Below are 576,716 nucleotides of genomic sequence, written 5' to 3' on the forward strand. Positions count from 1 at the left end.
AATACCTCCTGATAATATTAAAAATATGTAAAAAAAAAAAAGGAGGGGTAAACCTTGCTCAAGTGGGGAGGGGGGTCTAGGTCAAAAGGGGCTGTTGTGTCAGATCAAGGGTGCATAGATAATACTTCCATTTCAAGACAAATTTATCATAGGAAAGAGATGGATCTAATGCCAAAGAGCGTCTGTCGAAGAGGAGTAACTGCAGCATTCTATTCTTCAGTTCGTATAGGGTCGGAGCTGAGCGTACTGTCCAGTGTGTTAAAATCAGTTTTTTGGACATGGTCAGTATGATTGTGAGTAGAGGCATAATAGATGGTGTGTCTGCAAGGAGTGTCCAATTTCTAAAATTCATGCAGAGGCATGCAAGTGGGTCAGGGATTAATGAGGTAGAAAGTAGTGTGTTAATGAAGACTAGTACCTTCCTCCAGAATTTGAGTATTTTTGAGCATGACCAGAAGCAATGGAAAAATTTCGCATTCATCATTTTGCATTTGCAGCATTCACCCGACTCAGAGGAATGCATGTATTTTCTCTGGGCTGGGGTGATATAAAGTCTATGGAGGGTCTTAAAATGGACTTCTTGGAGATAGGCTGACTGGAGGATTTTCATGGTGGTATGATGATGAGAAATTAGTACCTGGGTAGTAGTAACTTCCGGACAGTCCGTGGACCAAGACGTAAGGAGAGGGGTAAGCGGATCTTTGTCAGTGGTGTCAAGGAGTAGTTTATATAGAAAGGCTGTTTTATATGCTCCATTATGTAAAGTCAGGAAGAGTGGAAGTAAAGGGTCTGGGTGAGAGAATGAGAGGATAAGTGATTTAACGGTGTCAACATAATGTCGGGCTTGGAGGTACATGTAGAAGTTGGAGTGTGGGATATCATAAGTCTCACGTATGAAGGTAAAGGTGAGTATTCGCCCTCCAGGATCAAATAATTTGGTGGCAAGGTCTAGTCCTTTTGTGCGCCAATTTGAGAAGGAGGAGTTGTGCAGTGAAGGGGGAAAATTAGGGTTGCCCCAGAGAGGGATGTAAGGTGAGATTGCATGGTTTCTATTCAGGAGTTTATTTATATGTATCCAGGCGTCATAAGACCCCCTAAATAAAATATGATTCAGAATGTGGCGTGGGAGGAGGCGCAGGGGGATATGTAATAGAGCGCTAGGTGAGAATGGGGAAAAAATAGCATCATCTAGAGAGCGATCTGTGTATGTAGATTTATTAAAAAGCCAGTCCGAGATATACCTAAAATGAATTGACAAGTGATAGAGAGTGAAATCCGGGATGCCCAGTCCTCCCAGTCTAGTCGGGTGTGTTAGCTTAGATAATCTCATCCTGGGCCTTTTGCCGGTCCACAGAAATGAGGAGATCAGTGAATTTAACATCTGTACATCCGACTTTGGTAGGGGGGAAGGTATCATTTGGAGACAGTAAAAGATTTTAGGAAAAATTATAGTTTTAATTACAGCAGCTCTACCTAGTAGAGACAGGGGGAGTTTAGTCCATGAATTTAGTTGGGTTTTAATTTTGGAGAATAGGGGTAAGAAATTCGCCTTATAGATCTGAAGGGGATCTCGAGTGATAAGGATACCCAAATATTTGATATGGGAGGGCTGGATTGTGAATTGTGCTAAAGTGGGGTCAGTGGCCAAGGACGGTGCTAGAGGAGTGATAGGAAGAATTTCAGATTTGTGGACATTGATCTTGTACCCGGAAGTTGGTCCAAAAGAGGATACAATGTCTATGATTACCGGTATAGAGACTAAAGGGTTGGACACAAAGAGCAACATGTCATCTGCGTAGAGAGCAAGTTTCAACTCAGTATTTGTGAGGGGGATACCTGTGAAATCAGTAGATGACCGAAGAGCAAGTGCTAGGGGTTCTAGGGCAATGGCAAAGAGGAGGGGGGAGAGAGGACAACCTTGCCGTGTGCCTTTTTTGATTGGGAAGGGAGGAGATAAGTAGCCATTACAGGCAATTTGGGATGAGGAATTGGTATATAAAGTCCGAATGAAGAATATATATTGGTCAGGGATTTTAAATTTGGTCATAGTGTCAAATAGATGTGGCCAATGGACTAAATCGAAGGCCTTCTCGGCGTCAATCGATAAAATAAGATTGGGGGAGTCAGTAGACGTCACAGAGGTTAGCTTTTGGGTAGCCGCCATAACTTTGCGGACATTGCGTACTGAGTGTCTGCCTTTAATGAAGCCGGTCTGGTCCTGATGGATTATATGGGGGAGGAGGGGGTTGAGACGTTCCGCCAAAATCTTGGTTAGGATTTTATAATCACAATTCAGTAGTGAAATGGGGCGATAAGAGCCAGGATTGGAGAGGTCCCTGCCCGGTTTAGGAATCACTTTGATGATGGCAGAATTAAAGTATGCAGGGATATTTTGGTTAATCAAAATATGATTAAAGACCGATTCAAGAACCGGGGTTAATTTATCAAGAAAGAATCTGTAGAATTCCCCAGAAAATCCATCAGGACCAGGAGCCTTGGCAGGTTTGAGTGACTTAATAGCCTTACTTATTTCAAGAGTGGAAATAGGGGCAGTGAGGGAGTCTGCGAATTCCGTCGGCAGTTGTGGATAAGTGAGTTGTGACCAGGTATTGGTCAGTTTACATTCGTCCATTACAGGAGAAGTTATAGAAGGGGAAGTAGGAGTAGGGTTAGGGGGGGCGTAGATGTCTCTATAGAAGGCTGTCATGACCTGAGAGATTTGTGCTGTGGAATTAGTGAAGGATCCATCTTGTAGTTTGAGGGGGTGGACAATCATCTGCTCTAGTGCCATTGAGGATGTTGGTGAGTAATTTACTCGTCTTATTACCGAATTTATGAAAGCGATAATGAGAGGAGAAATTCATCTTATCAGACATGGACTGAAGTAATTCCTCAAGAAGGGATTTGGCAGAGAGATACTTGGAGCGTGTGGTAGTAGTAGGTGTCTGGACATAAGAAGCATAGGCGTCAGTCAATGATTCTTGGAGAGTGATATAAGAGTGAGAGAGTCGTTTTCGTAAGGAAGCCTCAAAGGCCAAAATAGAACCTCGCAGTACTGATTTGGCCGTCATCCGATAGAGTGAGGGGGTCTGTAGCTAGAGTGGTCTTATTATGGATATGAAACTCAGCCCATGCCTGATCTAAGTGTTCTCGAAACTTCAGGGAGCTAAGGAGATAGGCTGGGAATCTCCATGTTCTATATGGGGAGAGCTCTTTTTTCGTGTAGAATGAGAAAGTGACAAGTGCATGGTCAGAGAGTATGATATGATGTATGTTTGCATCTTGGACTAAGGGAAAGAGAGAGGAAGAGGGAAAAATAAAATCTATGCGAGATAAAGTGTGGTGCGCTGCAGACAGGCAAGTAAATTCTCTCTGGGTTATGTGAAGGGCTCTCCATACGTCTATTAATTGGAGAGTTTTTAACAGTGAAGGTATCCCCAGGGAGGGGGATGGAGTACGCAGTCTTCGCGTGGAGGATCTATCAAGCGTAGGGTGAGCAGTCAGGTTGAAGTCGCCACAGAGAATAATGGGGGCAGACATATGTGGGAGGAGTAATTTAATGAGCTTCTGGAGGAAGGATCTAGAATAGACATTGGGTGCGTAAATAGAGCCAAGAGTGTACGTCGTGTTGAATTATGTAAATATCCTGCCGTCAGGGTCAGAGTAAGTGGACAGTATTTCTATAGGTAGTGATTTGGAACATAAAATTACAATTCCTCTGGATTTGGAGTTATAGGGGGCAGAGGCCAGAATTTTCCATTTAAGCATTTGGAGTTTCAAAATCTCAGGGGGTAAGAGGTGTGTTTCTTGGAGACATGCAATGTCTATAGATTGTTTATGTAAATATAATAAAACCGTACGGCGTTTAGCCGGAGAGTGGATGCCACCGACATTGAAGGAACCTATCTTCAGCTCAGTCTATGTGTCTGGATGAGAGTAGAATCCGTCCCTCTGGACATGACCTTGTTGGAGTAAAATGGTGGTGGACCTAAATGAGGACAAACATGAGGAGAGAAAGGGGGGGCGGGGAAACATGCAAAGACAAGACATGGGGAATACAAGAAAACATAATAATAGCACGATCAACATGCCAAGCGTCCAAAGGACATAAATGACATTCCGCAAATGTAACAATAGATATAACTGTGGGCTTATCCCGTATAAGGGGATAGCAATAGACAACTCCAGATACCGGGGCATGACAGGTGCTTAGGGACCCTGTAAAAAGAGCTGACGTAATGGACCTAGACATCAATATTAGGGAGAACCATAGGCTCTGGGTCATATCGAATTAGGGGAGAGATTATAAGGAAGCATAGACCAAGACAAAAAAAAAAGGGGGGGGGGGAGAGAAGGGCTGAAATAATAACCGTTTGAAATATATATGCATCACACAATAACTGAAATAAAGCGGAGTTTTAAACCAAAAGAGAGGCAGTTCCAGGGGTGGCAAGAGTTCAAGCAGGGGTGTCAGTGATGTCAGCAGTGGAATCCTCACGGTCATCAGATAGGAAGGCGTGTGCATCTTCAGGCGTCGTGAAGTCATAGTGGACGTCATTTATGAAGATCCTTAGCTTAGCCGGATAAATGAGGGCAAATTGTCGATTCATGGAGACTAGCTTCGAGCAGATAGGAGAAAAGGATTTACGCATACGTGAAAATTCCACAGAGAAGTCCTGGAAAAGGCGTAGTCGTTTTCCGTCCCACATAAGATTATGGATCTTTTGTGATGCTCTCCAGAATGCCACTATGTGAAGATAGTTTAAACATCGGAATAATGTGACCCTAGGGCGTGATTCATTCGGGCGGGGCGCGGGCCGACTCGATGAACTCTCTCCACCACTAGATCTTTACATTCATCTTCAATGCCTAGTAGCTTGGGTAGGGTTACAGAAACAAAAGTAGCCAGTGCTGGACCTTTAACATTTTCAGGGAGTCCCACTACCCTGATATTATTACGACGGGAACGATTTTCAGCGTCATCGATTTTATTCCATAATTGATTATTTTCTTTCTGCAGCTTAATAATATCACATTGTGCCAAATGCATATCATGACACAGCGCTACTATACGGTTTTCAGAGTCAGAGACTCTAGTAGTAAGGTGCTGCAGCTGCTGAGAGATGTCAGCCACAGCCTTAGATAACAAAGGTGACATCGTGGATTTAATGGCATCCACAATGTCGCCATACGTAGCGGGAGTGTCCGGGTTGCGGCGTACCTGCGGGAGGTCTGTTAGCTCCTGGGGTGAAGCCACCTTCTTGGAGGCTGGCGTGGACGGGGCCGAGGACGCGTCCAGCGCCATGTTGGGATCGGCGCGGCGCTTCTCCTGACGAGGTAGCTGCGGTTTCTGTGAGGCGCCCGGAGCCAGGTACTTATCCATCTGGGGAGAGTGGGTGATGAGCCGGGTAGCGGTCGCTGTGTGTAGCCGAGAACGGCTACTTATTAGCGGGTGAGCGGGTCCCTAAGCGGAGCAGCATTTTCTAGCTGCACTCCGCATGCAGCCGGAAGTGGAAGTCAGTGTGCAATGCTTTTTAATATGACTGATGGACCGGCCGCTGCCCGGCTATCACAGCTTGGCGTCCACGAACAGGATCGGTACCGAAGATTTATATGACAAATTTGGGGAAAACTTTATTGGGAGGGGCCCATGAAAGCCACCTACCTCTTTTGACCCAGCGAACTGGGGGAGATAAGGGCCGGCACGGGCAGGTTCTAAGTGTTTGCCACAATTGCCAGAAGATGTTGGAACATTCATGATCATCTGTGACCCAGGACTGTAATTCACAGGAAAAAGACAGCAGTATATGTGATTTGTATTTTATGTGATGCCATGTTTTTCTGCTCATGTGATTGTTATATTGTGTGTTTGCATGCCATGTTTTTCTGCTCATGTGATTGTTATATTGTGTGTGATATATACTGCAATTATGCTTGTTTATTGTGTGTTATGTTTTGACCTTGCTGTAGAGTATAAGAGACTGTTCCTTGCTAGACTTTTTGCAAGCTCATAGGTATATTGCGTGGGGACACGCAAGATTTTAGCAGGGGTGTATGTGGCATACTGGAATGTTAGGAGACAAGAGATATTGGAAAGTTCCAAAAGCCTTTTGATTCTTATCAGTGAGTGGGGGAGTTTATGGCCCCAACACCAGTTACTTGCAGACCCTGCCACATGTAGTGTGTTAGGACAGGAAGTGTAGGGGGTTTTGGTAGAAGGAACAAAGCACAGGGTAGAGTTCAGTGTGAGCTGAGGATGGAGGGCACAGGCTAGTGTCCAGGAGAAACGCAGTCTGGGGACTGTGGAACAAGAATGGCACTCCACAGTCCCTGGCGTGATGGAGAGACGAGCAGCGTGTGGGTGTTGCTATGAAGAGAGGGAGAGCCCATATCTGCAGTGTAACAGGAGAGCCAGCAGCTTCAGTGAGAGATGGAGAGTGCAGTTTGAGAGCCACAGTATGCAGAGTACAGTGGAAGGAACCAGGGACAAAGGACCTTCAGGGGTACCCAAGAAGCAGGACGGGAGGTGTGATTCTTCGGGAGAGGACGAGCTGGGTGAGTGGTAGGAAATCACGTTTGGCGGAAGGCCCCCAGTAACGTGTCCATGAGAGATCCCGTTTAGATAGAGCCCCTAGCGAATGGGGGAGAGCACACTGAAATGAATCTCAGTTTGCGGAAGCCGCACTACTGATTCCCAGAGACTGCGCTGGTATGTACTGTACTGTAATGCTGTCACATCATTGTTAATGCTGTTATTGCCAGTGAAGCAAATGAAAGGAGATGTAACCTGATGTAACCCATATGAATATTGTGCTGGAGAGAAGAAAAAGAAGTTAAATGTTACTGTCGTGATAACCCTGTCTGAACTGTGAATAAACTGCTTGCTTATGTGATGAGATGGCCTGGTGTGCAATGCTTTTTAATATGACTGATGGACCGGCCGCTGCCCGGCTATCACACTCTTAAAAGGTGTCAAATGTCTGATTTCTGCATTTTAAAAAAAAAGGTTACAAATATGATAAAAAGCAAACTTTTTTTGTTTAATTACATGCAAATAAAACAAAAATTAAAAATATAAGTAGAAAAAAGGTGATCTGGGAGTAATCTGATGCCATTATTTCTTTTTTAACCTCTATAATGACATGTAATTATTGTCTCAATTAAGCTAAATGAAAACTTCCAAATGCCTAATTAGTCATTAGGGAGGGCATCCAAAGGGGATCTGAAGCAAGTCCCGACATTTTTATTTTAAAATAAAAGACTTTCCCTACCTTTTCACCTGCTGGTGGTGCAAACAAAAATACCCGAATTTACTCTGAAAAAGAAATATGAGTTTGGAATTGAACTGCAAATGTAATTTGCAATGGGAGATCACTGTGAATATGGCTTACGGGACCGAATTCACACGTACTTGAATTCCCTCTAAATCTCATTACCATGGACTACTTACTTTAACTTTACAGGCGTTGGCCCTCTTCTATTTGGAAGGTCTGCCCCCAGTGATATCGTTACTGGTCAAGGTTTCTATATACCTTTTGCTACCTGTATTTTTCTCCCTCTTTTTAACACTCGCTATATCCATCCCAGAGCCAGATTATCTATTATACAACCTGTGAACATTTAAATTGTGTAAGCTAGAATCTACTGTATTGAGAAGTCATTAAATAAGCATAAGGAGATGGGCTGTCCTAGCAGCATTATAGGCCCTGGGCAAAACAATGCACTGGAGCTCCTATATACCCATTCATGGGAATACAGTACCCACTTGCCTGGCATGGTCGCATCAGATGCGACCATGCCTGCAAGTGGTTTATCTGACCTGGTCGCACAGGATTTGACCAGTCAGATAAACAGTGTTAGCAGTGGCAGGGAAGAGAAACTTCCCTCTGCTGCTGCTCTCAGAGGGACCGGAAGGTCCCTCTGCCTCCCTGCACTCTCCCCTACTGATTGCTGTGCTGCCGATCACTGCTGATCGGTCAGCACGGCAGGACTCCCCCTCCAGCGGCTGCAGGCAATAGCAGCAGCCGAGGAGTGTAAATTAACCCCCCTAAAGCACCTCCCAGTGCCACCCTCTATACCTGGAGGCTGTCCTGGCTTTCCAAATGAAAGCCGCACTGTTCCGATGGTCATGATGTTCCAGATTGATGTTTCGATGTTTGGGGGATATTTAAAAAAAAACAAACTAATTTTTATTTTATTTTTTTAACTAAAATCGTTTTGAATAGGGTTAAGTTAATGTTCTTCACCTAATTCACACACAAAAACCCCCCAACAATTTTGAAGCAGTTTTTGAGGAAAAAATATTGTCAGCTAAGTGGTTAAAAAAAATCATAACTTACCCATCCTGCAGTCCAGAGACTTTTCTCTACTGAGACTTATCTACAAGCTACAAGAATCAGGGCTAGGAAGCACAATATGCACTTGGGTCAAAAACTGGTTAGATAATAGGAAGCAGCGCGTTGTGGTTAATGGATCTTTTTCAACTTGGACTGAAGTGCTAAGTGGTGTGCCGCAAGGCTCAGTATTAGGACCGCTATTGTTCAATATTTTCATTAACGACCTAACAGAAGGTCTAGAGAGCATGGTGTCAATTTTTGCAGATGATACCAAATTGTGTAAGGCTATAAATACAGAGGAGGATGCCGAGTCTCTTCAGAACGACTTAGTTAAATTAGAAGCATGGGCAGCCAAATGGAGAATGCGCTTCAACACAGACAAGTGTAAGGTAATGCACTGTGGTAACAAGAACAAAAATTACACCTACCTACTAAATGGGGTAAAATTAGGGGATTCTGTACTGGAAAAGGACTTAGGTGTCCTCATAGATAGCAAGCTAAGCAGTAGTACCCAAAGTAGGACTGCAGCAAAGAAGGCTAATAAGATATTAGCATGCATAAAACGGGGTATTGATGCTAGGGACGAGAGTATTATACTCCCGTTATATAAATCACTAGTGAGGCCACACCTTGAATACTGTGTACAATTCTGGGCACCGTATTACAAAAAGGATATCCTGGAGCTTGAAAAGGTACAGAGGAGGGCGACCAAACTAATTAAGGGCATGGAGACGATGGAATACAAGGAAAGGCTTGAAAGACTAGGCATGTTTACATTGGAAAAGCGGAGACTAAGAGGGGATATGATCAACATCTACAAATATATAAGAGGACAATACACAGAGCTTGCGCGGGACCTGTTTTTGGTTAGATCAACACAGAGGACTCGTGGACACTCGCTCAGGTTAGAGGAGAGGAGATTCCGCACAATACGGCGTAAAGGCTTTTTCACGGTAAGGACAATACGTGTTTGGAATTCCCTGCCCGAGGGAGTTGTAATGGCGGAATCTGTCAACACCTTTAAGAATGGGTTAGATAAATTCCTATTGGATAAGGATATCCAGGGGTATGGTGCATAGTCATGCATTATAGTTACTATAAATAGGGATAAAATGCAATGGCTGACAGCAGCATCAGTCAGAAATTTTAGTCAAATCATCATGCATAGGACACCACAAATAGGTTGAACTCGATGGACAATTGTCTTTTTTCAACCTCAGATACTATGTTACTATGTATGTTACTATGTTACTACTCTCATACACGGAATGGATAGGAGTATTTGTGACAGCCATTCAATTTCTGGCTGCAGGCCAGGAGGCTGGTAAAGAATGCTGCCTGGCTGCTCTGATTGTGTGTAATTCACAATCAGAGAGGCCAGGCAGCATTCTCTCCCAAGAAGCTCTGAAGACCCCTAGAATCATAGGACCTTGAGCAGCTGCCCAGTGTGTCCATACATTATGATTGCCCTGATAAGGAGGGCAAGATAATCAGTTTAACCAGTGCAGCATCTGAAATGTGCCTTTATTACTTTGTTCCTCGTTGTTGCATCTTTTTATTATAGTTTAGAAAAACAAACACATGCTGTAGGGACATGTATATAAAAAATAATGTAACCTTGCTTTCCCACTCTGGCTATAATATACCTCTTCTCTAGTGCCTCCACCAAAGCTACGATTCCCGGGCTTGATTGGGTAAGCCTCCCTGTGATGGGTTATAGGGTTGAAGTGCTCAATAACTAAACATGAACTCAGGTAACCTTAAGATCTAGTGATTTAATTGTAGCCATACCGTATCTCACTAGTGGCCTACTGGGTTTACCTGCTCTTCGGCATTGTCTTCCTTTTCCCTTAGCTCCGATGAATGCAACAGACTGTATCAGATAAGTTATTTCTATAATGGTTTATATGATAGGGGTAACGTAGTACACAATCATAGTATACAATATTTCAGAATAGGTGTACATTCAACACATTCTCGTAAAACAACTCTACTCCTCCCTTGTCAATCCTATTGTGTTTCATGCATGCAACACAAAAAAGTTGGTACCTGCACTATAGTCGATTTGACTATAGACCCGGGGTTTGTTGGAGGTACCACTGTACAGTAAAAGCACTGTGCTCCCCTATCTTTCGGGGATAAGTAAGGTGTGAATGGAAGTATGGAAGTGTCTTACTCAGGTAAGTCTGTATTCCACTTGTGTGGGTTCTAGACTTTGTCTCATGCTACCATTAGAGTGAAAGCACCGCCAGCTTTCAAAAGTGACCAAAACATCAGCCAGAAAGCATAGGAGCTGAGAAGTGGTCTGTGGTCACCACCTGCAGAACATCTCCTTTATTGGGGGTGTCTTGCTAATTGCCTATAATTTCCACTTGTTGTCTATTCCATTTGCACAACAGCATGTGAAATTTATTGTCAATCAGTGTTGCTTCCTAAGTGGACAGTTTGATTTCACAGAAGTGTGATTGACTTGGAGTTACATTGTGTTGTTTAAGTGTTCCCTTTATTTTTTTGAGCAGTGTATATATATATATATATATATATATATACACAATCAAGGATGCGGCACTCACGAACACTTTGAAAAGAATCACAGACACCAGTTGAGGTATGGTCAACGTTTCAATCCTTTACGGATTTGTCAGGAACAAGCATAATACAGATAAAGAAAAGCTCACCTTATATCCCCCCACATTCACAAGTGACCCACAGGTGGACGGCTGATCGCTCCGGCGCAGGAGTCCGTCCTGCGAGCACTGGCGCCGAGTAGTGACGTCATCGCGTATCAACGCGACGCACGTCCAATGCTGCCATGGCAACCCGGCGGCTGTAAACAATGAAGAAAAGAAGATAACCACTGTCCCACTGATTAAGGATCAATGTCAGTGCACGATCTACTGCTGCTGATCGCATTGCCATGTCAGCATGTACTAATCACATATAAAAGAATACATTTACATATAGCGACACTTGATGTTAAATCGCATGAGTACAGAGCAGATCAAATGTTACCATGGCAACTCATCGAGAATGGACACATATAGGCAATGGTTATTACATGCAAAGAAAAAACAGGTACAAAATGTAAACAAATATAAACCATCTCGATGCCATAGGAAAATTCAAAGATACTATCAGCAACAATGCAATGGCAAAGAAAACAGCTTCAAATTATTGTACCAGAAAAGCTTAACATAATATGATATGTCAAACAAATGTGGAAAAAATGATAGCATCATTCAAACCCTTAGGACTAATCACATCCAGGCGGAAAATCCATTCAGCCTCTCTTTTTAACAACAGAGCATTGCGATCGTCCCCCCTACGTAACGGGGGAATGTGGTCAATCATTCTGTACCTAAGGCTATTTAAAGGGTGCTTGGCTAATAAAAAATGTTGCGCCACTGGCTGCTCGCTAGAGCCATTATTAATGGCCAGACGTATAGCAGAGCGGTGTGCCCCCATCCTTTCTTTAAATTTTCTCTGTGTTTTCCCAATATAGGAGAACCCGCAGGGACAGAGTAATTGGTAAACAACATAAGAGCTTTCACAAGTCAAGTGGAAGCGAATCTTATATCTAGTCCCCAAATGTGGGTGACAAAAAGTGTCCCCTGCGATGAGAAAGCTGCAGGTGGTACAGGGGCACTTAAAACATCCGTTCTGTCTCTTGGCCAAAAAATTGTTTGCACTATTTGCACAGATTGTGCACTTTATTTGTGGTTGGTGGATTGGACTGCAACTGGTGATTAATATGGCTGAGTCAGCTGATCTTAATGAAGAACATTTTAACCCGCTGCTAGTCCCATTGCATGATACCTTTAGTTATTCAGAATCAGAAACAGAATGCATTCTACATCAAGAACATATGGTGGATCAAACTGAGGGTTTGCCCAATGAGATCATTTACCGTGATTTATTGAACCTGAAAAAGAAGGAGATTGACTTCCACCTCCATGCAGTATCACTGAGCGATTATTTTTGCGCTAAGCAGATTCCAAGGGGATTCAGGGTCCGGAAATTGTCCCACGATTGGCCGCTTTGATCCCAATTTCTGCAAGAAATGGATCAATATTTTGAACAAATGTTCTTTTGACCTAATGCTACTAGTTGTGGAACAATCAAAAAAAGAACATTCTAATATACAGAGCAAAATTGCGACCTTTGAGTCCAAATATATTCCTTGCTTACAAACCGACCCGGATAATAACCGGTTGAATAAATTGGGTAATCAACTTGCCATATACAAAAGAGATGTGCTGAAGTACAAACGGGAGAAACTATCTAAAGTCACCCTTGATTACGAACACCATCAGGTGTACAGATGGTTAACAGGGAATAGCTCGAGAGGTCAGCAGAATATGGAACGCAGACCCTTTTTCCGCAGAAATCGTTATCCAAAAGGTAACTTGGATACAGAATCCTCACAAGAGGGCGGCAATAGCACGGCAAGTGAAGCTGATAAACCCAAATCATACCGCAGAAAAAATAAGGAATTCATCCCTTTAGCGGCAGCAACCAGGAACAGGGGAAGAAGAGAGCAAGACGATACAACAGGCGAGGAGGCCAGAATAGGAGACAAAAATCCGGGCACCAAACCACCTGTACAATCAAGGAAGAAATAGTCTTCAATCTTTCATCGCATGATTTAAGCCCTAGTGAAGCAAGCCTCCTTTCTAAAGGACTTTCCTTTATTCCATCTACTGGCTTCAATGCATTTAATTGGCAAATGGAGAAATTTTGCTTACAGAAACAACTGAAAGTAAAGGAATTCTTCCACAAGAAGGAGGCCTCTTCAACAACGTCTATACAAAATCCTATACCACCACAGCTTAAATGTTTACAAAAAGAATCAAATTTTGACCCACCTTCAAATAATGCATCCATTAAAACATTCATTCGTTTACTTGATCAAGATGTTATGTCACATAGTAAAGTGCAGAATCCACCACATCTGAATCTCACTAAATTAGAACGTGATGCCATAAAATCTCTATCTTCCAATCACCAATTGGTGATTCGTCCGGCGGATAAAGGGGGTGGAGTGGTTCTGCAGGATCTACATGATTATAAGACGGAAATTTATCGTCAGCTTGAGGACATTAAAGTATATCAACCACTCAAAAATAACCCCACCACCACCTTTATGAATGAGCTCCGTGAGGTGTTGATATACGCTAGAGACATCAAATTGATTGATGATCGGATCTTCGACATTTTATTACCCAAATTTCCTATCATCCCACTGCTTTATACTTTACCGAAAATTCATAAAGGTTTGACTCCTCCCCCCGGTCGCCCCATTGTGTCGGCCAGGGGCTCTTTGTTTCAACCCCTGTCGATTTTTTTAGATTCTGTTCTCCAACCACTAGTACAACAACACTGTAATTTTCTATTAGATACTACTTCTTTGTTGAATAAATTAGAATCTTTGAGGTCTATTCCACCGGAAGCTTGGTTGGTAACAGCTGATGTATCCAGCCTTTACACAGTGATCCCCCATGTAGAAGGAATTGCTGCAGTTAAGGGCTTGCTTATGCAATATAATGAACATTCTGAGATCCATATTGATTGTTTATTACAAATGTTGGAACTAGTTTTAAAGCGAAATTTCTTTATGTTTGACAATAAGTTTTATCTTCAAATAACTGGGTGTGCCATGGGATCTTCCGTGGCCCCCAGTTATGCTAATACATACATGTTTGATGTGGAAAAATCATTGTTTTTCGATAATCCTGCTGTGGCTGAGAAATTCATGCTTTACACAAGATTTATTGATGATTTGTTACTTATCTGGGTAGGTTCTGAAACTGAGTTAAAATCATTGCTTGAAGTTCATAATACCTTGGCCTCACCGGTCAAACTAACATTTGAGATGAGTCAATCTGACATCAAGTTTCTTGATGTAAAAATTAGCATACAGGGGGGTAACATTGTAGCTACATTATTTTCAAAAGAGACAGATAGGAATTCACTCCTACACTTTCAGAGTTGTCACCCACTTAATTTGAAAATGGGGCTACCTTTTTCGCAAATGGTACGCATTGTAAGAATCAACAGTGATTTATCTCAAGCATCCGACCAGATTGATTGGTTGATTGATAAATTTCTTAATCGGGGTTACCATTTAAATTCTTTATTGCTGGCTAAAAAGAAAGCAATGTCCTTGGATAGACATCAATTATTACTGAAACAGACCCCTAAACAAAACTCCAGTAGGTTACACTGGGTTAATAAATTTAATACCCAGTCACCTAAGATTGATCATGTATCTAAAAAATTGTGGCCAATTATAACATCAGATGCAGACTTAGGTCTTGCCAATACTTCACTAATGACGTGTTATTCACATCCTAAAAATCTGAGAGACCTACTGGTCAAAACGGATGTCTCAGTGGATAAAAGTAATGAGAGTAGGAATTTTTAGGCCAAGAGACAGAACGGATGTTTTAAGTGCCCCTGTACCACCTGCAGCTTTCTCATCGCAGGGGGGACGATCGCAATGCTCTGTTGTTAAAAAGAGAGGCTGAATGGATTTTCCGCCTGGATGTGATTAGTCCTAAGGGTTTGAATGATGCTATCATTTTTTCCACATTTGTTTGACATATCATATTATGTTAAGCTTTTCTGGTACAATAATTTGGGGCTGTTTTCTTTGCCATTGCATTGTTGCTGATAGTATCTTTGAATTTTCCTATGGCATCGAGACGGTTTATATTTGTTTACATTTTGTACCTGTTTTTTCTTTGCATGTAATAACCATTGCCTATATGTGTCCATTCTCGATGAGTTGCCATGGTAACATTTGATCTGCTCTGTACTCATGCGATTTAACATCAAGTGTCGCTATATGTAAATGTATTCTTTTATATGTGATTAGTACATGCTGACATGGCAATGCGATCAGCAGCAGTAGATCGTGCACTGACATTGATCCTTAATCAGTGGGACAGTGGTTATCTTCTTTTCTTCATTGTTTACAGCCGCCGGGTTGCCATGGCAGCATTGGACGTGCGTCGCGTTGATACGCGATGACGTCACTACTCGGCGCCAGCGCTCGCAGGATGGACTCCTGCGCCGGAGCGATCAGCCGTCCACCTGTGGGTCACTTGTGAATGTGGGGGGATATAAGGTGAGCTTTTCTTTATCTGTATTATGCTTGTTCCTGACAAATCCGTAAAGGATTGAAACGTTGACCATACCTCAACTGGTGTCTGTGATTCTTTCAAAGTGTTCGTGAGTGCCGCATCCTTGATTGTACATGTTTTATTTATGAGGGCACCAGAACCAGCAATATACTAGGTGGAGTGCCTGGTAAATTGCATAGTGTATATATATATATATATATCTCACAGGCTCCTGTTCACAATATATATATATATATATATATATATATATTTATATATATAAAAAATAATATACATCCTTAGCCCTATTATATCATGGAGCTACACTCTCCCCCTGGTGAGTCCCAATTGCTAAATCATGGAATCACCACATTTCCTCATTTCCTTTTAAATAGATGACATTGATAACTAACTGTAGATGGGATGGATGGAGTCATCTTATTATCTTATTTAGTAACATACCCAATGTATGGCCAAGACATCACTACACTAGGGTGTACTGACAATTAGATCTCTGTAGGAGTACCCAACTGATCATAGGTAAGGACCCTAGGAGGCTTATGAAGTCTTTGGGGCCTGGGTGATGGGATAGTGGTTGCTGAATTCAAACTTCCCTCTCCACTCTGCTCCCGCTCCACCTCAGGGCTATTCTCTCTTTTCCACCTCCCTTCTTCAGCTATATGGGGGGTCTCTATTTGCCAATCATCAGAAGGCATCATTGTTTCACTCTCTACTTCAGTTACATCTGGTACACTCCTTACTGTAGGGGACTCGTTTTCCCTATAGTAATACCCAACAGGATAATCACTCTCATCCTCATCGCTATCCCCCCCTTGGAGATGAAGGGTTCCAGTGTCAGGAGTGGGGGATTTGGAAACATCACCTCCCCTTATAAATTCGGGTTCTTCTTCCCCTTTTCATCGCACATCTTGAGCTATGGGCAATATATGTTGTCGATGATATGTCAACAGGGGACCTCGTCTACTCTCAGGAATAAGTTGATAGAACGGGAGGTGGGGAAGCTGTTTTACCACAATAAAAGGAGTGGATCTCCAGCGGTTGCTTAGTTTTCTCCACCTAGGTACTCCTAATAGCTGAATTAATACCCAATCTCCCAGGAGCAACTGATGTTCCCTTACTTTTCCATCATATCTTAATTTGGTTTTTTTTCCCCATTCTTTCAGCTGCCTTTCTCGCGAGTTGATGCGCCTCTTTTAACTGGTGTCGGAGTTGTTTCACATGCTGGGTATGGGACGATACAGTGGGAGCATTAAGTGTCGTCCCGAGACACACCTTGATCGGTAACCTAGCTTCTCTGCCAAACATGAGAAAATATGGTGTGTATCCCGTGGACTCATTCTTGGTGCAATTATATGCATGCACCAATGGTGAGATACATTGTCTCCACCGCAGTTTCAGTTTGGAACTCAGTGTTCCTAGCATATTTAATAAACTTCTGTTAAACCGCTCTGGTTGAGGGTCTCCTTGAGGGTGGTAAGGAGTCGTCCGGGATTTTTTTTTTCCACAACAAAGGCATAGCTCTTGTATGAGCCTGCTCTCAAAATCCCGTCCTTGGTCAGAATGTATCCTTGTCGGCAATCCGTAGGGTAGAAAAAACCTCCCACAGGGTTTTAGCAACCGTTACAGCTCACTGATTGGGGGTCACATACGCTTGTGCATACCGGGTGAAGTGATCAGTGATCACCAGTATGTTTCCATCTTTACCTCCTGGACCTTCTAAGGACAGAAAGTCTATACATATTAAATCCATTGGTCCAGATCTTTGAATGTTCACCAACGGAGCCACTCTGGTAGACAAGGTCTTCAGCAGTACACAGCTCCCACAGGTTTTACAGAAGTGATCAAAATCATGATTCATGAATGGCCAGAAAAAGTGTTCGGCTATCAAACCTTGGGTTTTATCATACCCTAAGTGACTGTGCTTATCATGCAATGCAGTCAATACTAGTTGCTTATATTTGTCCGGTAATACTATCTGTACCATGTCTCCACCATTGGGTCTCCAACTACTTCGATATAATACATCATGTTTTATACCCAATTTCCTCAATTGGTGGTGTAATACTCGTGACCGGGCAGACAAGTTCCCACTGGCCGCCGTGGGATCCATATTTTCCAAGATTTGTATAATTGGTGCTGTGTTATCATTGGCCCTCTGTTCTCAATCCACTATACATTGATGGGCTTTATTTTTTTTTATTTTTTTAAATTCTTTATTTTTCATTTTGCAATATAGAACATTTTCCAAATATTTCAACAGACATATCAAAAATAGAACGTAGACAGCAGTCTCATAGCTTATCAACTGTAGTTATAAAACATAAATAAATGGTTGCGAAGAAGAGGGATTAACAGATTAATATATGTTATCTTAAACTGTGTAACGTTCGGCAGAAGTTACAGAATCTGAAATAAAGAGCAACCCCGTAACAATATCGCCTAGTAACACAGTATTTATACAGAGTGTAAGGTAGCAAACATTTGGAAACAAACAAAGAGAGGAGGACAAGGGGAAGAAGGGAAAAAGGAAAAAGAAGAAAGGGGGGGGGGAGTAGAAAGGCCACAGACGTAGAACATTTAGAAGCCAGTGCGGGGGCCTCAACAACCTGCATCATCAGTGTATATTCAGGGTGCATAATCAGCATAGGTCTTAGTGGTCTTAAAGTCAATCCAAAGAAGCCAAGTAGCTATATAGTCTGAGTATTTGTCTAAGGCGGCAGAATAAACATCTTCCATATGCATGTAAAAGTCAATGCGTTGGAACCATTCCCATATTGTCGGTGGGTTAGTGGATCGCCAATGCACCGGGAGTACAGCTCTTGCCGCATTATTTAAGTGTTTAAGGAGGGACTTCTTATAGCGGGAGAGGGGTATATCTGAATGTGATAATAGCCAAAAGTCCGGACCCGGTGGAACTGGGCCTCCCAAAATCTTTGTTGATAGATCCGTAATTGTGTTCCAAAATGGGGTAATTGACGGGCAGTCCCACCAAATGTGGATCAGTGTACCAGTATCCCTACTACATCGCCAGCATAGAGGGGAACCTGAGGGGTAAAATTTATGTAGAAGAGACGGGCATCTATACCATCTCGTCAGTAATTTGTATTGTGTTTCCACAACGTCCAGGCTAGTGGAGCATTGTGCCATAACCTTGCAATGTGTGTCCCAGTGGATCTTGATTCCCCGATGCATTAAATCTTTATCCCAGGCGTCACAAAAGAAAGGGACAGTAGGAAAGGAACCCTGTTGAAGAATCTTGTAGATACCCGACACTACATATCTCCTGACTGCACATGGATTCAAAGGGAGTGAGAGCCTTATAAAGGTCTATCGCCTCTCTCTGTGAAGTAACAAAGTGGTGTACCTGGAGGTAGAACCAATAATCTTTAGCGGGTATATCGCCCGTTTTCTGTATTTCAGAGAATGTTTTGAGTTTGCCACGTGCAAGCAAGTGAATTACTCTAGTCACACCCGCCCCCCCCCCCCCCCATCTAGAAGCAATCTTATTAGACCTTCTCGGGGGGAATAACGGATTATCGAAAATAGGCATAAGGGATGTTCGTTTAGACGAGATTCCCATCTTGTAGCGAAGCGTCCGCCATAAAGCTAAGGTGGGCCCCACAGTGGGATGTGATGAGCGACTAAATTTAGGAGACCAGGGCACTGCCTGTAGGTTAAGATTGGTGGAAGAAGACTCCAGGTCAACCCACTGCTTCCTATGTGAAGTGGGGCGGGACCAGTCTACAATTCTATGTAGTAGTGTGGCATGGTAGTATGTAGAAATCATAGGTAACTGTTGTCCGCCTTGAGATTTCAGCCTAGATAAATGGCTATGCTTGAACCTAGGCTTCCGGCCGCCCCAAATGAAATGGCTTATCGCCTTGTGTGCTTCAGCTAAGAATTGGGGGGGAAGTTTCAAAGGGACGGTTTGAAAAAGGTATAGCAACCTGGGGAGAATGTTCATCTTCACTATATTTATACGGCCTAGCCATGAGAACCTCTGCGTGAGCCAGTGCCTCATCTCCTGTCTCAGTTTGCGAAGTAGAGGGGTATGATTAATATTAACTATAGTGGGGAGTGCCGATGGGATTTGAATTCCTAAATATGTAATATGGGATTTTTGCCATGTGAATTGAAATGATTGTGACAAGAGGAATGCCGTTGTAGGTGGGAGCGTGACATTCATTGCCATGGATTTTGAATAATTAATTTTAAAGTTCGACATGTTTCCAAACCGCGCAAATTCTTTCATAAGGTTGGGTAGAGAAATCAAAGGATTCGTTATGACCGCCAATAAGTCGTCTGCAAAGAGGGCCAGACGATGGTCAGTTTTGCCCACCTGCAAGCCCGCAATGTTAGGGTTGCATCTGATCGCACGAGCCAGGGCCTCCATGCATAGAACAAAGATTAAGGGTGACAGCGGGCAACCCTGGCGTGTGCCGTTGGAAATTGATATGGGTTCAGAAAGAACGCCATTCACCCTAACCCGAGCAGACGGGGCTCTATATAATGAGAGAATCTTCTGCAGGAAAACATCTCCCAGACCCAAGCGCCGAAGCACTGCCTCCATAAAATCCCAACCCACCCGATCAAAGGCCTTTTCTGCGTCTGTAGAGAGGAGCATGAGAGGAGTATCAGTTATCTGCGCGTGCGCTATCAGATCAATGACTCTGATAGTATTATCCCTTGCCTCTCTGCCCATAACAAAGCCGACCTGATTAGGGTGTAGTATATCTGGCAGTAATGGCCTAAGGCGATTAGCCATGAGTTTTGCAAACAATTTAACATCTACATTTAACAGCGATATCGGCCTATAGCTGGAAGGGAACGTCGGGTCTTTAGAGTCCTTTGGGATGACAGTAATATGGGCACTGAAGGACTGGCTCGATAGAGGGGCCGCTGATGATATGGCATTGCAGGCCTGCAGGAGAAGGGGGCCGAGTTTATCCTGAAAGGCCTTATAATATGTGACTGGGAAACCATCCGGCCCTGGGCTTTTACCGTTGGGAGACGACTTTAGGGCAGCCAGCAGTTCTTACCCAGTAAAAGGGTCATCTAGGGCCCGAGCAATGTCCGTTGGGAGAGTCGGGAAAGTGATTTAATCTAAAAATTTCTGTATGTTATGTTTGTGATCTTTGCGTGCAGTTGATGTCCGCGTAGAGGTCAGATTGTACAAGGCTGAGTAATAATTATGGAAAATCTCCGCTATCTCTGTATCAGAGGCCCGGGACACCCCGTCAGCACCCGTGAGTTTAGATATGTACGTTAAAGATCTCTGAGCTCTAAGAGCACGTGCCAGAAGTTTACCGGGTTTATTTCCCCATCTGTGATATTTATGTCGACATTTACGGAACGCCCTGCGGGTACCGTCGCTGAGTAAAGTATTAAGAGCTTGCCTCGCTGTTTGGAGTTCGGCAAAGGTGTCCGACGCCAACGTAGACTTATGAGTCAGTTCCAGTTTTTTTATTTTCTCTAGTAAGGCGTTTCTACACTCAACCTTCTGTTTTTTCAGACGCGAGCCTAGTTGTATGCACTCACCTCTAATCACACATTTATGTGCCTCCCATAATGTAACCGGGGATACATCACCAGTCGCATTCAAAGAGGTGTAGTCTTCTATTGCTGTCTCAATCTGGGCTCGGCAAACAGGGTCCCGAAGGAGTTGTTCATTGAACCGCCAGCACCAGTGTTTGGGGGGAGGATGACGGAGAGAAAGTGTGAGCGTAATTGGGGCATGGTCTGATACTGCCATTTGGCCGATAGTTGCATCAACCAATAGATCCAGATGGGCATGGCTCACGCAGAGGTAATCAATTCGAGAATATGAGTTATGTGGGGGTGAGTAAAAGGTAAAATCCCTATCGGAAGGGTGCAGAAGACGCCAAGCGTCAACCAGTTGGAAATCATGTAAAACAGCTCTAAATCGTCTGGACTCTCTAAGAGTATTCTGTGGAGACCCAGAGGAGGAATCCAAGCGGGGTTCAAGGACCCAATTAAGATCTCCTCCCACTACCAAAGTGCCCATCACGTTTTGCTCGATTAGTTCCAATGATTCCCTAAGAAACCGAGTTTGGCCTCGATTAGGAAGGTAGAGATTTACAAAGGTGAATGTCTGACGGGCTATGGTAGCTCTAACCAGAATCCCCCTCCCATCACCCCTCCCATCACCTATCAACATTTCAGAGACATCCAGCAGTCTCAGATGCTTGGCAAAAAGAATGGCAACACCCCTAGCCTTCGCTCCAGAATAATCATTAAAGTAACCATTGGGAAAGTGACGAGAGCGAAGACCCGGGGAGGCCCCTTGCTTGATATGTGTTTCCTGTAAGAAAACAACCTCTGCCCCATCAGTATGTAAGGTGTGTAGTAGGCATGATCTCTTTTCAGGGATATTTAAACCTTTCACATTGTAGGAAACAATTTTTAAGCTAGCCATACTGAAAAGAATGTAGGGATCAACGGACTGAGCGATATACCATGACTACGGCTCCGACATAGTGCCGCACCATAAATAACCTGAAATTGGTGGTGGCACGGGAGGGAGTGGGTAGGTGGGTGAACACATGAGGAAAGAAAGGAAGACATAGGTATTTTAACATAGAAAAAGAAAAGGAAAACAAAAAACATAGACAACAACATATAGTAGCAGTCTCTGCATTGATAGCCATGGGTAAAAATTGAGTATCCCATGGTCTAAGAAATGTACAGCAGAGAGGGGGGTCCAAAGGGTGATACTGGGTTCAACAAATTTAGATGGTTAAGTAAAAGGATATTTTAAAGGGATACGTCATGGTCAGGAAGGAAATGAGCGGAGGAAAACCAATCTACCGCCACCTCCCACCTCGCCACCTAATCCCACACAGCCCACAAGAAACCTCCCAGGTTAGATACGTAAATAACTTCTAACATTAAGAGAGTAGTAGGCAATCTCAGAGCAGTTGAAGCTCACACATTAAACAACCAGTAAAAAAGATCAATGTGAGCATTCAGTGAGATAACATAGAAAAAGAATATCACAATTTAGGATGGCAAACGCAGTCATGAAATTTCAGACGTTTCATCAGTCCTGCCAGTCCGATTGCGTCGTCTGGAGGCGCCCACTCTTTTCCAAGGCTCCCTGCGGGGTAGTGCCGTAGTGGGAAGCTGCAGGGGGTCCGTCCAATTTGGCAGTGATATTAACGATAGACCCAGTGCAGTGCAGAATGATGGGACACCATCATAGTCCTCAAGAACATATCGGTTCCCATCGCGGGTGACTTGGACGCTTAAAGGAAAGCCCCAGCGGAATCTGATATCCTTCTTCCGAAGAGCCTCCGTGAGGGGGTGGAGAAGACGCCTCTGCTGTAGGGTCACCCAGGAAAGGTCCTGGAAAATCTATGTGGTGGCCATTAAAATCTATGGTCGAGGCCTGTCTGGATTTCTGTAGGATAGTCTCTTTCACCTGAAAGTAATGTAGCCGGCAGATTACATCTCTAGGCCGCTACCCTCGGCCGTAGTGCCCGATGTGCTCTATCAAACACTATTTGAGAGCTGGGGTCGGCACCAAGAAGGCCGTTGAATATTGTAGTTAATGCCGCAACCAAGCCCTGGGGCTGCACATCTTCAGGTAGACCTTTGACCCTCAAGTTATTCCGCCTACCTCTGTTATCTATATCATCCAGTCTACGTCTCATTTCAGTGGTGGTACGTGAGTATCGAGATACAAGATCGTGGAGGTTGGCGAGCTTAGAGTCCGTTTCATCTCTGTGATCTTCCAGTTCGACCACTCTATTTGCTACTTGCGTGAGATCAGACTGGATGGTGGAGAGACTCGCTTGTAGGGAATCATGAATCCTTTTTTCCATATTGGATAAATCTTGTTGAATGTCTTGGCGAGTCGGAAGAGAGCGCAGCTGTATGAGGACTGCCGCCATATCAGCAGAGTCTTTACTGGCAGACCCAGCTTGGCGGTGTTTTGGAGAGGGCGGAGCTCCAGCATCTTCCATGATGGTTGATGGCAAGGAGTCAGAGAGAGGCGTGGAGGTGGTGGGGTCAGGAACGGGGGTGCCAAATAGAGTATGAAAGGCTGCAGCTTGTGTGGTTGCGGATATAGCTTTTGATGCGTTACCAGAGCGGCGCCGTCTTGTCATTTGTCTGAGTGAAGAGAACAGAGTCCAGAACAGAGCCCCGAGGAAGAAAACATTAGGACATATCCCACTTAGAAGTATAACCCGCTATCCCCTCTGCGTGGCTTGGTCATATTATCGCATAATATACGTCAGGCAAATGCCTGTAAGCCCTGGAGTCAGCAGTGTGGCAGCATATAGAACAAGGTTGGTTATGTTCCGCATTTGGCGCTCACATAGCCCCGGTGGGGAGGCCGCGTTGGCACTGGCGGCCGTTAGGAAGATGGTCGCCGCAGAGCAGCAAGGGAGGCAGTTCATACGATGTGCCTCAGCTAGGCTTTTCAAGTAGGACCTCCCTCAGGAGGCAATAGAGGGATTCAAGGTGGCAGGAGATCCGCTAGGGGTCGCAGCAGATGACCGCAGCGGTCAGTTGGAGGATGGGGGTCACAGAACTCACGACTCGGCCGTTGCGTAGACTAAAGATCCTTGCATGACCAGGTCAGAGGTTGCGGGCGTCTGTGCGGCCGTCTCCCGGTCCCGGGATTGTGGGGGCCAGTGGGGAGACTTCAGGTCAGGGGTTCAGTGGGGAGACTTCAGGTCAGGGGTTCAGTGGGGTATCCCAGTATTCAGAGGATCCACAGACGTGGGGCGTCAGATCCCCCTCTGTCCGCGGGATATCAGGATGGCCGCTTCTATGGAGCACCTCCATCACCAGAGGCCTCAAATGCCCTGTTCCCGCAGGCTGCGGTTGCACATGAGGGGCCCAGGTGGTGAAGGGGTACAGAGAGGGGAGCGCAGGCACGTGCGCCGGCAGAAGGGGGGCAAGCCCGGTCACCCGCGCGCAACTCCCCCTCCCGTCCGGGAGTAATACTAAAATTTAGCCCCCGGCTCCTGCAAGGCGAGAGGGCCGCAACCCGCAGAGTCGGCCTAAGCCTCCTCCCGATTCCGCGGCACCCTCCCACCAATGCCTGAGCGTGGGGATAGAAAGACGGGCGTGTGTGCAGGGGAGCGGAGGGCCCCGGAAAGATTGAGGAAGGGGCAATCGCGGGGGCACAGGCCGGGCCTTCGAGAGGTCAGGGAGGGCACCTCTTACCTCCCGGCAGCCGGCTCCCGTCCCGGTCCACCAGGGACCCGCCGCGGGCTCTCCGACCGCCGGAAGCTGTGGCTCTGATGGAGAGAGCGCCGGGTCAGGCGCTGCGAGCCGCCGTCAGCTGCTCCGCTTCTTCCGCCTCAGGCCCCAGGCAGAGTCCCAGCAAGATGGCGGCCGCCCTCGCTGCAAACCCCGCCACCCGGAGCTCCAGAGGCCGACAGTGCCGGGCGTCCACGGGGGCAGTCAGATCAAGGTGGGTGTCCAGCAAGCCCCACACAGGGTTCCAGGATCGCTGGGGAGTGTATCTGGGTATCGGCACGGCTCCAGGAGTACAGGACGGGACCCGCGTTTACTCCAGGCCCCGGCTTCAGTCTGGGGAGAGGGCCGCAACCCGCAGGAGCGCTAAAAAGCACTCCCCGATTCCGCGGTGTCCTCCCAGGGCAAACCAAGCCGGCCGGAGGGCAGTGAGGGAGATGATTAGACGTGGGTGGGTGATCCCGAGTATTAGAAAACGGGCTTTTATCAGGGTGATGTGCAGGAGCTCCCAAGATGCACGTCCTTCTCCTTCAGTAGCCAAGCCACGCCCCCCGGTATAGCTTTATTTGACGCCCCTTTTAACTGAATAGGTGCCATGGTTACATGATGAGTAACACTGATTTGGTAGCACAGCCCTTTTACTGCAGCCGCAGGGACTTCAATCCACTCATTCAACTCTTCTGTAACCTCCCGATGTGGCATCCTCGATAATGCATCCGCATCCTGATTGGTGGACCCAGGTTGGTATTTTATGGTGAAGTTGTAATTGTTCATAACGGCTAACCACCTATGGCCAGTAGCGTCAAGTTTAGAAGTAGTCTGTATGTATGTCAGGGGATTATTATCTGTCTGAACTATGAACTCAGCACCATACAGGTGATCCTGAAATTTCTTGCAGATAGCCAACTTTAAAGACAAAAACTCGAGCTTTTGCACTGGGTATTTCCTCTCGCTACTGGATAAACCCCGGCTAACGTAGACAATGGGTCGTAATCGTTGATCCTGAAATTGATACAACACTCCCCCAATACCATCAAAAGATGCATCGATGTGGACTTCATAGGGGAGTGCAGGGTTGGCAAAGGCCAATATGGGCGTGTTGGTCAGGCTCTCTTTTAATTTAGTGAACGCTTCATCACACTGAACATCCCACCTATCCCCAAAAGGCTCCTTGGGTCTGAAGTATTCTCTCCCTCTATTCGGAGGATAACTGTAACGTTTACCACCAGGGGTGTAGCCTAGAGGTAGTTCCGTCAATAGCCGCAGAACCCTAAAAACAATCTCAAATCTCTGAGGTTATCGGGCCTTGGCCAATTAGCTATAGTGGATACTTTGTCCGGATCAGTGGCAACCCCCTGACGACTCACTATATGTCCGAGATACTTAACGGAGGCCTGACAAAATTTGCATTTCTCTACCGACAATTTCAGTCCTCTGGCTTGTAGTCGGTCCAAAACTTTTATCAGACACTCATTATGTTGCCCTAGGGTTTGTCCAAACACAATTATGTCATCGAGATATACTAACACCTCACGATAACACATGTCCACAACATTTTTATCCATGGTTCTCTGGAAAGTGGCCGGTGCTCCTTTGATCCCTTGCAGCATCTTCAAAAATTCGAAAAACCCAATAGGGCAGATAAACGCTGTCTTAGACCTGTCAGCAGCACTCATAGGGATCTGATAGTATCCACACCACAAATCCAATACAGAGAACCACTGGGTCCCTTGCAAACAGTCTAAAGCTTTATCAACTTTTGGAACAGTATACTGATCTGGAACTGTTCTGGTATTGAGGGTGCGGTAATCAATGCATAGTCTAATTTCTCCGTTTTTTTTCCACGCCACCACTATAGGGGATGCATACTGACTTTCCGAGTCGGCAATCACATTATTCTCTAGTAAACCCTGTATATGCTTCCTAACATCTTCAGTCAGCAGGTGCCAGCCTCCTGAACTGCTCCCAAAAAGGGGTGTCATCAGTCAGATTAATACAATGTTCTACACCTATGGAAGTACCCAAATCCCATTCACTTTTAGAGAACACAGATTCCTTTTGTTGCAATTGACCCAGTAACTGTTGTTTGAGATCATTATCGATGTCACTTCTTCAAAACAGGATTCCAAATTAAGAGTAGGGTGAAGCCGCCCATCCTCCAGATGTTGTCCTACATTCTCAGGGGCCTTGGATATACCAGTTACTCTCTGACTCACACAATTAATATCAGCGGATCCATTGGTCAAGGTAGTGGGGCTTCCTTGATCCTATTTTTCACACCACTGCATTAGATTCTTGTACATATTAGTGTTCGTGCCGACGATAACCCATTGTCCCCTGGAGAGTCAGGGCACACTAAGGCTATAAATGGCACTGTCTGGTTGTATAGGCTTAACCCAGGCTCGAAAGTGATCTGTGTCTCTATGTACCCTAGATACGGGTATCTCTGTTCGCTCAAACCCCATATTGTGAGACCACTTAGTCGCTGAATAGGAATGTCTGAAAGATGCGTGTTATACCATGACTCAAATACTATGGACACTTGGGATCCACTATCCATAAGGATGGTACAATCATGTTATTGATCATAGCTTTTGTCAATGGTGCGTGGCCCTTCAAACGGTCAGGGATAGTACTGGACCACTGTGCACTCCCCATTGTTCGAATGTTTATGATTGGGGAGCCTGTGAGGGGTCGACAGGGCTCCCATTGAAGATTTCCTTTTGTGATACCCTCCATCGATGGATGGGGATCCCCGTTCCTTTCATGCCCAGTCACGGGACATTCAAATGATCGATGCCCTGGCTGTCCACAACTATAACAAGAGAAAGGGATTCAAGTGTCACACCTCCTATTCATTCCCCTCCCTAATCCAGAGGGCCTAGCGGGCATCTTTTGGGTGTTGTTCTGACTGATCAGCTCATTGCGCTTCAGTCCAATCTTTCTGTTCTGCTCCTCCAATAATTTCAACAGCCGTTTGTCCCTGGTAGGTGGGGAGGGAGTGAATAGCGCCACTTTCACTTTCTTTATGGACTTCTCCCGGTTCTCAATCTTAACCTTCTCTAACTTGACTTTGTTACGATCCTGATGCTTAGGACAGGGGAGATCTTATGTAGTGAGTCCTGAGCACCAAGACGGAATGCTGGGATTGGGAAATGGGAAGGAAATAGCCCCTAGCACCCTACCTCCGTTGTCTTACCCGTGTTATCAATTCACGCCTGAACGACTATGGTTTCTTGGGCCCATGGCAGCCGCGTTTGAAGGGCGGATTAGGTCTGCCCAACTCCGCCCCCTCAGGTCTTAAAGAGAGACAAGGCGTGAACTGAGACAGGGTAATAACAAGGGGACCTCTAACTGAAACAACCACGCTTGGGGCTATAAACTACCTAAAAACTAAACGTATGTGCGGCACGCCGCCAAAGGAAAAATAACTACAAAGATACCACTGTCCACTCCCCTACACGGCACCGCCGAGTTCCGGGGAGGACAGTGAAAGCGGAAACCTCCGCAAATGCACCAATTCACAGTAAAGTAAACACTAAGCGGCATAGGCCGCAACACGCGGCAGAAGCCGCTACTCACGAAACCGGGCGAGAACCCCAGATGACAAACAGATTCGCAAGGACTAGAAGGATTCCCAGGACCGGCTTCGGACCTCCAAAGTACCAAAGGGCAGGGAGCAAGATCCACCAAACACGGCTGACAGGAACAGAGTTCTGCTAGGCAGGAACAGCATACAAGAAGCTATCACCGGCGGGGCTGCAGTGTGCTGGCTCACATAAAAAAAGGCCCTGCTGGCCAATAACAGACCCTAATTACTAGTTGCCGTGCAGCTGCCCTGCAGCACGAGCAACCTAATTAACAATTCTTAGCAACGGGGAACGCGGTCCACCTGTGGCGTCCTCGTTGCTATGCACCCGGCGGCACTGCACGCACAGCGTCCTGCGTTGCCAGGGACCCGGCGGCTATCGTGCACACGGCGTCCTGGCGTTGCTAGGCGCCGTGCGGGGGACAGGGAAGGAGAGAGGCGCGGCGGCCTTGACCGCTGCTCAGTCACGGCACGGCCGAAGACCGCCGCGCTTAACAGACTTCTTTAACCAGTTCATTCAACGTAGGGGGTGGGGCAATAGTTATAGGGCATTGAAGTCGCTGAGCTACTGGATTATTAGTTAACGCCCCTTTTAGCACTTGTTTCAGTCGTCTCTTATCTACCGTCTTTCGACTAAAGCTTTCTTTGTCTACGATCTTATAGATAAGTCGATCCACTCGATAGATGTAATGAGTCAATGTCTCTCCATGTTCCTGATAGGTGCCATTCAATTTCGCCATTAGGTCCCCCACATCTTTCAGGTTGTCAAATGAGAAGTCTAGTGCTTCTATATACTCTTTTAGCGTAGCAGTGGGATTGCTTCGCCTAGTGGCCTGTATCACACCCAAGGCCGGTCCCCAAAGGCTTTCAACCACCCGCTGTTTCCGTATGTGTTCTGGGCATTGCCACTCCTCAGAATGTTGTATGGTGGCTTCCCTCCACATCTCATAAGTTTCTTCCCCAGCCGGTACCGGGGTAATTCCGGAAAAGACCCTCAACCGGCAATATCCTTCCTCGTAATGCCACCTCTCCAAATGGCTCACCACTTTATCCACTACAGCTTCAACCGGTGTCTCAATATCTGCCCCTTGGGGGGAAGGATGTTGAGTTTCAGAGGATGTGTGAAACATTCTTCCTGTAATACTTCCCCGGTTCGGGTGTCTCTGTCTCTCTGGTCCTCACTTTGAGCAGTCTCTTCATCCTCGCTACTACTCTCTTCAGGATACATTATCTGGATCTTTCTCCCAGAAACACCTTCCAATAAGATCATACTTGGTTCTGTCAAGGGAATTTTTTTGTTTTGCAATTATTCACTATCTGGGGTTGGCTGATCCCACATAGATGGCCTATGGTTCTTAATACCCCTCCATCACCTGCCATTGACATTCCCCACTAGCCCAAAACTAAAGTAGGTATCTATCCCTTTCTCCCTGCACCAGCGACCAATATGGTCACTGGTTACCACCTACATGGCTGAACGACCTATATAGATCTTACTGGTAAACAGGAGACAACTGGAGGGTGGAATCTCAGCAGTGCCTCCATAATGTAACCTTGCTTTCCCACTCAGGTTATAATATGCCTCTACTCTAGTGCCTCCACCCAAGCTACAATTCCCAGGCTTGCTTGGGTAAGCCTCCCTGTGATGGGTTATAGGGTTGAAATGCTCAATAACTAAACATAAACTCAGGTAACCTTAGGATCTAGTCATTTAATTGTAGCCCTACCGTAGTTCACTAGTGGCCTACTGGGTTTACCTGCTCTTCGGTGTTATCTTCCTTTTCCCTTAGCTCCGATGAATACAACAGACTGTATCAGATAAGTTATTTCTATGATGGTTTATATGATGGGGTAACGTAGCGGCGCTATGGGAGAGATGTCATGATGTCCTCCTATAGATCCGAGGATCGGGCAGCCAGAGAGATGGAGCAGCAGCGGTCGGGAGGCAGGAGTGGGGCTGATGATTATTGGGTTTTTTGTTTGTTTTTTGTGTTTGTAAGCAGCTCTACAAGGGGCATAACTACAGGGGGAAAATCTACTGGGGGCACAACTACAGGGGACAAATCTACTGGGGGCACAACTACAGGTTTGATTAAAACTGAGATCAAATCTGCTGGGGCAAATCTACTAGGGGGAATGACTACAGGGGGCACAGCTACAGGGGGCATGTATACTGGGGGTCATAACTACAGGGGGCATAACTATGGCCATGCCCCTCCCCTATGAAGCCATGCCCCTATTTTTTGGTGCGCATTAACCCTGTTTTACCTGTGGGGGGTGATGCCAAAGGAAACTTTCACTCTTGGATGCCACAAGGTCTAGAACCGGCCCTGCATGAAACCCCTGGCAATGAGCATGACACCCAGCGTGTGAAACCATTGGCAGATATTTTAAAAGTAATTAGAAGCTTTACTGTAGGACATAATGTATCATGGTCATTGCGGTGTGTGGCATAACATGGTGTAAGGGGCATTACTGTGTGGGGATTAATATGATGGAATTTATTTTTTTCCCTGTGGAGGCCGAGGTCTGTTGGTGCAGGGTCAAAAACTGGGGTGTAATGTAGTCTTTTCCTGTGAGGCCACACCCATTTAGCGAGGCCATGCTTGAGCACCCACCAGCAAAAACAATTTGCACCTCTGGTCAGAGGCATACATGGAAAGTGAAAGAATGGCAGAGGCACACATGGGGTGTGGAGTTGGAGGCATAGGCATTCATGGGGAGTAGAGGCATCCATGGAGGTGTGAGGCAGAATGGGGAAGGAGTAGAGAAAACTAGAGATGAGCGGGTTCGGTTTCTCTGAATCCGAACCCGCACGAACTTCATGTTTTTTTTCACGGGTCCGAGCGACTCGGATCTTCCCGCCTTGCTCGGTTAACCCGAGCGCGCCCGAACGTCATCATGACGCTGTCGGATTCTCGCGAGGCTCGGATTCTATCGCGAGACTCGGATTCTATATAAGGAGCCGCGCGTCGCCGCCATTTTCACACGTGCATTGAGATTGATAGGGAGAGGACGTGGCTGGCGTCCTCTCCATTTAGATTAGGAGAGAGAGAGAGAGATTGACCTGAGGCTGATACTGTAGAAGAGAGTGCAGAGTTTAGTGACTGACCACAGTGACCACCAGCAGTGCAGTTGTTTTATTTAATATATCCGTTCTCTGCCTGAAAAAAACGGTACACACAGTGACTCAGTCACATACCATATCTGTGTGCACTGCTCAGCCCAGTGTGCTGCATGCCTGCATCATCTATGTATATATTAGATATCTGACTGTGCTCAGCTCACACAGCTTATAATTGTGGGGGAGACTGGGGAGCACTGCAGTGCCAATTATAGGTTATAGCAGGAGCCAGGAGTACAAGACAGTCACATACCATATCTGTGTGCACTGCTCAGCCCAGTGTGCTGCATCATCTATGTATATATTATATATCTGACTGTGCTCAGCTCACACAGCTTATAATTGTGGGGGAGACTGGGGAGCACTGCAGTGCCAGTTATAGGTTATAGCAGGAGCCAGGAGTACATATTATATTAAAATTAAACAGTGCACACTTTTGCTGCAGGAGTGCCACTGCCAGTGTGACTGACCAGTGACCTGACCACACTGACCACCAGTATAGTTAGTAGTATACTATATTGTGATTGCCTGAAAAAGTTAAACACTCGTCGTGTGACTTCACTTGTGTGGTGTTTTTTTTTTTATTCTATAAAAAACTAATTCTGCTGACAGACAGTGTCCAGCAGGTCCGTCATTATATAATATATATACCTGTCCGGCTGCAGTAGTGATATATATATATTTTTTATATCATTATTTATCATCCAGTCGCAGCAGACACAGTACGGTAGTTCACGGCTGTAGCTACCTCTGTGTCGGCACTCGGCAGTCCATCCATAATTGTATACCACCTACCCGTGGTTTTTTTTTCTTTCTTCTTTATACATACATACTACTACATCTCTTTATCAACCAGTCTATATTAGCAGCAGACACAGTACAGTACGGTAGTTCACGGCTGTGGCTACCTCTGTGTCGGCACTCGGCAGTCCGTCCATAATTGTATACCACCTAACCGTGGTTTTTTTTTCTTCTTTATACATACATACTACGACATCTCTTTATCAACCAGTCTATATTAGCAGCAGACACAGTACAGTACGGTAGTTCACGGCTGTGGCTACCTCTGTGTCGGCACTCGGCAGTCCGTCCATAATTGTATACCACCTAACCGTGGTTTTTTTTTCTTTCTTCTTCATACATACATACTACGACATCTCTTTATCAACCAGTCTATATTAGCAGCAGACACAGTACAGTACGGTAGTTCACGGCTGTGGCTACCTCTGTGTCGGCACTCGGCAGTCCGTCCATAATTGTATACCACCTAACCGTGGTTTTTTTTTCTTTCTTCTTTATACATACATACTACGACATCTCTTTATCAACCAGTCTATATTAGCAGCAGACACAGTACAGTACGGTAGTTCACGGCTGTGGCTACATCTGTGTCGGCACTCGGCAGTCCGTCCATAATTGTATACCACCTAACCGTGGTTTTTTTTTCTGTCTTCTTCATACATACATACTACGACATCTCTTTATCAACCAGTCTATATTAGCAGCAGACACAGTACGGTAGTTCACGGCTGTAGCTACCTCTGTGTCGGCACTCGGCAGTCCGTCCATAATTGTATACTAGTATCCATCCATCTCCATTGTTTACCTGAGGTGCCTTTTAGTTGTGCCTATTAAAATATGGAGAACAAAAATGTTGAGGTTCCAAAATTAGGGAAAGATCAAGATCCACTTCCACCTCGTGCTGAAGCTGCTGCCACTAGTCATGGCCGAGACGATGAAATGCCAGCAACGTCGTCTGCCAAGGCCGATGCCCAATGTCATAGTACAGAGCATGTCAAATCCAAAACACCAAATATCAGTAAAAAAAGGACTCCAAAACCTAAAATAAAATTGTCGGAGGAGAAGCGTAAACTTGCCAATATGCCATTTACCACACGGAGTGGCAAGGAACGGCTGAGGCCCTGGCCTATGTTCATGGCTAGTGGTTCAGCTTCACATGAGGATGGAGGCACTCAGCCTCTCGCTAGAAAAATGAAAAGACTGAAGCTGGCAAAAGCAGTAGCACCGCAAAGAACTGTGCGTTCTTCGAAATCCCAAATCCACAAGGAGAGTCCAATTGTGTCGGTTGCGATGCCTGACCTTCCCAACACTGGACGTGAAGAGCATGCGCCTTCCACCATTTGCACGCCCCCTGCAAGTGCTGGAAGGAGCACCCGCAGTCCAGTTCCTGATAGTCAGATTGAAGATGTCAGTGTTGAAGTACACCAGGATGAGGAGGATATGGGTGTTGCTGGCGCTGGGGAGGAAATTGACCAGGAGGATTCTGATGGTGAGGTGGTTTGTTTAAGTCAGGCACCACGGGGAGACACCTGTTGTCCGTGGGAGGAATATGGCCGTTGACATGCCTGGTGAAAATACCAAAAAAATCAGCTCTTCGGTGTGGAACTATTTCAACAGAAATGCGGACAACAGGTGTCAAGCCGTGTGTTCCCTTTGTCAAGCTGTAATAAGTAGGGGTAAGGACGTTAACCACCTCGGAACATCCTCCCTTATACGTCACCTGCAGCGCATTCATAATAAGTCAGTGACAAGTTCAAAAACTTTGGGTGACAGCGGAAGCAGTCCACTGACCAGTAAATCCCTTCCTCTTGTAACCAAGCTCACGCAAACCACCCCACCAACTCCCTCAGTGTCAATTTCCTCCTTCCCCAGGAATGCCAATAGTCCTGCAGGCAATGTCACTGGCAATTCTGACGAGTCCTCTCCTGCCTGGGATTCCTCCGATGCATCCTTGCGTGTAACGCCTACTGCTGCTGGCGCTGCTGTTGTTGCTGCTGGGAGTCGATGGTCATCCCAGAGGGGAAGTCGTAAGCCCACTTGTACTACTTCCAGTAAGCAATTGACTGTTCAACAGTCCTTTGCGAGGAAGATGAAATATCACAGCAGTCATCCTGCTGCAAAGCGGATAACTGAGGCCTTGACAACTATGTTGGTGTTAGACGTGCGTCCGGTATCCGCCGTTAGTTCACAGGGAACTAGACAATTTATTGAGGCAGTGTGCCCCCGTTACCAAATACCATCTAGGTTCCACTTCTCTAGGCAGGCGATACCGAGAATGTACACGGACGTCAGAAAAAGACTCACCAGTGTCCTAAAAAATGCAGTTGTACCCAATGTCCACTTAACCACGGACATGTGGACAAGTGGAGCAGGGCAGGGTCAGGACTATATGACTGTGACAGCCCACTGGGTAGATGTATGGACTCCCGCCGCAAGAACAGCAGCGGCGGCACCAGTAGCAGCATCTCGCAAACGCCAACTCTTTCCTAGGCAGGCTACGCTTTGTATCACCGGTTTCCAGAATACGCACACAGCTGAAAACCTCTTACGGCAACTGAGGAAGATCATCGCGGAATGGCTTACCCCAATTGGACTCTCCTGTGGATTTGTGGCATCGGACAACGCCAGCAATATTGTGTGTGCATTAAATATGGGCAAATTCCAGCACGTCCCATGTTTTGCACATTCCTTGAATTTGGTGGTGCAGAATTATTTAAAAAACGACAGGGGCGTGCAAGAGATGCTGTCGGTGGCCAGAAAAATTGCGGGACACTTTCGGCGTACAGGCACCACGTACAGAAGACTGGAGCACCACCAAAAACTACTGAACCTGCCCTGCCATCATCTGAAGCAAGAAGTGGTAACGAGGTGGAATTCAACCCTCTATATGCTTCAGAGGTTGGAGGAGCAGCAAAAGGCCATTCAAGCCTATACAATTGAGCACGATATAGGAGGTGGAATGCACCTGTCTCAAGCGCAGTGGAGAATGATTTCAACGTTGTGCAAGGTTCTGATGCCCTTTGAACTTGCCACACGTGAAGTCAGTTCAGACACTGCCAGCCTGAGTCAGGTCATTCCCCTCATCAGGCTTTTGCAGAAGAAGCTGGAGACATTGAAGGAGGAGCTAACACGGAGCGATTCCGCTAGGCATGTGGGACTTGTGGATGGAGCCCTTAATTCGCTTAACAAGGATTCACGGGTGGTCAATCTGTTGAAATCAGAGCACTACATTTTGGCCACCGTGCTCGATCCTAGATTTAAAGCCTACCTTGGATCTCTCTTTCCGGCAGACACAAGTCTGCTGGGGTTGAAAGACCTGCTGGTGAGAAAATTGTCAAGTCAAGCGGAACGCGACCTGTCAACATCTCCTCCTTCACATTCTCCCGCAACTGGGGGTGCGAGGAAAAGGCTCAGAATTCCGAGCCCACCCGCTGGCGGTGATGCAGGGCAGTCTGGAGCGACTGCTGATGCTGACATCTGGTCCGGACTGAAGGACCTGACAACGATTACGGACATGTCGTCTACTGTCACTGCATATGATTCTCTCACCATTGAAAGAATGGTGGAGGATTATATGAGTGACCGCATCCAAGTAGGCACGTCACACAGTCCATACTTATACTGGCAGGAAAAAGAGGCAATTTGGAGGCCATTGCACAAACTGGCTTTATTCTACCTAAGTTGCCCTCCCACAAGTGTGTACTCCGAAAGAGTGTTTAGTGCCGCCGCTCACCTTGTCAGCAATCGGCGTACGAGGTTACATCCAGAAAATGTGGAGAAGATGATGTTCATTAAAATGAATTATAATCAATTCCTCCGCGGAGACATTGACCAGCAGCAATTGCCTCCACAAAGTACACAGGGAGCTGAGATGGTGGATTCCAGTGGGGACGAATTGATAATCTGTGAGGAGGGGGATGTACACGGTGATATATCGGAGGGTGATGATGAGGTGGACATCTTGCCTCTGTAGAGCCAGTTTGTGCAAGGAGAGATTAATTGCTTCTTTTTTGGGGGGGGTCCAAACCAACCCGTCATATCAGTCACAGTCGTGTGGCAGACCCTGTCACTGAAATGATGGGTTGGTTAAAGTGTGCATGTCCTGTTTTGTTTATACAACATAAGGGTGGGTGGGAGGGCCCAAGGACAATTCCATCTTGCACCTCTTTTTTCTTTTATTTTTCTTTGCGTCATGTGCTGTTTGGGGAGGGTTTTTTGGAAGGGACATCCTGCGTGACACTGCAGTGCCACTCCTAAATGGGCCCGGTGTTTGTGTCGGCCACTAGGGTCGCTAATCTTACTCACACAGTCAGCTACCTCATTGCGCCTCTTTTTTTCTTTGCGTCATGTGCTGATTGGGGAGGGGTTTTTGGAAGGGACATCCTGCGTGACACTGCAGTGCCACTCCTAAATGGGCCCGGTGTTTGTGTCGGCCACTAGGGTCGCTAATCTTACTCACACAGTCAGCTACCTCATTGCGCCTCTTTTTTTCTTTGCGTCATGTGCTGATTGGGGAGGGTTTTTTGGAAGGGACATCCTGCGTGACACTGCAGTGCCACTCCTAAATGGGCCCGGTGTTTGTGTCGGCCACTAGGGTCGCTAATCTTACTCACACAGTCAGCTACCTCATTGCGCCTCTTTTTTTCTTTGCGTCATGTGCTGATTGGGGAGGGTTTTTTGGAAGGGACATCCTGCGTGACACTGCAGTGCCACTCCTAAATGGGCCCGGTGTTTGTGTCGGCCACTAGGGTCGCTAATCTTACTCACACAGTCAGCTACCTCATTGCGCCTCTTTTTTTCTTTGCGTCATGTGCTGATTGGGGAGGGTTTTTTGGAAGGGACATCCTGCGTGACACTGCAGTGCCACTCCTAAATGGGCCCGGTGTTTGTGTCGGCCACTAGGGTCGCTTATCTTACTCACACAGTCAGCTACCTCATTGCGCCTCTTTTTTTCTTTGCGTCATGTGCTGATTGGGGAGGGTTTTTTGGAAGGGACATCCTGCGTGACACTGCAGTGCCACTCCTAGATGGGCCAGGTGTTTGTGTCGGCCACTAGTGTCGCTTAGCTTAGTCATCCAGCGACCTTGGTGCAAATTTTAGGACTAAAAATAATATTGTGAGGTGTGAGGTATTCAGAATAGACTGAAAATGAGTGGAAATTATGGTTTTTGAGGTTAATAATAATATGGGATCAAAATGACCCCCAAATTCTATGATTTAAGCTGTTTTTTAGTGTTTTTTTAAAAAAAACACCCGAATCCAAAACACACCCGAATCCGACAAAAAAAGTTCGGTGAGGTTTTGCCAAAACGCGGTCGAACCCAAAACACGGCCGCGGAACCGAACCCAAAACCAAAACACAAAACCCGAAAAATTTCAGGCGCTCATCTCTAGAGAAAACATACTAAGCTATATAGCGTAGAGACAAACAAAATAAGGGACAAGGACCGACATTCAAGTTGGTAGGGAGGGTACATAGAACTGCAGAGGGGGTGAGATCCCTGTACTACGCATTGTCCTGGAGCATTCTTCCTGGGCAGTGGGCTGTGTGCCTGACCTCCAGGCTCCAGCGTCGATCACAAGTCTGCAGGGAATCCAGCATCTGACAGCTCTAGCTCATGTGCTGCTAGCGCTGGCTGGGGATTTAATTAATGAATTAATTGGTATCCGGTTAGCATACCGCTCATCAGGATCCCGGCTGTCACAATACCAATGCCGGGATCCCGATGGGAGCACCATACCACCGCCGGTATACTGGCGGGGTAGGTGATTTCCTCTCTATGGATGTCCAAGACACCCGTCGTGCTTCGTTATGCTCGCCCCCCTGCCGGCATTCTACCGCTCAGGATGCCGTTGCCGGTATACTTACATTCGGCATTCCATGCGACGGAATATCATACCGAACCCAATGAATCATCTTATGAAACAGCTTAGCAGTGTGATGATAGAACCCAACTCTAACTCTCTCTACACATGTAATATTTGCCCCACCTGCAGTGCACATGGGTAGTCATTCCGAGTTGTTCGCTCGTTGCCGTTTTTCGCAACGGAGCGACTAGGTGGAAAATGTGCATGGTACGCAGCGCGCATGCGTTCAGTAATTTAACACAAAACTTTGGAGATTTGCACAAGCTCGAGCGACGTTTTTTCATCGCTCGAATGATCGTAGTGTGATTGACAGGAAGTGGGTGTTTATGGGAGGTAACTGGCCGTTTTCAGGGAGTGTGCTAAAAAACGCAGGCGTGCCAGGTAAAAACGCAGGAGTGGTTGGAGAAACGGGGGAGTGGCTGGCCAAACGCAGGGAGTGTGTGTGACGTCAAACCAGGAACTAAACGGACTGAGGTGATCGCAATCTAGGAGTAGGTCTGGAGCTACTCAGAAACTGCAAGGAATTATTTAGTAGCAATTCTGCTAACCTTTCGTTTGCTATTCTGCTAAGCTAAGATACACTCCCAGAGGGTGGCGGCCTAGCGTTTGCAATGCTGCTAAAAGCAGCTAGCGAGCGAACAACTCGGAATGAGGGCCACGGTTTTGCCCATTAGAGGACAATTTTGCTGCTGTAATCAGGTCTTAATTAGGTCCATAGATTCTAAACATTAAACTTTACAACTACTAATCTGTTTCTTGACATATATCTTATATACGGAGTAAAATGTAAGTTAAAAAAAAATGAATAACTAAACTGTGGTCTCCTAATAAAGAATGAATGCAGCTGTCTACAATCTAGGGCTTTGCATGGTGCACTAATATGGTTATCACTCTCAGTAGTATTTTTTACAAATATATATATTGCGAAAAGTATGTCTGTCTAAAGTAATTCTTTTTATAATGGTGCAGAATCCTTAGAATGATTAGTGAGCAATTTTATTTGCTACATATGATCATTTTTGAGCATTTATCAGGATGAGCCCCTTATTCATTTGGTGGATTATGGTAAATAAAACACCATCTACAACAAATGTCTCATAACCACGTAGTTCCGTTGGGTTTAAAAACAAAATATCGTACACTTGACTGACATATTCCTTAGGACACATTTTACTTTTCTACACTGTCATGCAAAGAATTTAAAGAGATTACAAAAAATAATGTATCTTTACAGCTTATAAAAAAGGAACACACTTTGTTTTACTTAGCTTTTAATAAAACACATATGTATGGAATGTTTTGTAGTTGTCATGTGAAGAAACTTAGCGAATATGTTCTATACAATACAAAATACAGGACATGTACAAAAGAATGTCAACATAAAATTGGAAAATCATGTTGGTGAATTACTACCAATACAATACCTTTGTAAAATATCCATACATAATTTGGATAATAATTAAATTAACACATTTGTTATTCCAATTATTCAATTTATTTACAACTCTTCAAAGTTATACTGTATATAATTTATAAGACAATCTTAATAGCACTTACATATGTGAAGGTTAATTAATAAAGGTTAAACTCAACAACATTTTCTTTATACTGTATACTGTAATAGTAAGATGTGTGTGAATAAAACAAAGTAACCCAGTGGATTAACCTTGGATCTCATGAATACAAAAGTGAATACACAGGTTTGTTTGTTCTCCATGTACCTCTATATATCATTTTTAATGATGCCATACTTCTTTGTAGTTGCCAAGCAAGCTAATTAGGCATATACTGCACATGTTTTTATATTTATAATGTATTTTAAAGTTTAATAATGCACAGTACTACACATGTAGAATATATTTGCAACAATATATAACTCAGATGGAGACTTCATTTGTCAGTAGAGCTATCTAAAAACATACAAATATGTCAGGTGGATGTCCAAAAATACATTTGTATTTTGTTTATAACAAAAGGAACATTTTCATGAAAATATTTTAAAATGGCTGCTTTTCCATGTCATTTAATGAATTGTACAAGTGTTATGCAAAACATCCAAAGTAGCTTACGCGTCTGCCTAGTTAGGTCTTCATCTGCTGTATTAAATCTGCTTTTTGGAATACATTCTGACTTCTACTTCTACTGTATTCATTTACACTTTCTGTCCTAAATAAAATTGTATACAGAGGCGTAGAAGGTGGAGCTCATGCTCTAGGTGCCAGGCTGTTATAGGGGGGGGGGGGGGGGGCAGTGCCATCTAGGTGCATTTTTTGTTAACAGACAACCAGAGAGTTGAAAAAGTCCTAGTAGTTCCTGATAAAATCCAGATTACTACCTGCTGGTGTGTCATGAAATTGCTGAAGTCATGGTAAACATATACTTCTTAGAGGCTGCTGGGTCCTGTGTTGCAGACAACACTGCAGGAAATAAGGTAATAAGAGGGACATTTACTAAGCAGTGATAAGAGCGGAGAAGTGAGCCAGTGGAGAAGTGCCCCATCAACCAATCAGCAGCTCTGTATCATTTTATAGTATGCAAATTATAGATGTTACTTCAGTGCTGATTGATTGCCATGGGCAACTTCTCCACTGGCTTACGTCTCTGCTCTTATCACTGCTTAGTAAATGTGCCCCTAAATGTGAAATAAGGGGAATATTCTGCAGTGCATGGAAGGGCATATTGGTATGCAGAAGGGCATGTATTTTATACCAAGTGTTCTGTGGGGGAATATTTGTGTGCAGAGGGGCATATTTATGTTCTGGAAGAGCATGTTCGTGTGCATTGTGGCTTGTTGGTGTGCAGGGAGAGCATATTGATGTATTGGGAGAGCATGTTTATGTGCTGGAAGAGTATGTTGGTGTGCAGAGGACATGCTGGTATGCTGTGGGGCTTGTTGGTATGCCGTGGGAAGGTTGGTGTGCAGGGGGCATGTGGCTGGGCAAGGGGAGCATAATGATGTACTGGAAGAGCATGTTGTTGTGTGGGGGGGCATGTAGCTGTGCAACATGTGCATGCTGGTGTGCAGTGGGTGCATGTTTATGTGCAGGGGGCATATACAGATGTGTCCTGCTGTGGTGTGGCCCTGTAGTGTACGCATTGCAGCACAGGTCTCCTGAGATTTGCAGGTGCAAGTGTACGCATGTGATCCATTCTCTTCTATGGTGATTTGTTGGTGCAACCTGCTGCGGCATAGCATACATTGTGTACCATCGTGGGTGTGAACAGCGCAGTGTTATAACAGGACACATGTTGTTGTGCAGGCAGGCAATTAGGTGTCCTGGGTGAGTATGCTGTTATGCAGCAGGGCAAGTTGTTGTACAGGTGGAATGTTGGTGTGCAGAAGGGTATGTTTTTGTGCAAGGGGGCATGTTGGGTTGCAAGAGGAGGATATTAGAATGCAGGGGGAGTATGTGGGTGTGCAAGAAGAGTATGTTGGTGTACAGGAGGAGTATGTTGGTTTGGTGGGGCATGTTAGTGTGCATGGAGTATGTGCTTGGGAGGCTGATATGAGGTATGCTGTTAAGCAGTGGTAATTAGGGTCATTTTGTAAAATATATCAATTTAAACACTGAAGTTAAATGTTTACAATATGCATTACTTAACATGTTTATTAGAGTGAAACCTATAGATTTATATACAGAGCCATAGCTTGGTGTGATCTGTGACACCGGGTGGTCTTCTGTATGCCGGCGGTCGGGCTCCCGGCGCTCAGTATACCGGCGCCGGGAGCCCGACAGCCGGCATACCGACACTTATTTTCCCTCGTGGGGGTCCACGACCCCCATAGAGGGAGAATAAAACGCGCGCCACCGTGCCCGTAGCGTGGCGAGTGCAGCGAGCCCGCAAGGGGCTCATTTGCGCTCGCCACGCTGTCGGTAAGCCGGTGGTCGGGCTCCCGGCGCCGGGATGCTGGTCGCCGGGAGCCCGACCGCCGGCCAGCCGTAGTGAACCCGTGACACCACCAAGGGTGACTACTAACATGGAGGGGTGTGTGTGAGGTGGTACACCGTAGCATGCCCTTGTTGTGCTCTATTCTACACTGCTCTTTGTATATACACATGTATTTTTTTCCTCTTGATATGAGACTATTAATTCATTTCTGAAACACATACAGTACTTAGAAGATGAGAGCTACAATTCCCATTAACCTCTGTTCAATGTTTTCCGTATGGAGAAAGAAAAAAAACATTTTTTTTAACTCTTAGGGCGGGATATACAAACCTATGCTGGTACATTTTACCACACTTCGCACTGATACTAGTAATCGCTTATGTACTAACATATGCTATTAGTATTGCAAAGGGTAGCTCTTCTGATAAGCGCTGTCCTTTAAGGGCGGCGCCGAGTACAACAACAAATTTATAAAAATGAATGAAGTGACTGCTCTGTGCGCGCCATGAAGGATATACGGCACCCGTTCCCTTCTCACACGGCGTCAGATCTGGCGGATCAAGCCCACGTCTGGAGCTGTTTCCACCTTCCTCTCTTGTGTCTATCACTTCCCCCTGCCCTCCCGACCTGATGACCGCGTAGAAAATCAGCTCCCTCAGCCGGGTCGTCATGCCGGCAAAGGGGGCAACAAAGCTGCTGGAAACAAAGGAAGAGGCTGGGGCGGGACCTTCATCCGGTGCAGAGAGGATCCCCACCTTGCAACTCATCCTGCCGAGAGCCGAGGTCAGTAGCAGCGCAGAGACGTGCAGGCGCCTCACCATACATTGTTCCTTGGCAGCGTCCGGCATCTGCTCTCCCTGCACCTATGTGCTCCGTGCTGATTGTATTACCTAGTAAAATAAATTGAAGAAAAAGGCTGCCCCACCACCATAAAAGTACAACCAACATCAGTGCAGCTAGCCTAGTGCTGCTGATGTCATAATTAGGTAGATTAAAAGCTCCTGAAAATGCCAATACCAGCACTAGGCAATATGTACTTTGGGCTATCACCAGTGGTGCAAGTGTGTGGGTACGGGTGGGTACGGCGTACCAGTAAGAATTTAGCCGTGGGTACGCCGTACCCACACCGACGGGCCGCCGCCGCTCCTCTTCCCTCTCTCCCTCTGCTGCTCCCCGCCGTCCCCGCCGCACCGCCGCTGATGTGAGGGAAGGAGAGTGCAGCCTGCACCCTCTCCTTCCCCTCAGTCTCCGGCGGCTGTCTCAGTTTAATTCAGCGCCGATCCGTGAGCCAATCAGAGCTCGCACCGATTGGCTCACGGATCGGCGCTGAATTAAACTGAGACAGCCGCCGGAGACTGAGGGGATGGAGAGGGTGCAGGCTGCGCTCTCCTTCCCTCACACAGACAGGACGGCAGCGGTGGGGAGGGGGGGGGGCATGTATACCTGGCACTGGGGGGGCATGTTATACCTGGCACTGGGGATATCTGGCACTGGGGGGGGCATGTTATACCTGGCACTGGGGGATATCTGGCACTGGGGGGGCATGTTATACCTGGCACTGTGGGATATCTGGCACTGGGGGATATCTGGCACTGGGGGGGCATGTTATACCTGGCACTGTGGGATATCTGGCACTGGGGGCATATCTGGCACTGGGGGGGGCATGTTATACCTGGCACTGGGGGATATCTGGCACTGGGGGATATCTGGCACTGGGGGGGGCATGTAAACCTGGCACTGGGAGCATATCTGGCACTTGGGGGGCATGTATACCTGGCACTGGGAGCATATCTGGCACTGGGGGATATCTGGCACTGGGGGACTTGTGTACCTGGCACTGGGGGATATCTGGCACTGGGGGGGCATGTATACCTGGCACTGGGGGATATCTGGCACTGGGGGGGCATGTATACCTGGCACTGGGGATATCTGGCACCGGGGGCATATCTGGCACTGGGGGGGGGGGGGGGGGCATGTTATACCTGGCACTGGGGGATATCTGGCACTGGGGGGGCATGTTATACCTGGCACTGGGAGTATATCTTGCACTTGGGGGGCATGTATACCTGGTACTGGGAGCATATCTGGCACTGGGGGACTTGTGTACCTGGCACTGGGGGATATCTGGCACTGGGGGGGCATGTATACCTGGCACTGGGAGCATATCTGGCACTTGGGGGGCATGTATACCTGGCACTGGGAGCATATCTGGCACTGTGGGGGACTTGTGTACCTGGCACTGGGGGATATCTGGCACTGGGGGCATATCTGGCACTGGAAGGACATGTGTATCTGGCACTGGGGGCATATCTGGCACTGGGGGGCATATCTGACACTGGGGGGACATGTGTATCTGGCACTGTGGCCATATCTGGCACTGCGGAGACATGTGCATCTGGCACTTGGGCATATCTGACACTGAGGGCATATCTGGCAATGGGGGCATACTTGTGTATCTGGCACTGGGGGCATTTCTGTATCTGGCACTGGGGACATATCTGGCACTGGGGGCATACTTGTGTATCTGGCACTGTGGGGGCATTTCTGTATCTGGCACTGGGGGGCAATGTATATTTGACACAGTGGGGGCATTTGTGTATCTGGCACTGTGGGGCAATGTGTATCTGACACTGAGGCAATGTATATCTGGCACTCTGGGAGCATTTGTGTATCTGGCACTGTGAGGCAATGTGTATCTGGCACAGTGAGGCAATGTGTATCTGGCACTCTGGGGACATTTGTGTATCTGGCACTCTGGGGGCATTTGTGTATCTGGCACAGTGAGGCAATGTGTATCTGGCACTGTGGGGCAATGTATTTCTGGCACTGTGGGGCAATGTGTATCTGGCACTATTGGGGTCATACGTGTATCTGCCCCTCCACCATATGTGTATCACGCCCCCATTTTCATTGGCTACGCCCCATGTGGCATTTGGCCACACCCATTTTTGCACGCGCGCTCACAGTACCCGTAAGACATTTTTTCTACTTGCACCACTGGCTATCACTGCCATATTGCCAAACCATACTTTACCCTAATAAAACTATACTAAATTACTAATAGTACTATGGCCCTCATTTCGAGTTGTTCGCTCGCAAGCGGATTTTAGCAGATTTGCTCATGCTAAGCCGCCGCCTACTGGGAGTGAATCTTAGCATCTTAAAAATGCGAACGATGTATTCGCAATATTGCGATTACACACCTCGTAGCAGTTTCTGAGTAGCTCCAGACTTACTCGGCATCTGCGATCAGTTCAGTGCTTGTCGTCCCTGGTTTGACGTCACAAACACACCCAGCGTTCGCCCAGACACTCCTCCGTTTCTCCGGCCACTCCTGCGTTTTTCCGGAAACGGTAGCGTTTTTCCCCACACTCCCATAAAACGGCCAGTTTCCGCCCAGTAACACCCATTTCCTGTCAATCACATTACGATCGCCAGAACGATGAAAAAGCCGTGAGTAAAAATCCTAACTGCATAGCAAATTTACTTGGCGCAGTCGCAGTGCGGACATTGCGCATGCGCATTAAACGGAAAATCGCTGCGATGCGAAGATTTTTACCGAGCGAACAACTCGGAATCAGGGCCAATGTCCCTTCCTACATCTCTGGGCAGTGGATGTGAGTAAATAAAAGGTATGGGGTTTTTTTTTTTTGCTTGAAACCTACAGGTCCCTACAGCTTTTATCATGTGTAAAGTGTTTCGACTTGCTGGCACTTGTAGAACAAGAAGCGCCACCATACTCTATTGCTAACGGGTCATTATAAAATTTGGGGATGCACAACTGGTGTCTTGTCCTGGCATCCTGGGACTACTGGCATTTACAAATAATACACTAAAAAAGGCACATACATACTATGACAAAATATTAAATTGAAGTAAAAACTCCCATGCACATATCTTTATATTTTACTTAATAACTCCTAATTCCAGGGGGGTCCTCTCCACTTCAGATAACATCATTAAGATTTACAGATGTGTACTTTTAGATCTTTGCCCATGTTGGATTCGCATTATGGGCTTAAAATCGCAGCACAGCATACAGTAGCTAGAGGAACGGGAATCGAGTAGCAGGGAGGCAGTACAAGTAGCGGGAAGCGATGCTGCCACTTTCCGCGAATATAAGGTGCTACACAGTGTTAGTAGCAGCTGTAGCAGGAGTTTGTGCTCCCGCTACACACAGATATGCATGAAAGAAGCAGTAGCAGGAGTTTGTGCTCCCGCTACACACAGATATGCATGAAAGAAGCAGTAGCAGGAGTTTGTGCTCCCGCTACACACAGATATGCATGAAAGAAGCAGTAGCAGGAGTAGGAGCCTGTTTATGCACGCTCCCACTAACAGCACACAATAGGATAACTATGGCTACAGGAGGTTGAGCTATCATCGTGGCAATGCCACAGTAAGCAGCAACCCGCAGCAAAGATGTTACAGGGAACATTTTTTACAGGACCTGTGTGGAGTTTGTATATTCTCCCTTGGTTTGTATGGATTTTCTCTGGGTACTCTGATTTCCTCCCACAATCAAAAATTAAACTGGTTGGTTAATTGGCTCCTGTCCAAAAAAATTACATGTAGTAATAGAGAATTGTAGATAGGAATATAGAATTGTAGATAGGAACATAGATTGTAAGCTCCATTGTGACTGGTACTGATGTGAATGGCCAAATAATAACCTTTAATAAATAATAACAATGTTAGACTGCTCTGTGAAAGGGCCTCATTGTGAATAGCAAGCTCTAAGCCTTTCATTCCTATGAATGAGGGTGGTTTTGCTATGATTAGTTAGAGCATGGGAAAAGCCATTCAGTTAGGCACTATGTAGATGAGCTCACATTGTGTGTCTTTATGACACCAGGTCTGGCATTTTCAGGAGGATTCTTAGTACCCCAATTTGCTAACAGCACTCACTAATGCAGGGGGTTATGCGCTCCGTGCAGCTAGGATTGAGCCACATCCTCCCACATCGTTACTGCTGTGCGGGACTGTTATCCCGACAGTCTGCCCCTCCCACCGGTGCTGTGGATACGCAGCGGGGCTTCTGTGTGGTTTGGTTAGGGAGTGAGGTTGAGTTCTGCTAACACATACATTATAGTAATATATTATATATATATATTTATATATATATATATATATATATATATATATTATTATTATATATAAATGCTGTATAGTCTTTGCATTTCTGTTATTCACAGTGGAGCCTGGGGGACCAAGTGTAGCGTTGTAAGATGGGTCCAAGTTACTATATTATATATACTGTGTATATGTATGTATATATATATATATATATATTCTATATGAGATGCAGTCAGGATCCCTGCTTTCTGAATCCCGACACCGGGATCCTAACTTGAATCTAAATGCCAGAGCCGGTATCCCGAATGCTTGTATCCCAAACTGCCAGGACTATAGAGAAGTAAGCTGCAGGGGAGGCTGGGGAGGGAGCGGAGAGGTTAGGTGTAGGCCGCAGAGGGTTAGGCTGCGGTAGGGTGGGTTAGGGTAAGGTACCCCTGGGTGGGAGTGATAGGCGGGGGGGGAGGGCTAGGTTTAGGCTACAGGAAGGGGGAGGTTAGGGGCCACCTGGGAGGGTTAGGATTAAGCTGAGGGGGGGTGGGGCATTAGGGTCAGGCTGCGGGAAAGGTGGGTTAGGGTTTGGGGGGGGGTTAGTGATCAGGATTAGATTACTTAATTAGCAAGTGTCAGGATTTGGCACCCCAAGCACCAGGATATTGTATGTATTTCATATATATATATATATATATATATATACACACACACACACACACACACACACACACACACACACACACACACCGCTCCCTAATAATAAGACCTAATCTTAACACTGTAACCCAAACTGCTGAAACAACCCTAATATCCTGTCCCTAATTTGGTATCCCGGCGGTCGGAATACTGACACCGGGATCCCAACCAGCACAATACCGACCGGAGGGCGAGCGCAACGCATCCCCTTGCGGGCTCGCTGCGGGCACACTAATTTATTCTCCCTCTATGGGTGTCGTGGACACCCACAGAGGGAGAATATGTCAGGATTGTACCGGTCGGGATCCCGGTGTCGGTATTCCGACTGTCGGAATCCCCGTCCGGGGGGATCTTGACCGTATCCCCCTAATTTTGACCTGAGGGCTCAGTATTTTGGCGGGGGGGGGGGGGGGAGGGGCACTGACTATTTGCCTAGGGTGCTGAGAAACTTTGCACTGGCCCTGAGCACAGTTTAGCCTTTAGGGCTACCAAGTCTGAACCTTTACTCTGTTATTCACCTGCTCTTTCCATTTCCAAATGATATGTACTTATTCCTGATTCTCTGCTGCTGCCATATCACTACTACCATTATGTCTTCAACAAGAATAAATTGTAACATAACATACTTAACATACTTAAAAATACACTTGCCCGAAAACTAACTTTATTATATAAGTTGTTTCACGACATGTCTATAAATGAAAATTTGTGGTGTTGTCCAAAACATCCAATCAGATTCTACTGTACTGTAGCTATCTTTTCTCTAGTCCATCCTAGAACACGACAGTAGAATGTGATTGGTTTCTATGGGCAGCAATACTGCTTTTTCTTTTTTAGAAGCTTTATTAAATCTACCCCTTAGGGGGAAATGCAATGAACAGTCATTACTCCCAATCACAGATTTTTGGATTAAAATCAGTGGGTTTGTAAGGCAAAATCAAGTAGATATTTCCTTTAAAAAAATTCTGCTTTCATTCCCTCTGCAAAATAATTCTAAAGCATAATATATTAAGTAATATAACAATTCTTACTCTGTTATTGCGGTTGTTGATTCCTTTTGTTTTACAGCACTTAAAACTCTCAAGTCAATAATGTAATGGAAAATCAATCATTTGTCTTGTGCTATTTATAAATTCTGTACATTTATGTCTTTTCATACTAAAATTATTAATAATCATTATGACTAATATAAAATGTAAAACAGACAGGACGAACAACCAAAACATAATATACAGGGCTTTTATGCATCATTTTACACCAGTGGTTCCCAAACTTTTTTGAATCACGGCGCCCTAGAGTATCAGAATTGTTTTCATGCACCCCTAGGCCAAAAGGTTCTCATTGAGAAATGTAGAAATAAATATTAAATTAAGTAAATTGTGTTTTATAAGTCATCCTTAGGTTCAATTGTGTGGTAAGGTACAAGATTTCTCTCTGTTTGGCCACATATTTTATGATTGACAGCCACCAGCACTGGTTTTGCCTATTACTTTGACCATAAATAATTTAAATTGGTCCTGGAATACCAACCCAGGGCACCCCTGCCAGTGTCCCGAGGCACCCCAGGGTGCTACGGCACACAGTTTGAGAACCACTGCTCTACACACATAATCTATGCAAACTTAAATAGCAAAACAGAAGGTTACCGAGCAGTCTTTATATTTACACCAATAAAACTTCTTTTGTTTATTAACCTCTGATTTTTGTCTTCTGCTAACTATACAATTAACTAAGAACTGGTATATTGAGATAAATACTAGATAAGAACGCTAAACGCACTAAGACTGATTTGCTCAATGTTTCTGTATATACTGTATGTATATAATTTGTCAGTCTGATAACTATTTACAGCAGAGATGCCTTTCTGCCTCCCTCCCAACATCTGAGTTCTTGAAACTGGCCCTTCCATGGAAGGGGGTGTGGCCTCACAGGATTGCTGTGGTCTTTTGTCATGCCCTCACTGCACCACTCTGGGGGGCATGCCCAGCACGCCCAGAAATGCTGGGCTTCCCCCAGAGACTCTTTCTGCACTGTGTTGATGCTGTGAGCATGTGCACAGCATCTATTCACCTGCTGCCCTAATAGCACACATCTGCTCACCCCAATCAGGACAATTGGGAGGTATGATTTTTGTATGATGTTTAATCATTGACATTCTGTTCTGTGATAAATTTCCAGAGATCATTTCAGTTATTTTCACAAGTATTTGATACATGCAAATACTGCAGGAAAAAGAATCTGCAAAGCAGAAGTACTGTATGCTGTTAGGGTATGTTAAAACTACTGTATGGCAGGGCATACTGGGATGTGTAGTTCCACAGTATCTGGAGGGTCATATGTTGAATAGCCCTGCTGTACAGGAATCATTAGTAAGTCACGTTTTGCAACTTTTCATCTGGATTTGCATATTTATTTCTGTTGCTTCCCAATGAGCACATTCACCCTTTTGCCCTGATGGTGATCCAATTGTATCTTGTTGCATGTGATATGAATATGTTGTTTTGCAAAAGTGACCACTTCTACATTTAAAACCATATTTGTGATATATTAGTGAATACTGTGACTCTGTTTTTGCTTATTTAAATATGAATCACATTGGTATAGTCAGTGCCGGCGAGATGCGGCAGGGGGGGGGGGGGCGTTTACTAGGTGCGGAATGGGATGGAAATCAGCCTAGAAATTTATGGAAGCAGCCCTAATGGGGCCAGGGTCTGTTGAGGGGGTGTGGTTTGTCTAGGGGGCATCTTTTGCTGCAGTTACATCTTCAGCTTTCTGCTAATGCTACTACAATGTCCTCCCCTGGTGTACATCCAGGGGAGTGGGCACCGCACAGTGCAAGGAAAGACTCTGGCACTGTGCTCTCTAGTGTACATGTGCCATCTTCCTGAATATCTCTGGGAAGAAGGCACCACCAACAATCACCCCCCTGAAAATCCGCCCATAGCTGAAAGGCAAATGGTGTCCCCCCTGTGCAGCGTGCAGCCCTGCGCATTACATTTTATATGTATATATGTTTTTTTATGGGATTGTGCCCCCCCCCTCCATGGCCCTGGTATAGTCTATTACCTCTCTACTGATATCATATAGTCTTAGCTTCAGCAAACTCCAATGAAAGCACCTGATAATGTAGGTTCTTTACCTCTGATATTTTTATCCCTTGAATGATCAGTTTTCTTTCTACTTGTTTCTTAATCCAATACATAAGCCAACTATATCCATAATACCAAGGCCGTAACTAGAGGTGTGCAAGCAGTGCCACTACACAGAGTGCAGAGATCTGTGAGTGGCACCATCACTGCCCCACAGTCCCTGCATCTGGCTAGCAGGGTGCCAGGAACGCTGCAGTCTAGCACCCCCCCGAAGTGTCCTGAACACTCTCCGGGTAGTGCTGCACTTACTGGCACAGGCAGCATCGCTCCTTGGCATGATGTCATTAGTCAGGGGCCATGGCAGCACTGCACACATCTTTATACAGAACACAAACCTTTTATTTTCACAGGCAGTGGAAAATACGTATATAGGAAGAAATGGTGTTTATGTTTCAGTTTTAAAATTTAGCTTGAAATTCATTTTTGACAAGAAATCCAGTTTAATAATATGACACATTTATATTAACTATACAGTATACACAGATCATTTAGAACAGCTCCCTTTTCAAATAACACTAGGGGGTAAATTTACTAAGGTGGGAGATTTTTAGAACTGGTGATGTTGCCTATAGCAACCAATCAGATTATACCTATTATCTGCTGGAAGCAGAATCTGATTGGTTGCCATGGGCAACATCACCAGTTCTAAAAATCTCCCACCTTAGTAAATTTACCCCTAGATGTTAATATGTGCTCATTTTCAATTCGAAAAGAACAAAATTAAGAATTTTCAAGGATCCATATATTTTGGTGGCATGTTCAATTTAACATATCTTTAGGATACATTTCCTATGTTCTTACAGAGTAGTTTCTTCATCTGTATTTATTGATCAGTCCTCTAAATTAGGCTCTGGTTGCAAAATGTGGTAGATCTCTTGGAAGCTTGGCCGGTCTTTAGTTTCCCTACGCCAACAGCTTAGCATGAGTTTGTAAACAACGTCTGGACAGATGTCTGGCTGAGGAAGGTGTACCTAGCAAGATATACAATCAGAATATGTTATTATTGTTCCTATCATTATTTTTTCTATAAAGAGTATTAACATGGTCCACAGCATTTTACTATCAGTTCTTGAATATATACTTAATATACTTGAATATATACTTAACTACACAATAAGAAACAACAATAGAGGTTAGAGAGCCTGGTTATGTCACGTATCTTGAGGATACTGTTCCCGGAGAGACTCCCGTTGTTTGGGAAGTACTACCAGCAGAGTAGGCAGTGAGATGTGGACACGGTAATCAAGAAATACATTTCCACATGCAGAGAATCAGCAGATTCAGTGAAAAGCTGGTTAAATCTGGGTTTGCTCTTGTCGACTGGACCGGATACAGTAAGTAGCAGTGTCCTTATTAATTACTCTTGACTAACTCTTGATAAGGCGGAGAAGCAGGCTCTGTGGATTCTAAAACGGCTGGAACTGGTACAATTAATTGACGGGCTCTGTAGAATAAACCAGGCTGAACCTGGTACAATGAATCTGCGGGCTCTGTAAAATAAACCAGGCTGAACCTGGTACAATGAATCAGAGGGCTCTGTAAAATAAACCAGGCTGAACCTGGTACAATGAATCTGCGGGCTCTGTAAAATAAACCAGGCTGAACCTGGTACAATGAATCAGAGGGCTCTGTAAAATAAACCAGGCTGAACCTGGTACAATGAATCAGAGGGCTCTGTAAAATAAACCAGGATGAACCTGGTACAATGAATCAGAGGACTCTGTAGAATAAACCAGGCTGAACCTAGTACAAGGAATCTGCGGGCTCTGTAAAATAAACCAGGCTGAACCTGGTACAATGAATCAGAGGGCTCTGTAAAATAAACCAGGCTGAACCTGGTACAATGAATCTGCGTACTCTGTAAAATAAACCAGGCTGAACCTGGTACAATGAATCAGTGGGCTCTGTAAAATAAACCAGGATGAACCTGGTACAATCTGGACTGTGTATGTTACAGGGTGGATCCTGGAACGTAGCTGGGGAGCGACATTCAGGCACCGATGCTTTGCTCAGCGCTTCCTTTTAAACCTCCCACCCTGCCGGCATTGGATGAGCAGCTCATATGTCACACTGGGGCGCTGTGATTGGGTATACCGCTCAGCTGACCCGTGGGAAAGATGGCTGCACCCAGAGACTGCAGCCAGCAGGAACAATCCAGCGTGGATGTCGGCTGCTACCCCGCCAGTAAAACCTGACCATGGGGTTTCAAGTCCGATCCGGAACCAGCGCCAACAGAGGCTGCTGCTGTCGGACTGTGACAGGTTACAAGTAATGCAGTATAAGCCATCCAAAACATAAGATGTTTAGTGCTATCAGTGAGGCTTTAGCAAGAGCACATGTGCATAGAAGTGTGTAGTGTTATAGTGCTACCCCATCCTCTTAAAGATCCAATACCAGGGTACTTAATCTGGGCAGAAGAGAATTTAACACAAGGCAACCAAAGAACTGCTTATGGCTCTGTGGGTTCCAGGGAGCCCGCCAACAAGGGGCATAATTGGTGGACTGCGAGCTGCTTGGTGCGTGCTCCAGCGTACACCTGTGTCTCCAGCCATGCAGTATTGTGCATTTGACCCATCATGACACATGTGTATGATGTCAGATGTGCAGAGAGACGATCCGGGATGCGCAAAGAGAAAAACATGACTTCTTCCAGTGTACTTTATTACAGTATTCTTTTCATTTTTTATTAAATCTTCTTTAAATTCCAATCAGGCGGGTGTGTGGGGAACAAAAGTTTTATTTTTAATATAGTGTAAAACATTCACCTGCTACAATATTGCCTGGGGGAGGAAGGCACACACTTCCTGGTGATATATCAATATGCTATTACTCTATTTTAAGTATTACCCTGCATAGGAGATGTCTGCTACAATCAGTGGGGAATTGATATAAATACAGTCTCGCAAACTGATGTGATTGGGTGTGATTACAAGGTATGGGTGCATTATATATCAGCGCACCCCCCCCCCCCAGACTAATCTATAATTCAGTAATACCCCTTTCAGATATGCGTCAAATTCCTGGGATTTTGCACATGAACGCGTATCAACCCGGGAATTTGGTATGTCTGAAAGGCACTGACCCGGGAGCGTGATCCAGGTCGCCAACCCTGCAATTGACCAGGGTTTTTCCCGGGACTTGAGTTTCAGGAAGACAACCCGGCTTAGGTCTGAAAGGTGCGACCCCGGAATTTGCTCCCTGGTCGCACCTGATAATCGGGGCTGCCTGGAGGAGGCCGGAGTGAAGAGGGGGCGTGCACAGGCTGCTGTAGTCCATGCTGCTGTGAGTAGTTGAAGCAGCCGACGCAGCCACAAAACAGGCCTGAGTGAGTGAGTGAGAGTGTGTGTATGTGTATGTATATATATGAATCTGGCATGTGTGTGTATATTACATGTATGTGTGTGTTTGAGTGTGACATGTGTATGTGTAAGACGTGTGTGTAAATGTACGAGTGTGATGTGTGTGTGTGTGTGTGTGTGTACACACACGTACATTTACACACATAAGACATTGACATTAGAGTAGCTTGGTTTGACCTGGCTGCCAGGGCAGACCAGGCTTATGTATGAAAGGGGTCGACCCGGCAATTTCCCAGGTCTCAGGTTTAGTGTGAAAATCCAGGTCTGAAGCAGGGAAATTCCCGGGTCCTATGTCTGAAAGGAGTATAACTGAGTGGTGTAATAATGGAAATTAGAGGTGAGGGGACATGGCGCAATAAGTGAAGGGGGGAAGTAGTATACTGTAATAGAATGTAAGGAGCAAAAACAACAAATAATGTAAGGGGCATAAATCAGGGGTGGCACTTGGATGCTTATGTTGGTAATGTCATCCCAAAAAGGGGAACTGGTGGTGACATTCAACATAGGGGAGGTCAGCTCTTTCCCAGTGGCCCGTCAGCTCAGGGCGCCATTCCATAGTGGCCTTTCTACCCTGGGCTGCTCGTCCCTCGCCCTCCTCTACAGAGGGACGCTGGGCAGCCATCATTAGAGCTCTGCAGGTCTCCAGGAGCTGTGGGTAGAATCTCTCTGTATACCTCTACTACATAGCAGTTTATACAAATGCTGCATCCTACCAAGCCTCTTCTACAGAGCAGGGTAGCTGATATCAGTGCCCATTGCAGTTACATTTTTTATTCTGCATTGTATGTGACTTATGCTAGTACACTGTATGAGTACAATCTCTCTCTGGGTTTCTACAATGGTAGCATGTAAGACATGTAACACAGAGGTTTTTCCTCAAGATTAGTCACAGGATTGTCAGTGCACAACCTGTTTAGTGCCTCCCAGCACCTTAGCCCCTCCAGCACTTGTTCAAGAACCCTGCAAGCTGGCCTTGCCATGGTCCTTCACCTGAATTCTCTTAATGTCCAGGTCTCAGCTTTGTCAATCTGGCTCTAGATGAGGCTGGCTCCCCTACTGGATGTGCATACCTTCCTTCAGGGGGTCCTCCAAATACTGCCTCCTTTTGTCCCTCCAATAGCTCCTTGGGACCTATCCTTGGTGCTTTGAGCCTTACAGCACAGTCTGTTTGAACTTCTGGAGATGGTTCACTTCAAATGGCTTACCGCCAAGACTCTTTTTCTGCTAGCTATTGCCTCAGCCCATAGAGTACCTGACTTGGGAGCTCACTCTTGACGCACCCCGTTTCTAATATTCCACCTGGACCTTGAGGTCCTTTGGACTAAACATGGATACCTACCTAAGATAGTGTCTAAATTTCATATCAAGGTAGCGTCTAAATTTCATATCAATGAACCAATTGTGGTACCAGCCTTCCAGGAACCTGGTCTCTCAATGGAGGAAGCTTCGTTAGATGTGGCCCGGACTCTTAGGATCTACGTGGACCGAACTAGTTCAGTTAGGAAAACAGATTCATTATTCATCCTCTATGGATTCTGTAAGTGGGGATAGCCAGCCAATGAACAAACATTGGCACGTTGGCTTTGCATGACCATCTCACAGACTTATACACAGGCTGATCTGCCTGTTCCGAGTACAGTTTCTGCAAATTCTAGTCGCTCTGTGGGTCCTTCATGGGCAGCATGCCACGGACCGTTTGCAGAAAAATTATGCAAAGCTGCTACGTGGTCTTCTGCCGACACATTTCTTAGGTTCTATGACTTTGATACATTTAGCTCTCAGGATGCAACCTTTGGCCACCAAGTTTTCCTTTCAGCTTAGGAGCGTTCCCTCCCTATAACAATGCTTTGGGACATCCCAAGGTTAACTCTGTGGAGACCATGGAGAACTTACCTTCATTAACTCTTTTTCTCTATCATCCATAGGGGATTCTGGGGTGCAGATTACAGCGGGGTACAGATGGAGTCCACGGCGCACAATAATTTTTTTAGTGTATGTGTGTTCTGGCTCCTCCCATCTATGTCCCTCCCCATCAGACTAGTTTACAAATTTGTGTCCTCAGAGCCGGTCACACTCTGAAGGGCTCCAGAGTTTTATAACTTAAATCAACATTTGTTTATTGTTTTTTTTTTTAGCTTAAACAACAGACAGGCAGTTGGGTACTGCCTGCCTGCTATGAGGGAGCTGTTGGGGGGTATCCGGTCCCACCTTCAGTGGTCGGCGTCCGAGGTCCATGGCTGCTGGGATACTGGTCCCAGGATCCACTCACAGCCAGCCATTTGAGGGCTGTGCTGGAGCTCCCCACAGCCCGCCGCCACCTAGCAGCAGCTGACGAGGCGTTGGTAAACATAAGTCCGGGTCCCCGGTTAGCGGCAGTGCAGCACCCGCGGTAATCAGAGCTCCGTTGTCGCTCAAACAGCCTAGTGCTGTTCACAGACGGCGCGAGTATACTGTACCAAGCTCCATAACAAGGGCACACAGTGGGGAGCGGACTAGCGTCTTTAGCCAGGCTGGAGTCCTCTACTGAGGCACCAGAAAGCACCATAACGGAAGCACGGACTGGCTGGTGTCCGCTAGCTAAGGCGCCATTTCACAGACGGTTTGGTGGGGAGCAGCCTGTGCGGGAAGAGGTACAGACTCAGATCAGAACCCAGGCTCTGGGTCACGATTAGCAGGGTTTTATATATCTATATATACACACACATACTGTACATACATACATACATACATACATACATACATACAGTATATAAACATAGCTCCCAAATTCTGTATTAATGAAATCTAGGCTATTCATTCTGCCTTGCTTTTCTTGTAATTAGCTCAGAGCAGGTGGAGTGGCTCCTCACACTTGAGCCCTCAGCTATCATACATCGTAATAGTTGCTTTGTCTGCATTATATACTGTCTGACTTCATATACTGTTGTATAAGAATTGTATCTGATGTGTGTGTGTGTATATATATATATATATATATATATATATATATATATATATGCTCTAAAACAGTACACTGGATAAATTGTGTTTGTGAACACTATACTATTCATATACTGTTATTGTTAGAACTGTGTCTGATATACAGTAACTGTGCATATATGCTCCGAGAACACATACACTGTCATTGATCTGTGTTTGTGCGAACACTCATTTAATGTTACACTAATTGTGTCTGCTTAAAAAAAATCTAATTCTATTCTGTGTGACGGGTTTTTCTGTAAGAATACAAGGCTGTTCACAAGGGATGTAATACCACAAACAGCCTGCAGCCATCATTATACTGTGAGCAGTGTAGCCAGCAGTCTGCTTCACAGCCAGCCATTCAGCCATTCAGGAATTGTGGCTGACCTGTTCTAAATATTGGCAGCTGCCAGCAGGAGCTCTATCAGTAAGGTGTCTACCATATCTTAAAGTCCGTCAGTCACATACATTACACACCCATGAACCTATCGGGGATCAGATATAGCAACACTATAATGCACAACAGTAACAAGAAAATTGTTACTCCCTGCAATACTAAAACCATGGGAAATGCTGCCTCTAGAGGCAGTCGACATTGGGGAAGCAAATGAGCACACGCATATTAAATGATCCGAATCTTCCACACAAGGAATTAAAACTCTAATTCAGAAGGTCTTCCACATAAGGAAACTGGCCCGCAGCAGCCTTCCTTTTGTCAAGAAAAAAAAAAAGGAGTCCCTCAGTAAACTTTCCAAAGCACTACTTAGCCAAAGTTCAAAGGGCTAGGTCAGCCCCAGATAAGAAGTTCCAATCCCTATGGGAATTCTACCTTCTAGTCTTCTTTTCCTCCTGACGAAGGAAACTAGGGGAGAATACACCGATAGTGGATCCTTCAATCTCCCAGTTATCAATGAGGATCATACATGATCCATGAATTACCTTCCTTAATGTAATCCATATAACAGTTTCAGCAGTTTATTTCTGCAAGGCTCCAGGGAAGTTGGACAGCTCACTCCAGGATTTAATTGAAGTCATTTCAGCTCTTAGTTTTTTTGGGAATGTCAGTGGACTGCGGATGCAGAGTTAAAGGGAAGTGGAGCAGGATTTCCATACATAGGAAATTACCTGTTCAGCTCAAGATTGCATAAGTGGATATCACAGGAAGGTAAGTCCACTTGCCTCTCTTCTGCAGCCCTACCTCCAAGGTGCACAGACCCTGTTCCTTTTCTGTTTCAGCCTCCAGGGTTCAGAGGTAGAGCCAGGGGAGCCTCAGATGCCAATACAGGTACCAGAGGTTGTAGATGTCACACACCCACTACTTCCCAAGTATTCCCTTCCCTATTCTCGAGGATAGGTGGGATCGCATCCCAGAACCTTTCAGTCACATCCGGAAGGACAACGGCCGTGAGGCTGGAGTCAGGGACCTGAGCTCTGGGAGTTACAAACTACAGCTTGCCACTCCTCCTATTCCCAGATTTTTCAAGACAAGTTGTCAGCTTGTCTAGAGAATCAGGTAACTCTGCATGCGGCTATTCACAGGCTTCTGGAAGCGGGTATTCACAGGCTTCTGGAAGCGGGAATCATTATCCCAGTTGCCAAATGTGGGAACAGGGTTCTTCTCAAAATTATTGTGGCCACCGATCATGGACAGATCGGTCAGTTACATCCAGTAGCTGAGTTCCCTGAATCCATACTAATACTCTGCTGATTTAAGTGGAATCACTGAGAGTGATAGTTTTGGGGGGAGTCTGAGTTCTTGGTGTCCCTTAATATCAAGGACGCATGTCTCCAATTCCGATTCTGACCCACACATAGGTACTCCTTTGGTTTGCCCTATAGAACTCTCCATATTGGTTTCAGGCACTGCCCTTGGACCTCTAGCCAGCCTCGAGGATCTTCACGGAGGTAATGGCGGAGCTGATTTTTTAAATTCAGACTACAACGGGTTCAATATTATTCCATACTGGGACGATCTGCTCACATCAATAACCTCCAGCAAGCAATTTTTCAAAGTATTACCTCAATCACTGTCGGCTTTTTCAGCATACAGGGTTCCTGAATCAGTCATGGTTCTCATTTGTTGAGACTACAATTTCTACGACTGATACTGGACACTATCACATATGGTGTTCCTTTCCCTCAATAGGGTCCAGGCTGTTAAAAGCCAGGGTATTGAAGATCCTCCAGACAAGTCAGGTCTCCATTCATCCTTGCATCTGTCTCCCTGGCAAGAAGGTCTCATCCTTTGAGGCAATTCAGTTTGGCAGATTTTACTTCTGGACATTCCAGTGGATCTCCTCCCCACATGGTCAGGTTCACACCTGCACTGGCTTCCCTTAATATGTCTAGTTCCTCAGATAAGTCTGTCACTGCGGCGATGGTTACAGACACCACTTCTGCTAGGGGGTCACTCCTTTGGCACTGAAAGTAAAGTGTTTCTACCCACTGTGGTAAGTCTTTGGAAGTGGGAGACGGTAACGTTAGCCCCCCAGCTCCAGAGTCACTAGTCCAGATCAGAAACCACAATCCAGATAGACATATTTGGGTTTGTGGGTTGATCTTCATCGCTCTAGGCCAGGTGTTTCCTCGTCTACATGGTCGGTCTGTTCAGGTTCTGTAGGGCAATACACGGCCGTGGCGTACTACAGTCAGGGCGGAACAAAGTGCAGAGTAACTCTGAAGGTGGATGCCACAATTATCTTCTGAGCAGGGCGGTATGCCGCGATCTTCTGCTGACTATGGTACACCGAGACTGTTTGAGTATCTTCATAAGATTGGAAGGCGAATTCCTTGAGCGGACGAGCTTTTTACCCGGGGGTGGGGGTCTCCACCCTCAGATTTCCAACAGTTGGTTTTCAGGTGGGGATGGCCTTGATGACTTGATGATATCTCGGATCAGCAAGACATTTCTAAGATACATCACCCTGGTTCTTGCAGAGAGTCACTATGCTCCCTCTTTCACGTGTGTTAAAGCGAATATAGAGGGGGAGAATATTGGAAATCCTAATGGCTCCAGATTGCTCTCGCAGGCCGTGGTACATTGACCTTCATTCCTTTTCCTCCATCCATTACCGCTTTGAGAGACCCTTCTAGAGTCAGGTCCTTTTGTTTCTCCTGTCTTATAGCGGCTATGTTGATGACATAGCAGTTGAAATGACAGTTCTAGCTGAATGGCCATATACTAACATAAGTAAGGTGCCTATTCCAATATCATAGGTCGTGGTCCTACTCATGGGCAGGTCGCTTACTGGAGGGTATACCTCCGATAACTTTCCCCCTATGATCATTGCCAGGAAGGAGGTCGAATCCAGGCATCGCTATAGAAGGGGAAGGTTTACATCATCTGGTGTGACCAAATCTAGTATCCACTACCTGGTTTTGGTTGGTACGTATTTTCTAATTTCTGTAGGCAGGGTTGGATGCGAGTTTGAAACTGGGTTAACTTAAAGTTCAGTTTTTGGCCCTCTTAGTTTTTTGTTTCTTCCAGCATCGGTTAACGATGGTCCCAGACGTCCAGGCACTCCTGCAGGGGTTTTTCTACTCTTTCAGCCCACATTCTTTTCTCCGCCCTCCTTCAACTTAGCTGGAGACTACGGATTTCCCATATCTTACCTGACAGATGGTTACTCTTCTGGCTATGGCATTAGCTAGGAAATTCTTGGATGTAGGGGGTGCTGTCGTCCGAGCCTCCATACTCCCTTTTTAAGGCCGACAGGGCTGACCTTTGAACTTGTCAGGTTCTTACCACAGGTTGTCCCAGCATTACGTCTGAACGGCCAGTTGTGGTGCCTGTTCTTACAGATGCCTCGTCAACTTCTAGGACTTTAGCTGTGGTGTGTTTTTTTTTCACATCTAGGTAGAGAGGTCGGCCTCTCTTCCACAGTGAGCTTTCCTTTTGCTTTCTGTGTATTGCTTCAGTTCAGTGGCCAGCTTCCAGCAGGTTACTTGTCGTAATCTGACTTCTGTTTGGAAGTTTCTGTCTCGTGGGAATCACAGCACACTCCCGCCCATGATAGGAGCTTTGGGATGTCCCCACTGTAATCTGCACCCCAGTATCCCCTATGGTTGATAGAGAAAATGGGATTTTGGTACTTACCAATAAATCCTTAGGGGACACTGGGCACCAACCCTGTGCTGTTTTCTTCCTGCACGATGGTTCCTGTTGTGTGTTGGTTCTCGGTCGACTGTTACATTTGATTACAGTCTTGTTCTGGTTCTATTCCAGTTCTCTCTGTTGTGTTGTTCTCTTCCTGTTGTATCTCTTCTCCTCTCCAGTTCTCTTCCATCTCTCTTCGGGCAGAGTTTTCTTAACCGGTCTGATGAGGAGGGGCATAGAGGGGAGGAGCCAGAACATACATACACTAAAAAATGTATTGTGTACCGACTCCATGTACCCAATCTATACCCCAGTGTAATCTGCACTCCAGTATCCCCTATGGACTTCGACAAAAGGATTTATCGGTAAGTACCAAAATCCCTCTGTCTTCGAGGGCCATGGGATCCACAGGGTGCTCACCCTGACGCACTACACTTCAATGGGTTGCCTTTATGGTCACCAGTTCCTTTCTCTTTTCTATGAGACTGTGATTTCTGTATGTATCATACTTTCTTCTCTCCTTTTTCAAGCTCCTGCTTTGGGCTTGTTAACTAAAACTGATGTGCCTTAGCATGGAGGTGGGGTATAAAGGCAGAAGAGCCCACTGCATCTTGAAGCCTCACAAAGCTTCATTGTTCAGTGCCAGTCCTGGTTTCTACCAGATCATACCCCAAGATTAACCCTGTGGATCCCATGGACCTAGAAGAAAAAGAGTTAACAAAGGTAAGTTTTACCATAACTCTTTGGGGCTAATTCAGACCTGATCGCTAGGGGTGCATTTTTTGCATCCCTGCGATCAGGTAGTCGCTGCCTACAGGGTGAGGGGGGAAATCGCTGTGCAGGAGTGCGATCGCATGTACAGGAGAGCTACAAAAACAGAAGTTTGTGCAGTCTCTGCACAGCCCAGGACTTACTCAGCCGCTGCGATGATCCGGGCTGGAGCTGACGTCAAGAATCCTCCCTCCAAATGCCTGGTTCCTCCTGCATTTTTCCGGACACTCCTCAAAAACGGTCAGTCGCCACCCACAAACTTAATTTAATAAGTAAGTAGCTTGCTACTTAAATATATGCAATTTTTAAATGCCAATAAGGGTAAATTCTAATCAGGGCTGCCAGTGCCAACAGTCAGTGATCCATGCTTCAGAATCTCAGGTGGCAAAAGCCTTCACCTATGACTCCTATGCCAGCTCCTCGGGCACTACAGTTCAGCATAGCTGCAGAGCCGCCCAGTAGTGACAGGTATCAGCAGGCTATGCTGCCTCTGTCTGTCACAAAAGCACAATCACATCACTGCCAGCTTAGGCTCCGCCACCTTCATGAAGTAGACTGTATATCTGAATCAGATGCCTCTGAAGCATAGGCGTTTCTGTCATAGGGCATTTCTATCATAGGTGCAATGTGTGACTTGCACATGGGCCCATGAGTCCAGGGGGCCCACACCGCACACAACTGCACCCATATAGTTTTTAATACTCATCTTTCCGGAGTCCAGTGACGGGAGCTGCAGCCACGGCAAAAAATCACTCCAAAAATGGCTACCGCACATGCGCAGTAGATAATTAGTCCCTGGAATATGGCGGGTATCATGTTTCCAGTGGCCTGTGCATGCGCAGAAGACTCCGGCACAGTACCAGGGCCTATGGACCCATGGAGAGGCAGAGTCCAGAGGCAAATGCAGGATTTACTGAGAGGGGGTTTTATATATATATATATATATATAAATATATAGAAGAATGGAGTCCGAACAATCAAATGTTCCAGACAGACACGGCACTCCAGGACTGCATGTGAAAATATTTAATGGTGCAGCTTCAAAGCACAGGCATGTTACAATGCGGCATTTCGGGCCATGCAAGGCCCTTCGTCAGGTAATGCTAGTGCTGGCAACAAAACAAACAAACATATACATAATGAAACTCACCTATATAGCGTCCCCATGTCGGCGTCTTCAACCACGGAGCAGCGTTCAGAATGACTATGAGGATTTTCAAGTCTACAGATGGCTGACGGGTACGGATTCTGCTAAATCCAACAATAGAGCGCAGTCACGCAATACAAGTCGACAACGCCGAGGACGTCCCGATAAAGGACATTATTCATCTAATAGCGACAGCGACTTTGTGGTCGCAGACTCAGATGATGTCCCTCTAACAAAACGTCCCCCTTTAGGAGCTACCACCAGGGCCAGAGCAGAGGCTGGTCCAAGCCCACGAGACGAGGTGGACAAAGCCAAAGGATCAACAAAAGGGAACAAGTCCAAGAAAACTTGATTTTCAATTTATCTTCAAGACACTTAACATCAGTTGAGGAAGAAGTATTGAATAAAGGGCTTTCCTTTGTCCCCACCAATCATCATGACCCTTTTGAGTGGCAGGCCGATATGCACCAGATGAATAGAAAATTACGTTTGAAGGAATTTTATCAACACACAAGTAGTCAACTACCATCTGATCCAGCGAGCCATATTATTCGGAAATATCATATCTCCAAATTTGACCCTATCTCCCATAACGCATCGATTAAAACGTACGGACGGCTAATGGATGACTCAGTTAATAGATTCATCAGTACTCCACAACCAATATATCATAATTTATCATATGACCAACGCAAGGCTTTGAAAGATTTGAGTCGTGATACGTCCATTATAATTCGCCCGGCCGATAAGGGTGGCGGGATTGTACTGCAAGATAGAGTACAGTACGTTCAGGAGATTACGAGACAACTAGCTTGTACGGACACCTACATGAGATTAGAGAATGATCCGACTAGCAGATTTCAGAAAGAACTCAGTATTGTGTTAGACCAGGCGGTCTCTGATAAATTGCTGGATCTGAAGCTCAAGGATGTACTCATACCGAAAAATCCCATCGTTCCTTGCCTATATACACTGCCGAAGGTCCACAAGAGCCTTGTAAATCCCCCGGGCCGCCCCATAGTGTCGGCCAGGGGATCCTTATACCAACCGACAGCAGAATTTTTGGATTCCCTCCTCCAACCGCATGTGATCACACGACATACTTATCTGAAAGACACTACCACGTTCCTCAAAAAGATCAGAGAATTTGAAGGATTGCCAGATAACACGTTATTATGCACCATGGACGTTACCTCCCTCTATACGTCTATCCCACATAGAGAGGGGCTAGAAGCCATGGACAGATTCATTAGTCAGCTTGATGTCGAATTTGGTCTTGAAAAAAATCTATTTCTTAAACTATTAGAATTGGTACTTACCAAAAATTACTTTCTGTTCAATGGTAGATTTTACCTTCAACTGGCAGGCTGTGCCATGGGCAGTAGCGTGGCACCGGCCTATGCCAATGTTTTTATGTTTGACCAAGAACAGAAATTAATTTTTGAAAATGCGATATACAGTGACAATATCATCTGGTTCACTAGATATATCGACGATTTATTTATGTTATGGAAGGGCTCTGCTACTTTGTTCTGTGAAATGGTGCAAAAGATTAACCAGATGCCAGGTCCCATTAAATTTACTTTTTCCTGTAAACCTGATCAAATTGATTACTTGGACGTCACAGTCCATCTGCAAAAAGGTACATTAAGTACCACTGTGTTTTATAAAGACACGGATCGTAATTCACTGCTTGATGCCAGCAGCCATCATCCAGTGGCATTAAAGAAGGGATTGCCCTATTCCCAAATGCTCAGGGTAGCCCGTATCACCAGCGATCCTGAACAGTTGGACGAGGCCTTAGAGAAGGTTGTCAATAAATTTAGCTGTCGGGGATATGACATTAGAGATTTGAGAAAAGCTAAGTCCCGGGTCTTGAGTAAAGATCGGATGAGCATACTTCAGACTTCATCTGAGAAGAAGAACGACCAGAATAAATTTATTTGGTCAACGAGATTTTCTACTGCTAGCCCGGTCATACCCCGAGCCAGCAAAGCATTATGGCCTATTATTAAAACAGATAAGTTGTTACCGTGTTTTCAGAATACACAGGTCATGACGAGTTACAAACGTGGTCGCAATTTGCGCGACATATTAGTGAAAACTGATATCACTGATTATACTCCCAAACCAGGCATCTTTGGATTGGTTAAAAAACCAGGGTGTTATAGATGCCCCTCTTGCATTACATGTTCAGCCTTAATCACAGGAACATGGTTTAGTCATCCGGTTACCAAACACAGATTTGACATCAAACATGTTTTAAATTGCACTACTAGATTCATCATTTACGTTATTATCTGCCCTTGCAAATTAATGTATGTGGGTTTAACTACCCGCACTCTACGTGAAAGAATGGCGTTACATCGCTCTAATATTAGCCAGGCACTAACGGGTAACGCAAATGAACAACCAGTGTCTAGACATTGTTGGGATAAGTCCCATGCACTATCTGAGCTTCGTTATCAAATTATTGATCACGTTCCGGAATTACCCAGAGGAGGTGACAGAGTCCTAGCTTTACATAGGTTGGAGGCTAGGTGGATCATTAGGCTCAATACTTTGCAACCTTCAGGGCTTAATGAGAAGATTAATTGGAACTATTTACACATGAAGTAGTACTAGTTCAGTTATAGTAACAACTAATTAATAAGTGGGGAGGGAATAGTTGTTTTTTTGACTTTATGGCTTGTGGAGTACATATAATATCCACACAGAGGCCACTTAGAGTAGTGCATATATTACTTGCATCAGCTTCCCCCGTTCCAATGTTTATGTATTGCCTTGCTAGGTGGAGTATATTCATGTATTATAATACATTTGAGTTAGATATTTGTATGTTTATTTATGTATGTCTTCTTGTTCTGTGGTTTCACGTTTTGCCTGATGTATTCATTATTTACAGCCTCCCCCTGTCAGGCCGCACGGCCAGGGTCAGCGCCTGTGACTCCGGGCGTCGGGTTGCTGTGGTTACCGCGGCTTCCCGATGATGTCATCAGCCAGTCGCCCTGCACTGACCGGAAGTCCCGCGCTGCTCCGTGGTTGAAGACGCCGACATGGGGACGCTATATAGGTGAGTTTCATTATGTATATGTTTGTTTGTTTTGTTGCCAGCACTAGCATTACCTGACGAAGGGCCTTGCATGGCCCGAAATGCCGCATTGTAACATGCCTGTGCTTTGAAGCTGCACCATTAAATATTTTCACATGCAGTTCTGGAGTGCCGTGTCTGTCTGGAACATTTGATTGTTCGGACTCCATTCTTCATACTACATCAGACAATGGCACCCAGGCAGATGGATATTAATTAGAGTGCCGGATCATTTGGATACTATATATATATATATATATATATACACACACATGCAGTATATGAAAAAATACACGGACACAGACTGCACTCACAAACATACATACATAACACAACACACTGTATCTTTAAACAAAAATACAGAGCACTGCACAGTGCACACATATCGGAAGCTGCAGAGCACACACTGCCAGCCACGGTACAGTGAGGAGGACATATGGAGTTGCTGTGCATGAGCAGCAGCTACCACTCACTGACAGATGCTGTAGGAAGACTGCTGGCAAGAGCTCCCTGTAGCGGTAGCTGCGAACGCAATCGCGGCTTCTCTTGAGATTGAGACACAGCTGTCTCTCGTCTCTAAAAACCAAATTCAGTCCATCAGAGGGGGTTTCTGTGCAACCAGAAATCCCCCCTGCATGCGCTACTGGCGTCTGCACACAGGCCCCACCTCCCTTAAAATGCCCCTGCTCTGAGGTATGGACTAATGGACAGCAATTTAGTAGGTAGCAGTCCAAGTCTCACCCCTCACTCCTGCACTGCAAATCTCAGCCCGTTACCCCTCTTCCATGGTGAGAAATATAAAAAGGAAAAGCGTAGGGAAGAGTACATTTAGAGGGAAATCTGCAATTTAAATACTGTACAGTCGCTGTAGAATTGTTCTAAATACTGTACAGTTGCTGTAGAATTGTTCTAAATAATGGGGTAATACTGTGCAATTAACCAGAACTGTAGGTGGTTTTATTTAACAATTTGATAAAATGTTAAAAGTAAGTAAGATGAATTGCTTATAATAGGGGAGACCCTCTCATTAATATTTAATAGTCATTTTATATTCAAATCATCTTTTTGATCCTGGGATTGTGACCTGCTGTGCTGCACAGCTCCCCCCGCCTCCCTCTGTCTTTTCTTTTTTCTCTCTTACATGCTACAATATGACACTCATATTTGCACTGATGCTGTTTTTGTCATTACAGTTGATTTTCTCATGATCATACAATGCAATGATCAATGGTATGTTGTATGTACATTTGTTTCCTTTGGATCTATGCAAGATTGATAGATATATTTGATTGATCTTTTATTACTATTGCATTAGTATGATGTAAAGAAAAATTAAGAAGTAAATGAGATTCTGCGCAGATTAATTCAAAGGTGCAGCTAAAATCCGTGTTTATAAGTGCATACCCCTCTGCACTTAAGATATACAATTTGTCAAAAACTAAGGAAAACACAGATTCAAAGCGCTCCAATAGAAAACCCAAGTTTACACACAGACACCAAATAGGTGAATAATAGGAGGATAATACCGTAATTTGGGTATATCACATATGTTGACAATTTTTCAAAGCATACAATCAGAATCCATTGTTGGCTTTTCTGAGATCTATATCAAATTGTAACCCCTTCATATGCATATGAACCTCATAAGGGGATACAAAACAGAAAAAAGTGCAATAGGGCAGTTATCCTTTTTAAAACACACAGGTTTATTTTTACATCTCACTTACAGCAGACAGATGAAATAATAGCGCATAAACATGTCCTCATAGGCATATACAGCAACTGGTAGCAGAGTCCTGGAAGCACCCAGATGGACAGCAGTACCCTGGAATAACGGCTCCGGAAACCGGGATCCAGCACAGACACTCAGCATCAGGTGTAGATAATAGCCTCAGCGAGGTGATAAAAATGGGGAGATTTTATGCTTAAAACTTCCAGGACTCTGCTACCAGTTGCTATATATGCCTACGAGTACAGTGCCTCGCAGCACTGAGGTCATGGGTTCGATTCCCACCGTGGCCCTAACTGTGTGGAGTTTGTATATTCTCCCCGTACTTGCGTGGGTTTCCTCCGGTACTCCGGCTTCCTCCCACAATCCAAAAATATACTGGTAGGTTAATTGGATCCCAACAATTTTAACCCTAGTATGAATGTGTGTGTGTGTGTGTGTGTGTGTGTGTGTGTGTGTGTGTGTGTGTGCATGTGGTAGGGAATTTAGATTGTAAGCTCCACTGGGGCAGGGACTGATGTGAATGGCCAAATATTCTCTGTAAAGCGCTGCGGAATATGTGTGCGCTATATAAATAACTGGTAATAAATAAATGTTTATGCGCTATTATTTCATCTGTCTGCTGTAAGTGTGACGTAAAAATAAACCTGTGTTTTAAAAAGGATAACTGCACTATTGCACTTTTTTCTGTTTTGTACCCCCTTATGAGGTACACATGCATATGAAGGGGTTATTACAATTTGATATAGATCTCAGAAAAGCCAACGCTGTATTCTGATTGTATGCTTTGAAAAATTGTCAACATATGTGATATACCCAAATTACGGTATTATCCTCCTATTATTCACCTATTTGGTGTCTGTGTGTAAACCTGGGTTTTCTATTGAATCTGTTTTCCTTTCTTTTTGACAATTAGTATGATGTAATTAGTTACTTATCTGTATATCTACTGTCTGTCAGCGTCCGGAGTCTTACCAGTACGCTGGGGCTGTGGGGCTGGTTTCTCAGGCGGCGTGCGGGTAGCAGCGGAGGTGGGCTGCTGCGCCGGGTCAGAGGGCAGTAGTAGCGGCGGGACGCCGCTGCAGTGGGTCGCTCTTGCTGAGCCGTTGCTAGACCAGGGGCAGTGAGCTGTGTGGCTATGCAGAAAGGTCTGCATTACTGGGCCCCGCCATGTTGGAGACCAAGTTTGAGGCATAGTTCTTGTTTCCTGTTTCTTCCAGCCAATCCAGGAAAAGTTCTCCCTATAAAAAGGGGCTGGTTTAGGACAGGGACGCCAGTGCTTCAAATTACAACCCTGTTGTAGGTGCTTTAGCCTGTGCTCCCAGGATTCTTGCCGTATTCTGGTTACTCCTGACCCTGCTTGGCCGGTTCTCTGTTGCTGCTGCAGCCCTGCCGTTCCTAGCCTGCTGCTGCCTGTGGAAGCGCTCCTGGAAAACCCGGTCCAGTAAGACTCTTTGGGCACGGTCGGTCCCGGGTCTTCTGCCTTGTGTTTCAAGCCACACTCCACAGATCTTCATCTCCAGCCACGTCTTTCACCACTATCCACAGTTCCGCAGTTCATAATCTACAGCCTCGTCTTTCAAGCCACAGTCCTTTGTCTCCAGCCACGTCTTTAACCACCATCCACAGTTCATAATCTACAGCCTCATCTTTCAAGCCACAGTCCACAGTCCTTTGTCTCCAGCCACGTCTCTAACCACTATTCACAGTTCCGCAGTTCATTATTCACAACCTCGTCTTTCAAGCCACAACCCGCAGTTCTTTGTCTACAACTACGTCTTTAAGTCATCGTCCACCAGCCACAGTTCTCTACCTCAGCCCTGTCCATAAGAACTACAATCCACTGACTCTTAGCTCCGCCTACGTTCTTCATTGCCCCTTGTCCCACGAGAAGGAACTATATCCAACCCCCTCGTCTCGTTCATCCACAGCCAACTACCTCCTTGGGCAAGTCTCAGCTGCCGGATCATCAAACCTCGCTAGCCGTGACACTGTCCTGTATATATGTTGTCTTTATTGTCTAATGCATTGTACATCTTCAATGGCTGTTTTGTGGTGCTTCAAACAATAAATTTTTTATTTTTTTTTTAAATTAATTAATTTAAGCTTTAATTGCTTATAAAAATATTAAACAGTGTAAAATGATCTTGCCAGGGAATTGACACACCGGGGCCTGCAGCACTGAAAGGGCCTGCAGCCGGCATTAGTAGTACTAATAATGGTGGTCTGACTTGAGGAGAGGAGGTGGGCCAGCTGAGTGTCGGTGGGTGCATCCAATTTCTGCTGCGCCCACATCCTCTGCAAGTGATCTGTTATACATGGTGGCTCTTCCATCATCTAGGCCCAGCCACCCATGTGCTGCTGCTGCACCCAAGAGTACTCCCTCCCTTATGTAGGACCAGGCCTGCGCACTCCACTTCTTCCCCTCTACCCTGCTGCCCTTCTTCACCTCTACTCTGCTGCCCTATAGTCTATTCTGCTCCCTCCTATCCAGAGGACCAGGCAATCCCCCTCCTTCCACGTTCTATCATTGCAGGTGCAAGTACTTTTAAGAAAGTTCCTGAGGATGAAATGCGTAGGAACTCTTGTATTGCTAACATTAGAGAAAGCAGGAAGTGCTTTCTTTTATGTAGAAGATATCTATATATTAAAGATATAGGGGGTCATTCCAAGTTAATCGCTCGCTAGCTATGTTTTGCAGCACTGCGATCAGATAGTCGCCGCCTACAGGGGAGTGTATTTTCGCTTTGCAAGTGTGCGAACGTGTGTGCAGCCGAGTGGGACAAAAAAGTTTTGTGCAGTTTCTGAGTCTGAACTTACTCAGTCGCTGCGATCACTTCAGCCTGTCCAGTTCCGGAATTGATGTCAGACACCCGCGTTGCAAATGCTTAGACACGCCTGCGTTTTTCTAACCACTCCCTGAAAACGGTCAGTTGACACCCATAAACGCCTTCTTCCTGTCAATCTTCTTGCGATCAGCTGTGCGAATGGATACTTTGTTAAATCCATCGCCCAGCACCGATCCGCTTTGTACCCGTATGACGCACCTGCGCATTGCAGTGTATACGCATGCGTAGTTTAACAGAGTTTTGACCTGATCGCAGCGCTGCAAAAAATAGCTAGCGTGCGATCAGGTCGGAATGTCCTGCATAGTAATCTGTGTTACTACTAGAGATGTGCACCGGAAATTTTTCGGGTTTTGGTTTTGGATTCGGTTCCACGGCCGTGTTTTGGATTCAGACGCGTTTTGGCAAAACCTCTCTTAAAATTTTTTGTTGGATTCGGGTGTGTTTTAGATTTGGGTGTTTTTTTTTCAAAAACAGCTTAAATCATAGAATTTGGGGGTAATTTTGATCCTATAGTATTATTAACCTCAATAACCATAATTTCCACTCATTTCCAGTCTATTCTGAACACCTCACACCTGACAATATTATTTTTAGTCCTAAAATTTGCACCGAGGTCGCTGGATGACTAAGCTAAGTGACCCAAGTGGGTGGCACAAACACCTGGCCCATCTAGGAGTGGCACTGCAATGTCAGACAGGATGGCACTTAAAAAAATTGGCCCTAAACATCACATGATGCAAAGATAAATTAAAAAAAAAAGAGGTGCAAGATGGAATTGTCCTTGGGTCCTCCCACCCACCCTTATGTTGTATAAACAGGACATGCACACTTTAACAAACCCATCATTTCAGCGACAGGGTCTGCCACACGACTGTGGCTGAAATGACTGGTTGGTTTGGGCCCCAACCAAAAAAAGAAGCAATCAATCTCTCCTTGCTCAAACTGGCTCTACAGAGGCAAGATGTCGACCTCATCATCATCCTCCGATTCCTCACCCCTTTCACTGTGTACATCCCCCTCATCACAGAGTATTAATTCGTCCCCACTGGAATCCACCATCACAGGTCCCTGTGTACTTTCTGGAGGCAATTGCTGGTAAATGTCTCCACGGAGGAATTGATTATAATTCATTTTTATGAACATCATCTTCTTCACGTTTTGTGGAAGTAACTTCGTACGCTGATCGCTGACAAGGTGACCGCCTACACTAAACACTCTTTCGGAGTACACACTGAAGGGGGGGGGGGCAACTTAGGTAAAATAAAGCCAGTTTGTGCAAGGGCCTCCAAATTGCCTCTTTTTTCTGCCAGTATACGTACGGACTGTCTGACATGCCTACTTGGATGCTGTCACTCATATAATCCTCTACCATTATTTCAATGGTGACAGAATCATATGCAGTGACAGTAGACGACATGTCAGTAATCGTTGGTAGGTACTTCAGTCCGGACCAGATGTCAGCACTTGCTCCTGACTGCCCTGCATCACCGCCAGCGGGTGGTTTTGGAAATCTGATCCTTTTCCTGGCAGCTCCAGTGGCGGTAGAAAATGAAGGAGGAGCTGTTGGCGGGTCACGTTCCGCTTGACTTGACAAGTGTCTCACCAGCAGGTCTTTGAACATCTGCAGACAGAAAGAGAGATACAATGTAGGCTTTAAACCTAGGATTGAGCACGGTGGCCAAAATGTAGTGCTCTGATTTCAACAGATTGACCTCCCGTGAATCCTGGTTAAGCGAATGAATGGCTCCATCCACAAGTCCCACATGCCTAGCGGAATTGCTCCGTTTTAGCTCCTCCTTCAATCTCTCCAGCTGCTTCTGCAAAAGCCTGATGAGGGGAATGACCTGACTCAGGCTGGCAGTGTCTGAACTAACTTCACGTGTGGCAAGTTCAAAGGGTTGCAGAACCTTGCACAACATTGAAATCATTCTCCACTGTGCTTGAGTCAGGTGTATTCCCCCTCCTTTGCCTATATCGTAGGCAGATGTATAGGCTTGAATGGCCTTTTGCTGCTCCATCCTCTGAAGCATATAGAGGGTTGAACTCCACCTCGTTACCACCTCTTGCTTCAGCTGATGGCGGGGCAGGTTCAAGAGTGTTTGCTGGTGCTCCAGTCTTCGGCATGCGGTGGCTGAATGCCGAAAGTGGCCCGCAATTCTTCGGGCCACCGACAGCATCTCTTGCATGCCCCTGTCGTTTTTTTAAATATTCTGCACCACCAAATTCATTGTATGTGTAAAACATGGGACGTGCTGGAATTTGCCCACATGTAATGCACGCACAATATTGGTGGCGTTGTCCGATGTCACAAATCCCCAGGAGAGTCCAATTGGGGTAAGCCAATCTGCGATGATGTACCTCAGTTTCCGTAAGAGGTTGTCAGCTGTGTGCTTCTTATGGAAAGCAGTGATACAAAGCGTAGCCTGCCTAGGAACGAGTTGGCGTTTGCGAGATGCTGCTACTGGTGCCGCTGCTGCTGTTGTTGCTGCGGGAGGCAATACATCTACCCAGTGGGCTATCACAGTCATAAAGTCCTTAGTCTGCCCTGCTCCACTTGTCAACATGTCCGTGGTTAAGTGGACATTGGGTACAACTGCATTTTTTAGGACACTGGTGAGTCTTTTTCTGGTATCGCCTGCTTAGAGAAGTGGAACCTAGATGGCATTTGGTACCGGGGACACACTACCTCAAGAAATTCTCTAAGTCCCTGTGAACTAACGGCGGATACCGGACGCATGTCTAACACCAACACAGCTGCCAAGGCCTGAGTTATCCGCTTTGCAACAGGATGACTGCTGTGATATTTCATCTTCCTCGCAAAGGACTGTTGGACAGTCAATTGCTTACTGGAAGTAGTACAAGTGGTCTTCCGACTTCCCCTCTGGGATGATGATAGACTCCCAGCAGCAACAACAGCAGCAGTAGGCATTACACTCATGGATCCATCGGAGGAATCCCAGTCAGGAGAGGATTCGTCAGACTTGCCAGTGACATGGCCTGCAGGACTATTGGCGGTCCTGTCTAAGGAGGAAATTGACACTGAGGGAGTTAATGGTGTGGTTTGCACTGGGAGCTTGGGTACAAGAGGAAGAAGGGATTTAGTTGTCGGTGGACTGCTTCCGCTGTCACCCAAAGTTTTTGAACTTGTCAATGACTTCTGATGAATGCGCTCCAGGTGACGTATAAGGAAGGATGTTCCTAGGTGGTTAACGTCCTTACCCCTACTTATTACAGCTTGACAAAGGTAACACACGGCTTGACACCTGTTGTCCGCATTTCTGTTAAAATAATTCCACACGAAGAGGTGATTTTTTTTTGTATTTTGACCAGGCATGTCAATGGCCATATTCATCCCATGGACAACAGGTGTCTCCCCGGGTGCCTGACTTAAACAAACCACCTCACCATCAGAATCCTCATTGTCAACTTCCTCCTCAGCACCAGCAACACTCATATCCTCATCCTGGTGTACTTCAACAGTGACATCTTCAATTTTAAGATCAGGAACTGGACTGTGTGTGCTCCTTCCAGCACTTGCAGGGGGCGTGCAAATGGTGGAAGGAGCCATCTCTTCCCGTCCAGTGTTGGGAAGGTCAGGCATTGCAATCGACACAATTGGACTCTCCTTGGGGATTTGTGATTTAGAAGAACGCACAGTTCTTTGCTGTGCTCTTGCCAGCTTATCTCTTTTAATTTTTCTAGCAGGAGGATGAGTGCTTCCATCCTCATGTGAAGCTGAACCACTAGCCATGAACATAGGCTAGGGCCTCAGTCGTTCCTTGCCACTCCCATGTCGTAAGTGGCATATTGGCAAGTTTATGCTTCTCCTCAGACGCTTTTAATTTAGATTTTTGGGTCATCATTTTACGGAACTTTTGCTTTTTGGATTTTACACGCTCTCTACTATGACATTGGGCATCGGCCTTGGCAGACGACGTTGATGACAATTCATCGTCTCTGCCATGACTAGTGGCAGCAGCTTCAGCACTAGGTGGTTTTAATGTGTGGAATTATATGCCAGCTGCAAGATACAGCAATGGACTACTGTACTGTACTACTATATATACTGGTGGTAACCAAAATGCTGCACTGTACTACTGTATACTGGTCACACAACAATGCAGCACAGATATGGATACTAGAAGTGACACAGAGCTACAAGATACAGCAATGGACTACTGTACTGTACTACTATATACTGGTGGTCACCAAAATGCTGCACTGTACTACTGTATACTGGTCACACAACAATGCAGCACAGATATGGATACTAGAAGTGACACAGAGCTGCAAGATACAGCAATGGACTACTGTACTGTACTGTACTACTATATATACTGGTGGTCACCAAAATGCTGCACTGTACTACTGTATACTGGTCACACAACAATGCAGCAAAGATATGAATACTAGAAGTGACACAGAGCTGCAAGATACAGCAATGGCCTACTGTACTGTACTACTATATACTGGTGGTCACCAAAATGCTGCACTGTACTACTATAGTATATACTGGTCACTCAACAATGCAGCAGATATTGAGCACTGATCAGGATACTGTCTAGAACGGAGTCTGACACGGAGCTGCAAGATACAGCAATGGCCTACTGTACTGTACTACTATTATAGACTGGTGGTCACCACAATGCAGCACACTGAGCACAGATATTTGCAGCACACTGAGCACAGACATTGAGCTTTTCAGGCAGAGAACGTAGCCACGTCCTCTCCGCTCAATCTCCAATGCACGAGTGAAAATGGCGGCGACGCGCGGCTCCTTATATGGAAAACGAAACTTGCGAGAATCCGACAACGGGATGATGATGTTAGGCCTCGTTCGGGTTAACCGAGCAAGGCGGGAAGATCCAAGGCTGCCTCGGACCCGTGAAAAACACGTGAAGTTCGGGGGGGGGGGGGGGGGGGGGGGGAGGGTTCGGATCTTGGCGAAAAACCCGCTCATCTCTAGTTACTACCACTACCAAATAAGCTTATTTGTCATTTTGATACATGTGCATTGGTGGTTTTATTTAGCTATTTGTTGACTTCTTTCTTATTATACTCTGTATACGAGAAATATCATTGTACAGCAAACTTGAAGGATAACTGTTTGGCAGGCCTGAGAGACTGTAAAATAAGCAATAAAGTCTGTTTCTATATGCAGTTAGAAACAGTTAAACAATTGTCTGCATGTAATGATTTTGAATTGAGATACTACACTATCTGTGAAATTTTTATTAATTGTTACAAGCATATATCTATCAGCTTAGTAAATGGTAGGAAGATACTTCCTGCTGCTTTATGTTCGGTAGAGTTTCTTAGGTTAACAATGGGGTCTCTGCACCCATTACCATAGGCCCTGCCCCCTTTGCAACTGCGGACAGGCTTTCAGTTCGCTAAGGGTCCCTATCCACTGGCCACCAATGTTGGGAGGTATACTACTTTATTTAATCCAATACACAGTTGCTAACATTCTCAACTCCAGGAGGGGGCAGCCAGTTCTGCATAGCGGGGGTAGTGCTGGAAAGTCGTTTGCTAAAGGGGGCAGTGCAAGGGGCATGACACTGCAAAAGGGGCAGTGCGGTGGCATGACTGCATATTCAAATCATCAATTTCACACCCCCTGCTATACAATGCCGATATTACAGACACTGTACAGAGGTGGACGTGGCTATATTAACGCAATTCAGCGCTTATCACATCATTGTCCACTTGGTCCGCCTACTTTACTTAGCAAGGTGGCAGTAGTGGCTGGCTGGGGAAGACTTGCTACTTTTCCTCTGGCTAGGAGCATGACCTGATTTGTGGGAGCATCCTGGCTGTTCTGGGAGACTAGGCAAGTATGATCCAATATTGTAATTATGGTCCCTGGTTAATTTTGATTTCTCTCCAGTCACCTGATTTATTTTTGGTTTCCGCTGATCTACAGTACTCTGATTGTCACTTCCCTGGTCTTATCCCTTTTACATAAAATAAATATAACATTAGGTCACAGAAATTGCCTTGCATACATATACACAAAATACCATGTACCTAGTATGCAAATCTGTTTGCAGACTTGGCTCCAACTCAAACTTATGACTCCATATCCTCTAAACTGAACGGTGGATGGAAGAAGCAGGCAAGCATATGCCAATAACAACAGTAAGTGCGTGTTCATGTAATTACCTATAAAGAGTTTGACACATCCACAGATGAGCCTGTCATGTCTCTGCTGGATGCTCGACCCCCTGATGCAAAGATAGATGATACTGATGGTGACCCCACATTGATCTTAACTGCACATGTACCAGTCGCTGCATTTACTCAGAAAAATATAGCAGGAACCTTTGGAGTGTAAAATCACAAGTCCACACAGCAAAATTTGGCAAACATGTAGGATGTTGTGCTCCTCATTACCACCTACTGCCTTGTGCTGTAGCCTCATCTGCAGTCATTCAGAGACGGTGGCTGCAGTACTGACACACTCTGTGTGTGAAAAAGAATCAGGAATGTACAGTAGAATAGTAAACAGCAGTGATCACATGCAGGGCTGTTTCTAGCCAATTTGGCTCCCAGCGCAAGATTTCAAAAATGCGCCCCCCCCCCCCCGACCATTGCTATAAAAAAAGCGCCCCCCCATAGCTATAAAAAGATAAAAAGAAAAAGCATGCGCGTGCCGAAGGCGCTTGAGCTCTTGACAAGGGGGTGTGGCATGATTAAAATGGGCGTGGTCTCATTAAAGTGGCCGTGGCCTCATCTGATATCATCACAGCCACCACAGGGAAAAAAATATAAAAATCAAAAGTCCCCATTTTACACATTACAGCAGGCAAGTGTCCCCATTTTACACAGTATGGCAGGCAAGTGTCCCCATTTTACACAGTATGGCAGGCACGTGTCCCCATTTTACACAGTATGGCAGGCTAGTGTCCCCATTTTACACAGTACGGCAGGCAAGTGTCCCCATTTTACACAGTACGGTAGGCAAGTGTCCCCATTTAACACAGTACGGCAGGCACGTGTCCCCATTTTACACAGTACGGCAGGCAAGTGTCCCCATTTTACACAGTATGGCAGGCAAGTGTCCCCATTTTACACAGTATGGCAGGCAAAGGTCCCCATTTTACACAGTATGGCAGGCAGGTGTCCCCATTTTACACAGTACGGCAGGCAAGTGTCCCCATTTTACACAGCACAGCAGTCAGGTGTCCCCATTTTACACAGTACGCAGGCATGTGTCCCCATTTTAAACAGTACGCAAGCAGGTGTCCCCATTTTTAACAGCGCAGCAGGCAGGTGTCCCCATTTTACACAGTATGGCAGGCAGGTGTCCCCATTTTACACAGTGCGGCAGGCAGGTGTCCCCATTTTACAGAGTGCGGCAGGCAGGTTTCCCCATTTTACACAGTACGGCAGGCAGGTGTCAAGTGGGGGGAAGGAAGGGAGAGAGAGAGAGACTACTTACATAGAAGATCTTCCCGCTCTTCGGGTCGGGCCGCCTCACCTCCCTCGCGACGGCCGCCTCCTTCTTCCAGGCTTGTCTGCTCCTCCTCCCTCTTGAGTACTCTTGCTTGGGGGGCGGGGTTTCGCGGAATGACGCGTTTGCGTCGTGACATCACGACGCAATCGTGTCATTCCGCAGGAGTGCTCGGGAAGAGGGAGGAGGGGGAGATAAGGACACGCAAAGTGCCGCGGCGGGCGCCCCGTGTGGTTGCACGGCTCGCCCGCCGCTAGAAACGGCACTGTCACATGATGAAGCTGAGATGCTTCATCATTATTTGATCATTCTGGGGACTGTCAAGCCTGGAGGCACTCAGAGCTTCCCTAGAGTTATTCTCCTGGAACCCGGAAATCCTAGTGGAATGATTTGAATACTGTGAGGGTGTAGTACGGGTGACCGGCGGTCTGCTGACCGCCGGTCACCTTACCGACGCCGGGATCCCGGCAGCATACCGACGCCGGGATCCCGGCGGGGAGGGGCGAGTGCAGCAAGCCCCTTGCGGGCTCGCTGCGCTCGCCACGCTGCGGGCTCGGTGGCGACCTGCGGTCGCCACGGGTTCTGTTCCCACTCTATGGGTGTCGTGGACACCCACGAGTGGAAATAGTCCCTGTTGGTCGGCATGCCGACCATCGGGATAGTGAGCCGTCGGGCTCACGGAGGAGGTCATGTGACTGTCGGTCAGCCGACCGGCGGTCACATGACTACCACCCTACTGTGATAGTGCTGCTTAAATGCAATTACAGTATATCTGCTTATTGTACAAACTGAAAAGTAGCCTCTGATGACAGCTACAGGGTTAGGGTCAGCAAAATTGTGTGAAAAGGGTATCCCATTTTTCTGACTGTCCTATGTGCCAGCCACTGTATTAACACTCAGTTCTATGTGCCATGGGACACCTGAACCATATGTCTGACAGTGGCATTTCTGTCTAAATTGATTTCTATTAGGCAGTGGCGTAAGTTCATCCCAGTTGCCCGGAGGCAAGATAAATATTGGTGCCCCCCTATTTCCTATATTAAGATAAATATGAGTGTATGTGTGCGTATTGTGTGTGTGTGTGTGTGTGTGTGTGTGTGTGTGTGTGTGTGTGTGTGTGTGTGTGTGTGTGTGTGTGTGTGTGTGTGTGTGTGTGTGTATGGAGTGTTCTGAAAAAAATGTATATACTGTATTTATACATTTAATTGTCTTTTATTTTAAATCACACATTTCTTAGCAGTCATACCCAGGATTAGAACCCATGACCTGTTACACTAACAGCAGACACTTTACTGATGGAGCTATTTGCTCCTGTAGAGGAAGCATGAGAATTCTAACTATATGAAGTTACGTGTAATTGTCAGAGAAGTATCTTCATATAGTTAAAATTCTCATATTTCCTATACAGGAGCAAACAGCTTAATCAGTAAGGGGTCTGCTTCCAGTGTAATAGGTTGTGGTTTCTAATCCTGGGTGTGACACTTGTAAAATGTGTATATTCAGTATAATAAAGAGGGTGTGATTTGCAGCTATCAATTAACTTAATTCAATTCAATGGTGTCACAGAATGGGAGGAGAGGTGCCCCCCTTCAGAGCAGGAGCCCGGCGGCAGATGACTCCGTTGCCTCCCAGAGTTCTGCCTCTGCTATTAGGCCATCTATGCAATGTGCCTGCCAGTGCCCATCTTTTAAATGTGCCTGCCAGTGGGTCATCTGTGTAATGTGTACCTGCTAGTTGTGCATCTACAGTGGTACATCACAGTCGGGGGAGTGAATGGGGCCCATGTGCATCTACCACGCACACGCGTCCCATTCGTGACTGGCGGTGCGCACCTATTTGCAGATGGAGCCACAATTAGCTTGGCTCCATCTGTATGCAATGTGCCTGCCAATAGGGCATCTATGTATTGTGAATGCAAGAGAGGTATCTGCAATGTGCCAGCCACTGGGGCATCTGTGCAATGTGTACCTGCTAGTGGTGCATCTACAGTGGGTACATCACAGGCAGGGGAGTGAATGGGGCCCATGTGCATCTACTACGCACGTGCGTCCCATTCGTTCCCGGCGGGGCGCACCTAGTCGCAGACGGAGCCACAATTAGCCTGGCTCCATCTGTATGCAATGTGCCTGTCAATGGGGCATCTATGTATTGTGAATGCAAGAGAGGCATCTGCAATGTGCCAGCCAGTGGGGCATCTGTGCAATGTGCCTGCCAGATACGCATATGTGCAATATACCTGCCAGTGGTGCATCTGTGCAATGTGCCTGCCAGTGTGGGATTTGTGCAATGTACAGTCCAGTGGGGCATCTCTGCAATATTCCTGCCAGTGGAACATCTGTGCAAAGTGCCTGCCAGTGGTGGATTTGTACATTAACGGGTCTATTCAATTGAAGTCGGAACTGCCTACTAGTTGGAAAGATGGCAGTTTCTGACTTTTTTTGGTCAAATCAGGATTCAACCTATTCAATGGTACTGCCGTTTTTCCGACCTGTCGGCAACTCTGACTTGTTGGAAAACACATGGATCGGTGGATTAGCCGCGGATCCACGTGTTTTGTCAAACTAGCGGCCGATTCCGACATTGTTGGAAACGGGCAAAACCTGTCAGAATTGCCCGCTAATTGAATACTGGGAGGATCTGACATGTATTGAATACCCCTATAGACTACAAATGGGTTTCTGTACTGTGCCTGGCAAGGACAGGGTCACTTTTCTTACTTTAAACTAAATATAAGTAGTTATGGTAGACTTACCGTCAATAACTCTTATTTCTCCGAAGTCCACAGTATCCACAGGATATGCATTGGAATATGAGGTAGCGTCAGCGGATTGGCACCAACGATCTAAGCGTTCGGCCTCCCAGAATGCAATGGGCCAGTCTCCTATATCCCCGCCTCCTGGCTCAGGCAATTCAGTTAAGCATCATAGAGAGCCCTAATCAGGCGAGAAGAACACACATGCACACCCTTCCGTACGAGAAGGAAGAGGTCAGCGAGTGAAAAGATCCTCAAATCAGGTGCTTCAGGGTGGGATCCCTGTGGATCCTGTGGACTTCGGAGAAATAGAGTTATTGACGGTAAGTCTACCATAACTACTTATTTCTCCTGCAGGGTCCACAGTAGTATCCACAGGATATACATTGGGATTTCCCAAAGCAAATTTAGTGGAGGGGATGCTCCTGATTGGACAGGAGAATCCTTCACCCGAATGCAACGTCCTGAGAGGCAAAAGTATCAAAGGCATAATGTCTAATGAATGTATTAATGGAAGACCATGTGGCTGCCTTACATATCTGTTCTGCAGCGGCACCACAGCATGCTGCCCAAGATGGACCTACCTTATGAGTAGAATGAGCAGAGAAATTAGCCGGAACAGGGAGAATAAGTTTCCGAGATAGTAGTCCGAAACCACCTCCCCAGTGTTTGCTTGTCAGCTGGCCATCCTCTCTTATGGAACCCATAAAGAACAAAGAGAGTGTCTGTCTTTCTGATGGCACTGGTATGAGTCACGTAGATCCTTAGAGCCCGGACTATGTTTAAAGATGCATTTTCCACAAAAAGGTCCGGCCCTTGGAAAGCCGGAACTACAATTTCTTCATTAAGGTGGAACTTAGAGACCACCTTAGGAAGATATCCAGATTTGGTTCTGAGAACTGCTCTATCTGGATGAAAAATCAGAAAAGGAGGGTAACATAACAATGCCCCTAAATCTGAAACTCTTCTAGCTGATGCAATAGCCAGTAGAAAGAGAAACTTAGCTGTCAATCATTTAAGATCCACTTGACTCAGTGGTTCAAATGGGGCAACTTGAATTACCTTTAGGACTAAATTTATATCCCAAGGAGCTGTAGGAGGAACAAAGGGAGGCTGGATGTGAAGTATTCCTTGAAGAAAAGTGCGAACATCCTCTAGGTTAGCAAATTTCTTTTGAAACCATACAGTCAATGCTGACACCTGAACTCTCAAGGAAGCCACACGGAGGCCTTTGTCCATTCCTGCCTGAAGGAATGCTAGGAGTCTAGAAACTCTGAAAGACCTAGGGTCAAGCTTCCTGGCACTGCACCACTGAAAAAAAGCATGCCATACTCTGTATTAAATGGGAGCCGAGGACGCTTTCTTTGCTAAAAGCATTGTTTGAATTACCTGTTGTGGAAATCCTTATGCTTTCAGGATGGATGTCTCAATAGCCACGCCATTAAAGACAGGCGATCTTGTAATAAAAAGGACTCTGAGACAGTAGATCTGGACATTGAGGGAGTAGAAACGGCATATCCACGGACAGCCTCTGTCTTCTGGGTTATGACGGAGCTATTAGTATCACAGCACCTTTACCTTGTTTGCCCTATCGAATCACCATGGGCAATAGGGCAATTGGTGGAAACACATAGGCCAGATGAAAGTCCCATCTCACTGATAGAGCATCCACGAAGATCGCTTTGGGGTCCTTTGTCCTTGCCCCATATGCAGGCTCTTTGTTGTTGAATGGCGTGTCGACTGAGAAAATCCGCTTCCCAGTTTAGAACTCCCGGAACGAACATTGCAAACAAGGCCGGATGATGAAGTTCTGCTCACCTTAATGTGCGCTAACCTCCTTCATTGCCTTTGTCTGCGAGTTCCTCCCTGATGATTGAGGTACGCTACTGCCATTGCATTGTCGAGAGAATCTGAACCGGTTTTCCTTGAAGTATGTCCTTTGCCTGAGTGAGTGCCATATATATGGCCTGAAGTTCCAATATATTTATCGGCAGGAAACTTTCTTCCCTGGTCCACTGCCCCTGGATTAAACACTTTTCTGACACGGCTGCCCAGCCCTGAAGACTGGCGTCCATTGTCAGAACCTCCCACTCCAAGATCCAAAAGGGTCGCCGTTTGTAGCCACCAGGCTAATGACTTCCGTACTTCCTGAGGAAGGACCATAGTCTGAGTTTTTATCATCTGATGTAGTCCATTCCATTTGGAAAGAATCAGACGTTGAAGGGGCTTTGAGTGGAATTGAGCATATTCTACCATGTCGAATGTTGACACCATTGCTGCATGAATGGATATTCTTTGACTGTGTAGTAGCTCCTGAATCCTTGTCTGTATTGTGGATATTTTGTTCAGAGATAGAAAAACTCTCTGAATGAACCCTGGAATCCAATACAGCCTCCAGGTGCATCATGCGTTGTGACGGAAACAGGGATGACTTCACCCAATTTTTGAGCCAGCCGTGGCTTTGTAAACAGGCTATTGTCAATTGCAGATGGCCCTGGAGAGTTTTGCTGGGATGAGCCAGGATAAACAGGTCCTCCAGTATGGGACAATTTTATCCCCTGACGACGGAGATAAGACGCCATCACCACCATAATTTTGGTAAACACTCTTGGAGCTGTAGCCAGTCCAAATGGTAGGGCCTGAAACTGAAAATGTTGCCGGAGGATAGCAAACCTGAGATAGCACTGATGGGACGGTGTTGTAGGTACATGCAGGTAAGCATCCTGGATATCTAGGGATACCATAAAATCCCCCCGTTCCATGGCAAAGATAATGGAACGTTAAGTCTCCATATGAAAACGAGGCACCCAAATGTATTTGTTCAGAGCTTTAAGATTGAGAATGGGCCGGCATGACCCATTCGGTTTCTGTACTAGAAACAGGTTGGAATAGAAGCCGTGTCCCTGCCATGCAGGAGGGACCGTTACTATCACCCCCGATTGTAGCAACTTCTGAACTGCCTCCTGAAAAGCCCTGGCCTTCGTTTCCACTGAAGACAAGCTGGTACAAAAAAATCTTTGCAGGTGGTGTTTATTGAAGGCAAATGCATAACCGTGAAATACCGCTTCTTGTACCCAGGCATCTGTGGTGGACTGCTGCCAGGTCTGTGCAAATAGAAGTTGGCCTCTCACCTGGGGTCCCCCAGGTGTAGGCCCGTGCCATTTCGGCTGATTGCTTATTTTCTGGTTTGGAAGTAGGCCCTCTGGTAGCCCAATGCTTTTTAGTCTTTCCAGACCTATCCGATTGGGACTGTTTGCTGTAAACCTTTCCTTTCACTTTTCCTTGAGTCTGAAAGGACTGAAAAGCTTGAAACCTAGGTTTAGACTTGTAGGTAGAAAGAAACTTCACTTTCCTAGAGTCTGCTTCTGACTCCAGAATAATATTTAGCTCTATACCAAAAAGAATATCTCCAGTAAAAGGCAAAGACTCTAGCACTTTTTTGGACTCTGAGTCAGCCTTCTAGACAGCTCTGCGTGCTGCTACTGCTGCGGTTAATGCTTGAGAAGCTATAGTACCCATATCCAAGCCTGCTTCTTCCATAAAAATAGCTGCCTGTTTAATATGTGCAATATGAGACTTTTGTTCTCTAGACGCCAATGAAAGATCATCTTCTAATGCATCAGCCCAGGCTGCCACTGCTTTCGCCATCCAGGCTAAAGCCATGGCAAGCCTAACAACTGCTCCTGACAAGAAAAACCTGTTTTTAGAAAACCATCTATTTTTCTATTCGTTACATCATTTAATGATGTTGAAGGTAGAGGTAATGTAAATTTATGCAGCAACCGAATGACATACATATCTACTTTGGGAGCAACCTCCCTTTTCAAACAGTCCCCAGCAAAAGAGGATAATGAGAATTCCATTTTTTAAGAATTCTGAACTTCTTACTGGGTGTGACCCAAGCCTCTTTCATGATTTCCGTCAGCTGTTCTGACTCCGGAAATTCAATCCTGACTATTTTGGGACGTTTAAACACATGTGCCTTGGATTTTAACAAAGGCACTGCTGCTTCCTTGAAGGATAGTATGGCGTTCATAGCATTAATTAGCTCAGGTATATTGTGCCGATCCTAGGCACGGCAATTACCCAGATACGCCAATCTGCGAATCCCTGCCATGTGACACCATTACTGGATATCTGAGCACATGCGTTAATTTCAACACGGTCACTGCCACCAGCCAAAGTACAAACGTTTAGGGTATGATCCAAGGTAAACTTATGGCTTTTGCCTGCACCTAGAATTATTAATATTTTGGTAATGCCTCTTTCAGAGAGTTGGGTTGGAAACACAACAGAAAACAGAGCTAAAATTGATTATTTAATTTAAGTGAACACTTCAAAGCTTATGTTACAGAAAAAAGAAAGTCACAAGAATATAATGATAAAAAGTCAAAGTCACATCAGAAAAGACAATTTCAAGAAAATAAAAATAGGGTCCTAGCACATGCAGACTGGAATGATGGGATGAAGTGAAGCCTCTTCAGATATTCGGGACATTACAGAGCCAGGATGCTTCTCCTGACTCACCTCTTTGATAATGCATGCTTTGCAGCCTGTGTTTCTCCTATTTAAAACTCAGGTTGCCCGTTCAGCCCCCCTCCCCCTGGAGAGTTTATTTTTAACCCTTCCAAAGCCAGAGAAGGTATTGAGTGTCAGCTCATACTGGGCTTCCCAGCTACTCGCTCAGGGGTGAATGGCCTTATCTTCTTCTCCTTTGAAGCTCTGGCCATGGTTCTTGTGTAAACAAATGGCTAGTTCTTAGAGGACACAGACCAGGAAGGGCTTAACACCTTTCTGGCCCTAGCTCAGGTTCTGTGGTAATCAAACTAGCTCTGGTCATGAGGAATTTCACACCTAAACAGTCAGTGTGTCTCTGAGTTCTGTGGCTACAATGAAATGCCAGCAGATCAATCAAGCTTCAACCATTTGACATGCAAAGACAGTTACAACACACTGGTACATTGATACAACGATCAGAATATTGATATCACATACATTGATTTTAACAGCCTGGATCATGACATATATTTACTAAGCTAGGACCTTCATTCTCATCTCTGTGTGCAGACCCAGATGCGAGGAATTATCCTCATCCTCCAAAGTGTCCCCTTCTGAAACATGTGTATACTGTGAAGATGTTGTTACATGTCTGTGTGATTTACTTTCCACATGCCTTTCAGCCTGTTTTTGTTGAAAGGCTGCAGATTCCTGGACTGGATGTGATAAGACATGGGGGAATGTTGCATGTTGAATGAAAGGGTTAACTGGGTAACCTGTCCCTGGTATGGGAGCTGGCACTATCTGCTCAGCTATATTGGATAATGTTTGTGCAAAAGAAGCCCAAGGAGGTTCAGATTGAACCTGTGCCTGCCTTGAATTATTAAGGAGGCTCTGGTGTAAGCTTTAACAATTTGCACATAATCCATTTTGTACCAGATCTTTAGAGGTTAACCCTGCTTTGCATGACAAACATGATATCAATGTCGGTGCTGCTGTGGAGAGTGTATCCTCACCCTTGCCTCTCTTAGACATGGTAAACAAATAACACACCTGTATGGTGTTAACTACACAATTTGTGACATTCACTTTAAGCTTGCTAAAGTGATATACAATCCGATCCCTCTCTGCCTTGCACCAGCATTGAGGATCAGATATACAAAGACCGCAAAACTGACAGAAATATAGTATAGTATAGAAAAGGTCAGCAGCCGCACTAGTAATCAGTCACAAGTTATACAGTACATTAGTATAATAAGCAATATGAGCATATATTCAACTACAGATACATTTCAGGTATGTGGGAGAAACAAATTACTGCATTACCTTATATAGGACTTTAAACAGATTCAGTCACACAGTGAAAGAAACAGCAATAACAGTTTACCAGACTCGTATGCATCAGGCACTTGTCCAACTACTCGTACCCCTATGGTAGGTAGAGACTTAGTGCTGTATTATCTGCCTCAGGAAAGTTGGATACAGGGAGACTTAACCCCACTTCCCGGCTTGATCAATACGCTATCAAACGCTGAGTGGAGTCCAAATGCAAATAATGAGCACAGATGCCCATGTAAACACATATGTTATCAGATGCCCAAGTGAACACAGACGCACCAGTGACACAGCTGCCTATGCTGTGACTGGGTCAGCTAGATATCTAGCGTCTCAGACAGAAGCGGGAAATCAATTCATGGCGGGAAACTCGGAGGAAACTGAAGGGAGCGCCTTACTCCCCACTGATGACGTCAACTCCAGGGATCCCGGCCTCTTACTAATCCCTGGAGCCTATGATCCCTGAGGCCTAGCTCTGGTGCACCCGAGGTGGCAGCCGTGTCTGTGACTGTTCAGTAGTCTCCTCCCAAAAACAGTGCGGCTGTGTCTTGTGTCTTAACCCGCTAAACGGAACTGATGCCTTACCTTCTCCCCGTTCTCCGGCCACAGCCTGGTACTGTCAGCTGGACTTGCTAGTACATCCTCACTGATGCCCACCGAAACGGCATTGTACACGTGGGTAAGCGTTGTCGCGACCCGGCGGAGAGTTGTTGGAGTCACTCTTTCTAAGGTGCATATAAGACACTTTTTTTTAGAAAGATCGCTCAAAAACAATAAGTTAAAGAAAAAGCTTATGGCTGCAAAAAATCAGCAGTCCTAGACTGTGTTCCGACTCCTGTTGCACCAAAACAAAAAACTGAATTGCCTGAGCCAGGAGGCTTGGATATAGGAGACTGGCCTGTTGCATTCTGGGAGGCCGAAAGCTTTGATCGTTGGTGCCATTCCGCTGACGCTACCTCATATCCCAATGTATATCCTGTGGATACTACTGTGGACCCTGCAGAAGAAAAATTTCTCATCTGACTTTCAATGTGTTAGATATTCTGTATTACAATACTATGACTTTATTACAATACTATGACTGTTATCACCCAGTTTGTTATTGTTATTTCAAATTGTAAAGCGCAACGGAATTTGCTGCGCTATATAAGAAACTGTTAATAAATAAATAAATACATCTAATGGCTCCAGACTCTCATACTCGGTACAAACTTGAATAATGTATTGTTCGTTCAAGCGACCAATGATATATCAGTAGCGGATCGGCAGGTGTGTGCACCCCATTGGTCTGTGAACAACATTGTTCACAGACATACCAGATCGGCTCTGCAGCACAGCCGATGCCGATAGATCTGAAAGATTTCAGTGTATCTGCATGTGTGTACAGGTTACCCACCAGGCAAATTGAAATGCCCACCCTGTTGTGAAGTCTAGCCAGTCATATTGAGCGGCTGATTGGTAAATGTGTATAGCTTAACTAATCGACCACTTGCTTGGCGCGATGACCAGTTGGCCGCTTTGTACCCAGCCTTACTGTATAACAGTTACAAACCTAAGCAATGTGCCTGGCAAGGAGACTGTGCTGTGAAGCGGTGACTTTTCCTACTCTAATCTAAAGCAATATTATATGGTTATTGTTTACAACAGTTTCCTAGGAAAATAATTTCAGTGGCACAGAAACTGCATCTATATGCCATTTCCATACACACACTCTGTAAATTGTCTGATTCCACTTGTTTGAATGCATTCATCAGTTTATGTGCTTCATGTTAAACTTTACAGATTCTTAAAACCCTTTGAGAAAGGTTAAGATTTACATTTTTAAAACACTGTCATGTATCTCTGCAACACAATTTGAGACATATAATGCAAATATTTTGTATCTTAAGTAAATACAACAAAACAAATAATGCTACACATGGATCTATTTGCATTTTAATATTGCTTTATACATGTGCAAATAGTGTATTTAAACATATGCCACAACATTTTAAACAGCCCAAGAGAACAATTAAGATGTTTTTCAAACATACTTTACATATTTACTTGTATTTGCAGACAAACATACATCCAAGTAAATGTTTAGATACAATGTTTGAATATACTGTATATCTTAACTGATAATAAGAGAATTTTCTTTTGGCATCTATTTGAAATATCTGTCAATGCTCTTTTTTTATACAGTACTTGCAAAAGTTTTAGGCAGGTGTGGGGAAAAAATGCTGCAAAGTAATGGTGTGTACACGCGGTGAGATTTTTTCTTACGATTTTGACTATATACTGTAGTCAAAATCGTAAGAAAAGTTAGTGCAGATTGCAAGGTGAAAGTCATCTTGCGATCCCGATTCGATGCCGATGCGCGGTCGGCATCACAAGAATAGATTGACTGTGCAGGCAAGTCAATTTTGACTATCTCTATAGAAGAGATAGTCAAAATTGACACACAGTCAGTATCGCAAGCACATAATGAATGTGCTTGCAATACTGACTAAGTGCCGACCTAGCCCCTGTCGCATAGTGATAATCGGGCATAGCCAGAATCTCACCGTGTGTATGGGCCATTAAAGTGCTTTCAAAAATAGAAGTGTTACTAGTGAATGAACAGTAGAGAAATCGAAATCAAATCAATATTTGGTGTGACTGCCCTTTGACTTCAAATCTTTGTATATGGCGTGCATTTTGTATATGGTTATTTGTATTATTGGTCAATAATTACTCAACAATCTGATATCTATGCACATAATGCTTCAATAAAAATATTTGTCACATTTTTTTTTGTCTCATACCTGTTTCCCTTGGTCTCGAAAAAACTCCCCTGTGTTCTCAATGACCTGCTCATCAGACATCTCGCTATAGGGCTGTTCCTGACAAAAAGTCAACATCTCCCATAAGGTGACAGCAAAAGCCCAGACATCACTGGCTGTTGTGAATTTGCCCTGCAGGAAAGTGAATAATTGAGTGCATTCAGAAACATTGGCATTTACTCCTACCATATGAAGGTGCAAGAGATATGCATGCACACTGCATGCCCACAACTTAGAATGGGGAGTAATAGGTCCCATCGACAAAAATCCAGAGCTAATAAAAAATCACATGGCAAATGGTGTAATGTAATATTTCATGTCAAAAGGGATTATAGCAGTAAATAAGAAGGAAACTGGTTTACTCACCATTAAGATGCTTTCCCATGACATCCATCGAATGGGGAGCACAGCCCGACCCTGAATCCTATAATAATCCCCACTATAGAGGTTCCGACTCATTCCAAAATCAGCTATTTTAATTGTGTAATTTCTACCAACAAGGCAGTTCCGTGTTGCAAGATCTCGATGTACAAAATTAAGAGAAGAGAGGTACTTCATTCCCGAAGCGATCTGTGCAGCCATGTATCTGAGGTCTGAGTAACTGGAAAAATAATTTACATAGCAAATTAGTCATACACTGTTACATTTGTATTTATGGTACAAAATTAGATACAAGCTATATGATCTTGAATAAAAAAAAACACATGCTCACAATGCAGTGTCAAAACAAGTCACCTGTACAATATGGGTGGAAGTGAAAGTAAGTGCACTGTCTGGGCCGTAACTAGGGGGGAAATAAGGGGGCATGTGCCCTGGGTGCAGGATTTGAGGGGGCGCCAAGGAGTTACAGAGGAGCAGGTTTTGGGGTTTTTTAACCGGCAGTGTTGTGCTGCTCCTGTGAGACAGCAGACAGCTCCCAGGGCAATGTTTCTGACCCACCTGTCTGCCCACAGCTGGCTCCAGCGCTGTGCAGGTGAGCTCCAGTACCTGGGATCTCTCCTATGCCAACTACTGTCTTAAACTCTCTTCTTTGCCATGCAGTGCTGCGACTAGCGTGCGGTGCACTGTACAAGCTATAGAAGCACACTGTGCTCCCAGTTAGCAGTATCAACCTCCACTTTGCCTCCCAGATGGGATTTGGTGTAGCTTATAGCGTATGTAGTGTAGTAATGTATTGCAGTATATAGGGGCACGTAGTGCACTGATGTGGTGTAGCATATAAGGGGATGTAGTGTAGTGATGTAGTGTAGCATATAGGATATGTAGTGCAGTGCATATGGGCATGTAGTGTAGTGATGTAGTTCAGCGTGTAGGGGATGTAGTATAGTGATGTAGTGCAGTGGATAGGAGATAGGGGAATGTAGTGCAGTGATGAAGTGTTATGATATAGTGCAATGTATGGGGACACACAAAGGACCATGTAGTTGAACACGCTGGTTGGGCATGTGACGCATAGGGTATTTGAGACACATAGGGGAATATTGTCCAATAGTATCCTCTTTTTTCAAATTTTTTGATAATATGATTATTTTAGTCTGACAAAGTTTTTTTTTTTTTTTTTTGGGGGTGGGCGCCAAATTTCTGCCTTGCCCCAGGTGACGAAAATCCTAGTCTCGGCCCTGGCACTGTTATTATCCTCTTCAAAGGTTAGCAAAATTCAGATTCTGGTTCAGTATGCACGAAGATTAAGGATAATACTTTAAAAAATATAACATACACTGCTCAAAAAACTAAAGGGAACACTTAAACAACACGATGTACCTCCAAGTCAATCACACTTCTGTGAAATCAAACTGTCCACTTAGGAAGCAACACTGATTGACAATCAATTTCACATGCTGTTGTGCAAATGGAATAGACAACAGGTGGAAATTATAGGCAATTAGCAAGACACCCCCAATAAAGGAGTTGTTCTGCAGGTGGTAACCACAGACCACTTCTCAGCTCCTATGCTTTCTGGCTGATATTTTGGTCACTTTTGAAAGCTGGCGGTGCTTTCACTCTAGTGGTAGCATGAGATGGCGTCTACAACCCACACAAGTGGCTCAGGTAGTGCAGCTCATCCAGGATGGCACATCAATGCGAGCTGTGGCAAGAAGGTTTGCTGTGTCTGTCAGCGTAGTGTCCAGAGCATGGAGGCGCTACCAGGAGACAGGTCAGTACATCAGGAGATGTGGAGGAGGCCAACAACCCAGCAGCAGGACCGCTACCTCCGCCTTTGTGCAAGGAGGAACAGGAGGAGCACTGCCAGAGCCCTGCAAAATGACCTCCAGCAAGCCACAAATGTGCATGTGTCTACTCAAACTATCAAAAACAGACTCCATGAGGGTGGTATGAGGGCCCGACGTCCACAGGTGGGGGTTGTGCTTACAGCCCAACACCGTGCAGGACGTTTGGTATTTGCCAGAGAACACCAAGATTGGCAAATTCGCCACTGGTGCCCTGTGCTCTTCACAGATGAAAGCAGGTTCTCACTGAGCACATGTGTCACGCACCTCGGGCAGCGGCGACCGCGCTTGTCCCTGCGGGTGGCCTGGTCTGCCCGGCACCTCTCTTCTCCTGGCGGTCTCCGGCTTCGGCGGCGGGTCGGCGCGTCCCTCCGGCGGCTTCCCGGAAGCAAGGATGCCGCCATCATGAGCGAGGGCAAGGAGGCGGAGCAGGTCTGACGTCACCTGCCTGCTCCGCCAATCAGGCTAGGGCGGGGGATTTAAAACCAGACACCAGGCAGAGATCCGGTGCCTGAGTATCTTCGTTTCTCCTGCGGAAGCTGTGATTCCAGAGCTCCCTCGTCCCTGTGATCTCCTGTGCCTTCAAGCATCCTGTTCCTCCAAGCATCCTGTGCCTCCAAGCATCCTGTACCTCCAAGTACCTCTGTGCCTCCAAGCACCCCATGCCTCCAAGCACCCCGTGCCTCCAAGTACCTCCATGCCTCCAAGCACCCCGTGCCTCCAAGTACCTCTGTGCCTCCAAGCACCCCGTGCCTCCAAGTACCTCCGTGCCTCCAAGCACCTCGTGCCTCCAAACACCTTGGTGTCTCCAAATACCTCCGTACCTCCAAGCACCTCGTGCCTCCAAACACCTCTGTGCCTCCAAGCACCTCCGTGCCTCCAATTACCTCGTGCCTCCAAGCACCTCCCTGCCTCCAAGCACCTCGTGCCTCCAAGCACCTCCGTGCCTCCAAGCACCTCCGTGCCTCCAAACACCTCGTGCCTCCAAGCACCTCCGTGCCTCCAAGCACCTCCGTGCCTCCAAGCACCTCCGTGCCTCCAATTACCTTGTGCCTCCAAGCACCTCCGTGCCTCCCAGCACTCCCTGTACTCCCAGCACCTCAGTGCCTCCAACACCACAGTGCCTTCAATATCTCAGTACCTCAGCCTTCAGTATTTCTACAAGTCTTGTCTTTCAGGAGACCTTCAAGAATTCCTCTGTGCTTCCTGCTTGCCGTCTTAATCCTGCATGAGGAAGACCTACATCCGGCCATCTCTACTGCGACCCAGTAGCGGTTCCTCTTCCCGGTCATCGGAAGAAGCCCCGAGTCCACAACACTCCCAAACCAGGTCAGTGATAGTATACTCAGGCCCCATGGACCCGGGGAATCGGAACACGGACTCAAGTGCCATCCAGAACCTGGCTTCTCGAGTACAAAGTCAGGAAGCGGCACAAGGCCAGGTGATGCAGTACCTCCAGCAGTTGTCCGGGCGTCTGGATCAGATTCAGGCGTCTCTAGCCTCAGTAATTCCGGCACCTGTTCCAGTAGTCGCACCAGTTGCCGTTGCCAGCAATGTTCAACCATCAGCCGGTATCACTCCACGCCTTCAGCTGCCTACTCCGTCCCGCTATAATGGGAATCCTAAAAATTGTCGTGGTTTCTTGAACCAATGCGAGGTACATTTCGAGCTACTTGCACACAACTTTCCTACAGACCGGTCCAAGGTAGCATATATTATTTCTCTGTTGGAAGGTTCTGCTTTGGATTGGGTGTCTCCATTATGGGAACGATCTGATCCCATGGTTTCCAACTATACCAACTTCATCTCGTCCTTTCGAAGGATTTTCGACGAACCCGGCAGAATGACCACTGCTTCTTCCGACTTGCTCCGTGTTCGACAGGGCGCCCGTTCCGTGGGTCAGTACGTGGTTCATTTCCAGACCATTGCTTCCGAACTACGCTGGAATAATGACGCCCTGAGAGCTGCCTTCTGGAATGGTCTTTCCGACCGGCTGAAAGATGAGCTGGTTACCAGAGATCTGCCGGATCCATTAGAAGATCTGATTTCTCTTTGCGTCAAGGTGGATCTTCGGATGCAGGAGCATGGAAGAGAACGTAGCCGTCCGGATCGTTCCAGGTTCCGGAATCCTACTCCTAGACCGGTGGCCTCACCTAGCTCAGATGAGCCCATGCAAATTAACCGATCCCGACTGTCTCCGGAAGAACGACAGCGTCGTCGTGAGGGTAAACTCTGCCTTTACTGTGGAGCCGCGGATCATTTTCTTAAATCTTGTAAATCTCGTCCGGGAAACGGGCAGGCCTAGCTTGTTCCGGAGGAGTCAAGCTGGGGGTTACGACAAAAGCTTCTCCAACTTCGGACTGTTTGCTTCCAGTAACTCTAGTCTCCGATTCAGTCTCCAAGTCTTGTGAAGCCCTATTGGATTCCGGAGCTGCAGGGAACTTCATTTCTTCCTTCTGTGCCCAAAGCTTGGGTTTAAAGTTACGGCCTATCGAGCGGCCAATTTCACTGACGGCTATCAACGGGACTAGAATTTCCAAAGGTCTTATAATGTGGCGCACGGGGCCAGTTAAGCTGCAGGTCGGGGCTCTACATCAGGAAGATTTGGAACTCTTGGTAATCCCAGAAATGCCCCATGATCTGGTTCTTGGAATGCCTTGGCTAAAAAGTCATAATCCCCACATCGACTGGAAGTCGTCACAAATTCTGTCCTGGAGTTCCTTTTGTCACACTAATTGTCTTACTCCTGTTTGTCCGCTCCGTGTCACCTCCAAAACGGATGAAGAGCACATTCCGGAGGCATATCAAGGGTACAAGGACGTATTTTCGGAACAAGCTGCTGACCTGTTACCACCTCACAGGCCTTGGGACTGCCCTATTGACCTTGTCCCAGGGAAGACGCCACCCCGTGGTCGCACATATCCTCTGTCTCTTCCCGAGACTCAAGCCATGTCGGAGTATATTAAGTCCAATATGCTCAAGGGATTTATGCGCCCCTCTTCCTCCCCTGCTGGTGCGGGCTTCTTTTTCGTGAAGAAAAAGGACGGGGGGTTGAGACCATGCATCGACTACCGCGGCTTAAACGACATTACTATTAAGAATAAATACCCCTTGCCACTAATCACAGAATTATTTGATAGGGTTCGTGGTGCCCGCATTTTTTCCAAACTCGACTTGAGGGGAGCTTATAATCTTATACGCATCCGAGAGGGGGATGAATGGAAGACTGCCTTTAATACCCGAGATGGGCATTACGAATACTTGGTGATGCCGTTTGGTCTTAGTAATGCTCCCGCGGTTTTCCAGGGATTCGTCAATGAAATCTTTCGTGACATGCTGTATCAGAGTGTTGTGGTATATTTGGACGACATACTGATCTTTTCCAAGAATCTTGTCGAACACAGGACTCAAGTCAAAGAGGTGCTCCACCGTTTACGAGAGAATCATCTCTATGCCAAACTTTCCAAATGTACCTTTGAAGTAACATCTATTCCGTTCCTCGGTTATATCATCTCGGGGACGGAGCTTCGCATGGATCCGGAAAAGCTGTCTGCCATTCGTGACTGGACTCAGCCTCTTTCTTTGAAAGCAATACAAAGGTTCCTGGGCTTTGCGAACTACTACAGGAAATTCATTAAGGGTTTCTCCACCATTGTTGCGCCCATTACCGCCCTGACGAGGAAGGGTTCTAATCCAAGTTTGTGGCCTCCGGAAGCCATTGTAGCTTTTTCTCACTTAAAGTTAGCTTTCATGACGGCTCCAGTTCTCCAACAACCAAATTTCGATGAACCCTTCTTCTTAGAAGTTGATGCATCTTCAGTCGGGGTTGGGGCTGTTCTCTCCCACTACTCCTCTGATAAGAAATTACATCCGTGTGGCTTCCATTCTCGTAAATTCTCTCCGGCCGAACGAAATTACACTATTGGAGACCAGGAACTCTTGGCTATCAAATCTGCCTTGGAAGAATGGAGATATCTTCTGGAAGGGGCTAAACATGTGTTTACCATCTACACGGATCACAAGAATTTGCTGTTCATCAAATCCGCACAATGCTTGAATCCTCGCCAGGCGAGATGGGCACTTTTCTTTTCCCGATTCTCGTTCATTATCAAGTACCGGGCCGGGACTCTCAATATTAAAGCAGATGCGCTTTCCCGTTCACAAGTTTCCACAGACGAGGATGAACCTCCTGAGCGGGGTTTAATTCTGAATCCAGTTTCTGTCTCTGCTGCTTTAACTACTCCAGCTCCTCCTCCTGGAAGAATGTCCGTACCAGCTAGATTCCGGCCAGGAATACTACTGTGGGTTCATAACTCCAAGTTTTCCGGTCATCCCGGTGCCCAGAAGATGTACAAGTTTCTGCAAAGGTCTTACTGGTGGAACACCATGAGGAAGGATGTACAAGATTGCGTTAATTCTTGTCCCCAATGTACACAACATAAATCTCATCGTCTGCCTCCTGCAGGGTTACTTCGTCCTCTGCCTATCCCTGTGAGACCCTGGACTCACATTTCCATGGACTTCATCACTGACTTGCCCTGTTCCAAGGGTTGCAACACCGTTTGGGTTATCATTGACCGTTTTTCGAAGATGGCACACTTTGTGCCTTTGACTGGTCTCCCGACAGCTCCGAAACTGGCTCTACTGTTTATCCGAGAACATTTTCGTTTGCATGGGTTGCCACAAGAGATTGTTTCTGACCGTGGAGTACAGTTCACCGCCAGGTTTTGGAAAGCCCTCTGTTCAACCCTACAAATTAAACTTAAGTTTTCGTCCGCTTATCATCCCCAAACAAATGGTCAAACGGAACGAGTCAATCAAGATCTAGAGACTTTTCTTCGTTTGTATCTCTCACCTTCACAGGACAACTGGGTGGAGTTGTTGCCTTGGGCGGAGTTTGCCCATAACCATTTGTTTCATTCTTCCACTGGGGAATCACCATTCTTCGTCAACTACGGGTTCCATCCCCGTGTTCCAGAATTTCCAAGCCTTCCGATAGTAGAGGTTCCTGCTGTAGCGTCCACTCTACAACACTTTGGACAAATTTGGAGAAAGGTTCATGCTAATCTTAAGAAGGTTTCTGTCCGGTACAAGTTCTTCGCAGATAAGAAACGGCGAGCTGCACCTCAATATAAAGTTGGGGACAGGGTATGGCTGTCCACACGTAATCTCCGGTTGAAGGTGCCCACCATGAAATTCGCTCCAAGGTTCATCGGTCCTTATCCGGTGCTACAAGTCTTAAATCCTGTGGTCTGTAAACTGGGTTTGCCTGCCCATCTTCGAATACCTAACGCCTTTCATGTTTCTCTACTCCGTCCCCTCATTCTGAATCGGTTCCACTCAGCATTCCCTAGGCCAACGTCTGTAGTGGCAGAAGCTGGAGCGGAGTTTGAAATCAAAGCTATTCTTGACTCTCGTTATCTTCATAAAAAATTACAGTACTTGGTGGACTGGAAGGGTTATGGTCCTGAGGAGAGAAGTTGGATTGAGGCTACTGAAGTAACGGCTCCTCGTCTGGTTCGGATCTTCCACTCCAGACATCCGACTAAGCCCGGGAAGTGTCCAGGGGCCACTCCTGGAGGAGGGGGTACTGTCACGCACCTCGGGCAGCGGCGACCGCGCTTGTCCCTGCGGGTGGCCTGGTCTGCCCGGCACCTCTCTTCTCCTGGCGGTCTCCGGCTTCGGCGGCGGGTCGGCGCGTCCCTCCGGCGACTTCCCGGAAGCAAGGACGCCGCCATCATGAGCGAGGGCAAGGAGGCGGAGCAGGTCTGACGTCACCTGCCTGCTCCGCCAATCAGGCTAGGGCGGGGGATTTAAAACCAGACACCAGGCAGAGATCCGGTGCCTGAGTATCTTCGTTTCTCCTGCGGAAGCTGTGATTCCAGAGCTCCCTCGTCCCTGTGATCTCCTGTGCCTTCAAGCATCCTGTTCCTCCAAGCATCCTGTGCCTCCAAGCATCCTGTACCTCCAAGTACCTCTGTGCCTCCAAGCACCCCGTGCCTCCAAGTACCTCCGTGCCTCCAAGCACCCCGTGCCTCCAAGTACCTCCGTGCCTCCAAGCACCCCGTGCCTCCAAGTACCTCCGTGCCTCCAAGCACCTCGTGCCTCCAAACACCTTGGTGTCTCAAAATACCTCCGTACCTCCAAGCACCTCGTGCCTCCAAACACATTGGTGCCTCCAAACACCTCTGTGCCTCCAAGCACCTCCGTGCCTCCAATTACCTCGTGCCTCCAAGCACCTCCCTGCCTCCAAGCACCTCGTGCCTCCAAGCACCTCCGTGCCTCCAAACACCTCGTGCCTCCAAGCACCTCCGTGCCTCCAATTACCTCGTGCCTCCAAGCACCTCCGTGCCTCCAAGCACCCTCGTGCCTCCCAGCACTCCCTGTACTCCCAGCACCTCAGTGCCTCCAACACCACAGTGTCTCCGACACCACAGTGCCTTCAATATCTCAGTACCTCAGCCTTCAGTATTTCTACAAGTCTTGTCTTTCAGGAGACCTTCAAGAATTCCTCTGTGCTTCCTGCTTGCCGTCTTAATCCTGCATGAGGAAGACCTACATCCGGCCATCTCTACTGCGACCCAGTAGCGGTTCCTCTTCCCGGTCATCGGAAGAAGCCCCGAGTCCACAACACTCCCAAACCAGGTCAGTGATAACATGTGACAGACGTGACATGTTCTGCTGCCTGCAACATCCTCCAGCATGACCGGTTTGGCAGTGGGTCAGTAATGGTGTAGGGTGGCATTTCTTTGGGGGGCCGCACAGCCCTCCATGTGCTCGCCAGAGGTAGCCTGACTGCCATTAGGTACCGAGATGAGATCCTCAGACCCCTTGTGAGATCATATGCTGGTGCGGTTGGCCCTGGGTTCCTCCTAATGCAAGACAATGCTAGACCTCATGTGGCTGGAGTGTGTCAGCAGTTCCTGCAAGACGAAGGCATTGATGCTATGGACTGGCCCGCCCGTTCCCCAGACCTGAATCCAATTGAGCACATCTGGGACATCATGTCTCGCTCCATCCACCAATGCCACGTTGCACCACAGACTGTCCAGGAGTTGGCGGATGCTTTAGTCCAGGTCTGGGAGGAGATCCCTCAGGAGACCATCCGCCCCCTCATCAGGAGCATGCCCAGGCGTTGTAGGGAGGTCAAACAGGCACGTGGAGGCCACACACACTACTGAGCCTCATTTTGACTTGTTTTAAGGACATTACATCAAAGTTGGATCAGCCTGTAGTGTGTTTTTCCACTTTAATTTTGAGTGTGACTCCAAATCCAGACCTCCATGAGTTAATAAATTTGATTTCCATTGATAATTTGTGTGTGATTTTGTTGTCAGCACATTCAACTATGTAAAGAACAAAGTATTTAATAAGAATATTTCATTCATTCAGATCTAGGATATGTTATTTTAGTGTTCCCTTTAATTTTTTGAGCAGTGTATGTATGTCCTCCATCTGCATCCCATCATCAACACAAAATTATTACAAAACATTTTCCCAGCTGCCATTTGCCCACTTGTGAGCTATTGGAAAAATCCTAACCCCCTGCACGCCAAGCTATCACCAACAAGATTTGCTATGTCTATTGCAGTACAGAATACAAGGCCAGCATAATTAAAAACTCTTCTCGACCATATCATAATGTTTGAGGCCCATGGCATTCACTACATAATGTCCAATTTCTGTTTAAATAATATACTCAAAGTTTTATCTTTGATCTGCCGGCCTAATATCACCCCCTCCCCCCCAACACAGACAAACATAACCTTCCTCTTTCCCCACTTGCTTTACTCTTTTTCTTTTCCCCTTCCCTCCCTTTCCCTTGTACATTGTGCCATGACGTCTCCCCTTCCCACCCCTCCTTCTGTTCCTTCCCTATTAACATTTGCCATCACTATCTATACAGGCACCATACATGCCACTTAAACTTCTGTACATGCCATCATCTGCATGTGGTGCAGAATACACTGCACTTTCTCCATCTGCTCCAGTTGGATGCAGAAGTGATCATGTGATGTGGAAATTGACTTACCTGTTGAGTCTTATCTGCTTTATTACAAAGCAGAATTTAGTTAGAGTGGAGCAAAGAGTTAGGCTACAGAAGGTGGAGGCTCATGGTCACCTACTGCCTACAACTGGTCCATAAACTGTATCCTTCATATGTGTCATATAAATATTGTAAACCTCTTCTGTATGAAAAACTACTCTGAATACATTATAAGTTCTGTACCAGTTTAAGATGACAGATGATGATATCACTCTGATCATTTATAGAATATCTAAATATTTATACATAATTGTTTATTTTGTACAGTCAGTCAAAAGTAAAGAATAATAAACAGTATAGATGTTACATACAGAAGAGGGCAAGTAGAACAAATGTCAAATAACATAACGTGATCCGGCCCAATGTAGGAACAGGAGACAATGGGACCATGGATAAATATCTTTAGACACAAATAAGTGATCAAATTTGTGGTGCGAATAAAGACAGAACAATACAATAATTACAATGCAGGCAGTTATAGAGGGGATAAAAGTATGAAGTAAGAGGTGGAAACAAAAAGGAGGGGGAGTGACCACAGCACAAAACTACATGAGGAATCACAGACCAATCTGTGGGGAAATTAGAAGTACTGGTGGAAGTAATGCAGAGAGCCAGGGAGCCCAAACTTGAGAGAAGACATGGCCTCTGTCAGGAAGATAGGTTATCTTCTCCATAGCAGCCACATGCCAAATCTGGTGTGAAATGCCAACAGAGAGGGGGATGGAACAGTTTTCCAGTTTAGGGCCACCAGGGATTTGGCCGCACACAGGGCATGCAAGAGTAATTTCCTCAAGAATTTATCAAGAGCTGGGGGAGGGTAGCATGACAAGAAGACCAAGGGATGTTTTGTTTCCAGAGATTCCAAAAGAGAGTTCATGAGATCATAAACTGATTTCCAAAAGGGTATAATATTCAGGCATGTCCACCAGATAAGTAGCATATTGCCCCTGTGGCCTCAGCACCGCCAAGATTCGGGCAACGAGTAGGGGAAAATTTTGTTAAGTCTAACAGGGGTATAGTACCAATGGTAATACATTTTATATGAGGTTTCTCTAACATTAGTAGAGCATTTAGCAATTCCCTGCCTGCCTTATCCCTCTCCTCCTCATCCCATTCAGCCTCATGGAGGAGAGAGCCACATCAAGGAGGATAAAGTAAAGTTGGGAGATCAGGCCTTTAGTTAAGGGTTGATGTTTACAGAGGTATTCAAAGGATGTAATGGGCATGGGTATAGAGGTAGAGGGCAATGAGCGCACAAAATGACACACAAGATGCCTTCTGCTGCATTTGCATAATTTGGCTGTAGCCAGGGGTGTATCTACCCATTGGCCAGGATGGCACTCGCCAGGAGCGCCAGGCAAGGAGGGGGCGCCGCCTGGCTGTGCCACGCGCGGCCAAAAGGTAGAAAAGTAGTACTGTCAGACTGTATCTGGTGAGAGTCTGTTACTGCTGGAGCGGCGCTGGTGTCCAACAACACCACACTTGTAATCGGACTCAAAATAAACTACAGCTCCCAGCAGCCCTTGTTGCTTGGAGCTCCCGGCAGCAAGGGCTGCTGGGAACTGTAGATTATTGTGAGTCTGATTACAAGTGCAGTGCTGCCGGACACTAGTCTGATCACTAGTGCAGTATGGTTCTGACGAACACCGGTGCCGTGCCGGCAGTAACAGACTCTCACCAGGTACACAGCAATTGTTATATAGCACAGTGCTATAGATCTATTTGTTGTAGAAGATAATACAAAAATGGCAATGTTTGGGAGAAGGGACTGTAGTACCTGGAACTACACGATTTTCATGCATGTTAGATGTAAGTAGGTAGTAAGTAAGCGAAAACTTTAACTTGTTGAGTGTAATAAAGAAAATACATATCTTACCTATTTCAAGGCCAGGTTCAAGGAAATGTATATCAGTTAATTGTATAATTGATCACTTTATCTTGGCACCCTGATGTTTTTTCTAACAGGAAGCACTTCTACCATCCAACTAATGGTGTTTGGTTAATGGCTGGGTCCATTTGAGGCTCATCTCACAGCATCTCATTAACATTTCATTCGGGATGCAGTCAAGATGCCAGCATTTGGCATCCCGGCGGTCGGAAAGCTGACGCCAGCATCCCAAAACTGCTCAGAATGCTGATGCTGGCATCCCAAGAGATAGCGATGCAGAATGCCAAAATCCGGATCAAGTTGGTGCCAAAGTCTCCACTGGCAAGCCACGTGGGAGGGTTAGGGGATTAGGCTGCGAGGGTGTGAGGGTTATGGTTAGGCTGCAGGGAGGAAGATTAGGAAGGGTGGGTTAGGCACCACTGAAGAGGCTATTGGGGGGGGGGGCAGGTTAAGGTCAGGCTGTGGGAAAGGTGGGTTAGGGGGAGGGACGGTGTAACGTGAATACGAGACACTACTGTGCGGTGTAAGGGACACTACTGTGTGACATAATTTGAATTGGAAGTACTGTTGTGTCCACGCCCTCCCCCCACAAGACCATGCCCCATTTCCAATACTCACTCCTTATTTTATATGTGTGTAGGGGGGGAGCCAGCCCCTTACTTTGCCAGGGGCGCTCGGACCCCTAGATACACCCCTGGCTGTAGCCACTGCACTGCGTCCATCTCTGAATCACTCCCTATGTGTGAATTTTATGGATGAAGCAAACTTCAGATATACAGTAATTAGTGTCCAAGTTTCCCATTTCTTACACTGCTGGTGCGCCAATAGTAGTAGTAGAGTAGTTATATATTACAGCTATAATTGTAATAAATAAATTGATAAATGAAGATGGAGTACTATAAATCTACACTAACAGCTCAATTAACACTTCCTCCCACCACTATTCATGCCAAAGAAACATATTAAACTTATCTGATGTCTTCCAAAACTTGTAATGGCAGTTACCCCATACTTTACGTACTATGCCTATTTAAGAAAAGCGTAGCACAGGATATATGAGTTATTGCAAATGGCCACACTCTTTTGTCGCTGAAATAAAAATAGTATGTAAGGATAAGGAGATAAGAAAAAGCCCAGTTGAACAAGGGAAACCTAAAACACATATAGAGATAAACATGCGAAGTAGCTAATAGGACAAGAAAAAAGATAAGCGGAAACAAGTAGAACAGGCAAGATGCTGTTTATGGGGGAGGACAGGGTGAATATGTAAAAGTTTACATGCTGGGGTTCGCTGGCAACTTCCAGCTTTGGGACAAACATAAACACTTTGCCCTGGCTATTCTAGCAGTGTGCTGCAACAGAAATATGGGTATGATGAAATGTGGATGTGGTTTAAATAGCAACTGAATTATATGAAAACTTGTTGTATTAATTTCTTTATTTACAGTTTCTAATATAGCACAGCATATTCCTTGGCACTTAAAGAGCTATAAGCAAGTATAATACCTATGAGCCCCATCTGACAAACCAGAAGCTATTCTATTGGTCTCTATTCAAAATAAAGAGCATTACAGTGTCATCCATCAAATACATGCAGCATTTTAGTGTCTAAGACATAGGCCCTCATTCCGAGTTGATCGGTCGCAATGCGAATGTAGCAGAGTTACACACGCTAAGCCGCCGCCTACTGGGAGTGTATCTTAGCTTCTTAAAAGTGCGACCGAAGTAATCGCAATATTGCGATCACAAACCTCGTAGCAGTTTTGGAGTAGCTTCAGACTTACTCTGCCTGTGCGATCAGTTCAGTGCTTGTCGTTCCTGGTTGACGTCACAAACACACCCAGCGTTCGCCCAGGCACTCCCACCGTTTCTCCGGCCACTCCTGCGTTTTTTCCGGAAACGGTAGCGTTTTCATCCACACGCCCCTAAAACGCTGTGTTTCCGCCCAGTAACACCCATTTCCTGTCAATCACATTACGATCGCCGGAGCGATGAAAAAGCCGTGAGTAAAATTACTTTCTACATAGCAAAGTTACTTGGCGCAGTCGCAGTGTGAACATTGCGCATGCGTACTAAGCGGATTTTCATTGCGATGCGATGAAAAATACCGAGCGAACAACTCGGAATGAGGGCCATAATACAAAGTGCATTCTAATGACCAATATAGAATATATAATGCAGGAAGCATTGTAGTGACCAAACTAAAATACGTGGAACAGCCTAGTGACCAATATGTAATTCAGTAAACAGGTATATAGCGCTTAATACCTTAGATGTGATATACTGGTGATGCTGCAATGATCACAGAGTAGATAATGGTGTTACTTTAAAACAATGCTGTTTTCTCTGACATCCTAGTGGATGCTGGGTACTCCGTAAGGACCATGGGGAATAGACGGGCTCCGCAGGAGACTGGGCACTCTTAAAAGAAAGATTAGGTACTATATCTGGTGTGCACTGGCTCCTCCCTCTATGCCCCTCCTCCAGACCTCAGTTAGAATCTGTGCCCGGCCAGAGCTGGATGCACCTAGTGGGCTCTCCTGAGCTTACTAGAAAAGAAAGTATTTGTTAGGTTTTTTTATTTTCAGTGAGATCTGCTGGCAACAGACTCACTGCTACGTGGGACTTAGGGGAGAGAAGCAAACCTACCTGCTTGCAGCTAGCTTGTGCTTCTAAGGCTACTGGACACCATTAGCTCCAGAGGGATCGAACACAGGGCCCGACCTCGATCGTCCGTTCCCGGAGCCGCGCCGCCGTCCCCCTTGCAGAGCCAGAAGATGGAAGATTCCGGGAGAAAATCGGCGGCTGAAGACTCCGGTCTTCAATAAGGTAGCGCACAGCACTGCAGCTGTGCGCCATTGCTCCCACAGCACACCACACGCTCCGGTCACTGGTGGGTGCAGGGCGCTGGGGGGGGGGGGGGGGCGCCCTGGGCTGCAATTTGTATACCTTACTTGGCAAAATGCACATAATACAGTTCTAAACTGTATATGTGCCTAATCCCCCGCCATAAATATTATTAAAAAAGCGGGAGAAGCCCGCCGCTGAAGGGGCGGGGCTATCTTCCTCAGCACAGCCAGCGCCATTTTCTCTTCACAGCTCCGCTGGAAGGACGCTCCCCAGGCTCTCCCCTGCAGTATACACTACGGAAAGGGTAAAAAAGAGAGGGGGGGGCACATAAATTTAGGCGCAATTGTGATAATAAGCAGCTATTGGGGGAAAATTCACTTTGTATTAGTGTAAATCCCTCTGTTATATAGCGCTCTGGTGTGTGCTGGCATACTCTCTCTCTGTCTCCCCAAAGGACTTTGTGGGGTCCTGTCCTCAGTCAGAGCATTCCCTGTGTGTGTGTGCGGTGTGTCGGTACGGCTGTGTCGACATGTTTGATGAGGACGCTTTCGTGGAGGCGGAGCAGGAGCCGATAAGTGTGATGTCGCCCCCTGCGGGGCCGACACCAGAGTGGATGGATATGTGGAAGGTATTAACCGACAGTGTCAACTCCTTGCATAAAAGGTTCGATGACGTAACAGCTTTGGGACAGCCGGCATCTCAGCCCGCGCCTGCCCAAGCGTCTCAGAGGCCATCAGGGGCTCAAAAACGCCCGCTACCTCAGATGGCAGACACAGATGTCGACACGGAGTCTGACTCCAGTGTCGACGAGGATGAGACAAATGTACAATCCACAAGGGCCATCCGATGCATGATTACGGCAATGAAAAATGTGTTGCACATTTCTGACATTAACCCGGTTACCACAAAAAAGGGTATTATGTTTGGGGAGAAAAAGCAGCCAGTGACTTTTCCCACATCTGATGAGTTAAATGAATTGTGTGAAGAAGCGTGGTGTTCCCCAGGTAAGAAATTAGTGATTTCTAAGCGGTTACTAATGGCGTACCCTTTCCCGCCAACGGATAGGTTACGCTGGGAGACATCCCCTAGGGTGGACAAGGCGCTCACATGCTTATCAAAAAAGGTGGCACTGCCGTCTCAGGATACGGCCGCCTTAAAGGAGCCTGCAGATAGAAAGCAGGAGGCTATCCTGAAGTCTGTGTATACACACTCAGGTACTATACTGAGACCTGCTATTGCTTCAGCATGGATGTGTAGTGCTGCAGCAGCATGGTCTGATTCCCTGTCAGATAACATTGATTCCCTTGACAGGGATACTATTTTGCTAACCATAGAGCATATTAAAGACGTAGTCTTATATATGAGGGATGCACAGAGGGACATTTGCCGGCTGGCATCTAGAATTAATGCAATGTCCATTTCTGCCAGGAGAGTATTATGGACTCGGCAGTGGACAGGTGATGCTGATTCTAAAAGGCACATGGAAGTTTTGCCTTATAAGGGTGAGGAATTGTTTGGGGACGGTCTCTTGGACCTAGTGTCCACAGCAACAGCTGGGAAGTTGACTTTTTTACCTCAGGTTCCCTCACAGCCTAAGAAAGCACCGTATTATCAAGTACAGTCCTTTCGGCCCCAGAAAGGCAAGCGGGTCAGAGGCGCGTCCTTTCTGCCCAGAGGCAGGGGTAGATGGAAAAAGCTGCACCAGACAGCCAGTTCCCAGGAACAAAAATGCTCCCCTGCTTCCACTAAGTCCACCGCATGACGCTGGGGCTCCATAGGTGGAGCCAGGTGCGGTGGGGGCCCGTCTCCGGAACTTCAGCGACCAGTGGGTTCGCTCACAGGTGGATCTCTGGGTTCTACAAGTGGTATCTCAGGGATACAAGCTGGAGTTCGAGACGTCTCCCCCTCGCCATTACCTCAAATCAGCCTTGCCAGCTACTCCCAAGGAAAGGGAGGTAGTACTGGCGGCAATTCACAAGCTGTACCTCCAGCAGGTGATAATCAAAGTTCCCCTCCTTCAACAGGGACGGGGTTACTATTCCACAATGTTTGTGGTACCGAAACCAGACGGTTCGGTGAGACCCATTCTAAATTTGAAATCCTTGAACACTTATATAAGGAAGTTCAAGTTCAAAATGGAATCGCTCAGGGCGGTTATTGCAAGCCTGGAAGAGGGGGATTTTATGGTATCACTGGACATCAAGGATGCTTACCTACATGTCCCCATTTACCCACCTCACCAGGAGTACCTCCGATTTGTGGTACAGGACTGCCATTACCAATTCCAGACGTTACCGTTTGGTCTGTCCACGGCACCGAGGGTATTTACCAAGGTAATGGCCGAAATGATGATACTCCTTCGAAAGAAGGGAGTTATAATTATCCCGTACTTGGACGATCTCCTTATAAAGGCGAGGTCCATGGAGCAGTTGTTGGTCAGAGTAGCACTATCTCAGGAAGTGCTACAACAGCACGGCTGGATTCTGAATATCCCAAAGTCGCAGCTGGTTCCTACGACGCGTCTGCTGTTCTTGGGTATGATTCTGGACACAGAACAGAAGAAGGTGTTTCTCCCGGAGGAGAAGGCCAAGGAGTTGTCATCTCTGGTCAGAGACCTCCTGAAACCAAAACAGGTGTCGGTGCATCACTGCACGCGAGTCCTGGGAAAGATGGTAGCTTCTTACGAAGCAATTCCCTTCGGCAGGTTCCATGCTAGGATCTTTAAGTGGGATCTGTTAGACAAGTGGTCCGGATCGCATCTTCAGATGCATCGGTCGATCACCCTGTCCCCGAGGGCCAGGGTGTCTCTGCTGTGGTGGCTGCAGAGTGCTCATCTTCTCGAGGGCCTAGTGACCACGGATGCCAGCCTTCGAGGCTGGGGGGCAGTCACACAGGGAAGAAACTTCCAAGGACTATGGTCAAGTCAGGAGACTTCCCTACACATAAATATTCTGGAACTAAGGGCCATTTACAATGCCCTAAGTCAAGCAAAACCCCTGCTTCAAAACCAGCCAGTGCTGATTCAGTCAGACAACATCACGGCGGTCGCCCATGTAAACCGACAGGGCGGCACAAGAAGCAGGATGGCAATGGCAGAAGCCACAAGGATTCTCCGATGGGCGGAGTATCACGTGATAGCACTGTCAGCAGTGTTCATTCCGGGAGTGGACAACTGGGAAGCAGACTTCCTCAGCAGGCACGACCTCCACCCGGGAGAGTGGGGACTTCATCCAGAAGTCTTCCAGCTGATTGTAAATCGTTGGGAAAGGCCACAGGTGGACATGATGGTGTCCCGCCTCAACAAAAAGCTAAAAAGATATTGCGCCAGGTCAAGGGACCCTCAGGCGATAGCTGTGGACGCTCTAGTGACACCGTGGGTGTACCAGTCGGTTTATGTGTTCCCTCCTCTTCCTCTCATACCAAAGGTACTGAGGATAATAAGAAAGAGAGGAGTAAGAACTATACTCATCGTACCGGATTGGCCAAGAAGAACTTGGTACCCGGAACTACAAGAAATGATCTCAGAGGACCCTTGGCCTCTGCCGCTCCGACAGGACCTGCTACAGCAGGGGCCCTGTCTGTTCCAAGACTTACCGCGGCTGCGTTTGATGGCATGGCGGTTGAACGCCGGATCCTGATGGAAAAGGGCATTCCGGTTGAAGTCATTCCTACGCTGATAAAAGCTAGGAAGGATGTGACAGCAAAACATTATCACCGCATATGGCGAAAATATGTTGCTTGGTGTGAGGCCATGAAGGCCCCAACAGAGGAATTTCAGCTGGGCCGATTTCTGCACTTCCTACAGTCAGGAGTGACTATGGGCCTAAAATTGGGATCCATAAAAGTCCAGATTTCGGCCCTGTCTATTTTCTTTCAAAAATAACTGGCTTCACTGCCTGAAGTTCAGACGTTTGTTAAGGGAGTGCTGCATATTCAGCCCCCTTTTGTGCCTCCAGTGGCACCTTGGGATCTCAACGTAGTGTTAGATTTCCTAAAATCACATTGGTTTGAGCCACTTCAGACCGTGGAGTTGAATTATCTCACGTGGAAAGTGGTCATGCTTTTGGCCTTGGCTTCGGCTAGGCGTGTGTCAGAATTGGCGGCTTTGTCATGTAAAAGCCCTTATCTGATCTTCCATATGGACAGGGCAGAATTGAGGACTCGTCTCCAATTTCTCCCAAAGGTGGTATCAGCGTTTCATTTGAACCAACCTATTGTGGTGCCTGCGGCTACTCGGGACTTGGAGGATTCCAAGTTGCTGGACGTAGTCCGGGCCCTGAAAATCTATGTTTCCAGGACAGCTAGAGTCAGAAAAACGGACTCGCTGTTTATCCTGCATGCACCCAAAAAGCTGGGTGCGCCTGCTTCTAAGCAGACTATTGCTCGCTGGATCTGTAGCACGATTCAACTTGCACATTCTGCGGCTGGACTATAGGGTTATTGTTCTGAGCCATCTGTTGAATGAGGCTCAGCTGTTGGTCATACTGTTAACTGGGTATAGTTATCACAAGTTGTACGGTGTGATTGGTGTGGCTGGTATGAGTCTTACCCTGGATTCCAAATCCTTTCCTAGTAATGTCAGCTCTTCCGGGCACAGTTTCCCTAACTGAGGTCTGGAGGAGGGGCATAGAGGGAGGAGCCAGTGCACACCAGATATAGGCCCTCATTCCGAGTTGTTCGCTCGCAAGGCGAATGTAGCAGAGTTACACACGCTAAGCCGCCGCCTACTGGGAGTGAATCTTAGCTTCTTAAAATTGCGACCGATGTATTCGCAATAATGCGATTACTAACTACTTAGCAGTTTCAGAGTAGCTCCAGACTTACTCTGCCTGTGCGATCATTTCAGTGCTTGTCGTTCCTGGTTGATGTCACAAACACACCCAGCGTTCGCCCAGGCACTCCCACCGTTTCTCCGGCCACTCCTGCGTTTTTTCCGGAAACGGTAGCGTTTTCAGCCACACGCCCCTGAAACGCCGTGTTTCCGCCCAGTAACACCCATTTCCTGTCAATCACATTACGATCGCCGGAGCGAAGAAAAAGCCGTGAGTAAAAATACTTTCATCATAGTAAAGTTACTTGGCGCAGTCGCAGTGCGAACATTGCGCATGCGTACTAAGCGGATTTTCACTGCGATGCGATGAAAAATACCGAGCGAACAACTCGGAATGAGGGCCATAGTACCTAATCTTTCTTTTAAGAGTGCCCAGTCTCCTGCGGAGCCCGTCTATTCCCCATGGTCCTTACGGAGTACCCAGCATCCACTACGGACTACGAGAAATAGAATTACCGGTGAGTAAATTCTTATTATTCCCTCTCAATATGTAATTCAGGCAGTATTAAAGTGCCCTCTTTACAATACAGTGAGCATGCTAGTGACTGATATAAAATAAAGACTAATATGCAATACAGCGAGAATTCTAGTGATTAATATACAATACAGAGAATAGTCTATTGATTGATATACAATATAGGGATCATTCTAATGACATACTGTTTATATAATACAGGGACTATACTAGTGTCTAATATATAATACAGGGATAATTCTAATGAATAATATACAATATAAGACCATTCTGGTAAATGGTATATAATGCAGAAAGCATTTCAGTGACCAATATACAATACAGAGAGGATCCTAATGACCACTATACAATACAGACAGCATCCTGATGTCTGATACAAAATACAGGGAGAATGTTAAAGTCTCTCTCTCTGTGTGTCTCTCTCTCTCTCTCTCTCTATATATATATATATATATATATATATATAAAAATAAATATATATATATATATATATATATATATATATGTCTTTTAATAGACAAAACACTTTGGACATATAAGAACGGTGCATATTACTCTGTTTAAAAACCTCAAAGGATACAAGTACCATCTAGAACAATATGGAGAAAGGTTCTATTCAATCCTAACAGCGATTAAAAATGACACCTGATCTCCAACAACTCCAACACTGTGCATTGTATATTGTGATATATGTTATGTCTTGGTTTTAATGTGTTTTGATTTTTGGACTTAATTAAATATATAAGATCAGTATATTTTATGGTCATTTGATTTGACATATGATATAGAGATATATCAGAATCCAAATAGATTGGTGCAATATTGATGAAATCCTGATTTATAGGATAATTGCAAAAAAGCGTTTTAGATTATAGCGCCCTTCTGATCATCATACAAACAATAGAATCTTTCAGAACCTGTACTGGTGGGTTCTTATCAAGAGGTGCAGCATAAAGTATTCTTAAAGTATTTGGCAAAACATTTTAGAAAATTTAAAACGGAAGAAGAACGCATTGGAGCTTTCTATTATATATATATATATATATATATATATATATATATTAATAATATGCTGATCCGGCACTCTGTGCAACAATGCAACTGCCTGGGTGCCCTCCTTGAAATAATGCAGTTTCAATGCCTTTCCCACCTGTGGCTCAGGTGTATCTGGAAAAGGACGAGAGGCGGCACTCCAAGGACTTGAAAAGACTTTTATGTGCAAAACATGGCAGGACAATAAAGTGCAAAAAAGCTAAAAAAACATGGAGGTCTTACGACGTTTCAAGGCAGCAAGCCTTTTCCTCAGGTAAGGTAACCCATGTGGAATGTGATGTGCAAAAAGCAAGAACCAAACGTACCAAGTGAAACACTCACCTTTTAAAGCAGAGCAGAGACAGGTGTTCCCGGCGTCTGTGTCCGGGACTTCCTGGTGCGTCGCCCGGGCGGCGCATAGCTGACGTGTGCGTTGCTAGGCAACGAGGCGCAAACAGGCGCCGGGGAGACCCGTCCGATCTGTGAAAGAATGTAAACAAAGATCGTCACGTGTGTGATGGACGAAATGTATGACACCCAGAGGGTGAATGGTGAATGAAAGTGTAGTGCTGTTAAAAGCATATAGAGAAATAGAGGTTACTGGTGCTCAGCTGAATGCTCTGATAAAATATGTAGAGAAGTAAAAGCCCGAATCGTAGCTATAGCAGCATGTGCAGCAAGGGATTAAAATGCATACATGGTGGCTGATGATACATTAAAACAAAATAGGCTGGCCAACGGTGATGGGCAATTATAATGGATCCTAGCTGGGTTGCTGCACCCCGGCACAGGGGGGGGGGGGGAGAGGGAAGCAAAAGGAGGGGTTAATGGGAAAGAGGGGGGGTGCAGGAAGAAATGGGGGGGGAGAGAGGGGGGGGGGGGAGGGGAGGCGAAGCAGGAAGGAAGAGGGGGGGGGGGGGAACGGGGATGAAGGGAAGTGTAATAGGACCGGGACCGCCTGGTGGCAGGATACATTTTATAGAAAAACATTCCAAGTGAATTTTTCATTAAGTCCATTTGGTGATAGTGTGTCCAAAAGGAAGATCCACTTGGATTCGCATCTGGATAATGCTGTATGGCGGTCGCCCCCTCTCACAGGACTCGGAATGTGGTCAATGATCTTGTATCTCAGGCTAGATAGTGGATGGCCCTTTAATTTGAAGTGGCGTGCAACCGGTTGGTCCACGGGTTTGCCATCAAGTGATGCCTTGATGGCAGATCTATGCAACGCCATCCTGTCCCTAAGGTTTCTAATTGTCTGTCCAACGTATAGTAAGCCACATGGGCAAATTATGGTGTATACAATGAATGGTGTCGTACATGTAACCACGTGTCTAATTTTATATTGCTTGCCTGTGTGTGGGTTGTTAAAATGATGACCTGTTTCCAGATATTTGCATGTCGTGCAGGATGCACATCGGTAGCATCCTGGTTTTTTTACTTGCGTGGAAGCGTTCACAATTGGGATGTTATTTGTTTTCACTAGAAGGTCCCTAAGATTGGGTCCCCTCTTGTAACTGGGCATCAGGGAGGTGTTTTTAAAACAAGGTAAATCTTTATCACCAGACACAATAGGCCATAAGCCTTTGGAGGCTCGAGGAAGGACTTTACTAGCTGTTGAAAACCGGGTGACGAATGGGATCCGTGATTGTAATGGCTGTTGTGGGACTTTGTAGAGCAGTTGTTCTCTAGGAACCTTGAGTACTTCATCCTTGGCCTGCTTGAGCTCACGTAACTTGTAGCCTCTATGGGCAAATTTTTGGATCATATGGTCCAAGGTCGTAACTATAGTGGCACGGTCACTCGAAATTCGTGCTGCCCGAAGCATTTGTGATCTAGGTAAACCACGTTTAAGTGCAGGGGGGTGACAGCTACTGTGGTGTAGAAGCGTGTTACGGTCCGTGGGCTTTGAGAATAATTTGGTGTGGATGCAGTTGTCCTTGATCTCAATGGTGACGTCCAAGTAGTTAATACTTGTGGAGCTAATCTGATACGTAAATTAATTAGGTGAATTGGCTGTGTTAATGTGTTCAATGAGAGTGATAAGTTCCTGTTCCGTACCAGTCCAAAGAATTAACAGATCGTCTATGTATCGTGTGTAAAGTGCTATTTTGTTAACCGTCTCCATTGATGAGAAGAAGAATTCCTCCTCTTGTTGAAACATATATACATTGGCAAACGATGGGGCCACTGAGGACCCCATCGCACACCCAGTTGTTTGGATGAAGTACTGTCCATTATGCATGAAATAATTTTGTTTTAAGGTTTTGGACAATAATGTCAGAAACAAAGGGATAGGAATAGCATCAAAATGGTGTCGAAACAAAAACAATTCCATGGCTGCTAGACCGCTGTCGTGAGGGATCACCGTGTAAAGATGTTTGACGTCCAAGGTACATAACAGCGTATTGGTTGGTGTTGTTTTGATGTAATTCAATTTGTTGAGAAATTGTGTAGTATCCTTCAGGAACGTAGGTTGTTCCATAATATATGGCTGAATTAGCTGATCTAAGAACTGTGAGATCGGTTGGAGTAAAGACCCCCTGGCTGAAAAGATCGGTCTAGGGGGCGGGTCCACAGGGTTTTTGTGAAGTTTGGGAAGTGTATATAACACTGGAGTGATAGGGAAAGGGGTGAGTAATGACTTATACATTTTATTGTCCAGGTGTCCAGCTTGGTGGGCTTCCAAAAGAACAGAATCCAGATCACGTTTGAATCCCTCCATGGGGTTATGGGACAACAGATGGTAGGTAGTCGGGTCCTGTAAAAGAAGGTCAATGTTGGAAATATATTTTGTGGAATCCTGTATAACGATGCCGCCCCCTTATCGGCGGGGCAGAAGATGACATCCCGATACACAGCCAATTCACCTATCAAATTTACGTATCAGATTAGCTCCACAAGTATTAACTACTTGGACGTCACCATTGAGATCAAGGACAACTGCATCCACACCAAATTATTCTCAAAGCCCACGGACCGCAACACGCTTCTACACCACAGTAGCTGTCACCCCCCTGCACTTAAACGTGGTTTACCTAGATCACAAATGTTTCGGGCAGCACGAATTTCGAGTGACCGTGCCACTCTAGTTACGACCTTGGACCATATGATCCAAAAATTTGCCCATAGAGGCTACAAGTTACGTGAGCTCAAGCAGGCCAAGGATGAAGTACTCAAGGTTCTTAGAGAACAACTGCTCTACAAAGTCCCACAACAGCCATTACAATCACGGATCCCATTCGTCACCCGGTTTTCAACAGCTAGTAAAGTCCTTCCTCGAACCTCCAAAGGCTTATGGCCTATTGTGTCTGGTGATAAAGATTTACCTTGTTTTAAAAACACCTCCCTGATGCCCAGTTACAAGAGGGGACCCAATCTTAGGGACCTTCTAGTGAAAACAAATATCATCCCACGCTTCCACGCAAGTAAAAAAAACCAGGATGCTACCGATGTGCATCCTGCACGACATGCAAATATCTGGAAACAGGTCATCATTTTAACAACCCACACACAGGCAAGCAATATAAAATTAGACACGTGGTTACATGTACGACACCATTCATTGTATACACCATAATTTGCCCATGTGGCTTACTATACGTTGGACAGACAATTAGAAACCTTAGGGACAGGATGGCGTTGCATAGATCTGCCATCAAGGCATCACTTGATGGCAAACCCGTGGACCAACCGGTTGCACGCCACTTCAAATTAAAGGGCCATCCACTATCTAGCCTGAGATACAAGATCATTGACCACATTCCGAGTCCTGTGAGAGGGGGCGACCGCCATACAGCATTATCCAGATGCGAATCCAAGTGGATCTTCCTTTTGGACACACTATCACCAAATGGACTTAATGAAAAATTCACTTGGAATGTTTTTCTATAAAATGTATCCTGCCACCAGTCGGTCCCGGTCCTATTACACTTCCCTTCATCCCCGTTCTCCCCCCCCCTCTTCCTTCCTGCTTCCCCTCCCCCCCCCCTCTCTCCCCCCCCATTTCTTCCTGCACACCCCCCCCCCCTCTTTCCCATTAACCCCTCCTTTTGCTTCCCTCTTTTTCCTCCCCCCCCTAATAAACCCCCCCCCCCCCCCTGTGCCGGGGTGCAGCAACCCAGCTGGGATCCATTATAATTGCCCATCACCGTTGGCCAGCCTATTTTGTTTTATTGTATCATCAGCCACCATGTATGCATTTTAATCCCTTGCTGCACATGCTGCTATAGCTACGATTCGGGCTTTTACTTCTCTACATATTTTATCAGAGCATTCAGCTGAGCACCAGTAACCTCTATTTCTCTATATGCTTTTAACAGCACTACACTTTCATTCACCATTCACCCTCTGGGTGTCATACATTTCGTCCATCACACACGTGACGATCTTTGTTTACATTCTTTCACAGATCGGACGGGTCTCCCCGGCGCCTGTTTGCGCCTCGTTGCCTAGCAACGCACACGTCAGCTATGCGCCGCCCGGGCGACGCACCCGGAAGTCCCGGACACAGACGCCGGGAACACCTGTCTCTGCTCTGCTTTAAAAGGTGAGTGTTTCACTTGGTACATTTGGTTCTTGCTTTTTGCACATCACATTCCACATGGGTTACCTTACCTGAGGAAAAGGCTTGCTGCCTTGAAACGTCGTAAGACCTCCATGTTTTTTTAGCTTTTTTGCACTTTATTGTCCTGCCATGTTTTGCACATAAAAGTCTTTTCAAGTCCTTGGAGTGCCGCCTCTCGTCCTTTTCCAGATACACCTGAGCCACAGGTGGGAAAGGCATTGAAACTACTATATATATATATATATACACAGGTTGAGTATCCCATATCCAAATATCCGAAATACGGAATATTCCGAAATACGGACTTTTTTGAGCGAGAGTGAGATAGTGAAACTTTTGTTTTCTGATGGCTCAATGTACACAAACTTTGTTTAATACACACAGTTATTAAAAATATTGTATTAAATGACCTTCAGACTGTGTATATAAAGTGTATATGAAACATAAATGAATTGTGTGAATGTAGACACACTTTGTTTAATGCACAAAGTTATAAAAAATATTGGCTAAAATTACCTTCAGGCTGTGTGTATAAGGTGCATATAAAATATAAATGCATTCTGTGCTTAGATTTAGGTCCCATTGCCATGATATCTCATTATGGTAAGCAATTATTCCAAAATACTGAAAAATCCGATATCCAAAATACCTCTGGTCCCAAGCATTTTGGATAAGGGATACTCAACCTGTATATATATAATAAGATTTTACTCACCGGTAAATCTATTTCTCGTAGTCCGTAGTGGATGCTGGGACTCCGTAAGGACCATGGGGAATAGCGGCTCCGCAGGAGACTGGGCACAACTAAAGAAAGCTTTAGGACTACCTGGTGTGCACTGGCTCCTCCCACTATGACCCTCCTCCAGACCTCAGTTAGGATACTGTGCCCGGAAGAGCTGACACAATAAGGAAGGATTTTGAATCCCGGGTAAGACTCATACCAGCCACACCAATCACACCGTATAACTCGTGATACTATACCCAGTTAACAGTATGAAATATAACTGAGCCTCTCAACAGATTGCTCAACAATAACCCTTTAGTTAGGCAATAACTATAAACAAGTATTGCAGACAATCCGCACTTGGGATGGGCGCCCAGCATCCACTACGGACTACTAGAAATAGATTTACCGGTGAGTAAAATCTTATTTTCTCTGACGTCCTAAGTGGATGCTGGGACTCCGTAAGGACCATGGGGATTATACCAAAGCTCCCAAACGGGCGGGAGAGTGCGGATGACTCTGCAGCACCGAATGAGCAAACTCTAGGTCCTCCTCAGCCAGGGTATCAAACTTGTAGACTCTTACAAAAATGTTTTAACCCGACCAAGTAACAGCTCGGCAAAGTTGTAAAGCCGAGACCCCTCGGGCAGCCGCCTAAGAAGAGCCCACTTTCCTCGTGGAATGGGCTTTTACAGATTTAGGGTGCGGCAGTCCAGCCGCAGAATGTGCAAGTTGAATCGTGCTACAGATCCAGCGAGCAATAGTCTGCTTAGAAGCAGGAGCACCCAGCTTGTTGGGTGCATACAGGAGAAATAGCGAGTCAGTTTTCCCGACTCCAGCTGTCCTGGAAACATATACTTTTCGGGGCCCTGACTACGTCCAGTAACTTGGAATCCTCCAAGTCCCAAGTAGCCGCAGGCACCACAATAGGTTGGTTCACATGAAAAACTGATACCACCTTAGGAAGGAATTGGGAACGAGTCCTCAATTCCGCCTTATCCATATAAAATACAGATAAGGGCTATTGTATGACAAAGCCGCCAATTCTGATACACGCCTGGCCGACGCCAAGGCCCACAGCATGACCACTTTCCACGTGAGGTATTATAGCTCCACGGATTTAAGTGGCTCAACCCAATGCGACTTCAGGAAATCCAACACCACGTTGAGATCCCACGGTGCCACTGGAGGCACAAACGGGGGCTAACTATGCAGCACTCCCTTAACAAAAGTCCGAACTTCAGGCAGTGAAGCCAGTTCTATTTTGGAAGAAAATCGATAGAGCCGAAATCTGGACCTTAATGGAACCCAATTTTAGGCCCATAGTCACCTCTGACTGTAGGAAGTGCAGAAATCGACCTAGCTGAAATTTCTCCTTTGGGGCCTTCCTGGCCTCACAGCACGCAACATATTTCTGCCATATGCGGTGATAATGGTTTGCGTTCACTTCTTTCCTAGCTTTAAATAGCGTAGGGATAACTTCCTCCGGAATGCCCTTTTCCTTCAGGATCCGGCGTTCAACCGCCATGCCGTCAAACGCAGCCGCGGTACGTCTTGGAACAGACAGGCCCCCTGCTGCAGCAGGTCCTGTCTGAGCGGCAGAGGCCATGGGTCCTCTGAGATAATTTCTTGGAGTTCTGGTTACCAAGCTCTGCTTGGCCAACCCGGAACAATGAGTATAGTTCTTACTCCTCTACTTCTTATTATTCTCATTACCCTGGGTAAGGGAGGCAGAGAAGGGAACACATACACCGACTGGTACACCCACGGTGTTACGAGAGCGTCCACAGCTATCGCCTGAGGGTCCCTTGACCTGGCGCAATATCTTTGTAGCTTTTTGTTGAGGCGGGACGCCATCATGTCCACCTGTGGCCTTTCCCAACGGTGTACAATCATTTGGAAGACTTCTGGATGAAGTCCCCACTCTCCCGGGTGGAGGTCGTGTCTTCTGAGAAAGTCTGCTTCTCAGTTGTCCACTCCAGGAATGAACACTGCTGACAGTGCTAACACATGATTTTCCGCCCATCGGAGAATCCTTGTGGCTTCTGCCATCGCCATCCTGCTTCTTGTGCCGCCCTGTCGGTTTACATAAGCGACCGCCGTGATGTTGTCTGACTGGATCAGCACCGGCCGGTGTTGAAGCAGGGGTCTAGCCTGACTTAGGGCATTGTAAATGGCCCTTAGTTCCAGAATATTTATGTGTAGGGAAGTCTCCTGACTTTTCCATAGCCTTGGAAGTTTCTTCCCTGTGTGACTGCCCCCCAGCCTCGAAGGCTGGCATCCGTGGTCACCAGGACCCAGTCCTGTATGCCGAATCTGCGGCCCCCTAGAAGATGAGCACTCTGCAGCCACCACAACAGCGACACCCTGGCCCTTGGAGACAGGGTTATCTGCCGCTGCATCTGAAGATGCGACCCGGACCACTTGTCCAACAGATCCCACTGGAAAATCCTTGCATGGGACCTGGCGAATGGAATTTCTTCGTAAGAAGCTACCATCTTTCCCAGGGCTCACGTGCATTGATGCACCGACACCTGTATTTGTATTAGGAGGTCTCTGTCTAGAGACGACAACTCCTTGGACTTCTCCTCCGGGAGAAACCCTTTTTATCCTGTTCTGTGTCCAGAACCATACCCAGGAACAGTAGACGCGTCGTAGGAACCAGCTGCGACTTTGGAATATTCAGAATCCAGCCGTGCTGTTGTAGCACTTCCCGAGATAGTGCTACTCCGACGAACAACTGCTCCCTGGACCTCGCCTTTATAAGGAGATCGTCCAAGTACGGGATAATTATTTCGGCCATTACCTTGGTAAATACCTCGGTGCCGGGGACAGACCAACAGCAACGTCTGGAATTGGTAATGACAATCCTGTACCACAATTTTGAGGTACTCCTGGTGAAGAGGGTAAATAGGGACATGCAGGTAAGCATACTTGATGTCCAGTGATACCATGAAATTCTCCAGGCTTGCAATAATCGCCCTGAGCGATTCCATTTTGAACTTGAACCTTCGTATATAAGTGTTCAAAGCTTTCAATTTTAGAATGGGTCTCACCGAACCGTCTGGTTTCGGTACCACAACATTTTGGAATAGTAACCCCGGCCTTGTTGAAGGAGGGGTACCTTGATTTCACCTGCTGGAAGTACAGCTTGTGAATTGCCGCCAGTACTACCTTTCTCCGAGGGCAGCAGGCAAGGCTGATGTGAGGTAACTGTGCAGCTGCAGTGAGTGATGGCGGCAGTGGGCGTGGCGGACTGAACGGAGGCAACATACGCAGGTGTGGTGAGTTACTGCTTTTACAGGTGGGGGGAGGTCCTGGTGAGGGTATATATTGTATCTTTTCATTATGTTGTACATCCCTGATGACGGGCAGTGGCCCGAAACAATTGTAGGATGCGTCTTCATTAAAAAGAAGCACTGTTAACAAAGTCTCTGGAGTGCCACCTGTTCTTTTGGTTATTATTGGATCCTGTATCCTAAGGAGGGCACCGGAGCAGATGCTATGACAGCAAGGGGAGTGCCGGCTATGTTGCTGTTTTATATATATATATATATATATATATATATAAATAAAAAAATCTATACACACATACAGTATATATATCTATATATATATATATATCTATATATATATATATATATATATCCCGGCACTCCTATCAGGTATTATTGTTACTTGCTGCGGTGCCTTCTTAAGCTTGAATGAGCCATATGTAGATAGATCAGATAAGCGGCACTCACCAGACTTTCTCAATATTAGAAAATCATCCATTATTGTAGTCCTACGTTTCGGGGACATACCCCGTCGTCAGCATTGTTGTCCCTGACAACGGGGTACGTCCCCGAAACATAGGACTACAATAAAGGATAATTTTCTAATATTGAGAAAGTCTGGTGAGTGCCGCTTATCTGAGCTATATATACATATATATATATATACACACACAGAAATTCACTGTAACAGGCGGCACTCAGAGACTGCTTGACAAGGTTTAAACGTGCAAAAAGCCCCGTAGGGCGTGCTTTATTGTAACGTTTCGGGGATGCTTCCCCTTCCTTAGACTCTGAGAAAGGGGATGCATCCCCGAAACGTTACAATAAAGCACGCCCTACGGGCTTTTTGCACGTTTAAACCTTGTCAAGCAGTCTCTGAGTGTTGCCTGTTACAGTGAATTTCTGCATATCAGGGACAATTACCCCAGAGGAGGGCACCAGAGCAAGGTGAATTGGAGTCGGGAGTGCCGGAAGATATGGTTATTTATATATATATATATATATATATATATGTATATATATGTATGTGTGCGTGCACTGTATATTGTATGGTTTGCTTTTGTTATAAAATTAGACCAAATCTGGTTAGTAAAGACTGTAACAAAGGAGAAAGGGGCAGGCAGACTGAGACATAAGAGTACATTAGGAAAGAAGCGTGAAGTGATATAGAGGCTGACAGCAGAAAGGGATTCAGTATGATTTACCATCAGATGGGATGCTGGCTGTCAATATCACGACAGTGGCATCCCGTCCTTCAGAATGTCGGCAGGAGGGCAAGTGCTTAGAGTCCCCTTGCAGGCTCACTGTGCTCGCCACAAGATCTATTCCCAAGTTATGGGTGTCATGGACACCCACGAGTGGGAAAAGCCCTGTTGCACCGGGATTCCGGCATCGGTATCCTGACCACCAGTATCCCAACAGCCGGCAAATGAAACGCATCCCATAGAAAGAGTAGCAAAGCAGGTGGTCACAGCTCATATACATTTTCCCAGTTCTGTCTTATGTTTGTGATGGTTGAGTTTGATGGGTGTAATTAGGGAGTGATGTTTATGGACTTAGCTATTACACAGATGTGTAAAGGTAGGCGTGGATTCTTGACACTGCCTTAACTGAAAACACTGTCAGTACTGTATGAATTGTTCTCTACTAAATGGCTCTCTCAAAACAGATAGTGTGAGAAGCAGTTTTGTCTTATGTATACCTCATTTCCTCTTGTGAACTTGGCAACCCTGACCCTAAATCAATTACAAACCTGGCAGTGTTTGCCCCAAAAAATTGAGCAGTTGCTGTAGAAGATGCAATCATCCAACACTCCTACTAGATAATCACCATGTCCTACTGGAAAATTTAGTACTTTCTCGCTATTATAACTATAGTAGCGGTGTTGTTCTAGATCTGCTAAATTAGATTAAATCTAGATATGCAAAAATTTGTATTGCTTACGTGATGTTCGAGGTGGCACTTAGAGGTTCCTTCTCTGCTTGTTGACGGGACAGAAACTGATTTAGATCTCCATTTTCCATATATTCTGTAATCATGCATAATGGGTCCTCTGTAATGCACACTGCCAACAGTCGAATTATATTGGGGTCCTTTAATCTGGACATTATCTTTATCTCCTTTAGAAAATCATTTCTGCAAATTTAAAAACACATTATTTATAACTACATAACTTGTTAAAAAAGTGATACAAAGATATATGAATAATTGTTTGAATGGTTTATTTACTATATTTCTTAAAAAGAATTTATGAAAAAGAGCAAAGCAAAAAGTTGTTATAGAAAAGAACAAATCTCCCTATCTCAATGTTTACTTGCTGTAGATACTCTGTTGATCTGTTTTCTTCTCTTGAGAGTTCTATTAATGAAAACAGCTCTAAACCCTCCCATTAGACTCTTCTCGACCTTCATAATCCATAAACAGTCTGTAGTGATTAGTCAAAGAAAGTTATTCCTGTCCAGTATAACAACCATTTTCAATATTAACTGTGCAGCCCCTGCTGTTGTTGTCCCTACAAATGCTTTTATTAAAATCAATATTATATGTAGAGCCGACCATAGGCATTGGCCGTATACGCAAATGCCTAGAGGTATCTGCAAAGCGTAGGGGCAGCTGGACATCTAAATTCCTATTAGCAATTTTTGGCTGTAGCTGGTGCAATAAGACTTTTTCTTGTTCATTGCAGTGCAGCATGGGTAACATCATGACATTACGCAGCACCGCTGAGAAAAGCAATCAGAGGATCCATGGCAGCAGACAGACAGAATTCAGTGGTGGTCAGAAGACCTCAAAGAACACAAGTGTGGTGTCTGTACAGACACTTGTGTGGGCTAGCCTGGAGTCTGCATGGATTCATTAATGTTGTTTGAGATATTATATAAGAGTGCACTATTTTAACAACATGCTGGAACTGGAGAGACACAAGGAAGGATGAGGCTGTGTGGTATGTGGAGCACGAAACAATGGGGGAAAGAGAGCACAGTAATATGAGGCCACGTCCTTCTGTGAGACTATGACACTGCCACGAGGCCATGCTAATTTTTTATGTGCGCACGTTAGGAAAGGGGTAAGGCTGCACTACACAAAATCTTGCCTAGGGCACCAAATTGGTCAGGGCTGGTTCTGATCATATGCTAACTATAGAAGGACTCCCATTTTGTTTAAAATTGCAGTATACTTTATTACCACGATGATACTAATTTAATGTAAATATGAATTTCTATGGTAGAAATGTTTTCTAAGATGTAATACTTTAAATGTTTGAAGCCGATTAATCAGAGATAATTGATATATATATATATATATATATATATATATTTGCTATCTAACTTGTCTGCTATGCACGCACGTGCGCACACACACACACACACATACACACACACACATGTATATATTTATTTGTTTGTATTTAGGTTGCTGTACTTCTTTGTAACTTGTGCTGAAATATCTGTAATTTATTGCAAATACTTAATTTGTAACCTGTCTTCCCACGTGTTGCCTTTGATTATAAGCATGATTTCTCATGAGTAGGGCCCTCTTCCCTCATGTGCTTATCCTTTTCTTACTTTAATAATCCTCAACTGCCCAAATCCCACAGTTTTTTGGCCACTTGGAATTTATCTCTATGTCGTTTACTGGTGTAGTTATGCTTAGTTACCCTGTACTTGTCCTAAATTGTCTTCAACTGTACGTCACTGTTTTCCTGTTTTGATTATGTGCATATGTACTCTGTAATTGGGTGCTGCAGAACCCTTGTGGCGCCATATAAATAAAGAATAATAATAATAATAATAATTTCTGTTATCTATGTAGGGTTGAACCTTTGAGATCACTCCTCCCTTTCAAGCACCTGCTGTGAATTTATAAATTGACTGAGCAACTCCTGTTTCTGTTTTAAAAATGTTAATTATTATGACCAGATTTTCTTAAAGAAGAAACTCTGTAATGTACACGTGATTTGTTATTCAGTTAAGAGGCCCCATTCTCAGATTTGTGATCTTCACTCAACAGTCAGTTTGTACACCAATAAGGAGCTACTGTAGATATGTATGCAATTTCAATACTTTCAAGATTTTGCAGATTTTTCCTTCATGAACTTGTTGAAATAAACTATATTTCGACTGATGGTCCAGCTTCATCTTGATTGAGCTTAGCTATCTTTACAGACTGTTCCTAGTGCCTAATATCTATAGACATGCCTACAAAATATAATCACAAATTCCATGCAACTGTTTATGGGGTAACCTAGCAGCTATAAAACTGCCATATAAAGTATAATGTTCGTGATATGAAGCCTGTGTTCCTCTTTGTCCATTTTCACTAATTTTCATAACTACAGTAGGAGAAAGTTTGCTCTCCAGCTTCCTCCTTGTTATGTGAATACCTTGAAGACATACATACAGTAGCTAGGATGAAGGACAATGCAAGTGTTTCATTCACTGAATATAACACGCCTGACTCGCCTTCCTTGTATTCTGGAGGACATGAGGATTTGCAAAGTGGTGAGGTAGAGCACTGGGAGAGGAACATTAGTCTTGCTAGAGCCCTGACGAAACTGTAATATAGAGTGCAATGCGCATAGGGAGTAGCCGTGCGCTGTCTATTGAAATGAAAATGTTACAATGTATAAGAAATTGTTACCCTATTATGCCTGGCAACCGATCATTGTGACTATTTAGTGAATGTACAGAAGAATTCTAGTTATACATAGAACGGCATTGTGAGATCTTAGTAGCATTTATCACAGGTAGCACATGCTGCTCTGTGAGATCCCTATTATTATCAGAGGACACAGAAAGTGTTTACATGTGCCACACGATAATACAGTGTAGTGCATATCAGTACTGTTTATAGCTCACAGAGAAAATATATGTACTTTGTGAAAGCAACTCATTATTATTATAACGTCTACTTTGCCTGTTCATTTACACGGGCATAGTCTGTGTGAAGCACTGTGTTGGGAACAATTTTGTCACGATCCGGGTATCTGGACGCCATTTCTTACCCATCAGATGCCTCCTAAGGCTGGCTCAGCGCTCCAGGACCGGATCCCATCTGTTATCCTGATGTGTACATTCCTGTATCCTCTCCTGTCACTCTGGGACGCTGTCACAGTAAACGCCATATTACACCTGGCATGGCGTCTCCCGCGGCCTCCGCCGCCGTCCCTGAACTTCTGCATGCAGAGTGTCTGAGTGGCGATTACGTCAGCCGCGGCCTCCGCTGTGTCCGCGTGGTTGGATGTGCATCTGTCAGCCTGGCGCCTTCTGTCTCCGGTGGCCGGCGCCGCCATTACTGTTTTCATTACCACATGGATTACAAACCAAACTTCCCTCCAAGTGTCTGCATGGGCGCAGCCATCTTGGATTCTGTCAGCTGATCATTTCCACCAATCTGTTGTCAGTATTGATAATCTGCATAATTGCCTAGCCAATCCCTTCCTTGCTGCAGGTATAAATACACTGTGCCTGAGCAAGGAAGGCGTCAGTGCTTTGGTTGTCAAACCTAGTTCCTGTTTGTCTCTCTCCTGTGATTGTCTTCCAGGTTCCAGCTCCTGTCTCAAGACTTCCACCATAGAGACCCGCACCAGCATTCCACCTGCGGTGTAGCCTGACTCTCCAATCCATTGTGGATTCATCTGTTTCCAGCTACAACATTACCTGCTTCCAGCTCAGCTTCCAGCAGAGTACAGCTTCCCTTAAAGGGCCGGTGTCCTTTCTACACTTTACCACTCTCCACCGGTATTATTATTTCTCCGCTCTCAAGTTCTACATTTCAGTTCATATTTCATCGCTCCCAAGTTTACCACACTTTACCACTCTCCACCGGTATTATTATTTCTCCGCTCTCAAGTTCTACATTTCAGTTCATATTTCATCGCTCCCAAGTTCATTTATTATTTAACTGGTTCCAGCCAGTATCCACTCCGTGCTAACAACAGTCTGGTTCCAGCCAGTATCCACAGCAGCTGTTTTATCTTCAGCAACCCAGCTTTTCCTGGAACACCAGCTGGCACAATCCTGGGTTATCTCCATTGCTACAGTCGGGCCTGGTAAGGACTTTCCATCTAGAAGATCATAAGAACTATCTCACACTACCAGTGCCCTGTGGCTCCTGCCATCCTGTAGTACCCAGGAACTGTATTTATTCTTTGCTGACTTTTACGTTTTCTTTTACTGCTGCTGTGTTGCGGAGTTGTCATAATAAACATCATTGACTTTTATCCAAGTTGTCGTGGTCACGCCTTCGGGCAGTTATTATTCATGTTACTTACATGTCCAGGGGTCTGATACAACCTCCCAGGTTCCGGTACATCTCAGCCCCTACAACTGAGGCTGCCTCCCGTCAGCTCAGGCCCTCAGTTGTGACAGTAAGCACTGACCAAATGAATCCAGCCGGAGACCAGGATCAAGCGGCCAGGCCGATGCAAGAACTGGCAGCCCCGACTAGAACATCAGGAGGCTGCACAGGGCCACATCATCCGCTGTCTCCAGGATCTCTCTACTCGGCTGGATGGGATTCAGACAACTCTCCGTGGATCAGGCGCGTCTGGTGCGTCAACCACAGTGACTCCAGCTATAACCCCACCCACCTTACCCATTTCTGCTCCACGTCTTCATCTTCCAACGCCAGCAAAATTTGACGGATCTCCAAGATTCTGCAGGGGATTTCTCAACCAGTGTGAGATTCAGTTTGAGCTACAACCTGGCAATTTTCCCAGTGACCGTACAAAAATTGCCTACATTATTTCTCTTCTCAGTGGCTCAGCCCTTGATTGGGCATCACCGTTATGGGAGAGGTCCGACACCCTGCTATCTTCCTACACTGCCTTCGTGTCAACATTCAGGCGCATCTTCGACGAGCCAGGCCGGGTAACCTCAGCTTCATCCGAGATTCTCCGTTTACGCCAGGGGTCACGTACTGTAGGACAATATCTGATACAGTTCCAGATCCTGGCATCCGAACTGGCATGGAACGACGAGGCCCTGTATGCTGCATTCTGGCATGGCTTATCTGAGCGTATTAAAGATGAGTTAGCTACCAGAGACTTACCTTCTAAGTTAGATGAGCTAATCTCACTCTGCACGAAAGTTGATTTACGTTTCAGAGAGAGAGCAACTGAGCGTGGAAGATCATTTGCTCCAAAATCTTCTGCTCCTCCTCCTCGTCAACTGTCACTTGACCGTTCCCGTTTAACTCCTGCTGAGCGCCGAAGACGTCTCTCCGAGTCTCTCTGTCTCTATTGTGCAGCTCCGTCTCACACCATTAATGCCTGTCCCAAACGTCCGGGAAACTCCAAATCCTAGCTCGCCAAGGAGAGGGCCGGCTAGGAGTAATGATCTCCTCTCCATCTCCTCAAGATTGTAATCTCCCAGTCTCGCTTCAAGTTGCTCAACGTTATCGGAACGTCATTGCCCTCCTTGATTCCGGAGCGGCTGGGAACTTTATTACCGAAGCCTATGTTAAACGGTGGTCCCTACCCACCGAGAGACTTCCTTCGTCCATTTCTTTAACTGCCGTGGATGGCAGCAAAATTTTTGATGCAGTTATTTCTTTAAGGACTCTACCAATTCGTCTGAGAGTGGGAGTTCTTCATTCCGAACTTATTTCTTTTTTAGTGATTCCAAGAGCCACACATCCTGGGCCTTCCATGGCTCCGTCTTCACAATCCTACAATTGATTGGACGACTACGCAAATCCTGGCATGGGGTTCCTCCTGTGCTGAGACATGTTTGTTTAAAGTATTGCCTGTCTGTTCTTCCCCCCCCAGGTCGTCTGATGTTCCACCTCCTCCATATCAAGATTTCACGGATGTGTTCAGTAAAGCTTCTGCTGATATCCTTCCTCCTCATAGAGAATGGGACTGCCCGATTGATCTCGTTCCAGGGAAGGTTCCACCTCGAGGCCGAACTTATCCGTTGTCTCTGCCTGAGACGCATTCTATGGAGGAATATATTAAAGAGAACCTAGCAAAGGGGTTCATTCGACCTTCTTCTTCTCCAGCCGGCGCAGGCTTCTTTTTTGTAAAAAAGAAAGATGGTGGTCTGCGGCCGTGCATCGACTACAGAGGTTTGAACGACATTACCATCATGAACCGTTATCCTTTACCCCTGATTACTGAGCTCTTTGACAGAGTTAGCGGAGCTACCATCTTTACAAAGCTGGACTTGAGAGGTGCATACAATCTCATCCGGATCCGTGAGGGTGACGAGTGGAAGACCGCCTTTAACACCCGTGACGGACATTATGAGTACCTCGTCATGCCCTTCGGATTGAGCAATGCTCCAGCTGTCTTCCAGCATTTTGTCAATGAGATCTTCAGAGACATTCTATACCGTCATGTCGTGGTCTATCTAGACGATATCCTCATTTTTGCCAACGATTTAGAGGAACATCGTTTTTGGGTTAAAGAGGTTCTGTCCCGTCTCCGTGTCAATCATCTCTATTGCAAATTAGAAAAATGCGTCTTTGAAGTCAAGTCCATTCCGTTTCTAGGGTACATTGTGTCCGGTTCCGGACTAGAGATGGATCCTGAGAAACTACAAGCAATCCAAAATTGGCCGGTACCCTTAACCCTCAAAGGGGTCCAGAGGTTCTTAGGGTTCGCCAACTATTACCGAAAGTTTATACGAGACTTTTCCACCATTGTGGCGCCTATTACTGCTTTCACTAAGAAGGGTGCTAACCCGTCCAAGTGGTCTGAAGAAGCCATGCAAGCATTTCATCTTTTAAAACAAAGGTTCATCTCTGCGCCTGTTCTGAAACAGCCTGACATCGACTCTCCTTTCATCTTAGAGGTGGATGCCTCCTCCGTTGGAGTAGGAGCGGTGTTATCTCAGAGGGCTAAAGATGGCCATTTACACCCTTGCAGTTTCTTCTCCCGGAAGTTCTCCCCAGCTGAGCGCAACTATGCCATTGGCGACCAGGAGTTGCTAGCCATCAAGCTCGCTCTAGAAGAGTGGAGGTATCTGTTGGAGGGAGCTTCTCATTCAATCACCATACTTACAGACCACAAGAACCTTTTATATCTGAAAGGCGCACAATGTCTCAACCCTCGTCAGGCCAGATGGGCACTTTTCTTTTCCAGGTTCGACTTTAAACTCCAGTTCTGTCCGGGCTCTCAGAATCGCAAGGCCGATGCCCTTTCCCGCTCATGGGAGCAAGAAAATGAGTCAGAGTCTTCAGACAAGCTGACAAGACTATTATAAATCCGTTGGCATTCTCCACGGTAGGGATGGACTCTACGCCCCCATCAGGGAAAAGTTTTGTGAAACCGATGCTAAGGAAGAAGCTCATGCATTGGGCCCATGCTTCCCGTTTTGCCGGACATACAGGTATCCAAAAAACCCTGGAGTTTATCTCTAGGTCCTATTGGTGGCCAACTCTGAAAAAGGACGTCTTGGAGTTTATTGCATCTTGCCCAAAGTGTACTCAACATAAGGTATCCCGCCAGTCGCCTGCGGGGCAACTGGTTCCACTATCTGTTCCCCGTCGACCTTGGACCCATTTGTCGATGGATTTTATTACAGATTTACCCATGTGCAACAAGTTCAATACCATCTGGGTGGTAGTTGACCGGTTCACCAAGATGGCACACTTCATTCCTCTCACCGGTCTTCCGTCAGCTTCCAAGTTGGCTCAAGTATTCATACAAGAGATCTTCCGACTCCACGGTCTTCCTGAAGAAATTATCTCAGATCGAGGAGTTCAATTCACAGCCAAATTCTGGCGAAGTTTATGTCAAGTCCTCCAAGTCAAGCTAAAGTTTTCCACGGCTTACCATCCTCAGACCAATGGTCAAACCGAGAGGGTGAATCAGGACTTGGAGGCCTTCCTCCGCATCTATGTGTCCTCCTCTCAAGATGACTGGGTTCAATTACTTCCCTGGGCCGAGTTCTGTCATAACAACCAGTATCATTCTTCATCTGCTTCAACACCATTCTTCACTAACTTTGGATTCCACCCTAAAGTCCCTGAGTTCCAACCGCTTCCAGCAACTTCTGTTCCCGCAGTGGATATCACCTTGCATCAGTTTGCCAATATCTGGAAGAGCGTACGATCAGCTCTGCTCAAGGCATCGTTCAGGTACAAGAAGTTTGCGGATAAGAAGCGTCGAGCAGTTCCTGCTCTCAAGGTGGGTGATCGGGTATGGTTATCCACGAAGAATTTGAGGTTAAGAGTTCCCAGTATGAAGTTTGCACCTCGCTATATCGGTCCTTTCAAGATTGACCAAGTCATCAATCCTGTTGCTTACAGACTCCAGTTGCCTCCCTTCTTAAAAATACCCAGGACATTCCATGTTTCCCTGTTGAAACCGCTGATCTTGAATCGGTTTCATTCCTCACTTCCTCCAACTCCGAAAGTCCAAACTCAACGAGGCGTTGAGTATGAAGTGGCCAAGATCCTGGACTCACGTCACCGTTACGGTCAACTACAATATCTTATTGACTGGAAGGGTTATGGTCCTGAGGAACGTTCATGGACCAATGCTTCTGATGTCCATGCTCCTGCCTTGGTCCGGAGATTCCATTCCAAGTTTCCTCAAAAGCCAAAGAAGTGTCCTGGGGCCACTCCTAAAGGGGGGGGGTGCTGTCACGATCCGGGTATCTGGACGCCATTTCTTACCCATCAGATGCCTCCTAAGGCTGGCTCAGCGCTCCAGGACCGGATCCCATCTGTTATCCTGATGTGTACATTCCTGTATCCTCTCCTGTCACTCTGGGACGCTGTCACAGTAAACGCCATATTACACCTGGCATGGCGTCTCCCGCGGCCTCCGCCGCCGTCCCTGAACTTCTGCATGCAGAGTGTCTGAGTGGCGATTACGTCAGCCGCGGCCTCCGCTGTGTCCGCGTGGTTGGATGTGCATCTGTCAGCCTGGCGCCTTCTGTCTCCGGTGGCCGGCGCCGCCATTACTGTTTTCATTACCACATGGATTACAAACCAAACTTCCCTCCAAGTGTCTGCATGGGCGCAGCCATCTTGGATTCTGTCAGCTGATCATTTCCACCAATCTGTTGTCAGTATTAATAATCTGCATAAATGCCTAGCCAATCCCTTCCTTGCTGCAGGTATAAATACACTGTGCCTGAGCAAGGAAGGCGTCAGTGCTTTGGTTGTCAAACCTAGTTCCTGTTTGTCTCTCTCCTGTGATTGTCTTCCAGGTTCCAGCTCCTGTCTCAAGACTTCCACCATAGAGACCCGCACCAGCATTCCACCTGCGGTGTAGCCTGACTCTCCAATCCATTGTGGATTCATCTGTTTCCAGCTACAACATTACCTGCTTCCAGCTCAGCTTCCAGCAGAGTACAGCTTCCCTTAAAGGGCCGGTGTCCTTTCTACACTTTACCACTCTCCACCGGTATTATTATTTCTCCGCTCTCAAGTTCTACATTTCAGTTCATATTTCATCGCTCCCAAGTTCATTTATTATTTAACTGGTTCCAGCCAGTATCCACTCCGTGCTAACAACAGTCTGGTTCCAGCCAGTATCCACAGCAGCTGTTTTATCTTCAGCAACCCAGCTTTTCCTGGAACACCAGCTGGCACAATCCTGGGTTATCTCCATTGCTACAGTCGGGCCTGGTAAGGACTTTCCATCTAGAAGATCATAAGAACTATCTCACACTACCAGTGCCCTGTGGCTCCTGCCATCCTGTAGTACCCAGGAACTGTATTTATTCTTTGCTGACTTTTACGTTTTCTTTTACTGCTGCTGTGTTGCGGAGTTGTCATAATAAACATCATTGACTTTTATCCAAGTTGTCGTGGTCACGCCTTCGGGCAGTTATTATTCATGTTACTTACATGTCCAGGGGTCTGATACAACCTTCCAGGTTCCGGTACATCTCAGCCCCTACAACTGAGGCTGCCTCCCGTCAGCTCAGGCCCTCAGTTGTGACAAATTTAATGTATATACAGTTTATTACTGCAAGGTTCCTCTTGTCCTGATATTCAGTAAAACACATTTGAGATCTTTATTATCATTAGGGATACAGATGTTGATCTATACGTGCCATATGAGAATATAGCATAGTGCATGTCAGTACTGCTTATAGTTCACAAAGGAAAATATATTCACTTTGTGAGAGCAATCCATTACCAGTACGACGCCCACGTTGCCTGTGAATCTTCACAGGCGTAGTTTGTGTGGAGCACTGTGTTAAAATATTACTACAAGATATTCAGTAAAACACATTCAAATAATAGACAATCCTAGCCTCTATGTATTGTCATACTGATTGGAGAAGAAATGTATAACTAGTCAACAAAGGATATCTATCTTTAAAAAACATAATAATTGATCTCCTATTAATGGTTAACATATTACAATGTATATAAATACCAATGGTTAAAAGGGGACACAAAACATTCTAGTAATGTCACATGGATTTGTAAAAGACAGTATCTGTTGAGCATATGGATTGAGGATTTCATGAAATAAATGTTATCCCTGTGCTCTTGTGTTTAAGATAAAGGGTTATCATATAAATGTCACTGAGAACTGATTTGTTACCTACTATCATATCTGCTTATCAATCTTAGCATATAAGTATAGAGTGACAAACTACTATTCTCTTAGGGGAATTTACATAGGAGCACCTGCAGATCTCCAATAGTATTGTAACACAGTTACAACATGAAAAAGATACCCTGCTTATAAAAGCAACAATTGTATCCAACATTCTATCTAATACAGAATGAATTTGTGTGCGCTATTCAACAGTGACTGCAATACTAAATAGAAAAAGAGTACAGATGTAGCATCTAGATTGGAAACTCTTTGTCATTGCACAGTAATACATATATAATAATATTCAAATCCTAAATTAATATCAATTGAGTTAGGTTGCCATAGGTTCATTAAGATATAGAATCAGAATAAGGTTACAGTTCATCTAATACAGACAATATAAGTTATGATCATATTGTTTTCAGCTATACATGAGTGGAATATAGCTCACAGGTTCAATATATACAATTAAGAAATGACAGGCAGCACACGGCTTTGTTTTTAATATCTTTTAATTATTTTTCACTAGGACTAAACAAAATCTTTTCTTTGTTTGTCCATTTTTTCTATATCACGTCCAACTATCTTTTTATTGTTTTTTTATATTTCACTATTGAGGCCCCACTTAGAGGTCAGAATACTTCATATGGGATACTAATAAAGTTGATTAATTCCATATGGGTATTGGTAATGTACTACAATAAGTGTCAACTTGTATATATAAAGAAACGTTTAATGACATTATAGCAATAACAATTTGTGGTTATGGGAGCAAGTGCACCCTAAAAACCGATCCCGGTTTCTTCTTTTTTCTTTTTTGCATATATATTAGGATCAGTGGGTAGCACCAGTCTATAGATATATATGTGTATTATACACAAAATTATGAGACCATATCCCATAAACTTATATTTTTGAAAATAGGTCTGGTGCGGGACTGTCTTTTTCCATACACTATCACATTACTGTCTTACACTACAAGCACACATAAAATACTCTTGTTCTACACTATACCCTCCCTAACTATCCACATCATAATACATATCACTAGTCACCGTATGTTAACTCACCATCAGCTAATCTGGAACCATCCTATCACACACCTTCCTTACCATTTAAATTACCCATGCATATTTTTTCATTCATTCAGTCAGTCAACATACTTACTGTTACCATGTCACCACTCACACCCACCCTAGTCTACACCCTGCAATAGACACATGTACATGGATCCCAACCACTTATTAGCACAACACTATATGAATATGTATACTTCATACAATTAATACTAATTGTGCTTATAAACTATAGTATCATTTAAGTTTGACACTCCAGCATACAGACCATGTTGATCCATGGCTCTCACAATACATTATCTCCAGATTGTTCTAATCACCTACATGCAACTATGAACACTATCATCAAAACTATTTTTACTTATTTTACTATAACTGTATGTTCATGACCAGATACATACATCTACAGTATATAGCAAACAATTTCCTCTCTACATGCTTCTTTACCACAGTCAGAAAATGCTTTCTATACTATCGTGTTCCCTTTGTGTGTCCCCCATTAATTTTCCCATATTGTGCCCTAATGCATGTATGTACCAATACAGAAGCAAATACTATATATATATATATATATATATATATATATGATCCCCATGATGAAGTCTGAATATTGACAAAACGCGTTGGGACTGCTGTACCTGAACCTCCTATAAGGACAGATAAGCCTAATATATATTTATTTCTTGTACGTTTGCATTGTTACTATTTGTATAGTCTATATGAAAAATATTTGACATACCAGTTTTCCATGTGGACAGATAAGCCTGATTGAATTTTATATCTTGTACACTCACACTTCTACTATTTGTTTTTATGTGTTGTATTAAAATTTGTAAAAACCTTTTTATCCCTGGCTGTGGATTTTAAATTATGGGATTTGTTCATCCCTGTAAGGTTTTTTATATACAACCATATTTTTGCTGATTAATGGTATAAAAACAGTACGCGCTATGTTATATTTCCTTTATCTCTTTTATGTACCAATATTGGTCTCGTGACCGAAGAGAAATACATGCCCCAGATAAGTAGTGTCCACTTTTCCTTTCACAATGGGTATACACTATATATATTTATCTAGACACTAGAAGGCGCCCTTATCTCTATTTTTTAAATATATATATATATATATATATATATATAGTGTTTCTCCTGGGGTGGCTATTCTTTAAACTCAGCTGACGTTGGGGATGTCATACATATAATTGAGTACAACCCAATAAAATTTAATTTAAAATATATATAGCGATTTATTTTGTACAAAAAATTAAGATAATAAAATATCACAGCTTCTATTAGCATATAAAATTGCCCTAATGCAGGCAGACTTTGGACAGTTAATTTCTTGTTTCAATGTATTCTCAAACAATATATCACCCAATGCATTTTGTTGATGCAGACTTCATTGTTCAATATCGTTAAGGAACTTCAAAAGTTTCATAATTCCTTTACTGGTGTCACCTTTTGATTGGCCTGTTATTCCAGGTTTGATACTTTGTAGTTGTAGATTGGGTGGTCTCTACATCTGTACCCAATCCTGGTAAAGAGCCTGTATAACTGTTCTAATTGATTTCTTCCTTTAGCAATAGCCCATTTGATTCCTGTAGTTAGTGAATTAGAATAGCCGGAAGGAGTTAGGTCCCATATAGGTCATTTTTCCTTCTTAGTAGAATTCTCTCTCTTGATCTGTTCAGTTCTGGAGTCAAATAGGCAATCAAATATTGTCATAACCCTTACCCAATCAGTAACCTCCTTGCAACAAAGGTATGGAGACCAATAGGATCAGTTGGGAAATTAACTGCATACCCTTTGATCTGTTATCAGACACATTCTGGACTCTTCAGCTGAAGGTGTATTCAAGGGGGTTTTCAGAGCTTGGACAGCAGTCAGCAGTGACTACAGCAAGTCACTGTGAAATGAGTGGAGACAGATCTTTTCTAGTTCAGAAGCCCCCCAGTCTTTCTTTCTTTGTGCCTCTCTTACAGCTGGATCCCAGCAGTAAATGTCTCTATTGTCTCTAGGAGTTATGCAATTGCTAGAACACGCTCACTCACTGTAGTAATGCTTAGCACACAGTTAACAGTAGCTGCCCATTGGCCCTCATTCCGAGTTGATCGCTCGTTAGCTGCTTTTAGCAGCAGTGCAAATGCTAAGCCACCGCCTCTGGGAGTGTATCTTAGCTTAGCAGAAGTGCGAACGAAAGGATCGCAGAACGGGGTTAAAATCTTTTCAAGCAGTTTCAGAGTAGCTGCAGACCTACTCCTACCTTGCGATCACTTCAGACTATTTAGTTCCTGTTTTGATGTCACAAACACGCACTGCGTTCGGCCACCCACTCCCCCGCTTCCCCAGGCACGCCTGCGTTTGTATCTGACATGCCTGCGTTTTTCAGCACACTCCCGGAAAACGCTCAGTTACCTCCCAGAAATGCCCCATTCCTGTCAATGACTCACCGATCAGCAGTGCGACTGAAAAGCGTCGCTAGACCTTGTGTGAAACGGCATCGGCTTTTGTGAAAGTACTTTACGCCTGCGCAGTGCGCACCATACGCATGCGCAGAAGTGCCGTTTTTTTTGACTGATCGCCACGCTGCGAACAACGGCAGCTAGCGATCAACTCAGAATGACCCCCATTGTGTACTGCACACAAGAGTGTCTTTTTTTCTTTAACCCTTATGCAGGGCATACACTATACAATTATCTGTCAGATAATCTGCCAGATCTGGCTGGTTGGAAAGAAAATCTGGTAGTGGATGAGAGCAAATCACATTTGAACATTTGTTCCCAAACATTGGAAAATGGACAAAGCCTGTCGTTCAGACAAATTTTAACATCACAGATGTAACCAATTTGTATGAATTACAGTTTTTGACCATTTTCCAGTGTTTGGGAGCAAATGGTTATTGTCTAGTAATTGTCCATTTTCATTCCAACCAGCCAGATGATCTGACAGATAATCTGGCATATAATTGTGTAGTATGTGCCCAGCATTGCACAGGTGGTTAAAATACAAATGAGTCTATTTAGAAACAGTATCTGTTACATATATTTCTCATATACAGTATTAAGACACTGTATAATTACAGACAAATGTCACAGCATAGAACTGCTTATTTGTAGTGTGTGTGTGTGTGTGTGTGTGTGTGTGTGTGTGTGTGTGTGTGTGTGTGTGTATATATATATATATATGTATATATATATATATATACACAAGGATAAGTGAGCTTGCTATGGTGAGTGCTGAATTTTCTGTTTGTATATATTTAAGCAGGTGGCCATGGGCTACATGCACCCCACCCTATGAGTGGTGATTGCAGACATTGCACCCCGCTTCTGGGGTGGTGAGATTTGTTTGTATATTTCAGAGTTAATCTTTGGTTAACTCTTATTAACTGTGGCCACAAGCTTTTCATGCACCCCTATGTAAACTCAACTGTTCTAAACCTGTGTCAGCTGTTTTTTAGTAATTTATCAGCCAGTGTCAGGTGACTAGTGTAGCTTTAAAAGCCATAAGGTATGTGGCAGGTACACATTAAACCTAGTGGGCATATTTGCAGTTATATTATGTGATACAGTTGCCAGGTTTTAATTTTTAAGACTCTGTGATAGTGTAGGACCTGCATGAAGGTGGGGTAACTTGGCGAGCGGTTTGCAAGCTTCCGTGCATTGGCCAATTCACTAACTAAACCCCCATCATTTATTTATTGATGTTGTAAGGATAAGTGAGCTTGCTAGGGTGAGTGCTGAATTTTCTGTTTGTATATATATATATATATATTTCCCTCTCACACTGAACAATGAGGCAATTGTTGGTTTAGACAATAACACATTGTGTATAATCAATCATTATTTGCTCTTATTTGATCCATTTCTGTGATAACAGATATTAGTTGTGTGAATCTTCAAACTATATCTTTCAGATTTTTTGGTATTAATATTATTGAATACTAGCTACAGTATGTGAATCTGTGAACTGCACATGCCTGCTATCAAGTATTGGTACTACAAACTACCTTAATTACCTTATTAGACTAATTGATACCAGTATTTGCACTTTATATCAGTCTGACTCTATTGACCGATATTTCGCTCAGTTTATTATACTACAAGCTAACTTTTTATTTAAGTTACAAATTGATGTCAGTCTTTGTTTGTGTTTGGACTATTTATCTGTTTTAATCAATTTAATAAAGGTTAATTTTTAAATGTCATAATTTCAAGAGTGTCCCCAAATAAACCGAGAACTCTTTTCTCATTTCTCATTTTCTCATTACTTTCTACTATACTTTATTTGACTATCTGAGGTGCACCTCTACCTGAGGAATCTTTCACTAGGAATTATCTTATCCAACTATTAATACAACTATTGTGGACTTTGTCATTGCTCTAGCCCTATACCTAATAGGAGACATCTTTTACCTGTGCTTAGGTTTTCCCAATTCACTTCTCCTTTAAATCTAATGTTTTTAAGGTGTAAAGGCCCGTATTCACGGGCAGATCCGGGGAGAGATGTGTGCTGAGTGAACCGCTCAGCACACATCTCTTCCCCTGCTCAGCACAGCGTGATGTGTGCTGAGCGTGCGGGGGTGGGTGGGGGGGGTGCTCATTTTACCCAGCGGGTGAAATGAGCAACCTGCTAGATTGAGCCTGCAGGCCAATCTGGCACCAGCAATAGCGATGCGCGGGGCAGCGCATCGCTATCGCTGTGGGGGGTACACATGGAGCGATCATGCTTAAAATCTAAGCATTCTAGTCAGAATGCTGAGATTATCACTCCGTGAGTACCCCCCTTTAGTGATAGCACTGGAAGAGAGATTGGATAAGAGAAATAAAGCACAGGGTGGAGTCATGTGTGATGAGACTAAGGAAATTGTGGTGTTATTAACATGAAGGAATTGTGGAGGGTGGTGGTGACTCTGGGAAGAGGAGAGAGAAATTCTATTTTGGTCTAGCTGAGATTTAGGTAGCATAGACATATCCATGTTGAGATAGTAGAAAGACACTTGTTCACATGAGGTAGTACAGAAACAGAGGAGGTCAGGAAAAGAGAGGTACATTTTTTCCTCACACGTGCCTTTGTAATGAACCTTTACTCCTTTTCTTCAACAACCATACAGACTTCTCAGCTCTTGCGTATCACCAAAACAGCTCTCTATCAACAGGACATTGAGACACCATAATGCTCCAAGTCTATGGACTACTAAGTATCAAGTTTTAGATTTGCTAGGTGAAGGACCCTCTAGATCCATCTTGACTTATTTTTGAAGCAACTTGGATTGTCAATGTTTCCCTTACCATCTCACCCTCTGAGATCTATAATAACTGTGGCTGGTACACTGTTGATTTAACAACACAACTCTGTATTAATGCAAAAATCACAATTTTACACTCTTTACCCTAGCCCCCTTTTGTATTACTGCCTGTACTGCATGAAACCTGAGGCTTCTTGTTTCTATGTCCTGATAAAATTACTATACCCTTGAATATTTGGGCCTGATTCTGCATATTCAACAGATATTATGGGATGCATTTCTACATTTATTTATCCTACCTATAGTTTTCTAGTTCTTTAAATGATTATAATTCTTTTTTTATATATGATGCATTATGTGAAAAAGGCAGAGAGGTTACTGAAAGACTATTGCATCAAATATTGGTGTTTTACTGTTATAGTTTCCTTGTCTACTAGGTACTTCATTTTTGTTATGAGCTGATGGAGACTTACATACAGACCTGGCATTCTTATTGGCATCTGCTCGGAGCATTTTTACTGCCACCAATGTTGGTTGACCAATACTTGTGTCCAGAATCAAATCCTTGTCCAGAAAGTTCTCCACTCCCTCAGCCTCACAAAGGTGAACCTATAAATAACATCTAAAGTTCAGAATACAACTAAACAAAGTATAATGCACATGGGGGTAAATTTACTAAGGTGGGAGATTTTTAGAACTGGTGATGTTGCCCATGGCAACCAATCAGATTCTACTTACCATTTATCTAGCTGCTTCTAGCAGATAATAGATATAATCTGATTGGTTGCTATGGGCAACATCACCAGTTCTAAAAATCTCCCACCTTAGTAAATTTACCCCATGATTGTTGTTTGTGAGATGTAGATATTTAACACCACTAAGTAAAATTTATTATAATAAACTGTCAGTATATTTCAGAAATAACAATTAATGTAAAAGTGGGATTACTGAAATTAAATGAAAAACTAAGTCTTTAGAAATTCAAACAAATATTTATGTGCATAGCAGCCCAAATAGCCTGTAAGTGTGATAGTGTCACCTACACTACAAAATACAATTGGTAAAACAAAGACACAAACAAGCGTACAGGAACTAGGACAGAAAAAATTAATGTAAACAGTACATTAGAAGTTAGTTCTGATTCATGGTGGGCCAGATGATGGTATCTCAAAATAATGAATTATTTTCAATATAAATATGCATTGTAGAAGCTTCAAATCCTTGTGGAAGCTTTACATCCTTCCATATATATCAAATGAAGATAAAAAAAATAATAATAGTGTTATGTCAGCATATCATACATTTGGTAAAATATTGGTCTCCTACCAAATGATAAGGGGAAATTTACTAAGCTCCTGATTTGATTCAAGTTAGGTAATTTACTAAACAGCAATCATGGCAGAGTTCTACCAGTATGCATTGAGATACACTGTCATCCACACAAATACGAATCAATAGACCATCGTCCAAACATGGTTGGATTTTCACATACACCTCATACAACAAAGGAATTTACTAAGAATTCGTATTCTAAATCACTGCTGACAATAGCCAAACACTGCCAGAAAAGCATGGATTTCATACAGTAATAGAACTTTCAAGTAGACCTGCTTCTGGCTGGCATGTTTGAAGACTCATGCATGGATCAGTGATATCCGTGTATTCTTCTCTATTTAAAAGTGTAATAAAGAGTTTAAAATACATAACCAGCCCCGAGCTCTTTGAGCTGGCCCTGGTTGTTAAAATACTGGGGGGAAATTGTGTAGGGGTTCCCAGTATTTTTAAAACCAACACCGGGCACTTGGACTGGTCCTGGTTTCAAAAATATAGGGTAAAAAGGACATTGGAGTTTCCCTGTATTTTTTAAACCAGCACCGGGCCCCACTAGTCAAGGAGATCTTGCAGCAGCCGGGTAAACATTTATATAGGTCCCTGCAGCCGTGGCATTACCCCCCCCCCCCCCCCCCCCAACTAGTCATCACTGGCTGGGGTTCCCTGAGGAAGTGGGGACCCCACTAAAGGGGTCCCCCCTCCAGGCACCCAAGGGCCAGGGATGAAGCGCGGGGCTATGGCTGCCACCCCCACAAGAGTGAGCTCAATTAACCTTGTGATCTGGTGTAGACCGCAGGTTCCCACCATAGAGTACAGTGGGATTTATTTCACCCATTATAGCCTATGCGCTTCGCTTGATTGGCAGGTCGTGTGCAAAGCCAATTAGGAGAGCACTATGATGTGGTGCTCTCTGATTGGCAGGCGGGTCTCCAAGGGGACCAGTCATTCGGGAAAAGGGAATCTATGTGTACACATGGATCCCCTTAAGTGTGGTGTACCGGGTTTTTTTTTTTTTTTTTTTTTAACCCCTGGATGCCTACATAGACTGAAGAGGACCAATTTATACTGGAAATAGGTGAGTATATATTATTATTTTTTTACAGGTACCCTATGGATTCTACTGGACAAGTGGATGTGAATGGCGGCGTGGGATGTAGGTATGTATAAGAGTGTGTATGTATGTGAGTGTGCAAGTATATATTAGTAAAGTTGTACTGTCATGGTGTGTGTGTAAAGTTTTTATTGGAATATTTCTGTTGTTGTGGAACTACAGGTACTAGCAGGCCATTTAATGCCCGGCATGCTGGTACTTGTGGTTCTCCAAGTACCAGCATGCGAGGATGCTTGCTGGGACTTGTAGTTCCACAGCAAAAGACAATATTGAATTCTATTTTTTACACAAAAGCTATGAAGTCGCCACCCACAGCCCAGGGTTGGTGGCCATAGCCCCGGGCTTCATCCCTGGCCCGGACACAATTTTTTCCCAGTATTTTAACAACCTAGACTAGCTCAAAGAGCCTGGGGCTGGTTATGTTCAGGAGGGGGAATCCCATGCTATTTTTTTTTTAACTAGTTAAATACTGTACACAATGAAGCACTGCACGAATCTCACTGATCAGGCCGGGCTTCATTGTGTCATGTCCGGCAGTGTTTTTTAGTAAAATCTCCCCTAAAACACTGCCCGACAATACGAAGGACATCGGTAAACTCTAATTAAAAAAACATGGTAGTTTAGTAAATTACTGTGCTTTTTTTTTCCTCAAAAAGTTGCAATATCAATTGGCCGATGTCCGCATGGATTGATCTTGGCTGAAATCAGCAGCAACATGAACTTTTGGGTAGATAACTTAAAATAATAAGTATTGTTTACATTGAATTTATTGTCTAGCACCTGTACGATCGATTGTGACTTTGTTTTACTATAAGTCTTTAGACTTGTCCCTTGGCATGTGGACGGGTTGGCAGCTATTTGTAATTTGCAAAAAGATGTCTCATTCGGTTTTTCAATAGAGCATTATTCCATCCAGCTACAGTTTACAAGAAAACAAAATTTCTAGGGTCACTTTGTACAATTTAAAATAATGGTTTTAATACACAAAGAAGTTATATGTAATGTAGCCTCCTACAATATTCTCTTTATATTTCTGATGAATTTAAGCCAACATGATGCAAACCCAATGAGTAATTTAGGAGAAAAATTGCCCAATTTCATTTAGTGAAAGTGTTTGGTTGTAAAGTGGTAGTTAGTTGGACTATTGGTGTGACACTCTGACAGTGCTCCTCTTCTGATTTTCTGCCTCTCAGGCTTCTTAAATACACTTCTAGTTGCTATTGAACACCTGACTGTCAAGTATTAGTGGATTAAAAGTAACTGGAATAAATCCAATTACAAAAACCTCTTTGTCAATTCTCCAGATATTGAGGGGTCTTGACACAGAACACTGCTGGGGGATGGGGGATCTGACAATGGTCTCACAATCATCATAGTGATATTGGATCTTAAGACAGGCCACACTACCCAAGATGCATTGTAAACCCCAAAGCAGATTAGCATTGTCTGTTCACAGATAATTTACTCAGTATTGTTCATAATGCAAGACCAACAGTGCTATTTAGAAACATAACATACTTAACATACTGTCATTGATGTTATAGAGCATGGATGGGGAAAACCAGGAATACTATAGAAAACATGGTATGTAATAGACTGCCACAAAAGCTTCTTTTGAGAAACATGCACAGCATAACATTTTTAGCTGTGGGAAAGGGTCTATACTGTAATTTATTTTCCATTTCCATTACAACACAGTGTGCTTTAGAAAGAAGATAGCTGTATCACATTATTGGCAAAAGAGTATAAACCCACATTAGAGGTCAAGACATTAAGAGCTTTTTTATACTGCAACAGAGCCCATACTGAAATCTATTAAAAGTATTAATAGCTTTGAACAAAAATGAGATATTGACATGATAAGCTAAATATACTGTTTACCAAAAAAGTGTCAAAATTAAAAGAGCTGTAGACATTCGGAAAGGGCTATTTATCAACAAAAAGTTCAATACTGCAACCCAATAAGAAAAGAATACCTACAAGAACAATGTCGCTGACCTTATTTCTTCAGATAATTGGGGTGTTATTCATCCAAACCATAACTCTTTTTACATGTTTTGTAAATCACTTCTTACTCAGAAAGATTTATATAACTATCTTGGGCTTTTCTCATAGCTTTTTCTATACTGTAGGAAGCATTTTGACTACAATATGCTCCTTACTACTGTACATGCAGTAGGGTGATTGCGATTTTCATATTCTTATATGGTGTTTAGATTATGTAAATTGACTGAAGTGATCCTGCAGACAAACAGAATATACTGACCTCTCCAAACTGACCTTCCCCAAGTTTTTCTTTGAAAGTTAAATGCTTCCTTGGAAATTCTTCCACTGCTACTTCTTTTCCAGATAGGAGGTCCATTGTCATTGCTGGAACAGAGTATGTGTTACCACCAGTCACTCCTTGCAAATTCACTATATCTGCCTCCGCATAGTGAGGAACGCCATCAACGTTAGATGGCAGAGCTAGCTTTCCTGCAGAACTACCTGAGAAAAGTAGAGGAACGTGTTTGTCAGCTGTTGTAATACAAAATTAAAATATAGCTTTTACTAGAATAAACTCTCTAATCTATATTGTATATCTCAACGTATTTTATTATTTTGCTCAGTATATGTTTGCCTATAAGGAGCACATTGTGTCCTATTTAAAATATTGACAGAGGATGTGTAAGAGTCAAGACCATTTGTAGGAAGAACAAAAATTATTTTCACCCCATACTAAACATGGAATGATACTGTATATGTTTCATCTATCCTTAGATTTAATTTAAATATCTAGCCCTGCAAAACAAGTTCTAATATTTGTACTGGCTACAGGTGTTGCCATCTTGGCATACAAATTAATATGTTGGCCATATAAATAGAAGTCATCATGCAAAAATAGGCTTATATCACAAACACTAATTATGTTTTAATTTCTGTACTTTGTGTTGTTACATACCTCCCAACTTTGAAGGGGAAGGAAGAGGGACCCCTGTGCGACCCGAAAAAGGGGCGTGGCTTGCCGTGGAAAGGGGGTGGCATCTGCAGAGTGGGCATGACCGAGCGCCACAGAACCCGTTTTCGGCATTTTGGGGGCATGCCCAGCGCTCCCCAAGCAGCTAGGTAGACCCCTGCTCCCCTCCCAGCATTGAATAGATGCCGTGTGCATGGTCAGTTGCCACCCACAAACAGCCTCTTCCTGTCAATCACCTTGCGAATGGATCCTTCGCACCATCCCGTTACTGACCGCCAATGCCCATTGTAGCCGTCCAAGGCATGTGTGCATTGCGGCTCAGACACAAGCGCAGTTCGGATCTGATTGCTCTCTGTGCAAAAACGCACAGCAGCGATCTGATCTGAATGACCCCCTCGTCCAGTAAAGTGTTGCATAGAACCATCTATCTGCAAATACATGCATTATCAATAATACTATTTAGTTGTATATTTCCTGTATAATAAGTCCATGGTCTGACTTGTCACATTTCTGCAGCTACCATGCGCTTGTCCTACACTTCCCTGTTCTGGCGTCAGGTACAGTGATTACCATACTGCAATGCAAGGGAGCAGTATAAAATACCTACAATCAAAATCCAGACGGTCAAAATCCCGACAACAGTTGACCGACGGTCAAAATCCCGACAAGGTCAATATATTGACAAGGTCAAAAGGCCGACATTTAAAATGTCGACAGGTCAAAAAGTCAACACACGTTTTCATTGTTTTGTGTGTGTATGTTGACATAGGTTGACATGGACACCGTATAAGTGTACTGCGTCGCCTCGCATGGCTCGCGGTGCCCGGCACACTATTACAGTCCCCCTCCCGGTCCACTGGGATGGTAAAGTATGAACAAGTCGGTTTCAATTAAAAAATCATGAAGAACTCATGTTGACTTTTTGACCTGTCGACATTTTAAATGTTGGTACTTTGACCATGTTGGGATTTTAAGCTTGTTGGGATTTTGACCGTCGGTCAATGGTTGTCAGGATTTTGACCGTCGGTAAGTTGACTGCATCCCCAATGCAAGGAGGACCACTGCTATTTGAGCTCTTTTTGGAGTCTTGTGGAAAAATATTATCTGCGCAATCTCCTCAATTACCAAAGTAGAAAAGAATTTCAGAATTAGACAGATTTAATGGTGCAGCCAATACACAACACTAGATCTTGGCGCAGCATTAAAGAATAGTAGCAAAAAAGAGTGCAGGGAAATGTCAGACTGAATAAAAGAAATCACATTTAATAATAACAAATTAAAACATAATACTTTCTGGGTATATATAACCACAATTTCTAAAAATCTTATATCTGCATGATTCATATGTATAAGGATTTAACCGGTATCAATATCCTTTATATAGTAAATTAAAATCGTTCAGAAAGTCACAGCCTAATCAGCCCTAAGTGTCCTGAGACCTGATATCCTTAGCCACATGGGCTTCCAGTTAAATTAACCGGGCAGATCTTTAAAATTGTAAAGGTCCTTTTTAAGCTGATGCTATAAATCTCCTTTGTTGGTACTTTATGAACAAATTGCCCAATGTGGTGAGCCCTTTTACACCCTGTTTAGATCAGTGTGCTGACACAGGTGAGAATCACCTGCTGATTCCTAATGACAGTTGGTGAACAAGTGGCGCTAGTGCACCTCTCACCCTCCGCTCCGTTCACCGGATCTCCGTAACAGAATGTTCTTGATACACAAAAGTGAATGTACAATCTTCCATAACATGCTTAGAGAATATAAATCCAGCAAATTGAATCATTGTCAGATTGACAAATTATATTTTAAAATGTTAGATCAGCAAAACATTAAAACATCAAAAATAATTAATATTGGTGCCATCACTTAATAAAAGTGAAAGGTATAGAGTAGATCATTTCCCTTTCCCTCATGATCAGGTTGGATCAGGAGTGTATGCATCAGAGCAGATATATTTAGAGGAATTGTTAGCTATTGATAATGCAGCCTTGTAGTGCAAGAGCTGCAAGGGAGGGCTGTGGTTTGTTGGGTCCACAGTAACTAGGTCGACCACTATTGGTCGACAGTGACTAGGTCGACACCTTAAATAGGTCAACACGGTAATTAGATCGACATGAGAAAAGGTCGACATGAGGGTTTTTTTAAAAGAAAATTGTTTTGTTTTCTTTGTAAAGTGACCGGGAGCCCCAATTAGTGCACCATGTCCCCCTCGCGTGGCTTGCTTCACTCACCATGCTTTGGGCAAGGTTTCTCGCTCCACTACCGCTGCGTCTGCACAGGTTACTATTCCCAATCATACTCCATGTGGATCGTAAAGTATGAAAATTTATAAAAAAACACAACAAAAAAACTCATGTCAACATTTTCATGTGTCGACCTTTGTCATGTAGACCTAGTAACCATGTCGACCAATAGTAGTCGACCTAAAGACCGGATACTGCAAGGGAGAGCATTTCACTCTATTACATGTAAATGTGAACCCACAAGGTGAGGACAGTCACTTAAGAAGCAGTGGCTCATGCCCAATCTCCACCACCTCCAATGGTGGAAATGCTGGGATTAATGCTTTAAGTAGGTATTTATAACAGATTACCAAGTTGGTTTTGCCTTTTACATGATTGTTCCTCTAAAACATTGGGCAGACTCGCAGAGAACTTGCCAATGCCGGCAAGTCACAGTCTACACCATTTAATTTCCTTTTTTTATATTCCTCAAAATGTGAATTTCTCAATACAGTGAGGAAAATTTTAGGCAAATACAGAATGCAAAGAAGGTATTGTCTGAACTCTTCTGCTATGAAATCAACTTTCACAAAATATTAGTACAAGATAACACCGCATACACAGTGGGGAATATCTTAATAAGGGTACAAGATAACACCGCATACACAGTGGGGAATATCTTAATAAAGGTAATTTAGTGAAGTGCATAAGTATTAGAGATTTGCACCGGAAATTTCACGGGTTTTGTGATTTGGATTCGGTCCCGCGGCCGTGTTTTGGATTCGGACGTGTTTTGGCAAAACCCCCCTGAAATTTTTTTGTCAGATTCGGGTGTGTTTTGGATTCGGGTGTTTTTTTTCAAAAACCCCTCAAAAACAGCTTAAATCATAGAATTTGGGGGTAATTTTGATCCCATAGTATTATTAACCTCAATAACCATCATTTCCACTCATTTCCAGTCTATTCTGAACACCTTACACCTCACAATATTATTTTTAGTCCTAAAATATGCACCGAGGTCGCTGGATGACTAAGCTAAGCGACCCAAGAGGGCGGCACAAACACCTGGCCCATCTAGGAGTGGCACTGCAGTGTCAGACAGGATGGCACTTAAAAAAATTGGCCCCAAACAGCACATGATGCAAATAAAAGAGAAAAAGAGGTGCACTGTGGTCACTGGATGGCTAAGCTAAGCGACACAAACACCTAAATATCACAGGAATTATTTGTTCTAATCAATGGTATTATTGGTCCAAATCACTGGAAGAAAATTACAAAATCATAGGAATTATATGGCAGTAATGTTGGGAATTATATCAAATGGCAGTACCACTGGACATATACGGAAATGTCAGACAGGATGGCACTTAAGAAATAGTCCCCAAACAGCACATGATGCAAAGAAAAGAGAAAAAGAGGTGCACTGTGGTCGCTGGATGGCTAAGCTAAGTGACACAAACACCTCAATATCACAGGAATTATTTGTTCAATCAATGGTATTATTGGTCCAAATCACTGGAAGAAAATGACAAAATCACAGGAATTGTTCGGTCTAATCAATGGTATTATTGGTCCAAATCAATGGAAGAAAATGACAAAATCACAGGAATTATTCGTTCTAATCAATGGTATTATTGGTCCAAATCACTGGAAGAAAATAACAAAATCACTGGAATCATTTGGCAAGATCACTGTGATTAATAATTAATTATAAATCACTGATATTAATTGGTAAAATCTCGCTATCGCCTGCCTAGTGAAGTGGAATCTAGATGGGATTTTGTACCGGGGACACAATAACTTCATCAATTGTCTAAATCCCAATGCACTAATGGCGGAAAACGGGCGTACGTCTAACAGCGCACTGATTATACTGAGAACTCGTTATACTGATCAATCACTGATTATACTGAGCACTGATTTTACTGAGCACTGATGATACTACGGAGAACTGACACTGAGCAGCGAGAACAGCACTGGACTATTGTACTGTAGTATACTGGTCACCACAATGCTGCACTGTACTACTATATACTGCTCACAACAATGCAGCACAGATATGGATACTTGAAATGACACGGAGCTGCAAGATACAGCAATGGCCTACTGTACTGTACAACTATATACTGTTGGTCACCAAAATGCTGCACTGTACTACTATATATACTGCTCACAAAAATGCAGCACAGATATGGAATGGATACTTGCAGTGACACAGAGCTGCAAGATACAGCAATGGCCTACTGTACTGTACAGCTATATACTGTTGGTCACCAAAATGCTGCACTGTACTACTATATATACTGCTCTCAAAAATGCAGCACAGATATGGAATGGATACTTGCAGTGACACAGAGCTGCAAGATACAGCAATGGCCTACTGTACTGTACAACTATATACTGTTGGTCACCAAAATGCAGCACACTGAGCACATATTTGCAGCACACTGAGCACAGATATTTGCAGCACACTGAGCACAGATATTTGCAGCACACTGAGCACAGATATGGAGATTTTCAGGCAGAGAACATAGCCACGTCCTCTCCGTTCAATCTCCGATGCACGAGTGAAAATGGCAGTGACGCGTGGCTCTTTATATAGAATACGAATCTCGCAAGAATCCAACAGCGGGATGATAACGTTCGGCTGCGTTCGGGTTAACCGAGCAAGGCGGGAAGATCCGAGGCTGCTTCGGAACCGTGTAAAATAGCTGAACTTCGGGGTAGGGGGGGGGGGGGATTCGAATCTTGATGAACCGAACCCGCTCATCTCTAATAAGTATAGTATATAAGAATCTTCTTTTGTATTGTAAAGGTTAGTACGTGAGTTGTAGGGCCAAGATGGCCACATCACCAACGCTACTCAAGTTTTTTCTTTAAGTGGTTGGAGTTGAGTCACTGGGCAGATGAGTATATGTAAATGCATAAATGTGCATTATTTTACACTAAAGTAAAAAGATGAGAACTCTTTTACACAAAAAAAGTTTCTTTAAATCTACTGGTACAGATGGAGAAGTGGCATTCCAGCTTTTTTATTTATAGCAGCATAGGCAAAAGATTTAGTATAATCTAAGAAGCTGCAACCAACAACATAGTAATACACCCAATTAAATGGAGGATTGATGTTTTGAAAGAAAGTTTTGTGGAAATACTGTATAGAGGTCCTTTCAACTACATCTATAAAGATCTTTTTAAATGTACATTTACAGATTAGTGGGAAGCCAACACAGTAGTTTAGATCCAATGCTGTACAATTTTTAAAGTATCTTATACTTAGGACTTGATTCAATTATACTACTGCAGTGGTTCTCAAACTCGGTCCTCAGGAATCCACACGGTTCACGTTTTCCATGTCACCCAGCAGCTGCACTGTGACATAAATGTGACAGTTGGTAATAACCAACTGTCACATTTATTGAATCTACAGGTGACATGCAAAACATGGACCGTGTGGGGTCCTGAGGACCGAGTTTGAGAACCTGTGTACTACTGTATATGCCACACTTACGGTAGCTCCGGACTGGCTGATTTTTGCTCACAGCTCGATGAGCCTGCAAACAAAAAAAACATGGGTCTGGAGCAAGATCAGGCTGTGAGATGAGGTGCCCTTTCTAGCATTTCCACTCCATTTCAGTGGCATCTCACTCCCTTGTGTCTAATTAAATCAACCTCCAAGAATGACATAATATAACTGCAATTCCTCTTTAATTATTTTTTCTTAAACATCAAATGTTGCATTTATTTAACACGTATCTATGCTTTTTCTAGGATGCCCTCTCTTTACAAAATCACTCTGCAGAAGAGATTTAAGTGTCTCAGCATGAATAAATCAGCAGTCAGGCTTCTTAAGAAGAGAAACACATAACTCCTAAATCTGTGTCCTCCCTCCATGTGCACAAAGCCAGAAGAACAAGTGGTGGGAAGATTATGCCATGAATGAGTATGCTAAAATGGTGCTTCAAAGCCTCTTTGCTCACTACATTATTTGTCATGAGACTGTGGTTGCCATGGTAGTCACATGACATCTAACTAATAGTAGATAGTTACTATAAGCTTAAAAGGTGTGGAAAAAAGTGATTTAAAAAAAAATGATTTTTCATGTGATTGCAGTTGTTAACCTTTAATCTAATATTTGCCATTGAGCAAAAAATATCTAATAATTATTATTATTATTATTATTATTATTATTATTATTATTATTTTTGTATTAGCAACAGTGCTTTTTCTTACCAGCCTCTTCCTCTACCACCGCTTGGGCTGTGAGCTCCTGATAATCTGGACCAAGTGGAAATATCCTATCATAAGTGGAGTTGGATTCATGTTCGCTGGCTGACACAGATTCATGTCTTCGATTTGCATTGTATGTATTGGAGTCACTGGGCAGTGAGAGGCTGACGGTCAGTTCCTCATCCAGCATCCGTCTGGAGGCCTGGGACGAAATAAGAACATATAAAATAACCCTTGTCAGGGCCAGGAGAACAAACTAGTGAAGTAATTTACCAAAACCCAACCTTTATATTTGAGACCTTGCTGCTGTTAAAGAACATATTTTACTTAGGGGTCTGTTTGCTAAGCCTTGGGCTGAGATAAGCTGAATGGAGCCAAAGTACCAACCAATCAGCTCCTAATTGTCATGTCACAGGATGTGTTTGAAAAATGACAATTAGGAGCTGAGTGGCTGGTACTTTATCTCTGTCCAAAGCTTAGTAAATAGACCCCTTAATCTGCACACAATAAAAGGCAAAACATACAACAAATAAAACAAATAAACATTGGCATAAACACAGAAATGATTATGAAAACGACTGAAGAAAATAATGGAACTCTGTGTGTGCGTGCGTGTACCTTTATATATTTATACACTATATAATAAATATTTTGTAAGATACAAAGTGAAATACTGTATAAACAAAAAAAAATCACAGACTATAAAATGAAACCGGTTTCACACTGTATAAATGTGCTCATTCAATCAGCATTATTATCATCATAGAGCCATATGACCACATTATCAGGAAAGCAGCCAAAATCCTGCCCGGGTGCTGAAACATACTGCAATTTCACTTAATGGATTGCTAAACTTGAACAGTGCCCGTCTTTGACAGGATTAGTAGACTTTACGGTATTTTCATATGTCCCCTTGCTCACTTTCAGGGGCCCATTTAGGCTGCAATTTATTTTCTATTTAACTGTAGATTCCTTGATTAAGATTATATTCTTATAAAATACTCAATGAATTGTAAAAGTGCTGTGTTCTTTTAATTATTTGCTGTTTTTCCATTGAAATTTCCAATTACATTTGTATTTTGTATAGAATACTAGCTGTAGTACCTAGCATTGCCCAGGCAGGTTCGTGCAAAACGTCACTAGAACTAAATTAAAAAGGGATTTTGTATGCGGACATTTGAGTGACATTTAAAGTAATGGTGGTCATTCCGAGTTGTTCGCTCGCAAGCTGCTTTTAGCAGCTTTGCACACGCTAAGCCGCCGCCTACTGGGAGTGAATCTTAGCTTATCAAAATTGCGAACGAAAGATTCGCAATATTGCGAAAATACTTCTCTGTGCAGTTTCTGAGTAGCTCGAGACTTACTCGGCATCTGCGATCAGTACAGTGCTTGTCGTTCCTGGTTTGACGTCACAAACACAACCAGCGTTCGCCCAGACACTCCTCCGTTTCTCCAGCCACTCCCGCGTTTTTCCCAGAAACGGTAGCGTTTTTTCACATACTCCCATAAAACGGCCAGTTTCCGCCCAGAAACACCCACTTCCTGTCAATCACACCCCGAACACCAGAACGACGAAAAAACCTCGTAATGCCGTGAGTAAAATACCTAACTGCATAGCAAATATACTTGGCGCAGTCGCACTGCGGACATTGCGCATGCGCATTGGCGACTATTCGCTCCGTTGCGAGAAAAAAAATACAGAGCGAACAACTCGGAATGACCCCCAATATTCTGAAGAACAAAACCAATCGTAGTAAGGTTCACCTTTGTACTGTGAAGATTTAAATGAAGTTAAAAGGGCTATGTCTAAACTAACCACACAACTGTCAGCATTACAGATCTTCTCATGTGCTCTCATTGATGGGTCAGAGCCTCACATACACACATTGGAGTTGGTATGCCAGTACCTCCAAAAGTGAATGTGCACAGAAAGCCTTGATGGCAGAATAGTGTTTATCTGCAGCTGCTAATCTGGCAGACGGCAATGCAAAGGAGCTCAAAGTTCCAGGATTTCCTTGTAATGTGGCACTACTTTCAAGTTATCTGTATAATGCAAGTCTGGCAGCTGTTGTTAATAGCGATCTCCATATTTATTTCTGGCTACAGACTCTCTCTAATTAACAGCAAACAGTAGACAAGACATGTTTATTGCAGCAGAGTCTTACACATTCTGACTGAAGATGCTGACATACAATAAGCTACAAACATTGTTGATTTTACTACATGCAGCTACTCCTTTCCATTGGTAAGGAATTTCAGACTTACTTACTGCTGTGTGGCACATTATCCTAAAACAGGTGTATTTATTTAGTATATAATTTTACTTGAGCTTCGTATTTTCCTGATATAAACTAACTAAACTTCCAAAAAAAAAAAAAAATCGACAAAAGCACCAGTAATCAGTATTTTAATAATCTAGGATTTGGGCAAGATTAAAAAAAAAAAATCACAATATAAAATGGTGATAATGCATCGGCCAGTATCAATATATTTCACCAGTATAGAAAATAGACAATAAAACATTCAAAGCCTAAAAAAAAGCCTTAGAACTGCCCATATACAGGCAATGGTAGGCTTTTATTTTTTTTACAATGAAACATCATGTAGTCTGTTTGTCACAGTAATACCACTTTCACACAAAAAACTCCCTAAATCCCTTCCTTTACCCGGATTTCAGTGCTGAGTCATTTGCTGATCTCAGCCAGACCCCCCCATATCACACAGAAAATCAATTTACCAAGTGAAGCAGTTCTACCCGGTTATTTTTCCTGTGTGAAAGAGTCAACCTGGACCAAAGTTGCTGGGTGTTTGACCATGGTAAAAAAAAAAACTGGGTTGAAGTCCCGGTATTTTTGACCTGGGCTGACCCTTCCAACACAGAAGATGACACGTGTTGACTGAGCATATTACCGGGTAAAAACCTCTGTAAACTCAATATAAATTTGTTCAGTTGATAAATTAAAATTACCCATCCTGGCCAGGAAATTGATTGATTCAGTATGTAGTATTCAAAACAGATTAAGGGGTCTATTTACTAAGCTGTGGACGGAGATAAAGTACCAGCCAGTCGGCTCCTAACAACGCTGTCGCAGGCTGGTTTGAAAAATGGCAGTAAGGAGCTGGTTGGCTGGTACTTATCTCCGATCACTTTATCTCCATCCAAGGCTTTCTTTACCACATCTTTCTATATGATGTAAATGCAGTGTCACAGCAGTAAACCTCCATGCTACTGGTGCAGTCTTAAGGGCCCCATACACTAGGACGATTTTACGCGATTTCATACGATTCCGATATATCCGTCTGATATATTGTATGAAATTGTGTACAATCGTATGTGTTTTAGATCATATCCAATCTGATGCACGTCCCTGTGGCTGTCGGATAGGATCCCCTAGGTCGTTGGTGCTGCACTAATGATATATTGGAATTGGATGGAATCGGATGAAAAAAGTGTGTTTTTTGTGCATGTAATATATTGCATGCGATGTATCACAGGGAAGTTTGACTGGCATTCTCAGGACACTCCCAGCCCTAGTAGCCCTCTATCCAGCCCATCAGATATATCTCATGGTACAATTGTATGCTGTATGATATATTGCCTGCGATGTATAGCGGCTTCATCAATCGCATGCGATATATCTTATGCAAAAATAGCACAAAAGTACCAAATCATATGGAATCACTCTTTGGAAGGTCCCGGGGGAGTTCAAGGGAAATTACATCCAACTTCAGCCTCATACATATCGTTGTAGTATATGGGGCCCTTTAGAGTGCAGTCATCTCTGGAGGGGAAGATTCAAAACCACCGTAAACTTCTCAGGAACATATCAGAGTGTTTAGCTGGTGTATGGTAAATGGTGTGATTGAAGAATTTCTGCTAGCAAAAACTAAAGTGCTTGTGAATTATTTTGCAGCAGTGGAAGGGTTAATAAAAAATGTGTTTTATCTTACTAAATGCTCAAGCCTATGAACTGCTCATTAAGTCAAGATGTGTCTTATCAAGTGCTGTGTGGATATTTCTTTTGGCAGTTAAAGAGAAAAGCCTAGCTATATGCTGGTCCTTGTAGTGCAACATGTAAGATGTTTTGCTGTAATGAAACCACTTTTGAAAACAAAGTGAGGTACAAGTGAGAATAAAAGCAGTTTCTGTGTTATTTTGGGATGGGAATACATTTGAAAGCCAAGTGTTACAAGTGAAATAAAAAGAACTGTGCTAATAGGAGAAAGTACATTTAAAAAGTTAAAGTGACAGACATTGAATTTGTTTTGAGAGAAAGACAAGTTGTTCCAGTGTGTACTGTGTGCAGATAAAAATGGCATATAATAAAAAGAAATAGTGTATGCTAATAGAAACAGCAGGTTGTCTGCTGCAAGTGTTCACTTTCAGGATAGAGAGTCACAAATCCTGGAGGGGAGTCTAGAAGTGAAACAAGTATGGTGACCAAAAAGGATATTACATTATAGAAATACTTGATAAAGAGACATTTAAAGTGACAAAGCAAAATAAAGCTGTAGTGGGTGTGGTCAGTGTAAGGTGCCAGATGAAGACTTTGTCAGTATGAAAGAATATGGCTGTATAAATACAGTTGTGCATGAAAGACTCATTATTATGCACAAATAAGTGACTCAAAGGAAAGTCAGTCACAGAGAGATTTGTACTGTACATAACTAAGTTAAAGAAAAGTTGCACAGTGAGTTGTCCTCTATAAAAATGTCCCTTAAACAAAAGCAAGAAAAGAGAGTTGGAAAGAGACAAGTCAAATTGGCAGTTATGTCTGAACACCTTGAGAAGGCTGATGAATTAACATGCATTATAAATTTGAAAATGATGTGCTGCTTGCAAAGAATAAAGTATTAGAGCAAGGCATTGTTGAATTACGTCAGAATTATTTGGATCTTCAGCAGGAAGTAGAAGAAGTAAAAGAATGTATAAAGGAACATCAGAGGGATACAGAGCACACAGAAGTAAAAATGCAGGCTTTAGCTTTGGTGGTAAAAAAAATATCTGTTTCATTGTGTCCACACAAGCAAAACTGGAAGATTGTAAATTAGAGAGAGAATCTCTGGGTAAAAATGTTTGTGGGGTAAAAGAGAAATATCTTCAGATTCTGTAGACTCATGCTCAGTGGGAGACAGACTGAGAAAAAAAAAGACATGGAGGATGTCCATCTTTAAGCAAGTCTTAAAGAGCAAATCTAGGCACTCCAATCTGATTTGGCTGCACCTACAGCAAATTCAGAGTATATGGCTGCAAGAAATGTGTGCTGGAGGAAAGTCTGCATAAAGCCAAAGAACAAATTGCAAGGAGACAATAAGAACCTTGAGAACTGTCTGTTAAGTATCCAGAGCAAGTCATAAAATTTCCTAATGGAAATGTATGCCAGATAACTGGAGCTGCAGTGTAAATTAAATGTGGCAGAGTCTGAAAGAGCTGTACAAAAGTTGAGAGTTGCTGTAATTAAAGATATGGAGAGCAATCTTCTGCAGTCAGAGTAAAAGTTGGAAAGCGCCATGGGAAAAATTACCCAGCTGAAAGAGCAGCTGTCTGCCACTCAGAAAAAGTTCCACGTAATAGTGGGAAAAGCAGAAGAGGAAAAGAAGTTGGATGATACTCTAAAAAATGGATTCTGGACCCAAAATGGCATCCAATGTCTTCACTGAACCTAATGTGACAGAAATACATAAACACAAGCAGCAGCTACTACACAGTGATCCTGAAAAAGCTGGCATAAAGATTGATATGCTACCAAAACAAAGTGTCTTGTGTATGCGGACAGTGAATTGCTTGAACAAAGTAAGATGTTCCAGTAGGATGATGTTTATCAGTAGCAGTTTCACAATGGAGATGTCCTTTTTGGATGTCACAGTGTGCATGAAGGGACTGACATCAAAACTGTGAAAATACCTGAAGGACTGTGTTGCAGAAGCAGGCAAGGTACCTTGCAGTGACATTCAGCTTCCAGTTATAGCTGAAGAAGGGAAGTCTTCAAAGGGTTACGGTTCAAAATAATAAGGCTGTGTCTAAAATTGTGAATCGTAATAATCCTTCATGTGAAACAGGGCCTTCAGGATGGAACTTGCAACGCAGCTGAATTTGTCTGTGAGGAAGTGAGGTTGTCTCACACTTCAAAGTTTGAAGAATGTAAACCAGCTAAAGGGAATTTGAAAATAAAGACCTCTGTGGATAGTGAACTTGTGCAGACAAAGAGGGGGTGCTTTTTCCTCCCCTGGTATCCCTCCAAGCACACTAAAAAATGACCTGGGACAATACCTGAACCTATCGGGTAATAGAATTTCAGAGAAATTGGTCACATGCATTTGCAGAGACATGATTAACTGCTGACCATGACAAGGCTTCTCCTATATCAGCAGTCCTAACACTACATAATTAAAGTGCCCACATAAGGCCATGTGATTTGTCTACAGTAAGGCCTCATGATAAAGGCTCCTACTAAAATGCATCCAGACAGTGGACTAACTTACCTGGGAGCCACCCCCAGGATCTCTCATTAGCACTACAAGGAACAGCATGCCTTCCAAATGCTGCTCCTATTCAATGCCTTCTCACACATGCAAACAAACAGTAGTAGTTGCTCAATCATTCCTGGAGATAATTATATATCAGGTGCTAGAAAGAGGGAGGGGGTCACAAACAAACAGCAGACAGAGAGGAGGGTGCTTCTCCCCCCACTGGTATCCCCCCAGCACACTAAAAATTACCTGTGACAATACCTGAACCTATCTGGTAATAGAATTTCAGAGAAATTGGTCACATACCTTTGCAAAGACATGTTTAGCTGCTGGCGATGTCAAGGCTTACCCGATATCAGCAGTCTTAACACTACATAATTGCAGTGCCCTCATAGGGTCATGTGTTTTATCTACAGTAAGGCCCCATGAGGGGTTCTGGGGGGATACCAGGGAGGAAAAGCATTTGGAAGGCATGCTGTTCCTTGTAGTGCTAAAGGTAAGGTAAGTTAGCCCTCTGGATGCGTTCTAGTATGAGCCTTTATCATGAGGCCTTACTGCAGACAAATCACATGGCCCTATGTGGGCACTGCCATTATGTAGTGTCAGGACTGCTGATATCGGAGAAGCCTTGATGCGACCAGCAGCTAAACATGTCTTTGCAAAGGCATGTGACCAATTTCTCTGAAACTCTATTACCAGATAGGTTCAGGTATTGTCACAGGTAATTTTTAGTGTGCTTGGGGGATACCAGGGGGGGGGAAGCACCCCCCTTTCTGTCTGCTGTTTGTTTGTGACCCCTCCCTCTTTCTAGCACCTGATATATAATTATCTCCAGGAATGATTGAGCAACTACCACTATTTGTTTGATAATGAACTTCAACCTGTGCTGATGGAATATGTTGGAGTTTATCTTATTTTCAAGGCCCAAAAAGCAGATGTTCACAAAGATTCTAGTGATATGAGCCTTATCAAAGTGGCAGGTAGCCATCAAAATCCTGAAATGAAGTTTGCGGGTCAATGGAATACACATTCATGCATGTTATATGGAGAAGAGAGTACAGAATCTGAGAGACCCAGTAGCAGTACGTTTTCTGACATAAAGCCAAAGTCTGAAGATTATGATGCTAGTGGCACTCGGGATGATAGTGGCTCTTTGAAAGAAGATGAGTTGCCAGTGAAGTATGCCAGTAGCCAATACAGTGTTTCAAGGCTGAAGGTTAGAGATGTTGCAAGTAGAAGTTGACAAAGGGGTGTGCCTTTAAAAGGTTTACGCAAGAGGAACCTTTATTCTATTTAAAAAAAGGCTGTTCTTTGTCTGAACCAACAGATTCTAAGGAAAATAACTTGTTTGATTTTTATGAAGAGTGAAGATGTAGTATATTACTTTGGGAAAAGTTAATTCTAGTTCTTAGTGCCTGACGTGGTACCCAAGGATGAGTCTCAAGTACTGCATATAGAATGTAAGGAATTCAAGAGGCACCATAAAGTTAGGAGAAAAGGAAATTCTGGAAATTGAAAAAGGAGGACATCAGAAATCACAAGAGTCTGGATGATTATTTTGAATGCTGTGGATGGCCCTCATGAGAAAAGTGACAAAGAACTTTTCCATGAGAATATCTCATCCAATGCCACTCAGCCCAGAATTTTGAGCTGAGGAGAGACATATGTGGTAGTATGAAGGTAAATTGCATTAGTGAGACGTGCATTCTGTGTGGAGCAGGAGGGGTCCGCCCACACAGGGAAGAAAAGGCAGGTGTGGGGACACCTAATTTCTGTAGGGTAGAGTCATTCTGGAAGACTTTGCAGTCAGGACAGGTTGTAGCCTGTGTATCCTGCCCAACTGGGATTGGGAAAGCCAGTCAGAGCTCAGTATGCTAGGAAGCTACTGTGGAACAAGAGGCCTATACCTGTTGGAGACAGGGAAGGCCACCAAACTCTGGGACTGAACTATGTATTGCTGAGATGAGGCCAGGTCGGTGAGCCTGTTGAATGTGAGTAGACCAGGAAGCGCCTTACTGTGCCTGTGAGAGACAGGAATGATATTGTGAGTAGCTGTGGCACGAAGCCAGGGCAGGCTGGAGCCTGTGACAGACCTGCAAAGAAGCAGGCAGAGACTTTGAGAGGCTCTGTATGCAGACTAGCTGCCCAATGATAGTCAGAGGAAAAGAAGTGAGTCAGTGTGCTGAATGGGGGCTAGGTGTTTGTTGTTTTGTTTCATTTATGCCACCAGTAAAGCACCATTTCATTTATTTACCTGAAAGGCTGTGTTTGGATCCTGATTAAGCACCTAGACACTGCACCAATACTCTCATCTACAGAGCTAATAACCCCTAAGAGGTTTGTTAGATTCCATCTTTCTGTTCCTGTCAGCACAAGTCAAGGTTGGCAATGGAGGATCAACTAACTTCTACACAAACTTTTTGTCCTGTTTCTTGGAATATAACAATGTTTGATTTTACTAGCTTTTCTTTTAGGAAGCTAGCATCGTTATCCTTTACTCTCTTAGCAGTATCCAAGCATGATACACTTCATGTACAGTATTTGGGATCCAGTTTATATATTTTCTATATTTATGTACATACACAATGCACTCACAGACTTTGAGATGATTGATGCTTGGCTTTCTTCCAGACCACCCCTCCAACTGTACTTTATCTTTTAAAGCAACTGTGGCACCACAATTCTTTAAGTACTGTCGAAGTCGAAAATATTAGACCCACACGCATCACGTGCAAACACCACACAGAGTGGCCTCCGTGCGGGTGCTCGTTCTGCCATGCGTGTGCATACTCGCACGTTGCGTTTATTAGCTCACGAAGTCCTGCATATTAGCGCATGGTATGAGTAAATACGGTAGCATATGCATTCACATGGAAAAGCCACAAAGACATATTTGATATTTAATCCACATAGTACATAATTTACACACAGCCTGCATGCACCACACCAGCGAGTTACATTTACTTTGGAAGTATAACAACAGAGGGATTCAACTTTACAGGATATGAGGGGACAGAATTAGGTTAGGAGGTGGTGTTTGTTATCCAGCTGTACACTATTTCAAGGGCAATATTCCAATGGCAATTTGCAGAAAGTAGCACACTCCTGTGCAAAGATATGCGCAGGAGTACAATATTAATATTACACTGTATTTACTGTACTCTTGATATTCGGCGGGAACCCAGTGGAGAACATCTGCAAGTGCACCTGGACCAGGCATCGCCCACCTATTCAAACCGACCTACGACCCCTCCTGTACTGTAAATGACCAACCCTTTGACCTATAAAAGAAGAGATTACACAGTTTCCTTTGTTTCATACTTTGGACTATTGTATAAAAGCCAAGCCTCCTGGCAGGTCTCACACACATTCTCGGAAGGTCATCTTTCCAGATTTACTGAGTACTGGAACCGGGTGGTGCAGGTGAAGAAACGTATGTATCATTGGTTGTAGCTTCTCTTGTGTTATTGTATTTCTGTTGTAACCCCCTTTTAAGTAAACATTTGTTGCTGCATTGGACCACAACATTACATATACAATTGGTGTCGCATTCCTTTCCTGTTAGGGGTTATAAAGTGTATTCCGCCGCACGTGTACGCATTTCATAGGGGTAACACACACATGCTTAGCAGTCGCTGCGGCCTGAACATTTATGTGTTTAAGGTATTGCTTTTTCTTCCTGTAAGTTAAACGAACTTAACAATTGGGGGCTCTATCCGGTTCACCACATACTTACAGACTTGCAGGCCGTAACATACTTTGGTCTACCAACAAAGGGTGGAGACGCATTTTAAGTAACCTTGCATTGTGTTTGAAACTATCTTGTGTTGTTAGGCCATGTCTGTTCTGTATAGTCTTAGAGGTGCTGGTGTAACCCGAGGGACAAACAGGAAAAAAAGTGTATTATTTGTGTGTAAATTTTGGCGCGAAAGCGTAAACAAAGCATACTGATACTTTGCATGCATTCTCACATATTGTTGCCATAGGTTATTACAGTCATTATAGATCTGTGTGAAATCGGACACACTTATTTGCTATATGTATATATATATATTTGAAATAGTGTGTTAAGGGAGTAATTGTAAAACACGAAATGCAATTCCGGCCTAAACGTTTAGGTATACACTCAAAAGAGGATTGCCCGTGTGGGTGACTACCGGCGAGCGTACGGAACAATTATGTGTTGTGTTAGTGAGCAATAGTAGTTTTGTTGCTCACATTTATCGAGATAGTGTGGTTTATTGAGTTGCGAACGCACATTTGTACACGTGGTACGGTACATGAGGACAGCATACAGGAGCACGCACGTAGCGTAAGGACATGGACGGTCGTGTGTTTACGCAAGGTTGTGTAGAGTTGCGAGTGCAAGTTATAACCGCACAATAGCATTTCAATTTAAGGCGTGCTAGAATACATTTATACTATAGCACATAACTATCCGATTTTAAAAGCAGATTATTGTAATATTTTGTTTAAACTATGCTACCTCTGGGATAGACTATCAATCAAAGGGAGTGATATTTTTCTGTACAGAAAAACACTGTATTTGTGTGAGCTGAAAGTAGGAGTGGATGTAGTGAACCCCGGAAACCGGGATCCTGTGGACAAAAAGCCTGAGCTAGAAGGGGCTCAGCTGCGAGAAGGTTCGCAACCTAGCGCATTTAACAAAGTTAGGCACGTACTAAAACGTGTTGGAGAAGCGTAACAGATTGTGATTTGTGAAGTATTGAACTTTAAGGTTTTTGTGTTACGCTCCGGCTGAGGAGTGCAGCTTAAATTCAACTCCCGTGATCATAGGGCATATAGACAACAAGTATCTATAGGCCGTGTGATTGGACCGCACGTCCGTGTGTTATACGCAGCGTAACATGATACTCTGTACTAATGGATGGATGGATTGAAGGAGGCATTGAGGACCAGAGTGCAAACCTCTCTGCCAAATTGGAGAGGTATCACGGTAGCTGCACTATGAGAGTCTGCAATCGAGCATGACTGAAACATCAGTAAACACAGGGAGTCACAAGGGGATAGGTTGATGATGGTAAGTATACAGGCTCTTACAGGGATGTCCAATCAACCTAAACCCCAGACCCCTGATGGTACGAAACGGTCAACAACATGTTTCCTTTGCAAGAAAGAAGGGCATTTTGCCAGGGATTGTAGAAGTAACGGGGCACATAACATATATAGACCGCCTAGACCTGAATACAAACAACGTTACCAGACACATAGTTGGGATCAGGGAACACATAGAAGGGATTATGGGCCGCATAGAGGGGAAACAAGGAGGTACCCACTGAGGAGGGACTGGCAGGCCCCCGAAAACCCACAGTTATCCCCCGCACATATTGTAGCTGCCAATGCCCTGTGGGAGGGTCCCACTACACAATAGAGGTTAGGTCATACCTGTAGTCTGCAGCCGGTGAAATTGATTGCTGGCCTTGGAAGTGAACCTGAGGTCATGGTCAATGTAGCTGGCATACCGCTACCTTTTCTTGTAGATACAGGGGCGGCCAGATCAGTACTAAATTCAACCACAGGTGTAACAACCACGGGTAAAACGATTTTGGCAATGGGAGTAACGGGAAAGGTGCAGCAATACCCTTTGAGTAGACCTGCAGAGAATATGATAGGGCCATTGCATACCAAACATTCTTTCCTGTTGGCTGCATCGGCTCCGACTAATCTGCTTGGCAGAGATTATTTGTGTAAAATGCGGTGTGTCATATACTGTACCCCTGAGGGTATGTTCTTAGATATCCCTGAGAACCATGCACAGGAAGTGCAAGATATATTAGACACCCCTCAAAGGCTAATGTTACACTCCAACTTTAAAGAGACATGTCCATCGCAGGTAGAGGAAATGATCTCGCAAATACCGGGTTCCCTTTGGACCAAAGATGGACAGTACACTGGATTGATGGCGAATGTAGCTCCAGTAGTAGTACAAATAAAAGGTGGCAAGATAGCTCCAAAAATCCCACAGTACCCTCTAAAACCAGAGGTGGAATTAGGAGTATACCCCGTCATAGAACGGCTACTACAGCAGGGCATCCTAGTCAGGACGTCCAGCACAGCCAACAGTCCCATCTTCCCTGTGAAAAAGAGTTGGGGGAGGGGTTACAGGCTAGTACAGGATCTAAAGGGGATAAACAAGATAGTTGAGAGTCAATTTCCCGTAGTGCCCAATCCAGCCATCATCCTCATGCAGATTCCCTCCACCTCCAAGTACTTTACTGTCATCGACCTCTGTCGGCATTCTTTTCTGTCCCTCTCCACCCTAACAAGCAATACCTCTTTGCTTACACCTACAGGGGCGTACAATATACCTGGACCCGTTTCCCCCAAGGTTTCATTGACAGCCCAAGTATTTTCTCACAGGCCTTACATGACTGTTTGCAATCTTTTCAACCTGAGAGTGGGTCGCTGCTAATACAATATGTTGATGACTTGTGCTCTGACTCATTCGAGTCATCCCTGGCAGATACTAAACAGCTTCTGTTTCATCTCTCCCAGACAGGACACAAGGTTTCAAAGGAAAAGTTGTAGTTGTGCCGGACTAAGGTTAAATACTTGGGACACTGCTTGACGCAAGGCACCTGACCACTGACAGAATACAGGCCATCCGCGACATGACTCTGCTGCAAACTCAGCAACAGATCCGCACTTTCCTCAGAATGTGTGGATACCGTCGGAATTGGATTCCAGGGTTCTCTATTCTGGCACTACCTTTGCAAGAAATGGTCTCCTCAAACAGACCAGAACGGGTCTCTCATACAGAAGAGTCCGAACTGGCGTTTGAGAGACTGAAACAGTGCTTGTCACAAGCACCAGCATTGGGGATGCCAGATTACGAGAAGCCCTTTGAATTGTACGGTACTGAAAGCGCTGGGTGCGCGGCAGGAGTCTTAACACAGAAACATGGTGATGCCAGCAGACCGGTAGCCTACTACAGTGCACAATTGGACACTGTAGCACGGTCTCTCCCCACTTGCCTACGAAGTGTTGCCACCATAGCTTTGTTGGTAAGTTAAAGCGAAGACATAGTGTTAGGACATGACCTGACCATTCATACACCACATGCAGTATCAGCCTTGCAAAACTCCGCCCAAACCAGACATGTCTCATCCGCTCGGTTTACAAAGTGGGAACTATCACTGATGGCCCCTGTAAACATCACCATAAAGAGGTGCAGCACACTAAATCCTGCAACTTGCCGAGTGTGTCTGGTCATGCACAAAGGGTGGAGGATGAGAATGATGGTGAAGGAGGATTTAGTGCAGACACTGATACGCATGATTGTATTTAATACATGAACCAGACTTTCACTGCGAGACCTGACACCACTGGAAGGTGTAGACTTTACCTTCTACACTGACGGTAGTTGTCACAGACAGACGGAATCGGGAGACCTGTGCACCAGATACGCAGTTGTAGATGACGAAGATGGTATAGAAGCTGGACCCCTTGGTCCACCTCACTCAGCACAAGTCGCTGAGCTAGTAGCACTGACCAGAGCATGTGAGTTGGCAAAGGGTAAGTCAGCTAATATATACTTTGGAGTGGTGCATGATTTTGGGGGCCCTGTGGCGCCTCAAAAATTTCATGACGGCATCTGGCACACCTGTAGCGCATGCGTCATACATCAAGAGGCTTCTGACAGCCATATAGGAACCGGACAGAGTGGCTGTTATCAAGTGTAAAGCACACACTTACAACCAAGACCCAATTTCACTTGGTAACAGCCGGGCAGACGAAGCTGCAAAATTAGCAGCAAGCACCATTATACAAACTAAAATTACACAACTGATGACATTTAACACGGTAAACATGCAACAGTTAATAGAAATGCAAAATTTGTGTTCCCTACAGGAGAAGGCGGTCTGGAAGGCGAAGGGATATGGTCAGGAGTCCTCAGGACTTTGGACAGATGGACATGGTAGCCAGTGGCCCCCAGGGCATATCTCCCGAGCCTAGCTGAGGCAGCACACGGTCTGACTCATCTGGGCAAGGAAGGTATGTGCAAATTGGTAAGAGCCTACTGGAGTGCACCAGCGTTCTCTTCTCATGCAGGTAAGAAAGGCTATCAGATTAAATACTATGCCTGTTTATGGTGACTATTTTTAAGTATGGAAATAAAAGTAAACATTTTTTAATATAGAACAATTATTTCAAAAGAGTGCGCCACACACTAAGCCCTTTTTTTTAGTGATAGGCCCACTAGTGGCTAACACTAATAACCTCTAGAAAAAAATACTGTAACTCAGCTTAGTGGCGCACCTCCAACCCTAACCTATCTTATTAAGGGCTTTTCTTGGTCCTGACTGTAAATTATTTTCCTCAATGGTTGGTTTCATCGATATTCCTTAATTAATTTCTTTATGCCTGTGCAGTGTCCTTTGGACTTTGTGTCCCCTCCTTAGAATACCTAAGAAAGCAATGACGTCTTACTTGCTTGAGGAAGAATATTGGTAAGACAATACCAATGGAGCCAACCTATATCCCTCCTACAGACGGACCTTTCCAGGTAATACAAATCGACTTCATACAGTTACCACCCTGTAGGAATTTAAAGTATGTGTTAGTATGTACCGATGTCTTTTCAAACTGGGTAGAAGCATTCCCCACTGCCAAAAATACTGCCGTGTTCACTGCAAAGAAAATCGTGCAGGAATTTGTGTGTAGATATGGTATCCCTAGAATGATTGAAAGTGATAGGGGTACCCATTTTACAGGTGAAGTCTTTCAGGTCATGTGCAAACTGATGGGTATTAATAGTAAACTGCATACTCTATACCGACCACAGGCAAGTGCAAAGGTGGAGAGAATGAACAGCACTATTAAGAACAAGCTGAGTAAAGTGATGGCTGAAACTGGACTGTTGTGGCCAGAAGCAAGCCACTAGTGTTGTACAGCATCAGAACCACTCCCAGGTCACCACTTAACTTATCACCCTTCGAAGTTCTTTTTGGATGACAACCTCATGTAATGATAGACCCCCAGGATGATTTGAAGTGCAATAATGAAATAACTGTGCAATATTTGGTTAGGATGAGCCAGCAACTGAGAAACCAGCAAAGGAATCTATAACTGGCGATTCCTGACCTACCAAACAGTAATTATCATGACATTGAACCTGGGGATTATGTGATGATTCGAAATTTTCTGCGCTCAGGTTGCCTCATTGACAAGTGGGAAGGACCGTATCAAGTTTTGTTGACCAGCACAACAGCACTAAAGGTTGCCGAGAGAGAGACTTGGGTCCACTTGTCCCACTGCAAGAAGGTCGCTGACCCGGAGAACACTCGTGACAAAGAGAAAGGTGAAGAGAACCATGTATCACTAGAGAATCTATTCCGGGAAAGCTGAGAGGCAGGACTGTTGGACGACACCTGAGCGTGGAGAGCAGCAAAATCAAGGACGGTTGTCGTAACATTTTTCTTTTTCACCCCCCACTGCATTCTTTTTTTTTCTCTTCCTATTTTTGCTCCTTAACGAAATGGATCCACACCAAGAGACTGTGTTCCGGCTTTTTCTGGTGACGCTGTTTTTGATCAGGACAATCTGTTTTTGTGAGGGCCCCCGAGACGTCGAGCAAGGATCTGGAATGGGTTCTGATGGAGAGTACGGATTCGTAGGACCCCAGGATCAGCGCATTACTTTGGTCAAGGCTGGTATCCGTAAGAGATCTGGTAGTCATGGAGCTCGGAGGCAATGTGAAGGGTTATTGTCTGATGAATACTGCATATGTGCGCACTGCGATAATATAGTCGAAGATGGGTGCATCCAGAGATGTCAGTCAAACAGTAATATCGACATGAGCGGACATCCTTTGAGTGATTACCACTCATTAGTGGGTACGGTCTTAAACCAAACAGAATGCTGGGTGTGCTCACAAGTACCTCAAGGACAGAATAAGTCGGGATTAGTGCCATACCCTTTAATAATAGATGAGGTACTCAAATTACAGGGGGGGGGGGGAATTACAGGGGGGGGGGAGACCGGTGGACAAGAAATTCAATATATCTAGGCCCCCTAGCTTGAAGATCCACCAGTACCACGTAGATAGGTCACTGTTGTGCTTTAATGTGTCCAATTTCCGGAAACCAGGAAATTGGGAAGTGACATGGAATAACCAGACAATGACCTTTTCACATAGAGCTGATAAAGTACCTATCGACTCCAAACTTGTACGTGAGATAGCCACAAGTGGGAAGTATTTTCAATACAGGTATACATGTGGGATCAAAACCATGTGGGCTGGAAAAGTGTCACAGGGGTATTGTGCCCACATCATCCAGCCCGATACTTGTACTGAGCAAATGAGAGAACTGGGGACCGGTTTCTTTATAAGGAAAATATGTGATATGGTTTTGTTGCATTTTGTCCCCTATGTTCTTCCAGATGATGCCTACTTCATATGTGGAAGGAAAGTGTACAAGTGGCTTACTCCGAGCTCCTAAGGGTTGTGTTATATTGGCAGAGTACTACCAGAGGTTATGACCATTGCACACGACAAAATGAAAGATATTCACTGCAACGCTCAAACTCCTTATACTCCTACACATTATGAACACATTGTCAAGAGACACCTCATAGATAGGACAGAGCATGCAGCCTCTGATTTGATCCATGAATCCACCGGGATTCAAATTCTTCTCGCATTAGACATCACCCGTACTGCCAGAGGAATTATAAATTATAGGTACATCCATGTGCTGGCGAACTTGATAGATAATATCACTGAGATGTATGATGACACCTTCAGGTATACGGGCAGGGAGTTACAAGCCTACAAGAAGGAGCTGGTCCAGCATAGAATGGTCCTGAATTATGTCACGGCTGTGACAGGTGGGTACTGTGTTACTCTGGCAACTCAATATGGTGTGAAGTGCTGTACGTATATTACGAACAGTACCGAAGAACCAACGGAGATCATCAATCAAAAGATGCATGAGATCTTGCAGTTGAAGTGGGAGTTCAGACGGAAGCACAACCTTACCTTGACGGCTGTGGGTAATTAATTGACCGGCTGGGCCTCATGGTTGAACCCACTAAAATGGTTCTCTGGGTTAGGAGAGCAGGCGCAAAATGTAATTGTGAGCGTGGGAAAGTTTCTCCTCTGTATCCTGGGTGTCGTCATAATTATTGGTCTGATATTCAGATGTGTTCAAATTTTGACGTGGCGCAAACATAGGACAAATTTGATGAGTCTAAGGAGCGAGGGCATTGTAACAGCAGCAGATTTGATTTATGACCCATCCGTAGAAACAGTGTTGTGATAAGGATTGTAAATGAATTTCATGGCCTGTTTCTTTCACCATTTTTCTGTTTTCCCCTCTACCCAGAGACATCCAACCGGAAAAGACTTCAGTGTACCCAAATTTATGTAAATGTATTTTTGTGTCTTACCCTTATCTCTGCAATCTTCAGTTAATGGCACACATAGTCGATAAATGTTATCCACACATAATAGCATACACATACGTCTCCCCCACATGTATCATCAGATAAATGTGCTCCCCATTTGTTGGTATAAGAAGCCAGAAAGGTGAGGGCTAATGGCCTTTGCCTAGAAAGAGCTCAGTAGTGTTTGTTTGCCCATGTACAGACCCTTAATACGGGATGGGAAGGATTTAATGTATACTTCGCAGTACCTCGAAGCTTACTTAGAACATATACCGCACGATGATACATGCCCCTCAGATATTAATTCATACATACATGCTTTTTCCTATCCCACTAGGTTATACATTTCCCACCTACATATCTCCCCCGGTCACTCGAACTTTGTATATAATGTATAGGTAATATTTTCAGTTTTATTAGTTATGTGTGGCAGTTATTGTTTACTGGCAAAGGATGGACTGTAAAAAATATTAGACCCACACGCATCACGTGCAAACAACACACAGAGTGGCCTCCGTGCGGGTGCTCATTCTGCCGTGCGTGCACATACTCGCACGTTGCGTATATTGGCTCACAAAGTCCTGCGTATTAGCGCGTGATTTGAGTAAATACGGTAGCATATGCATTCACATGGAAAAGCCACAAAGACGTATTTGATATTTAATGCACATAGTACATCATTCACACATAGTCTACACGCACCACACCAGCAAGTTACATTTACTTTGGAAGTATAACAACAGAGGGATTCAACTTTACAGGATATGAGGGGACAGAATTAGATTAGGAGGTGGTGTTTGGTATCCAGCTGCACAGTGTTTCAAGGGCAATATTCCAATGGCAGTTTGTAGAAAGTAGCATGCTCCTGCGCATAGATATGCGCAGGAGTACAATATTAATATTACACTGTATTTACTGTACTCTTGATATTCGGCGGGAACCCAGTGGAGAACATCTGCAAGTGCACCTGGACCAGGCATCGCCCACCTATTCAAACCAACCTATGACCCCTCCTGTACTGTAAATGACCAGCCCTTTGACCTATGGATGAAGAGATTACAGTTTCCTTTGTTTCATGCTTTGGACTATTGTATAAAAACTAAGCCTCTTGGCCAGTCTCACACACATTCTCTGAAGGTCATCTTTCCAGATTGACTGAGTACCGGAACCGGGTGGCGCAGGCGAACAAACGGTTGTAGCTTCTTCTCTTGTGTTATTGTATTTCTGTTCTAACCCCCTTTTAAGTAAACATTTGTTGCTGCGTTGGACCACAACATTACATATACAATTGATGTCGCATTCCTTTCCTGTTAGGGGTTATAAAGTGTATTCCGCCACATGTGTAGCTACTTTGTGCTTATAGCGTGACGGCGTGCTTACGCAACGTGTACGCATTTCATAGGGGTTACACACACGCTTAGCGATCGCTGCGGCCTGAACATTTGTGTATTAAGGTATTGCTTTTTCTTCCTGTAAGTTAAACGAACTTAACAGTACACTGCTGTAGATGCTCCTTCTGCCCAAAAGCATTTGTTCAGGCCAACAACTTTTAGCACAGTTTGAGCTTTGTCCACTATAGTGCAATTTGCATGCTCACTTTCACCACACTGCTCTGGCATGTATGCAATGTACAGTTAATTATCAATACTAGAGATGAGCGGGTTCGGTTCCCTGAGAACCGAACCCCCTGAACTTCACTACCCGAGCCCGGATCCGAGCCCGGCTCAGGTTTTCTTGCCTGACTCGGAAACCAGAACGAGGCAAAACATCATCATACCGCTGTCGGATTCTCGCTGGTTTTGGATTCCATATAAGGAGCCGCATGTTGCCGCCATTTTCACTCCGGCATTGAAGAGTGTAGTGAGAGGACGTGTCTCCATTCTCAGTGTCTGTGCAGGAGGGAAAGTGGGGTGGTGATTCCAGTGCTGTCTTATGCTGCATCAGTCCAGTCACAGTGGTGGTGCCCTCTGCTGCTATATGTCCAGTGTAGCTGTTTAAGTCCAGTGCAGTGGTGCTGTGTTGTCCTGCATCAGTACAGTGGTAGTGTCTTGTGCTGCAAAAGTCCAGTCACAGTGGTGGTGTCCTCTGCTGCCATATGTCCAGTGCTGCTGTATAAGTCCAGTCCATTGCAGTGGTTCTGTGTTGTCCTGCATCAGTCCACTGGTGATGTCCCTGTGCTGCCGTATAAGTCCAGTGATGCTTCCATATAAGTCCAGTGGTGCTGCTATATAAGTCCAGTGATACTGCCGTATAGGTCCATTGATTCTGCCGTATAAATCCAGTGGTACTGGCATATACATCCAGTGATACTGCCATATAAATCCAGTGGTACTGCTGTAGAAATCCAGTCCAGTGATACTGCCGTATGTGTCCAGTGGTACTGTCATATAATTCCAGTGATACTGCTGTATATGTCCAGTGGTACTGCTGTATAAATCCAGTCCAGTGATACTGCTGTATATGTCCAGTGGTACTGCCATATAATTCCAGTGATACTGCTGTATATGTCCAGTGGTACTGGCGTATAAATCCAGTGGTACTTGCGTATAAATCCAGTCCAGTAGTACTGCCGTATATGTCCAGTGGTACTGCTGTATATGTCCAGTGGTACTGCCGTATAAATCCAGTCCAGTGATACTGCCATTTAAGTCCAGTGGTACTGCCGTATAAATCCAGTCCAGTGATACTGCCGTATGTGTCCAGTGGTACTGTCATATAATTCCAGTGATACTGCTGTATATGTCCAGTGGTACTGCTGTATAAATCCACTCCAGTGGTACTGCTGTATATGTCCAGTGGTACTGCCATATAACTCCAGTGATTCTGCTGTATATGTCCAGTAGTACTGGCGTATAAATCCAGTGGTACTGGCGTATAAATCCAGTCCAGTAGTACTGCCGTATATGTCCAGTGGTACTGCTGTATATGTCCAGTGGTACTGCCGTATAAATCCAGTCCAGTGATACTGCCATTTAAGTCCAATGGTACTGCCGTATAAATCCAGTCCAGTGATACTGCGGTATATGTCCAGTGGTACTGCTGTATAAATCCACTGGTACTGGTGTAAAAATCCAGTCCAGTGGTACTGCCGTATAAGTCCAGTCCAGTGGTGCTGCCATATAAGTTCAGTGGTGCTGTCCTGTGCTGAATATTATTTACTCCAAATAAAGGGGTTATTAATATTTAATCCAAATAATTTTTACAGGATTTGCCCTGTGCGGTGTAGAGGTACGCTCTCCTTTGCTGCATTTTGTTATATAACTCCAGAAAAATAATGGAGAACAAAAATTTGGAGGATAAAATAGGGAAAGATAAAGAACCACTTCCTCCTACTGCTGCTGCTGCTGCAACTGCTGTTGTTGCTTCTGGGAGTCAATCATCATCCCAGAGGGGAAGTCGGAAGACCACTTGTCCTACTTCAACTAAGCAATTGACTGTCCAACAGTCCTTTGTGAGGAAGATGAAATATGACAGCAGTCATCCTGTTACAAAGCGAATAACTGAGGCCTTGACAGCTATGTTGGTGTTAGACGTGTGTTCGGTGTCCGCCATTAGTGCAGTGGGACTGAAGTGCCAACCCTAGATGGGCCAGGTGTTTGTGCTGCACACTTGTGTCGCTTAGCTTACTGTAGCTATACAATGATGTGCTGTTTGGGGACTATTTTTTTTAAGTGCCATCCTGTCTGCCACTGCAGTGCCACTCCTAGATGGGCCAGGTGTTTGTGCCGCCCACTTGTGTCGCTTAGCTTAGTCATACAACTACCTCATTGATTTATTATTGAGGTTAATAATACCATAGGATCAAAATTACCCCCAAATTCTGTGATTTTAGCTGTTTTTATGCTTTTTCAAAAATCATCCAGATACAAAACCAAAACACGAAAGGGTTGTTTTGGCAAAACCAATCCAGATCCAAAACACCAGCATGGAACCAAAACATGAAAAGTGCCCGCCGCACATCTCTAATCAATACCATCTCTGTTTATAAATTCTCATCTATTTTCAGACCTCAAGACCTTTAATTTGTGACAAGTTTGAGTTTCCGCTGATCTCTTGTAGAATGCAGTCTTTCTTATCAGTTCATTCTTTGATGCAATATATGCGTGTCCTTCTAGTGAAGTCATTGATGAATGTTATGAAAAATCTACATACATGTCTCCACTTTGCATTTACATGCTCCACCATGTAAATAGAAAGTAAGATGTAGTTTTATTTCAATTCAAGTTACAAACCATTTTTAAAGAGCCAGACACAATTATGCACATTTGCAAATAACCGGAGAACTGGTTCTGCACCATATTCCCAGTGATTTCTGCTGCTCTGCAGCACCAGCCAATGCAAGACTCTGGAGAGGTAAATATAATTATGGGTACAAAGTATACAGTTTGGGCCCCCCGGATCCAGGTAGTTGTGTGAACCAGCTCTAGGCATAGGCGGTCTAGGCGAATGCCCAGGTACATCTGGAATACCCTGGGAACATCTAGAAATGCTTAGGAGCATCTGGGCAGGCTAAACAGCTACTGTAAGTTCTGGTGCACTGGTTCCAGATTTCAGAAGTTCCAGCTGACAGTGGCCGTCCTCCGATGGGATGTACAGGCTTTCTGGCATTGCTGCATCATTGCCTATAAAATTCTATGACACGCAGCAAAGCAGCAGAAAGCTTACACAGCCCAGCTCCAATCATACAGCTCCTGTAGCTTTCATCAGTGTGACCTACAGTAAGGACACATCAGCGTCATTCATAGCATAGAACATGCTGCGGAGTAGAGAAGCAGAGGGAAGACGGCAATGGTAAGTAAATTATGAAAGTTTGTTAAAGAGATAGGTTAGGGATTGGGTTGCTGCAGATAAACAAGGGTGAGGGATTTGATTGCTTGAGACACACAAGGAGGAGAGGCTTGGGATGAAATTTAATATCCTGCGAGTTGCAGGCTGTGTGGCACTTTGTGCGAGTCTGCCAATATTTCTAAAGTGACAAAATTTACATAGCAAAACCAACCTAGTTTTTCTGTGTAAACGGTTGCTACTTTGAAATCACGGGCAAACTCGCAAAATGTAACACACATCTTGCAACTCGCAGGCTACTACATTTCACCCTTGATGGCTGGAGACAAGGGTCGGGGATACTTGATGGATGTACACACAAGGAGGTACTTGATGGCTGGAGACACAAGGTCCCTTCTGCCTTTAAGCATGCTATTGTCTCCCCTATTCTTAAAAAATCCTAGATCCAACTAATCTCTCCAACTACCAACCCGTCTCTCTTCTCCCTTTTGCCTCTAAACTCCTTGAGCGTATTGCCTACAACCGCCTCACTGTCTTTCTTTCTTCCCACTCACTGCTTGACCCTTTCCAGTGTGGTTTCCATTCTCAGCACTCCACTGAAACTGCCCTCACGAAAGTCTGCAGTGACCTCCTTGCTGCTAAATCCAGTTTCCACTACTCTCTGCTTATTCTCCTTGACCTCTCTGCTGCTTTTGACTCTGTAGACCACCCTCTCCTCCTGCAAATCCTTTACTCACTTGGTTTGCGTGATACTGCTCTCTCCTGGCTGTCCTACCTTTCTAACCACTCCTTCTCTGTCTCCTCTCATGACTCCACCTCCCCCCACTTCCTCTACCAGTAGGTGTCCACCAAGGTTCTGTTCTTGGGCCTCTCTTTTTCTCTCTCTACACATCCTCATTAGGTGAGCTCTTTTGACTTAAAATATCATCTCTACACTGATGATTCTCAAATCTGCCTGTCCTCCCCTGACCTCTCACCTGCTCTCCTCACTTGTATCTCCAACTGTCTCTCTGCTATCTCCTCCTTTCTTATACTTAACATGTCTAAGACTGAGCCGATCATCTTCCCTCCCGAATAGCCTGACCTCCCACAATTTCATTATCCATTCATGGCACCGCTATCTCCTCTAACCCTTGAGTGTGATGTCTTGGAGTAATCCTTGACTCCTCCCTCTCCTTCAAACCACACATTCAGTACCTCTCACAAACCATTTTCATCTCAAAAACATCTCCAGGATCAGACCCTTTCTCACCCAGGACACTACTAAGACCCTCATCCACTCACTGGTCATCTCTAGATTGGACTTCTGCAATCTTCTATCTGGCCTCCCTCAAAAATGCCTCTCTCCACTCCAATCTGTCCTCAATGCTGCAGCCCATTTCATCTTCCTCACCAAACGTACTTTATCCACTACCCCTGTCTTGCAGGACCTTCACTGGCTCCCCTTCCCATTCAAAATCCAATTCAAGCTTCTCGCACTCACCTACAAATCCCTCACCCACTCTTCTCCCTCTTACAGCTCTGACCTTACCTCTCTTTACATTCCCACCCGTCCTCTTCACTCTGCTAATGCACGCCGTCTCTCCTGCTAACTGATTACCTCCTCCCACTCCTACCTACAAGATTTTGCACGTGCTGCTCCGTCTCTGGAATGCTCTACCTCTCCCCATCCGACTCTCCACCTCTCTGCAAAACCTCAATGGGCTCTCAAGACCCACTTCTTCACCAAACCCAGCCAACTCTCCTAACTCTCTTGTCAATGCTCACTTTCTACCTCTTCTGTGTCACCCCGGTCTGTTAGCTCCTCACCTTTTAGATTGTAAGCTCGCAAGAGCAGGGACTTCTTTCCTCCTGTGCCATTCCTTTTCTTACTTACACAATCTTATCATCCTTATTCCCTTTAATGGCACCTAACCCGGTTTTCTATACCTGACCTATATTGTCTTGAACTGTAAGTGCTGTTTTCTTGTTTGCTTTGATTATGATTTGATTACGTACTGTGTAACGGGCCCTGCAGATCACTTGTGGCGGCATATAAATAAAGGATATTAATAATAATAATAATAATAATAAAAGGTGGGGTGAGACTTGTTGGCTGGAGATACACAAGGGAAGAGATTTGATGGTTGGAGACACACAAGGGGCAGATATTTGATGGCTGGAGACACTGACACACTTTGATTTAGACATGGTTAGAGTTGCTAATGCTGCTGCTGACATGGAAGCAAGAGTGACAGCACTAATATGTTAATCCGGCAGGAGTTGTCATGCTTCCTGTTTTAGTTTCCCAAGCTGCATCCTAGGACGCAGTATCAGATCATTTGTGACACCATCAGCCGGCTTACATGATCCATGGGGTTGCATAAGCCAACCCCCACAGATCCAAAAAGAGGCCATGAAATCTCTATAATCCGATGGAAATCTTGGCCTCATAACTCCTCCACAACAATGATGACACACCTCCATTTTGGGAAACGGAGACCATCACCACCCCTTCCCCACCCCAACTAGCAGCAGACTGTCAATCACTGATAGTCTGCTGCAGTTCCGCATCCAACGTTGGAGACCCATGCTGTTATATGAGATTTTAACCTTTTAAGAAATAAATGTGTTATGATGTGCACTATGGTCTCCCCACTTTTTTGTCTTGCATAAAATTCACCTGATGAGGTCGATAAAGCAGAGACAAAGGAGGTGGACCTAGTGAATACACTATTTGGAACTGAAGGAACCGGAGGTTATACTGGAAAAAAGTGACTTTTATTTGAGACATCTTTTTATTTATATTCATTTGTTGACCTTTGTGTCACCACCGCATTACCATTTCTTTACATATAAGATTGGTTAATCGAAGTGACTTTTAGATATAGTGAATGGAGTTAAACTACAACTTTGACACTATACTAAGAAATTGAGAAATATTCATGATCGACTGATTTATATTCTTTGTGTCATTGTACATTATAAAAAAAAGTGCAGGAATTTTTTTAGTGTTGTTTGATTGGTTTATGGGATTGGTGAAATCCCTTTTCTTGAACCTTGCAGCCTTTTTTACAGTAAGGTGCGCTAGTGGAATATTGTTTTTTGTCTGCATGTGAGTATTATGGGTCTGGCACATGACCAAAGTACCAAACATTGTGTCTCATGTGCCACTTATCCATTGAGACTGAATCAATTCCCACTGCCTCCCCACTCACCCACTGACACATGGCCATGTCTCCTTCTCGGGTGCATGCACGTCAAAGTGTCCCACATTACCAGCCAGAATCTTTCCTAGGGCATCAAACTGGTCAGGGCTGGAACTTCTGCACCCATTATAGATATGGGTGAATATCATACACATACAATATATATTTACAATTAACATTTACAAACAAACTCAAATAGTATTGAGAAACCTTAAATGTGGTCTTAGTATTAGTATTAATAAAGAAAGTCAATTACTGCCTTACAGTTACAGCTGACATTAAGATATATGCAGATATTTATGAACAAAATTTACAGTACCTTCTCAAGCATCTTCTGCCAAAACTGTCGCCAAAGTATTATAACAATAATTGCTACCAGTATGAATATGATGGCAACTAAGCAGCCAATCAGAAGGCGTGTATTGCTGTCATCTATTTTAAGAGTGGGATCTAGAAGATAAGAAATAATTTCTATTTGTAGATATACGATGATAGTTACAGAGCAAGACATTGACAAGAACAGGAAAGGGTTGTGCATACTGTAAGTCTGAATAATAACTGATATTTCAAGATTACGTACTGTATTTGTCATAACTATTCAACCAATTAACTTTTCTACAAACAATTTCAATAGTTATTTAAATATTCCAAAGATAAAGGTTAAGTGGTGAAACTTCTGGAATCTGCTAACTCTGGAATTGATAGGAATTCCCTTTTAATTCTAAAATGTGGGTCTAGGAAGATTTGTTTCCAAAAACAATTTCTATAACATCAGGAGTTCTCTTAATAAACTGAATAGTGATTTAACCCTTATCGTGTGAGAGAGATCATCAATAGTTTAAAAAAAAGTCATTTTAAAGATATAATACGTCCTAGATTTTAAAACAATTAAAAATAGTCAGTCATTAGTACCTTTTTTATACAGTGTATGTATTTATTTAAAGTTTTAATAATACATGGATAAAAGCCACAGAAACATGTGAAAGGCAAGAAAAGCATCAATAGCATACAAAATAGCATACAGATAAATACTGCATATAGAAATATTAATGAACAATTGTAGTATGGAGCTAAACTGGAATGGGTACTAGGGGATTAGAAATGACTTAATACTATGCAGAAAGCTGAGAAGGTCAAAAGTAACATTACACATTGAAAAATGAAAATGTTATAGAAAGAAACAGGGAAGGGAAAAGATGGACATGGACAGCGAAGGAGAAGGGAGGAGAAAAGAAAAGGAGAGGGGGCAGGAAAAGGCCTAATATGAGTCCACATTAAAGACTAGGGGGAGAAGGGGTAAAAAAAATTCCCAAGTACAACAATGGCAAGTAGTAGTCCCTCTAGCATTAAAGCAAGAGGTCTGAAAAGCCAGAGAGAAGAGCTCTATGAGGTGTAGAATTATTATATATAAACCAGTCACATGAAACTATCAGAAATTTATGGGAGGTATTGTGTATGTAAGCAGATATTTTCTCTATGGATGCTAGATGCCAAGTTTTCTTATTGAGTTGTTGAATAGAAACACTTCCATTTTCTAGCAATCAGACATCAAGTCACATTCAAAATATGCAGGAAGAGATCAGCATGTTCGCTGAGGCCTTCTAGTGGGCAGCCAAGGAGCAAAGACCAGGGCAACTTAGTTAGTGGTACCATAAGGACAGGTAACCTCATCCCAGTATTGGGCTATCTTCGGGCCTGACATCCAGATATGTAGGAAAGTACCTACCTCACCACATTCCCTCCAACACTGGCCTGAAGCAGAGTTGTACATTTTGCACAGAATGGCAGACACCTTGTACCATCTACAGTAGATCTTATATGCATTCTCCTTGATCGAGGAATACATTGAGGGTTTAGAGACCCTATCCCATACCACAGACCAAGTGAGTTCCCCAGATGTCTCTCCCACTAAATCTCATGGCCCGTGGAAACTGGTTGTTTGACATGGAGTAGGAAGTTATAAAGGACAGAAATGATACCCCTTTCAGAGTTGATTATGAAGACATGAGTCATAGATCTAGTAATAGGGAGATGGGGCAGAAAGTCAATAAAGTGTCAGACTTGAATGTAGGTAAGACAGCTAATAGTAAGTATACCAACATTGCTCTGCAAAGAACCCTGAGAGGCACATTGGCCAGAATCAAAGAGGTCAGATACTACCCTAACGCTCCCCTAAATCCATGAGGAGACGAGAGTATGACTGAAACATAGGGGGGGGGGGGGATGCAAGAGAGGAGTAATGGAGATGGAGAGAATGTGACCTCATAATGAATCTTACACTAAACAAACAAAAATGGTAAAGTCACAAGGCGCTCAAATAAAAGCCAGCAGCCACTTGTAACAGGAATTACTATGACTGTAAATTGTATACTCAGAATAAATGCAAGTAATAGGCACTTGGCTCCCTTCAAACAATATGAGCTCATATATGATATTTCATACCCATCCAGTCCAGTATTTTAATCCTGAATCCACTATAATGCAGAATTTATTGTCCAACTGTGTAATTCTATCCAGATGGAGACTTCTTCACATTTAAGTTTTCAATATATCCAGTTATCAATATATCCAAAGCTTGTGAAACTTTGCTCCGGATGAATGGAGTGGAGTAGATTCTTGTAGATCTCCCTGTTAGAACTGGAGGTATAGTGTGGTCTGTTGCCATTAAACTTTATGCATTAGGAAATACATATTCACTTATATTTATGCTATCTAAAAGTATAATCCAACAGTCTTCACTTCTTGAAGCTTGTTTATCTTGTAAAACATGAAATCCAATTTTGGCACGTGCATACAAAGTGTGCCACCTTCCTACACCTACTCCATTCCAGTCATCTGGAGCAAAGTTTCACAAGCTTTAGATAGATTGGAAACTTACGTGTGAAAAACTCCCCATCTGGTTAGAATTCCACAGTGGGAGAATACATTTGTATTCAAGTGAATTCAGGATTATAATACTGGACTGGATGGGTATGAATTTTACACTAATCCCAGATAGAACATGTAAAGGAAATAACTAGGTGAGATTGCATGGATTTGGGTCTATCAGGGGCAGAGATGCCAACAATGGGGGTCATTCCGAGTTGATCGCTCGCTAGCAGTTTTTAGCAGCCATGCAAACGCTATGCCGCCGCCCATGGGGGAGTGTATTTTAGCTTAGCAGAAGTGCAAACGCATGTGCAGCCGAGCTCTACAAAAACAGTTTGTGCAGTTTCTGAGTAGCTCTGAACCTACTCAGTGCTTGCGATCACTTCAGCCTATTTGTGTCCGGATTTGGCGTCATACACCCGCCCAGCGAACACCCAGCCACGCCTGCGTTTTTTCAGACACGCCTGCGTTTTTGCAAACACTCCCTGAAAATGGTCAGTTGACACCCAGAAACGCCCCCTTCCTGTCAATCTTCTTGCGGCCATCAGTGCAAAGGAAAACTTTGCTAGAACCTGAGCACAATCACAAAGAGCTTAGTTTCTACACATACGTCGCACGTGCGCATTGCGGGCCATACGCATGCGCATAAATGCAGTTTTTTCACCTGATCGCTGCGCTGCGAAAATTGGCAGCGAGTGATCAACTCGGAATGACCCCCAAAGTTAGACATAAAGGGAACACTGCAGGAGTTAGCTTCTACAGAGACCCACCTAGGTATCTGTGAGGGATTGTATGGAATACAGCCGCATGGGATGCCGATGGTCAGTATACCAACCTCAGCATCCCGAGCAGTGGAATGACAGCAGTGGGGCTAGCACACCCATAGAGGGGGAATCACCTACCTCACCAATATACCGGTGGCGGTATGGTGCCCCAGTCGGGATCCTGGCAGTGGTATTGTGACAGCCGGGATCCTGACGAGCGGTATGCTGACCGCATACCATCTGTGATGTTGCAAACCAGGTTATTGCCTGACTTAAGTGATTTACATAATAATAAGGTTGATTATCGTGAAGCTCACTGCCACCATTGGTGGTAGGGCGGCGAATGGTGTGAAAACTAACTTGTGGTGACTTGAGTCTCCAGACAAAGTGAATAAACCTGTGCAATGGTAGTAGTGTCAATTTTGAGACAGTAACAGAGTGGGTATTAAAGAGGTAGAGCAATCGGGGCATGAGGTTCATTTTATATTCCGTGCTGTCAAAGCTACGTTCTTGCTATCATTATTCTGCACATGCTGGTGGCCTGGAAGCCTTGTGGCATGGGCCCATAACCTATTTGCAGAACATACAGTATGTTGATACATGTCAGTGGTGTGATGGAGGTTAGTCCACATGATTGTATAGTTTAACCAAGGATTCATTTATTAACCAAGTACAACAACAGTATGTGAGATAACACAGAGTTATTTCTGCAAAACTCAAGAAAATGCAGTCTGGAATGGGTATGGCGATTAGGATATTGCACCAGAGATATATGCAATAGTGGCAGTGGTACTTGTAGTACACCTAGCGGTGGTGAAAAAGTGTTATGCAGAGATGATACACTGGTATGTGGTGGCACTGCATAGCGTCTAGGAGAGATATTTGTCGGCACATCCTGTCTGTTGGGAGGATGTATGAAGAAGAACAAAGGGCTCATGCACAGAAGGCACATTCTGAGCTGGATTAAGCATTGAAGGGAGCCCAGGGCCCTTAAAACAGGGCGGCCCGGGTAAAGGTGACAGTGTCCATCGAGTTCAACCTTTATTATAAATCTTACCCTATTCTGTATGTAACTATAGTTAACTACAATGACCCAGATGAAATAATAATTATTATTATTATTATATTTATTATTTTTTAAGCCTAACTAACAACTATAATTCGTGCTGTTTCTAAATACCCTCCTATTAAATGTTATATCCTTGGATATCTTTTTAATTTAGAAATTTACCTAATCCATTTTCAGATAGATTTCTAAATGAAAAAGATATCCAAGGCTATAAATAGATTGTATATTAGATTGTGCATATTTCTCAACATTCCAGGAGGGACAAATGCTCTCTACCTGGACTTCCCTCATAATATATGATTGGCGTCACCTGTGTTGAACTATTTAATTAAGAAAAGTATTTCAACACAGGTGATGGCAATCATAAATTAAGAGCGTAGTCCAGTCAGCATTTTTGTCCTTCCTGGAATGGGTATGTAGACTTAGGCTACAGCCACACGTACCGGCCAAGCGGGTCCGACTGAACGGGACCCGCTTGGCCAGGAGGGGAGAATATGTGTGGCCCCACACTAAAACTAATAGATTAATAATGCCTGGGTACTGTTTGTAGCTCCACCTAATTGAGAAACAACAATTTTATAAAGTTTTCTTGCAGTGGATCAAAGACAATGTAAACAACCTTAGAATACACGTAGAAAAATAAAGCACAAGAGAGAGAGCTAGTGATGTTAGTGTGCTCTTTCCGGGAAAGGGGGAGGAGAGGGGGCTGTGGGTCAGTGCCGTAACTAGACTTTTTGGTGCCCCGTGCCAGAGAGAGAATTGGCACACCCCCCCTGCCATTTTTCCAATAGGGACATAAGGCACGTGCCTCATGGGGAAGAGGCATGACAAGATTGATCCCAGATAAAGCCCATGCTATGATGCTCCTTCCCATCCGGGCAGTACGGATGGTGCAGTGGTTAGCATTACTGCCTCACAGCACTGAGGTCATGGGTTCGATTCCCACCATGGCCCTAACTGTGCGGAGTTTGTATATTCTCCCCGTACTTGCACGGGTTTCCTCCGGGTGCTCCGGTTTCCTCCCACAATCCACAAATATACTGGTAGGTTAATTGGCTTTCAACAAAAATCAACTCTAGTGTGAATGTGTCTGTGTGATAGGGAATATAGATTGTAAACTCCACTGGGGCAGGGACTGATGTGAATAGAAAAATAGTCTCTGTGAGGCTCTGCGGAATATGTGTGCGCTATATAAATAACTGGTAATAAATAAATAATATATATAGTATATACAACAATAGTGGGACTGGCGCCTCTCGGTGTTCTATCTACACCCTACCACTTATTACATCTATTGAAGATGTGACATATAAACCCAGAAAATTATAGGTATTTATACGAGGAGTAGCGTTAAACAGTGTATACCGCTGATACAATTTATTATAAGAATATAAAAAAATCCATAATCACATAGACATAGACATGTGAATAAAGATGACAAAATAGGATATTTTTCCTGATATTAACAGCATCTTAAAAATCACCACAAATATTTAATATACAGACATAAATAAGTCCTTTTTCAGTCTTCTTGTATTTGGAGGTCATGGTAAATATATCAGAAACCCAGCGCGTTTCGTCTCATGAGCATTAGATCAAAAACCGCCAATGTGTGCATATAGGCGTGGGAAGAACCTACGCCAATTCGTGATGAGACCTACTCTTCAACCTAGTACATCGACTCAATCCTGGTTGCCCAAGATGAAGACGGGGTGCTATAGGTGCCCTGATTACACCACCTGTAGGTCAATGATGGCAGGTGAGAGTTTTGCGCATCCCCATAATGGGACTAAGATTAAAATCTGACACAGATTGCTTTGTAAAATTGACCACGTAATCTACCTTATTTTTTGCCGTGCGGGTATTATTATGTAGGCATGACCAAACGCAACTTTAGAGATCGCATGGAAAACCAGAGGACATCTATATGGGCGGCATTGGCCACGAAAATTTTGGATAAGCCTGTGGCCATGCACTTTGCTACCAATGGACATGCTGTGTCGAGTTTAAAATGTATGCTTATTGACCACATCCCAAAACCTGCACGAGGAGGAGACCGTGAGAAACTACTGAGGCAACGTGAAGTGCAGTGGATCTACAAATTAGATACCATTGCACCACGTGGCCTCAATGAAGCTAACCCTTATAATATTTTTTCGCGATAGGTCTGCTGAGTCTGACAGAATTTTTGTAAAGAAAACGTTTTTCTTTAAATTTATTACTGTTGTTTTTATATGTTTTGTATATATTGATGTATGGTCCTATTGTATATGTCTTTTTCATGTTGGTAATTACTGACCTCTTTGCCCCTTATATACCTACTTGTCCGTGGTGTGTCTTACATCTGTGATTATATATTGGCTCTATGGTTGACTAAATAGAAGCGGCACTACTATTAAATATTACTTCATGTTATTTATTACAGCATTGTCTATAATACACATATGAGTATTAGGTATGTTTTCCTGCATCTTTGGTTGCCATAGCTACCGCCGTTGAGCCAATAGCGCTCCGGCTGGCTTTGTTATGTCATTCCGGTTCTGAGTATTGGCATGTGTTCCACGGGCCATGGAACACACAGCACTTCCGGTCCGCGGCTTATTGAAGCTGTTATCTGTGTTATGGTGCCTTATACATCTGTTATTGTAGGCAGTAACCTTGACGCTGTATGAGTAATATCTTTGATGAGCTTTAGTGGAATTTCAATTGCTTAAGTGTATGCTTTGCTCTGTTTTAAGCGTTTTTACCCACTTCCAGTGTTATACTTCCTCGAGGTGTGACATAATTGATTGGTTAGGTATATAAGGGGCATTAGGTCAGTTCACTTGTGTGGGCTCCAGGATGACTCTTTGATGTTGTGTAGATTATCTTGAAGAAGGTCCTTAAAGGACCGAAATGTTGATATGAGATGTTTTCACCTGCTGCGATATATTTGTGAGTTATAATAAATCCACTTTGAAGATATAGTGATAGTGATGAGTGCCTATACTTTTGTACTTATATACAGTGTATGTATATATAATGCACACACATTTATTGACCACTGCAAGAAAATTAATTTAGACACAAATCCTCTTTATACAACATTCATGCACTTAACTTGAGCGCTCATTGTTATTCAGTTACAATACCCTTTATTAAATAACACATTTCAATATACTGCCATGCCCAGGATTCAAACCTATAACCTCTTGAATTCTAATCAAACACTCTACTCATTTGATCCTGCATAAAAACGAAGATCACTATATGAAGCTACTAGTACTTTGTAAATAAAAAAAATCAGCATTGCAATTGAGCTATGTAGTATCCAGCCACACATCCAATCTTTTGTAGCCACACACTTCATATATCTGCTCAGCCGCAATGCTATTTTTTAATTAAGTACAAGGTATGCTTCAAATAGTTAGAATTCTCTAGCTTAGAATTATCTACCTTTTGTATGCAAGGGCAGACAGCTCAATTAATAGATTGTCTTACTGCAGTGCCACAGGCAATGGGTTAGAATCCCGGGTATGTCAGCATCTTGAAATGTAATAAAGGACAGTGTGACTGAATAACCAAAAAATCTCAAATTGAGTTCATGAATGTTATATAAGTATTAGCGACAGAAGGGGTCAGGGTAGGAGACAGGGGAGGTCAGGAGATGCTGGGCTTGAAAAAGGAGGGAAGCTGCAAGTGAAAATAATTAAAACAGATAATTGACAAGTGCTGCCAACAACTCCCCTTACTGTGCAACACTATGTGTGGTGCACCCTCCGCACACACCTAGTTACATCCCTGCCCAGGGTACAGTATCCCATGCACTCCCCATCCTTAATATGGCTATGGGCCAAAGGGTCTGAAGTCACTCTCATCCATTACTAGGTGTACGCAGGACTAATGAGAAGACATGTAGAGAGCTCTCCTCCAATAAGCCTGCTCATTACAGCCACCTTAAATCCACTGTTCCATTACTCACTAGCTCACTAAACAGGTCTGGCGTCAGCGGTTTTAGTGCACAGTAAAATTCAAACAATTGTCAAAGTTCCGGTTACAGGGGATCCTTCCATTTCCATATTTAGTGATTTCAATATAGTGTAACACTGTAGGGGTGCAAGGCGCCTTTTCCTGGGGAATATGGTAGCACGCAGCAGCTGAGGAACAACACAAGTCCAGTTTCTGGTACAACTGACCCCGGCCAGTTTTATTGAAACAGAAAATAAAACAAACCCCAAAATAAAAATACCTTGCCTGTCCGGCACTAACTAAACATAAGATATTCCTAACTGTCACTAAACAAAACACAGAGTTCTTCAGTACATACTGTATAGCTCACTTGCATCAGAAAGCGTGTCTCTCACACACAGATCCCTCAGCCTTCCCAGGCAGTCTGCCCATACTAATCAGGTTAGCAGCACTATAACACACTTACACAGCTGAAACCCTGATTAGCCCTCTGTGAGGCCAAAGACCCGAACTGGGCCCAATGTCTAGAACTCGCCTTATCTCTCTCTCAGAGCCTTTACCCAGCTTTTACAGCAAACTGAAAAGGTTCAGACAAAACAAAAAGCATTTTTCCTAGAAGTTAACATTTTCTAAAACATGTAAGACAAGAACCTGGGACAAATATACCTGCCCTCAAACACTATCCCAGTGTTCTTGTCACATATCCCCCTCCCCTGTTTCGACCTAGGGGCCGGAACACTTGTAGCCCCCAAACAGAAGATGCGAGACAATGCATCTGCGTTGGCCAATTGTGTTCCCGGTCTATGTTCGACAGTAAACTTAAAGTCCTGCAACGCTAGAAACCATCTAGTTACACGAGCATTCTTGCCTCTATTTACATACATCCATTTTAAAGGGGCATGGTCTGTCACTAGTCTGAATTGTCTACCCAAGAGGTAATATCTCAAGGTATCTAGTGCCCACTTAATGGCCAAAGCCTCCTTTTCCACAATGGCATACCTTTTTTCATGCTCATTGAGTTTCCTACTCAAATAAATGATAGGGTGTTCGTCCCCATCTCTGGTTTGGGACAGCACAGCACCTATCCCTACCTCTGAGGCATCTGTCTGTACCACAAATTCTTTTGAAAAATCTGGTGTTATCAACACCGGTTGTGAACACAAAGCCACTTTTAACGCTTGGAACGCCTTTTCTGCATCAGGGTTCCATTTCACCACATTTGACTGCTTCCCTTTGGTAAGGTCTGACAACGGCACCGCTGTGGTCGCAAAATTAGGAATAAACCGTCTATAGTACCCAGTAATTCCCAAAAAAGCCCTTACCTGTTTTTTATTCACTGGACGAGGCCAGTTTTGAATAGCATCAACTTTATTCAATTGGGGCCTAATCAGACCTCTGCCTATGGTGAAGCCCAAGTATTTGACCTCCTCCATTGCGAGGCAGCACTTCTTTGGGTTAGCAGTTAACCCTGCCTCTCTGATTGAGTCCAGTACTGCTTGTACTTTAACCAAATGGGACCCCCAGTCTGTACTGTGAATTACCACATCATCCAAATAGGCAGCTGCATATTTTCTATGGGGCCTCAAAATTTTATCCATCGCCCGTTGAAAGGTTGCTGGAGCCCCATGCAACCCAAAGGGTAACATCTTATACTGGTACAGCCCCTCCGGAACCGAAAAGGCTGTTTTTTCTTTGGCGCTATCAGATAAAGGTATTTGCCAGTAACCTTTGGTCAGGTCCAATGTGGTGAGAAACCTGGCTGTTCCCAGCCTTTCTACAAGCTCATCCACACGGGGCATGGGGTATGCGTCAAACTTGGACACCTCATTTAACTTACGAAAGTCATTACAGAAGCGTATGCTACCGTCGGGCTTCGGGATGAGCACTATGGGACTGGACCACTCACTGTTAGACTCCTCTATGACTCCAAGTTCTAACATGGTTTTAACTTCCTTAGAAATAGCTTCTCGCTGAGCTTCAGGAATCCTATATGGCTTTAAATGAACCCTGACCCCTGGTTCTGTGACAATGTCATGTTTTATTATGGTCGTTCGGCCAGGCAGCTCTGAAAATACCTCCCTATTTTGGATGAGAAATTCTTTAACCTGATTGTTCTGATCAGCTGATAATGTCTCTGACACCTTCACTGCGGGAAGCAACCGGGGTGAAGACACCGAAGGGCAAGGCTCCGCTGACAGAGACAACCTATCTTTCCAGGGTTTGATTAAGTTAACATGGTAAATCTGTTCGGGTTTTCTCTTTCCCGGCTGGTATACTTTGTAATTAACCTCATTCACTTTTTCCCTAATCTCAAACGGACCCTGCCATTTAGCTAGGAATTTGCTTTCCACAGTGGGTACCAAAACAAGAACTCTATCTCCAGGAGCAAATTCCCGTATCTTGGCACTCCGGTTATAGACCCTCTGTTGAGCACTTTGGGCCTGTTCCATGTGCTCTCTGACAACAGGTACCACGGCTGCAATCCTATCCTGCATTTGTGTTACATGCTCAATAACGCTTCTATAAGGAGTGGGCTGTCCTTCCCACGTCTCTTTGGCAATATCCAACAGCCCTCTGGGGTGTCTACCATACAACAAATCAAATGGAGAAAACCCCATAGAGGACTGAGGAACTTCTCTGATGGCCATTAATAAGTAGGGCAACAAACAATCCCAGTTTTTCCCATCTCTCTCAACAACCTTTTTTAACATACTTTTTAATGTTTTATTAAACCTTTCCACCAACCCGTCAGTTTGGGGATGGTAGATGGACGTCCTGAGGTGAGTGACCTTAAATAACTTGCACAATTCTTTCATGATCCTTGACATAAATGGAGTACCTTGGTCAGTCAAAATTTCTTTTGGTATTCCCACTCTACTAAATACCTGCACCAGCTCCTTAGCTATCGCCTTGGTTGTGATAGTGCGTAAAGGGACAGCCTCAGGATATCGAGTGGCATAGTCCATAATTACCAGGATATACTGATGGCCCCGAGCAGACTTTAACAAGGGCCCCACGAGATCCATGGCTATTCTGTCAAACGGGACCTCTATAATAGGCATGGGAACTAGTGGGCTCCTGAAATGGGGTCTAGGGGCATGATACTGGCATTCAGGACAGGAAGAACAATATTCAGACACTTCTTTATAAACCCCTGGCCAAAAGAACCTTTGTAAAACTCTTTCAGTGGTTTTTTCTGCCCCTAAATGTCCTGCGGTAACATGACTATGAGCTAAATCTAGTACCGTTCTCCGATAAGGCTGGGGAACTACCAGCTGTTCTACCACATCCTCACCCCTTTTGACAATGTGGTACAAGAGCTCATTACAGATGGCCATGTGGGGATACGTAACCCTGTCACCTGGTACCACAGGTTCCCCATTAACAATCTTAACATTCTCTCTAGCCTTTATTAAGGTAGGATCCTTTAACTGTTCAGACGCAAACAGATCCTTCTTTACCTCCAGGTCAGGCACGCTTTCAGTTCTAACTACTATGTCTCTGTTCCCGGCAAGAGGGTCCTCACTGGACTCCCCATCTGTCACTTCCCCAGCCAAACTAGCAAAAGGCAAAGGGCCAGAAAGTTCCGAAGACCCACGTACATCCATAAAATCACCGGTATTATCAACTGGCTTTTTACTTCTCACATCTGTTGATAACCGTGATTCCCACAGTTTCCAAAAATGAGGAAAATCCCTCCCTATTATAGCCTCATGCACCAAGGTAGGGACCAGTCCCACTTTAACCATTGCTGACCCACAACAAGTTTCTATATTCACCTCAGCAGTGGCATAATGTTGGGTATCCCCATGTATGCAAGTTACCCCAATAGGTATTTGCTGGACCTTTAAGGGGTTCACTAACCCAGCTTTCACGAGGGTAACTAAACTTCCTGAATCTAGCAAGGCCTCTACCCGGTTACCCTCTAAGAACACATCACACATTTGTTTTTCCAGCTCAGGTGAAGGTACCACAGTACAGGCTAACCTAGCAAAGAAAGACATTCTGCGACATTCAAAGGCAGCATCACATTGCATGGGTTCTTGCATGACTGGGCAATTGGCAACAACATGACCTGGCATACCACATCTAAAACATTTAACCACACGATTATCAACCCGTTTGGGCAACATAGACCGTTCTAGCCCCATTGGCCTGTCTCCAGGGCCAGTGTTTACAGTCTCTCCAGCCTTGCGTTCTCTTAACCGCCCAGCAACGTTTTCCCACGGAACAGTCTTACCAGTCTTTACTGAAGGGCGCTGTCGAGGATCTATGGGTTGCTGGGTGGTCATCAGTAGTTCCTCTGCTGCCAAATACCGCTCTACCATGTCTACTAATTGGTCAGCAGTACCCGGGTTTCCATGGCTCACCCACTTGCGCAGGACCATGGGCAAAGATCTCAAGTAGCGGTCCATGACGACTCTTTCAACCATCTGGGGACCAGTTAATGTCTCTGGCTGTAGCCATTTTTTTGTTAGCTGAATAAGGTCGTGCATCTGAGAGCGCGGAGGCTTCTCCATGGCGTACACCCAACGGTGCACCCGTTGTGCTCGTACTGACAGCGTGACTCCCAGGCGGGTCAGGATCTCAGTCTTTAGTTTATCATAGTCCCGAGCCTCAGCAGGGCTTAAATCAAAGTACGCTTTTTGGGGCTCACCTGACAGAAAAGGTGCCAGCAGACTGGCCCACTGTGCTTTTGGCCAGTTCTCACGCTCTGCAGTCCTTTCAAACGTGGTCAAGTAGGCCTCCACATCGTCAGCCTCTGTCATTTTCTGCAAGAAGTGACTGGCCCGTATAGAACTAGAGCTGGTCGGAGCACTGACGGCCACATCTCCAATCCGGGCTGCAAGGCTCTGCACCACTTCTGTTAAGGCCTCTCTATCCTGACGCTGTTGCCGGTAAAGTTCGTCAATAGCCACCTGCTGCTGTCTCCTATTTTCCTCCATTGCCACCTGCTGCTGTCGGTTGGCCTCCTGCTGAGCCGCTGTAGCTTGCAGCAAGGCTTTAAGCAGATCCTCCATGTCGACAGATTTTTCAGGCGGCTTTGTAGCTGCTTTCACCCAAGACATATATCAAACCCTCAGGGGTGAGTCTCAGTAACTTCACACTGGGCTGTATCTGCATAAACCACCGTTTTCTGCAGGCCTCACAAAGCTGCTGCTTTCACTTATGCGCAGAACGGGGTTGCTCGCATTCTCCACCAAGTTGTAACACTGTAGGGGTGCAAGGCGCCTTTTCCTGGGGAATATGGTAGCACGCAGCAGCTGAGGAACAACACAAGTCCAGTTTCTGGTACAACTGACCCCGGCCAGTTTTATTGAAACAGAAAATAAAACAAACCCCAAAATAAAAATACCTTGCCTGTCCGGCACTAACTAAACATAACATATTCCTAACTGTCACTAAACAAAACACAGAGTTCTTCAGTACATACTGTATAGCTTACTTGCATCAGAAAGCGTGTCTCTCACACACAGATCCTGCAGCCTTCCCAGGCAGTCTGCCCATACTAATCAGGTTAGAAGCACTATAACACTCTTACACAGCTGAAACCCTGATTAGCCCTCTGTGAGGCCAAAGACCCGAACTGGGCCCAATGTCTAGAACTCGCCTTATCTCTCTCTCAGAGCCTTTACCCAGCTTTTACAGCAAACTGAAAAGGTTCAGACAAAACAAAAAGCATTTTTCCTAGAAGTTAACATTTTCTAAAACATGTAAGACAAGAACCTGGGACAAATATACCTGCCCTCAAACACTATCCCAGTGTTCTTGTCACAATAGTTTCTTCATGGAGGAGCAGACATCTTTGTATGGGACTCACAGACATTGGTAATTTACACATGGATACACAAGTTCCTTCACACACAAGGATAAAGATTTGTGTAAGCTCAACACATGATGCATAGGCACTCACATGGCAGCATAAGGCAGGAGCACAGCATTTTCTGTAGCTCCTGTGACTGATTCCATACAGGGGTGGCGGAGGTGCTTTCCTTGTTCATGACACCCGCCATTCTAACACTATACCTGCTGATTTTACTTTTTCTTGCACAGATCACCTACACCCTCTTTTGTTAATTAGCTTCACTTGCTGTTAAGCTTCATGTGGCTGTGAACATTTTATTATATATTACATTATAAACTGGCAAACCTTTTCTACGCTTACTAAAATGAGCAGCATATTGCTTTAGCTAAAAGCTTTGATGAGAAAAAATGTTTATAACGCGCTTTGCATCCTATTTTTATCTAATTGGCATATACCATATTATTTTTTAAATGTTATAGATTCTTTATTGAATTTCTCCCATGATGATTTAAAAAATGTATATATATTATTTATTGTATATGTGTATTTATGTATTATTAATTCATTTTTAAAACATGTATTTTATGTTCTTTTGGTCATAACTGTGTTTGTGAGTTTCTTTTGGGTTTTAGCAACCTTACAAAACAGCTTTGATTTAAGATATACACAATTTAAGCACCAAAGGGTTCATTTAACCATTTGACATTTCTTGGGGCCACCGGTTCAATGAAATTAACATACAGTATGCATACTACGTTCACAAATACACATTTTACATGTGAAATATGGGGAAAGACCTGTACATCAGGACATAGTATACATTGGCTATGCCATCATATGCAACATCATATCTGAATAAAGTTTAATCTTAATGGTCTTTTTTAAATGAATGCTAAAAATGTACAAACATTTTTGAATCCTAGACAAAAAACTATTGTAAAAACTAATCTAATTAGTAACTGTTATGTTAGCCATATTAAGTAGGGGAGGAGGCGTGCAGGGGATATTGTACCCTGCCCCTTCCCTGTCAGGGGACCCCCAAGCTGGAGCACACTAGCTCTCCCTCTTGTGCAGCAGCTGAACCAGGCAGCCAGAATGTGAGCAGGACAATGTGCAGGCAGAGACATAGTAGTTTCAGGTTTCATGAGCTACTGATGGAGGTTTCCAATCAAAGGAGAGATGGTGGAAGGGGCGAGAGAGAGCTGTAAGTGACCCAGGGATCTCAGTCTGCGCTCCTCCTCCTCCCTGCCTTGGTGTCTGGGTCAAGTAGAACCTGTTATCTGAGAGCATTTGGGTCTAGATAGAGACACACACAGAGAGTCCTCTAGAGTCCTGTCTCTGTGTGTAAGTAGTACATTAGCTGTTGCTTTTCTTGCATTTGACAAGATAAATTATAGATTTTATTTTTCTATGTGTATTTTAAGGATGCCTCTCAATTAGGTGGAGCTATAAACAGTACCCAGGCATTAGAAAAATATTAGTTTAAATGTAATATACACAATCCATACCTCCCACATGACCCATTCCAGGAGGGACAAAATACTCTCTACCTGGACTTCCTTCTTAATTTATGATTGTAATCACCTGTGTTGAAATACCATTCTTTTTAATGAAATAGTTCAACCCAGGTGATGCCAATCAGGAGCAGAAATGCAAGAGCGGAGCATTTTGTCTGGAATGGGGCCTGTTGGGAGGTATGCACAATCTAATAAACCCCCCACCCCCCTCCAGGGTACACTTGTCTTAAGTGCCTTCGGCTCCCCCAAGGCTTAATCCAGCCCTGACTGTCATGGCTACATTTTTCCAAGAACATAATGAATGTACCTGCTGAAACATCGTAAGTGGAAGCATCTCATATAACTCTGTTTCAGCAGATTTGCCTAGTCATTACTGCATTATGCTATCCTTATATTTATGATTGTGCTCAGAGAAATTCAGTGGAAGTAGTTTCAAATTAATAGGGATAGATTATTGTATTTACTTATTGATGTGAATTTCCTTTACAGAAGATGAAGTTAATGCCATTCATAAGAAAGAGACCTTTCCAGTCGACTGTGAAAAGTTAAGCTACTTTCTAATGGCTAAGTATTCATGGTATATTGGGTTATGGCTAATATGTTTACATCTTTAGTACATACCATATGTTGTTGGAACACTAGCTGGCCGTGGGGGACTCAGTGTATTGTTGTACATAGCAGCATCTATTGAAACAGAGGAAACATATTGACATGATAAAATAATCCGTCTACAGCCTTCCAGTGACATTTCTGTTAATAATATGTAAATAATCAACATATGAAGAAGCATAACTTACATATACCTTGCATAAATTATAGTCTTTCCCTACACTCTGTTTATGTTTGCAGCAGCTACTGAGCTCAAGGACACAACCTGTTTAGTAAGGAGGAGGAAGTTGCATCACTGCAACTTCCTGTAGGGTGCATCCTCAGGTATTACTGTGGCCAAACAGAAGCAAAAAGAAAGATAAAAGAAGGATTCTAATAAACTGCATGTTTGGGCATTATTATGAGTCTGGAGGGGTAATTAAAAGTTGATCGCAGCAACAAATTTGTTAGCAGTTGGGCAAAACCATGTGCACTGCAGGTGTGGCAGATAAAACATTTACAGAGAGAGTTAGATTTGGGTGGGTTATTTTGTTTCTGTGCAGAGTAAATACTGGCTGCTTTATTTTCACACTGCAAATTAGATTTCAGTTTGAACACACCCCACCCAAATCTAACTCTCTCTGCATGTTATATCTGCCCCCCCCTGCAGTGCACATGGGGGGTCATTCCAGCCCATTCGCACGCAGCGGTTCGAATGGGTAGGAAATGCACATGCGCGTGTTGTTGCCAGGCAACGACGCCGCCAGCGAGAAATGTGATCGCAGCGGCGATCGCAAGAAGGCGGAAGGCATTCTAGGGCGGAAACTCACTTTTTTCCAGGCGTGGTGAGTCCAACACAGGTGGATCCAGGCATTTGGAGGGCGGATGTCTGATGTCAGGACCGGGACCTTCATCGCTGGATCTGTCGCATTGGTTGAGTAACTGCAGCCCTGGTCTTGTTTTACTTGAAACTTTTTTAGCATAGCAGGGCTGCACAAGCGTTCTCAGCCCTGCTATGCTAAAATACACTCCCCCATAGGGGGCGTCAGGTTGATCACACGAGCAGCAAAAAGTTGCTACGTGTGATCAACTCGGAATGACCCCCATGGTTTTGCCCAACTGCTAACAAATTTGCTGCTGCGATCAACTCTGAATTAGGCCCTATCTGTAAATGTCTACACGGGAATTTAGTAAACAATGAGTTGCAGAAATGACCTTTTAAATTACTCATTTGCATAGCAATTTGAAGTACCTCAAATTTAATAATGGCAAATTGTCTAGTAAATCATTACATTTTAAACCCTCTGAAATGCAAATCACCATACCTCAATGATCCAGCTCCAGTTCTATACAACTTGGCTGGTTCTCATTAAAACATTGAAAATACAGGTATCCCCTATTAACGTGGTAATCAGGTGCAATAAGCCCCATGCTAACACAAGGTGGACAAGACCTACTGTAATATGGAAACCTGCAGCAGGGGTCCCCCTGTCACAAAGAAAACCAGATCCACATATAGTAATAGTACAAATAGGGACTACAAGAGTTGCACATATACCAGTATAGTATGCTGTGGAACGTATAGTTGATAGTGCACACAATAGATGCATACAATTGATAAAAAAAAAGTTTAGTTAAATGAAGACACAGTAAAATCCCTCTTTCACCACTATATCAAACGGCAAAATATTTTGTTTTCCTGAAGTAGTACAATGGAAATCTTGGTCCAAGAAGTAAGCCAATTTAAAAAAAAAATGCTGATTATCACTCCTTATGGGGCCTCGGTATTAAATTATATTGACCAACTTAGCAGAATTGTCAAAGCAACTATTGGGAGAAACTTTTTTGCTATTGTCTCGCTTGGTCAGCTGAGGACAATGGGCCTAATTCAGACCTGATCGAAGCCGTCCAAAATTTAACACGGCTACGATCAGCCACCCTGACATGCGGGGGAACGCCCAGCATAGGTCTAGTCCACCCTGCATGTCTAACCCTCCCCCGCCGCATGGGTGTGATAGCATCACATGGCGGCGATGCTAGCACGCCTGGTGAGTAAGTCCCTACCTGCGCAGCATTGCGCATCCTGGGTCGCAGTGACTGCGTGTGTCGTCATGCAGCTGCCGCGGCCCAATCCCCGAAATGGCAGCTGAACACCGCCGGCCCATCCCCTCCTGCCCAGCGAAAGCCCCTGCCTGTCAATCAGGCAGAGGCGATCGCTGGGCTGAGATGCCAATCGTATCTCTGGCATGCATATGCACACTGCGGCGCATGCGCAGTTCAGACCTGATTGCCCGCTGTGCGAAAATGCACAGCAGCGATCAGGTCTGAATTAGCCCCAATTTCACTATCCTCATTGGTGTAGCTCTGCAAGGAGCTATTCACATTGTTAAATATGGCTTATTTCATTGCATTTACAAAAATTGCTATTTAGTAGAGTGTTTCAGTAAAAGATATTTTTAATCGTTCATGTGGGGTATATTTTTCATTACAGCTATTGTGGAACCGCACATTCCACAGTTGACAGTTGACGCCATGGGCATTGTGGTAGGTTGGACTACTAGAGTGGCATATTTCCCTTTCAGTGGTCTTTCTATTTACAATTACCATTGATCAGACAATCCACTACTGCTCCTGAAGGACTTTGGGGAGCTGCACACAGCCCATTTACTGAAGATTTTCCTACAGCATTTCAACAATCCATTCATTTCATTGGGTTTTCTGCATGTAGCAAACATATTCTACCGTATTCAGTATAAAATACTATTACTTAAATATGACTATTAACGAAACTAGACCAACACAGAGTACATCTCTACACTTATCTCAACATATATCCCAACTCGAACTGCGTCTCTTATTCACATGCATTACTCGCTCTCATTCACAATTGCCAGACTTCCTTTGGGCTACACCTACTCTGCACCTGCACGCTCAGTAAGACTCTCATCTAGGGCCTAATTCAGACCTGATCGTAGCCGTACAAAATTTTGCATGGGTATGATCACTCACTCAGGCATGCAGGGGGACGCCCAGCACAGGACTAGTCCGCCCCGCAAATCTGGCCCTACCCCCCCCCCCCGCACAAGTACAAAAGCACCGCAAAGTGGCGATGCTTTTGTACTTGACAAGTAGCTCCCTACCTGCGCAGCTCCTGCACGCTGGCAGGGAGCTACCCGTCACTGTCCGGGTTGCAGCAGCCACCGTGACCCGCCCCCCGCACGGTCCGGGCATGCCTGCATTGCCCGGACCGCGCCCCCAAAACGGCGGCCAAGCACCGCTGGCCCGCCCCCTCCCACCCAGAGTCCGCCTCTGCCTGTCAATCAGGCAGAGGCGATCACTGGGCTGAGATGGCCATCCGCTGTCTGGCATGCACCGGCACACTACATCGTCGGCCATGTGCAGTTCAGACCTGATCGGCTGGTGTGCAAAAATGCACAGCAGCGATCAGGTCTGAATTAGGCCCTATGTCTTCAAACCTTTAAGCATTACCTGAAAACTCGCCGCTTTTCAAATTCCATAACCGCCCACACAACCTTTATTAATATTCATATCTAATTACATCCATTGTACAGTCCACACACCGTAACATACAGTATTTTTTTTCTTCAATTTGACAACCTCCTGACCTCTGGTTAACATTGCTGTGTGACTATAACATACAGCCCACCAAGAATCTCTGCAATCTGGCTGAAACATTATGCAATATGTACTGTAGCACCTGTCGTTGTGTATCAATTCTATTTCCCGATGGATTGTAAGCTTGTGAGCAGGGCTTTCTACCTCTACGTCTGTCTGTTATTACCCAGTTTTGTGTTATAACTGTTGTTCGCAATGGAATATGCTGCAGTATCTAATAAACTATTAATAAATAAACGTTAGAAAGCTAGTTGAAATGCATGAGTCATTGAAATGAATAGAAAGGGCATGATATTCAGTAAAACAAAACAAGTTAAATTTCCAGCAATTTAGACTACAGAGTTAGACCAAACAATACCCTATTTTATAGCAGTTTTATTTCGGTTTTTAATGACATTGAAACCGATTATCAGAATTTGCCCATTTCTCAAAACTGCCTTCTCCCAAATCTCAGGTGGCATTCAAGATGCATGGAAGAGTGAGCAAATCTCCTGGAAGCCACCCACTGACCGCCCACAGTCTTTTACTTCCCAGGTGAACTGGGAGGTCCAGGCGGCTGATAACACAATACACACATCAGCATGGCCCACCCCCTGCTCCACATTGCTGGTACTGTATTGTGAGGAGTGGGACCATGATGACATAATTGCGCTGTCACTCCGCCCCATTGGCCCCCACCCACCGAAAGTGGCCCAAAGGTAGCAGCCAGAAAGTCAGTGCCTTCAGAAATGCATTGGAAATTTAGTATTATAGGGAATAACATACCCCCACTTTATATTATCTATAGATATATAAATGCGAAAGCCCACACTCACTCACTGACTAACTGAATCATCGCTAATTCTCTTATTTCCCGAAATGTTAGGAAGCTGACTTTTAACATAGGTATTCTCCAGGTGGGTAATAGATAAACTATGTAATTAGAATTTTAATAAACCTTCCCTAACGGGATGAAAAGGGCGCTGGCATAATGACATCATCACGGATGCGTGGCTTGCTTTGCGTAATTGATAATGCCCAAATGGACAATCAAATCAAAATTTGGATTGCACCTCCAGTATGTAGAATTTCATTAACTGCAAAAATGGTCCTGTCACTTTTTACCATATCTCTCGCTCACTCACTGCTTGACTGACTCATCACTAATTCTCTTTCATCCCGATATGTTAGGAAGCTGAAATTAATAGGAAAACTACGTAATCAGAATTGAAATAAACCTCCCCTAAGGGGATGAAAAGGGTGTTCACATAATGATGTCATTACTGAAGCGTGGCTTGCGTTGCGTGAACGATAACACCCAAATGGACAATCAGATCAAAATAGCGATTGCACCTTCAGTGTGTAGAATTTAATAAACTACAAAAATGTGAAAGCCCTCACTCATCACTAATTCTCTTACTTCCCGATATGTTAGGAAGCTGAAAATTAACATAGGTATTCATCAGGAGGGAAACAGGAAAACTACACAAAAAGAATTTAAAAAAACCCTCTCCTGAGGGAATGAAAAGGGTGTTGACATAATGACATCATTACCGATGCGTGGCTTGTGTTGCATGAAGAATAACGACCAAACGGACAATCGGATCAAAATTTGGATTGTACCTCCAGTGTGTAGAATTTAATAAACTACAAAAATGGTCCGGTCACTTTTTACCGTATCTGCTATGGGTGCTCTTCGGGTAACGCCAAGAAACATGGATTAATATTTACTTACATTAAGACGTCTCAAATTTACAGCTCTATAGATTTACCAAATCTTTAACATTCATTTATATTTACAACAGTGAAAATAAGAAACTCCCGTGTGAAGAATGGGTAAAACAGCTAGTTATAAATATTAGACATTACATTAAACTTTTTTATCAAATCAAGTTATCATAATGATCTTAAAATACACATATTAAAAACCCAGAATACTGCTTCTTTTGTGTGTCATTACTAACACACATTATTAGCACTGTATTATAATTTAAGAACAAAACTACAGTATTAAAATGTACCAGAGCTTTAACATGGAAACATAAATCAATTTAGAAGTCTATTGAACATGTTTCATATCAAGTTTATCAATCTGTTCCAATGTCCCAAAGCTGTTAAGATGTGATTGTAAGATCACTTAAAGAACTATAAAACATGAAAGATAAAGTACATGTGGAAATCCCAAACAATGGCATGAGGATGACTGAGAAATAAATATTTGTATAGTCTGATATTGGACTTTCTGTAGGCACAATCAATTGGCTTTACCAATACAGCGAAATGGAGAGGCATTAATAGAGTAAGCCTCATAATCCACAGTGACGTAGAATGTCTGCTTATTCCAAATTATTCTGATAACCTATTATTTACTCACACACTATATATCACAGAACTGTATTACTTGTCTTTAACAAGAAAAACAAGTAGTGAACAGTAATTTATCCACATTAGACAATGATAGGTGGAAACACTATTATCATTTGTAATTATGGCCAGATTTTTACTTATTTAAAAAATATTTACAATGTGACAGAGTCAAAAGCTTCCAGAAAACCTATATATAATATAGCTGCATGAATGTATTATTTTAACTTGAAAATTTCAGTACAGTAACTGAGAGAAAGAAAACACCAAAATATAAAGTATAAGCACAATAGTGCATTGGACCACCATGAATTCTCATATACGCTTCAGCACACTTTGGCAATTGTTGATAAGCATCTAGAACACCATACTTCATAAGAAGTTCTTTTTCTCTGAGTAAAGGTGGTAAAAAAAAAAAAGGCCTCAAGAATCTTTCCAAAGTTTCTAAATTTTAGCTGTGCTGATTCAGAGCTCTGGTTCATTTTCATGCCCATGAAACAACTGTGCTCAACTGATGCTAGTTCTGGAACACTACACTTTCATGTAGATGGAAATTCTGAACTAAAACGTGACGTTGATAACTAAAAATGTCTTTATTTTAACATAAATTTCCTTTCCTTTATTTGAGAGGGGTGGACCTAAACCATGGAAAATAAATGTACATACCACACCATAAGAATCCTGCTAGATCCATCATTATGAGAAACAATCACTAAAACTTTTTGGAATGTGTTACACATGTTTTTGTACTTTAGTCAAAAACAGATTGAAGAATGACTCATCTGATCATATGACTGCTTTTCTATGTTCAACAGACCACTGCCTGGGTTTTGTGTTTCACCATACCCACAAAACTGGATTTCCACTTGTACTGTAATAAGAGGTTTATGCATTGTGCAATAAAGCCTGATCAGATTATCTTTTTTTCTGTGATGGAGAGTACTTAATAACAATGCCCGTATCTACTTGAATCCTGTTTTGCTATGCATGTCAAAACAAACAGTGACTTCTAGCTGATTATAAACTCTATTTCCCTTAGATTTAGTTATTCTTGGAGAGGAGCAGTCTTTTCAATATAGCTCAGTGGTACCAAGAATCAGCTTTCTCTTAAAGTTGTAAGATCTTTTAACCAAAACCAAAATTGGGTATTTTGTTATATCCTTTATGTATATTCCATATATCACACTTCATTAAATGAAACATTCAATAGAGCCAATGCTATTTCTTCATTGTGATTTGAGTATTACTTACCAGACTGGAAGGTGATCTCACTAAACATCATCCAAGAGTCAGCAAAGTAGTACTGGCATTTAATTGCCCTGGCCATGCGATTATGAAGTTGAACAGTGACATAGCGGGCACTGGGATTGGCATCATCCAGTATCAAGACAGATAAGACAGAATTGGCTTCCCACTCATTAGCCTCAGATCTAAAGAAGCATTGCACCTCCTTGAAAATCTTCACAGCCTTTGAGAACATGTTGTTGCAATGTACCTGCAATGTTATAGGGGACAAGATGCTTCAGAGATACAATAATAATTTTGTTTTTTTACATTTCATACACATTTCTTTAACACACTTCCACCAATTAAGATTCAATTGCAAGATTTATGTCTGCTACAATGGGTGGATTACTGGCTTACTCAAACTTGATAGTTTTACAATATCAAATACAATATTAATAAAATGGGGTCAAATGTACAGAGCTATATCAGTTTAGCCATAAATATGTTTAATTATGCTGGTTATGCTGCACCAAACACCCTCATTTTAAATATAATAAGGGGTGCTACCAAACTGAAACACGTAGTGCCATGCAGGAAAATAACATGCTGGTGGACTCTCAGCACTAAGAACATATATTCAAAACAGATATAATAAACTCTGCAAATAACATGGAGTATAATTGAGTTTCTTAGTGAACAGTTGTCCAAACATGCGAGGCCATTCACTACACCAAGGTGAACCCTGTCACATGGTTTCCTAACGTCCTTACTAACACATTAGTGTAGGTCAGTTTATCAAGGACTTACCATAAAAGTGCCCCCAAATATGTAGACACCAATACAGGAACCTATGCTGATTAAATACACCTAGGGCAGATGGGAGGGGGGCTGGTAGAAGGAAGTCTCTACCATCAAGTATACTTTTATATGCACAAATACAGGTGAAAGAGTAGAGAGGCTGGACCACATACCCTAATTTTTAATATAACAGGTGTTTAAACTTTTTCCTGAGTCGCGTCTTCACGTACATGTTATATCACCAACCTTGAATATATTTCTATAAAATGGCACCTTATCTTCCATCTAAGATATTGTGAGTATCTAATTCTCAAGATGGCTAAGATGCTAAGCATATCTACATTTCATCCATGTCGACATTCTCAAGTCAACATCATGAATATTGACATGATGAATGTTGACCTTGTAAACCACACCCTTAGAAACATTGCCAGCACATGCCCTTTACTTCCTGAAGATGCTACCAAAACTATTATTCATCCTTTTATCATCTTCCACCTTGACTACTGCAACCTTCACCTACTATGGCAATCCTCACACTTATCTATCCCTGCTTTAATAAGGTATGCTACGCACTCTTATACACCCTCACAACTGTCACAATTTCCATTCTTAGACACACTAACCCCTAATTTCAGCTGTAAGACCATATCACATGTGTTCTATGGTGAGCTCTTCCTGTGGAGCAAAAGGAATAAATTAGAATATGAGCTCTCTCATAATCAGGGCCTTCTTTAAATTTGGGTTTCATCCCAAAATTTCTCTCTTTGCAGACGACATCCTACTCTCTCTATCCCAGCCCCTCATCTCACTCCCAAATCTATTCTCGCTACTACAAGCCTACAGTCTTATATCAGGATATAAAATCAATTATTCCAAATCTGAGGCCATGATGCTTCATACCCCCCAACGTGAGGCCGAGTCCCTCCGTACCAACTTCAATTTTAAATGGCAACCCAAGAAGATCAAATACTTAGGGATATACCTAACTCCTCGATACGACTGCCTCTTCCGAGAAAACTTTCCACCCCTCCTTACCAAAACACTAGCTGACTTGACCTCTTGGAACAGTCTTTTCATCTCGTGGCTGGGCAGGATCATAGCGGTTAAAATGACCATTCTCCCCAAATGGCTCTACCTTTTCCAGACCCTTCCCGTGGCAGTCCCGACCACCTTCCTCCGCACTATCCAACGAGCCCTCACACGCTTTATTTGGAACCACAGACCTCCCCGCATAGCCGCCAATACTCTGAAAAGACCAACCTCCGCGGGTGGTAGAGGCCTTCCCGACGTCAAACTATACTACCTTGCTTCCCACCTATCCCACATTGTCACCTCATACGCTCCTCCAGGATCGGTGTCCTGGCTGGACATCGAAGCAGCCTTCATGGCCATACCAGACCTGTCCCCCCTATGGGGCCTCTCCCCCACCTCTCGATCCCCAGCCTCTAAGCATCTCCCTACCATCAAATTCAATCTCAAAACATGGGACGCTCTCTCTTTGAAATGGGGTCTCACTACCATACCCTCACCCTTGACCCCCATCTGGCAAAACCCCAAGTTTCCCTCCGGACTCTCTACTACGAGATCCCGAATGTGGACAACACTGGGCCTTAAATTTCCGACGGACTTTGCCGATCGAGGCCAATGGTTGTCCCTGCCCGACCTCCAGCGGAAAACTCCCTCACAACCACTTAATCCCTTCCAATACCTACAAATACGCCACTTTCTGGCCTCCTTCCCCTCTACCGCCTTACTCCGCGCCCTTACTCCCTTTGAATCCCTATGCGTCAACTCCCATTCCTCCAAAGGTATAATCTCCCAACTCTACTCTCTCCTACTAGACTCCTCCCTCCCTTCTTCCCGGCCCCATGAACTCGCATGGGAACAAGACCTCGGACCTCCTCCAGAAACAGAGGACTGGGAGGACATGAGGCTGGGGATCGCTAAAAGCTCCATTGCCACTGCCTTTAAGGAAACGGCCTACAAAATCTACTACCGCTGGTACTACACCCCTGACCGACTTAACAAAATTTTCCCGTCCTCCTCCCCGTCCTGTTGGAGAAACTGCGGAGATAGAGGCACTATGCTCCACATATGGTGGACCTGCCCAGTAATTGTGCCCTTCTGGGACTTGGTCTACTCCCTCCTTAACTCACTTCTAGACCCTCCTGTCCGGAAAGACCCCTGGACCTCCCTGCTATGTTATCCCCCCCCACTCCTCAATAAATTCTCCCAAAAGCTAACCTCACATATTTTAGCAGCAGCAAAATCATTGATTGCCCTCAACTGGAAGAACCCCTCCCCACCTTCCCTACTCTCCCTTAAAGCTAAAATTTGGCACATCGCCTCAATGGAAAAGATCACATATTATCTCCACGACCGGGGCCACGTCTTCGAGCAGGTTTGGGCTCCTTGGCTCGCCGCCGAACGTAGAAACTAGTCTCCCCTCCTTTAGAACATCCCCCTCCCCCCCAGGGACCCATGGGCCCCTACCGCTCTCTCCCTCCGACAATTCTCTCTAATCCACCCCCCCACCCCCCGCTCTAACTTCCCTTCCTCCCTGCTGCTCTCTTCGTCCACACCCCCTCTCTGAATCTCCTCCCCCCTCTTAGTCTGACTTTACTTGTTCTCATGGTATACATCATGTATAGACACAAATGTGGTCCTCCCCCCTCCCCCCCCCCCCCCCCCAAACCCCATGTTTGAACTTGATTGTCTCTCCCTCACTGTTTAATCTTGTTATATGCTTGAAAAATGTGGTCTACCCCGGACACTGGCTATGTTGGCCGCATGTCCCATGTATTCTCAGTATGCTCTCTGTACCTACCTGACCACGCATAAATAAAGTATTTCAAAAAAAAAAATTTGGGTTTCATATGTACGTTTACTTTTAGTACTTGGTATATCCTGGTTTTATGTATATAGTGTTTTCCTCACTGTCAGGTACTGTAGAGCACCTTGGTATTGTACAAATCAATGATAATAATAAAAATAAATAATAAAATATTTTGAACAACCAACCTTCATTGTCGTGAAATTTCTTATTCTGTCAAATTCAAACATGAATTCCACATATCCATTGGGGAAACTTTCATTGCTCCACCCTACATAGTCATATCCAGGCCACATGTGGTACTCATGGGTCAAAGTGAAGTCATCAAGTCCAGAAACACCATCAGTCAGTTGGCCCAGTCCTTCAGTCATGCTGATATGAATAAAGAAAAGTCTTAATGATTCAGTAGGTTAAGATTAACAACCAGTTTAATATTCCACACTTGTAACATCGGCCCCTTTTTTTCAGAGGCAATAAAACTGCAGACTGACAAATTCAATTTTTATTGAGGTTTATTTATTGATTTTCAATTTGCAATACATATAATATCAGACAAGAATGAAAAAAGAATATCCTTATAATTACACTTATTCATTCATACAATACACTGAATATATGCTTCATTTCGTAGCATCCTGGCAGATAGTTCCCTTCTTTTATCCTCAATTCCTTTGCATACTATTAGTTGCTTACTGCTTTGCACAGATCAGTTACCATATATACTAATAGAAGAGAGTAGCGGTGCATCTAACATCTGCCATTATCTTACTACCTTTTCCCCCTACCTCCCAGTGTACAAATGTGACATTCCCAATTTTTCTACTCTTTTGCATACATGCCTATTCTAGACAGTTTTACTCTCACTAGTGAACTTACTCATTATTCTATACCATCCAAATATTACATATATTGTGTTTCCGTGTCAGTTTTTCAATAGTTGATTTATATGTCCTTATTTTCACCCTTATTTTGCATAGTTCTCCCCCCCCCCCTCTTAACCAGTCTTTCCCTTTCCTTCCCCTCCCCCTCCCCTTCCCCTCACAATCTTTAATTTGTGAAAAAGGAGTGATCATTATTGCATATTCTCTTCTGATCTGTGCAGCTTTTTTCCATTGACTTTTTCTTTACTTAATACCAATATGCTTATAAACATTTCAGTGTATTTTACATACAAACTAACACTACCCCGACAACAAAAAAACAAGCAAACAAGGAAAAAAAACCTAATGATAATCAAAACTCTCCCCATCACCTTCCCCTCCTCCTGCTCCTTTCTAGCGTAGGGAACACGTCATGCAGTTGTTTCTCCATATTTTACTCATCTGGTTTTCCAAGCCTTGATTATCTCCATCTACCCCATTTATCATTAAATTTATCCAAAGCATTCCTAGATGCAAACATGAACTTCTCGTGCCTAATTGTTTCATTGACCAGTGCCCTCCACTTAACTATTTCTGGTGGGTTGCATGAGAACCATCCGCGCGCTATAATTACTTTCGCCAATGTGGAGAGACTCATTATGTAACTATAGATTCCATATGAATGTGTATCCACCACACCCATTCCATATAGACATATTTGTGGGTTTATCCCTGGCAGTGATGGAGCCGTGTTCTGAATATCCCTCCAAGCTAGCTCCCAAAAGGAATAGACCAGTGGGCATTCCCACAATAAATGCCAAAATCCTGCATTATCCACTTGACATCTAGGGCACAAAGAATTATCCTGTATGCCTGCCCGTTGCATAGTCAATGGAGTATAGTAAACCCTGTGTAACACATAGAAATGTACCTGTTGGTACTTCACAGACGTTGTAGCTATTTTAGTTGAGCCCAAAATCTGTTCCCATTGTTCATCTGAAATCCAGCCTATATCCTTCTACTACTTTATTTTTAGCTGTCCCATTAACCCATGCGACAATCTGTCATTTAGGACAGCATACACAGCAGACATCCGGCCCTTAGGTTTCAATTTGGCCAATAACATTTTAATTGGAGAGGCCGATATTACTGGTATTTCTTGAAACTGGGCTTGCACAGCGTGACGCATCTGTAAGTACCTAAAGAACGCATTCCTTGGTACATTGAATTCATTCTGCAATTGTTGAAACGTTTTAAAGATGCCTTCTTCATACAATTGTCCCACCGTGCATAACCCCCTCAATGACCATATATTGTCACATGATATTTTGAACAACTCAGGATAGGCCTTATTAAACCACAGCGGTGACTATGCATCTGTATCTGACCAATCAAACAACGTATGCGCAAATCGCCAGACCAGTAGTACTTGACATAGTAAATTAGGTAAACTCTTATACGTTGTCCCTGACAATAGGAACCTTAATGGCTCAAGAACAATCCCCATTTGTTCAACCAGTAGGCCATGTAATGCTGATCCTGTTGCATCAGCCATCCATTCCCCTATTTGAGCCAACTGCACGGCCACATAATACAGCCTCAAGTTGGATAACCCCAACCCTCCCATAGTCTTGTCCCTATACAGTGTTTTTGTAGATACTCTAGCCGATCTTTCCCCCCCATAGAAATGATGATAATATGCTCTCAATTATTGTAAACACCTATTTTGGGACATACACTGGTGAATGCTGTAGTACATAAACATACTTTGGCTGAATACACATTTTGAACAAATTATTGCGCCCCGTCACTGACAACGGTAACTTTTTCCACACATGAGCCTTTGCTTTAAAACGCACTGTCCCTGGGTCAGTATTTTTCAGCACATATTCTACGGCCTGTGGTGTAATCCATATACCGAGATATTTAAATCTTACTGTCCACCGCAGCAGGCAATGATCCAGCCGCTCCTCCGGTATAAGGCCTGAAATAGGAAAGATAATTGACTTTTCCCAATTTATTAATAGACCAGAAAAAGCCCCAAATGTATTAACCGTTTTTCGCATGTTTTCTAATGAGCTCTCTGAGTCTTTCAAAAATAGCAACATGTCATCCGCATATAGTGCTATCACATCCTCCCTCTGTCCCAGCCTGATAACACAAATTCCTGCGTTTGCTCTTATAGAGCAAGCAAGGGGCTCAATTGCCAATGCAAATAATGCAGGTAACAGTGGGCACCCTTAACGTGTGCTCCTAAACAGAGGAAAAGATTCTGACATATATCCATTAACGGATACCCGTGCTGTTGGTAGGGCATACAGGATTTGGACCCATTTTATAAACCTGGGCCCAAATGAGAATTTTTCTAATACTGCCCATAAGTATCCCCACTCTACTGAGTGATACGACCACTGCCCCTGACCCTTCTACATTGCATCCCTGTAGATGGCAAAACATTCTACGCAGGTTCTGAATTGTAGATTTCCCTGGCATAAATCCTGTTTGATCAGGATGGATAATTGTCTGTATTACTGAATTTAGCCGCATCGCTAATACCTTAGTGATTATCTTAACATCCGTTGTCAAAAGTGAAATGGGCCTATATGACTCAGGAAAATTGGGGTCCTTTCCTATTTTAGGTAGTACAATAATAATTGCCTCTGTCATGGAGAAAGAAATAGACCCCCACTCATATAGTGAATTAAACAACTCCAGCAGATATGGGAGAGAAAATTCTCTAAATTTTTTATACACTTCCACAGGTATTCCATCCAATCCTGGGGCCTTAGACACTGGAAGTGAAGAGATTGCCGCCTCAATCTCTTCCAGTGTAAAAGGAGCTTCTAGTATTTCTACTGCTTCCCCTGACAGAGTTGGGAGTTCAATATGTTCCAGATACTCTTGAAGCTGCTTTTCACTATATGAGACCTTGGAGGCATATATTGTTGAGTAATATCTCCCAAACACATCTGCAATTTCTGATCTTAAATAGCAATCCTGCCCATGAAGATTCCTAATACATTGGATAGTATTATTATTATGATCCTCTCTAGCTAGAAAAGCCAGATTTCTTCCCCATCTCTGCTTGAAAATATTGTGCATGTCTAGTAAACAGTAATCTTCGTCTTGCTTTATCATCATTGGTCCGATATGCCACCAGGTAAATACTCGATTCCAGCTACCAAAGGAATCAAGCAGGTTGAAACCAAGGCAAGGTCTATCCGTGATAACGTGTGGTATGATGTAGACTTGCATGAGTATTCTAAATGTGTAGGATTGCGCATCCTCCATATATCCTTCAAACCCATTTCATCAATCAATCTAGAAAATGGTGTACCAGATGATGTTACAATATCTGCATCCTGGCTTTGTCGCCATCTGTCCAACCTGGCATCCATGATGTTATTAAAATCCCCTATGTTTATCACAGGGGTGTCTGGTGATTGATCCACGAACAAAGCCGCCTGTTTCAGCACTTCATTATTATATGGAGGAGGAATATACATAGCCAATATATGCAGTAATTTTTGATTGACCACTGCTCGTAAGAAAACAAACCTCCCAGCCAGATCTATCCGGCTGGATTCCAGATGAAACTTCACAGATTTCTTTACAAGAACTGCAACTCCTCTAGCATTACAGTATGTGAGAAAACTGAATGTAGCATATAACCTACAGTATCAATGCTTTTTTTAAGGATAATACCTTATTTCCATACAGGTGCGTTTCCATGAGACATATTATGTCTGCTTTATCGTAACCAATGATTTTTTTATCTTGACATTAACCCCTCGCACATTCCATCCCAGTACTTTTATATTCCCAGTTTTCCCACTCATTTAACTATCCTTTTTATATGCGCTAACATTACACCCATTCTTCTCTTCTGGCAGTCATATGGAGCATTTTTCCGTGTCCCATGTTCTTGTAAAGTTTGAGGAGGAGGATCGAGGAGAGAGAGAGAGAGAGAAAAAAAACAAGACAAACCTATTTATATTCCCCTCCCCCCTCCCTGTATATCTCCCACATCCTAAGAAATATCTGTTCCCCATCAACTCTCAATCTTTACAAAACACCCCACCCGTTCACATGGAGGTAGTAAGGAATTAACCCTACATCCGTATTCAGCATGATGTAAAAAAAAACTCCTTGTTTTTAGGACATTAGTTAGTAATTGACACCATGCTCTCTAGACCTTCTGTTAGGTCGTTAATGAAAATATTGAACAATAGCGGTCCTAATACCGAGCCTTGTGGCACATCACTTAGCACTTCAGTCCAATTTGAAAAAGATCCATTAACCACAACGCACTGCTCCCTATTATCTAACCAATTTTTGACCCAAGTGCATATTGCGCTTCCTAGCCCTATTTCTTGTAGCTTGTAGATAAGTCGCATGTGTGGTACTGTGTCGAAAGCTTTGGCAAAGTCTAAAAACATTACATCCACCGCTTTACCCTGATCGAGGTTTGCACTTACTGTTTCATAAAAACCAAGTAAGTTGGTTAGACAGGATCTGTCCTTCACAAATCCATGTTGATTCCTTTTAATGACCTTATTGGCTTCAAGGAACTTCTGAATACTATCCCTTAGAATACCTACCAGCACTTTCCCCGCTATAGATGTCTATAATTACCCGGTTCAGCTTTACTTCCCTTTTTGAATATAGGCACTACTTCCGCTATACGCCAGTCTTTGGGAACCATTCCTGATATAACTGAATCCTTAAAGATCATAAATAGGGGTTTTGCAAGTTCAGAGTGAAGCTTCATTAGATCCCTTGGGTGAATTCCATCGGGCCCCGGTGACTTATTAATCTTTAAATGTTTTAATCGGTCACAGACTACCTCCTCACTTAAATAAGTACCTATCAGTGGGATATTCTCATTATTGAGATTGCGTGTTAGTCCCTGAATTGGGTCCTTTCTAGTAAATACTGTTGAAAAAAACTCATTTAGTGTGTCTGCTGTCATTATCATTTTTTATTAAGACTCCCAGCTTGTCTTTTAAAGTGCCTATACGCTCCTTCTTTAATCTCTTGCTATTAATGTATTTAAAGAATTTTGGGGGATTCGCTTTGCTTTCCTTTGCTACTAGTTTTTCAGTTTCTAGTTCAGCCGCTCTTATTTCTTTTTTGCATATTTTGTTACAGTCCTTATAGAGCTGAAATGATTCCACATTCCCATCAGATTTGTATTTTTTAAATGCTTGCCTTTTCTTGCCCATAAGTTCCTTTATCTTTATATTAAGCCACATCCGTTTATGATTTTTAATCCTTTTTTTGCTGCTCGTAGGAATAAATTTGAGAGTATTTTTAGCTAGCAGTGATTTTAATACATTCCATTTCTCTGTAGTATTTTTTCCTAGAAACAAACCTTCCCATTCAATATCCCTTAAAAATTCCCTCATCCTTTCAAAGTTGGCTTTGCTAAAGTTTAGAGTCCTAGTTGAGCCAGTATAGGGCTGTTTTTGAAAACTTATATTGAATGTGACCATATTGTGGTCGCTGTTACCTATGGGCTCCCCTACTATAATATCTGATACCAATTCCCCATTGTTTGTTAACACCAGGTCTAAGATTGCATTGCACCTGGTTGGTTCCTCAAGTAGTTGAACTAAGTAGTTATCATTAAGTGTGTTTATAAACATATTACCCCTAGCAGTATCACATGAATCGTTTTTCCAGTTTATCTCTGGATAGTTACAATCTCCCATCACTACTATATCACCTACTCCTGCTGTTCTTTCAATTTGCTTCAGTAATAATTCCTCATCAGATACATTAATACCAGGCGGCCTGTAGCATACACCCAATACTAACTTTTATATTCCCTTTTCGCTGCATGCAATTTCTACCCATATCAACTCGACAATGTCTACAGTCCCCTCCTGCATATCTTCCCGTATATTAGGTTTTAAAAATGGTTTTACACAGTGGCGTAAGTTCATCCCAGTTGCCCGGAGGCAAGATAAATATTAGTGCCCCCCTATTTCCTATATTAAGATAAGTGTGTGTGTGTGTGTGTGTGTGTGTGTGTGTGTGTGTGTGTGTGTGTGTGTGTGTGTGTGGTGTTCTGAAAAAAAATTATATACAATATTTAATTGTCTTTTATTTTAAATCACACATTTCTTAGCAGTCATACCCAGGATTAGGACCCATGACCTGTTACACTGATAGCAGACACTTTACTGATGGAGCTATTTGCTCCTGTACAGGATGCATGAGAATTCTAACTATATGAAGTTACATGTAATTGTCAGAGAAGTAACTTCATATAGTTAGAATTCTCATATTTCCTATACAGGAGCAAATAGCTTCATCAGTAAGGTGTCTGCTTTCTGTGTAATAGGTCGTGGGTTCTAATCCTGGGTATGACACTTGTAAAATGTGTATCTACAGTATAATAAAAAGGGTGATATTTGTAAGGTGCAGGGACCAGTGAGGAAGTTGGCCACTGAAAAGACAGCGGCAGCTATCAATTAACTTATTTCAATGGTCTCACAGAATGGGAGGAGAGGTGCCCCCCTTCAGAGCAGGAGCCCGGCGGCAGATGACTCCGTTGCCTCCCAGAGTTCTGCCTCTGGTTTTACGTAAAGACAGACCCCTCCACCCCTTTTATTTAGTCTGTCTCTCCTAAACAGCGTATAGCCCTCTAGATTGACTATCCAATCATGAGATTCGTCCCACCAAGTTTCAGTAATGCCTATAATATCATACTGTACGCTTGCTGCAAGTATTTCTAGTTCGCCCTTTTTACCAGAAAGGCTTCTAGCGTTCACATACATACAACTAAGATAAGTATTTTCCTTGCGTTAGGGGCATCATTTACCTTATGTAGCAACGATGACCCATATTTGTTATTAGTTAGTGATTTGGTAAAACCTCTTTTAGTACCCATGTTAGTAACCTTACCGGCTGCTCTCACCCTACCCCCAACTTCTCCCCCATTTCGTTTACTACCGCCATCCCCACTATTCTCACTGCACGATCCATAGTTTCTAGCTAAACCCTCCCCCCCAGGCTCCTAGTTTAAAATCTCCTCCAACCTTCTAACCATCCTTCCCCCCAGCACCACTGCCCCCTCCTCATTCAGCTGCAATCCATCATGACAAAAAAGATGGCGCCTGACTGAGAAGTACGCCCAGGAACACGAACCCCTCTTTCCTGCACCAATCCCTAAACCACACATTTACCTCCCTAATCTCCCTCTGCCTCTCTGGACTAGCGCGTGGCACGGGTAATAATTCGGAGAATATTACCTTAGATGTCCTTGCCTTAAGTTTGTATGTAATGATAATACATTTATTTATAAGACATTAAAAGCCATGCATTTTAACATTATTACTATAATGTGTAATGTAAGGATTATACAAAACATATTTTGAGGAAGAAAGCCGACCTTCTTGCTTTTAAACAAAAATATTGAGAATGTTCTAAACATGCATACATACATACAGTACAGTATATATTACACTGGGACTCTTTTATGAAGCCCACAAGGGCTTAGGTGCACCTCCCAACCCATTTTAGTAAAGCTGTAAGCCTTGATTTGTGTAAATTGACCGAGATTTCCCCCAAAGGGCATGGGTATATAGAGGAATATTGTCACGATCCGGGTATCTGGACGCCATTTCTTACCCATCAGATGCCTCCTAAGGCTGGCTCAGCGCTCCAGGACCGGATCCCATCTGTTATCCTGATGTGTACATTCCTGTATCCTCTCCTGTCACTCTGGGACGCTGTCACAGTAAACGCCATATTACACCTGGCATGGCGTCTCCCGCGGCCTCCGCCGCCGTCCCTGAACTTCTGCATGCAGAGTGTCTGAGTGGCGATTACGTCAGCCGCGGCCTCCGCTGTGTCCGCGTGGTTGGATGTGCATCTGTCAGCCTGGCGCCTCCTGTCTCCGGTGGCCGGCGCCGCCATTACTGTTTTCATTACCACATGGATTACAAACCAAACTTCCCTCCAAGTGTCTGCATGGGCGCAGCCATCTTGGATTCTGTCAGCTGATCATTTCCACCAATCTGTTCTCAGTATTGATAATCTGCATAATTGCCTAGCCAATCCCTTCCTTGCTGCAGGTATAAATACACTGTGCCTGAGCAAGGAAGGCGTCAGTGCTTTGGTTGTCAAACCTAGTTCCTGTTTGTCTCTCTCCTGTGATTGTCTTCCAGGTTCCAGCTCCTGTCTCAAGACTTCCCATAGAGACCCGCACCAGCATTCCACCTGCGGTGTAGCCTGACTCTCCAATCCATTGTGGATTCATCTGCTTCCAGCTACAACATTACCTGCTTCCAGCTCAGCTTCCAGCAGAGTACAGCTTCCCTTAAAGGGCCGGTGTCCTTTCTACACTTTACCACTCTCCACCGGTATTATTATTTCTCCGCTCTCAAGTTCTACATTTCAGTTCATATTTCATCGCTCCCAAGTTCATTTATTATTTAACTGGTTCCAGCCAGTATCCACTCCGTGCTAACAACAGTCTGGTTCCAGCCAGTATCCACAGCAGCTGTTTTATCTTCAGCAACCCAGCTTTTCCTGGAACACCAGCTGGCACAAACCTGGGTTATCTCCATTGCTACAGTCGGGCCTGGTAAGGACTTTCCATCTAGAAGATCATAAGAACTATCTCACACTACCAGTGCCCTGTGGCTCCTGCCATCCTGTAGTACCCAGGAACTGTATTTATTCTTTGCTGACTTTTACGTTTTCTTTTACTGCTGCTGTGTTGCGGAGTTGTCATAATAAACATCATTGACTTTTATCCAAGTTGTCGTGGTCACGCCTTCGGGCAGTTATTATTTATGTTACTTACATGTCCAGGGGTCTGATACAACCTCCCAGGTTCCGGTACATCTCAGCCCCTACAACTGAGGCTGCCTCCCGTCAGCTCAGGCCCTCAGTTGTGACAAATATTTTTTAATTCACGGATCTTTCAGAAGGTAGACAGAGTAAGGACAAGGGCCCAGAAACCATAAAGGAAGAAAAACAATAGGAGAGAGGGGAAATTGAGAAATACACAATATCATATAATACAGCAAATTAATAAATGAGATACAGTAGCTTTCACCATACATTATTGGCAACAGACATAAAGAATGCTATGGTTTTCATTACGATAGTACAGAGCCAGTGAAGTATCAAGCCATAAAACCCACAATTTCTCAAACTGTATTTTATCAATATGAACTGAATTGCTTGTGGTCAGGAAATTAACAATCTTCCTAATGAATCTCTACTGACTTACATACATGAAAGTGGACTTTAGAGAAGAAAATAAAATATATGAATAAAAAACAAAAATTCATATTACAGCAGCCAAGTGCCAAACCTCACAGGCAGGGCCGGTTCTAGACCTTGTGGCGCCCAGGGCAAAAGTTTCCTGTGGCGTTTCCCCTGGTAAAATAGAGTTGGTGCGCGCTGAAGGCTACTAGGGGCAAATCTAGCTGTGCCCCCAGTAGTTGTGCCCCCAGCAGCTGTGCCCCCAATAGTTGTGACCCAAGTAGCTGTGCCCCCAGCAGTTATGACCCCTGTAGCTGTACCCCCCAGTAGTTGTGCCCCCCTGTAGCTGTGCCCAAGTAGTTGTGCCCCCAGTAGCTGTGCCCCCATTAGCTGTGCAGTGGGTGCCCACACAGCCAACGGAATCTGCTGCAGCCGGGGAGCGGGGATCAGTAATAGCGGCTGTTGCCGCGGCGGCGACCTCGGGACAGCGGCGCCCCGAGCAAAAAGCCCGCTAGCCCGTGGCAAGAGCCACTACTGATCACAGGTGTCCACCAGCATTCGGGGTGACATCTGCAACAGGATTTGAAAACTACTTGGTGGTAGATACATATATTTGCAAAGATATGGTAAGCCTCCAGGTATTAGTAGAAAAATTATTTGACAGTGTTACAAAAAGTGCTAAACTAAATATTACAGTGTGCTACCCCAAAGCAGCCCAGCCCCAACAGTTCATGGGGCTTTTAGCTGGTGGTCATAATAAGGTCACTCGGCCGTGTATATATACACATATACAGATATGTCCTTATACATTGTAGCATCCAGGTTTTTGGTGTCGATTACGCCGTCATTGCACGTGGAACCCCAATTACTGTACCGCGTCCCTCGCATGGCTTGCTTCACTATTCCCAATCGTGGACCATGTGGATGGTAAAGTATGAAAAAGTTGAATGAAATGCTTTAAAAAACCCGAAAAGCTGTGGCAACCATATTTGTGTTGATCATTTGCACCTGTTGACCTTTTACATGTCGACCTATTGTCCATGTCGACCTAATGCATGTCATCCATTAGTGCGCAGATACCAGCTCTAATCGTAACTCACAGCTCCATGCTCCTTGTATTGGCCACCCACCCCAGTCTGCCTGCCCCTCCCTTTAGAATGTGAACTCTCACAGGTCAGGATCCCAGCAGTCAGAAGACCGACAGCGGGATGTCGATGTACAGAATTCACACCGGATCCCCTCTCACAAGTAGGGCTCTACTTCCTTTTGTGCTTTTCCTTCCTTATAACATCACTTACTCCCTACTGCCTACAATGCCACCCAACCCTTGGATTCCGCCATCCTGCTACTTATTTGAATATTATGACAGCTGATGCAGCAGCAGTGTTTTATAAACCATGTCCTGCAATCAAAGCCGGCCCTAACCAATATGATGCCCTAGGCAAGATTTGGGCTGGTGCCCCCCAGCACCGCCGCTATTTCCGTCTCTGACCCTGTACCCCTTTCCCAGCACCATCACCCCTCACCCATAACAGTCCTCATTTTGGTGCGCCTACCTCCTATATTTTAAATAGGAACAGTGCGCACATTCGGCGCACAGCCCAAAAAGGGGCATGTTCTTGTTGGGAAGGGCCATGGCCACACAATAGTACCGCCAATTGAAATTACGCCATGCAGCAGTGAAACTTTATTCACATCTTATCATGCGATAGTGTCCCTAATTCACGTTACATCACACAGTAGTACCACTTTACCTTATATACGTTACTCCTTACAGTAGTGCCTCTTGTTCACATACATCACACTGAATTGCTACAATTCAAATTATACCATACCATGTTGCTCTTTATTCACATTAGACCACACAGTAGTGCTCTTTATATACACTGCTCAAAAAAATAAAGGGAACACTTAAACAACACAATGTAACTCCAAGTCAATCACACTTCTGTGAAATCAATCTGTCCACTTAGGAAGCAACACGGATTGTCAATCAATTTCACATGCTGTTGTGCAAATGGAATAGACAACAGGTGGAAATTATAGGCAATTAGCAAGACAACCCCAATAAAGGAGTTGTTCTGCAGGTGGTGACCACAGACCACTTCTCAGCGCCTATGCTTTCTGGCTGATGTTTTTGTCACTTTTGAAAGCTGGCGGTGCTTTCACTCTAGTGGTAGCATGAGACGGAGTCTACAACCCATACAAGTGGCTCAGGTAGTGCAGCTCATCCAGGATGGCACATCAATGCGAGCTGTGGCAAGAAGGTTTGCTGTGTCTGTCAGCGTAGTGTCCAGAGCATGGAGGCGCTACCAGGAGACAGGCCAGTACATCAGGAAACGTGGAGGAGGCCGTAGGAGGGCAACAACCCAGCAGCAGGACTGCTACCTCCGCCTTTGTGCAAGGAGGAACAGGAGGAGCACTGCCAGAGCCCTGAAAAATGACCTCCAGCAAGCCACAAATGTGCATGTGTCAACTCAAACAATCAGAAACAGACTCCATGAGGGTGGTATGAGGGCCCGACGTCCACAGGTGGGGGTTGTGCTTACAGCCCAACACCGTGCAGGACGTATGGCATTTGCCAGAGAACACCAAGATTGGCAAATTCGCAACTGGCACCCTGTGCTCTTCCCAGATGAAAGCAGGTTCTCACTGAGCACATGTGACAGACGTGACAGAGTCTGGAGACGCCAAGGAGAACGTTCTGCTGCCTGCAACATCCTCCAGCATGACTGGTTTGGCAGTGGGTCAGTAATGGTGTGGGGTGGCATTTCTTTGGGGGGGCCACACAGCCCTCCATGTGCTCGCCAGAGGTAGCCTGACTGCCATTAGGTACCGAGATGAGATCCTCAGACCCCTTGTGAGACCATATGCTGGTGCGGTTGGCCCTGGGTTCCTCCTAATGCAAGACAATGCTGGACCTCATGTGGCTGGAGTGTGTCAGCAGTTCCTGCAAGACGAAGGCATTGATGCTATGGACTGGCCCGCCCGTTCCCCAGACCTGAACCCAATTGAGCACATCTGGGACATCATGTCTCGCTCCATCCACCAACACCACGTTGCACCACCGACTATCCAGGAGTTGGCGGATGCTTTAGTCCAGGTCTGGGAGGAGATCCCTCAGGAGACCATCCGCCACCTCATCAGGAGCATGCCCAGGCATTGTAGGGCGGTCATACAGGCACGTGGAGGCCACACACACTACTGAGCCTCATTTTGACTTGTTTTATGGACATTACATCAAAGTTGGATCAGCCTGTAGTGTGTTTTTCCACTTTAATTTTGAGTGTGACTCCAAATCCAGACCTCCATGGGTTAATACATTTGATTTCCATTGATAATTTTTGTGTGATTTTGTTGTTAGCACATTCAACTATGTAAAGAACAAAGTATTTAATAAGAATATTTCATTCATTTTAGATCTAGGATGTGCTATTTTAGTGTTCCCTTTATTTTTTTTAGCAGTGTATATATATATATATATATATATATATATATAGAGCACCGTATACACATAATGCCACACATTAGCATTTATATACATAATACCACACAGTAATGCCGCTTACACATATGACACACATTATTAATGTCCTTATAAACATAATTACATTTTACAGTATACCAACCTTTATTAATGCCTTTATACACATAATGATACACATAGTGCCCCTTACACATATGCTGCACATCATTAGTGCATTTATACACATAACAAACAGAATGCCCCTTACACATATGCCAAACACTACTGCACAACCAACCCACCTGTACACAGCACTCACATGGACACTGTGACCTCCGCCTCTGATTGAATACATTTGTGTTCTCATACATCTTGCCTCAATACATCATGCAGTAGGAGATACCTGGCGTGAGTCAGCTGGCAGCTCTGCTAACGGCGGGCTCCTTTTTTTATGAAAATGCCTCTTATTTGCATTACTGTGTGGCTAGGATACACAAGCAGCTCTTGCTGATTAAAATATGCGGCATGCCTATATTCGGTGTGCGGCTGTATCTGTATCTGATTTCCAGAAATACACTGTAACGTAGCATTTCGTATGCAGATACAGCCGCAGTCACACTCAGAATATAGGCATGCCGCATATCATTTTATTCAGCAGTTTGCCTATGCCTAGGGCCGGCTCTGCCTGCAATGTTCTGTACTGTAAGTCACTTTTTTTTAATGTACTTTGTAAGGCGCTGGGAACCCCTTGTGGTGTCACATATAAATAAAGGTTAATAATAATAATAACAGTAGTAAATAATTTCTTTACCAGCTCATCTCATAGTATATTATTCAACGTCTTGTTATCCTTAACCACTTGCCTGGCGTGGTTGCATTGTTTGCAACCACACCAGGCTGTGTGTTATCTGACCTGGTCACAAACAAGTCAGACCAATCAGAAAAGCAGAGTTGACGTCTGCCGGAAGAGAATATTTTAGCAGCCACCAATCACAGAGGGACCTCCTTGCACTCTCCGTCAGTGTCTGCCGTGCTGCTAATCACTACTGATCGGTCAGCACAGCAGGACCCCTAATCTGGCAGCTCACAGAGGATCCAATAAGGTGAATTCACAGTAAATTCACATTGCTAATTACATTTGCAATTCAAATACAAATACACTTTTTTTTTTTCAGAGTAAATTCATACGTTTTTGTTCACACCCACCTGAGCAGGTGAAAAGGTAGGGAAAATTGTTATTCTAAGGTAAAAGTGATGGGACTTGATTATGGACCCCTTGGATATCCCTGCCTAATAACTAGTTAGACATTTGGAAGTTTTCAATTAATTTAATTTGGCTAATAATTACATGTTATTTTTTGGGGTTTAAAAATTGGACTCAAATTACCCCCAAATCAATGGATTCAAATTACCCCCAAATCAACTTTTTGCATTAGTTTATGAACCCAAAAATTATTAAAAGTAATTATTTTACTGAAAAATTAATTACTTGTTTATCATTAGCGACCTCCCGCAATACCTGTGAGGTGCTGTGCGGGAGGTCTCCGTCACCTTCCTGGGGTCTCCACCTGCTCGCCTGCCGGGAAGCAGGCAACAGGCTGTCCTGGGCGCCTCCTCCTCTTCCCTACAGCCGGAAGGACCTCCGGCTGTGTTGCAAGGGAGAGGAGGAGTTTTTCTTCCGGGTCCAGGTTTCCTGGAGGATGGTATGCCAGGGTGGAGTAGGGTCAGCGTCTGTGGCGGCCGGCGTTAAGAAGCCCATAGGGGATACCCTCATGGGCAAAAACGCGGTGGTCGGTTGTTAGTACATAAGAAAATGTGATAAAACCTCAGAAAACGGGAGTTTTATCGCATTTTCCCTTTAGTACATCCCGCCCTGTGTGTGGTGTACTCTGTGTGGTGTGCTGTGTGTGCAATATTTATGTTTACGTGGTGTACTATTATGTGTGTGTGTGTGGTGTGCTGTGTGTGATGTGTGTGATATGCTATATATATATATATATATATATGTGTGGCATTGTATGTGTGTGGTGTGCTGTGTGTGCAATATTTATGTTTACGTGGTGTACTATTATGTGTGTGTGCAATGTGTGTGTGGTGTGCTGTGTGTGATATGCTATATATATATATATATATATATATATATGTGTGTGTGGCATTGTATGTGTGTGGTGTGCTGTGTGTGAAATATTAATGTTTGTGTGGTGTACTATGTATGTCTAGCGGGATCCGGTCTGAAGATCGACAGTATCTAGGTCGACAATGTTTAGGTTGACAACTATAGGTCGACATGGATGGAAGGTCGACAGGGTTTCTAGGTCGACATGTGCTAGGTCGACAGGTCTAAAGGTCGACATGAGTTTTTCACATTTTTTTTTCTTTTTTTGAATTTTTTCATACTTAACGATCCACGTGGACTACGATTGGAACGGTAAAGTGTGCCGAGCGTAGCGAAGGCACCATGCCCGAAGCATGGCGAGCGAAGCGAGCCATGCGAGGGGACGCGGTGCACTAATTTGGGATCCTGGTCACTCTACGAAGAAAACGACACCAAAATAAATAAATCCTCATGTCGACCTTTAGACCTGTCGACCTAGCACATGTCGACCTAGAAACCCTGTCGACCTTCCATCCATGTCGACCTAGTGACTGTCGACCTATAGTGGTCGACCTAAACATTGTCGACCTAGATACTGTCGATTTGATGAACCACACCCATGTCTAGCATGCTGCGTGTGCAATGTGTATGTGTGATGTGCTATGTATATGTGTGCGTGCAATATGTATGTGTGTATGGTATGCTACAGTATGTATATGTGTGCAATGTGTATATGAGTGCAATATGGAAACCACCCCCACCCAGTAAATCTGTAGTACAACATGTTGGGGCAGATTTATAGTTAGGAGGAGTGTGTCCTAGCTGCATATCACCTGTATTAGTTTTGCACACTGATCATGCCATGAAGTACCAGGTTTCACTGCGCAAAATGGCACAACCCGACTAAAGTACCAGGCATGATGCAAAAAGGGCTGTTTTAGGTGCCCAAACGGAATACTTTTACATATTTCTGCCCACTACCCCAGGATGCTGCAAGCATAAATTAAGTGAGTGCGCCCATCAGTAGAAACAACTGAATAGCTGCTGGCGGGCATGCACGAGTGTGGCGATTACAATGGAATCATCCCTAATGAGCCTGGGAATCCGATAGTAGCATCTTGGCAGATCTCAGTCTCACATGGGACCAGGGCATTCAGTTTTTTTGTACAGGTCACTAAACTATAGGGTTCTTGATGCATTCAGAATCTCACACAGTATGTTCATATGAGTTATGAATTAATTATTGAGAGCCTCATTTAAAGTTGGACACATCTGAGAACTGAGCCTACTTAGGAAAGACCTATTAAAAAACTAAACAAAAAAATGCATTACACTGACTGTACATATGTGTATGTTAAGCCATATCTGATTAATTTAAAAACAGTAGCCTTTGTGTCATGCGAACATGTTTGTATACATACGCCTAACTATAGTCTTCCCTCCTGTAAATATCCACAATGTGCACAGGCGCAAATTTTGTGAGGTTCCAACAGAACCTTGTGCTTAATTGAATCTCCCCAAAAAGTTATTAAAAAGAAAAACCCTCACATATTTTATTTACACTTCTAAAAATCCAATGTGATTCTTCTTTCCTACAGAAGTACAAATGGAAATGACAAATAAGTAATGCAAATAGATAGGCACGACTTAATTTAATATAGCCGTAATGCTAATGAATTAAATGCCGGATAGGTAAATATGCAAACAGCCAATCACTCGCAGCTAGATAGTACATTATCTCTTATGTTTGCATTAGCCATACAGTATCTACAAAAACTACACCACTTAAGAGCAGGGACGTGCAGTCAGGGGAGGCAGTGCCTCCCCTGTCATAATGATTAAAATAATAAAAAGAAGATATTTATAACACAGTCTGTTATAAATATCTTTTTTCATTATTTTAATAATCCCCCCCCCCCCCCCTGTGGCTGCTTGTGAGGGTGGGAGGCAGCGGGAGAGGTGCCTCCCGCTGCTAACACTAAAAGTCCGGGTAGCTGGGGGCGGGCAGGGGGCGGGGCGCAGCAATGGGCTGTGAAAGCCCATTGAAAATGAATGGGGAAGCGGCACCTATACTGGTGCCGCAATGACAGGGGCGTGCATTCAGCCCCGATGAATGCACGCCCCTGTCAGTGCCCCAGATGTGATTGGCCCTGCGGATCCAGTGCTGGATCCGCTGTCCAATCACTAGCGAGCCCCCTTCCCGGCTGCAGTGGGCGCCGTGGGCGCCCGCTGCAGCCAGCGCCGCTGAGCGGCGCTACTATGGGAGAGACGTCATGAGTCAAGACGTCTCTCCCATAGTACAGCAGAGACGAGCCGGCGGATGGAGACGGAGGACAGCGCTAATGGAGCTGCGCTGCTGGACCGGTAAATATGTGTGTGGTTTTTTTTTTATGTGTGTGTTGGGGGCAGAGCAACAGGGGTTCAGCAACTGGGGGGCACAACAACAAGGGGCAGCAACAGGGGCACAACTATAAGGGGCAGAGCAAAAGGGGCACAACTATAAGGGGCAGAACTATAAGGGGCACAGCAAAAGGGGCACAACTATAAGGGGCACAGCAACAGGGGCACAACTATAAGGGGCACAACTACAAGGGGCAAAGCAACAGGGGCACAACTATAAGGGGCACAGCAACAGGGGCACAACTACAAGGGGCACAACTATAAGGGGCACAACTATAAGGGGCATAGCAAAAGGGGCATAGCAAAAGGGGCACAACTATAAGGGGCACAGCAACAGGGGCACAACTACAAGGGGCACAGCAACAGAGGCACTGCAAAAGGGGCACAACTACAAGGGGCACAGCAACTGGGGGGCACAACTACAAGGGGCACAGCAACTGTGGGTCACAACTACAAGGGGCACAGCAACTGGGGGCACAGCTACAGGGTGCACAGCGACTTGGGTCACAGCTACTGGGGCAAAGCGACTGGGGGCACAGCGACTGGGGGCACAACTACTCGGGGCACAGCTATTGGGTGCAAAGCTACAAGGGGCACAGCGACTGGGGGCACAGCGATTGGGGGCACAGCTACAGGGGTCACAGCGACTGGGGGCACAACTACTCAGGGCACTGCTACAAGGGGCACAGCTACAACGGGCACAGCTACAGGAGTCACAACTACTGGGGGCACAGCCACAAGGGGCAAAGCTACAGGGGGCACAGCTACAAAGGGCACAGCGACTGGGGGCACAACTACAGGGGTCACAACTACTCATGGCACTGCTACTGGGGGCACTGCTACAGGGGGCAAAGCTACTAGGGGTACAGCTACTAGGCTCACAACTATTAGGGGAGCCTGCTCCATCATCCCAGCTAGCAGCAGCACTCTCCCCTGTCTATGCTAAAGTCCTCCCGCGTCAGCGAGTGTATAATATTCATTAATTTCTCTCTCTCCTCCTGTGGATTACTTTGTTTGTAAGTATAATTTTCATTTTTACAGGTACCGCCCTATTGGATTCTACTGGACAAGTGGACGTGACCGGCGTGGGATGTAGGTAAGTAATCTCTCTCTCATTTTTACAGGAACCACCTATTGGATTCTACATGGAGTGGGATGTAGGTAAGTATGTGTGAGTGTGTAAGTGTGTTTTAATAAATTTTTACTTTCACGGTGTGTGTGTTGTGTTTTTATTTGGGTATTTTTGTTGTTGTAGAACTACAGGTACCAGCGGGCCCGTTATTTTCCCGCATGCTGGTACTTGAGGTTCTCCAAGCACCAGCAAGTGGGTGAGGCTTGCTGGGCCTTGTAGTTCCACAACAAAAAAACAATATTCTTTTTTATACACACTTATGGCTATCAGCCCGGTACCCACTGCCCAGGGGTGCTGGGGACAGCCTCGGGCTTCACCCCTGGCCCTTGGGTGCCTGGAGGGGGGGGACCTCTTGATTTAAGGGGTCCCCACTCCTCCAGGGAACCCCCGGCTGTGGCATTATGTCCCTGGCTAGTGGAGCCCGGTGCTGGTTTGAAAAATACGGGGGACCCCTACATCTTTTGTCCCCCGTATTTTTGGAACTAGGACCGGTCTAAGAGCCCGGTGCTGGTTGTCTAAATACGGGGAACCCATGTTCAATTTTTTCCCAGTATTTAAACAACCAGGACCGGCTCAAAGAGCCGAGGCTGGTTATACTTAGGAAGGGGGACCTCACGCATTTTTTTTTACATTTTTTAACCCATTCAGACCCTTCTCCATTAAGTTAATGGAAGCCCTGGACAACAAAATTGCATTCATGTCCTCCTCCCACTTCCTTCCCAAACACTAATTTTAATTTTTTTCTATAAAAATGTACAATATATCACAAGTATGATGAGCAGGCAGGCAGCGGGCATTGGCGGCATCGGATTGAGATGCAAATTAGTGGCGGAGGGCTGGGTCAGTTGATGGTGGGCGAGTTTGTAAGCCATTGGCGGTGGCAGGCAGGCATCGGCTCAGAGGCGGTAGCAGGCATTGGCTCGGCGGCGGTAGGGGTCATCGGCAGGATTCGGCGGACATTATGGCTGTAGTGCCTCACCAGCCTCTGACCTCACCGCACGCCACTGCTTAAGAGCCATATCTGGTTATCTTTCCATGTATAATTATATGGCACATACATGAAATAAATGTAGTAAATTTTAGCCTTATCCTGCCAGCCTGCAGTCTCCCTCCCGATGTTTAAGGAGGCATAAGTCTAAAATTCACAAAACATTATATATGGACAAAGTACGCATGCGTAGCATGGAAATAACAATCTTATCCCAACTCTAAATATATGTATTTATGTATTTTTTTAATTTAAATACAATATGTATAATATCTGTTTTGGACATTATTTCATGATTACTTTATAGAGATGTGCGGCGGGAACTTTTCGTGTTTTGGTTCTGGTTCCATGCTTGTGTTTTGGATCTAGATTGGTTTTGCCAAAACCACCCTTTTGTGTTTTGGTTTTGGATCTGGATGATTTTTGAAAAAAACATAAAAACAGCTAAAATCGCATAATTTGGGGAATAATTTTGATCCTACCATATTATTAACCTCAATAACATTAATTTCCACTAATTTCCTGTCTTTTCTGAACACCTCACAATATTGTTTTAGGCCAAAAGGTTGCATCGAGGTGGCTGGATGACTAAGCTAAGCGACACAAGTGTGCGGCACAAACACCTGGACCATCTAGGAGTGGTACTGCAGTGGCAGACAGAATGGTAGATTTAAAAAATAGGCCCCAAACAGCACATCATGCAAAGAAGAAAAAGAGGTGCAATGAGGTAGCTGTATGACTAAGCTAAGTGACACAAGTGTGCGGCACAAACAACATGGGACGTGCTGAATTTTTGCCCAGATGTGATGCACGCACAATATTGGTGGCGTTTGTCCGATATCACAAATCCCCAGGAGAGTCTAATTGGGGTAAGCCATTGTGTGATGATGTCCCTCAGTTTCCTTAAGAGGTTGTCCGGGCTGTGCCTCTTACGGAAAGCGGTGATACATAGGGTAGCCTGCCTAGGAACGAGTTGGCATTTGCAAGATGCTGCTACTGGTGCCGCTGCTGTTATTGCTGCGTGAGGCAATACATCTACCCAGTGGGCTGTCACAGTCATATTGTCCTTAGTCTGCCCTGTTCCACTTGTCCACATGTTCGTGGTTAAGTGGACAGTTAAGTGGTTAAGTGGGTACAACTGCATTTTTTAGGACACTGATGACACTTTTTCTGACGTCTCTGTACATTCTCTGTATCGCCTGCCTAGAGAAGTGGAACCTAGATGTGATTTGGTACCGTGGACACACTACCTCAAACAATTTTCTAAGTCCCACTGAACTAATGGCGGATACCGGACGCACGTCTAACACCAACATAGCTGTCAAGGCCTCAGTTATCCACTTTGCAACAGGATGACTGCTGTCATATTTCATCTTCCTTACAAAGGACTGTTGGACACTCAATTGCTTAGTTGAAGTAGCATAAGTGGTCTTCCAACTTCCCCTCTGGGATGACGATCGACTCCCAGCAGCAACAACAGCAGTGGCAGCCACAGCAGCAGTAGGCGTACCACTCAAGGATCTTCCGGAGCAATCTACTGACTTTCCTGACTGAGGAGGAAGTTGATGGAGTTGGTGGTGTGGCTTGCAGGAGCTTGGATACAAGAGGAAGAAGGGATTTAGGTGTCAGTGGACTGTTTACGCTCTTAACCAAAGTTTCACAACTTGACACTGACTTCTGATGAATGCACAGCAGGTGACGTATAAGGGAGGATATTCCTAGGTGGTTAACATCCTTACCCCTACTTATTACAGATTGACAGAGGCAACACACGGCTTGACACCTGTTGTCCGGATTTGTGGAGAAATAATTCCACACGAAGAGGTGGCTTTTTTGGTATTTTGCCCAGGCATCACAATGGGCTTATTCATTCCACGGACAACAGGTGTCTCCTCTGGTTCCTGATTTAAACAATCACTTCACCATCAGAATACTCCTCGTTAACTTCCTCCTCAGCATCAGCAACACCCATATCCTCATCCTGGTGTACTTCAACAGTGACATCTTCAATTTGAATATCAGAAACTGGACTGTGGGTTCTTCTTCCAGCACTTGTAGAGGGCATGCAAATGGTGGAAGGAGCCACCTCTTCCCGTCCAGTGTTGGGAAGGTTAGGCATCGCAACCGCCGACACACTTGTACTCTCCTTGGGGATTTGTGATACCATCTTAGAATGCACAGTTCTTTGCTGTGCTTTTGCCAGCTTAACACTTTCATTTTTTCTAGTGGGAATATGAGGGCTTCCATCATCATGTGAAACTGAACAACTAGTCATGAATATAGGCATGGGCCTTAGCCGTTCCTTGCCACTCCATGTCATAAATGGCATATTGGCAAGTTTACGTTTCTCCTCAGACCATTTAAATTTATTTTTTGGGGGTAATTTTACTGAACTTTTGCTTTTTGGATTTGACTTGCCCTCTACTGACATTCTGACATTGGGCATGGGCCTTGGCAGACGTCGTTGATGGCATTTCGTTTATGTCATGACTAGTGGCAGCAGCTTCAGCACTAGGAGGAAGTGGTTCTTGATCTTTCCCTATTTTATCCTCCAATTTTTGTTCTCCATTATTTTTCTCGAGTTATATAACACAATATGTGGCACCGGAGAGCATACCGCTACACCACAAAGGGATAACCCTGTAAAATTATGTTTGGACTAAATATTAATAACCCCTTTATTTGGAGTAAATAATATAAAGCACAGGACACTACCACTGGTCTGATGCAGGACAACACAGCAACACTGTAAGGGACTTATACAGCAGCACTGGACATATGGCAGCAGAGGACACCACCACTGTGACTGGTCACTGGACTGACTGATGCAGCATAAGACACTACATTGGACTGAGCAGCACAAGACAGCACTATAATCGCCACCCCACTTTCCAACCTGCACAGACACTGAGGACGATGACACGTCCTCTCCCTACACTCTCCAGGACTGGAGTGAAAATGGCAGTGATGCACGGCTCTTTATATGGTATCCAAACCCCACAAAAATCCGACAGCGGGATGATGATGTTTTGCCTTGTTCTGGTTTCCGAGTCAGGCGGGAAAACCCGAGCCGGGCTAGGATCCGGACTCGGGACGTGAAGTTCGGTAGAGTTTGGTTCTCTGAGAACCGAACCCACTCATCTCTAATACTGTAGACTCTTATTTGCTGCGTGTTTTTGCAGTCATGTTATTGCCATACAGTCCTCTTTGCGGCTTTCCATGATATACAGTATTTAGGGGGACATTTACTAAGCAGTGATAAAAGTGGAGAAGTGATCCAGTGAAGAAGTTGCCCATGGCAACCAATCAGCATTGACGTAACATTTATAATTTGCATACTATAACAGTATACAGAGCAGCTGATTGGTTGACATGGGCAACTTCTCCACTTTCATCACTGCTTAGTCAATGTCTACCATGTCATTTAGCACTATGTTTAGGAGCTGGCACCCACACAGTGTAATTAAGTTCTGTTTTTCTATATATTTTGTACTATTTACAATAAAATTATATTACTGATATTAAAACATATATTTCAGCATATATTTCATTTACCAAAACATAAAAAAACTCACCTGTAGCCAACTGCTCCATCATAAATGGTATCATTTAAATTAACAAACTGTCCCTCGGGCAGAAGGAATTGTTGTCCAGATGGTGCATTGTAAGATACCAATCCATCTAAAGAAAGAGATTAATAGGAACCCAGAATCACATGTAATGATACAAAACTTTAATATTTTGAAGAAAAGATCACAAATGACATAAAAATATGTTGTGGTTTATTATAAGGGGACCATCACATCTGGAAATAAGGTATAGAGTAGATATTTATTTTTGTATTTACATAACGTTACCATTTTACACTTAGGGGGCATACACATGGGGCAACTTGTGACTGTGTGCTAAGTGATCTAGGTTAGCACAGATCGCTCAGCACACACCGCTATATACCGCTATACACACAGCAAAGTGTGCTGAGCAATTTGTGCTAACCAGTGTTCTTTATGCACATGATAGGCGATCTAACTACATCTTGCCTGCTTGTGCTAAAGATCTGAAGCGCAGGACCACGCATCGCTATGGGGTATACACACGGAGCGATCTGTGCTTAATTTCTAAGCGATCTAGACAAATCGCTTAGAAAATAGGTAAAAATCATCCCGTGTGGAACCCTCATAACAGGAAATATTTCCTGCTACTCTGTATAATAGTTATGATTGTTTGTGTTTCGCCAGAGATACATATGTATCTGTGTAAAAATGGAAAACTAAATAGTGTGTAGCTGAAGGAAAATTAAATCATTAATTTCAACGCACTCCAAGATTTCCTGCAACTAGACTAATACCCCTTTCAGACCGCCAGCTATGAACACGGGTTATTGGCACATGAACGCGCATAACCCGGGTTCATGGGGTAATTCAGAGTTGATCGCAACAGCAAATTTGTTAGCAGTTGGGCAAAACCATGGCCCTCATTCCGAGTCGTTCGCTCGGTATTTTTCATCGCATCGCAGTGAAATTCCGCTTAGTACGCATGCGCAATATTCGCACTGCGACTTCGCCAAGTAATTTTACAATGGAGATAGTATTTTTACTCACGGCTTTTTCATCGCTCCGGCGATCGTAGTGTGATTGACAGGAAATGGGTGTTACTGGGCGGAAACACGGCGTTTTCGGGGCGTGTGGATAAAAACGCTACCGTTTCCGGAAAAAACGCAGGAGTGGCCGGAGAAACGGGGGAGTGTCTGGGCGAACGCTGGGTGTGTTTATGACGTCAAACCAGGAACGACAAGCACTGAACTGATCGCAGATGCCTAGTAAGTCTGAAGCTACTCTGAAACTGCTAAGTAGTTTGTAATCGCAATATTGCGTATACATCGGTCGCAATTTTAAGAAGCTAAGATACACTCCCAGTAGGCGTAGGCTTAGCCTGAGCAACTCTGCTAAATTCGCCTTGCGAGCGATCAACTCGGAATGAGGGCCCATGTGCACTGCAGGGAGTGCAGATATAATATGTTCAGAGAGAGTTAGATTTGGGTGTGGTGTGTTCAAACTGAAATCTAAATTGCAGTGTAAAAATAAAGCAGCCAGTATTTACCCTGCACAAAAACAAATTAACCCACCCAAATCTAACTCTCTCTGCAAATGTTATAGCTGCCCCCCTGCAGTGCACATGGTTTTGCCCAACTGCTAACAAATTTTCTGCTGCGATCAACTCTGAATTACCCCCCCCATGTGTGGTCTGAAAGGTGCCAGGGTTGAAATATTGGGTCGAGTGACCCGGTATTCCAACTCGGGTAGCGAGCAGGGTTGAACATGTGTTCAACCTGGCTCGCTATGCGGTGTGAATGGGAGCCGGGTCGATGCGACCCGGTTCCCATTCACTCTGTGTGGACTGGCAGTGCTGATGTCACCAACCCGGCAATATGTGTCGCACCCTGGGAGATCCCGTGTCAGGCTCCCGGGTGCGACCCGCCTCAGGCGGTCTGAAAGGGGTATAACAGCCTATTCAAACATTACTAACTTGGGTTTAGCTACTGATATATATTAGCAAAATCATGCTTGGCAACATTATAATGTGCTAAGGCAGGGATGTGCAGTAAGCAGCCCTCCCATGTCCTAATTGATAGTAGCGATCTAGAAACTTTTAAGCAAATTGTTGCTTTTGGTGTTGTTACTATTATTATTATTATTATTATTATTATTAATGGCAAAATGAAGTCCTATCATAATTTCATATAGTGATGAACCAAAACAATCAATAATATAACTATTCATTTCTGATAAAGTAATTAAACAATTTCATTATGTTTTCAAAGTCATGCATTAAGTATTTTACCAGGATGAAGTGCCACCATTTTTAAGTATGTGATATGGATCATATTAATCATTGAAGATTTCAACTACCATAATTTACCTGTGTCTAATTGTGGTAATCCTTAGAATAACTTTACATCTTTCATACACACACATGTGCTAGAAAAACTGAGACACCTAGTAATGTATACTGTACGTCCTCCTTTTTATCGGTTTACAGCAGCAGCATGATGGGGGATGGACTCCATGAGCTCTCTGAAGTACTATATACTGTAGATAGTATACACCAGGCATGTCAAACTTGTGGCACTCTAGCTGTTGTGAAAGTACAAGTTCCAGCATACTTTACCAGCATAACTTCCACTGATAAAGCATGCTAGGACTTGTAGTTTCAGAACAGCTGGAGGGCCACAAGTTTAACATGCCTGGTGTATTCCATGTCTCCTGAATAATAGTTCACATTTTTTCGAATACAGTATTTGCTGGTGGTGGAACCCTGCTATTGATGGTACGTTAAACTGCATTCAACATGTGAATAAACAAATAGGCAAAAGTCAAAGGCAACACTAGTATTGAATGATGGAAATGCAAACCAATATGTAGAAAAGCCAATTGTCCACAGGATGTTAAATCTTCCTCTTGATCAAGTTTTTTCTCCAAAACGAGTACATGTAAAACAATGAGAAAATAAAACAGTCCAATGTGAAGTACGTTCTTGTTTGGGAATAGTAACACCTCTGTGTTCAAGAAGAGTGTAGATAATTATAAGACGTACCGAGAACTCACTTGGCAAATAAATAGTGCATGCAAATAAAGGTTTTTCAAAGGAATATTATTTAGAAAGCCAACCACCAACAGAGGAGGGAGGGAATGGAGCATACCAAAACAGAGGTTGGGTTCCTCATATAATGGTTTATTTTATGATGGAAGGGATCACACTTCCTCTTAGATGAAAACACTCCGAAGATGGATTTAAGAAATGAGTGGGAAAGGTTTCTTTTCCACAAGGGTAGATATTAGTACAAGCCAATCACCCAGGTCAATAAAACCAACCCCAAATCACGGATAAAGTGGTTGGGATCCTCATGTAACAGTTTTTTTCACGTGTCCACAGATTTACAATTAGAGGGAAGTTTAAAAGAATTTGATTCCAAATCAGCAAAAAGATGAAAAAAATACATAAAAAGGGTCCATTCCAAGTCCAACACAAATAAAGCAGGTTGAGATATTAAAATGTGTCTAATAGGGTGTAGGTCCGGACTACAAACAATGCAATAGGCACTGTATACCTTCAATTTTTGAGTTTGTAATTGTATTGGTCCTATAAAAGTCCACACTCTCCACACTAACACATTTCAATACCCTATGGATCTTTATCAAGGTCGAAATGGAGAGTACACTTATTAAATATTTATACTCCCCTACAGGAAGTGCTGTCAATAATTAAAGGTCCTTGAGCATTATGGGTAAGAGCACATAAAAATACAGAGAGAAAAAGATGCAGGTGCACTATCTCACACTAGCTTAATTTGTAATAACCAGAGGCATTTAGCATAATCCTGGCCAGGGCTATGAGCTTACACACCGCACCAAGGTAGCCTCTCATTGGGTAAGTCCTTAACACTAACTACAGGGATTCAGGTCAGAGGGCAGGACACCCCAAAGCCACCCAGCCAGACAACCCCAGGGCACCACAAGAGTGATACAAGTAAATAATTAGGTAAGAGCAGCTACTGCTGCATGTGTGAATAATGTGAAGAGTGAAAAAGAATCATGTGAAAGTGTTCCACATATATAAAACAAACTACAAGTGCCATAGTGTATTAAAATAAATGTTAGATTGCGATGCCCCAAGGGTGTCCCGCCACAGCAGGCCAAGGAAGCCCTACGCCCCAGAGAATCCCCCCAATATTGACTGCCATAATAAACAAATGTAGGAGTCTTACCTCAGTGTGCTCATTCCACATATGTAAGCTGGAATGCTGGGCCCTCTATTTAAAATCAGTGAGGGGTGGGGCAGGGTGCTAAACTACCTGAAGTGTCTCATGCCTTCAGATATATGTAAAAATACATAGAATCAGTTGCAAAGGAAGGGGGGCCTAGTTTGCACACCATAATTAGGTAATGAGGTGCTACTCTGCTTGAGACTTAATACAATATACAGAGGGAAAAAGATGCAGATGCACTATCTCACACTAGCTCAACCTGTAATAAACAGAGGAATTTAGCATAATCCTGGCCATGGCTATGAGCTTACCCACCGCACCAAGGTAGCCTCTCATTGGGTAAGTCCCTAACACTAACTACAGGGATTCAGGTCCGGGGGGCAGGACACCCCAAAGCCACCCAGCCAGACAACCCCAGGGCACCGCAAGAGTGATACAAGTAAAGAATTAGATAGGTAGGAGCAGCTCTGGTTATTACAGGTTGAGTTAGTGTGAGATAGTGCACCTGCATCTTTTTCCCTCTGTATATTATATTAAGTCTCAAGCAGAGTAGCACCTCATTACCTATGCCCCCTTACTTTGCAACTGATTCTATGTATTTATACATATATCTGAAGGCATGAGACACTTCAGCTAGCTTAGCACCCTGCCCCACCCCTTACTGAATTTAAATAGAGGGCCCAGCACTCCGGATTACATATGTGGAATGAGCACAAACTAGGCCCCCCCTTCCTTTGCAAGAGCACATAAAAAACATGTAGACTACAATATATACATAAAACTTCCAGAATCAAATAATAACAAAAGTATCCCCACCCATCTGGTGACTGGTGGTGCCTACCCAATTGATTAAAGGACTTACACAAAGTCTTTTTTAAGGGCTTCCGGTATGGTGAACCACATACTGGAAGTTTCAAGTCTTGTGATAAGGTATATGTGATATATTTAATAGAGTGCTTGTCGCCTCCTTTATGTAGGCAGAACAGGAAAAGCTCTGAAAACTCGTATAGCTGAGCATACGAGAAATATTAAAAAGGGGCTCACTACCTACTCTCTATCTGAACATTTTAATAATACACACAATTGTTCTACTGGTAACATCTTGAAATTTGTTGGGATCCAGCATATTAAATCAAACTGGAGGGACTGTGATATTGAGGGTAACCTTGCTAGAGCAGAAATACATTGGCTTTTTAAATTGGGAACCCTCATGCCTCAGGGTCTAAACTCGTAATTCAAATAAATTTTTTTTTTTATAATTTCTTTTATAATCTAACAACTTTCTTTGTACCCTGTAAAAAGTATTAATTACTTATGGAAATAGAGTTGCTTTTTTTATTGCTTTTTTGTTTATACACTTTTATATGTTATTTGAATCATCTATACCATTGTTTATGATATGGCTTTAATAGAAGTGTCTGCGTTCTTTTATATTTACATTATCCATCTAAATATCATAATCGGTAAAGATAAATAAGATTCAAACTTAGACAGGGTTGGACTGGCCCACAGGGGAACAGGGGAAACACTGGTAGGCCCCACTTCCTGTGGGCCCTCCTCCTCCTCTAGGGATCAGGTTCCAGACTTTATCCAGGTGCACTTGAATTATGCATTATACATGTTACATTATACTTCACAAGAATATGGTTTATTATATATTTACCATTGGACACAGAAAATGTACTCTTTAATGGTTAGCCAAACCTCTGTGGTGGCTGGCAACGCCCCCACTGGAGCTTGGCCACACCCTTAAGCATGGCCCTCTACAACAGCATCCCTTCATGCCCCAGTCCAACACTGAACTTAGATCCTTATTTTTAAAAGATCTGTTATTTCATGCCCATAACAACGGTTTCTGCGTCCACTTTAACACCGCTGAAAACATACATTTCTGGCTGGCGTGAGATGCAGTTGAAACACAAAACTTATGTCTGCCGCTCACCCTGCTACTAGCTGGAGAAGGGACTTCCGTTCATCATGGAATGCAGGTGGTACGCAAAACTTTCGGTATGTCTATATTGTAGTTTTACATATTTTTTATGTGCTCTTACCCATAATGCTCCAGGACCTCCAATTATTGACATCACTTTCTGTAGGGGGTATAAATATTTTATCAGTGCACTCTCCATTTAGACCTTGAAATAGATCCCTAGGGAATTGAAATGTGAGTGGAGAGTGTGGACTTTTAAAGGACCAATACAAGATTCCAAACTCAAAAATTGAAGGTATGCAGTGCCTATTGTATTGTTTGTAGTCCAGACCTACACCCTTGCTATTAGACACTTTTTAATATCTCAACCTGCTTTATTGATGTTGGACTTGGAATGGACCCTTTTTATGTAATTTTTACGTCTTTTGGCTTATTTTGCATAAAATTCTTTTAAATTTCCCTCTAATTGTGAATCCGTAGATACGTGTAAAAGAAACCATTATATGAGGATCCCAACGGCTTTATCTGTGAATGGGGGTATGTTTTATTGATCTGGGTGATTGGCTTGTTCTAATATCTACCCTTGTGGAAAAGAAACCTTTATATGCCTTTCACACTCATTTATTAAATCCATCTTCGGAGTGTTTTCATCTAAGAGGAAGATCAACCAATGTGATCCCGTCCATCATAAAAGAAACCATAATGTGAGGATCCCAACCTCTTTTTCTGTGAGTTCAGTATGCTTTATTCCCTCCCTACTCTGTTGGTGGTTGGTTTTGTAAAATATCTTCCTCTGAATTAAACCTTTTTGTGCATGCACTATCCATTTGCCAAGTGAGTTCTCAGTACACCTTAAAATCACCTATACTGTACTTGAACACAGAGGTGTTACTATTCTCAAACAAGAACGTACTTCACATTGGACTGTTTTATTTTTCTCATTGTTTTACATGTACCTGTTTTGGAGAAAAACTTAAGAGGAAAATTTAACATCTAGTGGACTATTGACTTTTGCACATATTGGTTTGTATTTTCATCATCCAATTTGAGTGTTGCCTTTGATCTTTTGCCTATTTGTTTATTCATTTGTATCTTCTCTACCTGTTTGGGCAGGTTTTTAGGTTACTTGACTGGGCGTACACTATTTTATCTTGCGCCAGAATCCCTTCCACTACTTATTTTACTTTGCATCCAACATGTGTTCTACTGGGTTCATCTCTGGCGAATGGGATGAAGGAAGGGGGGGGGGGGGGTTTGGGGGACTCGTGATGCCAAACTCAGAAGTGTACTGCTCAATCCATAATCTGGTAAATAGGGATCTGTGCGATTGCGCATTGTCATGTTGGTAGTGCACGCTCCTATATGAGTAAATGCATGACGTGCTATATATCTAGAGATCTTTGCTGAGAGGCAAAGAGAAGCAGACTAAATGCATGACATAAATGGTTGTAAATGATGCTGAGGGATGGTTATGGAGTGTCCACCAGTGAGTGATGTTGCAGATGTATAAGGGACCCTTATGAGTGCCAGCTAGGGAGGCCAATCCAGTGCCATTTTTTCAATCCTGGAATTTGGTATTGAAAAATGCTCGATCACGGGATTGCAGTAGGGATCTGTGTAGGGAGAGGGGATGTGGAGGGCAGTGAGGAAGGGTGTAGGGAACAGCAAGGGATGGTTGGTGTGAAGGGAGCAGTGAGGGAGGATAGTTGTAGGGAGCAGTGAGGGAGGGTGGGTGTAGGGAGCAGGGAGGAATGGTGCAGGGAACAGTGAGGGAGAGCGGGAGTAGAGAGCATTGATGGTGGGTGGGTGTAAGGATTCAGGACTCGGGAGTGTGCTGCATCTTTAGTATTAGGCGGGCAGCTATAGATACACAGACAGCGCTGGCTGCATTTCTAATGTAGCGCTGGCCACCAGCCAATCAGAGCTGGTGGTCCAGCAGTCAATCAGAAGCCACTGCCGCAGCTGCTTCCCTGATTGTCTGCTCGTATGCCAGCTTGGATTGGCTGGTGGCCAGTGCTACATTTGAAATGCCACTGGCGTTGTCAGTGTCTCCATGGCTGCCTGTCTAAGCTCCAAATACCACCGCTGCTACCCAGGCCGCACAGCCAAGTGCTATAGTGCTCAGCACTGCCTGGCAAAACTGCGCATATGCAAACTAAACCCGTGAATACTGGGATTGGAGGCTCCAATACCGGATTCAAATCCTGGCATTTTGAGGCCAAATCTGGGATCCCGACGATTATGATCCTGGGATTTGCCTCCATACTGCCATCTGAAAGCACCCCATATCATAGTGGAGCTACTAACACCCTGAACTGTTCCTTGTTTACATGTGGGGTCCATTGACTCATGGGTTTTTCTCCACATGTGTAATCTTCCATCTGCCTGAAACAGTTGGAACCTTGACTCGTCAGAACAAGCTACACATTTCCTATCATTCACTGGTGTTCACAAGGCCAGATTATGCACAGCCTTGTGGTCAGCTCATTGTGAATTACTGCTTTGTGAGTTTGAAACCGAAGCAGATAAGTATTCTGAGTATTCTCTGTCTATCTATATAGGGATTGTAATATTGTCGGAGAAATCTGAGTGTGAATTTTGTTGTTTCTGTATCAGTGCTGTGGATTCTTAATAGGTGTGAAGAGAATTTAGGAGGAGGGGCTGAATCTAGGTATCAAGAAACTAGGAGGAGGGACTGAATCTAAAGGGCCATACTGACGGGGAGATTTCCCCAGAGATGTGTGCTGAGTGGTCTAGCACAGACCGCTCAGCACACATCTCTCCCCCCGCTCAGCACAGCGTGATGTGCTGAGCGAGGGGGAGGGATGGACACGGGGGGGGGGGGGGGGGGGGGCGCTCATTTTACCCAGCAGTGAAATGAGCGACCTGCTAGATTGTGCCTGTCTAGCAGCGGTGATAGCGATGCTCTGGACCATGCATTGTTGTCGCCGGCACCCCTACACACGGGGGGTAATTCTGAGTTGATCGCAGCAGGATTTTTGTTAGCAGTTGGGCAAAACCATGTGCACTGCAGGGGGGACAGATATAACATGTGCAGAGAGAGTTAGATTTGGGTGTGGTGTGTTCAATCTGCAATCTAAATTGCAGTGTAAAAATAAAGCAGCCAGTATTTACCCTGCACAGAAACAAAATAACCCACCCAAATCTAACTCTCTCTGCACATGTTATATCTGTCCCCCCTGCAGTGCACATGGTTTTGCCCAACTGCTAACAAAAGTCCTGCTGCGATCAACTCAGAATTACCCCCTAGGAGCGATGTTCAGCTAATTTCTAAGCAATCTAGTCAGATTGCTTAGAAATTAGCTAAACATCGCTCCTTGTGTAACCCCCTTAACAGCTGCCTGAGATACTATTTAAACAGTGATCATACTCATTAGAGCCTGCTCATTGTGAGAAGCCTGCATTCTAAAGTGAAGCTTGGCCTCTAAGTGAATTGTGAGTTTGAAACAGAAGCAGGTGAGTTAGAACACAGAAAAATGTGAGATATAATACACAAACAGGAACACAAATATTGGCAATACCATTAACATCTGATACAATGTTTGGACTAGTGCAGTGCAGTGGATGTAATGCATTTGTTTTGCAAGAGGCATTGTGGAGACTCAGCTGCTGTCCAATCTGTAAGCAATTTTCCCTGCTGAAGGAGGAGATCAGGGGTTAAAGTGAGCCGGCAGTTCCGCCTCCTCCGACTCACCTAACCCGATGTGTGTCCGGCTATGGCAGGGTGGGCTATGGGAGAGACGTCATGACGTCTCTACCATAGTGCTGAGGAGAAGACGCCATGAGGACTGCAGCGGTCAGACATGGAAGCGGGGCTTGGTGAGTATTGTGGGGGTTTATTTTATATGTTAATATGTAAGTGTCGCTTCTACTGGGGGGCAAACTACACTACATGGAGGCTAACTACTGGGGCAAACAGCATAGGGGCTAACTACTGGGGGCAAACTACACTAAATGTGGGCTAAATACTGGGGCAAACTATTGGGGCTAACTACACTACATGGGGGCTAACTACTGGGGCAAACTGCATAGGGGCTAACACTGGTGACAAACTACACTACATGGGGCAAAGTGCATAGGGGCTAACTACTGGGGGCAAACTGCATGTGAGCTAAATTACAGGGGGGCTAAACTACCGGGGGCATAACTACAGGGGCTAACCTACTGGGGACATTACCACTGGGGGGCTAAACTACAGGGGGTGGGGCTAAACTACTAAGGGGCATAACTTCAGGTTCATTACCAATGGGGGCTAAACTACAGGGGGGCATAACAACTGGAGGCATAACTACTGGGGGCACTACCACTGGGGCTAAACTACAGGGGACTAAATGACTGGGGGCATTACCACAGGTGGCATTACTACTGGGGGCAATACTACACAAGGGCATTACCACTAAGGGCATTACTACTGGGGGCACTATTAATGAGGGTATGTATAGGGAGCATTTCATAAGGGGCATCACTCTTGGGGACATAAGGGGCACTACTACCAGGGGGCATTGCATAAGGGGCACCACTACTGTGGGCTTTACGTAAGGGGCACTACCACTGTGGGCACAACCACTATAGTGGACATTGCATTAGGGGAACTACCACTGTGGGCATTGTATAAGAGGCTCTACTGCTGTGGGTATTATGTGTATTAGGGGTGCTACTACTGTGGGCATTATGGGCCTAATTCTGAGTTGATCGCAGCAGCAATTTTGTTAGCAGTTGGGCAAAACCATGTGCACTGCAGGAGGGGCAGATATAACATGTGCAGAGTGAGTTATATTTGGGTGGGATGTGTTCAAACTGAAATCTAATTGCCCTGTAAATATAAAGCAGCCAGTATTTACCCTGCACAGAAACAAAATAACCCACCCAAATCTAACTCTCTCTGCACATGTTATATCTGCCTCCCCTGCAGTGCAAAACCATGTGCACTGCAGGGGGGCAGATATAACATGTGCAGAGAGAGAGAGATTTGGGTGTGGTGAGTTCAATCTGCAATCTAAATTGCAGTGTAAAAATAAAGCAGCCAGCATTTACCCTGCACAGAAATAAAATAACCCACCCAAATCTAACTCTCTCTGCACGTTATATCTGCCTCCCCTGCAGTGCACATGGTTTTGCCCAACTGCTAAAAAATTTCCTGCTGCGATCAACTTGAATTACCCCCATAATTCAGATCACAACCAAATAAACATAGGCAGAGAGATTAACATACAGTAGCTAGGAACAGGACAAGCACAAACAAAACTCTAAAAGCTATGTGTGCAAATGCTAGGATTTTAGGAAATAAAATACCAGAACTAACTGCAATGACAAGGGATGATCTAGATTTTGTGGCTATTACAGAGTCATGGTGTGATGAAAATCATGACTGAGACATAGCTATACCGGGATATATTTTATTTAGGATGGGCAGAAAGGGAAACATTGGAGGAGGGGTAGCAATGTATGTAAAAAAAAAAGTATAAATACTACCTTAAAACAAAGTATTGAAGAAAAAACTGAGGCCCTTTGGGTAACCATAGAAACAGGGGAGAAGTTGATTCTTCATATTGGGGTGATATACAGGTAACCAGGTCAGGAAGAGGAACTGGAAAAAACCTATTGCAGGACATCACTAATATGGTATTAAAAGTAGAGGTAATAATTATGGAAGACTTTTATCTTCCTGATGTAAACAGAGAGGTGTCTATTACTAGTTATACTAGAAGTAGGGACATTTTGAATTCCTTGCAGAGATCATTCTTGCACCAATTGGTGAGTGAGTCTACTTGGAAAGACGTAATATGAGACTTAATACTTACAAAGGGAGACAGAGGGCTAGATGCATCATCACTTAGAAAGTGATAAAATGGAGAGTAAAAAAGTGGCAGCCAATCAGGTCCTATCTGCCAAGTCACAGGCTGTGTTTAAAAAATGGCAGTTAGGAGCTGACTGGCTGGTACTTTTTCACTCTCCATTTTATCACTTTCCAAGCGATGATGCATCTGACCCAGAATATCTGACGTAAAAGTGAGTGAAAACCTGGGATCCAGTGATCCTCAAGCAGTATGGTCCAGCATATAGACATAGAGGGGAGTATTCAATTGTTTGAAAAGTCAGTTGGGTGTCTGTTTTTTCCTATGTAATAGACAGGAAAAAACAGACACCCAACCGACTTTTCAAACAATTGATTTCCACCCAGAGACTGACATCCCATACAAAAACAAAAGAGTTAGATTTTAGGAATGCTCATTGTGCAGGGATTGGAAAATGTGTAAGCGATTCTTTGGCAGAGTGGAGGAACTTGGAAGGAGTGCAGGAAAGGTGGGAAACATTAAAAAGTGCATCATTAAAGGCAACAGACCTTTGTATCAAAAATGGTTAGGAAAAACACAAGGAAAAGGAAGCCAATGTTGTTTGCGAAAGAAGTAGCAAGTATTGTGAAAGCAAAAAAGATGGCTTATAGGAAATATAAGCAGACACAAAATAATGAAGACAAAGAGCTATATCTGGTTACACAGAATACGACTAATAGGGTCTATTTACTAAGCCTTGGATGGAGATAAAGTCGCTGGTGATAAAGTACCAGCCAATCGGCTCCTAACTGCTATGCCACAGGCTGTGTTTGAAAAATGACAGTTAGGAGCCAGTTGTCTGGTACTTTATCTCCAGCGACTTTATCTCCATCCAAGGCTTAGTAAATAGACCCCTTAGGAGAGGGGGGATTAGCCGTGCAAGGCTGCAATCCTCTGTGCTTAAGATAGGTACACACTATACAATTATTGGGCCAATTTGGCAATAATTGGGACATCGGCCTGATTTATGGTATAGTGCAGGCCTGGCCAACCTGTGGCTCTCCAGCTGTTGTAAAACTACAAGTCCCATCATGCTTTGCCACAGTTTTGCTATTAGGGAATGCTAAAACTGTGGCAAGGCATGCTGGGATATGTAGTTTCACAACATCTGGAGAGCCACAGGTTAGCCAGGCCTGGTATAGTGTGTACGAACGATCGTTTTGGCAATATTTCTGTCAAATCTGGCACACACACCCAATCGATTTTCTGATCTATCAGCCCAAACCAAAAATCTCGGCCACAATCTCCCAATATCTAGCAGTGTGTGCATTCTCAATAATCTGCAATAATCTGTGCATTCTCAATAATCTGCCATATTTCCTATGTTTTCCTGTCACTAGATCATCCGCCTTGTGGGCGGACATATGCAAATGCAGTGTGATGTGGCAGAAAATTGGTAACTGAAATTTTTTTTTCAAGTGTGTAGCTCAGATATTGGTGCCCACAATTGCCTGAAGAATTGTCAGATTGTCAAAAGAAATGTGACAGTGTGTACCTAGCTTTGGTAAACAGACCCCTTACGGGGTGATTCAGACACGATCGCTGGGCTGCTAACTTTGTTGTCCTGCGATCAGATAGTTGCTGCCCCCAGGGGCAAGTGTAAATTCGCCATGCAAGTGTGCAATCCCATGTGTATTCCGAGCTGCAAAAATCCACTGTGTGCAGTCACTGCGCAGCCCAGGACTTACTCCTACAGTGCAGTCAGAAGAGGTTGATTGGCGCCAGAGCTGACGTTAGACACCCTCCCTGAAAATGCTTGGGCACACCTGCATTTTCCCTGACACTCCCAGTAAATGATCAGTTACCACCCACAAACGGCCTCTTCCTGTCAATCACCTCTGCAATCGGAATTTTCGCACCATCCTGTCACTGACCGGCGATGCCCTTTGTTGTCCATATGCATATGCATGTGCAGTTATGACCTGATCGCCTGCTGTGCGAAAATGCACAGCAGCAATCAGGTCTGAATCATCCCCTAAGAAGGTAATCAGATGTGCAAAGGAAAAAGCTGAGGAGAAAATGGCCCAGTCAGTGGGTAAATATTTATATACCTAAAACATTTTTTTAGGTATATAAGCAAAAGGAGAAAAACAAAAGGCAGAATAAGAAGACAACAGACTGGGAGTCTTGTTGAGGGAGACAATGTAATAGCAGATCATCTTAATAATTGTTTTTGCTCCGTATTCACTACTGAAAGAGAGGGAAAGGGACCACAGTTAAGTTGCAGGGATATTCAGAAAAATTAAAAAAGTACATTTACAAAGGAGAAGGTCCTAACAGAACTCTCAAAGCTTAAAGTGGATAAATCAATGGGGCCAGATGGGATACATCCAAGGATACTAAAAGCCTTAGATCAGTATTAGAGAAATTGATGGAAAACTCTTAAAAGAAAGAGTTGTAGATTATCTCAAATCCAGCAATTTACAAGATCCGGAATAGCATGGATTCACCAGGGGGAGATCATGTCAAACAAACCTTATTGACCTTTTTGACTGTGTGACTAAAGAAATAAAAAAAGATGGAGCTTTAGTTATAGCTTATCTAGACTTTAGTAATGCTTTTGACACTGCACCACATCGCAGACTGCTAAATAAACTCAAAAGCTTGGGATTGGATATTAAGATGGTTGAATGGATAAGATCTTGGTTACAGGATAGAAAACAGAGAGTTGTAGTAAATGGAGTGCATTCACACGAGGGAAATGTTACTAGTGGAGTACACTAGAGATCTGTACTTGAACCAGTGCTTTTTAATATCTTTATTGGTGACATTGCAAATCGGATTAAAGGGAAAGAATGCCTTTTTGCAGATGACACAAAGGTATGCAACAGGGTAGACACATAAGGATGGGTAAAACAAATGATTGAGGATCTAGGTAGACTAGAAGAATTGTCAAGAGAGTGGCAATTACAGTTTAATTCCCAAAAATGTAAAATCATGCACTTGGGTCTCAAAAATCCAAAGGCATGCCCCGATGGCTTCCCATACTATAAAGTGTTTCAAGACAAGCTTCTTCCTCTGCTATTACGCGCATGTAATAGTGTTTCTTTGGAATACCCTTCCTCCGACCAATCCTTAGCAGCACACATCACGGTCATACCGAAGATGGCAAAGACCCATCTCTGGCGTCTAGTTACCGTCCGATCTCCCTATTAAATGTCGATATAAATCTATATGCAATACTTATGGCCAACCGTCTGTACCCCTTAATCCCACAAATTATCCATCCTGATCAGGTTGGCTTTGTTCAGGGGAGGGAAGTTAGGGACAATACTATAAAGGTGATTGACCTGATAGCTCATGCCCAATCTGGCAAGGCTCCCATGATGCTCCTCTCAACAGATGCTGAAAAAGCCTTCGACCGGGTAGATTGGTCTTTTATGGAAGCAGTTCTGCAATGCCTGGGTCTTGGCGGCGTCTTCCTACAATTTTTTTTAGCATTATATCGGCCCCCTCGGCACAGGTTAGAATTAATGGCCTGCTTTCTGACCCAGTTACCATTTCAAACGGGACCCGACAGGGCTGCCCGCTTTCACCGCTGATATTTGTCATCTGCATGGAGGCACTAGCTATGGCCATTAGACAGAACCCTGACATTACTGGACTCAAAGTAGGCGATACTGAACATCGCATAGCACTCTTTGCAGATGACCTCTTAGCAGTTATAACAAACCCTGCGATATCATTGCCCAATCTGATGAAGGAATTCTCACGTTTTGGGACGTTATCTAACTTTAAGATAAAATATGCTAAATCAATGGCCCAAATATTTCACTTTCTAGTTCATTAGCCACTTCCTTACAGAATAGGTTTCCTTTTACTTGGCATCCTGCTCACATCAAATACCTAGGCATTCTGATTCCATCTTTTCTTTCTACGACAGTGCACATTAACCATGTTCCTTTGTTATGGTAGATACGTCAAGAAATGTAACAGTGGCTTACACAGAAATTCTCCTGGCTAGGCCGAATGAATATTGTTAAAATGAACATATTGCCCAGGATGCTATATTTATTTCAGACCATCCCATTAAAACTTCCTCCCCAGTTTCTGGCCGAAACACACAAGGCAATTCGTCATTTTGTTTGGGGAAGCAGGAAGCCTAGATTTAAGCATTGCAATCTGTTTCATAGGAGAGCCCAGGGAGGCCAACAATTACCTCTGATCTCAGCTTATTATCGGGCAACAATCCTTCATAGGATCTTAGACTGGTTGAGACCAGATTCTAGTTCAAAACAATGGGTGGAATTAGAGGGGTAGTCCTCGGGTCTATGTCTACAAGCCGTACCCTGGCTTAAGACCGTGAGTCGCTCCCCACATTTGACAGTTGGTCCCACCCTGGCTCTTTGGTCATTACTACGCAACAAATTGGGAATTTCCTCCACAAAAACCCTGCTTCTTCCATTTCTTAATAACCCGCTGTTTTTGCCGGGAACCAAGGGATTAGTAGCTTCTAGGTGGAAATGGGCGGGTTTGACCAGGCTGATTCACTTGGTTTCGGATGGGAAGATTAAATCTTTCCGGGATCTCTGTGAACTCATGGATATTCCGGTGTCAGATTTTTGGTTTTATCTTCAAATTCGACACTTTATATCATCTAATCGCAACACTGTAGATCTAACGAGAGCTATCACGCCCTTTGAGAGTATGTGTTCCCAATCTTCAGTGCCAACTCATGTTATATCTGGTATTTATAAGATCTTAATACATGGTAACTTTTCTGACATGGCATCTTTTTGTAAGGCATGGGATGCCGATCTTATTCCTCGAGAGATTTATATGAATTGGGACAAACATTGTGAGGTTATGGCACGTTGTTCTACTAGTTTAGAAGTGGTAGAAACTCAATACAAACTCTTCACTAGATGGTATCGCTGTCCTCCCCTCCTACACAAGTTTTTTCCCTCTGTTTCTCCTCTATGTTGGCGATGTGGTAGTGAAAAAGGTACCCTGGTTCACATTTGGTGGGATTGCCCCTTGATTGCTACCTTTTGGGATACAATCATTAAACTCGCTACTGATATCCTGGGATTTCAAGCTCTTACTGAACTAGATTTCTGGCTACTTTCCCATAACACTATTCCACTTACAAAATATAAACATTCTCTCATCAAACATCTGGGAATGATTCCAAAGAATTGAGTTTTATAAGACCATAGAAGACATTTATTATTCTGCTATGGAGAAGCAGTCAGACTATAATGCTACTTGGTCTTCCTGGCTAGAATTTAAGACTACCTCATCCTATAAGGATCTGATTCCACCAACCGGTATCTAATACTGCTTATCTTCCTCAGTTGAGAAATTGCCCACCAGAATTGATTACTAATTGATACTATTGAACTGTCCACCTCTTTTCCTCTTTCTCTAACCTTCCCTCTTTTCCTAGCCTTTCCCTACCCCTAACCCTCATTTTGTCATACATTTTTTTTTCTCTTTATTTCTTATAAGTTTTATTTGAATTTATACTGGCTATTTAAGTGATCAGTTTTCATGAAGACCTATTGGATCAGTGTGATAAATTATGTTTTCTTTTTTCTGTATGTTTGACTGTTATTTGCCAGATTGTATAGATATTGTCACTTTGTCATACTATACGTCTTCTTTTTGCTTTTATATAATTTCATTCCACTGTAAGTCTGTGCTAACTGTACCTTTTCCTTTTTGGAAAAATTAAAATATAGAATATATATAAAAAACAAAAATCCAAAGGCTTAATATAGTATTAATGGCACTTTACTGGAAACTACTGAGGAGGAATAGGATCTAGGAGTCACTATTTCAGATGATTTAATGGCAGGTAAGCAATGTAACAACGCAAAGAGGTAGACTAGTCAGATGCTTGGTTGAGGAATCAGCAGCAGAAAGAAAGAAGTAATAATGCCACCGTATAGGTCATTGGTATGGTCTCATCTAGAATATTGTGTCAATTCTGGAGGCCATATCTTCAGAAGGATATTAATACATTAGAGACTGTATAATGAAGGGCAACTAAAATGGTGCATGGCCTACATCACAAAACATACCCAGAAAGACTAAAAAAATCTCAATATGTATAGTTTGCAGCAGAGAAGGGGAAGGGGAAGGGGGGACATGATAGAAACTTTCAAATATATCAAGGGTTATAACAAAGTCCAGGAGGGAAACATTCTTCAAATGAAGAGAAGTAATAGGACACAAGGACATGCACTGAGACTGGAGGGAGGTAGGTTCAGGGGAAATTTGAGGAAAAATTACTTCACAGAAAGGGTAGTGCACAAGTGGAATAGCCTACCATCAGTGGTGGTAGAGGCTAAGACAGGAGAGTAATATAAACATGCATGGGATAGACATAAGAATATCCTTACAAAAACATAAGGACCAAATGAGGTTTGAGGTAAAAATATGGTAAAAAAAGGGGCCGAATAGATAGGCCAAGTGGTTCTTATCTTCCAGAAAATTCTATGTTTCTATGAGTGTGCCATCAGCACCTGTACCCCATAGAGCAGGCCTGGCCAACCCAGCTGTTGTGAAACTATAAGTCCCAGCATGCCCTGCCACAGTTTTAGCATTCCCTAATAACAAAACTGTGGCAGGGCATGCTGGGACTTGTAGTTTCACAACACCTTGAGAGCCACAGATTGGCCAGGCCTGCCATAGAGGAAAGGGTAGACAGAATTGTTCAAACACTAATGGTACTTTTGGCCCAGCATAACATTTTGCTGTTATCTGCAGCAAAGTTCCATGCCAGACAGATGTTACAATACATTCCATAAAACACTGTCCACAATCATCCAGTGTTTTTTTTTGTCAGCCTTAACAGTGTGGCGCACTGGATGTCTTCCCTGATGATGTGTATTCGCAGTACACCCTTGAAATGTTGCACATGAAAATCCAAATTTTGTGTTGATTTCAGGGATGAATCAAGCCTTGCTCAATGGGGGTAATTCCAAGTTGATCGCAGCAGGAAAATTTTTAGCAGTTGGGCAAAACCATGTGCACTGCAGGGGGGGCAGATTTAACATGTGCAGAGAGAGTTAGATTTGGGTGTGGTGTGTTCAATCTGCAATCTAATTTGCAGTGTAAAAATAAGGCAGCCAGTATTTACCCTGCACAGAAACAAAATAACCCACCCAAATCTAACTCTCTCTGCACATGTTATATCTGCCTCCCCTGCAGTGCACATGGTTTTGGCCAACTGCTAAAAAATTTCCTGCTGCGATCAACTTGGAATTACCCCCAATGTTGGTTAAATCGGGTGGTCTTCTGTTTGCCGGCGGTCGGGCTCCCGGCGCTCAGTATACCGGCGCCGGGAGCCCGACAGCCGGCATACCGACAATTATTTTCCCTCGTGGGGGTCCACGACCCCCATAGAGGGAGAATAAAATAGTGTGGCGCGCGTAGCGCGCCACCGTGCCCGTAGCGTGGCGAGCGCAGCGAGCCCGCAAGGGGCTCATTTGCGCTCGCCAAGCTGTCGGTAAGCCGGCGGTCGGGCTCCCGGCGCCGGGATGCTGGTCGCCGGGAGCCCGACCGCCGGCCACCCGTAGTGAACCCGTTAAATCATGATATTGAATGCTTTCCTCTTCACTGCAAATGATTTGTCAACAGTTTGTAGAGATATCCACCTAAACATAGAATTTGAATCTCAGAAGATACCTTTTAATGCTGGGGTGTGGTGGCATGTACTGGGAATAGTAGCGACTGTCTGACTGTCTCAGTTTTTCTAGCACATGAATGTATATTTTAAGGTCTATTTAGAATGTATAATAATTGTGAGCACAAGTGCTTATATGATGCCTATAAATGTATAGAGCTATTTTGCAGGTTTGTAAGATTCCTTTACAACATACAGTATTCTACAGGTTGAGTCTCCCTTATCCAAAATGCTTGGGACCAGAGGTATTTTGGATATGGGATTTTTCCGTATTTTGGAATAATTGCATACCATAATGAGATATCATGGCGATGGGACCCAAGTCTAAGCACAGAATGCACTTATGTTTCATATACACCTTATACAGACAGCCTGAAGGTAATTTTAGCCAATATTTTTTATAACTTTGTACATTAAACAAAGTGTGTGTACATTCACACAATTCATTTATGTTTCATATACACCTTATAAACACAGCTTGAAGGTCATTTAATACAATATTTTTAATAACTTTGTGTATTAAACAAAGTTTGTGTACATTGAGTCATCAAAAAACAAAGGTTTCACTATCTCACTCTCACTCAAAAAAGTCCGTATTTCGGAATATTCCGTGTTTCGGAATATTTGGATATGGGATTCTCAACCTGTACTGATATTTTGTTAATGTGCCAGTATTATTATTATTGTTTTTTTTAAACAAATGACGCTAATTGAGCATGTCTGTCCCTTAGACATCTATGACAACTCCACCTTAGCCTCTACTCCTTTCCAAATCCCGCCATGTTTTAGAGGACCAGACAATTTTTTTCAGGTGGTATGAGCTATTGTTTCTCATGGTTGGCTTTTTATTATTTGTATCCTAATTAGCCTTCAAATAATAAAATTATTTTAAATTATTTTAAATACCTGCAGTCTGCAATATCAATCTAATTCTGTGCCAGGTGTTTGTTTAAGTTCTTTAAAGGTATTGCTATATGCTACATCGGGTGGTCTTCAGTATGCCGAATGTGTGTGTGTACAACTTTATAGTTCAGCAGAGGTAGACATTAGGAGTGTATAGTATTCTGTAAATGTTTTTATGTCATGTGCCCAACTGTTATTATTGGTATGTGCATGTGTAGAAGCAGTGGCGGTTCTTGCCACGGGCAAGCGGTACTTTTGCCCGGGGCGCCGCCTTCTGGAGGGCGCCGGCGCCATCCGGAGGGCGCCGCACCAGGGCAAGATCCGCCACTGTGCCCCCCGCAGTGCCCTGCTGTGCCCCCCCGCTTTGAAGGGAACCAGACGCGTAGCGTCTAGTTTCCCTTCATTGAGAGGACCTTAGTTGTGCGGTGCGCGATGACGTCATCGCGCACCGCACAGCAAAGGTCCTCTCCATGAAGGGAAACTAGACGCTACGGTCTAGTTTCCCTTCGTGTAGAGGACCTTTGCTGTGCGATGCGCGATGACGTCATCGCGCACCGCACAGCATAGTGGCACAGACACTAGGGGTCATAATTGACCTCTAGTGTCTATGCTGTTCTATGGGAGAGACGTAATAACGTCTCTCCCATAGATCGAAGAGAAGAGAGGAGAGAAGAGCGGCGCCGCCGGCGGAGGGGGTCTGGATCAGGAACGAGGATAGTAAGCATACTTTTTATTTATTTATTTTTCTTTCAGCGTCGTGACCACGCCCCCATTTAAAGCCACGCCCCCATATTTTGCCCGGGGCGCCACAATACCAAGAACCGGCCCTGTGTAGAAGTATATGTTTCAGCAGCTGAAGTGAACAACTGGTAGAGAAGAAAAAAACATTGATCACGGCACAAGATATCATTATAAGACCAGAAGTAAATTGAGTAAAATTATTGCCAGTGTAATAAACTAGTCACTGCGTCATGTCATACAGGCTTGGAGTGGAAATGGTTCATGTGATATAAATCAGTCATGAATAGAGTGCATATAGCACAGTCCCAAATTAGTGCAGTGTCAGCCTTTGATGGCACTGTAGACAGGGCCGTAGAGAGATGTGCCGGGCACATTTGTGACAGATTTATCAATGCACCATTAGAAAAAAAAAAAAAAACACAGAAAAAAAATGCCGTATGCTGAAAATTCGGGGGGGGGGGGGGGGGGGGGGGAGTTTAGTCAGTGAGCAGGGCACAGTTTATAGCACCAGGGAATGTGGACATTGGCTGTGCCAGGAGGGCATGGCATGTGTAGCTGTAAGCCACTGCAGCAGAGTGACTTTTGAGCATGGGAAGTGCTAGGACCTTTTATGTTCATCTGTTTGTTTTTCTGCATGTAACTGAGTGTCCAGGTCCAAGCCTGTGTATGCTGTTCTACAGTGTCTGATGCCAGTTAAGACACTATGGTTGTAACCGAAATACCTGCCTGCGAGTCCTTATTTACAATATCCGTGTTACAAGAGGTAAACACTAACTGCATGCAATGCTAATATGCAAGTAGTTGGTTGATGTTATAAGTACTGCACATACGTTACAGTTACATTGCAAATGTGTCCTCTGTTACAGCACAGAGATGCAAGGAGTGGTTTAAGAGAGGAAGAGGCCCATGTGCAGACTCCAAGTGGACTCCCTCCTCTACGGTGGTGCAGTAGATTCCAGCTTTGAGTCAGCGTCTCCTGCGCATATGCAGATCTCCAGCAACATGGTGACCGCACCTTTTTCCTGGGGACATCTCTACTGCACATGCGCAAATCACTGGGACAGTGATCATGGTGGCCATTTTTCCAGTAATTTCTGCAGCCAGCACTGTACTAACAGAGTGTAAGTATAATTAGATAGGTGTGCTGTGTGTGGGCCCCAATGGAACCAGGGGCCAGTGTACACAGCACACCCTGCACCAGTACTGTTGAGTCCTTGCTACCTTGTCCCCGCCATTGTGTTCCTGCTCACTTGTCCCCGCTGCTGGCCACGTCACAGCATCCTCACAATGCAGTTCACAGATTCCAGGAGCGGTGCATGCGCAGTAACGGCGAACATACTGCACATGCTCAAACCCCCGGCTTCTATCTGCATCAGTTGCAGCTCATAGACGCCGGCTAGGACTGACAAGACAGTGAGTGGATTCCTACAGGAAGCCAGCTCTCTGCTCATCGCAGCCCAGTCTGGCAGTCCCAGGGGGAGGAAACATCTCCCTATGGGACTGCCTGTATTGTCTATGACTGACAGTTAGGACTTCCAATAGGAAGTAATTGCCAATCACAGTGAAGCCACTGCAGTCTCACGTACTGCATCTGACTTCATTGACTCTGAGCTGAGGTGGTGGATTTACCTGGGGTGGCTTCAGTCTTGCAACCCATAGGTTAAATCTGTCACTGCCCTGCACCCATTATAGATATGCCTGTGTACTGAAAAAATATACAAAGAGAAAATGCAGAAATTGTGTTACTGACTTTGCTGATTGCTCTATCATTGTACTAAATTACAAAGCTACTATGCTCTGTACCATATGTTGTTCTAGCAAGGGTTGAGGTAGAACTAAGGAAATTAAAAGATTCAGGAATTTTGTTACATTTGAAATCTAGTGAATGGGTCACACCCCTTGTCTTAATATTGAAAAAAAATAAAGTGGGAAACATTTGCGCTTCTGCAGACTAAAACAATGATTAGAACTACAAGAAAGAAAGGCGCCTCCTTGAGCCTATGTTGAAAATGCTGCCTGCCGCTCCCAAAGGATTAGGGTATTAGCAATCCCTAAGCAAGTGGAAAAACAAAATCTAAACAAGAGAGTGCAGGCAGACGCCGCTGAAATATCACAATTTTAATATACACAGTGATCACATAATATGATATACAATTAATACTAGATTAAAGCCAATCAAAATCAATAAAAATCCGCACTAAAACTTCATATAATTCCACACAATTCAGTGCATTGATAACCTGATATGATGATGATGTATGGATTAATATGTCCTGAAAGTTGGCAGCTGATGTTTAGATGCTGAAAGTCTGGATATTAATACGGGGACCGTGGCTGCCAGCTCATCGCCTCGGATCAGCGGCATCTTGGATAATTACAGCACCGCCAGATGATCCGTAGAAGCGGCGAGCGATCACTGGTCTGATACGCTGCAGTAAGGAGAGAGCATCGGACTCAGCCGCCGGAGCTAGCGGCACCCGAGCACCTGTCAGTGTTACATATACACCGAGGAAGTGGTAAGCGATATCACCACAATATGCTGCTACATTAAACAGAGCAGAACTGGTGCGGTGTCGACTTGGGGTAATAGAGGTCTAATCTATAATCAACAGTGCACTTGTTTTGTATTCATCTGACTTTAACCTGAACAAAGCAATTTCAAATATCAGTCTGCTATATGGATAATATCCAGACTTTCAGCATCTAAACATCAGCTGCCAACTTTCAGGACATATTAATCCATACATCATCATCATATCAGGTTATCAGTGCACTGAATTGTGTGGAATTATATGAAGTTTTAGTGCGGATTTTTATTGATTTTTATTGGCTTTAATCTAGTATTAATTGTATATCATATTATGTGATCACTGTGTATATTAAAATTGTGATATTTCAGCGGAGTCTGCCTGCGCTCTCTTGTTCAGATTTTGTTTTTAAAACAATGATTAGTCCAGTTCTACATACTTAATAATAATAATAATAATATTTTTATTATCATTATTATTATCATTATTATTATTATTGTTATCCTTTATTTAAATGGCACCATAAGGGATCAGCAGCACCCAATAACAGAGTACATAAAAAAATAATCAAAACATTACAGTTCAAGACAATATAGGACAAGTACACGGTACATAAACATAGCTGCATCAGCAGAGGACACGGAAATAAATATCAGGGTGGCTGAAAGCAGAGGGATTTGGTGCCGTCAAAGTGAGAATTTAGTAGAAAATGGTTTAAGTAAGAGAAGTAAAAGCTTATGTGGGAAGAGGGTTCTGCTTGTGAGAGCTTACATTCGAAGGGGGAGGGGCAGATAGACAGGGGTGACACAGATGGAGTAGACAGTGAACGTGGAACATAGGGTTAGGATAAGAGTTTGCTGGGTTTGGTAAAGAAGTGGGTCTTGAGAGCCTGTTTGAAGTTTTGTATAGAGGTGGAGAGTCTGAGGGGGTGAGGTAAAGAATTCCAGAGAAAGGAAGCATCACATGAAACATTTTGGATGTACAGTAGGAGTGGGAGGAAGTAATCAGTAGGCAGGAGAGGCGGTGGGCATTAGTGGAGCATAGAGGATCATAGAGGATGGTTGGGAATGTAAAAGGGCGATAAAGTCAGAGATGTAAATGGGAGAGGAGTGGGTGAAGGCTTTGTAATGTGAGAAGTTTGAATTGGATTCTGAAAGTAAAGGGGAGCCAGTGAAGGGCTTGTGAGAGAGGGATGAAGACATGGTGAGAAAAATGAGCCCGGCTGCAGCATTGAGGATAGATTGGAGTGGAGAGAGGCATTTGTCAGGGATCCCAGATAGGAGGAGATTACAGTAGGCCTGTCTGGAGTGTCAAATGCTGTGTGCTCACTGCAGGGTCCGGTGTTCGAGTGCTGCCGGTATGGCTGCACGCGTTGCTGCACGGCTGTAGGAGGATTCGGCGCGGCCAGCAGCAGGGATGATGCCGCTACCAGGAGGCTGGGAGTCTGTGGAACCAGGCTGGCTGCAGCGCTCCTGAGTGTGTCTTTAAATTGAAGGTGGCCATGTTGGAGACCAGTATGCTTTACCAATGGGCTCTGGGTAATTGATCAGCCAATCCTGTTGCTTTACTCCCTACAAATAGGCTCAGGTTTTTGCACTCTATGGCAGTACTTTGTTGCTGCTAGTCAGAACCCATGCCCTGTGCGCCCGCAAATTGTATCTGTGTCTGTCCAGGTGTCATGGTCCCTACTCCACTCTAAGTGTTCGCCCACCTTCCCCGCTGCGAGATACCTGCCAGCTCCCTGGTACGCTGTTCGCAGTTAACCACCGGATCATCCAGAATCCCGTGGAGATCTGCCGGCTTCTTCTTCAGTTCTTCAGTCTTATCTTTCAAATATCTGGAGTCCACAATACTTCAGTTCTTCAGTCTTGTCTTTGAAATATCCGGAGTTATCAATTCTTCAGTTCTTCAGCCACGTCTTCCCAACATCCAGTGCTCACAAATCTTCACAGTCCTTCAGTCACGTTTTCTATATCCATTGTTACAATTCGTTTCAGTTTTTCAACTGAATTCCCAGTATCCACTACCACTCAGTTGTATGAACTACTTCCAGTGAATCATTATAATTACCTCTCGAACTCTAAATCTCTTGTTCAGCTGCACTAGAATCTTTTAGTTTCTTTTAATATACTTTATTGAAGAAGCAATCTTTGTCCACCCAGTTTTCTCCTTACAGCAGCATCTACTCCTTCAGTTGGCCTGAGTCCCATGGATTTCCAAAAACAGCTTGACGTGACATGGAGATGACCAGTAAGTGGATAAGGGTCTTAGTAGCATCCTGGAAATTCTGATCCTGGAAATATTTTCGAGATGAAAACAGCAGAGGTGGTGAATGTATGGGTTGAAGGACAGGGAGGAGTAAAAGATTGCTAGAGGAGATAGTAGTGCCATCAATATATAATGAAATTGTGGGAGGTGAGGTTGTGCAAGAATGTGGGAAGAAGATCATCTCAGTCTTAGATATGTTAAGTTTAAGAAAGCCCTGAGACATTCAAGAAGAGATAGCAGAGAGACAGCTGGAAATACTAGTAAGGAGAGCGGGGGAGAGGTCAAGTGAGGAAAGGTAGATTTGAGTATCATCAGCATAGATATGATACTGTAGTCAAAAGAGCTAATGAGCTCACCCAAAGAGGACATATAGAGAGAGAAAAGGAACAAAAATAGAACCTTGGGGGACATCTACTGTAAGTGGAAGTGCGGGGCGTGGAGTCATGAGAGGAGACAGAGAAGGAGCGGTCAGAGAGGTAGGAGGACAGCCAGGAGAGGGAAGATCAATGGACTGAAGGATTGCAGAAGAGGGTGGTCCACAGTGTCAAAAGTAGCAGAGAGGTCAAGAAGAATACGCAAAGAGTAGTGGCACTTGGATTTAGCAGCAAAGAGGTCATTGCAGGCTTTTGTGAGGGCAGTTTCAGTGGAGTGGAGAGTATGGAAGCAAGACTAGAATGGGTCAAGCATTGAGTGGTAGGAAAGAAAGGGAAAGAAACAATTAAACCAACCACGATTACCAATGTGAAGGGTTGCTTCAAATGCGGGAGATCACGATGTTTAACCTGCAATTTTCTGTTGAACAAAAGTACCCAGTTCAGTTCGACTGCACTGGGCACCTCGTTTGATATTACCAGTCATATTAATTGCAACTCCTCATTTGTAATATACCAGATGAGTCCACTTACATCTTTGCTTTTTTACAAATTTGGCTCAACATTTAAAACATGGCTAAGCTGTTTTTCACGAGTAGCGAGTGGATGAATTTTTAAATTTTTGTTTGCCATAATAGAATATGTATAAAGTAACATATTAAAGAAGCAAATTAAGAAAAATCACAAGGCATGGCTAAATCTCTGAGTCTATGGCATGCAAAACTGTGCCATACATGACGGGATATAGCAAAGATATATGTGGACACATCTGTATCTAATCACTTGCAGCTGTGGTTTGCAATATGTTGAGCGAACAACCCGCACATTAAATACTAGATTCCTGGAACATAGGCGTAATGTCCTAAGAGGGTTCTGTTTACACAGCTTATCCCGACGTGCATTTTAAGCACCAGGGGGATATTAATGTGCTTTGTTTACAATGCATGGAGAGCATTAAGGCGACCTCGAGAGGAGGAGATCATTATAATCTTTTATGTAAGAGAGAATCGTTCTGGATTTTTTCGCTGGGGACCTTATTCCCTGCAGGTCTAAATGAATCCATTGAATTGAATAACATCTAAATAGGAATTGTTTATATATTTTAACAATTCCTGTTCTCTCTATTTTGAATAGTCTTATTCCAATTTATGCCCTCCCCTTTAGCTAATACTGTATCTATCTTGGGATATTACATAATTTTTTCTAAAAGTGAATATGATTAATTCTACCTATACGGAATCTATTGTACTCTCTTTAAAAATTCCCTATGTTTTTCCTATTGACTATCCCTCTTTCTTATATCTATAAGTGTTGATGTCCACTATTGTAAATTTGGCAATGAACCTCTCCTGGTCGTTTTAGCCAGCTAATAGTGTCGATATTAATTTATGTATTGATACTAACATCACAATAAATTGCTATATAACATTTTATATTCATGTATGTGGGTGTTTTTTTTTCCGAATACAGACCCACATGTATGGATGTTCTGTTTAGGATACTCTAATTTGAATTCCTTAGTGTACTTTGATTATCATCATTTTATTACTATATTTAAAAAAAAATTGTTTCATCATAGTTGATGTATGATTTGAACTACGGATGACTATCTGTGCTTTTTAACTGGTCTGGGTATTTAATGTCAAGAGACTACATATAAATTCTAAACAGAGGAAAAAAAAAAAAAAAACTATATATGTGTGTGTGTGTGTGTGTGTGTGTGTGTGTGTGTGTGTAGTTCTTAAAAATGAAAAATAAATGTAAACGGATAATAAGAATGATAAAAAATATTTCTCTGTCCAAGGGTGTTATTGACCCTGGGTCTACTATATATACCAGTCCTCTGCATTACTGCAGTGAGCCACAGTCTCTGCACAGATGATCAAGTTAATTTTCTAATATATAAAGCTGTGGACTGTTTTAAAAGTAACACTTATGTTATATTGTTATTAAATAACACCTATGTTGCCTGTTGCCATTTTTGTTTCAACCAAATATTGAAACATATTGTTTGATCATTTAAGAAGTTGATTTATATGTGAATTTAGAATGTTATATTGTATTATTGCAATTCTTGATACTAGCTTTATTAACCTGATATAATGAGCACCTTTATTGCGTGGATGCACACCTGATTCCTCTTATTAAGGGAATCTATGGATTGGCCATTGAACCATTTAAATACCTGGCTGATCCCATTCATTCCTTCTGAAGAAACCGCTAATTTGCCCATAATGGAGAAACACGTCAAGGGGCAATTCTGTGGAGCATATTCCCCTAAGCCAGACCATGACTGCACTCTGGTAATTGGTTCCCATCTTCCCCTCTCCGGGACACAGTGACTGAAGCCCGCCTGCCGCTGCACCATTCATTCTGGTGCTTCAGGCTGATCCGCAGCTGGCTGCTGAACACATTTACCTGGATCTTCCTCGGTATCTAACATCCATCTGTCACTGCTCGGATATCAGCACCCGCTCACTGACATCACCGCTGACAGGCTACATTGGAAGTTTTGCCAAGGACTCCCTAACAGCGATGAGCATTATATTCGATATTGCATAGGAAAGCCAGCCACAAATTGTTTGCTATCATTGCGGGATATAACCTATAAATCCTTAAAACCCACCATTTTAACATTACTGTGGGTCTGGTTAAGGACATCCACTCAAACAAACTTTTTAATCCGGATACTTGTTATTGTGAGTTATTGCTCTACATAAGATCTATGCAACCTATCTATGTTTATATAGTATTTTATGTGTGAATTAAATATATTATTGCATTTTTAATGTATTTGCGCTCTCATTATTAATTATTAAGGAAAGGAGGAGGCTGGTTGCTGATGGTCTGGTGGGATGTGATATCCTGATGTACAGAGTCAATTTTGAGTGTGAAGTAAGTGGCAAACTCAAGAGCAGAGAGTGAGGAGGGCTGATGAGGTGGGGGTGAGCAGAGGATAGAGTTGACAGTGACAATGAGGCGCCAGGAGTTTGAAGACTGGGTGGAAAGAGCAGCATTGAAGGATGAGAGCAAGTTTGTTATAGAGGAAGTCTGCCTTAGAGCTTGATTTCCTCCACTGTCGCTCGGCAGTCCGTGAGCATTTTTGCAGATGTCTGGCGCATTTAATATGTCAGGGTTGAGGTGTTTATCTGTGAGAGTGAATAGTGATCAGTGGAGCGACTGAGTCAAGAACAGAAGTAGGGTATGCATTATGTAGGGAAGTGGCTTGTTCAGTGCATAAGAGAGAGAAGTGAATTGAACAGGGAGGATAGGGAAGTAGTGTAAAATAGCCTCAATGTTACACGTAGTGATGGTAGCCTTAGGAGATAGAAAAACACAGATAGATAAGTTAAAAGAGAGCAGGTGGTGGTCAGACAGGGGAAATTGGGAGTTGGAGAAATCAGAAATATCACAAGTTTGAGTGAAGACCAGATCAAGTATGCTCCTATTCACATGGGAAGGCAAGGAGGTCCACTGGGAGAGACTAAGCAAAGATATGAGGTTAAGGAGTTTAGAAACAGGAGATTTTTGTGGGGATAACATTGCATACAGTGCAATATCCAGTACCAAAGACTGAGGGCATTTTTTCAGCTCTGTTGGAAGGAGCTTACTTTATAAAATTGATTTAGCACAAGCTAATTTACAATTGGAGATGGAAGAGACATCATTGAAATTTTAAGAACCAAGAGACCCAAAAGTTTATTACCAAACAACTGTCTCACCTTTGGAATAGCTTCAATCCCATCAATTTGAAATTCCATTATACAGGGAATTATAGGGAATTTTACAGCGGTATACCTAATACTTGATGTTACCTCGATAACCATGCAAAGGATGATGAAGATTATTTAAAAAAAGGTAACATTGCACTCATTAATTACATGAATTCTGTATGAGAGGGAATCAAGATAAATGTGTCTTTAAAAGTGCATTTCTCACCATGGACAGGTTACTAACAAAAAAAGATGAACATAAACCCGAGGACGAATCTAAAGTAGTACTGCAAGGATCATGCCCACAAGCTGTGGCCCAGTTGAGTTGTTATCTAGGCTGTGAATTATCACATATTTCTATTTCAATATCACTGCTGCTACATGTAATGAATGCACACAGAGAAGGGAGCACCATGAAAATATTCTACAAACTGTGCAAAGGCTTTTCAAAACATGAAGTTGATCACATTGATCTTCAAGCACGTTGACCCATCTCTACCTAGTTTTCACATGAAACCTTAACTTGTTGAATCGGTCAGTCTTATAACATACTTACTGCATTGCAGTGAGCAAACAACTGCATTTACAGTGGCAGGACCAAACTATGCACAAATTGATCACGCAGCTTTAAGTCTTCAATCAGGAATAACAAAATCCCACCAGAAGTTTGCACCAGTTATATGCTAGAAAACACTTTATACCTATATTCAATCCTAAAAAAAAGAAGCACCTGCATTAATGGCAGCCATATTAAAAAATGATCCTTATTCTTGAAAGCTCACTCTTACGAGATTTAATTTACGGGGACAAAACTTAATGGAAACATTGACTGATGGATTGTGACAATCCCCTCTACAACAACTTGATCTTCATCATTGAATATAATTAATGTTGTCATCAACCAATAAACCAGATGTGATCCAGAGTTATCAAGAGTCCATGACAATACAGATAAAGGTTGTTTGAAACTCACTGTATCCTGGATTCTCAGCAAAAAGATATCAAGTGTCTATATCTCAATAAACATTAATATATGGTGCTAGAGCTCACCATACTTTGTTCAAGAATATTGGGAAATTTAACTGCTGGCCATAGAAGTTATGTATGGTGGCCTGATGATTCATTTGAATCAATATCTAAATATTGTGAAAGATGTCAAAATATTCTAAATGCATCTCTGCCAGTTATGTTGTAGATTTGGGAATGGTCCTCAGACTTTATATTAATTTTGCATGTACATTCACATGGCCTGTAGTCCACAATATGACATCTCTAGCTGAGTAAATTATTGCTATTTTGCAAAATATATTCCCCAGAAATGGTTTACCCAAACAAATATTTAGTGATAATAGACTTCAGTTCATTTCTGAAGAATCCCAGAGATTATTGAAAAGAAATGACATAAATCACTTCACATAGCAGTTTACCACTCAGCTACAGTACCATATATTAGCTGTAAGATATCTTTACATTTTCAATAAGGTAAGTTACTGTACAATGGGGGTCATTCCGAGTTGTTCGCTCGTTATTTTTTTCCGCAACGGAGCGATTAGTCGCTAATGCGCATGCGCAATGTCCGCAGTGCGACTGTGTCAAGTAAATTTGCTATGCAGTTAGGTATTTTACTCACGGCATTACGAGGTTTTTTCTTCGTTCTGGTGATCGTAATGTGATTGACAGGAAGTGGGTGTTTCTGGGCGGAAACAGGCCGTTTTATGGGGGTGTGCGAAAAAACGCTACCGTTTCTGGGAAAAACGCGGGAGTGGCAGGAGAAACGGAGGAGTGTCTGGGCGAACGCTGGGTGTGTTTGTGACGTCAAACCAGGAACGAAACTGACTGAACTGATCGCAGATGCCGAGTAAGTTTGAAGCTACTCAGAAACTGCTAAGAAGTGTCTATTCGCAATTCTGCTAATCTTTCGTTCGCAATTTTGATAAGCTAAGATTCACTCCCAGTAGGCGGCGGCTTAGCGTGTGCAAAGCTGCTAAAAGCAGCTTGCGAGCGAACAACTCGGAATGACCCCCAATGTAAAAATATTTGTTTATCACATGGTGCTGCTGGGCTGACACCAGCAATGACCTTCCACAGTAGAAACTCAAAAACCTGTTGGGGATTTATTGAAACCAGATGTATGAAAATATGCATCAAACACCAATTAGAAACTTTGATGCTGGTCAGAAATTGTTAGCATGAGATTACCAAGGTGACCTAGAGCAACCAGGAAAAAAGTTTGTGTCTAGTCTCTTAATGTCTATGGTTCATATTTGAAGGTGGCTTATGGCATTGTCATGTAGATCAAATCCTTCATGCAAAAGGGTGGGAGGTTACAAGCAAAGGTGTGGAATTAGTACATTAGAGCTCAGATATTGAATTGATTCAAGAATCAAATGGATTATTGATTGAATAGCCTCCTCGTGCTATTACAGAGATGTTTTTCAGTAGGATAGGACTCCGAAGTCTCTAGTCATGACACCAGTTGTTCAACAAGAATGTGAATCTTCAACTCAGTATTTTAGAAACTACCAGAGTCTTCAAAGAAAGAACAATTTACAGAGTCCTATGCGCAAGGGTTTCACAACAATTATCCTAATAGGCATTGTAGGCCTCATGAAAGATTCAATGTGTAGTCTAAAGTATTCATATAGTGAAACTACTTGAGTATAATTGTTGCTTGTTCATCACATTGTGGTTCTTGTCTAAGAATTGAGGAGTGTTGTATATAAACAATCAAGCTTATAGTTCTGCAGACTTAAAAATTATACCCCTCTCACATCGCAAAAATAACCCGGTATCGACCCGGCATATTGCTGGGTCGACACGGGTCAGTGTTTGATGTGAAAGGGCCCCATGAGAATTCTCGGGTCGCCTGACCCAGTAATTCAACCCGGGTAACAAGTAGGGTTATTCCCGGGTGGAATACCGGGTCAGTGGCATCATAAACGTATTTCTGGGTCGATGAGACCCGGGACCCGTTTACTACATGGTGAGAGGCGGAGATGAGCTTATCTCCCAGCCCTGCCCCCGCTGCCAGCTCCGCTCCCCACCACTATGACAACTGACCCGGCTTATTGCCAGGTTGGAAAGCCAGTGCAGAGGCTCCAATGTCGGATCCCACCCTGGAAGGACCCGTTTCCAATTCCCGGGTGGGATCCGGCATTGCCCATATGCCCATAGCAACCAATCACATTGTGGCTATTGTTTTCGAGAAGGTGCTAGATAAATGATAAGTAGAATCTGGCTGGTTGCTATGAGCAACATATCCACTTCTATAAACCTGCACTTTAGTAAATATACCCCTTAGAGATAGACAAAGTGAAGAAGTTGACCATAGCAACATTCAGCATCTAGTTATCATTTGTCTAGCGCAGTCTATAAAATGACAATTAGAAGTTGGTTGCTATGGGCAACTTCTTTACTTTTTCTCTTAGTATTTAATACATCTGCCACTATGTGTATAGAGGTAAATGGTTCCGCAGCTGCTGTTCCTCAGTGACCAGTGTGTTATTCAAAACTATTCTGTATACATTACATTAAACATGATATTATTGAACAATGTTTCAAATTGTTGGTGTTCCATGAATAGCAATGCATAAGTAATGCATAAACTATATGAAAGTTTGAGGGTAATAATTAAACTAGAAACAATTGCAGAATAAACAGGGCAGTGCCTAATATATGGTTAATAACATCACTTATTAGAATTTACATTGTCAAATGGAATTCCATTTCATTTCACTTAGAACTCATGTATCTTAAAAAAATTCTGTTATTCTACAGTGTTTTGGTAGCTACGAGTACAAAGGTCTGTATAATACTATACAACAATGGCATTTCATTTGTAAGGGAACAGCATAATATCAAGTACTTTTATGTAAAATGACAATATAACTTACCTAGCCAGACACAGCCATATAGCTCAACTCGTAAACATACATTCATAGAATGGTCAGTCACTGGGATAAAGCGTAGAAATCTCGCAATTATAGGAGGCTCAAGATCCTTTAATACTATGTCATATGGGTTGACATTCCCTTCAAGAACCTAAAACATTTTTAAAAAAATGTTAGTGAGAACCTGCAATGATGGAAGAAAAAAAAACAATGTATGCCACTGGCAATACAGTTAGGGGGTAATTCCAAGTTGATCGCAGCAGGAATTCTGTTAGCAATTGGGCAAAACCATGTGCACTGCGGGGGAGGCAGATATAACGTGCAGAGAGAGTTAGATTTGGGTGTGGTGTGTTCAATCTGCAATCTAATTTGCAGTGTAAAAATAAAGCAGCCAGTATTTACCCTGCACAGAAATAAAATAACCCACCCAAATCTAACTCTCTCTGCAAATGTTATATCTGCCACACCTGCAGTGCACATGGTTTTGCCCAACTGCTAAAAAATGTCCTGCTACGATCAACTTGGAATTACCCCCTTAGTGTACAGTGCCTTGCTAAAGTATTTCCCCTCCACTCCCCTTGGCTTTTTACCTATTTTGCTACATTACAACCTGTAATTTTTTTTTTTTTTTTCGTAATCTGAATTTTATGTGATGAATATGCACAAAATAGTCTAAGTTGGTGAAGTGAAATGAGAAAAATTTATATAAAAAATAATTTTTAGAAATAAAAATTTGAGAATTGGCATGTGCATATGTATTCACCCACTTTGCTATGAAGCCCCTCAAAACTTCTGGTGCAACCAATTACCTTCAGAGGTGACATAATAAGTGAAATAAAGTCCACCTGTGTGCAATCTAAGGACGAGATTCAAATGTTTGAAAAGTCAGTTGGAAGTCTTTTTTCCTATCTAATAGACAGGAAAAACAGACACCCAACCGACTTTTCAAACATTTGAATCTCCCCCTAAGTGTCACATGATCTGTCAGTATAAACACACCTTTTCTGAAAGGCCCCAGAGGCTGCAACACCACTAAGCAAGAGGCATCACACCATGAAGACCAAGGAGCTCTCTAAACATGTCAGGGACAAAGTTGTTGAGAAGTACAAGTCAGGGTTGGGTTATAAAAAAATATCCAAATCTTTGATGATCCCCCGAAGCACCATCAAATCCATCATATTCAAATGGAAAGAACATGGTACCACAACAAACCTGCCAAGAGAGGACCGGCCACCAAAACTCACAGACCGGGCAAGGAGGACGTTAATCAAAGAGGCAGCACAGAGACCAAAGGTAACCCTGAAGGAGCTGCAGAGTTCCACAGCAGAGACTGGTGTATCTGAGCATGTAACCACAATAAGATGTACACTCCATAGAGCTGGGCTTTATGGAAGAGTGGCCAGAAAAAAGCCATTACTTAGTGTTAAAAATAAGAAGGCACGTTTTGAGTTTGCCAAAAGGCATGTGGACGACTCCCCAAATGTATGGAGGAAGGTGCTCTGGTCAGATGAGACTAAAATTTAACTTTTTGGCCACCAAGGAAAACGCTATGTCTGGCGCAAAACCAACACATCCCATCAACCTAAGAACACCATCCCCACAGTGAAACATGGTGGTGGCAGCATCATGTTGTGGGGATGTTTTTCAGCAGCAGGGACTGGGAAACTGTTTCGAGTCGAGGGAAAGATGGATGGTGCTAAATACAGGGATATTCTTGAGCAAAACCAGTTTCAGTCTGCCTGTGATTTGAGACTGGGACGGAGGTTCACCTTCCAGCAGGACAATGTCCCAAAGCATACTGCTAAAGCAACACTCGAGTGGTTTAAGGAGAAACATTTAAATGTGTTGGAATGGCCTAGTCAAAGCCCAGATCTCAATCCAATTAAGAATCTGTGGTCAGACTTGAAGATTGTTGTTCACAAGCGTAAACCATCCAATATGAAGGAGCTGGAGCAGTTTTGCCTTGAGGAATGGGCAAAAATCCCTGTGGCAAGATGTGGCAAGCTCATAGAAACTTATGCAAAGCGACTTGCAGCTGTAATTGCCGCAAATGATGGCTCTACAAAGTAGTGACTTTAGGTGGGTGAATAGTTGTGCATGAAGAAATGGGGGCTGCTTTGCCAATAGAAAACATAAGGACTGCAGCAAATATCTCCGACATCTGATACAGTCTCCAGTACATACATTCTTAGGATACTTAATACTTGTGGGTATCTACTACAAAATTATTATGATAAATACACCCTAAAATGTTCTAACTAAAGCTGAATAAAGAATTGAACTTTACTTGGTATAATAGAACTTTTTCAGAACCCATTTATAAACGTCCAATTACAATAAGACCTAAGAGCATTAAGAACACACTTTAAAGCAGTTACCATCCGTTGCACATCTGTTTGTTTTATTGCTTTAAATATTATTTCAGATTAATTTGCACTAGTCTGTACCAGACAAAACGTTTATGTTTTCTTGTTGGACCACTTACAACATCTTTGTCAAAATGTATTCCACTTAATTAACCATAATTATCATCAATTTTGTTCTAAATACATGTTTTTTCAATCATTCAGTTTCGGGCTTCACTTTGTGTAAGGAGTTTTGATTTTATTAATAGGTAGCTATAAATGTAATTCATATGTAGATGGATTCACATTTAATTATACAGCTGTAATTATATACTTTGATATTTCTGATTTTGCTGGATGCTACAGCAATTAAAGTAGAGCTGTATTATCTACTCATTTCCTAGGAGCAGGAATTCTGTAGTTCCCATTTTCGTAATTATAATGTTCGTCAGAGTCAGGATTAAATACTGTCCACACCTCTACACCCATTGTTATGTAGCTGCTGGGGTGCTGATAAACTCAGTGGCAATCCAGCAGGAGGTCACTTAAGGACCGTATTCACGGGCCGATTTGGGGAGAGATGTGTGCTGAGCAACTGCATGATGATTATTACAAGGAGGGAGAAGGAGAATTTTGTGACCACACATCGCCTTGATACACGGAGTGAAGGAATGTATGCACTCCTTGATAATTAGAGTTAGCGCCGATGCAGAAATGACTTACCAATTGTTCATACATATTCATACTTTAGGAGTTGTGGAGGAATCCTCCTATTAGTAATTTCTGATTTGGCTGCTACCATTTGCACACATTAGGGACCCACCACCTTTCATATACACATTCTACATGGATGATGTTAACATGATGAACTATGTACAATTTGATTGTCTACCAGATTTCTCAGCAGTGGATTTCTGGTGATTATGTTCCCTGATATCCCTAATCCCTACCCCCTAACCCCCTCTACTGCCAAACCCTTACCTCCCCCACCCCTAACTCAAACCTTCCCCCCAAAGCCTAACCCTAACCCCCCTAGTGGTGCTTAACCCTAACCATTGGCATCCTCAGATTGTCGATATCTCACATTGCAACGTTTCTGGGGATATCAACATGGTAAACATTTGACCAAAATTGATATTCTAATGTTGACATTTTTGTGTCAACATTCTGAAGGCATGTGCTAGGCAACACTGATAAACAGTTATCATGTCAACATGGTAAAACTGTTGACATGTGGTATGGTGACATACTCAGCATAGCGACAATCATCATGTCTACATGGATGATATGTTGACAAGAGGAACTGTCTACCATTTGTCCCTAGTGGTCTACCAGTGTCTTACCTTGTCCCGGTGGCGTCTTCTTATAGGTCCCAGTTGTCAAATGAAGATTAGTTAAACCAGAGTTGTCTCAGCAGCAGTGTTCTGGTGAGTAATTTCCCTGATAACCTAAATCCTAATCCCTACCCTCTACCCATACTGCCTAACCCTTACTTTCTCCACCCCGCAGCCTAACCCAAACCTTCCCATTACAGCCTAAGACTAACCCTCCTAGTGATGCCTACCCCTAACCATTGGCATCCTCAGATGACAGTTTGACTCATGTCAACATTATAATGTTGACATTTTTGTGTCAACATTCTGAATGTTGACATGGTTACTGTCAATCATCTGACCAAAAACCAGTATGCATCACTGTAGTCCGGTCCTGGGTTATATTTTTAGAGCAACACTGCATTTTGGGATATGATAAATATACCCCTTTGTCATTTTGAGTAATGCTAATACTTACATTTAGTAGGGGGGCTGCTGCTACCCCCATGCCCAGAGAGGAGAAGGTCAGCTGCTAGCCTCGAGTCTCAGCACCTGCACAATGGATCCGATAGGTTCCATGACCGGAGCATGTGCAGAAGCCACGTTGTGATGGCACATGCACAAACCCTGGCTTCTGTGGACTGTATCGGCTGCAGCCCATAAAAGCAGGATTGGGCTGCGCCAAAGGCACGGAGTGGCTTCCTATAGAAAAGCCAGCTTTCTGCTAATCGCATGATGGTCTGGCAGTCCCAGAGGGAGGAAACACCACCCAGTGTTTTCCCCCCATCCCCGGCCAAAGCACACTAACATCACTAGATATCCCTCTTGTATTTTCTGTGAGTGGCATTTCTCCATAAGCTGACGTGGCATGGTCACGACCAGAATTGCTGACTACAGATTTGACCAGTAGCAGAGGAGTTAGTACCTATATGACTTGAGCTACCAATGTCTGTTCAGAGTGTCCTATTTAAACCCCTTAGGTTCAATTGCCTATTGCCAGTACAACTTGTACTATGGGGGTCATTCAGAGTTGATCGCATGCTGCCAAGTTTCGCTGTGCAGTGATCAGGTCTCTACTGCGCATGCACGTGATACGGGTATAATGCGGATCATTGCTGAGCTATGGATTAACGAAGAATCCATACTCACAGCCGATCGCAAGAAGATTGACAGAAAGAGGGCGTTTATGGGTGTCAACTGACCGTTTCCTGGGAGTGGTAGGGAAAACGCAGGCGTGTCCGGGCGTTTGGAGGGCAGGTGTGTGACGTCAATTCCAGCACCAAAAACACTGAAGTGATCGCAAGGGCTGAGTAAGTTCAGACCTACTCTGAAACTGCACAAAATGTTTTTGCAGAGCTCGGCTGCACATGCGATCACACACTTGCAAAGTGAAAATTCACTCCCCCGTGGGCGGCGATTATGCGTTTGCACAGCTGCTAAAAACAGCTAGCGAGCTATCAACTCGGAATGAGGGCCTATATCTGTTCCTGGCTCCAGAGTCAGCAGCTTGTATCTGGTTATTCTGCCCAGCGCGCTTTAGTTACTTACTGTTGCTCCCTGTATTCTGTCCAATGCTTAGCACTTCCAGCTGCACCAGTGTGTTCTAAATTACCTACTTGGAGCACTTCCATTTCAGCATGCAAAATCTATTGTATCATGTATAGATGGTAGGGTACATCTACGCCAGCATTCAGTTACAGCCAACAGAGTTTACTTCTAATGCTGTGTCCAGCATCAGTTACAGCCAGGGCTATATGTGTGGTGGAACGGTCCGTAAATGCCATTTACTGAAGCTCTTTTAAAAAATGCTGTCATCAGGAACGGCATTCTGGAACCTCCCGACAGTGCCAGTATTTTTTTTTCCTGCCAGGTGCGGGGATGAAGGAGGAGCACGGTGGGGGAAGCCTTGCTTTCCCTGCAGTGTCTTGGGAGTGAGGCGATGCAGGAGACAGATGCTAGAGGTCATACATGACCTCTAACATCTGTCAGTGATGCAGATGTACCAGGAGAAGATGAAGAAATGCATCTTCTCCCATGAAACCATTGAGAACGATCAGGAGACCAATGGCAACAAGCAGGATACCCCTGGCAATGAGCAGGAGACCCCTGACAACGAGTATGAAACCTTTGGCAACGCGTGTGCCATAATGTGAAATGGGCATTGCTGTGGGTGTCATTGCATAATAGGCCTTGCTGTAGGTATCATTGCGTAATGAGCATTACGGTGTGTGTCATATTGTGTAAGGGGCATTACTATCAGGAGGAAAAATGGCAAATTATGTAAGTGCAAACATCAGGATTTTTTCCCCCTATTGTGGCCAATGTTTGGGCGTGCAGATTGCAAAACTGGGGTATAAAATAACCTTTTCCTGCAAGACCATGCCCCTTGTAGTGAGGTCACACACCATTTTTTGGCACCAGCAAATTCTTTATTAAGGGCAATTCTTTATTCTTACAAAGGTGCCCCACCCACTGTAGCCCCGCCCACCGCTGCCCACCTCTGGGAGTTTATAAACCTATTTTTCTACAAAAATAGCACTGGTTACAGATAACAGTGTGCCTATTTTTCCCAGCTTGCAATATTCTTTACAACCATATTGCCCTATGCCCCCCCTTTTCCAAAAGCATAGCCAGCACTATGATCTCTGAGCCTCGCCTGGTTCAAAAAATACAGGAAACAAAACGTATAGGGGTCCTCCATATTTAATGAATTAGCACCGTACTCTTGGTGCCGGCCCTGGGATGGGTAGGGCACCCCCATATTTTTAGAACAAGTACCAGGCTATACTCAATAAAACTAGCACCTGGATACACCCAACAGATGACTGTTGTATCTCTATTGCAGTAATTTCTAGTAACAGCTGCCAATACTGGACAATTAGGAGCCTCCAACACATCCACAGAGACTCTTTCTAGTCATTTCCATAAAAGGGCTAACCGCATCAATCTGTACCGGGATTGGTTTATATTTTCTACCGGGACTGTTTTATTTAAAACTAAACTAAAATAAAGTTTTTTTTACTAATGCTGTTTTTATGACAATTTACTGTGGTCAGCAGGGGTTAAAGTGAGCCGGAACAGGGCGGAACTGCATTCCGTCAGGTCCTCTTGGAGACGGAACGCAGTTCCGCCTCTTCCGGCTCACCTAACCCGATGTGTTCCGACGCCGCAGGTAGATGCCGGGCGCCCGCTGAGATTGTGTTACCAGCGGGTGCCCGGCTCTCTCTCCACAGCGGAAGCCAGCGACAGGAGCTCACTACTGAGCTTCGGCTACCGGCTCCCAGCCCTGCCAGTGCGCGCCTTTGGAGAGACGTCATGACATCTCTCTCATAGTGCTGGGGAGCCGGACGCCAGGACGATAGCAGCGGTCGGACGTGGGAGCGGGGCTTGGTGAGTATGGTGGGTTTTTTTTAAGTGTGTTAGCGGTGCATCTACTGGAGGCAAACTACAGGGGGCTAACTACTGGGGGCAAACTCCAAGGGGTAAACTACGGGGGGCAAACTACAGGGGCGCATTACTACTGGGGGCATAATTACAGGGGCGCATTACTACAGCGGGTATAACTACAGGTGCGCATTACTACGGGGGGCAATACTACTGGGGGCGTAACTACAGGGGCATTACTACATGGGGCTAAACTACTGGGGGCATTACTACTGGGGGGCTAAAACTACTGGAGGCTTAACTGCAGGGGCTAAACTAAAGGGGGCATTACCACTGGGAACTAAACTACACGGGATAAACTACTGGGAGCATTACCACTGGGAGACTAAACTAAAGTGGGGGTAAACTACTGGGGTCATAACTGCAGGGGCATTATTTTCTTTAACAAGTAGCTCTTACTAACTTTGGAGCTCAGTTACATCCATTTTTATGAAACGCCTCTCAGATGTAGCAGTTGCACATGATAGGTGTTACTTTCACAATCTCCCTGAAATTCTTTTTCAAAAGTAGGCAAGTATGCACCTGCAGTGCACATGGTTTTGCCCATTAGAGAAACATTTTGCTGCTGTGATCAGGTCTGAATTAGGCCCTTAGTCATATGCTTTCACACATGCAGAAATCCTGGGTTGCTGCGCGTGGACGTGCAATAACCTGGAATTTAGCTGCATGTCTGAAAAGCGGCATAAGATTCCCTTTTTTACTTGGTATTGCACTTTTCTCTTCACTGTTTTCATTTTTATTGCTAAGATTCACCATTTTACCTAGAATTGTGTTTTTTTTCTCCACAGTTTTAAAAGTGCTTAACACAGATGACTATGGGGGTCATTCTGAGTTGATCGTAGCCCTACGATCATGTCCATACACAAGCGGGGGGACGCCCAGCACAGGGCTATCCCACCCCGCATGTCAGTGCCCCCCCCCCACCCCTCCGCAGAAGTGCAAAAGCATCGCACAGCGGCAATGCTTTTGCACTTTATGAGTAGCTTCCGGCCAGCGCAGCCTTAGCGTGCTGGCCGGGAGCTACTCATCGCTCCCCGGCCCGCAGCAGCTGCGTGTGACATCACGCAGCTGCTGCGGCCCGTCCCTCACGCGGTCCGGCCACGCCTGCATTGGCCGGACCGCGCCCACAAAATGGCGCCTAAATGCCGCCATTCCGCCCCCCCCCCCGCCCAGCGACCGCCTCTGCCTGTCAATCAGGCGGAGGCGATCGTAGCGCAGTGACAGCCTTCGGCCATTGGGCATGCGAAGGCGCCGCGCATGCGCAGTTCTGACCCGATCGCGCCACTGAGATAAACTGCAGCGTGCGATCAGATCAGAATGACCCCCCCATAATACTAAATTAAGTGGGGAGTCCGGGTCAAGTGCAAAGCATTTTGTACCTGGTTGAAGGTGTCATTTTGATGAGTATGTATGTAGGATTTAGGATATTACTTTTTATTTTAGTTATACAGGTGAAACTCAGAAAATGAGAATATCATGCAAAAGTTCATTTATTTCAGTAATTCAACTTAAAAGGTGAAACTAATATATTATATAGACTCATTACATGCAAAGCAAGATATTTCAAGCCTTTATTTGTTATAATTTTGATGATTGTGGCTTACAGCTTAAGTAAACCCCAAATCGAAAATCTCTGAAAATTTTAATATTACATAAAATCAATAAAAAAAGGATTTTAAATACAGAAATGTCGGCCTTCTGAAAAGTATAATCACGCATATCTACTCAGTACTTGGTTTGGGCACCTTTTTGCATGAATTACTGCCTCAATGCGGCGTGGCATGGATTCTATCAGCCTGTGGCACTGCTGAGGTATTATGGAAGATCAGGATGCTTCAATAATGGCATTCAGCTCTTCTGCATTGTTTGGTCTCATGTCACTCATCTTTCTCTTGGCGATGCCCCATAGATTCCCTATGAGGTTCAGGTCAGGAAAGTTTGCTGGCCAATCCAGCACAGTAATCCCAGGCTGGAGTTAGTGCATCTAGAGCAGGGATGGGGAACCTTCGGCCCTCCAGCTGTTGTTGAACTACACACTATCTGGAGGGCCGAAGGTACCCCATCCCTGATCTAGAGCCACCACACACAGATGGATCCTGGACATGGGCTTCAAATGTTACATTACTCTTGTCAAGACGCTCCTGATCAACAAACGTCATCAGAAGCGTCTTACCTAGGCTACAGAAAAAAATAACTGGTCAGACAAACTTTATAGAGATGCTGACTTCATTTTCCAGCAGGACTTGGCACCAGCCCAAACTGCCAAAAGTACCAAAACCTAGTTTAATGTCTGTGGAATTAATGTGCTGGATTGGCCAGCAAACTTGCCTGACCTGAACCCCATAGAGAATTTATGGATCATTGCCAAGAGAAAGATGAGAGACATGAGACCGAACTATGCAGAAGAGCTGAAGGCCGCTATTGAAGAATCCTGGTCTTCCATAACACCTCAGCAGTGCCACAGGCTGATAAAATCCATGCCACCCCGCATTGAGGCAGTAATTCATGCAAAAGGGTCCCAAACCAAGTACTGAGTACATATGCATGATTATACTTTTCCAGGGGCTGACATTTCTGTATTTAAAATCCTTTTTTTTAATGATTTTATGTAATCTAATTTTCTGAGATTTTGGATTTGGGGTTTTCATTAGCTGTAACCTACAATCGTCAAAATTATAACAAATAAAGGCTTGAAATATCTCACTTTGCATGTAATGAGTCTATATAATTGTATTAGTTTCATCTTAAGTTGAATTACTGAAATTAAGTTTTGAACGAAATTCTAATTTTCTGAGTTTCACCTTTATAATGCAAAATGGCAACACATAAAGGATGGAAAAAGGGGGGGGGGGGACCTGGATTGCACATCCCGCATATTTGCGCAACTGTGTGCTAAGAACTTCAATTATACTCCATGTTAATTGTGAGGGTTTATTTAAATTATTTTTACTATCAGTGTTCTTAGTGCTAAGAGTGTGCATCTTCATCTCTCTTCCTCCAGCATAGTATTAGAAGCCTCAGCATGATAGCACCTCCTGATATCTTTAGTAATAGGATGTGCAATCCAGGTCCCCCCCCCTTTTTCCACTATATTTGTGTATATATTGTACACTGGAAGGCAAGGCTTCCTTCCTCTGGTATTGGCACTCCTCCCATTCACCCTCAGGTGTTTTAATTAGCTGGGTTCCTGCATTTCAGATCACACATTGATAAGGCCCTATTTAGAGGTAAGTCCTGAATAAATGTATAGAATGTGATAGTATTAGGAATGTTAGGGACCCATGTGATGAAGTCACCTGGCCGCGGTACATGGGCCGCATATTTGCGCAAATGTGTGCTAAGAACTTCAATTATACTCCATGTTAATTGTGAGGGTTTATTTAAATTATTTTTTACTATCAGTGTTCTTAGTGCTAAGAGTGTGCATCTGCATATCTCTTCCTCCAGCAACACATAAAGGATGTCATATGATAAAATCAGTACACACAGTCTGTCATTTTAAAACTTGTCACCTCTGTAAATACAGTATACTGTGTCTGTATATATATATATATATATATATATATAGAGAGAGAGAGAGAGAGAGAGAGAGAGAGAGAGAGAGAGTATATATAACCACATACACAATTGTTTCTTTAGTTTCATTCCATGTGAATCAACAAGGGTGGCTTATTTTTTTAAATTACATTATTTCATTATAATACTTAGTTATAATACTTCATTATATACATTTTAAAATGAATTGTGGGATCTCAGTGTCTGTATACTGTTTGCAGTAAAATTACTTTACAGTTTCAAGTTTTAATTAATTATTTTATTTGCGCTCTTCTGCACTTTTTTTTTTAAATGAATAACTTTTTCCTACCTTCTGTATTTTCCCCAAGGCATTAATATTATGATAGAATAGTAGATTTTTGTTTGGCTGTACATTAACACTGTCGAAATCAAAAATATTACATACAGAAAACATACAAACCCCACACAGATGAGTCGCTATGCGTGCGAATAAGTGCAGCGAGCACAGCAATATATGGTAGCATATGCATTCACACAGACAAGCCACAAGGATATATTCAACACATATTTCATAACACACATAAATGAAACATGTCAAGCACTAGACATTATAAGGTTTTAAATTATATAATGGAGTATAACATCATGTATATGTATTATTGGAACAGAACAAGATAAACATGTCATGCTTGGTGTCAAAGTAATCAGAGGAATGTGTAGATTAATTTGATACCTGTGATTGGATTGTAGCACATTGCAATGAGTAGTTATGATTAAATGTAGGAATATGAAGTCACTCTTATTGGAACAAAGAACATTCCATTTGAAGCATGTATGGGCGGAAAACGGAGGTCAACCCTTTTGATGTCTTCTTCAAGGCTTGCATATGAACTTACCATTATGAATGAGAAAGTTCCCTCCCCTGGACCAATAACAGAAGACAGGTACTCCCCCAACATACACAGGGTATAGCTGATTGCAGAATCACAAGAAGTTCTGTTTTGCTGTTATTCTGCTGCTGTTTGTTAGTGTTGAGGCAGTTCCAGAAATGGAGGAAATGGAGCAAAGTGTGCATTGAGGGACAGGGAAATGGTATTGTATGCTGGCTGTGACTGTATGGATTCTTTTGTAACAACTGCTTCCTGTGTAATTTGTAAATCTGTAACCATATCTATACTGTACATGTGTTATATGTATGCATATCCTTTTAAATATCAAATATATATATATCAATGAGCGTTGGAACTCAGACAATGCGTGCGTGTACTTGTTTTCTCGTAAGGGATGTAGTGTTTGCGACGTACAGCGCACTTTTATCGTATATGGTAATAAGATGCGCCTGGCGTCTGCAGCATATATTAGTGCTGGCATTTTAGATATTTATTAGAAATATATTTGACTCTTACAACACAGATCAACAAACAAATATATTCTATAGTCTGTCTGTGGTTAGAAATGTTCTGTAATACATTATTAACCACAGAATATTTCAGTGTTTAATTACAGAGCAAAACAAATAAATGCCTATCTCTAGGTTATATAAAAGATCTTGTTGAAAGACACAAAAATAATAAATAAGTATATAATAGTGTTTTAAGCAAAAGTTGTAGGATGCTCTGTGAATACGGGTATGTATGCATTGTTATTAAAAGATACTTACTGTCGTTTTTTTTGTTAATTTTAGAAAGCAAATAAGGTATATAGACCAGATGTGTTGTGCTAGAAGTAAATGATTTTTGGTTAATTTATTATTTGTTATCAAATTCTGTACCTGGCTGCCATGGCGATTTCGCCAAGAAATCCAACGAGTGCCATCACGGCTGTAGTTTATTTTGAACATCTGCGCAAACTCATTGCCATGTCCTCCAGCATGTCGACCTTGAGTGCCTACCAAGGTTATGAAATGGAGAACTCGTAAATCAATCTGCAGAAACTCAGTTAATTCTTCTGGGTCTACTGGCATCTCAGGACACCAAGCACCATCTCCTTCTTCTAGATCCAACCTATGTCGGAAAAAGATTAATAAGCCGGATTTCATTTATAGTCAGGATATCTGAACATTTTTGTTGCAACATTTAATACTTATGTTCATGAAATCCCATGTTTGTAGAAAAAAATTAAAACAAATCTGAAATAGCAGCTGTCAGATCACCATCAATCTGCATGAATGAAAACCACGTGATCTGCAACCACACTCCTGAGGTAAAGTATCAGATGGCCAAACTGCATGTCAGACCACTGTTTAATAGTAAAAAAAAAAAATAATAATTATCACATGTTTTTGTGTAAGTGAGATTACTCAAATCTCAAGCTACATCAGAATTGGGGGCAAATAATAATATAAACAGGTAAAAAAAATACCTCCTCCCTTCCACTTTCTAGCCCTGCTTTCACAGCATCGGATCCAGTCTCTAGGTCCCTATAGATTGTAAGCTTGCGAGCAGGGCCTTCCTACCTCTATGTCTGTTTTTACCCAGTTTTGTTCTATTACTGTTGTTCTAATTGTAAAGCGCAACGGAATATGCTGCGCTATATAAGAAACTGTTAAGAAATAAATAATAAATAGGTGAGAACCCCCCCCCAAAAAAAAATACTTGGACCTCTTGTACAAATAGAGTGCTGCCCCAATGCTGATGACACTGAACCCCTTGTAGTGGCAACGGCTGTTGGTTGTAAGGGTACAAATACAGCATAAGCTCTTATGGCACTGCAAGTGCCCACATGCACATGACACAAGTGCATAATTGTGAGCATTGCAATTTAATAAATGATGGCCCTGCTATAAAATACTGCAATGATTGCCCCCATTATAAAATCTGAATGTCTTCCCTTGTAAATTAATAAGCTTTGGCCTGCACCATATAAGGTTTTGGGGTTTCAAAACAGCACAATACTGTAACAAACTCTGTTTAGTAAGATTCTTCTTGAGTTCTGAAAATATTTGGCAAATATACAAATTATTTTTTTCAATATGCGATAGAAATATATCACATTTTTATAATATTCACAAGGTCTCACATTCACACGCATTACCTGCTCCCATTCACGATACAGTATTCAGGACTTTTTTCAGTATGCACCCACTCTGGAATGTTCTCCCACGCACAATAAGACTTTCCTCTAGTCTCCAAAACTTGAAGCATTCCCTGAAAACTCACCTCTGCAGACAAGCTTATAAAATCCCAGTACCATAGACATAACCTCCATAAGCTATCTTACCCAATTATATCCCCTCTATACAGTGCACACATAACTGTATATATTTTCTCTATCTTCACTTTAACATCCTCCTGACCTGTGGTCAGCATTCCTTTTGTGAATGGGATCAAACAGCCTACCAAGAATCTCTGCAATCTGGCTGGACCACTATCCAATAGGTAGCACCTTTTGTATCATTGCCTATTCTCCTCTATTGTATATTGTGAGCTTGCAAGCAGGGTCCTCTTACCTCTATATCTGTCTGTTATTACTCACTCTTGTTTTATTACTATTTGTTCCCAATTGTAAAGAGCAACGTAATATGCTGATGCTATATAAGTAACTGCTAATAAAAATAATAAAATAAGGAAGTTTTTCTTTGCTTTTCAGCACCTACAAAGACAAAGATCAAATGCCAAAGTTATATATTAGTGAGTGACAGACTACATTTAAATTTCCAGATTTGTTCACTTATCAGAAGCCATATCTTTAATTGAACCGAATAGTAACTTAATAGTACTGTGTACACAGAAATGAATTGCCAATCATGCATTTAGCCTACAGTATTTAGTGACTGATTTCGTGATAAGCCCTGTTCACCTTGTGGGCCCCTGGACATTTGCCAGTCTAGCCACCCTGAATTTATGTACTGGACTTCTAAAAATATGGGGGGAGGGTGGGGGAATGAATAGGGGTCCACCGTATTTGATGATAGTGAGCCAATTGTGGCTCACCATCTTGAATTTAAAAAATGGCACTGTGTGTAAGCCAATGACTAATTGCGGTGCCATTTTTGAAAGGGAAGCTCAGCCAATCACGAGTGGTCCTCTCCCGGGATTTTGGAGAGGAATGCTATGGTGCCAAAGAGTCTTTTGAAATGCTTTGTACATTGAAGGGATCATGCCACATACAAATTACATACAATTACATGAAATAGAAGGTAAAGATGTCCCTGCTAGGGAGGCCAATCCCGGGATCGGCGGGATCCCGGGATTTGGGCCCAAAAATGCCGGGATTTGAATCCCGGGATTGGAGCCTCCAATCCCGGGATTCACAGGATTTGAGTGCGCATGCGCAGTTTTGCCGGACAGCGCTGAGCACTATAGCACAGCGCTGCCTGGCTGTCAGCGATGTAGTTACATCAGCTATGGACACACACACTGACTGCGCTGGCGGCATTTCAAATGTAGCGCCGGCCGCCAGCCAATCAGAGCTGGCAGACCGGCAGCCAATCAGGGAAGCGGCAGCAGCCGCGGCCCCTGATTGGCTGCCGGACTGCCAGCTCTGACTGGCTGGCGGCCAGCGCTACGTTTGAAATGCTGCCAGCGCGGTCAGTGTGTGTGTGTCCATGGCTGGTGCCCGCGGCCAGCCCGTAAGTAGTAAGTGTTTATCTTCGCTACCTACACCCACACTCTCTGCTCCTGACATCCTCCCTCTGCTCGCTATACCCACCGGCACCTTCCCTTCCTGTACCTTACATGCTCACTACACACCCACTCTCCCGCTGCTCCCTACACCCACTCTCCCGCTGCTCCCTACACCCACCCTCCCTTCCTGTTCCTTACATGCTCCCTACACCCACCCTCCCTTGCTCCCTACATCCACCCTGCCTTGCTGCCCTCCACATATACCTTCCCTGCTCCCTACACTGATCCCTACTGTAATCCCGGAATCCCGGGAATCTTGGGATTGAGCATTTTTCAATCCCGAATCCCGGGATTGAAAAAATGCCCCGGGATTGGCCTCCCTAGTCCCTGCCCAAATGAAGTCAAAATCTAACAGGTGTGAGGAACACTTCCTACATAAGGTAGCGGAATAACATTTGTACAGTAGTTGCTGCTAGGAAACTGTGTGAGGCTATTGTTTGGCAGCAGCATTATAAGCAGCGGTGAAAGTATGCAGGTACGCTCGGGTATAGAGTACCCTTAAGAATTTGGTAGCGGGTACGCAGTACCACCTGCCACACACTTTGCTTTTACCACAATTATAACGTGCCACAAAGCAACAAGACCATGGTGCTTGGCAGCATGATGGCTCCTCCCACTTTGTCAGGGTTACTGGGAGTGCGACAGTGGCTGTATTTTCCTTTTATAATGGAGGCATTACTATATATTGTTATTAAATTGGGGGCATTACTATATATTTCTATTATACTGGAGGTATCACTATATATTTCTATTATACTGGAGGCATTACTATACATTTTTAGCCTTGCCTCCAGATTCCCCCCAAAAAAGGGGCTGTGTCATGTGGCCACGCCGCTAGTGTCATGTAGGCACCCCCACTAGCAGCATGTGGCCATGCCCCTCACAACACATGGCCACGCCCATTTTTCGGCACTCAATACCACTAAGAAAATATTTCTACTTGCACCACTGATTATAAGCCTTCCTTTCTGTGCAACAGCTATACCAGTGGTGTGGTTAGTGGTGTAACTTTGCACGGCACCTGGAAGCAAAATTATTCATCCCCCAAGGCAGGATCATCTGACTCCCCCATCTACAAATATGCTGGTATTCCCCTCCCTACTCTGTGCTCCTACTGTCCCTCTCACATGACTGACATTCAAAGGCAAAACACCTGCTTTGTCTATTATCGTTGTGAAATGGAAGGCAGCTACAGTACCATGAGTTTTTTACTAAAATAACACTGACTAGAAGAGTGAGTGTTACATCACCCTCACGGCGGTGACAAAAGAGATATATTTTGTCCTGACTGCACTGTGGACTCTCCTGTCTAGTGCAGCTGCAGCAGAGAGATTTTTTTTTGTTCAAAACGTTTTTGACAACCGACCAAGTGACAGCTCACTTCCTGCTTCTTCATACGAGGAGAGGCAAATAGCAGCAGCTAGAAGTGACGAAGCTGGCGCTGGAGAAGACAGCTGGCAGTAAGTGACCTCTCTTCTTAATAACACCTGGCAATGCCATAGGTGCTCTGGCAGCACTGATATTCTAGCCCACAGGCAGAAGGCAGAGAAATACTTTTAGTAGATATTGAGAAGCGATGTAAATGGGTATTTTCTCTTTCTTTTCCATTTGGCCCCTTATCTCCCCTTAGTAAATGGACCCCATTGTTTTGTCTTTCTGGCCCCACAAGAGGAATACAGGAAAACAGAATAGTGTGTTCAGATATGCACTTCAAAACATGGAAAAGGTGAAAAGCTGATTTAACTGTCCGATATAATTGTGGTAAGATAATTTTAGGTGAGGGGTGGTCTAGGATGATAATGTTGATAACCAAGCAGCTACTTTTCCATCAAAACATTCATGATTAAATTCAAATTGCAAGCAGTGTAATGATAAGGTACCTTATGAATTATAAATCAACCATGAGATATGGAAGACTTGTTTAAGATATATACATGGGGGGAGATTCCAATTACCCTCAATGAATTTGTGGGTGCAAGTGAGTGCGGCTTTAAGTTGGGCATACACTATACAATTATCTGGCAGATTATCTGCCAGATCTGGCTGGTTGGAAAGAAAATCTGGTAATGGATGAGAGCAAATAACAACTGACCACTGGCCTCCAAACACACAAAAATTGATAAAAACTGTTGTTCATTCAAATTGGTTAAATCACGGATTTAACCAATTTGTATGAACAACAGGTTTTGTCCAGTTTCCAGTGTTTGGGAGCAAATGGTCAATTGTCATTTGCTCTCATCCATTACCAGACTGTAGGACTGTGAGCAAAAAATGTGCAAATCTATCACTAGAAGGTGCTGCTGCAATGGCAGCTCACACCCTTCGTGGGGAATAGGATTGCCCCATGGAATAGAAACAAATGCAGACAAATGTTAGTTTGTTAAATATATATATATATATATATATATATACACATGTCAAGGACTTACCTGCCATATCTGGCTGCAGTAGATTCAGACCACTGACTAGATGCAGTTATGTCTTCATCTGGAATTTGTCTTCCAGTCATACCCAAAGGGTACCGACAGACCGCTGTAAACAATAGAGTTGTTTTACACAAAGGGTCCATCACTAAGCCAGGGTAGACTATCATAGCATACAGCACCACATGCAATTGTACACAGTCAATTTGAACTTAACACTGATCTTTCTTTCTTAAAGTTACATTTTTACAACAAAAAATCATTGCTACAGACAGAGATTTAATAAAGGGATTTTTGTCACATTATTTTGAGGTTCATTTGTATAGGATCAGGACACCTTATTGCAGAGTTTCCCAAGCTCCAACATTAGATTCCAGGTTTTAAGAATATCAATGCTTGAGTCCAGATGGTTAAATCAAATTGACTGAGGTCTAATTAAGTCACCTGTGCTCAAGCATGGATATCTTTAAAACATGGATTGTAATGGTGGAGTTAGGAAAACTCTGCCTTATTGTATTCAAACTTTATTTGTTTCTTGTCCAGGATGAGAAAGTTGTTTCAATAAACTGCTTTAGGTGGTGTCCCTAGCTCTGCACATGAATTTGGAAGTTGGTTGGATATTGATCACCAGAAGCCCACATCCAGGACTGGTTTGAGTGGATCTGCATATTCATCTGAAAACAAAACTACCGGTTATGTAATTTGGTTATTATTTTATCACATTTTTACTTTTTGGTCTCTATTAATTTAACTGAAAATAATATACTATATTGGCCTCTGGCCTTTATTTTTTAATGGTTTTGGTGTATGGGTCATATTCTAGTACAAAGGATTAGTACTATGACTACAAGATTTAAAAAAACGCTGCCCTGCCTCTCCCAGCATGTCAGTCCGGCTGTGGCTTTGGGATCTCTGTGTGAGATTGCAGGACCCATTCTGCACATGTGCAGAACAGATCCTGCATGTGCACAGACTCCCTGCCATCGGACTTGTATGCAAAATATCGGGTTTGAGTACAAGTCTAAATCAGACCCGATGTGTCTTTGGGAACATATGACTTTTGCATTACAGTTATCCCTTCAATAACAGGTAAGCTAAGGAAGGGAAATAAGATTTCCATTGCCAGCCTGCAATAATCGATCAAGGCAAACTGAATCTATCAATTAAATAAATTAAAAAAACGTTTCTCATCCTTAAATGTAACTCTAGTGTTTGACTTATAAATTACAACGATTTCTATTCTTATACTCAGGCAAAAACAACTTAAGTTGAAACAATTTAAGTTAATTGGTTTGCTGTATTTGTGGGAAAGCGTTGTTTTGAACAAGTATTATAGTACCTACCCTGTTATTACAATGTTTTCATTTTATAACTCACTAAAAATAACAAAGTAACTGAATTGCACATTGGGCAGATTTAAAATGTGCAGAGAGATTTAGTTACTTGATTTTTTTCCTTTTGCTCCGAACTCAGAATTGGCCCCTCAGTAGCCATTTAATTAGGTACACATCTAGTCCTGGGTAATATCCCAAAACAGCCTAGTTTCGTAGTGGCTTGGAATCAACAATATACTGGTAATATTCCTTAGAGATGTCATAGTCATATTATTCACATTGACTTCATATTTGTTGGCTGCTTATTGATGCTGCAAACCTCCTATCCCACCTCATCTCAAAGATGCTCTATTGGAATGGGATCTGGTGACAGTGGAGGTCATAGGGGTACATTGAACTCATTTTCATCTTTGTGGAACCCACTTGTCATGACGGGTGCTTTGTGGCATGGAATATTATCTTGCTGGAAGTAGCTATGAGAGCAACAAGGAGACCGTGGCTATAAAGTATGCACATGTTGATCATTAATACTCAGGTAGGCTGTGGTATTTAACATTGCTACATTGGTATTAAGGGGACTAATGCGTGTCAAGGAAACATTCCTCACATCATTACACCACCATCACTAGCCTGAACTATTAATACAAAGCAGGATGGATTACTGTAATAAGGATTTGTCAGATTAGATAATGCTTTTAAACTCTCGGTTTTAGTGAACATGTGCTCCTGTAGCCTCAGTTTCCTGTTATTAGTTGATAGAAGTGGAATTTACTATGGTCTTTTGCTGCTGTAGTCCAACAACTCAAGGTTTGATGTCTTGAGAGGTCAGAGATGCTCTTCTGCATACCAAAATTGTAACACATATTTATTTCAGTTACTGTTGCCTTTCTGTCAACCTAAACCATTCTCCATTTTCCTCTGAACTTGTTAAGTACTGCCTGTGATGGAAAGCACCTTTTATTGAAACCAAAGGTACAGAAAAAAAATTGCCAGACATTTCAAAAGAAGAAAATGGAAATTGTCTAAGATTATTTGAATTGATACTTTACTGTATAACAGACCCTGAACTGTAAAAAACATTAAGCCAAATGTACTGTACCATTTTCAAAATTTAATAGAAAGACATAGAAACATATGTAGCAGTAAATAATACATTTAACTTATATAAATTAAAAAATTAAATATTTGATTTACAAATTTCTAATACTTCTGGCCCAGGATAGACACTTGAAAGAGATTACAAGATATGCTGTTTGTTTGTTTGTTTGTTTGTTTGTTTGTTTTGTCATATTCATTGATGTATGTGAGTAGAGATATGGTTGTCTCAGGACATACTGCCAATTGTATTTTTTTTTATGGTAGCTTATAAGTCTACCCCACACAGACTGAGTTAGTTCCACTCAGAGGTCTGAAAGGGATGTTTGGGGTAGTTTGTTAGAATGTATATGTCAGTTTTTCCATATTGCACTGGGCCCTTGTATGGCTCACCTCCCACAGTGTAACGTTCGAAGTGCGCCCAGCATGGCTGCCTCATCTGGTACGCTTGTGGATGGGATGAAAAATACATGGAGCTGGTGGTTTTGTTGGAACCCTACTCTGAACTTTAGGACTCTGAAATCACCCCCATTTTGTATCATCTCTTCTAGGGGTAGACTATTCCACCCTGGGTAATTCTACGCTGCATGCTCAAGATGGCTGCCGCACCTTGTACCTTGTGAGGGTGGAATACACAACCCATGGAAGTTATTACCCAAAATGCCTACACCAATCATGCATTATGCTTTCTGTGTGCTTAAGGTTTTCTTTTATGTCTGTGTGGCTTATCTATTGCTATATTACTTAAATCTTCTGTATTATGCAATTTAGATTTCAGTTTGAACACACCCCACCCAAATCTAACTCTCTCTGCACATGTTATATTTGCCCCCCCTGCAGTGCACATGGGCCCTCATTCCGAGTTGTTCACTCGCAAGCTGCTTTTAGCAGCATTGCACACGCTAAGCCGCCGCCTACTGGGAGTGAATCTTAGCTTAGCAAAATTGCGAACGAAAGATTCTCAAAATTGCGAATAGAAATTTCTAAGCAGTTTCTGAGTAGCTCGACACTTACTCTGCTACTGCGATCAGTTCAGTCACTTTCATTCCTGGTTTGACGTCACAAACACACCCAGCGTTCGCCCAGACACTCCCCCGTTTCTCCAGCCACTCCCGCATTTTTCCCAGAAACGGCAGCGTTTTTTCACACACTCCCATAAAACGGCCAGTTTCCGCCCAGAAACACCCACTTCCTGTCAATCACACTACGATCACCAGAACGAAGAAAAAACCTCATAATGCCGTGAGTAAAATACCAAACTTCTTAGCAAATTTACTTGGCGCAGCCGCAGTGCGAACATTGTGCATGCGCAGTTTGCGGAAAATCGCTGCGATGCGATGAAAAAGAACGAGCGAACAACTCGGAATGAGGGCCATGGTTTTGCCCAACTGCTAACAAATTTGCTGCTGCGATCAACTCTGAATTAGGCCCCATGTGCATTGCTTTTGATGTCTGTAAAGGCCTTGAGTCCTGTTGGAGAATGAACACTATATAAAAAAAATATTATTATTATTATTATTATTGTTATTATATCTCTGAGGCTATCCTGTGACTAGGGAAAGCAGTTGACTGTACAGTAATTCATAAACAAAGCCATCAGTTTGTGAATGCATATATAGTAGATTACTTGAAGATGTGTAGTTGGCCCCAAACACAACAGGGATATGCAACCTACTGACTACAAAGGTATTCAGACCAAAATCATGTGTTATCAATTTTGACATAAAAATAATATTTCTACAGTAGCTAGGAGCTTCACAAATATACATGATGTTATTTTGCTGGTTAGGTGTGATTTGGGAATCACTAGGATTTATGGTTTGGGAGAAATTATCTATCTAACCAATCACACATCACAACACAGTTTTATTTACACTCATTTGATAGCTAAACTAATAGAGATCAGTGAGAAAATACCATATTTAGTGTCGCTATTACACAGGAGAAATTCTGTACAGGTATCTGTTCTTAAATTATAAGCCATGTGAACAGTCCTGGTTTGGACCCTGATTTAATTAACTGGTCAGTCAGTCAATGGCGACTTGGTACAGGTGATAAAATGTATGGGAGTCTTTGCTCTGTGTAAGACCAAACTAATTGAAATACTGCAACTTTATTATGTAAGCTGTGCCCCAGCCAGAATAGGCTGTGTATTATATTTTGTCATTTTTCCTTTTTTATTTAAAATTGCAACATATTTTTCTATGTAATCAGAACCTTTTCCTTTATATCATGGGTCTTCAACCTGCGGTCCTCCTGCTGCTGTGGAACTACACATCCTAGCATGCCCTGCTTCAGTTTTAGCATGCCTTGATAGCAAGGATGTGTACTTCCACAGCAGCTGGAGGGCCGCAGGTTGAAGACTCATGCTTTACATAATTTCTGTAACTAAGCATTTAACTTTCCTTTATAAATAAAATGTCACTTATTAGTCTATTTCATACATGCTTCATATACCAGTTTCAAAAAACAAAGGAGAGAGTACTAATAGTGTAATATGTCTTAGGCAATTATTGTGTATCCCCTAGGTGTGCACAGTCAGTATTAAGATAACCACTTGTGGCTATACCTTCCCCCTGTTTATAGAGACATACTACACTATTGGTACTCTCTCCTTTGTTTTTTGAGATTATTGGTTCTTGAAGACTCCACAATTGAGAAAACCACCATATGAGACCCTTTGTACTTATATATGGACTAAGGCCCTCATTCAACAAGGAACGCAGAAGTTTGAAATTCACAAACGGATGATTTGTAGACTTATGCGCATGCACAGTGGCCACAGTGCGCGTGTGTGTGAACTGTCACAGTGCGATCACATCCCAAAAAGATGTGATCGCACTGTGATTGACAGCGGTGGTGGGGAGGGGGAGATGCCGAATTTTGGGGAGTGGTCCAGACAACCCAGGCATGTTCAGACCATTTTCGGTGTGGCTCCATGACGTTAAACACAGCTGCTGCAAGGGAAAAGATGACGGTAGTGCGCCTGCATATGCAGCAATGCCATTAGTCCCATTTCTGCGAAGCCATGACTCCAATTGTGATTGCATCGCTGGGTGGTACTTTGCATGCTTGGTGGTCTTGCCCTGTGCTGGGCGGCGGCCCCCAGCATGCGATTGTAAGCAGTAGCAGATTCTGCTGCTGAAGCTGAATGAGGTCCTAAGCTCTACACTTCAAGAAGAACTGATTATATATTAGGTATACAGGGCCTAATTCAGACCTTATTGCTGTGCTGCAAGTTTGCAGAGGTCTGCGATCAGATTATCACTGCCCAGGGAGAGTGAAAACCTGCCATGTGCAAGTGTGCGAATGCATGTGTATGCCGTGCGAAAACTTCGCCAGGCAGTAGACATCTGCAAATCCGTTCGCAATTCACTCACAATCAAATTATTTTTTTCATACTGAGCAGTCTGTGCGTAGCCCAGGACCTACTCCTACAGTGCAATACAAACAGGCTGATCTGGGCCGGAGCCGACGTCACACACCCTCCCAGAAAATGCTAGGGAACACCTGCGTTTTTCCTGACACTCCCAGAAAACGGACAGTTGCCACCCACAAACGTCCACTTCCTGTCAATCACCTTGCGAATACCTTGCGATCAAAATGTTTGCACCATCCTGTTGCTGTTTGGTGACACACCTGCGCATTGTGGTGATACAGTCAACAAAGTGTGTGCCTATATCGATGGGGGTGAAGAGAGGGAGGGGGGTTGGTACTACTTATCTGGTCCTGTGCTGGTTGAAGTATTACATGTGAGTCCCTGGACAACCACTTCCCCTCTGGAGCCTCAATTTACACCTGGAGCTGCCTTAGGCCTTGCAGTGCACATACTATTTTGTTAAAACTTTTTCTTAGAGGGGCCATGACCACACCTCCCAAAGTCAGCCATGACCCCAGTAACAGAGACCATCGGAGCTCTTAATGGCCCTGCATATTGAATACAGTTGACTTAAGTTTGTAGACTTTCGATGTGATGCGAGAAGTATACAGTATATGAAAAAACAGAAATGCAGCAAAGTAATTTGTCAGTGCCCTTTCAAAATACTTTAGTCTCTGTATACTAATTGCCTTTACAACATCAATGTACAGTACAATTGTGCTGCTAAATGAAAAATGGATGGTGCTATCAATGTACAGTAATGTAAATTGACTACAACAGAACTGAGCTCAGTGCCAGTGGAGAAGTCATCTGTAGCAACCAGTTAGTTTTGAGGTAGTATTTATCAAGTAAATTCTAGAATATGATAGGTAGAAGCTGATTGGTTGCTATGGGCATTTTCCACTAGTACACTTATCCACTCTTTTCACTACTTGATACATGAACCCTAAAGTTGCCTTTAACCACTTAACTGACAACTCTTTTTCCCAAAAAATGCTCGGAAATTGTTGTTGTTTTTTAATGAGTGAATTAGGTGGAGAAAGTGTATTTAACCTTATCCAAGATGATTTTAGTTAAATAAATATATATATATATATATATATATAATTATTTTTTATTTGTAAAACAAATTGTGTTTTACACCTCCCCCCCCCCATCCCAAAAAAGAAACATTGGTCAGCACCATCGGGAACATCTGAATCATTGCAGCCATTGCAACTTTCATTTGACAGCCAGGACAGCCATCAGGTAAATAGGGAGGCTTGTGGGGGTTCATTTACACTTCCCCAGATGCTATTGTCTGCAGCTGCTGTGTGGTGGGTACTGCCATGCTGACTGATCAGCAGTGATCCGCAGCATGGCAAGCACTGGGGGAGGGTGCAGGGAGGTAGAGGGATCTTCCTGTCCCTCTGAGAGCTGCGGGAAGGTTCCCTTACCTGCAGTTGCACATGCTGTCTATTTGACTGGTCACATCCTGTGCGACCAGGTCAGATAAAGTACTTGCTGGTGTGGTCCCATCTGATGCGACCACACCAGCCAGTGGTTAATCCATGGAACTCTTCAAATCTCTGTGGTGCCAGACAGAGGCGCCTCTTGCCTTAATGACACCCGGTGTGGCACTTGTGAGACCTGCCGCGAACCTCACACATACAACCCGAAAAGGGGGTGTGGATTCATCAGGGGGGACGTGAGTTCTCGGTCTCCATCACTGTGATCAGAGACTGGTGTGCTACAGTGGCTTCACCGGGAGGGGGTGTGACTTCTCTGTCCCCATCGCTGAGCTGCGATCGGAGACTGGTGTGCTGTGGTGACGGCTCAATCACTGTGCCAGGAGCTGGGTGCTGCAAGTAATGCTACAGTGCAGCACCCAGCTCCTGTCCCTAGGCAGGAGCCTGCATTTTGGTGTCAACTCTCGGCGGGTGACACCTGGGTGCGGGGCGCACCCCCATTGTGACGCCACTGGTGCCTGAGGATTGTGAACACATTATTTAAACAAAAAAACATGTAAATGCTCTGTACTCACAAAACTGTATTCCATTAAAAATTAGGGAATGTTAGGTCCACATATTGCAATATATATTTAAGTCAGCCAACTGTGCATGTCATCCTATCTGGCCAGTCCTACACTGTCCCTCAGAGAACATGAGAATACTCTGCTACCTACCACACTAGTCATCACACAGATATTAAAAATAAGCTATTTGTTTTTGTTGGTTGAGGTCTCTCAGCCTGTAGCGAAAGAGCCTGCCCCAAGCATAGGTATTAGTGGACACATGGGGATTTGGCTCACTCAAGTTGACTAACATACTGTAGGATGGAAATAGGAGTCCATAAGAACATGACCACAACATTTTATTATAAACAATATAGACATTTTGCTTATTTCCTATGAATAAAAGGTTGTTACTTATTTAGAGATTATAGTAGCTTCCATACTCTGGACACATCTTCAGATACTAATGCTATCTCTTTCTGATATTACTGTGTATATACACATTTTATATTCCAGTCTTTAATTAGGTGTTAGCACCAGAAGGCGCGCGTCCCAGCCGTTGCTTTGGAGCAGGGACGCTGCGCCTCCTGCTGACCCCCACCCAGCGCCTAGCAACGCGCAGACACCGGGCGCAAAGCCCTCCTGTCTGCGCCCGGTGCCTAGCAATAGGCAAATGCCGGGCGCTGAGAGCCGCCGGATCCCTAGAAATGGGGATGCCAGAGGCAGATGGCGTTCCCTGTTGCTGGGTAAATTAAACTACTCATCTCTTTGTGCAGGGACGTGCAGCAGGGCAGCTGCACGATATTGGTAATTAGGGTTTTTCAGGAGTGATTGCTGCAGCACTATTTATATTCCCTTCCTAGCTGCTCCCAAATTGCTGGTGATGGTTCCTGCATTTGTGAGAACCTATCAGCTCATGTGAGAACCTGTTAGCCTGTGAAATACCCGTGATTCTGAGACCCTGCCTGATTGATTCGTGATCTGATCCAGCTAGGCATGAACTCAGGTTTTTGGTGTGGTATTTCCACACAGGCTCTGTCTTGCCAACATTTCTTTATTGTATTCATCCTGTGCATTGTTGCATTACAAATCATTAGTATTTACAGTTTTGTTGTTCATAACACCCTGTGCATTGTTGCATGTACATAGTTATTGTGTTCATTTTATATTCCAACCTGTGCATTGTTGAACACAAATGCATTAGGTTATCTCTCTCTGTCCACAAATAGTGCAGCAGCATCCAGCCAGGGTTCTGTGTACGTCTCACCATACTGCAACCAACTCTTGCTCTGCCTCCAATGGCCGCCTTGTCTATACAAAAACCTGGGGGCATCTGAGTATGATTGGACCTAATCTGACCTGCAAAGGCGGCTGCTATAGGCTAAGTCTTTGGCTGCAGGAGGCTAAAAGACTGCATGGCAGGGGTAACTGCGTAAGTGTCACAGGAACCATCAGATAGCCCATTGCACACTGTAGGCCATTTAACAGTATCACCAGCCAAAAACCATAGCTCCGTGGGTCGTTTGTTTCTGGATGGATCCAGCACGAAATCCGGCCCAGATTCTGGCGGGCCTGATCCAGGGTTTGACCCAACAGCTACGGGACATTACCCTTTGTGTGGACACCCAGGAGGAAGGTCGTAGGACCCAGACCGTCTCGTCACCTGCTCTGAGGGAACCTAAACTAAACCTCCCAGACTGTAACAGTTTGTGAACTTCCGGGAGAGTTGTACAGTAAGCTGTATTTCAAGCTCTTACTCTTCAGGTTCTGAGACCCAGCGAGTGGGAATTGTAATTTCCGTGTTGCAACATGACGCACAATTTAGGGCCTTTGGTCTTTCACCAGATCACCCCTGTCTGCATTCCGTGGATTCCTTCTTTAAAGCCTTGGGAGTCCTCTATGATGACCCAGATCAGGCAGTTTCCGCAGAGGCCCATCTTCATTCCCTTAACCAAGGGAGAAATTCTACCGAGGTATATTGTACCGAATTTCACCGATGGGCCAATGACTGTGGTTGGAAAACCCGGCACTTCGTAGTCAGTTCTGCTTGGGTCTAACAAAGCAAATTAAGGATTTTCTCATCCAATATCCTTCCCCGGCCACTCTGGATGCACTTATGGAGTTAGCCTCAATGTAGATAGGCTGATCTGGGAATGGAGAATGGAGAAAGAGGTTCCCATACCTACATCTTGTTGGGCGGTACCAGAGGTTGCAGGGAATACTGAGGAATCCATGCAAATTGGGGCTTTCCACTTGATGCCTCAAGAAAGGCGAGACATCGCAGTCTAAGACTGTGTCTCTATTGCGGGACCAAGGGGAATCTGGGGAACACTTGTCCGCAGAAGGCGGAAAACTAGTAGACCTGAGATATTCAGGGAGAGTTTTTTCGGATCTCTGTTCCATCTCCCCGAATAATTCTTTATTATTACCTAGTAGGTTAACTACCCCTTTTGGTCCAAGTGAAGTATCTGCTTTTGTTGACTCCGGGGCTGCTGGAAATTTTATGGATTTGGATTTTGCTTGTGCCCGAGGAATTCCTATGGAGACTCTTTGCCCACCAATTTCCATCTGTGGATTAGATGGTAGTCCTCTTCAAAATGGTCGGGTGAGCACCCAAACTCCAGTCATCCAGTTTTCTGTTAGAATATTCCATTATGAAGAATTTTCTTTTTTCCTTGTACAAGGTCATTTAACTCCAGTAGTTCTGGGCCTAGCTTGGCTAAAGCCCGTAACCCAGTATTAAACTGGAGTACAGGAGATCTTGTTTCCTGGGGCACAAAACGTGCAGTCAAATGCCTGACCATGCCGGTCCGCTCAGCACTTCCAGTCCCTGAAGACTTGCCAACCCAGTACATGTCTTTCATGGATGTTTTTTCCAAACAAGAAGCTGAATCTTTGCCTCCTCACCAATCTTATGATTGTGCAATCAATCTTATTCCTGGAGCTAAACTCCCTACAGGCCGCCTCTATGCTCTGTTTTTGCCCGAGATGAAAGCTATGGAGGAATACATCCAGGAGACTTTAGAAAAAGGCTTTATCAGGTCTTCTTAGTCACCGGTGGGAGCCAGATTTTTACTCATTGGGAAAAAGGACATTTCATTATGGCCATGCATCAATTACAGGGGACTGAACAAAATTACAATCAAAAATTCATACTCATTGCCTCTGATCTCCGTCTTATTTGGTCAGCTCAGAAATGCTACAGTTTTTTTCTAATGGTGTGTACACACGGTGAGATATTTTCTTTCGATTTTGACTAAATAGTCAAAATCGCAAGAAAAGTTAGTGCAAATTGCAAGGTGTTATGCCGCTTGCGATCCTGATGCGCACTCTCGCGAGGTCGGCATCGCAAGAAAAGATAGACTGTGCAGGCAAGTCAATCCTTGCTAGATCGGTGTACTATCTAGTTCTTATCACAAGTGTTTCCAGTGGCTTGCGATATGAGCTTACGATGCTGCTCTGCGTCATCCCAGCCACTCCATGCCGTCCATTTTCTTAATTCACTGCGCGGAGGCTGAGGAGATAGCACATGGAGCAGTGGGCTGCAGAAAACGTCTTGAAATGGTAAGTATCAGCAGTGGGGTGGGGGGCAGCACTGGGGGGCACTCTGTCTGGCACTGGGGGCAATGTATCTGGCGCTGGGGTGCAGTGTATTTGGCACTTGGGGCAGTGTATCTGGCTCTGCAGGGGCAATGTGTCTGGCACTGGGGGGTAATGTATCTGGCGCTGGGGGCAATGTATCTGGCTCTGGGGGGCAGTGTGTCCGGCACTGGGGGGGCAATGTGTCTGGCACTGGGGGGCAATGTGTCTGGCACTGGGGGGCAATGTATCTGGCGCTGGGGTGCAGTGTATTTGGCGCTTGGGGCAGTGTATCTGGCTCTGCGGGGGCAATGTGTCTGGCGCTGGGGGGGTAATGTATCTGGCGCTGGGGGGCAATGTATCTGGCTCTGGGGGGCAGTGTGTCCGGCACTGGGAGGGCAATGTGTCTGGCACTGGGGGGCAATGTATCTGGCTCTGGGGGGCAGTGTATCTGGCACTGGGGGAGCAATATGTCTTGCACTGGGGGGACATGTGTCTTGCACTGGGGGCAATGTATCTGGCACTGATGGGCAATGTGTCTGGTACTGGGGGGCAATGTGTCTGGCACTGGGGGGGCAGTGTATCTGGCACTGTGGGCAATCTGGTGTTGGGGGCAATGTATCTGGCACTGGGGCAATATATCTGGCACTGGGGGGCAATGTATCTGGTGCTGGGGGGGCAGTGTATCTGGCACTGTGGGCAAACTGGTGCTGAGGGGCAATGTATTTGGCACTGGGGGGCAATATATTTGGCACTGGAGGCAATCTATCTGGCACTGGGGGTCAATGTATTTGGCACTGGAGGCAATGTATTTGGCACTGGGCAATGTATTTGGCATCGGGGGGCAATGTATCTGGCACTGGGGCCAATGTGTGTATGTGGCACTGGGGGAAATGTGTGTTTCTAGCACTGGGGTGCATTTGTGTATCTGGCACTGGGGCCAATGTGTGTTTCTGGCACTGGGGGCATCTGTGTACCTGGCACTGGGGGGCATTTGTGTTTCTGGCACTGAGGGGCATTTCTCTATCTGGCACTAGGGGACATTTGTGTTTCTGGCACCATGGGGCATTTCTGTATCTGGCTCTGGGGGCAATGTGTGTTTCTGGCACCAGGGGGCATTTGTGTTTCTGGCACTAGGGGGCATTTCTGTATCTAGCACTAGAGGGCATTTGTGTTTCTGGCACTGTGGGGCAATTCTTTATCTGTCACTGGGGGGCATTTGTGTTTCTGTCACTGGGGGGCATTTATGTATCTGGTACCATGGGGCATTTCTGTATCTGGCTCTGGGGGCAAAGTGCATTTCTGGCACTGGGGGACATTTCTGTATCTGGAACTAGAGGGCATTTGTGTTTCTGGCACCATGGGGCATTTCTGTATCTGGCACTGGGGGGCATTGTGTTTCTGGCACTGGGAGGCATTTCTGTTTCTGGCACTGGGGGGCATTTATGTATCTGGCACCGTGGGGCATTTCTGTATCTGGCTCTGGGGGCAATGTGTGTTTCTGGGACTGGGGAGCATGTGTGTTTCTGGCACTGGAGGGCATTTATGTATCTGGCAGTGTGGGGGCATATGTGTATCTGACACTATTGGGTTCATGTGTATCTGGCCCCCATATGTGTATGATAACCCCATTTTAATTGGCTTTGCCCCATGTGGCATTTGGTCACATCCTTTTTTGGGGGGGCCTGCGCACCGCTGGGATGCGCACACAGTACCACTTCGACATTTTTTCTACTTGCACCACTGGGAGGCACATGGGGACAGGGGAGGCTGCATAACGAGGGGACACTGTACACCACCAATGTTTTGGGGATGGGGAGGCGCATTAAGGGATGCATTTTTGGGGTGCTGCATATTTTAATGTGATAATGTTGTTTAATATTAATACTATTTTATGTTTATTTGTATGTGACGGTTGTATTTTGTAGGTTAATTGTGTTATTTTATTTTCAACCAGAAATGACAACTGACGAGGGGTGGTCTTTAGTATGCCAACTGTTGGGATCCCGGCGCACAGTATACCGGTGCCGGAATCCCGACAGCCGACATACCAACACTTTTTCTCCCTCGTGGGGGTCCACGACCCCCCTGGAGGGAGAATAAAATAGCGTGGCGCACGTAGCGAACCACCGTGCCCTCAGCGTGGCGATCGCAGTGAGCCCGCAAGGGGCTCATTTGCGCTCGCCACGCTGTCGGTATGCAGGCGGACGGGGAGCCCGGCCACCGGCATACCATACTACACCCCTGAGGAGAACCGCCAATTCTGGTCAGGGTTCATCGATCTGTACCATGAGAATGAGTGCCTGTGGCAAGACAGAAGCCCGGACTATGCCAACAGAACCAAGTGGAATCGAGCATATCAGCAGCTCATCCAGTACAGTTGAGGCAGAAACTCTGTTGCTGATGTGCCTTGGGTGAAGAAGAAAATAGCAAATTTCCGAACAGTCTTTGTCAAGGAGCACAAGAAGGTGCAGGATTCACAGCGATCCAGAGCCGGGACTGATGAGGTCTATAAGCCGACGCTGTGGTACTATGACCAAATGAAGTTCATTATGGAGCAAGAGCCGCGGGTAAGGTCACGGGACACTCTGGATCCAGATTATCCAGTTCTTGTAGAGGAGGAGGCATAGGAGAGTCTGGATCTGGTAACTACACACACATTTATTTAGTATGCCACCCACAAATTTTTACATAGACCTAATTTTTGTTTTTCTTATATTGCAGGAACCTACCCCGGAGCTGGTGAAGGAGCCTACCACAAGCCAAGGGGCAGAAGTGGAGGAGCCAGTAGTGGAGCCGTTGACACCCCCGCAGCCGCGTCCACCAAGATCAAGGCGCACGGCGAGGAGGACCACTTCTGCCCCCTATAGCACCCCCTCTGGCTCCCAGCAGTTTTTTCTACGCACTGAGGAGGTTCTGCATAGGCCCCCGGATGTGGATCGACAATTCTGCAATTATATTGCAGCGAAGAAGTGGTTAATGACGGAGGATAAAAAGATAATCGTTAAACGGTTAGTCTGTGAGGCTACCTCACGCGGCAGGTGCCAAACACTGGTGCCGGCGTGTGAGATAGTGCCAGCTGACCATTGGCATCTCCCAAATTTGTCCCCTCCCACCCTCCCATACCACCCCTTCATGGAGCATGCGCCGGTAAACCCTTCTCCGCAAACAACTCTTTTTCCGGCGGGAGCCACACAGCCCAGCCCCACCCCCCAATCTAGCACCTCGTCCATTGGCATGTACGAGGCGACCCACGCTATTTTAATTTAGAATTAGTTTTTTGTAACCGATTTTTTAGTTTTGTTGGAAAAATCTGCTGTTGACCCTTTTCCTATGCTCTTGCAACAAGTGAACTTTATTGAGGTCATTAGTACTGCAGCGTCGGTTTTGTGACCTCATTGTCCCGGACTACGGATTGTTGTGATGACTGCACTTCTTGTGTTCCTTTAAGACTGTTTGGAAATTTACTGTTGTTCTTCACCCAAGGCAAAATCACACTGGGTTTGCCTCTACTGTACTGGGATATGCCCGATTCCTGTTCTGTTGGCATAGTCCCTGTAAAAAGGCACTCGTTCTCATGGCACAATGTATGAATCCTGACCAGAATTGGCGTTGTATTTTAAACATTTCCTTTTTATTATAAAGTTTTTTGGAAAAAAAATTGTGTTGCGTGTTTTTAAAAAATGTAATGTGGGTTATATTGTGTTATTGGCAGTGTTCGCAAAAACGCCCTATAGCATTTTTAGGTGGGGGGTGGTGGATTTGGGAGGGGTGATGGATGGGTGCTGAGTGTTGCTGTGACGGAGGTGGGGGGATACTGGTGAAAACCACAAACTTTTTAAGTCTCTTTTTTTGGGTCATGTTTTTCACAATTTTTGGGTCATGTTTTCTTAGGTCCTAATTCGACCTGATCGTAGCCCTGCAAAATTTTGCAGGGCTACGATCAGGAACACTGACATGCAGGGGGACGCCCAGCACAGAGCTAGTCTGCACCGCATGTCAGGCCCGCCCCCCCACAGAAGTGCAAAAGCATTGCACAGCTGCGATGCTTTTTCACTTCAGGAGTAACTCCCAGCCAACACAGCTTTTGCGTGCTGGCCGGGAGCAACTCGTCGCTGCCTGAGTCACAGAGGCTCCGCGTGACGTCAAGCAGCTGCCCCCTGCGCCCACAAAATGGCGGCTAAAACCGCCATGCTGTCCCCTCCCGCCTCTGCCTGTCAATCAGGCAGAGACGATCGCAAGGCAACGATAGCCGTCGGCTGTCAGCCATGCGTCGGCGCACTTTTGACCTAATCGCTGCATTGAACTGCAGCAAGCGATCTGGTCAGAATGACCCCCTTTGTCAGAAACATGCACAGATCAGTAAGATCTGTGCATGCTTCTCTGTGTAAATGGGAAAGTGTTAAAAGTAAAAAAAAACTGATGTGCAGGTCCACCCAAAAAGCATAACCAGCCCCGGGCTCCTTGAGCCGGTCCTGGTTGCAAAAAATACGGGGGGGAATGGAGTAGGGGTCCCCCATATTTAAGCAACCAGCACCGGGCTCATGGACCGGTCCTGGTTCCGAAAATACAGGGGGACAAAAGAAGGGGGGACAAAAGAAGTAGGGGTCCCCCATATTTTTGAAACCAGCACCGGGCTCCACTAGCCAGGGAGGTGATGCCACAGCCGGGGGACACTTTTATACAGGTCCCTGTGGCCGCAGCATCACACACCCCAATTAGTCACCACTGGCTGGGGTTCCCGGTGGGAGTGGGGACCCCTTAAATCAAGGGTTCCCCCCCTCCAGGCACCCAAGGGCCAGGGGTGAAACCTGAGCCTTTCCCCAGCACCCCTGGACGGTGGGTGCCGGAATGAAAGCCAAAATTGTGTAAAAAAAAAGAATATTGTCTTTTTCTGTGGAACTACAAGTCCCACCAAGCCTCCCCCGCATGCTGGTACTTGGAGAACCACAAGTACCAGCATGCGGAAAAATTAAAGGGTCCACTGGTACCTGTAGTTCCACAATAAAAGAAATACCCCAAGAAAGACAAAACACACACACCATGAAGGTAAAAGTTTATTGACACACACCTACACACTCCCACATACTTACCTAGTGTCCCACGCAGCCCGTCGGTCCTCTTGTCCATGTAGAATACTTGGGGTACCTGTAAAATATTTTTTCCAAAAATCAACCACACAGTGCACAGCCACAGAGCAAAAATGCACTGTTTTAAAGATGGCTGACAGTCAAAAAAGACACTCCCCCCAACCCTGTAATGTCATCCCACTATTATAATGAGATAGTCAAAATCTCACATAAGTCAAAATCTCACATGAGCCAAAATCATAAGCACACATAGGTGGTCATTCCGAGTTGTTCGCTCGCTGGCTACTGTTAGCAGAAATGCAAACGCAAAGCCGCCGCCCTCTGGGAGTGTATCTTAGCATAGCAGAATTGCTAACGAAAGATTAGCAATTCTGCTATTAAGTATTTCCTTGCAGTTTCTGAGTAGCTCCAGACCTACTCCTAGATTGCGATCACCTCAGTCAGTTTAGTTCCTGGTTTGACGTCACAAACACGCCCAGCGTCCGGCCAGCCACTCCCCCGTTTCTCCAGCCACTCCTGCGTTTTCTGCTGGCACGCCTGCATTTTTTAGCACACTCCCGGAAAATGCTCAGTTACCACCCAGAAACACCCACTTCCTGTCAATTATTCTCCGATCAACAGAGCGACTGAAAAGCTTAGTTCGCCCGTGAGTAAAATAGCATAGTTTTGTGTAAAATTGCTTAGCGCATGCGCCCTGCGGTGCATACGCATGCGCAGAAATGCAGGATTTTAGCCTATTAGCAATTCTGCTAAAAATAGCAGCAAGCGAACAACTCGGAATGACGACCATAGTCCATATCTCAAGAAAAGTTAGTCAAAATCTGTGGTGCTGGGCTCTGGGGAGTTCAAGGGAAATCGCATAGTCAAAATCGTCCATAGCAAGGATCTCACCTTGTGTACACACCTTAATGGTGTATACACACGGTGAGATTTTTTCTATCGATTTTGACTATATAGTCAAAATCGCAAGAAAAGTTAGTGCAAATCGCAAGGTGTTATGCCACTTGCGATCACGATTCGATCCCAATGCGCAGTCCCGCCAGGTCGGTATCGCAAGAAAAGATAGACTGTGAAGGCAAGTCAATCCTTGCTAGACCGGTGTACTATCTAGTTCATCTCACATGTCAATTAAATCTCACATAAGCCAAAATCTCACATAAGCCAAAATCGTAAGCACACATAGTCCATATCTCAAGAAAAGTTAGTCAAAATCAGTGGTGCTAGGCTCCGGGAAGTTCAGGGGAAATCGCAAAGTGAAAATTGGGCATAGCAAGGATCTCACCGTGTGTACACACCATAAGATTGATTTGCGAGGAGCATACAATCTCATTCGGATCCAGCAGGGGGACGGGTGGAAAACCACATTCAATACCCACTCAGACCACCATAAGTATTTGGTATTGCCTTTTGGACTCTCCAATGCCCCTGCCGTCTTCCAGGATCTTATAAATGATGTTCTTCGCAAATTCCTTGGAAGATTTGTGGTCGTCTGTCTTGACGATATTTTGATCTACTCCGCCTCACTCAAAGAACACCGAGCTCATGTAAAAGCGGTCCTCACCAAGCTCTGGGAGAATCATCTCTATGCAAAATTTAAAATATGTGAATTTGAGGTTGAGAAGGTGGCCTTCTTAGGACACATCATCACCTCCAAGGGGTTTTCTACGGACCCTAAGAAACTTCAGGCAATTTTGGAATGGGTTCGTCCCTCTAATCTAAAAGCTATACAACGTTTCCTCAGTTTTGCAAACTACTACAGAAGATTTATCAATTCATTTTCTTCAATTGTAGCTCCAATTGTGAGTCTAGCCAAGAAAGATGCAGATCCTGCTCATTGGTCACCACAGGCGGTAAATGCCTTTGAGGACCTTAAAAAAGCATTTATTTATGCTCATGTTCTCTGGCATCCAGATCTGCCTTTCATTGTAGAAGTGGATGCCTCTGAAGTAGGCATTGGAGCTATTCTTTAACAAAAGGATCCAGTCAGTCATAAGCTTCACCCCTGTGCCTTTTTCTACGGCTCTAAAAACATCAAAGCTGATGCCTTATCCCGGAGTTTTCTGTCTAGCCATGAAGTAGTTAAGCTTCTGGAGTCGATTCTCGCCCCAGGATGTATTCTTGCTGGTCTAACTATGAATCTTGCCTTTCAAGCCTGGTCAGAACAGATGCAGGCCCCATCTGAGATGCCTTCAGGACTCCTGTTCATACCAGAGAAACTCAGAGCAGCCGTGTTATTTGAGTTCCATTTCAACAAGACCTCAAGACATCCAGGGGTTAATAAGACTTCATCTTCTCTCTCGCTCAGTATGGTGGCCAACTATCAAGACAGACGTTCAGGAGTTTGTTAGGGCCTGTTATGACTGTGCCAAAAACAAGTCTCCTCGTGTTTTTCCTTCTTGACAATTACTTCCTCTGTCTGTACCCTCCAAACCATGTACCCATTTGTCAATGGATTTTATTGTGGACATGCCAAGATCTTCCAAATGCTCGGTCATCTGGGTAGTAGTTGACCGTTTCAGTAAAATGGCTTATTTCATTCCCCTGTATAAACTGCCTAATGCTAAGGATCTTGCTTCATTGTTCATTCAACACATATTCCGTATCCATGGTTTACCACAAGACATTGTCTCAGATAGAGGCTCTCAATTCGTAACCCGTTAGGGTATCATCCACAGTCCAATGGGCAGACAGAATGGGTTAATCAATCATTGGAGCAATATCTACGATGTTATGTCTCTAAATACCGGGATGATTGGGATGACCACCAACCCTTTGCAGAATTTGCGTATAATAATTCTGAACATTCCATGTCTCTTTTCTTTTGTGTTTCCGGGAATTCAGCCTAAATGTAATAATTTCACTCCATCACAACAGTCTAGTTCTTCTTTTCCTCTAAAGTCTAGCCTCAGGAGGATTTGGAGGAAAGTACATCAAGCCTTGGAGGATGCGGCAGCCTGGTCTGAGAGATTTGCTGACAGATTTTGGAAACCTTGTTCTTTCAAAGTAGCAGACATGATGTGGTTATCTGCCCGAAACATAAAGCTCCACCAGACATCTCAGAAACTGGGTCCCCGTTACATTGGGTCATTTCAAATCATCCAGAAAATCAATCCTGTTGCTTTCCATCTGCAATTACCCAGATCTTTGAGACTCAAAAATATCTTCCATTGTTCTCTATTTAAACCGGCATTTGTTTCTAAGAAATTTAAAGTAAGAGGTTTCAAGAGACCTTCTCCAGTCATAATTCGGGGACATCCAGAGTTTGTTGTTGAAAGAATCCTGGACTCCAAGTTTCTGTATGGTCAAGTGCATTACTTAGTTCATTGGAAAGGATATGGTGCTGAGTAGAGAGCATGGGTGCCTGGGAAGTTCCTCCATGCTCCTGAACGAAAAAAAAGGTTTGCTTCAAGATATTTACCCAGAAACCAGGTTCTAGGGGTTTCTTAACCCTTCTTCAAGGGGGTACTGTTGTGCCAGGAGGCGTGCGTCCCAGCCGTTGCTTAGGATCCAGGATGTCACGCCTCCCGCTGACCCCTGCCCGGCGCCTAGCAATAGGCAGACGCTGGGTGCTGAAAGCCACCGGATCCCTAGCAATGGGGATGCTGGAGGCAGATGGCATTCCCCGCTGCTTGGTAATTAAAGTACTCAGCTGTTTGTGCAGGGACGTGCAGCAGGGCAGCTGCACGATATTGGTAATTAGGGTTTTTCAGCAGTGATTGGTGCAGCACTATTTATATTCCCTTCCTAGCCTCTCCCAAATTGCTGGTGATAGTTCCTGCATTTGTGAGAACCTGTCAGCTCGTGTGAGAACCTGTCAGCCTGTGAAATACCCGTGATTCTGAGACCCTGCATGATTGATTCCTGATCTGATCCAGCTAGCCGTGAACTCAGGTTTTGGTGTGGTATTTCCACACAGGCTCTGTCTTGCCAACATGTCTTTATTGTATTCATCCTGTGCATTGTTGCATTACAAATCATTAGTATTTACAGTTTTGTTGTTCATAACACCCTGTGCATTGTTGCATGTACATAGTTAATTTTATATTCCAACCTGTGCATTGTTCCACACATATGCATTAGGTTATCTCTCTGTGTCCGCAAATAGTGCAGTGGCATCTAGTCAGGGTTCTCTGTACGTCTCACCATGCTGCAACCAACTCTTGCCCAGCCTCCAAAAGCTGCCTTGTCTATACATAAAACCTGGGTGCATCTGAGTACGTGGAGGACCTTATCTGCCCTGGAAAGGCGGCTGCTATAGGTGAAGTCTTTGGCAGCAGGAGGCTAAAAGACTGCTAGGCAGGAGTAATTGCGTGAGCGTCACCAGGAACCATCAGATAGCCCACTGCACACTGTAGTCCACGTAACATTAGGATTTAATTAAGACAGAGGCACAGAGGGGGTAGTGAGTGCTAAATAATGAGACAAGGCTTGTTGGAGGGGCCCAGTGGGGGCCCAGGTTTCTGCTGCCTCTACTCCCTCTCAATTCTTACCTGTCAACAGCATCAGCCTCTCTCTCCAGCCCAGCACATGCTGCTGTATGCTGGGCTGCAATGGGTCCAGGGAAGCTGCTGCCACTGAGCAGCACTAATCTCCTGTTCCCGTGGGGGTGTGGGTGGGGTGGTGGGGAGCATTTGTGCTCCCTCTGGGGTCTGCCCCTCCACAATTAGGCCATGTTCCCTACATTACCCGAGTCCTTCCATACTCTCTAAGGTCAGGACAATGTGAGGTACAGTACATAGGAGCTTATTCAGGTTGGATCACAACTCGCGATCCAACTGTAAAAAATACAATGATGATGCGGGTGCATGCATAGGGCCTGTCTTGCACATGTGCCCACACTTACTGTGGGTGCCCCACAGTAAATGTGAATGCCTCTGCCTTTCAATCAGGAAGAGGCATTCGTTGGGCGGGAGGGGGACGCAACGTTTTCTAGGCGGAGATGGAGCATTGCGGGGCAGTGCCAAGAAAATGGAGGCATGGTGGGGCAAACAGGGGGCATGGCATTGTTAGTGTGACATCACACACAGCCGCTCCGATCCAAAGATAGTGGCAGCCCTCCAGCCATTGCCAGCAGGAGGCATCCACAATTTCTGTGATCACGCTGAAATTGCGGTTCGACTGCACTTTCAGCATGGTCCATTGGGGAAGGGGGGTTAGCGGTTAGCATGCTGGGTGGCCTTGCCAGCGATGGGCAGCCTACAGAACGTGAGCAAAAGGACTGCAAATTCTGCTAAAAAGCAGAAATTGCATTTCTTACTGAATAGGGTCACATAGTTAATGAGGTTGAAAAGAGGCAAAATGCTCATTGGGTTCAACCTGCGCTCCATATCAAGCTGTGCACACTACAATTCACCAACTGAAGTAATGGTTTTGTACAAATTGACAACTATATTTTGTACCACTCCCTGTTACTTAATGTCGATATATTAAATGGGGTGTAGTATGAGTGGCCGGTGAGTGGGATCCCGGCGGCCAGCGTACCAGTGCCGGGATCCCGATCGCCGGCATTCTGGAAGCGCAGCGAGCGCAAATGAGCCCCTTGTGGACTTGCTGCACTCGCCACACTCTGCTCGCCACGCTGTGTGCACAGTGGCCATGCTATTTATTCTCCCTCCCTGGGAGTCGTGGACCTTCAAGAGGGAGAATAGTTGTCAGTATGCCGGGTTTCGGTATTCTGGCTGAGTGCCGAGATCCCAACAGGTGGCATACTGAATGCCATCCTATTAAATGCTATAGCCTTGGATGCTTTTATCAGCTAGAAAACTGTCCAAACCAATTTTAAATGCATTCACAGAGTCCGCCATAATTACCTTCTCTGGCAGGGAGTTCCAAATCCTTATTGCTCTTACGGTGAAGAACCCTTTTACTACATTTTGTACGGAATTTTCTCTCCTCTAGCCTCAGTGAGTGCCCACGTGTCCTATACAGAGATCTATTAATAAATAAATCCCCTTCTAACTCTTTATATTGACCCTTTACATATTTGAAGATACAGTATTAATAATGTCTCCTCTTAGTCTCCTCTTTTCAAGGGAATACAATTTTAACCTACTAAGCCTTTCCTCATACTCCAGTGTCTCTAACCCTTTAATCAGTTTAGTAGCTCGCCTTTGTCAAAGTCGAAAAATATTCCAGTACACACATCACGTACAAACCACACACACATGCCCACTGCGCATGCACTTGTTCCGCCATACGTGCACATATTCGCAAATTGCGTGTGGTCGCACCCACGGTCCTGCGCGGTTTGAGCGTGGTATGAGTAATTACAGTGGAGTTTATACTCTCATGGAAAAGCCACAAAGACATATCATAAATCTAATATATATATATTGTATAAATCCCACACTGTCTGCGTTAACCTTTATATAGCATGAAAATCAGTCACACATAAATTAAAACTCCCAGAGACTAAAATACAATGGCCTTATTTACACTAAGCTTTGAAATTCTATAAAGAAGGCATACACCTTTGTTTACTAAAATAGCCAAGTTTCTATTTAAAACAATGAGTACTGAATTGTCATTGTCTCACCTGAAAGTAAAAACAAACGAAGTGACAATACCCAGGAACCGATTCTGTTTAGAAAATCAGAAACAATAGCTAACCACAACAAGACCAGACAGATAGAAATTTAAGATATTAACATTCCTAGTCTAAAACCCATGGAAATGTAGGTGTTCATATATATATATATATATATATATATGAATAAATATATAATTCCTAACAAATTGTAATAGCAGGAGTATGTGTGTACGTGTGTATGTATATATATATATATATATATATATATATATATGTATATCTTGAAGATTGAAATAGATAATCATATCATGTGTGGGATCATATTGTTCAGAGACACGTAAACATTAATCTGGTGGGAATAAGAACATTATTAAATATTACCTCATTAAGTTATTAATAATACCAGATTTATGATTAATGTGATGGGTTTAACTGATCATGGGGCGGGAACTCAGATGTAAACAACAGAAACCACATCTCAAGTTCTAGCCATCGCCCACTTCTTGAACTGACCAATGGTCCCTGGTGCACAGGATATGTCCCACCCCCGAACCAATGGAAGAAGAGCACACAGTGTCTATTGTATTATGTTTTGATCTACTGAATAAAGAGCGAGCTGCAGGCCAGGTCACTATCACAGACTCTTATCGCTTTCAACCTGATTAGCGGAGGACCAGGACCGGGAAGCGCTTGCGAACATTCTCACGTATGTACATTGACTGTAGCCATTATTCTGTTGTAGATTTATCTTGTTAGCCTGTAGTGTATAATTTGTACTGTTTTACCTTTTGAAATAATCCACTGTGGCCTTAGAACCCTGTGGTTCAACTACATATCGGTGTTGTGTCCTCATTTCCCTGCTAGGGTTTAAAGCGTATTTTAACTGTATAAGGTTTATAAGTATTGATAAGGTGTACGCACTGCGGGTACTTTATACCGTCAGCGCTACTTAAGGTTTAAGGTATAACATCATTGCAGTGCTTTGCTGCATAAAGGTTTAAAGTGTAACCATATTATTACATTGTATTACTAATAAGGTTTAAAGGTTATCAATTGTGTGTGCGCGCGCTGTGCATACTCTGTACACTCAGTGCGGCGTGTGTACGCCAAGTACGTACCACATACGGGACTCTGTACGCAAATAGCGTACAAAGTGCGTAGCGCGTGTATTCAGGTAAAAGTGTATCTAGAGGTATAGCTTTATGGTTTAAGATAATATCGACATTATCACCTTTGAACTCTTTCGAGCTCCCTGATATCTTTTTTATAATATGGTGCCCAAAATTGAACACAATATTCCAGGTGTGGTCATACCAATGATTTGTATAGAGGCAGGATAACATACTCGTCCCTTGTCTCAATACCCCGTTTTATGCATGCAAGGACTTTACTTGCCTTCTTTGCTGCATTTTGACATTGTGTAGTTATTAAACCTATTATTTATGATCACCCTCAAATCTTTTTCCAGCACTGTTACTCTTATATTTTCCCCGTTAAGTGTGTAGGATGCAAGTTTATTTTTAATCCCAAAGTGCATAACTTTGCATTTTTCAATATTGAACCTCATTCCCCATTTAGGCGCCCACGTTTCAAGTTTAAGTAAGTCATTCTGTAGAGACTCCACATCGATTTCTGAATTAATTACCCTACACAGTTTAGTATCATCTGCAAAGATTGACACTGTGCTTTCCAGGCCTATTCCTAGATCATTAATAAATATATTGAACAGTAGCGGGCCAAGTACGGACCCTTGCGGTATTCCGCTGACTACTGGTGCCCAGCCAGAGAACATCCGATTGACCACTACTCGTTGTACCCTGTTATCCAGCCAATTACCTATCCATGTACAAATAGTATTTCCTAGGCCAAGTTCCCTTAATTTGATGATCAGTCTCCTGTGAGGCACTGTATCGAAGGCTTTTGCAAAATCTAAATAGACCACATTCACTGTTTGCCCTGGTCAAGATTATCGCTCACTTTCTCATAGAAGCTAATTAAGTTAGTTTGACATGATCTGTCCCTCATAAACCCATGCTGACTTTTGCTAATAATATTAGTATTCCGCAGATAATCCTTTATGCTATCCCTCAAAATTCTTTCCAATATTTTACCCACTACAGAGGTTATACTAACTTGTGTATAGTTCCCAGGATGATTTTTAGATCCCTTTTTAAATAATGGCACTACCTCAGCTATATACCAATCCCTCGGTACCATACCTGTTCTAATTGAGCTATAGAAAATCAAGTATAAGGGTCTTGCTAGCTGTGCCCTAAGTTCCATAATAACCCTTGGATGAAAACCATCTGGGCCTGGAGATTTATTAATCTTTAAGTTGCTTAGTCTCTCCAGGACTAAGCAACTTAAACAAGCATCTAGCCAACAACAAGCATCTAGCCAACAATCATTACCTTCACTGTCATTATGCACTACTATCACCTTCTGATCTTCCCTGGTGAATACTGATGAAAAAAAATTGTTCAGTATATTCGCTTTTATTTTGTCATCGTTTATCAAGGCTCCCAGTTCATCTTTTAAAGGGCATACGTTCTCCTTTTTTAACCTTTTACTGTTTATGTATTTACAAAACTTTTTAGGATTAGCTTTACTCTCTATAGCGATTTGGTTTTCGTTTACAATTTTAGCTGCTCTTATTACTTTTTTGCATCTTTTATTTCATTCATTGTAATACTGGAATAACTCCTCCCCTCCAATTGATTTAAATGCTTTGAAAGCACGCCTCTTATTAGCCATTTCTTTTTTGACCTCCTTATTAAGCCACATTGGTTTGTGTTTAGTACTCCTGCGTTTACTGTCCATGGGAATTACTTTGTGAATATTGCTATCCAGCAACCCTTTTAAAGCATCCCACATTTCCGATGTATCCTTACCATGAAAAAACTTCCCAGTCAATGTCGTTTTGTGCCTGTCTCAGCATATTGAAGTTAGCTTTTCTAAAGTTGTATGTTTTGTTTGATAGCCTTGTAACTATGTTTCTTGAAACTGATGTCGAATATGATCATATAGTGATCACTTTTTCACAAGGTCTCCCGAACTGTAATGTATGATATAATGTCCACATTATTGGTAATAACTAGGTCCAGAATATTATTACCTCTGGTTGGGTCCTCGACTAATTGAGACAAGTATTGATCCTTTAATGTGTTTAGAAACCTGCTGCTCCTAGCTTTTATACATGAATCATTACTCCAATTAATATCAGGATAACTGAAATCCCCTATCACTAGAATGTCCCCCATTCCTGCTACTTTTTTCAATTTGCTGCAAGAGTTGTTCCTCCTCATGTATGCTAATATCCGATTGTTTGTAATACATGCCAATGACTAGTTTTTTTGCTTCATTGTCCCCACTTGTGATCTCAACCCATAGCGATTCAACATTTTCTCCAGTCCCCTCGTAAATAACATCTATTAAGTTAGGTTTAAGAGATGGTTTTTACATAAGATATGTCTCTATGTAAAACCATCTTTGGTAGCCCTATCCAGTAGCGGCTCTTGCCACGGGCATGCAGGCTTTTTGCCCGGGGCGCCGCTACCCTGAGGGCGCCGCCGCCGTGGCAAGAGCTGCTGCTAATTATCCTGCGTTGCTGACTCATGCTAGAGGTCAAAATTGACCTTTAGTGTCAGTGCGGCACTGCTATGGGAGAGACGTCATGATGTCTCTCCCATAGAGAGGAGCCGGCACCTGGAGACAGCAGCAGCGGTCCGGAAACAGGAGCGAGGCTGGTAAGTATTGTGTTCTTTCTTTTAGGGTTTCAAAGTGGCGCTACTACAGGGCTGCACATACTGGGGGCACATACAAGGGGCACAGCTACAAGGGGCACTACTACTGGGGCCACATACAGGGGGTACAGCTACAAGGGGCACATCTACAGGGGGCACAACTACAGGTGGGGACACTGCTACAAGGGGAACAGCTACTGGGGGCAAATCAACTGGGGGCACAGCTACTGGGGGCACTGCTACAAGGAGCACAGCTAAAGGGGGCACAACTACTAGGGCCACAACTACAGGGGGCACTGCTACAGGGAGAACAGCTACTGGGGGCAAATTAACTGGGGGCACAGCTACTGGGAGCACAGCTACTGGGGGCAAATCTACATGGGGCACAAGTACAGGGGGCACAGCTACAGGGGGCAAATCTACTGGGGGCAAATCAACTGGGGGGCACAACTACTTGGGGCAAATCTGGGAGCACAGCTACTGGGGGCATAACTGTGGCCATGAGCCTCCCCTATGAAGCCATGCCCCTGTTTTGCCGCCGCAGGGGGGGGGGGCTCCAGTGGAAACTTTTGCACTGGGTGCCACATGGTGTAGAACCGGCCCTGGCCCTATCCCCCCTGAAAAGTGAATATCCCTCCAAATTAGCAACCCAATCGTGGGAGTCGTCCCACCATGTTTCCGTAATACCTATAATATCATATTGATTTTTTGATACAAGCCATTCTAATTCCCCCATTTTACCATGATAGACTTCTTGCATTTGCAAGCATACATTTTAGCTTACTATTTCCCTCGCCCGTTTGTTTTAATGGTATCTCATTATTTACAAGCGCCTTTCTAGAATTACTCTTAATGACTGTTATTCTACTCCCTTCCTTAGCACCCACATCATACATAATACAGCCTTTTTTACTACTATCCCTATTTAAACTATTAGGTCTGTCTAAACCCCCCTTCGATGTAGGTATTTTCCCTTATGTTATGGACATCACTTTCAATATATCGTATTGTTGAACCATAACCGTCGTAAGGTACTAATTTGGGAAAACCAATGACAGTAATTCCTGTGTCAATATGCCTGCAATTACCCTTGCCGGCTGATCTTTACCTTTCCCCTTCGCCACCACTATTTTGTTCACTACCCCCATCCTTACTGTTCTCACTGTTTGACCCATAGCTTCTACCTAAACCCTCCCCCTAGTGTCATGTGCAGTATCAGCAAATCTGTTAGTTCAGCTTTCAGCATTGATCAAGCACCTGGATGCTACTGCTGCTCTCTCTTCTTTGTATTTCGGGTTGTTCCTGGTAATTAGGATACTAGCTGCACAGCTTATGTGGAGTAACTCGTTAATTAATATTACTCATGTTTTGCTGGTTATTCTTATAACTTACCTCTGCTTCAGTTTGTGAAACTACAGGTCACAGCTAGGTCCTGCATAGTTCTCTCCCATTGCCTTAGCTCCTGCATTCAGCAACTGACTCCACAGGTGTCTGCATTCTGTAATTACAGCTGGTTACCTGAATCCTACTATTCAGTCTGCTCAGTCTGCACTGCAGCTGCATGATATATCAATTACTGGGGGGCCTGTCTGGTGCTCTCAGCTAATTGGTCCAGCTTGTTCTTTTAAGCCTCTCAATCCCAAGATGCCTTGCCAGTTATAGCTCATGCTTCCTGTGTTCAGCTCCATGGTTCATGTATCTGGTTCCAGCTATCTGTCCAGTGGGTTTTGCTTTGTTCTTGCATTGAATTCCAGCTTCACCATCTTGCTGACGAACTTAGTCTGCCGACTACCGTAACCCTGTCTCCAAGTGTCTGCACTCCAGTCCGTCCGTATACCGCTACCTCCTGTGTCTCTCTAGAGTTCCTGCTGTTGTTCCGTCTCCATGGCCCCGGTATACCATCTGGCGGTGTGCACCCTGTCACCTTCTCCAGTTCCTGTGTGTTCCTGCGTACCCCTGTGGTTTGTCATATACATCTGGACTATCATACAACACCTCTGCCATAATTCTAGTCCAGTTCAGGTATCAAGTGACCCAGACAGGGGGCCACGACCTGCACTTCGGGAGCCGCGAAACCCATATCCCCTTGCGGGGTTCCCTGGTGAAAACCTCCCGGCGTGTTAGACTCTGCGCCTCTGTTCTGGGTAACGTCAACTACTTGGTACCTGACCCCAAGTTCCAGATTCTGCACCAAGTCTCTGACATTCACCCAGTCTCTGACACCTAGGCACCTAGTTTAAAAGCTCCTCCAACCTTCTAACCATCCTGCCCCCCAGCACCGCAGCCCCCTCCTAATTCAGGTGCAATCCATTGTGGCAAAAAATATGGCACCTGACTGAGAAGTCCGCCCAGTGTTCCAAGAACACAAACCCCTCCTTCCTATAATGTGTTAATAAAGTAAAGAATAAAGCTAGGTTTGTGTCAATGGTCAATAAGCACTGGCTATGGCTATCACTTGATAGGCCTGCCTCTTCAGGACTAAGCCTGTGGTAAGTGCTTACTACAGGGGATGAAGTAGGTGTTTGCAGCCCTGCCTCTTTCATCTCTAGAGAAATCTAAGGCAACAAAGCAGTTTAATCTGATATGAATAATAATAATATGCTTATGTTTGAATAATTGCCTGCATTTTCTGGAAATATGCATTGCTGCACAATAGAGTAGAATCAGGGTTGGACTGGCCCACACGGGTACAGGGGAAACCGCCGGTGGGCCCTAGTGCCTGGGGGGGGGGGGGGGGGGGGCACCCCCTCCTCTAGGAATCAGGTTCCAGGCTGTACTGTTACTAATCTTGTACATTATCTTGCATGCACTACAGTATTTACTGTATATATTTATCTAGGGGACCAACACTTGCAAAATGGTTAGGCTAATCAATGTGGTGGCTGGGCACACCCACTCTAGAAACTGGCCACACTCCTAAACATGGGCCCTTACCACTGCATTCCCCCAGTGGGCCCTACATGCCCCAGTCCGACACTGAGTAGAATGCAGTAGCCTACAGTACATTAATTTTATTATGTTGGTGTACCGCCACCTTTCATTGCAAACATCTTTTCCTGAGTTCATGACCCTGCCATTGTTGTACCTCAGTCTCCTTCCTGTTCAGATTATTTTCCTGAGTTTATTGCTGCCCATAATATAAATCATTCCAGATCCAAAATCTATTAAACATTCTTGTCTTGTATAGCTATTTGAGCTGAAACATTTTACAGAAAATGGTAAAGTTAGGGCTTTATGTTTTCATACTAAACTTATAAATAAGTGATTCAAAAGTATTTTAATGGCTAGTAAATCATAAAGTAAACCGCACAATATTATTTACAACAGATAGGGTACTTACCTGGGTTGACTTGGGATTCCACGTAGTTTAAGATTTGCAGTAATAACAAGATTAGGGTAATTTGCTTATCTGCTGTCATCTTTCTATAGGTGAGATCAACATAACCTGAAGAAACAGAAAATAATTTTCTTTTTTAACACACTTTTTGTTATCGTTACCATCACACACAGGTAACATAACACATCTACTTAATCCTTGCAGAAGTTTATTGGGGTATTGAGATTTCACTTTTCTGCTGTGTGAGTTCAGAAATTCAATATAAATAATATGAATGGTATTTTTGTAACTTCATTTAATACAACATTGATAATGTGTTTTTTATTAAGTTTAATCAATCAAGAATTTAAAGAATGTATCAGTTTTATTTCGGAACAGTTTACATATGAAAATAATAACTTATTTATAAGGTTCACACACCTGACAGGTCACACTGATAACACACACCTAATACACACTGGGGGTAATTCCAAGTTGATCGCAGCAGGACATTTTTTAGCAGTTGGGCAAAACCATGTGCACTGCAGGGGAGGCAGATATAACACGTGCAGAGAGAGTTAGATTTGGGTGTGGTGTGTTCAATCTGCAATCTAAATTGCAGTGTAAAAATAAAGCAGCCAGTATTTACTCTGCACAAAAACAAAATAACCCACCCAAATCTAACTCTCTCTGCAAATGCACATGGTTTTGCCCAACTGCTAAAAAATGTCCTGCTGCGATCAACTTGGAATTACCCCCACTGATCAGTATACACAGGATGCCAGTGGCAAACGTAGAATTTCTAGAGAGGGGTTTCCAAATGAAATCCACAATCTCCCACTCTGCGGTACATTGGAGCAAGTTGAGGGAGTCAGGGGGTAGAGATAGAAGAACCCAATAACAACCCTGGACATTAATGTAAACAATGGTCTTTTTATACACTGGATACTGTATTGAATACAGTATTAATATTTAACACTATAAGCTTGTCTAGTATAGCCTGTAGCAAACATATTTAAATCATATACAGTAAATAAGATAAGTGGTCAGGAAAAGGTTAAACATACCATAATAAATAAATAAATAAATACACAAACATGATAATAAACCAGTACAGCACTTTCTAAGCACACATTCTCCCGCCTCATGGTAAGGCTCCTCTCTCTTCTTCCTGGTAGCCTCTCTCTGGTCCAGTCACTGTTTGAGGACTCACACATTCAGCAAACTCGGTAGAAGAAGCTGCTACCACTGGGCATGTGCGGCAGCTCTGCTTTGTCCCTTACACTGCATGGTATGCCGGCAGTTCTAGTAATCATATTATATATCATTGCTATTGTTGTCATAATTTGAGACACTTACCAAGAGGGAGGGGGGGGGGGGGGTTCCGGGCAACCCCCTGGCTACACATACACGGCTTAGGGCTGTATCCAATTAGAAGCAATCCATTTTCAACCTATAAGAATGGCCTGATACTGCGATTTTAGACTAATGGTCATTATTGCGGTATCAAATTAGAGGCCATTTTTATTGTCGAAAGCGGACCCGCGATAACATGTGGGATCTGGGAAAGCTCCCAATCCCATGTGTTGTCGCAGCTCTAGTGGCAATTTATCACGGATTATGCTTCGGGTGCTTAAGGCGTCTGAAGCATGATACCTAATACCAAACAGAAAAGGGTAACTCGCACCCTAGCAGCAGCTTAGTACTAAACTCCTAAGAGTACCACTCCTTAGTTCACATCCACCACAAAGAAATTTGGAGTAGTCCACAAGCGCTCTTAGACAGTATAAATCCCTCTCTCTGAGTTTGTCTCCCAGATGTCTTTTCCGTCAAGGGAGATTTTTCAAGTGCACACAAGAAGAAACCTCTTTTATATCTCGGACTCGCACCTGGACTAACCTCCTCTCAGAAAGAGATGTACATCAAAAGGTTTCTTTAAATCCCTTCATGTAACTTCACACCACAACTGCTGGACTTTCGACTATCCCTCATAAGGGACACTCACCTCCATTCTGTTCCCCATGTGCCTTGAAAGGTTTCTTTTTCAGCATAACCACCCGGGTTTAATCAGAATTCCAGATGTCATTCACCACCGCAGTTATTGAAATGAATAATGTGGACCGTGAAGAAATTTTTTTTAGCCAAAAAAGGACATTTATTCCCAAAAAAAAATTGTAACAAGGTCACAGCCTTTAAAAGCACAAACGTAAAAATAAAAACACAGAAAAAATAAAGATAAAAATAAGAATAAAAACAGCCCCTAAATAGTCATAGGTTTGTTCTACCATATACCCTCAGGAAGCAAGTTCTTAGAAAACATGAATAGGTGAAAGTCCAGCAGTTGTGGTGGGAAGTTACATGAAAGGATTTAAAGAAACCTTTTGATGTACATCTCTTTCTGAGAGAAAGTTAGTCCAGGTGCGAGTCCGAGATATAAAAGATATAAAATAATACTGTAGGAACAAAAACAGGCCCAAATTCTGTGATTTTAGCTCTTTTTATGATATAACTGCAAGGGCGGTTTTGGCAAAGTGTATCCAGATCCAAAACACAAAGGAGATACAGATCCAAAACCTGAGAAAAGGGCTGGCGCACATCCCTAGTACAAGGTGTGGCTGTTAAATAATACGACTGCACTTGTAAAAAGTAAGCTATGCTTTGTGAGTGGGGGAACATTGATATTGAACTATCCCAAAATGGGATTTACAAGTTTCACCCCTGTCACACAGTTTGCTGTCACACAGTGTTCGTACAAGTTGTGTTTTTCCCGTGTATCATAAAAATGCTTAGTTCTAAATAGAGATGAGCGGGTTCGGTTCTCAGAGAACCAAAGTGCTCAGTATCAATGCTAATTGCTGCTCAGTAATACTAGTACAGTGCCTCTCTTGTGCTGCATCTTGTTGCTGTAGGGTGCTGTGGTAGTGTCCTGTGACTGTGCATCGGTCATCATCATTCCAGTCACAGTGGTATCTGGGGGGGTTATAATTCCAGAGTGCTTTTGTGCTGCTCAGTAATACTAAGACAGTGCCTCTCTTGTGCTGCATCTTGCTGCTGTAGGGTGCTGTGGTAGTAGTGTCCTGTGACTGCATCGGTCATCATCATTCCAGTCACAGTGGTATCTGGGGGGGTTATAATTCCAGAGTGCTTTTGTGCTGCTCAGTAATACTAGTACAGTGTCTTGTGCTGCATCTTGCTGCTGCAGGGTGCTGTTGTAGTGTCCTGTGACTGTGCACCGGTCATCATCATTCCAATCACAGTGGTATCTGGGGGGGGGGGGGGGGGGGGGGTGACAATTCCAGAGTGCTTTTGTGCTGCTCACTAATACTAGTACAGTGTCTCTCTTGTGCTGCATCATGCTGCTCAGTGTCAGTTCTCAGTAGTATCATCAGTGCTCAGTATCACTGCTTATTGTCTTGTGGTGCTCAGTTATACTACATTACTATTACTAGTACAGTGTCTTGTGCTGCATCGTGCTGCTCAGTGTCAGTTCTTCTCAGTAGTATCATCACAGTGCTCAGTATCACTGGTTATTGTCTTGTGGTGCTCAGTTATACTACATTACTATTACTAGTACAGTGTCTTGTGCTAATTGTGCTGCTCAGTGTCAGTTCTCAGTAGTATCATCAGTGCTCAGTGTCAGTTCTCAGTAGTATAATCAGTGCTCAGTATCATCAGTGCTCAGTATCACTGCTCATTGTCTTGTGGTGCTCAGTAATACTACATTACTAATACTAGTACAGTGTCTTGTGCTAATCGTGCTGCTCAGTGTCAGTTCTCAGTAGTATCATCAGTGCTCAGTATCATCGGTGCCCAGTATCACTGCTGACTGTCTTGTGGTGCTCAGTAATACTACATTACTACTACTAGTACAGTGTCTTGTGCTAATCGTGCTGCTCAGTATCAGTGCTCCGTAGTATCATCAGTGCTCAGTATCACTGCTCATTGTCTTGTGGTGTCCAGTAATACTACATTATTAATACTAGTACAGTGTCTTGTGCTGCATCTTGCTACTGTAGGGTGCTGTGGTAGTGCCCTGTCACTGTGCATAGGTCATCATCATTCCAGTCACAGTGGTATCTGGTATCTATCTAGTGGTATCTAATTCCAGACATTACTGCCGTCTAATTCCAGATATATTACTGGCATATAATTCCACACATTAAAAAATTGAGAAAAAACATTTGGAGGGTAAAATAGGGAAAGATAAAGATCCACTTCCACCTAGTGCTGAAGCTGCTGCCACTAGTCATGGCAGAGACGATAAAATGCCATCAACGACGTCTGCCAAGGCCGATGCCCAATGTCATAGTAGAGAGCATGTAAAATCCAAAAAGCAAAAGTCCATTAAAATTACCCAAAAATCTAAATTAAACTAGTCTGAGGAGAAGCGTAAACTTGCCAATATGCCAGTTCCTCATGACTAGTGGTTCAGCTTCACATGACGATGGAAGCACTCATCCTCCCGCTAGAAAAATGAAAAGAGTTAAGCTGGCAAAAGCACAGCAAAGAATTGTGTATTCTAAATCACAAATCCCCAAGAAGAGTCCAAATGTGTCGGCGGGTGCGATGCCTGACCTTCCCAGCACTGGACGGGAAGAGGTGGCTCCTTCCACCATTTGCACGCCCCCTGCAAGTGCTGGAAGGAGCACCCACAGTCGAGTTCCTGATATTCAAATTGAAGATGTCACTGTTGAAGTACACCAGGATGAGGATATGGGTGTTGCTGGTGCTGAGGAGGAAGTTGACGATGAGTATTCTGATGGTGATGTGGTTTGTCTAAGTCAGGCACCCAGGGAGACAGTTGTTGTCCATGGGATGAATAAGGCCATTGACATGCCTGGTCAAAAATCAAAATACAAAAAAAATCACCTCTTCGATGTGGAATAATTTCAACAGAAATGCGGACAACAGGTGTCAAGCCGTGTGTTGCCTTTGTCAAGCCGTAATAAATAGGGGTAAGGACGTTAACCACCTAGGAACATCCTCCCTTATAAGTTACCTGGAGCGCATTCATCAGAAGTCATTGACAAGTTCAAAAACTTTGGGTAACAGCAGAAGCAGTCCACTGACAACTAAATCCCTTCTTCCTCTTGTACCCAAGCTCCTGCAAACCACGCCACCAACTCCCTCAGTGTCAATTTCCTCCTTAGACAGGAATACCAATAGTCCTGCAGGCCTTGTCACTGGCAAGACTGTCGAGTCCTCTCCTAACTGAGATTCCTCTGATGGATCCTTGAGTGGAACGCCTCCTGCTGCTGTTGCTGCTGGGAGTCGATCGTCATCCCAGAGGGGAAGTCGGAAGACCACATGTACTACTTCCATTAAGCAATTGACTGTCCAACAGTCATTTGTGAGGAAGATGAAATATCACAGCAGTCATCCTGTTGCAAAGCGGATAACTCAGGCCTTGACAACTATGTTGGTGTTAGACGTGCGTCCGGTATCCACCATTATTTCACAGGGACTTAAGAGAATTGCTTGAGGTAGTGTGTCCCCGGTACCAAATCCCATCTAGGTTCCACTTCTCTAGGTAGGTGATACCGAGAATGTACACAGACATCAAAAAAGTGTCCTCAGTGTCCTAAAAAATGCAGTTGTACCCACTGTCCACTTAACCACGGACATGTGGACAAGTGGAGCAGGGCAGACTAAGGACTATATGACTGTGACAGCCCACTGGGTAGATGTATTGCCTCCCGCAGCAACAACAGCGGCGGCAAGAGTAGCAGCATCTCGCAAACGCCAACTCGTTCCTAGGCAGGCTACGCTTTGTATCACCGCTTTCCATAAGAGGCACACAGCTGACAACCTCTTACGGAAACTGAGGAACATCATCGCAGAATGGCTTACCCCAATTGGACTTTCCTGGGGATGTGTGATATCGGACATCGCCACCAATATTGTGCGTGCATTACATGTGGACAAATTCCAGCACATCCCATGTTTTGCACATACAATTAATTTGGTGGTGCATAATTTTTGAAAAACGACAGGGGTGTGCATGAGATGCTGTCGGTGGCCCGAATTGCGGGCCACTTTCGGCATTCCGCCACCACGTGCTGAAGACTGGAGCATCAGCAAACACTCCTGAACATGCCCTGCCATCAGCTGAAGCAAGAGGTGGTAACGAGGTGGAATTCTACCCTCCATATGCTTCAGAGGATGGAGGTGCAGCAAAAGGCCATTCAAGCCTATACATCTGCCTACGATATAGGCAAAGGAGGTGAAATTCACCTGACTCAAGCGCAGTGGAGAATGATTTCCATGTTGTGCAAGGTTCTCCAACCCTTTGAACTTGCCACACGTGAAGTCAGTTCAGACACTGCCAGCCTAAGTCAGGTCATTCCCCTCATCAGGCTTTTGCAGAAGCAGCTGGAGAGATTGAAGGAGGAGCTAAAACGGAACAATTCCGCTAGGCATGTGGGACTTGTGGATGGAGCCCTTCATTCGCTTAACCAGGATTCACGGGTGGTCAATCTGTTGAAATTAGAGCACTACATTTTGGCCACCGTGCTCGATCCTAGGTTTAAAGCCTACATTGTATCTCTATTTCCGGCAGACACAAGTCTGCAGATGTTCAAAGACCTGCTGGTGAGACAATTGTCAAGTCAAGCGGAATGTTACCCGCCAACAGCTCCTCCTTCATTTTCTACCGCCACTGGAGCTGCCAGGAAAAGGATAACATTTCCAAAATCACCCGCTGGCGGTGATGCAGGGCAGTCAGGAGCAAGTGCTGACATCTGGTCCGGTCTGAAGGATCTGCCAACGATTACTGACATGTCATCTACTGTCACTGCATATGATTCTGTCACCATTGAAAGAATGGTGGAGGATTATATGAGTGACAGCATCCAAGTATGCATGTCAGACAGTCCGTACGTATACTGGCAGGAAAAAGAGGCAATTTGGAGGCTCTTGCACAAACTGGCTTTATTTTACCTAAGTTGCCCCCCCTCCAGTGTGTACTCCGAAAGAGTGTTTAGCTCAGCCGATCACCTTGTCAGCGATCGGCGTAGGAGGTTACTTCCAGAAAATGTGGAGAAGATGATGTTCATCAAAATGAATTATAAATTCCTCCGTGGAGACATTTACCAGCAATTGCCTCCAGAAAGTACACATGGACCTGTGATGGTGGATTCCAGTGGGGACGAATTAATACTCTGTGAGGAGGAGTATGTACATAGTGAAAGGGGTGAGGAATCGGAGGATGATGATGAGGTGGACATCTTACCTCTGTAGAGCCAGTTTGTGCAAGGAGAGATTGATTGCTTCTTTTTTGGTGGGGGCCCAAACCAACCAGTCATTTCAGCCACAGTCATGTGGCAGACCCTGTCGCTGAAATGATTGGTTTGTTAAAGTGTGCATGTCCTGTTTATACAACATAAGGGTGGGTGGGAGGGCCCAAGGACAATTCCATCTTGCACCTCTTTTTTATTAATTTATCTTTGCATCATGTGCTGTTTGGGGACTATTTTTTTAAGTGCCATCCTGTCTGACACTGCAGTGCCACTCCTAGGTGGGCCAGGTGTTTGTGCAGCCCACTTGGGTCACTTAGCTTAGTCATCCAGCGACCTCGGTGCAAATTTTAGGACTAAAAATAATATTGTGAGGTGTTCAGAATAGACTGGAAATGAGTGGAAAGTATGGTTATTGAGCTTAATAATACTATAGGATCAAAATTACCCCCAAATTCTTTGATTTTAGCTGTTTTTGAGGTTTTTGAAAAAATCACCCAAATCTAAAACGCGGCCGAATCCAAAACCTGAAAGGGTGGTTTTGCCAAAACGCGTCCGAATCCAAAACATGACCGCGGACCTGAAATCCAAAACCAAAACACAAAACACGAAAAATGCCAGCTGCACATCTCTAGTTCTAAAGTAGAGCAATGTGTTAACTCTAAATTTTCAGTTAAATTGAACAAAGCACCCACCAAATCTTTCGATATACTAACCAAGGGTTATAGGGCAGATTGTATGTCATGTGCATTGTGCATGTATGTTTGAGTTGCAAAAAAGATTTAGTTATGGTCGGGAGGATGTCGAAGATGATGACTATTCCGGAAGGCCTTGCACATCAAAAACAAATGAAAATGTGGAGTAAATTGTTTGAATTGACTGTCGACTCATCAGAATTATAGCAGAAATGGTAAGCATCGACAATGAAACTGTTAGACAAGTTTTGCATCAAGATCTTAACATAACAAAATATTATGATTAGATAGTTCCAAGGCTTCTCATTGCCAAGCAGCAAGTAAGTGAATTTGTACAGATATTTTGGAACAAATTTAAGTGGATTTGCATTTTTTCGATGCAACTATTACCTGTGATGAAACATGGCTCTTTTAGAACGATCATGAGACAAAATTCTATTCCATGTACTGGACAACACCATCATCACCAAGAATAAAGAAAGCATGTCAAAGTCATGTTAATTGGTTTCTTTGATATCACAGGTGTTATTTTTGCAGACTGGGTACCAGAAGGCACAACAGTGAATTAACATTACTACAAAAATGTTCTAGAATCTTTGCAGGAAAGAATCAGCAGAAAGAGGCCAGAGTTGTGTGCAGAAGATTTTGATCGAGAAACAGATTGCAGTGCTGGAACACCCTCTATACTCACCAAACTTAGCACCATGTGACTTCTTTCTTTTCCTTAAAGTCAAATCTGTACTGAAGGGAACCCATTTTGCATCATTTACTAAGGTAAGGAAGAAAAAGACGGAGCTGTTGAGAATTCAGTGATGTGTGGATGCAGAAGAGTATATAGAAAGCAGAGATGAGCGGGTTTGGTTATCATAGAACTTCTGGAATCAGAGGGAATCCAAGCTGTGACTTAAGTTTTCCAGTCTCACTCAGATACCAAAATGAGGCAAAACGTCATCTTCCTGCTGTCAGATACCGTGGGTTTTGAATTTGGGTGTAATTTTTTTCCAAAATGCTGAGAGATGGGAACCAGGTGAGCAGTCCAGTTACAGAGAACGGTTCTTGGTATTAGTGTCCGGGGCTCTGCCACTTGGCAATCCAATGAGGGCTCCCCCATCCCACATCACACTGCCAAGCTGCAATCCATGGATCTCCTGATTGTGTCTGAGATGGTGGCCGAGGACTTAAAACTTTGAGATATGGGGACAGTCGGCTAAGGGACTCTTCTTCATTGGCCGATTCTCCACTTACAGCTCCTACACTGATATCCTGCTCCCTATGCCAGCATCCTGCTACCTGCACCACCATTGACTGCTCCCTACCCCGGGGTCATGCTTCCTACACCACCACTGACTGCTCCCTATGCTGGCATCCTGCTACCTGCACCACCACTGACTGATCCCTACCCAGGCATCCTACTCCCTGCATCACCACTGACTGATTGCTACCCAGGCTTCCACCACTGACCAGAGCCAGATTAACAATGGGCAGATGGAGCTCCTGCTCCAGGCCTCCACATAAAAATAGGCCCACCATCATGAAGGTATGATGATAACAAGCTGCCTAGCTGGCCACACATACATTTTAAGTATTACAATTGTATTTATTGTTTTCTTATAAAATTCTGCATTTTTTTTTATTTTTAGGTATTTTTTGAAACACGCCCACATGACACCGACCACACCCACACAGCACTGACCATGCTCACACAGCATTTCGCTCCTCCCCTTCTCTGTATAGGCCCATAAAACATTTTCAGCCCCAGACCCATGTGGCCCTTCATCCGGCCCTGCCACTGACTGCTCCCTACCCTGGCATCATGCTTCCTACACTGCCACTGACTGCTCCCTACCCTGGCACCCTGCTCCCTATATAACCACTTGTTGTTTCATACCCTGGCATTATGCTCCCTACATGTCCGCTGATTCCTCCCTACTGGCATCATCCTCCCTACCCTGGCACCCTCCTCAATATGCCACCACCGACTGCAACCTACCATGGCACTATGCTCCATACCCTGGATTACTGCTCAGTACACCATCACCGACTGCTTCCTATCATGACATCATGCGTCCTACCCTGGCATCCTGCACAGTACACCAACACTGACTGCTCCCTACCCAGGCTCTTACTCAATACACTACCACCGACTGCTTCCTACCCTGTCATCCTGCTCAATTCACCACCACGGACAGTCACCTACCCTAACCTGGCAGAATGGCAGACAGGAGGCTTCTCATTCATTGTCAGGCACAAGCAGGTAGACAGGATTCCTCATACATTTTTATTGTATGCCTCACAAGTTGGACCTCTTTCTATTAACAATATATGCACTACTGTTTATGTTGAAACATTACCTGTTAAGTATATATATTTTAGGGGGTGTGGTATGGCTGACCGATGGTCTCCTGACTGCCAGTCAGCATACCAACGCCCGGATCCCGGCAGCATACCGATGCCGGGATCCCGGCAGGGAGGGGCGAGTGCAGCAAGCCCCTTGCGGGCTCAGTGGCGACCTGCGGTTACCACGGGTTCTATTCCCACTCTACGGGTGTCGTGGACACCCACGAGTGGAAATAGTCCCTGTTGGTCGACATGGCGACCGTCGGGATAGTGAGGGGGCGGGATTTTGGGGGAGGTCATGTGACCGTCGGTCTGCTGACTGCCAGTCACATGAATACCACCCGTTTTAGGTGGGTATGAAAAAAATGCTGCAAAGTAAGAATGCTTTCAAAAATAGAAGCGTTATAAGTTTATTTTTTTAGCAATTAACAAAATATAAAGTGAATGAACAGAATAGAATTCTTAATCAATCAATATTTGATGTGAGCATCCTTTGCCTTTGTAATACCGCAAACTACTATTTTTTTTCTATATACATTTTAAAGACAGGGGTTTTCCTGTATTTAATTATCCTCACATACTGTAGGCAGGGGGACTACAAAGCCCATAGAGGAAGGTAGGCTATACTTGTATTGACCCAGGCAGCCCTGTCAGGAAATGTCTCTCTCTGGCCATCAACAACCAAACTCGGGAAAAATGTCCCATACTGATTGGACACGACAGGTTGTAGGGAAAAAGATACCTGGGGTGGTCTGTTGCTGCAACTTGCTGGGCCCGGAGAGCCAGTGAGGTGTCAGGACAGGGGAGGTCCGGAGAGTGAAGGACCAATAAAAGCAAGCACCCAGCGCAAGGAGAAAAAGAGGCTGCAGAGTGGAAGAAGATCGGACATTACCGCTGGAAAGAGCATTGGAAGAAGAGTGGCGGAGGCAACACTCACCGGGACAGAGGATCTGGGAGTCGCGGAGTCATCAGGACCATTGTGGAGGAGTTCAGCTAGAGCAGGACCCGAAGGAGACCGGCGGTGAGGAGAGGGACTGCCTGTGATGCTGCAAAATGGAATGGAGGACGGATGCTGAAGACCGGTGCCCCGCGGAAGAAGAGACAGCCTGCTGCAGGAGGTTCGCGGCCAAGGACAAGAGAGAGAAGATGGCCGGCCTCATGGAGGGCACCCGCGTCAAGGAGCAAGGACGATTACCTCAGCTGGCTTTAAGAAAATGGCGCAGCTAGAGAGAGAGCAACTCCATGACGGCACAGAGATCGGGACTGGAGCCGAAGAGGACGTCGCCAGCTGGAATCGGGAGGCGACCGGATCGTGAGTTCTGGGTCAAGGGTGCATCTCCGGTGCAGTGCTCAGCATCCTGGGTGGCGTCAAAGATCCTGGAACAGAGTCAGAGGTTGCATAAGCACCGCTGCAATTGGTGAGACCCTGGTGCCTTCACTTATGCCCTTCTACTGCGGGACTCTGCCTCTGTTAATTCCCTTCCACTGCCAGAACTCTGCATTGGGGTATTAGAAAAGGGTGTAGGCTCCCCTCTCACTAAGGCCCAACGCCCCTCTTCACCTTTGCGTCCTGCAGGTCTAGTAAAAATAGAGTGTAGGCTCCCCATCTTCTCTGTGCCCCGGTGTTATCCATTCCTCTGCACCACTCTTCAACTGGGGAAAATAAGGAGATTTATGGTCAGAACTTAACGTTGTTAAATCTCTTTCTGTGAGGTACACTGGGCTCCACAGGGAATGACATTGGGGGTGTAGAGTTGGATCATGGTCCGAGGCACCAACAGGGTAAAAGCTTTGACTGTTCCCAGAATGCATAGCGCCGCCTCCTCTATAACCCCGCCTCCGTGCACAGGAGCTCAGTTTTTGTTAACCAGTCCAATGCAGTAGCAGGTAAAAGAGACGACAACCATTAGTAGCCACATACACCATATTCTCACGACAGGAGAAAGTGTCAGCGGCTAATGCCATACCAACCCGAAGAAGCTAAGTACGTCAGGGTGAGCGCTCTGTGGAGCCCAGTGTACCTTGCAGAAAGAGATTTAACAATGGTAAGTTCTTACCATAAATCTCGTTTTCTGCTGCGGGGTACACTGGGCTCCACAGAGAATGACATTGGGGATGTCCTAAAGCAGTTCCTCATGGGAGGGGACGCACTGTAGCGGGTACAAGAACCCAGCGTCCAAAGGAAGCATCCTGGGAGGCGGAAGTATCAAAGGCATAGAACCTTATGAACGTGTTCACCGAGGACCAAGTAGCCGCCTTGCACAATTGTTCAAGGGTCGCACCACAGCGGGCCGTCCAAGAAGGTCCAACAGACCGAGTATAATGGGCCTTGATGGTAGCAGGAGCTGGAAGGCCAGCCTGTACATAAGCATGTGCAATCACCATTCTAATCCATCTGGCCAGGGTCAGCTTGTGAGCAGGCCAGCCACGTTTGTGAAAACCAAACAGTACAAAGAGAGAATCAGACTTCCGAAGGGATGCAGTTCTCTTCACATAGATTCGGATAGCCCGTACCACTTCCAAAGACCGCTCTTTGGAAGACAAGTCAGGAGAGGCAAAGGCCGGAACCACAATCTCCTGATTAAGGTGGAAAGAAGACACCATTTTAGGTAAGTACCCGGGACGTGTTCTAAGAACCGCCCGGTCACAGTGAAAAATCAGATATGGGGACCTACAAGACAAGGCACCCAGATCCAACACCCGTCTAGCAGAGGCAATAGCAAGCAGAAACAATACCTTAAGAGAAAGCCACTTAAGGTCTGCAGATTCAAGAGGATCAAACGGAGATTCTTGCAATGCCTCCAGAACCACCGACAAGTCCCAAGGAGCCACAGGCGGGACATAAGAAGGTTGAATCCGTAATACAATGATGTTCATACATTCACACCCTGAGTGAATGTATGAACATCAGGTAAAGTCGCAATTTTTCTCTGGAACCAAACTGACATGGCAGAAATATGAACCTTGATGGAGGCCAAACGAAGGCCCAAGCCCAGGCCCTGTTGTAGAAAGGCCAAAAGTTTGGCCGTACTAAACTTGTAAGCGTCATAATTGTTAGTGGCGCACCAAGCAAAGTAAGAATTCCAGACCCTATGATAAATCCGAGCAGAAGCCGGTTTCCGGTCCTTCAACATAGTTTGAATGACCGCCTGAGAAAATCCTTTGGCCCTCAAGACGGAAGCTTAAAGAGACACACCGTCAAAACCAGCCGGCCAGATCCGGCAGGAATGGAATTGAGCGTACTCCTCCATGTCGAAAGCCGACACCATAAGACCTAGCACTTGCATCGCCGAGTGTATTAACTCTTACGAACGAGATAGGAAGCATTGAATCCTGTCCTGAAGTTTCAGGACTTTCTCCTGAGATAGGAACAACCGCTGCTTGTGAGCGTCTAACAATGCCCCCAGGTGCACCATGCTCTGAGCAGGGACCAGGGAAGATTTCTTCCAGTTGATGAGCCACCCGTGGGCTTGCAGAAACTGGAGCGTCAGATCCAGATGGCGTAGGAGAATTTCTGGGAAATTCACCAGGATCAACAAGTTGATACGGCAGGATCCTGACCCCTTGATGGCGAAGTACAGCCGTCATTACCGCCATGACCTTGGTGAAGACTCGCGGAGCCGTGGTCAAACCAAAAAGGTAATGCCCGAAATTGGTAATGGAGGTTTCCAACCGCAAACCTCAGGTACTGCTGATGCGACATTGCAATGGGAATATGCAGGTAAGCATCCTGTATGTCCAGGGAGACCATATAATCCCCAGGTTTCAAGGCCAGAATAATGGAACAAAGAGTTTTCATACGGAACTTGGAGACCCTCACAAATTTGTTCAAGGACTTGAGGTTGAGAATGGGCTGAGAGTACTCATTTGGTTTCGGGACTAGGAACAGCAGTGAATAGTACCCCTTGCCTCTCTGAGCAGGAGGCACCTGTACTACCACTGCTGTGTCCAGTTGGGAATGTACCACCGAGTGAAGAGTTTTTGCCTTCACCTAATCCGAAGGGACGTCTGTCAGGCAAAATCGATGAGGGAGACGATTTTTGAAGGATACGGCGTAACCTTGAGTGACGACTTCCCGTACCCAGGCATCAGAAGTGGTCTTCAACCATTCCTAGGTAAACCCTAGAAGTCGGCCCCCCACCCTGGGATCCCCCAGAGGGAGGCCCGCCCCGTCATGTGGCAGGCTTTTCAGTTTTGGAAGCAGGCTGATGCGCAGCCTAGGTCCGTTTAGGTTTGGGCTTATTGGGTTTGGAAGAGAGAGCTTGTTTCGGATACACCTGACCCTTTGCTTTCCCTGAAGGATGAAAGGAGCGAAAGGAAGTACTCTTAGCCTTCGGTACCGAAGGAGCAGTCCTAGGTAGACAAGCTGTTTTAGCCGAGACTAAGTCAGCCACTATCTTGTTGAGGTCTTCTCTGAACAGAATGTCTCCCTTAAAAGGGAGTAACTCCAGGGTTTTCTTAGAGTCCAGATCTACAGACCAGGAACGCAACCAGAGAATCCGGTGAGCCAAAATGGACGTAGTAGAAGCCTTGGCTGCCAGAATACAGGCATCAGAAGCCTCCTCCTTAATGTAAAGAGAAGCTGTGACAATATACGATAGACATTGTCTAGCATGATCAGAAACGTTGGAAGGCAGCTTAGTATCCAACTATTGAGCCCACGCTTCAATAGCCTCTGCAGCCCAAGTCGATGCAATGGTGGGCTGATGCGCAGCACCTGCTAGGGTGTGAATCGCCTTTAAACAACCCTCCACACGCTTATCCATCGGTTCTTTCAGAGACGCGACGGTAGTAACAGGCAGAGCTGGGGAAACCACCATCCGCGCCATTTGCGAATGCACTAGTGGGGGTGTCTCCCAATTTTTACTTCGCTCTGCCGCGATGGGATAGCGAGCCAGCATCTTCTTGTGAGGCGTGAATTTCTTTCCTGGATTTTCCCAGGTTTCTTGACGTATGTCAACTAAATGGTCAGAGTGAGGTAAAACTTGTTTAACTCCTTTCTGTCCGGTTTCTTAGGGGCAGTATCAAGCTCTGGGTCATCAGTAATTTGAAGAATTATCCTGATAGCCTCCAACAAGTCAGGAACATCCACCTGTGAAACAGATTCCCCATCAGAGTTATCAGTATCAGTGTCTGTGGGGTTGGTATATATGCCATCCTCATCAGACGAGGTGTCTGGGACATTGGTGGATTGTGAGGAAGTAATAGCCCGCTTAGAGGTCCCCTTGGTCTTAGGCGGGCGAGGGTGAGATTTCTGTATAGTCAGTGATTGGTTGAATTGCTGTAACTGAGTGGACAGTTGATCTGCCCATGGCGGATTAACCACAGGGACCATATGCGGTTGCAACGGCACAGGAGGTCCCATAGGGGACGTAAGTCTAGTTACCAGCATATTTAACAACGTGGAGAAAGTAACCCAAGGTGGGTCATTATGCACCCCCGTTGCTATGGTCCCACTGGGGGTAGGGAACCCTCAGAACCTGAACCCTTAATGTTACGTTAATGCTGATTGGTTGCCATGGGCAACTTCTCCACTGGCTCACTTCTCCACTTTTATCACTGCTTAGTACATGTTACCCTTTATCTCCTACCACTTTATCTCCATCCAAGGCTTAGTAAATAGACCCCTAAGCCCCCTGCTGCTACTGCACTGTATCATACTGTACCTCCCAACATGACCCTCTCCACTGGTGGGACAAAATGCTTTATTCCTGGACTAATTAAATTACCTGTGGGGAACTACAGTGTACTGTAGTTATTTGAATATGAAGGTGTTGCACCAAAGGTGATGGCTAGCATTAATTAAGAGGGAAGTCCAGGAACACAGCATTCTGTACAGTATACTGTAGGGGATACAGTAGCTGCCACCTCTAAATGTGAATCTACTGTACCTAAAAATGCTGCCTTTAATAGTAAAATAAACATGGGGGAATACTGTACAGTATGTGTGTCTGGTACTGTGGGGGCATACTGTATGTGTATCTGGCACTGTGTGGGCATACAGTACGTGTATCTGGCACTGTGGGGGCATACATGCAGGGCTGGTTCCACACCTTGTGGCGCCCAGTGTAAAAGTTTCCACTGGCACCCCTCCCCCCCCCCCCAGGCAAAACAGGTAAAAAACATGGGGAATGGCTTCATAGGGGAGGGGCATGGCCACAGTTATGCCCCCAGATTTGCCCCAAGTAGTTGTGCCCCCCAGTTGATTTGCCCACTGTAGCTGTGCCTCCTCGTTGTGCCTCCTGTTGCTTTGCCCCCCAGTAGCTGTGCCCCCTATTGCTTTGCCCCCAGTAGATTTGCCCCAGTAGTTGTGCCCTCTGTTGCTTTGCCCCCAATTAGTTGTGCCCCCTGTTGCTTTTCCCCCAGTAGATTTTCCCCCTGTAGCTGTGCCCCAGTAGTTGTCCCCCTGTTGCTATGCACCCAGTAGTTGTGCCCCCTGTAGCTGTGCCCTAGTAGTTGTCCCCCCTATTGCTGTGCCCCCTGTTTGCTTTGCCCCCAGTAGTTGTGCCCCCTGTTGCTTTGCCCTCCTGCATACGTGTATCTGGTACTGTGGGGACATACTGTATGTGTATCTGGCACTGTGGCACAGATTGCATGGCAACCCTCCCCCCAGTCAAACATACTGTATTTCTAAACAATAGATGATGTCTCCTTTCACTCCAAAAGAGTTAATCCAATTAGCCCAGAATACACATCCATATGCAGATACTGAATTTCTAAACAATAGATGACTTCTCCTTTCACTCCATTTCTACAATGTGATACAAACAGGCTGATCAGGCCGGCTCTGATGTTACACACTCGCCCAGAAAATGTTTGGGAAGGCCTGGATTTTTCCTCAGAGAATGGCCAGTTACTACCCACAAATGTCCCCTTCTTTAAATACTGTATTTTGTTTGAATTCATATCATTGTTTGGATGTCATTAGTCCTAATACACAATGAAATGCATTGGTGTATTAAATATTGTATTATCACCCAAGATTGCATGGCAGAATGCAGTCACATTGGGTGAATGTGTCACCTGGAACAGGCAGGATCATACTGCATCTAACAGTATACTGTACTTCTTATTAGGCTCATTCAGATACTGTATACCCAAAATAGAAGGGATAAGCAAATACAGTACATTGGGCTCATTTATCAATGAGTCCATCGCTAACTGTGTGTGGGCCCCCTCCTCTCCTGTAGCTGTGACTGTCGCTGCTATTAAACTGAGCACTAGAGACTGTGGCACAGTGCCAGAGTCTACAGTGTGTGCGTAGGACTTTGAAAAAATGGCGCAGTGGCCATTTTTCTGAGTCCTGCGCATGCGCTGTAGACCCTGGCACTCAGAGCATTAGCAGCAGTGGTGACAGCTACGAGAGAGGAGGGGGCCCAAACATGGAGTCTGCACACGGGTCCCCTCCTCTCTACAAACGCCCATGGTACTACTGTGTAGCATAACGTAAATAATGCCCTGCCTGACTGTACTCAATTCCAGACATCTACAGTATACTGTACTGTACTGTAGGCTGTATCTGAAACGTCAGATTTAGAGAAACACTTTGTTAGGCATTTCTGGGACATGTTGTGAACATACGAATCCTACTACTGTACCAACAATATTTCTATTATCTTCTTTCCACCATGCACTGAACTACTGAGAAGAAGGAGGAAGAACTGTGTTGAAGAAGGTAAGCTTGTGATACTTACTGTGTACAGGTTAACAGTCTTTGGAAACTCTGTCCCTGACATTGTCTCTCCCCCTGAAACTGTATCTCTCTCCCACCCCACCCCTCTCTCTCTCCCCCCCTCTCATCTTTCTCCATGACACCATCTCTCTAGCTCTTGACTTTTTTTTTTTTACATGAAACCCTCTCTCTTTCTCCCCCAGCCCCTTCTCTTTCTTGTTCCTCTCTCTCCTGCATGGGATTTGATATTGACACCAGCAGGGTGGACTTTGAAGGTTTTGCTATGGGGCCCTCAAAGTTCTACTTTTGCCCCTGCCTGACAGTATAAGGTGTATACTGTATGAAACATAAATGAATTGTGTGAATGTACTGTACACACACTTTGTTTAATGCACAGAGTTATAAAAAAATATTGGCTAAAATTACCTTCAGGCTGTGTGTATAAGGTGTATACTGTATGTAACATAAATGCATTCTGTGCTTAGATTTAGGTCCCAGCACCATGATATCTCTTAATGGTATGCAATTATTCCAAAATACGGAAAAATCCCATATCCAATATACCTCTGGTCCCAAACATTTTGGATAAGGGAGACTCAACCTGTACTCTAGATGCCATTTATAACAGATTTCATGGCAACCCTCCCCCTAGTCAAACATACTGTATTTCTAAACAATAGATGATGTCTCCTTTTACTCCAAAAGAGTTAATCCACTTTGCCCAGAATACACATCCATATGCAGATACTGAATTTCTAAACAATAGATGACTTCTCCTTTCAAAAGACTTACTGCAATCCATTCCTACAATGTCATACCTCCCAACATGAACCCCTCCAGGAGGGACAGAATGCTCTGCTTCTGGACTTTTCTCTTAATGTTGGATTGCCAGCACTTGTTTTGACCAGGTTACTGGATAAGAAAGGTGTTTCACCACAGGTGCTGTCAATCCTAAATTAAGAGAAAAGTCCAGGAGCAGAGCATTCTGTCCCTCCTGGAGACGGTCATGTTGGGAGGTATGCAATGTTATACAAAAAAAATGGTCAACGAATTGGACACAACATTAACATTGTCCCTAACAGTGATCAAGCACAAATGGGTATCGAACCCACGAGTGCAAGCATTGCAGGCGGACGCTGTTCTCGTTAGGCCACAGCCGACCACGTTACAGGCAGGCCCTCCGGGTGTATATGTGATGTGTTGTACCTGAGTGCTTAAAAGAATAAAAAATTAGTCTGAAATAAGCTACCCGGCAATTTGTACACACTGTAACGACAACATTCCTAGCTAGCGTGATCGGGCGGCAGTTTGGCTGGAGACCATCTGGTAGTAACAGAAACACAAAGCTAGTCCGAAATAATTCCCATATAAAGGGAAGTGATTAATGGTTCGTCATTGTCACAATAAATGTCAGCCAATCAGCAGGCGGCGCTATGAAGGGTCCATTGGCTATTTGAGGCATGCGCTGTAGAGTTTAGGAAAAGCAACATCTGGTGGACAGAAAATAGACTGCACGTTACAATTATAACGTGACGTCACATTTACAACGCAACTTATAACGGGAGTTATAGCGCAAGGAGCTAGCGCGAGTTGCATGGCACCCACTACACAGTACGCAGCAACGATATATGAGGACACATCTGTATATGAGACAATATGCGGCACAGGAATGACTGGAATGACTGATGAGACAGGACACTACCACTGGTCTGATGCAGCACAACACAACAAGACTGTAAGGGACTTGTGGTTGTTATTATTATTATTATTATTATATGGCAGCAGTAGACATATAGCAGCAGCGTATATCATCACTGGAATGACTGATGAGACAGGACACTACCACTGGTCTGATGCAGCACAACACAACAACACTGTAAGGGACTTGTGGTTGTTGTTGTTATTATTATTATACAGCAGCAGTGGACATATAGCAGGAGCGTATATCATCACTAGAATGACTGATGAGACAGGACACTGGTCTAATGCAGCACAACACAGTCAACAACACTTTATACAGCTACACTGGCAGGTGAGGACACCAACACTGTGACTGCCTGGACTGATGCAGCACAATACACTGACTACACTGGACTGGACTGAGCAGCACAACACAGCACAAGACTTGCCTCCCCACTTTCCCGCCCCCACACAGACACTGGAGGACGGAGACACGTCCTCTCACTACATTCCCAGAGACTGGAGTGAAAATGGACGCGACGCGTGGCTCCTTATATGGAATCAAAATCCCGCGAGAAAACGACAGCGGGATGATGACATTTTGCCACGTTCGGGTTTCCGAGTCAGGCAGGAAAACCCAAGCCTGACTCGGATCCGGGCTCGGAAGGCAAAGTCCGGTAGGGTTCGGTTCTCTGAGAACTGAACCCGCTCATCTCTATTAAAATCCTATTTTTAAATTATGACTGAATGCCTCTAATAGCAGCAGGGATCACATGACCACAGGGATAAAGCCAAGGAAGAGGAATGGCCTCAGACCACATAGTCTGAAGAATACCGAAGCCTCATAAACAGCTGTCACATACAGAATTGGTAGTCACAAGTATAACATTTCATTCAGTGTTTCATGTCATATACAGTACAATTTTATTTCTGTATTCTGTAGACTGGTGTGCCTCATGGTATACTACACATGCCACACCACTCAACTTTGGCCGGCATGGAAGAGGAACAGGATTGTGACCTAGGGACTAGAGGGAGTATCCTCATGGTAAGTGCTGCAATCACAAGCCACGCCCAATTTTCGGCACTGTGGGGGCATGCCCAGCACTCTGCGAGCTGCTGGCCATGCTACCAGTCCTACTTTCACGGTGAATAGATGCTATGCGCATGTGCACAGTGTCTATTCACCAATGCTCTACTAAGCAGAGCAGCAAGTGAGAGGGGGCCTCCTAACTCCCCCACCACCACCACCACTGTGGCTGGTTCAGCAGGTCAGTGCCCAGAAAATGGGACAATCTTACTAAAATCGGGACAACTGGGAGATATGCTATACAGTCATATTAATGTTGCCATTGCATACCTCCCAACATCGGGAGATGCCAAGGAGGTACTCTTTGCTGCAACCGGTCAGAGAGAGATGTAGCCTATAGAAATGGGGGCGTGGTTTTGCAGGAATGTCGTGATCGCGAGCCACGCTACTATTTTCCATCACTATGGGGGCATGCCCAGCGCTCTGTGAGCTGCTAGCATACCCTCAGACTCCTGTGACTATACGCATGCGCACAGGAGCCTCCCAACTGCCCCCCTCCCCCCACTGTGGGATACTGCAGCCCCAGGTAGGATAGAGGGACAGTCTCACAAAACGGGACTGTCCCGAGAAAATCAGGACAGTTGGGAGGTATGCTATTGTACAATCTCTTGGTGGATTTCATGAATTTAACCAACCCTGTGTTCTGCATGTCTACAATTACAACATTTTGGGACTGATGCAGAGCTGGTTGCAAAAATGCATAATTGCATATATTTAAAAAAAAAAATTTGAGCACAAAAACAGTGTATTTCCACTCATTTGCAGAGCACTAATTGTTCCAGGCGCCATCAGTGGCATATGTATTCAGTTTCTACTAGATATTCTGTACTGTATGTCATATACAATTACGTACCACTTATGCCCATGTTGTAATATTTTCTGTGCAACAAAAACATTCATTATTAGGCATCAATTAAACTACAATTAAACCTAATACAGCAGAGACAACTTCTTGTCTTGTAAACAATAAAAAAAAAAGTTAAATATACTAACAAAAGCATAATATGTGACCAAGCATGGAAGAAAGCACCAATCAGTGTCACATTAGCATTTGTTAACAGCAAATCACAAGTGGTTTTACTAGTATCAGCAACTATAGCAGCAACATTTTCCATCTTACTATTCACATGCTGAGGGCCGTCCAGCACAGGGCAAGGCCGCCCATTATGTGTGGCTCCGCCCCACGATGCAATCGCAATTCAATTGTGATCACATCGAATTGTTGTAGACCCTTGCCTATGCATCATGATAAGCTACAAGCTCCACCAATACAACCAAAAACACTATGCTAATATCTTCTGTAGTTATCTGTCATATTTATCTTGACAAAGCATATTCTATGTTACTTCATACATGAAACTCCAGCGTTATCTGCCTGTTTTTTGTTATGTTGTTCCTTTAATACTGTGTTCTGTTCAAGAATTCCTGTCTGATTTTTCATCTGTGTAAAGCCACATCATATTTCCATTACCCAGTTTTTTATTAGAGAGGTTTCAGCTGGTAGACTGACAATGCACATAACAAAACAGAATAATCTCTAAGTAGTGCAGCTAAAGAAGGAAATAGAAGTTTTCAGACATTGCAACAATATTGAGATAATAGCATGTTCCCTCTTGGAAACCCTTACCGGGTTTAATAAATAGACCACTTGGCATAGACAAACGCAGGGAGGCAAACGCAGGGCTGGTTTTTGGTTGCCCAGAAACCCCCCTCTTTTTGGCAAGTGGCTCAAATTATGACAATAACAATGATATATAATATGATTACTAGAGCTACCACCACATCATGCGGTTTAAGGGACAGAGTAGAGCTGCTGCATATGCCCAGTGGTATCAGCTTCTTCTACCCAGTTTGCTGTGAGTATGAATCTGAGACCTCAATCAGTGCACTGGATCAGAGAGTAGCTATCTGGAAGAAGAGACAGGAGCCTTACTATGAGATGGAAGAATGTGTGCTCAGAAAGTGCAGTACTGGTTCTATTACAGTATGTTTCTGTATTTTTTTTATTTGGTATGGTATGTTTAACCTTTTCCTGACCACTTATCTTAGTTTGATACAGCCTATACTATAGACCAGTGGTTCTCAACCTCAAGTACCCCCAACAGTTCATGTTTTCCAGGTCACCTCACAGGATTGCAAGTGAAATAATTTGCCTAGAAGTTGAACAGGTGTATTCATTACTCACTGACACATTTTAAAAGACCCACAGGTGCAGCAAATTATTTCACTTGCAATCCTGTGAGGAGACCTGGAAAACATGAACTGTTAGGGGTGCTTGAGGACCGAGGTTGAGAACCACTGCTATAGACCATCTAAAGTAGAGATGAGCGCCTGAAATTTTTCGGGTTTTGTGTTTTGGTTTTGGGTTCGGTTCCGCGGCCGTGTTTTGGGTTCGAACGCGTTTTGGCAAAACCTCACCGAATTTTTTTTGTCGGATTCGGGTGTGTTTTGGATTCGGGTGTTTTTTTCCAAAAACACTAAAAAACTGCTTAAATCATAGAATTTGGGGGTCATTTTGATCCCAAAGTATTATTAACCTCAAAAACCATAATTTACACTCATTTTCAGTCTATTCTGAATACCTCACACCTCACAATATTATTTTTAGTCCTAAAATTTGCACCGAGGTCGCTGTGTGAGTAAGATAAGCGACCCTAGTGGCCGACACAAACACCGGGCCCATCTAGGAGTGGCACTGCAGTGTCACGCAGGATGTCCCTTCCAAAAAACCCTCCCCAAACAGCACATGACGCAAAGAAAAAAAGAGGCGCAATGAGGTAGCTGTGTGAGTAAGATTAGCGACCCTAGTGGCCGACACAAACACCGGGCCCATCTAGGAGTGGCACTGCAGTGTCACGCAGGATGTCCCTTCCAAAAAACCCTCCCCAAACAGCACATGACGCAAAGAAAAAAAGAGGCGCAATGAGGTAGCTGTGTGAGTAAGATTAGCGACCCTAGTGGCCGACACAAACACCGGGCCCATCTAGGAGTGGCACTGCAGTGTCACGCAGGATGGCCCTTCCAAAAAACCCTCCCCAAACAGCACATGACGCAAAGAAAAAAAGAGGCGCAATGAGGTAGCTGTGTGAGTAAGATTAGCGACCCTAGTGGCCGACACAAACACCGGGCCCATCTAGGAGTGGCACTGCAGTGTCACGCAGGATGTCCCTTCCAAAAAACCCTCCCCAAACAGCACATGACGCAAAGAAAAAAAGAGGCGCAATGAGGTGTGAGTAAGATTAGCGACCCTAGTGGCCGACACAAACACCGGGCCCATCTAGGAGTGGCACTGCAGTGTCACGCAGGATGTCCCTTCCAAAAAACCCTCCCCAAACAGCACATGACGCAAAGAAAAAAAGAGGCGCAATGAGGCAGCTGACTGTGTGAGTAAGATTAGCGACCCTAGTGGCCGACACAAACACCGGGCCCATCTAGGAGTGGCACTGCAGTGTCACGCAGGATGTCCCTTCCAAAAAACCCTCCCCAAACAGCACATGACGCAAAGAAAAAAAGAGGCGCAATGAGGTAGCTGACTGTGTGAGTAAGATTAGCGACCCTAGTGGCCGACACAAACACCGGGCCCATCTAGGAGTGGCACTGCAGTGTCACGCAGGATGTCCCTTCCAAAAAACCCTCCCCAATCAGCACATGATGCAAAGAAAAAGAAAAGAAAAAAGAGGTGCAAGATGGAATTGTCCTTGGGCCCTCCCACCCACATGTTGTATAAACAAAACAGGACATGCACACTTTAACCAACCCATCATTTCAGTGACAGGGTCTGCCACACGACTGTGACTGATATGACGGGTTGGTTTGGACCCCCCCCAAAAAAGAAGCAATTAATCTCTCCTTGCACAAACTGGCTCTACAGAGGCAAGATGTCCACCTCATCTTCACCCTCCGATATATCACCGTGTACATCCCCCTCCTCACAGATTATCAATTCGTCCCCACTGGAATCCACCATCTCAGCTCCCTGTGTACTTTGTGGAGGCAATTGCTGCTGGTCAATGTCTCCGCGGAGGAATTGATTATAATTCATTTTAATGAACATCATCTTCTCCACATTTTCTGGATGTAACCTCGTACGCCGATTGCTGACAAGGTGAGCGGCGGCACTAAACACTCTTTCGGAGTACACACTTGTGGGAGGGCAACTTAGGTAGAATAAAGCCAGTTTGTGCAAGGGCCTCCAAATTGCCTCTTTTTCCTGCCAGTATAAGTACGGACTGTGTGACGTGCCTACTTGGATGCGGTCACTCATATAATCCTCCACCATTCTATCAATGTTGAGAGAATCATATGCAGTGACAGTAGACGACATGTCCGTAATCGTTGTCAGGTCCTTCAGTCCGGACCAGATGTCAGCATCAGCAGTCGCTCCAGACTGCCCTGCATCACCGCCAGCGGGTGGGCTCGGAATTCTGAGCCTTTTCCTCGCACCCCCAGTTGCGGGAGAATGTGAAGGAGGAGATGTTGACAGGTCGCGTTCCGCTTGACTTGACAATTTTGTCACCAGCAGGTCTTTCAACCCCAGCAGACCTGTGTCTGCCGGAAAGAGAGATCCAAGGTAGGCTTTAAATCTAGGATCGAGCACGGTGGCCAAAATGTAGTGCTCTGATTTCAACAGATTGACCACCCGTGAATCCTTGTTAAGCGAATTAAGGGCTGCATCCACAAGTCCCACATGCCTAGCGGAATCGCTCCCTTTTAGCTCCTTCTTCAATGCCTCCAGCTTCTTCTGCAAAAGCCTGATGAGGGGAATGACCTGACTCAGGCTGGCAGTGTCTGAACTGACTTCACGTGTGGCAAGTTCAAAGGGCATCAGAACCTTGCACAACGTTGAAATCATTCTCCACTGCACTTGAGACAGGTGCATTCCACCTACTATATCGTGCTCAATTGTATAGGCTTGAATGGCCTTTTGCTGCTCCTCCAACCTCTGAAGCATATAGAGGGTTGAATTCCACCTCGTTACCACTTCTTGCTTCAGATGATGGCAGGGCAGGTTCAGTAGTTTTTGGTGGTGCTCCAGTTTTCTGTATGTGGTGCCTGTACGCCGAAAGTGTCCCGCAATTCTTCTGGCCACCGACAGCATCTCTTGCACGCCCCTGTCGTTTTTTAAAAAATTCTGCACCACCAAATTCAAGGTATGTGCAAAACATGGGACGTGCTGGAATTGGCCCAGATTTAATGCACACACAATATTGCTGGCGTTGTCCGATGCCACAAATCCACAGGAGAGTCCAATTGGGGTAAGCCATTCCGCGATGATCTTCCTCAGTTGCCGTAAGAGGTTTTCAGCTGTGTGCGTATTCTGGAAAGCGGTGATACAAAGCGTAGCCTGCCTAGGAAAGAGTTGGCGTTTGCGAGATGCTGCTACTGGTGCCGCCGCTGCTGTTCTTGCGGCGGGAGTCCATACATCTACCCAGTGGGCTGTCACAGTCATATAGTCCTGACCCTGCCCTGCTCCACTTGTCCACATGTCCGTGGTTAAGTGGACATTGGGTACAGCTGCATTTTTTAGGACACTGGTGACTCTTTTTCTGAGGTCTGTGTACATTTTCGGTATCGCCTGCCTAGAGAAATGGAACCTAGATGGTATTTGGTACCGGGGACACAGTACCTCCAACAAGTCTCTAGTTGGCTCTGCAGTAATGATGGATACCGGAACCACGTTTCTCACCACCCAGGATGCCAAGGCCTCAGTTATCCGCTTTGCAGTAGGATGACTGCTGTGATATTTCATCTTCCTCGCAAAGGACTGTTGAACAGTCAATTGCTTACTGGAAGTAGTACAAGTGGGCTTACGACTTCCCCTCTGGGATGACCATCGACTCCCAGCGGCAACAACAGCAGCGCCAGCAGCAGTAGGCGTTACACGCAAGGATGCATCGGAGGAATCCCAGGCAGGAGAGGACTCGTCAGAATTGCCAGTGACATGGCCTGCAGGACTATTGGCATTCCTGGGGAAGGAGGAAATTGACACTGAGGGAGTTGGTGGGGTGGTTTGCGTGAGCTTGGTTACAAGAGGAAGGGATTTACTGGTCAGTGGACTGCTTCCGCTGTCACCCAAAGTTTTTGAACTTGTCACTGACTTATTATGAATGCGCTGCAGGTGACGTATAAGGGAGGATGTTCCGAGGTGGTTAACGTCCTTACCCCTACTTATTACAGCTTGACAAAGGGAACACACGGCTTGACACCTGTTGTCCGCATTTCTGGTGAAATACCTCCACACCGAAGAGCTGATTTTTTTGGTATTTTCACCTGGCATGTCAACGGCCATATTCCTCCCACGGACAACAGGTGTCTCCCCGGGTGCCTGACTTAAACAAACCACCTCACCATCAGAATCCTCCTGGTCAATTTCCTCCCCAGCGCCAGCAACACCCATATCCTCCTCATCCTGGTGTACTTCAACACTGACATCTTCAATCTGACTATCAGGAACTGGACTGCGGGTGCTCCTTCCAGCACTTGCAGGGGGCGTGCAAATGGTGGAAGGCGCATGCTCTTCACGTCCAGTGTTGGGAAGGTCAGGCATCGCAACCGACACAATTGGACTCTCCTTGTGGATTTGGGATTTCAAAGAACGCACAGTTCTTTGCGGTGCTTTGCCTTTTGCCAGCTTGAGTCTTTTCAGTTTTCTAGCGAGAGGCTGAGTGCTTCCATCCTCATGTGAAGCTGAACCACTAGCCATGAACATAGGCCAGGGCCTCAGCCGTTCCTTGCCACTCCGTGTGGCAAATGGCATATTGGCAAGTTTACGCTTCTCCTCCGACAATTTTAATTTAGGTTTTGGAGTCCTTTTTTTACTGATATTTGGTGTTTTGGTTTTGACATGCTCTGTACTATGCCATTGGGCATCGGCCTTGGCAGACGACGTTGCTGGCATTTCATCGTCTCGGCCATGACTATTGGCAGCAGCTTCAGCACGAGGTGGAAGTGGATCTTGATCTTTCCCTAATTTTGGAACCTCAACATTTTTGTTCTCCATATTTTAATAGGCACAACTAAAAGGCACCTCAGGTAAACAATGGAGATGGATGGATTGGATACGGGCTGCCGAGTGCCGACACAGAGGTAGCCACAGCCGTGAACTACCGCACTGTACTGTGTCTGCTGCTAATATATAGACTGGTTGATAAAGAGATAGTATACTCGTAACTAGTATGTATGTATAAAGAAAGAAAAAAAAACCACGGTTAGGTGGTATATACAATTATGGACGGGCTGCCGAGTGCCGACACAGAGGTAGCCACAGCCGTGAACTACCGCACTGTACTGTGTCTGCTGCTAATATATAGACTGGTTGATAAAGAGATAGTATACTCGTAACTAGTATGTATGTATAAAGAAAGAAAAAAAAACCACGGTTAGGTGGTATATACAATTATGGACGGGCTGCCGAGTGCCGACACAGAGGTAGCCACAGCCGTGAACTACCGCACTGTACTGTGTCTGCTGCTAATATATAGACTGGTTGATAAAGAGATAGTATACTCGTAACTAGTATGTATGTATAAAGAAAGAAAAAAAAACCACGGTTAGGTGGTATATACAATTATGGACGGGCTGCCGAGTGCCGACACAGAGGTAGCCACAGCCGTGAACTACCGCACTGTACTGTGTCTGCTGCTAATATATAGACTGGTTGATAAAGAGATAGTATACTCGTAACTAGTATGTATGTATAAAGAAAGAAAAAAAAAACCACGGTTAGGTGGTATATACAATTATGGACGGGCTGCCGAGTGCCGACACAGAGGTAGCCACAGCCGTGAACTACCGCACTGTACTGTGGCTGCTGCTAATATATAGACTGGTTGATAAAGAGATAGTATACTCGTAACTAGTATGTATGTATAAAGAAAGAAAAAAAAAACACGGTTAGGTGGTATATACAATTATGGACGGGCTGCCGAGTGCCGACACAGAGGTAGCCACAGCCGTGAACTACCGCACTGTACTGTGTCTGCTGCTAATATATAGACTGGTTGATAAAGAGATAGTATACTCGTAACTAGTATGTATGTATAAAGAAAGAAAAAAAACCACGGTTAGGTGGTATATACAATTATGGACGGGCTGCCGAGTGCCGACACAGAGGTAGCCACAGCCGTGAACTACCGCACTGTACTGTGTCTGCTGCTAATATATAGACTGGTTGATAAAGAGATAGTATACTCGTAACTAGTATGTATGTATAAAGAAAGAAAAAAAAACCACGGTTAGGTGGTATATACAATTATGGACGGGCTGCCGAGTGCCGACACAGAGGTAGCCACAGCCGTGAACTACCGCACTGTACTGTGTCTGCTGCTAATATATAGACTGGTTGATAAAGAGATAGTATACTCGTAACTAGTATGTATGTATAAAGAAAGAAAAAAAAAACACGGTTAGGTGGTATATACAATTATGGACGGGCTGCCGAGTGCCGACACAGAGGTAGCCACAGCCGTGAACTACCGCACTGTACTGTGTCTGCTGCTAATATATAGACTGGTTGATAAAGAGATAGTATACTCGTAACTAGTATGTATGTATAAAGAAAGAAAAAAAAACCACGGTTAGGTGGTATATACAATTATGGACGGGCTGCCGAGTGCCGACACAGAGGTAGCCACAGCCGTGAACTACCGCACTGTACTGTGTCTGCTGCTAATATATAGACTGGTTGATAAAGAGATAGTATACTCGTAACTAGTATGTATGTATAAAGAAAGAAAAAAAAACCACGGTTAGGTGGTATATACAATTATGGACGGGCTGCCGAGTGCCGACACAGAGGTAGCCACAGCCGTGAACTACCGCACTGTACTGTGTCTGCTGCTAATATATAGACTGGTTGATAAAGAGATAGTATACTCGTAACTAGTATGTATGTATAAAGAAAGAAAAAAAACCACGGTTAGGTGGTATATACAATTATGGACGGGCTGCCGAGTGCCGACACAGAGGTAGCCACAGCCGTGAACTACCGCACTGTACTGTGTCTGCTGCTAATATATAGACTGGTTGATAAAGAGATAGTATACTCGTAACTAGTATGTATGTATAAAGAAAGAAAAAAAAACCACGGTTAGGTGGTATATACAATTATGGACGGGCTGCCGAGTGCCGACACAGAGGTAGCCACAGCCGTGAACTACCGCACTGTACTGTGTCTGCTGCTAATATATAGACTGGTTGATAAAGAGATAGTATACTCGTAACTAGTATGTATGTATAAAGAAAGAAAAAAAAACCACGGTTAGGTGGTATATACAATTATGGACGGGCTGCCGAGTGCCGACACAGAGGTAGCCACAGCCGTGAACTACCGCACTGTACTGTGTCTGCTGCTAATATATAGACTGGTTGATAAAGAGATAGTATACTCGTAACTAGTATGTATGTATAAAGAAAGAAAAAAAAACCACGGTTAGGTGGTATATACAATTATGGACGGGCTGCCGAGTGCCGACACAGAGGTAGCCACAGCCGTGAACTACCGCACTGTACTGTGTCTGCTGCTAATATATAGACTGGTTGATAAAGAGATAGTATACTCGTAACTAGTATGTATGTATAAAGAAAGAAAAAAAAACCACGGTTAGGTGGTATATACAATTATGGACGGGCTGCCGAGTGCCGACACAGAGGTAGCCACAGCCGTGAACTACCGCACTGTACTGTGTCTGCTGCTAATATATAGACTGGTTGATAAAGAGATAGTATACTCGTAACTAGTATGTATGTATAAAGAAAGAAAAAAAAAACCACGGTTAGGTGGTATATACAATTATGGACGGGCTGCCGAGTGCCGACACAGAGGTAGCCACAGCCGTGAACTACCGCACTGTACTGTGTCTGCTGCTAATATATAGACTGGTTGATAAAGAGATAGTATACTCGTAACTAGTATGTATGTATAAAGAAAGAAAAAAAACCACGGTTAGGTGGTATATACAATTATGGACGGGCTGCCGAGTGCCGACACAGAGGTAGCCACAGCCGTGAACTACCGCACTGTACTGTGTCTGCTGCTAATATATAGACTGGTTGATAAAGAGATAGTATACTCGTAACTAGTATGTATGTATAAAGAAAGAAAAAAAAACCACGGTTAGGTGGTATATACAATTATGGACGGGCTGCCGAGTGCCGACACAGAGGTAGCCACAGCCGTGAACTACCGCACTGTACTGTGTCTGCTGCTAATATATAGACTGGTTGATAAAGAGATAGTATACTCGTAACTAGTATGTATGTATAAAGAAAGAAAAAAAAACCACGGTTAGGTGGTATATACAATTATGGACGGGCTGCCGAGTGCCGACACAGAGGTAGCCACAGCCGTGAACTACCGCACTGTACTGTGTCTGCTGCTAATATATAGACTGGTTGATAAAGAGATAGTATACTCGTAACTAGTATGTATGTATAAAGAAAGAAAAAAAAACCACGGTTAGGTGGTATATACAATTATGGACGGGCTGCCGAGTGCCGACACAGAGGTAGCCACAGCCGTGAACTACCGCACTGTACTGTGTCTGCTGCTAATATATAGACTGGTTGATAAAGAGATAGTATACTCGTAACTAGTATGTATGTATAAAGAAAGAAAAAAAAACCACGGTTAGGTGGTATATACAATTATGGACGGGCTGCCGAGTGCCGACACAGAGGTAGCCACAGCCGTGAACTACCGCACTGTACTGTGTCTGCTGCTAATATATAGACTGGTTGATAAAGAGATAGTATACTCGTAACTAGTATGTATGTATAAAGAAAGAAAAAAAAACCACGGTTAGGTGGTATATACAATTATGGACGGGCTGCCGAGTGCCGACACAGAGGTAGCCACAGCCGTGAACTACCGCACTGTACTGTGTCTGCTGCTAATATATAGACTGGTTGATAAAGAGATAGTATACTCGTAACTAGTATGTATGTATAAAGAAAGAAAAAAAACCACGGTTAGGTGGTATATACAATTATGGACGGGCTGCCGAGTGCCGACACAGAGGTAGCCACAGCCGTGAACTACCGCACTGTACTGTGTCTGCTGCTAATATATAGACTGGTTGATAAAGAGATAGTATACTCGTAACTAGTATGTATGTATAAAGAAAGAAAAAAAAACACGGTTAGGTGGTATATACAATTATGGACGGGCTGCCGAGTGCCGACACAGAGGTAGCCACAGCCGTGAACTACCGCACTGTACTGTGTCTGCTGCTAATATATAGACTGGTTGATAAAGAGATAGTATACTCGTAACTAGTATGTATGTATAAAGAAAGAAAAAAAACCACGGTTAGGTGGTATATACAATTATGGACGGGCTGCCGAGTGCCGACACAGAGGTAGCCACAGCCGTGAACTACCGCACTGTACTGTGTCTGCTGCTAATATATAGACTGGTTGATAAAGAGATAGTATACTCGTAACTAGTATGTATGTATAAAGAAAGAAAAAAAAACCACGGTTAGGTGGTATATACAATTATGGACGGGCTGCCGAGTGCCGACACAGAGGTAGCCACAGCCGTGAACTACCGCACTGTACTGTGTCTGCTGCTAATATATAGACTGGTTGATAAAGAGATAGTATACTCGTAACTAGTATGTATGTATAAAGAAAGAAAAAAAAACCACGGTTAGGTGGTATATACAATTATGGACGGGCTGCCGAGTGCCGACACAGAGGTAGCCACAGCCGTGAACTACCGCACTGTACTGTGTCTGCTGCTAATATATAGACTGGTTGATAAAGAGATAGTATACTCGTAACTAGTATGTATGTATAAAGAAAGAAAAAAAAACCACGGTTAGGTGGTATATACAATTATGGACGGGCTGCCGAGTGCCGACACAGAGGTAGCCACAGCCGTGAACTACCGCACTGTACTGTGTCTGCTGCTAATATAGACTGGTTGATAAAGAGATAGTATACTACTAATATTATATACTGGTGGTCAGGTCACTGGTCACTAGTCACACTGGCAGTGGCACTCCTGCAGCAAAAGTGTGCACTGTTTAATTTTAATATAATATTATGTACTCCTGGCTCCTGCTATAACCTATAACTGGCACTGCAGTAGTGCTCCCCAGTCTCCCCCACAATTATAAGCTGTGTGAGCTGAGCAGTCAGACAGATATAATATATATAGATGATGCAGCACACTGGCCTGAGCCTGAGCAGTGCACACAGATATGGTATGTGACTGACTGAGTCACTGTGTGTATCGCTTTTTTCAGGCAGAGAACGGATATATTAAATAAACTGCACTGTGTGTCTGGTGGTCACTCACTATATAATATATTATGTACTCCTGGCTCCTGCTATAACCTATAACTGGCACTGCAGTAGTGCTCCCCAGTCTCCCCCACAATTATAAGCTGTGTGAGCTGAGCAGTCAGACAGATATATATAATATTATATATAGATAATAGATGATGCAGCACACTGGCCTGAGCCTGAGCAGTGCACACAGATATGGTATGTGACTGAGTCACTGTGTGCTGTGTATCGCTTTTTTCAGGCAGAGAACGGATTATATTATGTACTCCTGGCTCCTGCTATAACCTATAACTGGCACTGCAGTAGTGCTCCCCAGTCTCCCCCACAATTATAAGCTGTGTGAGCTGAGCAGTCAGACAGATATATATAATATTATATATAGATAATAGATGATGCAGCACACTGGCCTGAGCCTGAGCAGTGCACACAGATATGGTATGTGACTGAGTCACTGTGTGCTGTGTATCGCTTTTTTCAGGCAGAGAACGGATTATAAATAAAAGTGGTGGTCACTGGTCACTATCAGCAAAACTCTGCACTGTACACTACTGAGTAAGTACTCCTAATGCTCCCCAAAATTAGTAAATCAAGTGTCTCTCTAATCTATTCTAATTCTAAACGGAGAGGACGCCAGCCACGTCCTCTCCCTATCAATCTCAATGCACGTGTGAAAATGGCGGCGACGCGCGGCTCCTTATATAGAATCCGAGTCTCGCGATAGAATCCGAGCCTCGCGAGAATCCGACAGCGTCATGATGACGTTCGGGCGCGCTCGGGTTAACCGAGCAAGGCGGGAAGATCCGAGTCGCTCGGACCCGTGAAAAAAAACATGAAGTTCTGGCGGGTTCGGATTCAGAGAAACCGAACCCGCTCATCTCTAATCTAAAGTGTTAACTATTAATACTGCATTCCATACAGTATACAGTGTATAAAAAGACAAATGTTGAGGGTCATTACTAGGTTCTTCTACCACTCCCCCAGACTCCCGCACTTGCTCAAACGTTCTGCAGAGTGGGAGATTGTGGATTGCATTAATCCCCCCTCTAAAAATCCTACGTTTGCCACTGGTTGGGGAACTTCACAATTATTGGGTCCCACAATATGCAACAATAAAATAACCACAGCATCTACCATGCTTCTCAAGAAATTCTGAAGAACACCCATTTGGAAGTCCCAGTCTTTAAGATGATGTTAATAGATTGACTGTTATATAAAACTTTGTGCAGCAGAAAAAACTGTCGGAGTTTAATGAAAAGGCCGGCTTGGGGAAACTTCCAAGCTAATGAGTTCTTTAATGTGCATTTTCCCTGGGCCATATTGAAAGCCCCCCCAGAAAAAGTCAGAAATAATAGTTGCAAGGTCTGGACTACTGTAGCTAATGGATGTAGAGAAGAAGTACAGTATCAAGGAAGATGGAATCACTAACACTTTAGTGGTGCTGTTGCTGAGCCCCACCAATTACTAAGGCCACATTTGAAAAAGTTGCTACTAGCGAATCAATCATGGCTTACCACCAGCCTAAACTAGGATGGTCGTGAAGAGTCAATTGCAGCAAGTCAATTGCAGAGCATCATCCTGCTCACGGTATTCTGACTTTTATTTATTATCCAGTATGAAGAAACTAGTGGTTGTTCGATAGCAGAGAAACAAGAAGAGGACCTCGCAGATACAGATCAGAAGACAGTGGACACATTGGAAAGGACACAGAAAAAGGGTCAGATCAAGAGATAGGGATCTGCAAAGACCACAGAAGCCATGGGCTAGTGGTGACCACTGCAAAGAGCTTAAGCAGGTTACTGCTATCCAGGGGAAGAGAAAGGTGAAGGGCGAACGGAAGTCCTGAGCGAGCAGCAATTTCCAGTGCAAAAGAGTTTACACTGACTGCAGCTGCTGATGTGAAGCATACAGTAGCCTGGAGAATCTGGTGGAAGAAACTGAAGTCTCGGCCCAAGACAGCAGGCGATGTAAAGCAACAGTTAGGAGTTTATATTTCCTTTGACCAGACCACAGGGGATTTTGGGTGCTATTCACATGCTTAAGGTTGATGTTGGGCACTATTCCCATAACCAAAATTAAATTGCATAATACAGGGAAAGAATATGACCAGTAATAACTGTAAGGAATAGAGCAAAAGAACTTTCAGACACAATTAATTATTTAAAAGGGTGGTTGCTATCCTTACCCTGGTATATTAGCACCACCCATGTAGTATTAGGAAGAAGATATATGATTTATACAACTAGCATATCTAAAGTAAGAGGATATTTTTTTTCTACATGTGTTTCTTGTTGTCTTGTCACTGTGTTATTTATTGTAATTGTCCATTCCTGCACAGGATAAGTTCTGTTAAGTAGATTTAGAGTGTAGAATTTTAGTGAAGCGCACCACACCTAGAATTAAGAATTGTTATTTACACTGGGCCAATTGCGTGTTTAAGGTCAGTGTATTTTTGATAGTTAGTAGGCTAGTACTTTGGACACATTGTTAGGGTTTAGCAGTTAGACAGCCTTTCAGGAGAATGGTATCTTCTATTTTCCACCTGTCACTGTGCCACAGATCTTGGGTTAAGGTCACAAGAATCATAGCTGTGTGTATCTCTCACCTGCCTATCTGGCTTATTTGAATTGAGCATGGTTGGTGGTTTCACCCAGGATCTAAGTACCATTAAGTGAAAACTGAGGTCTGAGGCCATTGTGACCTGTGTTGATAAAAGGGCACCACCATTCTCAGGGCCTTTCCATTCATTCAGGGATGAGGAATTTGCCCTCATTATTTGCTCTTCTTGTATGAGCTGGCAAGTAATAACAGATTCATGGTGGCAGTGCAATGCTGGTGGCAAATGTTCTTCATGGTACTGTACACATTTTAGTGGCAAATTTACATAGGTGCAGTTTTATTGTGGTGGCTTGACAGTATGTGTGATTTGTAGACTGTGCTATTTACTGAATTATTTCCGATATACTGTAGGGACAGATTCAATGAGTAATACTCTTGTTATCACTCGTTATGAATGATAAATGATGCTCCAACCAATCAGCTCCTGTCTTGTGTTTGAAAAATGACAGGAGCTGATTGGCTGAAGAAACCATTTATCATTCATAATGAGTTACAACAAGAATATCACTCGTTGATACTGTAAATCTGCCTCATAGTTCTGGCAGCATGCTATTAAATAGACGAAATATAAGCTAAGAAGATATAATGACATAACTAATGGAACAATAATTTATATTAGGAAGCCAATATTATTGTTTTTCTTTATGTTATAACAGTGACAATACTTATGTATTATTATATTATGGAATACTATTGATATACTATTTTTAATAGGTTTCTGACAATAGTTTGGATTGCAATGTAGATCTCTACATTTTATATTTCAGAACTGAAATGTGTTGTAAAGTAGTGAAATGCGTGTGTGTGTGTATATATATATATATATATATATATATATATATATAGAAATGCAGAGTCCACGGCACTCCCAAATCCCAAAGGTATGTATAATGCAATACTAATGCCGGTGCCCTCCCAATGGTAAACAGCGTTGCTGTGTCCAGTAATATATAGTGCAAAGACGGGCGGCACTCTCGGCGTAAGGAATGAAGACGGACAAGCAAGTCTTATGTTTATATATATATATATATATATATATATATATATATATACTGCTCAAAATAATAAAGGGGACACTTAAACAACACAATATAACTTCAAGTCAATCACACTTCTGTGAAATCAAACTGTCTACTTAGGAAGCAACACTTATTGACAATCAATTTCACATGCTGTTGTGTAAATGGAATAGACAACAGGTGGAAATTATAGGCAATTAGCAAGACACCCCCAATAAAGGAGTTGTTCTGCAGGTGGTGACCACAGATCACTTCTCAGCTCCTATGCTTTCTGGCTGATGTTTTGGTCACTTTTGAAAGCTGGTGGTGCTTTCACTCTAGTGGTAGCATGAGACTACAACCCACACAAGTGGCTCAGGTAGTGCAGCTCATCCAGGATGGCACATAAATGCGAGCTGTGGCAAGAAGGTTTGCTGTGTCTTTCAGCGTAGTGTCCAGAGCATGGAGGCGCTACCAGGAGACAGGCCAGTACATCAGGAGATGTGGAGGAGGCTGTAGGAGGGCAACAACCCAGCAGCAGGACTGCTACCTCCGCCTTTGTGCAAGGAGGAACAGGAGGAGCACTGCCAGAGCACTGCAAAATGACCTCCAGCAAGCCACAAATGTGCATGTATCTACTCAAATGATCAGAAACAGACACTCCATGAGGGTGGTATGAGGGCCCGACATCCACAGGTGGGGGTTTGGCATTTGCTAGAGAACACCAAGATTGGCAAATTCGCCACTGGCGCCCTGTGCTCTTCACAGATGAAAGCAGGTTCTCACTGAGCACATGTGACAGACGTGACAGAGTCTGAAGATGCCAAGGAGAACGTTCTGCTGCCTGCAACATCCTCCAGCATGACCGGTTTGGCAGTGGGTCAGTAATGGTGTGGGGTGGCATTTCTTTGGGGTGCCGTACAGCCCTCCATGTGCTCGCCAGAGGTAGCCTGACTGCCATTAGGTACCGAGATGAGATCCTCAGACCCCTTGTGAGACCATATGCTGGTGTGGTTGGCCCTGGGTTCCTCTAATGCAAGACAATGAATGACCTCATGTGGCTGGAGTGTGTCAGCAGTTCCTGCAAGACGAAGGCATTGATGCTATGGACTGGCCCGCCCATTCCCCAGACCTGAATCCAATTGAGCACATCTGGGACATCATGTCTCACTCCATCCACCAACGCCACGTTGCACCAGACTGTCCAGGAGTTGGCAGATGCTTTAGTCCAGGTCTGGGAGGATATTCCTCAGGAGACCATCCGCCACCTCATCAGGAGCATGCCCAGGCGTTGTAGGGAGGTCATACAGGCACGTGGAGGCCACACAGACTACTGAGCCTCATTTTGACTTGTTTTAAGGACATTACATCAAAGTTGGATCAGCCTGTTGTGTGTTTTCCCACTTTAATTTTGAGTGTGACTCCAAATCCAGACCTCCATGGGTTAATAAATTTGATTTCCATTAATAATTTTTGTGTGATTTTGTTGTCAGCACATTCAACTATGTAAAGAACAAAGTATTTAATAAGAATATGTCATTCATTTATTTTTTTGAGCAGTGTATATATATATATATATATATATATATATATACACACACACACACACACACACACACACACACACACACACTAGTTGATGAAGAGAAGTGAAATATTGGACTACATCTATGTTGTATATAGAGATGAGCGGGTTCGGTTCTCCGAGATCCGAACCCCCCCGAACTTCATCCATTTTACACGGTTCCGAGGCAGCCTCGGATCTTCCCACCTTGCTCGGTTAACCAGAACGCACCCGAATGTCATCATCCCGCTGTCGGATTCTCGCGAGATTCGTATTCTATATAAGGAGCCACGCGCCGCTGCCATTTTCACTTGTGCATTGGAGATTGAACGGAGAGGACGTGGCAGCGTTCTCTCCCTGAAAAGCTCCGTAATCTGTGCTCAGTGTGCTGCAAATATCTGTGATCAGTGTGCTGCAAATAATCTGTGCTCAGTGTGCTGAAAATATCTGTTCTCTGCCTGAAAACGCTCCATATCTGTGCTCAGTGTGCTGCATATATCTGATCAATGTGCTGCATTGTGGGGACTGGAGACCACCAGTATAAGTATATACATGATGTGGCCATTCACTGGTACCTGGTGACAGAACGTATACTGGATTCCCCCACAATGTAACTTTATATCTGTCACCTATATACATGATGTGGCCATTCACTGGTACCTGATGACAGAACGTATACTGGATTCCCCCACAATGTAACTTTATATCTGTCACCTATATACATGATGTGGTCATTCACTGGTACCTGGTGACAGAACGTATACTGGATTACCCCACAATGTAACTTTATATCTGTCACCTAGTATATACATGATGTGGCCATTCACTGGTACCTGATGACAGAACGTATACTGGATTCCCCCACAATGTAACTTTATATCTGTCACCTATATACATGATGTGGTCATTCACTGGTACCTGGTGACAGAACGTATACTGGATTACCCCACAATGTAACTTTATATCTGTTATCTATATAATAATTATAGTAGTACAGTACAGTAGGCCATTGCTGTATCTTGCAGCTCTGTGTCACTGCAAGTATCCATTCCATATCTGTGCGGCATTTTTGTGAGCAGTATATATAGTATTACAGTGCAGCATTTTGGTGACTAACAGTATATAGGCCCTCATTCTGAGTAGAGATGAGCGCCTGAAATTTTTCGGGTTTTGTGTTTTGGTTTTGGGTTCGGTTCCGCGGCCGTGTTTTGGGTTCGAACGCGTTTTGGCAAAACCTCACCGAATTTTTTTTGTCGGATTCGGGTGTGTTTTGGATTCGGGTGTTTTTTTCAAAAAACACTAAAAAACAGCTTAAATCATAGAATTTGGGGGTCATTTTGATCCCAAAGTATTATTAACCTCAAAAACCATAATTTACACTCATTTTCAGTCTATTCTGAATACCTCACACCTCACAATATTATTTTTAGTCCTAAAATTTGCACCGAGGTCGCTGTGTGAGTAAGATAAGCGACCCTAGTGGCCGACACAAACACCGGGCCCATCTAGGAGTGGCACTGCAGTGTCACGCAGGATGTCCCTTCCAAAAAACCCTCCCCAAACAGCACATGACGCAAAGAAAAAAAGAGGCGCAATGAGGTAGCTGTGTGAGTAAGATTAGCGACCCTAGTGGCCGACACAAACACCGGGCCCATCTAGGAGTGGCACTGCAGTGTCACGCAGGATGTCCCTTCCAAAAAACCCTCCCCAATCAGCACATGATGCAAAGAAAAAGAAAAGAAAAAAGAGGTGCAAGATGGAATTGTCCTTGGGCCCTCCCACCCACCCTTATGTTGTATAAACAAAACAGGACATGCACACTTTAACCAACCCATCATTTCAGTGACAGGGTCTGCCACACGACTGTGACTGATATGACGGGTTGGTTTGGACCCCCCCCAAAAAAGAAGCAATTAATCTCTCCTTGCACAAACTGGCTCTACAGAGGCAAGATGTCCACCTCATCTTCACCCTCCGATATATCACCGTGTACATCCCCCTCCTCACAGATTATCAATTCGTCCCCACTGGAATCCACCATCTCAGCTCCCTGTGTACTTTGTGGAGGCAATTGCTGCTGGTCAATGTCTCCGCGGAGGAATTGATTATAATTCATTTTAATGAACATCATCTTCTCCACATTTTCTGGATGTAACCTCGTACGCCGATTGCTGACAAGGTGAGCGGCGGCACTAAACACTCTTTCGGAGTACACACTTGTGGGAGGGCAACTTAGGTAGAATAAAGCCAGTTTGTGCAAGGGCCTCCAAATTGCCTCTTTTTCCTGCCAGTATAAGTACGGACTGTGTGACGTGCCTACTTGGATGCGGTCACTCATATAATCCTCCACCATTCTATCAATGTTGAGAGAATCATATGCAGTGACAGTAGACGACATGTCCGTAATCGTTGTCAGGTCCTTCAGTCCGGACCAGATGTCAGCATCAGCAGTCGCTCCAGACTGCCCTGCATCACCGCCAGCGGGTGGGCTCGGAATTCTGAGCCTTTTCCTCGCACCCCCAGTTGCGGGAGAATGTGAAGGAGGAGATGTTGACAGGTCGCGTTCCGCTTGACTTGACAATTTTGTCACCAGCAGGTCTTTCAACCCCAGCAGACCTGTGTCTGCCGGAAAGAGAGATCCAAGGTAGGCTTTAAATCTAGGATCGAGCACGGTGGCCAAAATGTAGTGCTCTGATTTCAACAGATTGACCACCCGTGAATCCTTGTTAAGCGAATTAAGGGCTGCATCCACAAGTCCCACATGCCTAGCGGAATCGCTCCCTTTTAGCTCCTTCTTCAATGCCTCCAGCTTCTTCTGCAAAAGCCTGATGAGGGGAATGACCTGACTCAGGCTGGCAGTGTCTGAACTGACTTCACGTGTGGCAAGTTCAAAGGGCATCAGAACCTTGCACAACGTTGAAATCATTCTCCACTGCACTTGAGACAGGTGCATTCCACCTACTATATCGTGCTCAATTGTATAGGCTTGAATGGCCTTTTGCTGCTCCTCCAACCTCTGAAGCATATAGAGGGTTGAATTCCACCTCGTTACCACTTCTTGCTTCAGATGATGGCAGGGCAGGTTCAGTAGTTTTTGGTGGTGCTCCAGTCTTCTGTACGTGGTGCCTGTACGCCGAAAGTGTCCCGCAATTTTTCTGGCCACCGACAGCATCTCTTGCACGCCCCTGTCGTTTTTTAAAAAATTCTGCACCACCAAATTCAAGGTATGTGCAAAACATGGGACGTGCTGGAATTTGCCCATATTTAATGCACACACAATATTGCTGGCGTTGTCCGATGCCACAAATCCACAGGAGAGTCCAATTGGGGTAAGCCATTCCGCGATGATCTTCCTCAGTTGCCGTAAGAGGTTTTCAGCTGTGTGCGTATTCTGGAAAGCGGTGATACAAAGCGTAGCCTGCCTAGGAAAGAGTTGGCGTTTGCGAGATGCTGCTACTGGTGCCGCCGCTGCTGTTCTTGCGGCGGGAGTCCATACATCTACCCAGTGGGCTGTCACAGTCATATAGTCCTGACCCTGCCCTGCTCCACTTGTCCACATGTCCGTGGTTAAGTGGACATTGGGTACAACTGCATTTTTTAGGACACTGGTGAGTCTTTTTCTGACGTCCGTGTACATTCTCGGTATCGCCTGCCTAGAGAAGTGGAACCTAGATGGTATTTGGTAACGGGGGCACACTGCCTCAATAAATTGTCTAGTTCCCTGTGAACTAACGGCGGATACCGGACGCACGTCTAACACCAACATAGTTGTCAAGGACTCAGTTATCCGCTTTGCAGTAGGATGACTGCTGTGATATTTCATCTTCCTCGCAAAGGACTGTTGAACAGTCAATTGCTTACTGGAAGTAGTACAAGTGGGCTTACGACTTCCCCTCTGGGATGACCATCGACTCCCAGCGGCAACAACAGCAGTGCCAGCAGCAGTAGGCGTTACACGCAAGGATGCATCGGAGGAATCCCAGGCAGGAGAGGACTCGTCAGAATTGCCAGTGACATGGCCTGCAGGACTATTGGCATTCCTGGGGAAGGAGGAAATTGACACTGAGGGAGTTGGTGGGGTGGTTTGCGTGAGCTTGGTTACAAGAGGAAGGGATTTACTGGTCAGTGGACTGCTTCCGCTGTCACCCAAAGTTTTTGAACTTGTCACTGACTTATTATGAATGCGCTGCAGGTGACGTATAAGGGAGGATGTTCCGAGGTGGTTAACGTCCTTACCCCTACTTATTACAGCTTGACAAAGGGAACACACGGCTTGACACCTGTTGTCCGCATTTCTGGTGAAATACCTCCACACCGAAGAGCTGATTTTTTTTGTATTTTCACCTGGCATGTCAACGGCCATATTCCTCCCACGGACAACAGGTGTCTCCCCGGGTGCCTGACTTAAACAAACCACCTCACCATCAGAATCCTCCTGGTCAATTTCCTCCCCAGCGCCAGCAACACCCATATCCTCCTCATCCTGGTGTACTTCAACACTGACATCTTCAATCTGACTATCAGGAACTGGACTGCGGGTGCTCCTTCCAGCACTTGCAGGGGGCGTGCAAATGGTGGAAGGCGCATGCTCTTCACGTCCAGTGTTGGGAAGGTCAGGCATCGCAACCGACACAATTGGACTCTCCTTGTGGATTTGGGATTTCGAAGAATGCACAGTTCTTTGCTGTGCTGCTTTTGCCAGCTTGAGTCTTTTCATTTTTCTAGCGAGAGGCTGAGTGCTTCCATCCTCATGTGAAGCTGAACCACTAGCCATGAACATAGGCCAGGGCCTCAGCCGTTCCTTGCCACTCCGTGTGGTAAATGGCATATTGGCAAGTTTACGCTTCTCCTCCGACAATTTTATTTTAGGTTTTGGAGTCCTTTTTTTACTGATATTTGGTGTTTTGGATTTGACATGCTCTGTACTATGACATTGGGCATCGGCCTTGGCAGACGACGTTGCTGGCATTTCATCGTCTCGGCCATGACTAGTGGCAGCAGCTTCAGCACGAGGTGGAAGTGGATCTTGATCTTTCCCTAATTTTGGAACCTCAACATTTTTGTTCTCCATATTTTAATAGGCACAACTAAAAGGCACCTCAGGTAAACAATGGAGATGGATGGATTGGATACTAGTATACAATTATGGACGGGCTGCCGAGTGCCGACACAGAGGTAGCCACAGCCGTGAACTACCGCACTGTACTGTGTCTGCTGCTAATATATAGACTGGTTGATAAAGAGATAGTATACTCGTAACTAGTATGTATGTATAAAGAAAGAAAAAAAAACCACGGTTAGGTGGTATATACAATTATGGACGGGCTGCCGAGTGCCGACACAGAGGTAGACACAGCCGTGAACTACCGCACTGTACTGTGTCTGCTGCTAATATATAGACTGGTTGATAAAGAGATAGTATACTCGTAACTAGTATGTATGTATAAAGAAAGAAAAAAAAACCACGGTTAGGTGGTATATACAATTATGGACGGGCTGCCGAGTGCCGACACAGAGGTAGCCACAGCCGTGAACTACCGCACTGTACTGTGTCTGCTGCTAATATAGACTGGTTGATAAAGAGATAGTATACTCGTAACTAGTATGTATGTATAAAGAAAGAAAAAAAAACCACGGTTAGGTGGTATATACAATTATGGACGGGCTGCCGAGTGCCGACACAGAGGTAGCCACAGCCGTGAACTACCGCACTGTACTGTGTCTGCTGCTAATATATAGACTGGTTGATAAAGAGATAGTATACTCGTAACTAGTATGTATGTATAAAGAAAGAAAAAAAAACCACGGTTAGGTGGTATATACAATTATGGACGGGCTGCCGAGTGCCGACACAGAGGTAGCCACAGCCGTGAACTACCGCACTGTACTGTGTCTGCTGCTAATATATAGACTGGTTGATAAAGAGATAGTATACTCGTAACTAGTATGTATGTATAAAGAAAGAAAACAAAACCACGGTTAGGTGGTATATACAATTATGGACGGGCTGCCGAGTGCCGACACAGAGGTAGCCACAGCCGTGAACTACCGCACTGTACTGTGTCTGCTGCTAATATATAGACTGGTTGATAAAGAGATAGTATACTCGTAACTAGTATGTATGTATAAAGAAAGAAAAAAAAACCACGGTTAGGTGGTATATACAATTATGGACGGGCTGCCGAGTGCCGACACAGAGGTAGCCACAGCCGTGAACTACCGCACTGTACTGTGTCTGCTGCTAATATATAGACTGGTTGATAAAGAGATAGTATACTCGTAACTAGTATGTATGTATAAAGAAAGAAAAAAAAACCACGGTTAGGTGGTATATACAATTATGGACGGGCTGCCGAGTGCCGACACAGAGGTAGCCACAGCCGTGAACTACCGCACTGTACTGTGTCTGCTGCTAATATAGACTGGTTGATAAAGAGATAGTATACTCGTAACTAGTATGTATGTATAAAGAAAGAAAAGAAAAAAAACCACGGTTAGGTGGTATATACAATTATGGACGGGCTGCCGAGTGCCGACACAGAGGTAGCCACAGCCGTGAACTACCGCACTGTACTGTGTCTGCTGCTAATATAGACTGGTTGATAAAGAGATAGTATACTACTAATATTATATATACTGGTGGTCAGGTCACTGGTCACTAGTCACACTGGCAGTGGCACTCCTGCAGCAAAAGTGTGCACTGTTTAATTTTAATATAATATTATGTACTCCTGGCTCCTGCTATAACCTATAACTGGCACTGCAGTAGTGCTCCCCAGTCTCCCCCACAATTATAAGCTGTGTGAGCTGAGCAGTCAGACAGATATATAATATATATAGATGATGCAGCACACTGGCCTGAGCCTGAGCAGTGCACACAGATATGGTATGTGACTGACTGAGTCACTGTGTGTATCGCTTTTTTCAGGCAGAGAACGGATATATTAAATAAACTGCACTGTGTGTCTGGTGGTCACTCACTATATAATATATTATGTACTCCTGGCTCCTGCTATAACCTATAACTGGCACTGCAGTAGTGCTCCCCAGTCTCCCCCACAATTATAAGCTGTGTGAGCTGAGCAGTCAGACAGATATATATAATATTATATATAGATAATAGATGATGCAGCACACTGGCCTGAGCCTGAGCAGTGCACACAGATATGGTATGTGACTGAGTCACTGTGTGCTGTGTATCGCTTTTTTCAGGCAGAGAACGGATTATAAATAAAACTGGTGGTCACTATCAGCAAAACTCTGCACTGTACTGAGTACTCCTAATGCTCCCCAAAATTAGTAAATCAAGTGTCTCTCTAATCTATTCTAAACGGAGAGGACGCCAGCCACGTCCTCTCCCTATCAATCTCAATGCACGTGTGAAAATGGCGGCGACGCGCGGCTCCTTATATAGAATCCGAGTCTCGCGATAGAATCCGAGCCTCGCGAGAATCCGACAGCGTCATGATGACGTTCGGGCGCGCTCGGGTTAACCGAGCAAGGCGGGAAGATCCGAGTCGCTCGGACCCGTGAAAAAAAACATGAAGTTCTGGCGGGTTTGGATTCAGAGAAACCGAACCCGCTCATCTCTAATTCTGAGTTGTTCGCTCGCTAGCTGCTTTTAGCAGCATTGCACACGCTAAGCCGCCGCCCTCTGGGAGTGTATCTTAGCTTAGCAGAATTGCGAACGAAAGATTCGCAAAATTGCGAATAGAAATTTCTTAGCAGTTTCTGAGTAGCTCGACACTTACTCTGCCACTGCGATCAGTTCAGTCAGTTTCATTCCTGGTTTGACGTCACAAACACACCCAGCGTTCGCCCAGGCACTCCCCTATTTCTCCAGCCACTCCCGCGTTTTTCCCAGAAACGGCAGTGTTTTTTCACACACACCCATAAAACGGCCAGTTTCCGCCCAGAAACACCCACTTCCTGTCAATCACACTCCGATCACGAGAACGAAGAAAAATCCTCGTAATGCCGTGAGTAAAATACCTAACTTTTGAGTAAAATAACTAAGCGCATGCGCTCTGTGAACCATGCGCATGCGCAGTAAGTGACTAATCGCAATATAGAGAAGATCGGCAACGAGCGAACAACTCGGAATGAGGGCCATAGTTGTACAGTAGGCCATTGCTGTATCTTGCAGCTCTGTGTCACTGCAAGTATCCATCCATTCCATTTTGTTCCAGTGATTTGGACCAATAATACCATTAATTAGAACGACTAATTCCAGTGTTTTTGTCATTTTCTTCCAGTGATTTGGACCAATAATACCATTGATTAGAACGAATAATTCCTGTGATATTGAGGTGTTTGTGTCGCTTAGCTTAGCCGTCCAGCAACCACAGTGCACTTCTTTTTCTCTTTTATTTGCATCATGTGCTGTTTGGGGTCAATTTTTTTAAGTGCCATCCTGTCTGACACTGCAGTGCCACTCCTAGATGGGCCAGGTGTTTGTGCCGCCCTCTTTGGTCGCTTTGATTAGTCATCCAGCGACCTTGGTGCAAATTTTAGGACTAAAAATAGTATTGTGATGTGTGAGGTGTTCAGAATAGGCTGGAAATGAGTGGAAATTGTGGTTATTGAGGTTAATAATACTATAGGATCAAAATTACCCCCAAATTCTATGATTTTAACTGTTTTTGAGGGTTTTTGAAAAAAAACACCTGAATCCAAAACACACCCGAATCCACCAACTTGCACCAGACTGTCCAGGAGTTGGCAGATGCTTTAGTCCAGGTCTGGGAGGAGATTCCTCAGGAGACCATCCGCCACCTCATCAGGAGCATGCCCAGGCGTTGTAGGGAGGTCATACAGGCACGTGGAGGCCACACAGACTACTGAGCCTCATTTTGACTTGTTTTAAGGACATTACATCAAAGTTGGATCAGCCTGTTGTGTGTTTTCCCACTTTAATTTTGAGGGTGACTCCAAATCCAGACCTCCATGGGTTAATAAATTTGATTTCCATTAATAATTTTTGTGTGATTTTGTTGTCAGCACATTCAACTATGTAAAGAACAAAGTATTTAATAAGAATATGTCATTCATTTATTTTTTTGAGCAGTGTATATATATATATATATATATATATACACACACACACACACACACACTAGTTGATGAAGAGAAGTGAAATATTGGACTACATCTATGTTGTATATAGAGATGAGCGGGTTCAGTTCTCCGAGATCCGAACCCCCCCGAACTTCACCCATTTTACACGGTTCCGAGGCAGCCTCAGATCTTCCCACCTTGCTCGGTTAACCAGAACGCGCCCGAATGTCATCATCCCGCTGTCGGATTTTCGCGAGATTCGTATTCTATATAAGGAGCCATGCGCCGCTGCCATTTTCACTTGTGCATTGGAGATTGAACGGAGAGGACGTGGCAGCGTTCTCTCCCTGAAAAGCTCCGTAATCTGTGCTCAGTGTGCTGCAAATATCTGTGATCAGTGTGCTGCAAATAATCTGTGCTCAGTGTACTGAAAATATCTGTTCTCTGCCTGAAAACGCTCCATATCTGTGCTCAGTGTGCTGCATATATCTGATCAATGTGCTGCATTGTGGGGACTGGAGACCACCAGTATAAGTATATACATGATGTGGCCATTCACTGGTACCTGGTGACAGAACGTATACTGGATTCCCCCACAATGTAACTTTATATCTGTCACCTATATACATGATGTGGTCATTCACTGGTACCTGGTGACAGAACGTATACTGGATTACCCCAAAATGTAACTTTATATCTGTTATCTATATAATAATTATAGTAGTACAGTACAGTAGGCCGTTGCTGTATCTTGCAGCTCTGTGTCACTGCAAGTATCCATTCCATATCTGTGCGGCATTTTTGTGAGCAGTATATATAGTATTACAGTGCAGCATTTTGGTGACTAATAGTATATAGGCCCTCATTCCAAGTTGTACGCTCGCTAGCTGCTTTTAGCAGCATTGCACACGCTAAGCCGCCGCCCTCTGGGAGTGTATCTTAGCTTAGCAGAATTGCGAACGAAAGATTCGCAAAATTGCGAATAGAAATTTCTTAGCAGTTTCTGAGTAGCTCGACACTTACTCTGACACTGCGATCAGTTCAGTCAGTTTCGTTCCTGGTTTGACGTCACAAACACACCCAGCGTTCGCCCAGGCACTCCCCCGTTTCTCCAGCCACTCCCGCGTTTTTCCCAGAAACGGCAGTGTTTTTTCACACACCCATAAAACGGCCAGTTTCTGCCCAGAAACACCCACTTCCTGTCAATCACACTCCGATCACCAGAACGAAGAAAAATCCTCGTAATGCCGTGAGTAAAATACCTAACTTTTGAGTAAAATAACTAAGCACATGCGCTCTGTGAACCATGCGCATGCGCAGTAAGCGACTAATCGCAATATAGAGAAAATCGGCAACGAGCGAACAACTCGGAATGAGGGCCATAGTTGTACAGTAGGCCATTGCTGTATCTTGCAGCTCTGTGTCACTGCAAGTATCCATCCATTCCATTTTGTTCCAGTGATTTGGACCATTGATTAGAACGAATAATTCCAGTGTTTTTGTCATTTTCTTCCAGTGATTTGGACCAATAATACCATTGATTAGAACGAATAATTCCTGTGATATTGAGGTGTTTGTGTCGCTTAGCTTAGCCGTCCAGCAACCACAGTGCACCTCTTTTTCTCTTTTATTTGCATCATGTGCTGTTTGGGGTCAATTTTTTTAAGTGCCATCCTGTCTGACACTGCAGTGCCATTCCTAGATGGGCTAGGTGTTTGTGCCGCCCTCTTGGGTCGCTTTGCTTGGTCATCCAGCGACCTTGGTGCAAATTTTAGGACTAAAAATAGTATTGTGATGTGTGAGGTGTTCAGAATAGGCTGGAAATGAGTGGAAATTGTGGTTATTGAGGTTAATAATACTATAGGATCAAAATTACCCCCAAATTCTATGATTTTAACTGTTTTTGAGGGTTTTTGAAAAAAAACACCTGAATCCAAAACACACCCGAATCCAACAAAAAATGTTCAGGGAGGTTTTGCCAAAACGCGTCCGAATCCAAAACACGGCCACGGAACCAAATCCAAAACCAAAACACAAAACCCGAAAAATTTCTGGTGCACATCTCTAGTTGTATATAGAGATGTGCAGCGGGCATTTTTCGTGTTTTGTGTTTGGATTCGGTTCCGCGGTCGTGTTTTGGATGTGGACGCGTTTTGGAAAAACCACCCTTTCGTATTTTTGTCGGATGTGGATGTGTTTTGGATTCGGGTGTTTTTTTCAAAAAACCTCAAAAACAGCTTAAATCATAGAATTTGGGGATAATTTTGATCCTATAGTATTACTAACCTCGGAAGAAAACGATTTACAGAAGACTCTTGTGTGGGTGCACTCTTATTTTGATTTGTTAGTATGAAGATAATATAAAACATAACTTTTATTATCTCATTATTTTAAGAAAAAATCCACACTTATATAATCCACCACAATTAATTCAGCGAAATATATTAGTACACACATATATGATTCAGCCCGCCAGCATCTCTGAGAGATGCCATATCTAATTGATGTGGCTGATCAAACTAGAAAAATTGGGGTGAGTATAATCCACAACCAATCATTAAAAATTAGAAAAAAAAATTAAAATTTTACTAAAATTTTTTTTATTTTTATTTTTGGAAATGTTCTGGTTAGTCTATACTAATAGACTTCAGGAGGGATGTAGACACTCTGGCTCTACACCCTGATTCTATCCCACCAGCACAAGCTCAGCTTGTATTAATAGGACCTCCAAGGGTCATTGAACCGAAATGTTATCAGGAGTATAGATCCTTATTAGCATTGACCAATGTCAGATCTGTGACATGTCAAGGAAGACGGTACTTAGAAAAAGTAACACAGGTCAGAGAAATAAGCAAAAGAGATGATTAAAGGAAAATGTGGTGATCCTGCTGTAGGCTTAGAGTCGAGAAGATCACGAATTACAACACCGGGTATTCTCTGGGGGTCACCCTCACAGATACTGACCCAGCCCACCACCGTTTTGCTTCCAAGATCGGACGAGATCGGGCTCTGTCGGTGGGGTATGGTAGTAATTTCTTGGGCCTACTATAGCCGACTCACCAATGAGAGTGCACCTAAAGAAGATTGGGGAGAGAGACAGAAAAACGGGGCGGATCTGCTGTCTATGTTAGGCACAGGATAAACCTGTGGATCATGGATGAGAGTCCGCAGATATATAGAGAAATGGAGAAATTGAGAGAGAAGGGTAGAGAAAGAGGAAAAAAAAAAGGAGAAAAAAAGGGGGAGAGAAGAAAGAGAACTGAATAGAGACTGTGACGGATGTCAGCTTGGTATCAAACCGAAATGCTGTAAAAAAATAATTAGGCATAGACCCAAGTAACTGGCAATGTTGGATATATTCAGTGGTTACTCTATTTAGAAAAAATAGAGAAAAAAAGTTGGTGCACAGGCCCTGATGGGTACCAGTTATCACACTTATTCACACATATGCTGCAAAAAAACAAACAAACAAATACTATGTATACCTTGCAGCACGACTGATAAATTATTTAAGAGAGATAACGGTGTGATATTCCTGCCCAGATCCCTAGATAAACCTGATTAGGTCTAAATAATACCTTGTACAGAGCTGCAGAGCTATAACATCAGGCATAGTATACAGACGTTAGGATAATCCACAATCTCGGGTATGTTTAGGAGTACCCCTATTGACAGTATAACAAGTAATGGGGGTAGGCAGGCCCCTGCAGATACTGATTAGCTAAATGCTTATACAATTGCCATTCTTGATTCTCTACTCAGTGCTATTCAGAAAAGGTTTCAAAAACCATAAAATGACAATGGACCCTAGTGGTTGAAAGGGGTAATTATGATAATATGGTTGAAAAAAGCAACATTAATGGCAATTTGAGAGAAAAATTAAAAGAGTAAAAAATATTTGAAAAAAGAAAAATGATGAAAAGAATATGATATAACAGTCACTGCCCAGATCCCTGGGCTGCCCTAATTAGGGTAAAGAAAAAGCGTGCCGGATTACTGCATTGGTATATAGAGTCAGATGAAAATAAGCAAAAAGGTGTACCGGTCCCTGCCCAGGTCCCTGGGTCAGTCACTATATAACAGGATGCAAGATTTACTCCTCAGGTCCTTGGTTTATGTTGGAGTGATTCATGCTGGAATGCTGTGATAGGTCATGCTGGAAAACGCGTTTCACCCGTCCTGCGGGCTTGTTCACTTCCAGTGCTGCTGGTATGGTGTGATAACTTAGGTTTAAATACCCGTATAGGTGGTTATTAGCCAATAGCTGCGATGTGCTTGATTAGCTGAGATCATCCTCAGGCCTCCTCTGTGCTCAGCGGAAGTGACGTGTTTGGTCAGGTTGCTAGGCAACCTATACATCGTGCCTTAACAAAAACGACACACAAGGAAGGGGAGAGAGTGTTAATAAACTCTTTATTAGTGTCCTCGTTAGTACAGTGGGTTAATACACTCGGGCCGCAGGGATAGCCAACTTTTGGTTTTATTTCATTATTATTATTTTTATTCCTATTATTAGTTTATTGGTACAGGTTGAGTATCCCATATCCAAATATTCCGAAATACGGAATATTCCGAAATACGGACTTTTTTTAGTGAGACTGAGGTAGTGAAACCTTTGTTTTTTGATGGCTCAATGTACACAAACTTTGTTTAATAAAGTTATTAAAAATATTGTATTAAATGACCTTCAGGCTGTGTGTATAAGGTGTATATGAAACATAAATTAATTGTGTGAATGTACACACACTTTGTTCAATGCACAAAGTTACAAAAAATATTGGTCTAAAATTACCTTCAGGCTGTGTGTACAAGGTGTATATGAAACATAAATGCATTCTGTGCTTAGACTTAGGTCCCATCACCATGATATCTCATTATATTATGCAATTATTCCAAAATACGGAAAAATCCGATATCCAAAATACCTCTGGTCCCAAGCATTTTGGATAAGGGATACTCAACCTGTATTGTATTATTTCAGATCACCCCCTATATATATCATCACCTGGGATCACATATTAATACATTAATGATCAAGTTCTCTTTCCCTCTTTTTTAGTTTATCACCCAGGATGGGGTCAATCTATAAACAGGTCATTGCACTATCCCACCTAGCAGACACGGTTAATCTGCAGAAAAAACTCTTTTAGGGCGGGACACAGGCAATATCTAACACTAAAGCATCGCAATGAACTCTGTCCATAATAAACCTAGGCCTATACTAAGTTCTGGTGAACAACTGTTCCAACCATTAACCCGACAGCCGGCAGCAATATACTCAATAGACCGGCCTTTGGGAGCTCTAACACAGTCCCACCCGCTGGTCAGACCGAACGTCCCGAGTACGCTCGGTTGCCGAGCGACGGGACGCTCTAACCCCGACGTCCTATCCGATCCCCGGATGGAAGGTGACGTCACCTAAAGCAGCTGAGGACGTCCTGTATCCTAGCAACATGACGCCGGAATCAATTACCGGATATGACGTGGCGCAGCAGGGCTCAGGATATATAAATATCTTAAATAGATAAGCGGCTATCCCTGCGGCCCGAGTGTATTAACCCACTGTACTAACGAGGACACTAATAAAGAGTTTATTAACACTCTCTCCCCTTCCTTGTGTGTCGTTTTTGTTAAGGCACGATGTATAGGTTGCCTAGCAACCTGACCAAACACGTCACTTCCGCTGAGCACAGTGGAGGCCTGAGGATGAGCTCAGCTAATCAAGCACATCGCAGCTATTGGCTAATAACCACCTATACGGGTATTTAAACCTAAGTTATCATACCATACCAGCAGCATTGGAAGTGAACAAGCCCGCAGGACGGGTGAAACGCGTTTTCCAGCATGACCTATCACAGCATTCCAGCATGAATCACTCCAACATAAACCAAGGACCTGAGGAGTAAATCTTGCATCCTGTTATATAGTGACTGACCCAGGGACCTGGGCAGGGACCGGTACACCTTTTTGCTTATTTTCATCTGACTCTATATACCAATGCAGTAATCCGGCACGCTTTTCCTTTACCCTAATTAGGGCAGCCCAGGGATCTGGGCAGTGACTGTTATATCATATTCTTTTCATCATTTTTCTTTTTTCAAATATTTTTTACTCTTTTAATTTTTCTCTCAAATTGCCATTAATGTTGCTTTTTTCAACCATATTATCATAATTACCCCTTTCAACCACTAGGGTCCATTGTCATTTTATGGTTTTTAAAACCTTTTCTGAATAGCACTGAGTAGAGAATCAAGAATGGCAATTGTATAAGCATTTAGCTAATCAGTATCTGCAGGGGCCTGCCTACCCCCATTACTTGTTATACTGTCAATACCCGAGATTGTGGATTATCCTAACGTCTGTATACTATGCCTGATGTTATAGCTCTGCAGCTCTGTATAAGGTATTATTTAGACCTAATCAGGTTTATCTAGGGATCTGGGCAGGAATATCACACCGTTATCTCTCTTAAATAATTTATCATGTCGTGCTGCAAGGTATATATAGTATTTGTTTGTTTATTTTTTTGCTGCATATGTGTGAATAAGTGTGATAACTGGTACCCATCAGGGCCTGTGCACCAACTTTTTTTCTCTATTTTTTCTAAATAGAGTAACCACTGAATATATCCAACATTGCCAGTTACTCGGGTCTATGCCTAATTATTTTTTTACAGCATTTCGGTTTGATACCAAGCTGACATCCGTCACAGTCTCTATTCAGTTCTCTTTCTTCTCTCCCCCTTTTTTTCTCCTTTTTCCCTTTTTTTTTTTCTCTTTCTCTACCCTTCTCTCTCAATTTCTCCATTTCTCTATATATCTGCGGACTCTCATCCATGATCCACAGGTTTATCCTATGCCTAACATAGACAGCAGATCCGCCCCGTTTTTCTGTCTCTCTCCCCAATCTTCTTTAGGTGCACTCTCATTGGTGAGTCGGCTATAGTAGGCCCAAGAAATTACTACCATACCCCACCGACAGAGCCCGATCTTGTCCGATCTTGGAAGCAAAACGGTGGTGGGCTGGGTCAGTATCTGTGAGGGTGACCCCCAGAGAATACCCGGTGTTGTAATTCGTGACCTTCTCGACTCTAAGCCAACAGCAGGATCACCACATTTTCCTTTAATTATCTCTTTTGCTTATTTCTCTGACCTGTGTTACTTTTTCTAAGTACCGTCTTCCTTGACATGTCACAGATCTGACATTGGTCAATGCTAATAAGGATCTATACTCCTGATAACATTTCGGTTCAATGACCCTTGGAGGGCCTATTAATACAAGCTGAGCTTGTGCTGGTGGGATAGGATCAGGGTGTAGAGCCAGAGTGTCTTCATCCCTCCTGAAGTCTATTAGTATAGACTAACCAGAACATTTACAAATTTTTAGTAAAATTTTCAAAAAAAATTCTAATTTTTAATGATTGGTTGTGGATTATACTCACCCCAATTTTTCTAGTTTGATCAGCCACATCAATTAGATATGGCATCTCTCAGAGATGCTGGCGGGCTGAATCATATATGTGTGTACTAATATATTTCGTTGAATTAATTGTGGTGGATTATATAAGTGTGGATTTTTTCTTAAAATAATGAGATAATAAAAGTTATGTTTTAATATCTTCATACTAACAAATCAAAATAAGAGTGCACCCACACAAGAGTCTTCTGTAAATCGTTTTCTTCCTAGTTTGTCTCTGACTCTGGGTGCACCACCAGACCTATTCATCAAAATACGAATTATTCGTGCATATTATACGTTATTCTGGTACTCTATTATTATTATTATTACTATTTCTTTTGAACCTTCAGAACTGGTGCGGAATCATGTCTACTCTGTGTATTACTAACCTCAATAACCATAATTTCCACTCATTTCCAGTCTATTCTGAACACCTCACAATATTATTTTTAGTCCTAAAATTTGCACCGAGGTCGCTGAATGACTAAGCTAAGCGACCCAAGTGGGCGGCACAAACACCTACCCCATCTAGGAGTGGCACTGCAGTGTCAGACAGGATGGCATTTTAAAAAATAGTCCCCAAACAGCACATGATGCTTAGATAAATTTAAAAAAAGAGGTGCAAGATGGAATTGTCATTGGGCCCTCCCACCCACCCTTATGTTGTATAAACAGAACATGCACACTTTAACAAACCAATCATTTCAGCGACAGGGTTTGCCACACGACTGTGGCTGAAATGACTGGTTGGTTTGGGCCCCCACCAAAAAAGAAGCAATCAATCTCTCCTTGCACAAACTGGCCCTACAGAGGCAAGATGTCCACCTCATCCTCATCCTCATCCTCCGATTCCTCACCCGTTTCACTGTGTACATCTTCCTCCTCACAGAGTATTAATTCGTCCCCACTGGAATCCACCATCACAGGTCCCTGTGTACTTTCTGGAGGCAATTGCTGGTAAATGTCTCCACGGAGGAATGTATTATAATTCATTTTGATGAACATCATCTTCTCCACATTTTCTGGAAGTAACCTCCTACACCGATCGCTGACAAGGTGACCAGATGCACTAAACACTCTTTCGGAGTACACACTGGAGGGGGGGGGAGCAACTTAGGTAAAATAAAGCCAGTTTGTGCAAGGGCCTCCAAATTGCCTCTTTTTCCTGCCAGTATACGTACGGACTGTCTGACATGCCTACAATGATGCTGTCACTCATATAATCCTCCACCATGCTTTCAATGGTGATAGAATCATATGCAGTGACAGTAGACGACATGTCAGTAATCGTTGGCAGGTCCTTCAGTCCGGACCAGATGTCAGCACTTGCTCCTGACTGCCCTGCATCACCGCCAGCGGGTGGTTTTGGAAATGTTATCCTTTTCCTGGCAGCTCCAGTGGCGGTAGAAAATGAAGGAGGAGCTGTTGGCGGGTCACGTTCCGCTTGACTTGACAATTATCTCACCAGCAGGTCTTTGAACATCTGCAGACTTGTGTCTGCCGGAAATGGAGATACAATGTAGGCTTTAAACCTAGGATCGAGCACGGTGGCCAAAATGTAGTGCTCTAATTTCAACAGATTGACCACCCGTGAATCCTGGTTAAGCGAATGAAGGGCTCCATCCACAAGTCCCACATGCCTAGCGGAATCGCTCTGTTTTAGCTCCTCCTTCAATGTCTCCAGCTTCTTCTGCAAAAGCCTGATGAGGGGAATGACCTGACTCAGGCTGGCAGTGTCTGAACTGACTTCACGTGTGGCAAGTTCAAAGGGTTGGAGAACCTTGCACAACATGGAAATCATTCTCCACTGAGCTTGAGTCAGGTGCATTTCACCTCCTTTGCCTATATCGTAGGCAGATGTATAGGCTTGAATGGCCTTTTGCTGCTCCTCCATCCTCTGAAGCATATAGAGGGTTGAATTCTACCTCGTTACCACCTCTTGCTTCAGCTGATGGCAGGGCATGTTCATGAGTGTTTGCTAGCGCTCCAGTTTTCGGCACGCGGTGGCTGAATGCCGAAAGTGGCCTGCAATTTTTCGGGGCACCGACAGCATCTCCTGCACGCCCCTGTCATTTTTCAAAAAATTATGCACCACCAAATTTATTGAATGTGCAAAACATGGGACCAGCTGGAATTTGCCCACATGTAATGCATGCACAATAATGGCATTGTCCGATATCACAAATCCCCAGGAGAGTCCAATTGGGGTAAGCCAATCTGCGATGATGTTCCTCAGTTTCCGTAAGAGGTTGTCAGCTGTGTGCCTCTTATGGAAAGCGGCGATACAAAGCGTAGCCTGCCTAGGAACGAGTTGGCATTTGCGAGATGCTGCTACTGGTGCCACCGCTGCTGTTCTTGCTGCAGGAGGCAATACATCTACCCAGTGGGCTGTCACAGTCATATAGTCCTTAGTCTGCCCACTTGTCCACATGTCCGTGGGTAAGTGGACAGTGGGTACAACTGCATTTTTTAGGACACTGAGGACACTTTTTCTGATGTCTGTGTACATTCTCAGTATCACCTACCTAGAGAAGTGGAACCTAGATGGGATTTGGTACCAGGGACACACTACCTGAAGCAATTCTCTAAGTCCTTGTGAACTAACGGCGGATACCGGACGCACGTCTAACACCAACATAGTTGTCAAGGCCTGAGTTATCTGCTTTGCACCAGGATGACTGCTGTGATATTTCATCTTCTCGCAAAGGACTATTGGACAGTCAATTGCTTACTAGAAGTAGTACAAGTGGTCTTCCGACTTCCCGTCTGGGATGACGATCGACTCCCAGCAGCAACAGCAGCAGCGCCAACAGCAGCAGTAGGCTTTCCACTCAAGGATCCATCAGAGGAATCCCAGTTAGGATAGGACTCATCAGACTTGCCAGTGACATGGCCTGCAGGACTATTGGCGTTCCTGTCTAAGGAGGAAATTGACATTGAGGGAGTTGGTGGTGTGGTTTGCAGGAGCTTGGGTACAAGAGGAAGAAGGGATTTAGTTGTCAGTGGACTGCTTCTGCTGTTACCCAAAGGTTTTGAACTTGTCAATGACTTCTGATGAATGCGCTCCAGGTGAAGTATAAGGGAGGATGTTCCTAGGTGGTTAACGTCCATAACCCCTACTTATTACAGCTTGACAAAGGCAACACATGGCTTGACACCTGTTGTCCGCATTTCTGTTTAAATAATTCCACACCGAAGAGGTGATTTTTTTTGTATTTTGACCAGGCATGTCAATGGCCTTATTCATCCCACGGACAACAGGTGTCTCCCCGGGTGCCTGACTTAAACAAACCACCTCACCATTAAAATACTCCTCGTCAATTTCCTCCTCAGCGCCAGCAACACCCATATCCTCATCCTGGTGTACTTCAACCGTGACATCTTCAATTTGAAGATCAGGAACTGGACTGTGTGTGCTCTTTCCAGCACTTGCAGGGGGCGTGCAAATGGTGGAAGGAGCCACCTCTCCCCATCCACTGTTAGGAAGGTCAGGCATCACAACCGACACAATAGGACTGTCCTTGGGGATTTGTGATTTAGAAGAACGCACAGTTCTTTACTGTGCTTTTGCCAGCTTAACTCTTTTCATTTTTCTAGTGGGAGGATGAGTGCTTCCATTGTCATGTGAAGCTGAACCGCTAGTCATGAGGAACATAGGAGAGGGCCTCAGCCGTTCCTTCCCACTCTGTGTCGTAAATGGCATATTGGCAAGTTTATGCTTCTCCTCAGACGATTTTAATTTAGATTTTTGGGTCATTTTACTGAACTTTTGCTTTTTGGATTTTACATGCTCTCTACTATGACATTGGGCATCGGCCTTGGCAGACGACGTTGATGGCATTTCATTGTCTCTGCCATGACTAGTGGCAGCAGCTTCAGCACTAGGTGGAAGTGGCTCTTGATCTTTCCCTATTTTACCCTCCAAATTTTTGTTCTCCATTTTTTTAATGTGTGGAATTATATGCCAGTAATATATCTGGAATTAGACGGCAGTAATGTCTGGAGTTAGATACCACTAGATAGATGCCAGATACCACTGTGACTGGAATGATGATGACCTATGCACAGTGTCAGGACACTACCACAGCACCCTACAGCAGCAAGATGCAGCACAAGACACTGTACTAGTAGTAGTAATGTAGTATAACTGAGCACCACAAGACAATGAGCAGTGATACTGAGCACTGATGATACTACTGAGAACTGACACTGAGCAGTATGATGTAGCACAAGACACTGTACTAGTATTAGTAATGTAGTATTACTGAACGCCACAATGCAGCACAAGACAACGAGCAGTGATACTGAGCACTATGATGATATTACTGAGAATTGACACTGAGCAGCACAATGCAGCACAAGACACTGTACTAGTATTAGTAATGTAGTATTACTGAGCACCACAATGCAGCACAAGACAATGAGCAGTGATACTGAGCACTGATGATACTACGGAGCACTGATACTGAGCAGCACGATGCAGCACAAGACACTGTACTAGTATTAGTAATGTAGTGTTACTGAGCACCACAATGCAGCACAAGACAATGAGCAGTGATACTGAGCACTGTGATGATACTTCTAAGAACCGACACTGAGCAGCACAAGACACTGTACTAGTACTAGTGTGCAGCACAAAAGTACTCTGGAATTGTCACCCCCCAGATACCACTGTGACTGGAATGATGATGACCGATGCAGTCACAGGACACTACTACCACAGCACCCTACAGCAGCAAGATGCAGCACAAGAGAGACACTGTATTAGTATTACTGAGCAGCAATAAGCACTGATACTGAGCACTGATATTGAGATTTGCCACTGAGAGAACGTAGCCACGTCCTCTCTGTACTCTGCACGAGTGAAAATGGCGGCGACGCGCGGCTCTTTATATGGAATCCGAATCTCGCGAGAATCCGACAGTGGGATGATGATGTTTTTCCTCGTTCGGGTTTTCCAAGTTAGGCGGGAACAACCGAGCCTGCCTCGGACCCGTGTAAAACACGTGGAGTTCGGGGGGGGTTCGGTTCTCGGAGAACCGAACCCGCTCATCTCTAGTTATATATATACTGTATTTGGGATTAGTAATATTGACTTGGGTCACCTGAGCGCCGCCCAATTATACTTACCTTGTCTCAGGCCGACGGTACAGGGTTCCCCCTCTACTGGTCTCTATTGCGGCACTGAGAACTGTTGGTTGTTTTAGCAATTTTTTAAATTTACAGCATATTTATGTTGTAACTGTTTTGCACTTTTTATTAGTGGAACTGTAAGCCCAAATTATAGGGGAGATGTTTCAAACCTTTGAGAGATATAAAGTAGAGAAGTTGCCCATAGCATCCAATCAGCTTCTGTTATTATTTAGACTGTGCTAGTTAACTCCCCATTAGGCTTTCGGTTCTATTGCACATGTTCATGACAGTTAGTTGACCTACCCATGGCTATATCTGCTAAGTGGTAGAGTAAGTTAACCAGAGGCTGGCTGTCAACTTTTAGCCTGGGAAGCAAATGCAATCACGTGGCCCCAGCTTTTCTACCAGTGCACAGCAATGGCAAAATGGATGTGGCAAAAAAAAACAACAAAATCTGAATATTTCCTACATAGCATCTCATAACTTTCTGATTGCCCCCTGCAGAGCTCTCTGATCTCCCCTCCATGGCTGACTCATCTAGTCCTCTCTTCATATCTCCCTGATAGAACCCTACGTAGCTGTATTGAGTCCTCACCGCATATACAGTATAACACTAAGCCACTAGCAGCCCACACTGACCCCCCTCACAGTTCACTTACTGTCCACCTCATTGCGCCTCCCTTCACTGTCCACCTCACAGCACTCCCACTCATCCCTCTAATATCAACCTCATAGCACCCTCTGGCCCCTTTAATAACCACCTCACAGCACTCCCTGGCCCCCTCAATATCTGCCTCACAACACTTCCCCCAGACCATGGTCTACTAGCATCATGTGCAAAAATTTTTGGACCACCCCTCACACACTGGCTCCCACAGAGTAAAAATATACACACATTGCCCCCACAGGATAAAAAAACACACACACATTGGCCCACACAGGAAAGAGACATACGTTGGCCCCGACAGAAAAACTAAAACACATTGGCTCATACAGTAAAAATAAAAACACATTGGAAAACACAGGAAAAAATAACATTGGTGGTCATTCCGAGTTGTTCGCTCGTTGCCGTTTTTCGCAACAGAGTGATTAGGTGGAAAATGCGCATGTGCATGGTACGCAGTGCGCATGCGTTCAGTAATTTAACACAAAACTTTGGAGATTTGCACAAGCTCGAGCCACGTTTTTTTATTGCTCGAGTGAACGTAGTGTGATTGACAGGAAGTGGGTGGTTCTGGGCGGAAACTGGCCGCTTTCAGCAAGTGTGCTAAAAAACGCAGGTGTTCCAGGTAAAAACGCAGGAGTGGCTGGAGGAACGGGGGAGTGGCTGGCCGAACGCAGGGCGTGTTTGTCACGTCAAACTAGGAACTAAACGGACTGAGGTGATCGCAATCTAGGAGTAGGTCTGGAGCTACTCAGAAACTGCAAGGAAGTATTTAGTAGCAGTTCTGCTAATCTTTCGTTCGCTATTCTGCTAAGCTAAGATACACTCCCAGAGGGCGGTGGCATAGCGTTTGCAATGCTGCTAAAAGCAGCTAGCGAGCGAACAACTCGGAATGAGGGCCACTGGCCGCAGAAAAACAAACAAATTGTTACAATCCTGACTAAATTCATTATGTCTGCCATCACTCCTGCAGTTCTCTATCCTGCATGATGGGTTTAGGCCAGCACACCAGTTCCAAGTATATTTTGCCTTGCTGAGTTCATTACCTCAGAAGTCTGTTAAGCATAAAAGTGCAGTCTATGTAACTTGCTGCTAAACTCCTGAGTGAGGATTTCCACATGAGTAGTCTACAGCTTTCTGCTCATTGTGCCCAGCTGTCAGTGAAGTCTGTACATGCTGTCCCTGCACAGCGCTCTCAGCATTTTTTGTACAATACAGACTGAACGCCAGAGTTCCCTCCAAACCCAGATAGCGACACAGCCTTGTTGGATGCAGTCAGCCGACTCTCCATAGCTAATCCAGATGCTGCTCTAAAACCAGCTGACCACAGCATCCAATCACCTCATGCTCAGCCCTACAAATTCCAGTTCTTGACTGGCTCAAATAGCCAGTACAACATTGCTTCTGCTGAAGTTATAGCTCTGCGCTGAGCTCCCAGGTATAATTCCAGTCTGGTTAATGCAAGTCTCCAGTTACCACTGTGCTCCAGTCTGTTCTGTTAAGAGACTTGCTTCTCGTCACCAGCTGGTTCCAGTCTGGTCACCTGCCGGTTCCAGTCTGGTCACCTAATGGTTCCAGTCTGGCCACTCACCAGTTCCAGCCTGGTCATCTCCCAGTTCCAGTCCATTTCCAGTTACTATTCTGGTTCCAGTCTGGCTCCAGTTACTATTCCAGTTCCAGTCTGGTTCCAGTTACTATTCCAGTTCCACTCCATCTGCTTCCAGTCCAGCCACCATCTGCTTCCAGTCCAGTCACCATCTGGTTCCTGTCCAGTTTCCTGTACAATAAAGTTATTTTCAGTTCTATATATGCCTTCGGACCATCCACACACCTTCAGCTCCTGCATTAGAACCCCACACCTACCCAAGCCAGATCCAACCCTCAGGCGTGACACAAACACTTTCCTCTCCATGGGAAGAAAAAAAAACACACACACACACACACACACACACACACACACACACACTGACACCCACTGCAAACAATAAAACACAATGACCCCCATGGTCTAAAAAAACCTTACAGTTGGCCCCCACAGGAAAAAAAATGGTACTGAAAGGAAAAAAATCAAACACATTGGCACCCACAGGAAAAAAAACACTGGCCTCAACAGGGAATAACACATTGACCCCACAAGCAAACACTACAGTTGCCCCCATAGAAAACAAACACATTGCCCTCAGCTTCCCCCCCCCCCCAAAAAAAAAAAAAAGAAACACATTGGCCCCTATAGGAAACAAACAATGACATTGTTAAACAACAATCAACATATTGGCCCCTACAGGAAAAGATAAATACACACACAAATTAGCCCTTATAGGAAAAAAACACAAATACTTTTGCCTCATAGGAAAAATAAGATTTTAAACCTTCCGGTAAATCTTTTTCTCGTAGTCCGTAGAGGATGCTGGGGACTCTGTAAGGACCATGGGGAATAGACGGGCTCCACAGGAGACATGGGCACTAAAAAGAACTTTAGGTATGGGTGTGCACTGGCTCCTCCCTCTATGCCCCTCCTCCAGACCTCAGTAAGAGAAACTGTGCCCAGAGGAGACGGACAGTACGAGGAAAGGATTTTGTAAATCCAAGGGCAAGAAGATTCATACCAGCCACACAATTCACACCGTATAACATGGGATATACGAACCAGTCAACAGTATGAAACAAAACCAGTATCAGTCCAAAACTGATCCAACTGAAACATAACCCTTATGTAAGCAACAACTATATACAAGTCCTGCAGGATGTTGTCCGCACAGGGACGGGCGCCCAGCATCCTCTACGGACTACGAGAAAAAGATTTACCGGTAGGTTTAAAATCTTATTTTCTCTTACGTCCTAGAGGATGCCGGGGACTCTGTAAGGACCATGGGGATTATACCAAAGCTCCAAAACGGGTGGGAGAGTGCGGACGACTCTGCAGCACCGAATGAGCAAACATTAGGTCCTCATCGGCCAGGGTATCAAACTTGTAGAATTTTGCAAAAGTGTTTGAACCCGACCAAGTCGTGACTCGGCAAAGTTGTAATGCCGAGACACCCCGGGCAGCCGCCCAAGAAGAGCCCACCTTCCTAGTGGAATGGGCCTTAACCGAATTCGGTAACGGCAATCCAGCCGTAGAATGAGCCTGCTGAATCGTGTTACAGATCCAGCTAGCAATAGTCTGTTTAGACGCAGGAGCACCAACCTTGTTGGCTGCATACAGGATAAACAGAGCCTCTGTTTTCCTAAACCGAGCCGTTCTGGCCACATAAATTTTCACTGCCCTGACCACATCTAGGGACTCAGAATCCTCCACGTCCCTTGTAGCCACAGGTACCACAATAGGTTGGTTCATATGAAAAGAAGAAACCACCTTAGACAAAAATTGGGGCGAGCAACTCAGCTCTATCCACATGGAAAATCAGATAAGGGCTTTTGTGAGACAAAGCCGCCAACTCTGACACTCGCCGTGCCGAAGCCAAGGCCAATAACATGACCACCTTCCAAGTAAGATACTTAAATTCAACTGTTTGAAGCGGTTCAAACCAGTGAGACTTAAGGAACCGTAACACCACGTTAAGGTCCCATGGTGCCACTGGAGGCACAAAAGTAGGCTGGATATGCAGCACCCCTTTCACGAAAGTCTGGACTTCTGGAAGAGAAGCCAATTCCTTTTGAAAGAAAATGGATAAGGCCGAAATCTGAACCTTAATGGAGCCCAGATTTAGGCCCAAATTTACCCCTGTTTGCAGGAAGTGGAGAAAACGGCCCAGATGGAACTTTTTCGGAGGAGCAGTCTTGGCTTCGCACCAAGACACATACTTCCTCCAGATACGGTGATAATGTTTCAATGTCACCTCCTTCCTAGCCTTTATCAGAGTTGGAATGACCTCCTCCGGAATGCCCTTCTCCGCTAGGATCCTGCGTTCAACCGCCATGCCATCAAACGCAGTCGCGGTAAGTCCTGGAACAGACAGGGCCCTTGTTGTAACAGGTCTTCCCTGAGAGGAAGAGGCCACGGATCTTCTGAGAGCATTTCCTGTAGATCCGGATACCAGGCCCTTGGAGGCCAATCTGGAATGATGAGAATCGCTTGAACCCCTCTTCGTCTTATGATTCTCAGTATCTTTGAGATGAGAGGAAGAGGAGGGAACACATAGACCGACTGAAACACCCACGGTGTCACCAGTGCGTCCACTGCAATCGCCTGAGGGTCCCTTGACCTGGCGCAATATCTCGGAAGTTTCTTGTTGAGGCGTGAAGCCATCATGTCTATTTGAGGCAGACCCCACTGACTTGCAATCTCTGCGAAGACTTCCTGATGAAGTCCCCACTCTCCTGGATGCAGATTGTGTCTGCTGAGGAAGTCTGCTTCCCAGTTGTCTACACCCAGAATGAAGACTGCTGTCAGAAAGCTTACATGACTCTCCGCCCATCGATGAATCCTTGAGGCTTCTGCCATTGCCACTCGGCTCCTTGTGCCGCCTTGGCGGTTTACATGAGCCACTGCTGTGATGTTGTCTGACTGAATCAGAACCAGTAGACCTTGAAGTAAGGTCTGCGCCTGACGAAGGGCCATTGTATATGGCCCTTAATTCCAGAATGTTGATGCGTAGACAAGCCTCCTGGCTTGACCACAGACCCTGGAAGTTTCTTCCCTGTGTGACTGCTCCCCATCCTCGTAGACTCGCGTCCGTGGTCACCAGAACCCAGTCCTGGATTCTGAACCTGTGACCCTCTGGAAGGTAAGCACTCTGCAGCCACCACAGGAGAGATACCCTGGCCCTGGGGGACAGGCGGATCATCTGATGAATCTGTAGATGTGACCCGGACCCGGACCACTTGTCCAGAAGGTTCCACTGAAAGTTTCTGGCATGGAACCTGCCGAATGGAATGGCCTTGTAAGATGCCACCATTTTCCCCAGCACTCACGTGCAGTGATGTACCGACACCCTGTCTGGCTTCAACAGGTCCCTGACCAAGTCCCGCAGTTCCTGGGCTTTTTCCGTTGGGAGAAGGACCCTCTTTTGTTCCATGTCCAGAATCATGCCTAAGAAAGGCAATCTGGTTGTTGGAACTAACTGTGACTTTGGCAGGTTTAGAATCCAACCGTGTTGTTGTAACACCCTCAGGGAGAGTGATACTTTGACCAACAACTGTTCTCTCGATCTCGCTTTTATCAGGAGATCATCCAAGTATGGGATAATTGTGACCCCCTGCTTGCGCAGGAGCACCATCATCTCCGCCATTAATTTGGTAAAAATTCTCGGGGCCGTGGACAGCCCAAACGGCAACGTCTGAAATTGGTAGTGACAATCCTCCACCACAAATCTCAGGAACGCCTGATGAGGTTGATAAATGGGGACATGAAGGTATGCATCCTTTATGTCTAGAGACACCATATAATCTCCCTCTTCCAGACTTGCAATGACCGCCCTGAGCGACTCCATCTTGAACTTGAACCACTTTATGCATAGGTTTAAGGATTTTAAATTTAGAATGGGTCTGACCGAACCGTCCGGTTTCGGGACCACAAACAGGGTTGAGTAATAGCCCATCCCCTGCTGCAGTAGGGGAACCTTGACCACAACTTATTGGAGACACAATTTTTGAATTGCTGCCAAAACTACCTCCCTCTCTGGGGAAGAAGTCGGCAGTGCCGATTTGAAAAACCAGCGAAGAGGCACCTCTTTGAATTCCAGCTTGTACCCCTGGGAAACAATGTCTATTGCCCAGGGATCCACCTGAGAGTGAGCCCAGACTGCTTGAAAAGACGAAGACGTGCCCCCACTGGAGCGGACTCCCCCAGCGGAGCCCCAGCGTCATGCGGTGGATTTAGTAGAAGCCGGGGAGGACTTCTGTTCCTGGGAACTGGCTGTAGCTGGCAGCTTTTTCCCCTTGCCCTTACCTCTGGCAAGAAAGGAAGATCCCCGAGCTCTCTTAGATTTATGCAGCCGAAAGGACTGCATCTGATAATGTGGCGCTTTCTTAGGCTGTGAGGAAACATAAGGTAAAAAAGTTGATTTACCAGCAGTAGCTGTAGAAACTAGGTCCGCGAGACCTTCCCCAAACAACTCCTCACCCTTGTAGGGCAAAAGCTCCATATGCTGTTTTGAGTCGGCATCACCCGACCACTGTCGGGTCCACAGTGCCCGCCTGGAAGAAATCGCCATAGCGTTTGCTCTGGACCCCAGTATGCCTATATCCCTTTGAGCCTCTCTTATATAAAGGACTGCATCCTTAATATGTCCCAGGGTCAATAAAATAGTTTCCTTATCCATCGTATCCATATCAGCAGATAAGGTATCAGTCCACGCTAGTACAGCGCTACAAACCTAAGCCGACGCTATTGCCGGTCTGAGTAATGTACCGGTATGTGTGTAAATTGACTTCAAGGTAGTTTCCTGCTTGCGGTCAGCAGGATCCCTGAGGGCCGCTGTATTCTGAGACAGCAGCGCCACCTTTTTGGAACGCCTTGTCCACCCTTGGGGAGGATTCCCACCGTATCCTGTCCTTGATACGGTAAGGATACGCCATAAGAATCCTTTTGGGATTCTTATCTGGAGTTTCCCAAGCACTTTCAAATAACTCATTTAATTCAAAAGAAGGTGGAAAAGTAACCTCCGGCTTCTTTTCTTTTAACATGTGGATCTTAGGATTAGGCACCGCGGGGTCATCTATAATATGCAGCACATCCTTTATAGCAATAATCATATAATGAATACTCTTTGCCAATTTTGGCTGCAACCTCGCATCATCATAATCGACACTAGAGTCAGACTCTGTGTCGGTATCTGTGTCAACTAACTGAGAAAGCGGACGCTTTTGAGACCCAGAAGGTCCCTGTGACATAGGGAAAGGCAGGGTATGACCCTCTGTGTTGTCCAAACGTTTGTGCAATAAATTCACATTTGCATTTAAAATATTCCACATATCCATCCAGTCATGTGTCGGCGTTGCCGACGGCGACACCACACTCATGCGCTCCACCTCCTCCCTAGGAGAGCCTTCTGCTTCAGACATGCCGACACGCACGTACTGACACACCACACACTCAGGGAAAGCTCTATCTGGAGACAGTTCCCCCACAAGGCCCTTTGGAGAGACAGAGAGAGAGTATGCCAGCACACACCCAGCGCCAATAATCTTGGGAAAAAGAAAAAATATTACCCAGATACAGCTCTATTCACTGCGCCCAATTATGTGCCCCCCCCCCTTCTTTAAAACCCTCTGTCACCGGTGATCAGCAGGGGAGAGTCCGGGGAGCCAGCTTCTCAGCGTGTGCTTGAGGAGAAAATGGCGCTGGTGAGTGCTGAGGGATAAGCCCTGCCCCCTCAGTGGCGGGCTTCGGTCCCGCTCTTTCTTTAAACTGGCGGAGGCTCTGAAATAATATCAAACTGAGTAATTATATTCCTAAAAGCCAGTGCTGAGGTCTACATTGCAGCTCAGGGCGCCCCCCCCCCCCCCCGCACCCTGCACCCCACAGTGTGCGCTGTGTGTGTTGTGGGAGCAATGGCGTGCACCGTTACCGCTGCGCGTTACCTCTCCGAAGCTCAGAAGTCTTCTGCCGCCTGTGAAGTCTTCTGCCTTCCTATACTCACCCGGCTTCTATCTTCCGGCTCTGCGAGGAGGACGGCGGCGCGGCTCCGGGACGAACCGCTAGGGAAGACCTGCGTTCTGACTCCCTCTGGAGCTAATGGTGTCCAGTAGCCTAAGAAGCAGAGCCTAGCATTTAAGTAGGTCTGCTTCTCTCTCCTCAGTCCCACGATGCAGGGAGCCTGTTGCCAGCAGGTCTCCCTGAAAATAAAAAACCTAACAAAATACTTTCTTTTCAGGAAGCTCAGGAGAGCTCCCTGTAGTGCACCCAGTCTCCTCTGGGCACAGTATTAAACTGAGGTCTGGAGGAGGGGCATAGAGGGAGGAGCCAGTGCACCTAAAGTTCTTTTTAGTGCCCATGTCTCCTGTGGAGCCCGTCTATTCCCCATGGTCCTTACGGAGTCCCCAGCATCCTCTAGGACGTAAGAGAAAAATAAAACACACAGTAATTGCCTCAGCCCCCCACAGAAGACTGTCCTGGCCTGTTAGTAGCAGAAGAGAATAGAGAGCTCCCAGTCCTTCCCTCACCATGAGTGGCACCAGCAGCAACTGCAGACTCAGTGTCTGCAGGGACAGGTTTGGTGTTTCGCATGGTGAGAGAATCTGTGGTGTTGGTCTGGTGGGCGATAGGGTGAGAGAATCTGTGCTGCAGGTCTGGTGGATGATAGGGTGAGAGAATCAGTGGTGTAGGTCTGGTGGGGAATAGGATGAGAGAATATGTGGTGCAAGTCAGTGGATGACAGGCTGGGAGAGCGAGTGGGGACAGTTGTGGTGGGTGACAGGGTGAGAGAGCCTGCACAGATGTGGTGGATGACAGGTTGAGAGATTCTGTGGGGCAAATGTGGTTGACAGGGTGAGAGAGTCTGTGGGGCATATGTAGTGGGTCACAGGTTGAAGGAGTCTGCAGGGCAGATGTGTTTGGTGACAGGATGAGAGAGTCTGCAGGGCAGATATGCTCAGTGATAGAGTAGCATCTGCAGGGCACATGTGCCGGGTGACAGGTGGCATCTGTGGGGCAGATGTGGTGGGTGACAGGGTAGCATCTGGAGCAGATGTGGGTGACAGGGTAGTGTCTGAGGGACAGATGTGATGGATGACAGAGTATTGTCTGGGGGTGAGATGGGGTAGATAACAGGGCAGAGTGGCACAGGCGGGATCACAGCACCCATCTACCCCAGCCCCTTCAATGACCACCTCTCACGGCACTCCCTCCCTTCAGTGCTTTCTCCTCCATTTATTAATCACCTCACAACAACCCTTTCCTAGCCCCACACACACACACACACACACACACACACACACGCGCACTTCCCCAGCAAACGTACCTTCTTCACTTTTGACGGTCCATGCGGCAGATGCCTTCTCGCTTGCAGCAGTGCAAGCCATGTACATGAGGGTGTGGCCCTTGAAAAATAAAATTGCACTGGCCTGGAGGGTGGGTGGCACCCTGCTCCCCAGCTCAGCATAGCTGGAATTGCTCTTAATGGCGCAAAGGTTATTTTATTTATACAATTTATGTTTATTAATATCCATCATATAACTATATTGACAAATCGGTATTTGTACATACAAAGCAAAGTCAGTTGAATATGAAGGTTTCCATAAGTCAGTTAAGACCAATATAAACATTAGATCCAATTTTTACAATTGAGCAAAACCAAGCAGTACATATATCAGGCTTACATTCATAACATTAAACAAAAAACAATAGAGAGGAAGAAGAAAAGAGACAGAGGATGAAAAGAAGGGGAACACTGCCGAGGGTTGAGGCATAAACGTCTATGCTGGAAAACAGGTACAATTCGGCAAACAATCTTCAGTTGTTATCAACAGAGAGGACATCTAAGACTTAGACCACTTTATTCTACCTTCTACATAAGGATAGGTAGTGCACAGACTCCTTATATAAGAGCCATGTGTTACAAACCGCCATAAACTCTAGGTGGCTGTGTAGCAATGGCAGTATCAGGTCATCCATAGACATATAGTGATCTAGTTGCTCACACCATTCAACCATAGTGGGAGGAGTCAAAGAACACCAGTGAACAGGGATGACCACCTAAGAGGTGCTAAAAATGTGATGCACAGTAGTAGAGTCTTTTGAAACAATGCCAGGGGTCTAGGTGTGAGATTCAGAAGCCAAATACTAGGGCAGGAGTGGAGATCCTCCTGGAGAATGATGCCAGCCGTCTCTACCACCATAGTCCAAAATGGGAAAAATGCTGGGCATTCCCACCAGATATGGAGCAGTGTGCCCATGGCTGTATTGCACCTCCAGCAAGTATTCTGCACCCCTGTAAAAATTTAAGCCATAATACTGGGACAGCGATACCAGTGTGTCATTACTTTATATCAACATATTTACAGAGCTGGAGAGTGTGTTACTGAAAATTTCTGACCAATCATCTTCGGCCTAGTCCTGTAGATCCATCTCCCAATAGCTGAGAAACTTAGGCTTGGTAGAGAAGAGGTTGTCTATAAGCAATTTATAGATAAAAGACAAGGGGTGTGGCGGGTATGTCTGAGATGTGCACATGGATTCAAATGGGGTAAGCTCACAGCAACCTGTGAAGATGGTTCCCAGGCCTATGAGCAAATTTTTAAGCTGAAGATACTGTATCTCCAAATTTCTCTATTAGGTAAATCCCATTTAGCTTATAGGGATGGAAAGCCCACAACACTAGAGGAGTATATCAAATGGGTCACCCTTGAAATTAGGGATGAGCAGGTCCGGTTTTTGGAATCCGAACCCCACTGAACACTCCAAATCCAAGTCGGGAACAGTGTCCGGCTCGGGTTTTCCCGCCAGACTCGGTTCCCAGAAGAAGGCAAAACATCATCATCCTGGTGTCGGATTCTCGCGAGATCCAAACTTTGTATATTTTGCGCCTCCTGCCCTGCCATCTTCACTCCAATCCTGGAGAGTGTAGCGAAAGGACGTGTCTCCTCAGTGTCTGTGCGGGAAAATGGTGTGGCGTGGTGACCTGCTCTTTTGTATCATTCCAGTGGTGCTGTCTTGTGCTGCATCAGCCCAGTGGTCATGTCTTGTGCTGCATCAGTCCAGTCACAGTGGTGGTGTCCTGTGCTGTCATAAGTCCAGTGGTGCTGCTGTATAAGTACTAATTGATACAGAAAAGTGCCTTGGCGCCACAACAGATCGGCTGCAAATAAGCTGGTTAGAAAGGTATCCCCAATACCAAAGTCAAATGTGGATAAGGTGAAGTTAGACCAGATATTGTGCGCTAATCAGATAATATATGAAAAAGGTACTTCCCTCACAATTCTTCTGTCATACACTTCATACAAATGGAATCCATATGTGGGGAGAAACAAAATTCCAAATATAGTGTAGTATATTTGAAAAATACAACAAATTGTAATCGAATATAGAATTGATCATATATTTGTTGCACAAATAGTGCAGATGATAATAAATGGAGAATTACCAGAACTGGGTGCAATACAAGCCTTGATAAATGCTTTCCAATGTGTCTCACAGGTACTGTATGCTTATCGTACATAAATCCCCTCACAGACCCTCTGTCCTCGACTTTTGCCACAAACACTCCCGAGAAAAGGAGTTCACATAAGGGAAAACAAAATTCCAAATATGGTGTAGTATGTTCAAAGTAAAAAGTAATTTTAATACAATCAAATAATCAAATAAGAGGTTGCCAATACATATAAAAAATGGTAATAGATGGAGAATTACCAAAGATAAACATTTCAAACAGCGTTGAATAATGCCTTTATAATGAGTCTCACTGATATAAACACAGCTCAAATATCCCCAGATGGAGGAAAAAGTAAAGTTGGAGGTTTACCCGATTCTTAAGGAATATGTGCCCTTATGATGTCAACTTAAGGAGAAGCTGGCTCCGGAACCCATCTCCAAAGTAGCACACAACTCCGTCCGTCCGGTAAAGCTCTTTAACACGAAGATTCTCCTGAGTTATTTATGCTCTTGATGGGAATCACATCGGGGTCATTGGGTCATGATAAAAGTTTTGACTCCTAAAAATATACTCAAAGTTTAAAAAAAAATGTAAGTTGTCCAAACACAACAATATTGTGTAATAAAAACTTTGAGTATATTTTTAGGAGTCAAAAATTTTATCATGATCACATGGGTGACCCCAATGACCCGGATGTGATTCCCATCTAGAGCATAAATAACTCAGGTATAGCTTAGCTCCTGTCATGCAGCCTTGATGAAGGGAGAGATCCAGAAACCAGTCGGCACTGTATGACAGGAGAATCTTCGTGTTAAAGAGCTTTACCGGACGGACGGAGTTGTGTGCTACTTTGGAGACGGGTTCTGGAGCCAGCTTCTCCTTAAGTTGACATCATAAGGGCACATATTCCTTAAGAATCCGATAAACCTCCAACTTTACTTTTTCCTCCATCTGGGGATATTTGAGCTGTGTTTAAATCAGTGAGACTCATTATAAAGGCATTATTCAACGCTGTTTGAAATGTTTATCTTTGGTAATTCTCCATCGATTACCATTTTTTATATGTATTGGCAACCTCTTATTTGATTATTTGATTGTTTTAAAATTAGTGATGTGCACCGGACATTTTTCGGGTTTTGTGTTTTGGTTTTGGATTCGGTTCCGCGGCTGTGTTTTGGATTCGGACGCGTTTTGGCAAAACCTCTCTGAAAATTTTTTGTCGGATTCGGGTGTGTTTTGGATTCGGGTGTTTTTTTCAAAAACCCCTCCAAAACAGCTTAAATCATAGAATTTGGGGTCATTTAGACCCCATAGTATTATTAACCTCAATAACCATAATTTACACTAATTTCCAGTCTATTCTGAACACCTCACAATATTATTTTTAGTCCTAAAATTTGCACCGAGGTTGCTGGATGACTAAGCTAAGCGACCCAAGTGGCCGGCACAAACACCTGGCCCATCTAGGAGTGGCACTGCAGTGTCAGACAGGATGGCACTTAAAAAAAATTGGCCCCAAACATCACATGATGCAAAGACAAATTAAAGAAAAAAGAGGTGCAAGATGGAATTGTCCTTGGGCCCTCTCACCCACCCTTATGTTGTATAAACAGGACATGCACACTTTAACAAACCCATCATTTCAGCGACAGGGTTTGCCACACGACTGTGACTGAAATGACTGGTTGGTTTGGGCCCCCACCAAAAAAGAAGCAATCAATCTCTCCTTGCACAAACTGGCTCTACAATGGCAAGATGTCCACCTCCTCCTCACCGTCCGATTCCTCACCCCTTTCACTGTGTACATCCCCCTCCTCACAGATTATTAATTCATCCCCACTGGAATCCACCATCTCAGGTCCCTGTGTACTTTCTGGAGGCAATTGCTGGTGAATGTCTCCACGGAGGAATTGATTATAATTCATTTTGATGAACATCATCTTCTCCACATTTTCTGGAAGTAACCTCGTAAACCGATTGCTGACAAGGTGAGCGGCTGCACTAAACACTCTTTCGGAGTAAACACTGGAGGGGGGGAAACTTAGGTAAAATAAAGCCAGTATGTGCAAGGGCCTCCAAATTGCCTCTTTTTCCTGCCAGTATACGTAAGGACTGTCTGACGTGCCTACTTGGATGTGGTCACTCATATAATCCTCCACCATTCGTTCAATAGTGACAGAATCATATGCAGTGACAGTAGACGACATGTCAGTAATCATTGGCAGGTCCTTCAGTCCGGACCAGATGTCAGCACTCGCTCCAGACTGCCCTGCATCACCGCCAGCGGGTGGGCTCGGAATTCTTAGCTTTTTCCTCGCAGCCCCAGTTGCGGGAGAATGTGAAGGAGGAGCTGTTGACGGGTCACGTTCTGCTTGACTTGACAAGTGTCTCACCAGCAGGTCTTTGCACCTCTGCACACTTGTGTCTGCCGGAAAGAGAGATACAACATAGGCTTTAAACCTAGGATCGAGCACGGTGGCCAAAATGTAGTGCTCTGATTTCAACAGATTGACCACCCGTGAATCCTGGTTAAGCGAATTAAGGGCTCCATCCACAAGTCCCACATGCCTAGCGGAATCGCTCCGTTTTAGCTCCTCCTTCAATCTCTCCATCTGCTTCTGCAAAAGCCTGATGAGGGGAATGACCTGACTTAGGCTGGCAGTGTCTGAACTGACTTCACGTGTGGCAAGTTCAAAGGGTTGCAGAATCTTGCACAATGTTGAAATCATTCTCCACTGCGCTTGAGTCAGGTGCATTCCCCCTCCTTTGCCTATATCGTAGGCAGATGTATAGGCTTGAATGGCCTTTTGCTGCTCCTCCATCCTCTGAAGCATATAGAGGGTTGAATTCCACCTCGTTACCACCTCTTGCTTCAGCTGATGGCGGGGCAGGTTCAGGAGTGTTTGCTGGTGCTCCAGTCTTTGGCACGTGGTGGCTGAATGCCGAAAGTGGCCCGCAATTCTACGGGCCACCGACAGCATCTCTTGCACACCCCTGTCGTTTTTTAAAAACTTCTGCACCACCAAATTCATTGTATGTGTAAAACATGGGACGTGCTGAAATTTGCCCACATGTAATGCACGCACAATATTGGTGGCGTTGTCCGATATCACAAATCCCCAGGAGAGTCCAATTGGGGTAAGCCAATCTGCGATGATGTACCTCAGTTTCCGTAAGAGGTTGTCAGCTGTGTGCCTCTTATGGAGAGCGGTGATACAAAGCATAGCCTGCCTAGGAACGAGTTGTCGTTTGCGAGATGCTGCTACTGGTGCCGCCGCTGCTGTTGTTGCTGCGGGAGGCAATATATCTACCCAGTGGGCTGTCACAGTCATATAGTCCTTAGTCTGCCCTGCTCCACTTGTCCACATGTCCGTGGTTAAGTGGACATTGGGTACAACTGCATTTTTTAGGACACTGGTGACTCTTTTTCTGACGTCTGTGTACATTCTCGGTATCGCATGCTTAGAGAAGTGGAACCTAGATGGCATTTGGTATCGGGGACACACTACCTCAAGAAATTCTCTAAGTCCCTGTGAACTAACAGCGGATACCGGATGCACGTCTAACACCAACACAGCTGCCAAGGCCTGAGTTATCCGCTTTGCAACAGCATGACTGCTGTGATATTTCATCTTCCTCGCAAAGGACTGTTAGACAGTCAGTTGCTTACTGGAAATAGTACAAGTGGTCTTCCGACTTCCCCTCTGAGATGATGATCGACTCACAGCAGCAACAACAGCAGCGCCAGCAGCAGCAGGCATTACACTCAAGGATGCATCGGAGGAATCCCAGGCAGGAGAGGACTCGTCAGACTTGCCAGTGACATGGCCTGCAGGACTATTGGCTTTCCTGTCTAAGGAGGAAATTGACACTGAAGGAGTTGGTGGTGTGGTTTGCAGGAGCTTGGTTACAAGAGGAAGGGATTTAGTTGTCAGTGGACTGCTTTTGCTGTCACCCAAAGTTTTTGAACTTGTCAATGACTTCTGATGAATGCGCTCCAGGTGACGTATAAGGGAGGATGTTCCGAGTTGGTTAATGTCCTTACCCCTACTTATTACAGCTTGACAAAGGCAACACATGGCTTGACACCTGTTGTCCGCATTTCTGTTAAAATAATTCCACACCGAAGAGGTGATTTTTTTTGTAATTTGACCAGGCATGTCAATGGCCATATTCAGGTGTCTCCCCGGGTGCATGACTTAAACAAACCACCTCACCATCAGAATCCTCCTTGTCAATTTCCTCCTCAGCGCCAGCAACACCCATATCCTCATCCTGGTGTACTTCAACAGTGACATCTTCAATGTGACTATCAGGAACTGGACTGCGGGTGCTCCTTCCAGCACTTGCAGGGGGCGTGCAAATGGTGGAAGGCGCCACCTCTTCCCGTCCAGTGTTGGGAAGGTCAGGCATCACAACCGACACAATTGGACTCTCCTTGGGGATTTGTGATTTTGAAGAACGTACAGTTCTTTGCTGTGCTTTTGCCAGCTTAAGTCTTTTCATATTTCTAGCAGGAGGATGAGTGCTTCCATCCTCATGTGAAGCTGAACCACTAGCCATGAACATAGGCCAGAGCTTCAGTCATTGCTTGTCACTCCGTGTCGTAAATGGCATATTGGCAAGTTTACGCTTCTCATCAGACGCTTTTAATTTTGATTTTTGGGTCATTTTACTGAACTTTTGTTTTTTGGATTTTACGTGCTCTCTACTATGACATTGGGCATCGGCCTTGGCAGACGACATTGATGGCATTTCATCATCTCTGCCATGACTAGTGGCAGCATCTTCAGCACGAGGTGGAAGTGGATCTTGATCTTTCCCTATTTTACCCTTCACATTTTTGTTCTCCATTTTTTAATGTGTGGAATTATATGCCAGTAATATATCAATAGCAATGGCCTACTGTACCGTACTGCTATATATATATATATATATATATATATATATATGCATGCATCCAAAATGAACGGCACTCAGAGACTGTCATAAATGCAAAGGTATGTATTGAAGTCGGATCCGACTTCAATATATACCTTTGCATTTATGACAGTCTCTGAGTGCCGTTCATTTTGGATGCATATGGATTATTTGTGAACTGGACACCGGGGTAATTATGTTCGTTCTGTGAGTGCCGGCTGAATTGGATTCTTATATATATATATATATATATATATATATATACTGGTGGTCAGCAAAATTCTGCACTGCCCTCCTACTGTATACTGTGCACAACTACAATGTAGCACAGATATGGATAGTATACTTGACGACACAGAGGTAGAGCAATGGACTACTGTACCGTACTGCTATATATATACTGGTGGTCAGCAAAATTCTGCACTGTCCTCCTACTATATACTGCGCACAACTACAATGCAGCACAGATATGGATGGATAGTATACTTGACGACACAGAGGTAGAGCAATGGACTACTGTACCGTACTGCTATATATATATATATATACTGGTGGTCAGCAAAATTCTGCACTGTCCTCCTACTATATACTGCGCACAACTACAATGCAGCACAGATATGGATTGATAGTATACTTGACGACACAGAGGTAGAGCAATGGACTACTGTACCGTACTGCTATATATATACTGGTGGTCAGCAAAATTCTGCACTGTCCTCCTACTATATACTGCGCACAACTGCAATGCAGCACAGATATGGATGGATAGTATACTTGACGACACAGATGTAGAGCAATGGACTACTGTACTGTACTGCTATACATATACTGGTTGTCAGCAAAATTCTGCACTGTCCTCCTATATACTGCGCACAACTACAATGCAGCATAGATATGGATGGATAGTATACTTGACGACACAGAGGTAGAGCAATGGACTACTGTACCGTACTGCTATATATATACTGGTGGTCAGCAAAATTCTGCACTGTCCTCCTACTATATACTGCGCACAACTACAATGCAGCACAGATATGGATGGATAGTATACTTGACGACACAGAGGTAGAGCAATGGACTACTGTACCATACTGCTATATATATACTGGGGGTCAGCAAAATTTTGCACTGTCCTCCTACTATATACTGCGCACAACTACAATGCAGCACAGATATGGATAGTATACTTGACGACACAGAGGTAGAGCATTGGACTACTGTACCATACTGCTATATATATACTGGTGGTCAGGAAAATTCTGCACTGTCCTCCTACTATATACTACAATGCAACACAGATATGGAGCGTTTTCAGGCAGAGAACGTAGATATTTGCAGCACACTGAGCACAGATATTTGCAGCACACTGAGCACAAATATTTGCAGCACACTGAACACAGAAACTGAGAGATCGCAGCCATGTCCTCTCGCTATCATCTCCAATGCACAAGTGAAAATGGCGGAGAAGCGCGGCTCTTTATATGCAAATATGAATCTCGCGAGAATACGACAGCATGATGATGACGTTCGGGCGCGCTCGGGTTAACCGAGCAAGGCGGGAAGATCCGAGGCTGCCTCGGAACCGTGTAAAATAGGTGAAGTTCGTGGGGGTTCGTATCTCGAGGAACCGAACCCACTCATCTCTAGTTAAAATTACTTTTTACTTTGAACATTCTACACCATATTTGGAATTTTGTTTTTCCTTATGTGAACTTCTTTTCTCTGGAGTGTTTGTGGCAAAAGTCGAGGACAGAGGGTCTGTGAGGGGATTTATGTACGATAAGCATACAGTACCTGTGAGACACATTGGAAAGCATTTATCAAGGCTTGTATTGCACCCAGTTCTGGTAATTCTCCATTTATTATCATCTGCACTATTCGTGCAACAAATATATGATTAACTCTATATTCGATTACAATTTGTTGTATTTTTCAAATATACTACACTATATTTGGAATTTTGTTTCTCCCCACATATGGATTCCATTTGTATGAAGTGTATGACAGAAGAATTGTGAGGGAAGAACCTTTTTCATATATTATCTGATTAGCGCACGTGCTGCTGTATAAGTCCAGTCCAGTGGTGCTATAAGTCCATGGGTACAGCCGTATAAGTCATGGGGTACAGTCGTATAAGTCCGGCGGTACAGCCGTATAAGTCCAGTGGTGCTGTCTTGTGTTGTATATTATTTACTGCAAATAAAGGGGTTATTAATATTTAATCCAAATAATTTTTACAGGGTTTGCCCAGTGTGGTGTAGGGTTGGGTGTGGATCATTAGATCGACAGTGTCTAGGTCGACAATATTTAGGTCGACCACTATAGGTCGACAGTCACTAGGTCGACAGGGTCAGAAGGTCGACAGGGTCAATAGGTCAACATGTTCTAGGTCGACAGGTCAAAAGTTCAACATGAGTTTTATATGGGGGGTTTTGTGTCATTTTCTTCGTAGAGTGACCGGGAACCCCAATTAGTGCACCGTGTCCCCTCACTCCGCTACCGCTTCGCTCGGCACAGATTACCATTCCAATCGTAGTCCACGTTGATCGTTAAGTATGAAAAAGTAAGAAAAAAGACAAAAAGTGAAAAACTCATGTCGACCTGTCGACCTAGAACATGTCGACCTAGAAACCCTGTCGACCTTCTGACCCTGTCGACCTATAGTGGTCGACCTAAACATTGTCGACCTAGACATTGTCGATCTTCAGACCGGATCCTGTAGGGTTCCGCTCTCCTGTGCTGCATATTGTTATAATAACTCCAAATAAAAGGGTTATTATCCAAATAATTTTTACAGGCTTTGCCATCTGTGTGTGGTTTAGTGGTACGCTCTCCTGTGCCGCATATTGTTATATAACACCAGAAAAATAACGGAGAACAAAATTTGGAGGATAAAATAGGGAAAGATCAAGAACCACTTCCTCCTAGTGCTGAAGCTGCTGCCGCTAGTCATGACATAAACGATGAAATGCCATCAACGTCATCTGCCAAGACCGATGCCCAATGTAGAGGACATGTAAAATCCAAAAAGCCAAAGTTCAGTAAAATGACCAAAAAATGAAATTGTCTGAGGAGAAATGTAAACTTGCCAATATGCCATTTACGACATGGAGCGGCAAGGAACAGCTAAGGCCCTGTCATGGCTAGTGGTCCAGCTTCACATGACGATGGAAGCCCTCATCCTCCCACTAGAAAAATAAAAAGAGTTTAAGCTGGCAAAAGCACAGCAAAGAACTGTGCATTCTAAGATGATATCAGAGTCCAAGTGTGTCGGCGGTTGCGAAGCCTGACCTTCCCAACACTGGATGGGAAGAGGTGGCTCCTTCCACCATTTGCACTCCTTCTGCAAGTGCTGGAAGAAGCACCCACAGTCCAGTTTCTGATATTCAGATTGAAGATGTCACAAGTACACCAGGATGAGGATATGGGTGTAGCTGGCACTGAGGAAGAGGTTGACGAGGAGGATTCTGTTGGTGATGTGGTTTGTTTAAATCAGGCACCGGGGAAGACATTTGTTGTCTGTAGGATGAATAAGCCCATCGTCATGCCTGGGCAGAAGACAAAAAAATCCACCTCGTCGGTCTGGAGTAATTTCTATCCAAATCCGGACAACTACTGTCTTGCCATATGTACCTTATGTAAAGGTGTAATAAGTAGGAGTAAGGACATTAACCACCTAGAAACATCCTCCCTTATACGTCACCTGCAGCGCATTCACAAAAAGTCACTGTCAAGTTCAGAAACTGTGGCTAAGACCGTAAGAAGTCCAGGGACTCCTAAATCCCTTTGTCTTGTTGTATCCAAGCACCTGCAAATCACACCAGCAACTCCTTCCTCATCAATTTCCTCCTCAATCAGGATTGGAAATAATCCTGCAGGCAATGTCCCTGGCATGACTGACTCCTCTCCTATCCGTGATTCCTCCAGAGGATCCTGCACGCCTACTGCTGCCGCTGCTACTGTTGCTGCTGGGAGTCATTCCTCATCCCGGAGAGGAAGTTGGAACACCACTACTTCATTCACTAAGCAATTGACCATACAACAGTCCTTTGCGAGGAGGATGAAGTAAGACAGCAGTCATCCTGTTGCAAAGAGGATAACTGAGGCTTTGACAGCTATGTTGATGTTAGACGTGCATCCGGTATCCGCCATTTGTTCAGTGGGATTTAGATAATTGATGGAGGTAGTGTGTCCCCAGTACAAACTAGAGATGAGCGCCTGAAATTTTTCGGGTTTTGTGTTTTGGTTTTGGGTTCGGTTCCGCGGCCGTGTTTTGGGTTCGACCGCGTTTTGGCAAAACCTCACCGAATTTTTTTTGTCGGATTCGGGTGTGTTTTGGATTCGGGTGGTTTTTTCAAAAAACCCTAAAAAACATCTTAAAACATTGAATTTGGGGGTCATTTTGATCCCATAGTATTATTAACCTCAATAACCATAATTAACACTCATTTTCAGTCTATTCTGAACACCTTACACCTCACAATATTATTTTTAGTCCTAAAATTTGCACCGAGGTCGCTGGATGACTAAGCTCAGCGACCCTAGTGGCCGACACAAACACCGGGCCCATCTAGGAGTGGCACTGCAGTGTCACGCAGGATGTCCCTTCCAAAAAACCCTCCCCAAACAGCACATGACGCAAAGAAAAAAAGAGGCGCAATGAGGTAGCTGTGTGAGTAAGATTAGCGACCCTAGTGGCCGACACAAACACCGGGCCCATCTTGGAGTGGCACTGCAGTGTCACGCAGGATGTCCCTTCCAAAAAACCCTCCCCAAACAGCACATGACGCAAAGAAAAAAAGAGGCGCAATGAGGTAGCTGTGTGAGTAAGATTAGCGACCCTAGTGGCCGACACAAACACCTGGCCCATCTAGGAGTGGCACTGCAGTGTCACGCAGGATGTCCCTTCCAAAAAACCCTCCCCAAACAGCACATGACGCAAAGAAAAAAAGAGGCGCAATGAGGTAGCTGACTGTGTGAGAAAGATAAGCGACCCTAGTGGCCGACACAAACACCGGGCCCATCTAGGAGTGGCACTGCAGTGTCACGCAGGATGTCCCTTCCAAAAAACCCTCCCCAAACAGCACATGACGCAAAGAAAAAAAGAGGCGCAATGAGGTAGCTGTGTGAGTAAGATTAGCGACCCTAGTGGCCGACACAAACACCTGGCCCATCTAGGAGTGGCACTGCAGTGTCACGCAGGATGTCCCTTCCAAAAAACCCTCCCCAAACAGCACATGACGCAAAGAAAAATAAAAGAAAAAAGAGGTGCAAGATGGAATTGTCCTTGGGCCCTTCCCACCCACCCTTATGTTGTATAAACAAAACAGGACATGCACACTTTAACCAACCCATCATTTCAGTGACAGGGTCTGCCACACGACTGTGACTGAAATGACGGGTTGGTTTGGACCCCCACCAAAAAAGAAGCAATTAATCTCTCCTTGCACAAACTGGCTCTACAGAGGCAAGATGTCCACCTCATCATCATCCTCCGATATATCACCGTGTACATCCCCCTCCTCACAGATTATCAATTCGTCCCCACTGGAATCCACCATGTCAGCTCCCTGTGTACTTTGTGGAGGCAATTGCTGCTGGTCAATGTCTCCGCGGAGGAATTGATTATAATTCATTTTAATGAACATCATCTTCTCCACATTTTCTGGATGTAACCTCGTACGCCGATTGCTGACAAGGTGAGCGGCGGCACTAAACACTCTTTCGGAGTACACACTTGTGGGAGGGCAACTTAGGTAGAATAAAGCCAGTTTGTGCAAGGGCCTCCAAATTGCCTCTTTTTCCTGCCAGTATAAGTACGGACTGTGTGACGTGCCTACTTGGATGCGGTCACTCATATAATCCTCCACCATTCTATCAATGGTGAGAGAATCATATGCAGTGACAGTAGACGACATGTCCGTAATGGTTGTCAGGTCCTTCAGTCCGGACCAGATGTCAGCATCAGCAGTCGCTCCAGACTGCCCTGCATCACCGCCAGCGGGTGGGCTCGGAATTCGGATTTGGGATTTCGAAGAATGCACAGTTCTTTGCTGTGCTGCTTTTGCCAGCTTGAGTCTTTTCATTTTTCTAGCGAGAGGCTGAGTGCTTCCATCCTCATGTGAAGCTGAACCACTAGCCATGAACATAGGCCAGGGCCTCAGCCGTTCCTTGCCACTCCGTGTGGTAAATGGCATATTGGCAAGTTTACGCTTCTCCTCCGACAATTTTATTTTAGGTTTTGGAGTCCTTTTTTTTCTGATATTTGGTGTTTTGGATTTGACATGCTCTGTACTATGACATTGGGCATCGGCTTTGGCAGACGACGTTGCTGGCATTTCATCGTCTCGGCCATGACTAGTGGCAGCAGCTTCAGCACGAGGTGGAAGTGGATCTTGATCTTTCCCTAATTTTGGAACCTCAACTTTTTTGTTCTCCATATTTTATAGGCAGATACAAAAGGCACCTCAGGTAAACAATGGAGATGGATGGATTGGATACTAGTATACAATTATGGACGGACTGCCACGGTTAGGTGGTATAAAAAAACCACGGTTAGGTGGTATATAATACAATTATGGATGGACGGACTGCCTGCCGAGTTCCGACACAGAGGTAGCCACAGCCGTGAACTACCGCACTGTACACTGGTTGATAAAGAGATAGTAGTATACTCGTAACAACTAGTATGACACTATGACGACGGTATAAAGAATGAAAAAAAAACCACGGTTAGGTGGTATATATTATAATAATAATACAATTATGGATGGACGGACTGCCTGCCGACTGCCGACACAGAGGTAGCCACAGCCGTGAACTACCGCACTGTACACTGGTTGATAAAGAGATAGTAGTATACTCGTAACAACTAGTATGACACTATGACGACGGTATAAAGAATGAAAAAAAAACCACGGTTAGGTGGTATATATTATAATAATAATACAATTATGGATGGACGGACTGCCTGCCGACTGCCGACACAGAGGTAGCCACAGCCGTGAACTACCGCACTGTACACTGGTTGATAAAGAGATAGTAGTATACTCGTAACAACTAGTATGACACTATGACGACGGTATAAAGAATGAAAAAAAAACCACGGTTAGGTGGTATATATTATAATAATAATACAATTATGGATGGACGGACTGCCTGCCGACTGCCGACACAGAGGTAGCCACAGCCGTGAACTACCGCACTGTACACTGGTTGATAAAGAGATAGTAGTATACTCGTAACAACTAGTATGACACTATGACGACGGTATAAAGAATGAAAAAAAAACCACGGTTAGGTGGTATATATTATAATAATAATACAATTATGGATGGACGGACTGCCTGCCGACTGCCGACACAGAGGTAGCCACAGCCGTGAACTACCGCACTGTACACTGGTTGATAAAGAGATAGTAGTATACTCGTAACAACTAGTATGACACTATGACGACGGTATAAAGAAAGAAAAAAAAATACCACGGTTAGGTGGTATATATTATAATAATAATACAATTATGGATGGACGGACTGCCTGCCGACTGCCGACACAGAGGTAGCCACAGCCGTGAACTACCGCACTGTACACTGGTTGATAAAGAGATAGTAGTATACTCGTAACAACTAGTATGACACTATGACGGTATAAAGAATGAAAAAAAAAACACGGTTAGGTGGTATATATTATAATAATAATACAATTATGGATGGACGGACTGCCTGCCGACTGCCGACACAGAGGTAGCCACAGCCGTGAACTACCGCACTGTACACTGGTTGATAAAGAGATAGTAGTATACTCGTAACAACTAGTATGACACTATGACGACGGTATAAAGAAAGAAAAAAAAATACCACGGTTAGGTGGTATATATTGTAATACAATTATGGATGGACGGACTGCCTGCCGAGTTCCGACTGCCGACACAGAGGTAGCCACAGCCGTGAACTACCGCACTGTACTGTGTCTGCTGCTAATATAGACTGGTTGATAAAGAGATAGTATACAATACATACAACAATATACTACTATACTGGTGGTCAGGCACTGGTCACCACTAGTCACACTGGCAGTGGCACTCCTGCAGCAAAAGTGTGCACTGTTTAATTTTAAATTAATATAATATTATGTACTCCTGGGGGCTCCTGCTATAACAACCTGCAGTGCTCCCCAGTCTCCCCCACAATTATTATAAGCTTTGCCTTTTATACATTGATGTGCAGCACACTGGGCTGAGCTGAGTGCACACAGACTGAGTCACACTGTGTGACTGGCTGCTGCTGTGTATCGTTTTTTTTCAGGCAGAGAACGGATATAGCAGAGAACGGATATATTATATTAAAATAAATAAAAGTTAACTAACAACAACTGCACTGGTCACTGTGGTAAACTCTGTCTGACTCTGCACAATCTCTCTCTCTCTTCTAATCTAATTTCTAATGGAGAGGACGCCAGCCACGTCCTCTCCCTATCAATCTCAATGCACGTGTGAAAATGGCGGCGACGCGCGGCTCCTTATATAGAATCCGAGTCTCGCGAGAATCCGACAGCGTCATGATGACGTTCGGGCGCGCTCGGGTTAACCGAGCAAGGCGGGAGGATCCGAGTCTGCTCGGACCCGTGAAAAAAACATGAAGTTCGTGCGGGTTCGGTTTCAGAGAAACCGAACCCGCTCATCTCTAGTACAAACGTGTGTCCGGTATCCGCCATTTGTTCAGGGGGATTTAGATAATTCACAAAATGGTAAGCTGCTCAATCAGATTGTGATGTCACTCAGGTGCTAAAAGGGGAGGGGTAATTCTGTGTAGGAAAAAACAATGTGTTCCCTAATAATTGATGGAGGAAGTATGTCCCCAGTACAAAATCGCGTCTAGATTTCACTTCACTAGGCAGGCGATACCGAGAATGTACAGAGACGTCAGAAAGAGCGATTCCGCTCGGTATGTGGGACTTGTGGATTAATCCCTTCATTCGCTTTGCCAGGATTCGAGGGTGGTCAATCTGCTGCGATCAGAGCACTACATTTTGGCCACCGTACTCAATCCTAGGTTTAAAGCCTACGTGGTGTCTCTCTTTCTGCCGGACACAAGCCTGCAGAGGTGCAAAGACCTGCTGGTGAAAACACTGTCAGCTGAAGCGAAATGTACGTGGAAACAGCTCCTTCTTCGTTTTTAACCGCAACTGGGGCTGCCAGGAAACAACTTAGATATCCGATTCCTAACCAACCCACTGGCGGTGATGCAGGGCAGGCAGGACCAACTTTGGACATCTGGTCCAGACTGAAGGACCTGCCAACAATTTCTGACATGTCTACTGTCACTGCATATGATGCTGTCACCATTGAAAGAATGGTGGAGGAGTACATCGGTGACAGCATCCAAGTATACATGTCAGACAGTCCGTACCTTTGCTGGCAGGAAAAAAGGCAATTTGGAGGCCCCTGTACAAACTGGCTCTATTTTAGCTAAGTTGCCCCCCCCCCCCCCCCCAGTGTGTACTCCGAAAGAATTTTTAGTTCAGCCGGTAACCTTGTCAGCTATAAGCGTAGGAGGTTACTTCCACACAATTTGGAGTATACGATGTTCATCAAAATGAATTATCAATTCTTCCGGGAAGACCAGCCTCCAGAAAGTACAACATAAGGGTGGGTGTGAGGGCCCAAGGACAATTCCATCTTGAACCTATTTTTGTTCTTTGCATTATGTGCTCTTTGCGGCCTAGTTTTTAAAACTGCCATCCTGTCTGCTACTGCAGTGCCACTCCTAGATGGGCCAAGTGTTTGTGCCGCCCATTTGTGTCGCTTAGCATAGTCATCCAGCTAACTCGGTGCAACCTTTTGGCAATATTGTGAGGTGTTCAGAATAGACTGGAAATGAGTGGAAATGAATGTTATTGAGGTTAATAAAAGCATAGGAACAAAAAAAAAAACATTTTTTTGTGTTTTTAGCTGTGTTTATGCTTTTTTACAAAAAATACAGATTCAAAACCAAAACCCACAAGGGTGGTTTTGTCAAAACCAATCCAGATCCAAAACACGTAGAAAGATCCAGATCCAAAACCAAAACACAAAACACGAAAAGTGGCCGGTGCACACCCCTACTTGAAATTCCATGTTAGTGCCATACCTGAAATGAGTTGGGGGAGGGGTCACAAAGGAAAGACAGGTTACCAAATAGCAGAGTCAGAGGGGATGGAGAAAGTGATATGAGTGGTGGGGATTGGAGACGGTGCCAGCAGGAGAAGGTAGGACCCAGCAATGGGTGACATTTTGGAGGTAGTGTGGAGAGCCAAGGTGCATCAGAAACCCCACCCAAAAAGTATGAAGCTTCTATGGCTACCCATTGCTTCGTGTCTGGTCCATTCCAGAACCCTCATATGTAACACTGCATGATAATAAGAAATGAAGTGTGGCAGCTGTAAACCACCTAAGTGCTTTCATCTGTAAAGAATCTCATGCTTGAAGCGGGGTCTGCGGCATGCCCACACATGGGGGGGTCATTCTGAGTTGATCGCACGTAGCAACTTTTTGCTGCTCATGCGATCTACTAGAAGCCACCTATGGGGGGAATGTATTTTAGCATAGCAAGGCTGAGATCGCTTGTGCAGTCCTGCTATGCTAAAAAAGTTGTGTGTGAAACTAGACCAGCCCTGCAGTTACATACACTGTGCGATGGATCCAGCGATGAAGATCCTGGAATTAACGTCAGACATCTGCCCTCCAAATGCCTGGACACGCCTGCGTTCACTGCTCCACTCCCAGAAAACGGTCAGTTGATGCCCCAGAACGCTTTCCGCCTGTCACTCTTCTTGCGATCGCAGGAGCGATTGCTTTCTTCATTATTCTTGTCCTTGCCCAGTGACGAGCGTGCGCATTTTGGCCGGTGCACATGCGCAGAACTGACCCGTTTGCACCGCTGCAAAGAACCGCAGTGTGCGAATGGGTTGGAATGACCCCCATAGCCTCTAACAATACGTTGCAGTTCTGTGAACTAGGGACAAGGATTTAAATAAGTTGAGTCTGCTGGAGATACAGGTCCCTAGGTCACACATTAATTTTGACGACTCCAATCCTCCCTGTCCATGAGATAGGTTTAGAGCTAAAAAATTTAATATCTGTCTTAAGCTTATGGAGCAAGCCAGGGAAATTAGATGAAAACATCTGCAGTTAACTGCATAAGTTGGACTTATGCAGTTAAACCACTAAGTACTTAATCTGAGTAGGGTGCCATGAACATTAAGAAATAGCTTGTAAACCCTCCACAGTAGCTAGGTCCATAATAAGATTCACGGCAGTTGACTTAGACAAATTCAGTTTAAAGTTAGACAAGGGGCCAAATCATTCAAATTCGCTAAGGAGGTTGGGGCAGAAACTACTGGGTTAGTTAAGAGTGACAAGAGATCATCTGCAAATAGGGCCAGTTTTTTATTCCCTTTAACTCACCCGCATACCTGCTATGTTAGTGTTCTGTCAAATGGCCCACGCCAAGGCCACCAAGCATAATATAAAAGCAAGAGGAGATAAGGAACAGCCTTGGCGAGTACCATTAGAGATTGTAAAAGGCATTGACAGATCTTCATTGACCTGCACTTGGGTTGAAGGAGAGAAGAGGGAACGTATTATCTGGATACTGGTACGGCCCAGACCCAAGAGCTTCAGTACACCCATCAAAATATCCCAATCAACGCTATCAAATGCATTTTCGGCATCTGTTGACAATAGGATGGTTGGAGTCTTGCGACAAGAGGCCAGGTGTATCAAGTCCAGAACCTTAGTGGTGTAGTCTCTTGCCTCTCGACCAGAGACAAATCCCATCTGATCTCTATGAACCAGGCTGGGTAGAAGAAGTTTCAGGCCATTAGCCATGAGTTTAGCAAAGAGCTTCACATCCACATTCAGCAGGAAATTGCTCTGTAGCTAGCACACTGGGCTGGGTCTATACCATCCTTGAGAATGACCATGATATGGGCGAGGAGGGACTGAGGGGGGAAAGGTGGAAGCATCCGAGACCTTGTTAAATGCCTGGAGCAACAGAGGAGAGAGGACATCCCCAAAACACTTCTAGCTGATTAAGTATCCATCTAAACCTGGACTTTTGCCATTCGGTGTAGACTTAATAGCATCTCTAATTCTTCCAGAGTGAATGGCTCATCAAGGGCTACTATATCTGTCTCTAAGGGACATGCCTTGATATGCCTCTGATGACAAGTTGACCCCAACCCTAAAGTCTTGTTCGCCCATTAAACATAACTTTTATGGCACTTACGAACATCCAGTTTAATTTTGTCAAATGTGAGAGTATTAAGGGCTTGGTGAGCATGTGTGCCGCCATCCCCTAACAGAGCCAGAAGAGTGGCGAGTACAGCGCCAGCGTCCCGGTTAGCGGGCCGCCGGCGGGAATGGTGGCACAAGGGTAGGAGCCCAGCTCTGAGTACAGTCTGCGCTCCGGGGGCTCAGAAGGACATTTTCATATAGGTGTCCTGTTGCTGAGGGGCGCGCTGAGCCACCACTGCTACCCACACTGACTACAGACTGAGGGGTTTAACCCACTATTTTTCACAAAAATTACCTCAGGTAAGTTTCAATAAAGTGCAGGAAGCTGCGCGCCATTAAGGGGGTGGGGCTTCTCACTTAGTGGATCCAGCAGCTCACCAGCGCCACTTCCCTCTGCAGATTGTACAAGCAGCATATACAGGGAAGCGCAGCTACTCCACAAGGACTCCTCGTCTCCTCAGCGGTACCAGGGGGTCTTAGTGGGGGGGGGGGGGAGCAGTGATAGTATACTAAGCCCTATTAAGGTGCTAGTTTCGCGATCCAGCTAAAAAAAAATTGCTTTGGCTAAAGGGTCACTGTGTGGCTGGCCCTGACTTCTGTGTCTCCTTAAGACTCTGTATAGATAATCTGTGTTCCCATTGTTTGTGTGTGTCTGTGTGTGTGTGTGTGTGTGTGTGTGTGTGTGTCTGTGTGTGGGTGTCCCTTCACAACCATGTCCATGGACTGCGTGTCATGCACAGCGGAGTGTCTTTCCTCCCCTGGGGACTCACTACCCCGTACTCAAGCTAGTGTCTATTCTCAGGCTAGTGGGGCAGAACCCCCATGGTTAGCTTCCATTAAAGGGATGATATCTAATATTTCTACAAAATGATCCCATAATGAAAAAGACACCATTTTTAAGACAGACTATGTATGACCTAATCAATAAAGATTCAGTCCCCATACCAGCGTCTCACTCCCCCGCCATTTGCCCGCAAAAGCATACTCTGGCCGAACTCATGCAGGGTGATACTGATGACGATACATCAGATCCAGAGGAGGGTGATGTAGATGCGAGTGCGGGGGATGCTGTCCTGTCAGAGGGCATAGAGGCCATGATAGAAGCTGTCAGTAATGTCCTGCACATTCCTGATAAGACGGCTGAGGTTGAGGCGGAATCTTATTTTAATATAAAAAAAAATCCTCAGCTGCTTTTCCAGCATCAAAGGAATTATATACTTTGTTTGAACATCTTGTGCTAATCCTGACAAAAAATGTCAGATTCCTAAAAGATTAATTACATCCTTTCCCTTTCCTCTGGATGATAGAAAGAAATGGGAAAACCCGCCGATGGTGGACGCATCGGTATCTAGGCTGTCGCGTAAGATAGTCTTACCTGTTCCTGGAGCAGCATCCTTAAAGGACACAGCTGACCGCAAGACTTAGAACTCTCTCAAATCACTTTATACTGCTGCTGGGGTGGCCCAGAGGCCCACTATACCTTGCGCTTGGATCACTAAAGCCACTGCACAGTGGTCAGGTAACTTAATTAATGGATTGTTTACCTTACCCAAGATTGTTTTACTCCTGCAGCATATTCAGGACTCTGCTACCTTTAATGGTCGAGGCCTTAATGGAAATTGGTTTGCTGAACGCATGCACCACTGCTATGGCTGTTTTAGCATGCAGGGGCTTGTGGCTGCGTCAGTGGACGGCGGTTACAAGGAAAGTGGTCAAGTCAGGAAGCCGTTCTTCCAATCAACATTCTGGAACTAAGGGCCATATACAACGCCCGTTTTCTAGCTTCGCATCTTCTACAAGATCAAGCCATTCAGGTTCAGTCGGACAATGTGACGGCAGTAACGTACATAAACCCGACAGGGCGGAACAAAGAGCAGGGCTGCAATGTCAGAGGTAACAAAAATTCTCTTCTGGTCAGAAAGACACGTGGTGGCGCTGTCGGCAATGTTCATTCCGGGAGTAGACAACTGGGAAGCGGACTTCCTCAGCAGACATGACCTCCACCCAGGAAAGTGGGGCCTTCACCCGCAGGTGTTCAAGTCCTTAACAAATCAGTGGGGAATTCCACAGATAGACATGATGGCCTCTCATCTCAACAAGAAGCTAAAACGCTATTGTTCCAGGTCGAGGGACCCACAAGCAGTGGCGGTGGACGCTCTGGTGACTCCATGGGTCTACCAGATGGTGTACGTGTTCCCACCTCTTCCTCTGATCCCAAGAATTCTCAAAGAATAAAAAGGGAAAGGTTCAAGCAATTCTCATTGCACCAGATTGGCCGAGAAATACACGGATCTACTGGAGTTGCTCCTGGAGGACCCATGGCCTCTGCCTCTACGAGAGGCTCTTCTGCAAGGTTCCTCTATCAAGACTTTTTGCAGCTACGTTTGACGGCATGGAAGTGGAGCATCAGATTTTAGCCCGGAAAGGCATTCCGAACAAGGTTATTCCAACCATGATCCAAGCTAGGAAGGGGGTAATGGCTAAACATTACCACTGTATTTAGAAAAATATGTCTTGTGCAGTGGAATTTCACCTGGGACATTTTGTCCTTTTTCTACGGTCAGGTGTGGATGTGAGCCTATGTTTGGGCTCCTTGAAAGTCCAGATTTAGGCCTTGTCCATTTTCTTCCAGAAATAATTGGCTTCCCTCCCTGAGGTTCAGACGTTCTTGAAGGGTGTTCTGCACATCCAACCACACTTTGTGCTTCCCATGGCACCTTGGGATCTTATCGTGGTGTTGCAGTTTCTGCAATCGGACTGGATTGAACCTTTACAGGAGGTTGACGTTAAGTTTCTTACATGAATGACTGTTACACTGTTGGCCTTGGCTTCCGCAAGGCGTGTGTCCGAACTGGGGGCGTTGTCTCACAAAACCCCCTATTTGATTTTTCATGAGGATAGAGCTGAACTCAGAACTCATCAGCAATTTCTTCCTAAGGTGGTGTCTGCGTTTCATATCAACCAACCTATTTTGGTTCCGGTGCTTACTGACACCTCTGCTTCCTCAAAGTCCCTGGATGTTGTGAGGGCTTTGAAGATCTACGTGAAGAGGACAGCTCGTTCCAGAAAATGTTTGTTCTCTATGATCCCAATAAAATTTTGTGTCCTGCTTCAAAGCAGTCTATTGCTCGCTGGATCAGACTTACTATCCAGCATGCTTATTCTAAGGCAGGATTGCTGGTTCTTAAAGTACAGGCCCACTCTACTAGGTCGGTAGGTTCTTCCTGGGCGGCTGACCGGGGTGTCTCGGCTTTACAGCTCTGCTGAGCAGCTACTTGGTCGGGTTCGAACACATTTGCTAAGTTCTACAAGTTCGATACTTTGGCCTCTGAGGACCTTCAGTTTGGTCAATCAGTTCTGCAGGAACCTCAGCACTCTCCCACCCGGTTTGGGAGCTTTGGTACATCCCCGTGGTACTAATGTGAACCCCAGTATCCACTAGGATGTAAGAGAAAATAGGAATTTAATTACTTATCCTTATCTCGTAGTCCGTAGAGGATACTGGGTGCCTGCCCAGTGCTTCTTGTTTCCTGCCCTGTTACTTCGTTAAGTAATATTCTTGGTTCAGTTGTTGCTGTTTCTGTTCAGCATGGCTTTCCTCTTGTTTGTGTGTGCTGATTCGAATCTTACCACTGTTCTGTTACATCCTTCCTCAGGATAGGTCCGTCTCCTCAGGCACAGTTTCTAGACTGAGTCTGGTAGGAGGGGCATAGAGGGCTGAGCCAGTGCACACTATTGATTTCTTAAAGTGCCCAAGGCTGCTAATGGACCCGGGGTGGAGGGGTATGTCTTTACGTAAAGCCATTTCTAAAACCTGTTATACGGGAAGATATTCAAGAAGGGACTGTAAATACTATTAAGACGTTATGGGTAGAAATTGCATGCGGGGGTAAAGGAATAAAGAAGTTATTATTGGGGTTATGCTACAGGCCGCCTGGTATTAATGTGTCTGACGAGAAATTGTTACTGAGCCAAATTGAAAGAACAGTAGGAGTAGGAGACATAGTAGTGATCGGAGACTTTAACTATCCCGAGATAAACTGGAAAATCAATTCATGTGATACTGCTAGGGGCAATATGTTTTTAAACATGCTAAATGATAATTACTTAGTTCAATTAATCGAGGAACCAACTAGGTACAATGCAATCTTAGACCTGGTATTAACTAACAATGGGGAATTGGTATCAAATACTGAAGTAGGAGAGCCCATAGGTAATAGCGACCACAATATGGTCACATTCAATATCAGTTTTCATAAGCAGTCCTATACTGGCTCAACTAGGATTCTAAACTTTAGCAAAGCCAACTTTGACATGATGAAGGAAGCGTTAAGGGAATTGAATGGGAAATTCTGTTTCAAACAAACAAACTAAACAAGTTTTTTTCAACTGTATTTACCAGAGAGGCCCAAATGCTGGGTCTAACACAAAATCTCAACAAAGATAATGTCCCACTGCTAAATGCTTTTTTGTGTGAGGAGGTAGTCTGTGACCGATTAAAAAAAGTTAAAGATTAATAAGTCACCTGGTCCCGATGGAATTCACCCGAGGGTTCTTATGGAGCTGCACGCTGAACTAGCAAGACCTCTATTTTTGATCTTCATGGATTCTGTTAAATCTGGTATGGTTCCCAAGGACTGGTGTATAGTGGAGGTAGTACCGATATTTAAAAAGGGGAGCAAAGCTGAACCAGGTAATTATAGACCAGTTAGTCCTACATCTATAGTGGGGAAAGTATTGGAAGGTATTCTAAGGGACAGCATTCAAAAGTTCCTTGAAGCAAATATGGTCATTAAAAGGAACCAACATGAATTTGTAAAGGACAGATCATGTCAGACCAACTTACTTGGCATTTATGAAACAGTAAGTGCGTACCTGGATCAGGGTAAGGAGGTGGATATAATCTTTTTTGACTTTGCCAAAGCTTTCGACACTGTACCACACATACGTCGTATCTATAAGCTACAAGAAATAGGGCTAGGGAGCACAATATGCACTTGGGTCAGTAATTGGTTAGATAAATAGGGAACAGCGCGTTGTGGTCAATGGATCATTTTCAAATTGGACTAAAGTACTAAGTGGTGTGCCACAAGGGTCTGTACTTAGACCACTTTTGGTCAACATTGTCATCAACGACCTAACAGTAGGTCTAGAGAGCATGGTGTCAATTTTCGCAGACGACACCAAATTGTGTAAGGTTATAAATACGGAGAGGGATGCTGAGTCTCTTCAGAATGACTTAACTAAACTGGAAACATGGGCAGCAAAATGGAGAATGAGATTCAACACAGACAAGTGTAAGGTAATGCACTGTGGGGGCAAGACCAAAAATGACACCTACATACTAAATGGGGTAATATTAGGGGATTCTGTACTGGAAAAAGACTTAGGGGTTCACATAGATAACAAATTAAGCAGCAGTACCCAAAGTAGGAGTGCAGCAAAGAAGGCTAATAAGATATTAGTATGCATAAAACGGGGAATTGATGCAAGGGACGAGAGTATTATACTCCCATTATATAAATCACTAGTGAGACCACATCTTGAATACTGTGTGCAATTTTGGGCACCATATTACAAAAAGGATATCCTGGAGCTAGAAAAGGTTCAGAGGCGGGCGACCAAACTAATTAAGGGCATGGAGACGCTGGAATACGAGGAAAGACTTGCAAGGCTAGGCATGTTTACATTGGAAAAGAGGAGACTAAGAGGGGACATGATCAACATCTACAAATATATAAGGGGTCAATACACAGAGCTTGGGAGGGACCTGTTTTCTATAAGATCAGCACAGAGAACACGTGGTCACTCGCTTAGGTTAGAGGAGAGGAGTTTCCGCACATTGAGGCGAAAAAGTTTTTTTCACAGTAAGGACAATACGTGTTTGGAATTCCCTGCCTGAGAGAGTAGTAACAGTGGACTCAGTCAACACCTTTAAGAATGGGTTATATAAATTCCTTTTGGATAAAGATATTCAGGGTTATGGTGCGTAGGCACGCATTATAGTTAATTTAACTGTCCTAACATAAAAATAACTAGTCCTATAATAAGACTGCATAGGAGAACACAAATAGGTTGAACTTGATGGATCATTGTCTTTTTTCAACCTTAGTTACTATGTAACTATGTTACTATATGCCATGGTACTAATGTGGACCCCAGTATCCTCTACAGACTACGAGAAAAAGGATTTACTGGTAGGTAATTAAAATCCTATTTTAAAAATCTGTGTGATACAAAGAGATAAGGAGATTTATGGTAAGAACTTACCTTTGTTAAATCTCTTTCAGCGAGGTACACTGGGTTCCACAGGGAATAACATTGGGGTGTAAAGTTGGATCTTGATCCGAGGCATCAACAGGCTAAAAGCTTTGACTGTTCCCAAGATGCACAGCGCCACCTCCTCTATAACCCCGCCTCTGTGCACAGGAGCTCAGTTTTGTTTACCAGTCCAATGGAGTAGCAGGTAAAAGAGACGATAATCGTTAGTAGCAACATGTACCACATTCCCGCGACAGGAGAAGGTACCAGCAGCTAATGCCATACAAACCCAAAGAAGCTAAGTGCGTCAGGGTGGAACCCAGTGTACCTCGCAGAAAGAGATTTAACAAAGGTAAGTTCTTACCATAAATCTCCTTATCTGCAGCGGGGTACACTGGGGTTCCACAGGGAATAACATTGGGGATGTCCTAAAGCAGTTCCTCATGGGAGGGGATGCACAATAGCGGGCACAAGTACCCGGTGTCCAAAGGAGGCAACCTGGGAGGCGGAAGTATCGAAGGCATAGAACCTTATGAACGTGTTCACTGAGGACCACGTAGCTGCCTTGCACAAATGTTCAGGGGTCGCACCATGGCAGGCTGCCCAAGAAGGTCCAACAAACTGAGTAGGATGGGCTTTGATGGTAGCAGGAGCTGGAAGACCAGCCTGTACATAAGCATGTGCAATCACCATTCTAATCCATCTGGCCAAGGTCTGCTTATTAGAGAGGGAATCAGATTTCCGAAGAGAAGCTGTTCTCGTCACATAAATACGGAGAGCCCGTACCACATCCAAAGACCACTCTTTGGAGGATAAACCTGGAGAGGTAAATGCCGGAATCACAATTACCTGGTTAAGGTGGAAAGACAACACCATCTTAGGTAAATGACCAGGACAAATTCTAAGAACCGCCCGGTCACGGTGAAAAATCAGAAAGGGAGACCTACAGGACAAGGCACCCAAGTCTGATACCCGTCTAGCAGAGGCAATAGCCAGCAAGAACAAGTCCTTAAGAGTAAGCCACTGAAGGTCCACAGACTCAAGAGGTTCAAATGGAGACTCTTGTAAGGCATCCAGAACAACCAACAAATCCCAAGGAGCCACAGGCGGGACGTAGGGAGGTTGAATCCGTAAAACACCCTGAGTGAATGTATGAATTGCAATTTTTCTCTAAAACCATATCAACAAGGCAGAAATCTGAAACTTGAGGGAGGCCAGACGAAGGCCTAAGTCCAGGCCCTGTTGCATGAAAGTCAAAAGCTTGGCAGTACTGAACTTATATGTGTCAAAATGGTTAGTCGCACACCAGGCGAAGTAAGAATTCCAGACCCTACAATAAATCTGAGCAGACGCCGGTTTTCAGGCCTTCAACATAGTTTGAAAGGCCGCCTCAGAAAATCCTTTGGCCCTCAGTACAGAAGCTTCAAGAGCCATGCCGTCAAAGCCAGATGGGCCAAATCCTGGTAGACACAAGGGCCCTGAACGAGGAGGTCTGGGTGTTGTGGAAGTAGAAGAGGACACTCTATTGAGAGACCCTGCAGGTCTGAGAACCAATGCCATCTGGGCCACATTGGAGTGATTAGAAATAGTATTCCTCCTTCTTGCTTGAACTTCCTTATCACCCTGGGCAGAAGTGACACCAGAGGGAACACATACGGCAGACGAAAATTCCATGGAGTTGCCAGTGCATCCACGATCGCTGCTTGAGGATGTCCTTGCTCCCATAGGCGTGCGCAGCACATATTATTAGGGGGTGCACCGTCGGAGGGGTCTGTCTAGCACCGCCTTTAGGGCATGTCTAGCACCATCTATTGACGTCAACGCAATATAAAATATCCACCCTTGTGCCAATCCTAATAAAGCAGATACATTGTCAGATGTTGTGGTGTGCACCAAACAAACACCCCTTTTGGCACTCACTGCAATTACACTGCTCCTCCTCAGCCTGGTCTGGCTCACCCTCTCTTTCCCCTGCAAGCTGCAGCAGCTTATTTACCAGTCAGTCACTCACTGACACTGACAGTCGCAGACTAGTACTGCTGCTGCTGGAAAAATGAGTGATGTATCAATACTGCTGCCGGCCGCCTGCCAGTATTGAATTTGTCTCCCTAAGAGGAACGCTGGCTGCATGCTGCTCCTCATCAGTGTCTGGCATTGGCATAGCATAGAAGGAGAGAGGTGGGGATGTGGCGGGTGTGAAGGGTGGGCGGTGGCATCCTTGATTAACCCAGGTGTCCGGTCAGTAATGCAGTCCTCACAGGGTGCAGCACAGAGTGGACCGTAATCAGCCTGCTCGGTGATCGTTGTATTAGGCATGCGAGATCGGGGGTGCCAGACATTAGGGGGTGCCTGTGCGCACCAGGCACCCCCCCTGCGCACACCTATGCTTGCTCCGAAGACCGAAACCTTGTGATTGTGTCGAGATGCCATCAGGTCTACATCAGGTAGGCCCCACTTGTCCACTAGGAGTTGAAAGACTTACAGTTGAAGACTCCACTCTCCAGCGTGTATGTCCTGACAACTGAAGAAGTTCGCTTCCCAGTTGAGGACTCCCAGAATGAACACTGCTGATAAGGCTGGCAGATGGCGTTCCGCCCAACAAAGGATTTTTGATACTTCCATCATTGCCATGCAGCTTTGAGTGCCACCTTGATGATTTATGTACGTCACCGTGGTGGTGGTGTCTGACTGTACTTGAACAGACCTGTTCTGTACTAGAGGTAGGGCTAGTGTCAATGCATTGAACACTGCCCACAATTCCAGAATGTTTATTGGGAGGAGAGATTCCTCCCTGGTCCACCGACCCTGAAGAGAGTGTTGCACCAACACCGCGCCCCAGCCCCGCAGACTGGCATCTGTTGTCAGAAGGACCCAGTTGGAGATTCAGAAGGGACAACCTCTGCTCAGTTGCTGGTCCAGTAGCCACCAGCTCAGTGACAAGCGGACCTCCAAAGACAAAGAGATCATTTGAGTCTTGATCCGGTGAGGTAGACTGTCCCACTTGAGAGTATTAACCTCTGCAGAGGGCGTGAATGAACTTGAGTGTACTCCACCATGTCGAAAGCCGACACCATGAGGCCTAGTACTTGCATCGCTGAGTGTATCGATACACGTGGGTGAGAGAGGAAGCATCTTACCTTGTCCTGAAGTTTCAGGACCTTCTCCTGAGACATAAAACTGCTGATTGTGGGTGTCCAATAATGCCCCCAGGTGCACCATGCTCTGAGCAGGGACAAGGGAAGACTTCTTCCAGTTGATGAGCCACCTGTGGGCTTGCAGGAATTGGACCGTCAGTTCCAGATGACGAAGGAGAACATCCGGAGAGTTTGCCAGGATCAAAAGTCGTCCAGATATGGCAGGATCCTGATACCCTGACGGCGGAGTAGAGCCGTTATGACCGCCATGACCTTGGTGAAGACCCTTGGAGCCGTGGTCAGACCAAAAGGTAAGGCCTGGAATTTAAAATGTAGGTTGCCAATAGCAAACCGCAGGTATTGCTGATGCGATACTGCAATAGGTATATGCAGGTAAGCATCCTGAATGTTCAGGGATACCATATAATCCTTGGGCTCCAAAGTCAGAACAATAGAGCGAAGAGATTCCATATGGAATTTTGAAACTCTCACAAATTTGTTCAAAGACTTGAGGTTGAGAATGGGTCAGGAAGATCCATTGGGTTTTGGAACTAGGAACAGCGTTGAATAGTGCCCCCTGCCTCTCTGAGTTAGAGGCACCGGCACAATCACTCCCGTGTCCAGGAGAGATTGTACTACCAGATGGAGAGTTTTTGCTTTTACTGGGTCCGAAGGGACGTGTGTTGAGCAAAACTGGCGAGGGGGACGTTTCTTGAAAGAGATGGCGTATCTGTGAGTGACAACTTCCCTTACCCAGGCGTCTGAAGTGGTCTGTGACCATACCTGAGTTGGCCTCCCACCCTGGGATCCCCCAGAGGGAGGCCCGCCCCATCATGCAGCAGGCTTGTCTGTTTTGGAAGTAGGCTGTCGGGCAGCCCAGGCACGTTTTAGTTTGAGCTTAGGGAATGTGGCAGTGCGAGCCTGTTTTGGGTACGCCTGACCCTTTGCTTTAACTGGAGGTCAAAAGGAACGAAAGGAAGTACTCTTAGCCTTCGGAGCTGAAAAAGTAGTACTAGGTAGACATGCAGTTTTAGCAGATGCTAAGTCAGCAACAATCTTATTGAGCTCTTCCCCAAAAAGAATGTTTTTTTAGAGTCCAGATCTACAGACCAGGACCGCAACCAGAGGATCCGGTGAGCCAAAATATACGTAGTAGACGCTTTGTAAAAATTTTTTTTGCAATGGTACTGTTTTTCGTGCGCACAAGTGGGCAGCTCTAATGGACCAAGAGATATAGGATCACACCTAAGACCCCCGACAATAGTATACAAAAAACATTTTATCTCTGGCTCATATGTGCGCCCAAATAATAAAATACATTTTGTAACAGGTGATATAAAAGAATGAATGTACTCCCCTGGTTTAATACAATTCTCTTTGAAGTTCCACTCGTCTCTTAAAGGCGATGTATAACATAAAAGAAAGAACAAAACACAGAGATCCTCGTTTAATACTGTTAGGTATAATTGCACATTTAAATAAAATTATGTCACCCCACTAATAGTGATTTTTTAATTATGTTGGGGTTTTAACCCCTAAATCCATCCACTCAAAATAGTGAATAAAGAGAAAAGCTTAATAATTATCCTTCATCAATAAAGGCGCCGTCACCATGAATTTCAGGGGATGGCCCCTTCAATGATAAACTCACAAGTTGTCACTTGCATGCAGGCATATAGAATAACTCAATCTCATAATTCCATAATGGGTTGATATTTAACTGCTTAAGGCTCCATGTTGTTCATGTACTGTATGACTCCATTATTGCTTATGCTGATATATTATATATACATACACACAGTGCATCCGGAAAGTATTCATAGCGCTTGACTTTTTCCACATTTTGTTATGTTACAGCCTTATTCCAAAATGGGATAAATTAATTTTTCCCCTCAATATTCTACACACAATACGCCGTAATGACAATATGAAAAACAGTTTCTCTGAGATTTTTGCAAATTTATCATAAAATAAAAAAAACTAAGAAATCACATGTACATAAGTATTATATAAAGCTCAAAATTTAGCTCAGGTGCATCCTGTTTCCATTGATCATCCTTGAGATGTTCCTACAGCTTAACTGGAGTCCACCTGTAGTAAATTCAGTTGATTGGACATGATTTGGAAAGGCACACACCTGTCTATATAAGATCCCACACTTGACAGTGCATGTCCGAGCACAAACCAAGCATGAAGTCAAAGGAATTGTCTGTAGACCTCCGAGACAGGATTGTCTCGAGGCACAAATCTGGGGAAGGGTACAGAAAAATATCTGTTGCTTTGAAGGTCCCAGTGAGCACAGTGGCCTCCATCATCCATAAATGGAAGAAGTTCGGAACCACCAGGACTCTTCCTAAAGCTGGCCGGCCATCTAAACTGAGCGATCGGGGGAGAAGGGACCTAGTCAGGGAGGTGACCAAGAACCCGATGGTCATTCTGTCAGAATTACAGCATTCCTCTGTGGAGAGAGTAGATCCTTCCAGAAGGACAACCATCTCTGCAGCAATACACCAATCAGGCCTGTATGGTAGAATGGCCAGACGGAAGCCACTCCTTAGTAAAAAGCACATGGCAGCCCACCTGGAGTTTGCCAAAATGCACCTGAAGGACTCTCAGACCCTGAGAAACAAAATTCTGTGGTCTAATAAGACAAAGATTGAACTCTTTGTCGTGAATGCCAGGCCTCATGTTTGGAGGAAACCAGGCATCGCTCATCACCAAGCCAATACCAACCTTACAGTGAAGCATGGTGGTGGCAGCATCATGCTGTGAGGATGTTTTTCAGCAGGAGGAACTGGGAGACTAGTCAAGATAGAGGAAAAGATGAATGCAGCAATGTACAGAGACATTCTGGATGAAAACCTGCTCCAGAGTGCTCTTGACCTCAGACTGGGGCGACGGTTCATCTTTCAGCAGGACAGCAACCCTTAGCACACAGCCAAGATATCAAAGGAGTGGCTTCAGGACAACTCTGTGAATGTCCTTGAGTGGCCCAGCCAGAGCCCAGACTTGAATCCGATTGAACATCTCTGGAGAGATCTGAAAATGGCTGTTTTTGGATGCTTCCCATCCAACCTGATGGAGCTTGAGAGGTGCTGCAAAGGGGAATGGGCGAAACTGCACATAGGTGTGCCAAGCTTGTGGCATCATATTCAAAAAGACTTGAGGCTGTAATTGATGCCAAAGGTGCATCAACAAAATATGGAGCAAAGGCTGTGAATACTTATGTACATGTGATTTCTTAGTATTTTATTTTTAATAAATTTGTAAAAATCTAAAAAAAAAAAACTTTTTTCATGATGTCATTATGGGTTACTGTGTGTAGAATTTTGAGGGGAAAAAATAATTTATTCCATTATGGAATAAGGCTGTAACATAACATAACAAAATGTGTAAAAAAAGTTAAGAGCTGTGAATACTTTCCGGATGGACTGCATATATGGACTTTTATATGATATCAGTGCTTTGCAGACACATAGGCACAGTGATCGCAAAATACACGCTGTAACATGTTTTTACGTGCTACAGCGCTCGTGGGACTCACTTTTTAAAAATGAGCGGGTCCTGCAGGACACGCTGTGAGTCAGAGACCTGTGTGCGCCTCAGCCACTACTGAAATGCTATTGACAGGGGCGCACACAGGACTCTGACTCGCTGCGCATCTTGCAGGACCTGCTCTTTCCTCAGTGGCCGTCTTCCCGGTCACTCACCGCTGGCAGCTATTCCCCATCTGAGACCTCTGTCCTTGCCCTGCCAGCGGGAGCCCGTGCGAACAGGCTACGTTTCCATCAAATCAGGGCAGGAACCCGGCGTTGGATTGGTCCTGCAGACGGGGAGCGGTAGTTGCGGTGTGGCCTCTGTAGTGCTGCGTCTATCTCACCAGTGCAGCGTGAGCAGCGTCAGGTAACATGAGGGGAGGAGAGGAGGAAGTGCTGCGGTAGGCTTAGCTTTAAGTAAAGCAAAAGAAGGTCCCGGGCACAACTCCACCGCAGGTAGCATAGAAGGAGGCAACGGTTCCGTTCTTGAAAAAGGTTGTCACACGGACAGTACACTACATTGGCTGTTGGAGTGGAATCTGAAGGGACATTTGCTTTTTGGGCCTCCTTTTATACTACCTGTGGTGGTGCCGTACTCTCCAGCCCAGGACCTTCTTTTGCTTTACTTAAAGCTAACCATACCGCAGCACCCCTAGACGGTGAGAGACCCTGCTTTTGGTCTAAAGTATACCTGCACTGTTGCCACTTTACACATTGCTATGTGTGTTTAGAATTTGTATATGCAATATGTATTATTAAATATGTGTTTTTTTTATGCCTACACTCTCCTCGTACATTAAGGACAGTAATTTGGGGCTATTACTTTTTTTTTTTGGTGTAAGCGCCATCACACTCACACAACCTGAAAAAATATAATTTTGGCATCAGGCCTTAGTATGTAATGCCGACGCACAGGATCTGACTTTCATAATACAGATGCCGGGATCCCAATGTATGAAATCCCAACAGGGGTGAGTAGAGGGTATTTCTCCCTGTCCCCTGCCCCCGAACCAACTGTTTCCACACCCTAACTTCCCCCTTAGTGCCTGACCCTAACCACCCAACGGAGGTACCTAAACTCAATGCCTCATCCCCACTGCCTAAACCCAACCATCCACTCTCTCGCAGGCTGACCCTGATCTCCTTCGGGGGTGCCTAACCCTCACTTCCCTCAGCCTAACCCTAACCTTCCCCACTCCCGCAGCCTAACCCCCTGTGTGGTACCTATACTTAGCCCCCCTTACCATTCCTAAACCTAACCCACTGGTTTTTATTACCGTTGATATTCCAGGTCGGTCTCCTGCCCCTTTCAGAGTTCCGGTGTCGGGATTCCTGCGGGTGTCAGGATCCCGGCATCAGTATTTCAACTGCCAGGATCTCAACAGTCGGCATCTTCACTGCATCCCGCCTACAATACCTTCTGTGTAGTCTGTGTTTATATATATATATATATATATATATATATACATATATACAAACAGAAAACCCAGCACTCACCAAAATAAGCTCACTTATCCTCAACAATTCAATAAATAAATGATGGGGGTTTAGTTAGTGGATTGGCCAATGCACGGAAGCCTGCAAACCGACCGCCAAGGTACCCCACCTTCAAGCAGGTCCAACACTATCACAGAGTCTTTCTACTTCTGTATATGATGGGGTTAATCTATGGTTAACACTTATTAACCGTGGCCACTAGCTTTCTCATGCATCCCTGTGTGGACTCTATTATCCTGAACCTGTTTCAGCTGTTCCTTAGCAATCTATATAAGCCAATGTAAGGTGACTGGTGTACCTTTAAAAGCCATAAAGTTTGGGCAGGTACACATTAAATCTAGCGGGCAGATGATGTGTGCAACAGCAGTGAAGTAGTCAGGTTTTAAGACTCTGTGATAGTGTAGGACCTGCTTGAAGGTGGGGTACCTTGGCGATCGGTTTGCAGGCTTCCGTGCATTGGCCAATCCACTGACTAAACCTCCATAATTTATTTATTGAATTGTTGAGGATAAGTGAGCTTACTTTGGTGAGTGCTGAGTTTTCTGTTTGTATGTATTAGAGTGATGTGGTCATGGGCTACATGCACCCCACCCTGTGAGTGGTAAGTGCAGCTGTTGGCCCCGCTTCTGGGGTGGCGAGTGCTGTGTTACGTGCACCACACCCTATGAGTGGTTGGTGCTTTGCTGTACGCCGCTTCTGGGGTGGCGAGTGCTGTGGTTTTCTACTTGTGTGTATATATATATATATATATATATATATATATATATTAGATAGATAGTTACATAGTAATTAAGGTTGGAAAGAGGCAAATTGCCCATCGTGTTCAACCTGTATTAAGTTGTGATGATTCTACATACCCGCTGAGTAATTTTTATGACTAGTTAACTACTATAACTCATATTACCCCAAGATTAACCACGTTGATATTTTAAATATTATAACCTTGGATGTCATTTTCATTCAGAAATTTATCCATTTCTTTTTTAAATCCATTTATAGAGTCTGCCATTACCACCTTCCCTGGCAGGGAATTCCACATCCTAATTGCCCTAACAGTGAAGAACCCTTTCCTCCGTTGCATTCGGAACGTTCTCTCCTCCAGCCGCAGCGAGTGCCCACGTGTCCTAACCTGTGTTCTTTTAATAAATAATTCCTCTGATAACTCTTTGTGATGTCCCTTTCCATATTTGAAGATATTAATAATATCTCCTCTTAGATGCCTCTTTTCTAGTGTATACATAATCAACCTAGTAGAGATGAGCGGGTTCGGTTTCTCTGAATCCGAACCCGCACGAACTTCATGTTTTTTTCACGGGTCCGAGCAGACTCGGATCCTCCCGCCTTGCTCGGTTAACCCGAGCGCGCCCGAACGTCATCATGACGCTGTCGGATTCTCGCGAGACTCGGATTCTATATAAGGAGCCGCGCGTCGCCGCCATTTTCACACGTGCATTGAGATTGATAGGGAGAGGACGTGGCTGGCGTCCTCTCCATTTAGATTAGGGTTGAGAGAGAGAGATTGACCTGAGGCTGTGATACTGTAGAAGAGAGTGCAGAGTTTAGTGACTGACGACCACAGTGACCACCAGACAGTGCAGTTGTTTGTTTTATTTAATATATCCGTTCTCTGCCTGAAAAAAACGATACACACAGTGACTCAGTCACATACCATATCTGTGTGCACTGCTCAGCCCAGTGTGCTGCATCAATGTATATATATATCTGACTGTGCTCAGCTCACACAGCTTATAATTGTGGGGGAGACTGGGGAGCACTGCAGTGCCAGTTATAGGTTATAGCAGGAGCCAGGAGTACATAATATTATATTAAAATTAAACAGTGCACACTTTTGCTGCAGGAGTGCCACTGCCAGTGTGACTAGTGACCAGTGACCTGACCACCAGTATATATAATATCAGTAGTATACTATCTCTTTATCAACCAGTCTATATTAGCAGCAGACACAGTACAGTGCGGTAGTTCACGGCTGTGGCTACCTCTGTGTCGGCACTCGGCAGCCCGTCCATAATTGTATATACCACCTAACCGTGGGTTTTTTTTCTTTCTTTATAGTCATACTAGTTACGAGTATACTATCTCTTTATCAACCAGTCTATATTAGCAGCAGACACAGTACAGTGCGGTAGTTCACGGCTGTGGCTACCTCTGTGTCGGCACTCGGCAGCCCGTCCATAATTGTATATACCACCTAACCGTGGTTTTTTTTTCTTTCTTTATACATACATACTAGTTACGAGTATACTATCTCTTTATCAACCAGTCTATATTAGCAGCAGACACAGTACAGTGCGGTAGTTCACGGCTGTGGCTACCTCTGTGTCGGCACTCGGCAGCCCGTCCATAATTGTATATACCACCTAACCGTGGTTTTTTTTTCTTTCTTTATACATACATACTAGTTACGAGTATACTATCTCTTTATCAACCAGTCTATATATTAGCAGCAGACACAGTACAGTGCGGTAGTTCACGGCTGTGGCTACCTCTGTGTCGGCACTCGGCAGCCCGTCCATAATTGTATATACCACCTAACCGTGGTTTTTTTTTCTTTCTTTATACATACATAATAGTTACGAGTATACTATCTCTTTATCAACCAGTCTATATATTAGCAGCAGACACAGTACAGTGCGGTAGTTCACGGCTGTGGCTACCTCTGTGTCGGCACTCGGCAGCCCGTCCATAATTGTATATACCACCTAACCGTGGTTTTTTTTTCTTTCTTTATACATACATACTAGTTACGAGTATACTATCTCTTTATCAACCAGTCTATATTAGCAGCAGACACAGTACAGTGCGGTAGTTCACGGCTGTGGCTACCTCTGTGTCGGCACTCGGCAGCCCGTCCATAATTGTATATACCACCTAACCGTGGTTTTTTTTTCTTTCTTTATACATACATACTAGTTACGAGTATACTATCTCTTTATCAACCAGTCTATATATTAGCAGCAGACACAGTACAGTGCGGTAGTTCACGGCTGTGGCTACCTCTGTGTCGGCACTCGGCAGCCCGTCCATAATTGTATATACCACCTAACCGTGGTTTTTTTTTCTTTCTTTATAGTCATACTAGTTACGAGTATACTATCTCTTTATCAACCAGTCTATATTAGCAGCAGACACAGTACAGTGCGGTAGTTCACGGCTGTGGCTACCTCTGTGTCGGCACTCGGCAGCCCGTCCATAATTGTATATACCACCTAACCGTGGTTTTTTTTTCTTTCTTTATACATACATACTAGTTACGAGTATACTATCTCTTTATCAACCAGTCTATATATTAGCAGCAGACACAGTACAGTGCGGTAGTTCACGGCTGTGGCTACCTCTGTGTCGGCACTCGGCAGCCCGTCCATAATTGTATATACCACCTAACCGTGGTTTTTTTTTCTTTCTTTATAGTCATACTAGTTACGAGTATACTATCTCTTTATCAACCAGTCTATATTAGCAGCAGACACAGTACAGTGCGGTAGTTCACGGCTGTGGCTACCTCTGTGTCGGCACTCGGCAGCCCGTCCATAATTGTATATACCACCTAACCGTGGTTTTTTTTTTCTTTCTTTATACATACATACTAGTTACGAGTATACTATCTCTTTATCAGCCAGTCTATATATTAGCAGCAGACACAGTACAGTGCGGTAGTTCACGGCTGTGGCTACCTCTGTGTCGGCACTCGGCAGCCCGTCCATAATTGTATATACCACCTAACCGTGGTTTTTTTTTCTTTCTTTATACATACATACTAGTTACGAGTATACTATCTCTTTATCAACCAGTCTATATATTAGCAGCAGACACAGTACAGTGCGGTAGTTCACGGCTGTGGCTACCTCTGTGTCGGCACTCGGCAGCCCGTCCATAATTGTATACTAGTATCCAATCCATCCATCTCCATTGTTTACCTGAGGTGCCTTTTAGTTGTGCCTATTAAAATATGGAGAACAAAAATGTTGAGGTTCCAAAATTAGGGAAAGATCAAGATCCACTTCCACCTCGTGCTGAAGCTGCTGCCACTAGTCATGGCCGAGACGATGAAATGCCAGCAACGTCGTCTGCCAAGGCCGATGCCCAATGTCATAGTACAGAGCATGTCAAATCCAAAACACCAAATATCAGTAAAAAAAGGACTCCAAAACCTAAAATAAAATTGTCGGAGGAGAAGCGTAAACTTGCCAATATGCCATTTACCACACGGAGTGGCAAGGAACGGCTGAGGCCCTGGCCTATGTTCATGGCTAGTGGTTCAGCTTCACATGAGGATGGAAGCACTCAGCCTCTCGCTAGAAAAATGAAAAGACTAAAGCTGGCAAAAGCAGTAGCACCGCAAAGAACTGTGCGTTCTTCGAAATCCCAAATCCACAAGGAGAGTCCGACTCCAATTGTGTCGGTTGCGATGCCTGACCTTCCCAACACTGGACGTGAAGAGCATGCGCCTTCCACCATTTGCACGCCCCCTGCAAGTGATGGAAGGAGCACCCGCAGTCCAGTTCCTGATAGTCAGATTGAAGATGTCAGTGTTGAAGTACACCAGGATGAGGAGGATATGGGTGTTGCTGGCGCTGGGGAGGAAATTGACCAGGAGGATTCTGATGGTGAGGTGGTTTGTTTAAGTCAGGCACCCGGGGAGACACCTGTTGTCCGTGGTAGGAATATGGCCGTTGACATGCCTGGTGAAAATACCAAAAAAATCAGCTCTTCGGTGTGGAAGTATTTCACCAGAAATGCGGACAACAGGTGTCAAGCCGTGTGTTCCCTTTGTCAAGCTGTATTATACGTCACCTGCAGCGCATTCATAATAAGTCAGTGACAAGTTCAAAAACTTTGGGTGACAGCGGAAGCAGTCCACTGACCAGTAAATCCCTTCCTCTTGTAACCAAGCTCACGCAAACCACCCCACCAACTCCCTCAGTGTCAATTTCCTCCTTCCCCAGGAATGCCAATAGTCCTAGATGGGCCCGGTGTTTGTGTCGGCCACTAGGGTCGCTTATCTTACTCACACAGCTACCTCATTGCGCCTCTTTTTTTCTTTGCGTCATGTGCTGTTTGGGGAGGGTTTTTGGAAGGGATATCCTGCGTGACACTGCAGTGACACTCCTAGATGGGCCCGGTGTTTGTGTCGGCCACTAGGGTCGCTAATCTTACTCACACAGCTACCTCATTGCGCCTCTTTTTTTCTTTGCGTCATGTGCTGTTTGGGGAGGGTTTTTTGGAAGGGCCATCCTGCGTGACACTGCAGTGCCACTCCTAGATGGGCCCGGTGTTTGTGTCGGCCACTAGGGTCGCTTATCTTACTCACACAGCGACCTCGGTGCAAATTTTAGGACTAAAAATAATATTGTGAGGTGTGAGGTATTCAGAATAGACTGAAAATGAGTGGAAATTATGGTTTTTGAGGTTAATAATACTTTGGGATCAAAATGACCGCCAAATTCTATGATTTAAGCTGTTTTTTAGGTTTTTTGGAAAAAAACACCCGAATCCAAAACACACCCGAATCCGACAAAAAAAATTCGGTGAGGTTTTGCCAAAACGCGGTCGAACCCAAAACACGGCCGCGGAACCGAACCCAAAACCAAAACACAAAACCCGAAAAATTTCCGGCGCTCATCTCTACAACCTAGTAAGCCTTTCCTCGTAATCCAGTCCCTCTAGGCCTTTAATCAATTTAGTAGCTTGCCTTTGAACCCTTTCGAGTTCGCCGATATCTTTTTTATACAAAACTGAGCACAATATTCCAGGTGCAGACGTACCAATGCTTTATACAGTGTCCCTTGACTCAATTCCCCGTTTTATGCACGCTAGCACCTTACTTGCCTTCATTACTGCGCGTTGACATTGTGTATGGTTATTAAGCCTATTATCAATGAGTACCACCAAATCTTTTTCCAATTCTGTTTCCCCTAGGTGCTTCCCATTTAATATGTAGGCTACGAGCTTGTTTTTAGTCCCGAAATGCATAACCTTGCATTTGTCTGTATTGAACCTCATTTTCCATTTAGACGCCCAGAGTTCAATTTTAGATAGATCATTTTGCAAGGACTCCACATCCTATTCCGCGTTAATTACCTTACACAGATTAGTATCATCTGCAAAGATTGACACTGTGCTTTCCAGGCCTATTTCTAGGTCATTGATAAATATGTTGAACAGTAGTGGTCCGAGTACGGACCCTTGTGGTATCCCGCTGACTACTGGGGACCAGGTTGAGGACTTCCCGTTGACCACTACTTGCTGTACCCTGCTATCCAACCAGCTGCTTATCCATGTGCAAATAGTTTTTCCTAGGCCAAGCTCCTTTAATTTGATGATCAGTCTCCTGTGAGGTACTGTATCGAAGGCTTTTGCAAAATCTAGGAAGACCACATCCACTGCTTTTCCCTGATCAAGATTATTGCTCACTTCCTCATAGAAGCTAATTAAGTTAGTCTGACATGACCTGTCCCTCACAAACCCATGCTGGTTCTTGCTAATAATCCTAGCGATCTGTAGATACTCCTGTATGCTGTCCCTTAGAATTCCTTCCAAAATTTCCCCACTATAGACGTCAAACTAACTGGTCTGTAGTTACCCGGAAGATTTTTGGATCCTTTTTAAATAATGGCACTACCTCAGCTATACACCAATCCTTCAGTACCATGCCTGCTCTAATTAAACTATTGAAAATCAAGTATAGGAGTCGTGCTAGTTGTGAACTAAGCTCCATAAGAACCCTCGGGTGAAGTCCATCAGGACCAGGTGATTTATTAACCTTAATTTTTCTTAGTCTCTCTCAGTTACTTCTTCACTTAGACAAGTATCTAACCATGGATCATTACTGTCACAATTGTTATGCTCTACTCCCACCATCACTTCTTCTCTGGTGAATACTGATGAAAAAAATTTGTTCAGTATTTCTGCTTTTATTTCGTTATCATTTATTAATTCTCCAAATTCATCTTTTATTGGACCTATATTCTCCATTTTTAACCTTTTACCATTTATATGTTTAAAAAAAAATTAGGATTAGTTTTACCCTCTATAGCAATTTGCTTTTAATTTTCCATTTTAGCTGCTCTTATTGCTTTTTTGCATTTCTTATTACATTCCTTGTAATACATGAAAGACTCTTCCTTTCCATTAGATTTGAATGCTTTGAAAGCCTGCTTTTTTTATCCATTTCTACCTTAACCTTCTTGTTAAGCCACATCGGTTTGAGGTTAATACTCCTGCGTTTACTGCCCATGGGAATAAATTTATGAATATTGCTATCCAGCAACCCCTTTAAAACATCCCACATTTCTGAAGTGTTCTTGTTATTAAACAGAATCTCCCACCCTATGTCATTAAGTGCACTTCTCAGCATACTGGAATTAGCCTTCCTAAAGTTAAAAGTTTTGGTGGAACCCCTGTAGCTGTTTCCTGAAACTGATGTCAAATGTGATCATATAGTGATCACTATTACCCAAAGTCTCCCCAACTTTAGTGTGTGATATAATATCCACATTATTAGTAATTACTAGATCCAAGGTAGTTTTACCCCTAGTTGGGTCCTCGACTAATTGAGACAAGTAGTGATCCTTTAACATATTTAAGAACCTGTTGCACCTCGCTTTAGCACATGAATCGTTACTCCAGTTTATATCCGGGTAATTAAAATCCCCAATGACAAGGTTGTCCCCCAATCCTGCATCCGTTTTGATTTACTGCAAGAGAAGTTCTTCCTCATGTATGCTAATATCCAGCTGTTTGTAGCACGTGCCTATGACTAGTTTTTTTGCATCAATACCCCCACTAGAGATTTCAACCCATAGTAACTCCACATTATCGCCAGTCTCCTCAAAGATAACCTCCTGTGAGTATGGTTTAAGTGATGGTTTAACATAAAGACATACACCTCCTCCTCTTTTGCTTGCCCTGTCCCTCCTGAAAAGAGAATACCCCTCCAAGTTTGCAACCCAGTCATGAGAGTCATCCCAGCATGTTTCCGTAATACTTATAATGTCATATTCAGCCTTTGATGCTAACAATTCCAATTCCCCCATTTTACTTGCTAGACTTCTGGCGTTTACAAGCATACATTTTAGTTTAGAGGTTCCTTTATTCGTTTGTTTTTTTAAAGATATCCTATCCTGGTTTACTAGTGCATCCCTAGAGTTACTGATACAGACTGTCCTTCTGGCTCCCTTTCCAACCCCACAGTACTTAGTATTGCCCACCTTACTTTTCTCTTTGATCAACCCAATGTTCCCGTCTACATTTACCACCCTGACATAAGTATGGAGAACTGATAAATGCAAGGTGATAACGCACGAGCCAATCATTACAGGTTTGAAAAATGACAGTTAGCAGCTAATTGGCTGATGCGTTATCACCCTTATGTCCCGTACATAATTTTCTATAGGCTGTAAAGATGACACATAATTGTTATTAGTTAATACTTTGGTAATACCTTTCTTTATACCCTTATTAGAACCCATGTAAATACCCTTTCCGGCTGCACTTTTCCTCCCCCCTTCTCCACCCCCTTTTATCTCTCTACCACCATCCCTATTCTCACTGCATGACCCATAGTTTCTAGCTAAACCCTCCCCCCAGGTTCCTAGATTAAAAGCTCCTCCAACCTACTAACCATCCTTCCCCCCAGCACCGCAGTCCTTTCCTCATTCAGGTGCAATTCATCGCAAGAAAAAAAGATGGCACCTGACTGAGAAGTCCGCCCAGTGTTCCAAGAACACAAACCCCTTCTTCCTACACCAGTCTCTAAGACACACATTTACCTCCCTAATCTCCCTCTGTCTTCCTGGGCTAGCGCGTGGCACTGGTAATATTTTGGAGAATATTACCTTAGATGTCCTTTTTTAGACATGATCACATCTATGATCAGATCTGAATTACCCCCAATGTTAGAGTGTTTCTGAAGGCATGCTATAAAGCCTAGAGGTTTACACATAGCAAATCAGTTCCGATTGGAGCTAGTTCTGTCTGCAGCAGATTTAATTTTTATACAAACCCAGTTGAGCTCATTAACTCAGACGGAAATATTAAGATGTGACCCTGAAAACAACTGAATCTTATTTCTTTGAAACTACTTATAGACCATTTTCCGGGACAGTCCTTAAACATCTGAGAAACAGCTGAGCATATAACTTGTTATTACTTGTATGTTTTTATTGTTGTAACTTAGATAAATAAATGCTTACCCTTTTTGAAATGATCTGTGTCAGTCTCCATATTTAACACATTGTATCCCCGAACCTGAGGGCAGATGTATTACGCCTGGAGAACTGATAAATGCAAGGTGATAACGCACGAGCCAGTCATTACAGGTTTGAAAAATGACAGTTAGTAGCTGATTGGCTGATGCGTTATCACCGTCCCTTATCACTGCTTTATCACTTCTCCAGGCTTAATAAATCGATCGCTGGGCAAGAGGGGTGGAACAGCTGCATTTGGCCGGCGTTTCGTGGGCGCAGTCCAGCCAACGCAGGCGTCGCCATACTGTGCGGGGAGTTGCCCGCAGTGGCTGCGTGACATCATACGCAGCCGCTGCAGGCCGGGGAGCGACGAGTAGCTCCCAGCCAGCATGCTAAATCTGCGCTGGTCGGGAGCTACTCTGGAACTGCAAAGGCATCACCGCTGTGCGATGCCTTTGCACTTCTGCGGGGGGGCCGGCACTGACATGCGGGGTGGACTAGCCCTGTGCTGGATGTCCCCCCGCATGTCAGTGTGAATGATCATAGCTGTGCTAAATCTCGGAATGAGGGCCATTATGAGAAGTGTTTAAAGAGTGAAAAGTAAATAGATACTGGACTTCAGTAAAAAGCAGACGGCCTGTGTGTTCAAGGACCAGGCGATCCCCAATCTCCAGACCCGGGCGGATACTTGGTGGATGTAAGAGCTTTTTTGAGAACCATTTATCACCGGTTCTCAGACCTTCTGGTAATTGTTCTACAGGTCCAATGTGACTGATGTCAAAAGCATTTTATGTTATGTTTTTTTTAAATGTGTGTGTATGTTATTAAATCGACTATACTATACATGTGCTTCTCTCCTCTGTTTTGCATATACACTGACCTCGTAATGAGGAGGAGGTCTACAATTTCAGGATTTAATACTCCATTGCAAGAAATGTATATTCATTGACATTTTCTTGTTCAGCTTCATTGGTTTCTTTATTGTAAAGAAATATCTTTTAGGGTGCCTGGTGATATCTTTATCCTATTTCTTGTTTCCAATATTTATGTATTATTGTTTTGGAGAGACACATTTTGGATTTAGTGATCATAAGGCTGCCCTTTCAACATAGTTTGCGCAATACGTGAGACTGCAGGGAATTTTTATATCTTGGTCGTACTTTTATATAGGTCCCTGCGGCCGTGGAATAACCCCCCTAACTAATCACCCCTGGTTGGGGTTCCCTGGAGGAGTGTGGACCCCTTAAATCAAGGGTTCCCCTCTCCAGGCACCCAAGGGCCAGGGGTGAAGCCCGAGGCTGTCCTCCCCATCCCTGGGCAGTGGATGGGGGGCTGATAGCTATTGTGTAAAAAAAAGAATATTGTTTTTTGTATTAGAACTACAAGTCCCAGCAAGCCTCCCCAGTGAGCTAGTACTTAGAGAATCACAAGTACCAGCATGCGGGGAAATAACGGGCCCGCTGCTACCTGTGGTTCTACAACAAAAAAAATACCCCCAAAAAAAACGTAAGACACACACCGAGAAAGTAAAATTTTATTCATACACACTTACACACTCACATACTTACCTACCTCCAATGCTGAGATTCACGTCCACTTGTCCATGTAGAATCCACGGGGTACCTGTAAAAATAAAATTATACTTACAACCAATCCAGTGAAGATCTGTCCTCTTCTTTCACGAAGTAATCCAGGGACTTGAATAAAATAATAATCTGAAAACCCAATCCACGCAACTAAAGGGGATCCGTGTTTACACATGGATCTCCTTTCCCCGAATGCCGGGACCCCCTGTGATTTCTGTCACTGGAGATCCCGCCAGCCAATCAGGGAGTGCCATGTCATGGCGCTCTCCTGATTGGCTGTGCGCTCCTAGCCTGTTACTCTTGTGGGTGACTCCAATTAAGTTTGCGGTTTACCGCAGACCGCAAAGTTCCCATCATTGGGTAGAATAGAGGAGCGCTCCCCTCCATTCTAGCCTGTACGCTCCTCCTGATTGACAGGCTAGGAGCGCACAGCCAATCCGGAGAGTGCCATGACGCAGGATCTCCAGTGACAAAAGTTAGACATAGGAGGGGGGACCCCACGCAATTTTTTTTTTTACATTTTTAAGCTAAACAGACCCTTTCCCACAGATAAGCATGCACGGATCTCACTGATCCATGCATGACTATCCAAACACGCCAGGAAAAAGCAGGTCTATTTTTAAGCTGTTTTTTTTTATGAATTCTATGCTTTCCTGGCAGTGTTTGGCTATTGTCGGCAGTGACTGAAAATACAAATTCTTAGTAAATTACCGTGTTGCATCAAATAACAGCTTGTGTTTGACCGATGGTCTATTGATTTGTATTTGTGTGTTCAGCAGTGTATCTCAATACGAATAGCCCCAACACTGCCGAGCTTTGTGTTTAGTAAAAAACCCGTGTTGACACTTAGAAAAAAAAAACTCGGACAAAATCAGGACTTTAGTAAATATACCCCTAAGTATCTATTTCGGAAAAGAGATACTATTTGTTTTGCTTTAAATGATAATGTGTCTGCTTCAGAATGAATTACAAACCTCTGTTTGGTCTTAAAGGGAGTCTCTATGATCATATTATGCGTTCAAGTCCTCAGGAGACAACAGACACATCAAATTAAAAACAGAGTATCCATTTGGCTGAGAGATGTTATATGCCTGAGATGATTATATGTCTGCCTGATTTTGAATTGTAAAACTCTGCTCTTTGTGAAAATTACCTTGTGAATATATTGTTTGCATTTTTTTGTAACAGTATACATGTATACGCCATCTATCTCTATGGTCTGATACCTACATGGTTTTGCACTACAAAGAGGTAAGAAACCCAGGAAATAACACCTGTAAGTGAAAAATGTGAAAAAAATCTCCACTTTAATAGCGTGTCTTTAATATTAAATCAATATATTGAGTGTCATAAATTATTCATATATGAATGCATAAACCTATCACTGTGATTTGCCTTCAAGAAAGCAATTTGCTGACTGATGTGAGTACACATCACAGATGGTTTCAAAAGTGTACTTTATTATTATTGTCACTAGAGATGAGCGCCTGAAATTTTTCGGGTTTTGTGTTTTGGTTTTGGGTTCGGTTCCGCGGCCGTGTTTTGGGTTCGAACGCGTTTTGGCAAAACCTCACCGAATTTTTTTTTGTCGGATTCGGGTGTGTTTTGGATTCGGGTGTTTTTTTCAAAAAACCCTAAAAAACAGCTTAAATCATAGAATTTGGGGGTCATTTTGATCCCAAAGTATTATTAACCTCAAAAACCATAATTTACACTCATTTTCAGTCTATTCTGAATACCTCACACCTCACAATATTATTTTTAGTCCTAAAATTTGCACCGAGGTCGCTGTGTGAGTAAGATAAGCGACCCTAGTGGCCGACACAAACACCGGGCCCATCTAGGAGTGGCACTGCAGTGTCACGCAGGATGTCCCTTCCAAAAAACCCTCCCCAAACAGCACATGACGCAAAGAAAAAAAGAGGCGCAATGAGGTAGCTGTGTGAGTAAGATTAGCGACCCTAGTGGCCGACACAAACACCGGGCCCATCTAGGAGTGGCACTGCAGTGTCACGCAGGATGGCCCTTCCAAAAAACCCTCCCCAAACAGCACATGACGCAAAGAAAAAAAGAGGCGCAATGAGGTAGCTGTGTGAGTAAGATTAGCGACCCTAGTGGCCGACACAAACACCGGGCCCATCTAGGAGTGGCACTGCAGTGTCACGCAGGATGTCCCTTCCAAAAAACCCTCCCCAAACAGCACATGACGCAAAGAAAAAAAGAGGCGCAATGAGGTAGCTGACTGTGTGAGTAAGATTAGCGACCCTAGTGGCCGACACAAACACCGGGCCCATCTAGGAGTGGCACTGCAGTGTCACGCAGGATGGCCCTTCCAAAAAACCCTCCCCAAACAGCACATGACGCAAAGAAAAAAAGAGGCGCAATGAGGTAGCTGTGTGAGTAAGATTAGCGACCCTAGTGGCCGACACAAACACCGGGCCCATCTAGGAGTGGCACTGCAGTGTCACGCAGGATGTCCCTTCCAAAAAACCCTCCCCAAACAGCACATGACGCAAAGAAAAAAAGAGGCTTTTTACTGATATTTGGTGTTTTGGATTTGACATGCTCTGTACTATGACATTGGGCATCGGCCTTGGCAGACGACGTTGCTGGCATTTCATCGTCTCGGCCATGACTAGTGGCAGCAGCTTCAGCACGAGGTGGAAGTGGATCTTGATCTTTCCCTAATTTTGGAACCTCAACATTTTTGTTCTCCATATTTTAATAGGCACAACTAAAAGGCACCTCAGGTAAACAATGGAGATGGATGGATTGGATACTAGTATACAATTATGGACGGGCTGCCGAGTGCCGACACAGAGGTAGCCACAGCCGTGAACTACCGCACTGTACTGTGTCTGCTGCTAATATATAGACTGGTTGATAAAGAGATAGTATACTCGTAACTAGTATGTATGTATAAAGAAAGAAAAAAAAACCACGGTTAGGTGGTATATACAATTATGGACGGGCTGCCGAGTGCCGACACAGAGGTAGCCACAGCCGTGAACTACCGCACTGTACTGTGTCTGCTGCTAATATATAGACTGGTTGATGATAAAGAGATAGTATACTCGTAACTAGTATGTATGTATAAAGAAAGAAAAAAAAACCACGGTTAGGTGGTATATACAATTATGGACGGGCTGCCGAGTGCCGACACAGAGGTAGCCACAGCCGTGAACTACCGCACTGTACTGTGTCTGCTGCTAATATATAGACTGGTTGATAAAGAGATAGTATACTCGTAACTAGTATGTATGTATAAAGAAAGAAAAAAAACCCACGGTTAGGTGGTATATACAATTATGGACGGGCTGCCGAGTGCCGACACAGAGGTAGCCACAGCCGTGAACTACCGCACTGTACTGTGTCTGCTGCTAATATATAGACTGGTTGATAAAGAGATAGTATACTCGTAACTAGTATGTATGTATAAAGAAAGAAAAAAAAACCACGGTTAGGTGGTATATACAATTATGGACGGGCTGCCGAGTGCCGACACAGAGGTAGCCACAGCCGTGAACTACCGCACTGTACTGTGTCTGCTGCTAATATAGACTGGTTGATAAAGAGATAGTATACTACTAATATTATATATACTGGAGGTCAGGTCACTGGTCACTAGTCACACTGGCAGTGGCACTCCTGCAGCAAAAGTGTGCACTGTTTAATTTTAATATAATATTATGTACTCCTGGCTCCTGCTATAACCTATAACTGGCACTGCAGTAGTGCCCCCCAGTCTCCCCCACAATTATAAGCTGTGTGAGCTGAGCAGTCAGACAGATATATATAATATTATTTATATATAGATAATAGATGATGCAGCACACTGGCCTGAGCCTGAGCAGTGCACACAGATATGGTATGTGACTGAGTCACTGTGTGCTGTGTATCGCTTTTTTCAGGCAGAGAACGGATTATAAATAAAACTGGTGGTCACTGGTCACTATCAGCAAAACTCTGCACTGTACTGAGTACTCCTAATGCTCCCCAAAATTAGTAAATCAAGTGTCTCTCTAATCTATTCTAAACGGAGAGGACGCCAGCCACGTCCTCTCCCTATCAATCTCAATGCACGTGTGAAAATGGCGGCGACGCGCGGCTCCTTATATAGAATCCGAGTCTCGCGATAGAATCCGAGCCTCGCGAGAATCCGACAGCGTCATGATGACGTTCGGGCGCGCTCGGGTTAACCGAGCAAGGCGGGAAGATCCGAGTCGCTCGGACCCGTGAAAAAAAACATGAAGTTCTGGCGGGTTCGGATTCAGAGAAACCGAACCCGCTCATCTCTAATTGTCACCCAGGATATCTATTTTGTAATTAGTTTCAGATGTGTTTCTCTTTCCAGTTAGAGTGTTCCAAATCTATAAGAATATATACAATTTTATTTAATACATACTGTAACAAGTTACATTTGATTAAAAAAAAACAAGAGTGCCCCCAAAACGAGGATAATTCTATTTATCTGCACACTTGTGGAACTCTAGGTTTGATGATTGAATGCCTGTCTGCATCCAAATCTTCCTCTCATCCCAGATGGTGAAATCCTGTCACCAGGTTTAAATCTTAGTTGACCTGGTGACCAGTATTTGTCAAGTCCTAGTAAAAGGGGTGTGCAGCCACACACCCTGTGCACACCCCATCATACTTGCCAACCCTCCTGCAATGGTCGGGAGGCTCCCAAAAATCAGGTGGCAATTGCGGCCCCCCAAACAGGAAGACAAGCCTCCCTGCTTGTACCCGCCATTTTGTGAGCGAAAGTTGGCGAGGTGATGATGCAATTTGCATTGAATCACATCATCATAGCTCTGTCCCTCACTTTACACTGCCGGTAATTTGGGCATTGTATAGCGCAGGGGGGGGGGGGGCATGATTATGTAAATGTACATGAAAGCATCAGCACCACCCACCTGCGCTGATTCCCCGCCCCCTGTTGCGCTGACCTGGCTGGGAGGGGGATACAGCACAGGAAAGTCAGTTAAGGGCTAAAGGGGATGTGTATGAAGTCTTGTTGGAGAGAGATAAAGCGAAGAGGCTGCCCAGAGCAACCACTCAGCTTCTGTCTTTTCATGTACTCTGGTAGATAAATGACAGAAGCTGATTGGTTGTTTTGGGCAACGTCTCCACTTTATCTCTCCCTAAGGTTTGATACATCTCTCCCTAAGGGACATATCAAAACATGGACAGTGATATATTGGAAAAAGATAAAGTACCAACCAGTCAGCTGTTTGTCATTTTTCAAACACTGTCTATAACATGGCAGTTAGGAGCGGATTGGCTGATACTTTATCTCTATACACTTTATCTCTCTCCTAGCTTTGATACATATGCCCCTAAGTATTAAAGCTATGCCAGTTTGTATTCTGTTTCTTTTCACCTGTAACCAGTCTGAGTGATGCTGAAAGCTATGTAAGCTTGAAACCAGGCTTTTGATATGTTGCCACTGTTTGGATATGTATATCGTATGTTCTATGAATGAGCCTTGGAATGCAGATGGAGGCTGAAGAGTTGGTAATGTGATCCTAAGGATACCACCAGACCCATTTATGAAGATTAGTTTGTTGGGACAGTTGCTCCAATAAGAGTCCATCCTGGCAAAAAGTTTATATTAAAGTGAGAGCTTACTGCTGTGTTTAAATCCATGCCCACTGCACAGCCACCATGCATGTGACATGTAGAGTGCTGGGGAGGGTCTGAAAGAAAAATGCTGTACTCCAACTTGTAGGCTACAATGGTTAAAGCCATGTAAAGATGTATTTAGCTTATTGTACATGGCTAAGCTTTGGAGCTTTGTAAAATTGGGATATTTGCAGTCCCCATAGAAAGCTATAGAGGCATTGTGATTTCTATCTGTTTCAGTTCTCCATTGTTAAATATCTCAGACACTGAATAATTAAAGCTATCCCCTAAGAATGGTTGTTTTCTGAGGATTTATCCCAGTACTGTATTTTTTCTTAATAAATAGGTCCCAATGTCTGATTACTTCAAAGACTATACAGTACCTGCCAAAATTCAGAATGAGTAAATTGGACAAATTAGGCAACTGTATCCTAAAAAAACAACCCACTGCCCATTCAAAACTCGTGGTTATCCAAGGAAATCAGGACTATTTGTGTGTATAAAAATGCACTAATATTGATAGTTTACGGCCTAATTGTTTATCACACGAAGTACAGTATTTGGGAAATAAATAGTATTCTAAAAAATCATAAACTGATGCAGGAAAAACAACAGGGCAGGGAACTGCTGTATAAGCAACAGTGGTAATTTTGAAACACAAGGATGTGGAAAATGTTACTCTTTAGTCATCTGCTCTTTTAAACAGAAGTCATTGGAAAAATACAGCCTCATTTCCCGGGATCTGCTGCATATTTCTCTACATATTCATTTTCTTCATGTGCTTATGGCAACTTTTTTTCATGTTTGTTTTCATCTCTTTCTTTTAAGATTTCACTATTTTTCATATTAGCTACAGTACAATGATATTTACAAAAACATTTCATGTGTTTACAAAATAAATGTAATTTCATTATTGATTTGAAATGAAGAGTACAAATGAGTAACCTATTTACATCAGTGAAACTACCAAACATTTTGTGTCACTTAGGAAAGATAGTGTATGTCTGGATTCTCCGGTAGTGACTACAATCAAGCACGCAATGTACATATATATTTTTTTTTTAAAAGGCAGCTGACATTAATTTAGACTCAAATTTCACGACCATTCCCTAAAAACAAAATCAAGTCAAATAGTGCTAAGTTAAGACCATACAAAAATAGGGAAAAAAAGTAATCACCCTTAAGTGAGTCCATCTAAACAGTATATGTATTTTTAACGCATGTTCCTGTTTTTTTCTTTGGAAAAACCTGTTAAGACATAAAATGTATCCACTATGAATCTTTTACTTGATGGTATTTGAGTGAGAAGAATACAATGCAAAGAATAATAGTGTATTTTTGTAAAAAGGTATTTTTACTACAATTACAATTGCACTCAAAAGGAAAAATTCATAAAAGCATATACATCACTCCTTTTCCAATCTGTCTGCGGTGTTGGTGAATCTCCCTGAAGTCTCACCAATAGAAAAGGGTCTGCACACCACCCGGGATAATGCGCTTACCAATCAGGGTCACCAAGATGTCACATCAATTACACACACAGCATCACTGGAGTCCACACAATGCTTAATGCATTTCGGACCTTTAAACAGTCCTTTTTCAAAAGCAAGTGTGAAGGTTGTAACGTAGCACCATTTGACTTGATTTTGTTTTTGTTGCATTGTATGTTCATGTTGAGGGTATAGTCTTCTTTTGGTAAACCCTCTGTAAATCTTGTCTGGCAGTATTATGTACATTGCACACTGTGAATAGATTATTTTTTGTTCTACATTCCCTAACCAGTGGCAAATGCAGGATTTTTAAAGGGGGGTATCCAAATACAATCGCAATCTCCCACTCTGCGGAACATTGGAGTGGGAGTTTGGGGGAGTGGTAGAAGAACATAGTAATGAAGATGAACATTGTTCTTTTTATACACTGTATACTGTTTGGAATACAGTATTCATAGTTAACACTATAGATGGTCTATAGTATAAGCTGTATGGAAGATATTTAAATAAAATAAATAAGATAAGTGGTCAGGAAAAGGTTAAACATACCTTAATAAATAAATACACAAACATAATAGAACCACTACTGCACTTTCTAAGCACACACTCTCCCACCTCATGGCAAGGCTCCTGTCTCTTCTTCCTGACAGCTACTCTTTGGTCCAGTGCACTGAGTGAGGACTGAGATCCACACACACAGCATACTTGGTAGAAGGAGCTGCTACCACTGGGCATGTTCAGCAGCTCTACTCTGTCCCTTAAATTGCATTATGTGGCAGCAGTTCTCGTAATCATATTATATATCATCGCCATTGTCATAATTTGAGCCACTTGGCAAGAGGAGGGGGTGGGGGGGTTGGGCAAATGGAAACCACACCTGCATTTGCTTAGGGTAATAGGATGTGTTAGGCACTAGGGGGAGGGTTAGGGTTAGGCTGTGGGGCAGGACAGTTAGGGCTAGGATGTGGGAGGGTAGGGTTAGGTGGAGGATAAGGAGAGGGGTTAGAGAAAATTATATATAATTTATAGAGTATGTAGCGTATACACACACACACATACATATATACATACATACATACATACATACATATATGTTGGCCACTTTTTTGTATAATCAATATGTATTTGCAATCGCAAATGGACATACAGTATGTATTAAAAAAGTTACATCAATAAAAGAGTCAGTAAATACAAACATTATGTGAGTGCATTTTTTCAATACAACAATAAATAAAAAAAGACACACAGACAAAAAAAGGAGGAAAGAAAAATGGGGGAGCGTGGTAAGACCATACAGTGGAACACTGGGCACTATTAACAATTATAAAACATATGTTAGCACTATTCATTTTGTTTAAACTATGCGGGATCACTGTCAAGGCTTGCCAGGAGAAGCATAATACGATTTAGCATTGGACCAGGCATCCATAGAACAATTGATGATGAGTAGCACTGCTAAGAGGGAGGATTTTTTTTTTACATGGATAATGGTATCCTTAAACTGCATGTGGTTTCTGCTAATCACATTTAGGATTATGCTGTTTGGAGGGCAAAATAGCAAAACTGTTTCTTAGATTGCCTGTTCTAGGTCAAACTTCAGTATTCTTTTGGATTTTTGAATGATACAAACATTTAGAAATTAAGTAGTATAGAGACCTGCCTGTTTATTTTAATAACAGGAATATATTTAACAGAGGATTTTAAAGTGGAGAATGTTTTACCCACTAATTTTATTCAATTATGCACAATTCTAGAATGGTTTTATAGGCTGCACCAGCAAAATTGGATTTAATGTGAATGCGTTTGGGTAATTGCAGTATTGCTCTGAAAAGACTGGGTTAATAATATAGCAGAGGAAGAATTTTGAAACAGTCTTTCTTTGTATGATTTTTTTTCTTTAGAAACAAGGAACGTCTGTATGATGCTTGCAGTAGGATTAATAGTAACAGCCAGGTAACTCTCCAGGAAAAATCTCACACAAATATTGAAATATCACATGTCTACAAGAAATATGCAAATCTGCTGCTCAGATTTTGTGAGAGGCACTGCAACCCCTGGTACAAAATGTATTAAATGTTTAACCAATTTTATGCTACCTGTTTTTCACTAACAACAGTACCTGTTCCAAATTATCTATTCAGCCCAGCAAAAATTTATAGTGTGTTATAGTAACTTCACACTACAGTACCTTCAGACAACCCTTATGAGGGGTTTATTTACTATAGGTTGATATTCATCGATATAAATTTCATGGTCTGAAACACAAATTTACTAACAGATGATTTTTATATAGATTTTTATATATACATTTTTAAATGTTAGTGTACAGTATGTGTGTTTTAGCCTTGGAAACCAAACATTGCTTTACTGTATTTTGATTTTAATCCATTTGAAATCTATGAAAATTGCCCTTTAGTAAATACACCCCTTATAGTTAAAATAAAGCCAGAAGCATTATATAAACATATACTGTAGTACATTTCTATATGATATTATACTAGTCAACAACAGAGGCGTAACTCTGGGAGGCAACGGAGTCATCTGCCACCGGGCTCCTGCTCTGCCGCTATCTTTTCAGTGGCCGACTTCCTCACTGGTCCCTGCACCTTACAAATCACACCCTTTTGATTATACTGTAGATACAAATTTTACAAGTGTCATACCCAGGATTAGAAACCACAACCTGTTACGCAGGTACCTTGCTGATGAAGCTGTTCGCTCCTGTACAGGAAACATGAGAATTCTAACTTTATGAAGTTACTTTTCTGACATGACCCTAAACCAGTCTCTAAAGCACTTGCAGCTGGGGCAATTTATATTAATAATTTATAAAGCGCCGGGAAGGGGGTGTTAGCATAACTCCAAACCATTTGTTTTCCCTGTACTTCTCTGATAATTACACATAACTTCATATATTTACAATTCTCTTGCTTCCTATACAGGAGCAAATAGCTCCATCAGTAAAGTGTCTGCTGCAGTGTAACAGGTCATGGGTTCTAATCCTGGGTATGACTGCTAAGAAATGTGTAATTTAAAATAAAAGACAATGAAATGTATATCTGCAGTATATTTTTTTGTCACAACACTCCACAAACAAACAAACAAACAAACACACACACACACACACACACACACACACATATATACATACATATATTTATCTATATATTGGGGGGGGGCACCAATATTTATCTTGCCTCCGGGCAAATGGGATGAACTTACGCCACTGGTCAACAATCATGTATCTGAGGTCTCCTAATGATTTTCCTTTTCCATTGGCTGACTATCACCATCAGGGGCGCCAACAGCTGTGCCGGACCCAGGTACTGGGAGGGGGCTTGGCCAATGCAGGAAAGTGTGGCCAGCTCCCCTCCTTGTATGCAATGTAAAAAATAATAGCCTTTGTGCGTCTGCGAAGCAGGTGCACGCTGCACAGGGGGCCAGTGTAAGGACTGATAGGCGCCGGCGGTAGGTGGGTTGTGATCGGGGGAGATCGCTTACAACCCCCTTTCCCACACACACGTATCTCATACAGGGAGAGAGTGAGGAGTGACTGCTGCTGTAGCTGTCTCTCTCCCAAGCGCAGCACACAGCAGTCACTCCTCTCCTCTCTCTCCCCTCCCCAAGTGCCACTGTTTACAAATTGGGCAGCGGATGCACGCCGCAGGAGCACGCCACAAATAAAGGGACATGACTTCATGGGGAAGGGCATGGCCACAGAATAGAACCTATTCACAGTACAATGCACAGTATTGTCCATTATTCACATAACACTGCATAGTAGAGTGTACTTCCTACTTATTCATCATTATTCCTCCATCTTCTCATCTCCATTCCCCCTCCTCAGTCCCCCACCACCACCACCCAGGGAGCTGTGGTGCTGCTAACCTCATTCCTCTTTGTCAGCACCAGACAGTTGCTGCCTCTTCTCCTGACTCCTGCCAGCTGCTTACTGTGCTTTTACTGCGTAGCGTGCTGCCTGCCCCATTGCCACTTCTCCTCAGTGCAGGGTGCTGTGGGAATGTACTGGGTGAGACGTAATAATGTCTCTCCCAGTCCCAAGAGACATTGCAGGAGACATGGGAGGGGCACATGGGCAGGCAGCTGCAGCGCTGCCAGCTGTAATGGTAGTGGTGCAACCGGCACAGAAGGAACCAGGCGCACGGCTACTAGTATACACTGCAGCGGGCGGTACACAGCAGCTGGCGGTGGTGGCACATACAATAGGAAATGTGCATAGTTGCGGCCAGTTGCGCCTACAGGGCAGATGTGCTGTGAGCCGAGCACCATCCGCATCACCCTAATTATGGCTCTGGTGTTAGAGTTCAGGGTCTAGCTCTCAAAAGCAATCATTCTCTGTGCTTGGTACATTGATTTTTTTCACAGTCCAAAAAGAAAGCTCTAGGAAGGAATGCTTTTGCAATCATAAAGACAGCCATCCTCTTACTCCCTTTTTAAATTTCCCTTGCACAATAATATTGTTTACATCCTCAGAAAACTGCCTGTGCAACAAAATGCTAACCAATACCAACATTAGCTTTTCGTGAGGTTGGGTATAAAATCAGGTGATTTCTGTACTGAGTCTGGTGCTCTTATTGGATTCTCTGGGTGAGATTCAAATTATATATCACGCCCAATTTCCTTTCTAAAATGACCTCTGTTATCGCGGATATTGCACCCATAGTAATCAGGTTTAGCTGTGTAAAGGGTTGGGTGCCTTGATACTCCGGGGGTAGCGAGCTGAAATAATGATACAACGTCCCTGAGGGCAGAAACAGAACGAGTGTGGAAAGGGATGAAAAGAATTGAATCCCGCCCTCTGTGTGCAATGGGGGAAATAAACTACACAAAAAAGTAATGCTACTATACAGTGAGTCCAGCACTTTTCTTTAACCCCCTAAATAGTATGAAGTCTATGCAGTTGCCTCTAGAGAAGGGGGAATAGAGGTAAGACTGTGCTGATAAGAAGTCTGAACTGGACCAAGTATGCACTTTCAGGGCCATTTTGAGCTGAATGTGTCACAGGTACTGGGAAAATAAGGCCAAATACAGGTTGGCCCCAACAACAAGCCCAGCCTGGGGAATCAGTACTGTCTGGGGAATGGTTCATTTCTCAAACCACAATAAGATCTCTGGTCCCACTATTTGTTTCTGCTTCTCAACTGTACTTTCCCATATTTTACAGGGTTCCTTATGAATATGTCTTGTCAGTGCCTTGAATTTTATTTGAATACCCGTTCAAAACAAAATCTAATTTTTGCAAGTAGAGTTTTACAGAAGTCACAAGTGCATCTGCCCTTTTTTTAATTATGGAAGTACAGTTAACTAGGCTAAGAGGGGGTAAGTGCGAAGTGTGCTATAGCCAGAGCTATTTGACACTAGCATTGAACCTCTGTATCTATGAAAGCATATAACACATAGAAAAACACACTCTTCACAAATCGGCCAGGAGGATTCAGTGGGGGTCTCAGGCTGTACATGACATCTTTCTATGTTTGCGAGATCTTGTACATGTGCAGTGGTGCCAGACAGTAAGACACAGCACGTCAGCATTAGGCTGTTGCACTGTGGGTCTTTCACCTTACTTCCAGCAGTTTACACCCAGTAAGCGGTGCCCATTTTGATCTGCGTAATCCATGCATCTCATAATATTGGGTGCATTTACAAAAAATAGGTGCACAATGTCACATGACTTTGGGGGTCATTCTGACCCGATCGCGCACTGCACTTTTTCGCAGCCGTGCGATCAGGTCGGAACTGTGCATGCACTGCGGCCGCAATGCACAGGCGCGTCATTACCCAGAAACAGCCGTCGCAGGGCAGCTACACTTTCTACAAAGTAAGTGGTCGCTGCGGCGACCGCAAGAAGATCGACAGGCAGGAGGCGGATCCGGACGTCAACTGACCATTTTCGGGGAGTGGTGAATCAAACGCAGGCGTGTCCAGGCTTTTTGCAGGGCGGCTGTCTGACGTCAATTCCGGGACCTGACATGCTGAAGTCATCGCAGTGGGTAAGTAACTCCAGACCTACCCCTGTCCTGCACAAAACTTTTTTGCATAGCTCGGCTGCACAAGTGTTCGCAGCCTTGCTATGCAAAAATCCACTCCCCCATAGGCGGCGTCTAGTTGATCGCACGGGCTGCAAAAAGTTGCAGTGCGATCAACTCGGAATGACCCCCTGTATCTGTCCATTAAGCCAGCAGTTTTGCTATAGATACTGAATCATTGAACAATGTTAATACTAAATACAAGCATTTCATTTGTAAAATAAAGAGATTAATACCATACTGAGTTTATGGCAGGACAGATACAGCTATTACCATAGATATTCAATCAGATATCCTCCACCTAATACAGAATATGTGCATTAAAAAGAATATAAATATACATAGTCAACACAACTCCTGATGAAAATAATAAAAGACATGGGATTCTCTGCACTGCATCAGGGAAGTGAAAAGAAGCAAACATCATCAAGAAGAAAAAAAACAGCGAAGTAAGATACTGTAGAAAAAGATACAGTTAAAGAAAGAAGAAAGCTGAGGTGTAAACAAAGGAGAAAATGACCCACTAGATGGAAACATTATAGTTGCAGATAATTATTGGTACTACAATTTCTACCATCTCCTCTGGCACCCTGGTTTGCCTCCCCTGGCACCACTAAGTTTGATTGCAAACTAACAGGTCCAATATTGGCACAGCTCTTATGCCTTAACTTACATTCCACATGTAAGAGACAGTAATAAGAAAGGTGCCTGATGCTGAGTGCATAGGACGAGGAAGGCAGAGTTATACAACTGGTTTGCTCTTCTACTATCACAATATTATTCAGTGCCAGGTCTCTGTATGCACTCCAACATTTCTTACCTTAGTTCTTGCTGTTGTTCCCCCAGACACAACTGCATCCTACTTTTCCTGACAAGATTGTTCGGTTTTGTTTATTTTGATCCAATGTCTTTGATAAGTAATTTCTAGTATAAGCAGTAAAGGGCTTTCCTCATACTACTGAACACAAGGATTTCTAAAGAAGGATGAGTTATTGCTAGAGATGTGCACTGACCCATGTGTTTTCCTTTTGATTTTGGACCTGGATTAATTTTTGTGTTTTGGTTCTGGTTTTGCAAAACCACACTCACGAGTTTTGGTTTTTGATCTGTATTTTTTTAAAGACTAAAGCAGCTAAAATCATGTTATTTGGACCTGTTTTTGTTCTTACAGTATTATTAACCTCAATAATATTAATTTCCAGTCTTTTCCAGTCAATTTTTAAGTCCTCACAGCTCATATTGATTTCACCAATATTGGCCAAAGGCTGCAGTGAACTGGCTGGCTGGCTGGCTACTACCCAAAAGAGCTGTGCACAAACACATGGCAGCTTAGAAGAATATAGCACATCTATGAAACATTGCCACACAGCAGTGGCAGACAGGAGGATAACAGTCTAATAAACTATGGGGTCTATTTACTAAGCCTTGGATGGAGATAAAGTGGACAGAGATAAAGTACCAGCCAACCAGCTCCTGTCATTTTTCAAGCACAGCCTCTAACATGGCAGTTAGGAGTTGATTGGCTGGTGCTTTATATCTGCCCAAGGCTTAGTAAATAGACCCTTATATAGCTTCATAGATAGTAACCAAGAATGTTATATTTAAGTACATTTTCATTAAAGCTGTGCTGCTTTCCAGGTAATTATTTTTCATTTTTTCTTACTAAGGTGCTCACACTCCCATCTCTCTTAGCACGCCAGTATTAGCATTTATCAGTCTCAAGTCTGCCCTTCTCGTACTGCTCGCAACTAGTGCAAACTACTAGACACAAGCAATCAAACTGTTCAACTCGACATTCGCTTAGCAATACTCTCATATTCAGATCTCTACTTGTGTATTCTAGTTATACGTCACATGTTCTTCCTCCTCTATGTTTTTTGTTGTATATCATATACTGTATGGGAGCTGTAGCTATCGGAAACCAATTCCTTGTGTATTGCGTATTATGTACTGATATACTTGGCAATAAACTGATTCTGATTCTGAATACTACTGTAGTATCATCATGACTGGCAGAAGCCACAGCACTACTACTTGGTTGCTGCTCCTCATCTTCTATCGACTGATTGTGATTCATATTGACTCAGTGCTTATATTGTTAACGCGGTGGCATGGCATCTACTGAGCATTATTGTAACACAGTCCCACACTCTGGTCCTGAACACACACGTTTTAGAGAAAAAAAATTAGTTTTTTTCTTTTTTTTTTAAATGACAACTTCACACTGTGACTCACACAGTGCTTATATTATTAATGTGGTGGCACCACACCTACTGAGCATTAGTGTAACACAGTGCCACTGCCCAGCCGTGAACATACACATTTTTTATGTTTTTTTTTTACACACTGCTGTGACTCACTGTAATGGTGACACACTGGCACCTTTGGAAATTAGCACACACCAAAAACTTTTGTAGGCAGTTACAGTAAAGGTGTGCACCAATACAGGGTTAATGCTGCCCTGTATTATGTGCTCTGGACTGCACGGTGGGCAGATAAAGCACCAGTGTGCACCAGTAAAGGGTTAATGCTTCCCTGTTTTAGGAGCTTTAGGCTGCACTGTGGGCAGTTACAACACTAGTGTATGCCAGTAAAGGGTTAATACTGTCACTGTAGTAAGAGCTCTGGGCTGCACTGCTAAGGTAGGTATGGGTGAGTTTGTTTTTTTCAGGAAACCAAACCCGCACACCTCTAGTTATTGCAATATAATGATGATGAGTCATGTCTTCTAAATTTGGCTTTTCTATCGTTACATAGAAAAGTGTAAAAAAATATATAGCATCATTGACTCCCTCAATATTACCTTCCTCCAGCCACAACATTATATTTCTACGATCAGGGACGGTGCTAGGGTGTTCGGTGATCCCCTGCAAACTATAAATTAGCACCCTCCCATACTTTACAAAGGTTCAGCACGTGCCTTCGGTGCACATCGAAAAAAAAGATGTGGTCTCACAAGGAAGGGGTGCGGTTATGTAATAGTACTCCAATTTAAAATGATGCCACACAGTAGCAAAATCTTATTCACATTACATAATGCCTTACAGTAGTGGTGCCATTTATACACATAATGCCCACCAGTAGTAGTGCCCCTCAGTAGTAGTGCCATTTATACATAATGCCCACAGTAGTAGTGCCACTTATACATAATGCCCCTAATATTAGTGCCACTTATACAGATAATGTCCCCCAGTAGTGGTGCTGCTTATACATATAAGGCCTCCAGTAGTGGCACAGCTTACACATAATGCCCACAGTATTAGTGCTGCTCATACACATAGAGGTAAATGTAGTATGTCATTATGGAGGAGAATTGTTATATCAGTGCACCTTATGTGCACTGATACCACTTCTCCCCCATGTATTACTCTGGCCATGCAGGCTTAGTGACAGGGACAATATGTTATGAGCCCCTGTCCATATCGGTGCTGCTATCTAAAAGATAGCATGCCAATATGGAAGGGGGGGGGGGGCAATGTATGAACGATCAGCATCACTGACTGCTCTGACACCTGCAGCTATCAATTTCAACAGCTGCAGGTGTCATTGCCTATACACTACAGGCAGGAACAGCTCTTTCCCTGGCTGCAGGAGAAGCTGGCTCCATGAGAGAACTCATGATATTAGTGAGATCTTGCACATGCCCAGTAAGCTGGCCGTGGAAGCGAGTGTGACAGCACATGCGCACTGTTGGTGCGGCCACCGAAGAAGAAAGCTGATATGAGAGGATGCGTATCACCAGAGAGGTGAGCTAACAATCCCATATTGGCAGCAAGCATATTAATAATAAGTACAGTATGTACCCGCTTCACAGCAATAATGCGGTGAAGCAGGTCTGAACAGTTAAGGAACGATGTATGCTTTATCATATATCTACCTGGTAATATCTGTAAACAAAGTAGGGTAGGCTGCGCTCACTTCAAACAACGAACCACTCCCATCTGCCAGCAAAGGGAGTAGACAGCAATTAAAGCACAAAGGACCCCTCCCATCCCTGTGACTGATACCAAAGGACAACCTGAAGGAGCAACTTGTAAAGCCTACAAAAGACACAACACTTATTTGGGTTAGTAAATCACTGCAAAGCGTATCACCCCTATTATTTTCCTGCATCCATCGATGAAGCTGGTGCTAATTGTCATTTATTTCTGACCACCACCGGGGTTCCAAAATGTGACAGCGCACCTTTTTTCTGCAGGATTTCAGGGTTTGCCTGATTGACACCAAGAACTAAATAAATAAATACTTTGTTAATTAAAGGTGCCTGAGCACTCTTTTCAGTCACTTTGCAAACCCCAAGGTCTTAATTACCCCCATTATGCACACACAAACACACACTTTCTCTCACTATCTTTCCATCCAGTTACCACAGTCTGGCTGGCTGGATGGAATCTGCAGCAGCCTGGTGGTACCATGTAGCTCCGCCCCTCCATCCATGTGGCTCCACCCCTCCACCCATGTAGCTCCATCCCCTTTTTATTCGGTCACAGGAGGGGAAGGAGGCTTCAAGCTGCCGGTCGTACAGTGACAGGCACAGCCAGAGCCAGCCCTAACCAATATAATGCCCTAGGCAAGATTTTGGCTGGTGCCCCCTAACACCGCCGCTAGTTCTGCCTCTGACCCTGCTCCCCTTTCCCAGCACCATCACCCCTCACCCATAGCAGTACTCATTTTGGTGTTCCTACGACCTATATTTTAAATAGGAATAGTGCACACAATCGGTGCACAGCCCAAAAAAGGGTGTGTTCTTGCTGGGAAGGGCATGGCTACACACCAGTACCCCCAATTCACGTTACGGCACACAGTAGGGCAACCTGATTCACATTTTATCATGCAATAGTGTCCCTAATTCACGTTACACAACACAGTAGTACAACTTTACATATGTTACTCCTCGCAGTAGTGCCCCTTATTCACGTTATAGCAAACTGAATTGCTACTTATTCACATTACACCACACCATATTGCTCTTTATTCACATTGCACCACACAGTCATGCCCTTTCTCTACGTTGCACCACACAGTAGAGCACCTTCTACACATGATTCCACACATTAATAATGCATTTATACACATAATACCACACAGTAATGCCCCTTACACATATAACACACATTATTAATACCCTTATCAACATAATGCGCCTTACACCTTATGCCAACCTTTATAAATGTCCTTATACACATACTGTAATGTCCCTTACACAAATGTCGCACATTATTAATGCCCTTATACACATGACACACATGATGCCCCTTTCACATATGCCGCACATTACTAGTTCACTTATACACATATTGACACACATTGTGCCCCTTACACATTGCTGCACATTATTAATGCATTTATACACATAATGACACACATAATGTCCCTTTCACATATGCCGCACATTATTAGTGCACTTATACGCATATTGACACACATAATGCCCCTTATATATATGCCAAACACTACTGCACAACCAACCCACCTGCACAGAGCACTCACATGGCCGCTAACACTGTGACCTCTGCCTCTGCTTGGATACAGATGTGTCCTCATACATCTTGCCTCAATACGCCATGAAGCAGGAGATGACTGGCGTGAGTCAGCTGGCAGCTCTGGTAATGTCGGGCACCTTTTATAGATGAAAATGTGTCTTATTTGAATTACTACAGTATGTGGCTATGATCCACAAGCAGCTTCTGATGATTAAAATGATATGTGGCTTGCCTATATTCTGGCGACTATGACTGTATCTGCATATGAAATGCTACATTACAGTGATTTTCAGGTGCAGCAGCAGGGATGAAGAGCAGGGTGAGCGCCTCTCCAGCATGGCACCTACCTGCTTTGCATTCCTTTGCTGAGCGGGTAGCGATGGGCCTGTCTATGATGCTCAGCAAATTCTCCCTCAACAACTGGATTAATCCCTTTGATCAGCTGCTTTTTACCACTATCCCTACCAATCTGGCTATTTTGGTGCACTACACCTTTTTGGGGGGCATGTTTTCATATGCATATCTGCCCTGGGTATCAGTCTATGGATGCAACACTTTCCGTCACTCTCATTTTGCTGTGCTCCCTGACAGGAGCGCATCTAGGCACGGGCAATCAGGGTAAGCACCCGGGGTGTTGCGGCCCGGTGGCACGGACGTAGTCACCCCGCAGGCGCCCGCTGCCCACCCGCACCCCGCATCCCACACTTCGGCTGCAGCAGGCGTTGTGCGCTGTGTGGGCGCCCACTGCAGCCGGAGGTGTGCATTACAGCATGACAGGCGTTAAAGCACTTTCTACACATTTTCACATGTTCCTACAATCAATCACAATATACAGTATATTCTGGCTGAACCTGAAAATTCCTGCCTGAACGTTCTTTTCAGTCTGCCAAAAGTTTACTTGGTTTCTCCAAGAATCTGGTTTGTTCCTGTTTGATTTTTGTTTTTGTTTTTGGCCTGTGCTGGAATTAAAACAGAGCTCAGTATCATTCTTCCGGGGTCTGTGTTTTCATGTCATTATAATTATGGGGTTATTTATTGTTACAGCAAGTTTCTGTTACGTCTGTTATGTTTTACACATTACTGTACATACCATTGTGTTTTACTTTGTACTCCATTTTTGCATACTGACTTTTATATTATTGTTTTGTTCCATACTTGCCTACTCTCTTGCTTCCTGCGGTTGATACCCAATTTCTCTTACGTCCTAGAGGATGCTGGGGTTCCATTTAGTACCATGGGGTATAGACGGGTCCCTTGGGAGCCATGGGCACTTTAAGAGTTTAATAGTGTGGGCTGGCTCCTCCCTCTATGCCCCTCCTACAAGACTCAACTTTGAAAATGTGCCCGGAGCGGTCACAGCTAGGCGAGCTCCTAGGAGTTTTTCTAGTTTTATTGTTTTTCTAAGAGTGTTGGGTACAGGGAGGCTGCTGGCAACAGCCTTCCTGCTTCGTGGGAGTAGGAACCAACTCTAGAAGTTAATGGTTCTCTATCTCCGCTGACAGGACACTGAGTTCCTGAGGGTGCTGATCGCAAGTCCACGAGGCGACCGCTCACTCCCGCAGCACGGCCGCCACCCCCTAAAAGAGCCAGAAGAAAGAAGAGAGGTGAGTATAATGCCAGCACGGGCCGCTTTCCGGGCGAAAGCGGGTCGCCGACGGAAATGGCGGCACAAGGGTGGGAGCGAAGCTCTGATAGGCTGCGCTCCGGAGGGCTCAGAGGCACACTGTGTACGGTGCTGTGAGGGGCGTCCTGAGCCAGCGCAATCACCCTACACTGGTCACAGAAAACTACCAGGGACTTATCCAACTGTTATCTGCAAATTACCTCAGGCCACTATAATACACTAAGTGTGGGAAGATGCGCCATTTCAAGGGGCGGGGCTTCTCCTCAGAGGAGATCCAGCTTCTCACCAGCGCCATTTTCTCTCTGCAGATCACAGCAACAGAATGCTGACAGGGAGCGCTGCCCTCCACATAACTCCAGCTATCCTCTGCAGTACCAGGGTGTTATAGACAGGTAGGGGGGGAGGGGGGGTTGGAACTGTTTATCCTATAAAGATTACTCAGCCAGCATCGGCAGTTTAGTATATTAACTGCCTATTGGGGCACTGTGTGGCTGGCTCCTTATACTCTGACTCTCTGAAGGTGCTCTCGGGAAAACTGTGTCTGACATTTTCCTGTGTGTGTGTGTGTGTGTGTATCTGTATATCTCACATTAACATGTCTAGGAACTCTGTATCTTGTGCTGCAGAGTGTATATCTTCTCCTGATAAGTTTATTCCATGTACTCAGGACTGCCGTGTACCTTCTCAGCCTTCTGAGTCTGAACCCCCATGGGTGGATTCTATAAGGGGAATGATATCCCAGATTTCATCTAGGATGTCACATAATGAGAATGTAACGCAGGCTTTACAACAATCTGTAGCGGTTTTGTAGTACTCAGCTCCCACTACCTCATCTAAGGCCCCTATTACATACCCTAAAATGCGTGCTTTTGCCCAGATAATGCAAGCCGACACGGATACCAACTCTGTTACAGGGGACAGTGATGGGGATATGCAGGGGGGAGATGCATCCCTTGCTAAGCAGGTGCAACTCATAATTGAGGCCATTAGGGACATTTTACACATTACTGAAAAAGTACCTGAGCAGGTAGAGGAAGCTTATTTTACCGACAATAAGCAATCCTCCCTTACCTTCCCTGCTTCTAAGGAAGCCTTGTTTGAAAAATCCTGGGAAAACCCAGAGAAAAAATTCCAGATCCCCAAAAAGGGTTCTCATTGCTTTTCCCTTCCTGAAGAGGACAGAAAAAAAAGTGTGAAAACCCACCTATAGTAGACGCTTCTGTGTCTAGGTTGTCTGAAAATGTGGTTTTACCTGTCCCTGGTTCAACCGCTTTGAAAGAGCCAGCTGACCATAAGATTGAGACTATGCTCAAATCATTATACACAGCTACAGGTGTCGCTTTAAGGCCCATGATTGCTTGTGCGTGGATTTCTAAAGCCATAGTAAAGTGGTCAGGCACATTACTAGAGGATTTAGATATTATGGATAGGAGTGACATTGACTTGTTTTTACGTCACATACAGGATTCTGAAGGTTTCATGGTGGAGGCCATGAAGGACCTTGGCCACCTTAATGCAAGGGCTTCTTCCATGGCTGTCTCGGCACGCAGATGACTCTGGCTGTGCCAATGGTCTGCGGATGCAGAATGCAAGAGGAGTATAGAGAACCAACCCTTCACAGGTCAAGCTCGGTTTGGGGATGCTTTGGACGCGTGGATCTCCATAGTAACTGCAGGTAAGTCAATTTTCCTTCCGTCAGCAGTGCCACCGGTTAGGAAATCTTATCTTACGTCTACGATGCAGTCCTTTTGGACCGCAAAAGTTAAAAAGTCCAAACCCCCTTCCACTTTCTTTAGAGGTGGCCAGGGGAAATCTAGAAAACCTGCACCAACAGGTTCCCAGGAGCAGAAGCCAGGTTCTGCTCCCTCAAAATCTTCAATATGACGGTGGACCTCCCAGCCTGGGGATCGTGCAGGTAGGAGCAAGACTAAGGGATTTCACTCACGTCTGGGCATCATCATGCCTAGACCCCTGGGTACAAAACATCGTTGCCCAGGGGTACAGACTGGAGTTTCAAGAACTCTCACCTCACAGATTCTTCAAATCAGGCTTAACAGCTTCTCTGACAGAAAGTGCTATCCTACAGGAAGCCATTCGAAAATTGATACAGAAAAATGTCATTGTTTCAGTTCCACCTCACCTAACAAACAAGGGTTATTACTCAAACCTGTTTGTGGTACCGAAGCCGGACGGTTCGGTAAGGCCGATATTAAACCTAAATTCATTGAACCCCTACTTGAGGGAATTCAAATTCAAGATGGAGTCTCTGAGAGCAGTGATCTCAGGTCTGGAGGAAGGGGAATTCCTTGTGTCTCTGGATATCAAGGATGCGTACCTTCACGTTCCGATCTGGCCGCCTCACCAGGCTTACCTGAGATTTGCGCTGCTAGACTGTCACTATCAGTTCCAGGCGCTGCCATTTGGCCTCTCCACAGCACCAAGGGTGTTCACCAAGGTCATGGCAGAGATGATGCTACTCCTCCGCAAGCATGGAGTGAACATTATTCAATATCTGGATGATCTGCTAATAAAGGCATCTATATATGGACGATCTGCTAATAAAGTAATCTTCCAGGGAGAAGCTGATACAGAGCATTGCTCTCTCATCTCGACTATGCCTGGATCATGGGTGGATAATGAACCTTCCAAAGTCACATTTAGAACCGACTAGGAGACTGTCCTTCCTGGGGATGATCCTCGACATGGAAGTACAGAGGGTGTTTCTACCGGTGGAGAAAGCGTTGGTGATCCAGTCAATGGTCCGGGATGTCCTGATGCCCCGGTATCGGTTCATCAGTGCATTCGCCTTCTGGGGAAGATGGTTGCCTCTTACGAGGCTCTACAGTATGGAAGATTTCATGTATGGTCCTCCCAACTGGATCTCCTGGACAAATGGTCGGGATCTCATCTTCACATGCACCAGCGGATACGCCTGTCGCCGAAAGCCAGAATTTCACTCCTCTGGCGGCTGCAAACTTCTCACCTTCTTGAGGGCCGAAGGTTCGGGATTCAGAATTGGATCCTTCTAACCACGGATGCAAGTCTCAGAGGTTGGGGAGCAGTCACCAAAGTGGAAAACTTCCAAGGAAAGTTGTCAAGTCTAGAATCCATCCTCCCGATTAACATTCTGGAACTAAGGGCCATGTACAACGGCCTTCTACAAGCGGCACATCTTCTACAAGATCAGGCCATTCAGATGCAGTTGAACAATGTAACGACGGTGTCCTACATAAACCGACAGGGCGGAATGAAGAGCAGAGCCACAATGTCATAGGTAACAAAAATCCTCCTCTGGGCAGAAAAGCACGCGGTGGCACTGTCAGCGATCTTCATTAGCAGACTCGATCTCCAGCCAGGAGAATGGGGCCTTCACCCGGAGGTGTTCGAGGAGGTAACAAGTCATTGGGGTGTGCCTCAAATAGACATAATGGCCTACCACCTCATCAAGAAGCTTCAGAGGTACTGTTCCAGGTCGAGAGACCCACAGGCAGTGGCGGTGGATACCCTGGTAACTCCGTGGGTGTTCCAGACAGTGTATGTGTTCCCTCTACTTCCGCTCATCCCAAGGATTCTCAAACTAATAAAAAGGACAAGAGTTCAGATGATCCTCATTACTCCGGACTGGCCAAGAAGGGCTTGGTACGTGGATGTTCTGGAATTACTGCTGGAGGATCCGAGGCCTCTTCCTCTTCGCGAGGACCTTCTGCAACAGGGGCCATTCGCTTATAAAGACTTACCGCGGCTACGTTTGACCGCATGGAGGTTGAACGCCTGATTTTAACTCGTAAGGGCATTCCGAGAAAGTTAATTCCTACCCTGATACAGGCTAGGAAGGGAGTAACGTCTAAACATTACCATCAGATTTGGAAAAATTATATGTCTTGGTGTGAATCCAAGAAGTTTCCTATGGTGGAGTTTCAACTGGGACGGTTTCTCCTCTTTCTGCAAGCAGGTATGGATGTGGGCCTACGCTTGGGCTCCATAAAAGTCCAGATTTTGGCCCTGTCCATTTTCTTCCAGAAACAATTGACTGCTGTCCCTGAGGTTCAGACTTTCTTGACAGGGGTTCTGCACATCCAACCACCTTTTGTGCCTCCTACGGCGCCATGGGATCTTAATGTGGTGCTGCAGTTCCTGCAATCGGATTGTTTCAAACCTCTACAGGAGGTTGAGGTCAAGTTTCTTACTTGGAAGGCTGTCACACTGTTGGTATTGGCATCTGCTAGGCATGTGTCAGAATTGGGGGCATTGTCCTACAAGAGCCCCTACTTGATTTTCCATGAAGATAGGGCTGAGTTCAGAACGCGTCAGCAATTTCTTCCAAAGGTTGTGTCGGCTTTTCATATCAACCAACCTATTGTGGTCCAGTGGCTACTGACTCCTAAATCACATCAAAGTTCTTGGATGTTGTGATGGCTTTGAAGATTTGTGTGAAGAGGACTTCTCGTCACAGGAAGTCGGACGCTCTGTTTGTTCTTTATGCTCCCAACAAGGTTGGGTGTCCTGCTTCTAAGCAGACAATTTCTCGCTGGATTAGATTCACTATCCAGCATGCTTATTCTACGGCAGGCTTGCCATGTCCAAATTCTGTTAAGGCTCACTGTACCCGTAAAGTGGGTTCTTCCTGGGCGGCTGCACGGGGTGTCTTGGCGTTGCAGCTTTGCGGGACAGCTACTTGGTCAGCGTCGAGCACGTTTGCTAAGTTCTACAAGTTCGATACCTTGGCCTTCAGTTTGGTCAATCTGTTCTGCAGGAGCCTCCGCGCTCTCCCTCCCATACTGGGAGCTTTGGTACATCCCAATGGTACTAAATGGAACCCCAGCATCCTCTAGGACATAAGAGAAAATAGGATTTTAATTACCTACCGGTAAATCCTTTTCTCGTAGTCCATAGAGGATGCTGGGCACCCGCCCAGTGCTTTGTTTTCCTGCATTGTTACTTAGTTAAGTACTGCATTGTTATTTGTTAAGTACTGCTGTTCAGCCGTTGCTGAATCGTTTAAAGTAGGTTAAATTGGCTTTCCTTTTGTTATGTGTGAGCTGGTGTGAATCTCACCACTATCTGTGTATTTCCTTCTCTCAAAGTATGTCCATCTCCTCGGGCACAGTTTCTAGACTGAGTCTGGTAGGAGGGGCATAGAAGGAGGAGCCAGCCCACACTATTAACCTCTTAAAGTGTCCATGGCTCCCAAGGGACCCGTCTATACCCCATGGTACTAAATGGAACCCCAGCATCCTCTACGGACTACGAGTAGAGTATATACCGGTGGGTAATTAAAATCCTATTTTTTTTTCAGGTAGACCTCTTCACCCCCGAAGAGTAGGCACCCCTCCCGAATGAAGACCAACTTTCTTGAGATCTGGGCAGAATGCGGAGAATAATATGTGAATCTGAGGAGGAGGCGGGGCCTAATGACGCATTCTATGTTAATTGTGTCATTTGGCCACACTTCCTATGCAAATAAGCATCGATAGCAACATTTTCCTCAAGAGGGGAGTGGCCTAATGGTACAATTAGCCTGCTCCTATCGGCACCCATCTGCTTGTCTTCTCTGAGCATCTCCTGGAGAGGAAAACATCAGTGTAGATTACTATGATTTGTTGGGTTGGGGCTGGGATACTGGTGTTTGGGATCCCCAAGGTCAGCATACCGACACCGGAATCCCGGCAGCAGAATGGCGGCGGGGGGTGCGAGGTCAACGAAGCCCATTGTGGGCTCGCTGTGTTCACCACACAGTGGGCTCGCTGCACTTGCCACAGGTTCTATTCCCACTCTATGGGTGTCGTGGACACCCACGAGTGAGAATAGAACCTGTGGGTTGGCATTTCAACTGACAGCATTTTGAGCGCTTGGGATTCTGGAGTCGGCATGGTGACAACTGGGATCCCGAGCGGAGGTCACATAACTGCATCCTGTTTTGTTCTGGCACATGAAATAACCATGTTTTATTCATATTTTCTATGGAGCTAGTTGTTTCTCTTATCTCTAGTAAGGATTAGGTAGTTGTTTTTTTACTTTGTTCCTAGAAGATGACAAAATCAGTGATTCCTTATGGTGCCCATACACTTGTGAGATAATCGGTACTAGCCTTCGATTTTGACTGGATCTGTGAGAAATCGGGGGATAGTATGCACATTTTAGGTACCTTTCGACGCGATGCGCGGGCACCCGGTCGAATCTCGCGTCTCAAGATAGTATGTGCTGCACTTAATATTTATCGAATCGTGGCATGATCGCATGCTGTTTTTTTACCACTTTCGATGTATCACACTGCGATGTGTGAAGACAGGAGCCGACTTCCTGGACACTCCTCTTCCCCTCACTGCACACATGACTGGAGACGGAGAGGAGGCTGCAAGCACGCTACTGAGCTCCCAAACACCAGGTTAATCTACAAAAGGGTAGTTCCGCAACAGGTTGTTAGTGCAGATATTGACCAGCGACAGGTCTTTATCTGTGACCGACTTTAAAGTAATTGTATGCACTATGTGTGCTGATCACTCGTCGGTGGTGCTCCCAGAGTCAATAGGTTAGGGCAACGGAACAAAAGAAGAGAGAGACTCTTTGTTGGGGCACTCTTAGTCAAAAAATTGTTAGACACTAAAACTTAACTTTTAATAAATATACTAAAAATCTAGTGACTCAAAAGTGAAAAATCGTGAACAAAAATATTAGTGCATATTGCTCATACATATCGCTCAATGCTTCTATTATAGGAATAAATATGAAAGTTGCCTGGGTGAAAATTATTTGTAATTGATATTTTAGCTGGGACAGATCTGTCTATAATTTGAGACAGGATATAGTTATGGTCCCCAAGGAATACTACCTATGTTCAGTTTTTTTGATATTGTACAATTTCTTAAAAGAGAAAAATTAAAGGCAATGTGATTTTTAAATGTTGCCTTAAGGGGTCCTTAAACACCTGCTGCTCTATATTTAGGCAGTGGTGTTACCGGGAAGGCTTTTACTTGATTAAACAGTGTATTGTTTAATATAAAATATCAATTACAAATAATTTTCACCCAGGCAACTTTCATATTTATTCCTATAATAGAAGCATTGAGCGATATGTATGAGCAATATGCACTAATATTTTTGTTCACGATTTTTCACTTTTGAGTCACTAGATTTTTAGTATATTTATTAAAAGTTAAGTTTTAGTGTCTAACAATTTTTTGACTAAGAGTGCCCCAACAAAGAGTCTCTCTCTTCTTTTGTTCCGTCTCCCAAACACCAGACAAGATAGGCAGGCTATACCACCAATGATTATTCCTTTTTGCCAACACTGCCCACCGTTTATGCTGCTCTACCCACGTTTATACAGGCCCCATGCCCAAAATGCTGCGCCACTGCAAATCCCATGCTGCCGTGCCCTAAACGCCATTATACTGCACCACTGGCCACCAATGACTACTATTCATTTTACCACCACTGCCCATCATTATGCTGCTCTACCCACGATTATACTGGCCCCCCTGCCCAAAATGCTGCACTACTGCAAGCCCTATGCGGCCGCGTCCTAAACGCCATTATACTGCACCACTGCAACCCACATCCCACCGTTATGCTGCTGCACCCTGCACACCAATGTATTCTCACTACATATTTCAGATAACTCACACCAGTAACTAGAAAACAAACTTTATTTAACCAGAATAATTGAACTTTAACTGGAAACAAACTTTATTTAACCTGAATAGTTGAACTTTTTTCATGTTTTTTCATGTTCTTTTTTTGCATTCTGCAGATGTCCTATGAGAACCGCGATTTTCTTTCCGGCTTCATCGGCCTCTACCGTGAGGAGGAGTGTCTGTGGCTGACATCCTCACCAGACTACAGCAACAAGCAGAAGAGGGAGGCTGCTTAAACCCGCATGGTGGAGTACTCCAAGCCCACCTTCTCAGGCTGCCTTGGTGGCCGGGGTCCGAAAGAAAATTGCCAATCTACGGACAGTCTTCGTGAAAGAAAATCGCAAGGTGGAGGAGTCCAAGAGGTCAGCTCCGGTGCAGACAAGGTGTATGTGCTATAGCTATGGTACTACAAAGATCTCAACTTCCTCCTGGAGAAAAGGTCAGATAAGGAGTCCCTGGTGGTGATGGCCGAGTTCGAGGAGGGAAGTCTGGACGTGGAGGAGGCCGAAGGGGTAAGTTGCTTTTTAAATGGTTTTTACCTAATACATTCCTCCTGCCATGCCACAGCTCCTTCCCCATTGAAGAAGGCATTATATTTTTCTCTGACCTCTTTTGCCCTTGCAGTGCCGCATATAGGGGGTCATTCCGACCCGATCGCCCGCTGCAGTTTGTCGCAGCGCAGTGATCAGGTCAGAACTGCGCAAGCATCGGCGCGCATGGCAGTCGTCGGTGCCCAGCGATCGCCTCTGAGACAGTAGGCGTGGTCCGGCCAACGCAGGCGTGGCTGGACCGTTGGGGGGGCGTGGTACGGTGGCTGCGTGACGCCAGCGGCAGCGACACACAACTCCCGGCCAGCCGCAGGAGCTACGCTGGCCGGGAGTTACTCCACAGATAAGGATGCTTTCGTATTTGTGCGGGGGGGTGGGGGGGGCTGATATACGGGGTGGACTAGCCCTGTGCTGGGCGTCCCCCCGCATGTCTGGAAACATGATTGTACCTGTGCTAAATTTAGTACAGCTACGATCAACTCTGAATGACCCCCGTAGTTGCTGCAGGTGGTCCCACCATGCAAATCCGTGCTGTCATCACTGGCTGGTTGGGATCTTTCGGTCCTGCTGGCAACAAAGGCATTTGCCTCGTGGCCTTGCAACGGAGCATGTTGTGTAGTATACAACATGCTGTTACTACACAGTCAATTTTGTTGAGCCTCATGTTAATGGGTTTGTGGAAGATCCTGAACCGGTTGCTGAGAATGCCAAATGCATTCTCAATTACCCTGCGGGCCCTAGAAAGGCGGTAGTTAAAAATGCGCCTATCGTGGTTCAGGACTCTTTGCGGGTAGGGCTTCATTATGTGTTCGTGCAGTGCGAAGGCCTCATCTGCCACGAACACAAATCCCAGGCCATTCTTTGTTTGCTCCACAGGCGGCAGATGAATGGAGTTGGTGGTGAGCCTATCATAGAAGCGCGTATTTTTCAACGATCCACCATCCGAGCAACAAACATTTTTCCCAACATCCAGGAAAATAAACTCATAGTTTGCATTGACCACCGCCATGAGAACAATGCTAAAGTAGTCTTTATAATTGAAGTAGTCCAACCTGCTTTTGGTGGGTTTGGTGATGTTTCCCGTCTATTGCACCACCACAGTTTGGGTAATTCCAGCCCCTGTCAAAGTCCTCTGCAATAGCTTGCTATTCTGCCACGCTTGTAGGGAACTGTAAAAGAAAAAAAAAAGTTTGATTATCCACTTAATATGTTTCTCTTTACCCTACAGACACCTGAAGAAGACCTCAGCCGTACCCCTGCCCTCATCAGCACCTCCCCAGAGGAACAAACCTCTTCGCAGCGACCTACTGGCAAGAGGAAGCCACGGAAAACAAAATTTGTAGAAAACCCTCTACTAGCAGAGAGGCCTGTTCACAGATGCTACGTAAACCGGAAGAGTTTGACGACTTTGCATCATATGTGAGCAAAACTATGCGTAAGGTTTCTGCGCAGCAGCAAGTAGAGTGCCAGCGCCTGGTGTTGCAGGTTTTGTACCAAACACTCTCATGGCAACTGACACCAGAGTGGAACGTTCATGGGCCAGAACCTCAAGCACGTGCTCCTCATCTCCCATTGACCTTCAGTTCACCACCACCCACCTACCCTACATCTACTACTCCCCATCCCAGCTACCATTCCGGTTATCCGCAAGCGCAGGGCCAATCCAACGACCCTTCCCCCACTTTCCATCCTCCGCAAACCCCTCCTCATCAAACCAGCCACCCTCCTCGTTTTCGTCAACCCCCACCCCAATCCACCCACTTTCCAATCTCCACCTCAAACCAGCTATCCTTTCCAAGTCAGCCACATCTCCAACGTCTCCTCCGTAAATTTGACCTCCTTGATGTCACAGGGGGTACAAGAGGAGGAGGAGGAGGAGACAAGTCTCTTTCAAATGTAGGGTGATTCTCAATTACTGGTGCCCTTGTTATACATACCAACAGATGTGGTGCAGTCTGATACTATGGTGAGTGTCAACGCTTTTAGGCGGAAAATGCACACATGCTGCTAGGGACAGGTGGATGGTACAGGGAACCCATCTTCCTGCCCCTAGCTGCATGTGTGCATTGTGCCCTGGCTGCGGTGCCACTCAACACCGCAGTATCAGAATGCACCACATCTGTTAGTATATATAACATTCCTGCTGCCCTGGTATATACTGCGATGGATCTTGTGCACTATAATATACAGCGTTTTAGTGGCGCCGCTTTCAGGTGGACAATGCACACATGCAGCTTGGGTCCAGTTGATGGTGCCAGGGAGCCTGATGCCGGGCCTACCTGCATGTGTGCATTGTGCCCCTGAAAGCGCTGCCACTCAAAAAACACTGAATATCATACTGCACTTATACATTGCAACAGATGTGGTGCATTTTGATACTACGGCCGTGAGTGGCACTGCAGCCAGAGGCACAATGCACACATGCAACTTGGTGCAGGTTGATGGAACCGGGGAGCCATCTCCCTACCCCAAGTTGCATGTGTGCATTGTGCCCCTGGCTGCTGTGCCACTCAGTGCCGTAGTATCAAAATGCACCACATTTGTTACTATATATAGCATTTTGTTATCATGTCATAAATGTAATAATAAGATTTTAATTACCTGCCGGTAAATCCTTTTCTCATAGTCCGTAGAGGATGCTGGGATCCATTTTAGTACCATGGGGTATAGACTGTTCCACAGGAGCCTTCGGCACTTTAAGACTTTTCAACAGTGTGAACTGGCTCCTCCCTCTATGCCCCTCCTCCAGACCTCAGTATAGGAACTGTGCCCGAGGAGACGGACATTCTCGAGAGAGGAATTACTATTAAACTTGTGGCGAGATTCACACCTGCTCACACCATCCATAAACAACATGTCGGCTAACATGGCCTTTAACATAAGTAATGCCAACCAGCATGCATAACGCAACAGCAACAGCTGTCAACATCTGAACACATGAAAAATGTGCAAAAAGATAAACGTAATCAGCAGGAAAAATGAGCACTGGGCGGGCGCCCAGCATCCTCTACGGACTACGAGAAAATGATTTACCGGCAGGTAATTAAAATCCTATTTTCTCTTACGTCCTAGAGGATGCTGGGGTCCATTTTAGTACCATGGGGATGTACCAAAGCTCCCAGTATGGGCGGGAAAGTGCTAATGTTCCTGCAGAACTGACTGACCAAATCTTAGGTCGTCAGCAGCCAAGGTGTCAAACTTATAAAACATAGCAAACGTGTTTGCACCTGACCAAGTAGCAGCTCGGCAGATTTGTAAACCCGAGACACCCTGGGCAGCCGCCCAGGACGAACCCACTTTTCTTGTAGAGTGGGCTTTTACCACAGTCGGTAACGGCAATCCTGCCGTGGAATGAGCGTGCTGAATGGTACCCCTGATCCAGCGCGCAATAGTCTGCTTAGAAGCAGGACCCCCAATCTTGTTGGGGTCATAGAGGACAAACAAAGATTCTGTTTTCCTTATTCTAGCCGTTCTTGCAACATAAATCCTCAACGCTCTGACGACATCCAAGGATTTTGAGACGGCTGAGGTGTCAGAAGCTACTGGCACCACCACTGGATGGTTGATATGAAAAGAAGAGAGACAACCTTCGGAAGAAAGTGCTGACATGTTCTCAGTTCAGCCCTATCTTCATGAAATATTAAGTAAGGACTCTTGTGTGAGAGAGCTCCTAACTCAGACACCCGTCTGCCTGAGGCCAAGGCCAATAGCATGACCACTTTCCAAGTGAGAAACTTTAACTCTACGTCTTGTAGAGGCTCAAACCAGTCCGATTTAAGGAACTGCAACACCACATTAAGATCCCATGGTGCCGCAGGAGGCACAAAGGGAGGTTGGATGCGCAGAACCCCCTTTACGAACGTCTGGACCTCAGGAAGAGAAGCCAATTGTTTTTGAAAGAAAACGGACATGGCCGAAATCTGAACCTTGATAGATCCTAATCTCAATCCAGCATCCACACCCGCCTGTAGAAATAGGAGAAGACGTCCTAATTGAAACTCCACCGCAGGAGACTTCTTGGATTCACACCAAGATACATATTTTCTCCAAATACGATGGTAATGTTTGGACATTACCCCTTTCCTGGCCAGAATAAGTGTGGGAATGACTTAATTGGGAATACACTTACGGGCTAGGATCTGGCGCTCAACAGCCATGCCGTCAAACGCAGCCGCGGTAAGTCCTGATAAACTAACGGCCCCTGCTGAAGCAGGTCCTCGCGAAGAGGAAGAGGCCGAGGATCTTCCAGTAATAACTCTTGAAGATCTGGATAACAGGCCCTCCTTGAGAATTGCTTGAACTCTTGTTCTTCTGATGATCTTGAGAACCCTTGGAACAAGTGGAAGTGGAAGGAACAGATACACCGACTGAAACATCCACTGGGTCACCAGTGCATCCACTGCTATTGCTTGTGGGTCTCTCGACCTGGAACAATATGTCGGAAGCTTCTTGTTGAGATGAGATGCCATCATGTCCACTTGAGGAACGCCCCAACGACTTGTTACCACCGCAAAGACTTCTGGGTGGAGGCCCCATTCTCCTGGATGGAGATCGTGTCTGCTGAGGAAGTCTGCTTCCCAGTTGTCCACTCCCGGAATGAAAATTGCAGACAGAGCTTTTGCATGTCTTTCTGCCCAGAGGAGTATCTTTGTCACCTCTGCCATTGCCGCCCTGCTTTTTGTTCCGCCTTGACGGTTTATGTAAGCTACTGCCGTTACATTGTCTGACTGGATCTGTATGAGACGACCTTGAAGAAGGTGTGCCGCTTGATGAAGGCTGTTGTACACAGCTCTCAACTCCAGAATGTTTATGTGAAGTCGAGTTTCTTGACTTGACCATCTTCCTTGGAAGCATTCTCCTTGCGTGACTGCTCCCCATCCTCGGGGACTCTCATCCGTGGTCACCAGGATTCAGGTCTGAATCCCAAACCTGCGTCCCTCCAGGAGGTGAGAAATTTGTAGCCACCACAGGAGCAAAATTCTGGCTTTCACTGACAAGATTATCCTTTGATGCATGTGGAGATGCGACCCTGACCACTTGTCCAGTAGGTCCCACTGGAAGACCCTGGCATGGAATAGGCCATATTGTAGCGCCTCGTAAGCCGCTAGCATTTTCCCCAACAGGCGAATGCACTGATGAATTGATACTGTTCTTGTTTTCAACAGTTGTTTGACCAAGCTCTGGATCTCCTGAGCCTTTTCCACCTCAAGGGAGCGCCTCAATATTTGTTTTGGATTCTGCGTCAGCATTCCATTGTCGGATCCAGAGCACCCTGCGGGCTGAAATCACCATAGCAGAGGCCCGTGAGCCCAGTAAGCCTACGTCCTTCATAGCCTCAACCAAGTAACCTGCAGAGTCTTTGATATGACCTAGAATTTGCAGCATGTCATCTTTATCAACAATCAAGTTATCTGCCCACTTTTCAACTGCGTTACCTACCCACGCAGAAGCAATTGTGGGCCTGAGTAATGTACCCGTAGCAACATAGATGGACTTTAAAGTCGTCTCTAATTTGCAGTCAGCAGGTTCTTTTAATGAAGCTGACCCCGGGGCAGGTAAAATGATTTTCTTTGACAACCTAGAGACTGAGGTGTCTATCATTGGTGGTGACTCCCACTTACGCCTATCCTCTTCACGGAAAGGGTATGTTACCCGCAACCTTTTAGGGATAGCAAATTTATTTTCCGGGTTAGCCCAGGATTCCTCAAAAAAGGTATTAAGTCCTTAGACGGAGGAAAAGTCACCACCTGTGTTTTATTTAATTTAAAATAATCTTTTTCCTCGGGTGGAGGTGTTGTGTCAGTAAATTCCAACACCTCTTTTATAGCGACTATCATACATTGAATGCTCTTAGCCAGTTTGGGATCTACCCCCCTCAAATCCCCAGTGTCGACGTCAGTGTCGGAATCTGTGTCAGTGTCCCTTTGCATAATTTGGGCCAGGGAACTTTTCTGGGAACTGGAGGGGTCCCGAGTGGATGTTGTAGGTGAATCAGCAAATAGAGCATCTTCCACAGACTGTCTCCAAGGAGCGAATTTCCTTGCTAGTTTAGCAATATTACTCTGCAGCTTTCTCACCCACACAGGCTCAGAACACTCTTGTGCTTCCAAAATGGGTTCCTCTGGGGAACTACTTTCTCTAGACATGGTACACGTGTGTACAGTCACACCACTCACACACACGGGAGCTAATGGGGACAGACCTACACTAATGTCTGTCAGAGGGACCCAGAGGGAATTGCCAGTCCACACCATGCGCCCTATATGTATTACATACAATGAATATACATATATATCAAAACAGCGCTTTTTAACCAATGTGAAGCCCGCAGACTTCAATAAATTATGTGCTCCCCTCCATTCTATAACACCCTGGTACGTGTATCAGCGATGTGTGAGGAGAAGCAGCCTGTAGGATCAGCGCTCCGGCGTCTCTGTGAGGAGAAAATGGAGCCAAATGAGTGTTATAAGTAATTCTGAGGTGAAGCCCCACCCCCTGTAATGGCGCGGTTCAGCCATAGTAATATTTATACTGGCAGGGGTAGTGTACATCAGCGGCTCACATGTATGTACATTTTGCCAGTGAGAGTAAGGATGTATCATGTCCCTCAGAGCACGGCCCCCCCGCGCGCGTCCTGCACCCTGTGCTGAGAGACATGTTGCTACGCAGCATCCCGTGCTGCGCTGGTACATTTATGCCACCATGAGGGCCCCTCTCTGCAGGTCTCCGGTTAATACTCACCAGCCTTCTGACTTCTGGCTCTGTTAGGGGGTGGCGGCAGTGCTGTGGGAGTGAGCAGCAGCCAGGCAAGGGCTGTGTTCAGTACCCTTCAGAAGCTAATGGTGTCCTGTCAGTGGGAGCAGAGCCATTAAACATATAAGAAGTTGGTTTCTACTTCCCCCCCTAAGTCCCACGAAGCAGGGAAGCTGTTGCCAGCAGCTTCCCTGTAAAATAAAAAACCTAACAAAGTCTTTTTCATTCAAACTCATGCACTGATGTGCAGCCAGTCTCCCGGGCACATTTTCTAAACTGAGGTCTGGAGGAGGGGCATAGAGGGAGGAGCAAGTTCACACTGTTGAAAAGTCTTAAAGTGCCGAAGGCTTCTGCAGAACCCTCTATACCCCATGGTACTAAAATGGACCCCAGCATCCTCTAGAACGTAAGAGAAAATGCATAATGAAAACTTTATACTGTTTGAAAAAGTTAAGCCATGTTGGCTTCATATACAATTATGTCTTGAAATAAAAAGCATAATTTTTTTTACGCAATTTCAGTTTGCAAAATAAAACATTTTGTTACACGACAAGCAATGTGTGGTGTAATTTTCTTACCTTGCAGTACTTATACTGAAGCACTTTGATAATAGCCTTGCAGGTTTCAGGTATGATGTGCCCCAAAGCCTGCGCAGAGATACGGGTCCCATACTTCAGGTCCTCAAACGACTGTCCAGTAGCAAGGAACCGCAGGGTAGCCACGAGCCTCTCCTCAGCAGGGACAGGAACCCGCCATTTGGTATCCCGCTTCTGTATGAGGGGGGTCACCAGACGCAGCAACTCCTGGAAGGTGTCGTCATTCATGCGCAGGAAGTTGCGGTAGTCATCCGGGTTATTGTCCCTGATCTCATCCAGGAGGGGCATGTAGGAATGAGTAGGCCGCTTAAGCAGCCACTTCTTGGTCCAGCAAGATCTCTCCCTCCGCCTTTGCTGGGCCCTCTCCCGGTCTCCCCTCACCTTCAGCACAGAGTAGCACATGAGAGCCTGATAGCGAGTAGAATCCATCTATACACACACACACAGCAGTATAGAAACACTTTGTAATGCAAGCAGAACAAAGCAGTGCACGGTAGCTAGCAATGTGGAATGAGCAGCAGGTATAAACCAAACTTCTCTAGTCACAGAGCAAACAGAAGTGCACAGACTATAAAATGGCTGCTTGTTTATATATCCCCCAGATAGGCCAGCCCTCTATTTAAATTTTTCTTAATCTGACAGATAAATCTGGTGTGCTTTTGGGCAGCATGAGAAGAGATGCGCTCGAATTCGAGCATCTGATACCATCCGAATTCCGGTCGTAAGGGGCATGAGATAAATCACAGGATTGTATGCGCATCGAATGCACTAAAAAAATGCACTTTCAATGAGATTTGTCTCAAGGTGAGCTTCAAGGGAAATCGAGGCCGATATTGCGTCGAAGGCAATCGCACAGGTGTATGGGCACCATTAGAATAGAATAATGATGTCCTGTACTATATTCTGTAAAATTGTCCTTGGTTCTACTTTGTACTGTATATTGGGCCTAATTCCGAGTTGATCGCAACAGCAAATTTGTTAGCAGTTGGGCAAAACCATGTGCACTGCAGGGTGGCATATATAACATGTGCAGAGAGAGTTAGATTTGGGTGGGGTGTATTCAAACTGAAATCTAAATTGCAGTGTAAAAATAAAGCAGTCAGTATTTACCCTGCACAGAAACAAAATAACCCACCCAAATCTAACTCTCTCTGCAAATGTTATATCTGCCCCCCCCCCCCCTGCACTGCACATGGGAGGTCATTCCGAGTTGTTCGCTCGCAAGCGGATTTTAGCAGATTTGCTCATGCTAAGCCGCCGCCTACTGGGAGTGAATCTTAGCATCTTAAAATTGCGAACGATGTATTCGCAATATTGCGATTACACACCTCGTAGCAGTTTCTGAGTAGCTCCAGACTTACTCGGCATCTGCGATCATTTCACTGCTTGTCGTTCCTGGTTTGACGTCACAAACACACCCAGCGTTCGCCCAGACACTCCTACGTTTCTCCGGCCACTCCTGCGTTTTTTCCGGAAACGGTAGCGTTTTTTCACACACGCCCATAAAACGGCCTGTTTCCGCCCAGTAACACCCATTTCCTGTCAATCACATTACGATCTCCAGAACGATGAAAAAGCCGTGAGTAAAATTCCTAACTGCATAGCAAATTTACTTGGCGCAGTCGCAGTGCGAACATTGCGCATGCGCATTAAGCGGAAAATCGCTGCGATGCGAAGATTTTTACCGAGCGAACAACTCGGAATGAGGGCCATGGTTTTGCCCAACTGCTAACAAATTTGCTGCTGCGATCAACTCAGAATTACCCCCATTGTTCCAGCTTTCACTATCGCTCTAAACTGAGAATAAACTATCCAGACAGAGCTATAATGAATGCAATTTCCATTTAATCCTTGTACTGTCATTTAAGTTATTAATACATTATTCACATTAAGAGCATTTTGCACATAATGCACACTAGTAAAAATTCGCTGAACTGCAAAAACATCAACATTGCGACCACCCCTGAATCAGGCCTTCAGCCTGTTATGTCAGATAACTCCTACTATGTTATACAGTCAATTTGGTGACCATTGTATTAAATCATGCAGAGCATAATTTTTGTTATACAGGAATTGCTGCTGCAGCTATTTTGTTCTGTATGTCTTGCAGATAGTAAAGACACGCTTCTGCAGCTCTCCAGGGCCTGTGGTAATTTGCACACAGACCACTTTACGTGGTGTCAGAAGTCTGGCTGTGATGGCATAAGGACTCGGAGTCCGACACAGAGATCCTCTGAGTTTAGGTGATGCCTAAGTTCAAGAAGTAGTGGCAAGCAGGGGCGGATTGGGAACAAAAAGTGGCCCTGGAAAACTTTGTACTAGTGGCCCCACATGGGCAGCACCAGAGGTGTAAGGTCTAGCCATGGGCCATGGCAGCAGCACCCTCCCCCCAAGACTTTCCAGATAGTGGGCATGTCTAGCATCAAGGGGGAAGTTAAAAGGAAATAAAATTAAATGTTATGAGCACATTATATGATACATCTTCAGATTTTAGGAAACTATATCATTCTTTAGAAAGATATAGTTTCTTGCTTATTACACCAACCGTATCCCAATCACTATTCACTCAATCTTATATGTCAGCCAAGCAGGCAGACAGAGCATACACTAGATCATCTGCAATGACAGGCTAAGTGGCAAAGTAATTTTCATATATGCAAATTAATTTGCATCTTATTCATTATGTCTATAAATAGGACCACATGTCCTCAAACAAAACAGGCCCCACTGGTGCGTCGGCCCACCGGGAATCTTCCCTGTAAACCCTATGGCCAATCCGCCTCTGGTGGCAAGCATACTGCTGTGCAGGACTCTCAGACAAATAGAAAAGGTACAGGCATATACATGCTCATCATAGCTGGAGCTGAGGCTGTTAATAAGTCACATTTGTCTATTCAGAGGGGGAAGATCAAGAGGCTAAAAAAGTTTCCTGAGATATGCTTACCAGTGAAAAATGTTATGATGGACAGAAATGATTTTAACACTGCTGTGTGGGGCCCCTTAGTCATATGCTGCCAGACCAGTGGCGAAAATGGGCGTGGTCATGTGATGTGAGGGGCATGGCCACATGCCACAAGTGGGAGTGGCTACATGACACTAGTGGCGTGGCGATACTACAAAGGCCCTTTTCTTTGCACTCTGGAAGCAAGGCTAGAAATATATAGTACTAGCCCCAGTATAATAGAAATATATAGTGATACCCCCAGTATAATAGAAATATATAGTAGTGTCCACATTACAATAGAAATATGTAGTTATACCCAAAAAATAGTAGACATATATAGTAATGTCCACATTATATTAGAAATTAATGCTCCCAGCAAGAGATGCTGCGGGGAAGTGCAATCAGGCTCCTCTCCTCACGCCAGCCACAGCCGCCAGAGGAGGAAGTGTGATGTGGCGTCGTGACATCACCGTTGCGCTCCCAGTAACCCTGACAACCTGACAAACTGTGAGGCACTGTCATGCTGCCAAGCACCATGGTCTTGTTACTTTGTGTTGCATTATAATTGCGGTAATGGCGGTCACGGGTGCAAAGTGTGTGGCAGATAGTACTGAGTACCTACTGCCAGATTCTTAAGGGTACTTCATACCCGAGCGTACCCCCATACTTGCACCACTGTGCCAGACTGAAACTACTAGCAAAGAAATATGTTTATATTGCATTAGCAAGGGAGCTTATCAGGGACAGAATTGTGTGTGGCATTAACAATGGACAATGCTTTAGACATATACATACATGAACAGTCCAATAAAAGTGTAATGACGTTTTAAAGACAGTCTGATGTATGGAAACACAGGGGCTAATTCAGAGTTGATCGCAGCAGCAAATTTGTTAGTAGCTGGGCAAAACCATGGGGGTAATTCAGATCTGTTCGCTTGCTAGAGTTTTTCGCTTCCCAGCAATGCGAAGGCGTGCCGCGCGGTTACAAAGCGGATCGTAGTTGTGCACTGGTTCTAACGAAGAAACCATTTGCACAGCCGTTCGCAAGGAGATTGACAGGAAGAGGGCGTTTGTGGGTGGCAACTGACCGTTTTCTGCGGGTGGTTGGAAAAATGCAGGTGTGTCAAAGCGTTTGCAGGGAGGGTGTCTGACGTCAATTGCGAGGTCGAATAGGCTGAAGTGATCGCAGTGGCTGAGTAAGGTCAGAGCTACTCAGAAAAAGCTGTTTTTGTACAGGGCGCCTGCACACGCGTTCGCACACTTGCAAAGCTAAAATACACTCTATATAGGTGGGGGCTATCGGCTCGCAGCGCTGCAAAATCTAGCTAGTGAGCGAACAGATCTGAATTAGGCCCCATGTGCACTGCAGGGGAGGCAGATATAACATTTGCAGAGAGAGTTAGATTTGGGTAGAGATGAGCGCCGGAAATTTTTCGGGTTTTGTGTTTTGGTTTTGGGTTCGGTTCCGCGGCCGTGTTTTGGGTTCGACCGCGTTTTGGCAAAACCTCACCGAATTTTTTTTGTCGGATTCGGGTGTGTTTTGGATTCGGGTGTTTTTTTCAAAAAACACTAAAAAACAGCTTAAATCATAGAATTTGGGGGTCATTTTGATCCCAAAGTATTATTAACCTCAAAAACCATAATTTACACTCATTTTCAGTCTATTCTGAATACCTCACACCTCACAATATTATTTTTAGTCCTAAAATTTGCACCTAGGTCGCTGGATGACTAAGCTAAGCGACCCTAGTGGCCGACACAAACACCGGGCCCATCTAGGAGTGTCACTGCAGTGTCACGCAGGATGTCCCTTCCAAAAAACCCTCCCCAAACAGCACATGACGCAAAGAAAAAAAGAGGCGCAATGAGGTAGCTGTGTGAGTAAGATAAGCGACCCTAGTGGCCGACACAAACACCGGGCCCATCTAGGAGTGTCACTGCAGTGTCACGCAGGATGTCCCTTCCAAAAAACCCTCCCCAAACAGCACATGACGCAAAGAAAAAAAGAGGCGCAATGAGGTAGCTGTGTGAGTAAGATAAGCGACCCTAGTGGCCGACACAAACACCGGGCCCATCTAGGAGTGTCACTGCAGTGTCACGCAGGATGTCCCTTCCAAAAAACCCTCCCCAAACAGCACATGACGCAAAGAAAAAAAGAGGCGCAATGAGGTAGCTGTGTGAGTAAGATAAGCGACCCTAGTGGCCGACACAAACACCGGGCCCATCTAGGAGTGTCACTGCAGTGTCACGCAGGATGTCCCTTCCAAAAAACCATCCCCAAACAGCACATGACGCAAAGAAAAATTAAAGAAAAAAGAGGTGCAAGATGGAATTGTCCTTGGGCCCTCCCACCCACCCTTATGTTGTATAAACAGGACATGCACACTTTAACCAACCCATCATTTCAGTGACAGGGTCTGCCACACGACTGTGACTGAAATGACGGGTTGGTTTGGACCCCCACCAAAAAAGAAGCAATTAATCTCTCCTTGCACAAACTGGCTCTACAGAGGCAAGATGTCCACCTCATCATCATCCTCCGATATATCACCGTGTACATCCCCCTCCTCACAGATTATCAATTCATCCCCACTGGAATCCACCATCTCAGCTCCCTGTGTACTTTGTGGAGGCAATTGCTGCTGGTCAATGTCTCCACGGAGGAATTGATTATAATTCATTTTAATGAACATCATCTTCTCCACATTTTCTGGATGTAACCTCGTACGCCGATTGCTGACAAGGTGAGCGGCGGCACTAAACACTCTTTCGGAGTACACACTTGTGGGAGGGCAACTTAGGTAGAATAAAGCCAGTTTGTGCAAGGGCCTCCAAATTGCCTCTTTTTCCTGCCAGTATAAGTACGGACTGTGTGACGTGTCTACTTGGATGCGGTCACTCATATAATCCTCCACCATTCTTTCAATGGTGAGAGAATCATATGCAGTGACAGTAGACGACATGTCCGTAATCGTTGTCAGGTCCTTCAGTCCGGACCAGATGTCAGCATCAGCAGTCGCTCCAGACTGCCCTGCATCACCGCCAGCGGGTGGGCTCGGAATTCTGAGCCTTTTCCTCGCACCCCCAGTTGCGGGAGAATGTGAAGGAGGAGATGTTGACAGGTCGCGTTCCGCTTGACTTGACAATTTTCTCACCAGCAGGTCTTTCAACCCCAGCAGACTTGTGTCTGCCGGAAAGAGAGATACAAGGTAGGCTTTAAATCTAGGATCGAGCACGGTGGCCAAAATGTAGTGCTCTGATTTCAACAGATTGACCACCCGTGAATCCTTGTTAAGCGAATTAAGGGCTCCATCCACAAGTCCCACATGCCTAGCGGAATCGCTCCGTGTTAGCTCCTCCTTCAATGTCTCCAGCTTCTTCTGCAAAAGCCTGATGAGGGGAATGACCTGACTCAGGCTGGCAGTGTCTGAACTGACTTCACGTGTGGCAAGTTCAAAGGGCATCAGAACCTTGCACAACGTTGAAATCATTCTCCACTGCGCTTGAGACAGGTGCATTCCACCTCCTATATCGTGCTCAATTGTATAGGCTTGAATGGCCTTTTGCTGCTCCTCCAACCTCTGAAGCATATAGAGGGTTGAATTCCACCTCGTTACCACTTCTTGCTTCAGATGATGGCAGGGCAGGTTCAGTAGTTTTTGGTGGTGCTCCAGTCTTCTGTACGTGGTGCCTGTACGCCGAAAGTGTCCCGCAATTCTTCTGGCCACCGACAGCATCTCTTGCACGCCCCTGTCGTTTTTTTAAAAATTCTGCACCACCAAATTCAAGGTATGTGCAAAACATGGGACGTGCTGGAATTTGCCCATATTTAATGCACACACAATATTGCTGGCGTTGTCCGATGCCACAAATCCACAGGAGAGTCCAATTGGGGTAAGCCATTCCGCGATGATCTTCCTCAGTTGCCGTAAGAGGTTTTCAGCTGTGTGCGTATTCTGGAAAGCGGTGATACAAAGCGTAGCCTGCCTAGGAAAGAGTTGGCGTTTGCGAGATGCTGCTACTGGTGCCGCCGCTGCTGTTCTTGCGGCGGGAGTCCATACATCTACCCAGTGGGCTGTCACAGTCATATAGTCCTGACCCTGCCCTGCTCCACTTGTCCACATGTCCGTGGTTAAGTGGACATTGGGTACAGCTGCATTTTTTAGGACACTGGTGAGTCTTTTTCTGAGGTCTGTGTACATTTTTGGTATCGCCTGCCTAGAGAAGTGGAACCTAGATGGTATTTGGTAACGGGGGCACACTACCTCAAGAAATTGTGTAGTTCCCTGTGAACTAACGGCGGATACCGGACGCACGTCTAACACCAACATAGTTGTCAAGGCCTCAGTTATCCGCTTTGCAGCAGGATGACTGCTGTGATATTTCATCTTCCTCGCAAAGGACTGTTGGACAGTCAATTGCTTACTGGAAGTAGTACAAGTGGTCTTCCGACTTCCCCTCTGGGATGACCATCGACTCCCAGCAGCAACAACAGCAGCGCCAGCAGCAGTAGGCGTTACACGCAAGGATGCATTGGAGGAATCCCAGGCAGGAGAGGAATCGTCAGAATTGCCAGTGACATGGCCTGCAGGACTATTGGCATTCCTGGGGAAGGAGGAAATTGACACTGAGGGAGTTGGTGGGGTGGTTTGCGTGAGCTTGGTTACAAGAGGAAGGGATTTACTGGTCAGTGGACTGCTTCCGCTGTCACCCAAAGTTTTTGAACTTGTCACTGACTTATTATGAATGCGCTGCAGGTGACGTATAAGGGAGGATGTTCCGAGGTGGTTAACGTCCTTACCCCTACTTATTACAGCTTGACAAAGGCAACACACGGCTTGACACCTGTTGTCCGCTTTTCTGTTGAAATACCTCCACACTGAAGAGCTGATTTTTTTGGTATTTTCACCAGGCATGTCAACGGCCATATTCCTCCCACGGACAACAGGTGTCTCCCCGGGTGCCTGACTTAAACAAACCACCTCACCATCAGAATCCTCCTGGTCAATTTCCTCCCCAGCGCCAGCAACACCCATATCCTCCTCATCCTGGTGTACTTCAACACTGACATCTTCAATCTGACTATCAGGAACTGGACTGCGGGTGCTCCTTCCAGCACTTGCAGGGGGCGTGCAAATGGTGGAAGGCACATGCTCTTCACGTCCAGTGTTGGGAAGGTCAGGCATCGCAACCGACACAATTGGACTCTCCTTGTGGATTTGGGATTTCGAAGAACGCACAGTTCTTTGCGGTGCTTTTGCCAGCTTGAGTCTTTTCAGTTTTCTAGCGAGAGGCTGAGTGCTTCCATCCTCATGTGAAGCTGAACCACTAGCCATGAACATAGGCCAGGGCCTCAGCCGTTCCTTGCCACTCCGTGTGGTAAATGGCATATTGGCAAGTTTACGCTTCTCCTCCGACAATTTTATTTTAGGTTTTGGAGTCCTTTTTTTACTGATATTTGGTGTTTTGGATTTGACATGCTCTGTACTATGACATTGGGCATCGGCCTTGGCAGACGACGTTGCTGGCATTTCATCGTCTCGGCCATGACTAGTGGCAGCAGCTTCAGCACGAGGTGGAAGTGGATCTTGATCTTTCCCTAATTTTGGAACCTCAACATTTTTGTTCTCCATATTTTAATAGGCACAACTAAAAGGCACCTCAGGTAAACAATGGAGATGGATGGATACTAGTATACTTATGGATGGACTGCCGAGTGCCGACACAGAGGTAGCTACAGCCGTGGACTACCGTACTGTGTCTGCTGCTAATATAGACTGGATGATAATGAGATGAAATCAATATATATATATGTATGTATATATAATATCACTAGTACTGCAGCCGGACAGGTAGATAATATATTTATTAGGTAATGATGACTGATGACGGACCTGCTGGACACTGTCAGCTCAGCAGCACCGCAGACTGCTACAGTAAGCTACTATACTATAGTAGTATGTACAAAGAAGAAAGAAAAAAAAAAAAACCACGGGTAGGTGGTATACAATTATGGATGGACTGCCGAGTGCCGACACAGAGGTAGCTACAGCCGTGGACTAACGTACTGTGTCTGCTGCTAATATAGACTGGATGATTGATAATGAGATGAAATCAATATATATATGTATGTATATATAATATCACTAGTACTGCAGCCGGACAGGTAGATAATATATTTATTAGGTAATGATGACTGATGACGGACCTGCTGGACACTGTCAGCTCAGCAGCACCGCAGACTGCTACAGTAAGCTACTATACTATAGTAGTATGTACAAAGAAGAAAGAAAAAAAAAAAACACGGGTAGGTGGTATACAATTATGGATGGACTGCTGAGTGCCGACACAGAGGTAGCTACAGCCGTGGACTAACGTACTGTGTCTGCTGCTAATATAGACTGGATGATTGATAATGAGATGAAATCAATATATATATGTATGTATATATAATATCACTAGTACTGCAGCCGGACAGGTAGATAATATATTTATTAGGTAATGATGACTGATGACGGACCTGCTGGACACTGTCAGCTCAGCAGCACCGCAGACTGCTACAGTAAGCTACTATACTATAGTAGTATGTACAAAGAAGAAAGAAAAAAAAAAAACCACGGGTAGGTGGTATACAATTATGGATGGACTGCTGAGTGCTGACACAGAGGTAGCTACAGCCGTGGACTAACGTACTGTGTCTGCTGCTAATATAGACTGGATGATTGATAATGAGATGAAATCAATATATATATGTATGTATATATAATATCACTAGTACTGCAGCCGGACAGGTAGATAATATATTTATTAGGTAATGATGACTGATGACGGACCTGCTGGACACTGTCAGCTCAGCAGCACCGCAGACTGCTACAGTAAGCTACTATACTCTATAGTAGTATGTACAAAGAAGAAAGAAAAAAAAAACCACCACGGGTAGGTGGTATACAATTATGGATGGACTGCCGAGTGCCGACACAGAGGTAGCTACAGCCGTGGACTAACGTACTGTGTCTGCTGCTAATATAGACTGGATGATTGATAATGAGATTAAATCAATATATATATGTATGTATATATAATATCACTAGTACTGCAGCCGGACAGGTAGATAATATATTTATTAGGTAATGATGACTGATGACGGACCTGCTGGACACTGTCAGCTCAGCAGCACCGCAGACTGCTACAGTAAGCTACTATACTATAGTAGTATGTACAAAGAAGAAAGGAAAAAAAAAACCACGGGTAGGTGGTATACAATTATGGATGGACTGCCGAGTGCCGACACAGAGGTAGCTACAGCCGTGGACTAACGTACTGTGTCTGCTGCTAATATAGACTGGATGATTGATAATGAGATGAAATCAATATATATATGTATGTATATATAATATCACTAGTACTGCAGCCGGACAGGTAGATAATATATTTATTAGGTAATGATGACTGATGACGGACCTGCTGGACACTGTCAGCTCAGCAGCACCGCAGACTGCTACAGTAAGCTACTATACTCTATAGTAGTATGTACAAAGAAGAAAGAAAAAAAAAAAAAACACGGGTAGGTGGTATACAATTATGGATGGACTGCCGAGTGCCGACACAGAGGTAGCTACAGCCGTGGACTAACGTACTGTGTCTGCTGCTAATATAGAGTCTAGACTGGATGATAAATTATTGATAATGAGATGAAATCAATATAATATCACTAGTACTGCAGCCGGACAGGTACTATATATATTTATTATGTAATGACTGATGACGGACCTGCTGGACACTGTCAGGTCAGCACAGCACCGCAGACTGCTACAGTAAGCTACTATAGTAGTATGTATAAAGAAGAATGAAAAAAAAAAAACCACGGGTAGGTGGTATACAATATTATATATATATATATATTATATACAATTATATATATATATATATATATATATATATATTAAACTGGTGGTGATTGATTATTAAACTGGTGGTCACTTCAGGTCACGTTGCAACTTGCAACTAGTACTCCGAGGCCTAAGCAGACAATCACAAAATATATTATTATACTGGTGGTCAGTGTGGTCACAACAATGGCAGTGTGGCACTGACTCTGGCAGCAAAAGTGTGCACTGTACGTTATATGTACTCCTGAGTCCTGCTCTCAGACTCTAACTGCTCCCCACTGTCAGTGTCTCCCCCACAAGTCAGATAATACACTTACAGTCACACTATCTAATCTATAAATATCACTTCAGCAAGTAGTATAGTAGTATACAGTATAGTAGTACTCCTCCTAATAATGCTCCCCAAAATACTGTGTCTCTCTCTTCTCTAAACGGAGAGGACGCCAGCCACGTCCTCTCCCTATGACTCTCAATGCACGTGTGAAAATGGCGGCGACGCGCGGCTCCTTATATAGAATCCGAGTCTCGCGATAGAATCTGAGCCTCGCGAGAATCCGACAGCGTGATGATGACGTTCGGGCGCGCTCGGGTTAGCCGAGCAAGGCGGGAAGATCCGAGCCTGCTCGGACCCGTGTAAAAAACCTGAAGTTCGGGCGGGTTCGGATTCAGAGGAACCGAACCCGCTCATCTCTAGATTTGGGTGGGTTATTTTGTGTCTGTGCAGGGTAAATACTGGCTGCTTTATTTTTACACTGCAATTTAGATTTGTTTGAACACACCCCACCCAAATCTAACTCTCTCTGCACATGTTATATCTGTCCCCTCTGCAGTGCACATGGGCCCTCATTCCGAGTTGTTCGCTCGCTGTTAATTTTAGCAGAATTGCTAATAGGCTAAAATCCGTCAGTTCTGCGCATGCGTATGCACAGCAGGGCGCACGCGCTAAGCAATTTTACACAAAACGATGCTATTTTACTCACGGGCGAACAAAGCTTTTCAATCGCTTTGCTGATCGTAGTGTGATTGACAGGAAGTGGGTGTTCCTGGGCGGAAACTGGCCGTTTTCTGGGAGTGTGCTAAAAAACGCAGGCGTGCCAGGTAAAAACGCAGGAGTGTCTGGAGAAACGGGGGAGTGGCTGGCCGAACGCAGGGAGTGTTTGTGACGTCAAACCAGGAACTAAACGGACTGAGGTAATCGCAATCTAGGAGTAGGTCTAGAGCTACTCAGAAACTGCAAGGAAATTGATTTCGTTAGCAATTCTGCTAATAATAGCAGAATTGCTAATCTTTCGGTAGCAATTGCAAATCTTTCGTTAGCAATTCTGCTATGCTAAGATACTCTCCCAGAGGGCGGCGGCTTTGTGTTTGCATTTCTGCTAAAAGTAGCTAGTGAGCGAACAACTCGGAATGAGGGCCTTGGTTTTGCCCAACTGCTAACAAATTTGCTGCTGCGATCAACCCTGAATTAGGCCCACAGACAAAACATACAGCAACAAACACATGAGCAGGATTTAAACAGGGGTCACCTTCTAGGGGTGTGTGAGCCAACACCTCAACACCATCTTAAGTTGTATGAAGTTGAACATGCATCATCATGAGCAATAAGTCTCATGAAGTAGCTCTTATTGGGGTGCAGGACAGTCCCATGCCCTTGCTCAATAGACAGCCTATTCAACAACCAGTCACTCTACTAGCCTGTTTCTTTGTCACCAGGTCTGGGAGAATTTCCACATATAATCGGGGCAGTACGGATGGTGTAATGGTTAGCATTACTGCCTCACAGCACTGAGGTCATGGGTTCGATTCCCACCATGGACTTAACTGTACGGAGTTTGTATATTCTCTCCGTACCTGCGTGGGTTTCCTCCGGGTACTCCGGTTTCCACCCACAATCCAAAAATATACTGGTAGGTTAATTGGCTTCCAACAAAAATTAACCGTAGTGTGAATGTGTCTGTGTGTACATGTGATAGGGGATATAGACATACTTGCCTACATTTGAAAACTGGTTTCAGGGAGGTGTAAGCAGAATGCAGCATGTCATCCCCCCCCCCCCGCATAGGGCGTGTCTAGCTCCCTGCCGCCGGGAAAATGGGGTGAGGCTTCGTGGGAGTGCTGCAGTTTTCATCACTGAGGGGGCATGGCCAGCGCCCTCTGTCTCTAGTGAATAGCCGCTGTGCGCATGCGCACAGCGTCTATTCACCGCTGTTCTGCTAAGCAGAGCAGCAAGTGACAGAGACTCCCAACTGTCCCCCCCACCGCGGGACACTGCAGCCTGCGGATAGGACAGCAGGACAGTCCCACGAAAATCGGGACAGCAGGAGGTATGCATAATGGCCGCCTCCATATGGGACACAATAGCTTTAAAACATGGATTTTCAGGGAAATGCATTTTCAGTAAATCTAGCTTTTACAACAGACCTGCTAACACATGACAAGCCTAAACAATGCCAAAGAACCCAAAAAATGAGCAGCACGGACAATGCAATGGTTAGCATTACTGCCTCACAGCACTGAGGTCATGGGTTTGATTCCCATCATGGCCCTAACAGTGTGGAGTTTGTATATTCTTGTGCTTGTGTGGGTTTCCACAGGGTACTCCGGTTTCCTCCCACAATACAAAAATATACTGGTAGTATATTTAATTAGGTTAATTGGCTCCCAATGATCGGCAGCACTGCAACACTGGGGGCTGGAAGGCAGAGGCCTCTGTGAGCAGCAGCGGAGGGAAGTTTCTCTTCCCTGCCGCGCCTATCACTGTCCATCTGACTGGTCGCATCCTGTGCTCCCGGGTCAGATAAAGCACTTGCAGGCATCTGTTGCGACCATGCCAGGCAAGTGGTTAAAGCTGCAAAAGTACTAGATCTGCCTCTGTGTGTGGCCATACCCCTACTGTGACTTAGGGGGTCATTCAGACCTGATCGCAGGCTAGGTTTTTTCGCAGCGCTACGATCAGGTCCGAACTGCGTATGCACTGCAATGCGCAGGCGCTTCGTACGGGTGCGAAGCGGATTGTTGCTTAGAGATGGCTTTAACGAAGAATCCATTTGCACAGCCGATCGCAAGGAGATTGACAGGAAGAGGGCGCTTGAGGGTGTCAACTGACCATTTTCTGGGAGTATTTGGAAAAACGCAGGCGTGTCCAAGCGTTTGCAGGGCGGGTGTCTGACATCAATTCCGGGAACAAAAAGACTGAAGTGATCGCAGCGGCTGAGTAAGTCCTGGGCTACTCAGAAACTGCACAAATCTTTTTTGTACTGCTTGGCTGCACATGCGATCGCACACTTGCAAAGTGAAAATACACTCCCTATAAGCGGCAACTATCTGCTCGCAGCGCTGCAAAAAATAGCTAGCGAGCGATCAGGTCTGAATATCCCCCATGGTTGTGATGTAGTAATGTCCACATTGTGCCATAACCAAAATTCCATATGACACTTCGCCCTGTGTTCCTGGTACTCCAAAGTTGGGATAAATGTTAATTCATATACAAAGCCAGATTGCTCAATATAATTAGTAATATAAAGCAAATGTAGCCCAATTATAGGTGGTCATTCCGAGTTGTTCGCTCGTTGCCATTTTTCGCAACACAGCGATTAGGTGGAAAATGCGCATGCGCATGGTACGCAGCGTGCATGCGCTAAGTTATTTAACACAAAACTTAGTAGATTTGCTGGTGTTCGTGCGGTGCTTTTCATTCGCACTGCTGATCGGTGAGTGATTGACAGGAAAGGGGCGTTTCTGGGAGGTAACTGAGCGTTTTCCGGGAGTGTGCAAAAAAAACGCAGGCATGCCAGGGAAAAACGCAGGAGTGGCTGGAGAAACGGGGGAGTGGCTGGCCGAACGCAGGGCGTGTTTGTGATGTCCAACCAGGAACTAAACGGACTGAGGTGATCGCAATCTGTGAGTAGGTCTGGAGCTACTCAGAAACTGCAGGGAATTATTTAGTAGCAATTCTGCTAATCTTTCGTTCGCTATTCTGCTAAGCTAAGATACACTCCCAGAGGGCGGCGGCCTAGCGTTTGTAATGCTGCTAAAAGCAGCTAGCAAGCGATCAACTCGGAATGAGGGCCATAGGTGCTTCTTATGTGTTTTACTTTTTGCAGTTATGTGTTACACTATTCATTCTATAAGCAAATATATGCACATGAATGTTGTCATACAAAATAAAAATAATGTTGTTGCAAATAGAGAAATAGACAACAATAAACTTGAAACAAACCTGGAGTTACTGCAATGGTTGCAACTAAATGTGCAAAACTATTGACAGGAGACGCGCTTGTCAAACATGGCTGAAGGGCATTTGGCATCCAGCATAAAGGAGCCTGCTGTGCCTTCACATTTTATTTGAGAGTACCACTGCTGCCTCCTCTGCTGGTGACACTGCTGCCCGCCATGACAGTGCCGGCTATATGAAAAAACCTCTTCTTTGAGCCACCGCTGCTCAAAACCCTGCTGTGACTGTCATGACGTAGCCCCTGCAGACCCCGCCCCCAGGATTCTGAGCTCACCCAAAATGCGGACTGTGCATGCGCGAGTCCAAAATGCCGGGGGCGGTGACTGCACGGGTGACGTCATGATGTGGACAGGCCCAGATAACCGGCATTCCGGACTCACGCATGCGCAGTACTCATTTTCGGTGAGCTGTACGTTAAAACCAGGAGGACCCGGTGCTTTTGTGCATCAACGGGAGGGTCACCTAAAAAATGGCAGCCTTCCGCTAAATGCGGGAGGGTAGGCAACCCTTCATTAAACAAAGCATATACATAGATCCCCTCCGCCACATTACATTATACACAGCATACAGTACATAGCCCCACTCGCCCATATTACACCCAGTACATTACATTAAACACAGCACACACAGATCCCCTCCCCCCACATTACATTATACACAGCATACAGTACATAGCCCCCCTCCCCCATATTACACCCAGTACATTACATTAAACACAGCATAAAGACCCCCTCGCCCACATTACTTTAAACACAGCATACAGTACATAGCCCCCCTCCCTAATATTACACCCAGTACATTACATTAAACACAGCACACACAGATCCCCTCCCCCATATTACATTATACACAGCATACAGTACACTACACAGCCCACCCCCCATATTACATTATACACAGCATACAGTACGCTACACAGCCCACCCCCCTCCCCCATATTACATTATACACAGCATACAGTACGCTACACAGCCCACTCCCCCTCCCCCCATATTACATTATACACAGCATACAGTACACTACACAGCCCCCCCCTCTCCCCCCATATTACATTATACACAGCATACAGTACACTACACAGCCCACCCCCCCTCCCCCCATATTACATTATACACAGCATACAGTACACTACACAGCCCACCCCCCCTCTCCCCATATTACATTATACACAGCATACAGTACGCTACACAGCCCACCCCCCTCCCCCCATATTACATTATACACAGCATACAGTATGCTATACAGCCCACTCCCCCTCCCCCCATATTACATTATACACAGCATACAGTACACTACACAGCCCCCCCCTCTCCCCCCATATTACATTATACACAGCATACAGTACACTACACAGCCCACCCCCCCTACCCCCATATTACATTATACACAGCATACAGTACACTACAGCTGAGGCTGCTGCTGCTGGGCAGATCCACGCTACAGCCCTGAGTGTGGTGGGAGGAGCCAGTCACATGGAAGCAGAAGCAGAGCCCTGCTGCAGTGTGCAGGACACACAACCCTGCGGTGGACGGCCAGGAAGTCTCCCGTGCTGGCCACGCCCCCCCGACCTCTCCGGACTCGCGCATGCACGGTACTTATATTCAGGCAAGGAGCTTTAAAAACCGGGAGGGCTGTCAAGGTTTCCGGGGCAGCGGGAGGCTCATCTGAAAATCGGGAGCCTCCCGCTGAATGCGGGAGAGTAGGCAAGCATGGATATAGATTGTAAGCTCCACTGGGGCAGGGACTGATGTGAATGGCCAAATATTATCTGTAAAGCACTGCGGAATATGTGTGCACTATATAAATAACTCGTAATAAATAAATAAATCTAATCTAAAATTCCAGGACTAGTTTATGTTTGTTCTTTAGTCTTTATGTTTGTTCTAACAACTGTTACACTGTCTTACACCAACATACTTGTTTATTGTTCTGTTTGTTGAAAAAGGGGATGTGGATGCAGGACCAGATTAAGGCTGGTGGGAGCCCAGGGCAACGAAAATTGTGGGGGCCCCTACTAGTAAAAAATTCACACACTGGACATCACTTACGGAGCAGCAGCAGGGATGTCATGCACAGAGCAGCAGCAGGAACAGCGCACCGGAGCACACAGTTACTGTCTTGCGGGATTTCCCTTCACTATCCTGCAAGACTGACTGTGCATGAAGGAGCTCCTCAGCAGCCACTGTTCATGAAGAGTTCAGCTGCTGGAGGGAGACTCCTCCAATTGAATAATGCAGTATGTGGGGGCCTCGTGATGGACACCCCTATTGGCACATGTTATATCTGCCCCCCTGCAGTGCACATGGTTTTGCCCATTAGCTAACAAATGTGCTGCTGCGATCAGATCTGAATTAGGCCCAAACATTGAACTCTTTGGCGTGAATGCCAGGCATCATGTTTGGAGGAAACCAGACACCGCTCATCACCAGGCCAATACCATCCCTACAGTGAAGCCTGGTGGTAGCAGCATCATGCTGTGAGGATGTTTTTCAGTGACAGGAACTGGGAGACTAGTCAGGATAGAGGAAAAGATGAGTGCAGCAATGTACAGAGACATTTTGGATGAAAACCTGCTCCAGAGTGCTCTTGACCTCAGACTGGGACGATGGTTTATCTTTCAGCAGGACAATGACCCTAAGCACACAGCCAAGATATCAAAGGAGTGGCTTCAGGAAAACTCTGTGAATGTCCTTGAGTGGCCCAGCCAGAGCCCAGACTTGAATTTGTTTAAACATCTCTGGAGAGATCTGAAAATGGCTGTGCACCAATGCTTCCCATCCAACCTGATGGAGCTTGAGAGGTGCTGCAAAGAGGAATGGGCAAAACTGCCCAAAGATAGGTATGCCAATTTTGTGGCATCATATTAAAAAAGACTTGAGGCTGTAATTGCTGCCAAAGGTGCATCAACAAAGTATTGAGCAAAGGCTGTGCATACGTATATGTACATGTGATTTCTTAGTTTTTTATTTTTAATAAATTTGCAAAAATCTCAAAAAACTTTTTCATGATGTCATTATGGGGTATTGTGTGTTGAATTTTAAGGGGAAAAAATTGTTTATTCCAGCTTGGAATAAGGCTGTAATATAAGAAAAAGTGAAAAAAGTGAAGCGCTGTGAATACTTTCCGGATGCACTGTATGCAGATTTCATGATTGTTACCTTTCATACAGAAAGCATTTGTTAAACAGGACATTTTTTGGTTATGCAAGAAGTGCTCCTGCAGCTATTTTGTTCAATATGACTTAGTAAAGACACTTCTGGTGCTCTCCAGGATCCTGTATTGATTTGTACACAGACCACTTTACAGGTATGCACACTAGACCCTTTTGGGGTCTACTCTACTGAGGCAGCAGTGGTATACTTGCACATGTTCTGGACATTTTTCTGTCATTTCCTCCTCTATGTAAAATGCATTTCTTCCCAACAAGAATATTAACATCTCAGCAGGGTGGGGAAGAATAAGAAAGTTCTAAAAGTGCAGCCAAACCATGGACATACCCAGGATTCAAAGAATACCAGTGCCCAGGCCAAGGCCACATAACTATCATTAGTAATCTGTTGACAGATACATAACGCAACTTGAATATGTGTATTCAAAATATGGGAAATGTTACCTATATATCTATTAGAGTATACTTGGTTTATGGCCACACACACGTTATTTCCAAATAATGTATTATTTCTACATCATACCAATATTTAATTCACGTATGTACATACATACATTATATTATATATATATATAATACATACAGCCAATAAGATTTTACCTATAATTTTCTACAATAATGATAATAGCTAGCTAGAAGCCAGGGCCGGCCCGAGCTTCATTTTTTTGGTAAGCAAATTTAGAATTTAGCGCCCCTTGATGGGATCACATTTTAAAAGAGGTGTGGTCTCACAAGGAAGGGGCATTGCCACACAATAGTACCCCCAGGGGTCCAGGGAGATTGTCAGTGACAGGGAGAAAGTGCGTGACTGGGTGGCAGAGGTGATGGAGATAGTGGGTTACTGAGGAGGCTGGGGTCACAGGGAGATAGTGGGTGACAGGGAGATAGTGGGTGCCATGTGCCCACAGTGCTAGTAGATATGCCCCCACAGTGCCACATATGACCCCACAGTGCCAGATACAGATATGCCCCCACAGTGCCAGATACAGATATGCCACCACAGTGCCATGTACCCACAGTGCCAGATATGCCCCCACAGTGCCAGATACAGATATGCCCCCACAGTACCATGTGCCAGATATGACCCCACAGTGCCAGATATGCCCCCACAGTGCTAGATATGCCCCCACAGTGCCACATATGACCCCACAGTGCCACATATGCCCCCACAGTGCCACATATGCCCACAGTGCTAGTTAGGCCCCCACAGTGGCACATATGCCCTCACAGTGCCATGTGCCCACAATGCCAGATATGCCCCCACAGTGCCACATATGACCCCACAGTGCCATGTGCCAGATATGCCCCCACAGTGCTAGATATGCCCCCACAGTGCCACATATGACCCCACAGTGCCACATATGCCCACACAGTGCCAGATACAGATATGCCCCCTCAGTGCCATGTGCCCACAATGCTAGATATGCCCCCAGAGTGCCACATATGCCCCCACAGTGCCAGATATGCCCCCACAGTGCTAGATATGCCCCCACAGTGCCATGTGCCCACAGTTCTACCTATGCCCCTACAGTGCCACATATGACCCCACAGTGCCAGATATGCCCCCACAGTGCCATGTGCCCACAGTGCTCTATATACATACATATACAAATACATTTAAACAAACCTTGTAGTACTTCATTTGGTTGCTATTCCACAAACAATATGTAAACATAGTAATGTACTAGTATGCGGGGCAGACTAGTCCTGTGCTGAGCATTTCCCCGCATGTCAGGGAAGCTGATCGTAGATGTGCTAAATTTAGCACATCTACGATCAGGTCTGAATTAGGCCCTTAGACTGTAAGGTCCAGAGGGGTAGGAAATTATATGAATGCTAAGTGGTGATCGTAATGTGATTGACAGGAAGTGGGTGTTTCTGGGCGGAAACTGGCCGTTTTATGGGAGTGTGTGAAAAAAACGCTACCGTTTCTGGGAAAAACGCGGGAGTGTCTGAAGAAACGGGGGAGTGTCTGGGCGAACGCTGGGTGTGTTTGTGACGTCAAACCAGGAACGAAACTGACTGAACTGATCGCAATGGCAGAGTAAGTCTCGAGCTACTCAGAAACTGCAAAGAAATTTCTATTCGCAATTTTGAGAATCTTACGTTCGCAATTTTGATAAGTTAAGATTCACTCCCAGTAGGCGGCGGCTTAGCGTGTGCAATGCTGCTAAAAGCAGCTTGCGAGCGAACAACTCGGAATGAGGGCCAATATTGTAACACTTTATAAATATACAATGTTCATTAATATGTATTTCCTCCCTTCTTTTTACATAACACTGATGCTATAGCAACATAATCTAATATGTTGATATTGTTTTTGTTTGTTTCACTTATAATATATGTGATCAAGAAAAGTATCATTTATATATTTATACTTCTGCTTTAGAGTTTTTTGGAGTAGATTCTATATTTTCATAAAATTGCATATCACCATATAGGGGCCTATTTACTAAGCTATCCCCATTTATTAAAAGGGTTACGCAGGAGTTATCTTCTGATGCCATTAGCCATTGTATAGGCAACATCATCACTCCTTTGAATCCGTCTCCATTAATATCCACTTGCACATAAGCAGCCAGGTGGGCACACATGCGCAGTAACTCTACTGGGCCAGAACCCGGAAGTAAAGTGATCGCGTAAGTGATCCTATTGATTTCCAGTTCCCAACAGGTAATTCTTGATATATTGCCACAATATTTAATTTCTTTTTGACACTATTTGCAGAGGTAAGAAATTGTGTTTATCAGGGCTAAAATGCAGCAAATGATAACTCCGCCCTTATTTAAGAAAATAAATAGTCTGGATAGGTAATCTATATTTAGGTGTATAAGTGAGTCTATATACTCTGCACATGAAAAGTATCCTGTATAAAAAATAAATGATTTAACAAAAACAATGTAGTGAAAATATTCTCGCTCTGAAATAAGTAATCTCCAAGCATGAAATAATCTCCATTTCTGCAAGAGGAGCCGGCAACACCATGCCAAGCTCTTAGCATAGCTTACAGTAGTGACAGAGTCACGTTTCCCTGCACTAAGATTGGTCTTGCAATACACATGAAGCACAGGGAACAGTATACAATAATGTACATTTTTAAAGCATATGGGAATGCATTATACATGAAATATACAGTAGAATAAGAAAATGTTGTGAAAATATAAACGGTCACATATCTGAAACTTACATGCTTGTTAAATATGCGGTCTCCGTGATTTATAGACGGCTTCAGCAAGATTCCAAGTACTGTCAATGGTAAAATTTCCACATCTTCAATTCTTCATAAGAGATCCCGTTTCCTCTCATACATTTTCTAGTACAGTACGTTTTTTCTGAAGTCTTCTTACCATTTCAGATAACAAACTTTATGCTTTAACAGCACATCCCTGAATATTAAGTTAATCAACTGAAATCGACAAAACAATCAAACAAAAAGTAAAATGTTCCCTTTCTGAGCTGAAGATTTCAAGAGCACATCACAAAAAATTCCATATACAGTATTTTAAAAGCACTTTCTTTAAATCAAAATCCAGAGCTATAGGAGAAGAAGACAGAGTCATCCGTTTCCAAAGGAAATGTTTGCAGGGAGGGTCAGTAATGTGCCTCATGTAAGACGTCTTTCAGAAAATTTCTGTGTATGGCAAAGAAGCTGCCAAAGATCCCAGCATGCAACCTGGACAACATTTGGTTTCAATTAAGGAAAGAAAATTTAGCTCACAATAACACTAGCTTCTGTCAGAGCCCCCCCCCATCCCTGACCCCAACATGGCTTACAATGAACAAAGTTATATACAAATAGAGATCCACTGCAGAAATGTTTTAGTTTGCAAACACACAAGAAATCAAGCAGACTTCTTACACACGTACAGCTAGAACTTTACTTAACCATAATAGGATTAATTGCTTATTGAGATTCCCTTACAATACAGAAAGAGGATGAATTGACGTATACATTATACTAGATATGAGTGTAACATTTTGGTAAATGACCTACAAATATTGGCAATTTGACAAAAACATGAATAAGGGATTAAAACTTTTTTTTTTAAAGATTCTTATACTGTAGCCTCTTACTTTATGCCATTTGTTTCTACTTTCCTCAGGGTCTTCATTTCATATTCTACAGCAGTGTCAGGGAAACATTGTGCTGCTTGTGCTCAGAGGTATAGCTTAGAGCCATGGCGCTCCAAACGAGTATATGCTATGGCACCCTTCCAGTAATGAAGTGAGTAACATAGAAACATAGAATTTGACGGCAGATAAGAACCACTTGGCCTATCTAGTCTGACCCTTTTTTTTTTATCCTTTAGGCAATCTCAACCCATTCTTTGTAAGGATAGTCATATGCCTATCCCAAGCATGTTTAAATTGCTCTACAGTCTTAGCCTCTACCATCTCTGATGGGAGGCTATTCCACTTATCCACTGGTATGGCAAGTATAGCAAGGGCATCTGCCCAGCATGTAGGGGTAAGTTGGAATGGAAAAAAAGACCCAGCAGCGGTCTAGTCAGACTTGCATATGAAAGGACTACTAGGGAAATGCAATGGTAACATGAAGGGGCATTGATAGCATACTTTAAGCTTATCATTTGGCAGGTTTATACTAGTGTAACCTTCTATTTTGTAAATACAGTTCCAGCTTGCTGTGCAGTGGTCCATGTGTAATTAACAATAGGATATTGGAGAGCTGCAGAGGTGCATCTTTACTGGATTCAGTCATGCTAAACAATGCCTAGAAAACAAGTGGATGGCAGTGATGCAACTTCAGCCATCCACATTAAAGCAACACAATTTACAGTTACATCCCCCTTTTCAAACATAAACAATTATTATTTATTTATTTATTTATTTATTTATAGTTTCTTATATAGCGCAGCATATTCCGTTGTGCTTTACAATTCGAAACAACAGTGATAAGACAAACTGGGTAATAACTGACAAACATAGAGGTAAGAAGGCCCTGCCCACAAGCTTACAATATACAGTATAAGGAATTATGGCATAACACAAGGATAGGAACTATGTATAGCATAGCAGTCCCACCAGATTGCAAAGACAGTCCTGATGGGATGTAATTAGATATGAGTGTTTCTGAAGGTCATGTGGGCTCTTCAGGAATTTCATAGTATTGCCTGAAGAGGCGAGTTTTCAGGGAACACTTGAAACTAGAGGAGAGTCCTATTGTGCATGGGAGGGCATTCCATAGGGTGGGTGCTACCCAAAGAAAGTCCTGCAATTGTGAATGGCAGCGAGTAATCCTGCATATGAGAGATGCAGATCTTGTGCAGAGCGAAGAGGTCGAGTTGGGAGATATTTTGAGATAAGCAAAGAGATATATGTTGATGTAGTTTGGTTAATACTGTAGCTTTATATGTGAGTAGAAGTATTTTAAACTGAATACGGTAGAATATGGGCAACCAATAGAGGGACTGACAAAGTGGATCCACAGATGATGAACGTCTTTCTAGGAAGATCAGCGTTGCAGCTGCATTTAAAATGGATTGTAGTGGTGAGAGTCCTTTAATGGGAGACCAGTAAGGAGACCATTGCAATAATCAATAATGAGATAATGAGAGCATGGATTAGAGTTTTTGCAGTGTTTTGTGTAAGATACGGTAATATTTTGGATATGTTTTTTACATACATGTAACATGATTTAGAGACAGACTGAATGTGTGTCACAAATGACAGTTCAGAGTCAAAGATGACACCTAGGCAGCGAGCTTGTGGGGTAGTTGTCAACAGTTATGGCGATATAAGGTTGGTAGCTACTCTTGGATCGCGGGAATATCATTAAATCTGTTTTGGAAATGTTTAGTTTGAGGTGGTGAGATGACATGCAAGTCAGTGACACGCACTAGTACAGATGGTGACAAATCTGGGGAGGATAGATAGATTTGAGTATCATCAGCGTACAAATGATACTGAAGTCTGAAGGAACTGATACGTTTATCAAGAGATAAGGTATAGATTGAGAAGAGCAGAGGACCTAGGACTGAGCCTTGTGGTACTCCAACCGATATAGGTAGCGATGAGGAGGTGGAATCAGAGAAGCGAACACTGAAAGAGCGATTAGATAGGCAGTATGAGAACCAAGAAAGGACTGTGTCCTGAAGACCTAGGGCAGGAGAAGAGACTGGTCAACAGTGTTGAAAGCAGCAGAAAGATCTGGAAGAATAAGAAGTGAGTAATGGCCTTTCGATCTAGCAGTGACCAGATCACTCACTACATTAGTCATTGCTGTCTCTGTGGAGTGTTGGGAACAAAAGCCTGAATGAAGTGGGTCCAATAAGTTGTGGGAGTTAAAAAAAAAAAAAAGTCTGTGAGGTGAGTGTAGGTGAGCCTCTCAAGTAGCTTGCAGGGGCATAGGAGCTGAGAGATGGAACGGTACTTAGAGAGAGTTTGGGTCATAATTTTGTTTGTTTGTTTCAGAATGGGAGTAATCACTGCATGCTTGAACAGAGAAGGAAAGATACCAGTAGAGAGAGAAAGAGATTAAAGATTTTAGTTAAGGTTGGGATAAGCACAGGAGACAGCGTTTTACTGACTTGTGAGTGTTTATGTAGCCCTTTGTATATAAATTTATATAGATTGGGAGAAAGGACCTTCCAACATGGAAAAGGGGGGTCTTAGAGTAGTGATTCATGTAATGTGTTAGAAATTATTACAATAATTATTCATGGTTATAATAATAGCGTAATATCTATAGCCAGTTCTGTTATTATTAAATGAAAAAAAAGTGGCTCGTGGTATATCATTATGTGGTGCGGGAGAGCGTGAACCCGAGAGAAGCTTCGAGGGGGAGCACGAGAGCGTCTGGGACGGTTAGCCAGCGCGTGCGGACAGAGAGAGTGAGGAGACGAGGACAAGGGAGAAGAGAAGAAAGCATCGTACCCCTCGTACCGGAGCTGCAGCATCGCAGAGCTCCTCAGACGGCACCCGGAGTGATTTCACTACCGAGAAGGCGGAAAGGAGGACAGACAGGCCGATAAAGGAGGCGTCATCCTTGAGGAGGAAACCCCCGTCCAAGAAGAGAGATCTCACCGATAAATACTTGCGGCGCTGAGAGACGAGCGGGTGAGTGACGGACGGCCGTTCTCCTGGTGTCCACATCGCAGCCCCAGCTTTGCTCTGTGACTTACCACACTCCCCCGGAGGAGAACACCCTGATAGAGGGGGTTACTGGGAGAGGTAAAGAGAACTGACTAGAGCTGTCCTCATAATGCCTAGGCGTCAGATAGGATTCAGGGTCTTCTAATATTAACTGTATAGTGACCCAGTATTGAGTTCCCCGAGAAAGGGGAAGAGGGAAGAAGTGACGCACTTTCGGTTCACCCTCATGGAGATCCCTCCTATTTGTTAAGTCATCACATCACAAAGGGGAGGGAATACTACTCCAAGCTTATCCCTATGTACTGGCAGGATAAAGAGCATATGGAGAATAATTACGCAGAATGAGGATATAAGTGAGCCGATTAATTAAAGGCCAATAGACTATAGTACCCTTCTGGGTAAGACAAGTCTAGGATAATTGGATATATAAAACATTAATCCATCAGGGACAGCGAGAAATGTCCCAGGATCCAGCCTAACACATTTGCGGATAGCCCCTCCTCGTTATATTGACTCTAGATTTGGGGGAGCATTAGCGGAGCTAGATAGATTATCATTCAGGTAACCGAGGAAGGATATTGTTGAAGGAAAACATTGACGACGGGGAAAAACAAGTAACTAATTCTGGAGAGAGCTACAAGTTAATATACGTATTCTTCAGTTTAACGCATCGTGTCTATAGACCTTATCGGATTATATAACGCTACCTCAAGGGCCCCAACAGTGCACCAACGTACCTACTATCTGACTATTTGACATACCCTCTATGAGATACCACTCACAGTGTTAGGGAGAGTAAGTTAATTGAAACTTTGAAAACCAAATATTAATTGGTGTGGGTTATAACATTTTTTTAACTGGTTCAGATATAACTTTCTTTCTTTTTTTTGTAACTGCATGCAATTCAGTTTGTACTGAATACAATATAGTAAATGTACTAAGGCATTCCTTTGTCCTGATTTGTTATCTATCCATTACTAATCTGTACCATTCTTTGGATCGTCTGTAATATCACAATATTGATATGGTATTGGAGAAATAATAAAACATTTACTTACCTTTAAATGGAAGTTTAGCGGAAGAATTCTATGATAACCCTGGAAGAGAAAAAAGGTCAGTGTAAAATTATATATTGATTAAGGGTAATTATCATTGCCTTTAGGGCTTTCTCAAGCAAGCCCGTGAATATTACTGCTTGAGTGGAGGCACTTATAGTTTATATTATAGTAACCCCTACTATTTCCTAAAGACCGAGGAAGGGAGGGTTACAAGTGGAGGCACTGCTGAGATCCCTATACTACTGTTATCTCCATTTTACCATCATTCTTGTCGGTATGGAACTAATTACAGAAGTTGACATTGGGCGGTGGTGCTCAGAGAAAGGGGTGGATCCTAGAAACTGTATTGGGTTGCGAGGAAATATGGTCACTGTTACTGATGAAGGTCTTTTAAAGACCGTGGGAAATTTATGTGGTGTAAAACTACCATGTATCTTTGATAAATGGACAGGCCCATACGGGGATGCTAGTGCTGTTCTCATTAAAAATGGCAATCCCTTGGACCGAACCCTCATCCCTAGTATAATATTATTAGAAGGCACCATGGGAAGGAAAGTACAGCTAGTGTGGCCAGAAGAAAGGAATGAAGAGGAAGCGGCCGAAGATGCTCAAGGGGAAGTCATGGAGGGTCCTGCAATAGGGGAACCCATGTCCGGAGGTTGTTTTCCGGCTAATGTTCGAGGAGGAGATCCTTCTCATTCTACCACGAAGGGTCTCTCTGATAATCCAGTTGATAAGGTAGTGGATAAAGTGGTAAGCCACCTTGAAAAGTGGCATTATGAAGGAGGATACCGAAGATTAAGAATCTTTTCGGGAATTATGCCAGTTCCAGCTGGGGGAAAAACGTATGAGATGTGGCGTGAAGCGGCAATACAACATTCCGAGGAATGGTAATGCCCGGAACACATAAGGCGACAACGGGTGGTGGAGAGCTTACGTGGACCTGCCACGGGGGTGATCCAGGCTATTCGCCGGAGTAACCCTACCGCCACCCTGAGGGATTATATCGAAGCCTTGGATTTTTCTTTTGGGACATTGGAAGATGTGGGAGACCTTTTGGCCCGATTGAACGGCACCCATGACAACATCTCGCACCTCTGGATGGGGTAGAGGAATCAACCGGAGGGGAGGTCCTCGAACCAATATAGAGTGTTATAGTTGTAGACAGCTCGGGCATCGGTCGTTTGAATGTCCCCTCAATAGGTATGACACCCGAGGAAGTAACCCCAACAGGAGGAGAGAGTCTCTGGAGGAAAACGAGAACGGGAGCCCTGTGGACCCCTCACAGGCTCCCCGATCATAAAGGTTCAAGCCATGGGGAGTGCCCAGTGGTCTCATAATCTTCCGGATAATTTATTGGGACATGCACCACTAACGAGGGCTATTATTAATGGAAAAGACTGTACTATTCTAATGGATAGTGGATCGCAGGTATCCATCGTCTTTGAGTCCTGGTATAATGAGCATTTTTCAGATATCCCCATTCAACCTCTCAGTGGACTCACCATCTGGGGATTGAGTGAGCAGAGGTACCCCTATCTAGGGTATATTATCACCCAAATTACCTTAGAACCAGGCTTAGGCTCCTCCAACGAGACTGTTCCACTGATAGCTTTAGTTTGTCCCGATTCACCAGGGGACAATGGAAATTTACCCGTTATTGTGGGCACTAATACTAACATGTACCGGAATCTCATGAAGTGGTGTGATAAACAAGAGCTGGAATTCCGAGCCCATCATGGAAAGGAGGAAATGGAAGGAAGATGTAGGTACTTAACAGGAGAGGACGGTTTAACGGGAGGAACCAGTGCCCCCGAACCCGGAGATAATGGGCATGGGAACTCAAGACTTAACCTAGAAGCCTGTTTTGAGGGAAGTGACATCCCAGAGGACTGTAAACAAATCTTGATGGAACAATTACTACGGAGGGAAGCTGTTTTCGCAAAAGATGAATGAGATCTAGGGTCAGCAATAGGAGTGGAACACCACATTAAATTGACGGATGAAACTCCTTTCAGAGAAAGGTCAAGGCGACTGGTGCCCGCTGATTTTGAGGATGTAAGGAGTCACTTAAAGGGGCTACTGGAGAATCACGTAATTGCGGATTCCGAAATTCAATATGCTTCCCCTATTGTCGTAGCCAGAAAGAAAAATGGGGAGATTAGACTGTGCATAGACTACCGCACGTTGAACCGCAGAACTGTTCCTGACCAATACACTGTCCCTAAGGTAGAGGAAGCACTAGATTGTCTGCAGGGCAGCCGATGGTTTTCAGTGTTGGACCTTCGCTGCGGGTATTACCAGATTCCCATGAGTCAAGCCGATAGAGCCAAGACTGCCTTTATATGTCCCATTGGTTTCTTCAAATTTCTGAAGATGCCTCAAGGTATAACGGGAGCCCCAGCAACCTTTCAGAGGACTATGGAAAGAACCGTGGGCGATATGTGTTATCGTGAAGTTTTGGTTTACTTGGATGACATCATTGTCTTTGGTAAGACGCTGCAAGAACACAACGAGAGATTGATGAAAGTATTAGATCGCTTACTAGCTCGTGGGCTCAAACTATCGGTGGACAAGTGCAAATTCTGTCGTTCATCCGTTAAATATTTAGGGCATATCGTAAGTCGACAGGGAATAGCCACTGACCCGGATAAAGTAAACACTGTACAGACGTGGCCACGACCCAATAATCTCAAGGAGTTACGATCATTTTTGGAATTTTGCGGGTTTTATCGCAAGTTCGTTCCTAAATATTCTCAGATTGCCCGACCACTCACAGATCTTACTCGAGGATATCCCCCAAGGAAGGGGGAGTACTACCCCCATAAGCATAATACCTCAGCTCGAGATTATTTTAAACCTAAAGAACCTTTTGGAAATCGATGGACTCAAGCCTGTGAAGTAGCTTTTGAAAAATTAAAAGATCAATTAACTCACTCTACTGTATTAGCTTATGCAAACCCGAAGCTTCCTTATGAAGTCCACATAGATGCTTCATTGGACGGTTTGGGCGGTGTTTTATATCAGCAGCAAGATCAGCAACTTCGGCCCGTGGCGTATGTTAGTCGGGGAATATCTCAAAGTGAGAAGAAGTATCCAGTGCATAAATTGGAGTTCCTCGCCCTTAAGTGGGTAATAACTGAGAAGTTTCATGACTATCTGAATGGCGCTAGGTTTTTAGTACAGACCGATAACAACCCATTAACATATGTCCAGACTACTGCCAAACTTGATGCGACAGGACACCGGTGGTTGGCCTCTTTAAGTAATTATAATTTCACTATAAAATACCGACCAGGGAGCAGTAATCAGGATGCAGATGCTCTATCCCGAATGCCCCATCGACAAGCTAATGATGATCTCCAGGAATGGATAGAAGTGCCGGCTTCTGACGTAAATGTGCTCTGTCATCAGATTAGTATTACCAGGAAGGCCATGGTAGCAGCCATTACATTGACCGGAGCCTCTGAGCAAGCTATACCATCTCAGTATTGTAGGCTGAACTTAGCAGCCGTAGAGGGAATGGAAATGAACAGCGCTTCCCAGATGGCAATTGAACAGAAAGCTGATCCAGATATTTCCCCAATAGTACGTATTTTAGAGGGGCTCCCTTTTCATGACCAAGAGGAGAATATTACAGTGAAATCAAGAATATTGAGGCGTCAATGGAAGCGGCTACTCTTACAAGATGGACTAGTTTATAGGAGCTGCATACGGCCAGATGGCATAAAAAGATTACAACTAGTATTACCTAGCAAATATACCCAGCTGGTATTGTCAGAATTACATGATAAGCATGGCCATTTGGGGTACGACAAAACTCAGGGGTTGATTGCTGACCGCTTCTTCTGGCCTTTCATGAACAAAGACATTGAACATTACTGCAAGACCTGTGGGAGCTGCATACTGAGGAAAACCATTCCCGCCAGAGCCGCTCCATTAGTAAATATACAAAGCTCGGGGCCCATGGAATTGGTGTGCATTGACTTTTTAAGATTGGAAGAGCCTGGAGGGACGGAGGGAAACATCTTAGTGATTACGGACCATTTCACTAGGTATGCGCAGGCTTACGTGACCCCCAAATCAGAAAGCAGTGACTGTGGCTAAAACCCTATGGGAACAGTTTTTTCAGCATTACGGGTTACCAGCAAGAATCCACTCAGATCAAGGAAGAGACTTCGAGAGTCGATTAATTAGAGAACTATGTCTGTGTTGTGGGATAAAAAAATCCAGAACGACTCCTTACCACCCCCAAGGGGATCCGCAACCGGAAAGGTTCAATCTGACTTTATTAAATATGCTAGGAACCTTGAGTCCCACACAGAAATACCAGTGGAAGCAACACATATCCTCTTTAGTGCATGCATATAATTGCACTAAGAATGATCTACAGGGTATACACCGTATTTCTTAATGTTTGTAAGAGAAGCCAGACTACCCATTGATGTTTGTTTAGGGACACAGTCGCATGCCACCGCCTCATCCCATAATCAATATGTAAAGCGCCTTCAGCAGCAGCTAAAGAACGCATATCAATTAGCTCAGGCAGCTGCAAAACGCTCAGGAGAAAAGAACAAGACCCACTATGATCGCCATGTAAGAGAGCAGCGATTGCTCCCGGGAGATAGAGTATTGCTTTGCATATTTGGGGTTCCAAGGAGTCGAAAACTTACTAATCGATGGCGACCCTACCCATATATTATCATCCGACAACTTCCAGACCTTCCTGTCTATCAACTAGTACCAGAAGATGGAATAGGTCCTCAGGTAACTTATCACCGACAGCATCTATTACCCATACCCCAAGATACCCGATGGAGAAGTGGTAATTGTGATACCGAGATAATCCAGTCCCCACCTGGAACGAGGTCTCCGGGTGCTGAATCCAAGAGACTCGACAATTTAGTAGAGGAAACTGAAGAGGAGGATGACTATTATAGTGGAAGGTACTATAAGGAGGAGGAGCCGTCGGTGCAGGGTGAAGGAACAGCAGAGGATACCAATAAAATGAATCTTGGGAATAATGCCTCTAACATGTGTGGTAATGATTGGAGCCTGGAAGATAGTGGTAGGATTGAGGAAATACATGATGAGAGAGGTATCGATGTACCTTTAGAGGATGAAACTATGGGGGAAAACAGCCATGAATCAGAAATGGGTTCTAGTCCTTTACCTAGACCCCAAAGAATGCGGAAACCCCCTCGGGTACTCACCTATGACCAATTAGGAATTCCCACGGAAGTGCCTTTGGTAGTACACTCCACTTGTGTGCTACCCTGGCCCTATTTTGAACAGATAGGCTATATGGGATGGTGATTTCATTATTCCAGTCATTAGAATCACTAGGGGGAGAATGTAGCTACAGCCGCTGACACCCCCTCCCCATTGCAATAACCCCCGCTCACGCCTTGACCCCCCGACTGATGATCATACTTACCAGCGGTGATTGGTGCTCTGGTGCACGCTGCCAGTCCTCGGGGCTCCCTGCTGCTGTGACATCTGGTGCAGTAAAGTGAGCTACCGCTTTGCAGCATCACTTTACTGCACCACATCAGGGAGCCCCATTGACCAGCAGCCTGCATCGGAGCAGCGACCACTGGACCCTGGATAGGTGAATATGATTTTTATTTTATTTTTATTTTTTTAACACAGTGATCATATTATACAGTACTAATAGTGTGATGTAGTAATGGGTAGGATAGTTGTGCAGTAAACAAGAATTATGTAGCATACTTTGGTTACCAACAAGATCAAAAACACCAATACTTAAAATAACTGTACTAACAAAGGTGATGATATCTAATTGTTAGCACTGCTTCATGAAGGGCGGTATAGTTAAGCAAATACCAAAGGAATGTCTACCACTGATTTCTTTCAGAATTTTTTAACACACATTTATTGGATAAAAGGTATAAAGTGACACAGTGCACTAAACCTTAGACAAACACATGTAAAACAACTTGTTGGTACTAAATTAGTACCACAGAATTAAAAGCATGCAATATATGGTAACCATTGGCATGGAACCTTTAGATAATCATAAATTCAAGTGCTGGTATTATACCACAGAATAAAGTGCATGATAATTCAAGTACAGTACTCCTAATTCATACAGTTTAAGGCAGGTGGTGTGTGCTTTGATGTTAGGATTCCTGGCCGGCAGTCCAGCAACACACCACAAGCTTTGTTAATTGCAGATGAAAATTCAACAGGAGTCCAGAGATTCAGAAGCACAGCTCTCACCACAGCACAACGCGTTTCAGATAAAGATAATCATTTATCAAGCGCATAGATCCATGAGAATTCTGGTGTGCTATATATGGTGCAATTTCAGAAATTGAGCTGTCCTGTTGCAGTTCCCGCTTCCCGTGTATATTGTTACACTGTGGAAGCCGGAAGTATGCACTACACTGACAGGAAGTAAAAGCAGATGACATGTTTCCGCCTGTACTGTGTTTACATCCACCGCTGATGAATATGCATGAGGTGCGGGAGTGATTTCAGGGCATCTTCTGCATTCCATACCCCCGGAAGCCATACTAGATAACTTTGCTTTGCATTCCAATTCAACGAACCGCTGGGAAAAAACAACATATAATTGACTCCAAGTTGCTAATTTTCTATCATGGTACTTTGGGGGTGATTCAGATCTGATCGCTGCTGTGTGTTTTCGCACATTGTGCAATCATGTCATAATTGTGCATGCATATGCACCGCAATGCGCCCGCGCATCGGAAAACAACAAAGGGCATCGACGGTCAGTGTCAGGATGATGTAAAAAATCCAATCGCACGGGTGTTTGCAAGGTGATTGACAGGAAGAAGCCATTTGTGGGTGGTAACTGACCATTTACTGGGAGTGTCTGGAAAAACGCAGGCGTTTTCAGGGAGGGTGTCTGACGTCAGCTCCGGCCCCAATCAGCCTGTTCTCATCACACTGTAGGAGTAAGTCCTGGGCTGCGCAGAGACTGCACATACTGGATTTTTGCAGCTCGGCGTACACATGCAATCGCACACTTGCACTGCGAATTTACACTCTCCCTGGGGGTGGCAACTATCTGATCGCAGGACAGCAAACTTAGCAGCCAAGCGATCATGTTTGAATTAACCCCTTTATATGAAGTCATTCCTCACAGCAACATTGGAGTCACACCATTTAAATCCATTTTGACATGTTCAAAAGAAAAAAAGAGGAGATATGATTAGATAAAAACAATTAGAACACATTCATATTTAATCCCTTCATTAAAATCAATTTAAAAACCACTTTCATTTGAAGTCTAAATTAAGGCCATTAGGAACTAGGCTATTCAGAGAATCTATCCATTCCATCTCCTTTTTAGCTAGTCGTACCTCCATGGGGTATATTTACTAAGCTCCCGATTTTGACCGAGATGCCGTTTTTTCATCAAAGTGTCATCTCGGTAAATCTCGGTCATTTACTAAACACTAATCACGGCAGTGATGAGGGCATTCGTAATTTTTTGCTAGTTTAGGTAAAAAATTACGAATGAATACACCATCGGTCAAAACGCGGCTGTTTAAGTATGAATCTCGGTCATTTACTAAGAAGTGCAAAGCAAAAAAACACAAAACACTGCCGTGAAAAATTACAACTCGTAAAAAAGTCCTAAAAAAAAACAGACCTGCTTTTTTTATCCGTGATTTGAGATGCATGCAGGGATCCATGAGATCCGTGCATGTATATCAGTGGGAAGGGGTGTGAAAGTGCTTATTTTTGCTAAAAAAATTGCGTGGGGTCCCCCCTCCTAAGCATAACCAGCCTCGGGCTCTTTGAGCCGATCCTGGTTGCAGAAATATGGGAAAAAAAATGACAGGGGTTCCCCCATATTTAAGCAACCAGCATCGGGCTCTGCGCCTGGTCCTGGTCCCAAAAATACGGGGGACAAAAAGAGTAGGGGTCCCCCGTATTTTTAAAACCAGCACCGGGCTCCACTAGCTGGACAGATAATGCCACAGCCGGGGGTCACTTTTATACAGCGCCCTGCGGCCGTGGCATCAAAAATCCAACTAGTCACCCCTGGCCGGGGTACCCTGGGGGAGTGGGGACCCCTTCAATCAAGGGGTCCCCCCCCCCAGCCACCCAAGGGCCAGGGGTGAAGCCCGAGGCTGTCCCCCCCCATCCAATGGGCTGCGGATGGGAGGGCTGATAGCCTTTGTTGTAAAATAAAAGATATTGTTTTTAGTAGCAGTACTACAAGTCCCAGCAAGCCTCCCCCGCATGCTGGTACTTGGAGAACCACAAGTACCAGCATGCGGCGGAAAAACGGGCCCGCTGGTACCTGTAGTACTACTACTAAAAAAATACCCAAAAAAAGACAAGACACACACAACGTGAAAGTATAATTTTATTACATACATACACACACACATACATACATACTTACCTATGGCCCCACGCAGGTCGGTCCTCTTGTCCAGTAGAATCCAAGGGTACCTGTTGAATAAATTATACTCACGAGATCCAGGGGTCCAGGCTCCTCGGCAAATCCAGGGTTAATCCACGTACTTGTTAAAAATAAAAAAACGGTATCCCGACCACGAACTGAAAGGGGACCCATGTTTGCACATGGGTCACCTTCCCACGAATGCCAGAAACCCACTTTGACTTCTGTCTAAGTGGGTTTCTTCAGCCAATCAGGGAGTGCCACGTTGTAGCACTCTCCTGATCAGCTGTGTGCTCTTGTCCTCACTGACAGGCAGCACACGGCAGTGTTACAATGTAGCGCCTATGCGCTACATTGTAACCAATGCTGGGAACTTTCTGCTCAGCGGTGACGTCACTTTAGGTCAACCGCAGGGCAGAAAGTTCCCAGCATTGGTTACAATGTAGCGCATAGGCGCTACATTGTAACACTGCCGTGTGCTGCCTGTCAGTGAGGACAAGAGCACACAGCTGATCAGGAGAGTGCTACAACGTGGCACTCCCTGATTGGCTGAAGAAACCCACTTAGACAGAAGTCAAAGTGGGTTTCTGGCATTCGTGGGAAGGTGACCCATGTGCAAACATGGGTCCCCTTTCAGTTCGTGGTCGGGATACCGTTTTTTTATTTTTAACAAGTACGTGGATTAACCCTGGATTTGCCGAGGAGCCTGGACCCCTGGATCTCGTGAGTATAATTTATTCAACAGGTACCCTTGGATTCTACTGGACAAGAGGACCGACCTGCGTGGGGCCATAGGTAAGTATGTATGTATGTGTGTATGTATGTAATAAAATTATACTTTCACGGTGTGTGTGTCTTGTCTTTTTTTGGGTATTTTTTTAGTAGTAGTACTACAGGTACCAGCGGGCCCGTTTTTCCGCCGCATGCTGGTACTTGTGGTTCTCCAAGTACCAGCATGCGGGGGAGGCTTGCTGGGACTTGTAGTACTGCTACTAAAAACAATATCTTTTATTTTACAACAAAGGCTATCAGCCCTCCCATCCGCAGCCCATTGGATGGGGGGGGGGCAGCCTCGGGCTTCACCCCTGGCCCTTGGGTGGCTGGGGGGGGGGGACCCCTTGATTGAAGGGGTCCCCACTCCCCCAGGGTACCCCGGCCAGGGGTGACTAGTTGGATTTTTGATGCCACGGCCGCAGGGCGCTGTATAAAAGTGACCCCCGGCTGTGGCCCTGTCATTTTTCCCCCCATATTTTTGCAACCAGGATCGGCTCAAAGAGCCCGAGGCTGGTTATGCTTAGGAGGGGGGACCCCACGCATTTTTTTTATTTTATTTTACATTGTTTAATTAAATAAAAAAAAAATAAGAACCCCAGCACGGATCACACAGATCCGGCCGAGATTGATTGTAAAAAAAAACGGCAGTGTTTTGCTAATCACTGCCGTAAAATTAGGGAAAAAAACACGAATGACATCGACATCGGAAGAAAAGAAAAACCCGAATACGACAGCTTAGTAAATCCATCGTAATCAATTCAAAAAGTTGCAGTTTTACACTGTCGATGTCATTCGTGATTGAACTTTGACCTTTTTTCGGAAATTACGAATCTTAGTAAATTTACCCCCATGTCTTTTGATCTACATGTTTCTCTTATTTGTTCTATCCCAATGTTTCATATTTAAAGGGTTTCATGAAAAACTGCTTGAAAAGCCCTTTAATACATTCAGGTGAAGCAAAAATAATGTGAAAAGGGTGTGAAAACAAACCCTCAGACGAGTCTTAGCAGGGTAAGCAATCATGCTATGATATCCTGTCAGGATCTACCCCATAGGTCTGCAAACTCAGTCCTCATTACCCCCACACAGTGCATGTTTTGCAGGTAACCCAGCAGGTGCACAGGTGTATTAATTACTCACAGACACATTTTAAAAGGTCCACAGGTGGAGTTAATTATTTCAGTTGTGATTGTTAGGAGACCTGCAAAACATGCCCTGTGTGGGGCAGGGCCGGTGCTAGGGTGTTCGGCGCCTCCCTGCAAACTATAAATTTGTGCCCTCTCTTCCAATTTTGATAAAGGGATAATGCGCGCCTTAGGCATGCACTGCAAAATGGGGTGTGGTCTCCCAAGGAAGGGGCATGGCCATACAATAGGGATTCAAATTACTCCACACAGTAGCACAATGTTATTCACATAGTGCCCCTGATTCATTAACACTACATAGTAGTATCCCTAATTCACATTGCGACACACAGTAGTGCCCCTTATACATAATGCCCACAGTAGCAGTGCTGCATATACACATAATGCCCACAGTAGTAATGTTAGGCATGCCACATGCTGACTAGTAATATCATATATATCATATATACACTGCTCAAAAAAATAAAGGGAACACTTAAACAACACAATGTAACTCCAAGTCAATCACACTTCTGTGAAATCAAACTGTCCACTTAGGAAGCAACACTGATTGACAATTAATTTCACATGCTGTTGTGCAAATGGAATAGACAACAGGTGGAAATTATAGGCAATTAGCAAGACACCCCCAATAAAGGAGTTGTTCTGCAGGTGGTGACCACAGACCACTTCTCAGCTCCTATGCTTTCTGGCTGATGTTTTGGTCTCTTTTGAAAGCTGGCAGTGCTTTCACTCTAGTGGTAGCACGAGACGGAGTCTACAACCCACACAAGTGGCTCAGGTAGTGCAGCTCATCCAGGATGGCACATCAATGCGAGCTGTGGCAAGAAGGTTTGCTGTGTCTGTCAGCGTAGTGTCCAGAGCATGGAGGCGCTACCAGGAGACAGGCCAGTACATCAGGAGATGTGGAGGAGGCCGTAGGAGGGCAACAACCCAGCAGCGGGACCGCTACCTCCGCCTTTGTGCAAGGAGGAACAGGAGGAGCACTGCCAGAGCCCTGCAAAATGACCTTCAGCAAGCCACAAATGTGCAGGTGTCTACTCAAACGATCAGAAACAGAATCCATGAGGGTTGTATGAGGGCCCGACGTCCACAGATGGGGGTTGTGCTTACAGCCCAACACCGTGCAGGACGTTTGGCATTTGCCAGAGAACACCAAGATTGGCAAATTCGCCACTGGCGCCCTGTGCTCTTCACAGATGAAAGCAGGTTCTCACTGAGCACATGTGACAGACAAGACAGAGTCTGGAGACGCCAAGGAGAACGTTCTGCTGCCTGCAACATCCTCCAGCATGACCGGTTTGGCAGTGGGTCAGAAATGGTGTGAGGTGGCATTTCTTTGGGGGGCCTCACAGCCCTCCATATGCTCGCCAGAGGTAGCCTGACTGCCATTAGGTACCGAGATGAGATCCTCAGACCCCTTGTGAGACCATATGCTGGTGTGGTTGGCCCTGGGTTCCTCTAATGCAAGACAATGAATGACCTCATGTGGCTGGAGTGTGTCAGCAGTTCCTGCAAGACGAAGGCATTGATGCTATGGACTGGCCCGCCCATTCCCCAGACCTGAATCCAATTGAGCACATCTGGGACATCATATCTCGCTCCATCCACCAACACCACGTTGCACCACAGACTGTCCAGGAGTTGGCGGATGCTTTAGTTCAGGTCTGGGAGGAGATCCCTCAGGAGACCATCCGCCACCTCATCAGGAGCATGCCCAGGCATTGCAGGGAGGTCATACAAGCACGTGGAGGCCACACACACTACTGAGCCTCATTGTGACTTGTTTTAAGGACATTACATCAAAGTTGGATCAGTCTGTAGTGTGTTTTTCCACTTTAATTTTGAGTGTTACTCCAAATCCAGACCTCCATGGGTTAATAAATTTGATTTCCATTGATAATTTGTGTGTGATTTTGTTGTCAGCACATTCAACTATGTAAAGAACAAAGTATTTAATAAGAATAATAAGAATATCTCATTCATTCAGATCTAGGATGTGTTATTTTAGTGTTCCCTTTATTTTTTTGAGCAGTGTATATAGTAATATCATATATTTGATGCAGAAAAGTGAGGGTAAGTCTTAGCTGCATGGTGATCAAACACCGTGGGCACATACTCCTCTGGGAGGGCATCATTGATATAGTTCATGACCAGGCAATTTTTGCCCACCACCCCATCTACTACCACCACATATTTTAGCATGTTCCAGTTCCATTCGCCATGGATCTCATCATAAGGAGTAAGGCAAGGAAGAAAGCCAGGCCACACTGCACAACATGACATCCCCATGCGCTCCTTCCATAAAAGTGCCTGCTGCCGCCCGGCGTCCTCCCCTAGCAGCAGCAGCAGCAGCAGCACAAATAACACAATGGTGGTGAGGGTGAGACCGGGGAGAGCAAAGTTTGTGCAGCGCATTACAGCAAACCATGGGATAGCAAAAAAGATCGCAGGTGCCAGGAAATGATGTTAATAGTATGCAATACCTACAAACAAATATACAATACATACAAAGAAAAATCTAATTAAGCAATTTACACACACACATATATAGTAACCATGGCAACAACGCTACCATTATGTTTAAACAGGTAACTATTTTAAAGGACCACTGAGTCCAGTTACTTGTGCAATAGTCCATAGCAACAAATGGAAACAAACCCATACTCAATGAAATTGGACAGCACACCAATTAAATTATAGTATTGTGTATACGATGGAAAAAGGAAAATACTGTAAACACAGATGGCTGGTTTCATTACAAGAACTTAAAATAAGAATTTACTCACCTGTAATTCTATTTCTCGTAGTCCGTAGTGGATGCTGGGTACTCCGTAAGGACCATGGGGAATAGACGGGCTCCGCAGGAGACTGGGCACTCTTAAAAGAAAGATTAGGTACTATATCTGGTGTGCACTGGCTCCTCCCTCTATGCTCCTCCTCCAGACCTCAGTTAGGGAAACTGTGCCCGGAAGAGCTGACATTACTAGGAAAGGATTTGGAATCCAGGGTAAGACTCATACCAGCCACACCAATCACACCGTACAACTTGTGATAACTATACCCAGTTAACAGTATGAACAACAACTGAGCCTCATTCAACAGATGGCTCAGAAAAATAACCCTATAGTTAAGCAATAACTATATACAAGTACTGCAGAAAGTCCACGAGAAATAGAATTACCGGTGAGTAAATTCTTATTTTCTCTGACGTCCTAGTGGATGCTGGGTACTCCGTAAGGACCATGGGGATTATACCAAAGCTCCCAAACGGGCGGGAGAGTGCGGATGACTCTGCAGCACCGAATGAGCAAACTCAAGGTCCTCCTCAGCCAGGGTATCAAACTTGTAGAATTTTGCAAAAGTGTTTGATCCCGACCAAGTAGCAGCTCGGCAAAGTTGTAAAGCCGAGACCCCTCGGGCAGCCGCCCAAGAAGAGCCCACCTTCCTCGTGGAATGGGCTTTTACTGATTTAGGATGCGGCAGTCCAGCCGCAGAATGTGCAAGTTGAATCGTGCTACAGATCCAGCGAGCAATAGTCTGCTTTGAAGCAGGAGCACCCAGCTTGTTGGGTGCATGCAGGATAAACAGCGAGTCAGTTTTTCTGACTCTAGCCGTCCTGGAAACATAGAGTTTCAGGGCCCGGACTACGTCCAGCAACTTGGAATCCTCCAAGTCCCGAGTAGCCGCAGGCACCACAATAGGTTGGTTTAAATGAAACCACCTTTGGGAGAAATTGGGGACGAGTCCTCAATTCTGCCCTGTCCATATGGAAAATCAGATATGGGTTGTTACAGGACAAAGCCGCTAATTCTGACACACGCCTAGCTGAGGCCAAGGCCAACAGCATGACTACCTTCCACGTGAGATACTTCAACTCCACGTTGAGATCCCAAGGTGCCACTGGAGGCACAAAAGGGGGCTGAATATGCAGCACTCCCTTAACAAACGTCTGAACTTCAGGCAGTGAAGCCAGTTCTTTTTGAAAGAAAATAGACAGGGCCGAAATCTGGACTTTAATGGATCCCAATTTTAGGCCCATAGTCACTCCTGACTGTAGGAAGTATAGAAATCGACCAAGCTGAAATTCCTCTGTTGGGGCCTTCATGGCCTCACACCAAGCAACATATTTTCGCCATATGCGGTGATAATGTTTTGTTGTCACATCCTTCCTAGCTTTTATCAGCGTAGGAATGACTTCAACTGGAATGCCCTTTTCCATTAGGATCCGGCGTTCAACCGCCATGCCGTCAAACGCAGCCGCGGTAAGTCTCGGAACAGACAGGGCCCCTGCTGTAGCAGGCCCTGTCGGAGCGGCAGAGGCCAAGGGTCCTCTGAGATCATTTCTTGTAGTTCCGGGTACCAAGTTCTTCTTGGCCAATCCGGAACGATGAGTATAGTTCTTACTCCTCTCTTTCTTATTATCCTCAGTACCTTTGGTATGAGAGGAAGAGGAGGGAACACATAAATCGACTGGTACACCCACGGTGTCACTAGAGCGTCCACAGCTATCGCCTGAGGGTCCCTTGACCTGGTGCAATATCTTTTAGCTTTTTGTTGAGGCGGGACGCCATCATGTCCACCTGTGGCCTTTCCCAACGATTTACAATCAGCTGGAAGACTTCTGGATGAAGTCCCCACTCTCACGGGTGCAGGTCGTGCCTGCTGAGGAAGCCTGCTTCCCAGTTGTCCACTCCCGGAATGAACACTGCTGACAGTGCTAGCACGTGATTCTCCGCCCATCGGAGAATCCTTGTGGCTTCTGCCATCGCCATCCTGCTTCTTGTGCCGCCCTGTCGGTTTACATGGGCGACAGCCGTGATGTTGTCTGACTGAATCAGCACCGGCTGGTTTTGAAGCAGGGGTTCTGCTTGACTTAGGGCATTGTAAATGGCCCTTAGTTCCAGAATATTTATGTGTAGGGAAGTCTCCTGACTCGACCATTGTCCTTGGAAGTTTCTTCCCTGAGTGACTGCCCCCCAACCTCGGAGGCTTGCATCCGTGGTCACCAGGACCCAGTTCTGAATGCCGAATCTGCAGCCCTCGAGAAGATGAGCACTCTGCAGCCACCACACCAGAGACACTCTGGTCCTTGGGGACAGGGTGATCAGCCGATGCATCTGAAGATGCGATCCGGACCACTTGTCTAACAGATCCCACTGAAAGATCCTTGCATGGAAACTGCCGAAGGGAATTGCTTCGTAAGAAGCTACCATCTTTCCCAGGACTCGCGTGCAGTGATGCACCGACACCTGTTTTGGTTTCAGGAGGTCTCTGACCAGAGATGACAACTCCTTGGCCTTCTCCTCCGGGAGAAACACCTTCTTCTGTTCTGTGTCCAGAATCATGCCCAAGAACAGCAGACGCGTCGTAGGAACCAGCTGCGACTTTGGGATATTCAGAATCCAGCCGTGCTGTTGTAGCACTTCCAGAGATAGTGCTACTCCGACCAACAACTGCTCCTTGGACCTTGCCTTTATAAGGAGATCGTCCAAGTACGGGATAATTATAACTCCCTTCTTTCGAAGGAGTATCATCATTTCGGCCATTACCTTGGTAAATACCCTCAGTGCCGTGGACAGACCAAACGGCAACGTCTGGAATTGGTAATGGCAGTCCTGTACCACAAACCTGAGGTACTCATGGTGAGGTGGGTAAATGGGGACATGTAGGTAAGCATCCTTGATGTCCAGTGACACCATATAATCCCCCTCTTCCAGGCTTGCAATAACCGCCCTGAGCGATTCCATTTTGAACTTGAACTTCCTTATATAAGTGTTCAAGGATTTCAAATTTAGAATGGGTCTCACCGAACCGTCTGGTTTCGGTACCACAAACATTGTGGAATAGTAACCCTGTCCCTGTTGAAGGAGGGGAACTTTGATTATCACCTGCTGAAGGTACAGCTTGTGAATTGCCGCCAGTACTATCTCCCTTTCCTTGGGAGTAGCTGGCAAGGCTGATTTGAGGTAACGGCGAGGGGAGACGCCTCGAACTCCAGCTTGTATCCCTGAGATACCACTTGTAGAACCCAGAGATCCACCTGTGAGCGAACCCACTGGTCGCTGAAGTTCCGGAGATGGGCCCCCACCGCACCTGGCTCCACCTGTGGAGCCCCAGCGTCATGCGGTGGACTTAGTGGAAGCAGGGGAGGATTTTTGTTCCTGGGAACTGGCTGTCTGGTGCAGCTTTTTCCCTCTACCCCTGCCTCTGGGCAGAAAGGACGCGCCTCTGACCCGCTTGCCTTTCTGAGGCCGAAAGGACTGTACTTGATAATACGGTGCTTTCTTAGGCTGTGAGGGAACCTGAGGTAAAAAAGTCGACTTCCCAGCTGTTGCTGTGGATACGAGGTCCGAGAGACCGTCCCCAAACAATTCCTCACCTTTATAAGGCAAAACTTCCATGTGCCTTTTAGAATCAGCATCACCTGTCCACTGCCGAGTCCATAATACTCTCCTGGCAGAAATGGACATTGCATTAATTCTAGATGCCAGCCGGCAAATGTCCCTCTGTGCATCCCTCATATATAAGACTACGCCTTTAATATGCTCTATGGTTAGCAAAATAGTATCCCTGTCAAGGGAATCAATGTTATCTGACAGGGATTCGGACCATGCTGCTGCAGCACTACACATCCATGCTGAAGCAATAGCAGGTCTCAGTATAGTACCTGAGTGTGTATACACAGACTTCAGGATAGCCTCCTGCTTTCTATCTGCAGGCTCCTTTAAGGCGGCCGTATCCTAAGACGGCAGTGCCACCTTTTTTGATAAGCGTGTGAGCGCCTTGTCCACCCTAGTGGATGTTTCCCAATGCAACCTGTCCGTTGGCGGGAAAGGGTACGCCATTAGTAACCTCTCAGAAATCACTAATTTCTTATCTGGAGAACACCACGCTTCTTCACACAATTCATTTAACTCATCAGATGGGGGAAAAGTCACTGGCTGCTTTTTCTCCCCAAACATAATACCCTTTTTAGTGGTAACCGGGTTAATGTCAGAAATGTGCAACACATTTTTCATTGCCGTAATCATGCATCGGATGGCCCTTGTGGATTGTACATTTGTCTCATCCTCGTCTACACTGGAGTCAGACTCCGTGTCGACATCTGTGTCTGCCATCTGAGGTAGCGGGCGTTTTTGAGCCCCTGATGGCCTCTGAGACGCTTGGGCAGACGCGGGCTGAGAAGCCGGCTGTCCCAAAGCTGTTACGTCATCGAACCTTTTATGCAAGGAGTTGACACTGTCGGTTAATACCTTCCACATATCCATCCACTCTGGTGTCGGCCCCGCAGGGGGCGACATCACACTTATCGGCTCCTGCTGCGCCTCCACGTAAGCGTCCTCATCAAACATGTCGACACAGCCGTACCGACACACCGCACACACACACACAGGGAATGCTCTGACTGAGGACAGGACCCCACAAAGTCCTTTGGGGAGACAGAGAGAGAGTATGCCAGCACACACCAGAGCGCTATATAACAGAGGGATTTACACTAACACAAAGTGAATTTTCCCCCAATAGCTGCTTATATCACCTTTTGCGCCTAAATTTATGTGCCCCCCCTCTCTTTTTTACCCTTCTCGTAGTGTATACTGCAGGGGAGAGCCTGGGGAGCGTCCTTCCAGCGGAGCTGTGAAGAGAAAATGGCGCTGGCTGTGCTGAGGAAGATAGCCCCGCCCCTTCAGCGGCGGGCTTCTCCCGCTTTTTTAATAATATTTATGGCGGGGGATTTGGCACATATACAGTTTATAACTGTATTATGTGCATTTTGCCAAAAAGGTATACATATTGCAGCCCAGGGCGCCCCCCCCCCCCCAGCGCCCTGCACCCACCAGTGACCGGAGCGTGTGGTGTGCTGTGGGAGCAATGGCGCACAGCTGCCGATTTTCTCCTGGTTCTTCCGTCTTCTGGCTCTGCAAGGGGGACAGCGGCGCGGCTCCGGGAATGGACGATCGAGGTCGGGCCCTGTGTTCGATCCCTCTGGAGCTAATGGTGTCCAGTAGCCTTAGAAGCACAAGCTAGCTGCAAGCAAGTAGGTTTGCTTCTCTCCCCTCAGTCCCTCGTAGCAGTGAGTCTGTTGCCAGCAGATCTCACTGAAAATAAAAAACCTAACAAATACTTTCTTTTCTAGTAAGCTCAGGAGAGCCCACTAGGTGCATCCAGCTCTGGCCGGGCACAGATTCTAACTGAGGTCTGGAGGAGGGGCATAGAGGGAGGAGCCAGTGCACACCAGATATAGTACCTAATCTTTCTTTTAAGAGTGCCCAGTCTCCTGCGGAGCCCGTCTATTCCCCATGGTCCTTACGGAGTACCCAGCATCCACTAGGACGTCAAAGAAATTAAATTAATCTAACAAATCACTGTTATAGTTGTATACCAGGGCCCATAGCGCGCAAATTACAAACTATAAGTATGGGGAGAATGTGAACGCCTTATTTAATCTTGAGATTGGAGCATGAAGGGCCCACAGGGGGAATGCAATGGTAGGAACCCACAGATGGGAGGTGGTGCAAAGCTAAAGAGATGTTGTTAACTGATTGAAATGGTGTGTCAGAGAATGTTGCAATGTCCACCATTTTATAAAAAGAGTGTCACAGTGACCATGATGTAATACAGACAATGGCTATAATACAGAAAGCGACGCAGTGACTGCCATGTAATAAAAGTGTTGCAGTGACCACTATATAATGCAGAGAGCATTGCAGTGACCAAATGCAGCACAGCCCCTTATGTCCCAATATACTGTATAACTGGGATGCGTTTGTGTGACCGGCGGTCAGGAGTCCGCCGGTTACAATACCGACTCTGAGGTCCCACCATCTGTACATCCCGCCGGTTGGCATGCCAACCAACAGGGACTATTCCCACGACACCCATAGAGTGGGAATAGAACCTGTGGCGAACGCAGCCCGCTGCGTGGCCATCTCACTGCTGGGATCCCGCTGTCGGTATTGAGACCTCTGGTCACACATACCCAACCCATATAGCTACTACGTTCCAATATACAGTACCAACACCATGCTCCAATATAAGGAATCCGATCAGGAGGTTAGGTTTAGGTTGTGGGGGGAGGGGGTCTTAGGGTCATGCTGCAGAAAAAAAGGGTTAGGAGGGTCGGGATGCTGCTGTTGGTATTATGACTGCTGGCATCCCAAGCACCAGAATCCCACTACCATCACCAATATACAGTACAGCTCTTGACCCCATATACAATATAGCCTCATACTCCAATGTACAGTGCAGAGCCATAGTTCCATATATAGTAAAGCCCCCATACTACAATACATGATCTAACATGTGATTGAATCTGTATCACAAGCTCAGTGCCCATAATCCAATAAATAGCACATATCCCCCCCCCCCTTCCCCTCAACCTTTCTTACTGCTCTCTACTTCTCCTGTTCTCAGTGCTGCTTCTCATAGGATGGTCTCTTCTTGCTTGCTGGCTGCTCTTCCTGGGTAAATGAGACGTCATCATGCTGTCTCATAGCCCTGTGCAAGCGACACCCACAGGAGGAGGGGACTCAGGCCGGGGAGGTGCGGGGGGGGGGGGGTTGTTTTATCGGTGGCTGCAGGGTCCAGCTCTTCCATCTGGTAACTTCTAAAGGCGCAGCAGTTCTGTAACTGGATGGGAGAGCAGATGCAGCCTTGTGCTTAAAGGAGCGTATTGAAAGCGTTTCCTGCCGTGGTAGTACACTCACTGATCAGCGGGAATGCAGAGCAGGGAGACGCCTCTCAGGACCTGGCGCCTACCTGCTCTGCATCCCTTTGCTGAGCGGTATACGCCGGCTCTGGTGTGGGGTAATGAGGATCGAGTTTGCAGACCTATGATCTACCCCGTCCGAATCCATCAGGATAATCAGTGGACAAAGGTGGTCATTCAGACCTGATCGCATGCTAGTTTTTTTAGCTGCGCTGCGTTCAGGTCAGAACTGCGCATGCATATGCACCGCAATGCGCTGGCGCGTCATACAAGTACAAAGCGGATCGTTGTCCAGCAATGGATTGTACAAAGAATCCGTTCACACAGCCGATCGCAAGGAGATTGACAGGAAGAAGGCATTTGTGGGTGGCAACTGACCGTTTTCTGGAAGTGTTTGGAAAAATGCAGGCGTGTCCAAGCGTTTGCAGGGCGGGTGTCTGACAACAATTCCGGCCCCGGACAGGCTGAAGGTATCCCAGCGGTTGAGTAAGTTCTGGGCTTCTCAGAAACTGCACAAAACTTTTCTGTACTGGCCGGCTGCACATGCAATCGCACACTTGCAAAGCGTAAATACACTCCCCTATGGGCAGCGACTATCTGTTCGCAGCAGCGCAAAAAAAGCCTAATGAGCGATCATGTCTGAATGACCCCCAAAGAATCAGGCAGCCCTGGGCAGTTGCTGTAGTAATCTGGAATTGACTGGACACTGGGTTACTTCCAGTCTGACTGAAACTGGACATGGATACTGCACTGGACAGGAATCAACTGAATCCTGGAGCAGACTAGAACTAGACTTGGACCAGACTGAAACTGAATTGCAGGTGCTTAACTAGACTTGGCCTGGATGGATTTAGAAACTTGAATCAGAATGGAGACAGACTTGGATGATACTGAACTGGTGTGCAATTTGTTACTGAGTGCAGCACTGAAGAGTACAAGGTAAAACAGCATAAAGTATCACACTGTACTGACCTGATATGGCTGTGCTTGAACAGGAGCAAACTATCAGTGGATGTTTGTGGAGAGAGACTGTGTTGCTGGTGTGTCAGGCGGCGGGCGGCCGCGCGGCGGAGTCCGGAGGAACGAGGATCCGAAAGGATCCAAGTTCCTCCAATCGGCGGCCCCGGATTTGAAAAGGGCGCCGGACGCGAGCCAATCGCTGCTCGCGGCCCGGCGCCCAATGAGGAGTCGCCGCGGCGGACCAATGGGAGTCCGCCGCGTCATGGCCCCGCCTCCTCCCGGCGCCTTATATCAGGCGCTAGGCGGCGGCGGAGCTCATTAGTGAGCCGGGTACGGAGCGGAGAGGAACTCCCGAAGAAGACGCCAGGAGGCCAGCGCGGACGACGACAGCGGCGCCGGAAGAAGCAGAAGACATCAGCAGAAGACGGGACGGAGGCGGCGGCGGCCCAGCGGAGACGGACGATCGGCGGAGAGTGCTGTTTGGAGCGGGAAGCAAAAGAGCTAACGAAGCTCCCCTCCACAGCCTCTCCCACCGGTCCTGGTAAGAGGCCCTGGGCCTACTTTACTTATTTGTAATTCCGCCTCCCTAGACCACCAGGTGATCGGGCACTAGGCCCGTGGGCACATTCAGGCCCTCCCGGCCTGTGGGTATTTAGTCGGGCCCTTCCGGCCCGTGGCGCAATAGTGTCGGCAAGTCTGGGCCGAGGCCATGCGTAGTCGGGGTGCCACTCGGCCCGTGGCCCGCCGGCCCAGACCCGACCACTCTGCCACCCGGGGGTTCGGGCGTTAGGTCCGAGTCACCCTCCGCCACACGGTAGGCGGGCACTAGGCCCGGGGGTACGTTCAGGCACTAGGCCTGTGGGAACATTAGAGGGCATTAGGCCCTAGTGTATTTTGGCCGCCAGGGATACATATAAGGTGACCCGGGGCACAAGGCCCAGGTCACCCAACGGGCAGCAAGTTAGGCGGGCGCTAGGCCCGTGGGTGAAGTCAGGCCTCCGGCCTGGGCGCAGTCAGGGGGCGCTAGGCCCAGCGAGTAAGTACTCCCCCCAAGGTGAATAAGGTGGTACTGGGCACCAGGCCCAGACCACTCTTGGGGGTAAGGTAGATAGGCCAGTGGCCCATACTGGGAAAGGCATAGGAGGTGAGTAGGCTGTGCGGCGCTCACCCCCTGCATCCGGCGGTAGGTATTTACAAGGACAGCACCGTGTTATGTGGTATTCCGATGTGTGTTGTTACCGTGCAGGGCAAGTTACTGTTATGAAGTTTGTGCCTAGTTTGGTTGCACCACACTCACAGAGTTAGTTTGAGGGCTCTGCAGTTGTAGTTAGGATAAGGTGTGACACTAGGTCTAGTTAGGCCCTGCACGGCGGTTTTCTTTCTCTTGCCTCCTTACAGGGACCTGTACTGGAGAAGATCGGAGTACCGGAGTGTGAGACGGTGAGTAACCACAGTCTGAGTGTTTGGTTGTGTCCTTTCTATCTCCCTTCCCTCAGGGCAACGGTGAGCCTTGCACGGCTGTGCAAGGCGGAATTTCCACCTGGTGCGAAAGTGCCGATAGGTGAAATTCGGGCTCTGAGGCGGACGCCGGTGATGACCCCCACCTAGCCCGAAGGCGCATTTTCCTCAGCCACATAGGTGTTGTGATCCACGGTTTGGGGAGACGATATTCAACGGACTTCTTCCTCTTAGGTTTTCGTGCCCGTGTCGTCCAGAAGGGCTTCCAGGACTCTCGAGTGTTCCAGCACCTGCGAGTGAGAGCGTACGGCGTCCGGTAAGTGGTACAGCTGCACGGCAGCAGACCCTATACGCCCTGACATTGCACTCTTACATTTGGCGTAGTCGGCAGGATGTCGAACGCAGAGAACGTCGCTCCTCCGGGAGCGGGAATCGACGCCCCTCCGGGAGTAGAGAGGAAGTTCAATTTTGGACCAGCCTTGACGCATACCCCTCGGTATGATGGGCAGAACATGCCGTTGGCAGACTGGAAGAAGAGGCTGGAGGGAATCATCCAGCTGTATGGGGTGCCTCCAGAAATGCAGCTACACTTGGCGTTGAATACGCTGGATGGAGATGCTTGGCGATCGGTGATCCTTGTTCCGGAAGAGGAACGCAAGACGTTAGATGAGGTACTCTCGATCCTCGAGGGTACCTATGGGAACACTGCGTCGGCAGGAACCTTGCGTCAGCAACTGTTCAATCGGTTTCAGAGGGAGGACGAAACCATACCACAATTTGCTAACGCGCTACAGGACATGCTGAGCGAAATTACGCGGCATGATCCGGAAGGTCTGGGGTCCTTGGTCAACCCCAGCCTGATGTTGAGGGATCAGTACGCACTGGGCCTCCGGAGTATTCCCATCCGACAAATCCTGTTGGATAAAATCGCCAGTGATAGGACAATGACCTTCCGTCAGGTCCAAGTGGAGGCAGTCGCCAGAGACCGTAATGCTAATTTCGGTCCTTACGCCATGGCCCCACAATGGTCGGCACCGGTGGCCGCAGGGACCAGCCAAGAACCCAGTCCCATGGAAGCCTGTGTCCAGGATCTGAAGGCGGCATTCGCCAAGGTCACTCTGGAAATGAAGGCAGAAATCTCCCAGTTGCAGGATGAGGTGCACAGGCAGAGAGGTTCGGAGGGGTCGGAGGATAGGGCACCGCATCGGCGGCTCAAGGAATCACGGTCCAATGCAGGAGGTGTCCGCCCCAGGGAAGGTAGGGGTCCCCGTTGTTACCGCTGCAATCGGTTTGGACACATTGCCTGGGAATGTAACGAGCCCAGGCAAGATCCTCCGTTAAACTAGAGTCCCTCGCGGTAGCGGGACCACCCGCGAGGGAGGTGGTCGGGGGAGAAACCACTATAGTGGATTCCGCCGACATAGTGGGGGAGTGTCCCGTGGTGATTGGATGTCTTGGGGGCAAGGAGCAGAAATGCCTGCTGGATACTGGCTCGCAGGTCACCACCATGTCCGAGGTTTGTTTCCTGGAACATTATTCCCATTTGAAGGATTCCGTGTTGGAAAGCTGGGTCACCCTCACGGCGGCCAACAACCTTCCTATTCCAGTTGTCGGAGTTGTGTGGATGGAGATTTCGATCTGCGGACAGACGTTGGGAAGGAAGGGAATACTGGTTGTGGGGAGCTTGGGCTTGAGTCACGGGCCCGTGATTGTGGGCATGAACGTTCTCCAGGATCTCAACCAGCTTTTGTTTCGGGAGAAGGGTCCGCAATACTGGAAGGAGATGGGTATTCAGCGGCCGGTACAACAAGCCTTTCAGCAGGTAGGGAGAATCTGTGAAGCTGAACATCGAGAGGAGTCCCTGGGAGCGATTCGGACCGGTGGTCGGCAACAGATTGAGTTACCTCCCCGCCAGGAGATGGTCCTCCCCCTCGAGGTGCGGACTCACCAACATCTGGAGGGGTTAGAGGTCATGGTGGAACCCAATGGATACTTTGGAATGGATTCGGGGGTCATCCTGGCCCGAACCCTGGCCATAGTGAGGGACGGCCGGGTGTTGGTACGGCTGTGCAATCTTCTGGACGAAAGGAAGAAAATCCCAGCGGGAGCAACAATTGCCAACATAACGGCGGTCACCAGGGACGGAGTGTCCGGGGGGCGGCAGGTCTTGCTGCATGCGGACGAACCCGGGTCCTGGTCCATGGCAGTGAGCCTGGATAAGGAAGAAGAACCCAGTGCAGATTGGTGCGGTCGGACTATCAGGGAGCAGATGGATGTTTGCTTGGACGAATGTAGTCCCAGTATGGTGCTGAAGTTGGAGCAGATGTTGTGGGAACGACGGAAGGCGTTCTCCCGCTATGAAGAAGATTTCGGATATACGGAAGATGTGAAACATGAGATACGCACAGGGGAGAGCCCTCCTATCCGTGAGAGATATCGCCCCATTCCCCCCAAACTCTACCAGGAGGTCAAGAAAATGTTGCGGCAGATGTTGGATAATCAGGTCATTCGGGAGAGCAAAAGTCCATGGGCTGCGCCCATCGTGTTGGTGCGGAAGAAGGATGGTTCCATTCGGTTCTGCGTGGATTATCGGCGGTTGAATAGCAGTACCGTGAGAGATGCTTACCCGTTGCCCAGGATAGAGGAATCTTTGGCGGCCCTGGGGAATGCCCGGTATTTCTCCACGCTGGACTTGGCCAGTGGGTATTGGCAGGTGGCGGTTAGCCCGTCGGATCAGGAGAAGACCGCCTTCACAACTCCTATGGGGCTGTTTGAATTCCTGCGCATGCCCTTCGGGCTCACCAATGCCCCGGCTACATTCCAACGGATGATGGAGAGGTGTCTGGGAGATTTGAACTTCTAAGCACTATTGATATACCTGGACGATATCATAGTATTCGCCCCCACTCTGGAGGAACATTTGGCACGCCTGGATGTGGTGTTGCAACCCCTGGAGAAATATGGGCTCAAGCTCAAGCCCCGCAAGTGTCATCTTTTGCAACCAAGTTTGGAGTACCTGGGACATGTGGTGTCCCGAGAAGGGGTCCGCCCGACGCCGGGCAAGATTTCGGCAGTCCAGGACTGGGGGACACCCACTACTACCACCGAACTGCGCGCGTTCCTGGGGTTGGTTGGGTACTATCGGCGGTTTATCAAGGACTTCGCAAAAATCGCGGAACCCCTGCATGCCCTGCTGCGAGGGCTACCCACGACTAAGAAAACACAGGTGGTGGCTTGGGGTGAGGCACAGGAGAAGGCATTTCGCCGCCTGAAGGAAATGCTCACGGAGGCTCCGGTTCTGGGCTATGCGGATTTTGACAAGCCATTCCTGCTCTATACCGATGGCAGCCTACAGGGATTGGGAGCAGTTCTCTCCCAAATACAGGATGGCCGAGAACGAGTAATCGCCTATGGGAGTCGGAGTTTGAGGGAAACTGAGCGGAACCCGGACAACTACAGTTCCTTCAAGTTGGAGTTGTTGGCTGTAGTCTGGGCCGTGACTGAGAAGTTCGCCGAGTACCTGACCGCTACCCATGTGGAAATATACACGGATAACAACCCCCTGGCCTATCTGGAGACTGCGAAACTGGGCGCCCTGGAGCAGCGTTGGGTAGCCCGGTTGGCAAAGTTCCACTATAAAATACACTATCGCCCAGGGAAGAGTAACGGGAATGCAGATGCGCTGTCACGACACCCTGTGTCAATGTCCCCGAATTCGAGGTACAGTGAGGACGAGGATACGGAGGTCCCCGACTTGACCAGGATTGAGTGTCCCGGTGCACTGGAAGGGTCACGAGTATTGGAATGCGCTGCCCTGCTCCAGAATACTGAGCTAGAGTGGGCTTCTCTACAGCAGAGTGACCCAGGGCTGAATGTCATTCGGCGATGGAAGCAGAAGGAACATTGGCCTAGCCGGTGGGAGAGGAGTCGACAGACTCCCTACTGCCGGAAGGTCCTGCGGAGTTGGGATCGATTGCTCGTCCGCGGCGGAACGCTGCGTCGACAAGTGTATCTCCGACACGAACTCAGGAGGGTGGAACAGGTTGTGGTGCCGGAAGCGTCCCTCCAGGCACTGGTGACGGAGGCGCACGATGGCGGAGCCCATTTAGGGGTAGACAAGACCTTTCAGTGGATCCAGCGCCAGTTTTTCGCCCCTCCGCTATGGACATTGGTGGAGAAGGTGTGCAGGGAATGTCGGAGGTGCGGCGTGGTCAAACCGAACGAACAACATGCGCCAGTACATACCATTCAGACAAGTCGTCCCCTGGAGTTGTTAATGATCGATTACGTTCTGATTGGGGAGTCCGTTAGTGGCCATCAGTACGCCCTGGTCATGACTGATCATTTCACTAAGTTCACGGTGGTGGTCCCCACCCGGGATCAGACGGCGGAGTCTGCAACCAAAGCCATTGTTGAGCATTTTGTCCGGCAGTTTGGGTGCCCTGAGAGGATTCACTCCGATCAAGGGGCTTGCTTCCAGGGAAAACTGATGGAACAGCTTTGTCGACTTTACGGGATGCAGAAGTCCCGCACCACGCCGTATCATCCTCAGGGAAATGGTGCCTGCGAACGGTTCAATCGGACTTTGCTCCAGATGTTGCGGGTCTTGGAAGACACCAAAAGACGGAGGTGGCCTGAGCATGTAGCCGAGCTGGTGTGGGCCTATAACAACCGGGTCCACGGCACCACTGGATACTCCCCCTTCTTTTTGATGTTTGGTCGTCCCGGGCGGGAAGCACAGGATTTGCACTTGACCGAGTTTCGGGAGGAAGGAGGGTTGCTGCCAACCGATTGGGTCGCCGAACACCAGCAGCGGTTAAAAGTAGCTCACGAAGTGACTCGGAAGAGAATAGCCGACCACGCTCATACGCCCCATAGGTCTCGAGGAGCGGAGCCTTTCGACGTGGGACAGCGGGTGCTGGTCCGCATGACGCGGCCGGGCGGCAAGTTAGCGGAGAAGTGGGAGGTGCGACCTTATATTGTTCGGAGGCGCCTCACGGAGGAGGGCCCAGTGTATCAGGTGGAAGCAACAGATGGGTCTGGGCGGTTGAGAACCCTTCACCGGGATATGCTGCGCCCTTGTAGGTTCCCAGAGGACGTGGAAGTTGAAGGTGCCCCCGGTGGGAACACGGCTGTGTTGCCTGGGAATGATACTGTATTGGCATCCTTGCCCGGAGGGACTGACCTGGAGGAAGATTGGTGGACCCCAGTGGTTCCGTCTCGTGACAATAGTTCCCTGGATGCTGGGGTCCCCCGGCCTGGGTTATCTCCTTTGCCTCGGCGATCTCAGCGCTCCAACCGCGGTGTGCCTGGTCCCCGGTATACCGACCCGGAGTATATTTGGTCTCAGTCTACCTTTGTCGGGACTACAAAGGACAAACGGGGGGGAAATGTCAGGCGGCGGGCGGCCGCGCGGCGGAGTCCGGAGGAACGAGGATCCGAAAGGATCCAAGTTCCTCCAATCGGCGGCCCCGGATTTGAAAAGGGCGCCGGACGCGAGCCAATCGCTGCTCGCGGCCCGGCGCCCAATGAGGAGTCGCCGCGGCGGACCAATGGGAGTCCGCCGCGTCATGGCCCCGCCTCCTCCCGACGCCTTATATCAGGCGCTAGGCGGCGGCGGAGCTCATTAGTGAGCCGGGTACGGAGCGGAGAGGAACTCCCGAAGAAGACGCCAGGAGGCCAGCGCGGACGACGACAGCGGCGCCGGAAGAGGCAGAAGACATCAGCAGAAGACGGGACGGAGGCGGCGGCGGCCCAGCGGAGACGGACGATCGGCGGAGAGTGCTGTTTGGAGCGGGAAGCAAAAGAGCTAACGAAGCTCCCCTCCACAGCCTCTCCCACCGGTCCTGGTAAGAGGCCCTGGGCCTACTTTACTTATTTGTAATTCCGCCTCCCTAGACCACCAGGTGATCGGGCACTAGGCCCGTGGGCACATTCAGGCCCTCCTGGCCTGTGGGTATTTAGTCGGGCCCTTCCGGCCCGTGGCGCAATAGTGTCGGCAAGTCTGGGCCGAGGCCACGCGTAGTCGGGGTGCCACTCGGCCCGTGGCCCGCCAGCCCAGACCCGACCACTCTGCCACCCGGGGGTTCGGGCGTTAGGCCCGAGTCACCCTCCGCCACACGGTAGGCGGGCACTAGGCCCGGGGGTACGTTCAGGCACTAGGCCTGTGGGAACATTAGAGGGCATTAGGCCCTAGTGTATTTTGGCCGCCAGGGATACATATAAGGTGACCCGGGGCACAAGGCCCAGGTCACCCAATGGGCAGCAAGTTAGGCGGGCGCTAGGCCCGTGGGTGAAGTCAGGCCTCCGGCCTGGGCGCAGTCAGGGGGCGCTAGGCCCAGCGAGTAAGTACTCCCCCCAAGGTGAATAAGGTGGTACTGGGCACCAGGCCCAGACCACTCTTGGGGGTAAGGTAGATAGGCCAGTGGCCCATACCGGGAAAGGCATAGGAGGTGAGTAGGCTGTGCGGCGCTCACCCCCTGCATCCGGCGGTAGGTATTTACAAGGACAGCACCGTGTTATGTGGTATTCCGATGTGTGTTACCGTGCAGGGCAAGTTACTGTTATGAAGTTTGTGCCTAGTTTAGTTGCACCACACTCACAGAGTTAGTTTGAGGGCTCTGCAGTTGTAGTTAGGATAAGGTGTGACACTAGGTCTAGTTAGGCCCTGCACGGCGGTTTTCTTTCTCTTGCCTCCTTACAGGGACCTGTACTGGAGAAGATCGGAGTACCGAAGTGTGAGACGGTGAGTAACCACAGTCTGAGTGTTTGGTTGTGTCCTTTCTATCTCCCTTCCTTCAGGGCAACGGTGAGCCTTGCACGGCTGTGCAAGGCGGAATTTCCACCTGGTGCGAAAGTGCCGATAGGTGAAATTCGGGCTCTGAGGCGGACGCCGGTGATGACCCCCACCTAGCCCGAAGGCGCATTTTCCTCAGCCACATAGGTGTTGTGATCCACGGTTTGGGGAGACGATATTCAACGGACTTCTTCCTCTTAGGTTTTCGTGCCCGGGTCGTCCAGAAGGGCTTCCAGGACTCTCGAGTGTTCCAGCACCTGCGAGTGAGAGCGTCCGGCGTCCGGTAAGTGGTACAGCTGCACGGCAGCAGACCCTATACGCCCTGACATTGCACTCTTACAGGTGCAATGTCTGGGCGTGAGGTAAATTACTCACTGACCCAAGATAGCTCACTGGCAAACCGAGATTAATCACATGGCAGAGTTGAGGATCACTAACAGCCTAGTTGGAGGGCTGTAGTGAGCACTGTAATCAGGAGCAGGCTGCAAATACAGGTGGAGTCTCACACAGAACTTTAGCCTGTAGTGAAGCTTGCAGTAGAAACACTGGCACATCACCAAGCTATAGTTATTGCAGATTGAGAACCAGGAAGTTTACAGGTTTACTGAAGGTAGAAATTAATGGCTGATGTCTGTGTAATTGGCAGAAGCCAAGTGAAGAACTGTTGACAGCAGGCAAGGCAGACCAGGAATACGGCAAGGCAGGGCTAAATCACCCCACAGGGATACAGGGGAACCCCCCGGTGGGCCCCACTACCAACACAGCTTTTCAGGTAAATAAACAGAATGGTGCATTACTTTCAGCGAAAATGGTACAACACAAGTGAACAGAAAATAACAAACACCTAGGGTTCTTTTGGAGCTTAACTCAGAACTAGCAAGGCCCTTATATTTGATTTTTTATGATTAAATTACATCAGGTATGATACCAAAGGACTGGCATAGAGCAGAGGCAGTCCCAATGTTTAAAAAGGGAATTAAAACTATAGACCGGTAAGTTTGACATCTATAGTGGAGAAAATAATGGAAGGTTTAATAAGGGATAGTGTACAGGAGTACTTGGATACCTCAGAAGTTATTAATAGGAATCAGCATGGTTTTGTGAGGGACAGGTCATGTCAAACTAACTTAATTAGCTTCTATGAGAAAGTGGGCAATTATATTGATCAGGGTAAAGCAGTGGATGTGGTCTATTTAGAGTTTGCTAAAGCCTTTGACACAGTGCTACATAGAAGACTACATTTTCAAATTAAGAGAACTTGGTTTAGGAAACACAACTGTACTTTAGTAAGTAACTGGCTGGATAACAGGGAACAGCGAGTGGTGGTTAATGGGATGTTTTCTGACTGGGCCTCAGTGCTTAGTGGAATACCACAAGGTTCAATACTTGGGGGGTCATTCCGAGTTGATCGCTCGCTAGCAGTTTTTAGCAGCCATGCAAATGCTATGCCGTCGCCCAATGGGAGTGTATTTTAGCTTAGCAGAAGTGCAAACGTTTTTATCGCAGAGCGCCTGCAAACATTTTTTGTGTAGTTTCAGAGTAGCTCAAAACCTACTCAGCGCTTGCGATCACTTCAGACTATTCAGTTCCGGATTTGACGTCACATCCCTGCCCAGCGTTCGCCCAGCATCGCCTGTGTTTTCCCTGACCCACCTGCGTTTTTCCAAACACTCCCTGAAAACGGTCAGTTGCCACCCAGAAACACCCAAATCATGTCAATCACTCTGCGGCAACCAGTGCGACTGAAATGCATCGCTAGACCCTGTGCAAAACTACATCATTTCTTGTGCCCGTACGTTGCGTGTGCGCATTGTGCCACATACCCATGCGCAGAACTGCAGTTTTTTAGCCTGATCGCTGCGCTGCGAACAAATGCAGCTAGCGATCAACTCGGAATGACCACCTTGGGCCACTACTGTTTAACATATTTATTAATGACCTAGGAGTGGGTCTGGAAAGCCTAGTGTCAATTTTCGCAGATGATACTAACTAAACTGTGTAGAGAAATTAATTCAGACAAGGATGTTGAGTCTCTACAGCAGCCCTGGCCAACCTGTGGCTCTCCAGATGTTGTGAAACTACACATCTCCGCATGCCCTGCCAGTTTTAGCATTCCCTAAAAGCAAAACTGTGGCAAAGCATGATGGGACTTGTAGTTTTACAACAGCTGGAGAGCCAGAGGTTGGCCAGGCCTGCTCTATAGAATGACGTATTTAAACTGGAGGTTTGGGGAGACAAATGGAGAATGAGGTTCAATCTAGAAAAAATTAAAGTTATGCACCTTGGGACTAAGAACAATCAGGAAGCCTATAAATTAAATGGAGAAAAGGTACTGTAGAGGAAACGGTAGTTAAAAAAGATTAAGGGGTGCTCATTGATAATAGACTTAGGGGGACATTTACTAAGCAGTGATAAGAGCGGAGAAGTGAGCCAGTGGAGAAGTTGCCCCATCAACCAATCAGCAGCTCTGTATAATTTTATAGTATACAAATTATAGATGCTACTTCAGTGCTGATTGGTGCCATGGGCACTTCTACACTGGCTCACTTCTCCGCTCGTATCACTGCTTATTAAATGTCCCCCATAGTAGCAGTTGCCAATGTCAAACTGTAGCAACAAAAGCAAATAAGGTGTTGGCATGCATAAAACAGGGAATTGAGACAAGGGATGAGAGTGTAATCCTGCCACTGTACAAATCATTGGTACGTCCACACCTTGAATATTGTGTACAGTTCTGGTCACCACACTGGACACCACACTTTAAAAAAGATATCTTGGAACTTGAATGGGTTTAGAAGTGAGCCATCAAACTGATCAAGGGGTTGGAGGCACTGGATTATGAGGAAAGGTTTACAAGGTTAATTTACACTCAAAAAGAGGAGGCTGAGAAGGGACATTATTAAAATTTACAAATACATAAAGGGACAATACAAGGATCTATCAGGTGATTTGTTTATCAAAAAATTGCTACACAGGACAAGTGGACACCCTCTGAGGTTAGAAGAGAGAAAATTTCATACATAACGAATGAAAGGGTTCTTAACAGTAAGGGCAGTAAAAAGTTGTAATTCTCTGCCAGAGAAGGTAGTAATGGTGGTCAAAATCTTTAAAAATGGACTAGAGAAATATCTAAGGATATAGCATTTAACCACTTGTCTACCATGGTCGCATCAGATGCATCCATACCAGCAAGTGCTTTGTCTGACCTGGTCGCACAGGTAAACAGTGTTAGCAGTTGCAGGCAGAGGTGGATTTAGACCTCATGGAGCCCTAAGCAACATACCGCTTTGGGAGCCCCTCCCTCAAACAATCCAAAATGCTATATTTTTATTCCGATTTATGCCCCTTACATTACCTGTAATTTTTCCTCCTTATATTCTATTACTTCTCCCTTCATTGGTTGCACTATGTCCCCTCCCCTCTAATTTTGATTATTATATCACTCAGTTACCGCATGTTAAATCAGCATACCTCCCAACATGACCCTCTCCATGAGGGACAGAATGCTCTGTTCCTGGACTTTTCTCTTAATTTATGATTGCCATCACCTGTGCTGAAACACCTTTCTTATCCATTAACCTGTTCAACACAGGTGCCAGCAATCTTAAATGAAGAGAAAAGTCCAGAAGCAGAGCATTGTGTCCCTCCTGGAGAGGTTCATGTTGGAAGGTATGAATCAGTGCTCTCCTCACTGAATGTAGCAGGTCTCCATACCCCATTATTACACCCTCACTCACTGACTGCATTGTATGAATGCCCCAAGCCTTAAGGGGGGTACACACGGAGAGATCCATGCTTTATTTCTAATCAATCTAACGCTGATTCTAGATTTGGCATGCATACATGCCAAATCCAGTTAGATCGCTCATTTCACCACTGGGTGAAATGAGCGACCCCCATTCCCCCGCCCTCCTTGCTCAACACATATCGCGCTGTGTGCTGAGTGTGGGGAGAGATGTGTGCTGAGCGGTCTGTGCTAGATCACTCAGCACACATCTCCCCCGTGTGTACGGGGCTTAACTGATTGTAGCAAGCCCCATAGCCTAAAATACTCATTATTATCCTCCTCACCCATGAGGTTATTCAGGTTTGTTAACAAACCAAAACAGTTAGCAATTGGGCAAAACCATGTTGCACTGCAGGTGGGGCAGTTGTAACATGTGCAGAGAGCATTAGATTTGGGTGGGTTATATAGTTTCTGTGCAGGGGAAATACTGGCTGCTTTATTTTTACACAGTAGTTTAGATTTCAGCTTGAACACACCCCACCCAAATCTAACTCTCTCTGCACATGTTACATCTGCCCCACCTGCAGCGCACATGGTTTTGCCCAATTGCTTATTTTTTGGGGGTTTGCTAACAACTCTGAATAACACCATCACTGACCACATTTTATAATTCCCATTTTTATACCCCTCAGTCAGAGACTGTATTGATTAATTATCAGTTTCCCTTTCAACCCCCCCCACCACTGACTGTAGTGCTTGCTAAAATTAGTGAGGGGGGAGGGGTAGGTATTGATATATAATACAGTAAAACTAATGGATGTAATAATAATAAGCATTACAATAGATGGGTGCCTGCTCCAGCCGGTGAGGTGGGGGGGACAGGGAGGCACAGATATATAATCAAACGGTCGCTGATTGAGGGGTGTAATCATGGGTGTTATAAGGGTTGCAGGGCCGGATTAACAATGGGGCGGATGGAGATACAGCTCCAAGCCCCCCATTGAAAATAGGCCCACAGGCTCCAATGCAACATAGCCAGTATTGACAGGAAAAAATATTCCTGTCATCCCCAGCAGCTCAGCTCTCTCACCTTCCGGCTACTCAGTTACCTCCACACTGAACCAGCTGGGCGAAGATCAGAGTTCCGACCACGAAACTGTCCCTGCCTGAATCTGGCCGAGGCTCCACCCCCACCTGGCCTAAAGCCCCGCCCCCTTATCTGATGTGGCACTGGCAGGCTGTGCACAGTAAGCCTTTCAACCTTTGCTTTTACTCTGTCTGGTGGCGCAGCACATAATTAATATTATTTAACATGCAATAGCTGCATAAGGTAAATAAATATTAGAGATGAGCGGGTTTGGTTCTCAGAGAACCGGACCCTACCGGACTGTGCCTTCCGAGTTCGGTTCCGAGCCCGGCTCGGGTTTTCCTGCCTGACTCGGAAGCCCAAACGCAGCAAAACGTCATCCTCCCGCTGTCGGATTCTTGCGGGATTTGGATTCCATATAAGGAGCCACTCCAGTCTTGGAGAGTGTATGGAGAGGATGTGTCCTCAGTGTTCAGTGTCTGTGTGGGGACGGGAAAGTGGGGTGGCGAGTCTTGTGCTGTGTTGTGCTGCTCAGTCCAGTCCAGTGTAGTCAGTGTATGGTGCTGCATCAGTCCAGCCAGTCACAGTGTTGGTGTCCTCTGTTGCCATATATCCAGTGTAGCTGTATAAAGTGGTGTGTTGTGCTGCATCAGACCAGTGGTAGTGTTCTTTATCATCCGTCATTCCAGTGACGAGCCAGTCACCGTGGTATACGCTGCTGCTGTATGTCCACTGCTGCCGTATAATAATAACAAAGTCCCTTACAGTGTTGCTGTGTTTGTGCTGCATCAGACCAGTGGTAGTGTCGTGTCTCATCAGTCATTCCAGTGACAAGGCAGTCACAGTGGTATACGCTGCTGCTATATGTCCACTGCTGCCGTATAATAATTATAACAACAACCACAAGTCCCTTACAGTGTCGTGCTGCATCAGACCAGTGGTAGTGTCTTGTCCATCAGTCATTCCAGTCATTCCTGTGCCGCATATTGTCTTATATACAGTAACTCCCAAAAAATAATGGAGAACAAAAATTTTGAGGATAAAATAGGGAAAGTTCAAGAAGAACAACTTCCTCCTAGTGCTGAAGATGCTGCCACTAGCCATGACATAGACAATGAAATGCCATCAACGTCGTCTGCCAAGGCCGATGCCCAATGTGATAGTAGAGGGCATGTAAAATCCAAAAAGCCAAAGTTCAGTAAAAAGAACCAAAAAAATAATTTTAAATGGTCTGAGGAGAAACGTAAACTTGCCAATATGCCATTTACGACACGGAGTGGGAAAGAACGGCTGAGGCCCTGGCCTATGTTCATGGCTAGTGGTTCAGCTTCACATGATGATGGAAGCCCTCATCCTCCCACTAGAAAAATTAAAAGAGTTAAGCTGGAAAGACCACAGAAAAGAACTGTGCGTTCTGAGATGGTATCACAAATCCCCAAGGACAGTCCAAGTGTGTCGGCAGTTGCGATGCCTGACCTTCCCAACACTGGACGGGAAGAGGTGGCTCCTTCCACAATTAGCATCCACAGTCTAGTTCCTGATATTGAAATTGAAGATGTCACTGTTGAAGTACACCAGGATGACGATATGGGTGTTGCTGGCGCTGAGGAGGAAGTTGACAATGAGGATTCAGATGGTGATGTGGTTTGTTTAAGTCAGGCATTGGGGGAGACACCTGTTGTCCTTGGGACGAAGAAGCCCATTGTGATGCCTGGGCAAACTACCAAATTCCTTTGGTGTGGAATTATTTCTCCACAAATCCGGACAACAGGTGTCAAGCCATCTGTTGCCTCTGTCAATCTGTAATAAGTAGGGGTAAGGATGTTAACCACCTAGGAACATCCTCCCTTATACGTAACCTGCTGCGCATTCATCAGAAGTCAGTGTCAAGTTGTGAAACTTTGGGTAAGAGCGTAAGCAGTCCACTGACACCTAAATCCCTTCTTCCTCCTGTACCCAGGCTCTGTCACAATCCTGACTGTAGGTTTATATTTGGTGACTTACCCCTGCCATCTGTCCTGGATCCTGTGTCTTTTCACTCACGGAGTTAAACAGCTTGTCAGCACTATGAGTTTTCCTGAGTTCTCAGCCTGAGATGTAATCAGCTCCACCTGTGGTGATCTCCTGTGTGAGGCTGAATTCAGTAATCTAAAAGCAAGCATCCTGTGTTTTGCAGAAGTCCAGGCTTCAGTGTTCTCTTGGCCTGCTAGGCCTCATTCTACATCACAGCCTTGGCTAGAGTAGTCACATGACAGTGACATCACCTAATCCTGCCCACCAATCATCAAGGACCAGGAAGTATAAATCAGGAGGCTGAGTTGGAATCTGGGCCAGTTCCTTGTGTCGCATACAGCCTTGTGTGGGTCTTAAGCTGAGCTCCCTAAAGGTAACCTTTGTACCTAAGTTCCTGTGGAAACTCTGTTCCCTTGTTACCGTTTGGTTTATTTGTGTGTTGCCATTTGATTTCACCATTTCCCTGAGTCTCAATGTAAAGGTACAGCTGCAATGTTTCGTCTTAAAGGCACAGTACTGAATTCCGTGTTCTCCACTGAAAACCACAGCTGTCGTGTTTCAGTTTTACTACTGTTGTAGTTGGGATCTCCAGGGCTCAGTACCTCGTGCCTCAGCATCTCCGTGCTTCCAGCATCTCCGTGCCTCAGCATCTCCGTGCCTCAGCACCTCCGTGCTTCCAGCACCTCAGTATCTCCGTGACTCAGCATCTCCGTGCCTCAGCACCTCAGTGCCTCAGCATCTCCGTGCCTCAGTGCCTCAGCACCTCCGTGCTTCCAGCATCTCCGTGCCTCAGCATCTCCGTGCCTCAGCACCTCCGTGCTTCCAGCACCTCAGTATCTCCGTGACTCAGCATCTCCGTGCCTCAGCACCTCAGTGCCTCAGCATCTCCGTGCCTCAGTGCCTCAGCACCTCCGTGCTTCCAGCACCTCCGTGCATCGGTACCTCCGTGCCTCCCTACCTCCGTGCCTCAGTACCTCCGTGCCACTGCACCTCCGTGCCACTGCACCTCCGTGCCACTGCACCTCCGTGCCACAGCACCTCCGTGCCTCAGTACCTCAGCATCTCCGTGCTTCCAGCACCTCCGTGCCTCAGTGCCTCCACGCACCTCAGTGCCTCCACGCACCTCAGTGCCTCCACGTACCTCAGTGCCTCCAAGCACCTCAGTGTCTCCAAGCACCTCAGTGTCTCCAAGCACCTCAGTGTCTCCAAGCACCTCAGTGTCCGCAAGCACCTCAGTGTCCGCAAGCACCTCAGTGTCCGCAAGCACCTCAGTGTCCGCAAGCACCTCAGTGTCTCCAAGCACCCCGTGCCCTTTAGCACAATTATACCTGGTATTCTTCACTGATTCATCAGTGCCTTTCCAGTTCTGTCTTTCAGGAGACCTTCAGCATGCCTCCTGTCTGCCGACCTAATCCTGCATGAGGAGAACCTAGATTCGGCCATCTCTGCTGCGGTTCCTCTTCCCAGTCACCGGAAGAGACCCAGAGTCCACAACAGTCCCAAACCAGGTCAGTGGTAGTATTCATATAATCCTCCAGTCGCCCGCACAGACTTCACTAACACCGGGTTCACAAAACCTTAGTCTTGACAGTAGGAACTGGCCCCATGGACCCGGCCGAAAGTGTTTGTCTGACGCATGACCTCCTAAGCAATATTGCAGGACGCTTGGAAGGTCTGGAGTCGACTCAGCATCGATTGGCACAGTGTCTGCAGCGGAATTCGTCCTCCAGAGATTCTATGACCTTCTGCTCTAAGACTCCTGACCAACTGCAGATTTTCTACCAGATGTTACTACAGTTACAAGAACTTTTGCCTAGTATTCTCTCTGTGATGCCTGATCTCCTCAGGAATACTACCAACGTTGTTGATCCTGTTTTGTCCCATCCAGTTAATAGAGTCTCTTCCTCTGCGCAAGGGAAAGTTTTTCATCAGAGCTATCCACGGCCCAAGCTCTCTGAAGCTGAACGTCAGCGGCGTAAGGAGCTACATCTCTGTCTTTACTGTGGAAATTCTGGTCATTTTGTTAAAGACTGCATTCTTCGCAAGCCAGGTAATAGTGACAAATCTCAGTATCATAGTGCTCATGTCTACAAGTCATCCACAGTATCCGATCCTTTTGCTGCTGACGGGGGTATCAAGAAGGCTACTCTTCTGAGAGAGACTCAAATTTATGACTGGGGTCCGGTGGTTAAAAGACCTTATCCCAAGTTGGGTGTCCAGAGAAGAATGTTCAAGCCATTTACAGTCACAGAGGAGTCCGTGTCCACAGCCCCAGGAGGGGCGTCTTCAGAGCGTCCAGCCCCAGGAGGGGCGTCTTCAGAGCGTCCAGCCCCAGGAGGGGCGTCTTCAGAGCGTCCAGCCCCAGTGAGTCTACAGAGTGCTGCCCAGCCAGAGAGTCTACAGAGTGCTGCCCAGCCAGAGAGTCTACAGAGTGCTGCCCAGCCAGAGAGTCTACAGAGTGCTGCCCAGCCAGAGAGTCTACAGAGTGCTGCCCAGCCAGAGAGTCTACAGAGTGCTGCCCAGCCAGAGAGTCTACAGAGTGCTGCCCAGCCAGAGAGTCTACAGAGTGCTGCCCAGCCAGAGAGTCTACAGAGTGCTGCCCAGCCAGAGAGTCTACAGAGTGCTGCCCAGCCAGAGATTCTAGAGAGTGCTGCCCAGCCAGAGATTCTAGAGAGTGCTGCCCAGCCAGAGATTCTAGAGAGTGCTGCCCAGCCAGAGATTCTAGAGAGTGCTGCCCAGCCAGAGATTCTAGAGAGTGCTGCCCAGCCAGAGATTCTAGAGAGTGCTGCCCAGCCAGAGATTCTAGAGAGTGCTGCCCAGCCCCGTGAAGAGGGGGCTCTTGCCTCAGCCCAGCCCCGTGAAGAGGGGGCTCTTGCCTCAGCCCAGCCCCGTGAAGAGGGGGCTCTTGCCTCAGCCCAGCCCCGTGAAGTGGGGGATCTTGCCTCAGCCCAGCCCTGTGAAGAAAGGGCTCAGCCCGTCCCGGTTCCAGCCGGTCCAGCAATACTCCAGGCCCTGCCTGGTCAGTCCGTCCCGGTTCCAGCCGGTCCAGCAATACTCCAGGCTCCGCCTGGTCAGTCCGTCCCGGTTCCAGCCGGTCCAGCAATACTCCAGGTTCTGCCTGGTCAGTCCGTCCCGGTTACAGCCGGTCCAGCAATACTCCAGGACCAGCCTGGTCCGTCTCCTTTGGCTCCAGCCAATTCAAGTATCCTCGGATCCAATCCAGTCCTACTCGTCCAGCCAAAGCTTTCTTCAGTTTCATCCTCTAAGCCTGCCAAAGATAGTCCAAGTATCTCCTTCCGTAGGAATCCGACCATTCAGGTTGGTCATGTAGGAGTCTCTCCTAGCTCAATACTAAGTTCTCCGCCAAAGAATTTAAAGTTACAGTGCACTTCTAGGTCATTTTCAAACTGTGTAACTAAAGGAGATTCGTATTTTCCGTTAGACTTGGACTCAGACTCTGAATTTGATCCAGTTTATGATGCTACTCCTTTCCTGGGAGGTGCTGTTCCTTCCTGTTATGCTTCCATGCATGAAGAGGTTCCAGAATCACCAAAAAGCTCTACAGGTCTCTGTATGAAAAGTCCTCGTTATGGAACAAGATTTAATTTAAGCCTCAGTGGAGTGCTAGCTTCGAAAGCACAATCTTCTCTCACTACAAAACGAGGAGAGGAACCTTCTACAGTTTATTCCTCAGTCCTTTCGGATGAAGGAAATTCCAGTCTTGTCTATGATGGATGGTCTACCTGTTCTGAAGATGAAGATCAGGAAGACTTCTAAAGAATCCAGCTTAAGTTTTGTTCTGGACCCTCTGGTTTCCACTTTTTAGAAGCTTTGTGTACAAGTTATTCATCAAGTTCCTCTAAGATTCAAGATGGGTGTCCGGAGTCCACCCTTGAAGAGGGGGATACTGTCACAATCCTGACTGTAGGTTTATATTTGGTGACTTACCCCTGCCATCTGTCCTGGATCCTGTGTCTTTTCACTCACGGAGTTAAACAGCTTGTCAGCACTATGAGTTTTCCTGAGTTCTGTGCCTGAGAGGTAATCAGCTCCACCTGTGGTGATCTCCTGTGTGAGGCTGAATTCAGTAATCTAAAAGCAAGCATCCTGTGTTTTGCAGAAGTCCAGGCTTCAGTGTTCTCTTGGCCTGCTAGGCCTCATTCTACATCACAGCCTTGGCTAGAGTAGTCACATGACAGTGACATCACCTAATCCTGCCCACCAATCATCAAGGACCAGGAAGTATAAATCAGGAGGCTGAGTTGGAATCTGGGCCAGTTCCTTGTGTCGCATACAGCCTTGTGTGGGTCTTAAGCTGAGCTCCCTAAAGGTAACCTTTGTACCTAAGTTCCTGTGGAAACTCTGTTCCCTTGTTACCGTTTGGTTTATTTGTGTGTTGCCATTTGATTTCACCATTTCCCTGAGTCTCAATGTAAAGGTACAGCTGCAATGTTTCGTCTTAAGGGCACAGTACTGAATTCCGTGTTCTCCACTGAAAACCACAGCTGTCGTGTTTCAGTTTTACTACTGTTGTAGTTGGGATCTCCAGGGCTCAGTACCTCGTGCCTCAGCATCTCCGTGCTTCCAGCATCTCCGTGCCTCAGCATCTCCGTGCCTCAGCACCTCCGTGCTTCCAGCACCTCAGTATCTCCGTGACTCAGCATCTCCGTGCCTCAGCACCTCAGTGCCTCAGCACCTCCGTGCTTCCAGCATCTCCGTGCCTCAGCATCTCCGTGCCTCAGCACCTCCGTGCTTCCAGCACCTCAGTATCTCCGTGACTCAGCATCTCCGTGCCTCAGCACCTCAGTGCCTCAGCATCTCTGTGCCTCAGTGCCTCAGCACCTCCGTGCTTCCAGCACCTCCGTGCATCGGTACCTCCATGCCTCCCTACCTCCGTGCCTCAGTACCTCCGTGCTTCCAGCACCTCCGTGCCACAGCACCTCCGTGCCTCAGTACCTCCGTGCCTCAGCATCTCCGTGCTTCCAGCACCTCCGTGCCTCAGTGCCTCCACGCACCTCAGTGCCTCCACGCACCTCAGTGCCTCCACGTACCTCAGTGTCTCCAAGCACCTCAGTGTCTCCAAGCACCTCAGTGTCTCCAAGCACCTCAGTGTCCGCAAGCACCTCAGTGTCCGCAAGCACCTCAGTGTCCGCAAGCACCTCAGTGTCTCCAAGCACCCCGTGCCCTTTAGCACAATTATACCTGGTATTCTTCACTGATTCATCAGTGCCTTTCCAGTTCTGTCTTTCAGGAGACCTTCAGCATGCCTCCTGTCTGCCGACCTAATCCTGCATGAGGAGAACCTAGATTCGGCCATCTCTGCTGCGGTTCCTCTTCCCAGTCACCGGAAGAGACCCAGAGTCCACAACAGTCCCAAACCAGGTCAGTGGTAGTATTCATATAATCCTCCAGTCGCCCGCACAGACTTCACTAACACCGGGTTCACAAAACCTTAGTCTTGACAGGCTCCTGCAAGCCACACCACCAACTCCCTTAATGTCAACTTCCTCCTCAGTCAGGAACGTCAGTAGTCCTGCAGGCTATGTTACTGTCAAGACAGAGGAGTCCTCTCCTAACCAGGATTCCTCCGTAGGATCCTTGAGTGGTACGCCTGCTGTTGCTGCCACTGCTGTTGTTGCTGCTGGTAGTCAGGATTGAAAGCTGACATCTGGTCCGTACTGAAGAACCTGCCAATGATTACTAACATGTCTACTGTCACTGCATGTTATTCTGCCACCATTGAAAGAATGGTGGAGGATTATATGAGTGACAGCATCCAAGTAGGCATGTCAGACAGTCCGTATGTATACTGGCAGAAAAAAGAGGCAATTTGGATACCCTTGCACAAACTGGCTTTATTTTACCTAAGTTGTCCAGTGTGTACTCCGAAAGAGTGTTTAGTGCAGCCGATAACCTTGTGAGCAATCGGCGTATGAGGTTACTTCCACTAAATGTGGAGAAGATGATGTTCATCAAAATGAATTATAAATTCCTCCGGGAAGACCTTTACCAGCAATTGCCTCCAGAAAGTACATAGGAACCTGTGATGGTGGATTCCAGTGGGGACGAATTAATACTCTGTGAGGAGGATGTACACAGTGAAAGGGGTGAGGAATCGGAGGATGAGGATGAGGTGGACATCTTGTCTCTGTAGAGCCAGTTTGTGCAAGGAGAGATTGATTGCTTCTTTTTTGGTGGGGGCCCAAACAACCCAATAATTTCAGCCACATTCGTGTGGCAGACCCTGTCGCTGAAATGATTGGTTTGTTAAAGTGTGCATGTCCTGTTTATACAACATAAGAGTGGGTGGGAGGGCCCAAGGACAATTCCATCTTGCACCTCTTTTTCTTATTTGCATCATGTGCTGTTTGGGGCCTATTTTTAAATTTGCCATCCTGTCTGCCACTGCAGTTCCACTCCTAGATGGGCCAGGTGTTTGTGCCGCACACTTCTGTCGCTTAGCTTGGACATCCAGCTACCTAATTGCACCTCTTTTTCTTCTTTGCATCATGTGCTGTTTGCGGACTAGTTTTTGAATAGTGCCATCTTGTCTGCAACTGCAGTGCCACTCCTAGATGGGCCAGGTGTTTGTGCCGCACACTTGTTTCGCTTAGCTTAGTCATACAGCTACCTCATTGCACCTCTTTTTCTTCTTTGCATCATGTGCTGTTTGGGGCCTATTTTTAAATCTGCCATCCTGTCTGCCACTGCAGTTCCACTCCTAGATGGGCCAGGTGTTTGTGCCACACACTTCTGTCGCTTAGCTTAGCCATCCAGCTACCTAATTGCATCTCTTTTTCTTCTTTGCATCATGTGCTGTTTGCAGACTAGTTTTTGAATAGTGCCATCTTGTCTGCAACTGCAGTGCCACTTCTAGATTGGCCAGGTGTTTGTGCCGCACACTTGTGTCGCTTAGCTTAGTCATACAGCCACCTCGGTGCAACTTTTAGGCCTAAAAACAATATTGTGAGGTGTAAGGTGTTCAGAATAGACTGGAAATGAGTGGAAATGAATGTTATTGAGGTCGCAGACGACACCAAATTGTGTAAGGTTATAAATTCGAAGGGGAATGCTGAGTCTCTTCAGAATGACTTAACTAAACTGGAAGCATGGGCGGCAAAATAGAGAATGAAATTCAACACAGACAAGTGCAAGGTAATGCACTGTGGGGGCAAGACCAAAAATAACACCTACATACTAAATGGGGTAATATTAGGGGATTCTGTACTGGAAAAAGACTTAGGGGTTCACATAGATAACAAATTAAGCAGCAGTACCCAAAGTAGGAGTGCAGCAAAGAAGGCAAATAAGATATTAGCATGCATAAAACATGGGAATTGATGCAAGGGACGAGAGTATTATACATATATAAATCACTAGTGAGGCCACATCTTGAATACTGTGTGCAATTTTGGGCACCATATTACAAAAAGGATATCCTGGAGCTAGAAAAGGTTCAGAGGCGGGCAACCAAACTAATCAAGGGCATGGAGACACTGGAATACGAGGAAAGACTTGCAAGGCTAGGCATGTTTACATTGGAAAAGAGGAGACTAAGGTGGTCATTCCGAGTTGTTCGCTCCTTGCCGATTTTCGCTATATTGCGATTAGTCGCTTAATGCGCATGCGCAAGGTTCGCAGAGTGCATGCGCTTAGTTATTTTACACAAAAGTTAGGTATTTTACTCACGGCATAACGAGGAATTTTAATCGTTCTGGTGATCGTACTGTGATTGACAGGAAGTGGGTGTTTCTGGGCGGAAACTGGCCGTTTTCTGGGCGTGAGTGAAAAAACGCTGGGGTTTCTGGGAAAAACGCAGGAGTGTCTGAAGAAACGGGGGAGTGTCTGGGCGAACGCTGGGTGTGTTTGTGACGTCAAACCAGGAACGAAACTGACTGAGCTGATCGCAATGTAGGAGTAAGTCTGGAGCTACTCAGAAACTGCTAAGAAATTTCTATTTGCAATTGTGCTAATCTTTCGTTCGCTATTCTGCTAAGCTAAGATACACTCCCAGAGGGCGGCGGCTTAGCGTGTGCAATGCTGTTAAAAGCAGCTAGCGAGCGAACAACTCGGAATGAGGGCCTAAGAGGGGACATGATCAACCTCTACAAATATATAAGGGGTCTATATACAGAGCTTGGGAGGGACCTGTTTTCTATAAGATCAGCACAGAGAACACGTGGTCACTCGCTTAGGTTAGAGGAGAGGAGTTTCCGCACATTGAGGCGAAAAGGTTTTTTCACAGTAAGGACAATACGTGTTTGGAATTCCCTGCCTGAGAGAGTAGTAACAGCGGACTCAGTCAACACGTTTAAGAATGGGTTAGATAAATTCCTATTGGATAAAGATATTCAGGGTTATGGTGCGTAGTCACGCATTATAGTTAATATAACTAGTCCTAACATAAAAATAACTAGTCCTATAATAAGACTGCATAGGAGACCACAAATAGGTTGTACTCGATGGACAATTGTCTTTTTTCAACCTTAGTTACTATGTTAATAATACCGTAGGAGCAAAATTACCCCCAAATTCTGTGATTTTAGCTGTTTTTATGTTTTTTTAAAAAAAAATCATCCAGATCCAAAACCAAAACACGAAAGTGGAATTAGAACCAATGCCAAAACACGAAAAGTGCCAGCCGCACATCTCTAATAAATATATAAGGAGGGGGCACGTACAAGGTAAATTAATATATAAAGTGGGGGCACGTACAAGGTAAATTAATGTATAAAGTGGGGGCAGATACAAGGTAAATTAATATATAAAGGGGGGGCAGATACAAGTTAAATTAATATATAGGGGAGGGAGGGGCACAAAGTAAATAAATATATAAGGGGGCACGTACAAGTTAAATTAATGTATAAGCGGAGAATGGCACAAGTTAATATATAAAGGGGGACAGGATGCTCAGTTTAAATATAACTGGGGGTGCAGGTAGCAGAACAATATTATGGGGAGGGGGCAGTCTATGGGGCTTACTGCATGTGTAAGCCTCATGGACTGTGGGGATGATTCAGAGGCGATCGCTGCACTCTGAAGGCTTTTGAGGAGTGCGCATGCGCACCCAGTAAGTCCCAGGGACATGCATCTCACTGGGGCAATTGCCTTTGTCTGACTGACAGGCTGAGGATGGGCAGGAGGGGGCATGCCATTGGTGTTAGAATGCCGTTGGTGGGGCGCGGTATGGACAACACAGGCATGTCCGGTCCGTTGTGGGAGTGGGCTGTAGTGGCTGCGTGATGTCACACTGAGCCACTGCAACCCAGAATGTGGTGGGTAGCTCTCTGCCAGCGCATCTAGGCTGCGCAGGTAGGGAGCTACTATAATAGTGGGGGGGTTAGGTAGGGCCTGACATGTGGGGCGGACTAGCCCTGAGCTGGGTGTCCCCCTGCACGTCGGAGAAACTGATCGTAGATGTGCTAAATTTAGCGCATCTACAATCAGCTCTGAATCACCCCCTGTGTTTTTTCCACCAAGTTTTTATGGTGATTGTTGTTGGTTAATGTAGGGTGTGCCTGGTATTGTTCTTATGTCATAGAATGGATCTCATGTCAATAATCTGAAAGTGTATTATAGAAGGGCGTAGATCTCTCCTATTAAAGGTAATTTATGTGTCATAAAATTATAGATGACTACATTTATTCACAGCACTGATGTTGTGGGTTTGATTCCCACCATGGGTCTGTGTGGAGTTTGTATATTCTCCCCTTGTGTGTGTTTCCTCCCACAGGTTGTTTCCCGACATAAATTAACCTTAGTGTATAAGTGTGTGTATGCACAGTAAATGAGGTAGGGAACATAGATTGTAAGCTCCACTGGGGCCAGAACTGATGTGAATGGCCAAATGTTCTCTGTAATGCGCAGCGGAATGTGTGCGCGCTATATAAATAACTGGTAATAATGATAATAATTTTTCTTGGCCAGAAAATGCAGTTCAGTGGTGATTTTATACAGTGAGACACTAAAATAACTTTATTCTGTGATCTAAGTAATAACAGAAAGGTGAATATGACATATATTAGTACAGGTTGAGTATCCCATATCCAAATATTCCGAAATACGGAATATTCCGAAATACTGAATTTTTTGAGTGAGACAGAGATAGTGAAACCTTTGTTTTCTGATGGCTCATTGTACACAAACTTTGTTTAATACACAAAGTTATTAAAAATATTGTATTAAATGACCTTCAGGCTGTGTGTGTAAGGTGTATATGAAACATATATGATTTGTGTGAATGTACACACACTTTGTTTAATGCACAAAGTTATTAAAAATATTGTCTAAAATGACCTTCATGCTGTGTGTATAAGGTAAATATAAAACATAAATGCATTCTGTGCTTAGACTAGGGTCCTATCACCATGATATCTCATTATGGTATTCAATTATTCCAAAATACGGAAAATCTGATATCCAAAATACGTCTGGTCCCAAGCATTTTGGATATGGGATACTCAACCTGTAATACAATGTAGAGCCATTGTTATTGTTTTAGTGCGGTGATAGGTAGCAACATTTTCTTCTCACCCTATGGTATTGGCCTGCCCCCTTCCAAGCCTAGAGCTCCATAGTATTGAAGGCACAGCCCAGTGCCCTCAGCCGTCAGCCAAACATCTGTTCCGGCCTGCGCTGGAATCTTCTAGCTCATGTCCAGCCAGGTATTCCCCCAGACACTCCTTCCACTCTCTCGTCTCCTCCTCAGTTTTGAGCAGGAACACACACCACAATACAAGGAGTGTGCGCCGGGTATGATGGCGGGGAGCACAGGATAGGGATTGATGGCTATCCCACCCCTACCCACACACTTGTAGCTCAAATAGTCATAAACAGCTCAGCTGTACGGTGCCTGGGCATAGAAAAAAATGAATTACCAGAGAGAGACCAATGTTAATGTATTTACATAATTTGTGTTTACAGAGTGGGCTTATTTAATAACCAGTATTAGCATTCCTGCAGACTTTGAGGGTCATTCAGACCTGTAAATTTCGAATTATTTCTAAATAAACATTTCAATGCCAGCGTTAATATTAGCTGTGGATGCATGGCGCATCTTATTACCATATACGTTAAAAGTGTGCTGTACGTCGCAAACACTACATCCCTTAAGAGAAAGCAAGTACACGCACACAGTGTAGGCTGAGGTCCAACACTCAGAGATGTATATAATTGATATTAAAAGGGTATACATACAATGTAACATATGTACAATATACCATTCAGTTATAATATGTATGTGTGTATATATATATATATATATATATATATATATATATATATATTGTGCAAAAAGATAGTATCGCGCCACTTGTGAGGGGAAAATCTCAGTAAAACTGTATAAACAGATTGTAAAATTTCAATAAAAAAGCAATAACAAAAGGTAAAAGCCCACGTAACCTTGTAAAAATGGTGTCAGCCCAACCCTAAAAATACAACACTGATACTGTATTGTTAAAAGGTATAAGAAATGGTGGGATAGGGGTACCGGCGACAAGTGTGGCTAAAAACAATGTTTTTATATGCTTTAAGAAAGGTCAAAAAAAGTTGTAAAATTCATAAAAGTAAGTTTTTAGTATATACGAGAGTTAAAACAGTTTCAAAAAAATATAATATAATAATACTGAATTTTGTAAAATACAAGGAACAATTTTCTCATATAAAATGAACGTGAGAAAAAAGGATAAGAATTCAGACTTAGCTTTAAGAACAGTGGGTGGTCAGTACAGGTCCAACGCGTTTCGTCTCAACAGACTTCTTCTTTTGAAACTGTTTTTACTCTCGTATATATTAAAAGCTTACTTTTATGAATTTTACAACATTTTTTTTGACCTTTCTTAAAGCATATAAAAACATTGTTTTTAGCCACACTTGTCGCCAGTACCCCTATCCCCCCATTTCTTATATACAGCTGTCGGGATGTTAAGTATCCACTGTTCATTCATATATATACTGCTACAGATATGTGTGCTATATGCTTGCTACTTTAGTTTGCACCTTTTTTGAAACAAGTAAAACGTCTTTCATTCAAGCAGTGTGCTGGTCTTTCTGAGTTTGATCCCTCTGGTGGTTACTCTTGGAACTTTTTGTATTATTTCTCTGACCTGGCACCGGCCTCAATCATATTTGAAAGTGTGAAGCGGCTTCTTGTGTGGATTTTCTATTTTCCAAATAACGGATTGTTGTTTTGGACTTGGAGCTGCACCACAAGTCAACATTGGCAATTTTTGTCATACACATTTTTTTTTGGTCTTCATACATTTATTTTCTTTTTTCTGTTTTTGTGTGTGTTGTGTATTCCTCAGGTAATGGATCTTGATGCCAAAGACATCACTGGTACAAAACGTTTTTTAGATAAAGAGGTTTCTAAGATTCTGTTTTCTTCAACTGATCAATTGGCCTTTGATGTAGACACTCCCACTGAGATATACTCTGACTTGTTGCGACTACGTAAGAGACTGATTGAACTGGAGTTACATGGTTTGACCATATCTCAATATCCTAAAGAAAATTTAATCCCTCGTGGATTTAGAATTAAAAACCAGCCTACACTGGGTCGCAACAACAAAGATTTTTGTCGTCAGTGGTGTCAGATACTCAATCAATGTAGTTTTGATTTGATGGTATTGGTGGTACAACAAGTCAATTTGGACATAGATAATGTTAAAATGGAGATTTCAGTTTGAACGTGCGGGCTTGGAAATCTTGAAATCAGATTCTACGAATGAATGGTTGACAAAATTGGACGATTCTGTCCTAACCTTCAAAAACGAGTTACTGGTTTTCAAGAAGTCCAAATATCGCAAGGTTAGGGACGATTATAGAGATTTAAGAGTATATCCCTGGCTTTTCACACAATCCACCAGGCGTCCGTGGAGAAAGGGCCAGGGATTGCGTAAAAAATCAGAAATTCAATTCACAGACATAGAATCGCACACATCTCAAAGTGACTCGGATTATTCAGGTAATCAGAAAGGTTCTTTTTTAGGGGAGAAAACTTTCACCAGGAGCAAGGCAAAAGGAGTCAAAGATTTAAGAGACCCTGCAGGAGAGGGGGGATCAAACACAAAAAGCACCAGAGGCAAGAATAACAAGGGGGGTCGGAGATAACTATTTTTAATTTGTCAGATTATACTCCTACTATAGCAGAAATGTCTGTGTTATCAAAAGGGCTTACCTTTGTTCAAACTTATAAGCAGAATGAATTCGACTGTGAGGTTGAATTATATAAGTTTTTCCGTCAACTTAAACTTAAGGACTATTTCTCTAAAAAGGGCAGCATTTCTGCTAAACAAAGTCACTTTAGAGCTCCCAGTAATTTTGATCCACCCTCTACTAATTCTGCCATTGAGGTATTTATGCGATTGGTTAAAAAAGATGTTCTGCCCTGCATTAATAATATCAAAATTAAGAACTTCAATATGACGAAATCAGAGAGGTTAGCAACTAAAACTTTGAGAAATAACACCGGCATTATCATATGCCCCGCCGATAAAGGCGGGGGTGTGGTATTACTGAATCGAACTGACTATGTCGATGAAGTTAATCGACAACTAGCCGACACGCAATGTTATAAACAGTTGCGTTTTGATCCAACTGACAACTTCAAATGTGAGGTAGATTCAATTATTGGAATTGGTCTAACAATTGGATAGATGAACAAACGGCTAACTTTCTGACTCAGGAATTTCCTCGAATTCCATTGATCTATATTTTGCCCAAAGTTCACAAGTGTTTGAACAAACCCCCTGGAAGACCGATTATATCCTCCAGGGGATCTCTATGTCAAACGTTGTCTCAGTTTGTAGATTTTTATCTACAGCCGGTGGTACAATCTACGCCTTACTTTATTAAAGATACTTCAGATTTCTTGAACAAATTGAATTTGGTTGGCCCACTTCCTGACGGATGCATACTGGTGACACTAGATGTCACCAGTTTATATACCTGCATCAATCACTTTGAGGGCATAGAGGCCACCAGGGCTGCAATTTCCTCCAGTCCAAAGTATGAGGGTCCACCGAGTGAATTCTTGTTACTTTTGTTGGACTTTATTTTACATAAAAATTATTTTTGGTTTGAAAATTCTTTTTATTTGCAATTACAGGGTACTGCGATGGGGTCCAATGTGGCCCCATCGTATGCAAATTTGTTTATGTTTCAATATGAAAAGACCCACATTATAGCAGATACAGAATTTTCATCATTTATTAGGTTTTATGTTCGATTCATTGATGACCTTTTCATGCTGTGGACTGGGGGTGAAACCAAATTGCTGCAATTCATTGCGAAATTGAACCTTTTACCAGGGTCAATTAGGTTCACATGTGCTTATGATTTTGTTTCTATTAATTTTTTGGACGTCACCATTAAATTGCAAAATGTATCATTTGTTACAGAGGTGTTTAGAAAACCTACCGACAAGAACTCCTTATTGTTAGCATCGAGCTTTCATCCGCAACCATTGAAGAGGGGTTTACCCTTTTCGCAACTTGTACGAGTAACACGGATAACCTCTGATGACGGAACATTAGCAGGTGCTCTGGCTGACATGGGTAATAAATTAATTGAGAGGGGCTATGATCCCAAAGAGGTACAAGAAGCAATTTCTAAATGTTTGAAGATCGGTCGGACAGAATTGATGAGATCTAAAACTAGAGACAATGAACTTGAACGATTAGTCTTCTCTAGTACATATTCCATTGCTTCTGGTGTCACGAGACGAGCGATCTCAAAATACTGGCATATTTTGCAGGCAGATCCGACGATGGGGGATTTCTGGGGCAATTTACCGTTGTTTAGCTACAAACGTAGCTCAAACCTCAAGGATCAGATTACTTACTCTGACATAGTGCCGATGTCACAACATGGAAGCGGTTGGTTACAACTGAAACCAGGAGCACACAAATGTGGCTCCTGTGTTAATTGCAAGCATATGCATACAGGCAGCAGTTTTTCGCATCCAATCAAGGGCAACACGTTTCGATTGAAGTATCGCATGACATGTGAAACGAGATATGTGATTTATGTGATCCAATGCCCCTGCAAAAAACTGTATGTTGGAAAGACAATCAGAATGCTGAAAGAGCGCATAGCCTTACATCGCTCATCTATTAAAAAGGCGTTCACCAAAGTTGAAAGTTCAACACCACCAGTCGCAAAACATTTTGTTTACCATGGACACAATATTAAAGATCTCTTATTTATGCCCATTGATCATGTACCTCCACTCAAGAGAGGCGGTGATCGCCATAAACTGTTATTACAACAAGAGTGCCGGTGGATCCGTCGCCTTGAAGCCCTTACACCAGCTGGTCTCAATGAGGATTTTTCTTTTGTGCCATTTTTGTAATAAGATCTTGGTGACTTATTCAGTGTTTTCTTTCTTTTTTTCTCATTTTTATTTATAGCACATGTGAACCTTGACCTCTTTATGATATCGCATGGGGATCCATTACTTGAGATTTAATAGGTTGTATTTTGATTTTGATTATGTCTATACATATATATGTATTGTTTATTATGTATTATTCAGTGGTACACATGGAGCTGTGGATCTACTCTTTATTAGGTGAGGCCACACTTTTTGACTTTAGGGTTACTGATCGTTAATTTGAAAAAACCTGTACTTACCTAAGGTTATTTGATACATTTATTATCGACCATTAGTATGCTCCATGTGCCCACTATTTGCATATTGATTATTGTTTGTGTAGTTGCTTATTTATTTATGATTTGAATTTTTACACCTGGGAACCTTGTCTCCACTCCCGGGAATTGGGATGGTGTTCTTTTGGTTCCGGGTTTTCGGACTCTTGACTGATCGGACACCTCCCGCATGTTGTCATTTACTGTGCGTCTGCTATGACGCACGGGACTTGGTGACATGAGTCACGTGGTCGCACTCTCGGAGGTATCTACTTCCATGTGGGGGATGGCTGGCCGGCTCCTTCTGGTGCTTCACATGGGAGGTGTTGCGGGTATGTCCTTCCCCTGACGCCACTTCCTGAGCGCGTCCTTGAGTGGCGCTTTTGGATGACGTCAGATGCGTCCACGTGTGACCGGGCGGGAGAATCAGTTCCCAGGTAAGCACTTCTCACACTATAAATTGTATTGTTGTGGCAGGCTCATTAGGCACAAGACACTTTGAAAACTGACACCGCAGTGTGTGCAGTGGTCGGCACTATGACACTTTATTCATTCCCCTGAAGAAGATATTCGAAACAGCTGTTGGGATGTTAAGTATCCACTGTTCATTCATATATGCTGCTACAGATATGTGTGCTATATGCTTGCTACTTTAGTTTGCACCTTTTTTGAAACAAGTAAAACGTCTTTCATTCAAGCAGTGTGCTGGTCTATCTGAGTTTGATCCCTCTGGTGGTTACTCTTGGAACTTTTTATATATATATATATATATATAGAGAGAGATTATATATAGATAGATAGATAGATATATATATAGAGATATATATATATATATATAGTTACAGGGTTACAATTACACGAGAAGCAGTTGTAGTTACATAAGGATCCGTTACAGCCAGCATACATCACCCTGTCCCATGCTCAGTGAACAGTCGTCTCCATTTTAGAATCTGCACCAACAGCAACGAAACAGAGCTTCCTGGGTGAGGGGAAATACCTATATACTGTGTATTGGGGGAGGTACATGTCTGGGACTGAGTCTTCTGTTATTGGTCCAGGGGAGGGAGATCACTCATTCATGATGTGTTATTGGTCAGTTTGAGGGCTTTTGTCCTAGGTTGCAAACACATGTGCCTGCCCCCAGGGTCATGCTGTGAGGCCAGTTTCAAGTCTCAGAAAGTTCTTTGTATTCATACATGTAATCATAACTAATCATTGCAATGTGCTACAATCTACCCATAGCGATCAAATTAACATACTCGTTCTCCTGATCATTTTGACACTAAGCATGATGTGTTTATCTTGTTCCATCCCAATAATACATATATATCTGATGTTAAACTATATTATATAATTTAATACATAATGATGCTAAACATGTTTTGTCTATGTGTTGTATGGATATGTTGTATATGTCTTTTGTGGCTTCTCTGTGCAAATGTGTATGCTACCGTATATGCGCAAAATGCATGAACAGAGACCCATCTGTTTGGAGTTTGTATGTGATGTGTATGTAATATTTTTTACTTTCGACAGTCCACCCTTTGACAGTAGACAAACTGTCACACTAAACATAATTACAAAAAAATATTTCAAACACATAATCGGTGACCTAGACACACGTATGTATTCATTTCGCAAATCAGACATTGACTATATTTGGGGAAGACAGGGAGGAGGACGGGACATCCTCTATATGCACTCGGCGGTCACGGGACCACTGGTTGGGTGTGGGACGACATTGAACCTATAGAGTATGCTGGGACAGTGCTATGGCCTATGATGTCTGATTTAAACGAACGTTGCACACATACATGCACCTACGTCTTTGCACACTGATGTTTGGATTCGATAGAGGTTTTGCTGGGTAAAGGAAGAAAACACAAACAAATCGTGAAAGAGACATATAAAATTTTCATAGTAGATATTACTATCACTCCCTGAACATTGTTTCCATTTCTGGATCGTATGCTAGGTCTGTTTCATCATTGAACAAGGGTTATTATTTCAGGTAGTGTCCTTCCTAGATAACATAAACCTTCGAAGTTCAGGGAAAGCCACTCATAAACTTTTCTTCCACATATATTAATGAGCTCTTTATCTGCTATGTGTGAATAGGCCATTGTCTGATTGTTCCTGATTACCTCCCAATTTCCTGATTTCCTGAAATTGGTGAGATTTAAACATACCAGGGATTTATCTATGGTACTGTTGGATCTTAACACTAGGGGGTCTAGTTATATTATATTCCTTGTCCACCTGTCCCCCCTCCCATGTAATTCAAGTACCTCAGCTAACTCTAAAGAATATGGCACTAATCCTGCATCATTTTGTCTTAGAGGTACCTGCGAGCACATTCAACATTCCATTTGGTTTAAGACCTTACCCACTAGTGAGTGGTAATCACTCAAGGGATGTCTGTAAAATGCTGCCTTATTGCTAGACTGACATCCCTGGATGCACTCATCTTCAATTATAGGGTCCCAATAACTACAAAATACAGTATTCCTCAGACAATAGCCTATCACGTTACCTCCGAACTCCGTAACTACTAGACCTTTTATTTTCTCTGGCTTTAACAAAGTGATATGCTGATCCTGGGATCCTATAAAGACATCACTCATTTCTCCAGAACCAGTTCCAGTCCCACACTTGACTCCTCATGAAAACCTCACAAAAATAGAATGTCCTGAAAAAAAAATGTTTGTCAACGGGGAAAAAAAAGATAGAACAAAACAAATCTTGCCCATAGCAAATCCATTACAACGACTGGTCTTTCTGTAATCCTTTAGTACGTTCAGGTAGTGTTCAACAGTGCCGCCTCTCAGTCTTCACGGAACAGACTCTTGGGTGATACTTCTGCAATCTCACTCCCTTTACGAGTTCCTTCCGGACTACCAACTTTCCTGCTATGGGAATCCGTGGACCCAAGTCTCTCTCTCGGCTATTTTCACTGGGATCGTGCTGTCAACAAAACTTGGTACGGTCCTTCCCACCTGTCTATTAGGCAACCTGAATGTAAGAACAATCACAGAGTCTCTTGGTTCACAATCAAGACAGTTAGTAGTTGGCATACCTGGAATCAACAGTTTCAAGTTCTTTTGTTAAGTTCTCAAATGCTGGCTCATCGTGATAAGGTACTGTACTGTCACCTCATTGGTGTATTTCTGATTATGGTGCAGATCGATCATGACATGAGGTTGTCTTCCAAAAAAAAAAAAAATTTTTTTTAAAAGAGGGTGATTCGTTAAGTGGGGATCTGGGAGTGGTTCCGATGCTACATAACACTAGTGGCAGTGTCTATGACCACAATAGTCCAGTTTCAAGCTATCACTTTGCTCCTACTCCTAAGGATACCATATCTACACACAAATTTCTGCACTATTTTCTTTGTGGTAAACACTGCAGTATTTGTGGCGGCAGGAAATGCCTCTCTACCCAGTTTGAGAAAACATCAGTGTACACCAATACATATTTCAGATTCCTACAGGGTGTTAACTGTACAAAGTCAATTTGTATTACCTGAAAAGGTCCGTCTGCAGGAGGAGTATGGGATGGCTCTGTTGGTACTACCTTACCAAATGTTCTACCTCATGCAAGTAAGACAGGTCATTGCTTTCCTGCTTGCCTGAGAAGAGAACCCTGGTGCACACCAGTATGCTCTTACCAATTTGCACATACCTTCCCTACCCTAGGTGAGTCAGACCATGTGCCGCCTCAGCTAGGCCTGGGAGATACATCCTGGGGACCACTGGCTTACCTTGTCCATCTCTCCAGAGTCCTGAGGACTCCTGACCATATCAATTCACCTTCCAGACTGCCTTCTCCTGTAGGGAACACAAATTTGCATCTCAATTTAACTGTTGTGTGTTTGTACCATGAGCATCACTCAAAAAAAAACAAAAGAAAAAAAAACCTCTCTAGAGGGGAAAGATAAAAAAATATCATGTCTGCAATCACCAATGGGCTGTCACTTATGTCTGGTCTCGTAGTAAAGGTCTGATTCAGATATTCCTTATCATCATGCATATCAGTGTCTATACAAATTTTTCCTTCACCAGTGTTCTCATCCTTCCTCCACCCTTTGTGCATTACAAGGCACACTGCAGTAATATACTGGTGCCATTGTGCTGATGAGACATACCGGGTTCAGGCAGAACTTTGAAGGACCAATATGGCATGTGGTGTATGAACTGTCAAATCATGTACCAGTACTACGCCCCAGGTATTTGACCCTTGTCCTACACAACTGTAGTTTATCCCTTGAGACCTTGTGTCCTGTCTGGAAGAGACGAAACAGAAACTGTTTTGTATCTGCCAGGGACAACTCAAATGAATCAGCGCACAACAACAAGTCATCAACATATTGTATCAGCACCGACCCATTCTCAGGCTGAAAGGACTATAAACAGTCATGTAGGGCTTGGAGAAAAATACTCAGGCTGTCACTTGATTGTACCCCTTTGTGAACGCAAAGATGAAGAGGAAACTGAGAAGAAAACAGAATAGAGGTTAGTGACAGTAAAGTTTGTAGAGGTGGAGAGAATTTTATTAAAATGACAACTGGATTGGGCACTATGGGGAATTAACTTCTTAGTCTACCCCCCTTAAAGCTTGTGCTTGCTGTGTCACTACTGGGACTACCTCAGCCATCAATCCAGTGTCCTGTCCATCCAGAGGCGGATCCAGAAAAAAATGACAGGGGGGGCACTGTGATTGGGAAAGTGTAGTTGTGGGGTGTGGCAGTGACGTGCGGTGAGGTGAGGCAGGTGAGTCAGAGCCTTTCCTGTCATACTAACGTATATGGAAAATACAAAGAATATATTATAAATATCTTCTTTGTATCTAATCATTTATATAGTCAAATCTTTGGAGTAAAAAGTCTATGGCAGGGGCGTATGGATGGATATCGCAAGCCCACCATCAAATGATCTTTCGATGCAAAAAAAAGAATTAGATAGAAGAAAATAAATCATATGATTAGCGCATGCGCAAGAAAAGTCCTGTTTGCGCATGTTCAACCCTCTGCAGTATGGTGGCCTGGGATCGGACTTGGGGCGGGCCCATCACTACACCATCAAATGTTTACCATTAGATGGCGGCAAACATTAGAGGGAAAAACCACTACCATCGCAACAAAACATTGATGGTTGCAAACCATCGTGATGCGATGTCCATCCCTACCCCTGCCTACCTTTTCCGCACATCTCTGATCAAAGCTCACCAAATTTCCAGCAGTATCACCTGTGTATAATGCCCACATGTGTATATACTGCTGAACCTGTGTATAATGCCCACAATGTATATACTGCTGCACCTGTGTATAATGCCCACATGTATATACTGCTGCACCTGTGTATAATGCCCACATGTATATACTGCTGAACCTGTGTATAATGCCCACATGTATATACTGCTGAACCTGTGTATAATGCCCACATGTATATACTGCTGAACCTGTGTATAATGCCCACGTGTACCCTTTGGCTCATATATTGTGTATAAATCTGGCTCTGGTAGTAGCCAGTGCATCCTCAGCCAGTTGCCTCAACGCACGTTCCTGCTGGACAGAGGCTGCAGTAGGGCGAGCGAAAGATCTCTCACCTGCTACTATGCCTCTTTAGGCAAAAAGGAGAGATGGCGTAAACTGAACAAACTCTGAAAAGCTTTGCTGATAATAGTGGGGACTGCGATCTGTAGTGCTAATTAGCATTCAGCAAGAGATTTTGTGAAATCTCCTGCATTATGCTATTAGTATATAGCCACAAGCCATAAAATTATGCAGAAAATTCAGTTTCTACATAATTTTATGGTAAAATGCTTGATACATAGGCCTCATAGAGTGTGAGTAAGTGCTCTATGAAACCACTACTAACAGTAAAGTAAAATTGTTTAAATAGAAATGTTTTGAATACCATTTGCTAAAAGACAGAATTTGTCTAATTGTAAGCATTCAAATCTATATTTTATTTTAAAAAACACATACATTTTCCACATGCTACAGTACTGTATATCACCACAAGTATTATCCATTCTGAATATAAATGCAGAGCACATGGATTTATTTAATAAACATTTACCTGTATTTAAAATTCACAAAGATCTGCCATTAACGGTGATGATGTAAAGATAATAACTGAAAAGTAAGCCAAATAATAAAGCACATTTTTTAGAATATAAAATGGGTCCCTGGAAGTTTTTGAAAATCTGTGATGTTATATATTTAAAATATTTTAATATGTGGCAACCAGGCTTTTACGTACCTACTCTATCAGAAAACAATAGGATTAATTAGTTTTATGCTGTCCTTCTGTATTCCTGGCTGTCTCCTGCTTGTTTAATGTTGACCTGTTGCACTTTATTGTCTGGGTCAGGTCAGGAATGCGGCATAGTTTAGGATTTTAGCCTGCACCTACAGAACTCATTGAAGCAGACTAGTAAATGCATATCCTCAGAGCAGCACAGACAAACTTATAGTTGAACTTACTGTAGCTGCCGTATGTGAGCAATAAGTCAATGCATGTTTATGTATTACTAGCACAGTTTCTGCAGCAGCCCGCCCCACATACTGTCTGGTGGGATCCCGTCTGTGTGTGACTGTGTGAAGCAGAGGGGAGAGGAGGTTGAAAAGCATAAATTGGAATTTCCTTGTCTCCCTCTGCCGTAAATTGGAGCATTCTTTTGACCTCACCTTCCCTCTCGTCTTCACTCTTCCGATGACTGACAAGCAGCTGGGTCCGGGAAGCTTGCAGAGCAGAGCTCACGGAGGCGGAAGCCGCGGAGCTGCTGCTGAGCCTTTGACCAAGCTGCTGCTACAGGTACTATTAATGCTGGCAACAAGTACAATAAAAAAAAAAAAGCCTGAAAATGACAGGGGGGGCACGTGCTTTGGTGCCCCCTCCCTGAATCCGCTAATGTGTCCATCCTAAATTCATAGGGAACCCGGTATCTGTGATATAATTTCCTCTACCTGTGATGGTCATGAATATAGAACAGTGGAATGCAACATTAGTCTTTGAGGAGTATCTAACATACCTTGTACTTCCTGAGCGAGAGTACAATATATGTATTTCACATTTCAATTTACATAACAAAATCGCCGTTGATTAAGTTAGGGGCCACTGCTGCTAGGAAAAAAAGAAAAGGGTTTAGCATCATAGAGGCCCAATCGTAACTTCTGCAGGTTTTGTCAAAGGGTAATGTTGCACTTCTCTCATTCCTCCCATTTGCCAAATTAGTGTTTACCAGTGATCTAATCCTGATGGAGAATTTCTAGTACTGCAAAAAAAAAAAAAAAAAACTTCTAGGTCATGCGAAGTATTCATTCAATCCCTCTCATCCCGTATTAAGGGTCTGTAGTACTGTACATGGTCCAACAAACATTTCCGAGCCTACCTAGACTAGGGCATTCCTAGAAATGAATACTTCTTATGTGGTAATTAAACAAATACCCGGGGGTTACCCTATCTCTGTCCGCTTTTCTACTGGGAAATACTAATGTGCGGAAAGGATATTCTCCATTTATGACATTACTTTCTTGATTTTTTTTTTTTTTTTTTTTTGGGGGGGGTTTACTATATATTAGTGATGTGCACCGGAAATTTTTCGGAATTTTGTGTTTTGGTATTGGATTCGGTTCCGCGGCCGTGTTTTGGGTTCGGACGCGTATTGGCAAAACCTCCCTGAAAATTTTTTGTCGGATTCGGGTGTGTTTTGGATTTGGGTGTTTTTTACAAAAAACCCTCAAAAACAGCTTAAATCATAGAATTTGGGGGTCATTTTGATCCCATAGTATTATTAACCTCAATAACCATAATTTACACTCATTTTCAGTCTATTCTGAACACCTTACACCTCTGTCAAAGTCAGAAAAATATCCCCATGCACGTTGCCATATTTGCACCGCACACTGGTCCGTGCTGCGCATGCGTACGCTCTCCCGTGAAGGCGCATACCCGCAATAGCGTGCACTCGCAGGCGCGGTATGCGTATTTACGGTAGAGTTTATGTAGTCGTAGCGTGCGACTCATTCGTTACATATTTTCACAATTAATGTAGTTTATAGATCATGATCCCTTTGATAGTTTCTGAAAGTTTGGTTAATATAGAAGGTCCCTGTTTAAAGTAATCCCTCTTTGTATTGTACGAAGGGTCTAACAGGAATCATACAGCAGTGTTTGGTACCCATCGGAAGAGTATTTAATTAGCAATATTCCGGTGTTGGTTTGGAGCGTATTAATCGCTCGTGCGAATAGTTATGGACATAAGAAGTTTATGTCCATTTCTATTATTTACTCATACTCAGGTATGCGGCGGGAAACCTAGTTTCCCACCCACCTGAGCTGTTGGAAATCGTCACAGCCCACCTGTATGAATCAACCTATGACCTTTTGTTGTGATACAGGGTCGAATTCCTTCATCCAATGGACAATGGGATTGTAGGGACTATGAGATTGCATTGTGTGTGGGGCATAAATGGGCAGGCCGACCACATCCAGCTCTCACTCTTCAACGGTTCTCATTGCTGAAAATCGGGTGCTGGATGTCCAGGCGCATGCGATCGTTTCCCCTTGTGCGTAAGTTTCTCTCCGTAATCATTGTCTTTCTGTGAGCCAATTTCTCTCATCTCTCTCCGTCTCTCTCTCTCTTTCCCTTCTCTTTCTCTCGTATCTCCCCTAGACTAGTATTGTATTGTATTAGATAGTATTGTATTTTGGTTAGGAAGTCTCTGTTATATTGTAGTGTATCATTTGTACTGTTATCCCCTTTTACAAATACATTAGATATAATACAGTTAATAGGCTTTGGACCCTAAACCAGTATCTGTGTATTTCCTATAGTGTTAAGTGTTCACTTGAGCGTCGGTGACGCTCAAGCAGCTTTGTAGTTAGTCAGGTTACACAAGGTTGCACTTACACCCTGTACTCACATTAAGGTATTCTGTGCATTTCATTGGTATAAGGTTTAGACAAAAAGGTATAGCATTGTGAGCGTCTGCGCCGCTGGTGACCTCCTCGTGGTCTCGAGCGTATGCTACGCCATAGCGAATCATTACTCTAGTCATAACCAATAACGTGTTGTCCTGTGATCACTGGGCCGTGAGCGAACGTGACGCTTGAGCGTCTCGCCTACGGCTGAGCGATCGTTACGCAACTAGCGTACCATTACGGTACTTCTTAAGTAAACAGCGTACAGTGTTCTTAGACTTCATAAAGGGTTGTTTATACGACAAGGGAATTTAGCATTGTCAATTGGGGACTCGTCCTATCCTTCTCATATCTGCACTAGGTAGATCAGCAGACATTATCCCCCCAGCAAAGGGTGGGAGGTTGTCTCGCAGTGCTGACGGGATAAGCGTCTGCTTCGCTTAGATAAAGAGTGCTGAAGGAATCCGGGAACCGGAAGTAAGAACAAAACGCTTGTGTCTTTTAAAACTGTTTTATTTCTCTTCTGTCTTGCGTATACACGCACGCATACATTTATCTGCATTTCTTTTTCAAATTTCGTATATCACTATTCCTGTTTGCCAAGTTTTATAGTTGATAGAAAGTGCTAAAAGAGATTTGCTGTTATTTCATAGTAGAGGTAATAGTTAAAGTATAGACCAACACACGGCTTGTCTGGGAGATAAGGCAGTCAGTGTGGTGTGCGGTAGATGATCAGGGATCATCTACATTGATAAAGGTAGAAATTGTGTTACGGTGGATCTTTGTTTTGCGTACACGTGTCCCTAACAAAAGACTTGCGTACGCAATCCAAACGGCAGACGCACGCAGCGTACATTACGCAACGTAGCGTCTGGTTACGCCCACGTAGCTCAAGTCACGAAAAGTTGAATTAGAGCAAAGCGATAATTAGCGCAAAGGCGATAAATAACGCGACGCGGTAAATAACGCAAATCTTTTTTTGGAAAAATCTGAAATTTAGTTTAACAGATCCTGCTCCTAATTGGTAACACAGTTGGACTGAAGACAATTTCTGCGCAGAAATAGATATAGAAACAAAGTGTACATGTGTTGAGTGAGTGTGTTTTTATCACATAAGTTTATATAACTTAAGAGGTTGAACCAAAAGGAAAGTCGGGTACTCGTCAAGGGACACACGTGTAAGTGACATATACGGTGGCTAGGGAGGCATCCTTGGTTAAATAATATTTGAGCATTAGAGTATAGCGGACCATAAGGTAACAGACCAGGAGGTCATAAGGTAACAGACCAGGAGGTCATTAACAGACGGTAACAGACCAGGAGGTCTTAAGGTAACAGGTAAAATAGACAAAGAGGTCCGCTATAAAGGTACAAGAGGCACAACGCCTGGGGTGTTGGTGCAGAACCCATATAGGCCATAAGCTCTTGCTGAAGGAATCGCGGCCGGAAACATCGATTCCATTGATCTTTCAGTACATGACAAGTAGTGCTTATGTACTGAACGATTGGACCGCACGTAATTGTGTGCAGTAGTTAGTAATCTGACCTAATACCATTAGAGTAAAGTGGTCACAAACGCTATTTGTACATTCTGACGTGATTTGTGTAATTTTTTATTTTTAAAGGGAAGTTCGCTGGTCACTCAGGAACTATCTAACAACCCCAACTTTACTGGAAAGAGTAAGTGTCCTTCGGGTAACCCTCATATGTTCCAGTAAACAGAAGGTTCACAGGGGCCCTGGGTTGGGTACAGCAGCTCTGGTTACAGTGATTGCAGTACTGGCCAACGTGGGCGAGAAGTAAGTGGGGTACTTGGTAAACCGCCACCGCCGGCCTGCCCAGGACATCTTGGTTTGTTTGTAAGGGTTCGCTGAAAACCTTGATATAAAGATCCAAGGAGGAATAAGCAACACCTGCAGAATTATGGGGGCCAGTTGTTCAGGTAGGGGGCGATCAACCTCGGTTCGGGTTGATTCAGAGAACCGACCCGTTGGGTCGGCAAGGTACATCATGTGTGAAAAATACGGAAGTCACACAGAATCTTTATGTGATGAATGGGAGAGAATGACTGTACAAGACAGGGACAAAGTCCCAAGAATAGGTAGCTTCAGTCCAGAAGTGTTACAAAATTTAAGGAGGAGGATATGTCTCATTGAACCAACAAAGAGACGAAGTAAACATTATGATTATGTGCAGTTAGGGCAACAGGAAGGTGAATTACAAAGAGATTCAATTGACTTTTCTGAATCTTATCTTGAGAGGAGAGACATGGCATCGGGGAGGATTATGGTTGCGGAGAAAAGCACAAGGTTGAACAATAAAAACGCTCTTAGCAACTGTAGTATAGATTATAAGAATAAGTGTAATAACTGTAACAATGATTATTGTAATACTGTTGAATGTACAACTATTAACCTATGCAAGTTGCACCCCATGTCAAACTTCCCTCAGGAATACAAACAAGAAAGTGAGCCCAGAACGATGTCAGCACCTCTTCCAGCAACCATCACAAAAGCCATCCAGGTGGACGCGACCAAATTGGTAAAGGCAATAATCGAACCCCCTAACGGAGGGTCAGGTGAGGTCGTGTCCACAGGTACGTACAATGTTTCATATCACGCACAAACAGATATACCCCAAAATATAAGACCAACACAAGATGATGTAACTGAGCTCGATCTGGCCAGGGTGATCTCAGTCCCCAATGGGAAGACTGACGATCAGGGAATCATTCCCGTCAAGGACAGTGCAATGCGCTGTCTCTGGTCCCGGACCGAATTGAGATCAATTGTGTCTGAATTTCCTGATCCTAGGAAAAATCTAGTCAAATGTCAAAAGTTTATTAAAGAACTAGGAAACGCCACAGAACCCACCAACAAAGAATGGCGGACAGTGCTGAGGGCATGTTTGCCCTCCAGTGTTGACCCTGAAAAATTCATTGCTGATTGTAAATTAAACACGGAGGTACCTTGTATGGAAGAACACAATCAGGAATGTATTAGGCAGATTAACCGACAGTTAGGAATATATTTCCCAGCTGCTGTCAAGTGGAACGACATTCTCTCCATAAGGCAAAACGAAAGGGAAAATGTTTCTAATTATTTCAATCGAGCACTGCAAATAATGGCTAGAAACACTGGGATCGCAGACATCAAGACAAATGCACAACATAAAGGAATAGCGGTTAAGGTATTAATGAATGGTTTAAAAGATGAATTAAAAACAAGGGTACAGACCACCAACCCAAACTGGAGAGATATCTCGGTGACCGCACTAAGAGAGGCCGTCATCAATCATGATCAGAATATCACCAGATACAGAGAGTCACAAAGAGATGAGTTAATGGCAGCAAATATACAGGCCCAAAACACAAGACCACCCCAACAAAAGCCCCACACCCCTGTGAGAAATCCAGATATGGAAGTCTGTTACAATTGTCATAAAAAGGGACACTTTGCAAGAGATTGTAGATCAAGAGAAAGACAACACCATAATCATAAAATCCAAGGAATCAGGGAAGTACAGGGGAAACGATTGATGATGATGAGCATCCGAGCGTTTGAGGAGGCATCAAATCAACCAAAACCTCAGGTCATTGACACGTGGAGGAAGCCCAGGATTTGTTATCATTGTAGGAGAGAAGGGCATTATGCTAGCAACTGTAATAACCCACATAAAGTTAGACCCCCTAGACCAAGAAATGAGCAAAATTACAATACACACCATTATAATCAGGGATCACATAGGCAGGAAAGGTGATTATTAGGAATGGAGGCAAGCCTGAGGTAACGGTTAATGAAGTGGGAGGTCATTCACTGAAGACACAGGAATGACCAGGTGAAAAGTTGTAAATGTATTTGTGAAAAATGTTTTTTTTTTCTCTCTCTCTCTATCCCCATCTCTGACTAGTATTGGTAAGAATTCACACATTGCATATCCACTTGGTCCTTGCAGAAGTCTACCAAACCCCAGCATGACCTCCGCCACAATGTATTTCTGGCCAGATACAGACAGTGGAGTAATGCAGGTGCTGGTGGGAAGGGACTGCTCAAGGAGACCATTAGACACATAGATATGACAGCCTAATAAGTCTGACAATGATTTTCTAATGCTAACAATGTTTTCTTAATGTTGACAATGTTTAAAAATGCTTTGTTTCTCTTTTCTTATTAATGGTTATTGTCGAGTTATGTAATGTATATATGCACATGAATTGTTCTCTACCTCTTTTGTTTTTTTTTTTTGTTATCTCTCTCTTCCCACTCATGTTTCCATGGTTTAAAGATGGTATGTCACCCCTCAGTTGGACCAATGGTAATGCCAGATTTTTGCTCCTTACAGAAAGATCGTCGGTTGAGAATGAACATTGCATCACCAGAATGTTCGTTTGGAAGACTGAGAGACAGCACCTTTGAGAAGACAGCAGAACAAGAAGAACAACAAGACGAGAGAACTTATTATCGTAACAAGTTCTCTCTCCCCCCCCTCAAACTGTTTTCTTATACCCCCTTTACAAATTTCTTCTTTTCTCCTCCTGTAAGATGGACTTGCCCCAAGAGACTGCAATATGGATTTTCCCGTTAACCAGGATGTTGACCAGAGCAGTCTGTTTCGGTGAGAGTACCAGTGAGGTCGAGAAAGGATCCAGAAAGGTTCTAATGACTGAGACGGAGGTGTAAATTTCCAATAGCAACCCAATCACCAAGCAAAGGCGAGTACCGGGCACGATCTAACAACCATGTTATCTGTAAACATTTTCTTTGAAGGATTGTTAGCTCAAAAAGAAAACTGTATCAGTAGGCTCGGTAACAATAATGCCAATCCAGTTTTAATAACCATATGGACCGGCATCCATTGAGTGACTATCACTCCTTAGTGGGTAACGTGTTAAACCAAACAGATTGTTGGGTATGCTCTCAAGTACCTCAGGGTCATAGCAAATCAGGGCTAGTACCATTTCCTTTAACGTTAGGGGAGGTACTTGAGCTAAGTGGTGGGAGACCGGTGGACCGGAGATTTAACATCTCCAGCCCTCCTAGTTTGAAGCTCCACCAATACCATGTGGATAGGTCCCTCTTATGTTTTAATATCTCCAATCCCCGTAAGCCGGGAAATTGGGAAGTGTCATGGAGCAACCTTACCATGACCTTTTCACACAGAGCAGATAGAATGCCTACAGATACAGAGCTCATACGCCACATAGCCAGTAGAGGAAAATCTTTCCGGTATCGATATACCTTAGGAAATAGGATTACTAGAGTTGGAGAGGTATCACCAGGATACTGTGCACATATCGTACAAACTGATACGTGCATTAAGCAGATGGAAGAATTAGGGTCAGGAGATTTCACCTGGAAGGTTTGTAACATGGTCATGTCCTTCTCCGTCCCATATGTTCTCCCCGATGACGCATATTTCATATGCGGGAGAAAGGCGTACAAGTGGCTTGCCCCAAACTCTGAAGGATTGTGTTATATTGGAAAAGTATTGCCTGAAGTGATGACTGTTACACATGACAAAATGAAGGACATACACCGTGGTGCCCAAGCTCCTTATACTCACACTCATTACGAGCACCGAGTTAAAAGACAACTGTCAGAAAGGTTAGAGCATCCGGCCTCTGATCTTATCCATGAATCCACCGGGATTCAGGTCCTGGTAGCGTTAGATTTCACTCGCACCGCTCGAGGAGTGATGAATTATAGATACATTTCCGCACTCGCCAATTTGTTAGATAATATCACTGAAATGTATGATGACACGTTTAGATACACTGGAAGAGAACTTCAAGCTTACAAAACGGAACTAGTTCAGCATAGGATGGTTCTTAATTATCTTAGAGCAGTAACAGGCGGATATTGTGTTACATTGGCAACACAGTACGGCATAAAGTGTTGCACTTATATCACGAATAGCACCGAGGATCCGGTAGAGGTCATAGACCAAAAGATGGACGATATTCTGCAATTAAAGTGGGAATTTCGTCGAAAACACAATCTCACCCTTGCTGCTGTAGGTAATGAGCTGACTGGTTGGGTGTCATGGTTGAACCCGCGAAATTGGTTCTCCGGTTTAGGAGACTGGGCTCAAGGAGTCATAATGGATGTTGGAAAGTTTCTACTATGTATCTTAGGTGTTGTTATATTTATTGGATTGATATTTAGATGCAGGCAGGCTTTAATGAGGTGCAAACAAAGTACAAAAGTGATGAGCGTGAGGAGTGAGGAAACTGTAATTAACCTGGATTTGATTTATGACCCAATAATAGAAACCAGAATGTGATGAAAATGCGATTATACGGTCCGTTTCTTTCACCTGTTTTTCTGCTTTTCTCCAAGATACAAAGACCCCCTTGGACGAGGAAGTTGACGAGACGCTATACAGACAACAGACAAGCACCAAAGATGAAGTTTTGACCACTTGAGAAATGGACACTTGATGAACTTTGCCATGGATCCCCAGTTTCCCTAGTATTTTTAAACTCACGCTAGCCCAACATTTTTTGTAAATCCGATGGCTCTGACAAAGCTATTTGCTCATGCCCAAGGAGCAATACAGCGCAAAGAAGACGACTCTCAACAGATACCGAACACAACTTCGACGACAGATGTACATTTCCCTGACATAGAATATCATTGCATTTTCCATAAGTGTTCTTTATCTTCATCTCTACAACCCTCAGGTAATGACACACATAGACGATAGGGAATACAGGCACAGATATCAGCAACCACATACCTCCCCCATTCATGTATCATCAACTAAAATGTGCTCCCCATTTTGTTCAAAATCCGAAAAGAGCTCGGTAAAGTTTGACAGCCCATCCACAGACCTGTACCACAGGATAAGAAGGAATTCAAATGTATACTTCGCAATACCTCGAAGCTTGATTTACAACACGTACGGCACGATGATACATGACCCTCCAAACATGGACTCATACACACATGCTTCTGCTATCACACTAGGTCATACCCTCTTCACACCTACTCCTCTCTCCTCCCTCACCCAACCATGGAAATGAATTAACCCCTGACATATATTTTTCTCCTTTTGAAATGTTTTAGAAGGTGGCAGTTATTATTGACTGCCAAAGGGTGGACTGTCAAAGTCAGAAAAATATCCCCATGCACGTTGCCATATTTGCACCGCACACTGGTCCGTGCTGCGCATGCGTACGCTCTCCCGTGAAGGCGCATACCCGCAATAGCGTGCACTCGCAGGCGCGGTATGCGTATTTACGGTAGAGTTTATGTAGTCGTAGCGTGCGACTCATTCGTTACATATTTTCACAATTAATGTAGTTTATAGATCATGATCCCTTTGATAGTTTCTGAAAGTTTGGTTAATATAGAAGGTCCCTGTTTAAAGTAATCCCTCTTTGTATTGTACGAAGGGTCTAACAGGAATCATACAGCAGTGTTTGGTACCCATCGGAAGAGTATTTAATTAGCAATATTCCGGTGTTGGTTTGGAGCGTATTAATCGCTCGTGCGAATAGTTATGGACATAAGAAGTTTATGTCCATTTCTATTATTTACTCATACTCAGGTATGCGGCGGGAAACCTAGTTTCCCACCCACCTGAGCTGTTGGAAATCGTCACAGCCCACCTGTATGAATCAACCTATGACCTTTTGTTGTGATACAGGGTCGAATTCCTTCATCCAATGGACAATGGGATTGTAGGGACTATGAGATTGCATTGTGTGTGGGGCATAAATGGGCAGGCCGACCACATCCAGCTCTCACTCTTCAACGGTTCTCATTGCTGAAAATCGGGTGCTGGATGTCCAGGCGCATGCGATCGTTTCCCCTTGTGCGTAAGTTTCTCTCCGTAATCATTGTCTTTCTGTGAGCCAATTTCTCTCATCTCTCTCCGTCTCTCTCTCTCTTTCCCTTCTCTTTCTCTCGTATCTCCCCTAGACTAGTATTGTATTGTATTAGATAGTATTGTATTTTGGTTAGGAAGTCTCTGTTATATTGTAGTGTATCATTTGTACTGTTATCCCCTTTTACAAATACATTAGATATAATACAGTTAATAGGCTTTGGACCCTAAACCAGTATCTGTGTATTTCCTATAGTGTTAAGTGTTCACTTGAGCGTCGGTGACGCTCAAGCAGCTTTGTAGTTAGTCAGGTTACACAAGGTTGCACTTACACCCTGTACTCACATTAAGGTATTCTGTGCATTTCATTGGTATAAGGTTTAGACAAAAAGGTATAGCATTGTGAGCGTCTGCGCCGCTGGTGACCTCCTCGTGGTCTCGAGCGTATGCTACGCCATAGCGAATCATTACTCTAGTCATAACCAATAACGTGTTGTCCTGTGATCACTGGGCCGTGAGCGAACGTGACGCTTGAGCGTCTCGCCTACGGCTGAGCGATCGTTACGCAACTAGCGTACCATTACGGTACTTCTTAAGTAAACAGCGTACAGTGTTCTTAGACTTCATAAAGGGTTGTTTATACGACAAGGGAATTTAGCATTGTCACCTCAGAATATTATTTTTAGTCCTAAAATTTGCACCGAGGTCGCTGGATGGCTAAGCTAAGTGACCCAAGTGGCCGACACAAACACCTGGCCCATCTAGGAGTGGCACTGCAGTGTCAGGCAGGATGGCACTTCAAAAAAATAGTCCCCAAACAGCACATGATGCAAAGAAAAAAAGAGGCGCACCAAGGTCGCTGTGTGACTAAGCTAAGCGACACAAGTGGCCGACACAAACACCTGGCCCATCTAGGAGTGGCACTGCAGTTTTCTAGCGAGAGGATGAGTGCTTCCATCCTCATGTGAATCTGAACCACTAGCCATGAACATAGGCCAGGGCCTCAGCCGTTCCTTGCCACTCCGTGCCGTAAATGGCATATTGGCAAGTTTACGCCTCTCATCAGACGCTTTCAATTTTGATTTTTGGGTCATTTTACTGAACTTTTGTTTTGGGGATTTTACATGCTCTCTACTATGACATTGGGCATCGGCCTTGGCAGACGACGTTGATGGCATTTCATCGTCTCGGCCATGACTAGTGGCAGCAGCTTCAGCACGAGGTGGAAGTGGATCTTGATCTTTCCCTATTTTACCCTCCACATTTTTGTTCTCCATTTTTAATGTGTGGAATTATATGCCAGTATCAATAGCAATGGCCTACTACTATATATACTGCGCACAACTGAAATGCACCACAGGTATGGATGGATAGTACACTTGACGATACAGAGGTAGGTAGAGCAGTGGCCTTCCGTACCGTACTGCTATATATACTGGTGGTCACTGTCAGAAAAACTCTGCACTGTACTCCTCCTATATAATACTGCTGGTCCCCAGTCCCCACAATAAAGCAGTGTGAGCACAGATATATGCAGCACACTGAGCACAGATATGGAGTGTTTTTCAGGCAGACAACGTATACTGGTGGTCACTGTCAGCAAAACTCTGCACTGTACTCCTCCTATATAATATACTGGTGGTCCCCAGTCCCCACAATAAAGCAGTGTGAGCACAGATATATGCAGCACACTGAGCACAGATATGGAGTGTTTTTCAGGCAGACAACGTATACTGGTGGTCAGTGGTCACTGTCAGCAAAACTCTGCACTGTACTCCTCCTATATAATACAGCTGCTCCCCAGTCCCCACAATTAAGCAATAAGCACAAATATTTTTGCATCAAGAATTCAAGATTAATAAACGGAGAGGACGCCAGCCACGTCCTCTCCCTAACATTTCTAATGCACGAGTGAAAATGGCGGCGACGCGTGGCTGCTTATATAGAATCCGAATCTCGCGAGAATCCGACTGCGGGATGATGACGTTCGGGCGCGCTCGGGTTAACCGAGCCATACGGGAGAATCCGAGTATGCCTCGGACCCGTGTAAAATGGGTGAAGTTCGGGGGGGTTCGGTTTCCGAGGAACCGAACCCGCTAATCACTACTATATATGTGTCAGGAATCGGCGCTCTGCTACGTCACACTTACCAGCGCGCTGGTGTGTGGGCCTCCGGAGGTCATGGCCCCAGTTGCGGCTGTATGGGTGTAGTAACCGCGAGCGCTCTCTTCCGCATTGCTGAGTACTCCTGAGTCTGGTCCAGTGTGGGTTTTGCTGCGTGCCGGTATCCAGCCTGTGTGGACGTTACCATGACACCTGCACGCAGCTGATTCTGGTGTTCAATTCAGCACTATATCTCCGCCTGCAGTTTGTGTCCAATCACTGCTGAGCATGAGGTATAACTTCCAGCTTGTGGCTCACTCACATTGCCTCGGACAACAAGTCACATACCGTGTGCCTAAGTTCTCCTGGTTCCTGTGTTCCTGTTTCCAGCGTTCTCCGTGGTTATATTCATTGTTCCAGTTCTCACTTCCACAACTCTCCTGTTACTCCGGACTCCAATTACATCCAGCCACAATCCACCAGCAGCAGAGACTCTCCTCAGGTGTTCGTATCATTATTTTACCTGTGCACTTGCTATCAGTATACCATCTGTGCATCTCAGCAGTATAACAACCTTTGCTTAGAGACTGTCTCCTGCTTGAGCCTGGTTAGGCTATCTGGACTTGTGCTTTATAAAGACTGTGTGTTCCCAGATATATCGGAGTTCTGCTTATCAAAGTTACCTTATCCTATGTTATACCGAGACTGTGTGCTATCAAGTACTATTGGATTTTAGTTTATATCATCTGCCTCCAGTATTTGTTGTTTCATATTTTCTTTGTAAGAGACTTCAGTTATTCGGATTCAGTTACCAATCATTGTCAATACATTACCGGTTTTCTGTTCACCCAGTGTTATTCTATCTGCTCTGTTATAATAAAACATCAGCGCCTATGCGCAGGACTTTACATTGCCTCCACGTTTTATCCATCACACCAACACTGACCCACTAGCGCCCCCGCCGGGGACAGACAAACCCAGAGACCTGACAGTTTGTCCGAGGCCCATGGACCCGGACGGTGGTCAGAGTGTGGGGTCAGGGACACTCCAATAACCTAGTGTCACGACTGGATGGTCAAGAGGCTGCGCAGCAGCAGATTATGCAATTCCTGCAAGGAATGTCTGTACGTTTAGATACTCTGCAACAATCACTTCCAATTTCAGTTTCCCCAGTGTCCTCTTCAGTTCCAGTTCCTGTTCCTGGTTCCTTAGTTTCTAGCCCTCCAGTTGCTTCTGTTCCAATGTCTCGCATCCATCTTCCTACACAGAGTAAATTTGATGGTAATTCTAAGATGTGTCGTGGATTTCTAAATCAATGCGAAGTTCAGTTTGAATTGCAGCCACAGAACTTTCCAACACCTACAACAAAGGTTGCTTATATTGTTTCTCTTCTAGCTGGCTCTGCTCTGAACTGGGTCTCTCAGCTGTGGGAGCAAGCAGATGCATTATTGAACAACTATACTGAATTTGTTGCCGCATTCCGACGCATCTTTGACGAACCTGGGCGTACGACCTCTGCCTCTTCAGACCTCCTTCAGATCCGCCAGGGAACACGTACTGTGGGTCAGTACGTCATCCAGTTCCAGACATTGGCATCAGAGGTGAAGTGGAACAACCAAGCATTGGTTGCCGCCTTCTGGCATGGTCTGTCTGACCGCATAAAGGATGAGTTGACTACTCAAGACTTACCAGAGCAACTGGAAGCTCTAATTTCCCTATGTGTCAAGTTGGATCTACGTCTACGCGAGCGAGCCTGTGAACGCTCTCGAGGTGATCTTCGCAAGCACCGAGCTATGCCTCCTGTACAGTCTTTACCTATTATTGCTGATGAACCCATGCAGGTAAACAAATCTCGTTTAACACCTGAGGAGCGGTCCAGAAGATTAAAGGAAAGACTGTGTCTCTATTGTGCTGCTGCTGGTCATCTGATTGGTTCCTGCCCTGCTCGGTCGGGAGACGCCAGAGGAGGAGTCAAGTTAGAGACCTTGAATAAAGCTCCTTCATTTCAAGATCTTATATTACCTGTCACTTTGGAAATGCCAGATGGACTCCAGTCTTTGTCCGCCAGAGTGGATTGTGGTGCTGCTGGGAATTTTATCACGCAAGCTGCAGTGGATAGACTTCATCTCCCAGTGTCTAAGCTGTGTCGTCCAGTTTATCTCACGGCCGTTGACGGAAGCCGTATTTCTGAAGGTTCCATCTTTCAGCCAACCAAGCCGGTAGTTCTAGGAGTAGGCTTCCTGCATTCTGAGCTCATTGAGTTCCTGGTTATACCCAAAGCGGGCTATGAGATAGTACTGGGTATGCCTTGGCTCCAACTGCACAATCCGCAATTTGACTGGTCCACATTGCAGTTAACATCATGGAGTTCCTCCTGTCATCAGTCTTGTCTGGCTCAAGCGTTTCCAATAAAGTTTTCTGGTGTAAAGTCTCAGTCTGGCCTCCCGGAGGCCTATCAGTAATTCACTGACGTCTTCAGTGAGAAAGCAGCGGATGTCTTGCCTCCCCATCGAGAGTGGGATTGTCCCATCGATCTGGTTCCAGGGAGCAAGCCGCCTAGAGGGCGTACATACCCTCTTTCAGTCCCAGAAACTCAAGCCATGAGTGAATACATAAAGGAAAATTTACAGAAAGGTTTCATCCATCCATCCACTTCCCCAGCTGGTGCTGGATTCTTCTTCGTCAAGAAGAAAGATGGAGGACTTCGCCCCTGTATCGATTATCGGGGTTTAAATGACATCACGATCAAAAATAGCTACCCGTTACCTCTTATCACAGAGCTGTTTGACAGAGTTAGAGGGGCTTCCATCTTCACGAAACTGGATCTTCGCGGGGCTTACAACCTTATCAGGATTCGAAGTGGTGATGAGTGGAAAACCGCCTTCAATACTCGTGACGGCCACTATGAATATCTAGTGATGCCCTTCGGTTTAAGTAATGCCCCGGCCGTGTTTCAAAACTTTGTCAACGAAGTGTTTAGAGATCTCCTGTATAAATGTGTGGTGGTTTACCTCTATGACATCTTGATATTCTCCCGTGATTTAATCTCTCATCGCCAACAGGTGAAGGAGGTTCTGCAACGTCTTCGACGGAATCATCTGTATGGCAAGTTGTCCAAATGCACATTTGAAGCTTCTTCAATATCTTTCTTAGGATACATCATTTCCGGAACAGACCTTCAAATGGATCCAGCTAAACTGAAAGCTATAGAAAAATGGTCTCTTCCAACAACACTCAAGTCAGTTCAACGCTTCATTGGCTTCGCTAATTACTACAGAAAGTTTATTAAAGGCTTTTCCACGCTAATAGCTCCAATTACCTGCCTTACCCGGAAAGGGGGAAATCCTTCCCAATGGTCTGACGACGCACTATTCGCTTTTCACAAAATAAAACAAGCTTTTATTTCAGCTCCTGTGTTACAGCAGCCGGATGTCAGTAAAGCCTTCATCTTGGAAGTGGACGCTTCAACGGTTGGCGTGGGTGCAATCCTGTCCCAGGTTGGAAGTGATGGTAAGACTCACCCCTGTGGGTTTTTTTTCTCGTAGGTTCTCGTCTGCAGAAATGAATTATACCATCGGCGACCAGGAGTTGTTAGCAATCAAATTGGCCCTTGAAGAATGGAGGTATCTGTTGGAGGGTACGAGATTTCCCATTACCATCTACACGGATCACAAGAACCTTCTCTACTTGAAAGCCGCGCAGTGTCTGAATCCTCGGCAAGCAAGGTGGGCTCTATTCTTTTCTCGCTTTGATTTTAAGTAATGTTTAGACCGGGCTCACAAAATGTCAAAGCGGATGCTTTGTCTCGCTCCATGAGCTCAAACGAGGAATCCGCAGAACAGGCTGCTCGACCAGTATTAAATCCGGTGGTTTTCGCAGCTACAGAGATGTCGCAAGTCCCGCCTCCAGGCAAGATGTTTGTCTCTCCGGAGCTTCGTCCAAACCTTCTGTCTTGGGCTCATACGTCCAAGTTTACTGGTCACCCTGGGGTTCTAAAGACTTTTAAGTTTCTGTCTCAAACGTATTGGTGGCCTCGTATGAAGGTAGATATTCAAGAGTTCATAGCTTCATGTCCCAAATGTGCTCAGCATAAAAATTCTCGTCAGGCTCCCGCAGGCCAATTGATACCCAATTCCATTCCTAGGCGCCCCTGGTCCCATGTGTCGATGGACTTTATTTCTGATCTCCCTCCATCCAAAGGGTATGACACCATCTGGGTAGTAGTCGATAGGTTTTCAAAAATGGCACACTTCATTCCACTCATGGTATTACCCTCTGCTCCAAAGTTGGCTCAGTTGTTTCTTCGTGAAATATTCAGGTTACATGGACTTCCAACAGAAATCATATCTGACCGAGGAGTACAATTTGTGGCCAAGTTTTGGAGGGCTCTGTGTTCAGCGCTACAGGTAAAACTGAAGTTCTCTACGGCCTATCATCCTCAAACAAATGGGCAGACAGAGAGGGTAAATCAAGAACTTGAGACCTATTTGAGACTGTATATCTCTTCTTCACAGGATGACTGGGTAGAATTGTTGCCATGGGCGGAGTTTGCCCATAATTTCCGTTATCATACTTCAACTGATACAACTCCTTCTTTCGCAGTTAATGGTCAGCATCCTAGAGTACCGGATTTCCAAGAATTATCTGCCATAGATGTGCCTGCAGCTGCTTCTGCTCTTCAACGGTTCGCTCAAATTTGGAAAGAGATCCATTCATCTCTTAAAGTTTCTCAACGGTATAAAATGTTCGCTGATCGGAAGAGGCGAGCAGTTCCCAGTCTGAAACCGGGCGATAAGGTCTGGTTATCTACCCGTAATCTCCGGCTCAGAGTCCCCTGAATGAAGTTTGCTCCACGGTTTATTGGACCTTTTCCAGTAGAAAGTGTTATTAATCTGGTGGCTTATAAATTGAAACTGCCTGCTTTTTTGAAAATACCCAACTCATTCCATATTTCTCTCCTCAGACCACTAATTCTCAATCGTTTCCAGAGAACGCTTCCAGCAGCTCCAAAGGTACGAACTCATCGGGGCGTGGAATACGAGGTGGAAAAGATATTAGACTCTCGACATCGTTATGGTCATCTGCAATATCTCATTGACTGGTCTGGATATGGTCCTGAAGAGAGGAGTTGGGTCAACGCCACGGATGTACATGCTCCACGTCTAATTCAAGCCTTCCACAGACTCTTCCCTGCCAAGCCTTGTGGGTGTTCAGTGCCCACCCATAAAGGAGAGGGTACTGTCAGGAATCGGCGCTCTGCTACGTCACACTTACCAGCGCGCTGGTGTGCGGGCCTCCGGAGGTCATGGCCCCAGTTGCGGCTGTATGGGTGTAGTAACCGCGAGCGCTCTCTTCCGCATTGCTGAGTACTCCTGAGTCTGGTCCAGTGTGGGTTTTGCTGCGTGCCGGTATCCAGCCTGTGTGGACGTTACCATGACACCTGCACGCAGCTGATTCTGGTGTTCAATCCAGCACTATATCTCCGCCTGCAGTTTGTGTCCAATCACTGCTGAGCAGGAGGTATAACTTCCAGCCTGTGGCTCACTCACATTGCCTCGGACAACAAGTCACATACCGTGTGCCTAAGTTCTCCTGGTTCCTGTGTTCCTGTTTCCAGCGTTCTCCGTGGTTATATTCATTGTTCCAGTTCTCACTTCCACAACTCTCCTGTTACTCCGGACTCCAATTACATCCAGCCACAATCCACCAGCAGCAGAGACTCTCCTCAGGTGTTCGTATCATTATTTTACCTGTGCACTTGCTATCAGTATACCATCTGTGCATCTCAGCAGTATAACAACCTTTGCTTAGAGACTGTCTCCTGCTTGAGCCTGGTTAGGCTAACTGGACTTGTGCTTTATAAAGACTGTGTGCTCCCAGATATATCGGAGTTCTGCTTATCAAAGTTACCTTATCCTATGTTATACCGAGACTGTGTGCTATCAAGTACTATTGGATTTTAGTTTATATCATCTGCCTTCAGTATTTGTTGTTTCATATTTTCTTTGCAAGAGACTTCAGTTAATCGGATTTAGTTACCAATCATTGTCAATACATTACCGGTTTTCTGTTCACCCAGTGTTATTCCATCTGCTCTGTTGTAATAAAACATCAGCGCCTATGCGCAGGACTTTACATTGCCTCCACGTTTTATCCATCACACCAACACTGACCCACTAGCGCCCCCATCGGGGACAGACAATCCCAGTGACCTGACAATATGTACTCGAATGGCTCCATACTTACCAGTTCCACTGGTCTCAGCCACTTACCCTGCAGGCTACAGCTCCTCTTTTACCAGTTGGATACTACTCCTCTGAGTGCATGAGAAATAGCTGAAACCAGTCAGGTCACCTTCTCCTCCTAAATAAAACTTTGACATTCATTAGTACATATATAGGTTACATTCATATTTTTATTTTTTTAAATATTTTCTATAGTTTGTATGCTGGCTGTAACTGCTTCCACATCTACATATTGCAGTGTGCTAGATTTCTCTTTTTACTTATTTATTGTTGCTACAAGTACAAACAGTTATTATGTTTTCATTCTTGTCTTATGTGACTTTGGTTAAACATACTACCTGCAATACCTCAGGATCAAAACCACCAATCACTGGAAATGATATGCCACCATTCATACGTACTCAATCATTACAAAAAGCCTCCGTGTAAGGACCATACTTCTTACACCTAATATGCCGAGGGCACCCTCTTGGTCTCTGCTCCTCAGTCTGAGCCCTAGCTCCTGAATGCCTCTCGCATGGCCCACACGAGATGACGGTGAAAAGTTCCTTACTGAAAGCTTTTCACCCGCTGCTGCCTCTGCTGGCCAGTACCATGGTCCACTCCATTAGTGACCCCCGCGTACCCAGACTAGGCCCCTACCAGACCCCTCAGTACTGGTAGTATTGAAGTATTAACAGCAATAAATGAATACCCCACCTTTTTCAGTGGAGGTTACAGGCCTGCTACTTTTGGGTTTCTATCCACTGAAATTTTGTTGGATGAGAAACAACTTATCGATCACCCTTTCCAATGAATGTCCACCAGGAAGATTTCCTGAGAGAGAGTCACCGAAAAAATTCCTTTACTTTACACAAATCACGTCTGTGTATGCTAACACATCACGTATGATGACGCAATTGCGCGGAATTATGCAAATGGTATCACGTTGCGCCATGCATCATGCACACAGATGTGCAGTCCAATCGCACAGCTTATAGATACTTGTTATCTATACACCCTACGATCACGGGAGTCGAATTCACAAGCTGCGCTCCACAGCCGGAGCGTAACACCAACCTTTGGTCAATATATCACGCTCCTCCGCATGTTTTTCTTTTAAAAACACACACACTACTTGCCTCAATACCAATAAATACGTAAGGTCGCTAACCTTCACACCACCGAGCCTCTGCTAACTCAGTGCCTCACCAACGAGATCCCCCTTTGTCCTGGTTCAATCCACTCACACTTACTTTGAACACTCACACTTTTAGGTTTTCTGTACAGAAAAAAAAGTCATTTACCAGTGATTGATAACATCCCCTTAAAGGTATTACACTTTAAACAAAGTTTTATAGTAATGTGCTTTCAAATCGGATAGTTACCTGTTAAAATGTGTTTTATCCCACCTTAACAATCAGTTTCTATTATGCGGCTAACTTCCGCTTGCGTAAATACGCACTCACGTTTCCCGCCTGTGCGGCCATGTGTGTGCCCGTGCGTCGCTATATACGCATCCACGTACTATTGTACTATGACACGTGTATACTTGCATACGCAAATGTGTATCGCTGCGTACCTTTGCCCGCAGCTTGCCACACTTTGTTACCCAACTCTAGCAATACAATAAATAAAAAAATAAAAAACATTTTTTGTATTAGTTCCACGTTCCCTTTGAGCACCAGAAGTCCCCTGCCGGAAAGCTTCCGCTACATGCTACCTAAACTTTTGGGCAGGAACGGAACTTCACTTATTAAATGCAAATATTTTGCGAATTTTTGTTAACAATAACACTTTAACAATCAATTTTAAAACACTTCAATATAATATGGCTATTGACTATAATTTAAATGCTATGATTCAGATTGGATAGCTATCTTGCAGAACATTCACTGATATAAATACCCATATAATAATAATAAAACATATCACGGACAAGCACCCAACTGTAAATTTAAAATTATTTCTAAATAAACATTTCAATTACAGCGTTAATATATGCTGTGGATGCATGGCGCATCTTATTACCATATACGATAAAAGTGCGCTGTACGTTGTAAACACTACATCCCTTAAGAGAAAGCACGCACACATTGTAGGCTGAGGTCCAATGCTCAGAGATGTATATACTGTATTTGATATTAAAAGGGTATGCATACAATGTAACATATGTACAATATACCATTGCAATATTTTTGACTTTGACAGACCGTTTTTCATTCAGCAGTGATCAGTTATGAACTGCACGAGGTCCCCCCAGCGATGGGGAGTGCAGGACAGCGACGGGATGGCCGAAGAAAGTGATCGCAAGAAGATTGACAGTAAGAAGCCATTCGTGGGTGTCAACTGACCATTTCCTAGGAGGGTCCGGAAAAATGCAGGCATGTCCAGCCGTTTGAAAGGAGGGTTCCTGACGTCAGCTCTGGGCCGGATCATCACACTGGAAGAGTAAGTCCTGTGCTGTGCAGAGACTGCACAAACCTTTGTTTGTGCAGCTCTCTGCACATGCATTTGCACCCCTGCACAGCGGATACCCCCCTCCCCCCATAGGCGGTGACTACCTGGTCGCAGCAGTGCAAAAATGCCTGCTTGTGACCAGGTCTAGATTATGCCCTTTGAAAGAATAGTTTTCCAGGAGCACCGTTTTCTTATTTCCCTTATTTTTCACACTGGCTGCGCAACCTGCAGGGGAAGAGAGGTCAGGCATGGAAACGTGAGGAGGAGTGGCTGCAATATTGTAAACCTGCTCTGCCTGGCATTTACTGAGCGCTGTGGCTGTATAGTAAGCAGAGTTATGGAGGAGAGGGAGAGCCAGAATGTGAGGGAACGAGTAGGTGATGGAGGAGAGGAGATGCCAGAGCATGAGTGATGGAGAAGAGGGGGAACCGGAGTGTGAGAGAAGGAACAGGTAATGGAGTATGAGGAATGAAGGAGAGGAGGTGCAAGAGTATGAGTGATGGAGGAGAGGTGGAGCTGGAGTATGAGGGAAGGAACAGGTGATGGAGGAGAGGAGGTGCCGGAGTATGAGGGATGAAAGAGAGGAGGTGCTGGAGTTTAAGTGATGGAGGATAGGGGGAGCCAGAGTGTGAGAGAAGGAACAAGTGATGCAATGCAGTCATGCCCGGACCATGCGGGGGGCGGGACACGGCGGCTGCGTGATGTCACACGCAGCCGCTTCAACCCGGACAGAGACGGGTAGCTCCCTGCCAGCGAGCAGGAGCTGCGCAGGTACGGAACTACTTGTCAAGTACAAAAGTATCGCCACCGTGCGATGTTTTTGTACTTGTTCAGGGGGGGTTGGGCTAGACATACTGGGCGTTTCCCCGCATGTCTGTGAAACTAATCGTAGCCGTGCAAAATTTTGCACGGCTACGATCAGGCCTGATTTAGGCCCATAGACTCAACCCCCTATTTAGGGCTACTTCAGAAATGTCCTTGGCTGGTTTTCCATCCCAATCCGCCCCTGCCTCGAATGTCAGAGCAGACCAGGTGTGCAAAACCCAGCGAGTTGCAGCATACACCAGGCCCTGGTGTCTCCTCTCCCATATTTAGGTGGTGTGTGTGTGTGTGTTTGTCTGTCTGTCAGTAAGTGGTGTCTGTGTCAGTAAGTTTATCGGTGTAGTCTTTGTCAGTAAGTTGCATCTGTCGGTAAGTGTGTGTGTCAGTAAGTGGAATCTGCGTCAGGAAGGGATGTCTGTGTTAGTAAATGGTATCTACAGGGGGTGTTTGTGTCATTAAGGGTGTCTGTGTCAACAAGGGGTGTCTGTTTATGTAAGTGTGTTTATGTCAGTAAGGGGTGTCTGTTTATGTAAGTGTGTCAGTAAGGGCGTCTGTGTCCTTAAGGGCTGTTTGTGCCAGTGTGTTTGTATCAGTAAGTGTGTCTGTGTCAGTAAGTGTGCCTGGGTCAGTGCATTTGTTTCAGTAAGGGGAATCTGTTTTAGTAAGGGTGTCTGTGTCAGTAAGTGGTATCTGACAGTAAGGGGTGTTTGTGCCTGTATCTTTGTGTCAGTAAATTGTATCTTTGTCAGTAATGGGTGTCTTTCATTAAGTATGTATCTGTCAGTAAGTGATATCTGTGTCCATAAGGAGTATCTGTCAGTAAGTGGTGTCTGTGTCTATAAATGTGTGTATCAGTAAGGTGTGTCAGTGTGTATGTGTCAGTAAGTCTTTGACAGTGGTGTGTGTCAATAAGTGGTGTGTGTGCCTGAGTGTGTCTGTCAGTAAGTGGTGTCTGTGTTGATAAGTGTGTCCCAGGAACCCTCATTTGCCGGTCTACTCCCTTATTGCCCCTATCTTTTCTAATCTTTCCACATATGCTCTGTATTGCCCCATCTTTGCTCCCTTTCCACCTTCTTTGCATGTTGGTACAGCTCTCTGTATTATATGGCAGTCGCTGCGATGCTCCCTGTATGATATGGTGGTCACACACTTTTTCTTGTTATAGTTAACTATTAAGTGGTTAAAAGGTAAGCACTAGCTACTGTGTGACCTCCACGGTGATAGCCACACTCATGGCACAGACCACACCCCCTATTTATACCAAAATGGTCACACCACTGCAGTGCTTGTCACACCTCCTTCCGAGGCACACAATAGGCCCTTCATAAGTTTCAGCTCCAGGTCCATGTGGCAGTGACTACCCCTCACCCCCTTACCCTAACCCTCCTTTACTGCAGCCTAAACCTCTCTGTAATCAGATGATGGGGTTGCCTGCAACTTTTGATCTTAGTCCCTGAAATTTCTGCTCCTCCGCGCACCACACACAGTCCTCTCCTCTGGGTCAGTCACGTGTGCTGCAGCTACACTATGCAGGAGAGGAGGAGGGATAGCTGAGACTGACAGAGCAGTGTGTGCGCGTGAGCTGGTGCCGGCTTCCAGTGGCAGCTGTCCAATCAATGGGCCTAATTCTAAGTTGATCGCAGCAGCAAATTTGTTAGCAGTTGGGCAAAACCATGTGCACTGCAGGGGGAGGGGGGGGGGGGCAGATGTAACATGTGCAGAGAGAGTTAGATTTGGGTGTGGTGTGTTCAAACTGAAATCTAAAATGCAGTGTAAAAATAAAGCAGCGAGTATTTACCCTGCCCAGAAACAAAACAACCCACCCAAATCTAACTCTCTCTGCACATGTTATATCTGCCTCCCCTGCAGTGCACATGGATTTGCCCAATTTAAAAAAAGTTTTTTGTTTTTTTGGGGGGATAAGGTTGAATTCATGTTCTTCACCTAATTCACTCATAAAAAAAAAAAAAAAATTTCTGAGCGGTTTTTGGGGAAAAAAATCGTCAGTTAAGTGGTTAAAGGAAGATCATTTTAGAAAGAGCATAAATTATAGTTGTTAATTAGACTTACAAACATAACTTAATCTGGGTCACTATAGTTACATACAGATTAGTGTAAGAATACAGGTTGATCTCGTTGGACATTTTGGGTGACATGTAATAGGATGCGATTTTTAGTAAGATCACGAAATCGCCACCTATCGCATGTTTTGAAAGCATAATTTTTTTGTCAAAATCGCAAATGTAATAGATGCGAATTCGGGAGTGAAACATGTGATTTGTTGCGATATTATTACCCAGTAAGGTGCGCTTTTCTGACCAACCAGAATGCGATTTCCAACACCCAGGGCCGGTTCTTGCCCTTTTGGCGACCCGGGTGGGAAATGTGGGCGTGGCTTTATACAGGGGGCGTGGTCAGTTATGCCCCCTGTACAGTAGAGTAGCGCCGCTGTAAAAGAAAAAAATTAAATTAAATTAATACTTACTATCCCCGCTCCTGACCGCTGCAGACCTCCGCCGGCGCCGCTCCACTCCTCGGATCTGGCATAGACAGGCACTAGAGGTCAATTATGACCCCTAGCATCTGTGTCAGTCCCACAATGCTGTGCGGTGCGCGATGACGTCATCGCGCACCGCACAGCAAAGGTCCTCTCCACGAAGGGAAACTAGACGCGTAGCGTCTAGTTCCCTTCACAGCGGGGGACCAGCGGGGTGGCGGGGGACACAGCGGGGGGCACAGCAGTAGCGGATATTGCCATAGTGCAGCGCCCTCCGGATGGTGCCGGCGCCCTCCGGATGGCGGCACCCCGGGCAAAAGTCCTGCTTGCCCGTGGCAAGATCCGCTACTGCCAACACCACCATTACACACAAGCAAAGAACCCCACCTATTGGCCGAGCTAAGTCCCCTGGAATCTGCATCACACCCTATATAAAGGGCTCCGGCGCCATTTTGCCCTTTGTTAGGCTGGGAGGAGTGTAAGATGGAGAGGAGAGTGACCAGGAGAGGCAGAGAGAGCAGCATGGAGAGAGGAAGCATGGTGGCAAGGAGGGCAGTGGCTGGGAGGAGTCAGGAGGAGCAGGCTCAGCATGAGGAGCAGGAGGAGGCTGGTGCTAGAAGCAGGCAAACTGACACAGAGGAAGAGGATTTTGAGAGGGAGCAGGAGGAAGAGCTGGATGAGCCTCTCCTTAGTGACATCGACTGGCAGGAGGAGGAGGGTGATGGGGGCCAGTTTGAGGAGGAGGAGAAGGCCGCAGAGGAGGGTGAGGAAGGCCTTATGCCAGGGCGTACTCCCAGTGGTCGCCATGTGCGTTTCTCCTATGAGGAAAACTATGCCCTAGTAAGGGCAATGGTGCCAGTTTTTAATCTGCTTCTGGGGAAGGATAACCACCGCACTAATATGGTGGTTAAGCGCAAAATGTGGGAGGACATTACAGGCACAGTTAATGCGGTTAGCAATTTCAAGCAAAAAGTGGTGAACGTTAAAAAAAGATTTAACGACATAAAAAGACTGCTCAAAATGAAGATGATGCAGAGAGAAAGGAGGCCAGACGCACAGGGGGAGGTACCAGTGCAGCCATACAGTTTACAGCCTACAAGGAACAACTTAAGCGAATAATACCACCAGAGATACTTCCCGGGCTACACATAGCTGATACTGATCAGCCTGCATCACCGCCACAAACTGGTAACTGATCACATATTTTTGCAGATAAAAATACATTTACATTAACAAACTACACTAGGTACTCTTGCTATGTGTTTTACAATGTAATGGTGCTGTGGCACTGCACATCCCAGCAAGGTGCTGTAATGTGAACCTATGCTGGAAAATATTTGTTTAATGCTTTTACTGGTTCTTGTAGTTCCACAGCAGCATATTTTTTTTTAAAGACAGGAACTACACATTGTAGTGGTGTATTGAATTATAATGTAGTCATTTTATTTCTTAGACATGACCTAATAAGCTACATTAATCATGTTTGGCACAAAAAAAAACATATATGTTTTTGGTCAAAATTAGTGATGTGCACCGGAAATTTTTCGGGTTTTGTGTTTTGGTTTTGGATTCGGTTCCGCGGCCGTATTTTGGATTCGGACGCGTCTTGGCAAAACCTCCCTGAATTTTTTTTGTTGGATTCGGGTGTGTTTTGGATTCGGGTGTTTTTTTTTACAAAAAACCCTCAAAAACAGCTTAAATCATAGAATTTGGGGGTCATTTTGATCCCATAGTATTATTAACCTCAATAACCATAATTTCCACTCATTTTCAGTCTATTCTGAACACCTCACACCTCACAATATTATTTTTAGTCCTAAAATTTGCACCGAGGTCGCTGGATGACTAAGCTAAGCGACCAAAGTGGCCGACACAAACACCTGGCCTATCTAGGAGTGGCACTGCAGTGTCAGGCAGGATGGCACGTAAAAAAAATAGTCCCCAAACAGCACATGATGCAAAGAAAAAAAGAGGCGCAATGAGGTAGCTGTGTGACTAAGCTAAGCGACCCAAGTGGCTGACACAAACACCTGGCCCATCTAGGAGTGGCACTGCAGTGTCAGAAAGGATGGCACTTCCAAAAATAGTCCCCAAACAGCACATGATGCAAAGAAAAATGAAAGAAAAAAGAGGTGCAGGCATCGCAACCGACACAATTGGACTCTCCTTGTGGATTTGTGATTTAGAAGAACGCACAGTTCTTTGCTGTGCTTTTGCCATCTTAACTCTTTTAAGTTTTCTAGCAGGAGGATGAGTGCTTCCATCCTCATGTGAAGCTGAACCACTAGCCTTGAACATAGGCCAGGCCCTCAGCCGTTCCTTGCCACTCCGTGTCGTAAATGGCACATTGGCAAGTTTACGCTTCTCCTCAGACGATTTTGATTTAGATTTTTGGGTCATTTTACTGAGCTTTTTTGGGGGGGATTTTACATGCTATCTACTATGACATTGGGCATCGGCCTTGGCAGACGATGTTGATGGCATTTCATCGTCTCGGCCATGACTAGTGGCAGCAGCTTCAGCACGAGGTGGAAGTGGATCTTGATCTTTCCCTATTTTACCCTCCACATTTTTGTTCTCCATTTTTTAATGTGTGGAATTATATGCCAGTAATATATCATTAGCAATGGCCTACTACTATATATACTGCGCACAACTGAAATGCACCACAGGTATGGATGGATAGTATACTTGACGACACAGAGGTAGGTAGAGCAGTGGCCTACTGTACCGTACTGCTATATAGTATATAGCAGTACGGTCAGCAAACTGTGCAAAACTGAAATGCACCACAGGTATGGATGGATAGTATACTTGACGACACAGAGGTAGGTAGAGCAGTGGCCTACTGTACCGTACTGCTATATATTATATACTATATACTGGTGGTCAGCAAACTGTGCAAAACTGAAATGCACCACAGGTATGGATGGATAGTATACTTGACGACACAGAGGTAGGTAGAGCAGTGGCCTTCTCTACCGAACTGCTATATAGTATATACTGGTGGTCAGCAAACTGTGCAAAACTGAAATGCACCACAGGTATGGATGGATAGTATACTTGACGAAACAGAGGTAGGTAGAGCAGTGGACTACTGTACCGTACTGCTATATATATAGTTATACTGGTGGTCAGCAAACTGTGCAAAACTGAAATGCACCACAAGTATGGATGGATAGTATACTTGAAGACACAGAGGTAGGTAGAGCAGTGGCCTTCTGTACCGTACTGCTATATAGTATATACTGGTGGTCAGCAAACTGTGCAAAACTGAAATGCACCACAGGTATGGATGGATAGTATACTTGATGACACAGAGGTAGGTAGAGCAGTGGACTACTGTACCGTACTGCTATATATATAGTTATACTGGTGGTCAGCAAAATTCTGCACTGTCCTCCTACTATATAGTACAATGCAGCACAAATATGGAGCGTTTTTCAGGCAGAGAACGTATAATACTGGTGGTCACTGGTCAGCAAAACTCTGCACTGTCCTCCTACTATATAATACTGCTGGTCCCCAGTCCCCACAATAAAGCAATTAGCACACTGAGCACAGATATTTGCAGCACACTGAGCACAGTCAGATATGGAGCGTTTTTCAGGCAGAGAACGTAGATATTTGCACTTGCAGCACACTGAGCACAGATATTTGCAGCACACTGAGCACAGATATTTGCAGCACAATTTGCAGCCCACTGAACATAGAAACTGAGAGGACGCCAGCCACGTCCTCTCACGATCATCTCCAATGCACGAGTGAAAAATGTCGGCGACGCGCGGCTCCTTATATAGAATACGAATCTCGCGAGAATCCGACCGCGGGATGATGACGTTCGGGCGCGCAAGGCGGGAGGATCCGAGTCTGCCTCGGACCCGTGTAAAATGGGTGAAGTTCGGGGGGTTCGGATCCCGAGGATCCGAACCCGCTCATCACTAGTCAAAATACATTACAGATAAAAAATCCATTTATGGGCAATCTTAAGATTGTAAACATGTTGAACATTTTTAATTAAACATTTTCACATCTGAATCTGCATGCTGCAAATAAGTGTGGATAATGCATTTAATCAGAGTCGGCAACCTGAAGACCACCCCATCAGAGAAGGGGTCCTGCTACACAGAGGCACCAGCATGTTTGTCTACATGTAGAAGCTGCTGGTGAGTTTCTTCTGTCAAAAATACACAAAACACATCATAACTATCATACCATTACGTTGGCAGGAAAGTTCATACTGGAAACACCAGTGAGAGACTCTGAAATGTCCAAAAATATAGTAATTTATATATTTAGACCCAAGCAAAGGGACAGAGTTATTTTTCTTATATACAGAGATTGTCACATTAATACTGGCCAAATCTGGCACCGTATATCATTACTTATTTACGCAAAGCAGCCCTATGCTTTCAAGATAACTTGTATTCCTTTTTTTATTTTTTTTGAGTAAAATCCAAATTTATCACATCTTGATAAAAAAAACATCACATACACCCAAAACATATGTTCATGTTAATTTGCTAAATGAAAGCATGGTTGTGTAGATGGCCATGGGAAGATGTCACCTTAATTGATAACTTACTGTACACCAAAATTTGCAAATTCAACATATATTTACCAATCTCAACATATTCACAGGAACAGCACAGCAACACCAGCAGGCACAGGTTCAGGTATACCGGAGTGAAGAGAACCTGGAAATTAGTTAGAGCCAGTGGAGGCATTTCCTGCAGAAGAACAAAGAACACAGGCATCCATTACAGAAACTCAACCCACTGTCCTGGAAACCCAGCATATACATTACATACCACCACCCCCTACTGCCACCCAAAGCCAACAAATTCTCCAACACTCGGCACCTTACACACACGTACGTACACGTGCGGCACCTGACACACACATGTACGTACACACGTGGCACCTGACACACACACACACGTATGTACACGTGCGCATCCTGACACACACACACACACACAGCACCTGACAGACATACGTACACACGCGGCACCTGACACACACACACTCGGCACCTGACACACGTACTTACGTATGTACACACACGTCACCTGACACACGTACGTACGTACGTACGTACGTACGTACGTACGTACGTACGTACGTACACACGCAGCACCTGACACAATGTACATACGTACGTACAAGCGTGGCACCTGACACACACGTACGTACACGCGAGGCACCTTACACATGTACACAAGCATCTCCTGGCTCAAATGTACGCACCTGATACGCACATGTACGTATGTACACACGTGGCACCTGACACACACACACACACACACTCGGCATCTGACACACGTACTTACGTACGTACACACGCGTCACCTGACACACACACGTACGTACGTACGTACGTACGTACATACGTACGTACACACGCGGCACCTGACACAATGTACATACGTACGTACAGGCGTGGCACCTGACACACACGTATGTACACGCGAGTCACCTGACACACGTACACATATGTACACAAGCATCTCCTGCCTCAAATGTATGCAGCTGACACGCACACATACGTATGTACACGCACAGCACCTGACACACACAAGTACATACAGCACGGCACCTGACACACACACGTACGTACGTACGTACGTACGTACGTACGTACGTACGTACGTACATAAGTGTGCGGCACCTGACACACACACACACACACACACACGTACGTACACGCACGGCACCTGACACACACGAAGGTACATACGTACACGCGTGGCACTTGACACACACGCGTACATACGTACACAAGCAGCACCTGACACACACACACGTGTGGCACCTGACGCGCGCACACGTACATACACATACGTACACGCTCGGCACCTGACACACACATGTACGTACACGTGCGGCACCTGACACACACACGTATGTACACGCGCGGTACCTCACACACTCACTCGTGTGTGACCTCTGTTAACCTACCGTAGGACGCAAAGTTCCCACCATTGAGTATAATGGAAGATCACGATCCTCCATTATTGCCTATGTGCTCGCTGCCTGATTGACAAGCCAGGAGCGCACAGCCAATCAGGAGAGCACTATGACGTGGCGCTCCCTGATTGGCTGCCGGGTCCTCTAGTGGCAGGAGTCACGAGGGGTCCCGGCACTTGTTGCGGGGACCGCGTTGTATCATTTTAATTTTTTATTAACCCTGTGTATGCCTACTTGGAACGAAGAGGACCGATCTACGTCAGATTGTTGGTTAGTGTATATATATATATATTTTTTTTTACAGGTACCCTAATGGATTCTAGTGGAGAAGGGGACATGAATGGCGGCGTGGGATGTAGGTAATTATGTGTGAGTGTGTGTGTGTTTTAATAAACTTATAAGGTCACTTTGTGTGTTTCTTTATTTGAATATTTATTTTGTTGTGGAACTACAGGTACCAACGGGCCCTTTAATGCCCCACTTGCTGGTACTTGTGGTTCTCCAAGTACCAGCATGCGGGGGATGCTTGCTGAGAACTGTATTTCCACAAGAGGCAGTATTTATTTAATTCTTTTTTCTTTTTTTTTTTTACACTTTTAATGGCTATCAGCCCGGCACCCAAAGCTCCTACTTCTTTTATCCCCCATATTTTTGTAACCAGAACCAGTCCAAGAGCCCGCGCTGGCTGTTGAAATACGGGGGAACCCCTAATAAAAAATGTTCCTGTATTTTTGCAACCAGGACTGGCTCAAAGAGCCCGAAGCTGGTTATGCTTGTGTGGGGGACCTGCACATTGTTTTATTTTTTTTATTTTTAACTACTGTACTGTTCTATACAGAAGCATGCATGGATCACGTTGATCTGCACATGCTTCTGGCTAAGTGCACAAAGTAATGAAAACATGTCTTAAAAAATGCATGTTTATATTGCTAAAAACTGCATGTTTCCTTTACTAAAAAACAAACAAACATGCGACTCCCGTTTTTACCCAAAAAATTGAACCCTATTATATTTGCAATTTTTAGTAAAATATTGCACATTACAAACGTGCGATTTGATGCATTTTTTTAGACACCCGAAAGATTGCACTCTATTACACTTGACCCCAAATGTTTATTCTTACAGTGAAATATTACATTTCTGAATAAAAAAAATAAATTGAAAAAAAGCTATGAAATCCATAGACAAAAAAACCTTACGGTTTCACATGTCCCATTAAGGCTTCTTACACGTGATCTGGCATTTCAGAAACCTGTTGTAACTCTTCCACTCAAATTCCAAAAAGCAATGAAATTCCGATCTTTAAGGCTGACACCTTAATACAATTACTTTTATTAAAAGTCTTCGCTCCTCTTTCCCCTTGTTTACAAGTTTTACACTTGCCACACGTAAAAAACCCTTTTAAACCACCAAACATGCTATTTTTAGCTAGCTGGGTAATAAGGGAAACACGCCCCAATCAGGATGGCCGGAAACCAGGCACAAGGTAATGGCCAAAATACTAGCAGGTGAGGTTACACAGACAAGAGCCAGACTGCAGTACACAGACTCACCACATAATGACCAAATTATCTGCCAGGTGAGGCTTAACACATAGAAAACAGGCTGCAGTTACACAGACTCACCACCGGCGGCCAACAAGAGTCTTCTAAACAAGTACAAGAGAAATCCTGGCATGCAAACAGAACTATAACATAAAATTCATGAACAGAAAGAAAACAGGAATGAACCACTGCTTGTAAACGTATTACCATTTTTTTTCTTTCTCTGCTACCTTATCTTTGTACTTCAACAATTCTTCTCTATTCTTATCATTTGCTCTACCTTTTGATTACTCAATAAGCTGCTTAGGGTAACCCTTTTCTTCAGACCTTTCTATATACTGTATGTAGAAGATAGTTCTTCAAACTTTTCTGTAGTGGTACAGTTTCATCTCAACCTTGAGAACTATGAGAATGGAATGTTCCTCTTCCAAGATTGCAAAAGGCAGCTGGAAAACTCTAAATAATTGTTGCTATCTACTTTCTTAAAAAATGTATGTGTCCACCTTTCCAGTAGTAGCAGTTTGAGAGCAATCCAGAATCAGATCTAAATACTCGATCTTACGCTCATTAGAAGTGTAGGTGAATTTTAGATTATATTCATTCACATTAAGATCCTTCATAAACTCATCAAATTCACCACGATCTCCCTTCCACACAATCAGTATATCATCTATATATCTTTTGAATGTTACTACCTTCTCAAACAGTTTCATCCCTTTAATGCTACTCCCCATACTCCCATATATATATTTGCGAGACTAGGCGCGCAAATGCTGCCCATCGCTGTCCCGCAATGCTGGGTGTACCAATCATCAAGAAACAGAAAGTAGATGTGCTTCAAGACAAATAGTAAACCGTCACAAATAAATTCAGTTAGTTCTGACATCATGCTCTGATCTTTTATTAGAGTTGCTCTTACACTCTCTATCCCGCGTTGATGCGGGATCGGCGTGTATAACGCCTGTATATCCACCGTGCATCATTTATATTCAGGCCTCCATTGTATATCATCCACTATTTGTAATACATGGGTTGAGTCTCTCACAAATGTATCTAACTTAGACACATATTTATTTATGTATCTATCTATCCATGTATTCCGAAACACGGGCCCCCAAAGACTCAATCCCCGATATTATTGGGCGACCGGGAGGGGGGGGGGGGGGGGTAACGTTATCCTTGTGCAATTTTGGAATGTGATAGAACACTACATGTCTTGGTGACTCATTCAACAGATATTTATACTCCTCTATATCTATGCATTTAGATTGAACACCTCTATCTAGTAGCTCTCTCAGTTCATTCACATATTCCTTAGTTGGATCACATAATAATTTTTCATAGGAATTAGAGTCCCCCCAGTAATCTGTGTGCCTCT

General features: G+C 44.7%; 1 protein-coding gene and 2 pseudogenes across 3 annotated transcripts; 1 reads left to right on the plus strand and 2 right to left on the minus strand.

The window, feature by feature from the left end:
• Positions 1 to 51,541: 51,541 nt before the first annotated feature.
• Positions 51,542 to 480,675, minus strand: DDR2 (discoidin domain receptor tyrosine kinase 2). 3 transcript variants are annotated; one of them, XM_063940268.1, is made up of 17 exons: positions 480,254 to 480,675; positions 309,115 to 309,219; positions 279,039 to 279,141; positions 273,756 to 273,987; positions 261,370 to 261,517; positions 227,345 to 227,450; positions 203,792 to 203,975; positions 199,994 to 200,237; positions 192,797 to 192,859; positions 176,523 to 176,653; positions 150,354 to 150,552; positions 143,209 to 143,429; positions 138,981 to 139,108; positions 121,606 to 121,797; positions 90,111 to 90,345; positions 89,727 to 89,876; positions 51,542 to 51,868 (listed from the first exon to the last, which is right to left on the minus strand). In XM_063940268.1, the coding sequence occupies exons 2-17, from the start codon at positions 309,191 to 309,193 to the stop codon at positions 51,728 to 51,730; spliced, it is 2,556 nt and encodes an 851-aa protein (XP_063796338.1). In that variant the 5' UTR covers positions 309,194 to 309,219; positions 480,254 to 480,675; the 3' UTR covers positions 51,542 to 51,727. The 3 variants fall into 3 exon arrangements, with proteins under 3 accessions (XP_063796338.1, XP_063796339.1, XP_063796340.1); XM_063940269.1 differs by lacking the exon at positions 480,254 to 480,675 and adding an exon at positions 360,371 to 360,610; XM_063940270.1 differs by lacking the exons at positions 279,039 to 279,141; positions 309,115 to 309,219; positions 480,254 to 480,675 and adding an exon at positions 275,433 to 275,571.
• LOC134964669 (5S ribosomal RNA) lies at positions 359,244 to 359,362 on the minus strand (annotated as a pseudogene).
• On the plus strand, positions 363,285 to 363,403 carry LOC134959057 (5S ribosomal RNA; annotated as a pseudogene).
• Positions 480,676 to 576,716: the final 96,041 nt, after the last annotated feature.

This window comes from Pseudophryne corroboree, chromosome 9 (genome assembly GCF_028390025.1).
Source record: "Pseudophryne corroboree isolate aPseCor3 chromosome 9, aPseCor3.hap2, whole genome shotgun sequence".
Taxonomy (NCBI): Eukaryota; Metazoa; Chordata; class Amphibia; order Anura; family Myobatrachidae; genus Pseudophryne; species Pseudophryne corroboree.

Excerpts from the sequence above, each read along its gene's own strand:
- DDR2 (XM_063940268.1), bottom strand. The coding sequence starts at position 309,193 with ATGACAGCAGATAAGCAAATTACCCTAATCTTGTTATTACTGCAAATC. Across the intron at positions 261,518-273,755 it reads GAAATCGCCATGGCAGCCAG|GTTCTTGAAGGGAATGTCAA; the intron begins GTACAGAATTTG and ends AAAATGTTTTAG. Across the intron at positions 200,238-203,791 it reads GAAATTTCACGACAATGAAG|GTACATTGCAACAACATGTT; the intron begins GTTGGTTGTTCA and ends ATAACATTGCAG.